The 491026-nt window shown below is 40.6% G+C and overlaps 2 protein-coding genes, 1 long non-coding RNA gene and 1 pseudogene across 11 annotated transcripts; 3 read left to right on the top strand and 1 right to left on the bottom strand.

The window, feature by feature from the left end:
* Positions 1–49450: 49450 nt before the first annotated feature.
* LOC122549360 (lethal(3)malignant brain tumor-like protein 4) lies at positions 49451–362131 on the top strand. Of its 6 annotated transcripts, none has more exons than XM_043689041.2 (23): positions 49451–49954; positions 51266–51418; positions 67085–67269; positions 102453–102585; positions 114175–114325; positions 124275–124407; positions 126810–126924; positions 130245–130339; positions 151912–152016; positions 154399–154534; positions 155256–155347; positions 170231–170382; positions 175325–175401; positions 194049–194134; positions 201007–201117; positions 215537–215651; positions 220830–220932; positions 246617–246787; positions 250590–250787; positions 264185–264258; positions 328029–328198; positions 352243–352305; positions 358792–362131. In XM_043689041.2, exons 2-23 carry the CDS (start codon positions 51292–51294, stop codon positions 358924–358926), a joined length of 2727 nt encoding a protein of 908 aa, XP_043544976.2. In that variant the 5' UTR covers positions 49451–49954; positions 51266–51291; the 3' UTR covers positions 358927–362131. The 6 variants fall into 6 exon arrangements, with proteins under 6 accessions (XP_043544976.2, XP_087842144.1, XP_087842146.1 ...); XM_087986018.1 differs by lacking the exon at positions 49451–49954 and adding an exon at positions 50322–50612 and having other exon boundaries at positions 124275–124353; XM_087986020.1 differs by lacking the exon at positions 49451–49954 and adding an exon at positions 50322–50612 and having other exon boundaries at positions 328029–328220; positions 358792–358923.
* On the top strand, positions 115093–121910 carry LOC148150088 (uncharacterized; annotated as a pseudogene).
* A 953-nt stretch (positions 362132–363084) lies between the features above and the next one.
* On the bottom strand, positions 363085–381336 carry LOC148150087 (uncharacterized). The gene is made up of 3 exons (XR_015756908.1): positions 381197–381336; positions 373791–373900; positions 363085–363385 (listed from the first exon to the last, which is right to left on the bottom strand). It is a non-coding gene; the product is annotated as an uncharacterized LOC148150087 (long non-coding RNA).
* On the top strand, positions 380994–424956 carry LOC122549362 (transmembrane protein 200A). Of its 4 annotated transcripts, none has more exons than XM_087986022.1 (3): positions 380994–381379; positions 393032–393140; positions 422930–424956. In XM_087986022.1, the coding sequence occupies exon 3, from the start codon at positions 422954–422956 to the stop codon at positions 424520–424522; it is 1569 nt and encodes a 522-aa protein (XP_087842148.1). In that variant the 5' UTR covers positions 380994–381379; positions 393032–393140; positions 422930–422953; the 3' UTR covers positions 424523–424956. The 4 variants fall into 4 exon arrangements, with proteins under 4 accessions (XP_087842148.1, XP_043544987.2, XP_043544990.2 ...); XM_043689052.2 differs by having other exon boundaries at positions 393023–393140; XM_043689055.2 differs by lacking the exon at positions 393032–393140.
* Positions 424957–491026: the final 66070 nt, after the last annotated feature.

Genomic DNA, 491026 nt, shown 5'->3' with positions numbered 1-491026 from the left:
TCTCGGTACATCTGGCTGAATATTGCTGTGAATACTTCAGCTTTATCGTTTGTCAGTCCTTATGGCTGAGCAGTAGAGCCCATCCCACCCTCCAATTCTGAGGATGTGTCACTGGACCCGAAACGTTAACTCCGTTTTCTCCCTCCGCAGATGCTGCCCAACCTGCCATATATTTCCAGCACTTTCTGATTTTGTTTCTGAGAGTGAGCTTGTTTAGGCAGCTGAAGAAAACTATTGACTTTGTTTACTGGACATATTTATGTGATTATATTCAGTCATCTCTTCTGTGATCTCTTTTGACAAGCTTCAATGTTTATTTGGATAAGATTTTAAAAAGATAATTGCATAAATCTTCTGGTATTGGCAATGAAAGATCACCTACAGAATTATAGGATAAACAGTTCTTTTCAAGAATTAATGTTACGAATTGGTGCTATTTTCCTAACTTAGTTTAGACATATTGTTATTGCTATAGAGTGAATTGATTCCGTACGCAGTGTACACAGGGTGAATGCGCATGGAAGATACAAGGGACTATTGGAGGCAGGGGCATGGGTTGGCGGGGAGCTATAAGAAGCCAGAAAGGTAGGTGGAGGGCATAAGTTGGCAAGAAGGGAACATGGGGATCATGGAACATTTTCAACTTAGCTTTCAAAATGTGCCCAAGTCTACACTAGTGTTTGTTGTAAGAGATGTCAACATCTGGTACTTTGTTCTAAGGGAGATCTCTGATAGATATTCATCTTTAAAGATAAATGAAGATCTTGAGTAAAAAGCTTTTGTATTACAAGTCTAAGGCTTATGACCATTAAGTAGTGAAAGATGACCACATGTAAGTCTCAGCAGAAGTACCACATTCTTGAGTAACAAAAAATGCATTATGTACTGGTAAGATAACAAGTGGAATAAGACTAGATAAGTATATTACAAGTCAGTCATCCATGTGACAGTGACTTTGTCTAAGCTATATGATTACAGATGACTGAGACTGGCCACAGAATGGAGCAGACTGAACAACATTGAATGGCTCTAATACAGAGGCACTATATATTCTAAGGGTTGTATCTCATCTAAAGCATCTGACTTAACCCTTTCAGAGCAACTTCATTATAGAACAGAGTTCACAACTTCTCTGAGATCCATGAAACATAAGTCTTTGGAGAAGCAGACCTCAATTCATTAAAATTATTGAAAGCTGGAAGATGCCTACCCCTTTAATGGAGCCACCCAGGACCATTTATATAAATGATTTGAATGTGAACATAGGAGGTATGGTTAGTAAGTTTGCAGATGACACCAAAATTGGAGGTGTAGTGGACAGCGAAGAAGGTTACCTCAGAGCACAACATGATCTTGATCAGATGATACAATGGGCTGAGGAATAGCAGATGGACTTTTTGATGTGAGGTGCTGCATCTTGGAAAGGCAAATCAGTGCAGGACTTATACACTTGATGGCAAGTTCCTGGGAAGGGTTCATAGTTTATTGAAAGTGAAGTTTCTGGTAGATAGGATCGTGAAGAAGGTATTAGGTATGCTTGCCTTTATTCGTCAGTGCATTGAGTATAGGAGTTGGGAGGTCATATTGCAGCTGTATGGACTTTGGTTCGGCTACTTTTGGAGTACTGCGTGCAATTCTGGTCTCCTTCCTATCGAAAGGATGTTGTGAAACTTGAATGGGTTCAGAAAAGATTTATGAGGATGTTGCCAGGCTTGGAGAGTTTGTGTTAAAGTGAGAGGCTGAATAGGCTGGAGCTATTTTCCCTGGAGCATCAGAGGCTAAGGGGTGACCTTAGAGAGGTGTGACGATGCTGTCACATTAAAAAGGTTATTTTGTCCTTGGTTTTTTTTTTAAGAGAGGTTGTAAAGGCAGAGGTACCAAAGAGTCTAACTTTTAAGAAGCCTTGGGGTTTTCTTTTAAAAACAGTTTAACAATGGAAAGGGAGTGGCCAGTTCTCCTAATTCAGGCTTTCTAGTTTGTTTTTAGATGCAGCAGTCGCAAGATGTGTGAGTCCAGACGAGTTGGAAGTTTACGTAAAAGATTCTTCTGACATTCTCAGAAATCTCTCTCTGGATGTTGTTCCCTCCTGCCTGTAAGAATTGGTGTTGAATTTACCTTTTTGCCAAGAAGTGTGTTTATAGGATATTCCTGTATTGGAACAGTTAATTGGTAATAATTACTGTGTTGGGTCAGTTAAGTTTTCCAATCATTAAATTATTCTAAATTCTGGTTTCTTTTCTTCATGTTTCCAACGTAGAGTTTAGATAAATTTTGTTTTATTGAAAGCCGGGTGTTTGACCAGCTGCATCACACCTGGAACACTCACTTCACATCTGCCTTCAAGATCAGAAAAATTTAGGGTCGAGGCTACTTTCATGAAATATTTTGAGGGGGGGTCTGGCTTGGTCTATCAAAGAGGTTTATAAAATCACAAGGGGCAGAGATGGGGTAAATAAGCAATGTCTTTTCCTTGGGATGGGGAAGTCCAAATCTAAAGGGCATAGGTTTAAAGTGGGAGGGGAAAGTCAAAAATAGGACCTGAGGAGTAACATTTTCATGCAGAGGGTGTACGTGTTTGGAATGAGCTGCCAGAGGAAGTGGTGGAGGCTGGTACAATTACAACATTTAAAAAGCATCTGGATGGGTATATGAATAGAATGGCTTTAGAAGGATAAAGGCCAAATGTTGGCAAATGGGACTAAATGTATCTAGGAAAGTGGAATTTAGATTAAGTTAGCTATTGGAAAACTTAACCAACCCAACACAATAATTATTGCCAATTAACTTCCAGTACAATAACATCCCACAAACACACCCCTTGGCAAAAAGGTAAATTCAAACTTGGCATGGATGAGTTGGACTGAAGGGTCTGTTTCCATGCTGTACATCCCTATGTCTATGACTCTTTAGTGCAGGGTGTGGGATCACCAGCCACACCCAAAGCTGTGCCAGCAAGCATTGGGTGTGCCAGGGTAAAGGCTCAAATCCGAAAATCAGGTCACACATACCATTTTTAAATGCCTCCAGTATTCTTCCAAATGCAAAAATCTGGAGGCATTTGTAAAATAGACATCCAGTGCAAAACAGTATTTTCCTTGCCTTAATTTGACCTTGTCTTATCTTGTAAAAACAGGCAAGTCCCATTCTTAAAGCAGATGCCACATATTTAAAACAATTGCAGAAAAATTCCAAGGAAATTGTAATTGGCTACCTGTAAAATCAAATCGCAAATCATCCACAGTACACAACTACCAAGATAATTAACATTTTAGCTGATATTGTTCATTCACCAATAAAGTGTATAGTTATAAAGAATAATTGAACAACAGCAATACTGAGTGAAATGCTCAAAACTCTTCCTTGCATTGCAGAGGAATTTTTTTTTCAATCAGCACGTTCATGCCCTTGATCCCCCCAATGCCAATAAAAATAAGCAGACATAAGAACTGTGATGAATAACTTTCTTTGGTGCAAGAAAATAGCTAAATAGCTCCACATGCTGGCTGTTTTTGAAAAGACATCTGTTTTGCAAAAATAACCTGGAAGGTGCTTGCGTCATGATGGTTCGATAGCACTGCAGAAATCACGACTACTAGTGTCTGGGAAATATGGGTAATCCTTACCATCTTCAAAGAACTAGGGGAACTTTGTTTGTTCTCAGATAAAACCTTGCACATACATATATGAGTACCAATCATAAATGTAAATAGTTCTATTAAACTTCAGTTCAGATGGTCAACTCCAGGAAAGAATCCTGCATCTGTTCACAGGCACAATAATTCACCTATGTGCAATGAATATCAGAAAGTTGTTGGATTTGAGAACATGTCTGAAAATGGGCAACCCAATTTTACTTCCACTTACTTAAATCAGTTAATTCCTCTCATAATTGCAAACTCCAAACCAGGATAGAGACCACAATATTTCATCCCTGCCATAAAATCTGTTCCCTAGTCATTAAAACCATCCCATCCCACCATCATGCCTGTGAACAAGACCATTCACAAAGTTGTCATTTCAACTGACTCTGAGATGAACTTCCAAGCAACATCCATTCCATCACCAAGATCACCTATTTCACTTCCTTAATATCTCTTGTTTATGTCCCTGCCTCAGCATATCTGCTGGGGGAGCATTTATCCATGACTTTGCTATCTCTCGAGCTCACTTCCAGTGCTTTATTGGCTGGCCTCCCATATTTCACACTCCATAAACTTGAACTCATCCCAAACTCTGCTCTCCGTGTTCTAACCTGCATAAAACTGTTTTCAGCAACCACCCTGATGCTAATTGAGCACTGAGGTTCGTCAGTTCCTCTGATATAAAATTCTCAGGGGCTTGTTTTCAAATCCTTCTGCTACCAGTCCCTATCCCTACACCTCTTGCAACTCCACAATCCTTTGAAATTTCCATACTTCCCCAAATCTAGACTTTTACACATTACCAATTTGAATTCCTCCACCATTGGACATGTTGTATTCAGCTGCCCTGAGCTTTAGGTTTGTCTCTCTCTCTCTATCTCTCTCTGTATGTTTCTCTCTCTGTATCTGTTTGCTTTCTTTCGGACGTTTAATACAAAATATCACTTTGACCAACCTTCTTTGCCTCTCCTAAAATGTCTCTTTAATTGGCTTATGTCAAATTTTGTCTAATAATGTGACTGTGAAGTACCTAAGCTCATTTGACTATCGTGAAGGCGCTAAATAAACACAAGATATGGAGTCATCGAGTCATAGAGTGATACAGCACTGAAACTGACACTTCTGTCCAACTTGTCCATGTCATTGTTGTTAATAGGCCTTATAAGAAATTGAAACAGGATTCCTGATGAAAGGCTTATGCCTGAAACATCGAGTCTCCTGCTCCTCAGAATCTGCCTGACTTGCTGTGCTTTTCCAGTGCCACACTTTTCGAGTCTGACTCTCCAGTATCTGCAGTCCTCACGTCCTCTGATACAGATAAAGAAGTCATTTAGAGTCTAAAATAGAGATATTATTTGGAGATATGCAAGGCTAAATGTGCCCATTGCATCTGTTTTCAATAGAAAGAGTATACTGTCAATGCAGTAATAAAGGTTGATGCAGTGGCAACACTGGACAGAATAATAAAGGATAAAGTGCAGGCATTCCAAAGTTCGGCATTCTCCAAAATAGAAAAGTCACCCACTTCCTCAGAAATTCACAAAAGTAAGTGTGGGATCTCTAGCTGCAATTTTCAATCTATGATGGATTTGAGGATTGTACCAGAGGACTAGAAAGTTGAAAATGTCACCCACCAGTTTGGGAAACGGTAGAAGAATAAGCTTGGCGGCTAGAGGTCAGTCTGCTTCACGTCACTGTGAAGAAACTTTCAGACATTCCTGTAGGCCAAGAAGAGAGAAACCAAGTAACTACAAGCCTGCTAGCTTGATATCAACTAGAAGAGGGCTGTAATCTATTTTGAATGCAAGTCTTAATGTGCACTTAGACAATTATGGCATATTTATGTCAGCATCGCTTTAAGAAAAGGGAATCGTGTTTGTCAAATTTCTTAGTGCTTTTGAGGATGTAACCAGTCGATTAGATAAGTAGAAATGAGCCAGCAGCTGTGGTACACAGTATTTCGATTTCCATGAAACATGACACAAAAAGATTAGTGCACAGCTGGATAGTACTTTCAAGTATTGGGACAGACTTTATAGGTTGAAAGATGTCCTTCTGTACTGTAAAATTCTATGATTTAGGAAGAAGAATTGTTTAAGGGACAGCGAGGAGAGAGTAGGCATAAAATAGGAATAAATCCTTTTCAAGTTGGCATATCAACTGAAACATCACAATAATCAGTGCTCAGCACTCTACTACTTACAATCTGCATGAATTGTTTATAATTAATGTTAATTACATATGCATAACTTCGGTGACGAGACCAAGAGTAAAGTATTGAGGTTTTCTGACAACATAAAGCTAGGTGGGTATATAAAATAGAAGGAACACAGAAAGAGATTCCCTGCTCAAGGAAGTGTATAAATTAACTGTGCAGGCAATGTCACAGCTGATAAAGTATGATCTAGGTATATATGAGGCATTTCGCTTCAGTCACAATAAAATAGAAAAGAATATTTTTAAAGGATGTGAAACATTTAAATGTTGATGTTCAGAGAAACTTGGATGTACTCTACAAGGATCTTAGAATGCCAGCATGTAGATCCAGTCAACATAATACTGGCCTTTGTTGCACATGGTCTCGGGTTAAGAATAAGGAAGTCTTGCAACTAATGTACAGGCCATGGTGAAACCCGACCTGGAATTAATGCTAATTCTATAGTTAATGCTTTCATATTTCTTGAAAAGGAAGCAGTACAGTGAAGATTCAATCCTTTGATTTCAGGGGTGAGATGGTCATCTAATGGTGAGAAGTTGAGTGAATGAGACCTACTGTCTCTGGTATTTAAAAGAATGAGAAGTTGATCACATTAAGACACAAGGTATACTGATGGCTAGACACTGAGAGATTCTTATGTTTAGAGATAGGATAATCAACATATAAAAGTCAACAAGGATGTATTAAAGGTAGATTGTATTTGAGAAACTTGGTTTGGGTGTTTTGAAGAAGTGTGGAGAGGATTGTTGAGGATAGTGCATTTGGCATTGTTTAGATCGACTCTCAGAATATATTTGACAATGTTCCACATTAAGTAATTTCTGACAAAATTAAAGCCTGTGGAATTAAAAGGGCAATGGAGGTATAGGGCCAAATTTTCAAATGACCATGGGGTGGTTTTAGTGGTAAATGGGCTGCCAATTTCATTCCAAGAGGACTGGGAGATAACAGAAATGTGTTTTCAGGTGTTTTGTGGCTTATTAGGCCAGTTAAAAGATCTATGAGGCCAGTCTCCAAGTGACAATTTTCCAGTTGGCATGCTTGGCCACCACAGAGGCTTGAAACACAGCCATGGGATAGAGGGGTCAAATCCCCTCCTCCCAATGGATCGGAGAAGACCAATGGTCCATCTAATTGCGAACCTCCATCCCTGCATCCGATATGGCCTGCACTACAGCTGTGTCTGATGACCATACAGTGGAAAATTACAGCATGTTTAACATCAAATTAAAATTTGATCAGGCACTGTCTCTTTAATCTCCTTGCATGAGCAACATTGATCACCGATGAAGGCCTTTCCAAGGTGTCAGTATTATTAGCTTCTACAAGTCATTCTGTTATAATGCACATTTTGTCTGCGCGAATTCGCTGAAATGCAATTGACGAATTGGGGGTACTGTTTTGTACAGTGCAAGCGTTTAAAATGTGTGTTGGCTGTAATGCGATTATATCACCAACACTTTAAGCTCTGTTTTCCAAAGTATGATTTTTCTATAATGCAGGGTTGCACAAGAACGGAACCAACGCATGATAGAAGAACTATCTGTATTGACTCTCTATCCTTATGAGCTCACCCATTGTTCTTATTTGGGTCAGTAATTCTGGTCAGTAATTGACCTACCCATCAAAAATCACCATGAGCATCAGACACCGATGCAGTTTGGGATGGGAGACCCAGAAAGGTGCCCAACATTGCATGTCCTACTCTAGAACAAAAATTCAAAGGGCTTAAAATTGACTAAGTAACGGAAAGCAATGTATGATAGTGAACAGTTATTTTATCCAAACTTGAGGCAAGTTGGAGAGCAGCATTCCTAGGAATCACTATTAGGATCACAGCTCTTTCGGATAGACAGTAGTCCTCACTTAAAGTTGTTCTTCCATTCCTGAGAATCACTAGTTTATGAGAAAATATTTGACATAAATTGGGAGTTAACTCAGGAATCAATGTTAAAGCTGGAGAAGTGCTCAAATAATTCACAATTAGCATTGTAACTTTCTGACTGAAAACTCTCACTTGCTTATTTTGCAAGTTCACATCCTACTGTGTTATGTTTGATAGTCAGTAAGCCCTTTATGGACATGTTCATGATAATATTACTGCATCATAGGAGCAGATCTTGTATTCCATCTCATTTCAGATCACTCTACTGGGAGCATGATCCTTTGTTGTGAACTAACAACTTAATGTGAACCCCATCACTTATTTGTCTGTAGAATATAATGTTTGTACATAATAGTTAGTTGTGTTAAATTTCTTTCGGAATTTCCATAGCCAAAATATCCATGCCCAGTTTCTTAAATGATGGGAGATAACTGAAATGCTGACATATCAGGTCGAACACCCTTTTGATGACATTCTTACAGCCCAGGAATCCTGCCACCACCTTTCCACTCTTGCCCAAAGGGGAAAATGTATGTGAAGATACCTCCAACTTCATTGTCAGATTGACTACTTTCTTTGATCTCTTTATCAAAGCAGGCTCATTGCTGGGTGTTTCTCGCTCATATTTAAAGCCCTGAGTAGCATTGAGTTCAATGTCTGTCTCCTTTTCTGCTGTTTGTGTATTTCTCTCTCACTCACTCTTTCTTTCCTTTCCCTCCACGCATCTTCCTTTTTACTCTTCTCCTTTCCCTCTTTCTCTCTCAGATTCTCATTTGCTACTTGGTTGCTCACATTCTCCTTTTAAAAAAGTCATGGTGATTATTGAGTGCTGACGATAATTAACTCCGCAGAAAGATGTAGTGACAGTCAAGGCACAATGTCAAATGTATGTCATGAAAACAGGTTAAATAGAAAAGTAACATTCAAGTAAAATAACATTAAGGTGACAAAGTTATTTGAGGATTACATGCAATCAGATAAATCCACTAAAAACTAGCATCAGCATGATTGTCTGAGCAGCCTTCTCATGTGCTGTGTCTTGTATAATCCCAAACAGAAGTCATCTGATTCAAGAAGCTTTTTTCTCAAGAGCTTTTCTGCATCTAAATCAAATATTTATTTAATGTCTAGTCCATAATAAAGAAACAATTTACTTTGTCTTTTTTTACATTTTCAAATCTTTCATGTTACTCTGTAATTGTCAGAAAATAAATTCTGTATCATCTTGGCACTTTAAAATTTAAATGGGGAAAATATATTTGGCAGTCAAACCATCAACAAAAACGCAAGATGTAAAATCAGAAAGAAATAAAATATAGAATCGATACTTTCTGTGAGCTGTAAGGCCACACAATGCTCCGAGTTGCAAGAGCACCATCTTCTGGTCTCATGTCACTTGCATGAAAAGCTTACATTAATTTCACAATTGCCTGGAATTTTTGCAGGATTTCTCCAGCAGAGTCAGCAAATTCCCACAGCTGTATTTTAAATTATGTTCCATTGAAGACACAGTGAGGGATTCGTATACCCAGAGACCACTCCCACCAAAATACTTACAGATACCTGTGGTCACCTGTTCTTCAGTCTCTGTCGTGGCGTCAGATTTTGTTTGAAAGTTCTTCTGCGATTCACCTTGGGACATTTTACGATGTCATGATAATGTAGAATACGGACCATTAATCTTACATCTTGTCAACTAAGTTAAATGCATTGGATACTAAATAACATTAGATAGAATTGCGGACGCTGAAGTCAGATACACAAACAAAAGTTATGGTATTACGACATGGGGAAAACCCTCCTGTTTATTTAACCAGCAACCCGTGCAATAATCTGTGAAAATTCGAGAGGTCAAGAACTATTTAAAGTAAAAATTGATACCTTTATTTCTTAAAGTATACAGGGAACCTCAATTATCCGAACTCGATGGGCGGGCACTACTTTGTTCGGATAATCGATTATTTGGTTAATTGATCAAATGACTTTCCTCTGGGGCTCGGAGCTTTTAAAGTCTACTTCCCGTTCAGGAGACTAGCAGCAGCACACAGCGTGCGAGCCATGCAACACGTGCCCCACCCCTCAACCCCGTTCATCACTGCCCCCCGCAGCCCCAACACTGACCCCCGCTCTGTGCAACATGCTCCCCACCCCCAACACACCCCGCAAACACAACCCCGTCCAACACCATCCCTGCCCCCAACCCCGTGCAACACCATCCTCTGCCCCCCATACCTCCCTGCCCCAACCCGGTGCAACACCGCCCCCTGCTCCTGACCCCGTGCAACACCCCCCCGCCCCCAACCCTGTCCAACACTGCTCCCCATCCATCCCCCAACCCCAAAGTCACTCGCCCCCTCTCTGGGGCAGCTGGACTGGACACCAACAACAAGACTGCTGCAGTTGCCTTTGCGATGTAAGTCTCAAAATAGCACACACGGACACACACACACACGGCTTTTTACTGCAACTTTTTGACAGTTCCACCTTTGCCCTCTACAGGACAATGTTGGAAAGATTATCTGGAAGTTGGGGATTACGGTACACCCATGTGTAGAACACCAGGGAAAATGTAGGAAAGGAGAGAGGATGGGCAGACAGTCATTTGGAAACGGTGCCTGTTTAGTCATTGTAAACAAAAGACGCGATTACTTTTGGAAACACATCTTTGGTGAAATGTTTCCATCAGGACCTCGTGATCTCCTTCGGATAATCCGATTTTCGGATAATTGATATTCAGATAATCGAGTTTCTCTTAATAGAGAATAATTAACTAACAACTATTTACAACTCCTTCCTCTAAACTATCTTTTACCTTCCCCTCTATAATAAAACCCCAGATTAAGATTTACAAAACAAAACTTCTTATCTCAAAACCAGGCAGCTTTCAGTTTTCTCTGTATTCCTGTCTTCTTTTCTTCTTCTTGGGGATTCTTCTTGGGGATTCTGCTTCACAGGTTACTGATCGATAAATGTAACTTTAAAAGAGCTATTTTTGGGCAGTCATTACATGCTCTTGACTTGGCAGTACTCCTCTCAACTGTTCAATTTTCCCAGTCATATACTCCCAGCATCGGACTGTGTTGTTGGCTTTTAAGATTGTCAATATGCTCTATTCAAACTGGATTAGAGTTTGGTATTTTTTGGGGTATAATTTAAACTTAATTTGAATCTGTTTGGTCATTTCCAGGTAACTAGCTACCCTAGCTATGCCAGTAGCTGGAGCACGTTACATTGTATCTTATTGAGAACACTTGGTGCTTTCACTGCTAGCTTTTAACTCTCTTAAAGGTACAGTACACCCACATCTTCATAACATCTCCCTCTTTAAGAAAAAATTAACCATCATAATAAAAAGATTGCTTCTTACTTTTCTCTTTTTGTTAAACACATTACCCTAATATAACTTAAGTTAATCTTAACTTCTTCCCATATATCTGTATACATATAGCATTAAATAAATACAAATCTTATTTAACTCTATCAGTTAAATCCGCAATAACACATCTGTGATTACATTCTTCCAACCCGCAACGTGTATGATGTTTAAATTAAAAGTCTCTAACATAAGACTCTTACAAAATAGTCTCATATTCTTGTCTTTAAAGCATTCTAAGAATGTAAGCAAATTATGATCCGTGTACACAACCGTTTCGTGACATACACATTAAGATGTTGTAAGGCCAGTATCAAACTCAATCGTTCTTTTTCGATCGTGGAGTATTTCCTCTGCTGGCTGTTGATCTTCTTTAAAAAGTTACCAATTGCCAGTTCCATCCCATCCTCATCTTCCTGTAGGAGTACAGCTCCAACTCCAATGTCACAAGCATCGATGGCAACTTTAAAAGGTTTTGAAAAGTTTGGTGTAGCCACAAGTGGTTTGGTGGTGAATGTTGATTTCAAATGGTCGAATGCCTCCAGGCATGGTTCTGTCCACCGAAACTTTGTGTTTTCCTTCAGCAAATCAGTAATGGTGCCACGACACCCTGAAGTTTGGAATAAACTTCCGAAAGAATCTGCTGAGTCCGAAGAAATAAAGCTCCTCTTTCTTCAAGGTTGGTGATGGAAATTCCTTGATGGTCTTCGTCTTTGTGTTCCGTGGGCTCAACCTTCCATGACCAATGTTATGTCCCAAGAACGTCACTCTGCTTTCGCAAATTCCCTTTTATTTAAGTTTATCACCAGTTTTGCTTCTCATAGTTGTTCAAAGAGCTCTGCCAACTGTACTGTGTGATCATTCCAGGGCTTACGAAAGATCACTCCACCGTCCAAATAGACTGCACAGTTTGTTAACCCAACCACAACTCTGTTCATGAATCTTTGGAATGTGGCGAGTACATTCTTCATTCCAAAGGGCATCACTTTAAACTGATACCGCAAATTTATTTTGCCGTCTGTGATAAAGGTACCTGCGAGTAACTACGCATTAAGTCCAACTTAGTGATGTAACTGGCTTGTCCAACTTTCTCGATACAGTCCTCCAATCTAGGAATTGGATGCGAGTCCGGTTTTGTAACAGCGTTGACCTTCTGATAATCCACACAGAATCATTGTGTCCAGTCTGGTTTGGGAACTTTGGTCCTGTCAATTTTTCTTTAATTAATTTCAAAGGGCCTCTCACTTCATGCCCGAATATTAACTCGAAGAGAGTGGACTGTGTCAATTCATTTGGGACATCTCTAATGGCAAACAATACGAATAGGATATCTTTCTCCCAATCATTCAGGTAATCCTGACAGTAAGCTGTCAACATGGTCTTCAAGATCTGATGCCACCTTTCTAAAGCTCTCTGGGGATTCAGGATGATATGCACTGGATTTAAAGTGCTGTATACCTAAACCATCCATAGCCTCTTTAAACAGCCTAGCAGTAAAATTTGACCCTTGGTCCGACTTAACCTCTATGGGTAGCTCATACTATGTGTAGAAAGCTCCTAACTCCTCTTCCATCTTTTTCGTCTTGATTCTCCGTAATGGAATTTCCTCCGGAAATCTGGTAGACACATCCATTATGGTTAACAAGTACTCGTTCCCACGTTTAGCTCTCAGGAGGGGACCTACACAATCAATTATAACCCAAGTGAAAGGTTCTTCACATGCAGGAATTTGCAACAAAAGTGCTGGTTTTATTGCCGCTTGTGGCTTACCTACCATTTGGCATGTATGACACATACAGCAAAAGTTTACCACATTGTTGTGCATTCCAGGCCAATAAAAATGTTTTTGTACCTTAGCCTGAGTCTTTCATACTCCGAGGTGATCTCCTACAAATAGTTCATGTGCTACCTGTAACACTTCCTGCCTGTATGCTACCGGCAACATAATCTGGTGCACTTTGGCCTATTCCTCCTCTGCACTAACCTGCCATGGTCTCCACTTCCACCTTAGGATTCTACCTTTCAGATGATAACCCTCCAGAATATTCTCTGCCTTCTTTTCTGAGTATGCATCCACTTGTCTATCTTATATTGTCTTCTCTTGTTGTTGCAAGTCCCTTAGCCTTTCAGGACTAAACACTTTTGTCTGACCCTTTGCCTTTTCAGGTTTTTCTTGCAACATTATGTCAAACACTAACTAAACCTTAACTCCTCCATCTTTCTCTTTATGTTTCGCTTCGTGCTGCGACTTATGATAGTAGGCTCTGGTTCTACACAGTCTGGGAAAATACCAGGATATTTCTGTCCTAGCTCCTCAGTTTCTTGGTCTTCCTTGGGATTCGCCACAGCAAGGGGTTCACTCCCACCTTGGATCCTGCCAAATCATTTCCAAGAACAAACTGAATTCCTAGAACTGACACTCTGTCAATCACTCCCACTGCAACTTCCCCAGACTTGAGTTGGTACTCCAACCTGATCTTACATAAGGGAATGCTAAATTTCTGAGGAGAAAGTGAGGTCTGCAGATGCTGGAGATCAGAGCTGTAAATGTGTTGCTGGAAAAGCGCAGCAGGTCAGGCAGCATCCAGGGAACAGGAGAATCGACGTTTCGGGCATAAGCTGAAGATTCCTGAAGAAGGGCTTATGCCCGAAATGTCGATTCTCCTGTTCCCTGGATGCTGCCTGACCTGCTGCGCTTTTCCAGCAACACATTTTCAGCAATGCTAAATTTCTGTCCATCTATCCCACAAATTACCACACTCCCAGGTAACAGATCAGAAAGAATGCACATTCACTTATCTCTTACTATCAGCGACTTGTTAGTTCCTGTATCTCTCAAAATTATAACTTTTTGTCCTTCTCCCCCTGTTCTTTCTGAGTAAACTTTACCCAGGGTGGTGAATTCTTTGTAGCGATCAGGTACTACCTGCATACTAGCCCCTACCTAGGCTTTGCACTCTCCTGCAGCCCCTTGGCTCTTCTTGTGGTCTCCTGTATGACCTTCACGAATGCCACTGGCTTAGCCTCTTTTACACAACTTTTCCCACAGCGCCTTTCTTTAACAATCAGCACTGTGACTTTATGTGTCCCACTTTACCACAGAGGAAACACCTGAGGCCTTTCACTTCCTTTCCACCCACTTGGGCTTCTTTTTTATCCTGTGATAAATTCTTACCAGTGCGCTCTACTCTTGGTTTAGTATGTAGGATCTCCCCTTCTCCCAACTTCTATCCCTCACAGGATGAAATTCTGGCCGGAAGCTTGTCTGATGCGCCAGCATGTACTCATCTGCTAATTCTGCTGCCCTTCTCACTTCCTGAACTTTCTGTTCCTCCATGTGAATTCTTACCATCTCTGGAAGTGAGTTTTTAAACTCCTCCAGCAGAATAATCTCTCTTTGCACCTCAAAAGTCTTATATATTTTCCAAGCGTGTACCAAACGATCAAAATGACAACGTTTAATTTTGAACTCAACATAAGTGTGACCAGGTTCCTTCTTTGTATTTCTGACCCGCTGTCCATATGCTTCTGGTACCAATTCATAAGCACCTAAAATAGCCTGTTTAACCTCTACATAACCTCTTGAGCCCTCATCTGACAGTGCGGCAAATACATCTGTTTAGTCTGAACTAGTCCTTGGACCACTCCATCTGCCTTGACAATTTTTCAAATGAAATAAAGAAGGCTTCAACATCTATCTCATCAAAATATGACAGAGTTTTAACATATTTATATATATATATCACTACCTTCTCTTTTATTCTCCATCCTGTTAACTTGACCTTGCTGACTAATTTGCAACTTCTCAAGTTCAAATTCTCTCTTTTTGCTCAGATAAGAATCATCTCTCTCTCTTTCCTCTCTCTCCCTCTCTTCTCTCTCTCTTTCCTTTTGTCTCTCCCATTGTTTATCTTCTAACTATATTTTCCCCAATTGTAATTTCAGTTTTTCTACCTCTACTGCACTTGTCTGTTTCTCTGACACACCTAAGTGTTTAAGTAACTCAATTACAATTTCAGCTTTACTTTTGTCCTTGGTTATACCCAAATCTAACTTATTTACTAATACTAAAAGTATAGTAATTTTCTTTCCTTCTAAACTTTCTTGGCAAATTTGAGAATCATTTTCAAATCCCAGAACCTCTTTAGCAATTTTAAGAGCCATTTCTCTCACTTTTAATTTACTCACCCAAAACTCAACAAAAGTAATCAAACTACCTCACCTACATTTTATTTAAAGATTTAGGACACTAATCTACAAATGTTTAAATCTGCTTGGAATTTCTGAACCCTCAAATCTATTCAAATCTGTCCAAATCAGTTCAAATCCCAACTACGAGCCCCCAAGCTGTTATGACACAGGGTAAACCCTCCTGCTTATTTAACCAGCATCACAGAAAAGATTTATCCTGTGCAGTAATCTGTGAAAATTTCAGAGGTCAAGAACTATTTAAAGGAAAAATTAATATCTTTATTTCTTAAAGTCTACCAGAGAATAATCAACTGACAAGTATTTACAACTCCTTCCTCTGACCTATCTTTTACCTTCCCCTCTGTAATACTAGTCTGATAAAACCCCAGATTAAGACTTACAAAACAAAATGTTTTATCTCAAAACCAGGCAGCTTTCAGTTTTCTCTGTATTCCTGTCTTTCTTTCTTCTTCTTGGGGATTTTGCTTCACAGCTTACTGATCGATACAGGTACCTTTAAAAGAGCTATTTTTCGGGCAGTCTTTTCCCATGCTGGTGACTTGGCAATTGTCCTCTCAACTGTTCAATTTTCCTCAGTCTTATAACACCCAAAGCATTAGATTGTGACATTAGCTTTTAAGATTGTCAATATACTAAATTCAAATTGGATTGGAGTTTGGTATTTTTCGGCATATAATTTAAACTGATTAGTCTAATTTAAATCAGTTTCCAGGCAACCAGCTACTCTAGCTACCTCAGTAGCTAGAGTACATGATACATTGTATCTTATTGAGAACACTTGGTGCTGCCATTGCTAGCTTTTAACTCTCTTAAAGGTACAGTACACCCATATCTTCATAACACTGGAAAAGCTCAGCAGGTCTGGCAGCATCTATGAAGAGAAATCAGAGGAAGAGTCAGTGGACGCGAAATGTTAACTCTGATTTCTCTTCTCTGATGCTGCCAGACCTGCTGAGCTTTTCCATAAAGTTCTGTTTTTGTCAAAAGTATTGAGGTGAGTCTTGTAAGGAAACCGTTAAAAATGAGCTGAGACATTTGAAAATGGCTGCTAATGTCACTTGACCTGAAAGTTACCAAATTCAGCTGGAATTTACAGGTCTAGCTGGCACTGCCAAAGAATTACAATTGCAGGCAAATGGCTAAGACTGTCTACTACAGTGAAACTGTCTAATATACAGTGAAAAGGCTATGTAAAGGTGATCACCTGGATATTACAATGGTTCTTCTGCAATATATTCCTCACAATGCAATCTTCAAACATCCTGAGGATGACACCTTTTGACTACAGGTGTTGCTAGTATAAAGAAATTGTTCAAAAATTGGTTATGTAAAGATGGAGATTGAAACCATTGCAGTCCTCTGTATATTAAAGAATAACGGGGGAATACTGACAATGGACTATCAAGACAACTCTTTGTTAATTTTGAATTTGCCCACCATGGGTCGTGAGCTAGTATTCACACAGCAACTCTCTCCAGCGCCTTCCTGTGAGAAGCAATGATTACAAGTTTGGTTTTGCTACAGAAGGGAGAAACAGGCAGAAGAGTCTGCACACTCCTACAGAAAAGCAGTAAAATGACAAGAAAATCTATTGAATGAAACACCTGTATCCCTGTCACTCCGTAATTCTCAAGTTGGATCCCCGCCCATGTTACAATTTAGAAGACATCATAGAGATGAATCATTTAAAAGTAAAAAGCAATTTCAAGTACCACAACACTCACACTGGAAATAGGACTGATCACACTTTAAAATATTGTCTCTAGATGGACAATCAGTTTTCCAAAACCCTCAAGAGATTCAGGATCAACATTGGAATGTTTAATTCTTCAGCTTAAACTAAATTACAATTCTTAAATAGCTCCTCCCCATACCATATAACAAATTCTGTTTACTTGTATGTCAGTGTGTGTACATATGTAATGGAATTCATGATGGGTTTTACCTTTTTTTAATAATAAATATCTTTATTGCTAAGTGACTTTACAATAAAACCAACTTCTTAATTCTGATTAACTCATGACATCCGTCTAGCTCGGTCCTTCATAACATTACAAATGGTCAAATATCTACTGGATTGAACAAAGTGCATCTTTTTAAACATTCAAAATTTTCTTGTAGCAACCTCAACAGTGAAAAGAGAGAAAGGTATTTATGTCTTTAAATGTCGTCATAATATTAGAATATTATACAAGGTATTGTTGTTGATGGCTATTCAACACCAGTTCTTTTATTTCCATGTGCTCATCAATCCTTTTGATGAAGAGGAGCCTCCTTACATTGTATCTAATCATATTTTCTATTGACCTGCTCCTATGATTCAAGCTTACAGAATTGTTTCCAAATTAACCTTTTCCAATCCACTTGTGCACTTCAATGAGATCATCTCCCGAATAATTATTTTCTGGCTGTCGATCTCAAGTTTCTCCAGTTTTCCCTAATAACTGAGACACTATATTCAAGGGATCAGCTTCATCACTCTACTCAGCCTGTTTCCAGCACTTCAATGTTTCTCTTGATTCTTGACAACCATTCAAGCTTTAGCCTGTCCTGAACACCCGGCACTTCAAATATAACTTCTTTTGACTTTTTTTTCTACTTTCTTTGCTGTAAAATTCAATGTTGTGTTTGTTCCTTTGATTGCCCTTTCGGATAATTTCAGTGTATTTAAGGGTTGAGCACATGAAGACTCTTGTGTCTCTTTCAACTTCAGCTTTATCTCATTTCAACACCATTCAGAAAGTATAAATCTTGTCCATTTCTTCTTTTCACATATAATGTCTGTCAGTGTTGAATTCAATTTCCTCTTGGTGAGACATATTTTGTTGAGATAATTCTACAGCTTCTAAGCTCTTTCTTTCAATTCCATGTATCTCTCGATTATCTGCAAACTTGACTTATTTCCAATGATTTCCAGAACATAAGACTTTACGAATTTAGATTTATATCAGTGCTAGATCTAAAGATTTTAACAGCCCTCTGCTCCATTATTTTCTACATTTCATCCTATTTCTTTGACCAAGGTATGTGTTGAATCACCCTCACCTTTAAACTTAATCAGTAATCTATCATACGGAACTTTGTCAAATGCCTTTTGCAAGTTTAAACAAACAGTATCGTCAGGTTTATCACAATCAGGTTGGTTTGTCATTTCCTCAAATCAGACTTGTCACTTCAGATTATTCTCATCTAAAGCCTATTAAACTAGTCTTGATAATTTTTATTTCACATGGGATTGAAGTAAATTGAATAGGTCTGTAATTGCTGTGCCTATTTATCCATCCTTTCTTGGGTCATTTCACATCCTAATGATGATGATGATGATGTGAGTCTTCTCACGAATCTTTCTCATCAGTTTAGAATAAATATGACCTCATGCTGAGGATTTATTTGCTTTAATCCTTCCACATCACACAACAGACAAAATGTGTTTCATTAGGGGCATTAGGGACACTTTAGGTCTTGCCTTGTGAATATTTAGAGAAAACAATCACTAAGAGTATCTAAAATTATTTTCAAGATGACTTGCATCTTTTAATTTTCTCACTTTGCAGAAATAACAAATAAATTTGAAGGAAAGTGGTAGACATTATCTACATTGATTTTAAGAAAGTGTATGACGAAGAGGCTGATTAACGAATTTGAGGATCATGAAATAAGATAGTCACTGTTCAATTGAATTTTTAAAAATTGGCTCAAGGACAAAAAACATTGTGTGATAGTAAATAACTATATTTCAGACTGGAATAAGATGGCAATGGTGTTTCCCAAGGATGAGTTCTTGGACTACCTTTTTTTTTCCATATATAAGTAACTTGGTTCTTGGAACACAAACTAGAACTTCAAAAAAATTGCTGATGATGCCAAACCTGAAGGAGTGGCAAACAATGAGGATGCTACATTTGAAACATTACGAACAGACAGGCAATTGTTTTATGATCCCCATAAAGACCAATAACGTTTAAAAGAAAGTTGAACTTCCTGTTGACAGCTGCAAGGAAGTCACAACAAATTTTTTTGTCTTGAAATTTTTACTGTTACAATACATCAATATCATGATGTATTAAATGTCACAAATGCATGTTACATTGTCCTTTATGCAAACATTCAATGAATCCAAACTGATTTTTAGCTCCCAAGGGTTAACCCTCTCCTTTTCTGTTCTCAACCTGTAAGTTCTAGTCCTAGACGTCCTTCACATTGACAGTATTACTGGAGATTCTCCCTCGAGCACAAGCTAGGCAAATCTTGCAGTCTTGTTTTAACTCCATATGAACTGAGCCTTTTCACTCTGAATGTGAGCGTTCACCTACATTCTGACTCCAGAATGACAGAAACCTTTAATCTCAAACTACTCCTTCTTTCTCCCTGACACTGGCAAAGCCTGGAGAAAGTGAGGACTGCAGACGCTGGAGATCAGAGTCGAGAGTGGGGTGCTGGAATAGCACAGCAGGTCAGGCAGCATCTGAGGAGCAGGAGAATTGACGTTTCGGGCAAGAGCCCTTCAGCTGGAAGGAAACTGGCAAAGTCTGTTTAATCAGTGTGTTTTGAGGAAAGGCTGTAACTCTGATTGTTACAATGATTTCCTCTACACCCTTCTCATGCCAATGTGAATCATATGGGTCATGTTTCAGGTGGAAGTACCCAATTCTATCCTAGCCTGCAACAAAATGGACAGTTCAAAGTATATGATTTTACAAGCTGACATTTTAACTGTTCTCACAATGTGACTACCAGCATCAAAGTAGACTAAAATGCCTTCACTAACTTCAAACAACATTTCAGGAAAGACAAAGAATCGATAAGTAATTGCTGAACTTCAATTCTACATCCAAACTGAGACCCCTATTTCCTCTCATCAATGCTCTGCTTCAATCATTTGCATCATAAACAACTTACTGACATTGTCAACCATGTGTTTATTATCTCCAGCTTTGATTTCTATTTTAAAAAACTAAAAGAACTGCGGATCCTGAAATCAGAAACAGAAAAGAAATTGCTGGAAAGGTCTGGCAGTATCTGTGGAGAGAAATCCGAGTTAGCATTCTGGATCCAGTGACCTTTTTCAGAACTGATGGTAGCTAGGAAAATGTCAGTTTTTGTGCAGAAGATGGGGTAGGGAGAGAGGGTAGGAAGTAAACAATAGGTGGAGATAGAGTCCAAAGAGAGAGAAAAGCAGTTAGACAAAGGTGAGGATAACGGTCAGACTAGGAGAATGAATAGCTGCCAATGGGGTGTGTCAGTGATTAATAATGGGTCAGTGGTTAATAGTGTCAATAGCAGACCATGTGATAACAAGGCCTGGTGTGAGGGGATTGGGAAATATCACAAGCCCTAAAATTGTTGAACTTGATATTGACTCCAGAAGGCTCTAGAGTTCCCAAGTGGAAAATAAGATGCTGCACTTCCAGCTTGCACTGTGTTTTGCTGGAGCATTGCAGGAAGTCTGTGATAGAGATGTTGACCAGGGCACATGGTGAAATATTGAAGTGGCAAGCAACTGGATGATCAGGGTCTTTTTTGCGGACAGAACATAGATATTCTGTGAAGTGGTCACCCAGTCGATATTTTCTTTCCTCAAGTTAGAGAAGTCCACATTGTGAGCAGCGAATGCAGTAGATTAGATTGAGTGAAGTGCAGGTAAAGTGATGCTTCACCTGTAAGAGGTGCTTGAGCCATTGGATGCTGGGGGGTGGGGGAAGTGAACAGGCAGGTGTTACACCTTCTGCAGTTGCAGGGGAAGGTGCCATGGGGCTGTGGGCGGATGTTGGGAGTGAAGGAGATAGACAAGGGTATCCCAGCGAAAACAGTCCTTGTGGAAGGCTGACAAGTGAGAGAGGGGACTATGTCTGGTCGTGGCATTCCACAGGAGGGGATGGAAATGGTTAATGATCCTTTGGGTGTGGATGTTGGTGGGATCTAGGTGAGGACAAGGGGATCCCTTTTGCTGTTGTGGAAGGGGAGACAGAGGGTGAGGGCTGAAGTGTGAGAGACAGGTCAGACACTGTCAACCGTGGTGCTGGGAAATCCTTGGTTGAAGAAGAAGGTGGACATTTCGGGGGCCCTTTGTCAAATTTGGCATCATTAGAACAGATGCAACAGAGACTGAGGAACAAAGAGACTGGAATAGGGTCCTTACAGGAAGCAGGACATAAGGATATATGTCAAGGTAACTGTGGGAGTCAGTTGCTTTGCAGTCGATATTGGTGGCCATGCTTTCCCTAGAAATGGAAACAGAGATGTTAGGGAAGGGAAAGGAGAAGTCAGAGATAAACCAAGTAAAGGTGAGAGCAGGGTGAGGTTTGGAAACAAAATTGATAAACTTTTCCAATTTCGGATGAAAGGGGGAAGCTGCAATGATGATATAATCAATATATTAGCGAAGGAGTTGTGGTTGGGGGCCAGAATAGTCAGTTGCCATTTCCTGTTTAATTTATTCTATTTTTAGATCAGCAATATTATCATCCATATGTTTTGGTTTCAACCATCAATACTTGAAATACCAAATCCCCAAATGATTTACAAATTACGATATGGTCTTACCTTCAATTCATTATCTTGTTCTGAGCCAATGTGTGTCCTCTACTCTGGATAAAAGCAAATTACTGCAGATGCTGGAATCTGAAACCAAAAGAGACAATGCTGGAAAATCTCAGCAGGTCTGGCAGCATCTGTAAGGAGAGAAAAGAGCTGACATTTCGAGTCTAACTGACCCTTTGTCAAAGCTTAAAAAAAAGAAATAGGGAGGTATTTATACTAGGCTGAGAGAAGGTGAGTCATGGCTCCAGAAGCAAAAGTAGCAATAAAGAGGTGATAATGACAGTGCATAGAGAGATTATAGGGAGATTAGGAGCTGTGAATGACCAAGTCTGAAACCAGTGCTATGTGACAAAATATGTGGGGGATGGGGGGGGATGGGTGAAGCAGAGGCAAAATGGAAAACAGGGGAGAAGGGTAACAAAGGGGGAAGAGGAGAGAAAAAAAGATGAGAGAGTGGGGATTCATAGATTCAGGGGGTATGGTGGCTCAGTGATTAGCACTGCTGCCTCACAGTGCCAGGGAACAGGTTCGAGCCCAGCCTCAGGTAACTCTCTCTGTGTGGAGCGTATGCATTCTCCCCGTATGTGCGTGGGTTTCCTCCCACAATCCAAAGATGTGCCACTTAGGTGAACTGGCTGTGTTAAATTGCCAATAGTGTTCAGGGGTGCGTAGGTTAGGTGCATTAGTCAGGGGTAAGTAGAGGGTAGGGGTAGTGGGTCTGGGTGGGTTACTCTTCAGAGGGTAGATGTGGACTTGTTGGGCAAAGGGCTTGCTTCCACAATGTAGAGATTCTATGAATCTATTCTAGAGGCTACAGTTCATTTGAAACAGCAAATATCTCCAATCTCATCTGATTTTCATCGGTAAGGTGTGGAAAATACAGAGTATGCAGAAAAGACCTGGTACAAACAGGTTAAACTTTGTAGAGTTGCTTGGATAGGAGGGGTATCCTGTTAGAGAGATAAGAAATACTTTTTGATATGGTCCCAAGAAACATTTGCATGAGTCAGGTGCATTTGAAAGAGAGAAGATGACCTATGGGACTGTTAAAAGTGGAAATGAATATGCATGAAAGGTGGATTCAACTCAATGGAACTGTCAAACAAAGTAAAATTGTCAACACAAATGTCAAAAGGAATGACAATGAGAAACTGTCATAGGATCAGTCAAAAGGAGATGTCAAAAGGAGCTATCAAAGGGTACTGTCAAAAGGCAATTTCAAGCGGGAGGCTGGAAGAATACAGCAAGCCAGACAGCATCGGGAGGTGGAGAAATCAACAGTTTGGGTGTAACCCTTCTTCAGGACTGGAGGTGATTTAAGGGGAGCCGCAGATAAGAGGGTGGCAGGAGCAGGATGATGAAGTGAGGATAGGTGAGGACAGGTAGAGGATACGACTTGGCAACTTCAAAGCAAACTGGCAAGTTATAAAGACTTTAGAACTCCTGTTATGCTAAAAGGAATCAGTGCTTGCCATTTCACATTGCCTGTTGCCATATTGTATAATGTCATTATTATAGGATTATTGCTGCATCACTAGTTTCACAAGCTTCCGTCCTTACAGTGGGCTACCTGTCATTTTACTGTATGGTTAACGGGTCCAAAGGGTTATAAATAATTTAAAGCAGGACTATGAATCCCAATGTTTGTTTTTATAAAGTACTAAAAAGAAACTATGTTTAGGAAGTGTTTTTTATCAAATAGAATAATTTTTGATAAATAGTAAGTTCTTCAAAATAAAACATAAAAGTTTCATTTTATTTCATCTCTGCATAAGTCCTAAAGTATCAGAATGTTAACGTGGCATGATAGATGTAAGGGCAATGGGTGGTAGTTAAGGTGCATATCTTAACATGAAGTAATACTAAGTTAGTGTGGTGGTTTAAAAGACCATGTATGTTGGATAGTGCCGTGATAGACATGGATTTTAAAATGTCAAGGGGATTGGGTACAGAGACACAGTTTATCATGGGGGATATTGGCTGTGGGAGGGTGGGTGGCTGCATGAAGTGGAAGGACTAGGCATGGATGAGGCATGGAGAGTATGTGTGGTGAGGGGTGAGGATTGAAGGACTAACTTGTATTTCAATGCGTTTAAAACATGGGGCAGTAAGCTGAAGCATTAAGACAGGTCTTTGCTGGTGCCAATTGTCCACCTTAGATTACTCAGACTATTGACTTGCATTAATTTAAAGTCTGAATCAGTTTTTGGAATGGATCTTCTTTGTTTTGGATGTGACCGAATATTTGAAAAGTAGATTTTTGTTGTGTTGGTCATACTTGGGCCAAATAACAAGTTCTGTAAAATGGCTGTCTTGCCAAAACTTGCTGTTTTGTTTTATAGTCGAGAGCGTGGTGCTGGAAAAGCACAGTAGGTCAGGCAGCATTCGAGGAGCAGGAGAATCGATGTTTTGGGCATAAGCCCTTCATCGGAATTGTATTGTTTTATATACCAGTTGCTCTCTGAACATTGATAATTTAACAATGGAAGGCAAGCAACGGACACAAAAAAAGACTGAGGAAAGTGATCTCTCCACTTACTGTCCCACTGGATTGTGCATATTGAAAAAAAATATTTGTAATAATCCCTGTATTAATGAGTTCCTATTACATAAATAAGACCCCCACACAACGTTAGGATGCTGATGAGATGTGTATTGCCCTCTCCCACAGCCTGTTCCATTGATGTGTGACATTAGTTCTGCAGATCATTCTTGAAAAGGCTTGAGTTTTAAAAAATAATCTTCTGAATATTTTCCAGCTTGCTGCCAAGCCTTCTACACACCCTATACAGACCATTCTCCCTCCACCCACATTCTAGGATACCACTTCTCCCCACCTGCCTCTCAGAAGAATTCTCCATCCATAATGAGAAAATGAATGCCTTTGATTTGCATCAGAAAAATCTGAATATTTACCACTTCTTATCCACATTTGTAAATTCCCTATGAGTGGTGGAACTAAAATTTATAACCAACTGGAAATATGGAAATGATGCACAGCCTCTAAAATGGCTCAAACCTCATCCAATGGATACCAGGCCAACATTGCCTGATATCTGCCCAATGTTACAAATCATTCCATTATCACAGTGTAATAAAATTGTATGCAACTTAGTTGTGAAATGTTGATGTTAGTCAATTTTATATAGCACTCAAACAGTAAATTTGCAAACTACTTGCGTTTCAACCAATATGAAAGACAAAGCATGGCAATGGAATGCAGGTCTACACTCAGACCTGAGATCCATTGAGTGGTCTGCTGGATCAGATTCTATATGAAATTCGTCAACTTTATGTTGGAGGGAGTCGTGCATGTAAACGACAGAGATATGACAATATTTATCACTTGAGTGCATTCTTCCATGATCCACAAATCACTTCTGACACGTTTGCTAGATGTTCTCATATTTTTCGCTACAGCTGTAGTTTCATTGTAGATAACCCCATCATCATCCTGGAATTCAACGTGGGCTAATCGTTCCACAACCTGTAGTCAATGATCTCAGCTGACACAACCTTGGTCAGTTGCTTGTGTGCCTTCTTGCTGTGCTCACCAGCTTGGGGACTTGAGTTTGACATCAAACACATGCCCACTGACCTGAGAGTCCCTGCACTGGTGGAAAGTGTGAAAGAATGAAGTGACATCCCACCTTCCGAGGATCTCTCTTTCACCTCCTTGGCATTCTTCTGTTTCCAATCTGCTCATTCTCATGTTCACCTTTGTTTGGTCCACAAGCTCCTGATCTTCCCATGTCTATGATCCTCAATGTGACCCTGATCTGCATGAGAGAACATATAAATTGAAGAATCCCTACTGTGAAGCTCTGTGTGTCCAATGAACATATTGGCACTCTGCCTTGTATGCACCAGAAGAACATCTTTTTTCCCTCCACTTGCTCATTCACTCACTTGTGTTGGCACTACTGCTTCATCATTCAGAATGAAGTAACCACCTCTGTTCTCTGCCATTTCCACAACACCTCCCCTACATGAGGCTCAGGATGTGGATGCGTGTTACCCTCTATCCTTGTATTGCTTCTTTCTTTTACCAGATGTGGCTTCTTCCCTTGCAAGCCACCAAAAAGAAGTTAGTTTCCCCACATGGTGAACTCAAACTGATGAGGACCCAGAAGTCTATGATAGGGATATATGAATATGGCTGCCCTCAACTGATGGTGTCTCGGTCAGAAATGACAATTGGGTGCTTCTCATTGAGATGCAGTCCTGTTTCAGGTAGTGTAAGCTAACACCCAATCGTGGTGCTGGATCCAGGTTCATCGGGTAATACTACGGCTGCTGACTTCCTTGAAAAACTCAATTTAGGCTTCTTGCTTGGTCAAGCAGATCAGTCTTATCCTCCCATTGAGGAGAACAGCACTTCTAGCCTTGTTCTAGAGCCCAGAGGAGAGTCTGCATGAAGGCATTACTGAACCATGGGGCGACCTGAAGTATTCCATATCCCTTTTGGCTGCAGGCTTCAGTCAGGTCTCAGATTAGTTGAAAAGTGCACAGGCTATAACTCCTGAGGGTACAATTCCTGAAATTAATATATAAAGTACTGGAGAGATACAATAGGTCTGGCAGCATGTGTGAATAGAGAAATAAAGTTACTAATTCCAGTCTGTTATGACTCTTCTTAAAAACCAATGTTCTGGATCTTTGGTTATGAATAACTAGAACAATTATTTGTACAAAACTTGTTGGGCAAAACTTATTTGGTTGAGATTAAACAGCTCAACCACCTTCCAGAATGAAGGTTCATCATTGAGGGGACAAATAACAATTTCCACTGCTAGTCCTTTGCTCCGACACCATGTGAACAAACATAGCCCTTGTACATATTAAGAAAATTTGATGGAGAAATGTGATTTGTTCCAGTGTCTGTGAGGTCAGAGTTTTCAGTTGTAGCATACACTTCTCTTCATAAGAATTTCTGTCAGTTTATTTCTTATGCTTTTAGGACAGAAATAATTAGTAAAACATCCCATGATCTGATGCAATTTTGCCCCCAATTTTATCTTTTTGCTGTCCAACTGGACATGATTTGTTCAGCTAAGAGGTTTCATAATTCAAAGGGGACAGTTATCATTATTCACAAAATTTGTGATGACAGAGGAAGGGGATAATTTCAATAATTCCTTCATCTCATAGACTGGCCCCAGCAGCCTAATTGTCAATTCCACTTTTATCCACAAATTTATCTCAGTTCTTACGGTTCAGTTTTTTTTCTAAAACTAACTCTGTTATTCACATGCTTAAAGACAGCACCAGCACATCCAAAATATTACCATTATTCATTTTTGTCCTTACATCATTGCAATCAAGAGGCAATCATTGATTCGATCATGAAATATTTCGTGATTGTTGAACATAGAGGGGCAGAGGCCTCCCCAGTCAACTGCAAGCTCTATAATAAGTTTTATTGATTCAGTGTCTTAAAAGCTTAAATAGGCCAAAGCCAAATTTACTTTCCTGAAGTGGAATTTGGGGGATGTTTTGATAGTTGTTTACAGTACAGCTAAACAATGTGACATGAACAAAAGATCCAAAACTTAAGTTCCAGACTTCCTTGAATTTTTACATCTGTCTTTGTTCTATGTTCTCTCAAACATGTGTCTATTCATCCATCAAGTGCTATTATTATCATGCAGATACTGCCAGACCTGCTGAGATTTTCCAGCATTTTCTCTTTCGGTTTCAGATTCCAGCATCCGCAGTAATTTGCTTTTATCTATTATTATCATCTTCTGTGTAGTCTCACAAATAAAGGCATTATTATCTTTTAATACTAAGGAGACTTCCAGGAGAATGGCGGAAACATTTCAAGGATGTTCTCAAAGCATCCCTGAAGAGATCAAGGATACCAGCTGACTTTTGAAAATAGAGAAGCTGCAAGGTGCCAAACATTCTGAGAGGGTACCAAAACAGAGAAACTCAGCACACCTTGCAGCATTTGTGCCCAGAAAACAGAGTTGGGAACTGAGACTGTTTTGTTGGAGAGAAGAAGGTTGAGAGGTGACTTAATCAAGACTTATAAGATAATTAGACAATTAGATCTGGGGGACAGCGAGAGCCTTTTTCCTCGAATAGCAAACGCTAACACTAGGGATATAGCTTTACATTGAGGGGTGATAGATTTAGGACAGATACCAGGGATTGTTTCTTCGTTCAGAGAGTAGTATGGGGTGTGGAACGGCCTGCAACAGTAGACTCACCAACAGTAAGGGCATTTAAATGCGCATTGGACATACATATGGATAATAATGGAAGGGTGTAGGTTAGATGGGCATCAGATTATTTTCACTGGTCGCCGCAACATCGAGGGCTGAAGGACCTGTACTGCGCCGTAACGTTCTAAAGTGTAGGATCCAGTGACACTTTTTCCGAACTTGTAGTGCCTAGGAAAAGATGGTATACATGCTGAAGACAAAGGGTGAAGGTGTTGAGGCATAAGCAACAGGTGGAAATGGAGCCCAAAGGGATATAAAGCCAATTAAGCAGACAAAGAGGTGGATAATGGTAAGCTAGGAAGAAAGAGAAGTTGCTAACTGTGACCATTAGTAGGTGAAAATGGGCTGGCTGTGCTGAAAGCAGCCCGTGCAATGACAGAGCCAGGGGTGTGGGGGTAGATAAAGGGACATGGAAGGAGATATTCAGATTCAAATATTATTGAACTCGATATTGAGTCCTGAAGGCTGCAGGGTGGCCAATTGGAAAATGAGATGCTGTTCTTCTAGTTTGCACTGAGCTTCACTAGAGTGTTGGGCAGCATGGTGGCACAGTGGTTAGCACTGCTGCCTCACAGCGCCAGAGACCCAGGTTCAATTCCCGCCTCAGGCAACTGTCTGTGTGGAGTTTGCACATTCTCCCCGTGTCTGCGTGGGTTTTCTCTGGTTTCCTCCCACATCCAAAAACTGTGCAGGTTAGGTGAATTGGCCATGCTAAATTGCCTGTAGTGTTAGGTGAATGGGTAAATGTAGGGGAATGGGTCTGGGTGGGTTGCTCTTCGGAGGGTTGGTGTGGACTTGGGCCGAAGGGCCTTTTTCCACACTGTAAGTAATCTAATCTAAAAGTGTTGCAGTGGACTTGAGACAGAAATGTTGACTAAGGAACACGGTGGTGTGCTGAAATGGCTGACAACTGGAAAATTCAGGGTCATTCTACGAAGTGTTTCACTTTCCCAGTGCAGGGCAGACCACATTGTGAGCAGTGAATACTGTAGATTAGATTGAGTGATGTGCAGGTAAATGGTTGCCTCACCTGGAAGATGTGGCAGGAACCTTGGGTACTGAGAGACTTTGTTGGGAAAGGCAGAGATGAATTAGAGGTTTCAGAGGGTATGAACAAACATCCCTTTTTACCCAACTGTTCAAACAGCCCACATGTGACAGAGTTTGCAAATCACATACTGAATGTATCAGTCATAACTGAATTAATCAAATTGGAGTGGAAGCAAGTCATTTTTCATCCCAAGAAACTGTGGAAGAAGATCTGTTTATAGCAATTACTGAAATAATTTTTAAAAAAATTATTTTCACATTTTAATTAATTTATAGATTGGTTTTGATACTTTTGGCCTTTGCTCATTAACTTGGCTTCTCAATTCAAAAGTCATTAAATTAAAACTTCAAACAATTAAAGGAAGTAATTCTATTTAGTTGCTCAGGGGCATTACATTCGGGATTGTTGGATGTCTGCCCCATCACATCATCTCACTTTTTTAAATGGCCAACATGAAAAATTTGATCTTGAAAATGAAAATGGAATTCACAGATTTCAGCCTGTAACTTTATGAATGGATAGATGATGAGTGAGTTAAGATGAGCTACCTCTTCATGGGCAGATGGAAACAAATGAGCAGCTTGTCTGTTTGCGTCTCTCCAGACAAGAACAGACGTTCACGTTCGGATGATGTACGATGACTTGGAAACGAGAGAACAAGATTCCAAAACAGTCACTAAGATTTAACCAGTAAAATCCTGGTTACGTTCAAAGTGTCATTTGTATTCCTGCTGATGCTCTGATTCAGTTGCAACAAGTTTGCAATCTGTCCTTTATCTAAACCCGTACAAATCAACCACAAAATGCTTGATTTATCTGATCCAACCAGTGTTAATTTTTGAGTGAATATTTTTATTGAGAAGAAGATTTTGAATTTTTTATAAAAAATATAAAATTACTACAAAAGAATAGAACAATCTTGCAATATAACAACAATAACAGTAAATAAACTACTACTCTACTCTACCAACAATTTAGGAGAAAAAAAAAACTCTACACAGACTACAAATCAATAAATGAGAGAAAGTGAGGGCTGCAGATGCTGGAGATCAGAGCTAAAAATGTGTTGCTGGAAAAGCGCAGCAGGTCAGGCAGCATCCAAGGAACAGGAGAATCAATGTTTTGGGCATAAGCCTGAAGAAGAGCTTATGCCCGAAATGTCGATTCTCCTGTTCCTTGGATGTTGCCTGACCTGCTGCGCTTTTCCAGCAACACATTTTCAGCTACAAATCAATAAATAACTAAATCAAAACTAAAAGAAACTAAATTAAACCAGGTGTAACTTCAAAGCAGGCGTCTCTTTTGAATGCCCCTCTGACAATCCAAGAAATACAAAAAGTGGTGAGGCAGCTCCAGAGCGGTAAAGCGTCCAGCCCAGATGGATTTTGGAGTGAGTTTTATAAGGATTTTATAGACATGCTGGCCAGACCAATGTTGGATAAGTACAATTACTCGTACAATCAGGATTGCCTCCCATCCTTTCTGAGAGAAGCAAATATTTCTCTTATTCTCAAGAGAGGGAATACCCCAGAGGATTGCACTTCATATGTGCCCATTTTGTTATTAAACGTGGACTTTAAAACTTTGTCAAAAATGCTGGCGTTGAGGCTGGAGAATGTCTTGCCCTCCATTGTAAAGGAGGACTAGACAGGTTTTATTAGGGGTTGCAGGTCCTCTAATAACATTAGGAGAATGCTAAATATGGTCCAGATGTGCCAGTAAGGGTCAATTCTGGGCTTGATAGTCTCCCTGGATAAAAGGGATGCTGGAAACCAGATTCTGGATTAGTGGTGCTGGAAGAGCACAGCAGTTCAGGCAGCATCCAAGGAGCTTCGAAATCTACATTTCGGGCAAAAGCCCTTCATCAGGAATAAAGGCAGTGAGCCTGAAGTGTGGAGAGATAAGCTAGAGGAGGTTGGGGGTGGGGAGAAAGTAGCATAGAGTACAATTGGTGAGTGGGGGAGGAGATGAAGGTGATAGGTCAGGGAGGAGAGGGTGGAGTGGATAGGTGGAAAAGGTGATAGGCAGGTAGGACAAGTCCGGGCAGGTCATGGGGACAATGCTGAGCTGGAAGTTTAGAACTAGGATGAGGTGGGGGAAGGGGAAATGAGGAAACTGTTGAAGTCCACATTGATACCCTGGGGTTGAAGTGTTCCAAGGCGGAAGATGAGGCGTTCTTCCTCCATGCGTCTGGTGGTGAGGGAGTGGCGGTGAAAGAGGCCCAGGACCTCCATGTCCTCGGCAGAGTGGAAGGGGGAGTTGAAATGTTTGGGCGGCACGGTGGCACAGTGGTTAGCACTGCTGCCTCGCAGCGCCAGAGACCCGGGTTCAATTCCCGACTCAGGCGACTGACTGTGTGGAGTTTGCATGTTCTCCTCGTGTCTGCGTGGGTTTCCTCCGGGTGCTCCGGTTTCCTCCCACAGTCCAAAGATGTGCAGGTTAGGTGAATTGGCCATACTAAATTGCCCGTAGTGTTAGGTAAGGGGTAAATGTAGGGGAATGGGTGGGTTTCGCTTCGGCGGGTCGGTGTGGACTTGTTGGGCCGAAGGGCCTGTTTCCACACTGTAATCTAATCTAATCTAAATCTAAATGTTGGGCCACGGGGCGGTGTGGTTGATTGGTGCGGGTGTCCCGGAGATGTTCCCTAAAGCGCTCTGCTAGGAGGCGCCCAGTCTCCCCAATGTAGAGGGGACCGCATCGGGAGCAACGGATACAATAAATGATATTAGTGTATGTGCAAGTAAAACTTTGATGGATGTGGAAGACTCCTTTAGGGCCTTGGATAGAGGTGAGGGAGGAGGTGTGGGCGCAGGTTTTACAGTTCCTGCGGTGGCAGGGGAAGTGCCAGGATGGGAGGGTGGGTTGTAGGGGGACGTGGACCTGACCAGGTAGTCACGTAGGGAACGGTCTTTGCGGAAGGCGGAAAGGGGTGGGGAGGGAAATATATTCCTGGTGGTGGGGTCTGTTTGGAGGTGGCGGAAATGTCGACGGAAAGGTTGGTTTATGCGAGATGCTGGCTCTCCGGGTCATGCTTCTGCAGCATGGCCGAGATTGGTTCCAGCCTGGCCCGGGTCTCCTCCATTGCTGAATTGATCTTCTCTCAGAGTTTTACGAACTCTGAGACCAGGCTCTGCTCAACAGTTAAGTCCTCGGGAGCATTCGTGGAGGCCGATGCCTCAGCTACAGGTGTGCCCTGTACTGCAGGGGAATGCTCTGCTTGTTGCAATCCTCATGGTCCTTTGCCCTTAGTCATTTTTTTCCCCTTCCTTTTGAAAAGAAAACTCCTGAAACTAATAAATAGCAGTTCTAGGGGTCTAGAATCAGCAAATTGCACCACAATGGGTAGAAAGGGAGGGTGAATGCATCACTTTGTCTGGGTTCTTGGGCAGACGTACTGGATCACTGCCATCTTGCATCTCCTCAGTGTTAAAGTTTTGATGAACTTACATGGAACCTTTGTGGAGTTTACACTTTATTTTTCACAACAGTTGTCTCCATAGACATCTCACAGCCAGAGGATTTCTTCCCCATTCTTTTTCGCATTAAAGGGAATGGAATGGCTCAGAAAAAAAAGTGTTCACAGACACAATGGGTAATGGCTGTTTGTTCCTTAGTACTTGCTGCTTCCATTGAATTTTATCTTTAGAACAAAGGGAACCTCCTTGAAGCAGCAAATTGTTAGACTCATTGGAGGGTGCACTGCTGAATCAAAGAAGTCAAGAAGACAACAGGTTACATCAGCAGCCACTCTATTTTTATTAACTGGATATGAATGATACTGACAAGATTGAATAATTGTGCATCATTAGCTGTGAAGACGTTGGTCAGTTTTTTTACTTCAACTGCAACAGTTCTTGTGGTGATTCTCCTTCCAAAATGGTTTTCCAGAATTTTGACGAGCAACAACATGACAGTGACCTGTATTCAAATAAAATAAGATGTGAGTTGGTGAAGAATTATGAGATGACGATGTTCCTCTGCATGTTCTCAGTGAGAGTTGGTTGATGGGTGAAAGTTTACATCTGGGTTGAATTTCTGCAGTTGTACTTCATCCACACTGAGCTGATGGTGAATACTGAAGAGTACGACCAAACATTTTGGGTGCAATTTTCCATTCCCTCGATGTCATAGAGACATAGAGATATACAGCATGGAAACAGACCCTTCTGTCCAACTCGTCCATGCTGACCAGATATCCCACACAATCTAGTCCCACCTGCCATCACCCAGCCCATATCCCTCCAAATCCTTCCTATTCATATACCCATCCAGATGCCTTTTTAATCCTGCAATGATACCAGCCCCCACCACTTCCTCTGGCAGCTAATTCCAGACATGTACCACCCTCTGAGTAAAAATGTTGCCCCTTAGGTCTCTTTTATATCTTTCCCCTCTCACCCTAAACCTATGCCCTCTAGGTCTGGACTCCCCCACACCAGGGAAATGATTTTGTCTATTTATCCTATCCACGCATCTCTATAAGGTCACTCCATAGCCTCTGACGCTCCAGGGAAAACAGTTCTAGCCTATTCAACCTCTCCCCATAGCTCAAATCCTCCAACCCTGGCAACATCCTTGTAAATCTTTTCTGAACCCTTTCAAGTTTCACATCATCTTTCCGACAGGAAGGAGACCAGAACTGAATGCAATATTCCAACAGTGGCCTCAGCAATGACCTGTACAGCCGCAACATGACCTCCCAACTCCTGTACTCAATACTCTGACCAATAAAGGAAAGCATACCAAACGCCTTCTTCACTATTCTATCTATCTGCGACTCCACTTTCAAGGAGCTATGAATCTGCACACCAAGGTCTCTTTGTTCAGCAACACTCTCTAGGACCTTAAGTCCTGCATAAGTCCTGCTAAGATTTGCAAGAGAGTGTCTACTCTTCTTTATCTTTATGATCATTTATTTCATAATTACATTATTTATTGTATCATTGCTATACTATAATAATAATTGTGCATTTATAATATTATTATATTATTTTATAATTATATCCTGCTATTGAGCAGCAACTTCAACACATTATGAGCTAACTTCCCCTCATTCCTGTGCAGATCACAATTTGTCCCATTTCCTAACAAACTGGATGGCCTCAGTTCCCAAAATGCTGCTCTTGAAACAACTCACAAACAAGTTGTTTACACATCTACATGTTGGAGCTCAGAGGCATTTATGACTTGCATCTCTTTGCCAAGTCACTTTGCATTCACACATGCATCTTATGCACAAGATATTTCTTATGGATGTTCACTTATTTTCTTAGCAGTCACTCACTTTGTCTTTACTTGGAGGTTTCCAGCCTCTGTGGTCTACATTGCTTGCTAGTTCAGAGGGAGTGGCAGGCGGCTTGTCGTGGTTGGGAATATTGAATAGTCAAAGGTGGTGGCTGTGTTCTTCATAGCATCATAGTATGTCAGTGTCACACCTACAAGTGGGCGGCACGGTAGCACTGCTGCCTCACAGCACCAGAGACCCGGGTTCAATTCCCGCCTCAGGCGACTGACTGTGTGGAGTTTGCACGTTCTCCCCGTGTCTGCGTGGGTTTCCTCCGGGTGCTCCGGTTTCCTCCCACAGTCCAAAGATGTGCAGGTTAGGTGAATTGGCCATGCTAAATTGCCCGTAGGTAAGGAGTAAATGTAGGGGTATGGGTGGGTTGCGCTTCGGCGGGTCGGTGTGGACTTGTTGGGCCGAAGGGCCTGTTTCCACACTGTAATGTAATCTAATCTAAAAACATGTCCAACAGCTCACAAGGCAAACACACTGCATGTTCTTCAACCGCACGGCCATCTCTGAAAATCAAAGAGGGTCAGTCCTTGGTGTGCCTACGGGGGACTATCATTACTCATAGGATGACTCCACTCTCAGTCAAGAGGATCATCCAATTCCAGCCCAAAGGATTGACCACTGCCAGAGTCCATAAATCTATGATCTTTCATTGCAGGAATTGGGCCACAGTCAGTCCTGCAGGTCAAGTGCAGATAGTCCAGGGTTGAGAGTACATCAATCAGGGTGATAACCTTTAAACCCTCAGAGGTACATCATTGACCATGTTTCCAACAAGACCATAATCAAATACATCACACATCTCCCCAAGGTGAAGTTTCCATGACTAGACCATTCCATTGGAGCATCACAATGTCACCTAAACAGGATGGGTCATCTTTCTGGCATGTCGTGCCCTTCACAACTGGAAGCAATGAAAGAGGGACATCCTGGATATCAGGGAATTGGGAGATGAACAGAAATCTTCGAAAGATGAAGATGAGGATCAGGATCTGGATATTAAATGAGAAAGAACATCCAAGAGAGCATGATGGAGCAATGTATTGTTGAGCATGAGAAATCAGACAAACCTAACTGAAGACCTTCTTCACAGGTGAAAGATTTGAATTAAAACTTCCTTTCATTGCGTGACTTCCTGTTGGTTATAAGGCAAGGAGTTTGTTGACAGTCACATATGTGAGGCACTTGGTTGTTTCTGCTCTCTTTAAAATTTTCTGTCATTGAATAAATGTGTTCTTATCCATATGGTTGTATGCACAGTACCAATAGCTGATTGCAACTTAAAGTATTGAGACTTGAATTTCTCCTTGCCTTCATGGAGAAAGCAGCAGTCAGTAACATAGGGCAGTAACATTGTACGGCACTGAGGTTAGATAGGTTTTAAAGCTTCAGTCACTGTATAGTGTTGTGAAGTGCCTCTCATGACAGGCAACAGGCTAAGACAATCACAACTTCCTCCTTTACACCTTTCCATTATTAATTAGTTATCAAGATTTCAGAGTTTGTGACGAGTGACTCCCAAATGATCCGGACATGCTCAAGCATTCTGAGCCCTCAACCTGAGAGGGCTAGCACTGTGTGTAGCTTCCCTCAGCGGGTCACTGGGGCTGCGAAGGAGAATGGAAATGGAAATCCCCATTATATATCTCCCAGCCTCGAATGGCAGTGCATTCCCTTGAAAAGCTGAAAGGTAGAATACAACTCGCTTGCAGAGACGTGTGGAGTCATGACCGATCCCATACTCTCACTGACAAGTTGGGTGTAAGTCATTGAGCCAGAGAGTCCTACAGCATTGAGACAGGCCCTTTGGCTCAAACTGGTCCATGCCAACTAAAAATGTCTATCCACATTAACCCCATTTCGCTACACTTTGTCCCATATCCTTCTAATCCTTTCCTATCCATGTATTTGTCCAAATGCCTTTTAAATGTTATTAATATACACCCCTCAACCACTTCTGCTGGCAGCACATTCCATATGCGTACCACCCTCTGTGTAAAAACAGTTTCCCCTCAGGTTCCCTTTTATTCTTTCCCCTCTAGTGTTAAACTGATACCCTCTCATCCTTGATTTCCAAATCCTGGGAAAAAGATTGGGCGCATTTACCCTATCCATGCCGCTCAGGATCTTATACACCTCGATAAGATCCCCCCTCAGTCTCCTACGCTCTAAAGAAAGAAGTCCTAGCTTGTCCAACCTCTCCCTATAACTCAGAACATTAAGACTAGGCAACATCCTTGTAAATTTCTTTTCCACTCTTTCCAGTTTAATAATATCCTTCCTATAACAAGGTGACCAAAACTAAACACAATACTCTCAATGCAGCCTCACCAATGTCCAGTATAACTACAACATAACTTCCCAACATCTATACTCAGTGCCTTGACTGATGAAGGGCAGTGTGCCAAAATCCTTCTTCACTGCCCTGTCTACCTGTGACTCCACTTTCAGAGAGCTGTGAATCTGAACGCCAAGATCCCTCTTTTCCACTACACACCTTAAGGCCTTGCCGTTCACCATGAAACTCCTACCTTGATTTGACTTTCCGAAGTGCAAAACCTCACACTTATCGATAGTAAACTTTGTTTGTTATTTCTCAGCCCACTTTTGGTAGGATGTTACTCTTGTCCCCTTACACCTTAGCAGCACAGAGGTGGAATGAGTGGAGAGTGTCAAGCTCCTGGGAGTAGTCATTCATAACAAGCTTTCTTGGACTCTTCATGTGGACGCACTGGTTACAAAGGCCCAACAACGTCTCTTCTTTCTAAGGCAGCTGAGGAAATTTGGCATGACGGTGAATACCCTTGCCAACTTTTACAGGTGTGCCATCGAGACCATTCTGTCTGGATGTATAACTACCTGGTATGGCAACTGTACCATTCAAGATTGGAGACAGTTACAGAGAGTGGTGAACTTGGTCCCCACAATCACAAAGACCAATCTCCCATCTATAGAATCCATCTACCAGGCCCGCTGTCAAGGAAAGGCCGCCAGCATTCTCAAAGATCCATCCCACCCTGGCAATGCTTTTCTACAACCTCTACCATTGGGGAAAAGGTACAGAAGCCTGAACATACACACCAGCCTGTTTCGAAAAAATTTCTACCCTACTGTTGTTAGAATACTGAATGGACTCACAAACTCTTAACATTTGCCCATACATATGTTTTTGCTTTTGCTGCTGTTTACCTATTATTTACTTATCTATGTTACTTATGTGATCTGTCTGTATTGCTTGCAAGACAAAGCTTTTCACTGTGCCTCGGTACACGTAACAATAAATTCAATTCAATTCCTTAGCTGATCAAGGACCTGTGCAATTTCTGATAACCTTCCTCACTGTCCTCTCAAGTAACTTACCCAACACAGATGTTAAGCTTACTGGCCTATAGTTCCTGGGCTTTTCTTTGCAGCCCTTCTTGAATAATGGCATAACATCCGCTACCCTCCAGTCTTCCAGGACCTCACCCGTGGCTAATGATGATGCAAAAATATCAGCCAGGGCCCCTCAGGGTTCTTAGATATATAGCTTCTTGCAGGGTTCTTAGACATATCTGGTCAGGACCAGGAGATTTATCCATCTTCACACATTCTAATACATCCAACACCTCTTCCACTGTGATATGGACTGTCCCTAAGATATCACCACTAACTTCCCCAAGTTCCCAAGTCTTCTTGTCTTCTTCTATGGTAAACACAGAGGAGAAATATTCATTGAGAACATCACCCATCTCCTGCAGTTCTGCACATACATGTCCTCTTTGGTTCTTGAGGGTGATTTGTGAAAGTCAAGCCCTATCACATTCCCTGAATGTTTCTTTTAGCCTTAGTGTTGCCACATTAAACAGTAAGACCTAGGCTACAGTCATCAATGCCACGGTTCAAAGTCCATGATGTCAGCTGTTAAGGAGTTGGACTTGTGAGAGAAGAGCAATGCTTGGCCATTAGAACTTCTTTCTTCCTTGGGATAGCTGAAAGACTACTCAGCTCTCAAATGGGTATGATTTAGGTTGGTTTGTCAGCATCAGTGTCAATAGAGTAAATATTTTCAAAGTGCAAGTCTTCAGTTCTTCTGCTAGGCTGGAGGGTCTGTCCTGTAGATGGCCCATTAGCCTGGAAGACTTGGCTGGTTTTCCCTTGGGGCAAGAGGGCCCAGGCACGCTGAGGGTGTCCTGCCCAGGTGCAGATGCATAATCCTTTGCCTGGATTTCTGCAAGCTTTAGGATGTCAGGCAATAGGGAGTTGAGGAGGTGGACAGGATGTACAACACTAGAGTTTCCTTAGAAGAAGTTTTTGGGGGTCTTGCATTTGGTTGCTCTTCTCCTTAGCTGCCTGCTGGCATACGTGCTCTCCCTGAGAGGAAGGGGCATCTGGAGTGAGGTCGATGTCCCTGTTCCCCTGCTGTTAATGCTGACAAACAATGGCGAGAGCAATGGAATACAGGTACATCCGCATATCGGCAGACACTACATTCCCAGGACTTGGAGGCCAGCCTATCCTTTGAGGCAGCCAAATGCATGCATACCAGAGACTGCACAGTACTGATAATGTTGGTGGACTCCTCCATCTTTCAATCCAGCTTATCAAGTGCTCTGGCAAACCTGCCTGTGCTATTTGACAAAGTCATTAATGGCTGGAATCATGGGATTGTCTGGGGTTGAGCAGGTGCCTGGCAGTCTGCTGAGTGCATTGCTTCCTGAACCAGCCTAACCTGGATGGAGTCCATCTTTTACTGTGAGCTGGCCTGCCTTGCTTCATTGTAACAAGAGTTACAAACAAGCTGAACACTGTCATCTTCGGTAAACAGCCCCATGCTTCATCTGATGATGGGGTGAAGGTGTTGATGAAACAGCTAAAAGATGTTGAGTCCAAAAAATCTACCTTGAAGTTCTCCTGCAATAATGCAATAATGACCTGAGGCTGTCAGACACTACCGAAATCATGAGCCACTGTCTGTGTAATGAAAGCAATTCCGGTAACAGAAGATTTTCCTTATTCTTGACAGAATATTGTCTTAATATACGGTTGGGTAGTTGCTGGTCAGTTTATGTTTATTTTTGGAAATATTGAGCTTCCAGGCTTTTTCTTTGTAACTTATTATGTCACTTCTGGGATCAATATTAATTGAGATTTTCCACAGACTTCCGGGTGCCTTTGTCTTTTGAATATTGCATTGATATGAGGGATGCTAAACTGGCCTTTCATCTGTCTTTCAGGTCTGGTGTGCACAATGGCTCAAGGCTGCAGCAAGGATTAGAGTCCAATTCTTCATCTGGAATTTGTAATGAGCTGTAGTAAACATGTACTCAGGGAACAAATTTTATTCTTGATTATCCTCTGCTATTTGGGAGAAAGCTGACAGTGAGGTTACCATCATATCCCTATCAGGGATGTGGATATGTGCAAATTGGCTGCTGCACTTCCTATATTACAACCATATTACTATATTACTATATTACAAATGTACTTGACTGCCTGTAAAGTTCTGTAGAATCCCTGAGGTCACAAAAGTTGCTTATTTAAATTCAAGTTTTTAAAAAATTTTTGCTCTGCTACAATATCCCCAGTTCTGATTGGGCAGAGTATAATCAGGGATGGTAATGGAGGAGACTGAGGTGTTGGTTTATATACATTCCTCTGTGAGTACCAGACTGTTGCTTGGCTGATCCTTGGGACAGCTCCGTCAGCCTGGGTACCAGTCACCAGAAGTCAACAGGGATGACTTAACAGGGGTTACTTAACTAACTAAACAGAGTTTGGCCCAGCATAATGTTGCTGATAAACCTGTTTGACTGTCTGTTTTTTCTTAGTTGAGAGTGTGGTGCTGGAAACGCACAGCAGGTCAGGCAGCATTTGAGGAGCAGGAGAATTAACATTCCAGGCATAAGCCTTTCATCAGAAATGAGGTTTGTGGGCTAAGAGAGAAATGGGAGGGGGTTGGGGTTGGGGTTGGGAGGGGGAGGTAGCTGAGAGTGCGATTGGTCGATGAAGGTGGGGGAGAAGGTGATAGGTCGGAGAGGAGGGTGGAGCAGATAGATGGGAAAAGTGATGGACAGGTCAGGAGGACAGTGCCGAGTTGGAGGCTTGGGATTAGGATAATGTGGGGGGAGGGGAAATGAGGAAACTGGTGAAATTCACATTGATCCCGTGTTGTTGCAGGGTCCCGTGGTAAGGGTTTGAGGATGGAGGAGGTCCAGGACCTGCAATTTTTTCTTATTTTTTCTTTGCATTGGACTTCATTGTCTTTGTTTACAATTGATTAATGCGCTGAGCCATTTTAGAGAAATCTCATTTCTGGAAATGGTTTGGTGATCCCAGCCAGGTCCCCTAGACTGGTGCCATGAAAATATACGAGGAGAAAGTGAGGGCTGCAGATGCTGGAGATCAGAGCTGAAAATGTGTTGCTGGAAAAGCGCAGCAGGTCAGGCAGCATCCAAGGAGCAGGAGAAAGGGCTTCCTGAAGAAGGGCTTATGCCCGAAACGTCGATTCTCCTGTTCCTTGGATGCTGCCTCACCTGCTGCGCTTTTCCAGCAACACATTTTCAGCCATGAAAATATAAACAAGATTTGAAGTGTCCACCCATGTTCTGCTATTCTGGATGATAATATTTATGTTAATGTGACCAGCCTTAGATGTGACACCCCATTCTACTGCAGTACTGAAGCAAGAAAAGCATCAAGTCACATCCAACGATTACAATCATTGCATGCTTCAATTTTATGCTGATTGGGAGCTGCTGGTATTCTCTGCATTGACCTGACTTCAATAAAGTAATTTTTCCATTGTTATTATGATCTGAGGATTCAGGGATATAGGTTGGCACATCAGAGAATGCTATCCATTGCTCAACCAAGTTTTTCCATGCATTTCCAATGATGGTATAACAAAAATCTGGATTACATCTGGATTCAAATTTGTTAATGACATCATTGTGCCTGCTATCTCATTTTCCTGGAAATAATGTCCCCACAATTGTCTGGAAAGCAGAGTCCCTTTCCACCCCAGTCTTAGCGGAATAATCATTTTGCAGACATGATTTAGAGTAGTATACATTTTCCACTGCCAGCTTTCTCATGTAGTAATGTCACTCAGACAGTTGACAGCAGAAAAGAAGCTCCATTCTGCTCACACTCAGGCTCCTTTATGCCACAATACTGTTTTTGAGATGTTGAAGGGAACAGAGGTTTAAGATGCATCTAAATCACAAAGGCAGAGAATATTTTATGTTTCACAGCATGTGTTGTGCAATTTCCTCTGACTGGCATCTATTGTAGATCCTTCCATTCCTCATCCAGAAATTTCAGTTAGGCACTGATATTCATTTTGACTCAAATCAATTTTTAATTCTGAGCTTAGTTTCCTTCCTACTTCCAATTCACGACCAAGATAATTTATTCCAGTTTTTAAAAATTGCTTGATTCTGGACCTAATCCTCCTGGACCCAAATACTCTTAATTGATATACTTCAGGCTTATTTTCCACAATACATTCCTTGTTGCTCTTCACAAACTATGATTAACCCATAATGTTGCCTGATCTCCCTCACAACATTTCACATTTCCCATTTCACTAAGGGATGAACTCATAGACGTTTATAAAATCATGAGGGACATGGCTAGGGTCAATGACCAAGGTTTTTTTCCCTGAGGTGGGATAGATTTATGGTGAGAGGGGATAGATTTAAAAAAGACCCAAGGGCTAGCTTTTTCACGCAGAGAATGGTGCGTGTATGGAACAAGCTGCCAGGGGAAGTGGTGGAGGCGGGTACAATTCCAACATTTAAAAGACATTTGGATGGGTTTATGAATAGGAAAGGTTTAAAGGGATATGGGCCAAATACTGGCAAATGGGACCTCATCAGATTGGGATGTCTGCTCAGCTCAGACAAGTTGAACCAAAGGGTCTGTTTCCATGCTGTATGACTCTATGACTATTTTATCATCTCAATGAATTTCAAAATGGAAACTCCATTCCCCTTTTGACTTTTTTCATTGCATTTTTATATTTTTCATTAAATTTCCTAAACACTGTTAAACGTGATGTTGAGTATCTTGAAGAGCATCAAGGTGGATAAGTCTCCAGGGCTCGATGAAATCTACACAAGTTACTGAGAGAGGCAACAAAGGAGATTGCTTGGGCCTTGACCAAGATCTTTGTATCCTCGCTAGCCACTGGAGAGATCCTCTGGGACTGACGAGTAGGTCATGTTGCTCCTCTGTTCAAGAAGGGAAATAGGGATAATCTAGGAAACTATAGATTGGTGTTTGGGGAGCCAATCGATAGAATTCTTATGGATAGGATTTTTGTGCATTTGGAAAAGAGTGGCCTAATTAGGGACCGTCAGCATGGCTTTTGTGCAAGGCAGGTCATATCTTACTAACTCAATTGAATTTTTTGAGGAGGTGACGAAGGTGATCGACCAGGGTAGAGCAGTGGATGTTGTCCACATGGATTTTAGTAAGGCTTTCAACAAAGTCCTTCATTGTTGGCACATCCAGAAGATTGAGATGCATGGGATCCATTGTGCTTATTCAGAATTGGCTTTCCCATAGAAGAAAGAGGGTAGTGGTGGAAGGTTGTTTTCAGGCTGGAGGTCCCTGACTTGTGGTGTTCTATGGGGATTTGTACTTGGACCTTTACGTTTGTGATATATAAAAATGACTTGGATGAAAATGTATATGGGTGTGTTAATAAACTTGCAGACAATACAAAGACTGGTGGAGTTTTGGATAGTGTAGAAGTTGTTAAAGGATACAGCGGGATATAGATCGGTTGCAGATATGGGCAGAAAAATGGCAAATGGAGTTTAATCCATAAAAGTGTTAGGTGCTGCACTTTGGGAGATCAAATGTTAAGGAAATGTATACAATTAATGGCAGGACCCTGCACAGCATTGATGTACAGAGGGAGCTTGAGGTTCAAATCCATAGCTCCCTGAAAGTGGCCACACAGGTAGATAGGGCGGTGAGGAAGGTATATGGCGTGCTTCAGTAAATTCAGTAGAACAGTCAGGATATTATGTTGCAGCTTTATAAGACATTGGTTAGGCGACACTTAGAGTACTACATTCAATTCTGGTCACCACAGTACCGGAAGGATGTGAAGGCTTTGGACAGGATGCAGAAGAGGTTTACCAGGATGCTGCCTGGATTAGAGACTATAAACCATAAGGAGAGGCTAGAAAAATTCCGGTTGTTTTCTCTGGAGTGGCAGAGTCTGAGAGGCGACTTGATCGAAATTTACAAAATTATGAGATACATAGATAAGGGTTGACGGTCAGAACCTTTTTCCCAGAGTTGAAATGTCTAAAACTAGGGTTCATGTATTTAAGACGAGAGGGGGAAAGTTCATACAAGATGTGAGGGGCAGGTTTTTTACACAGAGACTGGCAGGACAATGGACACACTGCCATGGATGGTGGTGGAGGCAGATACAATAGGGTGTTTAAGAGACTTTTATATAAGCACATGAATATGGAAGGAATAGAGGGATATGGACCAAGGGCAGACAGGAGGGAGATTTGGCATTAAGTTCAGCACAACATCGTGGACCAAAGGGCCCATTCTGTGCTATACAGTTCTATGTTATATATTCTATGTAGAAACAATTCTCTTATTCCTTTCTTCTTCTCTCTGTACTTCTATTTTACTCCTGTCTTAATTTTGTTCAAGTTATTTAACTTTTTTTTAAGATGAATGCATTTTTAGGGCTGAAAGACATTGAGGATGCTGTTTCAAACCAATTTACATAAAGTGAAAAAATCCTTCCTATGCATTCTTGTCATCCCATGCAATAAAATGGTTTCATAAAATTTACAATGTAACAATAATTGAAGGAACTGTTTGAACCAATTTGAGAAACAGAACATTGCGTCCATTTGCGTAGAGTATACTATTGAAATACTGTTCATCAAAGACAAATTTATCAGCTATACGGAATGTTTGATTTTAAAACAATGTTAGAAGTCCGAATGATTTCTCAATAAACCTAGCAATAAAGGATATTGCACAGTAAATAGTAACACAAAGATCAACAATTAAGGAAAAGAACCATAATATGCTGACACCAAAGAATGAGGAGTGACCCTAAGGGAGAACATGTTTGAATGACATAGTTTCTCTTATAAACAAAAGACTGTTGTGGTTGATTCGGACAACAAACATATCTTGACCAGATGAGAACAAACATGTTTAAAGAATCAAATCTGTACTAGAGCTGTGAAGATGAAATGGTGCAAGCCATTGAAAGTTAAAGTCATAAACGAACTAATACCTTGTGCCAGACGATTCTGAAGTGATAAATCCCCTCTTAGGTCAAGAGGGAGGACTGACACTTTCATAAATTTTGAACGTGACTGTTTTCTACAAAGTTACTTTGATAACAAATCACTTCTGAGATGAGAAGGTACAATTTTGACTAATCAACAGGTAATCTGACACATAATATTTTAAGACAGTGGCAACTTCACATAACACTGGCCCATTTGAAGCAGATACAGAACAGATTCTCCAAGTCGCTATGCATTGGATGTCACAGACAACTTTGATAAAACTGACAAAATCAACCTTGACAGTACCTAATTAAAAATTATATAAAAGTTAAAAAAAAGAGCAAATTCCTGCAGATGCTGGAATTTGTACTGAATGAGCTGCACTGATGAGGAGTCATCTAAACTTGAAAAGTTAGCTTGCTCTCTCTCCCTGATTCTGCCTGACCTACTGTGATTTCTAGATTTTTTGATGTTGTAAATGAAAATAAGCCTTATAAGGTACTGATATTGTAAATGATCTTCTTTCCTAGATATTGAAATCCTGAAATCACTATATATAAATACAGGAGTATGAGAAAGACCTGCCTTCATTGCTTTTCTTGTTACCTGATTTATTTTATTAGTTGTAAGAAATTTGGAAATAGTGAGGACTGCAGATGCTGGAGAAGTCAGAGTCAATAAAGTGTGGCGTTGGAAAAAGCAGAGCAGGTCTGGCAGCATCTGAGGAGCAAGAGAGTCAACATTTTGGGCATAATGCTTCATCAGTCCTAATGAAGGGTGATACCCGAAACGTCGACTCTCTTGCTCCTCAGATGCTGCCTGACCTGTTGTGCTTTTTCCAGCATCACACTTTATTGACTCAGACAACGCATTATCCAATACATGTGTTCATAAAATTGCATTCAGTTAGATGAGGAATTTAATTAACATTTTAATGTAAAAATAAAAGATTGGAAACACAAATTTGAGAAAAATTGAAATTTATAGTTTTTAAAATATTCGGATAATTTTCTAAGATGTAACATTAAAATAATTACAAATTAACCTGACTTTATAAAAGAAGGTCAAGACAGAAATCTATTCATTAAAAAAAGAAGCAGAAGTATATAATCTGGTAGAAGAGATATGGTTGAACTTTAAAAATATATTTTATAAAGCTAGTTAGAAGGTTTATGGCTTGAACTAAAACCCTGAACTTAAAGGAAGAATTTGAAGGTTGGATAAAAATTGGCTGGAGGTCAAAAAGCACAAGATTGATGAACAACCAGCAAGATAAAGCGTCAAAATTGAGTCCCTGCTATTCAAATTACAGTTTAAAATGTTTGTGTTGAGTAAATTGTTTAAGTTTACAAATTAATCAATCTGTTGCAAGAAAAGGCATGGAAAGGGAAGATAATTTACAACTTGTGTTAAGTATTACTTGGCAGTACATGTTGATCTTAAAAAATATCAAATATTCTACAATGAAGAACATATCATCAATAAGGTGACTCAGTCCAGGTTCTAACAATTGGGAAGATAAAGAAAGTGATCACAAGAGGAAAGGTCTGGCATATAAAGGTTGACCATCAAATATATTCCTTCAATGAATCATGCACAACTTGGCTGGTCATGGATTGTGTCCAACTCAATCAATATTCCCAGCGAAGTTCTCAAATAATGTAATCTTATAAACAGTAAAATTCTTAGAAAATGCCCTCCTGCCTGAGGGGAATCAAGCAGAACTCCAGAGTATCTAAGTTTACTAACTCCACCGGCCAACGTAGATGTATCACTTCTGCCAGAGGTAAATGAACCACAGCATTTAATCATCTTTGGCATTCTTTATATATATGTACGATGTATCTCAGCCAAATACTTACACAATTCTATTTTTATATACTTGATCAATGCCTTTTTTTAGAATGTGTGACATATTCATTCTAAAAAAATCCTATTTTTAGGCTTCCTGGTTTGCTCTTCTATTATCTAATCAAAGGATAAACTTAATCCTGTACCCTTCCTCATCGCAATTCAGAATTCAAAAACCACACCAAGTCATCTTTTGATCTTCTCAGAAAATAGGAAAGGTCATTACAAGATACAGTTATCCCATACAAAGAAACGAGTTAAATAGGCATGTAAAGAAATAATTAGCTAAAAACAGAATAACAGAATCTTGGCACACGAGTATCCACAGAAAAAAACTCTGATTAGACTTATCTGAAGAAGCAAAATTCTATATTTGCAATTCTTTGACTTTTGAATAAACTGCTACTTAGATTCATAGCTAAAAATGTGTTGCTGGAAAAGCGCAGCAGGTCAGGCAGCATCCAAGGAGCAGGAGAATCGACGTTTCGGGCATGAGCCCTTCTTAGATTCATAGTAATGCATCAGTTAAATTTTTTGAAAGGAACTAGACAGATTTCTGATTCACTGGAGAAATGGATCATAGATACATGTCTGGAAAATTAATAACAAATGACTGGTCATTTTTGATTTCAAAGACGACACAAAGGCAGGGTAAACTGTGCAGTTTGCTACATTGTTGTTTCTTAACGTCCTTTCATTTTATTATAAAACTCACATTCAGATTATTCTCAATTCCAAAACATGAGTCAGAATGACAATAAAAACCTAATTCCATTAGGTCTGCTTCTCTAATGTTCCTTTGCCAAATATTTTCATGTTGCACATTTGATTCCTTTTCCTCTTCTCCTGTTGATCTTTTTCCCACATAGAAGGAATAATTTCATGCTAAATCCTCACATCTTTATATTTTTTCTTCTGCTCATTTCCATACAGATGTTATTTTTTTCTTTTAAGGGCAGTTGGACATCACTTGCTAGTGGAGCAATGATTGCTCATGTGAAGGTGGTGGTGATCTGTCTTCTTTCTGTGTTCCTTGGGGTGTAGGCACATTCATAGTGTTGCCAGGAAGGGAGTTCCAGCATCTTGACAAAGCAACAACGCAGAATGGTTGTGAGGCTCCAAGTCAGAATAGTGTATGGCTAGGAGGGAAATTTGCGGGTGATAGTGTTCCCAAGCATCTGCTGCTGTTATATCTTTAGGTAGTTGAGGTCCTGGGTTTAGAAATTGCTGTTGATGGAGACATGGTAAATGTCTGTAGTGCATCATGTAGCTGGTACACACTGCTGCCATTGTGCATTGGTGATAAAGGGAGTGAGTGCTGAAAGTGATTAATGTGATGCCAAGCAAGTGGGCTATTTTGTCCTGATCGGCATTGAATTTCTTCAGAGTTGTTGGTGTTGCACTCATCCAACCAAGTGGGGAATAATCCCTCATAATCCTGACTTATGCTTTGCTTGGATATGAGTTGCTTATCAAGGAACTCCCAGTGTCTGACCTGCTCTTGTAGCCCAGAATTCATGTGGCTAATCCAGTTCAGTTTTTCATCAATGGTAAAACTGAGATGTTGATCGTGAGGGATTGAGTGATGGCAATGCCTTTCAATAATATTAAAGAGGGTATGGTTGGACTCTCTCTTGCTGAAGGTGGTCATTTCCTGGCAATTGAATGTCATTAATGTTACTTGCTGCTTACCAATCCAACCTGAGTGTCGTCCAAGTCTTGCTGATGTCTAAGGACTTACAAGTGGTGCTGAACATCATGCTATCATCACTGTACGTCCCCACTTCTAATGTTTAATGGAGGGTAGGTCATTGAAGAAGCAGATGAAGATTGAGGACATCTGCAATAATGTTTTGGGACACCAGTGATTGACTTCGAATGACCATAACCACGTTCAAAGAAACTACAGAGCTGCAGATGCAGAAACAAAAACAGGAATTGCTGGAAAAGCTCAGCAGATCTGGCAGCATCTGTGGAGAGAAAGCAGACTCAATGTTTTGAGTCCAGTGACCATTCTTCAGGATCTGACTCATATCCTGCTTCTGTCTCACAGCTGAAAAGTATCTGAAGAAGGAATACTGAACCCCAAATGTTCACTCTGCTTTCTCTCCACGGATGCTGACACAAACACTTCCCTTTGGGCTAGGCATAAATCCAACCAATGGAACACTTTCCCTGCTGCTTACCAATTCTGCTTAGGCTCCTTGATGCCATATCCAGTCCAACCTTGTCAAGAGCACTCACATCATCTTCTACTTATTGACTTTCTCCAAAAGTTCACCTCCCTTGCTTCTCCCTCTCTTGTACTGAGGGCCAGTGCTGACAACCTTGCTGAATGCCTGGTAGTTTCCAGCACAAGGTGGGTTCTCAACTTTAGCGTTTTCCTGTAGATCCCACTCTTTCTGTCGCCCAGAGCCAGGTGGAGTTGTAGCTTCGCTACATCCAGCAGTGGGTGCTGTCCGCGCTTGAATTATCGCCCAGTCCGCCTCCCTCTCTCAGCTGAGGAAGGCCTTAGAGTCACAGCTCCTCGTGATGACATTCAACCTCACATTACAGTTCTCTCCGTTTAGAAATGGGGAAGTTTTTTTTACTGGACAAGTGCCCTCTCGGCGCGGCTCGGCGCCCTCCTCACAGAATAGAACAGACTTTGTTTCACACTTTTCTGACAGTTTCTGCACTGACTGTCAACATAGTCTTCATAACGTGCAATGCGGAATTGCTGTTGACTGGTTTACCAATGAAACTATTTCAACAGTTCATCTATTTTTTTTGCTGGGGGTGGGGAAATTTTAGAAAACAAAATCTGTCAGATCCAGAAATGCAACACGCACCGTTTTCCTCCAGTCAATACTGCCTCTCCACCCCTCCCTCTCTGTCCATGGGCTTAGCTTTAAAGAAAACAAGCCATTCCTGCAGTAACACCTCACATTGAATTTCCAATGCACTTCCACATAAGCAAGAAAAAGTCAGCCGTTGGGCAGAACAGCTGAGCGTTTGCATGCTGATTCATTCGGCAATGTTACTTTGCAAGTATTTGCCGGCTGAAGTTGCAGTATTTTGCAATCTTGCGGCAGTTTCCCCTGCTAATGTTTTCTCTCATCTATAATAATGCACTCAGTGATGTAAATATTCTGCGCTCCGCCATTTTGATAAATATCCCTGTTCTGCAAAGGTTTTCTTTGGGGGGGAAACCAAATCCTTCCTTGTTTGTTCAGGGTATTTTTCTTTTGCCTTTTGGAGAAAGTCAATGAAGAGAAATTGCGAAGTCTTTGTTTTTGTCCAGCAGCAAGAGGACAGCAGCGCCTGGTTTGGGTTCGCTGTGGGAGAGGGAGGAGGAGGAGGTGAAGGGTTCGCTGCTGTGTTCAGTTGAGTTTCCACTTGTTTTCCAGGTATTTGATGAATTTCCTAGTTCTGTCGCCCAGTTAAAGCCGCTTTCATTTGACACATTGTCTTTCTAAAGTGGCGTTGGCTATTTTTTGGTCGCTGCGTGTAGTTTCCTTCTGGAACAGGCGTTTCATTTCAGTGACAATTTTACACGCCTGCCTGAAAGATGTTGCTGCATTTCGGTCACACATATCCTGAGTGTGACATTTGTTGGAAGATGTTAAGGCTTTTTTTGTGTGTGTGTGCTTTTTCTTTTCCCGCAGTTGACTGAAACACGGAAGTAACACATTGTAGAGGAACGGAAGCACTTGCACATATGTAGATTAAAGTTGAATTTATTTAGTTTTGTCTCCACCCTGGAAACCCTTTTTAAAAGCGTTTTCAACTAAAGACAACGTTCAGTTTGGTTAAGTCATGATATTGTGTAAACTGATCAGGTGGAGAAAATGCGTGTGGAATGGAAATCGGCGATGCCTTGAGTTTAACAACAGGGGGAACTATTACAATTGAGTCACAATTTAGCAGATTGTATCTATCATAACTGTGCGTAGTAATTGTTAATCGAGGAGATCTGAAAAGATGGCACAAAGCGCAGCGTCAGAATTGTAGTAAAAGCTTCACCCTGGTCGTCGCACAACACAGCGTAAAATCATTCGAAGACATGTACGTGAGTGCTTTTAAACGAGCCGACTGGACTATGAAACACCTGACTGTCAGTCACCACTTAAGTGAACAACTTCTGGCCATCAAATAATAACTTAAAGTCGTTAAACATGTCGGGCCAGAAAATCTCAAGGCGATGTGAGCGTGTGTTTAAGGGGAAAAATAATTGGAAGTGTTGAAGCACAGTGATGAAACATTGATAAAACGTTAATTAGTGAACACTGATTTAACTTGAGACATTGACGGTGTGGTACTTAATACACAAGATATCCATTTTGAAAGGAAATTTTCAAGTGCAGTAAAATTCAGTCAGGCAAGCACAACTTTACAGTTTGTAATGATTAGTTGTCATTTCCTTTTTCTCTTTCATTGGTCACTTTTTCCTGTTATCACGAATTTAACTTTCAGATTAAGCTAATATTTAATAATATGGATCGAGGACACAGGCCAGCAAACATATTTGTCAGATATCATTTTGTCTTAACTTTTTGTATGCTCGCTGTGTTATGAAAGGCTGAGGGATACTTCAACCGTCACTACTCACTGAACTGTGCAATCAACTTCAATTTTTTTTGAAAGTAAGCTGAACAATATCTGTTTAACATACAACTAAATGAACAGAAGGAAATTATTTAACGTGATTTCTGTAACAGCCAACCATCGTTGAAGAGGGAGCAGGATGAATGCTGGTGATATGCTGGAGGGGCCTGTCAGGAGGAGAGTAACAGATGGAGGTCTTCTGATAGGATCCAGTACCATCCCCGCACAAGTAATGGCAGAAGTTAGCCAGCCCCTCAACCTGACAGGTGAGAGGAGTTTTTTTTCTTTTGTGTTGTTCAACCTCAAGAGTGTTTTTTTTAAACAATACCTTGCGTAGTAAATCCTGAAGAAGTACTTTTTGTTATGCGTGGCTAAACAGATTGCGAAATATTACACATTTTTTAATAACAAAAGATCTTCCTTTCAATGATAAGTTTATACTTCCTCTGTAAACTTTTTAAAAAATATGGTTGTGAATTAAAAAGCTGACTAAATATCACACATGATTGTGATGAATTGAAAATGTAATTCCCTCTCATTATGCCAATAACTTTTCACTTTCGTGCTGCTGTTTCTGAATGGAATGCATAAAAAAATCCTTCAAGCACAATGTAAATTTGCATTTCCAGAAGGCAAGTGCTTTGCAGTTCGAATAGGCCTGGCATCAATGAAATCTAGCTTCAAAGGCCATCAGAATGTGCATTTGGTCAATTACTTAATGGGGTAGTGATCAATGGATCTATTGCTTGGAAATAATGTTGAAACTTTATTGCTGGAACAGCACAGCAGGTCAGGCAGCATCTAGGGAACAGGAGATTCGACGTTTCGGGCACAGGCCCTTCTTCAGGAATCTTGATTCCTGTGCCCGAAACGTCGAATCTCCTGTTCCCTGGATGCTGCCTGACCTGCTGTGCTGTTCCAGCAATAAAGTTTCAACTTTGATCTCCAGCATCTGCAGACCTCACTTTCTCCTTGGAAATAATATAAGCCAAAGAAAATGAAGTATTTTTATAGAGGATAAATAGCTCATTCACTGTCTAACACATTCTTGTTAAAACAATGTGGGCAAATGTTTACCAAATAGAATTAGCTACTTTAAAGTATATCATGGTAAAAAAAGGTGTAGACTGAGTAAAGTTCCAACCTGAATGAACCAAAATATTGAAGAGTATGTAATAGCCTCTCTAATGTATTAAAGATCTTGATGTTCATAAATGTCTACTTTTAATCCATATTTTCCAGCTGAAAATAATTTTTTGCAGCAGCGTAAAAAATTGGTGGATTAGAATGGCATAACCAGGAGCTTATCAGTAAAAGTAAGCAGGAGGCTATTGTAGTTTGATTGTGGGTTTAAGTCCCATTTCAGAGCCATGAGTACAAAATCAAGGCAGATGCAATGCAGCTAAGATGTTCAGGAAGCTCGGGCAGATGTTTTAAAAGAAAACAAGGGTACTATTTCGGAGAAGAGTTGGGAGATTTGTTCCCAGTATCCTGGCCAACATTTATCCCTCAATCAACATCTCTAAAAAAACAGATTGTCTGGTCATTATCACATTGTTATTAACAAGAAGCTGCTGCATGCAAATTGCTTGCCATATTTCCTACACGAGAACAGCAACTGCGCTTCAAAAGTATTTAATTGATGTGGAGAATTTCAGGGATAACAAAAGGACTACCTAAGTGCATTTTTTCTTCATTTTACCATTTTAAATGCATTTTTGTTTTTCATTTTTCAGCTCAGTGCACATTGTTTTCTTATTAGAATATTACAATGTGGCATTAGCCACTGAATTGTGACACACAGTGGTGTAAAGAGTAGTACTGATATCTCTGAACCTTTCTGTCTACTGCTGACACTTCTCATTCACAGTGTCACTTGATTTGAGGCAAGATTTAGGCAAATATACAAAGCATCCATGTTCAAACAAAACTACAGTCATAATAAGGAAAAAAGTGAGGACTGCAGCTGCAGGAGATTAGAGTCAAGGGTGTGGTGCTGATGAAGGGTTTATGCTCGAAGCGTCGAATCTCCTGCTCCTCGGATGCTGCCTGACCTCCAGTGCTTTTCCAGCAACACACTCTTGATTACAATCATGATAAGCAGAGTAACATTGGTACTTTATGACCATTGTAAACTTCAGTTGACTGCGTGTTGTAAACTTCTAATTAACTGTTATTTGAGATGTTGAACACTACCAGTTTTGATGTGGTTCATCTTTGCATCTAAGTGTCTTTTATTTTTGCATTAAATGTCAGAAGGCACTGCTGGCAGAATCAGTGCCTGTCAAAAGACATGGCTTCCGACACTGGGCTGAAATGCTTTTCAACACTGTAATTTCATAGCTGCTTAACTATATAGGTATTTTTTACTAGATTGTGAGGGAATGACGATGTTACTGAAGAACACAGTTGTAAAGATTGATTTCAAAGCAACTGCACAATAAAAACTAAGATATGAGAGACAGTAGCAGGTATGCAGATTACTGTTTCTGTGTGATAATTCAGTTGTGCATATTTTACTTTTTGAAGCTTTGAATTTATTTCAAAGTCTAGTTCACTTTAAGGATGAGAAGATTATTGTTGGCCTACATTGCATTTATCTGAATTAAACTCCATCTTCCACTTCTCTGCCCATTGGCCCATCTGGTCAAGATCCTGTAGTAATGTGAGGTAATCCTCTTCACTGTCCATGATACCTCCAGTTTTGGTGTCATCTGCAAACTTACTAACTGTACCTCTTATGCTCATATCCAAATCATTTATATAAATGACAAAAAGTAGAGGACTCAGCACTGATCCTTGTGGCAGTCCTCTGGTTACGGCCTCTAGTCTGAAAAACAACCCTCCACCACCACACACTGTCTTCTACCTTTGAGCTAGTTCTGTATAAATGGCTAGTTCTCCCTGTAATCCGTGAGATCGAACCTTGCTAATCAGTCTCCCATGGGGAACCTTGTCGAATGCCTTACTGAAGTTCATATAGAGCACATGCTCCAACATGCTCAATTGGCCATGATCATGATTATGCAGAATTTCAAATAGAGCCCCAGAAGGCAATATTCGGTAGATGATCAAAAGATTGGTCACAGAGATAAGCTTTAATGAGCATCTTTAAAGAAGAGTGGTTCATGGAGGGAATTCCAGAGCCTTGAGACTTGGCAACTGAAAGAGGTGTGAAACAGTTGTGCTCCAGAGACCAGAATTAAAGGAGCACAGATGTGTGTGTGATGGAACTAGAGAGAGACTGAGAGGGAGGGACATGTTCATTGATATATTTGAGAACATGGACAAGCGTTTCAAAATGGGATCCGTACATGACTAGGATCTGACAGGATTAATGGATGACCAAGACTTGTTTTGAGTGAGGACACGGAGAAGAATTTTAAATCATCTCAAGGTTACAGGTGTTAGAATTTGTGAAACCAGGAAGGAGTGCTTTGTCCACCTCAGTCCAACACAGGCATCTCCAAATCTGTATTTTTGAGTGTTCTTCTCACCCCTGTCCTCCGATTCCCTATCCAGAGACTGTGCTCTTGCATGCTAGAGTTTCAGACCAGGGAAAATGACCTGCTTGAGTCTATCCTGTCAAAACCCTTCAGAACGTTGGATATTTCAATGGAATCACCTCTGATTCCTTTAAAATCCAGATTATAATGGCCAATTTATAAGTCTCTCAGTTTAGGAGAACTCTCTTCTCTCAGGAACGAATCTAGTGAGACGTTGCTGTGCTGTCAAAGACAAGTATATCATTCCTTGTATGTGGAAATGAGAACTTCCACTAACACTCCAATGTGATCTCACCAAACCCCTTTATAATTGAGACACATATGACCTTGTTGTAGTCCACTGTCTTTGCAACAGAGGCCAACTTTTTTTTTGCATTTCTCATTGCATGTATTTTTTAAAAATACCTTTTGCAAATCTATGGCATCTCCATCTAATGGCTGGCCTGAATGACCCTATTCGTTATTTTCTCAACAAACTCAAACATTTTACATCTGCATTTCTCTTGGTACAACCCACTCCAATTAGAAAGTCCCCTTCCCATCTTCCCAACCTTACACTAAACATATGGGCGGCACGGTGGCACAGTGGTTAGCACTGCTGCCTCACAGTGCCAGAGACCTGTGTTCAATTCCCGCCTCAGGCAACTGACTGTGTGGAGTTTGCACATTCTCCCCGTGTCTGCGTGGGTTTCCTCCGGGTGCTCCGGTTTCCTCCCACAGTCCAAAGATGTGCAGATCAGGTGAATTGGCCATGCTAAATTGTCCGTAGTGTTAGGTAAGGGGTAAATGTAGGGTTATGGGTGGGTTGCGCTTCGGTGGGTCGGTGTGGACTTGTTGGGCCGAAGGGCCTGTTTCCACACTGTGAAGTAATCTAATCTAATCTAATCTGTACAAATCATCTGACATGTCACTGCTGCCTCCAGGTCTTCATTGTACATCATCCTGACAACATTCCACTCCACATATGGACTTGTTTCCGTTTGTGGCTTTTACTAAATTTTCACACAGATTAATTTATGGATCAGAAGTGGTTCAATAATGTGATCTGAAAACAAAGCAACACTTCCAGCTCCAGAACCACAACTTCCACATCTCTGCACCCTTACTTTGTTGATGATATGTTTATTATATTGTTATGATACCATAAGTGTAGGACATTATTTTAAGGGCATAAGTATCTATGGCAAAGGACCCTCTTGTACACTGTGGTAGTGTCCTTACCTATGAAACGGAGGCGTGAGTTCAGGTCCCACCTACTCCAGAGGTGTGTAATAATGTCTCTGAACAGATTGATTAGAAAAATAGGTGAAATAAAAAACAGCAAAAGGAAGTACCTCGGGCAAAAGGTCCTCTTGTGGCACAATGATGTCCTTGCCCATGGACAGGGAGGTCCGGGTTCAAGACCCACCTGCCCCTGGGTGTAATAACATCTCTTAACAGGTTGATTAGAAAAATAGGTTAATTTTTCCTAAAAGTACCCAGGGCACTTTTAGATGACTGGCCCTTTAAGATGACTGTCATATTCAAAAATATTTGTAATCAGCCTGTTTGTGTATGTTGTGACATACCTCCAGAACAGGTGGGACTTGAACCTCGAGGCAGGGACACTAGCACTTTGCCACAAGAACCCTTGTGACTTTTTAATGTGATTATATTTTGGATTCAAAATAGTATAAAGAAATGCTACGCTTTTCTGGTGCATTGTTAATATCTCTACCTCTGAGTCAGAAAGCTCCACATACCCCAGACAAATACCATAACATGGACATGTGGGAGTAAGTTTGGAAGTAGAAATATTTAAATGCATTCTGAAAATAAACCTTCATCAAGAAATATATTACTGTCATAGAGATGTACAGCATGGAAACAGACCCTTTGGTCCAACCCGTCCATGCCGACCAGATATTCCAACCCAATCTAGTCCCACCTGCCAGCACCCGGCCCATATCCCTCCAAATCCTTCCTATTCATATACCCATCCAAGTGCCTCTTAAATGTTGCAATTGTACCAGCCTCCACCACATCCTCTGGCAGCTCATTCCATATACATACCACCCTCTGCGTGAAAACGTTGCCCCTTAGGTCTCTTTTATATCTTTCCCCTCTCACCCTAAACCTATGCCTCTAGTTCTGGACTCCCCCACCCAGGGAAAGGATTTTGCCTATTTATCCTATCCATGCCCCTCATAATTTTGTAAACCTCTATAAGATCACCCCTCAGCCTCCAACGCTCCAGGGAAAACAGCCCCAGCCTGTTCAGCCTCTCCCTGTAGCTCAGATCCTCCAACCCTGGCAACATACTTGTAGATCTTTTCTGAACCCTTTCACGTTTCACAACATCTTCCCTATAGGAAGGAGACCTGATTTGCACACAATATTCCAACAGTGGCCTGACCAATGTCCTGTACAGCCGCAACATGACCTCCCAACTCCTGTACTCAATACTCTGACCAATAAAGGAAAGCATACCAAACGCATTCTTCACTATCCTATCTACCTGCAACCCCACTTTCAAGGAGCTATGAACCTGCACTCCAAGGTCTCTTTGTTCAGCAACACTCCCGAGGACCTTACCATTAAGTGTATAAGTTCTGCTAAGATTTGCTTTCCCAAAATGCAGCACCTCGCATTTATCTATATTAAACTCCATCTACCACTTCTCAGCCCATTGGCCCATCTGATCAAGATCCCATTGTAATCCGAGGTAACCATCTTCACTGTCCACTACACCTCCAATTTTGGTGTCATCTGCAATCTCTTTCACTCCGTCAACCAATTTGGGATCAACTTATCGTGGCAGCAAAGAATGGTTGCCAAATTGTGAAACAAAGGTTTTTTTTCAAATGGAAGACTGTAATCTGAGTTAGTTCTGTCAAACAACTGACTGAAGGCAGGTATAAAGCATCAAGGTATGACCTCCCACTACCGTTCTTTGAAACTGAACTTCAGACAAATGGAAAAAGAAAGTGAATACATGAACATGGGCCACTGCTTTACTCAAGAGAGGAGAAGCAATGTTATTGTCACTTCCTGTCAAAAGCCAAATAGCAGTGAAGTACATTGTGCCTGTCAGGTGGACACTGATGAAAGTCTAGGTGCTCTATTAATGATTCGTAGGTAAAATTTAAAATAAAGATTAATTACTAATTCTCATAAGTTCCATTTTTTTAAAAGGACTGTTATTCCATAGCCTATTGGTTTGCACAATGTATTCTATGTAATTGCAGAAATTCAATTTGGGAATTTGTTGTTCGATGCTTGCTCTCAAGTTGTTGGATAGTGCGAATGAGTAGAATGCGGATAGTCTTCTGGTTTTATCTGATCTTAGATTTTCAGACAGAGGCATGCTTCCGGGTCAAATGTCTTTACTTGTTAAAACATTGCTGAGGAAGCAGCCGTTTCCAGTCGCCTTCCTGGCAAAAATAGGACGTTGAGTGGTGTGACGGAAGATGGAGGACACCATGATCATGGCCTTTCAAAATTGGACAGATACATGACACGTGTGTCAATGCAACAGATAAATCACAGACAGGAGAAACAAGGATGGAGTGATCTTAGATCTGGAGGACAACACATTTGGGTTAATAATCGAAGAATGAACCCCAGAAATGCCTGCGAACTGTGAATTTATATTTCAGATATGATTCAAAATACTATTATGAAGTAAATTGACCAAAGCAAAATGCAGGGTTTTTGAAGTGATGCCTGACATGGACAGTTTGGAAGTTGAGGATAATGTTGATCAGTATGAGGGATTTGTGCTGGACACAAGTAGCTTTGTTCCAGTAGTGAATGTACCTTTTTTGGATTCATTTAATTGCACCATGTTGGACATGGCACATTGACAATAAGTGAATGGATTCAATCAACAGGATTAATTGAAAGTTAGGGAGTATGAAGCTCGACTTGCTTCTGATTCAGGAATGACAACACTTTGAGGTTACGACAAAAAGATGGGTGATCCCATATGGAATAATTAGAGTGAACCACCTAATTAATGCAGAAGTGTTACCAACAGCTTTCTCATTTAAGTCCACAAGTAAAAACAGTAAAAAAAGATATGGTCTTTGCACCTGGATGAGTGCAGCTCTAACAACATTTTTGAAGCTTGACACCATCCCAGGACAAAGCAATCTGTTTGATTGGCACCCAACCAACATCTTCAACATTCACTCCATTCATCACCGCATTGCAGCCACACTGTGTACCACAAGGTGCATTGCACCAACTTACAAAAGCTTCTTTGACTGAGTGTCGCAAGGATTGGTGCTGGGTCCACTACTTTTCATCATTTATATAAATGATTTGGATGTGAGCATAAGAGGTATATTTAGTAAATTTAGTAAGGATAGTGAAGGTGGTGTTTGGTATGCTTTCCTTTATTGGTCAGAGTATTGAGTACAGGAGTTGGGAGGTCATGTTGCGGCTGTACAGGACATTGGTTAGGCCACTGTTGGAATATTGCGTGCAATTCTGGTCTCCTTCCTATCGGAAAGATGTTGTGAAACTTGAAAGGGTTCAGAAAAGATTCACAAGGATGTTGCCAGGTTTGGAGGATCTGAGCTACAGGGAGAGGTTGAATAGGCTAGGGCTGTTTTCCCTAGAGCGTCGGAGGCTGAGGGGTGACCTTATAGAGGTTTACAAAATTGAGGGGCATGGATAGGATAAGTAGACAAAGTCTTTTCCCTGGGGTGGGGGAGTCCAGAACTAGAGGGCATAGGTTTAGAGTGAGAGGGGAAAGATATAAAAGAGACCCAAGGGGTAACCTTTTCACACAGAGGGTGGTACGTGTATGGAATGAGCTCCCAGAGGAAGTGGTGAAGGCTGGTACAATTGCAACATTTAAAAGGCATTTGGATGGTATATGAATAGGAAGGGTTTGGAGGGATATGGGCCGGGTGCTGGCAGGTGGGACTAGATTGGGTTGAGATATCTGGTCAGCATAGATGAGTTTTACCGAAGGGTTACTTTTCCGTGCTGTACATCTCTATGACTCTATGACTAGTCGCTTCCAAATGTGTGACAACTATTAGGTGGAAGGACAAGGGCGTGTGAATCCACTACCTACAAATTTCCTGAAGCCACCTGCCATTGTGGAACTATATATCCCTTCTTTCAATAACATTCAGTCAAATTTTGGAACTCCCTCCCTAAGGACTGTTGTGGTTTTCCCTGGGGTGGGGGAGTCCAGAACTAGAGGGCATAGATTTAGGGTTTAGGGTGAGAGGGGAAAGATATAAAAGAGCTCCAAGGGGCAACCTTTTCACACAGAGGGTGGTACGTGTATGGAATGAGCTGCCAGAGGAAGTTGTGGTTTAAGACAACTTCATGGATTTGGGGATGGAGGAAGTGGTGTAATTATGTTATGATCTGCAATTGAACAGGTTGGGCCTGGAATTTTCAAAAACAAGAGATGATCTTATGGAGACATATGAGACTTGGATGACTTTGCAGGGTGGGTGCTGAAGGGATATTCCCCCCTTGTCAGTCAGGCGAAAATGATGAAACAAGTTAAAATTACTTACTCTTCCATTTCAGAGAGTGATGAGACTTTTTTTTATTTCCAGAGGGTTGAGGGCCATTGGAACTCTATTCTCCAGAGAATGCATCATCATTGAATATTTTAATGGCAGCGATAAATTGATTTCCATTGTCAAAAGCCTTTGTTGTTGGTTTAGGAGTCCATGTGGAACTGATCTCAAAAAATCATAGGGTTCAGCAGGTAATAAGGAAATCAAATGGAGTGCTGACCGCATGTTGGAGTTGACAATGAGAAGTTTATTTTCCCTAGTGGGAGAGTTTAGGACCAGATAATCTCACTGTTAGACATTGACCTTTTTAAGAGATGAGAAATTTCTCCCCTCAGAATGGAGTGAATCTGTGAAATTCTTTACTCCAGAGGGCCATGGGGCTAGATCATTAAGAATATTCGAGACTAAGATAGACAAAGGTTTAATCAAGGATCATTGGGTCAAAGCTGGTTGGGTGGAATTGTGGATTAGCAGATAAGCCACAAACTCCTTGAAAGTTTGAGTAGACTTGATGGGCTGAATGGCCTATTTCTGTTCCTGTTTTATGATCTTATAATGTCAAAGTCATATCAGCCACAAGCTTATTGAATGACGGAGCTGGTTGAAGGAACCAAATTGCCTACGTCTCCAAAGTTGTATGTTTTAGTACCTCGCCATCTGAATCCCAAAAACCTGATCACCACCTACAAGGTACAAGTCATGGAGTCATTGAGATGTACAGCACAGAAACACATCCTTCGGTCCAACTTATCCATGCTAAGTCAGGTATGCGATGGAATGCTTTCTACCTACCTCGTGAATGCTGGTCCAACAACATTTAAGAAGATCAATACCATCCAGACCCTCAGAGCCCACTTGATTGACATCCCATCCCCTTCACCATGTTTAACACTCTCTCCCTCCATCACTGATGCAAGCTGACACCAGTGTCTACTAACGACAAGATGCACTGCAACAATTCACCAGGACTCCAATGACAGCACCTTCCAAACTCGCGACTTTTAGCAAATTGAAGGACAAGGACATCAGATGGATGGGAATGCTATCACCTGCAAGTTCTTCTCTAAGCCACAGAACAAACCAAACTTAGCACAACATTATATTTTCCTCTTGTCCCTTGGTTAAAGTCCTTCAACACTCTTCCAAACAGGTTATCCCGACACCACATGGACTGTAGCAGTGTAAAATGGTGTCTAGCTTCATAATTTGACTGGCTTGAGATTGATTTAATGAACCAATAGGCTGAACGAGTTAAAATTGAGTCCATTATCTTTGTATTTGTTGGAGGAATATGGGGCCGGGTGCTGGCAGGTGGGACTAGATTGTGTTGGGATATCTGGTCAGCATGGACGGGTTGGACCGAAGGGTCTGTTTCTATGACGTACATCTCTATGACTCTATTTGTACTGAAAATACATTGGCAAAACAGGTTCAAGTCTTCTGCTGGAGTCTGTGAAATGTAGCCATAGAAGTGGCATATGCATGTTATGGATGATAGATATTTTGATAGTGGCATCTCACTTCAGCTGTTTGAGAACAGCTGAGTCAAATCCTTGTTTTTTAAGGGTTTGAACTTGCTTTTTAAGGTAAGCTTTTTTGGTTTTTAATTGAAAATGGAAACTTGCAGCTCAGTCAACTTTTCAGTTTGCCATCAAACTGAAAGTAGGGAGCAATGATTTGAATGCTTAGAGATTTGGCCAGGATTTCACTTAGTTTAGTTTTGACACTAAGCTGTTAACTCATGATTAATACAAGTACATCTGTGTTTTATGTATTTTATTAAATACAGACTTGATTGAAAATTAATTGGACTGAAATTTCTATGCATGTACTTGTCTTAGGAATTAAGTAATAACGAGTATAATAATCTATGAGAAAGTGCATTGTGTAACAATATTATTCCTGTCAGAAATATCTTGGGCTGTATGTTGTTGCTGATTTGCTGACAAGAATTTACATTGGCATCACATTGCAATGATTTGCGTATGTTCTTAAGGCCATGCATCATTTTCCTTTTTATATTAAAAGAGCAAATTGTGAGTAAGGTGTATGATTTCTATTACTATCATTTATTTTAGAGTTTAGATTCTGAACTGGTAACATATGGATTTTAGTGTGTGTGTATGAGGGGGTTTAGTAATTAATTTGACAGTCTTTATTGGAGCCATGATTCTTATATTTGTGTCTCTCAGAGAGTTGGTGACTGTATGGGCAGTTCTGGAGTGCTAATGTGTGTTTGCTTATATTGAGAGATGTTTATGGTCATAGACAGCAACCATTGAAAGATATTTGTTTGCTTTTGGTTCAGAATAATCACAATTTATTTTGTTTCAGGGAAAAACTCAGAGACTGGAAAGTTTGGGGGAAGTTTGCAGAAGACTGGAGTGAGATGTAAGACTAGTTTCTCCTGGAGAAAGGAGTTTGTTCAGAAATGTTAGGAAATAGGTTTCATTTGAAGATTCCAGACCAGAGGTGTTTGGTTAAGAAACCTGAAAGGTTGATTTGAAGCTAAGGAAGGTTAAGCTCGTTTGTGTGAATAATCAAGGAAAAGGCTAACAAGGTCTTGACTGGAAACTGAAATAGTTAAGTCAAACCTACAGATGTGATAGAAAAGGGAACTTTCCTGTCTGGCTTTTGAGTATTGTAAAGTGATACAGTTGAGATTAGCTGTAATTCAGTTTGCTACATGTTTTGAAATCTTTGAAACACTTATCTGTAAAGAGTTTGGTTTGTTTTATTTTATCTTTGTTCCTTTTATGTAATAAACTCTGCCTTATTCTGCATTGTTTGCTTACATTTCAGTGAAAGACCACCATATTAAGTAAACTGGAACAAAATATTATCTATCATGCCAGATTTCAATTTCAGACTGGCCATTTCAAGTAAAAACATCAGTAGGGATAAAGCAATAATATAATTTTAGTCAAAAGATTAATTCCAATCATAGAAAAACAATGTGCAAATTTACTGCTATCTGGCGAGTTAGTCTAGCACGTGGAAGTAACATAAAAATGAAATTGAGATGGAAAGAATTTTACATCCTGATATCCATCATTACAATTAATCATTGAAACAGAGAGCTTACTTCAAAGGCATGATTTATTGACTTGGCAATGAATTTGTGTTTTGCTTGCAATATATTTTAGGTTTTCTTTTTTAACCTCCACAACAGTGTTTGTATTAAGGAAGGCAGGTATATGGTTTCTTTTACACAATGGTTTCAAGCAGATTAACACAAATAAACCGGCTTACCTTGCATTTAGTATTTCCTCTCTCTGTAATAAGGAAAGACTACTGGACCTCCTGAGTGCTTTTCCACAGTAGTCACTGTTGTGATGCAGGGGACGTTGTTTTTCACTTTCCTCATTTCTCTACAATCTACTAATGCTGGATTTAGATATACAAAAATCTTCCACAAGCAGTTCTCTAAACTGACTTCCATATGCATAATTGTCAAAACCACAATTTTTTAGTTGTATGAATAGAGGCTGCAAAGAAACAGTTACGTTAAAACTGCAAGCTGGTAATGACTGGAACCTACTCCAGTGACTGTGGAAAGCTCATGCAATTAGGTGGTTCAAATAATTCTGCTTGCCTAAAATGTAGGTGCATTAAATAGTAAAGTGCTAATTTGTTTAGCATTTATCTTGCTGTCAGTGGCAACACTGTCATTTCTAGCGTGGATTGAAAGCACCTGCTTGGCTGAAACACATTACTTTTGGCAGAAGATGCACTCCTATTGATATTCGTAAACTTGGAAGGGAGCTGCAGAAAGGCTGAACATCAAAGTACTGTAATTTCTTTTGTGAGGAATGGAGATGCGACCTTGTGTTCTTCTATTTAGAAGCAACAAAATAGAAATCTACATAATTGTTGGGACTCTTTTCCATTGGCTACCATTGTTGCTAATTAGAAACATTGCAAGAAAATTCCTTGCCCATTTACATTGGTAAGATGGAATGCGTAAATTTGTGTATTTTTTGTAGACCCCTACATTCCTATTCTTGCATACTTAAAACATGAAATGATTCAATTTCTATGATAACTAAAGTATTACTACAGGGAAACTGAATAAGTGCACAATGGAGTATAAACAGCCCTTTGTAGGGTGAGATAGTGAATGCTGGGACAAGTGCTGAGCATAAACACAGCAGACGTCTGTCAGGATGAATGGCCTTTTTCAGTGCAATAAAATTCCATGTATTTTATGTACAAAAGTCAGAATAACTTATTTTTTTTTTGTTTGCAGACCTTTCTCAGAATATGGGGGTGAAATAGAAACATCGTCACTGCACTGCTGGTCCCTTTAAATTGCAAACTCCACACAGAGAGTCGCCTGAGGCGGGAATTGAACCCGGGTCTCTGGCGCTGTGAGGCAGCAGTGATAAGCATTGACTGTGATTGGAAAGCATTTCAACCCAGTAATTACATGTTTATATTTCTGAATCAGTGATTGATAGGAGGTTGTACTTTTCCCACTGGTGGCAGTAACATCACTTCATTTTATTGTTCTAAAGCCAAAGTTTATGGAATGAAATCAATTTCAAGGAATACAGTGAAGATCTTAATTTTTTAATACTGAACCCTCTTCTGATCAATATATGCATCAGTCTGGATTCTAAAGTGGTTATGATGCTTGTGGGTAGCATGGTGGCACAGTGGTTAGCACTGCTGCCTCACAGCGCCAGAGACCCGGGTTCAATTCCCGCCTCAGGCGACTGTCTGTGTGGAGTTTGCACATTCTCCCCGTGTCTGTGTGGGTTTCCTCCGGGTGCTCCGGTTTCTTCCCACAATCCAAAAATGTGCAGGTTAGGTGAATTGGCCATGCTAAATTGCCCGTAGTGTTAGGTGAATGGGTAAATGTAGGGGAATGGGTCTGGGTGGGTTGCGCTTCGGAGGGTCGGTGTGGACTTGTTGGGCCGAAGGGCCTGTTTCCACACTGTAAGTAATCTAATCTAATCTAATCTAATCTAAAACTGCCAGCAAACACTGTCATTGTTCCACTGAAATTGACACAACATGGATAGAATACTGTGGAAATCGAAAAGCTGCTGTTCATTACCGGATGCTTCTTCAGTGGATACACTCTTCAGCTACTCTAATAGTGCAACCCAGTAAAACTCCTGTGAATTCATGAGAACTTGCAATGTTCATTTTTGTAACATTGGAAAAACTCTGGTTTTAAACATGATACCAATTTCATAACTACTGCTAAAACCCATCATTGTACTTGATCATATGTTTGTTGAAAACTAAGTTTTTCTGCATTAAAAATAAATCCACTTTTGTTTGCTCCTGGTAATTTCTGGGCTAATAACATCTGATTAAGGGCAGCATTTTGTGATACATTCTTGATACTAATTGACCTCTTTCATTTCTGCAGCTACAAGCTTCCTAATTAATCCCTGCTATTGCAGGACATTGTTAACACATTTTTTTAATTGCAAAATGCAACTGCATATTAACTTGTCTTTGGTTAAACTTATCTTTGCCTGTGAAGTCAACTGGAGGTTTACGGAAGTGTTATTTATTGGCATACTTCATTAGTTTCTGTGATTCCCACCTCTGGCATGTTCGACGGTTTTTAGCATACATGACCGTCTTAATTTGTTGCTTGGTAGCAGCAGTGTGTATGATCTGCAAGATGCACTACAGAAATTCACCAAAAATTGGATTGAATTGAATTCAATTTATTGTCATGCGTACCGAGGCACAGTGAAAAGCTTTGTCTTGCGAGCAATACAGGCAGATCACACAGTTAAGTCGCATAGTAGTAAATAATAGGTAAACAGCGGCAAAAACAAAAACACAGGTACAGGCAAATGTTAAGAGTTTGTGAGTCCATTCAGTAATCTAACGACGGTATGGTAGAAACTGTTATGAAACCGGCTGGTGCGTGTGTTCAGGCTTCTGTACCTGGCTTCTGTACTTCCTTAGGCAGCACTTTCAAAACCCATGAGAATTTCCATCTGGAAGGACAAGGTCAGCAGATACGTGCGAATGCCACCACCTGAAAGTTCCCTTCTAAGCCACTGACAGACCCAACATGGAAATATTTCACCGTTTCTTCACTGTTGCTAGGTCAAAATTCTCAAATCCCCTCCCTTAAGGGCATTTTGGGTAAACCTGCAGAATGTGGACTGCAGCAGTTCAAGATGGCAGCTCACCACCATCTCAAGGGCAACTCTAGATGGGCACTAAATGCCAGCAAAACCCATGTCCCATAAGTGGATTCTTAGAAAATCATGGCTCATATATCTCAAAAGCAAATGTATTGGGGACTGTGAATAATTTGACTTAAATTTAAAATGTCAGATATGCAACAGTCTAGGTCAGCTGATTTCTTTTTTGGCTACTTCCCTTCATACCTCAGCTTGCTTAATTATTTGAGTATTTATTGAGTTCCCTGATAAGTTAAAACTAAAAACAATATGCAGAATGTCTCATTTTGTTTATTCTTAGTTTACTTTGAACTTGGAGAAAGTGAGAACTGCAGATGCTGGAGATCAGAATTGAGAGTGTGGCGCTGGAAAAGCACAGCAGGTCAGGCATAAGGTTACTGATGAAATGCTTATGCCCGAAATGTCGATTCTCCTGCTCCTTGGATGCTGCCTGCCCTGTGCTTTTCTAACACCTTACTCTCGACTTTACTTTAAACTTGGTGTATATTTTCATCTCGAACTTTATTTGGTTCCAGTTAACGGAATGCTTTAACTTACAGGAATGGTCATTGTATCATTTTTTACATACACATATAGTCCTTTTTATGGTATTGTTTCTATGTCAAAATAATTTAAAATATTAAACATTTTATTTAAACAAATTGAACAGAATGAAAATAGCTTTGAGTAGTTTATAATGATTCCTCTCTTTTATTTCTCCATGGCCTTTTAAGTAAGTAATTCAGAAGGAGGGACGATGATGTCTGAAGAAAAAGGCTGGCAGGCTGTACCAATCAAAATTGAAAGAATGGATGAAGAAGCTGAATCAAGCAGTGCAGCTGATGTGCAGGACTTCGATATATATAGTGCCATGGAATGGAAAAATGGAGTGGGTATCTTGCCTGGCAGTGACCTAAAGGTATGTATCTTTAACTTTGGCTTCTAAATTTTCTAATCTTTCATCTCCCCCTCAGATTCCTGGACAGAATAATTCTAGTGACAATAAGCTTTCACCTTGGAAATAAAAACCGAATATACAATGATTATTCGGCAAACAGATTGTACATGTAGCAAGTTAAAGTCATTAAAGAACCCACATTTTTGCATTTATTGTCAAGATTGTTCAGCTAAAATACCATGGTATTTAGTCAGGAAAGAAGCGTGTTCGGGTTTTATTACTATTGAACATCTGTTGCATTTTCTGGAAGTTGTGGACATGGTGGCAGTAGCTACTGCTGCTGCTTGGAGATCTATTCTTCTGAGATGTCATACTTGTCTATCGCATGCCATCATCATCATTTATCTAGCGTAGCTTGTCTGCAATTGCTCCGAAACATCCATCATCCAATTGTGCCATGGCTGCTTACTTACTTTCTATTTTAATCTCAAGAACCTGTAGTTTTTCAGCTCTGATCAAACAGCTAAGATACATTTTCCTTTTTGGATGTTAGTTTTTAGAGTTCTTGCTCTTGAAATTTCATTTATCTTATTGTCTGCGTGAGAATTTTTAAGCCGCTATCTTTGCATCCGAATTTTAAATGACCCCATTTTCTTCCATAGATCTTCACTTGTTGTTCAGGTGGTACCAGATTGTGGTGACAGAACACTTTTCACTGTATCTCAATTGATATATCTGACAATAAATCCTTCCATCCATTCATTCATTCATTCATTCAGGTTTCAGAGGCATACAGGAAATTGAATGAATTTTGCACCTCATGTATTTTTTGCCTTGTTACCAGTTCAAGGTTACCTTTTAACACATCCTTCAACTTCACAAAATTACATAATTGTATCTTTAATCATCTTTTGACTTGAGTATTCCATCTACAATCTTCTGCTAATATTTGTGCTAAATTGACAAACTCATCTATTATTCCAGTGTAACCCCATTTGAATTTTCATTCTTTCTTCGAATGTATTCTATCATTGTTTTATCTAATTGATGCTCATACTCAATCCATATTCAAAATGTTCAGGTTGTATTTAATTCATGATAATTTGCCAGGCTTTAATGATTCAGCGAGGAATGTGCAGCTTTAAGCAGCTTGCAAGTTCACGTTCTTGCCTCCAACTTTTTGTCCTGAAAGTGCATCTAATTATTTGAATATTTGCACTGTGTACGGATTAAGCTAATTTGGTGACAGTACACAGCCTTGTTATATGCCTTTTTTCACTTGAAACAGCAACAACAACAGAGTAATCGCAGTCATCCATTCATTGACCCTTCGCATTTTGCAATTCCTGACAAATAAACTTATTTATTATTTAAATTATTTATTAGTTGTGCTCAAAAAGCTAGATGCTGACAACTTTGGGTCCGTAACCGAAGTTGATTCGGATCTACACATTTGCGTCAATATGGTTTAAACTTAAAGCTTGGCTTTTTGGCAATTAGCTCTGATTTACATGAACAGTTAATTGTCATGCCATTAGACTATCATTGGGAAAATAATGTTAGTAGTTTTACCAAATTTTGGCTCTAAACCAATTGGAACTAACTTGGAGTCAAGGTGTTGAGGGAAGTATTTTGAAGGAAACAAAGACAGAATCGCCAGAGACAGTATCCTGGGTGGGCCAAAGTGTAAATGTTGGTTTGAGTTAAAAAAAAAAACAGGAGAGTATATTCTATAGATGACGAACAAATGAAATAAATACATTGGAACAAAATTACAGGGAAATTGCAGAGAGGTGTGAGAAGCCTAGAGCAACTATAATTGGGGTGGCACGGTGGCACAGTGGTTAGCACTGCTGCCTCACAGAGCCAGAGACCCAGGTTCAATTCCCGCCTCGGCAACTGTCTGTGCAACATTCTCCCCGTGTCTGCGTGGGTTTCCTCCAGGTGCTTCGGTTTCCTCCCACAGTCCAAAAATGTGCAGGTTAGGTGAATTGGCCATGCTAAATTGCCGGTAGTGTAAGGTGAACAGGTACATGTAGGGGTGTGGATATGGGCAGGTTGCTCTTCGGAGGGTCGGTGTGGACTTGTTGGGCCGAAGGGCTTGTTTCCACACAGTAGGGAATCTAATCTAATCTAAAAAATAATGGCTGATTTCAGATATCCTGGGGTGATAAGAGTATGGAGGGCAAAGAGAAATGTAGAATACAGAAGAGTACAGCACACATCTCGGCCCTTCAGCCCATCTGTGCCAACCATGATGCTTTCTAAACTAATCCCACCTGCCTGCATGTGCTCCACATCCATTTATTTCCTGCCTATTCACATGTCTTTCTAAACGCCTCTAAAATATAGTTATCATATCTGCTTCTACAGCCTTTGTTGGTTGCGCCAATGCAGTTATCACCTTCTACTTAAAAAAACTCACCCTCCATCTGTTTTAAACTTTCCTCCCCTCTCTTTAACTTATTCCCCCAGTATCTGACATTTTCATTCTAGGGAAAAGACTCCAACTGTCCATTGCGTCTCATAATTGTATATGCTTCTGTCAGAGCACCCCTCAGCCTCCGATGTACCAGTGAAAACAGTCCAACTTTGTCCAACCTCGCCTCCAAGCTAATATGTTCCAATCCAGGCCACATCGTCTTCCTGCACCCTTTCCAAGGCCTCCACATCTTTCCTATAGTGCTATGATCAGAATTTGCACGCAGTGTTTCGAATGTGGTGTAATCAAAGTGTGGGGCTTATTTAAAAATAGGTTAAAAATTGCAATGTGATTTTTTTTTTGGCCTGCAGCTTTTCTTTTGTTGTTACTTGTTTTTTGCTGAAGAGAGGAAAACTCGTGATTCGTGTTTGCATAGATACAGAGGATTTACTGTGTATTACAATTTATTTGCTATCACTGAGTCAAAGTCTTGGAGCTCCCTCCGAAACAGCATTGTGGGTGTTCCCACACTAAAGACAGCAGCAGTTTGAGAAGGTGAAGGGAAACTCATAATGGGGAGTAAATGCTGGCATAGCCTGTGATGCCCACATTCCTTGAATGGATTTCTAAAAATTAGCTTTTTCTGTACTGTAATTTATAGAAAGTGTTGTTCAGTTCATAGTGGTTGCACTTCTTGGATGATGCATTCAAGCTTCATTGCAGGATTTGAACCTATAACTTGGTCTTCACCTCAGTGCTTTTCTGAGGAACTGCTGGTGCATTAATGATGCTGTCCTTTGAAATAGGTGCAGGCTGTATTTTTCAGCAAATGTTGAATGTCCAGTGGCAATTTCCATTGAAGAGAAAGGGCTTATGTCAGTTTATTTGGCCAGTATTCTTCCCATAAACACCAATACCATAGTACAGCAACGTCAACCGGTTGTTAATCGTTTTCTGGAAGTTCTTCCACGTAAATTAGCTGCTGTAACATTATTTCAGAGTAAGTTGAAAAACTTGGACTATTTGTCAGAAATGCGAGATAGTACTCTTTTTAATACAAATCTGTCTTTTATTTCCTTAAGAGGCTAGCTCCTACCAGTGCCACAATTACTTCATGTTAGACTGCTCTTTTAAACTGAATTTCTGCTGTTTTGAGCAATGAACAATAAATGCTAAATATTTGCACCTTCTTTGTCTTCTTCCTCCAACTTAGTTTCTGACTTAACCCTGTAGCTTCAGCAACCTTGGATATATTACTTAGGTCCCATTTTTTAAAACCCTTGACCTAGATTGTAAGTGTAGGCCCAAGTTGCAACCTCTTAGTTGTAAAACAACTTTTCTAAAATGGATGACCGCAGCAATTGCTGGGGAATGAATAAGTTCACTACCTCCAGGCAAGTAGTCATGATTCGGAGATGCCGGTGTTGGACTCGAGTGTACAAAGTTAAAAATCACACAACACCAGGTTAGAGTCCAACAGGTTTAATTGGAAGCACACTAGCTTTTGGAGCGACGCTCCTTCATCAGGTGATAGTAGAGGGCTCGATCGTAACACAGAATTTATAGCAAAAATTTGCAGTGTGATGTAACTGAAATTATACATTGAAGAATTGATTGTCTGTTAAGCCTTTCATCTGTTAGAATACAGTCATAGTTTCACTTCTTTCATGTGTAAATCACAAAACCTTTTTTTTAAAGTTGCATTCTCAGGTTAGCTGTTAACAATGGTGGTAGCTAGACAATATGTTGAAGGTGTTAGCCCCCTGTGTTCTCTGTCTATGACCTGATGTTTAGATTGATTCTAATCTAAAAAGTGAGATAACAGAGTTTTACATAAATTCATGCAGTTTTTGAGCTCAGAGTTCTACATGAATATATGCAGTTTTTGAGCAATGTGCAATGTAACTGCAAGTACAAAAAAATACACCACACAAAATATATGTGTGCATGTGGGTCTTTGTCTGTCTGTGTGTGTGTCTGTCTGGGGTGGGGGTTGTGAGTGTGAGAAAGTGTTTGTGTGTATGTGTGTGTGTGTAGTGAGTGCAGAGTGTCTTAAGTCTGTGAGGGGGTGCGTGTGTGTGTGTGTATGTGTATGTGTATGTGTATGTGTATGTGTGTGTGTGTGTGTGTGTGTGTGTAATGGTGATCATCTGTAATGTGACATGAACCCAAGGTCCCTGTTGAGGCCCTCCCTATGGGTACCGAACTTAGCTATCAGCCTCTGCTCGGCCACTTTCCTCTGCTGCCTGTCCCAAAGTCCACCTTGGAGGATGGTCACCCGAAGGTCCGAGGCTGAATGTCCTGGACCACTGAAGTGTTCCCCAACTGGGCGGGAACCCTCCTGTCTGTTGATTGTTGTGCGGTGCCCATTCATCCGTTGTCGTAGCCTTTGCTCGGTTTCCCCAATGTACCATGCCTCCGGGCATCCTTGCCTGCAACGTATAAGATAGACAACATTGGCTGAGTCACATGAGTACCTGTCATGTACAAGGTGGGAGGTGTTCCCACGCGTAATAGTGGTATCTATGTCCACAATCTGACACGTCTTGCAGCGTCCACCATGACAGGGTTGTATGGAGTTGTCCTGAGAGCCGGGCAGTTTCTTACGAACACTGATCTGCTTGAGGTTTGGCGGTTGTTTAAAGGCAAGTAGTGGAGGTGTGGGGAAGGTCTTGGTGAGGTGCTCATCCTCATTGATAATGTGTTGCAGGTCATGAAGAACATGGCGTAATTTTTCAGCCCCTGGGAAGTACTGAACAACGAAGGGTACCCTGTCAGTTGCAGCCTGTGTCTGTCTCCTGAGGAGGTCATTACGGTTCCTCGCTGTGGCACGTCGGAACTGGCGGTCGTACCCCGTTCTTGTGAGGGCATCCTTGAGTACTTCCAGGTGTCCATCACGTTCCTCCTCATCTGAGCAGATCCGGTGTATGCGTAGGGTTTGTCCATAGGGAATGGCTGTTTTAATATGTTTTGGGTGGAAGCTGGTGTTTTAAAAAATTCTCAAGGTCAGGTTCGTAGGAGAGTAGTCTGACACAGAACAAACGACCAAGAGGCGAGTCTGCTAGAATATGGGCATTTTATTCCCCGCAGCGTCGCCACAACGGGTCTGGCTTATACTCACTCTACATGTTACCGGAACTGGGAGCCGTCAGTTCTCGTAGAGCGGTTGCCAACAACCCACGCTCGGCGGTTAAACGTAACCCCGGAGCAGACTCACCGAACTGGAGACTTTTCCAGCTGATATACTCTTTTCCAGATATAAACATTCATGTGAACAGCAGAGCAAGGCTAAAAAACACATTCCATTCTGGTTACATACAGATAAGAAGATTCACACGGGGAGGTGTGTAATAAGATTCACACGGGACTAAGCAACACCTCCATTCCGGTTAGATTCACACATGTATTGGGACATAATTTTTAACCGTTTCACCACATTCCACTGCTTGGAATTTTACACCACAGCTGGAGAAGTGTAGCATTGTGAGGTTGTCTGTGGGTTTGCGGTAGAGTGTGGTGCTGAGGTGTCCATCCTTGATGGAGACGCACATGTCCAAGAATGAGACAGACAATTGAGAGAAGTCCATGGTGAGTTTGATGGTGGGATGAAACTTGTTGATGTCACTGTGTAGTTTTATCAGTGACTCCTCGCCATGGGTCCAGAGGAAGAAAATGTCATCAATGTACTTGGTGTACAATGTCGGTTGGAGATCCTGCATAGAGGAGAAATCTTGTTCGAACCTGTGCATAAAAATGTTGGCATATTGGGGTGCAAATTTGGTCCCCTGGCTGTTCCGTGTGTCTGGATGAAGAATTGGTTGTCAAAGGTAAAGACGTTATGATCGAGGATAAAGCGGATGAGTTGTAGGATGGTGTTTGGAGACTGGCAGTTGTTGGTGTTGAGTACTGAGGCTGTTGCTGTGATGCCATCCTTGTGGGGGATGCTGGTGTAGAGTGCGGAAACGTCCATTGTGACGAAGAATGCTCCCGGTTCGACTGGTCCATGGGTGCTGAGTTTCTGTAAGAAATCCGTAGTGTCGCGACAGAAGCTGGAGATCCCCTGTACAATAGGTTTCAAGATGCCTTCCACATAGCCAGAGAGATTCTCACATAGGGTCCCATTTCCCAACACGATGGGACGTCCCGGTATGTTGGCTTTGTGTACCTTCGACCTCTGGTCAAGATAGATGCTTATGTTCAACACTGTCACTCTAAGGCGGGAGAGTGGCTCAGTGGTTAACATTGCTGTCTTACAGCACCAGGAACCCGGGTTCGATTCCACCCTCAGCTGACTTGTGTGGAATTTGCACATTCCCACCCCACACCTCTGTGTCTGTGTGGGTTTCCTCCAGGTGCTCTGGTTCCTTTCCACCATCCAAAGATGTGTAGGTTAGGTGAATCGATAATGCTAAATTGCCCATAGTGTCTAGAGATGTGCAGAGTAGGTGGATTAGCCATAGAAAATGCAGGGTTACAGGGATAGGATTGAGTGGGGTGGCGGAGCAGGGTGAGTCTGGATCGGATGCAGTTTGGAGGGTCGGTGTGAACTCAATGGCCTGCTTCTACACTGTAGGGATTCCATGATAATTGCCTCCTCCAATTCAACTCCTCAATCCCTTTATTCCCTCTTCCTTGATGTACATTTCATGCTTTCCTTTACATAAACATTATTGTTCCCTGTGAATTTTCTTTTATAATGATCACTCCTCTCTGTGTGATACTGTAATGTGTGGGATCGGAAATTGCTTTAATTTTTCAGGGAGGAATGAATTGGAGGTGCAGTGGGGTATGTCTTCACAAAGACTGAAATAATTCTTATTCTGTGTCAATTCTGATGTGGATCAAGGAAGTGATTGGAATTGCAAATTTGCAAGAACATTTTTCTTGTTCTCTACAAACAAGGTTTTGGATTTATTGAGGTCAAACATAATGCCTGAACAACTGAGATTACCCAACAGCGAACAAATCCGGGGAACCAGATACGAGGCTGGCAGCACTTTGCCACTGGAAAGGGCAGCTGTCTAGTGTGCTGTACTTTTGGTCACGCAGAAGTCAAAATCAACAATCCTTGTTTTTTTTTTCTCATGCCTTCCTTGTCTCTGTCTCAGGATAGTGCTTAACCAGTCTAACTCCATATCAAGACTTGAAGATGGTCACAGGCCGTTTAGTGAGATCTCAGAGTTGGGTTAGGGGCAGCAGGGGAGAGCATAGAGACCTCCGAGAGTTGATGATGGAGTGGGGAGGTCAGCGAGCGTGTGGACTTGTTGAAGAGAGAGTGCAGTTGCTGTGTCTTGATTAAACCATTACTACCTCAGAGTTGGAGAGTCCAAAAATTCCAGCACGCTTCGGTTTCCAACTCTCAATCTTGGAAGGGAATTGAATGTTTTTTGGAAAGGAATTTTTCCTCATTTTAATTTTGAGTCGAACACACAATATATCCAAAATATCATTACTTTAGGTATTAGTGACTTTGTTTAATCCCATAATTTTCTGCCTAACACAGCATGAAATTTGCTTCTGTGTTCAGTCTGTGTACTTTCTGTATCACCGCATTGAACTTCCCTGAGATTTGTTTGTGATGTGACCAAACTGAATAAATTCAAATGTACTGAAATGAATTATACCTGCAAAAGGACATAAAACAAACATTTTTGACCCAGAGGAAGATTGCTAGAACATAAGATTTAGGAGCAAAGTTAAGCCATTCAACCCATTGAATCCACTCCGCCATGTTTCTCAACCCCGTTCGATTGCCTTCACCCCATAACCCTTGATCCTTTACCAATTAAGAACCTATCTATCATAAAACCATATGGTATGGAAGCAGAAATGGGCTACTCAGCCCGTGGAGTCTGCTATACCAACAAGTCCGTGTCATGTTTCAAGATCAATCTCACCTACCTTTTCCTATTGCATTCTGCGTACAACTCTGTCCAAAAGCACATTGATTTGTTTTGAGCATATTTATGTGACCTCTTTTAATAACTTATTCTACAAGTCATTTCAAATTTATGGTAAGAGAACTTCTGACTTACTGACTGTTCTCTAATGTTCAAGTTTCAGCTTTGTGTTCCTGATATTTGAACTTTTAACCAGAGAGAATAATCTGCCTAACCTTGCTTTGTCAATTTCCTTCAGCATCTTTAAACTTTGCTTTCACTTGTTTTGAACTGTCCAGGTTTCTGAAATTACTGCCCTCTGATATTTAACCATCGTTTATACTTCAAAATTCCTCAAACAAAAGCATCGTATTTGTAGCTCATCCACACCCTTCCAAGGGTCTGAAAACTCTTCTTCAAAAATCACTTCTCCACCATAAAAAATAATCAGCACATGGAATGGACTGAAGGTTCAGCAGGTGTGAACATCTTAACATCATTTCCAAAAACAACAGTAGGTCACAAAGAGAGGGCGATAGGGTCTTCCTGGATGGGCTAAATAACTTGCCTTTTCTCCACCTAATTTGTAATCAGACCCCAAAAATTATGACAAGCTGAGTTTCATCACCCTTTATGCTGCATCAACACTTTGGTTTTGTGTTTTGTCGTACGCTGTTACAGTTTAATGTTAAATCCGCCATAAATGCTATGGTCATGGGGTTGCTGTGATTGTCCAATGCCATAGTCTTCATCTCTCTTCCTTTCATCTCTCTTTCCTTCAATGACCTAACTGACTAGTGTAAAACCAGTGTCTAGCATTCCATCTTCTCACAACTCTCTGTTTAAAATCATTTCTGCTCTTCTTTTTCCTGCATTTCTTTCATGTAGTCTTAATGTGTCTCCTCTTGTTCTAGAGTTCTCGTCTGATGAAAACAGTTTGTCCTCTCGACCTATCATGATTTAAAAAAATCAAATCACTCCTTAATCTCGCAATAGTTTATTGTTTGTATTTCCCAATATCAGTAGCATCTTCAGTGAACCTTAACCAACTGATATTTCTGAAATAGTCTTCCCACAGTGTGGTTGCAGGGTTCCAGCTGTGCTTTTAATTCAGGTTTTATGTACAAATCAGTCTGAATCTTCATTGAGAAATTGGTTTGTGCTGGTCTCCTGACATAAATTGGGCAAAGGAATTGGGACTGGAATGAGTAGACTGTGAACCTCTGGTCTCATGTACGTCAGTATGATGATTTCTAAGGAACTCGCTGATGCAGATTACTTGAATTTTAGGCCACTGCCTGAAATCCAAGACAATCCGTGTGTGAGAGGGAGGAAAGGAATGATTAGGAAATGGAATAGAGGAGGGTGATCTAACGAGGACAGGGGTCACAGTAAGAATGACGAGGACAGGTGTCACAGTAATAATGACAAGGGCTGAGGATTGAGGCGTTGGGGATGATGGGTAAGCAATGGATGGTAGCAGCTGACCCTTTCAGTTTAGTGCTGGGTAGAGCTCATGTTGCATCTCCTGACTCCACATTCAGGTAACTATTTTGAAAAAAGAATGTTGCTTCTTAGAAGCTGTGCTTGCTCAAGGGCAGCCAGTTTTCAGCTAGCGTGCAGTTTTTCATGTCAAACATGTTCAATACGGGGGGGCAGCAAGCAAACATCGGAGTCCTGATTTGGATATGCCAAGAATTTAAAACTTGTTTTGGGTATAGTTCAGAACACTCTTTTTGATGTCCTGAGATGTGCTTCCAGCATGATATTGGGCACCAATGCACCAAAGGCAGCCACTGCTTCCACACACTCTTCGGACTTGACTTTTATGTTCTGTACCATTTGCTCTTCTTTCTTTCAGTTTTTAAAAAAGTGGTCCTATCCTCTCAAGGCATTGATTTTAGTGTGAGTGTAAATGAACAACTCCCTGTACTAGCTTTCCTAGTTTTCAGATTACTGTAATCTTGTTTCTGTTAAATATTAAACCCACTTAAAATGAATTCTATTTGCTTTAAAACATGCTCTTTCTGTTTCTCGTTTGCATACCATTTGTGCTATGCTTAGGGATATTATATTGCCTCTGCCTTGTTATCTCAGCCCTTTCAAACATGGTTTGTTCTTTATTGGCATCATTTAAAAACTTGAAGATTTTCTTAGATGCCTGCAATATTCCCATAGATGGTGATCCTGTGATTTTATTCATTCTTGTGATCCGTTTTCCTCAGATCCTTGAGTCAAAAACAAATTACTTAGAAATGAACAGTGGAAAGACTTTGTAAAGACTTGTATGAGGTATACCATGATAAATTATTTGCTGCAATGTTGCCATCAAAATGATTGAACCTTGTAAAGCATTCAATACTGTAAATGTTATTTTATACAATCATATAAAGTTGTGATTGCACTGAATACATTATTCATTTGCTTTATTGCAGGCTATTTCTGGATTTAGTAAGCTGCAGTGAGTAGTAATTTCCCGTTGTACTGATTCAGTTGGCCTGCTTTTGTTAAAATCGTAAAATGTTGCCAATGTACTGCGTCAAACAGAAAGGATTGCAAGTTGATGCATTGAATAGTCATTGAATTTGCTAATTGAAGAATGGGATGATTTTCCGATGGAAAAAAACCCAGCAAGTTGAAGCTGTGAAAATACATAACCAGGTTGTTATTTTCATTTTGAATGTGCATTAACTATTTGCTTATGGAACTTGAATTGTGATTTCTGACTTGATTGTCTTCTTAAATGGCTGTAGAAATATTGTCAATATCAGTAATGTAGCAACCAAAATTTAAATTTAATTTGAAATTTGGAAACGATTTTAAGTGGCAAATTTCCACAGAATAGTTTCCTTTGTAAGAGAGAGCCATCCCTCAGTGAGCTATAAAAAGCCTCAGCATGAAATATCTCCTGGTGCTTTCCACCACAGCAATAAAGACTGAAGCAGTCTTGTACTGTCTTAAGTCTTCGGTACATATGAGAAAGTAAATAAGGACAAAAAAATTGACCCTGCAGACTCTATTGTCAGAAACAGAATGAGACGACAAGAAAGAAATTGTATTTATAGAGCATTGTTCTTGGCCAGTGAAGTATTTTGAAGTGTACTATCACTATAATTTTGGAAATTCAGCAGCACAAGCATGTACACCATTCAAGCTCTTGTGCTTGCTGTACTATCTGATTGTAACCTCAAACCCACGGTCCCACATTTCCACCTATCCCCAATGACCTTTAAACCAGTTACTTAACAAGAATCTATCGACTGCTGGTGGTTAAGATTATATGAATTATACACATTTTTAGTTTTTTTATTATATGTTTGGATTTTTAGTTTTCTCTGAATTTGACAATTGTAATTTTTTTCTGTTGCCACTGTGATTTCTTTAAAACCATTTTTGAGACCTCAGACTTTAAATTAGTGGTTTTTGTGTACGTTGGTTGAATATTATAACTGAATAAGATAAAGTAGCTCCACTTCAGAAGGTTGGGAAAGGATTGTTTTAAGTTTGAGGGAAGCATCTACAGCTTAGAGAAGGCTTTTCTTTGCTTTTTGATCAATGCTGTGAGGTCCTTCAGTGAAGATGCTTACAGACAGGCTACTGCTAAGCGGAAAGAATAGTTGTTTTTTTTAATGCTCTCATGTGACATGGGGATTGCTGGTTGGCCAGCATTTATTGCCATTCACCAGTTGCTTGTGCCTAGCTGCCCTTGAGAAGGTGTTGGTGGTGACCTGGCTTCTGAAACTGCTGCATTCCATGTGCTGTACATTGACCTTCAATGCGCTTGGGGAGGGAATGCCAGAATTTTAACTCCGCAACAGCGAAGGAATGGTGATATATTTCCAAGTCAGGATGGTTTGGAGAGGAACTTGCAAGTGGTGGTATTCCCATGTATCTACTGCCCTTGTCCTTCTAGATGGAAGTGGTTATGGGTTTTGAAGGTGCTGGCTGAGGACATTTGCTGAATTTCTGCAGTGCACCTTAGATTACTTACATTGTGGAAACAAGCCCTTCGGCCCAACAAGTCCACACTGACCCTCCGAAGAGCAACCATCCCAGAACAATTCCCCTGCATTTACCCCTTCACCTAACACTACCGGCAATTTAGCATGGCCAATTCACCTAACCTGCATATCTTTGGACTGTGGGAGGAAACCGGAGCACCCGGAGGAAACCCACGCAGGCACGGGGAGAATGTGCAAACTCCAAAGACAGTTGCCGAGGCAGGAATTGAACCTGGGTCTCTGGCGCTGTGAGGCAGCAATGCTAACCACTTGTGCCGCCCTATCTTTTAGTGCACACTGCTGCTACTGAGCGTCATAGATGGAGGAAGTGGATGCTTGTGGATGTCATGCCAATCAGGCTGGAGTTTTGTCCTGGATGGTGTCATCTTCATAAGTTTGCCCATTGTTCAGTTTAGAAACACCTCCCCTCTCCTGGATATGCAGTTGATGGGAACACTGGCCCCAGCATGATCCCAGTGGAGACCATCCCATGGTTACAGATGTCACTTTCCCCACTTTCAGTGTACCATGAACTGGAGAGCACTTCTTCCACTTCAGTTTTGAGCAACATATTTACCTCTCTAATCTGATTTGATCTGTGTCACTTTGCATGTGACTCAGGTGATAATGCAAAGGTTGTGATCTTTGAAGTACCATTTCTCAGTTTGGTACCTAGCTCCTTGTACTGACTTTGCAAGACCTCTTTTATTCCTCCCAGTGTCATTGGTACCTTCCTGGAACACGTTAACAGGATCTTCCCTTCCCATTCCAAATTCCTCTCCAACCTTCAGCAGATATTCCAAACTCTGCAGATCAATACCAACATCTGACATCAAACTCTTAGCTGCTGAGAATGGTGTCAATCACCCTTGCTATGGTGTTACTTAATGCTGTTGTATTCTTTCTCAATCTGCCCTCTTGAGTGGCTTCCTGTACATTGGTCAATTGAGACAAAGCCAAATCTCACAAAAAGCTTTGAGATAATGACCAGATGGGCTATTTGGTAATGTTGGTTGAGTGTGGCTGAGGCACCAGACAAACACCAGAGCTGTTAGTTGGAATTTGTCTTTATGAATCAGTTGCATATTCCGGATTCTTGGATACTCAAGAATTTTGTTCTTAAAAAGAAAAGTATTTATGTAGCATATGTACAGAGCACATAGAGTTTGGTTATGCTTTCAACATGGTCTTCAAAATGTGATGCCACCTTTTGAAGCCTCCCTGGGATTCAGGATGATACGCACTGGATTTAAAGTGCTGTATACATAAGCTATCCGTAATCTCCTTAAACAGCTGAGCAGTAAAGTTTGACCCTTGGTTTGACTGAATCTCTTTGGGTAATCCATACCGTGTGAAGAAAGCTACTAACTCCTCTCCCACCCTTTTTGCCTTGACACTCCGTAATGGAATTGCTTCCAGAAATATGGTAGACACATCCATTATGGTTACTAAGTACTGGTTCCCACTTTTAGTTCTCGGAAGGGGCCATATTCTATTAATTATAACCTGCATGAAAGGTTCTTCAAATGTGGGATTTAGCAACAAAGGTGCTGGTTTTATTACTGCCTGTGGCTTACCTACCATTTGGCATGTATGACACATATGGTAAAAGTTAACCACATCCTTGCGCAATCCAGGCCAATAAAAATGTTTTTGTACCTTAGCCTGAGTCTTTTGTACACCTAGGTGGCCTCCTGCAGGTAGTTCATGTGCTACACCTCCTGTCTGTATGCTACCGGCAACCCAATTTAATCCACTTCAGCCCATTTCTCCTCTGGACTATCCTGCCATGGTCTCCATTTCCATGTTAGGATTCTATCTTTCAGATAATACCCTCCAGAATATGCTCTGCCTCCTTTTCAGAGTACGCATCCACATATCTTTTATCGCCTTGTCTTGCTGTTGCAAATCCCTTCGCCTTTCAGCACTGAACAAGTCTGTCTGACCCTCTACCTGTTCAGGTTTTTCCTGCACTATTACATCAAGCAGAGTATCCACGAACTGAACCTCAACTCCTTCATGTCTTTCTTTAGTTTTTGCTTCATGCTGTGTCTTATAATAGTGGGCTCTGGTTACTACACAGTCTGGTAAAATAGCAGGATATTTCTGTCCTAACTCCTCAGTTTCTTGGTCTGTCTTGGGCTTCTCCACACCAAGGGATGTCACTCCCACCTTGGACCCTGCCAAATCATTCCCAAGAACAACCCGGATTCCTGGAACTGACACTCGACCTGCCCAGCTCCTTTTCCACCTATCCACTCCACCCTCTCCTCCCTGACCTATCACCTTCATCTCCTCCCCCACTGACCTATTGTACTCTATGCTACTCTCTCCCCACCCCCACCCTCCTCTAGCTTATCTCTCCACGCTTCAGGCTCTCTGCCTTTATTCCTGATGAAGGGCTTTTTCCCGAAACGTCGATTTTGCCTGTCTTCGGATGCTGCCTGAATTGCTGTGCTCTTCCAGCACCACTGATCCAGAATCTGATTTCCAGCATCTGCAGTCATTGTTTTTACCTCGTTGATTTTAACCCTACTGCGAATCCTCTTGCAAGGATGCCTGCCTTGAAGAAGTTTTCCTCCTCTCTCTACAAGAATCTCAGGGAGTCTCTCTCTCACTGCAACTCCCAGGTCATTTCCTCTTCCCTGAAGCTCTTCAACCATGTCCTGAAACAAACCCGCTACCACAGCCACGTTTGCTTCCTCAGTGCCTGTCTCCATAACCACCTCATTCCACACGGACTCTGGATCACCTTTAAACCAGCAGAGTTCGGACCCGAACAGGACAAACAGTACAGACTACAGATTCAAAAACACCAGCAACAGTTCTCCTTCAAGATCCTCCGCTCCACGCTCGCAGCAATGCGCTGGCACCTAACCTCTCTACAGTCAGCCCTGCCTCAGCTGAGGGCCACACTCTCTCAGAATTGCAAAGGACCCACTCTGTACTACATCCTCAGGAGAATCCATACTCTCAACAAACAGTATTTCAATTCCATCTCAAACATCAAAAACTGTAAGTACAACAAACTTTTATCTACCCACCGCCATAACCAGCGCTCCTCAAACATTCCAGAAGATTCCCCTGGCCTCGGAAACACCATTAGCCATGCGGCTGATGCAGCTACCACCCCCACGCTGATTGATGATGTCACTTCTGCCCCCATCATGGCCACTCCCACAGCCACTTCCGGCCCTCACATCATCGCTGATGCCACACGCTCAGTGACCTCCGCCACCCCTACTGCCGTGTCTGCCACCACTTCCGCCCCCACCAGCGCCACTCACCTGCATTCTGCTGACACGCCCCCCACAGATCCCACTGTCACTATCCCCACCCCCCAGAACCCCGAGGGGAACACTACCCCTGCTCATGACTCTACCCCCATTCCCCCCACCATCACACCCACTCCAGGTACTGGCTCCGACCCCACTCCCAGCTCTACACCCACACCAGCTCCCAGCCCTGCCGAGTTTTCACCATCCCTCCAGACCTCCCCCTCACTGAGAACGAACGATCAGTCCTCAGCAAAGGACTCACCTTCGTCCCTCTCCGTCCACGCATCAATGAATTTAATACACGCCGTGACATCGAACAATTCTTCCGTCGCCTCTGCCTCCGAGCTTACTTTCACAATCAGGATTCCCACCCATCTTCCGAGGACCCCTTCGCCCACCTCCAACACACTGCATCCACCTGGACACCCCGCGCTGGCCTATTACCTGCCCTCGACCTCTTCATTTCCAACTGCCGCCGGGACATTAACCGCCTCAACCTGTCGACCCCACTCCCCCACTCCAACCTCTCACCCTCACAACGCGCAGCCCTCCTATCCCTCTGCTCCAATCCTGACCTCACCATCAAGCCATCGGACAAAGGGGGCACGGTGGTAGTCTGGCGCACTGACCTCTACATCGCTGAAGCCAAACGCCAACTCGAGGACACCTCTTCCTATCGCCCCCTTGACCATGACCCCACCCCCCATCACCAAACCATCATCTCCTAGACCATACAGAACCTCATCACCTCAGGAGATCTCCCACCCACAGCTTCCAACCTCATAGTCCGGGAACCCCGCACTGCCCGGTTCTACCTCCTTCCCAAGATCCACAAGCCTGACCACCCTGGCCAACCCATTGTCTTAGCATGCTCCTGCCCCACTGAACTCATCTCTAACTACCTCGACACTGTCCTATCCCCCCTAGTCCAGGAACTCCCCACATACGTTCGAGGCACCACCCACGCCCTCCACCTCCTCCAAGACTTCCGTCTCCCCGGCCCCCAACGCCTCATCTTCACCATGGATATACAATCCCTCTACACCTCCATCTGCCATGACCAGGGCCTCCAAGCCCTCCGTTTTTTCCTCTCCAGACGTTCCCAACAGTACCCCTCCACCGACACTCTCATTCGTTTGGCCGAACTGGTCCTCACCCTTAACAATTTCTCCTTTGAATCCTCCCACTTCCTCCAGACCAAAGGGGTAGCCATGGGGACACGTATGGGCTCCAGCTATGCCTGTCTCTTTGTTGGCTACGTAGAGCAGTTGATCTTCCGTAATTACACCGGCACCACTCCCCACCTCTTCCTCCGCTACATCGATGACTGCATTGGCACCACCTCGTGCTCCCGCGAGGAGGTTGAGCAATTCATCAACTTCACCAACACATTCCACCCTGACCTTAAATTTACCTGGACCATCTCTGACACCTCCCTCCCCTTCCTGGACCTCTCCATCTCCATCAGTGACGACCGACTTGACACTGACATTTTCTACAAACCCACTGACTCCCACAGCTACCTGGATTACACCTCTTCCCACCCTACCTCTTGCAAAAATGCCATCCCATATTCCCAATTCCTCCACCTCCGCCGAATCTGCTCCCAGGAGGACCAGTTCCACCACAGAACACACCAGATGGCCTCCTTCTTTAGAGATCGCAATTTCCCTTCCCACGTGGTTAAAGATGCCCTCCAACGCATCTCGTCCACATCCCGCACCTCCGCCCTCAGACCCAACCCCTCCAACCGCAACAAGGACAGAACGCCCCTGGTGCTCACCTTCCACCCTACCAACCTTCGCATAAACCAAATCATCCGCCGACATTTCCGCCACCTCCAAACAGACCCCACCACCAGGGATATATTTCCCTCCCCACCCCTCTCCCCCTTCCGCAAAGACCGTTCCCTCCGTGACTACCTGGTCAGGTCCACGCCCCCCTATGACCCACCCTCCCATCCTGGCACTTTCCCCTGCCACCGCAGGAACTGTAAAACCTGTGCCCACACCTCCTCCCTCACCTCCATCCAAGGCCCTAAAGGAGCCTTCCACATCCATCAAAGTTTTACCTGCACATCCACTCATATCATTTATTGTATCCGTTGCTCCCGATGCGGTCTCCTCTACACTGGGGAGACTGGGCGCCTCCTAGCAGAGCGCTTTAGGGAACATCTCCGAGACACCCACACCAATCAACCAAATCGCCCCGTGGCTCAACATTTCAACTCCCCCTCCCACTCTGCCGAGGATATGGAGGTGCTGGGCCTCCTCCACCGCCGCTCCCTCACCACCAGATGCAAGGAAGAAGAACACCTCATCTTCCGCCTCGGCACACTTCAACCCCAGGGCATCAATGTGGATTTCAACAACTTCCTCATTTCCCCTACCCCCACCTCATTCTAGTTTCTAACCTCAAGCAACATGATCCCCTTGACTTGTCCGACCTGCCCAGCTCCTTTTCCACCTATCCACTCCACCCTCTCCTCCCTGACCTATCACCTTCATCTCCTCCCCCACTGACCTATTGTACTCTATGCTACTCTCTCAAAACCCCCACCCTCCTCTAGCTTATCTCTCCACGCTTCAGGCTCTCTGCCTTTATTCCTGATGAAGGGCTTTTTCCCGAAACGTCGATTTCGAAGCTTTTCGGATGCTGCCTGAATTGCTGTGCTTTTCCAGCACCACTGATCCAGAATCTGGTTTCCAGCATCTGCAGTCATTGTTTTTACTCTGTCAATCACTCCCACTGTATCTTCCCCAGTCTTAAGTTGGCAGTTCAACCTGATCTTAGATAGGGGAATGCTAAATTTCTGTCCATCTATCCCACAAATTACCACACTCTCGGGTAACAGATCAGAAAGAGTGCAAATTACTATCAGCGACTGGTAGTATCCAGTAACTCTCAAAATTATAACTTCTTGTCCTTTTCCCCTTGTTCGTTCTGAATACATTTTGCCCACAGAGGCAAATTCTTTGTCGAGATCAGGTACTATCTCCATACCCAGCCCCTGCCTAGGCTGTGCACTCTCCTGCAGCTCCTCGGCTCTTCTTGGGGTCTCCTTCACTACTTTCACTAATGCCACTGGCTTAGCTTCTTTTACCACATCCTTCCCCACAGCGCCTTTATTTAATGACCAGCGCTGTGGTGTCCCACCTTCTTGCAGTGAAAACACCTTTTCCCAGTGCCCTTCTGAAACCACCGGCACTGTAATTTTCTGTGTCCCACTCCATTACAGTGTAAACACCTGAGGCCTTTCACCTCCTGTCCACTCGCTTGGGCTTCTTTAACCTGTGTTGAAACTTTATTGCTGGAACAGCACAGCAGGTCAGGCAGCATCCAGGGAACAGGAGATTCGACGTTTCGGGCACAGGCCCTTCTTCAGGAAGGGCCTGTGCCCGAAACGTCGAATCTCCTGTTCCCTGGATGCTGCCTGACCTGCTGTGCTGTTCCAGCAATAAAGTTTCAACTTTGATCTCCAGCATCTGCAGACCTCACTTTCTCCTTCTTTAACCTGTGGTAAACTCTTACCAGTGCACTCGACTCTTGGTTTAGTAGTGTAGGATCTCCCCTTCTCTCAACTTCTATCTCTCACAGGACAAAATTCTGGCTAGAAGTTTGTCTTATGCACCAACATGTACTCATCTGCTAATTCTGCTGCCCTTCTCACTGTCTGAACTTTATGTTCCTCCATGTGAATTCTTACCATCTCTGGAAGTATGTTTTTAAATTCCTCCAGCAGAATAATCTCTCGTAGAATCTCAAAGGTCTGATCTATCTTTAGAGCACACACCCATCTATCAAATTGACTATGTTTAATTCTTCCGAGCTCAACATAAGTCTCACCTGATTCCTTCTTTGTGTTTCTGAACCGCTGTCTATATGCTTCTGGTACCAATTCATAAACACTTAAAATAGCCTGTTTCACCTCTTGATAATCTCTTGACCCCTCATCTGATGGCGTGACAAATATCTCACTCGCTCTGCCTACCAGTTTAGTCTGAACTAGTATTACCCTCAGACCACTCCATTTGCCTTGCCAATTTTTCAACTGAAATAAAGAAGGCTTCAACATCTTTCTCGTAAAAATGTGGTAGAGTTTTGACGTATTTGATATATCACTACCTTCTCTTTTAATCTTCATCCTGTACTCTTGACTTTGCTGACTAAGTCACAACTTCTCAAGTTAAAATACTCTCACTTTGCTCAGCCAAGAACTTCTCTCTCTTTGTCCTCTCTCTTTCTCTATCTCTTTCTGTTTATCTTCTAACTCCATTTTCCCCAATTGTAATTTCAGCTTTTTAACCTCTACTGCACTTGTCTGTTTCTCTGACACACCTAAATATTGGAGTAATTTCCTTACAATTTCAGCTCTACTTTTGTCCTCGGATAAACCCAAATCTAATTTCTTTGCTAATTCTAAAAGTATGGCCTTTGTTTCATTCTAAACTTTCTTGGCAAATTTGAGAATCATTTTCAAATCCCAGAACCTCTTTAGTAATTTTAAGAGCCATTTCTGTTACATTTTTAATTTAATCAACCACAAGTCATCAGCATTAAACAAATATCTCACCTATGTTTTATTTAAATATCTAGGACACTAACCTGCAAGTGTTTAAATCTACTGGGCTTTTTTGTACCCTAAATCTATTCAAATCTGTCTAAACCTGTTCAAATCCACAAATCCGAGCCCCCAAACTGTTGAAATCCTTACGACAAGCTCCTAAACTGTTACGACATGGAGTAGACCCCTCTGCTAATTTAAACCAGCAACATGGAAAAGATTCACCCTGTGCTATAATCTGTTAAAATTCGAGAGCCAAAGAACTATCCCAGAGGTAAATATTTAAAGTAAAAATTAACAATTTTATTCTCCAAGACTAACAGAGAATATTGAAGCTAACAGCGATTTATACCTCCTTTCTCTTAAACCTATCTTTTACCTCATCCTCTTTAACACTACTGCAATGGAAAAAACCTAATTAGGCTTTACAAAAAAAAGTTTCAAAACCAGTCAGCTTTGCTGAGTTATCTCTGTAGATTTTCCTCTGTAGAATCTCTCCAGGTTGGTTTTGATGTTATGCGGTGCAGACTCCACACAGACAGGTCCCTCTCAGAGAGCTCCTGAGCCAGCAGTCTACATCTGTTAGTCTTTTGGCAGTTCTCTTTGCCACTCTGGCTAACTGTTTGAAATGTCTGATATTTATACCCCAAAACATCAGATTGTTTCATTGGTTTTAACATTATCAAAATACTAAATTCAAACTTGATTAGAGTTTGTCATCTTGGGGCATAATTTAAACTGATTGGCCGAATTTGAATTTGTTTTTGTCTCATGGCAACCCAGTAACTGCTAGATATTTTGACCAAGTATTACGTTGTTACCTTTCTCTGGACACTCTATGCTTCTCTAAGTCCTTGCTAGCTTTTCAACTGTCTTAAAGGTACAGTACCTGTACACTTTTATTACAGGTTCCTATGTTTTGTGATTAGAGTTTACAGTTGTGTTGGACAATTATAAGAAAGAATTTTTGATTATGTATGTCTGCAATCTGTTCAATAGTAACTTAGAGCATGTAAATTTTGTTAATCTCATTGGAAATCGTTTTGCAATGCGTTGCAAGTATCCCCCTCTCCAAAAACGTGTGTGTGTATACCAAGCTCTTACATTATGTCTCTGCTTCCACCCTTCCGTATCTGTTATTCTCACTCTCCAGTTGCTTTCTCTCTTGTGCCATCCTGCCATTTTTTTCTTTCTTCAGTTAGAGTCACCCACTTAAGGTTCCAATTTATCAGAGTTTTCTCCTGTTTCAAGCCCTTTATCATTGGATTCTTCCCTTGATGTGTATCTCTTCATCTGTCACTTGCATTGCAACCCATATATTGTCAAGAGCTGCATGTGGCATTTCCCTGTGTGATAGCAAATGTGACATTTCTATATTGAACTGAAAGAATCACACAGAGAAGCTGTAGCCTGAGAAAGATTTAATAATGTCATAGTTTCATCAATGTTTGCATCTCTGCTCGTTGTTGCCCTAATTTATCAATATTTGAATGAAATATAGCATCTTAAAGACCTGGCTTCAGTTTTGCCTTAAATAGTACAGCAAGTAAACCATTTTCTTTTAGGTGTCGCTAATACCTAATTATTATCATGGATTTATACAGCAAGTGAAACTAAATTGTGGTTTTGCATTTAATGAAAATAATATATTTAATTGCTAATCCAATAGATATATTAGGCTGTCTCTATAAACTGACTGAAATTCCTCAGGTACCAAGAGTGCATTACTTGCGGTGCTATCAATCAGTGTCATTTGAAGAATCAATTTTCTTTAACCATTCCTGATCCTAATCAATTAGTTGATGAGGTTGTGTTGCATATTGTTCTTTGAAAATGTTCTTCTCATTTTAGATTTATTTTCCTTTATCCATTTCTTTTCCTTGCAATGGACATATCATGATATGGGGTCGGGGAAAAAGTGGCATCCTGGCAGTTGAGAGTTGGGATTGTCCTTTGACTGAAGTCACCATCTGGGTAATGCTCACACGGGATTATGCACAAACCATTGAACAGTGGCCGCCTTGTTCATTTTGAACAAAGAATGACCAAGGTGAATCTCCTGAAATATGTGGGAACATGATGGTTAGGGGTAAAGTCGTTTTGAAATAACCTCTAATTCCTCAGTGTGAGCTTGACTTCCTGACAGATATTTTTCCTCCCACGTTTCTCTCAGGAGAACCGGGGGATTAGGCTTCCATTCTTGGTGACTCATGAGTAAGCTGGAAGGTTAAAATCTGAGCATCCCGATGAGATTTTGCACCAAAGTCTTATCTGAGGTAGCTCTGCCTTATCACTGCTTAGAATTACTGGCTTTGTTTATGCTTGTGACATGCTCAGGACTTTGCATAATTTGGATTCATATTCTGATGTTAGTTTGTTTTCTTGTATTAGGGAGATAGGATTTCTGTTTCTTCTTTAGGTATGAAGAAACATCCAAAGAAGACCATTTTTGGGTGCCAGTAGAGGATAAGGATAGTTTTATCTTAAATAATAGAAAAAAAACTCATTTGTAAATTGAGGGAATAATAACAGATCAAAAAATCACATTATCACTGAGGTTTATACTGCTACAGTTGGTAGAAGTGTTATACACTTGTGTGAAACATGATAAAGCAGAATTTATTTCTTCAATTTACACTTCATGGGTCATCAAAACTTATCGTTCATTTCATAATGTGAGGTCCTGTTTCATGTGTTTAAATAGATATGACTAGTTTTACATAGTCACTGAAAAAGTTTTCTGTGAATAATTGTGACTCAATCCTGATTAGTTTCGTTGCATAAAAATATTAAGTGCAGCATGTTTTATCTAGTCTGGGTACAGCTGCAGATTTACTGTTGAATTATAATGGCATGAAGGCCATTAAGAATTGACTGAATCTTTCTGCTGTGTGAGTGCATGTTTGTTTACATATTTTCATGTTTTCTCATCTTTGTAATGATCTTATTCTACACTATCTTGGAATTTATGGAGCTTGGTTACTGAAAGTACTCATTAACTATTTCACATGCAATCATTGTGTTTTAAGGTAATTTACCTTGACTTGTCTCCCCTACTGAATACTTTCTGTTAGAAGTAACTCAATGATTATATGAAATAGTAACGGAGTAGATGATTTGGCATCTCAAGCCTACTCTCCCATTCAGCAAGATCATGACAAATCCAATCACTTCACATTCCCACCTATCCTTGATAATCTTATACCCCTTTGCCGAACAAGAATCTATCTACCCTCGCCTTGAAATGATTCACTCTCATTTCCTCAAAACTTGGTGGTAACAGAGTTCCAAAGAACCTCCACCCTCTGAGAGAAAAACAAGATTCTTCACTTTTCTGGTTTAAATGGGCAACCCATTATTTTGAAACTGTGATCCCTAGTTTTAGATTATCCCAAAACAGGCAATATCCATTCCTCATTGATACCATCAAGACCCCTGAGGATCTTGTTGCATCTTTCTTTTCTAAAATCCAATGGATACATTCCAGTCACTTGCACCTTTCCTCAACGACAATTCACCTTTCTCGATAATGGTTTTTTTGTAAACCTCTGAACTACCTTGAATGCAGTTACATCCCTTCTTAAGTCGTGAGCCCAAAATGTATGCAGTCCTCCAGATACGATCTCCCCAAGCATAGCCTCCCTACCTCTCTATCCAATTCCCTTCAGAATAAGCGATAACATTCCATTTGCCCTCCTAATTACTTTGTGTACCCACATGGTAACCTTCTGTTTTTTTTGTGCAATAGGGCACCCAAACCCTTGGAGCTTTTTAATCTCTCAGCATTTCAATAATAAGCTCATCTTCAATATACCTATTGATACATTGGAATATTATTTTGAAAATAAAAACATACATATGTTACCATCCAATATCACTGGCAACATCATGACAAATTTGGAACCTTTTTGTTGACTCTCGCAAATTTGTAGGGTTAGGATGGAGGTCCTTATGTAAATGTCATCGAGGGTACACCTTGGGTAACTCCTTATCCTAAGTGAGGCTATGCTATGGGAAGGAGACTTGATATTGAATTCCCCTGACTGGAGCAATCAGTTTACTATCCACAGTGGCTTGTAAAAGTGCCACATTTTTAAAGACGTTGTGCTATGTCTTTGGGAATCAAGCCACGAGTGAGCTCCCAGGTGGGATCCATGAAAGGACCACTGGGGACATGACACTCCCTCCCATGTTTCTGTGATAGTGGTTCTGGCTGGCACAGAGCCTCTGTTAGGAGCAATGTGAGTAGACCTGCAAATTAGTTTGAGATTCACATCCGCTGGATCAGAACTTCAAGTTGGATTTCCTAGAAACCTTGTTTTGTGAGGGTTGCTGCTTCTCCCTCTCGACCTTTTACATTCTTCTTTTCTTGGTCTATAACAACATTATTAATCTTCCTATTATCACAATTCTGTAATTTCCCCTCGATAATTTCCTTGCTCTTTGGTATTTTTTCCCTTCAGTTGACAGCAGAAAGTTAATACCTCCAGGGTTTAGGTTGCATTGATAGAGCATTAGAGTTTGTTCCAGATTGTTGATTGGCTTCACAATGTATCAGTGAAACAGCATGAGTCTATCCAATAATAAAGAACAACAACAAGCCCATGGTATAGGAGCCAGCAGAATGATTTGGTAGAAGCAGACTGGCTACCCTGGAAGCAGTTTGTATCTACAATGGTCCGAGGAATTCTTCCTAATGCAATACAGTGAAAGTTTATTTCCTTTCATCACATGGAATGTGTATGGTATTGGCGAGATCAGCATTTATTGTCCACTCCCCCATTGCATAGTGGGGAGCTGAGTCAGCCACTTGGTTGTGGTCTGGAGAGATGTGGACCAAACTGATAAGACCAGTTGATTTCCTTTCCTAAAGGCCGTTACGAAGCTAGATGGGGGTTTTACAACATTCCACAGTAGTAGACATTAGGCTAGCTTTTCATTCCAAATTTATTTTAACTTAATTCAAATTTCCCCATGTGTCATGCTATGATTTTTCTTTGTTGTTTATTCATTTGTGGGATATCGGTGTTGCTGGCTGACCAGCATTTATTGCCTGTCCCTAGTTACCCTTGATAAGATGGTGGTGACACTATGCCCCCAGAGCATTAGCCTGGGGTCCTGGATTACAAGGTATAAAGAGTACTTTATTATTGCAAAAATATGCTTTATTCATAATAAACCCTTTTGTACACACACACTGTTACTGAAGCATTTTTGTACAGACTTTGCAACGTGAATATCAAGCAAACATTGGAATTCCGCATTTGCTGTAGTTCCAAAAGCCCAAGGCATTTCTTAAGTTATACAGGACTAAATTGACATACATTTGAGGCACCGAGAGGGTCCGATAACTGGACGGTGCCCCATTATGCTTTGGCAGAAAGACCTTAGCCTTCCCCACTGCGCCTCGGTGGCAGCTGCCTCAAGCTTTAGTGTGTCCCTCAGCACGTCGTCCTGGACCTTGGAATGTGCCAGTCTGCAACACTCTGTTCAGGTCAGCTGTTGGCACTGGCAGACCAAAATGTGTCTTTCACCGAATTAATGGTCTTCCAGGCACAGTCAATGTTTGTCTCGGTGTGCGTCCCAGGGACCAGACCACAGAGAACAGAGTCCAGCATCACATAGCTGCTCGGGGCGAACCTCAACAAAAACCACAGCATCTCTTCCCCCACCCAAACCTTGTTTGCAAAGGCACATTCCAGATGGAGGTGTGATGTGGTGGTGAGCCCTGTCCATGGTTCAGAAGCAGGTGTGCACTGGTTTAGGTGGTACCAAGCATTGCCAGCATGGGAGCTGAACATTGCTGTCGATGCACACAATAATGGGCACTTGAACTCTGAAATGACTGAAAGCAAACTTATGCTGGATAGATAATGCAAGTGAGGACCAGACTGAAGGCCACAGGGACAGTGAAAAAGGAAATGCAAAGAGATAATATGAAATAAAAATATGCAGCTAACTTAAAAGGGAATCCAAAAGTTTTCTATAGGTCTGTAATTAGAAATAGATAATAAATGTAGAGGTTGGGGCTAATTTGGGATAGAAAATAGAATTTACGGATGAAGGCAAAGGTCATGATTAAGGGGCCTTTACCAAAGAAGAAGTTGCTGGCAGGATCATAATTGAATGATCACTGGATGAGTTAAACAATAATGAACTATTGGAAAGGCTGGCTGAAATTCAAGGGGATGGTCACAAGGAATGAATGCATGCAATGAAGAATACGAGCTGATATAAGGGTAGACATTGTTCCAACCTCCTCAGATCTATGAGTGAGGCCAGAGGGCCAGACCATTGCAGTGTTACACCCTTTTTGAATAACAAGCCCAGGAAGTATGGGCCAGTCAGTTTAGTTATTTTCATCAACTTGTTTGGACATGAGACATAACCATTGGTGTATATGAAGGACTTCAACATGGGTTGACAGGACATGGTTTCAAAACTTGCAGGTGTGACAAAATTTGGGAATATAGGTAGCCCCCTCTATCTGAACGTAGAGCATTTGCAGGAAACCTTTCACAAGCCAAAAACGGTGTAAAGTGAAAATCCCCTTTGGATTCGCAAAAACAGGTACGAATGTAGGTCTTTTGTAAAAGCGAAACTGCGTAAAGCAAAGATTCGAAAAGCAGGGGATACTTGTGTCATGACCTGTGGGAAGGACAGTGATAGTTTTCGCAAGGACATAGCTGTTATAATAGGCAGGTGTGTGGCAGCTGAAACTAGGAGGGGCATGCGAAATGGCACATATTTGATCTGCAGAATGCGAAACAATATAACGTAAGGTGTGCAATTTGAGAGGGGATGCAGGAACAGGAAGCTCGAGATATGCACACAAATTGAGGGTGACAAGGCGGATGGAGAGAGCAGTTTTAAAAAATCATGTAGCATTGTGTGTTTAAATAAGACATGACGTGCAGAATCAAGAAAGTTCTGTTCTCACCTTCCATATTGTGTCTAATACTGTGTACAATTTATGAAGGATTTGAAGAGCTTACAGAGTTCAAAGATGAAGGGAATTCAAAATCAGGTGGGGTGTAGATAGAGTGGAATTGTTATTCTTGGCAGAAGGGTTGAGAATTTGCTACAAATTTCAGGTGATCAACAAAGAACCAAAGACACCAAGGGGAGAATTTGTAAGGCCATGTGGCTCGTGTGAAGTCTGAAACTAGCTGAGTTCCTCTAGCCGCCTTGTGTGCTGTAATTGTTTTATGATTCAAAATACCAGCTCAGTGAGGCATTTTGTTGGAGACTGCTGAGTGGTGCTTAACAGTGTCAGGAACTGCATTTGAGTGGGTAATCTGTATCCGAGAGGAACCACCTGCTTATTCGTCTCCAGTCCATAACAAATGGAAATTGTGGATACTTGGTGAAAAATGGGCATTGACCTGCAGAACTCTCAGAATACCTGCATAAATTCTTTTGTTAATGAGTTTCATTGTATGGTGCACATACACTCAACTGGCCACAAGAATTCATTTGTGGGTGCCCTCATTCTACATTCCTTAGTGAAAAATGTTTTAAATGTTCCTGCGTCTGTTGTTTCATTGTGTGAAATTTAAGGCAGTGACAGGCTTGGCTATGCAGTTGTGAAATGTAAACTGAGTCGATCCTGAATAATTCTCCATCGGGTGCTTTTATGATTATATGACAAAGAATATTTTAGTTTTGCTGTTTTTCACAATAATGTTCTTATGCAGGTGATTCTGCTATAAATGCGTTCCTCAGCAACCTCGTGCTATAGAAAATCGCGCGATAGAAAATTACTCTGTAGAAGATTGCAATGGAGAATCGCTATATCTGTTCAGTAAAGTTGCGTTATCCAAACAGCGTCCGTTATTCTTCAATCACGTTATAGCCGATTCATGTTAGCGACGCGCACATTATACCAGAACTACCTGTACTGACCTTGACGACAGAAATCATGGAAACTTCATTGTCGATGCAGTGTAATTCTGTTTTGTGGAACTTGTCTGAAAGATTGAGTTAATTTTGCTGATTGCTGTAGACAAGCTAATTGAAGTAGTATTGCTTATTTCCTACACTGACATCATGATGAGTCAAACCAGAAACCACGAAACTCTAGTTCAATCGATTCTGTCAGCTATTCCTGTTTGCAGAATAAAAATCCAGTAGAAGTCTGCTAGTGATAGGTCAAAATTCCAGACTGGCAACTCTGGAATAACCAATCGCGCGCAACCTTGTTTTGTGACCATGCCAACCAGTTGGAATGGAGTTGATCCCTGCTGTAGTAAGAAATCAGGCAGGCAGCCATCACTTGATTCCAAGATCTCTGTGAAACTCTGCGTCGTTTAATTTATGAGCAAGTTAAAAATGTTATCGATTGGGAACCGTAATACTCAAGTGGAAAACCGTGGCGTTAAGCAAAAAAGGAGACGTTGCTAAGGAATGGAAGATTGCACAATCAAGTTTGTTCACCATTGTTAAACATAAAGTTGCAATGGTTTGAGAAGCAGGCATTAAAAGACAATGAGAACATGGAAAAAGGTCTGCTATTATAATCCAAGGCAACTTCAGCTGAGAATATTTCTATCGTGTGTTCAATTCTGTAGAAAATGTGAATTACCTTGGTAAAGAGGCTGCGCCACGAGGAGTTCACCATCAGCACTGAATGGCTATCTGAGTTGACACAAGGCACAAGCATCATCTTCAGTGCAGTAAACAGTGAGGGTGCAGTAGTTGTGAAAGCAATGACAGATGATTGGTTGCAAGATGGTCTCATCCACCTCTGAAACAAGACTGTGCAAAGGAACTCTTTTTAACACAACTGTTTTACTGGCTCAAGTGATGACGCTGCTTTGTGAATGTCAAGAGGTTACTAATGACCTCCAGCAATTTTTGAAACATGGATCAGGACTGTTGTCAAAATATATCAATGGAAGAAAAGGAAGGTTTACAGTCTTTGTGGACAACTTCCTGCGCACCCTGACATCACTGGCTTCAAGAGGGCCAAGCTGGCCAACGTTCCTCCCAACAGCATGCCAATGGTTCTGGCGGTAATCAGGAGCCAAAGGACCAACTGCCTTCAACAGCTGATACCTCAGGTTATTGAAGCCGTTAGTCAGAACCTGTACAGCCCAACTGTTCTAGAGGCATGGTCATAATGAAGAAGGCATGGAAGATGGTGGTGGAAGCCACAATCACTGACTGCCCCTACTGGGTTCAAACTGGTTACATACGCACAAAGTGTTTAGAATGAGGGGGAGCAGGGTGAGGTTAGCTAGCTCAATAACGAAGTTCTTTTCTGCGGGAAGCTGTGTGGGAGTACTAGCAAAAGCAGCCATGAAAACCCTCACCTGAGGTGGGCAACAAACCCTGGGTGAGACTACATCTGGTGTGTGCAAACAGATATACATGCTAGTGAGGTAATGCAGAGCAGTAAAGGTTCACCAGACTAATTCCTAGGATGATAGGATTGTCATGTGAGGAGAGTTAGGGTCAACTGCACCTTTTGTTTATTGGTGTTTCAAAGGATGTAAGGGAACCCCATTGACGCCTATGAAATTCTGACAGGACTGGAGAGGTTGGATGCAGGGATGATGATCCCTTGGCTGGATGGGTGTCCAAAATTCAGAATCACGGTTCAGCATATGCGTTTTGGTCTGAGGTAAGGTACAATTTCCTCATTCAGAGGTGAAGTCACTTAATAAATTTAAGAAAGAACTAGATTTTTCAAAGCTAAAGGTGCATCGCAGCATAAAAACACAGGATATTTCATTACATTATGACATGATGGACTTGTTTTTTGCAAAAATATACTTTATTCATAAAAAATATTTATGTACAAACACAGTGACTGAACCAGTTCTGTACAGTCTTTGCACATGTAGAATGAACAAATATTGGAACTTGGCATTCCTTGCGGTTTGAAAAAAAAGAAACCAATGCTTTTCTTGTTTGTGCAGGACAATATTTACATGTATTGAGGCACCTCAAGGGCCTGATAGCTGAACAAACTCCCATTGTAAAAATGGGCCTGTTATTTTTATTTCAAGAATATACTTTATCCATAAAAAATATCCTTTTATCTGTACATACTAACAAACATCATTCAGTTCTGTACAATAACATACGAAGAAAACAAGCAAACATTGGAATTTGACTCTATCTAACAAACAAACCAAAGGCATCTTTTCCTTGTACATGACTATACTCACATGCATTTGAGGCATCGGGAGGATTCATAGAACATTACAGCGCAGTACAGGCCATTTGGCCCTCGATGTTGCACTGACCTGTGAAACAAATCTGAAGCCCATCTAACCTACACTATTCCATTCTCCTCCATATGCTATCCAATGACCATTTAAATGCCCTTAGAGTTGGTGAGTCTACTACTGTTGCAGGTAATGTGTTCCATGCTCCTCCTACGCTCTGAGTAAAGAAACTACCTCTGACATTTGTCCTATATAGTTAAGTGAATGAACCCTGCAGTTTTACTATGTTCTCCCATTTCTGTGAATGTCCATGGTTGTTTTCTGTCATTCCTTCTTGTTTGCTGGATATCAGGTAAGGTGCATTTTGTTGTTGCACCTGTGCCACTCTGTGGAATGAAGTAGCTCTTCATTGTGTCTTCTGTTCTGTCCTGATGAACTACAGCCTTAATGTAATTTTTATAGCAAGCACAATTAATGTGATGAGGGTTTAAATGCAAATTTTCATTTTAATTGGTGGTTTGATAATAGTTCGGAAACTGAAATATTATTACTGTTATGCTTCTGCATTAGCTAATGATAAATTAGTTTCCTGTCCTGATGAATTTTAGAAAGGTGGATGAGATCAGTTACTGTTCATTGTGAAAAGGGAAGATTCACCAATCCTGTACTCCCTCTGGAAGCTGTACTTAAATAAAATGCACATTAGAAATTCAGTAGTATGATGTTATAGCTCTGTCGGTCTGTCTGCTCTTGGTCAGTTCTACTTGGGAATGCAGGATTCACCACAAAATTACTGCACATGAATGCTTCTGTACCTTAATTCTGAACGTTGAGGAATTATACTCCTGTAAGTTATGGAGACTTAATAGTGTAAATGAGTTTTGGAGTCTTGGTGGTTTAGTTGGCTTTTTCATTGTATACTTGTATGTGTTCTTATGACAAATTTATCCACAAAATAACTGTCCATCTTTACAGCTTGATATCAACTTTTGCCCATCATATATATCTGTTCAAGTTTGCAAGGGGTTGTCCTTATGTTAAGGGATTACTCTGTACAATCTGGTCACTGGGTCCTTGCATATTCAAATGTTTTCAGCAAACTTTTCAGTTGGTCTTTTATTCTCAACAGCAGTAATTGCTAAATAAAGGTTTATGCTATGTAAATAAATATATTACCAAAAAATCAATTGAAATGTAATTTGTGTTATTTAATACCTGGTTAATGTTTTTACATGAAAACCACAGCATTTTTCCAGAAACCTGGATTTCAACTTGATATTTTCACTCGGGTCTGTGTGAACTGATGTGAAAATAGCCTTTATAGTTTAAGCAGATGGATTGTGCTTAATGTTGTACAATTTGTCAATCCATATCGTTCAGCTCATTACTTTAATTTGAATATTTTGTTTTGTTTCTGGCATTGTCCACACTAGTTATTTTTAAAAATCGTTTTAAAAGAACAAAGACATTGAGGTAGTTTTTGAACAAAAGCTTTTTATCGTGCAAAGAGGTATTGATGGGCCTTGCGTGAAAACAAGGAGATAGCGACAGTGTTCTCATTGCACACACATCTTTTGAATTGTTTTCAATAATTTGGTGAAAATGTTTTAAACTGAGGAAGGCATTGAACAGACTTGGGTTAGAGAAAATGGAAGAAACAGAAATGGGAGAGTGGGTTTGAAATTTGTGGGCGGGTCCATCATTTTCTTTCCGGGAAAAATCCCTCATTTGCCTAACAATGGCAGGTATGACAAACCAGGGACATGTCTACACTGACTGCAAGGCGCAGGATCTCTCCATTTCAGCCAAAGCTCAAGTGCAACCATAAGGTGCTTCCTGTGGTTGTGTTTGTAATGGAGATTACAATTTGAACCACTTGTTGGTGAGGTACAACTAATTTAACCAGGCATATCATTGCTGAATCGAAACTGAGAATGGATGCCTCTTTGTATCTCCCTTTAGCCAATGTTCTTGTTTGGTTTCATGAGAACATCTGAGTCACTGCAGAGCAAAGCCAGGTGTATCTATTGTCTTAAGCTAGATATCATCTGTGCCATTGAACTCGCATTGTAATTGAAAAAATTAGGAAAGGGTATGGAGTTTTATGGCGAGCACATATTAATTTAATGTGTGGTTTGTAAAAACATTAACTAGTGAATTAAAAGTCAACTATCTATCTCATTTCTCTTTTGTTTAATATTGGAAAATATCAATACTTAATTGCTGTCACTTGAGACTTGGATTCTAATATTTCTGAGCAGAGAGAGAAAGCTATAAATAACAAAATATTTCTTAATTATGATCAATTTTTGTTTTGAAAAGGTTTGAATTTCAAAACAAACAAAACCCTTTTGAGGTAAACACATAGGAAAGGAGAATATTAGAGGGTGATGGGACCCCTGGCTTTGGATTCATTGAATTTGGCAATAAAGGAGGAATGGATATTGTGCAGGGGAATGGTTGGAGAATTAACGGTGAGGAGAACAGCAGCAAATTAAGGAGAAAGTGGGGATCCCAGTATGTTGTTGAAAGTTTAAGTGGAATGATGGGATGACAGGAAAGAGATGGATGCAAGAAAGGCAAAGGGATACAAGACAGAAGTGGAAACGTCTAAATAATGAGTAATAGGGAAGTAAACTTGAATTGGAGGCAACTGTGGACTATATTTTCAGTGCAAACCTCACTCCACTCCAAATGATTTGAACAGAGATGTTCCCACACCTCCCACCCAAAGAAGAGAACAGGAGCAGCAACAGGAAGACAATGGAATCAGAGATAGTGGTATTTTTCAGTTCAATGCACAATGGGTGATTTACGAGACATGTTTTCCCTAGAGTGTCAAAGGCTTATACAGGTTTATAAAATCATGAGGGGCATGGATATGATAAATAGACAAGGTATTTTCCCTGGGGTGGGGAAGTCCAGAACTACAGGGCATAGGTTTAGGGTGAGAGGGGAAAGATATAAAAGAGACCTAAGGGGCAGCCTCTTCACGCAGGGTGGTATGTGTCTGGAATGAGCTGCCAGAGGAAGAGCTAGTACATTTGCAAAATTTAAAAGACATCTGGATGGGTATATGAATAGGAAGAGATTGGAGGGATATGGGCCGGGTGCTGGCAGGTGGGACTAGATTAGGTTGGGATATCTGGTCAGTATGGACGAGTTGGACTGAAGGGTCTGTTTCCGTGCTGCACATTTCTGCCTCTGACTCTATGTATCAAATCCAATTTCTGAGTGATTACTTCAAATTTCTCCAATTCAATAAAACAAACTGTCTGGTCGCTTCTGTTTGTGGGACCATGCTATGCACAGATTGACTGCTCAGGTTCCCATAATACATAGTGATTGCACTTGGAATGCATTCCCATTGACTGTAAAGGTGAAGCCAGCACTGTTTTATCAGATGGTACGGCTGCTCGCTCTCATTTGAGAGAGACGATTGCTTTAAGCTGAGGGTCATCATGTCTCCGGGGAGTGGTTGAGAAGGAGGAGTCTTCATGGTAACTACTGCTGATGTGGGAACTAAACCCACACTGTTGGTATTACTCTGCAATAAGTAGCCATCCAGTCAACTCAGTGAGCCACCCCACCCTCACCCTGTCAATTGTAAATTGCTACAAAAATGCTGGTTTGTTTCTTTCAGTTGGTCTGCAGACTTCCATATGCATGCCTTTGCCACATGTCCTTCACAACACTTGGATAATAAATACCTCTCAACTCCAAATTTAAAATGAATTATCTTTGCGTTAATTGTTGCAAGTGGAAAAGAGTTCCAAACCACATTCCTGTTTCAAGAATTCTCAGCCATTGGCTGCTCCTTTTTCTTCATCTTTCACCCTTTTATATCTTACAAACCACAGGATTTATTTGGTACCAATTATTCCTTTGGGACATGCAAGCAAAATTTTGAGAACAGTATAATCATTGATAGCACAGCACTTGCAGGCAGTGGTGAAGTAACAGTATTTCTCATTGACCTTGAAGAAAGAAGCTCCCAAAGAGATGAGGTGTGTGTGGTAGTTTTCTTCTGCGCTGTTGTTAATATCAGCCCAAGTGGATCTTCAGGCAAAACTGATGTAATCTCACAGCATCAATAGCCAATCACATGAATGAATTCTCCTAGACCAGAAACCCAGAGGTAATATGTATTGATTGTCGTTCACAGCTTAGAATGTTTATTTGAAGCCAGTTGCCCTGATTTTTATTGGGGTTTCTCTGAACGGAACATGTATCATTGCTACCTAATCATGTTTTCGCCAAAGCAGATGTTCTTGACTAAGTTATCCCTCATGCTTTGAGTTTCTTGATCATTCTAGTTAACACTTAAGTATGATGAGTTATACTTTCGGAGAGATGAGATGAAAATTGCAAGTTGAGGCCGCCTGTGCTTCTTTCACATACAGGATATTATGACAGACATTTGAAATAAACCACTACCTGTCTTAGTTCATCATCAGTATGGGATTGTGGATCGGACTTGCGTAACAGAGTAACATTAAAATCAGAATAAAACGTTCTTGGTGTAAGTTGTAATTTATTTCCAAGGTTTTCAATGGTTATATTACCTTTTTTTGAGAATGAGCATTAGTTTTGTGATCTGCTCTTGGATAAAGAGATTCTTAAATGTAACCTAAGTATGTAAATATGTGTTGCTGCAGACACAAGTCACAATGTACATTTCTCGTTTTGGAACCTCTCCTCCTGTTTGTTGTGTAATCAAATGCTGTCCGTTCAGTGTTTGAACATTAATTTAAGTGAACTAATGCCAACACTTCCCTATCCCAAAGACTGTTTTGGTGCATTACTGTTCTTGTTTGTTAGATTGCCATCTGAGAAGTGTTGTTCCGATATAATAATACTATTAAATCTTTAATTTTCTTATTAGTTTCGAATGAATGAATTTGGAGCCCTGGAAATTATTACGACTGAAGAACAGGATGGAGCTTCCAGTGCACAGATTGCTGAAGAGCCGACAAATATAAGGATTAGTGCTTACAGTGAAGCATCTAATGTTCAAGGTAAAGAAACAACAAACACTGAATAATGGAGGAAAGCCCTTTTGGTGTTTAAATATCAATTTTCTTTGAGGTTTACAAGTATATGGATCCCTTTTCTAACCATAATGGCTGTACTGCCATTTCCCAGAACAGGCGTTCGGTGTTATTTGGAGACTCTGGAATAAATCCTTACATGGCTGACAGGTGTAAGCGTGGTCACTGCCTATTATTTAATTTCATTACATGCTGTGAATAACATAGAATGAAAGAAAAAGAGAGTTGCCAAACTCAGTTGTGTTACTTGGAGGTATTTGAAGAGAGATATTTTGACTTAGCCAAAGAGATTTTCCAGCGGTTTTATTTTGTTTTGTACTTAGAGAAGTTGTGCTGGGTGACTGTTTGAATGCCAGGTGGGAATGAGAAAACATGGGCATAAAGCATTTTATGCAAGTAATTCTTGTTAAGGGAGGTGTAACATATGCTGTTAGATTCATAATTAACCCCAGTGCAGTATGATAAATTAGGTGGTTAGCAATTATTTTCAAGTTTTTATTGCTGGCACCCATGAAGGAAAAGTGAGTGGATATTGTTTACCTTCCCAATTTTTGTCAGGTCAGTTTTCTAGCCCTGGTCTGGTGTTCTGGGTGAGCACATTACTGATCTTCCCTCCTTCAGTATATTTTTGCAGACAGTACAAAGCTGGGTGGCAATGTGTGCTGCGACGAGGATGCTAAGAGACTGCAGGGTGATGTGGACAGGCTGGCTTAGTGGGCACATAGTTGGCAAATGCAATATAATGTGGAGAAATGTGAGGTTGTCCACTTTGGTAGCAAAAAGACAGGAAGGCAGATTATTATCTGAATGATGTCAGTTTAGGAAAAGGTGAGGTGCAACGAGACCTGGGAGACATGCAGGGAGCAGTCACTGAAGGTTGGTATGCAAGTGCAGAAAGCAGTGAGGAAAACTCATGGCATGATGGCCTTCATAGTGAGAGGATTTGAGTATCGGAGTTATGCTGGGCCTTGGTGAGGCCACATGTTGAGTATCGTTTACAGTTTTGGTCTCCTCATCTGAGGAAGGACATTCTTGCTATTGAGGCAGTCCAGTGAACGTTCACCAGACTGATTCCTGGGATGGCAGGACTGACATTTGAGGAAAGATAGGATCAGCTGGGCTTGAGAAGAAGGAGGGGGTATGTCCTTAAAAATTCGTCACTGTGACTCTATTGATCCTCCAACACCCCCCACCCGCAGCATAGTGTATCAGTGCACTGAGTACCTCATGTTTCATGCTTGTGGTTTAGGTTTAAAATGCTAATTTTACACCCAATTGCCTCACTTTCAAACTGGTTGTGGAATTCAATTGTATTCTGGTCATCTAGGGGTACCATACCTCCAAAGAAAACAATTAATCCTATGATGTTACATAACATTGAGCCTAATATGGCCTCCATTGTGGTTGGTTTCAGAATATCAGATCAAAACCATTCCATGAGCTTCTCAACCAGACTACTAGTGCCAAACTGATTTTTTTCAGTTTCTTTCTAGGTCAACAAGTGTCATGATATTGCTGTCCCTTTATCATTAGGAAGCAGTGTCCTTTGTCCCACTTTGTTTTTAATGTATGGGTGCCTGACCCCCCCCCCCCCCCCCCCCCCCCAACCATCTTTCCCCGATTATTCCTCATCTCTATCCAAAACAATTCTACATTTTGATCTCTTGAACAGAAGTTATCTCTAGCTATTGCACAAATGCCATCCAATTGAGAGGATCAATCAAAAGTTTTGAATTCCTGATTAGATATATGGTCCAGTCCACTACATGATGCCAGTTTATGACACTCATTTATTGGGCGCAGATGTTTTGTTCCCTTCTGTTGTCTGAACGTGTCGATCTGTCTTCAGACGTCCTCCCTTGTATACTGACTCACAAAGAATCATCACTAATTGACTCACTCATCACTACCTGCTGCATGATCAAAGGCATCCTGAACTCTAATTGGCTTATTATTGCAGAAACAATTAATGTTCAATATTGGATTGATCAGGTAGTATCTGTCCAATTTCAAATTGATTGATTTAAAAGTGATGGTCATCTCACTGAAATCCTTTCCGATTGTCGGGTTAGGAGGGAAATGGGCCTGGTGTTGGAAAGTGGGACGAGATTAGGTTGGGAGATCTGGTCGGCATGGACAAGTTGGAACGAAGGGTCTGTTTCCATGTTGTACATCTCTATGACTCTATGATCTGCTCTTTGACGTGTAAATCATTAGTAAGATCATGTCTTTTGTTATAGTTTCTTTCTCTTAGCTTACCAACTGCATAGGCATTTTCCATGATGTCATGACAACAGAAAGTCCATGGATAGAAGTTTGGTGTTACCTTCTAGTGATTTAATATCATCCCAGCTGACACTAGTGAATGTTCTCCAGCATCTATCAATGTCCTTTAACTGAAAGAACCAACAACTGTTGATGCCCAAAGCAAGTTAAATCTTAAATTAACCAACAAAACTAATATACACACGTCTGTTATGTACTTTGAAGTTACAAAATGAGACCAATTAAAACTCACAGAACTGTATTCTGATTAAAAGCTGCTTTGGCTTCAAAACTGTTTTCATCCTTTACTTAGATTTACATAAGCTTGAGCCATAAAAGCCATCAACCCATGACCTTCCTTTTGACCATGTGGCATTTTTCATAATCTAAATTTTTTTGACATTAGCAACAAATAAACAGAATCTAATGTAATTGCTCACATGCTTAATCAGGTCAAAGTTATTAATTATTGAAAAATAACTCAATGCTACACTTCTAGCTCTGAGTGAAAAGATTTTGGGACCACATCTTATTTACCATATAATCTGATATTTCACTGCTGTCTCTTGGATAAAACATTAACCTAATGTCCCATCTTGTTTTAAAGCTGTATTCGATTCTGTGATTCTGAGAAAGGAGCACTGGGCCCGAAACGTTAACTCTGATTTCTCTTCACGGATGCTGCCAGATCTGCTGAGCTCAGTAATATCTGTTTTTGTTTCTGATTTCCAGCAACTGCAGTTCTTTCAGTTTTTATTTAGGTTGTATTCTCTATGTGTTCAGAGAAGCAAGCTGTTGGGGGGAATCCTGAGGGACAGGATGTACATGTATTTGGAAAGGCAAGGACTGATTCAGGATAATCAATATGGCTTTGTGTGTGGGAAATCATGTCTCACAAACTTGATTGAGTTTTTTGAAGAAGTAACAAAGAAGATTGATGAGGGCAGAGCAGTAGGTGTGATCTATATGGACTTCAGTAAGATGTTTGACAAGGTTCCCCATGGGAGACTGATTAGCAAGGTTAGATCTCACGGAATACAGGGAGAACTAGCCATTTGGAGACAGAACTGGCTCAAAGGTAGAAGACAGAGGGTGGTGGTGGAGGGTGGTTTTTCAGACTGGAGGCCTGTGACCAGTGGAGTGCCACAAGGATTGGTGCTGGGCCCTCTACTTTTTGTCATTTACATAAATGATTTGGATGCAAGCATAAGAGGGACAGTTAGTAAGTTTGCAGATGACACCAAAATTGGAGGTGTAGTGGACAGCGGAGAGGGTTACCTCAGATTACAACAGATCTTGACCAGATGGGCCAATGGGCTGAGATGTGGTAGATGGAGTTTAATTCAGATAAATGCGAGGTGCTGCATTTTGGGAAAGCAAATGTTAGCAGGACTTATACACTTAATGGTAAGGTCCTAGGGAGTGTTGCTGAACAAAGAGACCTTGGAGTGTAGGTTCATAGCTCCTTGAAAGTGGAGTCGCAGGTAGATAGGATAGTGAAGAAGGCGTTTAGTCTGCTTTCCTTTATTGGTCAAAGTATTGAGTACAGGATTTGGGAGGTCATGTTGCGGCTGTACAGGACATTGGTTAGGCCACTGTTGGAATATTACATGCAATTCTAGTCTCCTTCCTATCGGAAAGATGTTGTGAAACTTGAAAGGGTTCAGAAAAGATTTACAAGGATGTTGCCAGGGTTGGAGGATCTGAGCTACAGGGAGAGGCTGAACAGGCTGGGGCTGTTTTCCCTGGAGCATCGGAGGCTGAGGGGTGACCTTATAGAGGTTTACCAAATTATGAGGGGCATGGATAGGATAAATAGACAAAGTCTTTTCCCTGGGGTGGGGGAGTCCAGAACTAGAGGGCATAGGTTTAGGGTGAGAGGGGAAAGATATAAAAGAGACCTATGGGGCAACTTTTGCACACAGCGGGTGGTACGTGTATGGAATGAGCTGCCAGAGGATGTGGTGGAGGCTGGTACATTTGCAACATTGAGGCATCTGGATGGGTATATGAATAGGAAGGGTTTGGAGGGATATGGGCCGGGTGCCGGCAGGTGGGACTAGATTGGATTTGGATATCTGGTTGCAGTGGACAGGTTGGACCGAAGGATCTGTTTCCATGCTGTACATCTCTATGGCTCTAAGAACAGATGAGCTCTCTACTGCTCCGACTAACATCTATCCCATAGATGGTGATTTAATAATAGAGACCTTGTGCATAATTGCCTCCCATTTCTCCCAGTTACTACAGCGTCAATTCTTAAATGAATTATTAATTGTAAAATGGGATATCGTAAGATTTTAAAAATTGCAAGTTTTTTTTGTGTATTCACAGTCATTAAAAATATTGGAGCAGGAGTAGGTAATTTCAACCCCTCTATCTTGCTTTGCTACTCAGTAAGATCGTGGCTTTGACATCAGTTCCACTTCCTTGCCCAATACCTTCACTTGGTTCCCCAAAAGTCTTATCTATCAATGTATAGGAACCCATAGCTCTGTAAGATAAGAATTAGAAGGTGAGACCATAAGGGTCCATGTTTGCAAGAAGAGAATGCATTTGTTTGTTTTTTAACAAGCTAGAAGAAAGTAGTGAACTTTGTTCAAGCAGGGTAAATATGATTGATAGAATAGAAAACATGGGAAATTTACAATGAAATACAATGCAGTTTTAAATGATGTCTTCAAACATAAATAAAACATATAGAGATTTTCATTAGAAGAATTAGAATCCCTACGGTGTGGAACAGGCCCTTCGACCCAATAAGTCAACACCGACCCTCAGAAGAGTAACCCACCCAGACCCATTCCGCTATCCTATATTTGCCCCTGACTAATGCACCTAACCCGCACATCCCTGTGGGCAATTTAGCATGGCACACCCTTGGATTGTGGGAGGAAACCGGAGCACCCGGAGGAAACCCACGCAGACGCTGGGAGAATGTGCAAATTCCACACAGACAGTCACTTGAGGATGGAATCCAACCCGTGTTCCTGGTGCTGTGAGGGCAGCAGTGCTAACCACCGAGCCACCATACTGCCCCCAATTAGTGATCAAAGCTTGTCAAATTTTTAAAAAGTAGGAAACGTTTATCCCTCAGTTGTGTATATTTTTATAAATTTCTTTGAAACGTACACAGTTGTTCAATACATAGCAATGCAAAACCATATTTGGGCAGTGAAAAATGATAAATCAGTAACAAAAGCATTTGGACGCAAATAATAGTCGGAAAGTGGATTCACAGTTGAGATTTAGAGGCTAAAATAATGTGCTGACTGAGTAAGAAAAGGATACTGAAAGAGGTAACAGTGGGTAAGGTAAGGCATCAGGAGAGATTGCTTTGGGAGTTACCCTGATTGTCGTCAGCAATTTTTGCGAAGGAGTTAGCAGTCTGGAAAAACAGTGCTGCTTCTTGAGGTTTCAGAAGCAGTTCTTATAATATTGCAGTAAACAAGATGAAGAATCCCAGTGAAAATGCACAGGCCATTGCTCTTGCAAGATTGAATGGGAGAGGAAGAAAGTGCAGACTTTGAGCCGAGGAAATTAAGAAGTAGCTAATAATAGAGCAGCCTCTAGGCTGAGAAAGCTTTCAGAGAATGTTATCTGCTCTTAAGTTGTGAATAATGAAAGAGTTTTAAACTGAAAATTGAACAAATTAGTTTTGTTGATTGTACTTGTATTTCTATATAGTTAACATGAGAGCATGCATTTTTGAAGTTCTTCATAGGTGGTGAATCCATTCTGTCTTTACAATGTAGATAGTCATTCTTGGTATGCATTTGTCAAATGATTAACTGCTTTTCTAGTTGGAAAGTATTTTCTAATTTGACAATGGTAGTACATTCCGGATTGATCGGATGAGCTGCTCAGAGTTTCTTGGTGATTCTGCAATATGGCACTCGTGAGCACCTTACAGGGCGTGAAATATCCAAAAAACCTGGAAGGCATGCAGTTTACTCTTATCTGTCAATTAATTTTTGAGTGAGAATTGTGGTTTGTATGTTCTCAGTTTCCTCGTTGCGTTCCGCTGATGATAGTAACAAACAAAAACAGAAATTGCTGGAGAAACGTGGCAGGTCTGACAGCATCTGTGGAGTGAAGACAGAGCCAACGTTTCAAGCCCAGTGACCCTCCTTCAGAACTCATTGCCCCTGCTGAGAATGTGTAATTGCAGAATCACCGGACTAATCTCCACTTTAAGTAAAGTACATGTATGAATGTGCTTTTACTATATCAAGCATTCTACTCTCAAAACAAGCATGCCTAATATTTGGCTGCTGGTGGTGTCTTTTGATTGCAATTCTGTACTGATTGTACTGAAGGCTGAATTGAGATTATCCCTCAAACCATAAATTTGTATGTGCTTATCTCAGTTAATGGAGCTTTTGAAAGATTTATTTGTGATGTCATAAAGTACTCAGCTATTACTTTATGTGTACACAATAATCCTGAAACTGAAATGCTGTTCACCTCTCATAAATTGACTGTTTCAATTCAGTTTTATCATGAAGATGCTGTGATTTTAATGTGGCTGTTTCCAAACCATTAAAATGAGATGCGATCATGTATTAGCAGTTTTATCCATTCATCTTAGAACATAGAACAATACAGCGCAGAACAGGCCCTTCGGCCCTCGATGTTGCGGCGATCTATGAACTATTCTCAGCTCCTCCCCCTACACTATCCCAAAATCATCCATGTGTTTATCTAAGGATTGTTTAAATCTCCCTAATGTGGCTGAGCTGACTACATTAGCAGGTAGGGCATTCCACGCCCTTACCACACTCTGCATAAAGAACCTGCCTCTGACATCTGTCTTAAATTAAGACAGGTTAATTGAGTAAACTGATTGAGTAAACCTGATTGATGAGGAATTATATAATGATCGACAGAATTCATCAAAAAGCAAAGTTGCTTATTTACATTTAGTAAGATGCTTACGCAAACTTTTACAGATTCAAGCATGCTTCAACACTTTGGCGTTTGAGTTAAAGCGGGATGTTAGAACTGCTGCTATTGAATATTTTTCAAATGAAGCATCATCCAGGATTTCAATGAGATGGAGTCAACAGTCAAAATAAATATGAGAAATCTAATAGTAGCTGAGGATAGAATACCTTTCTTCTTCTTGTCCTGAAGAGACTAATTCACCTTTAGTGATATGAACAAGTGCCATGTTTTTTTTCTCTGTTCAAATAGCGATCGTCATGTGAGATGGCAGGTTAAAGAATCCTTCTGAGTGCTTTTCTATGGCCATTAGAAGCTTGGTGTGGGCAGGGTCTCACTTAACAAATGATCGGGTGATGGTGGGGAAGAAGAACAATGTACACTGGCATCTCAAGATCACAACAGTAGGCTACTGGCTATTGTTGAGAGGGCTGGAGAAGGGATTGAGGGATTGGCTAGGGTTTCATATGGCAGGAGCCACAAAAATCTGTTACCTTTGGACTTCACTTGGCTGAACAAGCTCATAATGTGTGCAATGTGCTCCACGCTGTTGAGTCCTAAAATAGCATTAGGGCACTTTCTGTGTCAGAGGAATTTCTTAATGATTTTTAGATTACTATAAACTGTTCTGATTGCTCGCTAAGGGGAGAGGTAGGATGGAGTTTTTGTTAAACACAATCCTGGTCCCCTCTTCAGCCAATAATTACCAGCATTGTTCACTGCACAAGCTGTTTCCCACATTCTGACCCAATAATCAAGTCTTTGCTGCTGCATTGACAAAGTCTAACCCACATAGATTGCGGATCAAGTTTTAATACATAATTATATGCTCCTTAAATCCAAACTATGTAAACTTATGGTCATCAGTGCAACTCGCAAGATTTAATAATCTGAATCTCTTTGTTTGCTGTTAGCCTAGAGAATGCTGTCAGTGTTATAAATGATCGTGGCTTCCATTATTCAAACGTGATTTCTATGTAATGACAATATCCATTGTATGAGCAACTGGATGAATGCATAAACAGTAGTTTGTATTTAATTCAGGTGTACATTTAAAGTTGCATTTGTGTGCCTTTGTGAAGCTAAGGAGGGGAAAGAGAGGGCAACTTGATTTCTCTAAGAATATTATATTAGGGTGTTGTCATTACAGGTTTAGTAAATAATAATAAAAATTACTATGGTTGAAATTATGATAAGTTTTGCTTATACTTTGGAAATGAAATGAACACCAACTTAGCTGTGAGTAAGTCTGCACCAAATTTGCAGACATAGGTCTGAATTGATCTTCGTATGGTTAACATGGGTGCGCAGCTATGCAGAATTGGGGAAGTGTGGAACAGGGAACAAATAGGCCAGACACAGGTATTTCATCCAAAATGTGGAAATGATGCCAATCTGAAAGAAATTGCACAATACAACAAGCTGATGTCTCTCTTAGCAAATGCATGTTATGTTTGGCGCCTCAGATATGTTAATTAGGGTATTGATGCCTGTTGGAGACTGAAATAACTCCAAGGAGCCAGGTATCTAGTTGCCAAGTCACCTTTTATTTACATGTGCACAGTACATAAACTCTACCTAGCTACCTGAGAGCCTAGTCCCGAGAGTGAGGAGACTCTCTGAGACTCCTGTTTATATCTGTCAGTCCAGTGCTCCCTGATGAGGCCAGGTTAACAACCTCAATCAGGGATCTTATACTCAAGATCCGCCTGGCTCTCCCTCCAATCACTACAAAGACCCTTTTCCACAATTAGTCACCAAAGGTTTGGGTGGGTGGTAGATTTGTCCCTTGTGCTTGAAAACTACAGGTAGGTTTATTCTTCCAGGAAGTGAGGCTAGGTGGATCTGGAGTGCACTGTCCCAGTGATTGCCATGCCCTCTGCCCTGGAACTTAGCTGAGGGACGTTTCCATTCCAAAATTTAATCTTAAAGCAGTTATCAGCGCTTCCCAAATCATTTTGGTGAGGGCCAAGCTCCAGTTTTAAGCTGGCCTTTGGCCTATATTCTGAGGGGTATAAAGTCCAGACTTAGATTATTTACAGGGCATTACTTGGACCACTTCCATTCCTGACCCTGAGATCCCTGTGATTCTGACCTCGGCCTCTTGTTTGCTTTGAGTTTAATGAAGCCCAATGCTCAATTTCTGGAGACCATAGATTCTCGTTGTTTGTGGGTAGTGCAGTTATCCTGTGTGATGGGGAAAGGGAATGTGTATTAAAAGCTTCAACTTTTACTTGTGCTCAGTGTTGAAATCGAGCACTTTTGAACCAGTTACACTGTGGCCATAAAAAACAAGACAACACTCTTTGTCCCAATTCCATTGCTTATCCCCAGACCCTGACTAATTACCCACGGTCTGTCATGTTACCAGAGTGAATTATTCAGTATTCTTAAATATATCAGGCTTAATGTCAAAAATATGGGATACTTTGGGTGTGAATCTCCATGGTAATCAGTCAAGGATCTTGCAGTTAAACAGAGGAGCCTTGTTTCAATTAAGTCTCAACTGGATTCAGCCTTTAAGGCCTATGGAAAAAGATAATGCTTTAAATGTATTTCTGCTTGAGGATTTCATGCAGCAAATTACAAGTCTTATCCATGATGTCAGGCACAGGTGATTGTCAAAGGAGGGAAGATAAACTAGAAGTAGGATTTTCTGGAGAATGATTGACTATAGTTCTGCTGTTACAGAATTCTTAATATATTTTGATGATACGTACAGGTCGTTCTACTATAATCTGCATTTCTTCAACACTAATTCGCTGTAATGCGATTGACGAATAGGGGATGCTGTTTCTAAAGCTCGAACTTTTAAAATATGTGTTGACTAAAGCGCGATTGCATCGCCAACACTTTCAGTGTTATTTGTATTGCATGATTCTTTTTTAGTGCAGGGTTGCACAGGGATGTGACTATCATGATATAGGAGAAATCACTGTACTGCAGAATTGTCATACAAGTCACTATAGTCCCAGAGGACCTTTGGGCTCCTATGTCAATAAAGATGGCAGCTGGTAGTGGTTTAACCTGAGGGTTACCATGCCTGAGGGACGAGTTTGAGAAGGTTTGACCTTCACGGAAATCTGAGTCATGAGTGTGGTACTGGAAAAGCAGGTCAGGCAGCATCCGAGGAGCAGGAGAATCGACGTTTCATGAATGTTGAAGGGCTTACGCCTGAAACGTCGATTCTCCTGCTCCTCGGATGTGACCTGACCTGCTGTGCTTTTCCAGCACTACAGTCTCGACTCTGATCTCCAGCATCTGCAGTCATCACTTTCTCCTCCTTCATGGAGATCTGCAGAATACTGCAGAATAGTGAAGAGAGAAAGGCGCCGTAAGAAGTTTCCTCGTTTGTTCCTGTCGTGGGCAGTAAAGAATTGTCATAAACAGCATTCAAGAGCAATTTTGACTAAGGTCACCTATCTACTATAAATAGACATATTTACAACCGAAAAGAATAGAAAATTAAATTTGTAGCAAATAAGAAGTACAACAGTATTTGATCGAGTATTCCAAAGATAAATGTTTAAAGTAGTCCTTCACTTATTGTTGGAGAATTACAAACTTTTCTCAACTTAACCTTTTTATAAATTTAAAGTTAGCATAACAACACAACATCAAAAGAAAACAGCATCATAACCTCTTCAAAATAATTTGGATTGAATCTAGTTGATCCCAAGATGGGTTTAAAAACTTGAGAGGAAGGAAAAACAGTTTTGAGGCTCTGGGAAAGATCAGGCATCAATCTGAAGAAAGAAGGAAACAACTTATTTATACGGTGTGTTTTACAATTTCAAGACATCCCAAAATACTTCCCAAACAACAAAATATTTCTGAAGCATTGCCATTATTACACTGTAGAGAAACTTCGTGACCAATTTGGGAACATCAGTGAAATAACTGATTTGATATTCTGTTTCAGTGATGTTAGTTTTCTGATGTTGGCCAAGATGTTATTTTTCCAATGTGTAAAGGAAATTATCAAAATTATTTATGGAATGATGGATAGACAGTTTCACTGTGCAAGATTGTATTTGGAAATGAAGGCGAAAGGTTTTACTTTCGCTTTTGAAGACTGTAAGAGAACTAAAGGAAATTTTTTCAGGAGGACAGTACCTGAAGAGTGGGCCAGTGTCAAAATATTGGACAGTGCATCCTGAATATATATATGGCTGTAGGAGATTCCCAAAGTATGGTGGGACAGGACGATGAGGACCAAGATTTTAAAGCTAATTCACAGGAGCATTAGGAACTTAAGTTGACTGATGAGGGTAAATGATGTTTGGCTATTACATAATCGTCACTGAATTAAATTGCCCATTGTTTCCTTACTGTATGTCACAACAGAAGGCATTACCGAAGGTGGTGGTGCAAATGACGTGTCCCACATGGAAGGCATCTGCTGCTGTGAAAACTGTGGAAGGTATCGGATAATGGAGGAGTTCAATCAACAAGATTGTTTTTGTGGCACAAACTGTCAGCAACAATACACAGATCAGTAAGTAGGAATGAAACTTAAAGAGCTTTTTGTTTCGATTGTGGTTTCTGTGACTTGGGAACAGAATTTTAAACACCAAAACGGTCACCACACTATTATGGCAGTTTCAAGCCAAGTTGAGTGGAGTACAATTCTGAGAAGTAATAGACAGACTCTGAAACAGTGGTCTGACCATGTTTTGAATATTGAAGTAAACATTGTGAATTTGTGTTTTTGGTGCAGAATGTAGTGTGAGAAAAGCATATGTCAAAACTTCAGAGGTAGGAATCTGTGTATTTTGTATAGTTTTCAAAGGTATAAATTTAAACCTGATTTGTTATGCGATACACATTCAATGCCTTTCTCACAAGGGGCTGTGAGAGGGAGGTTGTGGGTAGGAGGGGGGGGGGGGGGGGAATCCTCAGGGCTTTTCCACCCATCTGTCATGACTTTGGCAGAGGAGCCACCTAAACCCCGCAAAAGTCGCTCAAATATGTGAAGCGCTGACTGCCAGGTCTCTGTGGGAGTTGTAAATAAATGCTGGAAATGCTCAGCAAATCTGGCAGCATCTGCAGAGAGTGAAGGGGAGAGAGAGAGAGATGAAGTTAACATTGCAGATCTACAGAATTCTGTGGGAGTTTGTTAGATAAGGTGGCCCTCTGTTTATGTCAGTGGGACTGTGAGGAGACTGTTCCGTTGCAGTCACCAAGACCGCAGTGGCTGATTTGTCCTGTCCACTCAGTGTCACACCCATCTTTAAGTTCGGGGGGGGGGGGGGTGGGGGGGAAATGTCGAGGTCGAGGGTGCTTAAGAGGCCAAATGAACCTGAACCTGGGATTATAGTTGCTATGGTATACATGAATTTTGATAAATTTTAAATTACCAGTACTAGACAGAATTTAGAAATGTAAAATATCAGAATAGAAAGAAATCAAGGACTATGCTGCAAGGAAACACATTGCAGGTGGAGTTCCACTGTTGAGCCACTTCTGTTCTTGCTTTACAGTTGATAATCTGGCTCTTGGTGATCTACTGTTTAAATTTCCTCAAGATTGGAGTGGTGCTGGAAATAGACAGCAGGCCAGGCAGCATCCAAGGAACAGGAAAATCAACATTTCGGGCAAGAGCCCTTCATCAGGAATTCCTGATAGATTTTCCTGTTCCTCAGATACTGCCTGACCTGCTGTGCATTCCACTGTAATCTTGACTCTAATCTCCAGCATCTGCAGTCCTCACATTCACCTATTTAAATTTATAGTCAAATCCTACTGTTGTTGATATTGGCAAACAACAAATATCGCCACCTGGGGTGGACTCTTTCATTCCTAAAAGCCCGCTTCCTTCATTACAAATATAGATTTCTTCTTATCTGCTCAGTTCTTCTAACTGTTTAATAGGAGAGAGTGAGGCAGCATCCGAGGAGCAGGAGAATCGACGTTTCGGGCACAAGTCCTTCATCAGGAATGAGGCTTGTGGGCCAGGAGGCTGAGAGATAAATGGGGCTGGGGGGAAGGTAGCTGAGAATGCTATAGGTAGATAAAGATGGGAAAGAAGATGAGAGGTAGGAGAGAAGGGTGGAGTGGATAGATGGGAAGGACGATAGATAGGTTAGGAGGACAGTACTGAGTTGGAAGGTTGGGAATGGGATAAGGTGGGATAAAACTCGTTAATATTTCATCAGTTCATCTTTTTCTTAGGAAAAAGATTTTGACTCCGCTTTACTGCCATTTTGCTAGACTCAGTTGTAAAATGGTGCTGTCACTTGAGTATAAAGATTTTGACCTTCAAATCCTCATCTAGACTAATAAAAACCCAAAAGAACTGTGGATGCTGTACATCAGAGACAAAAATAGAAATTTCTGGAAAAGCTCAGCAGGTCTGGCAACATTTGTGGAGAGAAATTGGAGTTAACGTTTTGGGTCAATTACCTTTCCTCAGAACAGGTGGTAGGTTCCTGTGAGTTCTGAGTAAGGGTCACTCGACCTGAAATATTAACTCCAATTTCTCTTCACAGATGCTGCCAGACCTGCTGAGTGTTTCCAGAAATTTCTATTTTTGCCTCCTCTAAACTTGGGGGGGCATGAGCAGATAATCTTATTGACATTCTGTTGTACTATTCAATGTGCAATATTTCAGATGTGATATCCAACCCAACCCTGTGTTAGCTTAAAGACTCCAAATATTTCTCTCAATTATTAATCTCTTCTTGAATACTTCACATGAACATACATTTCAGCTTATTAAGATGAGCTACTTCGAGAATGAGTTTTCTTTAAGGTTCATCTTCTTACTTTTTTGCATTCTGGCTGTGAATTATGATGTTTTAACCTGAAGAGAGTTTGAGATAAGAAACTTGCGAGTGGAGATAGGGTGATTTGTAGATTTGGTGAAGGTTATAGAAATAAAGAGGGACAAAGGTATGATCAGATTTAAATTTCAAGATGAAAACTTACAAATCGAGGTGCTGGGTGACTAATTAAGATAAACTTTCAAATTTCATAGACAGTAAGAGTAATCTTGAAATCTGTTATTCTTCTCCATTGTTTTTAATTGTTTGCACTGACTTATTGTACAATTCCTGAAGAAGGGCCTGTGCCCGAAACGTCGAATCTCCTGTTCCCTGGATGCTGCCTGACCTGCTGTGCTGTTCCAGCAATAAAGTTTCAACTTATTGTACAATAGTCCTACCTTCATCAGGTACCTTCAAATTTCGATTTCCATTCCCAAGGATTTCTGGAGTATTCAGGATGGGAGCTGGGCTAGTATCTGCTGAGTGTGTGCAGGCCCAGCTGCCCGGTAGAGTGTGGATTATTCCTTTTCCTTGAAAAATGAGGACTGGGTGTCAGGGCAGGACATTCACTAATTCCTGTTGCAGAGCATTACACCCTGTTTTGATCAGAGTAATTACTACCAGGTCAAGATATTGCAGATTAGATCTTAGAGTCAGAGAATAAAGAAGGACAGAAACAGGCCCTTCGGTCCAACTCATCCATGCTGACCAAGTTTCAGAAACTAAACTAGTCCCATTTGCCTATGTTTGCCCCATATCCCTCGAAACCTTTCCTATTCATGTACCTATCCTACACCCACCGCTTCCTCTGGCAGTTCATTCCACATACAAACCACCAACCGTGTGAAAAAGGTGTCCCTCAGGTCCCTTTAAGATCCTTCTGCTCTCACCTTAAAAATACGCCCTCTAGTTTTGAACTTCCCTACCCTGGCAAAAATACCTTTACTATTGACCTTATCAATGCCTGTCATGATTTTATAAACCGCTATAAGGTCATCCCTCAACCTCCTACACTCCAGTGAATGAAGACCCAGCCTATCCAACACTCCTTATACCTCAAAGCTCTTCCAGTCCTGGCAATGTCCTGGTAAATCTTTTCTGAACCCTTTCCAATTTAATAATCCCATTCCTATAGCAGGGCGACCAGAACTGTACACAGTACTCCAGAAGTGGCCTCACCAACATCTTGTGCAACCACAACATGATGTCCCAACTTGTGTACTCAAAGGTCTGAGCAATGAAGGCAACTGTGCTAAACACCTTCTTAACCACCCTGTCTATCTGTGATGCAACTCTTCAAGAAGTATGTAATTTTAAACTGTTGCCAATCTTCAGGTCTATTCATTTTTCTTGCCAATTTGTTTTGCCTCTTCTTTGAATCTAATACTTTCTCTAGTTTCCCTGGTAAGCCATGGTTTGGCCACTGTTGTCTTTGCGCACTTACATAAAACATAGAATAGTAGAGGCCCTTTGGCCCTCAATGTTGTGCCGACTTTTTATCCTATTCTAAGATCAAACTAACCTACACACCTTTCATTTTACTACCATCCATGTGCCCATCCAACAGTCACTTAAATGTTGCTAATGTATCTGACTCTACCACCACCGCTGGTAGTGCATTCCATGCAACCACCACTCTCTGTGTAAAGAACCAATCTCTGGCACCTCCCCTAAATCTTCCTCCAACCATCACGTCTCCTCGTGATAGCCATTTCTGCCATGGGAAAAAGTCTCTGACTATTCACTCTATCTATGCCTCTCACCATCGTGTACACCTCTATCTACTTCTCACTTTTCTTTGCTCCAATGAGAAAAGCCCTAGTTCCCTTAACCTTTCTTTATCAGACATGTCCTCCAGTCCAGGCAACATCCTGGTAAATCTCCTCTGCATCCTCTCTAAAGCTTCCACATCCTTCCTGTAATGAAGTGACCAGAACTGAACATAATATTCCAACTGTGGTCTCACCAGGGCTTTATACAGCTGCAGCATAACCTCGCTGCTCTTAAACTCAATCCTTCTGCTAATGAAAGCCAACACGCCATATGTCGTCTTAACAACCCTATCAACCTGGGTGGCAACTTTGAGGGATCTATGGACATGGACCCCAAGATCTCTCTGTTCCAAGAATCCTGCCTTTAACCCTGTATTCTATATTCAAATTCCACCTTCCAAAATGAATCACTTCACACTTTTCCAGGTTGACCTCCATCTGCCACTTCTCAGGCCAGCTCTGCATCCTGTCGATGTCCCGTTGCAACTACAACAGCCCATCACACTATCCACAACTCAACCAACCTTTGTTTCATTGGCAAATGTACTAACCAACCCTTCTACTTGTTCATCCGAGTCATTTATAAAAATCACAAAGAGCAGAGGTCCCAGAACAGATCCCTGTGGAACACCACTAGTCACCGAGCTCCAGGCTGAATACTTCCATCAGCTACCACCCTCTGTCTTCTATGGGCCAGCCAATTCTATATCCAAACAGCCAGATTTCCCAGTATCCCATGCCTCCTTACTTTCTGTATGAGTCTACCATGGGGAAACTTATCAAACGCCTTGCTAAATCCCTATACACCACATCCATTGCTCTACCTTCATCAATGTGTTTTGCCAAATGGCTAAAGAATTCAATAAGACTTGTAAGGCATCACCTGCTCCTCACAAAGCCATCTGACTATCTCTAATCCAACTATGGTTTTCCAAGTAATCATAATTCCTGTCTATCAGAATCCTCTCCAATAATTTGCCCACTACAGATATAAGACTGACTGATCTGTTATCCCTATTTACTTTCTTGAACAAGAGAATAACATTTGTCACTCTCCAATCACCAGGCACTATTCCAGTGGACAGTGAGGATGCAAAGATCATTGCCAAAGGCACAGCAACCTTTTCCCTCGCTTCCCGTAGTAATCATGGGTATATCCCATCTGGCCCATGGGACTCATGTATCCTTATGTTTTTCAAAATTTTCAGCACATCCTTCTCCTTACATCAACCTGCTTGAGCATATCAGCCTGTTTCATGCTGTCCTCACAAACATCAAGGTCCCTCTCAGTAGTGAATGCTGAAGCAATGTATTCATTAAGGACCTCTCCTACCTCCTGTGATTCCAAGTACTACTTCCCTCCACTATCCCTAATAGGCCCTACCCTCACTCTGGCCATCCTGTTGTTCCTCACAAAAATCCAAAATGGCCTCCCCTCTCGTCGCACCTATATTGAGTCAGGAATCCTTCCTGTACACACCTGACAAAAACTGTTCTATCCAAACTATTTGAACTAAGGAGGTTCTGATCAGTATTATGGAAATTAAAGTCACCCATGCATCAACCCTGTTACTTCTGCACCTTTCCAAAATCGCCTCCCAATGTGCTCCTCTGTGTCTCTGTTGCTAATGGGGGTTCTGTAGAAAACTCCCAATAAAGTGACTGCTCCTTTCCTGTTTCTGACGTCCAGCCATACTGACTCAGTAGACAAATCCTCCTCGACGGCCTCCCTTTCTTCAGCTGTGATATTATCTCTGATTAGCAATGTCACTCCCCCACATCTTTTACTTGCACCATAAAAGCATAAACAATTTTTGTGGTTCACTCATTCACTCTTTGAATATTTGCCATTGCCTATTCACTGTCTTTCCTATCAGCCACTTTCCCAGTCCATCGTAGCCAAATCATGCCTCATGCCATCGCAGTTTACCAGGACCCAGGTCTCAGAATCAACGACATCTATCATTCATCTCCAAGGGATCACTCACAATGACAATACCATTTATTCCTTTCTGATTGCACAGTACTCAGTCTAAGATGGCCCGTTATCCAATTAGTTCCTCAATGTGTTGGTCCAAAAAACCATCTGGTATAGTCTAAGAATTCCTCTTCTATGGTAGTTATGATTTGGAGATGCCGGTGTTGGACTGGGGTGTACAAAATTAAAAATCACATAACATCAGGTTATAGTCCAACAGGTTTAATTGGAAGCACTAGCTTTTGGAGCGCTGCTCCTTCATCAGGTGGTTGTGGAGTACACCCAATTGTAAGACACAGAATTTCTAGCAAAAGTTTACAGTGTGATGTAACTGACATTATACTTTAAAAAAACCTTGATTGTTTGTTAAGTCTCTCATCTGTTAGAATGACCATGTTAGTTTCACTTCTTTCATATGTAAATCGCAAAACTTTTTTTTAAAAGTTATCTTCTCAGGTTAACTTTGACAATTGGAGTCAGCCAGATAATATGTTGAAGGTGAAGGCCCCCTATGTGCTGTTGTCTGTGCCATAATGTTTAGATGGATTCTAATCAGAAAATTGAGTTAAGAGTCTTACATGGATTCATGCAATTTTTGAGCAAAGTACAATGTAACTCTGCAAGTACAAATTCACCTCACAAACGTATATGTGTATGTGTGCATGTGTGTGTGTGTCTGGGGTGGAGGGATTGTGAGTGACTGTGAGAGAGTATGTATGTATGTGAGTGTAAAGGTCTAAGTCTGTGAGCAGGTGCATGTGAGAGTGTGGGGGAGTGTGTGTAAGTGTCTGTCTGTGTGTCTGTGTGTGTGTGTGCGTGCGTGCGTGTGTGTATGTATGTATACGCACGTGCACAAGTAAGAATGTGTGTGTATAGTGCAATGGTGGTCACTTGTAGTGTGACATGAACTCCTGGAGATAGATACGAACTGCAGCCGACAGGGTACCCTTCGTTGTCCAGTACTTCCCAGGAGCCAGAAAACTATGTCATGTTCTTCGCGGCCTGCAACACACTATCAATGAGGATGAGCACCTCGCCAAGACCTTCCCCACACATCCACTGATCGCCTTTAAACAATCACCAAACCTCAAACAGATCATTGTTCGTAGCAAACTGCCCGGCTTTCAGGACAACTCCATATAGCCCTGTCACGGTAGGTGCTGCAAGACGTGTCAGAGTGTGGACATTGATACCACCATTACGCGTGCGGACACCTCCCACCATGTACATGGGGGGTACTCATGTGACTCAGCCAACATTGTCTATCTCATACGCTGCAGGCCAGGATGCCCTGAGGCATGGTACATTGGTGAAACCGAGCAAAGGCTATGACAACAGATGAATGGACACCGCACAACAATCAACAGACAGGAGTGTTCCCTCCCAGTTGGGGAACACTTCAGTGGTCCAGGACATTCGACCTCGCACCTTCGGGTGACCATCCTCCAAGGCGGACTTCAGGATAGGCAGCAGCGAAAAGTGGCTGAGCAGAGGCTGATAGCTAAGTTCGGTACCCATAGGGAGGGCTTCAACCGGGACCTTGGGTTCATGTCACATTACAGATGATCACACTGCACACCACACACACACACACACACACACACTCCTGTACACACACACAGGAACTCCTATACACACACGTACATGCAGACACACCTATACACAGACACGCACATAGACACCGACACACATTCCTACAGGTGCACACTCGCACATGGACCCTCTCACAGACTTAGACCCCTTTACACACACACACAATCTCTCTCACAGATACACACAACCCCCTACCAAGGCACACACACACACGCGGACACGCCTACAGACACACACACTCCCACACTCACACCTGCACCCTCTCACAGACTTAGACCCCTTTACACTCACATACACACACATATACACTCTCACTCACAACCACCCCCCCTCACCTCAGACAGACAGACAGACACACACACACAAAAACTCACATGCACACGTACGTTTGTGGGGTGAATTCGTACTTGCAGAGTTATGTTGTACTTCACTCAAAAATTGCATGAATCCATATAAGACTCTATTAACTCATTTTTTAGATTAGAATCCATCTAAACATTATGGCACAGACAACAGCACACAGGGGGCCTTCACCTTCAACATATTAGCTGGCTGACACCAATTGTTAAAGTTAACCTGAGAATGTAACTTTTTAAAAAAAGTTTTGCGATTTACATATGAAAGAAGTGAAACTAACATGGTCATTCTAACAGATGAGAGACTTAACAAACAATTAAGGTATTTTTCAGTGTATAATTTCAGTTACATCACACTGTAAACCTTTGCTAGAAATTCTGTGTCTTACAATTGGGTGTACTCCACAACCACCTGATGAAGGAGCAGCGCTCCGAAAGCTAGTGCTTCCAATTAAACTTGTTGGGCTATAACCTGATGTCATGTGATTTTTAATCTTCTATGGTATTGTGACTAATTTGATTCACTCAATCTATATGCTGATTAAAGACACCCATAATTTCAAATGTTCATTCACCACATCCCTCTCTGATTTCCAGTTTAATGCCATTCCAACATCACTCCAGTTTGAGTGGTCAGTATACAACCCCGCTAATATTTTTTTGTCCCTTAGAATTTCTCAATTCCAGATACTATATTGTTTGTGCTAACACTTTTTTTCCTTAATATTGTGTTTATATCCTCTTTAACCAGTAATGCAACTCCACCACCTTTTTCTTTTTGTCTGTCCTTCCTAAGTACTAAATACCCTGCAGGCTCAGTTCTCATCCCCAGTCACCCTACACTCACGTTTCTGTTATGCCAACAGTATTATACCATTTACATCCATTTGTGTGATTAATTCATCCACTTTATTTTGAATGCTCCATGCATTCAGGTACAAAGCCTTAAGGCTTGTCTTTTTAATGTTCCTTGTCCTACTCCCACTTTTTTTACTGTGGCCTTGTTCAATTCTGGTCTTTAATTCACATTTGCTACACAAATACCAGACAATGACTGTCTCTAACAAGAGAGTATTTTACCATTGCTGAATCCCTCACTCTTAGCATCCTGAGCTTTCCACACTGCAGAAACTGAACCGCACCAGTGCTATAAATACTAGGCTACAACAGCAGGTCAGAAGCTGGGAGTTCTATAGTGAGTAACTCATCTTCTATCTCCTCAGTGCCTGTCTATCTCTGCAAAGCGCAAGTCAGGAGCGTGATGGAATATTCACCCTAGACCTGGATGGGTACAATAGGATCCAACAATAGTTGAGATGCTCAGTGCCAATGCACCACCTTTAACATTAATTCCCTTAACCACTGCCGCACAGTGGTCATGTGTGTATATCATCTACAAAATGTAGTGAAGTAATTCATCAACACCCCTCCAATAGTACCTTGCAAAATCAGGTCAAAGGTAGCAAATTCATAGGACTATCACCACATGCATGTTCCCATCAAAGCCACCCACCATCATGACTTGGAGCTACATGATTGTTCCTTCAGTGTCTCTGGGTGAAAATCTGGAACTTCCTTCCGAACAGCACTGTAGGTGTCCATACACTCCAATGACTGCAGCAGTTCATGAAGGCAGCTTGTTATTTTGATTCAGTTTTTATTTTGCACTCTTAATAACACACCAAACTTGTGAATGTGACATTTTGAAGGAAAAAAAAAGACAAATTTGGAAATATTACATCTCAAATTTTAATTCAGCATTTTACAACTTTGGAATAGAGAGCAGTCTGCCTAATATTTCCGTAGCTTGTTAATTTATGCTTTCCATGGCGTCCTTACTAAAAGAAAGGTTAGCATAAAAATGGTGAAACTGATCAAAGATGACAATATTAAATAATTGTAACCTTAGTGATATACTTCTATGTGGTTTTTTTAGAACTTGCATATGTAAGCCATATTTCAATACAATATTCTTCAACAGACAGCCCATTGTGGACCTTGTACCAATCAAGCGAAATGCTGGAACAATACTGAAATGCATCAAAAAGCGAAACAGGAAAGTGAGTGTGAACGTAAAGGAAGATTCTGATGAAGATTTTGAAGATGGCCACATGGTTTGTGATAACTGTAGATATTTATTTTATTATGCGGTGGCACTTTTTAAGGAAGCAATATTTCATCAAACCTCAAGTTTTTACTTTGCACCCCAAGTTTTTGTGACACATTTGATGTTGGCAGAATGTGGTAATTGATTTACACCTGCATAAAATTTGTCTTATAAATTGGGTCCTACCCCAGCCCAGTAGTCACAGAACCCTTTTGATTCAAGCCCTTTCATGCAAAAGTTACAGTGGTGCCAGAAGCACTTTATCTCGTGCATCCTAATAGTGGATTTGTGCCTACTGCAGAAGAAGGCACATTCCCAATCATTTTCAGGTTTCCAAAGATAGCAGGGCAGTGGGTGTAGAGGTCTGATGTAATAATCCTTCCCACTCCAATTTCTTCGCTGCACCTGGCAACTGAGTAATGAGGTGGAACAGAACATAAGATCTCCTGCTTAGCCAGATGGTGCAGAGTATACTTCTTGACTGGAATTAATATCACCTTTTCCATCTGTGATTGATAGCTGCAGTGAAAGCATCATTCACAGGTCAACTGCACAAACTCAGTAGAGTTATTATGAAGCAATGTTCAAGTCAAGTAAGAAGAAAAACCTACGTTGTGCATACGTTTCTGTATCCTCTCACTACAGAGAACCATTTTCTCCAAGTTTCCTGACCACAGTTATTTCGAATTCTTAGGCATTTTTTTCAATTTGTTTTCCAACAACTAGAGTGTGCAATTAATCGGAATGTTCTCAGGAGAACTAGGAACTGATTAGTGCTTTGGTTTGAAAATATATTCCTGTTGGTGAAGAGTGCATTTCTCGTTGGCTCAAGGTATTAATTGCAGCATTCCTTTGAAACAAACGGAGTAAATGTTTCCATTGCTGTTGCATCTGGAAAACAATTAGTGTCATTATGTTTTTATTACTCCTTTAGTAGTTCCATTGTGACACACTTCAGTATAGGTTTGAGGGTTTTCTAAACTATTACAGCTTGCTTGTGTGCTTCATAATCTTAGATTATAAAAAGTTCCTGTTTTATAGAGCAGAGGGAGATGAGTCGGCGGGGGGGGCAGTGGAGAAGCCTAGCTACATGAAAAGTCTCAACACCATTCTGACTGAGACTTCTCTGATGTAGTTCATATTGAAGCTCTCATGCACTGCTGACATGTCCACCACCTGCATTTGCAGTGTATTCTCCAATCTGAGTCATTATCTATCAAGTCTGGATGACTCATTGAGAGTATCATTTAGATGGTTTATTGATTTTTTTTCTCTGGTTGCTAGACTTCTGAGGTGCTGATAATATGGTTCCTTGGCCAAAGGCAGACTGTTTTTTTCTCTCCTGTGAATAGCTATATCTGATTGCTCATCAGTAATCTCTTCACTAACCTCAGAAATTACAGCAATACCAATTTAGGCTCAGCCTCATATAAGATGTAAGCAATGGTGTAGCATCTTCACAATGTCGGGAAAGGGAGCGAGAGAGCCCTGTATCAAAAGTTGCATTAAAACATAACAAGAAATTAATGCATTAGAGGAACAAAGATGCTCATTTTTTGACATCCAAAGTTTTTAACTGTTGCTCTACATATGTAAAGCAAAATTTTGTATTTGGTTATTGTATTAAATTTTGTGATGCTTAAGAGATAGATAATTTCAGTGTATACACTTGAAGAATGGAATGTGTTATGCATTATAACTAAAACCAAGGATTGCCAAAGAAGGAATACTTGAGTGAACAAAAACAGATTTACACAGGTGATAAAACTGTATAATGCAAAGAGGACTTTGAAAAACTCAAGTTTAATGTCAGACAAATGTGACAATAGTCTGGGTGCTTGTAATGGATGTTTTCAGGTGAAACGTAATATTTACTGATGCAAATGATTGCTGTGAACTATGATGAGAATTATGCAGATAAAATGTCTAAGAGCTTTGTTGGAGAATTGACAGGCTTCAGATTGATCACATTTTCCCCATTTATTTGAGTTATATTATTTTGAAAGGCTTTGTACTTAATGTTACAATGTCTACACATAACTTATTTCATACAGCATTAGCATTAGGTAGGAAAATGTAATCTTAGCATATTAAAATGATTGGTGGAACTGTAATATTAAAATCTAATCCTCTGGTGGGTCATTGTAATTTGGAAAAAACTACATTATTATGTGGTATCAAAAATACATTACTCTGAGCAAATTGCTATTGCATCTGGTGTACCCAGGGTGTTGTTAATATTTGATTGACTGGAGAAGGGGTTATTTTATGCAGTTATAGAAACTGAAGGTATGCCACATGTCATGTTATCAAACAAAGTGTAAAATTGAACTTTTCAAAATACAGCCTGATGCTTTCTTTTGAGCTACTTCTCATGAGTGGAACATTTTTAACTTGATTGTTCTGCAGGAGGAAGTGCAAGATGATGGAAAAATGAAGATAAAAATGTCTGCAGTGCTGACTAACCACAGTAACTTCAAAAACAGTCGCCTTTTTGACCCAGATTCCAAGTTCACAAAACAGGGTACTCAACTTCTTTATTTGAAACACGCTTTATTATTGTTTTCCTGCCCAAGTATGTAATATACACTTCAGTCAGATTTGCATGTGACATCTGCGATAATCCTTGTAGAGACTTAAATAATCCTTATAAATTAGTAGAATTTCTATTGACTTGAAGAACCACAAGATGCAATTTCAAGTTTTTTTTAGAATTTTACCCAATTCACAGTTTCCTATTCCTGTTTCTTTCCTAAAGCTCATCCACATGGGAGCATGAATTATATATCGGCCTTTGTATCCAGATAGAAATTCTAATTATCTATTCCTTCAACTCGCAATTGCATTCATAGTTTAAAGTGTAACCAATTGTAAAGCCTGATATTGTTCACAACTTTTTAAAACGCTTGAAAACTAACTGTATATCCATAGTCATTGCAAATGTACTCCCTATTGTCTGCAGGTAAGAACATGTGCACCTTGTTCTCACTAATGCAAACTATTACCCTGCCCCAAGCCAGTCTTTAGTCTTTATCAACCAAGCCACCTAAGCTTGGGTCAAGTTCAGTCACACAATAGGTCAAATAACCAAGTTCATTTCTCAATTTTACCACAAATTAATGAGATCGTCCCAAAACATTACAAATGTAACATCTTCATAATACCTCTGGGGCATATGTATGAAAGTTACATTCAGAGATAGGAACACTGGTAGGTGGTCCTAATGGTTTTTTTTGCTGTATAAAATATTAGATGGAAGGAATGTTCTGCAGTCCTCAGGCTTGGTGATCAGAATTTCAATTTTTTTGCATGGAATGGCTTTGCAATATTTGGGATCAATCCACTTTTGCTTATTTAATCTGTTTGCATTTGTAGAAACCATATGAAATCAAAGAAATAAATTGGATGAAAACTTACTTGAATTCTGCAAAAGGTGGGAGGTTTGGCCAAATTACAACCTAAGTGATAAAGGTGAAAATTTACATCATGTCTTGCAATGGATAGAATAACATTGCAATGGATTGGTTAACTCTAAGCACAATAAAAGCATCAAGACATGAAGCCTTAAATTACACTGCCACAATGTGAGAGGAATGTTTGAGTCTTTACTAATTTGCTTCAAACAATCCAGTATAGGTTCAGAAGGTGTCAGATGAAATTCACCATAGTTAATTGTAATGTTTTGAAATGAGTCAGTCAAGGACAGAGTGTAAAGTCCATGTTAAATAGTAATATGCATGAAATAAAAGCAAAAAGATATGAGGATTTGATAGATGGATCATTAACATTAAATATTATTAGCTGGTAATCCAGAAAGCAAACCAGGAATGTGGATGTTGCTGGTCAGGACAGTATTTATTGCCCAATCAACAATTGAGTGTCAACCACATTTCTCTGGGCTTGGAGTCACATATAGGTCAGAACCAGATAAGAATGGCAGATTTCCTCCCCTTAAAGGACATAGGTGAATCTAATGGGGTTTCCTAACAATGGACAATAATTTCATAATCATCATTAAACTCTTAACACAGATTTTTATTAAATTCAAATTCCATTATCTGCCATGGCGGGATTTGAACTTGGATACACAGGACATTAATCGAAAAGTGTGTGCTGGGAAAGCACAGCCGGTAAGGCAGCATCTGAGGGGCAGGAGAGTCAACGTTTTGAGCATGAGCCCTTCATCAGAGCTTTTCCAACACCACACTTTTCGATTCTGATCTCCAGCATCTGCCGTCCTCACTTCCTGCCCAGGACATTACCCAGGTCTCTGAATTAATATTGTAGTGATAATACCATGAGGCTGTCGCCTGTCCTTGTGTAACTGGGGTGTCAAAGAAGACTGTGTTAACGTTTATCTGACTTTGTTGAGATTCCATGGAGTATTGGGTTTGATTCTGTCATCTGTGTCACAGTAACAAAATGTTGCGAGGGACTCCAGTAAAATATTATGAGGCTAATTTTTAAAATTACATAGATTATGAAGAAAACTTATTGAGCTGATATAAAAACATAAAGTCACCATTGTCTTACTGGACACAGGTCTGCTGTCTCATTAGAGAGAGAGAGACAACTGGTGGTGGTTTAACTGGAAGGTCACTATGCCTCAGGTGAAGGGGAAGATTGAGAATGGCAGTCCTTCATTGTAACCTCAGCCATTGTGGAAATTGAGCCCACAGTGTTGGTGTCACTCGGCACTGCACACCATTGTCCAGTAAACTGAGCTAACCAACACCGTTATTGAAAAGGAGAAAAGGAAATAAGTTGACAGAGATTTTTAAGTTATTCACTTGAATTTATGGCCAGAAAATGGATTAAGGACACTGATTCAATTTAAGGTTATCAAAGCAGGATAATACAGCATTTGTTTACTGGTTACTGATGAAGTTGGTTGAATGGAGAAGCTTGGCACCTTTTACGAAAGTTAAATTTCTGTTGGCCAAGTAGGATACAGGAATGTTAGTTCTAAACCAGGGGTAGAAGCTGATGAGTGTGTGTGGCAGGATAGCAGAGTCATCCAGGTGCCTTTTTTGCTTAAGCATATGGTCATTATATTTCCAAATGAGATGCTGATCTTTCATTAATTCATGACAACAAACCTGTGAAATTGTTGTAAAAAGCAAAAGACTTTTTTTTGGCTATTTTTCAGTTTGGTGTCCTTTTGGCTTGGTTGGATTTCTGGTGACTGGAAAGATGTATCCATGATTCTAGCTTTATATTAGGCCCCAGTCTTGATTATTACCAAGCTCCATGCAGTCTCCTGTGGGGCAAGTCTTTGTAGATGGGATGCGAATAAATAATGGCAGATGGTCTTTGTCCTTCAAGCTAATGTTATAATATTACTTTTCTTAACACTCCCTTCCCAGCCCGGTAGTTGGCCTGGATGTTAGTTCCACAGATTTTAACAATAAGTATGTCCTCACAATCCATAACAGCACCGAAAGGCATGACCTTTGCTATCCCTTGGGTTTAATGTTGCAATGCGATAAATGACAGAAATAAAGTTGCATGGCAAATTTCATTTCTTTACATATCATTATAATATGCCAGCCAGTATATGATATATTGACCAAACACCAGCTATTTTGGTGAGAAAAGTGATACACTGAATGGATCCTTGGCATGTTCCTATGTCTTTGGGAAAACTCACGAGATGAAGGCCTCAAAATGTTGGCAGTTTGTTGAAGACCAACTAGAAAATATCAAGGGCCATTGTTGATTCAGGCAGGTACCAAGTGAAATGTGTGCATGCATCGATGAAATCTGATTCTTGTAGTGTCATGCAATATTTATTTACATACCCTAATCCTCAATATTTACTTTGTATATTCTTTTTCATGTCAGCTGTGCCACTTACTGGAAAGAAAAAGGCTTGGTCCTGGGTACAATATCTTGAAGAAGAAAAAGCATTAGCAGCACTTCCTAAACTGTTTAAAGAGGTACGGATATCTTGATTTCAGAGTAATTAATTAACCCTTAATTTTTAAGCTGTTCACATCTGCCTGTTTATTGAAATTACATGTGTAAGCAGATCAAAATTTTATCAGTTGATATCAAAAGGTTTGTGATTTTTGAGTTGTGGTTCTGAAATATAGCACGTCGTAAACGTGTCATGCATCTGCTGACCAAAACAATGTCCTATGATCCATTGAGCAACTATCAGTAGATTGAGTTTTGAGGCCCTGTTGAATTTATGTCTGTTTTGCAAAGCCCTTGACTTTCCAATGGAGTATTTGAAGACCAAAAATTTTAGTTTCGGTTTTACATGTAATTGCAATGAGAAAATCTTTCAAAGCAAATTTTAAGTCTTTTGGTGAGGTTCTACCCACAGCACAAGTATTGACATATGGGAGTTCCAGACTTGATCAGCTGAAGCACCTCTGTGTATTTGTTAGTTTTGCAATCTTTGTTTACAGATTCATTTCCACTGGAATGATTTTCTTTTATTATTTGTGTCTGATGTTGGCATTTTGAGACTTAAGACATATTTTGTTTTTCATAAGCTCAGGATATCACAAAGCAGTTTGTGTTTAATGAAGAGTGAGTTCTGCTCTAATGTAAGAAATTCAGTTTGTCTATAGCAAGGTCCCGTACAGAACAATGTGATCCGGTCTTGCTTGTGTGATACGCAATGGCTTGGATGCTATTATGAATTCCTTCAGTCTTACTTGTATTGTGCTTTTATTGAACTAGATATAGGATAGATGCCTGAAATGAGTGTGTCCTGTTAAAGATCACATGACTACAGCAAGCTAGGCGACATTCATTTCATTTGATTTGATTTATTATTAGAACAAAAAAACAAAGAAAATTTACAGCCCAGGAACAGGCCCTTTGCCCTCCGTGCCTGAGCCAATCCAAATCCACTATCTAAACCTGTTGGTCAATTCCTAAGCTTCTGTGTCCCTCTACTCCCCACCTACTCATGCATCTGTCCAGACACACCTTAAATGAATCTATTGTGCCTGCCTCTACTACCTCTGCTGGCAACGCAGTCCAGGCAGCTACCACCCTCTGTATAAAGTACTTGCCACATGTATCCCCCTTAAGCTTTTCACTTCTCACCTTGAAAGCGTGACCTCTTGTTATTGAATCCTTCACCCGGGAAAAAGCTTATCTCTATCCACTCTGTCTATACACTTAATGATTTTGTAGACCTCAATCAGGTTCCCCCCTCAATCTCCTTTTTTCTAATGAAAACAATCCTAACCTACTCAACCTCTCTTCATAGCTAGCACCTTCCATACCAGGCAACATCCTCGTAAACTTTCTCTGCACACTCTCCAAAGCATCCACATCATTTTGAAAGTGTGGCGACCAGAACTGTACACCATATTCCAGCAACTTTCCCTCCACCAATGTCAGGCTCACTGGTCTGTAGTTACCTGGAATATCCTTGCTACCCTTCTTGTATAGGGGACAACATGAGCAACCCTCCAGTCCTCCGGCACTTCACCTGTGTTTAAGGATGCTACAAAGATATCTGCCAGGGCCCCAGCTATTTCCTCTCTTGCCTCCCTCAGTAACCTAAGATAGATCGCATCCTGTCCTGGGGATTTGTCCAACTCCATAACCAATAGTCTACCCAACACATCTTCCCTACTTATGGCAACGTAATACAGGGTAATCAAGCTTCTATCTCTAATCTCAAGATTCATCATGTTCCTCTCCTCAGTGAACACTGATGCAAAGTAATCATTCAGAATCTCACCCATTTTCTCAGGTTTGACACACAGCCTTTAGTGGACCAATCCTTTCTCTAGTTACCCGTTTACTACTTATATAAGGATGAAAGGCTTTGGGATTCTCCTTAATTCTGCTCGCTAAAGCTATTTCATGACCCCTTTTAGCCTGCTTGATTCCTAGTTTATGACTTGTCCTACTCTCCCGATATGCCTCCAGGGCCCATTATTGTCACATGTACCTAGGTACAGTTAAAAGTTTTGTTTAGTGTGCCGTACAGGCAGATCATGCCATACAAAGTGCATTTGAGTAATAGAACAGAACGAATGTTATGGCTGAAGAGAAGGTGCATGAAGAATGAGATCAGCATTAAATTTAAAAGTTGAAGATTCATTCAGAAGTCTGATAACAGTGGGGAAGAAGCTGGTCTTGAACCTGATCGCACAAACATACAAACTTTTATATCTTCTGCCCAATGCAACAGGATGGAAGAGAGTATAACTGGTAGACAAACAGGGGGCTGGAAGAACACAGGAAGCCAGTCAGTATCAGGAGATGGAGAAGTCAACTTTTTTAGGTATTAACCCTTCTTCAGGACTAGATGAGTCAGTAGGGGGAGCTACAGATAAGGGGGTGAGGAGAGTAGCAGAATGGCGACGCAGTGATAGGTAAGCACAGGTATTAGGTGTGGCCTGGTTGGTCGATGGGATAGATGAATCCATTTGGTAGCTCAAAGGAAGGGTCGGTAATTTAAATGGGAGGGAGGAGGCGGGACTGGACAGGGAGCCGGGGCTGGGTGGGAAGATTATTCGAAAATGGAGAACTCAGTGTTAAGATCTCCAGGCTGCCCAGGTAGAAGACAAGGTTTATAGAATTTTTCTTTCCAGCTACCAACCGGATTCATCCCTCCCATCGACCAACTAGGTTGTACCCACTACCTGTGTCTACCTATCACTACCTCACTATTCTGCTACACCCCACCCCCTTTATCTGTAGCTCCTCTTTCCCCCACATCCAGTTCTGAAGAAGGATTAATACCCAAAACATTGACTTCACCTCCTAATGCTGCCTGGCTTGCTGTGTTCTTCCAGGCTCCTGTTTGTGTACTTCAGATTCCAGCATCTGCAGTTTTTTTTGTCTCTAACCAAGAATATAACTGGGGTGGAATGGGTCTTTGATTATGTTGGTTGCTGTCCTGAGGCAGCGGAAAGTATAGATGAAGTTGATGGATCAAAGGCTGGTTTGCTCTGGGCCGTGTTCACCACCCTGTAGCTTCTTGTTGTCTTTGGCAGAGCAGTTGCCAAACCACACTGAGATGCATCTGGATTGAGTGCTTTCTATGGTGCATCTATAAAAATTGATAAGTACCTTGTGAAATTGCCAAATTTCCTTAGCCTCCTGAGGAAGTAGAGATGTTGCTGTGCATTTGAGTACAATGTTGCATTTCTATCCCAAATATCCCCCTTTCCATACTAAAAATATATGCATTTCCTTGCATCTAGGTTAGCGAAGATTTTACTTTTGGAAGTTGCAGCAGGATTCCTTGCATGGTTTACCTGGGACGTGAGATCTCTTCAGAGTTTTATTTAGATCCTTTGTACTGAGGATATTTCACTGCTACCATGATGCAATTCTATTCTGTAGGAGTTGTCATTTTCTTGATTATTCCCATCCTTTCCACCTGTCCCAAACAGACATCAAGGTGAACACCGTTGTTTTCAATTTGTTTATTTTATTCCTGTGTAGGACAGGTGTTGACCACAAGACCAGCATTTATTGCTCATTGGCTGATTGGCCTTATGAACCAACTTCTTGATGTGTGTTACTGTCCATGTGGTGTATATTACATTCACACTCCTGTTTGAATGTAATAAAAAAAAGAGGACCAAGATTTTGACTTGCTGACTGTGAAGGAGCAGTGATGCAGCTTTATGACGGAACAATTCATGTTCAGAGGACAACTTGCAGATATTATGATCCCATGTATGTGCTGCACTCTATGTTTGAGAGATTGGGGATTTGAAAAGTGCAATCGAAGCCTTAAAGAAGTTACAACTGTTTGTCCTGTAAACGGTGTTTCCAGCTATCACTGTGTGTTGGTGGTGGAGTGAGTGAATTTCTAAGTTGGTGGATGGGGTGCTGACCTTGTCCTGAAAAGTGTTCTCCTTCTTGATTGTTGTGCGACCTGTATGTATTCATGAAAATGGAGAATGTTCCATCACTCTGAAGACTTCAGTCAAATCATTGAAGAGAGCATTAAAGTGCAGGGTTATTGGGAAAAGGCAGGGGTTGGCACAATACCATAATGCTGATTTGGAGACTGATCCAGAGACAAAGGGCCACCTGAGCTCCTTTGAAGATGAATTGACTTGTGTCCTTTTCTCTGTCCTTGTAACCACAGTATATGCGATGCCCATTTCAGTTTCTGACCCTGGTGACAATTCAGTATGTTGATTGTGGATGATTCATTGATGCTAGTGCTGTTGAATGTCATGGGAAGATGTTCATTGTCTGGCACTTACACAGTCCAGATGCTGCTTGCTACTTAGCAACCCAAGCTCGTATGTTGTCCCAGGTCAGGCTCCATGTGAGCATATTCTTTTTCAGGGGCTGAGGAGAGTCTTTCCGTTTATGTGAGAAAACTGACAGGGCCTTGGTTTAAAGACTCACCCAAAATACAATATTGGTTACAATGCCATACTGTCCGAGTGCTGCAAGAAGTGACTGGCTTCCATTCAGTGCTCATGTCTCTGGGCTGTGACGGGAATCCACAACTTCAGCAAGTGTGCCATTGGTGTCTATCAAGTTCCTGTTGCATCCTGTAATGAGGGTCATAATTATTCAGGGAATGCATTGCATCTTTAAAATGAGGAAGGCACGCTTCTGAAGGACTAATAATTTCAAATGCCTTTTGCTCCAAACAATTTGGCCATCGCTCTGATTACCTTGGAGTCTGCATTAGGAGACCTCCGTGCATGTACCCAGGATGTGCCAAAAGGAGCCTGTTCCTGCTTTTCCAAGGCATACTGCCATTGAGTGCCATCTGTAACCATCTGAGTTCATGTTCACTGGGCGAGAAATTAAACTCGTAGGAACACAGATTCCCAGGGTGAACTGCAGGAGATAGAGATGTGCAGAAGCAGACTTAAATTTAAAATCATGGATAAGACAATTTAAAAAGGAGGCATTGTTTATCTGGGAATCAGTGTGTCAGCAAGCATAAATGTGAATGCAATTTAGTATGGATCAGGACACAGATAGCCAAGATTGTGTCAAATAACTCACTGCCTGATTCCCTAAAGCCTGTCTACCATCGGCAAAGCACCGATAGGAGTGTGATGGAATGCTCTCCTCTTACCTGGATGAGTGCAGCTCCAACAACACTAAAAAAGCTTGGTTTGGAGATGCTGGTGTTGGACTGGGGTGTACAAAGTTTAAAAATCGCACAACACCAGGTTATAGTCCAACAGGTTTATTCGGAAGCACTAGCTTTTGGAGTGCTGCTCCTTCATCAGGTGGTTGTGGAATTGGCATCACCTAGGACAAAGCAATCCGCTTGACTGGCACCACATTCACAAGCATCCACTCCCTCCACCATCAGCGCTCAGTAGCAGCATTGTGTACTATCTACAAGATAGACTGCAGAAATTCACCAAAGATTCTCAGACAGCACCTTCCAAACCCCACAACAACTTCCATCTAGAAGGACAATGGCAGCAGCTACACAAGAACAGCACCCACTATCAAGTTCCCATCCAAGGCACTCACCATCCTGACTTGGAAATATATCATTGTTGCTTCAATGTCGCTGGGTCAAAATCATGGAATTCTGTCCTGAATGGCACTGTGGGTCAACTCACAGCAGGTGGACTGCAACGGTGCAAAATGGCTGATCACCGCCACCTTCTCAAGGGCAACTAGGGATGAGCAATAAATGCTGGCTCAGCCAGTGACATTCACATCTCACAAGTGAGTAACTTCCAAAAAAAAGAGTTATGTCTTAGGTGGAGGATTTCAAAGATAATGTTTCCACAGGCTGAGCATGATTTGAATGGTAATAATAAATTTAAGGACTTTGGAGAGGAACAAGAGGTTGAGATGGTCCGTAGTTTGCAATGTTGGAGGGGCTGAGTATTTTATTTTCTTGATGGAGAACTGTTAGTGATGATAAATATTATGGGAGCCAGGATGTTTGGCAGTCTAGAATCACAGAATCCTTACAGTGTGGGAGCAGGCTATTTGGCCCATTGAGTCCACACTGACCCTCTGAAAAGCATACCATCCAGACCCAGTCCCCCCTCACCATAACCCTATATTTCTGATGACCAATCCACCAAAGCTGCATACCCCTGGGCACGATGGGCAATTTAGCATGGCGATTCCACCCCTCGTCTTGGATGGAGGTAAGGTTAAGGGATCACGAGGTGGATGAACTCACAGAGGAGATGGGGAGATTTGCGAGATAAATGAGAGACCGATGTGAGTTGAAGCCCATGGTTTGGGCTGAATGCAGGAGATGTGGTTGGGTTGTTTATTCAGTCGGAGTTGTACATTATCGCCAGTGACCAATTTTACTACCATTGGTGACCAAAGAAAATATCGCTGTTTTGTTTTGAGGATATCATTATATTTTAAACACTAATGTAGCTCACTCTTTTTCTTTTGCTTCAGTTGCTTTGAAAAGACAGGCTCTCTTTATAACACCACATAATCATTGTTTTATTTTAGCATAACATAAAAAGGATGATGATCATTTGTCATTTCACATTATTGTGACCTAAAACTCACAACTGAAACCCTTTCTGCTGTTTTGCATTCCCAGATGATTTTACAGTTAATCATTCTCTCAGTTTCCATAGCAACCAGCAGTCATGTACCAAATAAAGTCTGGGTGAGCATTGCTATATTCATTGAAATTCAAGCACAGGGAGGTAACGAGATTGTTTCTGTATCAGTAGCACTATCTGTGTTTGCCTCTTCAGTTTTCATGTAAATAAATATGATTTCCATGTATGCACAAGGTGCTCAAAATCAAAAAGCAATGTTATTCCATATATACACACATCAGAGAAGAGCAACGAAAATAACATTTGCCAATTCAAATGCAATAATACAGCATTTAGTCTTTTCGATAAGTAGCCAGGTGGTGCACAATTCAATTTATTTTTAAGGCAGAATATTCCTTTTATGTTTTTAGCCTATGCAAAGTAGAAAAATCTCACAGAGGGATTGCAATCTGTCAAAATTCTTGATTAAATATGGCAATGCTAACTTAACTGGAAGACAAATCCTGAGAAATTGTCCATTTAGAGTCATAGAGATGACACAGACACTTCGATTCAACCCGTCCATGCCGACCAGATACCCTAAATAAATCTAGTCCCATTTGCCAACCGTTGGCCCATATCCCTCTAAATCCTTCCTATCATATACCCATCCAGATGCCTTTTAAATGTTGCAATTGTACTAGCCTCCTCCACTTCCTCTGGCAGCTCATTCCATATACATACCACCCTCTGCGTGAAAAAGCTGCCCCTTAGGTCTCTTTTAGATCTTTCCCCTCTCACCCTAAACCTATGCCCTCTAATTCTGGACTCCCCCACCCCAGGGAAAAGACCTTGTCTATTTACCGTTTCCATGCCCTTCATGAGTGCCACAAGGATCGGGTGCTGGGTCCACTACTTTTCATCATTTATATAAATGATTTGGATGTGAGCATAAGAGGATAGTTAGTTAGCAAATTTGCTGATGACACCAAAATTGGAGGTATAGTGGACAGCGAAGAAGGTTACCTCAGATTACAATGGAATCTTGACCAGATGGGCCAATGGGCTGAGAAGTGGCAGATGGAGTTTAATTCAGTTAATTGCGAGGTGCTGCATTTTGGGAAAGCAAATCTTAGCAGGACTTATACACATAATGGTAAGGTCCTAGGGAGTGTTGCTGAACAAAGAGACCTTGGAGTGCAGGTTCATAGCTCCTTGAAAGTGGGGTCACAGATAGATAGGATAGTGAAGAAGGTGTTTGGTATGCATTTCTTTATTGGTCAGAGTGTTAAGTACAGGAGTTGGGAGGTCATGTTGTGGCTGTGCAGGACATTGGTTAGGCCACTGTTGGAATATTGCACGCAATGTTCCAACAGTTGTGAAACTTGAAAGTGTTCAGAAAAGATTTATAAGGATGTTGCCAGGGTTGGGGGATTTGAGCTATAGGGAGGGGTTGAATAGGCAAGGGCTGTTTTCCCTGGAGCGTCGGAGGCTGAGGGGTGACCTTATAGAGATCTATAAAATCATGAAGCGTATGCATTGGATAAAAAGGCAAAGTCTTTTCCCTGGGGTGGGGGAGTCCAGAACTAGAGGGCATAGGTTTAGGGTGAGGGGGGAAAGATATAAAAGAGACCTAAGGGGCAACGTTTTCACACAGAGTGTGGTATGTGTATAGAATGAGCTGCCAGAGGAAGTGGTGGAGGCTAATACAATTGCAACATAGAACATAGAACAATACAGCACAGAACAGGCCCTTCGGCCCACGATGTTGTGCCGAACATTTGTCCTAGCTTAAGCACCCATCCATGTACCTATCCAATTGCCGCTTAAAGATCACCAATGATTCTGACTCTGCCACTCCCACAGACAGCGCATTCCATGCCCCCATCATTCTCTGGGTAAAGAACCTACCCCTGACATCTCCCCTATACCTTCCCCCCCCCCCACCTTAAATTTATGTCCCCTTGTAACACTCTGTTGTACCCAGGGAAAAAGTTTCTGACTGTCTACTCTATCTATTCCTCTGATCATCTTATATACCTCTATCAAGTCACCTCTCATCCTTCGCAGTTCCAATGCCCCCACTCTGTCACCATCTCTCTCTCCCCTCTCCCTCTGTTCCCACTCTCAACCTATCCTTGTACGACCTATTCTCCATTCCAGGCAACATCCTGGTAAATCTCCTCTGCACCCTCTCCAAAGCTTCCACATCTTTCCTAAAGTGAGGCGACCAGAATTGCACACAGTACTCCAAATGTATTCTAACCAAAGTCCTGTACAGCTGCAACATCACTTCACGATTCTTGAATTCAATCCCTCTGCTAATGAATGCTAATATACCATAGGCCATCTTACAAGCTCTATCCACCTGAGTGGCAACTTTCAAAGATCTATGAACATAGACCCCGAGATCCCTCTGCTCCTCCACCTAACTAAGAACCCTACCATTAACCCTGTATTCCACATTCTTATTTGTCCTTCCAAAATAGACAACCTCACACTTGACAGGGTTGAACTCCATCTGCCACTCCTCAGCCCAGCTCTGCATCATATCCAAGTCCCTTTGCAGCCGACAAGAGCCCTCCTCACTATCCACAACTTCACCAATCTTCGTATCGTCTGCAAATTTACTGACCCACCCTTCGACTCCCTCATCCAAGTCATTAATAAAAATTACAAACAGCAGAGGACCCAGAACTGATCCCTGTAGAACTCCACTTGTAACTGGGCTCCAGGCTGAATATTTACCATCTACCACCACTCGCTGACTTTGACCAGTTAGCCAGTTTTCTATCCAACTGGCCAAATTTCCCACTATCCCATCCCTCCTGACTTTCCGCATGAGCCTATCATGGGGAACCTTATCAAATGCCTTACTAAAATCCATGTACACTACATCCACTGCTCTACCCTCATCCACATGCTTGGTCACCTCCTCAAAGAATTCAATAAGACTTGTAAGGCAAGACCTACCCCTCACAAATCCGTGCTGGCTGTCCCTAATCAAGCAGTATCTTTCCAGATACTCATAAATCCTATCCCTCAGTACCCTTTCCATTACTTTGCCTACCACTGAAGTAAGACTAACTGGCCTGTAATTCCCAGGGTTATCCCTATTCCCTTTTTTGAACAGGGGCACAACATTCGCCACTCTCCAGTCCCCTGGTACCACCCCCGTTGACAGTGAAGACGAAAAGATCATTGCCAACGACTCTGCAATTTCCTCTCTTGCTTCCCACATAATCCTAGGATATATCCCGTCAGGCCCGGGGAACTTGTCTATCCTCAAGTTGTTCAAAATGTCCAACACATCTTCCTTCCTAACAAGTATCTCCTCTAGCTTACCAGTCCGTTTCACACTCTCTTCAACAATACGGTCCCTCTCATTTGTAAATACTGAAGAAAAGTACTCATTCAAGACCTCTCCTATCTCTTCCGACTCAATACACAGTCTCCCACTACTGTCCTTGATCGGACCTACCCTCGTTCTCGTCATTCTCAGGTTTCTCACATACGCATAAAATGCCTTGGGGTTATCCTTGATCCTACCCGCCAAAGATTTTTCATGCCCTCTCTTAGCTCTCCTAATCCATTTCTTCAGCTCCCTTCTGGCTATCCTGTATCCCTCCAACCTTATGTAAGCCTCCTTCTTCCTCTTTCCAAGACATTCAACCTCCCTCGTCAACCAAGGTTTCCTCACATGACCATCTCTTTCCTGCCTGACAGGTACATACATATCAAGGACACGTCGTATCTGTTCCTTGAAAAAGTTCCACATTTCAATGACATCCTTCCCTGACAGCCTATGCTCCCAACTTATGCTCCTCAGATCCTGTCTTGCAGCGTCATATTTACCCTTCCCCCAATTGTAAAACCTACCCTGTTGCACGCACCTATCTCTCTCCATAACCAAGTTGAAAGTCACAGAATTATGGTCACCATCACCAAAATGCTCTCCCACTGACAAGCCCATCACTTGTCCTGGTTCGTTACCAAGTACCAAATCCAATATGGCCTCCCCTCTGTTGGACAATCTACATACTGAGTTAGAAAAGCTTCCTCGACACACTGCACAAACACCGCCCAATCCAATCTACTTGATCTAAAGAGCTTCCAATCAATATTTGGGAAGTTGAAATCGCCCATGACTACTACCCTGTGGCTTCTGCATCTTTCCAAAATCTGTTTCCCAATCTGTTTCTCCACATCTCTGCTGCTATTGGGGGGCCTATAGTAAACACCCAACAAGGTGACTGCTCCTTTCCTATTTTTGACTTCAGCCCATACCATCTCCAAAGGCAGATCCCCCTCGAACTGCCTTTCTGCAGCCGTTATACCATTATCAATTAGCAACGCCACCCCCTCCTCCTTTTTTACCACCCTCCCTAATCTTACTGAAACATCTGTAACCAGGGACCTCCAACAACCTTTCCTGTCCTTCTTCTCTCCACGTTTCCGTGATGGCCACAACATCGTAGTCCCAGGTACTGATCCACGCCTTAAGTTCACCCACCTTATATCTGATACTCCTTGCGTTGAAGTATACACACTTGAACCCATCTCTGTGTCTGCAAGTATTCCCTGTCAGTGCTACCTTCTCCACAGCCTCCCTACATTCTTGGACATCCTGACAAACAGCTAGCCTACTTGCTGGACTACAAATCCGGATCCCATCCCCCTGCCAAATTAGTTTAAACCCCCCCGAAGAGTGCTAGCAAACCTACCTCCCAGGATATTGGTGCCCTTCTGGTTCAGGTGCAACCCATCCTGCTTGTACAGGTCCAACCTTCCCCAGAATGCAGTCCAATTGTCCAAATATCTGAAGCCCTCCCTCCTACACCAGCCTTGCAGCCACGTGTTCAACTGCACTCTCTCCCTCTTCCTTGCCTCACTGTCACGTGGCACTGGCAACAACCCAGAGATGACGACTCTGTTTGTCCTAGCTTTTAGCTTCCAGCCTAACTCCCTGAGCTCCTTAACGACCTCCCCACTCCTCTTCCTACCTATGTCGTTGGTGCCAAAGTGCTCCACGACTTCTGGCTGCACACCCTCCCCCTTAAGGATTCTGAAGACACGGTCCAAGACGTCTCGGACCCTGGCACCCGGGAGGCAACAAACCATCCGAGAGTCTCGCCCATATCCACAGAACCGCCTGTCTGTCCCTCTAACTATAGAGTCTCCTATAACTAGCGCTCTCCTCCTTTCCCCCTTTCCCTTCTGAGCCTCAGAGCCGGACCTCGTGCCAGAGACCCGGTCACTGCAGCTTACCCCTGCTAGGCCGTCCCCCCCAACAGTATCCAAAGCGGTATACTTATTGTTGAGGGGAACGACCACAGGGGATCCCTGCACTGCCTGCTTCCTCCCCTTCCCACCTCTAACTGTTACCCAGCTACCTCTGTTCTCTGGCGTAACTATGTCCCTGTAGCTTCTATCTATCACCCTCTCAGCCTCTTGAATAATCCTCAGTTCATGCAACTCCAACTCCAGTTCCCTAACGCGTTCTGTGAGGAGCAGGAGCTGACTGCATTTCCTGCAGATGAAGTTGGCAGGAGCATTGGTGGTCACCCCTACCTCAAAAATCCTGCAGGAGGAACATTCCACTGCCTGCGCTGCCATAACTCTACACTTAGTCTCCAAAACAAGAACACTGAGTAGCTTACGTGTGGACTTTAAAGTTAGGTTAGAGGAGGAGGATGGGAGGGAGGCCCAACTTTGTAGGGCCTGGGGTCGAGAACACATCCACTCAAATATCAATCACTTACCTTCCCGACCAGCTCTGCGTTCCAGCTTCACTTCTGCCCAGCTCGCGCCGCTCTCTGCTGTGAAAAGTATACAGACTTGAACCCATCTCTGTGTCTGCAAGAATTCCCTGTGAACAGGAAGGGTTCGGAGGGATATGGGCAGGTGGGACTAGATTGGGTTGGGATATCTAGTCGGTACGGAGGAGTTGGACCAAAGGGTCTGTTTTCATGCTGAACATCTCTGATTTTATAAACCTATATAAGATCACCCCCACCTTGTTGCACTTTATACTGTTCGTGCACTTTACGTGAAGTAATCTCTGATGTGCAATTAACTGTGATAGGTTATCTACCCTCTGGCCAATCAATACAGAGAGCTCCCGGAAGAGAAATTGAATAGAAAGCATTTATGTCAGTTGCTGGCTCAATATAGCAGCAATTGGCTTTTTGATGTTTAGTTTTTCAGCTGAGAATTAATAGGTGGCTGAATATGACCCAAAATGAAGAGACTTTTTAAAAACTAAAATGAAATTTTTTTTTAATCTTTGGAAATAATTAAGTTGATAGTGTAGAGTATAATGTGCAAAACAATCGACCGATAGCATTCAAACAGGATTATAGCGCTGCAGTAGTCTGACTTTAAATGCTTTGTTGCCCATTTTATTATCGGGAGATCAAGTGTGATCGATCCAAGGTTCTGTACAAAGTTGACCTGATTTCTTCATCGTGCAAACTTTGTTGATGGGACTTGTAGGTGCAGCCATTTTCAAATTGTCTCATTTAAAGCTGTTGATTTGATTTGATTTATTGTTGTCGCATGTACCGAGACACAGTGAAAAATGTTGTTTCGTCTGCTGTGCAGGCAGATTGTACCATAGCCCATCATGGTTACTTACACATCAGAGATTACTTCAAGTAAAGTTCATCAGGTATCAGAACAGAGTGCAGAATACGGTATTACAGCTGCAGAGAAGCTACAGAGAGACAGAGATCAACATTAACATATGAAAGGTCCATTCAAAAGTCTGATAATAGTGGGGAAGAAGTTGTTTTTTAATCTGTTCATACAAGTATTCAAACTTTAATATCCTCTGCCTAACAGAAGGGGGTGGAAGAGAGGATAACTGAGGCGGGATAATCAATGTTGGCTGCTTTGAGGCAGCAGGAAGTATGGACGGTGTCAATGAATGGAAGGCTGGTTTGCACAAGGTAAACTGAGGTGGTGGAAATGCCCTGATGGGATGTTACTTTGTCAAAGCTCACAAGCTTTTTCTTGTTTGACTGTCTCAGGTCTGAATCTTCTCTGAAGTTGAAGTCAGATTAGCTACATTGTGACTGCTATGAGGCCACCACCTCTTGAGCATTCCACAGTATATTTCCTGAACAGGGAGCCATTCCTGTGCTTCAGGAATGTGTTTCAGGAATGTTACTCCTCCTCAGTCAGGCATCATGAGTGCCATGACCTGCTATGTCTCCTCACTGTGTGTCACTGACCCTGCGTTGGAAATGTTTTGTCCACAAACAGGGCATTTTACAATAAAGTTGCCACAAGCTTTTTGGTTTTGCAGCAGTGCTAGTAATCTGGTTCTCAAAACAGTGTGCATCCAATCGCTGACAAACTACATGCCTGGTGCTCATGATCGGCAGGACACAGAGGAGCACAGTCAGGAGGGAGTTGCACTGGAGGTCCTCCAATGTTGATTCCAAACACCATGATGTCTCATGGCATCATGTCAAACGGGCAAGTGGACCTCCTGTTGATTATTACTCCCCATCCTCCCTCAACTGAGAGCTCTGTACTACTCCATGTTGATCAACACTTGGAAGAAACACTGAGGTTGGCAAGAATGTAGTCTGAGTGGGGCACATCAGTGTCCATCACCAAGACTGGCAGCACCGCAGGTCGGGCCAGTTGGATCTGAAATGGCATAGCTGCTAGACTGGGTCCGCGGCTGGTAGTGAAAACACCGAGTGAAAGGGAAAACAAACTTGATATCGTCCTTACCAGTCTGCCTGCTGTAGATACATCTGCCCATGGTAGTGTTGGTATGGGTTACCACCGCACATTAAAACCAAGTTCTGTCTTCACACTGATAATAGCATACACAGTGTAGCTTGGCTCCATTACCAGGTTAAATGGAACAGACTTTGAACAGACCTAGCAGCTCAAGAATGGGCATTCATCTGGCTCTGTGGACCATCAGAAACAGACTGCAAAACAATTGTAACCTCATGGCCTGGCATCTACCCTACACGGGTATTAGCATCAAGCCAGGGGATTAACCTGATTCAATGGAGAGTGCAGGAGAGCATGTCAGGAGCAGCACCAGGCAGACCTAAAAATGAAGTGTCAACCTGGTGAAACTACCAAACAGGACTACTTGCATGCCAAACAGCATAAGCAGCAAGTGATGCACAGAGCTAAGCATTCTCATAGCCAAAGGATTAAAGCTCTGTAGTTCTGCCACCTTCAGTTCTGAATGGTGGTGGACAATCAAACAACTCACTGGAGAAGGAGGTTTCACAAATATCCGCACCCTCAATGGTGGAAGAGTTCAACACAAGCATTCGCAGCAATCCTCAGCCAGAGGTGCTGTGTGGATGACCCACTTTGGCCTTCTCCAGTCGTCCCCAGTGTTACATATACCAGTCTTTAACCAATTCAATTTGATTCCCTTCTCATGGTTGGAGACACTGAATACTGCAAAGGCTGTGTCCCCAATAACACTTCAGCAGTTGTACTGATGACTTGTGCTCCAGAAATTACCACACCCCGACCCAAACTGATAGAAGCTTCAACTCTGGTATCCACCCACCAATGTGGGAAACTGCCTAGCTATGTTGTTTATACAAAAAGCAGGTCAAATCCAATCCAAACATTTACTGCCCTACGAGTCTATTCTCGCTCATCAGTAAACTGATGGAAGGTGTCATCAACAGTCCTAGCAAGCAGCACCTGCTCAGCAATGATCTCCTCCAAGACACCCAATTTAGATTCCACAAGGGCCACTCAGTTCCTCTCCTCAACATTGAATTCTAGAGGTGAGGTGAGAGTGATGGTCATTGGCATCAAGTGCGCATTTCACCACGTGTGGTATCAAAGAGCACTGGTAAAACTAAAATCAATGGGAATTGGGGGCAAACTCTCTGCTGGTTGAAGTCGTACCTGGCACATAAGAAGATGGTTGTGGTTGTTGGAGGTCAGTCATCTCAGCTCCAGGACATGTCTACAGGGGTTCCTCAGGGTAGTGTCTTAGGCCAACCATCTTCAGCTGTGTCAATGACCTTCCCTGTATCATAACGTCAGAAGTGGTGATGTTTGCTAATGATTGCACAGTGTTCATCACCATTCGCAACTCCTCAGATACTGAAGCAGTCCATGTTCGAATGCAACTAGATCTGGACAATATCCAGGCTTGGGCTGGCAAGGAGCAAATAACATTTGCACCACTCAATTGCCAAGCTATGACCATCTCCAATAAGTGACAATTTAACCACTGCCCCTTAACATTCAATGGTGTTTTAATCACTGAATCTGTGATCTCACTATCAGCAATGCTAACAATGGTGTTACCATTGACCAGAAACTGAATTGGAGTCGCCACGTAAAAATACAAGGGCAGGGCAGAGGCTGGGAACACTGTGGTAAGTAACTTGCCTTCTGACTCCCCAACACGCGTCCGCTATCAACAAGACTCACATCAGGAATACTCCCTAGAGTAGTGATAAACGGCTCCATTTTGGAATCACAGGCAGTGACTAGTGGGGTACCACAGGGATCAGTACTGGGACCGCAGCTTTTTACAATATATGTTAATGATATAGAAGATGGTATTAGTAATAGCATTAGCAAATTTGCTGATGATACTAAGCTGGGTGACAGGATGAAATGTGATGAGGATGTTAGGAGATTACAGGGTGACCTGGACAAGTTAGGTGAGTGGTCAGATGCATGGCAGGTGCAGTTTAATGTGGATAAATGTATGGTTATCCACTTTGATGGCAAGAACAGGAAGGCAGATTACTACATAAATGGAATCAATTTAGGTAAAGGGGCAGTACAAAGAGATCTGGGTGTTCTTGTACACCAGTCAATGAAGGTAAGCATGCAGGTACAGCAGGTAGTGAAGAAGGCTAATAGCATGCTGGCCTTCATAACAAGAGGGATTGAGTATAGAAGCAAAGAGGTTCTTCTGCAGCTGTACAGGGCCCTGGTGAGACCACATCTGGAGTACTGTGTGCAGTTCTGGTCTCCAAATCTGAGGAAAGACATTCTGGCTATTGAGGGAGTGCAGCGTAGGTTCACGAGGTCAATTCCTGGAATGGCGGGATTACCTTACACTGAAAGACTGGAGCAACTGGGCTTGTATACCCTTGAGTTTCGAAGACTGAGAGGGGATCTGATTGAGACATATAAGATTATTAAAGGATTGGACACTCTGGAGGCAGGAGCATGTTTCCGCTGATGGGTGAATGCCAAACCAGAGGACACAGCTTAAAAATACGGGGTGGACCATTTAGGACAGAGATGAGGAGAAACTTCTTCACCCAGAGAGTGGTGGCTGTGTGGAATGCTCTGTCCCAGAGGGCAGTGGAGGCCCAGTCTCTGGATTCATTTAAGAAAGAGTTGGATAGAGCGCTCAAGGATTGTGGAATCAAGGGTTATGGAGATAAGGCAGGAACAGGATACTGATTAAGGATGATCAGCCATGATCATATTGAATGGTGGTGCAGGCTCGAAGGGCAGAATGGCCTACTCCTGCACCTATTGTCTATTGTCTAATTGCCTGGATGGGTGCAGCTCCAGCTCCAACTCCAGTCAAGAAGCTTGACACTATCCAGGACAAAGCAGCTGCTGAATTGGCAGCACATTTACAAACATTCAATCACTCCACCACTGACGCTCAGTAGCAACTATGTGTACCATATACAAGATGCATTGGGGTGGCACGGTGGCTCAGTGGTTAGCACTGCTGCCTCACAGCGCCAGGGACCCAAGTTCAATTCCACCCTCTGTCTGTGTGGAGTTTGCACATTCTCCCTGTGTCTGCATGGGTTTCCTCCAGGTGCTCAGGTTTCCTCCCACAGTCTAAAGATGTACAGGTTAGGTCAACTGGCCATGTAACATTGCCCATAAGGATGTCTAGGTTAGGTGCATTAGTCAGGGGCAAATGTAGGAGGGTTGGTGTGGACTTGTTGGGCCGAAGGGCCTGTTTCCACACTGTAGGGATTTGAATTTTTTTTAAAAAGTCATCAAAGAATCTTGGACAGCACCTTTCAAGCCCATGACAACCACCATCTAGAAGAACAAGGGCAGTGGATACGTGGGAACGCTATCAGCTGCATGTTCCTCTCCCACACTTGGAAATATATATGTTCCTTTAATACAACTGGGTCAGAATCCTGGAATTCCCTCCCTACAATGGCTCAGCCTACAGCACATTGATTGTAACTGTTTCCGAAGGCAGCTCACCACCACCTTTTCAAGGGCAACTGGGGACAGACATTAAATGGTGGCGCAGCCAATGACACCCATGTCCCCAGGTAAATAAAAAAAAGGGTCTGACTTTGAATTGTCGGAGTTGCCAGTAAGCAGGACATTTGGCTCATTAGAAGAGTTTATTTTTAAACTTTTACCCAAAAGGATCTGAAATCAGTGGACCCACCAGCTTGTAAGATTGAAGCTTCCACTAAGAGGCCCAAACTGTTTGAGATTTATATCTCTCTGAAGATTACATTGTTGTCACTGGTGCTATTATTTGTCTCTGATCAGTTATTTGCCCGTTTGAATTTCCTGGCTCTGAATCAAAGCAAGTCATTTTCCAGAAATGTACTGATACAGAATGTACTGGGATTATATTCCCAGCTCTCCTACAGAATTCATTTTAACCCAGACTGTCTCGGGATTTTTCCAGTTGCTAAATATCTACTATCTTATTTTTCTTGAGTATTTCTCTGCACTGCCTATCCCTCTGGTATTTAAGTCACAGTTTGATGTCTTGTAATATGCACCCAGAATTGTAGCATTACTTTTCTAAATGTAACTCAATGCACATGGAGTTTATGTTCTTTCAGTTCCCTGGAACATTTTTATGTCCAGTGACAGAATCATGGACTAACAATGTCACTCCATCTGTTTTTTCGCTTCGATTTCTACTGAACATGTTCAAACCGGGAATGTAAAACTCCTTGCACCGTATCTGCAGTAGTTATGTATCGCGTCACTCAACAGATATTAATGCTTCTAACTCAGCTACTTTGTTAAGATTAATTTGTACATTTGATTGTGACTCCAGTTTCTGTTACTTGGTCTCAACTTGAAGACACTGACCCCACTACTGTCACTGGCAAGACTCCTAATTGTTCTTATGAAGGTCTCAGGCTGCTTCCTTGACTATAACTGAGTTGCTTCCTTTGCCATTTCAGAGGCCGGTTAAGAGTCAACCATGTTGCTGTGGGTCTGGAGTCACAAATTAGCCAGAATCAGTAAGGAATTGCAGATTTACTTCCCTAAAGAACATTAGTGAATCAAATACCATTTAAAACATTCAGTTGTGTGTATGGGCACTGCTTGCTGGGCCAGCATTTATTGCCCTTTCCTAATTGCCTCTTGAACAGGTTGGCTACATCAGGCCGTTTGAGAGGAGGGCGGCACATTGTTGTGGGTCAGACCGGGTATGTCACATTTTGTTCCTGAAATTTCATTAGTGAACTGAGTGGATTCTTGCAGCGACTATAAGCAGCTGTAATTCCAAATTTTCATTGATTCAAATTTCACCATCTGCCAAGGTGGGATTTGTACGCATTGTCCTTAGAATATTCCATTATCTCAATCTCTGTGTCACAAATCTAGTGACCACACCATCGTCTTGCCAGTCTGGAATCTAATGGTTTAGTCATGCTAATTTTTTTGAAATTCCAGATGTGTTTCAGTAATTGCATTTAAATTTTTAAATCGCTATGTTGGGATTCAAATTGATATCTTTTGGGTCATTAGTCCAGCTACTGGGATAGCTAATTCAGTAGAATCATCACTGTTTTATGTTATCGCCAAAAATATTGCACTGACACATTGCTTGTGATTAATGATTTGTTCGTATTTTCAAAGCGCAAACAGCATGAAACCTTCCAGAAAGTCACTCCACAGTGCCACCTACTTAGCAGTGTCTGAAATCACACCATACTGGCCAGAAAGTTCCCTCAGGATAGAAAATTGTAATTTGCTTCAGTATTAAGTGTTGGCATAGAAACATTGTGCAGAAAGTTCTGATAACAGGAAGTTGGACAGGAAGAATGCATATACATATATTTTCTAATGAACACACAAATCAAAGGGTTTTTTTGGCGTAGTCATGTTTTTCAGATAGTAACTATGCAACATTATACAAGAGGGAGAATTAAATCTGGTGAACGTTTTAATTGACTTGAACATGAATGCCATACTTTTGCATTTTTAAATTGATGTATTGTGTTCCACTTTTCTATTAGTTCAGGCATGTATCATGGAGGATATGCAATTTTTTTCCACATTTCAGCTTAAGAAATTATCATGAAAGCCCATCAAATAAAATTCAACATGCATCAGATGTGAACAGGAAAACTTTGAAATACTCTTCTGCTCCCTCTTTCAAAAGAATATGAGGAAATATTTTCTGTTCTGCAACTGCCCTCAAGTGCTATGAATGCAGAAGGGAGAATGTTGCTTTCTGCACTATCTGTCACTCTGCATTCCTGATTCCTGTTTCACCCATTTGAGATAATACAATGTGACTTCAGTTGCTTCTTCATTACGCCTTTTAAGTCTGCACAACTGTTAATGTGATGTTGTGAACTGTAATAACCTGTTTTAGTATAATATTTCAAATGAGAATGCGACAACTGCTAAGTGATTTTAAAAAATGGAAAACAACTGAAAATTTGTTTGAAATTATGGAATAATTTGGCAGTCGTGGCTAGTTTGGACAGGGCAGCTGGTGGAAAGTACAGCCAGATGGGGAGGTAATGATAAGGTTCAGGATGTCTGCATCTGAAAGCCAGCTTTCAGCCAAAGCCATGTTGTCAACGCAGTGATTCAGAGAGACACAAACTGCAGATGCCATATCCAATTGTATAGGAACATAGCAACAAAAGAGACTATTCCATCCATCAAGCATGCCCTAATATTCAGTGATCAATACTTCAACACCTTTCACTCACTCTATCCCTGTAAGCCTGTATGCCACAGTTAATCAGCAATCCATCACTGTCCCGCTTAAACGTGCTCAAAGACTGAGCCTTCGCAGTCTACTGTGGTAGAGAGTGCCTAAGGTTCGCAGCTGTCTGAGTAAATGCATTTCTCCTCATCTCCGACTCAAGTGGAAGGCCCCCCCCCCCCCCCCCCCCCCCCCCCCCACCTTAATTCTTCAATTGTGTCCCTTAGCTTTCAACTCCCCAAAGAGGGTAACCATCTTATCTGCAAAATGCCATGACTTCCTCTTTAAATATGTTATAGTTATCAATGTGATTCTTCAAAACTCTAGCAGGCCCCATTTTCCCAACCTCCCTTCATAGAACTGTGCTGTCAAATCTTCATTTGACTCCCTCTGTGACAAAAATATTTTTGCTGAGCTAAGAGCACAAAAACTGCACATAGTTCTCCAGGTGCTGCCTAACCAATTTTCCATTAAATTGAAGCAAGACATCACTATTGCTGTCCTCAAATCCTCTTGCATTAAAGGCTGAGGTTCCGTGACCTTTCCTCATTGCTTGCTGCACTTGCTTTCAGTGACTAATCCACAAGGATACCTAGATCCGTTTGCACATTCACACTGTCCAACTTCATGCTATTTCAGGAAAACTCTGCACATCTGTTTTTCCCCAAAGTGGTTAACCTCACATGGCGAGCAGGTACTCCACAGCTAAAGAAAAAGTGATCAGTGAGTTGCTGGAATTGGTGACTGAAATGTGACACATTTCTTGGGAAGGCCATCGAACAGGAGGCTTGGGCATTTTAGCATTGCAGTTAATGAGCATAAAACAATGGGTGCTGAGATGGTCCCTTTGGATAAGACTGAGAGAAGCACAGAGAGGCACAAAGGTTATCAAAGCAGGAATTTAATCCTTCAATCTCAGCAAAAATGTAGGGAGGCAGAAGAAGTGTGATGGTTTTGTAGTTATTGGTGCAAAGTATCTGACATTGAAAAGTCAGTGCTAGAGTTGGATAAAATTGTTATATTGGCAGCAGAGACGGGCAGTTGGAGCTTTGTCGAACCTTTGTTCTGGTTTGGAGACAGTTATGGAGAGTGATCACTTATATTCCTTTTTTTGATTTTCTCTTTACAGTTTCAGTTAGTTCCTCAGATTAAAAATGGATTTAAAGTAGGCATGAGGTTGGAAGGGATTGACCCACGGCACCCCTCCATGTTCTGTGTGTTGTCAGTGGCAGAGGTAAGAAATATATGGGAAATGTGTTTGCATTGATTTTTAATTAGGTATTTATTTCCTGCAATAAAAACAAAAACTGTTGGAAACATTCAGGTCGTATTGTTTAAGGTCTGTGAAAGTCCAAGGTCCTGAAATTTCCAATTTTTTTTTCTGTCTAGATTTTTCTGTTTTTACTTCAGAATTCCAGAGTTTGTATTGATTTTTTGTGTGTTTAGGCTTGACATTGGCACTTCATATTCAATCCCCTTACTCAAGAAAGCTTATTATAGCATTAGAAGCATTCGGAGAAGCTATGCAAAACTGATTTCTACAGTGTAGAGGTTACCTTAGGATGACATGTTGGACAGGCTGAGCCTGTACTCACTGGAGTTGACAAGAACAAGAGGTGATCTAATTGAAACAGAAAGGATGCTGTGATGAATTGACGGGGTCAAAACTGAAAGGATATATCCCTTTATCGGAGAGACTGGAACGAGAGGACTCAGTTTTAAAAATAAGGTGCTCTCATTTAAAACAGAGATGAGGATTTTTGTTTATTTCTGAGGGTCTTGGGTTATGAAATTCTCTTCCACAGAGAGCTGTTCAGTATTTTTAAGTCTGGATGAGGAAGATTCTTTATTGACCAGGGTGTTCAAGTGTATCGGGGGTAGACAGAAAAGTGTAGTTGAAGCTACAATCAGATGAGTTATCAAAATGAATAGTAATGTAGGTCCTAGGGAGTCAAATGATCTACTACTCTTAATTCATATGCTTGTATCTGTCTAGCATAATTTGCAGAGAGACCATGAGACTGCGTTGTTTAACGTCGTTGTCGAGGAGGTTTGCTAGATTGATTCTGGAATTGACAGGGTTGGCTTACGAGTAGAGATTGTGACTAGGACTATATTCATTGAAATTTAGAAACATGAGGAAGCACCTTACAGAAACAAATAAAATTGTGAAGGGACTAAATAACATCGAAGCAAAGGAAGTTTTTTCTACTGGGGGGTGAAACTAGTACTAGGGAACATAGCCTCAAAATAAGGAGGCAGGAAGGAGGCTGGAAGAACACAGCAAGCCAGGCAGCATCAGGGGGTGGAGAAGTCGACATTTCGGGTGTAACCCATCTTCAGGGTTGAGGGTGGGTGTAGTGGGAGCTACAGATAAAGGGGGTGGCGGGAGCAGGGTAGTGAAGTGGGGATAGGTGAAGACAGATAGAGGGTATGACCTGGTTGTTGAAGAAGGGAGAGGGAGGTGTCTGAGATGGACCAAGGGAATTTGAGGGCAGGCTGGAAGTTGTGGGCGAAGTTGATGAACTGCTCCAGTTCAGCCTGGGTGCAGGACGCTGCACCGATGCAGTCATCGATGTAACAGCGGAAGTTTTGGGGTACAATGCCTGTGTAGGCACTGAAGAGGGACTGTTCGATATAGCCGACAAAAAGGCAGGTGTAGCTGGGGTCCATCTGGGTGCCTGTGACCACCCCCTGTATTTAGAATTAAGGAGGAACAGATTCAGGACTGAGTTAAGGAGGAACTTCTTAACCCGAAGGGTTGTTTATCTGTGAAAAGATCAGCCATGATCTTAACAAATGGCAGAGCAGTCTCGATGGGCTCAATGGCCTACTCCTGCCCCTATTCCTATGTTCTTAAGCTTGCTATTTGTACATGAAAGCAAAAGACAGAAAAAAAGGCCAACTGATGTAGAACGCAATAAACTCCAGTCACTATCTGTTGGGAGATCTGTGCAACGGTAGGGTTAATGAACAAAAGAATCTGTATGCTACCAATTTGCATTTGCATACAAGGCTTTGAGTAATCACTTAGTAGAGTGTTTAAAGGAAAATCAGATGACAAAAACTCTGCATTGTGCTCCTCCAAATGTTCTCTCCTTCAAGCTCCATGCCATCTTCCCAGCCCATTATTTAACTCACAGCAGAATAAGTGGAATATCTGCCCTAGTTATTAGCCAATTTTATTTTAATATTTACAGTATTTAAAATATATTTATGATAATATTTTAAATATCATTGCAATAATATGTAGCCACTGCAAGCTCTTAACTGAGCAACTACAGTTATAAACTACTAAATGATTCCTTCTACTTAAAATAAATGTGTAACATAATATTTGCTAAAGTCAGAAGTCACTCCAAACCAGGTTATAGTCCAACCGGTTTATTTAAAAAAAATTAAGCTTCACCTGACGAAGGACCAGTGTTTCAAAAACTTGTGATTTTAAATAAACCTGTTGGATTATAACCTGATGTCATCTGACTTCTGTCCATCCCAGTCCAACACAGGCATTTCCACATTGTGGGTAATATGTGCGAAACATTGGTGCCTCTTAACAAATTGTTGCTGCAGTATTGTTGAAAATAACTTGAGTTTGATGATTTCCTCCTGTCAGGTATGTGGTGTCCGGCTGAGGCTCCATTTTGATGGATATTCGGAGTGTTTTGATTTCTGGACGAACATTGATTCACCTGATATCCATCCAGTAGGATGGTGTGAGAAGACCAATCGCAAATTGCATCTTCCTAAAGGTCTGAAAATTAAGGATTAATATTTATCAGAAAATCCATACGAGTGCACAATGTAAAACGTGCATCTATCACATTTGAAAGCAAAACTAACTTTGTCTTAATGACAGCTGCCTTGTAGCAATTGCTTGTGTGCCAGGAATCATCTTGTTTATTGAAGTTACAAAGACAAATTCAGCTCACAGCGGAATATGTGGAATATCTGCCCTAGTTATTATTTTAATTTTATTTTAATGTTTACAATATTTAAAATAAATTTATGATAGGTAATATTTAAAATATTACTTATCATAATGTGTCGCATTATCCTATGCAACAATAAAAATTAGTTTGGTCAGATCCTAAACTGGCTGAATGGTATTCTATTTAAATTTGGAACTTCTGTGGAGAAAATTTGTGCTGTACAGTGTGTTCTGATATAATGTGGTAGCTTCCTTCCTGTGCGATCCTGCGTTATAAGAAAATCACGTAATAGCAGCACCATTTAAACCAATGAGACCAGAATCGCAGTATAGCCAATACAGGTCAGGAAAGTTCATCTTCTACAAATAATGGTCTAAATTCTGCAAGCGCGTTATAGCCAATTTGCGTTGAAGAAACGCACATTGTGGCAGAACTGAGTGTTCTATTTTGTTTTGTGATGATTTGAAGTAAACGTATGATGTAATCAAGTTGCTCTGTTTCAACTTTGCCATGAGAGTTAGTTTTCTGACTTCCTTTCTAGGTTATAAGGAAGAGGAGTTTAACTGGACAAGCTACCTGAAGGCATGTAAGGGCCAACCAACTCCAAGGAATCTCTTCAAAGTTCAGAATGCAGTAAGTATCTTTTATGTAAAAGCACAATTATGTATTCTTTATTCTTTGTTTACTTTTCATTTCATAACATCGATTTTTTTTTAATGTTTACATTTAAATAAATTGAGATCTTAGTAACAGAATGTAGAGCTTAACACACGTAAGAATTCCAAGCAGAGAGCTTACAGGACTCAGATTTCAATTTGTCAGTTTATCCCAGGTGACATAGCACTGATCCTGACAAAGTCTCTGAACTAATCTCATTTTAAATTCTTTCGGTGAAAATTGGTTGCCTCTTCTGACTGTGCTGGGGAACTGGTGACTGCATTTGGATGTCTGAGCCAGTTTCAAAAGGGACTTGATGAAAGAAAAAGTTTCTATCCATTTGCAGGAATGAATCTGCAGCAGTGGGTGAATATGACATTGGTTCCATTGCACTGTATGCTCTGAGATCGAAATATTTGAAAACAGTGTCCCTCTCCTAACAAATGTCTATAATCGTTGTTTTCCAGTTTTCTTAGCTGCCAGCCTGAAATATGCCACGTATTTAATTCCATCTTTACTGAAATGCACTCAGTTATATTTGAACAGAAATGTCGTTAGAATATGGATTTGGGAAGTTGGAATCCAGAATAGTACAATGATTATATTCGAGAATAAGCCCTTCTTCAGGAATGAGGAAAGTTTGTCCAGCAGGCTAAGATAAAAGGTAGGGAGGAGGGACTTGGGGGAGGGGCGTCGGAAATGTGATAGGTGGAAAGAGGTCAAGGTGAGGGTGATAGGTCAGACTGGGGTGGGGGCGGAGAGGTCGGGAAGAAGATCTCAGGTTAGGAAGGCGGTGCTGAATTTGATGGATTTGACTGAGACAGGGTGGGGGGAGGGGAAATGAGGAAACTGGTGAAATCCAATTGCATCCCTTGTGGTTGGAGGGTTCCTAGCCGGAAGATGAGGCGATCCATCAAATTCAGCACTGCCTTCCTAACCTGAGATCTTCTTCCTGACCTCTCCGCCCCCACCCCAGTCTGACCTATCACCCTCACCTTGACCTCTTTCCACCTATCACATTTCCGACGCCCCTCCCCCAAGTCCCTCCTCCCTACCTTTTATCTTAGCCTGCTGGAGATGCCCTCCACCGCATCTCTTCCACTTCCCGCTCCTCCGTCCTTGAACCCCGCCCCTCCAACCGCCACCAGGACAGAACCCCACTGGTCCTCACCTACCACCACACCAATCTCCATGTACAGCGCATCATCCGCCGTCATTTCCGCTACCTCCAAACAGACCCCACCACCAAGGATATATTTCCCTCCCCTCCCCTATCAGCATTACGTAAAGACCACTCCCTCCGTGACTCCCTCGTCAGATCCATACCCCCCACCAACCCAACCTCCACTCCCGGCACCTTCCCCTGCAACCACAGGAGGTGCAAGACTTGCGCCCACATCTCCCCCCTCACCTCCCTCCAAGGCCCCAAAGGAAACTTCCATATCCGCCACAGATTCACCTGCACCTCCACACATATCATCTATTGCATCCTCTGCACCCGATGTGGCCTCCTCTATATTGGGGAGACAGGCCGGCTACTTGCGGAGCGTTTCAGAGAACACCTCTGGGACACCCGGACCAACCAACCCAACCACCCTGTAGCTCAACATTTCAATTCCCCCTCCCACTCCACCAAGGATATGCAGGTCTTTGGACTCCTCCATCGTCAGACCACAACAAAACGACGGTTGGAGGAAGAACGCCTCATCTTCCGGCTAGGAACCCTCCAACCACAAGGGATGAACTCGGATTTAACCAGTTTCCTCATTTCCCCTCCCCCCACCCTGTCTCAGTCAAATCCATCAAATTCAGCACCGCCTTCCTAACCTGAGATCTTCTTCCCGACCTCTCCGCCCCCACCCCAGTCTGACCTATCACCCTCACCTTGACCTCTTTCCACCTATCACATTTCCGACGCCCCTCCCCCAAGTCCCTCCTCCCTACCTTTTATCTTAGCCTGCTGGACAAACTTTCCTCATTCCTGAAGAAGGGCTTATGCCCGAAACGTCGATTCTCCTGTTCCCTGGATGCTGCCTGACCTGCTGCGCTTTTCCAGCAACACATTTCCAGCTCTGATCTCCAGCATCTGCAGACCTCACTTTCTCCTCAATGATTATATTCCTCAGGCACTGAAATGACTGGGCAAACATTAAACTATTCAGGTAAAACAGAGCAATATAGGATGTAGGTTTGATATCCAGACGTTTCATTACCTGGCTAGGTAACATCATCAGTAGCGACCTCCAAGTGAAATGAAGCTGATGACTCCTGCTTTCTATTTATATCTTTCTCCTGGGGTTTGTGGTGATGTCATTTCCTGTTCGTTTTCTGAGGGGTTGATTGATGACATCTAGATCTGTGTGTTTATTTATGGCATTGTGGTTGGAGTGGCAGGCCTCTAGGAATTCTCTGGCATGTCTTTGCTTGGCCTGTCCCAGGATGGATGTGTTGTCCCAGTCTAAATGGTGTTTTTTTTCATCCGTGTGTAAGGCTATGAGGGAGAGGGGGTTGTGTCTTTTTGTGGCTAGCTGGTGTTCGTGTATCCTTGATGGCTAACATTCTTCCTGTTTGTCCCACGTAGCGTTTGTGGCAGTCCTTGCATGGAATTTTGTAGATGACGTTGGTTTTGTCCATGGGTTGTACTGGGTCTTTTAAGTTTGTTAGTTTTTGTTTGAGTGTTCGTGGATTTGTGTGCTACTAGGATTCCGAGGGGTCTTAGTAGTCTGGCTGTCATTTCTGAAACTTCTTTGATGTATGGTCAGGTGGTTAGGGTTTCTGGCTGTGTTTGGTCTGCTTGTCGTGGTTTGTTCATCATTTTGCAAATATCTACCACCAAGCTGTAGTAAACATCTGTCATACCTTTCAACACCCAGTTATCCATGCCTGGTTTCATGTGTATTAGTTATAACATAAGCATTGCTGCACCTGCTAAAGATATCGTGCTGTAGGTGATGTCCACATCATGGTTAGTAACTGGGCTGCCTTTCAAGACAAAAGTCCAAACTCTTGGTGGTAGATAAGGAATTGAACATCAACTGAATATCAGCACTGGACTTCAAAGAATTTGTACATTAGCAGCATCAGTTTACAGACAGCTGCACAACTCTGTAAATAGGGCATTGACCAGATAGAAGACAGTTAATTACATGTTATCTCTAACTTCCTTCAGCCTAAATGGAATTTCTAAGATTGCCTAAACGGAAAGGTGAAATAAACAGTTCCACTCCACTTCTGAACTGAGACACAGTATGTTGCGGAGAGGTGAAAAGTGAGAACACATCATTCTTGGTAGTGAAACAAAGTAACAATCTCTCAGCTACAGAGTTTGTTCTTGAAGGGACTGCTTTTAATTCACACTTAAACTAAGTCAAGCACACACAGCTTAAAAGTACCATCCAACATCTTTAATACGAAACCATGGATATCAGACACCTCCTTGTAGATTGGGCACACAATGAGACCTTGACGCAATTTCAACTACTCAAGCATCATTTGCAATTCTATTTTACAGATCAAATAATAGATTTATGAGTGGCGTTCTGAAAGCTAGTGCTTCCAGTTAAACCTGTTGGACTATAACCTGATGTGTTGTGTGATTTCTAACTTTGTACACCCCAGTCCAACACTGACATCTCCAAATTACAAATAATAGATGATCCCGAGAAAACACAAAAATCTAACATGCCATTAGCAAGGAGGGGCTTCGCAGAATTAATACATTCATTCAGTCTTTGCACAGGCGATCAGAAAGTTCCAGAAAAGATTTGGGAAATGTTTCAAAGACCTGCTCAGGGCAAGGATTGCCTTCAGGATTAGCACTGTCCAGCTTGTGTCATACAGATAACAACTCAAAGGGTTTATTGACTACTTTATCAGAAGAATCCTCAGCAGAAAGGTGTAAGTGTAACTTTTCCAAAGAGAAATCTTAAGAGAGAGACGCTCATTTTGCCAGTCAGCACCTCTGCACAATTTTAAAGCGTTTAGAAAGCATCTTCTTGGCAAGAACGACAGGCCGTACTATTGATGTATTGTTTGAAGCTGGGCTCAAGTATGAGACCATTGAGGCAGGTCAACGCAACTGCTTGCTTTAGTTACAGCTAATATTATTGCTCTAGTCAGCAAAGTGCATCCAATCAACAAAATCTTGAAAAGATGGGGTTTGTTGCACCTCCTCAAAAAGCTGTCCACCTTTTTCTCATATCGGTAAAGCATGGTAGCACCAAGAGACTTGTGCAGGAAACCTAGCTCCAGAGTGCAAGACAGGCACCAGAAGAAAACACAGGCAATGAACAAGACAGGTCCAAACCACAACAGGAGCAGCAAGGCAAGCATTCAGGAAACACGCAAACACATATTGATGAAGTTCAGAGCCAACTGAGCAAAATGTGAAGTTCAAAGGATAGCCAGACCTTCCATACTATTGATGTCTCACAGCATGTCAAAGGTAATCAGAAGCTTTTACAACCGTTGGCAACTTATGTCCTGAATTGACACGCATTAAAAGCAATGGGAGGGCAACCGGTTTGCACAGATCTCTGTTTTGCTAAACTTCATGAAATTCAAACCACCCCCACCACCCCGTGGGGAACAGATCACATGTGACACAGTTGAATCAACCAACCATCTCAATGGATATGACTTGAAGTGAGAGTTAAGCCTGGGTGATTGAATTTGACACACTGAGTAGATCACCCAACCCACAAGACCAAGATAGCTTTAAATTAAGGGGTGGTAGGTATAGGACAGATGTTAAGGGTAGATTCTTTACTCAGCGAGTCGTGAGTTCATGGACTGCCCTGCCAGTAGCAGTGGTGGACTCTCCCTCTTTATGGGCATTTAAACGGGCATTGGATAGGCATATGGAGGATAGTGGGCTAGTATAGGTTAGGTGGGCTTGGATCGGCGCAACATCGAGGGCCAAAGGGCCTGTACTGCGCTGTATTTTTCTATGTTTTATACACCTCCTGATTTGCACGGGGCTGGCCTAGAGTTTGAATTTGAAGATGTTCCTGTGCTACACTTTGGTCAGAGCTAGTGTGAACAGTTCCAATCAGCAAGAAAACTAAATCATTTTGGCTATCCAGAGGTGCAGGTGGTATATCACAAGTGATTTTCAAGGGCAAACAAGTCCAGATAACAGAAGTATAACGCTATGTACAGTGTTACACCAAGACCACATCGGTATTGAACCAGAAGACAGCTTGGATATGCATTAGTCAGGGGTGAATCAGGATATTTGCTGACTTGTGAATGCATGTGAGGGATGCTCAATATAACAATCCCAAGATCGGAGGTAGCTTCCACATCTACATGAAATTCCAACCAGCTCCTTGGACAAAATTAGCAGCATCTCTCTTCATAGTGCATGACGAAAATTTCATTCTGACAAATACAAGCATCATTGACAGCCATGAGCACTGTTTTTGAGTTTATCCAGCAATTATTATCTGACAATGGACTGTAATACATTGACAGACAGTTTCAAGGTTTATATTAAGCAGAGAGTAAACCACAGCATACCATCATCTCAACTATCCATGCTCAAACTATCTAGCAAAATGTATGATCCAGAAAATCAAAGCTGTGATAATGAAGTGTCAAGCAACAAAGCAAGACTTTCACATTTCGCTACTTCATTTTTGTGCTGCACCAGTGGAAAACGGATTATCAGTCCCATTACAATCTGCTTGTAAGGATGTTTGAGGCACAGAATGCTGTGCACCTTTCATTCCCCTCTGTCTTTGGAGAAGAATGATTGAGCAGGTAAAGAACGAACAAAGCTGTGTACTGGGCAGAGAATGCAAGTCAGAAATCTAAATCCAAATGGTTGGATATCAGAAAGGTTTCTAGAATTTGCAGCCAGCCCAGATCATACAAAGTAAATCCTGAACATGGTGCAACATTGCAAAAGAGGCATGGACAGGATAAGTAGAATGTTGCCAGGGTTGGGGGATGTGAGCTATAGGGAGAGGCTGAATAGGCTCGGGCTGTTTTCCCTGGAGCATCGGAGGCCGAGGGGTGAACTTATAGAGGTTTACAAAATTATGAGGGGCATGGATCGGATAAATAAACAAAGTCTTTTCTCTGGGGTGAGGGAGTCCAGAAGTAGTGGGCATAGGTTTAGGGTGAGAGGGGAAAGATATAAAAGAGACCAAAGGGACAACCTTTTCAAGCAGAGGGTGATGCGTGTATGGAATGAGCTGCCAGGGGAAGTGGTGGAAGCTGGTACAATTGCAGCATTTAAAAGGAATCTGGATGGGTATATGAATAGGAAGGTTTAGAGGGATATGGGCCAAGGGCTGGCAAATAGGATTAGGTTAGGTTAGGACGTCTGGTTGGCATGGACAAGTTGGATCGAAAGGTCTGTTTCCGTGCTGTACTTCTCTATGACTCAAAGCCTACTTAGACTAATGTACTGAATGCCAGCCATCCACAAAGAGAGTAAGGAAGAACACTCTGGTGATGGTGGTTGTGCAGTGTGGTGTAATGATAAAATATAGCAGTAAGACAACCAAACTGTCAAGTAATGAGTGATTTATTATCACATATATTGTTTAAATGCAGTGAAAAATGTTCTTTCACCACAATCTGGCACCATTTTGAGTTTCAATAAAAATAAAAAGAAATTACTTAAATAAGAGCTCATCTTCTGTTCAAATCGGTGTCTCAAGCATGGTTGCCAAGCTTCTGTAAGGTCTCTGCAAGGTGGGCCTCAGGAATCCCACTCCGGGAATGGCAATGATGAAGCCGATGCTCCAAGAAACTCTGGCTCTGCTATTGCCACCTTGCTGCCACCGGACTCTGGGCAGAATGCTGCCAGGAGTCCATGCTTCAGACAACCCTGCAGCCAAGAGCCCAGACCCCACCCCTATTGCTGTGAGGAGTTCTCACTCTGGGCACCCCCGCAGCCAAGAGCCCAGGCTCCAGGTCTGTTGCTGCAAGGAGTCCTAACTGTGGGCACCCCTGCAGCCAAGAGCCCAGGCTCCAGGCCTACTGCTGCCAGGAGTCCACACTTCAAACTCTGCCACCACCAGGAGTCCAGGCTCTGCCCTGTGGCCACCAGGAGTCCTCACTCTGGGCACCACTGCCGCCAAGGCTCTGGACCTGGTCACCAGCAGTTCCTCACCCAGTTCCATATTCCAAGATTCCAAGTATTCAAGTCTGAGTAAGTGTGACAGAGAATAATGTGTACCTGTCAAGACTGGAATGTGATTCCCAGATCAGGATGAGTTGTCAAACCTCCAATGTAATACTAAATTCTGAATTATTGATCTTGTAAACTCTGTTTTATCTGCTTGTATATATGTATACCATGTATATCTGTTTGGAATTTTTTTATGTTAGGGAATGGGAATCCATGGTGGAGAGCATGGTATTCAGAAGGATACCTGAGAAATTTGACTCTCACAATGGACTGAACCAAAGTTATACAATCATAGATTCATAGAGATGTATGGAAACTGACCCTTCGGTCCAACTCGTCCATGCCAACTAGATATCCTAAGTTAATCCAGTACTATTTGCCAGCCCTAGGCCTATATCCCTCTTAAACCCTTCCTATTCAGATGCCTTGTAAAGGTTGTAATTGTACCAGCTTCCACCACTTCCTCTGGCAACTCATTCCATACACGTACCACCCTCTGCTTGAAAATGTTGCCCCTTGGGTTTCTTTTAAATCTTTCCCCTCTCGCCCTAAACCTAAGCCCTCTAGTTCTGCAAACCCCCACCACCCCAGGGAAAAGATCTTATCTCTTTACTCTATCCATGCTTATGATGATTAAAGTAGGGTTTTTTTTTGTATATTTGATAATAAAACCCTGAGGAAACTCCAAGGTGAAATGAAGAACCAACTGAGTTTGTCACCTACTTCATGGATAAGTTTTCTCTGTACATCTCTAACCATGAGTATTTATTTACATTGCATGAGAATTTTCTACTTGGATTACCTTGTATCTATCCTTGTTTGCTCCAGGTGATAAGAACTTTTACAATTTCAAATGTATATTTCCCTGCAAGAGGTTTTTCACACAGTCAGTGATTAGGATGTTTTGTCTGAGACTTTGGTGGAGGCAGGTTCAATTAAAACATTCGGTAAGGCATTAGACTGTCAGTTGAAAGGATGAATGTGCAGTATTACAGGGAGAAGGCAGGAGAACTCCGTGTCAGTGCAGACATGATGTACTGAGTGAGCCTCCTTCTGTACCATAAACAATTCTGCAAGTGGTTGATGATAAGTGAGCTTAATGCAATAAACCTGGATGTCTCTAAAATCAGTGTGATTTTCATGTCACCATCTGTTCTGTGTCATTCCTTCCACTGTGCTGAAGGAAAAAAAAGTATTGTTAATTATTCAGAACAGATAGATGATTGCAACAGGGGGAATACAGCCACAAGATAGCTGCAAATGATGGAGGATCCATCTCTGCTCATTGGTCCAAACACAAAGTTAAACTCTTTCTTATCATGAGGATTTTTGCTTCAATCAAACTATTGGCAAGTCATTCCATGTGTTGACTACTCTGTGTGTGGAGAGTTCTGTGTTTTTGGTTCCAGTTGTTTTTGTTTAAGCTTGAGCACATTGCCCCATTGCAGCAAAGGAACTGAAACAGACCATTTTAACTTTTTGACCCGCTTCTGCTTTTTAAGGCTATCGTAGCTGGCCTGTGACCTAATTTCTTCTATCTCATATCCCTTAATACCATTGATTAACAAAAGCCTGATTAAAATTAATGATCAATCGCATGTAAATTGCTATTAATGAAAGAGAGATCCAGATTTTTGCTTCCATTTTCTACTTACGTTCCTTAAAGAGCTGGCCCTAATTTTTAGGCTACGTCCTAAGTTCTTTTTCTTTGCTCTAACCATTATCACTTTGCAGAAACCTGCAGAACAGAGGGATTCAGGGGTTCTCATCCATGAATCACAAATACTAGCATCCAAGTTCCATGGGCAATTGGGAAGGCAGATGGAATTCAGGTAGTTCTTCTATAACGTGATGGTTGCATTCTTGTGCAACCCTGCATTATAGAAAAATCGCCCTTCAGAAACCGCGCTTAAAATGTTGTAATCGCATTACAGCCATCACACGTTTCTGCTATAATGCAGTAGCCCCATTCTCATGCAATCCTGTGTTATCAGAAAGTCACATGATAGCAACACCAATTAAACTAACTAACTATTGGCTTTTATTTCCAAGGGAATTGAATCTAATAGTCAGGTTACAGTGAGAATATTATGGACAATTTCAGACTTCTTGGAGATGTAATACTGGTATTGGAGCCAGACAAGAGCAGGTTTATTAAGCTGATGTCAGGTATGGAGGGATTGTCTTATAAGGAGAGGTTTAGTAGATTGGGTCTGTACTCATCGAGATTGTGAGGCAACCATTGTGAAACGTACAAAATTCTCAGGAAACTTGACAGGGTAGATGTAAAAGGTAGTTTCTCCTTGTGGGAGAGTCTGGGACTTGGGGTGGCATAAGCTCAGAATAAGAGGTGGTCCATTTAAGACCTAGGAATTTCAACTCTAAGCTGCCTCCCTTTGTGACAGCACAGGGTCCATCTTGACTATTAACATCACCACATAACATTTGGAGAGTATTTTGCTGCTCCACCCATCAATGTTTTATGAAGCTGTGATATTTTACATGACTGGATTCCCATTGGTGCTTGACACTGTTTGATGTACGTAGCCAGGCCAGATGACCACATTTAACTGGTTGTTAACTCAGTCAATGATAGGACAGGAAGAGAGAGCAGGTTTTACAAGTGACACACCGTAAAACCATGAAACAGGAGCAGAAGTAAGCCAATCATCCTTTTGAGTCTGCTCTGTTATTCAATGAGATCATGGCTGATTTGATAACCCTCAATTCCCCTTTCCTGCTTTTTCCCTGAAAACATTGACTCACTGACTGATTAACAATGTCTATCTCCATCACGAATCCACTTAACCCAGCCTTGACAGTCTTCTTCAGTAAAGAATTCTACTCGTTGAGTGAAGAACTTCCTCCTTGACTAAGTAGCTTCCCTTACTGCAAAAGAAAACCTTTTTTTTAAAAATCAGTCTGTTTGGAGATTTATGATTTCTGCAGAAGATCAGGCTTGAACCCAGGACTTCCTGTTCCAGCACCACAAGAGCCTGTTAAACATTATGAATCAAATGTATTATGTTCTGCAGCAGATGGGACTTGAACCAGGGTCTCCCGGCTCACATGAAGGGATACTACCCCTGCACAGAAAGCACGGTTGTAGATATTTTCTGATCAGAAATGTTTGTACACACCTCTGGAGCAGGTAGGATTTGAATTCAGGTCTCCTGGCTCAGAGATAGAGACACTACCACACCCATACGCAATCCCCCAGGACTATGACACTTGTATCTGCCCCAATAAGCATCAGCTGCTTTACATTATCTCTGGAGCATATCCTGGTTCATTTTTAATGGGATTATTATTTAGAACATTGTCAGGCAGAACCTGTCACATCCAGCCAATTACACCGCATGCCGTTATCCCTAATTAATTATCGGTACAAGTCATTTCGCTATAACGTGTATTTCATTAACACAAATTAGCTATAATGCGATTGACAAATTGGGTTCACTATTTCTAAAGCACAGACTTTTAAAGTATGTATTGGTTATAATGAAATTCCAGCCCATTAGTTTAAATGATGCTGCTGTTATGCGATTTTCTTATAACATGGGATTGCATAAGAATGGAACTACTGCATTAAAGCAGAACCAAGTGTTAGTAATTTCCTGATGACAGAAACTGGGCGAACGGTTCAAATATTCTTGATTCCCCCCAGTAATTTTCCTGAAATAGCATGTGATTTCCAACTTGAAGCAGCAGCTCCTGTATGGAGAGATTTCGGGAAGATTATTGGAGAGAGAAGCAGAGTTCACATTTTGAATGAGAAGGGAAAGTTTTAAAGGAACGTAAGGGACAACGTCTTCATAAAGAAGTTGGTGCGTGTATGGAATGAGCTGCCAGAGGAAGTGGTGGAGGCTGGTCCAATGACAACATTGCAACCTTTAACAGATATCTGGATAGATACATGAATAGGATGGGTTAGAGGGATATGGGCCAAATGCTGGCTAATGGGGCTAGATTAGTTTAGGATATCTGATCGGCATGGACAAATTAGACCAAAGAGTCTGTTTGCACGCTGTACATCTCTACAAGTCTGTGACTCTGAGTCTGCTGGACAGTTCTGAAGAAAAGCCATACAAGACTCAAAGTGGTCACTCTGTTGCTGTCCCCACAGATGTTGTTGGACCCACTGAGTTTCCCCAGCATTCTCTGTATTTGTTTCCGATTTCCAGAATCCACAGTATTTTACTTTCATTTGGAACATCCTTGTTTTGCATCTGCAATGTCCCCACCTATTTCTCTTGGATCTCTGCCATTATTTTCTTAATTTGTGTTTTTTGCTTGTCCTTGCCACTGATTCAGTGTTATGTTCCTTGGGTCATCAGGAGTGCTATCCTCCTCCTCTTCTGTAAATAATCTAAGCTAAAGTCGAAATAGTCTTACTGACCATAGGGCTGTTCTTTCATTGGAGAGAGATGACTGGGGGCGGTTCAACCAGAGGGTCACCATACCATAGTCAAAGGGAGAGACTGAGAAGGAAAATGCTTCATTGTAACCATGGCCGGTGCAAGAATTGAATCCACAGTGTTGGTATCCCCACACTGTAAACCAGCCATCCAGCCAACTAAGTAAAACCAACCCCACTTATTTAATACATCACCGACTTCATCATTTTATTTACAAAGTCATAAATATCTGTTTCCAAGCTACCCACAATGCGTCTGAAGAAGGGTTACACCCGTAACGTTGACTTCTTCACCTCCTGATGCTGCCTGGCCTGCCGTGTTCTTCCAGCCTCCTGCCTGTCTACTTTGGATTCCAGCATCTGCAGTTTTATTTGTCTCTACCTACACTGCTTTTGACAACCCTCTTAAAATCACTTGATGAACAAATGCAGTTTGTGGTGCGTTGCATTTGAATTTTTTTTTAATTTATAAGTTATTGTCAATTTTTTGACAAGCAGAGCCTTTGTCCCTCAAATTTATGCTGTACCATATTGGATTACTTTGGACATCCTTTACGGGTTTTTTAAAAAGCTTCTTCCAGACCTGTGCTGTCTGACATTTTCTCACCTTCAGCCGATTACTGTTTAACAAGAAACAAGTCCAAGTTTCTGTACTTTTTCCTCACAACCAAGTGTTGTAAAACTGAACATCAGTCTCATGGCTTTTGAATAGTCTTCCTTGTGTCTTTGTAATTAAGATTAGGTCCCATGCTCAAATTGTGATCTGACTCAAGGGCTATACAGTTTGAATAGGACCTTTCTGTGAGCCAGCTTTATTATTACTTCTAATAAACCTCTCAACTATGGTTGATTTGTTCAGCGAAGGCTTTGCAGCAATTGCATGATGGTTAAATTAATTTAAGATGAGAAAGAACTGGATTGTTATGAGCTGATTTAAAAATAAGTCATTGGATTCCAAAGTCAGTCTTTGTTATTTGTGCATTGTTGATTGTGAGAGAATGAATCCAGCGAATTTTGACAATCCAATAGAAATAAAGAAACTTAATGTTTTGAAGTTGTTAAATGGTAAATCTGTCTTTCTGCACAGCAATACAATGTACTGAAATTATTTACTGTTTTTCCTGCCTTTTGTCTTGGTTGTAAGCTTTGGAATAATGGCACACAGTTTGCGTATTTGAAAAGTGCATTTGAAGCAATTTTTGTCAGTATTTGGATCAAAAGGTTGTGAAGCTGAAAATCTGTGATCTTGTTCTGCTGCCATAATAATGGAGCAGCGGGATTTGCATGTCTCAGAAGTTTCTATGTGTGGATTTTCTAAAACGAAGGTGGATGCCAATCTGCATACCTAAGATACTTGGTAAAGTGGAAATTAAGTGCAGTTGTGCAAATAGAAATGTGCTGAATAAGTGCAATCAGAAGTGGGTATTAGCAAAAATATCACGGTCAGCAATAAGTGACTGCACTTCTGATCTCAAGGAAATTTATCCCTATAGATCGAACAATCTCCTTGCCATCAAGTATGATTTTCATGGGGTAGGGTTTTAATGATCCATGTTGCTTCCCAGCTCATGGTCAGGGATACAGGAATTGAGGTGGGACAACAGAGAGGTAGGCTAGTCTCGAGCCCAAATCAGCTGTAGCTGCCATTTAGATGTGATGAGCGTGGAAGCGGTCCAACCAGTCCTTACTGAACATAATCCCAAGCTAAACTCGTCCCACCTACCTGCTCCTGACTCCTATCTCTCCAAATCTTTCCTATTCATAGACTTAACTAAATGTCTGTTAAACATTGTAACTGTGCCCACATCAATCACTTCCTCGGCAATTCATTCCGTACGTGAACCGACTTCTGTGTAAAAAATTTTCTCCTTGTGTCTTTGCTAAATCTCTCTCCTCTCACCTTAAAAATATGCCCCCTAGTCTTGAAATCCGCCATCCTATCATTAACCACATCTTTACCCCTCATGATATTATAAATCTCTGAATGTAGGTTTGCTCACTGAACTGGAAGGTTAGTTTTCATTAACCTCTATAATGTCACCTCTCAGCCTCCTACACACTAGTGAAAAAGGTCCCAGCCATTCTTTATAACTCAAACCTTCCAAAATCAGGCAACATCCTGGTAAATCTCCTCTGAGCCCTCTCTAGTTTAATAATCTTCATCTTCCAAGTAATTGTGGCGAATGCAGAGTGGGGATCTGGGATAAGGAAGTGTAACATTGAGTATTCAAGTTTTACAGGTGTTCAGGATTTCTTGTCCAAACTTTCACTTTTTTTTCAACTAAATCAAACTGTTTCAGGATTGATGCCTTTATCCTGTCCAACTGCAGTTCTCAAAGTTCAGGGAGCTGTGCAGGGTGGCTTAGTAGTTAGCACTGCTGCCTCACTGTGCTAGAGACGCAGGTTCGATTTCAGCCTCAGATAACTGTCTGTACAGAGTTTGCACATTCTCCCTGCGTCTGTGTGAGTTTCCTCTGGGTGTACCCGTTTTCTCGTACAATCAAAAGATGTGCAGGTTAGGTGGAGTGGTCATGCTAAATTGCCCCGTAAATGTCCATGGATATGTAGGGTAGATGGATTAGCCATGGTAAATGTGGAAGTAGTATGGGGGGGGGGTTGGGTCTGGGTGTGATATTCTTCATGCTAACTCAATGGGCTGAATGGCCTCCTTCTGGTCTGTATGAATAGCTGCCCACCCCATGGAAATTTCTACAAGTCTAAAAAAGTTCTATATGAGCTCACTAATGATCTGAACCAATTAAGAGGCACTGTGCTTTGTCCGTGTCCTCAGGGACAGTTGTTTGTGAGGAGGAGAACAGGCAGATTGGCATGCTGCTCCTGCCATCATCTCACTTGCCACCGTCTCTGTGTTTCACTTCAGTCCCTGATTTTTCGTCAGTCTCAGATGGTGATTGTTAATAGTTCCATCACAATATCCCCCTTGCTAAGTACTTATATCTAAAGACAGTGGTTATTATTTGTTGCCCAGCATGTTTTTCGCAAGATATGTCATCACTTTCATGTACAGTCAGTTCTGCTATAACGTGGTAGTTCTATTCTCGTGCAATCCCATATTATAAGAAAATCGCATAACAGTAGCACCATTTAAACTAATGGGGCCGGAATCGCGTTATGACCAATACAAGCTGAAAAAAATTGTGCTTTATAAAGTGTCCCCAATTCATCAATCATGTTATAGTGAATTCACATGAGCAAAACATGCATTATAGCAGAATGACCTGTAGCTAATGTTGTCATGTTTATTTATTTTCTAAAATATTCATTATTTATCTTTCAGACTGTTACTCCTTCAGGATTTCGAGTAGGTATGAAGCTGGAAGCAGTGGACAGAAAGAATCCCTCCCTGATCTGTGTTGCATCAGTCACAGATATCGTAGACAATCGCTTTTTGGTTCATTTTGATAACTGGGATGATACGTATGATTACTGGTGAGGGCTTGTTTATCATCATTCTCAGTGCTGTTTTACTACGTAGATCTTCTGATACAACTGTCGAGAAATATCAAAAATGTAACATATATCTTAAAATTTGAGTGAGGTGGATTTTCTTCTGCTGAAAGAGTCAACTCTAAGCTATGGAGTTAGTCAACTAAAACTAACAGAGCCATGCTGTGTGTGTGTGTCAGTTCAGTGTACATGGTTATTGGGGTGGAAGTACCCCAGAAAATATGGTGGCGCCATGTGACAAAAGCAGATGTAGGAAGAATGGGAGTTGGCTTGAGGGGCAATGGCTGAGGGAGTCTCATGATGCAGTATTAGGCTCTCAAACCCACTGCTACTTATAAAGGCAGTGACAAAAGCTGTGTGATAAGAATGGCAGAAAGATTAAAGAAATGAGAGCACGTCTACGTAAAGCTACCATTGTATATCCTGACCAGTCTCAAAGTAGGTGTGCATGCATGCATGCATGTATGGAGGCAGACCTGAATAGAAATATGGAATTAACAGGTGACTTTATTATTTGGGGGTGGTGGTGAGTTGGAAAGGCAGGGTCCTCTGTGGCGAACAGTAAGAAGTCCCAAAGAGGGGGAGTTGCCTACACATTGCCATGATAAGGGATAATTCATGCTAGCTGAGAAAGAACTGAGAAAGGAAATGGGGGTAAATTCCATCATCACAGTCCATATTCAAACAAACAACATATGTAAGGCCAGGAAGGGGATCCTGCTGTAATAATATCAGGGAGTTGAATTCTCAATTGAAAACCAAAGCTGACCATAATCTTTGAGTTATTGCCCAGGAAAGAAAAGAACCTTTCCATGGGATGCAAGCTGAGTGTTATTTTGGGGCAGGAATGATCTGTACCGATGGAATAAGTTCCATTTGATATAGACTGGGACCCAGGCCAGGCTTGAAGTGTACATAGGCAGGTGTCAAAGACTTGGCACCAGTAAGTTGAGGAATGGGGTTAGGATTAACCCTCAAATATCAGCAAGGCGGCCTTTCCTGGAGCCACAGGAAATGGGGGAGATACTAAACAAGTATTTTGCATCAGTGTTTCCTGTGGAGAAGGACATGGAAGGTATAGAATGTAGGGAAATAGATGGTGACATCTTGAAAAATATTTTTTCAAAGGAGGTGGTGCTGGATGCCTTGAAACGCATAAAAGTGGATGAATCCCGAGGTCCTGATCAGGTGGACCCTAGAACTCTGTGCGGAGCTCAAGAAGTGATTGCTGGGTCTCTTGCTAAGATATTTGGATTATCAGTAGTCACAGGTGAGGCTCTGGAAGACTGGAAGTTGGCTAACGTGGTGCCACTATTTTAGAATAGTGGCAAGAAAAGCCAGGGAACTATAGACCGGTGAGCCTGACGTCGGTGGTGGGCAAGTTGTTGGATGGAATCCTGAGGGACAGGATTTGCATGTAGAGAGGAGCCTTGATTATCCAAAGGGTATGGGTTAGGAGTATTTCATTCAGTTGATCAAATTCCGGATAATCAAATGCAGGATAACATAGTTTAGCCGAGCATTGGGATGTTGCGATCTTGCCAGATAATCTGATATTCGGATAATCAAGGTTCATCTGTATTTGGAAAGGCAAGAACTGATTAGGGATAGTCAGCATGACTTTGCATAGGAAATCATGTTTCATGAATTGATTGAGTTTTTTGAAGAAGTAACAAAGAAAATTGATGAGGACAGAGTGGTAGACATGATCTAAATGGACATTAGTAAGGCATTCAACAAGGTTCCTCATGGGAGACTGGTTAGCAAGGTGACATCTTATGAAATACAGGGAGGACTAGCCATTTGGATACAGAACTGGCTCAAAGGTAAAAGACAGAGAGTGTTGATTGAGGGTTGCTTTTCAGACTGGAGGCCTGTGACCAGTGGAGTGCCACAAGGATCGGTGCTGGGTCCACTGCTCTTCATCTTTTATACAAATGATTTGGATGTGAAAATAGGAGGTATAGTTGGTTGTTTGCAGATGACACCAAAATTGGAGGTGTAGTGGACAGCGAAGAAGGTTACTTTTAGAGACATACAAGATAATCAGAGGGTTAGGTAGAGTGGACAGAGAGAGTCTTTTTCCAAGTATGGAGGCGGCAAACACGAGGGGACGCAACTTTAAAGTGAGGAGAGAAAGGTATGACAGATGTCAGAGGTAGTTTCTTTACTCCGATAGTAGTAAGGGTATGGAATGCTTTGCCTGCAATGGTAGTAGATTCGCCAAATTTAAGTGCATTTAAGTTGTCATTGGACAGGCAAATGGACGTACATGGAATAGTGTAGGTGGGATGGGCTTCAGGTTAGTATGACGACAGCGCAACATCGAGGGCCGAAAGGCCTGTACTGCGCTGTAATGTTCTATGTTCCGAGTACAACAGAATCTTGACCAGATGGGCCAATGGACTGAGGAGTGGCAGATGAGTTTAATTTAGATAAATGTGAGCTGCTGTATTTTGGGAAAGCAAATCAGAGCAGGACTTATACATGTAATGGTAAGGTCCTGGGGAGTGTTGCTGAACAAAGAGACTTTGAAGTGCAGGTTCTTGAAAGTGGAGTCACAGGTAGATAGGATAGTGAAGAAGGTGTTTGGTATGCTTTCCTTTATTGATCAGGGTATTGAGTGCAGGAGTTGGAAGGTCATGTTGCGGCAGGACATTGGTTGGGCCACTGTTGGATATTGCATGCAGTTCTGGTCTCCTTCCTATTGGAAAGATGTTGTGAAACTTGAAAGGATTCAGAAAAGATTTACAAGGATGTTGCCAGGGTTGGAGGATTTGAGCGATAGTGAGAGCCTGAATAGGGTGTTTTCCCTGGAGCGTCGGAGGCTGCGGGGTGACCTTATACAGATTTACAAAATTATGGGGAATGGATGGGGTAAATAGGCAAAGTCTTTTCTCTGGGGTCAGGGAATCCAGAACTAGAGGGCATAGGTTTAGGGTGAGAGGGGAAAGATTTAAAAGAAATCTAAGGGGCAACTTTTTCAAGCAGAGCGTGGTAAGAGTATGGAATGAGCTGCCAGAGGAAGTGGTGGAAGCTGGTACAATTACAGCATTTAAAAGGCATCTGGATGGGTATATGAATAGGAAGGGTTTAGAGGGATATGGGCCAGGTGCTGGCAGGTGGGTCTAGATTGAGTTGGGATATCTGGTCGGCATGGACGAGTTGGACCGAAGGGTCTGTTTCCATGCTGTACATCTCTATGACTTTATGATTAGGACAAGAGAGATTTTCAACCTAAATGTAAAGCAAACAAGTGAAGGAGGGCAAAAGAAAGAAGAAATTCCAGGAAGACTTTGTTGGCAAGGGAATGAGTAGAGAGATCGGATGTGAGATTAAAAAGATGCTTAAGTGCAAAGTGGGTCAAAGCCGTGTTAAAATGTGGTTACGGCAATGCCCAAAATAAATATGGAGGAAATCATGCAGGAGAATGAACCAGCAGGGGTAGGGAAATACTGAGTTATGGCTGTTGAAAAATCAGGATGAAGGACTAAACAATGCAGAGTGTCGCATAGTTGTACTTATTCAAGACAGCATAATGGTGGTTGAGAAAAGGGATACCGCTATTAGCAAGACTAAAATAGAATTCGAATAGATTAAAGCAGCGTGAATCACATTGATAGATGTCATCTGTGGGGCACTGAATTGTGGAAGGGATTTGGAGGAGAAAGAGCAGAAAATTAAGGAATTGAGTGAAAAAGCAAAAAAAAATAGTCATGGAGGATTTTAACTGCCTGAATGTGATTTGGGTAGAAGCAGTGGATAAAGAGAATAAGGGAGCAGAGTTCCTACAATGTGTTCAGGGGTCCTTTCCAACAAAAGGTTGGAAAAACCCAACAAGGCAAGATCTGTTATTAGATACATTAATGTAGAATGAACCAGATCAGATAACAGAATAATGCAATATTAGGTATCATTTAGGCAACAATGACCATTCCAATGATGATAAGGAAGAATATCATTTTGTTGAAAACCAAATTGGGGAAAACTGATTTTGAGGGGTTAGTGACAGAACTTGAAAAAGAAATGTCAAGATAATATTAGAAAATGACAATGCAGAACACCAATGGGTAGTATTTCAAAATTCAAAGGATAAAATATATTTCCCTGAAAGGAAAGTGCAAACGTACATAAGTAACAGTTCATCAATGAATAAAGATAAGGGAACAGCTGAGGTTTCAGAGCGAGACCCACTTTAAGAACATGGGCAGCAGAGTGTGCTGGTTAAATTCAGAGAAGATCTACTTGGCTGATTCCTGGGATGAAAGGGTTGCCTTCTGAGGAAAGGGCCTATACCTATTGGAATTCAGAAGAGTCAGAAGTGATTTTCTCAAAGCGTGTAATGTTCTGAGGGATCTTGACAGGGTAGATGGTCAGAGATGTTTTTCCACATGGGGGAGTCCAGAACCGGAGGCGGGGGAATACCGTTTCAAAATGGAGTTCTTTATTAAGATAGAGATCAGGAGAAATTGCTTCTTCTTGAGGGTTTTAAGTGTTTGGAAACTTATCCCACAGTATGTGGTGGCAGTTGAGTTAATGAATCAAATCAAGACTGATTTCCAGATTTTAGATTGATAAAGGAGCTGAGGGTTATTGCTGCAAGGCAAGAAATTTCGGCCATGCCTCATTAGCCATGCTGTTAACTTTCAGCACATTTCCACTAGTTTAAGTAATATCCAAGCCACTCAAGTCATATGTATAAAAATGCAGTTTTTCTACAATGACAGCTTTACTCTCATTTGTACATATGTATCACTTTGACCTTCCACAACTCACTTCTTCCAGAATTTTGTGTTTACTTTGGAACAGATCTGATTAAGCTACACACCAAATTCTGATGATCTCTGCTGTTTATGTTGGCTTGCTGCATTTAAAAATCATTTAATGTTTTTATTCAATAATATGGTAATTTGTTGTTTGGTAGGTGCGATGCGAGTAGCCCATACATCCATCCAGTGGGCTGGTGTCAGGAACAAGGCAAGACCCTCACACCTCCCCAAGGTGGGTGAGTTAATATGCTTCAGTACAGTTCTCTGAAATCAGGGTAATAATAGACTATAAGAAATGTATAAGCATGTCGGTTGTTCAAACCTTCAAACGTTGTTATTAATGAGGTAATTCCTATAATAGCTACACGCGTAGTTATCCAGGATGACTGCGATGTCTGCAATTTTTCGGAAATTTCCTCTTCATTGAGAAAAGAATGTTCTGTACCACAAATGCTCACAAAAACAACAGAACAAATCAAAATCTCAGTTGCTATTTGGGTGTAAAGTGATACCCATTTTCCAGACTTTGGTAATATTTGATGCAATTCTTGCATCAAAATGAAAATTAAGCAGTTTTCTCATTGATGTCTGTATACCTGCCCCCTCATCATAGCCGAAAGAAGTGGAAAGTGAACTGCTTTCTATGGTTTCCCCATCGCTGACTCTAATTTTGTAAAACCCACAGTTGTACCAGCAGACAATTCATACAGAGCAACAATTATAATAGTAACTTGGTGCAATCAGTTCAACTTCTGTTCACATATAAATAAGGAACGAATGTAAATACTCTCTTAAAGAATGTTGCAAAATGCAGAAAGGCAGTCTCACTCAATTGACCAACCAGCAATGCACAGGCATTGTTTCTTCTTCACCATTTTCTTGTTGTGTGGAATAACATTTCAATATTATGATTTCAAGGGAAATCTGTAAATTGAGACAAGTAATTTAAGCTACCAATTAGTAACTGAAAGACTTGCATCACAAATTATACAATCAAAGGTTCTTTGTATGAAAACTATTACTTTATCAGCATTATGCAAAGCAAGCGCTCAACCTTCCATGTTTCATAAACACTGGAATTTTAAACTCAAACCTTCAACAAATCATTTCACATATGACTTTTATTTCCATTAAGGAGCTCCCCTATACCATACACAATCTTGAAGTTTCTTCACTTCTGGAAACAGTTCAAGTGGTGTCATCAGCTTTTAAAAATTTGCTTTGACCCTCCTTAGTGTTTCTGTTGCTGTCTGTGATATGAAATTTCCTTGCCTTGTTCCACCAGCATCCAGCAAGAGAACACTTCTGAAGTATCTCCTGATTGTAGACAGCTCAGCTCAAGAGTGGGCTTCAATGGTTTCTTACTCAATGGCTCCAACATTGAGAAGCTCCCTTGGACAGTTTTTTTTCTCCTGTACAGATCGTGGCAGACACATTCACTGCTTTGTTCAAAGCTGCTGCCCAGTTGATCCAAACCCAACTGTTTGTCTCTGTGAAAAATCACACAAATAACTCAAATCAATAAACACTATCCCTGCAACCTATCTCCATGGCAATGTGACACACTTAAGGTGTGCCAAATAGAGATTTTAACTAGCGATCTTCAATCCTGTAATCTGGCCTTTTGCTCCAGGAAATGTCAGGATAATTTAAATCCATTATGAAAAAGACAACAGTTGACATGCTTTTTCCATCAGGAAAATCAGAAACAGGTCAACCATTTAAAGTGTTCTTCCTTCCAACTCTGACTTTATTACATAAATGTAGGCCATTGTTTGAATGGTAATTGCGTTAGCTCTGTTTATTAGCCCCTCAAAACACATGTGTCCACTAATGTAACACTTAAAAATTTCAATTCCCAACCATTTTACTTATGGTTGCTTAAATTTATAAAAGAAAATTAAATGTGGTTAGCACCACATTTGGTTAGCACTGTAGCCTTACAGCGCCAGGGACCCGGGTTTGATTCCAGCCTTGGATGACGGTCTGTGTGGAGTTTGCACATTCTCCCCATGTCTCTGTGGGTTTCCTCTGGTTTCCTCCCACAGTTCAAAAATGTGCAGGTCAGGTGGATTGGCTATGCTAAATTGCACATAGTGTTAGGTGCATTAGTTAGAGGGAAATGGGTCTGGATGGGTAACTCTTCGGAGGGTCGGTGTAGACCTGTTGAGCCGAAGGGCCGTTTCCACACTATAAGGAATCTAATTTAATCTCAACTTTCTTTTCCTCTAATTATTTTGCTTTCTGTCCACATTTCAGCTTTCTAACTTGTATTTCTTGGGTTAGACTGTGGTTCTCAGTAAAGAGCCTTAAAACTGATCAGTTAAGGGAACATACCACTACCAATCTTGTTCATACACAGGTTTTCGATTCTCACAGCCAAATAAAATATCATTTTTGACTTTGAGTCGTATCGGAGTGATTGATCAGCCCCTGTGGAAGGGGCAGAAAACAGAGTAGTGACATTGAGAACTGCAGTTCTGGGAAAGATAGACATGGTTTGGGAGGTGACAACATCTTGAAAGACTTTGGGGTGGAAAAGGAGTTGGAAATAGATCACTGGCTTACAAAGATTTTTGAGCAAGGTTTTCAAGGATTTATGTGGCTTCTTTAGATCTGGTAAAGGATTGCGAACTCACGTCCTTACAGGTCAAACCCTTGCAAATCTGCATCCTTTGGATTGAAGAGAATACAAATGAGGTACAGTTCAGAATGAATGACCAGTGTGCCAAAGGCAGATTTGAAGGTGAAGAAAGCAACATCTGAGGAGAGTGGACCATTAAAAACATTGTCTAACATGGGGACCAGGAAAGAGAGTTGGAAAAAGCTTTGGACTTAAGAGGGCACAGATCAGGCCCTTATCAGAAAAAATGACCAGAGTGAGAGTGTATTAGTTTGACTGGGATCAAGGACATCAGATGTAGAGTTGACAGTGCTATTGAGTAAATCTGTAGTGGAAAATGGAGACTAAAGGCCTGTTGGTTGGGATTTTGCAATTTAACAGGAATGGGGTGGAGGGAGTAAGGTTTTCTTCTTGTGGACAACTTGAGCATGGAGAGAGCATGAGGGAAAATAGGAGTGAAAACAGAGAAAAATAAGAGTGCAGGGCTCTGGTATGAGAACATTAGAGAAAATTTGGTCCAGTGAGTTAGTGGAAGGGAGGGAAGTGGCAGCTGGTCTCAGTCTTAGTGACAGTGTTGTAAATAATGTTGGAGGTGAGGGTGAAGATGATAAGTTTCAGGAGATGGTTTGCTTTAGAAAAAAGAAGCAGTAGGCCATGTTTGCACTCCAAGCCGATCCTGGAATAGGGAGCAGTTTTTAACAGGCTGTCGGAGAGTGGGAACTGGCCGTGACTCATGCAGTTGACTCAGATCTGCAATGGATGGCTAAATCGAGCCTACCATATCTTTAAATATCTGCACCCTTTGGATTTAAAAGGGCATAGATCAGGCCCTTAACAGAATAATGACTGGGTGCAAGTATATTACCTTTACTGGGATTGAGGGTATGAGAGGTAGAGTTGAGAGTCCCATTGACTAAACCAGTGGAACAGCAGCAGAAATGTTGTGGAAAATGGAGACCAGTCAGTTGTGATTTTACAATAGTATAACTGCTGAGTTCATGCCCAAACAAGAAATTATGTTTGGTTAAATTTGGCATTATAATAAAAATGTTAAATTATAATTTTGTGTAGCAATGTTCTCCAGTCATGCCAAATGCAATGTCTTAATTTTATGTTTTTGTGCTGGAAAATGTCCTGGAATATGCTTAGCTACTAAAACATATTATCTTCCAAGCTATTTAAGTGAATACTTCTGAATTCATTCTTTAAATTGATTTTTATTTATTCTATTTGTGTATGTATGAGTGGCTATCAATATTTCATCATCAATTTGGAAATGCATGAAAATGTGCACTTAAAATATGCTAACACTGAATCATAGAAAATAAAGCATCTGTGAAAGATGGACACTGTTAGCAATGGAATGGTCAGGCTGATACAGTAATATGTATTTCTGAGATTGCAACTGTATAAAAGGGTTGTTTGGGGTGTACCTGATTTCATATGGTTTAATCAAAATGTAACCAATTTTAATGCACATTGTGAAAACTTAACACGGTTTCATGTACAAATAGCTGCCAGTGCATATTGATGTTTGACCATAAATGTCACTGCTAGTGTTGCTTCAGTTTTGACAGCTTTGGTGTAAATTTAATTTTGAAATTTTCTTATCCCACACTGTATTTGAAACTTAAAGTTCTCAGTGCTTTTACTTTGTGCATGTGTAATGGAAGAAGAAGATTCTTATTCTTACTATTCTTTACCTGATACCCAATATGCACCTGAAATATTAACTTAGTTTCTCTCTCTCCATATTTGCTGCCTGAATTGCTGAGTACTCGGGCAGTTCTTTTTTAATGTTAACATACCATATAAATTTGATATTTGATAAAGATTTATTAGCCTTACACAAAATGTCATCTTAACATTTTAACCAGATGTAAATGATTTGTTTCAAAAGTTATTTGTTTGAGATCTTGTTTAAAAAGTGAATTAAAAGTCTGATCAATCTTGTTTTAACCATAAATAACATTAAAGCAATGAAATCATAGATTTTTTTAAAGCAAACTTTAAAAAGCCAGGTATTCATAAATTCCATTTACCTGAATCAATTTTAACATTTAAAAATCTCTTCTGTTGAGAGTAATTGTGAAATGCTAAGAAATATTAACCCTAATTTTTTTTTTTCTGTGGATAGATCAGGGTTAGAGGACAAATGGTTCACATTTTTTGCTTCTTCTGTCCCTGCCATTTTAAATCTGCAAATTAATGATTGAAGTTGAAAGACCTCAGGAATAATATTGAATAACCGAACCCAACATCTGGAATGTGTCACCGATGTTTACATTATCTAATTTAAAATGGCCTCAAACTGCATGCAATCAGAGTGTATCTCTGAAACATTTAAGGATAATGAAAGGAGAAGCTTTTGGTGCTTGTTTTTCCTTTGTATGCATGCATTTTGGTACTGGCACAAATTAAATATTTATTATATTATTGCTGTGTAATATTTGTAAGGATAATTCAAATAGAGTTGAACTTGTTCCTTGTGAAAGGCATGCTTGCTTTTATACACAATTAGCTACAGACCGTGTTTAGACACAAGTTAAACTTAGAAAACAGTATACCTGACCACGCTTAATTGCAAACAAACGAGAACCATTTCCCTGTTCATGACATATTTTGTTTTCAAGTAAACTTACCGTTTACTTCAGGTATAGGAATGGGCTTCATCTGAAATGAAAAGTGTGTAGAATGCCTTGATTTTCAAATGTAAATTGTCAGTAAGTGTTGTCAGTGCCTGAACCTCTTTCAAAGCTTCTTGTGATATATTGCTGCAGACAGAAATGACCAAAAATAAACATTTGTCACATAGCTGTAATGTTTAAAATATCAAAATATCAGAAATGTAAATATTTCACAATAGCATCAAGCTGTATGCTTGAATCTTTGGGTAAGTTATTTCTTGAATGCCACAGAGTCATGTAGGCCAGCGTTTATTGCCCATCTCTAATTGCCCAGAGGGCAGTTAAGAGTTAACATATAACTGTGAGTGTGGAGTCACACACAGGCCATCCAGGTGGGGATGACAGTTCCCTTCCCTAAAGGACATTAGTGAACCAGATGTTTTCCGACAATCAACAATAGATTCTTTGGTCATCATTAGACTCTTAATGCTAGATTTTCTTGAATTCAAATGATGCCATCTGCCATGGCAGGATTTGAACCCAGGTACCCAGAATATTACTTGGGTCTCTTGATTCACAATTCAGCAATAATACCAAGTGGCTATCACCTCCCCTATATCTTTGCACAATATACACGAGTAATTTAGTTAACCAAACTAATATGATGCTTTTCTTTGGTTTTCTCTGTCAGTTTTGCTATTCTTTTTGATTATTTGAAGAAAATCAGTGTATATTTTAAAAAATGTGATTTTAGTAAAACTGAGAGGTTTTGTGGAGAAAATGGGAGAACTCAAAGGTTTTAAATATGCCTAATGTACTGATGTGTACTCCTATTGGGATTAATGTCTGTACAAATTAGAAATCTTCCATTAATTACTTCAATATTATTTTGTATCTATGCATATGAAATTTCAGTTATGAATTCTTGTAGGTTTTCATTTAAAATTTTAAATAAAAGCAATTGTTCCCCTACTTCAACATATGAAGCTGGGTGGCAGAGAGAGAATAGATGACAAAGAGAGAAGCAGTGTTCAGACTGATGCTAATTTGGGTTCTTAATTCATTTCCAGAACATAAAAAGTTAATTAACTAAATCTTAAAAAGGTCTCAAACAGGCATTAGCCAGTATGTAAATTTAATTGATATGTAAAACGAAAATTCTCTTCAGCAGTAGCTATAAGATACAGGCATATACCTCAGAACTCATTAGAAAATGTTGAAATCCCTGTGCACAAATATATGTTTGTGAAATAACCCCACAGAGGCCAGTATCCAGTCACCAAGTCACTGATTATTTGCATGTGGAAAGTCCTTGACTCTGACACAGCTTCGTCAGAGTCAGCACCCAGGGTGTCGGAATCTCGAACATTCCTCTTTGTTTTTCCTTCTCTTTTTTTTTCTTCTTTTTTTCTTTTTTAAATATATATTAACCCCTACACTACCACCTAAGTGCGGCAGTGCTTATTTTTTCCCCAGTACCCATGGTGTGTGTGTGCAGGTGTGAGACACAGTGAAAGACACAAAGTGCACGAATCTTTGTTCAAATTCCACCGCCAGGAAGATAGGAAAACACCCGGGTGGCCAGTGACAAACACTGCCCTTCACGTCAAAGGGCAACATTCCTCTTTTTATCTGTCAGCCAGGGCTCCCTGATTGGACCAAGTTAACAGCCCCTATCAGGGAACTCATATTCTTTGAAGTCCACCGAGCTGATCTTGTTATAATCACAACATTTTGAAGTGTCCAAGAACCAGAGACCTTTCCTCTCTTGTCGAATCCGTAGCTTTCAGGTCAGACCACATTTGGAGCATTGTGCACAGTTTTGGGCACCATTCCTTAAGAAGGATGTACTGGCCCTGCTGCGTGTTCAGAGGAGATTCACGAGAATGGTCCCGGGAATGAAGAGCTTCACATATGAGGAACATTTGAAGACTCTGGGTCAATGCTCTTAGAAGGATGAGGGTGGATATAATTCAAACTTAGAGAATACTAAATGGCCTGGACAGAATGGATGTTGAGAAGATGTTTCCATTGGTAGGAGAAACTAGGACCCGAGGGCACAGCTTTAGAATAAAGGGAAGACTTTTTAGAACAGAGATAAGGAGAAACTTCTTCAGCCAGAGAGTGGTGAATCTGTGGAATTCACTGCCACAGAAGGCTGTGGTGACCACATCATTGATTATATTGAAGACTGAGATAGTTAGCCAGAAAAGATCTAAAGAGAAGCTGAGAAGAGCCAGGAGGGAACATGAGAAGTTGTTGGCGGATAGGATCGAGGAAAACACTAAGGCCTCTATAGGTATATCAGGACAAAAAGAATGACTAGAATAAGATTAGGGCCAATCAAAGATAGTAGTGGAAAGTTGTGTGTGGAATCTGAGGACATAGGGGAAACACTTAATTAATACTTTTCATCAGTACTCACAGTGGAAAAGGGCAATGTTAGAATATGGAAATACAGGCTACTAGATTAGTTGGGACTGCGGTTGACAAAGAGATTTTAGCAATTTTGGAAGATCTGAAAATAGATAAGACTCTTAGGGTGGAAGGGATTTGTCCTCGGAAGCCAGGGAGGAGATTGCAGAGCCTTTGGCTTTGATCTTTATGTCGTCATTGTGGACAGGAGTAGCGCCAGAAGACTGGAGGACAGCAAACGTTGTTCCCTTGTTTAAGAAGGGGAATCGGTAATTACGCACCAGTGAACCTTACTTCGGTTGTGGGTAAGGTGTTGGAAAAGGTTATACGAGATAGGATTTATAATCATCTGGAAAGGAATAATTTGATTAGGGATAGTCAACACAGTTTATGAAGGGTATGTCGTGCCTCACTAACCTTATTGAGTTCTTCGAGAAGGTGACAAAGCAGGTGGATGAAGGTAAAGCGGTTGATATGGTGTGTATGGACTTCAGTAAGGTGTTTGATAAGGTTCCACATGGTAGGTTATTGAACAAAATATGGAGTTTCGGGATTGAAGGTGATTAGCAATTTGGATCAGAAATTGGCTAGCTGAAAGAAAACATTGGGCGGGTGGTTGATGGGAAATTCATCCTAGAGCTCAGTTACCAGTGGTGTGCCGCAAGGATCTGTTTTGGGGCCACTGCTGTTGTCACTTCTATAAATGATCCGGATGTGGGCGTGGAAGGTTGGGTTAGTAAATTTTACAGATGGCACTAAGGTAGGCAGAGTTGTGGATAGTGCCAAATGATGTTATGGGTTAAAGAGGGGCATAGATAAGATGCAGAGCTGGGTTGAGAAGTGGCAAATGGAGTTTAATGCAGAAAAATGTGAGGTAGTTCACTTCAGAAAAAGTAACAAGAATGCAGAGTACTGGGCTAAGGGTAAAATCCTTGGCAGTGTAGATGAACAGAGAGATCTTGGTGTCCAGTTGCACAAATCCGTGAAAGTTGCCACTCAGGTTGATAAGGTTGTTAAGAAGGCATGTCGTGTGTTGGCGTTTATTGGTAGGGCGATTGAGCTTTGGAGATTCATGCTTCAACTGTATAAGACACTGATAAGGCCGCACCTGGAGTATTGCGTGCAGATCTGGTCACCGCATTATAGGAAGAATGTGGAAGCTTTGGAAAGGATTCAGAGGAGATTTAGAAGGATTTTGCCTGGTATGGAGGGAAGATCTTCTGAGGAAAGGCTGAGGGAACTGAGGCTGTTCTTATTGGAGAGAAGAAGGTAAGAGGTGACTTAATTGAGACGTGTAAGATAATCAGAAAGTTAGATAGAGTGGACAGTGAAAACCTTTTTCCTCAGATGGTGAAGGCTAACATGAAGGGACATAGCTTTAAATTGAGGGGTGATAGATTTAGGACAGATATCAGGGGTAGTTTCTTCACTCAGAGTAGTAGGGATGTGGAATGACCTGCCTCCAGCAGTAGTAGACTGGCTGAAGTTAAGGGCATTTAAATGGGCATTGGACATACACTATTTTATTATTGTCCATATGTATGTTAGATGGGCATCAGATCAATTTCACAGGTCAGTGCAATATCGAGGACCGAAGGGCCTGTACTGCACTGTAACATTCTATGTTCTATAGGTTCTCGATTGTAAAGGGGATCAAGGGTTATGGGGAGAAAGCGGGAGAATGGTGTTGAGAAACTTATCAGCTGTGATTCAGTGGCAGAGCAGACACAATGAGTTGAATGGCCTAATTTCTGCTCCTATGTCTTATTCTCTTAGTCAGCATGGATTTAGTAAGGAGAGGTCGTGCCTGACAAACCTGTTAGAATTCTTTGGAAAAAATAACAAGGTTAAACCACGGAAACCCAGTGGATGTTATCTACCTAGATTTCCAAAAGGCCTTTGATAAGAAGCCTCACGGGAGGCTGCTGAGTAAGATGAGGGCCCATGGTGTTTGAGGTGAGCTATTGGCATGGATTGAGGATTGGCTGTCTGACAGAAGGCAGAGAGTTGGGGATACAAGGTTCTTTGTCGGAACGGCAGCTGGTGACAATTGGTGTCCCGCAGGGTTCAGTGTTGGGGCCTCAGCTGTTCACTTTATATATAAATGATCTGGATGAAGGGACTGGGGGCATTCTGGCGAAGTTCACCGATGATACAAAGTTAGGTGGACAGGCAGGTAGTACTGAGGAGGTGGGGAGGCTGCAGTAAGATTTAGACAGTTTAGGAGAGTGGTCCAAGAAATGGCTGATGAAATTCAATGTGAGCAAATACGAGTTCTTGCACTTTGGAAAAAAGAATACAGGCCTGGACTATTTTCTAAACAGTGAGAAAATTCATAAAGCTGAAGTATAAAGGGATCTGGGCGTGTTAGTCCAGGATTCTCTAAAGGTTGACTTGCAGGTTGAGTCCGTGGTTAAGAAAGCAAATGTAATGTTGTCATTTATCTCAAGAGGTTTGGAATGTAAAAGCAGCAATGTGCTACTGAGACTTTATAAAGCTCTGGTTAGGCTCCATTTAGAATGCTGTGTCCAATTCTGGGCCCCACACCTCAAGAAGGACATACTAGCACTGGAGCATGTCCAGCGAAGATTCACACGGATGATCCCTGGAATGGTAGCCCTAACATATGATGAACGGCTGAGGATCCTGGGATTGTATTCATTAAGTTTAGAAGGTTGAGGAGAGATCTAATAGAAACTTACAAGATAATGCACGTCCAACAAAGGGTGGATGCTGGGAATTTGTTTCCGTCAGGCGGGGATCTTAGGACCCATGGGGACTGCCTTAGAATTAGAGATGGTCAATTTAGAATGGAAATGAGGAGACATTTCTTCAGCCAGAGGGTGGTGGGCTTGTGAAATTCATTGCCACAGAGCGCAGTGGAGGCTGGAACGTTAAATGTCTTCAAGGCATTGATAAATTCTTGATCTCGCAAGGAATTAAGGGATACGGGGAGAGCGTGGGTAAGTGGTGTTGAAATGCTCATCAGCCATGAATGAATGGTGGAGTTGACTCATTGGGCCGAATGGCCTTACTTTCTATGTCTTATGGTCTTTCCGGCTCTCCCATCTGCTGAAATTTGTCAGGAGTCCATCAATAAATCCAATTCTGTATTCTACCCCCACTTCAGTTCTGCTAAATTTGACATTCCTTCACAGTGTTATTTTTTGATTTCCCATTCACCTAGTTCTAAGCCAAAGAACCATTCACGTCTCTCTGCGCTGCCAGCTCTAGAGTCCCACTCCAGTTCCACTGATCTTTTCCTTCCACTGTTACATATGCTCAGTGTCTTCTCTCCTCCTGCATTGAACTGAAACCCCATTCTCCAATCCACCACAACGGGAAATAACAAGTCGCTACGTCCAGTTGTTTTATTTGATGTGCCAGCTTGCTGTGTACCTTCAGCATGAAAAATACTAAGGGATTTTCTTTTTTAAGGTAAATTGGTGATGGATAATGGATAAAATAACAAGCAGGCACTAAATAGTTTTTTCACAGAATAGTGCAGAGATTTTTAGAGTTTTAACAGTCAAATTCTGATAGCAGTTGGAGAAGACCATGCAACGTACCATTAGGCAGGGGTGTAGTGGTAACACCACAAGGCTGGTAATTTGGAAACTCAGGCTAATGTTCTGGGGTCATAAGTTCGAATCCCAGAGTACCAGATGGTGAGATTTGAATTTGTTCAAGAAAACCATGAATTAAAAATTCACAATGTGGTCTCCTCTACATTGGGGAAATGAAATGCTGACTGGGTGACCACTCTGCCGAGCACCTGCATTGTGTGTGCAAAAATGACCCTGAGTTCCCATTTGCCTGCCCCGTCAATAGGCCGTCGTGCTTCCACACCGACATTGCTGTTGCAAGGCTGGGTATTGTGTTCCATTGAGCAGAGATACAAGTTGGAAGAATAACATCTCATTTTCTGTTTGGGGATCTCTTGGATTCAACATTGAGTTCAACACAAATGGACATTGAGTTCAACACCAATCCTGGCCTGATTCCATCCTTCCATGTTTTTCACCCATCCCACACTCTGTCTTCTAATGTCAGGGGTTGCTTTTAGCACAGTCACGCATTCTCACCTAATCCTTGGCCTACTATCACATTATATGGTTTGCATTTGGTACAGCTCACTCATTTTCTTCTATCCTGACCTCTTTTTATCAATTATTCGGCTTTTCCTCTGTACTGGCCTGCTATCCATAATCTCTGTGTTTACCTAACCCTTTCATATCTTGCTCTCTCTGGACTCCATTTTCACCAATCCTCTTACCTCTCCCCTTCCTCCCAGCCCCTACATTCAAATTCAGCATAAATGTCACTTTTTCCTCACCACTAACAGCTCTGGTGAAGAGTTACCAGACTCGAAACATTAACTCTGCTTTCTTCCCATGGAAGTTGCCAGACCTGTTGAATTTCTCCAGCAATTCCTGTATTTGTCTTAGCCTAATGGCAACTGTGTAACCACTCTAAGTTGTTGTAAAAACCCATCTGGTCCACTAATGTCCTTTAGGGAAAGAAACCTACTGTCCTACATGTGACTCCATACCAACAGCAATGTATTAGATTCTCAACTGCATTCAGGACAGTATGAGATGGGAAACAAATTTCGGCCTGGTCTGTGATGGAATAATTCCAGACCATGGAATAATTTTTAAAAATGTAATTAGTGAACCTAATGTCAAGACTTGCATGAAGAACTGTTTAAAGCATCTCAGTTCTAAGCAATACATCCCTCAGTTTAATAGCACTGGAGCAGTTGCTTTGCTATAAATTAAAAAAAATGTCAATTTCAATTCAAAATTCAAATTATGGTTCTTTGGGCCGAATTTTACTTTTTTTTTGGGCTAAGTCCGAGTTGCGTCATATTTTTGGAGGGATTCTGTTTCTAGGTCCAGTGAGTCGTGTTGCCATAGCTTGCCATACTCACCTCCTGAACTACCTGGCCTTTTCATTACCCTGTCATGTCCCATTTTGAAACCATACATTATTCCCAGAATAGCTTATTCCAATAGTGGTTATTCTAGAATTGATCAGGACCGTTGCACCCATGCCATCTTTAAAAGCCTATTGTGTACCTGGACAGATGACTGGGAAAGCAAGTGGTGAGGATGACACAATGGGACTGCAGAGGGTTATGAATAGGTTAAGTGAGTAGTCAAAATGTTGACAAATGGAATACAATATGGGAAAATATGAATTTATGCACTTTGGCTGGAAGAATAGAGGAGTTGTTATTTAAATAGTGAAAGACTGCAGAAAGCTATGGAACAGAGGCAGTACCTATCCTTGAATCACAAAAAAAACTCAGCTTCCAAGCTCAGCAATAATTGGGAAGGCAAATGAAATGTTGGCTGTTATTTCAAACGAAATGGAGGATGAAAGCAGTGAGGTCGAAATAAAAATGTACCAGGAACTAGCCAGACTAGAGCTGGAATACTGTGAACAATTCTGTACTCTTTATCTAAGGAAAGATAAGCTGGCATCGGAGACAGTCCAGAGAAGGTACACTCGGCTGATACCAAGTAGGAAGAGTCTGTCTTATGAGCAGAGGTTGAGTAGGTTGGTCCTGTACTCATTGGAAGATAGAAGAGTAACAGGTGACCTTAGTGAAGCATAAGTGATTATGAGAGGACTGGATATGGTGAGGTTGTTTTCCATGGATCTGGAGTCACATGCAGAGAGGTTGTTTTTCCTTGTGGGAGAGTCTGGGACCAGATGGCATAATCACAGAATGAGGGATCACACATTGAGGACATTGATGAGAAATAATGTATTCTCTCAGAGTTGCCACAGAGAAGTGTTGGAGTTACACCATTAAGTATATTCAAGGCTGAAATAGGCAGGTTTTTGATCGATAATGGAATTGAGGATTATTGTGGGGAGAGACAGGAAGGTAGAGTTCAGAGTTATCAGATCAGTCATGATCTGTTTGAAAGGCAGAGCAGGATGAGCTGACTGGCCACCTTCTGCTCTTGTGTCTTATGGTCACTGACAGCCTGGAGCTGACCTGCATGGTCCCTGACATTTGCGCCAGAAAAGGGGAAAACACTTCCCTGCTTTGCGGCAGGGACCTGGAGGTCCTACTGAATGCCGTTACCTCCAAAATTTAAGGAAAGATCTGGGCACAGGATGAGAAAGGCACTTTGTCCATGTAAAAATTTGGAGACAGCAAAGAAAACACAGAATGAAATGAAAGTTCTGAAATCAACAAGTATGAGACGCACCACATCAGGAAGAGAATCTGAGAAAAACTGCTTTTGTATTCGCAGTTGTGGGACCATCTTATCTGTAATTTAAAAATTACTACAAATAGATGCTTCATGTTCCCCGTGTTCTACGTGGCACAGAGGTTATGGATTCTAAAAAATAAAATTCTGCATTTTTCTGTATGTAGTAACCATGGATTCAACAACTCATTGCTTTTTAAGTAAACTCATGCAGGTCAGCAGAAGGTGTTCTTGCAGCTTTTAAAAGCTATCTTTTATATAAATCCTTTGACTGCATTATTGATAGATTGCAGAGTTAATCGGAAGTGACTCTTTGACAAGTGCACTATAACCTTGCTGTATATCTGTGTGATATTACTCTTGTGGTTCTGTCTACTGTTTTGAATCAGAAGGGAGCTATTTTTTGACAGAAATCTGTTAATATGAAGTTCAGAAAAATGCATTTGAATTATTGTATCCTGTAGAATATTCAGTTAGAATTTCCACTACAGTTGCTGTGGTTCAAACTTTAGAACGTCAGTTGCTTCAAAAATATATTGCTTTAAATATATTATGCAAATTTTATGTCCAAAATGACGGACCTAAGCTTAATTGGCACTTATCCAGGTATTTTCCAGGTACAAATTTGGCAGATGATCATCCAATTCTGCTCCTCTTGACTCCACCACTGTGTCAAAGGACTGAATTGAACTTTACTGAGCCTCTGCCCTTCAGGTTTGATCCATGCAACCCGAACCCCACACTACCTCCTCTGTCTCAAGAGTGCCTTAAAGGCAAAGCATGTTGTATAGGGGATGAAATTTGGAGCTGAAATATTTGGGCCACCCAAAGAGTCAACAGGATAAACGGTCTCATTGCTGCTGGCTGCTCCTCAGCCGTTTAATGCTGAGTATGCTGTTACTTTGCTCAAGGCAAGTGATCTACCCCATCTTGGGAGAAAGTCTAACCTTCAAGAGCTGATGACCAATCCGATTGCTCGACAGCTCTTTGGCATTGCAGCACTAAATCCAAGTGGTGGTTGCTGCTGGGACTGCAGATAGTCGCAAAGGAAAAGGAGCTGATGGACACAGGGACCTGCCAAAATAGATCCCTTGCTTTGCTCAACCCCAGCTCAGTAAAAGTTGTTGGGTTGTCCAACTGGTATCAGTCTCAATCTGCTGTGGTAAATTATTGGTGGATCAGGATCAGGCCCTTAATTTGCTATAGGTTTCCACTTTGCAACCTAAGTAGACCAAAGACAGACTGGTTGTGTGATATCTCCCCCGCCTCCCATCTTAAAATATTTGACCTTGAAAGTAATGTGGTTCTGAGAATTACAGCATTTTCAGCTCAAACCTCTTGTTGCTAGAAATATCCCTGCTCAAACCAGATTTGCTCCTGAGTTAACTTAAGCCTGCAGAAAAATGGGTATCTTACCAATATGACCTATAAAACTTAAGGCTTAATTGACATGAAATAAAACCAAGAAAATGTGTCATAAACCACTGGTTGGAGATTATACACTGTTAAGGAAATTAAATAGAATTGTTAAAATGTTCTTTTTGGTGGTGCAATGAAGGTACAACTTTTAAATATGTGAATTATTTATTATTCCTGAATTTATGTACGGTAAAGCCCACAAGATTAAGTAGAGAAAGGATAAAATATTGCAAATTCCGGAATTATGGAACTAGAATGAGGTGAAATAATTTCATTAAAATGACAGCATCTGTGGAGTGACTGACTTTGATGATTGATAATAAAGAGAACATGCAATCAATCTCTAGATACTAGAAAATGAATTTGATGAAATATGTAATTTAAGTTAATGAGTCTTATTTTAATACATATTCAGACAATGTTTTGTTCATATCATTGTAAGCAAATATATTAATTGCTTTTGCTTTGAGGACATTGCAGTATTTAATATTTGCCATTTCAAAGAGAGCTTGGTAATGTACCATAAAACTGTTAAATTCAGAAAGTAGATTAATTGGAAATTTCTGCATGTATATTTCTGCGGAGAACTGAAAATATACTGCTTCAAGATGAGAAGGGAAAATAACCATTTGAGACCCCCAATTAGTTACTGTAAATTTGTGGTCACTAGTGATCTAAATAGGCATGAATGAGTAATCAAGGAATTGAGAGTTCAACCTCCACCATTTCACGACATTTTGAACTCAGTTTTTTAAAACGTAAAAATGAGATGTTGTCTGGTGTAAATAAAGTGGGCATGAAGTCTTCTGAAGAAGGAAAATTGCTATGGTTGTCCAGTTTGATTTATACATGAGTTTAATCCCATTTTACAATGTTTATTGATGTATTGACTCATTTATTGTCACGTTTATTCAATGCAAACTACGATTGCCATGAATTGGCACCATTCTCATTAACTTAAAATTAAAAATAAAGAAAGAAAACTTAGGGAGAATCCAACTTTTCCTTCTCCTCTGCTACTGTCCCACTCTGGGTTTCACCGGCCCACACCATGCTGTTGCTAGATATGTCAAGTTGTTTTAGTCAGCTCCAACTAAATTTCTCCTAATACTGGTTTTAATTATTTAATGAAAAATCATGAATGCAATTCATCAGTAAATATGAAGAATATTGTATTTGATATTCATGTTTAAAATGGTGAAATAAAATCTAATTGTGGGTTTTCTTATTGTATTAAGTCCATTGCCATTTGTAGTAGCTTCATAAGTTAACTGTTGGATTAGTAGACTTTTACCTCAATTCACTAAACCGACTGAACTCTTGCAAGACTTGCTTGTAACTTCTTCAAATGTTGCATCATACACACTATAATACATTTGATCAGTTTTATGGAATGGGGCGGCACGGTGGCACAGTGGTTAGCACTGCTGCCTCACAGCGCCAGAGACCCAGGTTCAGTTCCTGCCTCAGGCAACTGCCTGTGTGGAGTTTGCGCATTCTCCCCGTGCCTGCGTGGGTTTCCTCCAGGTGCTCCGGTTTTCTCCACAATCCAAAGATGTGCAGGTTAGGTGAATTGGCCATGCTAAATTGCCCATAGTGTTAGGTAAAGGGGTAAATATAGGGGAATGGGTCTGGGTGGGTTGCTCTTCGGAGGGTCGATGTGGAATTGTTGGGCCAAAGGGCCTGTTTCCACACTGTAAGTAATCTAATCTAATCTAAACACCTTCTCTGTGTTGTGCATGTTTAGCTTAGTATAACACTAATGCTTCAGCACAACTTCTTGAGCTGAACTCTGACATGAGCCTTGGCTCAGGGGTAACACTTTCACCTCACGACACAACACAATCCAGGATGAAACGTCAGTGTAATATTGAGTGAGGGCTGTATTGTCAAACATGATGTCTTTCAGATGCACTGTTAAAATAAGGCTCGGTCTGCCCCTCCCATGGACACAAAAAAAATCCACAGTACTATTCCAAGGAGAGCAGGAAATACACCTTTACTTCTGGCCAACAATTATTCCTAAAATCAGGAAAAATAGCTTGGAAAAGAAAGAGGCGTGAAGTTGCCTTGTTAGGAGAGGAGGTGCCCTTTTGCTCCTTCTGACCCACAAAGTGAGTTTGAATTTGGTTCACATGTGCTTCCCAGTTAAAATGGCATTGCAGCGCTAATGATTTTATCCTTTCACAACGTGGAATCAGAAGCAAAATACAAGCAATGTTAATAGGTCAGGCAATGTCCATTTAGCTGGTTAGATGTCCAACTTTAGAGAGGCACGATCATGCTCGGTGCACCATCATAGATTCAAGCGGTTGTGTCCAATTCTCCACTTGCACACATCCATAAGAGTGAAATTTAGAATCTAGTGATACCCTCTCAACCTTGTACACTCAAGCAGCTTGTCCACACCTTTTACCTCATTTCAGAATAGTTTGTGATTCCTTCCAAATTAGAATATTTTGTCTAATGGAGGTAATTGGGATCAGCAGAAACCTATATCTAGGTAGCCCACTTTCTTTAAAATGTGTTGCTGGAGAAGCGCAGCAGATCAGGCAGGATCAAAGGAACAGGTGAATTGACGTTTTGGGCATAAGCCCTTCCTCAGGAATCTGAAGAAGGGCTTATTCCTGAAACGTCGATTCCAGCATCTGCAGTCCTCACTTTCTCCTAGCCCACTTTCTTTCTTCAGTGTTGTTAATTTTATTTATAAATGACCTATTTGCATATTGTTTCCATCAGCTGAACAGCTTCTGGTATATTTGGTGTCAGCAACTGCACAGAAGTGAAGGACTTTGGCAATGAATTTGTACCTTGATTGTGTTAAAAGAATAATGTAGAATTATCTTGTCTTAATTTAAAAAAAACCACAACATACAGGAGCATGTTTTTATGAAAAATAGACATAAGTTTAGTCAGAACTGTAAAGATAAAGGGAATGTGGCAGATGTTGTAAATGTACATTTTCAAAGGGGTTATGAAAATATGTGTTAAGCAAAGTGAAGCTCAATGCATATAATAGATATAGAAACCCTAGAGCAATCTGGTATTTATCACAGCCTTGTTTGTGGGATATTAGTGCATGGAAATTGATTAAAATCAGTGATAACATTTAGAAATAATTAATTGGGTGTGTTAATCTGGCATCTTCAAAAACCATTTCAAAATGCATATCCTCTTTGATGTCTTTGGTTACTTTTCTATAGTTTCCATTGCTATCGTATGAAGCACCATACAATGGTTTGTTATATGAAATGTGCTCTCAACTAGAGGAACATGGCTGAGAAAATATGCTTTGCTTTACTTGACCTACTTTAAATAGTAAGCTAAATTTCATTGCAGTAATGTAATGGTTTTATGCAATGAAATATAGCTTTTCTCTCTCTCTCTCAAGCTGATATGCTAAACTCTTGGATTTATCAATTTAACATGTTGGATAATGTTTGAAATGCAAAACTGAGCTTGACCGTTTAGTAATCTGTGTAGAGACAGTTGCATTTTCTACGTGTTTTGACCTTGAATATGTTATTCCAGATCAGTATAATTGGCAAACCTTTTATTCCAGGATATTCTGATGCAGAAAATTTTTCCTGGAAGAAATATTTGGAGGAGATGGGTGCTACCTCTGCTCCAGCTCGTGCTTTCAAAGTGGTACGTCGTTGTTCTTGCAACTATCCACTCCTGATATTGTAAGGTCGCATTAAATAACAAGTTGTATTGTTTTTATGAACTCATGCAAATGATTTCAAATCATTGCAAATAATCTAAAACATAAGTTATAAACATGTTCTGATTGTTCAAGTTTGAAATTTTCCCCATTATGACAATTCTTTTTGATGTTTATAAAGTCATCCATTGTAATAGTTGTTTTGTGATTCATTGCACAATTGAAATATATATCACTGGCAATAATTATGCTACCTGAAGTACCACAGACCAAGGCTATGATCTATCAGGATGTTTTGTTCACTGTATTTAAAAATATTCCCAATTTACTAGTCATAGGCAGACGATTCTGAAGTGCTTTGTAACTAAGAGCTAAATACATATTAGCACACCTCTCCGTTTTTGCAAATAGTAAAATATTCCTGTGATTGTTTCTGCATTTAACAATGGGTAATTTTGCAGCAATGAACAAGGGTGTTCCAGAAGTAATTCTAGAGATAGTTCAGGTAATATACCTCAAACTGCATAAAGCTTCAAGTTGTGGCTCTCTTAGAGACTACAAGAGAATTATAGACAGCAGAGACTGTCTTCATTCACCTATCAAAGAAAACAATGTGTTGTTCTTTCTCCAAATCATCATACTCAGTCTTAATTGTTCAGAAAAGTTTTGACTCTGCTTGCAGATTTTCTTATGTATTTCTGACTCTGTGTGGCAATGTTCTTCATATCAGTTGTTCCCCTCATCAGTTTAACTTGTGTTTCTTGTTGTAGTAACTTCAATCATAGAAGAACAACAGTGTTTGCCAGCTCTTTTGAAGAGCAAACCAGTTAATCCAATCTTCCCTCTTTCATTATATCTGTGTTTTATTTTTGATCCTTTAAGTATTTCTCCAATACCCTTTTTCAAGTTTACAACTAAATCTGTTTACAGCATCTTTTAAGGCAGCACATTTGAGATCTTATATAATTGTAAAAGTAAATTCCATCATCTGGCCCATGTTTCTTTTGCCAATCATCTTAAAACTCATCTTATCTTTTCAGACAGGATCAATCCCAGTGTCTCCCATCTATTCACACAAACTGTAATCCCCCATTCACAATGTAAATTTTTACTTGACCCTATCCATGATTTTCTGAAAGTGTGGTACATAGAATTGCACACCGTACTCTCGTTGGTTATGAAAGTGTTTTCTTCTTGTTTAAAATAAGTAGTCACCTTTTTGTGCTTTATATCTCTGTGAATATAACATCACCAACTTACGTTGTCTTAAACTTGCACTGTAGTTCAGCCTATTGCTAGTTTATTTTTCCTGACTCAATGATTTTAGCTATTTTATGCTGCATGTACCCTTGCATGTCCTTTAACTTCACCTTTTATAATTTCCATAATAATAATCATATGTGTGGAACTAATTCTTTCCTTCTCTTATGTAGAGTCTCTTCTTTATTGCCATTTATTACTCAATCCTCTGTTCATTTACACATTTATTTTAATCATTACTGTTATCGCTTTCTGCTTATTACTTCCAGATTAGCTAGTCCCTTCTTTAATATCAAATTTTACTGAAGCTGAAATTAGAAAAAAGAGTTTGTCCAACACCTTGGTTACACTATTCAGATTAGAAGGAGAATATTGGACCTTCTTTCACTAGGAGTAAATATTGTAGCCAACAGACAATATGAGCACCAAAGTAAGTTTACACACAATGTTTTAAATGGAAGGTTTCCCTTCAATCCAGACTGAACAAATGGCATCTTTGCGTGATGCTGTTCTGTGTTTGCTATTTTCTTGTGGGCGTTGAATGATGGAAATCTCGTGAAACTCCTGGAATCATGGATGAGGCCAATTTCTTTTCTTTTTGTGGCTGAACCAAGTAATTGCACAAAATGTATGCTACTGCTATCTTTTAAAGGAGTGCAAATTATCCCATTTTAAACCTAAGGAAATAACCTATCAGCGTTCTCTTTCCAGATTTCCAGTGGAAATCCTTGAGAAACAGTGTTAGTGCTGTTTTTCCATGATTCCTACGACAGAAATGTAGTTGGAAGTCTTTGATATAAGATGATGGAGTAACTAATAAAACCTGGTATTTAGAACATAGAACATTACAGCGCAGTACAGGCCCTTCGGCCCTCGATGTTGCGCCGACCTGCCATACCAATCTGAAGCCCATCTAACCTACACTATTCCATGTATGTCCATATCCTTGTCCAATGACAACTTAAATGTACTTAAAGTTGGTGAATCTACTACCATTGCAGGCAAAGCATTCCATTCTCTGAGCAAAGAAACTACCCTGACTATATCTATCACCCCTCAATTTAAAGCTATGCCCCCTCATGCTCGCCGTCAACATACTTGGAAAAAGGCGGTACACCACTAGTAACGGGACTCCATCAACCACACCCTCTGTCTTCTTTCAGCAAGCCAATTACTGATCCAAACTGCTCTATCTCCCACAATCCCATACCTCCGCATTTTGTACAATAGCCTACTGTGGGGAACCTTATCGAATGCTTTGCTGAAATCCATGTCCACCACATCAACCTGTTTACTCTCATCCACCAGTTTGGTCACCTTCTCAAAGAACTCAATAAGATTTGTGAGGCACGACCTACCCTTCACAAAACCGTGCTGACTATCCCTAATCAAATTATTCTTTTCTAGATGATTATAAATCCCATCTCTTATAATCTTTTCCAACACTTTACCGACAACTGAAGTAAGGCTCACTGGTCTATAATTACCTGGGTTGTCTCTATTCCCCTTCTTGAACAGGGGAACCACATTTGCTATCCTCCAGTCTTCTGGCACTATTCCTGTAGACAATGACGATTTAAAGATCAATGCCAAAGACTCGGCAATCTCCTCCCTGGCTTCCCAGGGGATCCTAGGATAAATCCCATCCGGCCCAGGGGACTTATCTGTTTTCACACTCTGCAGGATTTCTAATACCTCTTCCTTGTGAACCTCAATCACACCTAGTCTAGTAGCCTGTATCTCAGTATTCTCCTCGACAACATTGTCATTTTCCAGAGTGAATACTGTAATACTTTAAAATTGCTTCAAACTCGGTGACTTTGAAATTCTCATTGAGTTCTGTAAAAACCTGTCTTGTTCATTCATGTCCCTGAAGGAAGGAAATGTACCAATCTTACCTGTTGTGGCCTGGACGTGACTCCAAGCCCACAACAGTATTGCTAAATCTTAACCACTCTCTGAAATAGTCAAGTAAGCCACTCAGTGATACTAAAGCCCCTGAGTTTTTGGTGGGGTTCCACCCGATATGTAGTAGGCTACATAGGCCGGCTAATCTGTGCCCAGCAGATTTGTAAAATAGGACAAGATATTGCAGATTGCTGAGTTTGGGTGCGTTGCTGGTTCAAGATTTTCTCAACTGTATTTTGTCTTTGCCTCCGATATGCATTTTCTTTCGAAGGCCGCTGCACTGGTTTTATTTGGTGAGACCAGGTGCAGTGATCCTGGATGAGTTTCCTCCAGGTCTCTGGATCAATGTAAAGAATCCGAAAGCAAAGATTTCCAGTGTCTTTGATGTTTTTCATAGAATATGAGAAGTAGAGGACCCTAACCCATTCAGCCCTTCGAACCTGCTCCACCATTCGATATGATCATGGCTGATCATCCAACTTTGTACTCTGTTCCGGCTTTCTCCCTATTCATTTGTTGGAATTCCATGATAGACCCAACTCTCACTGACTGTCTCAATACTGTGTATATGTTCAGCAAGCCAAGTCAGGTAAGCACCTCAGTGTATGGTAATTTTCCTGCCACCTCATCTTCAGGACTTTCTGAAGTATGTCTAAGTGAAAGTAATTTGGTTTCTTAGAATGACATTGGTACACAGTCCAAGTCGTACATACATAGTCTGGCGTGGGCAGGATTATTTCTATGCAGACAAGATAGATGAAGTTATCTACCATTGATAAGCCCTGGTCATGAATTAAGACATTGCACTTGAGATTGAATTTCCCTGGAACAGGCTGATTATGATGCCTCAGTTTTGTGCCAATTGTTAGGTTGAAATTGACACATTGGGGAATGAAGTTGGTACTGCAGATGCTGGAGATTAAAGTCAGGATTAGAGTGGTGCTGAAAAGCACAGCAGGTCAGGCAGCATCCGAGGAACAGGAAAATTGACGTTTCAGGCAAAAGCCGTTCCTAATGAAGGGCATTTGCCTGAAACGTCGATTTTCCTGCTCCTCGGATGCTGCCTGACCTGCTGTGCTTTTCGAGAACCATTCTAATCTTGACATTGGGGAATGAGCCCATGTAACATTGCATATTCAGTTCTGAACGACACCTACTGCACAATTATCAGCAAACAGAGACTGTAAAGTATGGCCGTGGAGACTTCAATCTTTGTCAGGAGTCATCTGCAAATGAACAGCTGCCCAACCACTCAGTTTCTGATTTTGATGCCAAGATTGCAATTGGAAGACACTGGAGAGCGTTATCACTCTCACACTGCCCTGTTTAATTCCATTAATGTCAGGAAATAGGTCAGAAAACTTGTCATCATCCAGGATACATGAATATGTCATAGTGATGAATTTCCATTACAGTTCCAAAGCTCTTAACAGTTGATTCTATCAAAGGCCTTGATCCGGTCAAAAACACAATGGAGAGATCAATGTTCTTTCCTTGGCATTTTTCTGGATGCTGTCTGATTGCGTACTTTCCATTGTTCATTTCCGAAACAACACTCTGACAGCAGATCCTAGTTGTAATGTTGCACTAAGCAGTTTTGGGAGAATTTGTAATGAACCAGTAGACCCTCAGCTTTACAGACACTTGTGTGGTTTGCAGATGACTGGAGTTGCCATCTTTTCTGATTCAGCCAAATTTCTATGAACATGAAGCAGACTTGTGGATGTTTCAGTAAGCATCATGCTTAGTGATGACCTGTCATTGAGGTAATTCAATGAATGATCATCCTTCTGGGATCATCATCTTGTTTTTGCAGGATCAACCTTGGTGCTTGTTAGAGCTGGGACCAAGGGACATCAGAGCAGTAGTGTGTGCTGGATCCTGAACGGTCACCCAATCAGACTTGATGTAGTTTTTTTTTTCTCTACACTAGTGTCTCTTAAGTTCCTCTGAGTGAAATTCCTTCTTGACTGCTTGTTTGAATCTTGAGATATGAATTTCTTGTGGACTGTCATGCCCTGAGGGATTCCCGGGGGAGAGGCATTATTGTTTAACTTTGAGATGCTAAGGTAGTCAGCACAACTCATGGCTTTTGTTACAGGTATATCCTCCCTGTCCCTCTTTCTGATGATGACATAGTCTATTTGATGCAAGCCCATAGAACAAAGACACATCTTGTCATCAGGGAGGTGTAAAACCATGTTTATCAATTAAGAGCTCATTCTCAGGGCACTTGTCCAGCAAGAGCAGGACATTGCAATTGTGTTACATGATTAGTTTGTCTGACGTTAACACAGCAGCAAGGGGAAAGTGAGGACTGCAGATGATGGAGATCAGAGTCAATCGATGTTTCAGGCATAAGCCTGATTCCTGATGGAGGGTTTATGCCCAAAACATCGATTCTCCTGCTCCTCAGATACTGCCTGAGCTGCTGTGCTTTTCCAGCACCACACTCTCGACTCTGATCTCCAGCATCTGCAGACCTCACATTCTCCTGGTGCTATAGAGGCATTACTGCCTCAGACATGTCTGCCCAGACTGACCATTGTTGATCTCACCAAAGTTGTCTCCTGGCTCTTTTAGCATCAAGCATCAGGCGACTGAGACATGGTGAGGGTGTCTGCTTCAGATGCTGTCCTGCATCTTTGCAGCATTGTACTTGGAGTACCAGAACCCCACAATGACAGTCATCATTCCCTTGATCTCTGTATACATTCTTTTCAAACCATGAAATCGTGAGGTCCAGGTCACGATCCTTCTTTTGATCCCCCAGCTTGACGCTGATTTTCAGTTATATATTGTGTTTGGTTTCATGGACCAGTTTGCCAACACTGTTGCGCTAAGTCAACAGGAGACTGCTGATGGAAGAAATCCTGGAATTAGGCATCCCTATCCTTGTCCATACCAATCTACTGTGAGTGAGTATAGCTGTGCCTCTGGAATTCTCGAGATGAGATCCCAGGTGCTCAAATACAAAATACCATGGATGCTGGAACTTTGAAATAAAAATAAGAAATGCTAGAAATTCTCAGTTTGTCTGGGGCCTGTGAAGAGAAGAGCAGAGGTAATGTTTCAGCTCATTGAACTGTCATCTCAACTGGTCATTTGATTTGAGTCATTCACTCTGCTTTCCTCTCACCTACTGCTTCCTGCTGCGTGTTCCAGTTTTCTGCCTCGCTGTTCAGCTTCCCACTGAATTACCTTTTGTGAAAATATATGATTATATCATAATGTATATGTTGAGTATCACGTCTGTGAAAGTATATTATCAGCCACAATTGTATATTAGATCAATATTATTTTGAATGCAGATAAAATCAAATTTATGGTTAACTTCCCGTTTCAGGTTCCCAGTTTATTCTCAAAGTGTCAAAAATCAGTGGTTTTCCTAATCAGCACTTTGATTTGATTTGTTGCCTCGGATTTGTATATATTTCTATCTGGCCTTAAATCCCTGGTAAAATCTTGTTAGTGTAAATTTTAGATTTATTGTGGTTTGAAAAAGTTGTTATAAAGTTGATGTTTTTCATGCCATTAGTTTGTGGCTTTATTCATATCACAGTCAAAAATACTTTGTATTGGTCAATGATTATTTACCCTACATATCGGCATGGAATCTTAGTCATCAAGTTTTAACAATAGGTGTTTAGCAGTAAATGACCATCACTCTTGAATTTCCATCCCACAGAGGCCCCCGCATGGTTTCCAGTTGAATATGAAGCTTGAAGCTGTTGACAGACGAAACCCAATGTTGATTCGAGTTGCCACAGTTGTAGATGTTGATGATCAAAGGATAAAGGTATTCATTTTTGGAGATTCTCATTGCTGTTTTTAGCTATTCAAAATGTCTTGCTGAGGTTTCTAATTCCTTTGACACAACCAAGCTAGATGTGGAGGTGCTGGTGTTGGACTGGAGTGGACCAAGTCAGAAGTCACACATCACCAGGTTAATGTCCAACAGGTTTACTGGAAATCACAAGCTTTCTGAGCACTGCTCCTTGGTCAGGTGACTGTTGGACTATAACCTGGTGTTGTGTAACAGCATACCTACACAGGTTTTCTGGCTATCCCAATCTCTGGATCGTATTATCACAACTAAGTTTAATTTAAATCTTGCTGATGGGGCTTAGCGATTACTATTAACTTTGCTAGCTTGCTAATTATCCTTCAAACTAGATGGGGATGTCTTCTCCTAAATTCAGATTGTCCATACTGTACTCGAATATAGCTGGTCAATCATAAATTCCTGTTTTCATATTGCATTTTTCACAAACATCTCAAAGCTTTTTTTTTAACAACAAATGATGTACTTTAGAAATGTAGTCACTATGGTAGTGTGGGAACTACAGCAAAGCAGGCTCCCATAAACAGCCATGTGTTAATGACCACATAATCTGTTTTTACGATGTTGGTGGAGGCATAAGTGTTGGCAACGACACTGGGGTTAACTCACTCACTCTTCAAAATGTTAGTGATGTGCATACCCCATGATCAAATCATTGCAAAGGCACCATCGTGAGTCTGTCCAAATAGTTTGGGCAAAGCTCTCAGAATTTCATTGTCTCACATTGATTAGATTACAGTGTGGAAACAGGCCCTTCGACCCAACAAGTCCACACCGACCTGCCGAAGCGAAACCCACCCATACCCCTACATTTACCCCTTATCTAACACTACGGGCAATTTAGTATGGCCAATTCACCTGACCCTGCACATCTTTGGACTGTGGGAGGAAACCGGAGCACCCGGAGGAAACCCACGCAGACACGGGGAGAACGTGCAAACTCCACACAGTCAGTCGCCTGAGGCGGGAATTGAACCCGGGTCTCTGGCGCTGTGAGGCAGCAGTGCTAACCACTGTGCCACCGTGCCGCCCACGGTGGGCGGCACGGTGGCACAGTGGTTAGCACTGCTGCCTCACAGCGCCAGAGACCCGGGTTCAATTCCCGACTCAGGCGACTGACTGTGTGGAGTTTGCACATTCTCCCCGTGTCTGCGTGGGTTTCCTCCGGGTGCTCCGGTTTCCTCCCACAGTCACAAAGATGTGCAGGGTCAGGTGAATTGGCAATGCTAAATTGCCCGTAGTGTTAGGTTAAAGGGGTAAATGTAGGGGTATGGGTGGGTTGCGCTTCGGCGGGTCGGTGTGGACTTGTTGGGCCGAAGGGCCTGTTTCCACACTGTAAGTAATCTAATCTAATCTAAACATTGCTAACTGTCTGTGTGCTGTAGTTCACAAGATTCAGTAATTTGTCTCTTTATGATGTAATGAACATTATATTTTCCATTCTGATTAGGCATGCAGTTTACCAAAATATCATTTAATGACTGACAGAGCAACCAAGCATTCACAGGGTATGGCTGACTATAAGCATTCTTATAGTCCTGCAAGGGTTATGTAGCAGAACATATAACCCAGCGAGAAAGGCAGGCACGGGAACAGCAAAAAGCCCCAACAAATATTTCACTAAAATATGTTGCTGTTTGAGCCATTGCACTATTAGCAATTAAATTTTCAACATTTTAAAAACGACGGACATCTTAAACAGAAAACTGAATGGATTTTAGATATATTTGTGTCAGCTTGCTGTTCCCGTGCCTGCCTTTCTCGGTGGGTTATATGTTCTGCTACATAACCCTTGCATTCTACACATAGCAATGCTTGCCTCTCCTCCATCATTTGATACATTTAAAGCTGAGATACATTTCTCAGGGAACATGGCGATCAGGTGAAAAAGTGGATCAAAGACCAATGATCAGCCTTGATTATACTACGTGGTGGAACAGGCTCGATGGAATGTGTAGTTTACTTCTAATTTGTATGTTTTTTGTGTCATTATGTACACATGGACTTGTTCTGTCTTGTTTCTGCATCAAGCCTTCAGTTTGGAGTGCCATTGACTAGTTCAAGGCTCGGGTCATTTGCCTCTTGATGGCAATTCCTCCACCAAAGATTCCACTGTATCCAAAATCATGGTCACTTTCTGGAGGTGGTCGGATTCATGCAGTCTCCGAACACTTGGTGCTGACAATTCATGAGCACTACTGTCTTCTATTATTACAATAGCCAGGTTCAACGTATGGCCTGGTGTATTGTGAATCATAAATGTTGGAATCGTAGAGCTGTAGTCAATATACTCTGGATCTAAGGATCCCTTGTTAAACCAAAGAGAGGTGTATGTAACAAATAAGAGAGATGAAGCAAATAATTCATTTTGATAGGCTGTCATGATTAGGAGCACATTGTGGATGGCTATGAGGTCATTCACTGAAAGGCAGAATCTGCCATAAATACTGAACCTGAAGCTGCCATGTATGATTGTAGCTTACTGTTTTCTATGTAGGAGCCTGTTGCCAAGCTACTATTGTGACATCAACCGTAGGAGATGTCGTCATTCTCCCTTTAAGATTTCTGAAGAAGGGCTTATGCCCGAAACATCGATTCTCCTGTTCCCTGGATGCTGCCTGACTTGCTGCGCTTTTCCAGCAACACATTTTCAGCTCCCTTTAAGAATCGCAAAATAGTTAAGGTGTAAAAGAAGCCCATCATGTCTGCACCAACTCTCAGCATCTTGATTTGGGCTGAGGAGTGGCAGATGGAGTTTAATTTGGATCAATGCAAGGTATTTCACTTTTGGGAAAGCAAAAAAGGTCATGATGTACACAGTTAATGTAGGGTCCTGAGTAGTGTTGTCAAACAGAGAGGTTCAGATACATAATTCTTTGAACATTGCGTCACTGGTAGACAAGATGGTTAAGAAGATGTTTGGCATGCTTGCCCTCGTTACTCATACCCTTGAGTATTGGAGTTGGGACGTCATGTTGAGGTTGTTCAGGATGTTGGTGAGGCCACAATTGGAGTACTGTGTACAGTACTAGTTGCCCTGTGTTAGGAAAGATATTATTAAATTAGAGGGGTACAGAAAAGATTTGCCAGAATGTTGCCAGGACTAGAAGGTTCTGAGTTGTAAGGAGAGGCTGAATATGCTGGGACTTCATTCACTGGAGCATAGGAGATTGAGGGCTGACATTATAGTGGTTTATAAAATCATGGGGGCCATAGATAAAGTGAATAACAAAAGACTTTTCCCTGTGGTGGGTGAGTTCAAAACTAGGGGGCATATTTTTATGGTGAGAGGGAAAAGATTTAAAAGGGACCCACGGGGCAACATTTTCACACGGAGGATGGTTTGTATCTGCCATGAAGTGCCAGAGGGATAGGTAGGTGCAGGTACAGTTACAAGACATTTGGACAGGTACATGAATAGGAAAGGTTTAGAGGAATATAGGTCCATTGCAGTCAAGTGGGTCTACTTTAATTTGGGAAACTTGGTCAGCATAGTCGAGTTGGAGTGAAGGAACTGTTTCCTTGATGTATGAGTCTATAACTCCATGACTGTATGGTTTATGTGCAAAAGCTCTTGCTTTATCCCGATAACCCTGCACTTCATTCTGATTTAAATAATAATTCAGTGTTCTCTCAAATGTCTCAGTTCACACATATAGGCAGTCCATTCCAAATCCAGACAATTTGCTCCATGAAAAATAAATTCACCAGTTCGAACACACAAGTACTCAATAGATAGAGACTTCATTGCACACTTGCATGCATCCTTGGTATGTAGCCTTGGGCTACCCTCCAGCTACTTCACTATAGAGAAAATATTGGGTGTGCAACCTGTTTTCAATCCTGTGGATGTGCCTGGCCTATCGAAGTTACCAATCTTCAATAAAATGACATGCATACAGCAGACCTAGTTATATGGAATGGAAAGCACAGCTTTTGTAGGAATGTTTCTGTCGCCTTTTGTTTCTACATTGTGAGGCCAATTTGGCATAACCTCAATGTGTAAAGTATTGCAAATTAATTAGTACATTTAATGATAGCCATAAGCATGAGCAAAGAATGACATCAATATGTATTAAAGAATTATGTCTGCACTTAATGTCAATTGTTACAACACACAGCATTAATAGATGTTTGGTTCAGCTATGATTTGAGCTCTGAGTTGAATTAGAACATGAACCACAGTTAATCAATTAAATCAAGATACAATTCTGTTCACTTTACACACAAAATTCTTGCCATCATGTGTTGGCATGTGCATTGCTGTACCAAGATGAAATGCTGTGGTGTAGCCTGGTTAAAACTAAATATAATGTTTCACTTTATTTACCTTTTGTTACGTATTGCAAGAGTTTATTGGCAAGAAAAGATTATCCTTGAATACTTAACCATTCAATTTTCCTCTTCTTTGCATATGGTAAATACTCTTGCATTAGATACCTCATGAGGTATTTGCTAATCAAGATCAAATAAAACAAAGGAACTTAGAATTCCTTCCACTTTTTATGCACTTTTTCTAAGAGTGTGGTAAGAGGACCTTGTTCTAATCTCCGTCCGTACCGTTCTGAAACTGTTTTCAGGGGTTTGGACCACATTGTGAAATTGTATCAATCTCATTGTGAAGAATATGTACAACCTCTGCAAGTCTGACCTTGCCCATTGCGGAGTTTTAAGAGCAAATTGCAATTCAAGTGCATAAAAAAGGAAGAGAAAGCTAAAGTAACTGTTGTTCCCTTAAAGGCAGAGTCATGAAAATTTATGGGAATGAGGAAATACCAGAAACTTTGAAAGACATTCTGTCTGTTTTCACAGTAGAAGATGCGATTAGTTTAAAATGGCATGGTTGGCAGAGACATGGTGGGCTGAAGGGTGTTGAGCTGTTCTTTGGTCTATGTTTTAATTTCGAATTATAAATCTGAATTGGAGGTTAACCAAAGGACTAAATCTGCTCCTCGGATGCTGCCTGAACTGCTGTACTCTTGCAGCACCATTAATCCAGAATCTGGTTTCCAGCATCTGCAGTCATTGTTTTTACCTAATAAGAGTAGGCAGCTTAATGTAATTTGTATCAAAGAAAAGCATTCTGAGAGAAACTTAAAGGATCCTGCAAGAGAGAGCTACAGTACCAGTGATATTCCAGTGAAAGGTTTGTCATGCTGAGAAGTTACACTTTGCCATTGGATATAATTTTGCTGCTGCAGATGCCATAATGTCTGCTGGATGTCCATTGCTGAGCTAGTGAATTTGTTCCAGTTCTAATCCACCTAAAAAGGTATTATTGCCTCTCACCACAAGAATCCAAAGTGGGAAGACTTAATGTTCATAAGGACTAAGCCATGGTCATTCCTACCAGTATTGTCATGGACAGATCCATCTATAAAGATTACTAAGGGGGACATCAGTTAGCTTTTTTCCTCAAGTTGACTTTTTCAACATCTTGTGTGAGAACCTACTTTAGCAGCTTTGTCATCTGTCAAAACAGTTTCATCACCAATCCACTCTTGATGATAGAATCTGAACTCCCTGATCCAGAGAACATTTGTTGTCCTTGCTACCCTCAATGCTACTTCCAAATGGCACTTAGCATGGATTGAATATTGATTCAACAGCTGAGAGTGACAACAATCAAGAGGGTGTTTCCTTGCCCATGCTTAATCCAATGCCATGAGACACCATTATGTTCAGAGTCAATGTTGAGGATTACCAAGACCACTCCATCATGACTATTGGTGTTTTGCTTCCACTTTTGAGGCAATCCTACCATTGGACATGACATGCCTGGAGATAGTGATGGAGCATTTGTGACATGGGCTGAGAGGTATGATTCTGTGTATATGATCATTACTTTTTTGATTTGTCTGTAGTATAGCTCTTCAAATTTTAGTACTTATACTCATAAATGTGATGGAATACACCCACACTTGCCTAGATATAGAACATAGAACATTACAGCGCAGTACAGGCCCTTCGGCCCTCGATGTTGCGCTGACCTGTCATACTAATCTGAAGTCCATCCCACCTACACTATTCCATGTATGCCCATTTGCCTGTCCAATGACCACTTAAATGCACTTAAACTTGGCGAATCTACTACTGATGCAGGCAAAGCATTTCACACCCTTACTACTCTGAGTAAAGAAACTACCTCTGACATCTGTCTTATACCTATCTCCCCTCACTTTAAAGTTGTGTCCCCTCGTGTTTGCCATCCCCATACTTGGAAAAAGGCTCTCCCTGTCCACCCTGTATAACCCTCTGATTACCTTGTATGTCTTGATGAGTGCAGCCCCAACAATACTCAAGCTTGACACCATCCAGGACAAAGCAGCCCGCTCCATTGGCACTGCATCCACAAGCATCCATTCCCTCCACCACCGATATTCAGTAGCAGCAGTGTGTACTATCTACAAGGTGCACTGCAGAAAGTCACCAAAGATCCTCAGACAGCACCTTCCATACCACGATCACTTCCATCTGAAGGGACAGGAGCAGCAGATATATGGGGATATCACTAACCTAGAAATTTCTCTCGAAGCTTCTCACCATCCTGGCTTGGAACTGTATCACCATTCCATCATGGTCACTAGGTCAATATTCTGGAATTCCCTCCCTCATGGCATTGTGAGTCAACCCACAGCAGGTGGACAGCAGCTGTTCAAGGAGGCAGCTCACCATCAACACCTCAAGGACAGCTAGGGACGGGCAATAAATGCTGGCCAATGATGCCCATGTCCCAAAAATGAATAAATAAGAAAAAAATTAGAAATCTGGGACACGTGCACCCAATCATGTTTGAGGGCCACTGCTTGGTTCTAGTTCTAATTAGGTTTGTGAGCTGTTGACAGTAGTGGATGTGTGTGGAGATAGTGCTGCCACTTGCTGTCTGGAGTTTTGACAAAATCAATCAATGTGGACATTGACAGAACTGATAGGTTCTGGAAGGTGTGAGTAAGCAAACAATAATATTATGATTCCAGGTTAGCAGTAGCCATGTTATGACACCAGATGAAGCACTGCTGATATCCTGGCCTGAAGTTGAGAGCTCTTTTTTTTAAAAAAAGTAGGCTTTCTTTTGTTGGTGACCTTTTGGGGTCTCTATAAATGTATGTTCTCTGCCATGTTTGAAAGCTTGACCATATAGCAGGCCTGAGAACACTGCTTTGTTAGCTGAAGACACCCAATGCGTGTTTCTCATGGACACCAGGAAATTGACAGCTTCGACTTGCACCTTTGGCAGGTTTCCGGGGTTCAGAATTTGGAATACCTCTGGAACACCACTGCCCAAAAGGCACCCTCCGAACACTAAATGTCATTCAGAAATCAGACACAGACCAGATTTTCCCCATTGTTTAGAAATCTCAAGATATTTTTCTGACGTTTCTTTTGTCAGAGCATCGCACTGATTAACTAAACCTCAGTTTCTTGATGCTGTGGTTGCCACTTGCCAAGAATTCTGTTGATTTGTTTTAATGAGTTTAAACGTGACAGTTGAGTTGGATCTTGAAATATCATATATTTAAACAAAACTTATGAAAATCCGCCAAGGAATACAAATGGACTTTGTTTTTACAATTAATTACATTTGCAAATTTTCACCTTCCAAAAATGGTGAATTATGTGTTGCTTTGAGAATCTGCTGACACCTGATCATGAGTAGAATTTTTTTTCTCAGTTGTTTTAACAAGTTTCATCATGTTGTAACTTTTGTAGATAATAGTTCGCCTGAAATAGCAACCTTAAAAATAAAGCCGTGAAAATTGATTGCATCCTAATATAACGGCCTGGATTTAGGAGTCATTGGTAAAGGAATGCTGCCCATCATTCATTGGGCTTACAAGTGTTTCCAGGTCAGTAGAGGATCAACTTGTGATCTCTCTCAGAGATCATTTTTCAGACTACTCAAAGGATTGAAGTACCCTCACTTAAGACAGACAGGATTGGATTTTACATGCCCAAAACAGGGCCAAGCTGATAAATAAACTGAGTGGTGCAGGCAGAAGTTCAACTTCCTATTTCCCCCAGCAGCCATTTTGCAGGATGTGAGAACGAGGGCCAGCAAGGAAACAGCTCTACTCCTGTCCCAAGCTAAATCCTGTGGGACTTTTACCAAGAAGTCGGACAGCAAAGTCCCAGTTTTTGCATGGAAACTGGTAGTTCCAGTCTGGTTTAGTTCTCAATAACAGTGAGCACTGGCAGCTCCCACTTAACTCTTGATGCAAAATCTGAGTAAATACTGACTTTTTCCGGATTGATCTCTTAATAGCTTCTAATTTGTGAGATTAGTGGAGCACTTTTTTGAGTGGACACTTTAATGGTGTGATAGCTCACTGGCCCACTTTCATTCTTGATCTGGCTAAGGCCATATTCAGAAGGAATGGCCAACCTGCTAATTCAACTGATGCCATACAAATGCACATTCTATAATGTGTTCGAGATAGTTATTCTCATTTTGGAATAGAATTAAATGAAGCCTGCTCTGTGTCCTGTCTATCTACATTTACCTTTCAGTTTGAAAGGGAATGAAAAACAAGTTACTGATTGTGTTCTTGTGGTCAGGAGGAGAAGGGCCTCCCAATTGGCGGACGGACTTCTCTCCCTCGTCTGGATTCCCCTTGCACTTTCCTCCAGCCAGGTGGATCATGAACAAATTACTAAAGTGCTGTCTGAATTTCAGTACTGGCACGATGTTTGTCAGCATATGTCCCAAGGACTGGCAGATCAAATCAGCCTTTGGCTGTCTGTAACAAGTAAGATATTAATCCTACTCAACCAGCCCACACTTGGAAAACTCAAAAGCACCATCAGACTTGCGATGTGATGTGCTGAATTAGGCTGACAACCAGTGTTCCCTGTAAGGTTAGCAGTCTTGCAGCCATGGGGCTGTAGGCAGCCAAGTGACATACTGATGTGGTCCCCAGCATTGACTTTGGGTTCTCAAAGCTGCGACTGTGCAAGGACTGTGCAAAGTTCATGCAGTAACAGGAAAAACGAGAGGCATCGTAGCTAATAACCAATTTAGATTGTCAGTGAAGCTCACAGTGCAGCATTATGCACACTGGAAATTACATTTGTTAATTTTTCTGTTTTCACATATGCAGATACTGCACCTGTTTCAACTCAACAAGCTAGGTGATGGCCATTCTCTGGTTAATTTCTAAAGGCAATAGATTAGAGTCAACCTGCATCTAACTGGGGCATTCTCTAGCAACACCACCATCAATCAATGTCCACTTGCGAACCGACTAGCACTGTCCTCTCCCACAATATACATGTTCTTTTCCCTTTTCATTGGTATTTTTGTCTTAATGAGTGTACAACAGAAAGCTTCAACAAAGCATTTCATCAATACATCGAAAGTTCTGTTCCACTAAACTACTCAAGGTAATCTTCTGAATTTGGTGTGTTAAATATGAACAAATGAAACTTTGTTGGATAACAAAAATATGTTGAAAGATTTGCTTGCAGACAGGCAATGGCTATTATTTGAACAAAAGTTACATGGTCATAATAAATCTATTCCTCAAATATGCAAACAATCAATGGGAAAGCGAAATCAACTGTGGCTAACAAAAGAAGTTAATGATTGCAAGTCAAAGGAGATAGTTGATAAGGATACTGGAAAAAATGGTAAGCTGGAGGATTGGGAGCAATTTAGAATTCAGCAGGGGTGAACATGAAACTGATATAGGAATGAAATCTAGCAAGAACCAAAGACAAACTGAAATCTTTAGGTATTTGAAAAGGAAAAGATTAGCTCAGACAAACATGCACACATTGCATGTGGAAATAGTAGAACTTGTAGTGGAAAACAAGGAAATGGCAGAGAAACTGAACAATGACTTTGTGCCTGTCATCACAGAAGAAGATATAGCCAATCGCCCAGAAGTACTGGACAGTCACAGGACTTGTGACATTGAAGATGAAAAGTAATTAGCATCAAAAAAGAGTTAGTACTTGAAACATTAACTGAATTGAAGGTTGATAAATCCCCTGGAGCAGATGAGTTTCATCTCACAGTATTGAAGAAGCTGGCTAGGGAGATAATGGATGTATTGTTGGTTATATTCCAAGATTTTATAATTATGGCAAGGTTCCTAAAGACTAGAAAATAGCAAATGCAATACCACTATTTAATAAAAGAGGAAGGGGGGAGAATGGAAAACTACAGACTTGTTAATTTGATTTCCACGTAGGAAGATGTTTGAATCCCTTAAAGTCTGAGATAACTAGGCACCTAGGAAAAAAATATAAAACTTGACCATCAACATGGATTTAGAGAAGGGAGATTATGTTTAACAAATAAATGTTTGAAGGTGCTACTTGTCTTACAGATAAAGGAAAAACTGTGAATCTCGTGTGTTGGGATTTTAGAAGAATTTTGATAAGATTCAATGCAGGAAGCTCATAAACGAAATTAGAGTACATTGGATCGAAAGTAATGTACAGGTTTGTGTTAAGAATCAGTTAGCAAGAAAGAGTGTTGGAATAAATGGGTCATTCTCTGGCAACAGGCTGCTACTGGGGGTAGGACAAGGATTGGTGATAGGTCTACAGTTGCTCACAACACATTCAATGACTTGGCTATTGGGAGCAGTTGGACTTGCAATTTTTCTGACAATACAAAACTCAGTGGGAATGTACGTTGTGAGAAAGATACAAGGAGGCTTCAAGAGGATTTAGAGCTGAAAATGTGTTGCTGGAAAAGCGCAGCAGGTCAGGCAGCATCCAGGGAACAGGAGAATCGACGTTCCGGGCATAAGCCCTTCTTCAGGAATGGCAGGAGGTAGAAGCGGGCGGTGCGGGGTTGTGGGACTATGAGGTTGGAGGCGGTGGATGGGAGATCCCCCGAGGTGATGAGGTTATGGACGGTCTGGGAGATGATGGTTTGGTGGTGGGGGGTGGGGTCATGGTCAAGGGGGCAGTAGGAGGCGGTATCTGCGAGCTGGCGTGTGGCCTCAGCGGTGTAGAGGTCGGTGCGCCAAACTACTACCGCGCCTCCCTTGTCTGCTGGTTAGATAGTGAGGTTGGGGTTGGAGTGGAGGGCTGCACGTTCCGAGGGTGAGAGGTTGGAGTGGGTGAGAGGGGTGGGGGAGTTCAGGTGGCGGTTAATATCGCGGCGGCAGTTGGCTATGAAGAGGTCGAGGGCAGGTAGGAGGCCAGCACGGGGTGTCGAGGTGGATGGGGTGTGTTGGAGGCGGGAGAAGGGGTCGTCAGAGGGTGGGCGAGAGTCTTGGTTAAAGAAGTAGGCACGGAGGCGAAGGCGGCGCAAGAATTGTTCGATGTCACGCCGCGTGTTGAACTCATTAATCCGAGAGCATAGGGGAATGAAGGTGAGGCCTCTGCTGAGGACTGATCTTTCATCCTCAGAGAGGGGTAGGTCTGGAGGGATAGTGAAAACACGGCAGGGCTGGGAGCTAGGACCTGGTGTGGGGCTGGAGCTGGGTGTGGGGGCGGGGTTAGGTCTGGGGGCGGGGATGGGGATCGGCGTGGGGGCGGGGTTGGGCGTGGTGATGGCGATAGGCGAAGGGGCGGGGTTAGACGTGGTGACGGAAATAGGCGTGGGGGCAGGGTTAGGCATGCAGTCGGAGATCGGCGAAGGGGCGGGGTTAGGCATGGTGACGGAACTCGCCGGGGGGGTGGGGTTAGGCCTGGGGGCGGAGACACATGCGGCGTTGTGGGCGTGTAGGTTAGTGACGTCACTGGGGGCGGAAGTGACTGCGGCGACCACAGAGACAGAGGTATTCCCCATAGCCGCGGAGGTCGCGAATCTGTCGGCGATTGTCTTCATGGCGATCGCGGAGGCGGTTGTCTGGGCGGCGATCGCGGAGGCGGTTGTTTGGGCGGCGATCGCGGAGGCTGCGAGGTCGGTGGGGGCGGAAGTGACGTCATCGTCGTCATCGGCGGCAGCTATTGCCGCGGGCGATGTAGCGGCCGCGTGTGTAATGGCGCCAGACTGATTTCGGAGGCCGATGGAAGATTCTGGAACAGTTGAGGAATCCGGAGTGTGGGGGTAAGTACATGAAAGTTTTTGGTACTTACTGTCTTTGACTCCTGAAGAAGGGCTTATGCCCGAAACGTCGATTCTCCTGTTCCCTGGATGCTGCCTGACCTGCTGCGCTTTTCCAGCAACACATTTTAAGCTCTGATCTCCAGCATCTGCAGACCTCACTTTCTCCTTCAAGAGGATTTAAACAGGTGAAACAAATAAGCTAGAACATGCCAAATGGAATGTAATGTGAATGAATTATCTCTTTTGATAGAAAAATCAAAAGTCAGAATATTTCTTAAATGATGACAGAGTAGACAATGTTACCAGTCAGAGATACTTAGGTGTTATTGTTTGGGAGTCACTATATATACACTAGAAATGTATATATACAGAGAAAAGATGTCATGCTGAGTTATATGGAGACTTGTTGAGAGCACAACTGAAATGTTGGTGTCCTTATCTAAGGAAGGATGTACTTGCCAAAGGAAGAGTGCAATGGAGGTTCACTAGACTAATTTCTGGGATGATGGGATTGTATTATGAGGAAAGATTGACCCATTTTTGTGTGTCTGCCATATCCAAAATTTCAAAGAATAATGTCATTGAAATGTGCAAAATTCTTAGAGCACATGACAAGCTGGATGTGGATGGAATGTTTCCCCTGACTGGTCAGTCAAGAACCAGTGAACATAAACCTAGAATAAGGGGTCTGGTGCTTGAGACCAATATGAGAGGAAATTATTTTCACAATGTGTGTGTATTGAAGCTTTGGAATTCTCTTCCCAACACGGCTGTGGAAGCTCAGTCAATGAGAACATTCAACACAGAAATTAACTGATTTCTGAATATAAGTGAAATTGGGATATAGAGATGATGCAGGAAAGATGCAACGAGGAGAGGACGAACCATGATTTAATTGAATGGTGGAGCAGGTCTACAGGCTGAAAATGGGTTGGCATCTGAAAGATGTTTCAACTGCTATTTTTTACTTGTTATAAGTTCGTGCCTTGCTCAGCCAAGTACTGGAGAGCCATCCATTGCACATAATAATTGCTTCAGGTCAACAGTGGTCTGCTTTATCAGAATTCTTAGGGATGTGTGACCCTCACTGGATGAATGCTGTGCATGGGTTGGGAATTGGGTCATTTCAGAGAGTAGCATGATTGCCCAGTGGCCACTTCTTATGTTGGTTTAGCCACTGAAATAAAACCACAGAGAGTTCCTGTGGAACAAATGCATTTCTACTGCTAATAATCTGTGTGTACATTGAAGAAATCAAATCTGCTTTGAATGAGATGTATGGCAGTGTTCATCGTGTCATTGTGCATTGCTGCACCATGGCGAACCCTACATTCCTTGCAGACTTTTGAGTGTGCTTTAAATTTTGAGTGACTCTGAAACTGGGACAATTAATGTGTAAATGTCTGTCTTGAGCACAGAACTGAGAATCTGGAAGATAGGACTTAGGAGATGGAAAGGTCTTGGGAAAAAGAAGGAGCGCTTCATCAAAACCTAATGCTATTGAACTGTTTCCCTGGATTTTTCACCTCCACCCATACTTTTTTGTCTGTGTGTATATATCCAGGGAAGTTTTAAAGGGGGTTAGAATTTAAATAGTAGAGTTGCATGTTGTTATTTCATAGTTAATTGCCTGTGGTTGGAATTCACTTGTAATAAATAGTTGTTCTTGGTGAGTACAGAAACTTACAGAGCGTTTTTTGTTTATCTGAGTCTATCAAACAATTAACTTGGAGGCTTTGATTAAATCTTTAACTTTTGACATGACCCTGGAATATGTGGAGCTCAAGTATGAGCACATTTTTCCAAGTGGATCATGCCACAACTGTGAAATAGCCAATATTCTCGACAATGGAAAGTGATAGACAGCAGTGAAGGCTGTGTGCCAGACTCCAAAGGGATGAATGTGGGGTCCCATGGCCAGGATAGTGACATTGAACTAGTTTCAGGAAAAAGTTAAGGAACTTGATTTTCCTGATTATTGAACCTTGTTGCTCAGGGATTGAGATGGACAGTGCCAGAGGAAGGGTGCTGTTGGGACAGACAGATATCCTGCATGCCCCACAATGAAGGACAAATATCAGAGATACACCCTCTTTGTTGCATTGCTCACCTGTCCCACAGTTATTGGATCTGATGGATCTACACGGTTGGTGGAGGAGAGGGGAATGGTAGCACCAATGGAATTTAGCCCCAGTAAGTAGAATTGCCACTGTTTTCCATTGTTGATTGATAAATATCTTAGCAGATGGTTGCCTGCTTAATGTTATTAAGATTTTAACAAACTTTTATGTCCTAAAAATCCCATTTTTCTCAAAAATGCAGTAGAAGTTAAAGGTTGAATGTATTTTCCTTGTTTTCTTTCAGGTCCATTTTGATGGGTGGAGCCATACTTATGATCTTTGGTTTGATGCAGATCACCACGATATTCACCCTGCTGGGTGGTGTGCCAAGACAGGTCACCCATTGCAACCACCACTTTGTAAGAGCTTCAAAAAAAATACTTTAAATTACATTTCCCTTCATGTTTAGAGGTAAAACTATGTTTTGAACAATGCAAAAGAAACAAATCTTTTTGTAAAATAATTCATAATGTTTTATTGAAGATGATAGAGTACCAGGTTGTTAAACCTCACATATCAGTTATGGGAACTGACTACCCATGACTGTCTAGCTTGGCTTCCCAGCTGTGGAAATGTAGAAAGTTACTAGAAATGGGAGCTATAAGTTGATCTCAACTGCATTTTACTCAAATACTTCACCTGCATGCTAGCTTCTTCAAAATATTACAAACCTCTTGGGTTTGAGGTGACTGCCTTCAAAAGACCTGGTGTCCACGATATCCTGGTTCTGTAAAGATGAAGAATTTTGCAGGAACTTTTGCTTTTTCTTGCAGCTGGTCTAAGGAGGAAGCATCCTTGGGTACACGCATACCAAATTCTCTATTTTTTCTAGTTACACGTTTCTGGTTCCTCGCGATCAATGTAAATGCAGACCCTACCCAAACAGGGTTATCATTAAACACATGAGAGACAATCTGCCAAGTTTCCTCTAGTCTCTTGGTGATTCCATTGTGTACACATTGCAATCAAGTTAACTTTGACAGATTTCAGATGTTCCTTTTGTGACATGGAGTCTATTATTCAATGCCTTCACATGGAATTTACTTACTTGCTTCAATTTGTCTTGAAAATCTGTAGATGTTCAGTTATCTCTTTCTTTAAGACTGTCCTGCAGTGAATAGAATTTGAGCTCCTGAGTGCAATCACAATCTCAGCATTTAGCCCTATATTTTAAGTAAGTACATTGAAAATTTCCATTAATGTTTAATATTCTGCAAGCACTGTTTTCTTCATGGTGAGACTCCTCTTGAATCATGAAATGTATGTAGTCTTGTAAATGTGCAATTTTCTGCCACTGTTTGGGTTCCATGACATGTGTAGCTCCTCGGAAGAAGACTCACCCGAATCACATCATTCAAAATGGTTCATCTTGGTATTCATTTTCAGTGTTTGCTCTCTCTGACTTAAAAACAGAATCCGGCCTCTTTACCCTTTGAGAAGCACCATTCAGATGTGGTTGTGGTTTCGCTCTATTTTCCCGTCTGTATACCATAACCCTTCTCTGTCAAGCATTTATCTATCTCAGGCTTGAATACATTTAAGAACCCAGACTCCATTACATTCAGCAGAAGAGAATTCCATACTTTAGCAACACTGAGAGGGAAAAAAAATCAATTTTGTCTTGAAAGGGAGACCTCTTATTTTTCAGCTATGTCCCCTAGTTTTAGCTCCCCCTGCAACACTGCCCACAGGAAATTGTTTTCAGGTGTACCCACAATCCAATTCTTTTAAGATCTTACATTCTTCAATAAAATCACCCCTCATTCTTCTTGCAACAGTGGGAGGCCTAACCTGTTTAACAGTTACACACAAGGTAAGTCCTTCATGCTGGGGATGAGTCATGTAAAACTTCTCTGGACTGCTTTTGAAGCAATTTTTATTTCAAATCAAGTGATCAAAACAGGTCTTGTTCCATCAATACCTTGCACAGCTGCAGTAAAATCACCCTTTTTTTATATTCCATTTCGTTTGCAATAAACTACAAAGTTCCATGTGCCTTCCTAATATTTCTTGTGTCTACATGCTAACTTTTTAATGATGAATGTAGAATGATACCCAGTTCCCTCTCAACCACCAAGCCATGTGAGAACTCTATATTTAAATAGTGCACTGCTTTTCTGTTCTTCCTGCTAGATGGTTAAGTTTGCATTTATCCATGTGATACAATAATGGAGTGTAAATGATTGAGGACCTGGCACTGATCCCTGTGGCACCCCACTAGTTGCAGCTTGCCAACCTGAAAAAGACTGATTTATTCTGTTAGCTAATGTCTTTTTTATCTATAATATTACATTATACCATGTGTTCTTGTCTTTTACATTCAAACTCCTTGTAAAGATCCAAGTCTACCACATATATACATATACATATTTGGTTCCCATCAACTAGGAGACAGTGAGGTCTGCAGATGCTGGAGATCACAATTGAGTGTGTGTGTTGCTGGAAAAGCACAGCAGGTCAGGCAGCATCCGAGGACCAGGAAAATCGATGTTTTGGTCCGGAGCAAAATATTGATTTTCCTGCTCCTTGGATGCTGCCTGACCTGCTGTGCTTTTCCAGCAACACACACACTCAACTATATTTGGTTCCCCCCTACCTACTCTGAATGTGACAGCAGTTTAAAAAAAAACACAGTAGACTGGTTAAACATGATTTCCTCATCACAAAGCCATCTTAGCTTTGTTTGATTACGTCTTGATTTTTGATTTCCTGAATAATGGCTTCTAGAGCCTTCAGCTATGACAGATATTAGGCCAAGTGACCAATCGTTACCTGGTTTTTGCCTTTATCAGTTCTTGAATAAAAGCTGTTCGGTTTGCTATTTTCCATTCAGCTGGGACTCTTCCAGAATTCAAGGATTTTTGGAAGATTGAAATGAATGCATTTTCTATTTATGCCGCCATGGTTTTTTCTAAACCCTTTCTTGGAAACTTGGTCTTAGCACTTGATAATCTTTAGGTCCAGGAATTTTCTTCTGGCGATTGTCATTGTTTTACTGCGATTGCGTCCATAATGGTCACTAATCTCATTTCGTCTGGTGATCTCCCTCAACAGTCACCAAAGCTCATAGCCTTCTGACCCTGCAGAGTCCATGTTTCTACCTCCTTCACAAAATCCACAAACAGGACTGCTCAACAGAATTCATCCCTTCCTACCTTAACTTGATTTTCTTCATCTCTTGTCCACTCCCTTCCCACTTTCATTCATTTTTTTTTAGATTAGATTCCCTACAGTGTGGAAAAAGGCCCTTCGGCCCAACCAGTCCACACCGACCCTCCGAACAGGAACCCACCCAGACCCATTTCCCCTCTGACTAATGCACCTAACACTATGAGCAATTTAACATGGCCAATTCACCTGACCTGCACATCTTAGGACTGTGGGAGGATACCAGAGCACCCGGAGGAAACCCACGCAGACATGGAGAATGTGCAAACTCCTTACAGACAGTCGCCCGAGGCTTGAATCAATCTTGGGACTCTGGTGCTGTGAGGCAGCAGTGCTAACCACCGAGTCACCGTGCCATCCATTAAGCAGTACCTGAATCCGGATTTGAACCCGGGACCCTCACATTGAAAGTCAGATGGTTAACTACCCAGGCGATTCTTCTGACCCTTGATGTCAGTTCCAGAATTTCCAGTTTGCAGGCTCCAGCCACCTCCTACTCACCATGGAAGTGGTCTCACCAGGGTCTCCACTATCTCCTGGAATAAACGCCGGAACCGTCCCCACCCACCACCAACCTCCTCTGCCTGGCTGAGCTCATCCTCACTCTAAACAACTTTTAGCTCCTCCCACTTTCCTCAGGTCAAAGGGGTGACAATGGGTGCCTGCATGGCGTGCAGTTATTCTCATCTCTTTGTCGGATATATGGAACATTCCTTGTTCCATTCCTATTCCAGCCCCCACCCACAAGTCTTTCTCTGCTATATCGATGATCTCACCATAAACCCACTGACTCCCCCATTCCTTTGCCTACCCAACTGTTTCTCTCTGTCTCTGGGCTCTGTCTTCACCTCTTGTTTCCTCATACCACCTCCCTACCACCCCCCCCCCCCCCCCCCAACCTCCCCTTTAGCATGCATATCAACCTTTTCTGAATTACTATCAGTTCAGAAGAAGGGTCACTGGACCTGAAATGTTAACTCTGCTTTCTCTCCACAGATACAGCCAGACCCGCTGAGTTTCTCCAGTGATTTCTGTTTTTGTTTCTGCACCTGCCGTTCTTTGGGTGTGTTTCTCCCTGTCACTTCTTGGTTTTGAGTTATGTTTAGTAAGTTTCCTAAGTCATCTGCCCCGAGAGTACCTGTTTAAAGCCGCTACCCTTTATTTGTTTTCCATTGTCAATTCTTCAGCTTTGCTCTGTTAACGACTAAAACTAGCCTGAGTTACCTTATAGATTATATTCCCTACAGTATGGAAACAGGCCCTTTGGCCCAACAAGTCCACAACGACCCTCCAAAAAGTAACTCAGCTCGCCCCATTTCCCTACCCTATATTTATCCCTGACTAATGCACCTAACATTATGGGCAATTTAGCATGGCTAATTCACCAAACCCACACATCTTGGAATTGTTTTTGGATTTTATTTTTCCTTGTCAAAGACTTTTAAAAACCCTTACAACCTGTTTTATATTACTCGATAGTTTTTTTCTCATATGCAGCTTTCTGCCTTTTTATTATGTTTTTAACTTTTTGCTGGTTCTGAAAGGGTGTCCATTCCTCTGACCTATCCACCAGTCTTTATGGGTTTGTTCAATATTTTTAATCGTTATCTACCTTGTTTGCCCATGGATGATGCATCCTTCTGAAAGAGTCTTTCATTCTACTGGAATAATTGTTTTGCTGAGAGTTAGTCAAGATCTCCTCAAAAGTCTATCAATGCAGCTCTACTGAGTACCATTTAATCTGGTTTCTCAATTCATTTTAGCCAGCTCTGATTTCACACCCACAGCTACCTATATTTAGGTTTAAAAGAATAGCAATGAACCTTCTTTTCCGTCTTTCAACTGAACATTTGCATAGTTGGATCAGGGTTTCCCAGGATGCAGGCACAATAGTTAAATGTTTGTTGTGGATAGCTCAATGTGTGTTGATTCAACTAACCATCTCTGTCTATCATGACATCCAAATTGGAAAATAAACAAAAATGCAACAAAGTTCCCATTAAAAGCAACAATATAATATTCCAGGCAATAACCCCAAGTTTCTGATATTGTCAAGTAATAATATTTTATTATGCCATTAGAGGCCTTGTTGTGATTGCTATCTTGCACCTGAGATATGTCATTATACTTCACTTTTACTTTGCAAACGTTCAAAGTGAATGGAACAAAATTCTAAGTTCACAGTTGATCCCCAACAGCAAGTTAGAATTACTTTTCTTTTAAAGAATTACAAAATATCAAGTTGAAGTTACAGTTCAATCTAGACAGATTCAACTCATCCAAAACTTAGTCTTTTGATTTCCTAAATTTCCAGATGATTACTATTTCACAATTTAGCATTAGCATTTTTTGTCTTTTTTGCTTTGCAGCTTCACAAGACCTTGTCGCAGTTCCAACTCCTGGAGGATGTCCAACACCTGGATGCAAAGGTGTTGGGCACATCAAAGGTGCCCGGTATACAGGTCATCATAGGTAAGTGGGAAACGCCTTCACCTCTTTCAGACGCAGGACTGTATTTTCAATGCTCCAGCATGTTTTCAGAATTAAGTGCAGAGCAGCAATGTGCTGTCTTTTACAGCTAATGCATGTTTGCGGACGCTGTGTAGCTGTTTGTAGTCTGCATTCAAACAAGACCCTGTGCCAGATGAACTGGAGTAAAACCCAGTGTGCATATGTAAGCAGTCTGAATTAGGCCAATGAGCTACTATTGGAAAATTGTTCACAAGGCAGAAGTGTCTTTCTCCTGTGTGATCCCACCCCTCACTACAGTGTGCATGTGGTAACTGAACAGCACCCTAGGTCTCTTTTATCCAGCATTACTTAGCTGGGAGCAGTGGAAGGAGGGGCAGTGGTTTCCTGTTCTGGTCCAAATGGAAGTGGACCTCTAGAAGCTCGAGGCAGTCCATTCTCTCCGGCTGTAGAAGCAGTTAAACTGGACAAAGAGAATCAGAATAGCTCTCGGGCTGAGGTTATAGAAAGGCATGGCAGGAGGAGGGAGGGGCCTGAAGAGCGGATGTGGCGGGAGTTAATTTCCGAGGCTGGTCTTGCCCAGCCCTCAGTCATGTGATGCTGTGAAGTACACTCCCATCAGCCTTACAAATGCATATTGATAACCCAGAGGACCCAAAGCTCGTGGGAAAACTAAGTCAATCACAAAGAATCCCTATGGTATGGAAGCTGGCCATTTGGCCCATCGAGTTCACACCAACCCTCCATCCCACCCAGACCCACCCCATCCCCATAACCCTGCATTTCCCATGTCTAACCCATCTAACCTGCACACCCAAAAGACAAAATGAACAAAGAAAATTTACAGCCCAGGAACTGGCCCTTCAGCCCTCCAAATCCACTATGTAAACCTACCACCCAATTCTTAAGCATCTGTATCCCTCTGCTCCCCACCTATTCATGCACATGTCCAGACGCACCTTAAATGAATCTACCATGCCTGTCTCTACTACCTCTGCTGGCAACACGTTCCAGGCACCTACCACCCTCTCTGTAAAGTACTTTCCACGTGTATTCCCCCTTAAACTTTTCACCTCTCACCTTGAACGTGTGACCTCTCGTTATTGAATCCCTCACCCTGGGAAAAAGCTTGTCTCTATCCACCCTGTCTAAACCCTTCATGATTTTGTAGACCTCAATCAGGACACTATGGCCAATCTCCCACAGCCGATCCACCTAACCTACATATTTTTGGACCGTGGGAGGAAACCGGAGCACCTGGAGGAAACCCACACTGACGTGGAGGCAATGTGCAAACTCCACACGGGGTGGAATCAAACTTGGGTCCCTGGTGCTGTGCGGCAGCAGTACTAACCACTGAGCCACTGTGCTGCCTAAGACTAAGAAGTAACAGAGCTTTGATATGACAGGCATGTTTAACGTAAAGCTTGCAACTGTAAAGTTTGAAATACTGTTGTAATGTAACAACTGCAGTAACTAATCTGTGCAAGACCAACTCCCACAAACAATAATATAACGTAACTCAGTAGTCTGCTTTTAATTGATTGATGGGCAAATATTAGCCAGGACACCAGGAATTAATCCCCTGTCCTCCTTACAATAGGATTATGGGATCCAACACACCTGCACAGGCAGGTGAGGTCTTGGTTTAACACCTTATGTGATAGACAGCACTTCTGACAGTGAAGCTCTCTTTTAATATTGGAGTAAAGTGTTAGACTTGTTTGCTTTTGCTCAAGACCTGGAGAAGGATTTGAACACGGAGTCTTGTGTCTTGGACAAGAACTGAACAAACACTGACGTGGTAGGCAATGAGTTAGAAAATTTGCTTATTTGTAATAAGATTCATATCTTGGTTTGCCCTGTCACATTATCAAGGCCACTGCTCATGTTGACAAATTAAGTCAAATTTTGTCTTGTAAGACTAATACTCTTGACAGAATTGCTATTACAAGAAATTAGTGAGAGTCTTATGGGACGTGTGCCTTTCACAAAGACATTTAATAATGACGAGTGAATGAATGGCTGGTGCCATGATGGCATTAGTGTAAGATTGAGTGTATGTGGGCTAGTTAAGACTAGGAGAAATAGAAAGGGTATTAAAAAGCTGGCTATAACTCACCAATTCTGCTCTTAACTCATGCATTAGGCTGCCTCCATGCAATCACCTTTTGAGAGTCATAAATTTCCTAGCTGTTTAATTTGAGCCATATTTCATCTGGCCTATGATTTAACAAACCATTCACAAGGTTCCTGGACTTGCTGAAATTTACCACTGAAATGAAGGAAGGACACAATGGCAGCTGGAGCAATCTGGTTCCATCTCCTGAAAGTACTGCTCTAAACACACAGTACATAAAAACTTTTTTCTTATTTGCTAGTCGGGCATACTTTGTTCATAGGAGAAAGTGAGGACTGCAGATGCTGGAGATCAGAACTGAATTTGTTCATAGCAATTTTGCTGTTGAACATTTACTATTCTCTGCATTGCATGGGTGGTACTTTAGCTGCCATAGGTTGGACCTTAGATGAGTGCACCATGACCAGCAACATGCTGCTGAGCTCTTTGTCACTGGATAGCCTGTTGCTCTGAGAGCTGTAGCTGGGGAGCAGCAAGAGGTTGCAAGTCTGGTAGTAGCTTCTCCAAAATGCAGAGGCTGCATTCCACTGACATGTGGTGTGCTTTGAAGGCTCACGTCAGTAGGTCGCAGATAAACCCCACCTCGTGGAAGAAGACGTGTTGACCACTGCATCAGGTGGCCATGTTTTACCAGTCGCTACAGAAGTGGCAGCATTCTTAACATTTTTGCCTTCAGATTTTTCCAGGACTGTGCCAGAGAAATTTCAGGATCTTGTAATCAATTCACAAATGCATAAGACACGTCAGTGAAGGATTCATGATTATATAAACTGCACCAAGGTGATGGCATTCAGGATGAGTGAGTGTTTGGATTTTCATTTCCAACGGGCTCCCTGCAATATGTACAGTTCACATGTCCCCAGGTCACCAGGGGAGCAATTGTTGACCAGTTGGTGCACAACTCAAGAAAAGGTTCATGATGAGCTGTGACGTCCTTGTCCTGTGGCACTTAACGCTGCCTCAAATCTTTGGACCTGGTTGCATACTGAAGAGGAACTGCTAAATGGCCAGTGATGTCCTTTTCAAATGGGGCTGATGATGCTTCTCAAAAACCTGACCCGTAAAACCCATTCGTGCTGCGACAAATTAAACAGTGTTGGAGAGACTGAGCAGGTCTGACGGCATCTATTGGGTGTTGGGGGTGGGGGTGTGAGAGTGACAGAATTAGCATTTCAAGTCCAGTATGATTGTTCTTCAGAAATCTGAGCTCTCAGAATAACTTATGTTCCTGCGAGTTAATTTTTTTCATGTTACATGCAGAGAACACCAAAATCTCTCCATTGCAGTATTTTGTGCTTTCTCTATCTGTCTATCTCCATTTAAGCAATATTTTGCTTGTTTCTTCTTCCCACTAAAGTGAATAGTGTCAAATCTTCCCATATTGTACTCCATCTGCCAAATTTTTGCCTGCTCTTGCCACTTATCTGCATTCCATTATAGACTCTTTGCTCCAGATTTTCAGTCAGAGTCATTGGCAAACAGACACAGGGCAGAAAGAGAGGTAGCCATGGAGCGAGGTGGCCAGAGGTACTGCCTCTGTTCCTGCCTTTGGCCATTTTTATGAAGGTGATGGAGCACAGGGCCCCACCACCTACCCCTTCCTCTGAAGGAAGTTTTGAACAGTGTAGTGGGCTTACTGAGAGCCTGTCTTGGGTAAGTTGATCTAATTTTCAGAGGCGGCTTGATTTTAGAGTCTGCTGGGCTGTACATCAGCTGTGTGAACCAGGAAAGAAGATGGTAGTAGTTTAATACATGAATAAAATGGTTGTACTTCTTCTTTGAATACTTTAACACAGATACTTTATATCCATGCTCAGTAAGGCGAGTTATGACAGTGCTTTGATTGCAAGATGTAAACAATACGTTTCCAAGATTTTACTTTTGCCAACTGTCAAGTGAAAGATCAATATTTTAAATGTGGAAAAATTCATCAGATAAGTTACAGCAGTTTGTCTGATGGATATAAAGGGAGATTATACTTCACGCTCTTGAAAGTGTGACCTAGTTGAATACTTGAGTGTAAACATTTCATCTTTTACCATTGCCTTTATGTATTCCATCTAGAAGTTTCTTGAGACAGCAGTTCTTATGACTGTTTACTCAAGGTTTTATGGCCACTTGACTGCAATCCAACAGCCTGTTCTTTATCAGAGCTTCCCATTGTTTATGCAGATGCTTTGAAGATCCACTTTGTTTTCTTGGAGTTTATGGACTATTTGGTGGCTTCCAGTGAAAGAGTCATAGTCATAGATTTAATAACATAGAAACAGACTCTTTGGTTCAACTAGTCCATGCTGACCATAATCCCGAACTAAACTAGTCCCACCTGCCCATGCCCGGCCCATGTTCCTCCAAACCTTTCCTATTCGTGTACTTATCCAAACGTCTTTTAAATGTTGTAAATGTACCTATATCCACCACTTCCTCAGCAAGTTTGTTCCACATGCAAACCACCCTGTGTGTAAAACAATTTGCCCCATACATCTTTTTTAAATGTCTCTCCTGTCACCTTAGAAATATGCGCTCAGTCTTGAAATCCGACTTCCTAAGGAAAAGATACCTACCATTAACTCTATTATACTCCCCATGGTTTTATGAACTTGCATCAGATCACCTCTCAACCTCCTATGCTCCAGTGCAGTTTTAATTCTGTTCATAAAATAAACAATGAATAAGGGGATAGGGTGAGGGTGATTTAAAATGGACCTGTAAATAGCAGATTGAGAAGCTATGGATTGCTTTGGAAGCACAGGCTCAGGAAGTTTGGGAAAGGAAGCCAGCCTTGCCACCAACCTATTCTGGACTCTGCCTGCCTCCACTCCAATTAAACCAGGATCCCAACAACATCCTGCATGCCAGCAATCTCAAGACCGAGACAAAATTGCAAATGCTGGATTAATCCCACCTCCCGATTTCTGCCTCAGAAGTTAATACTCTGGCCGTTTGTGATCGCCACACAAGTTGCTTTCCCATTTTGTGTTATCAGCAAATTTGGCTACAATACCATCAGAATCTCCATCCACGTTATTACCAGATATTGCAAATAGTTGAGGCCCTTTTGCTGAATCCTGTAGCACTTTCCTTGTTACTGTTTGCCAGAAATTAATTTATTTATCTCGATCCTCTTTTTACTCTGCGTTAGGCCTTATCCATGCTTATTTGTCACCCAAAATACCATAAGTTATTATCTTGTGCAATAAACGTTTGGAAATCCAAATATAAGACTGATTTCCCTTAATCCACCCTGTTTATTGCAACTTCAAAGCCCCCGAGTGAACAGGATTTCCCCTTTCATAAAGCCATGTTAATCCTTTCTGATGATTCTGGTTTTCTACATGTCCTGCCAATACTTCCTTGATAATAGATTTGAGTATTTTGCCAATGCTGGGAGTTTAATTCACTGGCCTATAAGTTCCCACTTTTTGTTCTCCCATCTGCCTTGAATGGAATTATGCTTGCAATTTCCCAATCCACTGGGACCTTTACAGAATCAAAAGAATTTTGGAAGATTATAGCAAATGCATCCACAATACTCATAGATGAATAGATTACACAAACCTAGGGCGAAAGTGAGGACTACAGATGCTGGAGATTAGAGTCGAGAGTGTGGTGCTGGAAAAGCACAGCAGGTCAGGCAGCAGCCAAGGAGCAGGCGAATCGATGTTTTGGGCAAAAGGTCTTCATCAGGAATCCAAGGGACCGAGTAGCCAAAACCTTGTAATTTTTTTTTAAAAAATTAAGCTATATTTGTAATCAAGCTGTTCAGAGATGTTATTGCACACTTCTGGAGCAGGTATGACTTGACAGGCCTCTCGGTCCAGAGGTAAGGACACTACCACTGTGCCACAAGAGGACCCACGCAAAACCTTTTAAAACATGATTGGAAACAGCTTTCCAGTTGCACAAACAACTGTTAACCATTATCCGTTCCTTTCTGCCAATATGCCAATTTTGGATCCAGCTGGCCAATTTCCTTTTCAACATGAGATATTTATTTTTCTAATCGGTCTTCCATGTCGAGGCATGATAGAAGTTTGCTGAACACTTTGTGAGCTACACTGACTCATTTCTCCATTGGCCCTTGTTACCACCTCAGAAAAAGAATCAAATCAAGTTAGTCAGGCACAGAAACAAAAGGAAAGAACTGCAGATACCGGAAATCTGAAACGCAAAGAGAAAACGTTGGCAAACCTCAGCAGCTCTGATGGGGCATGTAGAGAGAGAAGCAGAGTTAATGTTTCAAATCCCATGACCCTCCTCAAAGGTGAGGGAACCTGTGGGATTCTTCACCACAGAAGGCTTGGGAAGCCTAGCGATTGAGATGAAGAGAAATTTCCTCACTCCAAAGGTAGTGAGCCTATGGAATTTTATAATGGCCAGAGCTGTAAAATACCACTGATTTCCGATACTGCCTCCTCTGGGTGGTGAATTGCAAGATCTGTGGAGGTCCATTTTTGGTCCTGTCCCTCCACTTCATGCTTGCCTTTCTGTAAAGGTGGTAAGAACTGCTCAAATTGATTGTAATGATGTGTTCACCTGATGGATGTAATGCATCTGGTGAGGATAATAATGATAATTTATTAAAGAAGAAATGATAAACAGAGTGATTAGATTAGATTAGATTAGATTAGATTAGATTAGATTACTTACAGTGTGGAAACAGGCCCTTCGGCCCAACAAGTCCACACCACCCCGCCGAAGCGCAACCCACCCATACCCCTACAGTTACCCCTTACCTAATCCCACTGGCAATTTAGCATGGCCAATTCACCTAACCTGCACATCTTTGGACTGTGGGAGGAAACCGGAGCACCCGGAGGAAACCCACGCAGACACGGGGAGAACGTACAAACCCCACACAGTCAGTCGCCTGAGGCGGGAAACACTCGCCTGAGTGACACTGGTTGATGGATTGGGGATGCGAGGAAGTTCATTGAAAGATAAGGCTGAGTGCATGTGTAGTGAATGTGGCTGTGAGAATGATGAAGACCTTAATACATAGGAATGAAAATTGGCCATTCATCCCTTCTAGTCTGCTCCGCTATTCAATGAGATCATGGCTGATCCGATCATCCTCCATTCCACTTTGTTTTTCTTTCTCTCCCATAACCTTTGATTCCATATTATTAAAAACCTGTCTGGCTCAGTCTGAATGTTCTTAATAGCTTAGTCTCAAGAGCCTTCTGTGTAAAGAGTGACTACCCACAAGATTGAGTCAAAGGACTCTGTTTCTTATTGTTTGCTACTGGAGATTCTCCAAATAAATTTATTGGGTTTCATACAGTGAATTGACAACATGAGATGAGAGATCCCGTAGAATTGACTAAGGAAATGTTTTAATTCAGAAGCACAGATTTTAATATGGCGTAGGTGTACATGTTTCTTCAAAGTTTGGCAACAGCATGTAAAGTGGAACAAGACTAAAAGATTTCACAGGTGAAAATGAAAGAATGAACAAATATGTTAAAATGCGAATGTGACAAGCAGGAGGCAAATTATTGGTATTATTGCCTTTACAGGATTTTGAAAGCAAATTTTAGTGGTCCATACAAGGTAGTTAGGAGAGTTATTAAAAGTGACTTAATTAATTACTGATCACAGGAAGAGGAATTGGTACACCACATAAAGATGATGAAACAATATAATTGTATGGAATAGGATAAGGAAGAACAAGTGTATCAGGAGCTTCGAGTATCACAGGTTGTCAGAATTAGAAGGAGAAGCAGACAGTTGTCAAAGCAAACCTGCTACAATTCGAGTAGCCAATATGGAAATACTGGGATAGTTAGACGCTGTCTCGTATTTGGAGGGAGGATAATAGGAGGCTCCATTAAGACTACGCAAGAAGTACGAGGAAATCTGTTGAGATATGCCTGGATGTATTAAGTTAGCTCTGAATGACTTGGACACATGAGAGTCAATGCAAATAAAAGTGGTAGTGAAATCTGAAGGACAGGATTAATTAATACATGAAAGTGCAGGCACTGGTCAGGGATGGTCTGCATGGATCTGTTGAAGGTGAATCTTGTCTGACTAACTGAGGTTTTTGCAAAGGTGACTAAATATATTGATAATGTGTAATGCAGTTGGTGTGGTTTGCATGGATTTCAATAAGGCCTTTCACAAGGTCCCATATAAAGGCTGGTCTAAAAGGGAACAGTCCATGGGATCCAAGGCAAGTTGGCAAACTGGATCCAAAGTGGATTTACAAATGGAAGGCAAAGGGTGATGGTGGAGGAATGCTTTTCTGTTTGGAAGCCTGTGACCAGTGGTGTACCACAGGGCTTGGTGCTGGGACCCCTGCTGTTAGTTATGTACATTAAATACTTGGATGTGAATCTAGAGGGTATAATTAGTAATTTTGTAGATGACATAAAATTAGTGGTGTTGGGGATGGTCTCAGGCTGCACTCTGATATTGATCAATTGGTAAACTTGACAGAGTAGTGGTAGATACAATTTAATCCTGATAAGTGCAAAGTGATGTATTTTGGAAGGTGTAACAAGGAACGATGAATGGTAGATCCCTTGGGAATACCGAGGAACGAAGGGACCTTGGTGTGCAAGTCCATAGATCCCTGACGGTGTCAACACAGGTATACAGAGTGGTGAAGAAGGTATATGGAATGCTTGCTTCATTAGTCATGGTGTAGAATATAGGAACAAAGAAATCTTTTCACAACTTTGTAAAACATAGGTTAAACCACAGATAGAGTATTAAGTGCAGTTCTGGTTGCCACACTATGGGAAGGAAGTGGAGATGGTGCAGAGGGAATTCACCAGAATAATGCCTGGGATAAAAAGTGTCAGTCATGAGGAGAGACAGGCTAGGCTGGGTTTGTTTTCTTGTAGTAGATTTCGAAGCTCCTTGGATGCTGCCTGAACTGCTGTGCTCTTCCAGCACCACTAATCCAGAATCTGGTTTCCAGCATCTGCAGTCATTGTTTTTACCTACCTGATGGGAGATCTGATTGAGGTATAGAGTTATGAGACAGAGTCAAACAGTCAGGGCAGGCAGGGACAAGGTAGAAATAATAAATTAAACTGCATTTATTTCAATGCAAGGGGCCTAACAGGGAAGGCAGATGAACTCAGGGCATGGTTAGGAAAATGGGACTGTGATATCATAGCAATTATAGAAATGTGGCTCAGGGATGGGCAGGACTGGCAGCTTAATGTTCCAAGATACAAATGCTCCAGGAAGGATCGAAAGGGAGGCAAGAGAGGAGAGGGAGTGGCATTTTTGATAAGGGATAGCATTACAGCTGTACTGAGGGAGGATATTCCCGGAAATACATCCAGGGAAGTTATTTGGGTGGAACTAAGAAATAAGAAAGGGATGATCACCTTATTGGGATTGTATTATAGACCCCCCTAATAGTCAGAGAGAAATTAAGAAACAAACTTGTAAGGAGATCTCAGCTATCTGTAAGAACAATAGGGAGGTTATGGTAGGGGATTTTAACTTTCCAGACATAGACTGGGACTGCCATAGTGTTAAGAGTTTAGATGGAGAGAAATTTCTTAAGTGCGTACAAGACAATTTTCTGATTCAGTATGTGGATGTACCTACTGGAGAAGGTGCAAAACTTGACCTACTCTTGGGAAATAAGGCAGGGCAGGTGACTGAGGTGTCAGTGGTGGAGCACTTTGGGGCCACTGACCATAATTCTATTAGATTTAAAATAGTGATGGAAAAGGATAGACCAGATCTAAAAGTTGAAGTTCTAAATTGAAGAAAGACCAATTTTGATCGTATTAGGCAAGAACATCTGAAAGCTGATTGGGGGCAGATGTTCGCAGGTAAAGGGATGGCTGGAAAATGGGAAGCGTTCAGAAATGAGATAACAAGAATCCAGAAAAAGTATATTCCTGTCAGGGTGAAAGGAAAGGCTGGTAGGTAAAGGGAATGCTGGATGACTAAAGAAATTGAGGGTTTGGTTAAGAAAAAGAAGGAAGCATATGTAAGGTATAGACAGGATAGATCGAGTGAATCCTTAGAAGAGTATAAAGGAAGTAGAAGTATACTTAAGAGGGAAATCAGGAGGGCAAAAAAGGACATGAGATAGCTTTGGCAAATAGTATTAAGGAGAATACAAAGGATTTTTACAAATATATTAAGGACAAAAGGGTAACTAGTGAGAGAATAGGGCCCCTCAAAGATCAGCAAGGCAGCCTTTGTGTGGAGCCGCAGAAAATGGGGGAGATACTAAATGAGTATTTTGCAGCAGTATTTACTGTAGAAAAGATATGGAAGATATCGACTGTAGGGAAATAGATGGTGACATCTTGCAAAATGTCCAGATTACAGAGGAGGAAGTGCTTGATGTCTTGAAATGGGTAAAGGTGGATAAATCCCCAGGACCTGATCAGGTGTACCTGAGAACTCTGTGGGAAGCTAGAGAAGTGATTGCTGGGCCTCTTGCTGAGATATTTGTACCATCAATAGTCACAGGTGCCAGAAGACTGGAGGTTGGCTAACGTGGTGCCACTGTTTAAGAAGGGTGGTAAATATAAGCCAGGGAACTATAGACCAGTGAGCCTGACCTTGGTGGTGGGCAAGTTGTTGGAGGGAATCCTGAGGGACAGGATGTACATGTATTTGGAAAGGAAAGGACTGATTAGGGATAGTCAACATGGCTTTGTGCGTGGGAAATCATGTCTCACAAACTTGATTGAATTTTTTGATGAAGTAACAAAGAGGATTGATGAGGGCAGAGCAGTAGATGTGATCTATATGGACTTCAGTAAGGCGTTCGACAAGGTTTCCCATGGGGGACTGATTAGCAAGGTTAGATCTCATGGAATAAAGGGAGAACTAGCCACTTGGATACAGAACTGGCTCAAAGGTAGAAGACAGAGGTTGGTGGTGGAGTGTTGTTTTTCAGACTGGAGGCTTGTGACCAGTGGAGTGCCACAAGGATCGGTTCTGGGTCCTCTACTTTTTGTCATTTACACAAATTATTTAGATGCGAGCATAAGAGGTACAGTTAGTAAGTTTGCAGATGACACCAAAATTGGAGGTGTAGTGGACAGCGAAGAGGGTTACCTCAGATTACAACAGGATCTTGACCAGATGGGCCACTGGGCTGAGAAGTGGCAGATGGAGTTTAATTCAGATAAATGCAAGATGCTGCATTTTGGGAAAGTAAATATTAGCAGGACTTATACACTTAATGGTAAGGTACTAGGGAGTGTTGCTGAACAAAGAGACCTTGAAGTGCAGATTCATGGCTCCTTGAAAGTGGAGTCGCAGGTAGATAGGATAGTGAATAAGGCGTTTGGTATGCTTTCCTTTATTGGTCAGAGTATTGAGTACAGGAGTTGGGACGTCATGTTGCAGCTGTACAGGACATTTGTTAGGCCACTGTTGGAATATTGCGTCTCCTTCCCATTGGAAAGATGTTGTGAAACTTGAAAGGGTTCAGAAAAGATTTACAAGTATGTTGCCATGGTTGGAGGATTTGAGCTATAGTGAGAGGCTGAACAGGCTGGGGCTGTTTTCCCTGGAGCATCGGAGGCTGAGGGGTGACCTTATAGAGGTTTACAAAATTATGAGGGGCATGGATAGGGTAAATAGGCACAGTCTTTTCCCTGGGGTTGGGGAGTCCAGAACTAGAGGGCATAGGTTTAGGGTGAGAGGGGAAAGATATAAAAGAGACCCACAGGACAACTTTTTCATGCACAGAGTAGTATGGGTATGGAATGAGCTGCCAGAGGAAGTGGTGGAGGCTGGTACAATTGCTACATTTAAGAAGCATTTGGATGGCTATATGAATAGGAAGGGTTTGGAGGGATATGGGCCGGGTGCTGGCAGGTGGGACTAGATTGGGTTGGGATATCTGGTCGGTATGGATGGGTTGGACCGAAGGGTCTGTTTCCATGCTGTACATCTCTATGGCTCTATGTCCACATTTACTGAATTGGGCAAACTAAGTTGCCCATATGTTCATGGATGTGTAGGTAGGCGCATTAATCAGGGGTAAATGTAGAGTATAGGGTAAGGGAATGGGTCCGGGTGGGTTACTCTTCGGAGGGTCAGTGTGGACTTGTTGGGCCAAATGGCCTGTTTCCACACTGTAGGGATTCTATGATTCTATGATATTGTAAATGTTTGTGACCCCAGCATTGATCCCTGTGCATACCACTAGTTAGAGGTTGCCATCCTGATAATGCACCCATTATCCCAGCTCTGTCTTCTATCAATTGGTCATTCTTCTGTCCAGGCTAATATAATACCTCCAACTCAATGGGCTCTTTAATTATTAAGTAGCCTACCATGTGGTACTTTCTCAAAAACCGTCTGAAAAACCAAATATGCTCCATTCACTGCTTCCCCTTTAACTGTCCTGCTTGATCCAGCTTGAAAGAATTCTAATAAATCTGTCAGGCACGATTTCTTGGACAAGAGGTTGTATAGTGATGTGTATACTGAGGTTGAGGTAAATGCTCATGTCTGCTGAACTGTTTCGGGCATTAGCAAGCATGCTGCATTGAAACTGAGAGTAATAATTTGTTGGAGTACTTTCAGCCACACGTCCTTTCTGTTAACAGCAGGGGTTTTCCTCCCATTACTGGGTGTAGAGAATTACCCTCTATCATCTTACTGCCATAGTTGTACATAAAGGAAGGTGTTATTGGAGTGTGTTGTGATGTTGGAATTCCTGATTCAAGGAAACCTCTTCATCTACTGCTTCAGACATCAGGCTCCAACCTTGGATTAGTGCTTCACACACTTGAGTTAAGATGTAGTCAAGTAGTACTGTGTCCCACCTGCTGCCGTAGAGCAGACAAGACGTAGAAGTAAAATGTTAGTGAGGTCGCTGTGTTTAAAAAACCACTGTCACGTTAAAGTTATTTACAAGTTTCACATGCAATGACAAACCCCTGCATTCCTAACTTATGGCCATGAAGCATGAATTAATTTCTTATCTGCAGCTTATTAATCACTTAATTGTGTTTCATTGTGCATAGATCTGCAATATAATGAGTTTTTAGTGAAGATTTCATTTAGTTCTATTATTAAATCCCAATGTCAACAAGTCAACAAATTAAAAGTAACAGCTTTGACTCATTCATTAGCATGCTTTTTAAATATTCATGAGAATTTTTGCCTGATGAAAGGTCTAGATAATTCCAAGCAATTTTCTTTGACATGCTGCACTTGTCAGCCAAATTATGCCTCATAGAATATTGATTTTCTATCAGTGCTTATACAATTTGCTACTATTACCTTAGTTGTTTTAATCTTTGGTAAGATAAGCTACTGGGAGAACATTAGGAATTCTTTCATATCTCTGCTAATGCGAATATGTTTTATAGAATAAGTTAATATCTTGCTGTTGGCCCGCAACAAGGGATACTAAAGCTACACAGGAGTATACTTTCCCCCTTACACAGTAGCTGTTAATTTGTATTCACATGAAGTGAGCACAATTCATTTGTAGACTTACCATTGGTTTAACACCCAAATAAGAAACGATTTAAGAATTCAATGTTTCAGTTGCTACTTGGACCATGAAATCACCCAACTTTGGATTGATTTCGCTAACAGCGTTTACCCGTTCAAACTGTGCAAGAATGTGCCACACTAAGATTTCATTAGTGGCTAAAGGAGAGGACAGGGAGGTCATATTGAATCACAGCAATATCGAGAATTCGTTTGATTTTATTGAAGAACCTAATTGTTTTGGAGCTGGAGGATGCTCTGCAGAAATTTTAAATGATTGCTTTGCAGCCTTTGATCAGTGTGCTTTTTTAACTTTCTTGGAATCTGAGAAGTTTAAAATGATTTGCGTCTTGGTTTGAGCACCATTCCAGTGAACAATGCAACTTGGCACTTTGGAGACTCTGGTAATCCCAGAAGCCCAAATCGAATATCATGGAAATAGGCTTTGGCTTCCTCCCCATTAACAATTCCAGTAGATCTGTCCCATTTCCCTTTGGGAGCAATTAGCCAAATTATTTTGTAGAGTTTGATTCCGATTTATTGCAGCAATCTCCTTTAGGGCAGTCTGCAATCAATCTTCTTTGCCAAATATCATCACTCAAGGGGACTTGTGAAATGTTTCTCCTTCATTAATTACAAAGGAACAAGATTGGTAATATTTCTACTAGAAATCCAACCTGGGATTTCCATTTACAATGATATTCAACATCAGACCTTCTGGTTGAGGTTCGAATTATTTACCATGAGAACCACAGAAGTATGAACCACAAGGTATTTTAACACCGATGTTAACAGTGTATTAAAAGAATTGAAGGTTTGAAATGTCCTTTTAAAAGTGGGGTGAATGTATAAGGCAAGAATAAAATGTATAGGTCGAGTGTTGTGATCTATTTCATAATTCGTTTTTAAAACATAATTTATAGTTATTAGGCATTAGAGTTTCGACTTGATAAAGAGGAAACAAAAGCACATTACTGTAGATGCTTCAAATCTGAAATAAAAACTAAGAATGTTGGAAATTCTCAGCAGAACAGGCAGTATCATGAGAGAAACACCACATTAACATTTTAGGTCAAGATGACCTGTTATTGGACCATTATTGTCTGTTCTTCAATTTGCAAATGCTTACAAGATTCCTACTGCAGGCCATTGCGTTCCCCAGTACCAGTGTGATAAAATGAATGCACACCACCCACAGAGAATTGTCCATTGGATAACTTTGCAATTTGCATGGAACAGTAAAAAAAGTTAGTAACCAGGTGGAAAATTTAAACATTATAAATTCTCAACCTTGCTCCAATAAACAAATTATTTTCAAGTTGCAAATCATCTTTTATTCTTTGACACAGTTCATGTATGTTTTCCCATGGTATGATTGAATTCCTATTATTTTTCAAAAATTTATGCTTTCAAAACTGGCATCACTCAGGTATAGTGAGGAAGTGAATTAGCCAGAAAATGGTGTGTTTACTGAAACCTGTACATGATGCTGATTTTTTGTTTTAAAAAGGTGTCTTAGTAGCTGAGTCAACTAATGCATCACAATCTGTGGTCAAGAGTATTACCTTGCACCTCTGTATCAAATTGATCGGTAAATTACCTTGTTGCATTACAATTTTATTTTGCTATGCAGCAAAATGTTTATCTTTGTCCCATTTGGCAGAGCAGATTGTCCATTACAGGGCCCACTTTATTTTGATTCTGTTAATTTTGATGTATCTTTGGATGTTACTGACATCCCTGGTTAGCTGCCAAGTTGTAATAGAGAGCTTGGCTGGTGCTCGTTAGTTAATCAATAATAGGTGGATTAAAGACCATGAAAATAGAACTAAAATCATACAACCCAAATTTTAAATAAACAAACAACAGAAATTGTTGGAGAAATTCAGTCTGGCAGATCGAGAGAGAGAAAACAGAAGACTTTCTGTTTCGACTGGGACAACACATCTATCCTGGGACAGGCTAAGCAAAGACATGCCAGAGAATATCTAGAGGCCTGGCACTCCAACCACAACGCTATAAACAAACGCATAGATCTAGATACCATCTATCACCCTCAGAAAATGAACAGAAAATGACATCACCACAAACCCCAGGAACCCCATCCAGGACGAACATATAAATAGAAAGCAGGAGACAACAGCTTCGCTTCACTTGGAGGTCGCCACTGATGATGTTACCTAGCCAGGTAATGAAATGTCTGGATATCAAACCTACAGCTCAGCGAGCAAACCTACACCCTAAACCTCAACCTGAGCTACAAACCTTGCAAGAAGACTTTCTTTCCATGGATCTTGTTTTGATTAATTTCAGATCTTCGAGCACCTGCAGTTCTTTGCTATATATCATACATATCAATCCGTTCTGCTCACACAGAGGGTCCTGCAGTGTGACACGTCCTTCAGTTTATTGAGTAAATTGTATTCCAAGAATGAACCTTTCACAACTTATATCACCTGTCTCTTGCCTCCAGCATTGCCAACTCTTACCCTTTCAACTATCTGGCTGCTTACACGTGGACATGAGTTAAATTTGGCTCAAGTAGTTTGGCAAAATAAAAGCAAATCATAGCCTACTTTGGACATACTGATGGATTTTCTTTTCCATTAACTTTAATATTGAACAATGCTGAGACTGTTTAATGTTTTAGTCAGGCTGCATCTAGAGTGCTGTCTTCACTTTTCATCATCAAAGGCACAAGAGAAACATTGAAGTAAAGTAAAGACACATGGTTTATTTCTAATATCAAAGGACAGAATTAGGAGGAAATCTTCTGCAATGTCAGAAAAAGTTTCATTAGATGAAGCTTTATGATATTTAAAAACAAAAGTGAATTTGCTGTTCTGCCAGTATGACAACTCCAGTTTGCAAACTGATAGAAAGTAATTCTCCTTGCCAAATGGCCTTCTATTTAGGAAGCTAATAAAACTGAAATTATTACGGGGGCAGTTAGATGCTATGTTGGAACTGTAGGTTTCTGTCGGAAAGTGAGCTCAATCAACCGATCGGCTCCCTGCATTTGTAAGTATTGTGAGCAAAAGTAAATTGATACACTGTAGTGTGAATCAGGATCATTTCTTTGTGACCCACTGAAAAAAAAGTCAAAATTGAGAGAGTTTAAAAATATTCAAATGGAACAGATTTCCTTTGTGACTGAGACACAGGAAAGAATTAGTATCGTCTTCAGGGAATGTGCAAATTTAGGAAACAGAACAGATGGCCTGTAAGAGACATTCATCATTTTCAATTGAGGTAATGATATCACTAATTAGTTAGAATTATTGCAATTCAGCTGTATCGTCACAATTATAAAAATACTCTATCTACTATGATATCCTATGACAGTTTACTGTGACTTCTAAAAATATGTGGTCTTCTCCGATCTGATGATAGTCACCTGTTTGGTAATGTAATCTGTGAAGGAAACTGGCAAATGTTTGGTGGATGGGAGTTGCAAAACAGATTAGAATATTTTCTGTAGGCTCCATGGTAGCTCAATGAATTCTCCTGACTTGCCGTGGTGAGGGCAGCTCCAACAACGCTCAACAACTTGACACCATCCAGGACAATGCAACCATTGATCAGCACTCCAACGGTTCACTTTCTTCACTACCAGTGAACATTGGCAGTAGAATTTAACATCTACAGGATATACTGCTGCAGCTCATCAAGGTGCCTTCTACTGCAACCGCTCCAAATCCAACTAAAAATACAAAAGCGGCAGAAACATAGGTGTAACACCACATGCACATTCCTCTCCAAGTCACACACTTTTCTGGCATGGAATTCTGTTTCTGTTAATTTACTGTTGTTTAGGTAGAAAGCTGGAATCCCCTCGCTACTAAACGCTGTCAGTCTATCTGCACCAGATCAGTTGTAACTGTTCAAGAAGATGGCTTATCGCTAATTTTTCCAGGGGTTATTAGTGATTGGAACCAAATGCTGGCTTTGCCAGTGATGTTCACATTCCATGAAGGAATTAAAACATAATTTAGGAATAATGTAATTTGTGTTCCTGTGTTATGAAAGAGAGAAACAAGCAAAATGGTTCCTCCAATTTACTAACCGGCGTCCTGACTGAAATGTTATCTGCATTTTCAGCTCAGGATGAAACCTGAACTTAGCCTTTAATTATGATCAACCTCTAAAATGAGGTGTTACATGTAGATTAATTGTTTGAGAAATGTAAGAGGAGGCGGCAGCTTTTCGAAATTTGGTAACAAATTTCAACAGATTGGGAGAGTGCTGACCTTTTCTATTCATGCATGGGATATGAGAGCATTGCTGAGGGGACCCCCATTTGTTGACCATCCCAAATTGTGTTTGCTAGATCATTTCAGAGCTAACCGCATTACTATGAGTCTGGAGTCACATGTAGACCAGACCATGTAGCGAACACAGATTTCCTTCCTTAATGGGCATTCATCTATTTTTAAAACAAATAGTTTTCTGTCATCATTACTGAGATTATTTCTGGTTTATGAATTGAATACAATGGTGGAATCTCCCCACAGAGCACCAGCCTGGGTCTCTGATTACTAGTCCAGTCTATGGCATTGCCTCTGCCACTTTTAATATCGCTAATGTAATTTCCAAAGTGATATCTCTGCTTTATGTGATAGGTTATGTAAATGTCAACACCTATTAGCCCAAGGACTAATTTTTTGGAAACCATGGACCTCCAGAAAGTGGAGGTACTTTTCGCAAGCTTCTTATTAAACAGATTATAAGTGATTTCCACCTCACTCTGCCAACATATCCAATTTTGAATGTGTTTTCCCAAAATTCAAATAGGATAAAGGAATTCTGTTTGTGCTGTCAAATAAAATAAGATTGAAACTTGATCTTTAAGTATTTGACAGTATTGTCTCCTGTTGGTTATAGGCATCATGATATTGTCATAAAGTTCTCATTGGCAATTTTTTTTTTCCCATTTTCAGAAAGCCGTACAATTTTCTTGTAGATTCTAAGACTTGCATCTGTGAATAAATGATGGTAGATTACAATTAAGTCATCATTGATATAATTTCTCGGCCTATTCATGATTGTAACATAAGTAAGCATTGTAAATTATATCCCATCAGTAGTATGGTGTGTAACCCTCCAACAAAGTTGGATCACAACAAAGGTTTTTCTTTTCTGGGATAGGGTACTTTGTAAAGCTCATCATCCTACAGCTGAGTGTTGCTTACTGGAATATCTAGCCAATTGGTAGTTTTTAGTAATTGCGTTGTCACATTTCTGAAAACTCATGGTGCTCTTTATTATAATATAACATTGACAGTTTTTTCTCTGAAATTCAGTTTATGTCATCTCAATAATATAATTTTTCAGCAACAGTGGAAATTAGTTGTTTGCCATTCTGGTTGTGTCAGGTTGGAATCATTGATTAGATGCTCCAATCATCCTGGACAGAAGACAATAATCAGGTGGGAAGGGGCTGAAGACTACTTCATGAGGATCAAGGGCCCAATGCTCTCATCTCCGTGCTCTGTTGAGACTATTCTCCTGTTCAATTTAATTTTGATATTTCAAATACCAGAGTATGTACACATCAGATGTTAAAATTACAGAATAATGTCTTTGAAGAGCTCATCTTACCTGTTGTAATATTAATACGCACTCAAATCATGCCATATGATTCTTGCACAATGAGAACATTTTATATTATTCACTGTAATACCTCAGATGCATATAGTACTTATAATTTCACTATAATTATTACATACAGTGGTTTACTCAGAACTTTTCAAATTCCTTTGATCTCAGCAGCTCATACATACTATGAATAAATGATCATGGAAAAAAAGATGTAAAAGTGATGCTGATTAACATAGAGCCAAAAAGTGATAGTCAGTCTCAACCACTCCCAACGTGTTACCATGGTGATATGGTCCACTTAAGTCCTCAATAATTTTCTTAATACAAACATAATGATCAGAACAGCATCTCTTGATTGTCAACACATTTGACCTTCACATATTCCTCCAGGTCTTCATCCTTGCATTAAGCTTCACAAAGCATCCCTGTTCAGCCAAGCCAAATGCTGTTTTAACCCATTGTGTGCTGATCCTACAAACATTGAGCTTCGTGAGTAGTTCAAAACTATATTCCACAAAATCCATATCTCAACTTCTGTCTCCTTTAGAATAGTCCTTCGAACTTACTTGCGGTGTGACTGGGCATAATGTCAGCATTTTGCTCAATGGTCAACCGGAAAAAATGCCTTTTGCAGAATACCTTGAAATGTTTGACTATGTTAGAAATTAGCTTTGGCAATGCAAACCATTTTAAGGTAGAACACAGTGAATTTGAATGTTTCTGGATTGTTACCATTGAAAGAAATGTAGAATCAGGTAAAAAGGCTCAGCAATTGGGCTGTAGATTAAATACTGGTTTTCCCTTAACTGTGTATCTTTAACTCTGCTGCAACTGTTGCTATCCTTTCAATCCAATATGAAATGGATTTCACGTTACAGTTTAATCTTCTGAAGGTTTGAATGAGCCTTTGAAATATAGATTGTGATCATTTCTTTGAGCTACACCATTGTCAATTTATGTTGTGCATGATAGGTCAGATTTTTCAGCTTTAGTGATAATGATTAAAGTAGGCCATGGCAGATTTTTCCTAATACAATTAAATTCTTTGATGCACAAAGTTGAAAAGACATTGATCATATTTTAATATTTACTTAACTGTTTCACAGCGGAATTTAGTTACATTTAAATTGAAGAACTGTTCATATGAAGTCATGTTATTGTACTGTCTGAATGACTTAAAATTAATTAGATTGTTGTTTTGAAGACAAAAAAAATCAGCTGTTTCTGAATGGAGCTGCTGCAAACCGATCTCTTAAATGGTTGGTTATGTTGCTTTATACCAAATGCGAAGACATGGATCTAAATGCGTTTTCTGGAGTTTTATGATATACAAAACTCCTTACATCTGCAGAAGGTACTCTGAAATAACTAATGCTGGTAGGAAAATTCCTTTGAGTTATCCTGATCTGCAACTAACCAGCAAAAATCATCTTCTGTAAAACAATAATCTTAATGACAAAGTGCAGATAAGAAAAGCTAGGTACATGCACCTGTTACAATTTCAAAACAATAAGATTGATTCTTTTTGTTATACTTGGGATATTTTTATTTTTAATAAATTGTAAAGTATCTGAAAAGCAAAGACACTGGCTTGCATACATGATGCATGCTGGAAATACTATAATGTTGAGGGAAGTGGTGTGCATGATCATCATTAAGTGGGTCACGGAGCTAGCTGCATTCATGTCTTTTATGACATGTCTCAGCTTCCATTATTAGACCGTGCTTCAACATGAAATTTTGGCCTGCCTTACTTCTATGGCTAAGTCTAGTTCTGGGCCACTGTCTAGAACAGTCTTCATGGCAGATTGTACATTCCCTTTATGCCTTCAGATCTTCCAAACTTCCCTTTCCTCACACTGTCTGTGATGGATCAGTGTGTCTCTTTGACAAAGTGCAGTTTATTTCCATAAGTACTTTAAAAATTCAAACTAGCTGACACCAGCTTGACTTGAGGTTAAATGAATGCGAATCTCTCAATGTAGCTTTGAAAGGTCTTTTATGATTTTTTTTGTGTTCAATCTTGGGCATTTAGTATCACAGACATGAACAAAGGGTTCGGTGCTTTCTACTTGTTTCTTTTTTCATGTAAACTGAATATGACTAAATACAGTGACATACCATGAGCATATTCTCTGAATGTCTGGTTATTGATTGAAAGTACAAAAGGGATGATCTTCAACCTTCGCACTTCAAGTTGGAAACATTTCCAAACAGACGTACATTATCAGAAATTTGGCTCTGCTTCACGAGAGAAAATAAATAGTTGGAAAGTCATGCAGAATACTTGCCTGAATTTCCAATGTGCGCAGATACAGGTAATGATGTACGAGCAAGGCGGACAAAAACAGAGATTGCTGGGATGAAACTCAGTGGGTCTAGTAGCGCCTGTGGAGAGAAAGCAGTGGTAGCATTTCAAGTCTCATGACCTTTCTTCAAAATGTCTCAAACTTTTAAGCTAAACTCCTTATGATGGTGGATGAGAGCAGTGCAATAATGAAGGAGGCTCTCTGAGCCAAAGTTCAGGAAATAGAATCTGGTTGGAGCGAGAAAAAAGCAGCAAGGGACAACAGTTATTGTTGAGTATGGTTTATAAACTGCCAACCGGATGTAATAAAGTATCATGGTATTAATCAAGAAATTAGATGTGTATGTACCAAGACTGCAGTAATTATGGATGACTTCAATGTGTATATAGACTGAAATAATAACCACCCATGTTTTGGAGAGAAATTTTCCTGGAGAAATATTTTGAGGAATCTATTGATGTACAGGCTATTTTATTTAGATCTATTATGAGGCAGTGACAAAGGGCTCATTAAGCAATAAAATAATGTTTAGAGCAAAAGTACCATAAAATGATAAACTTTTCCATTAAGTTTGTAAAAAATGGAGTTCATTCTTCATAATCGTCATTGTTTAGATTTATGAGTAAGAGGCTGGCTGTTGTGGAATGAGAAAGTATGTTGTGGTTTGACAGTGGATAGTCAATGGCTGGGATTTAAAGAATTAATACTTGGTTTTCAAAAGAACTTGCATTCCTTCAAGGCAAAACTACTGAACAGAGAAAATGAGAGAGCTGTGACTAACAAGGGCAGTTAAAGATAGTGTTAGATCAAAGGAAGAGGCATATAAAGTTAACAAAAATATTGTAAGCCCAAGGGTTGGGAGATTTTTAGCAAAAGATGACAAAGAAATTGACTTAAAAAAAGTGAGAATAGAAAATAAATGTAAACTAAAAAGAAACAAAATGGGTTGTAAACTTTTCTACAGATATGAAAAAAAGAAAAGATTAGCAAATAAAATCTGGATCCATTGTAGGCAGGGCCAAGAGAATTCATTATGGAAAATAGAGAAATTGCAGAGGAGCTAAGTAAGTATTTTATGTCTGTGTTTACGGAGGAAAAGTATCTCCAAAATCATTGAGATAAGCCTCTGGAGAGAGTGAAGAACTGATAGAAATGAGTATTATTCAAAATATGAACTAGTTTGGGACTTAGAGTTGACAAATTCTTAGGACTTGGTGATCTTCACCCTAGTGTGTTGAAAGGGATAGGTACAGAGAGCATGGATGTATTGGTTATCATCATCAAAATTCTGTTAATTCTGTAACAGTGTCTACAAATAGAAAGGTGATGCAAATGTAACCCCATTGTTTAAGAAAACAAGAAGGAACAATTCTAGTTATGAATGGCATCAGGGATATGGAGATGGCGTAAGTATGGCTTTTAGGTAGATTGTCGGCCTTGATTCTGAACGGTGGAGCAGTCGTGAAAAGCTATTCCTATGTTTCTTTAACAGTGGTTATTCACCTCATCAACTATCCCCTGGTGTCAGTATTACATGTTATCAAGATGGAAAACTTGACTGCCTCCTTGCTAAAAATAAAACTGATCACAATAGAGATACATAAACTATAGTTTGCAGATAATATTATTGCCCACTCTATATCACATTTTCCAGCAATGCATTTTCGGTCTGACCTTCAATGTTGCTAAACTCAAATTAATCTGCTCAGCCAAATATTTCACCTTCCATACAAGATCAAGGAGAGACTCTGAAACAAGCTCTACGCTTCCTATACCTTAGTAGCCACCTCTCACAAAATGCCACCATTGATAAGTAGATCTAACATGGATCACCTACATCAGTTCAGCCTTTGCAAACAATGGGAGCAAGTGTTTGTCACCAAAGTCTCCTCAAGTCAATAAAAATCCTAATGTTTTGCTTGCTGTCAGACCTTGACTGTGTATCACCAACACATAACGAATGTGAGAAATGTTCTGTCAGTGATACGCCCATGGCATTCCCTGGATTATATGCAATAAGTGTTGAGTAAATGCTTGTGTCCTTTCTTAAAACCAATTTGGAGGCATTTCGGCATAACTTCTGAAAAATCAACTTTGGTGGATGGACTGCTGAGTGTGTTCAGGTGGCTGAAAAGTATTTCCCCCTACCTTCCCTTGTTTTTGTTTTCAAATTTAAAACCTAGGTTTGTTTTGTTTTCTTAATTTTTGGATTTTGAACCAAAAGAGAAAATGGATGAATCTTTATAAACGAGTAAGTTCTGGAAGATGTTGCAGGTTTAAAACAAGTCACTGAAATTCGTGGGTTATGTTTACATTGTTGTCCTGTTTAGCAGTGGCGGAGAATTACTGGATGACTCTTCACATTTTGGGCCATTACTGCGCAGTTGCTGTCCAGTTACTGCCCGTCAGTTGGTTTTTCAATCAGGAGAGTTGTGTGGGTCAGGAGTGCTTAGCATGGCAACAATTCTTTGATTGACTCCCGGGCAGGTGGACTGCCAGTGTGTGAAGAAAGAAATGGCATCAGGAGTCTTTCTCCTTGCTGAGAAGCAAAGAATTGGGAGATTACTAGCTTTCTTACACGCCACCTACCTATAAGCTGCTGCCTCTAGACAGTGACTGATAGACTGAACAATTCATGTACCAATCATTCTATGTATTCAGTGGAGAATTGAGGGCAATTATAACAAAGAAGATCAGAAGAATTTGGAAGAATCAAAGGACACGTCATTGAATCCTGTGGACCAGTGCTTTTGAACTGGATTCCCTTGATTTTTTTTTTGTACACCCATAACAACTGTCTTTTTTGGTTTGTCTCTGTCTCTCTGCATGTATGTGTATTGGTTTAAGAAAGAGCGAGCTTAAAGTGTATAATTCCTAGCCTCTGACCTGCTCTTGTAGTCACTGTATTTATGTAGCAAATCCGGCTGAGTATCTGGTCAATGGTAACCCAACAGATGTTGATAGTGGATGGTATGGTAACGGGACAGTAGTTGGATAAAGTTGAGGGCTGGAATATTGGCAGTATACCAAGGGATGTGGATGGTGAAGGAGACAATATATTATCAGAAATATTTTTGCCACTGATTTAAAACATAAGATCTCAAAGCCTTATAATATCAGGATTGAGAGGTAGCTCCAGGTGGAATTTTATGTCCATAGTGAAGTTGACTTGAGGAAAGAAATTTGAGAAGATGGTGACCATCCAGATTTTAACAGCTTTCAAAAAAGAATTAAGTACCAAAATGAATTTTCAGAATTTATCATTTGTTCGGTCATTCTGTTGCCAAGAGTAATGAGAGGAAATAATAATGAGAAAATGAATGCTGAGAATTGTCAACAAAAATGCTCAGATAAGACTGATGAGCACACAGATAATCTATTAGTTCATTGAAAAATCTATTATCTTTTGGTTTGGACTTAGATAATTGAAAGCAATATGTTTCAGATCAGTCTTGGCCTGATTAGACCCGATTCAATTGATGATTTGGTTTGATGGATAAACTGTTTCTCCTGTTATGGATTTTGTTGTAATAGTCTGTTCATGTGCATCATGCCGTAGGAATTGTTTTTCACTTTTGAAAGAGGTGAAAGGTTAAGGAATCTGATGTCTTTTAAAACTTCAAATTCCAGGTGAAGGACAGAATACACAATCTTACTCCTGACTGAGTTACACATTATTATTTTTAAAGATTCACACTTTCAACATGAGAACCTCGGTGAATATTCTCCATCTGAATGCAATTAGCATCCAGTTGATCTCTGAGTCGGGGGGCACTTTGTGGTTCAGTGGTAGTGTCCCTATCTTTGAGCCAGGAGACCCAGGTTCAAGTCCCATCTCCTCTAGTGGAGTGTACTCACATCTCTGAACAGCCTGATTGGGAAAAATATCAGAGTCTTTGTGCATTCTATTCAATTCATCTCACATCTTCTGTCACCTCAAAATAAAATATACAATTATTAGACGGTTCTTTGACACAGTGGTAGTGTCCCTACCCCTGAGCCAGTGGCGTCCACGTTCAAGTCCCATCTGCTCCAGAATTGTGTCATAACATCTCTGATCAGGTAGATTAGGAAAGATATGCAATTATCAGTGAAGGTGCTTCCTCAGTGATGTTAGGTAGAGAGACTATTAACCATGTTAAATTTTTTAAAAAGTAACACAATATTCTCTGTTCTCTCATGAAATTAGTGCTTTTGGCTGCCCCTATTCGGAACTCAACCTGAAGAAAGAGTCGATTCAAGACAGACTTGGAGGAGAGAAACAGATGACCCTGGTGCCAATACCTTTTGTTTCAAGAACTAAACGTTTGGATAGTAACCATTCAAGTGGCAAGCCAGAGGAGTGTGTAAATGAAGCAAGGTAAATGATCTTTTCAGGTTATTCCAAACAAATTGAACAGTATTCTGGACATACATATTTTAGTGTAACTTTCTGTAAAAAGATCCAGTATTTCATTTGGAGTTACATGTTGCAAAAACAACATGACTCAGATGTTTGTTTTGTGTCATTGTAAAGGCAGTAATAATTAACTGTTATGTCTTTATGTTCCATCTTCTGACAGATGTATTTGTGTGTTATTTTTGCAGTAAGGATATTACATGATAAATCACCTGTCACTTCATTGCTGTAGTTAAGGCTTTTGAAAGCTGCTTACATAGATTAACAGAAATGTGTGCAGTTGTGTAATCCTGACATCTGAGGTTCTTAGCAAGACTCAAACTTGCTTATTTTAGAAAAAAAAAAGGTCATTTACAGGATGTAAGTGTTACTGACAAAGGCAACATTTATTACTGGCTGTACTTATCCTTAAGAAGATGGTGGTTATCGTCCTGTGTGTGACAAAGATGTTTCTCAGTGATGTTAGGTAGGGAGCTCCAAGATGTTGACCTTTTGCTAGTGATGATATAATTCATTGTGATGTGTGACATTGGAAGAGAACTTCGAGGTGGAGATATTCCCATTTATCTACTACCATTGTTCTTCTACGTGATACAACCCTCCAATTTTCATATGATCTGTGACCTTGCCAATCAATTCTCCTACATTCAAGTCAGTCATTTTTATGTATATATATATATATATATATATTTATACATATATCACAACCAATATGGCCCCTGACACTAATCCCTGTGGAACCCCATTGAACACAGATGTCTAGTCACAAAAGCATCTCTTGACCATCGTCCTTTGCTCCCTGGCACTCAGCCAATTCTGGATCCAATGAGATAAATTTCTTTGGATTCCATGGCCTCTTAAATTCACTATATTGTCATGAAAAGCTTTGCTAAAATCCAAGATGACTATGTCAAATGCAATGGCATTGTCTACACACCTGGTTATCTCTGCAATAACTTCAATCAAATTGGTCAGAAATGGTGTTCTTTTGACACAGCTATGCATGCTGACTATTGATTAATCCCTTTTCCAGTTGCAGATTAATTGTAACCCTCAGCATTGCTTCCAGTTGTTTCCTAACAATGAGCTTAGATTGACCAACCTGTAGTTCCATTGATCATCTCCTACTGCTTTCTAGAATAATGGTACAGGCAATCCCTGGTTACAAATAGGTTTCCATTCTTGAGTCCATTCACAAGTCAATTTATACATAAATCGGTTCACAGTGCAGCACAAGATTAAATAGCCATTCGTACATATGAGGAAATGCCATTTGAACCTTTAAAATTAATGTTAATGTACTGCTACGTTCATAAGTCAGATATTCGGGACTGCCTGTATCACTTTGGCTGTTTTGCAACTCCTTGTTTGACCAGAGAGGAATTGAAAATTATTGGCAGCATCACTGCTATTTCCTCCCTTGCTTCATTCAACAGCCTGGGATACCTTTCATATGGCCCTGGAGATTCATCTACTTTATTGCCTGTCAGACCACTCAGACCCTTCTCTCCGTCTATGCTAACTACTTCAGTCATATCAAAGTGCTTCAGTCTGATTTCTGTATGCACAGCATTCATCTCACTCACGAACACTGACACAAAGTATTCATTTAGAACCTGACCCATGTCTTCTAGTTCCATGCCCAAATGATCACTATGGTCCTTAATGGACTTTACTCTTTCCCTTGTAATTATTTCATCTTTAAGATACTTATAAAATAATTGAGCATTTTGCTTTATTTTATTCGCCATTATTCTTTCATGCCCCACATTTTGGTCTCTGAAATTCCTTTCCTAATTTTCCCCTTGCACGTTTTGTACTCCTCTAGGGCTTCCGCTGTTTTCAGCCTTCAATGTTTGTCAAAAGTGTCCTTTTTTCTTTTTATTCAATCCTGTATATCCCACGATATCTAGGGTTCACTGGGTTTATTGGTCCCACCCTCTATCTTTATTGGAACATGTTTGTTCTATGCCTTCTTGAGTACATTCCATTGTTCTGACACAGATCTACTTCAAAGTGTCTGCGGTCAGAGCACTTTAGCCAAATAGTATCTGATGTATTAAAATCAGCCACCCACTCCATTTAGAACTTTGATCTACCAAGACCCATCCTTTTTATTTTCCATAACAATCTTGAATCTAACCAATTTATGAACGCTGTCTGCAAAATCCTCCCCCAGTGATATTTCAAACACTTGCCCGACTTCATTATCTAAAATTAAGTCCATGTCCAACGTCCCCTTCTTGAACAGCCTTCCATCTGGCATTCCTGTATGCATCTTAAGAATTCTACGCTCTCTAAACCTTTCAGACTGTGACTGGCTGAGTTAATGTTGGGGAAGATGAAACACCCATTATCTCTCCCACTATCAATACCTGATTAACGAGACTGATGGAATAAACTCTGCTTTTGTTGATGGACTACAATGCTACATGAATGACCATTTTTCATCTGTTGTATCTATGCTGAATTTTATCTCATTTAGCTGAAAGGTAATGCTGTACAACATGATTAAGGTGCCTCGCATAGGAGACAGGTGATGAATGTTTGTAGATTGCACTGTCAGTAGTGATTGGGATTGATTTTTATGAAGATAAGCTGTATTATGTAACTAATTTCTACTCACTGCACATTGCTCGTGAAGGGAGGTTTTGTTTGGAGTTTTGGTCATGAGTTTAATTCATTGAAGATTAAATGTATTGATTTTGAGTAAACAGATTACTGACGGTGTGTTCTAGTTTAAGCCCACGTGCTTATTTAAACTAGTACCTTTTGAAAACTTGACACAAAAAGTATCAACACAGGAAATCAGACGTTTTGGACAGGAAGTGTATGCAAACAGAATGGCTTTTTTGCTTTATGGAGTCTGATACTCTTTAACCAAGAAAGCATAAAAGCAAAGGGGATTTTATATGGTGATATGACATATTTAAAGATTTCTGTACAGACTTAAAAATCACACAACACCAGGTTATAGTCCAACAGGTTTATTTGGAAGCACTAGCTTTTGGAGCACTGCTCCTTCAGAAGGAAGGAAGCTAGTGCTTCCAAATAAACATGTTGGACTATAACCTGGTGTTGTGAGATTTTTAACTTTGTACACCCGCTCTAACACCGAATCATGACTGTGCAGACTGGTTGTTCCATGATCTATTAGTTTTGGTGAAATCACCAACTAGGCTCCAGTATAATTTCCTACAAATATCACTGCTCTACCTATTGTATTGTTTTAAAACTAAAGAGCATTATTGAGTTTTGAGAAGATTTGTAGCTCAGGTTGAGGTTCTGGATGTCGGTTTGCTCACTGAGCTGGAAACAAACCTTCCAGCTCAACGAGCAAACCTACATCCAGAACTAAAGAGCATGTTTGAGGGCATGTTCAGTGATCTTATATTCCCAGTGAAAATATGGGTTTTGTTTTGATCTTAAACAGCAATGTGACATTTACTGACTCATTGTCCCTTCATGAAAGGCTGCACACTGAACTTCACCCTCTGAGCAAGATATTCTAATATATTAGGATAAAACTATTCTGTGCCAAAGAGACAGTAGGTTCAGTAGTAACTTATGAGATTAAGTTGGGTAAATACTTGAAGGAGGAGATAAAATTGCAGGGCTGTTGAGAAAGAATGGGATAGTCTGACCAATTTGTTGGCTTTTTCAAGGAGCTTACACAGATACAATGGCGTCTTCCTGTCCTGTAAGACTCTTCCTCCATTCTGTTGGAAATCTCTTTTAATTCTTCTTGTATCCAATGTTCCAGAAAATGTCCCACTCCTGGCTGTGATGGATCAGGTCACATAACTGGCAAGTACACGGCACACCATCGAGTCTCAGGGTGCCCGCTTGCTGATCAAAAACAGATCAAGATCAAAATTGAACCACAGGATGAAGAAGGGCCATCCGAAAATAAGCCAGTATTTTCATTTGTTCAGCGGAAAAGGACAAAACATCAAGGCCGGTGAGCAAATGGATGAACAATTTATTAGATAACAAGGTCTTGTTAACAGGAATCAGATAGTATACTTAATGCATGTTGTACTTGTGTGGTTTTTGATTGTCTGTTTGGAACAAAAATCAAGCAGCAGCATTACTTTTGGATCACCAGAATTTTGATGCATTGCCATAGACTTACTAGACCATAGGAGCTGCTCTCTTATTGGAGAGAAGCGACTGGTGATGATTTGACCTGAGGCCCACCAGACCTCAGGCAAGGAAAGAGGTTGCTAAGGAGAGTCCTTCATGGTAACCTCAAACCGGTGATGGGAATTGAACACACGGTATTGGCATTACACCACTCTGTAAACCAACAGTCCAGCCAACTGAGCTAAACTGATTATCACCAGAATAATGTCTGTATTTATCAAAGAGAACCCACCATCAAAGATAGCCACAGGTAGGATTTGCAGTACAATATTTGATGAATCTTGAGGAACACATGTATAAACGGCTCCAGAAATTTTCCTGAGCTGCCTTTTCAAATTACTGTTCTGCATATTCTATCAGTAACTTTAAAATAATTCTTCATAGGCTTTGAATATAATTAAAATATTAATGTTAAATGACATTTTAATTCCACTTACATCAAAGCTTCTCAGAATAATTACAGCCACCCTGATGTACGTGAGGAAAATATGATATTGATGTGTTAAAATCAGTTGTTCATTGACGTGAACTCAAGAAAAAACATGTTTTTTTAAGAAATTAATTTACTTAGAAGCATAAGCAAATATAATTTCTGGAAGCTAAAGTAATTATGTTAATGCAACGTTATTTTTGATTTGGAAACTAGTTTATTTAAACTCCAAACAGAGTTAGGGATTGGTGTCTTGAGTGGCTACATTTCAGATAATCTGGGAAAGCGCACTTACTTTATCTTGTCAGCAGCATTGTTGCTCTTGGCTTTTGACATCAGAAAATGTTTCCAATCCCTGTTTGTAGCCATCCAAACTTTTTTCTTCTTCTGATGGAAGGCATTTTCTTTCAATAGTTGTCAGATTTCTTCAGTTTTGTTCAGAAATTAATCTGGACGTTTCGCAAGTCTTCCTTTAAATAATGCCACAGTGGTCCAAATGTCATTTAGACTGACCGTAGTTGACTAGACCTAAGTCATTAGCCCAAATGACTAATTCCTTCTTACGAGCCTCAGTATTATATTTCATTTGTGCAGTTCTGTTTGAAATTCACAAGCTACTTAAGGGTTAACATAGTGGTGTGATGAGTAAAGGCAAAAACTTTGATTTGCAACAGTGACTTTAGCACAAGAAAACATCCAAGGCTATTCACAGGTACGTGATTACCCAGGTGAAACCAAATTGGACATGGGCAGTAAAGACAATATAAGGACAGATGACCAAAAGCTTAGTCCTTGAGGTAGGTTTTAAGGTTTTAAAGGAAGAGAGATGAATAGAGTGTAGGACAGATTGAAGGAGAAAATTCCAGGGCTTATGGTCTAAGCACCTGAATCCACAGCCACCAAAGAAGCAGCGATTTAAATTACAGATAATCAAGAGAGCTAAATTCGAGCACCAATATCTTGCAGCATTATGGAACTGGAGAATGTTACAAAGACTAGAAGGAACAAAACCATAGATGGATTTTAAAATCAGAGTGGTCATTTTTAAAATCAAGGCATTGTTTAAACCAGGTTTTAAGTTTAGCTCAATGATGTCAGCGAGAAAACAGGCAGCAGAAGTTTAAAAAGCTCACGTTTCTAGAAAGTGAAAGAGAGAAGATTGACCAGGAGAGTGTTGGAACAGTCAACTTTAACGATGAACAATCCATTGACAAGCTTTACAGCAGCAGGTGAGTAGCGACAGTGATTATGCTGATGTGTGATCAGGATATTGTCTCATTCAGATGCAGCACCAGCCAAGGTTGCACATAGTCTGTTTCAGTGTCAGACAGTTGCCTGGTGGGGGAATGGCGTTAGTAGCTGAATATATGATGGGATTAAAAGTAATGGCTTCAGCCCTCCAATTATTTATTTGGAGGCAATTTCTATTCATCCTGTCCTGGACCTTGGATAAATGCTCTGACATTTTGGAATGAGTGAAACGATTGAAACAAGTGGGGACAACGTAAAGCTGTGTGTTGACAGCTTATCGGTGCAGACCGACAAGTTTTCAGATACTTAAAAAAAACAAAATCTGAAATTGCAGGAAAAACTCAGCATCTGTTCAGAGAAAGCAGAGTTAGCACTCCTGAAACGGCAAGTCTGCTTTCTCTGAAGAGATGCTGCCAGATCCACTGAGATTTCCTACCAATTTCTGATTTTGTTTCTGATCTCCTACGTCCGCAGTTTGTTGGTTTTCCAGATGTTGATGCTGAGTGCCAGCCTATAGGTGAGAAGTAGGAGGGGGCTCGTATTAGATTTTGAGAACACCAGAGGTACAGGTGCATGCACAAATAACAGCTCTTTTAGTTGTGATTGTCTAACTATAATCAGATGAGAGTTGTACTAGGCAGGGGCCATCCCCATTCAGTTGGATGACAATGTTGGAGAAGAATGATGAGATCAACTTTAGCAAAAGCTTGGGCAATCGAGAAAGAAAATAATATTTACTTTCATTTAGGTTACATTGAATGTCATTTGTGATTTTGGTAAGAGCAATTTAGGCATTGTGGCAAGGAAATGATCAGAAGTTTGATGCAAACATGGAGTTCAGGAGAATACAAACATGGATTTGGGAAGTGATAGAATCAATGACTTGCAAAGGCAATGGAAAGTTGGAGTGGGGAGTTTGCATGGATTAAGGGGTTTTTTGTTTTGGAGGAATAAGTCATAATAATAGGATTCAAGATGGCGGGACTATACCTGAGCAGGAACTGTTTACAATATCAGCAGATATTGGGACCCAGGATAGGAAATTAGTCGTCAACAGTTCAATGGGAACAGGTTCAAGGGTAAAAGTGGTTGGATCTCATGCACAAGATAGGGGTTTGTCTGGGCTTATTTTTAAGGGAGAGGATTCAAACAGGCTACAATAATGGAGAACGCTGAGGAGCTAGTGACCAGTACTTGTCCAAAAAGGACACGGTCCATCCCCTGTTATATTGTCCTGCACTTTTGACCATTTTCCTCCAAATATGGGTCCACTATGTTGTAATTTCTACCCTATTTTTTTTTCTTGCGAAAGTATTGCCAATTGCAGAGTCCCAATTCCACTGACAGCACAGGGACTGCTAGATCAAATGCAGCCTTCCATGTCACTCAGCTACCCCATGACAGTAGTAAATAACTCAAGGTAAATAGTTGGCAGAAGGCAGCTTTAAAACAGCCTTCACCATCTTCTCTGGGAGGGAAGAAGAGAAAAAGTGCTGCTGAGGAGGATGTGGAGTGAAATGCCTTCCCTCAGCAGAATAGCATCCATCCAGACCTCAACCCCCTACTTCTGTTCATCTAGTTCTTTCTAATCCTGTGTTAGAAATATTTGAATTGCTGCTGGCATTCTCACTGAATCAAGACTAAAATTCTCAATGCAACATTCAAAGAGATATGCATTACACTGCTTTTTTTTCTTGTGACATAGCTATTGATAGAAGGAAGGTGAGAAGGCCCTGAGCTTAGAGTGCCACTGCCACTCAGCATTGGAGTGATGCAAGTCTCTCTGGTTGGTTACATCTGCTTTGCCAATAGGCAGATGAGGCATCCACTGTTTGGTTAGGGAAAATACCAAAAGACCACTTTTCAGAACTTTGGCAAATGCCAAAATTATGATATTGCGAATCGACCTTATTATTCTCAACATTTTTAAGGAGATAGATAATTGCACCTTCTCCACAATGACTCTCTACACTGGAGCAAGGATGTGTCCTCAGCCCTCTAGTACTCCATGTCCACCCAGGACTGTGTTGTCAAATTCTAAATGAACCCAATCTACAAGTTCGCTGATGACACCACCATAGCAGGGTGGATATCTAGCAATGACAAGTAAAGCGCAGAAGGAAGATAGAAGCCTTGGTGTCATGGTGCAATAAGAACAACCTCCCTCTCAGCATAGGCAAAACTAAACAACTAATCATTGACTTCAGAAAGAAAGGTGGAGAGCACGGCCTCATCTACATCAATAGAGCGGAGGTTGAGAGGGTGGAGAGCGTCAAGTTCCTCGGAGTGATGATAACCGACAACCTGTCTGCACTTCCCCTGTAGATGTGACGGTCAAAACGGCACAATGCCTCTTCTTCCTCAGGCAGCTCAGAAAATTTGCCATATCCACAAGGACCCCCACCAACTTCTCCAGATGCACCATTGAAAGCATACTGTCCAAGTGCATAATGGCCTGGTCTGGCAACTGCTCTGCCCAGGATAGTAAGAAACTACAGAAGGTATGTACAGCCCAGATCAACCTGGAAGCCAACCTTCAATCCATGGACTCCATGTACACGGCTTGCTGCCGCAGAAAGACTGCCAACATTATCAAAGACCCATAACACACCAGTAATGATCTCCGACAACCTCTTCTATCAGGTAGAAGATACAGAAGCTTGAACACATGCACCAGCAGGTTCAGGAGTAGCTTCTTCCTGGCTGTTATTAGACTGATGAATGGATCGGATGTAGGTTTGGTCGCTGAGCTAGAAGGTTCGATTTCAAACGTTTCATCACCATACTAGGTAACATCTTCAGTGAGCATCCAAATGAAGCACTGGTGCTATAGCCCGCTTTCCATTTATGATGAACGGACTGGTTAGCCTCAAGTAATGCTGATCTTACTAACGTTGATCTCGCCTAGTGCACATCCTGTGCAATATAACCTGCATGCCTCTGTCAAAGCCTTTTTGATCTGCATATCTTTGCTTATTATGATCTGCCTGTATTGTTTGTAAACAAAGCTCTTCACTGTACCTCAGTACACATGACAATAAATCAATCAACCAACCCACAGTTTGCCATATCAATCATCATTTCAAATCAGTAGTGACATTGTAAACTATCAGTTGAATGTCAAGATTTTTATTGTTGTCTTCTGCAGTTCCCCAATTTATAGCAGACTTTTACAATTCCTTTGCATTATTGGTGAAGCTTGATGGTAATCATTTGCACAAAGTTGAAGAATGTGGTGCTGGAAAAACGCAGACTGTCAGGCAGTATCCAAGGAGCAGGATAGTCGACGTTTCAAGCACAAGCTCTTCATCAGCTTCTGCTTGAAGTGTCGATTCTCCTGCTCCTCAGATGCTGCCTGACCTGCTGTGCTTTTCCAGCACCACACTCTTGATCTCCAGCATCTGTAGTGCTTACCTTCTCCATCATTTGCACAAATGCCACCTCAAATTATTGAAACCACTAAAAATATTTTTTCAATCTGTGCAATAAGCTAAATGCATTCAAAAGCAAACTCTTATCCCTCATAAGAGAATGTTTCCACCTTTTGAAGAAATATCTTGCCTCCCGCTTTTCCTTGTTCAAGCACCATCAGTGAAGCAAATGATCATGTGCTCTTGCTGTAGCAGTAGAAATTGTCCCTCAATCAAAACAGCTCAGTGGAGTTGGGAGAATTACATCCTCATAATCCATTTTTTGTGACAAAAAATGACACTAAAGTGTATAGCTACTATGCTGTAAAATTCATTTAATTTTCTTCGGAGAAAAAATGTTTCCTTCAAAATTCTTTTGACTTAAAATTCAAATGCTTCTGAAAATGAAATATAATCTCCACCTTCAGGATAATAAGCATAAAATAAACTTGTATAGGTACTTCATCATGGCACATTGGTATAAGAGTTAAGTGACCTACTTTCTGACCTAGATAAAATTCAATCATTGTTGCACTCCAGCACTGGTTATCATTAACATTAATCTAAGGGTCTTCTGCTGGAGAAGCCACTGTGAAAACCACAAGAAATTGCCATAGACAAAAAAAAAAGTCATTTGACATTTAAACCTGATTCTGACTTAATATAACTGTTTGATGCTTGTGATCAATGTTATGTGCATATATTTGTTTGTTCTGTAGTTCCAGTGTGTGTCTTTCTTGAAATATATGATTTTGAGATATAATATCATGATAGATTTTAGGAATGCGGGTAAATCCTCAGTAATTAGAACTTGTTTGAAGGTCCAATTTTAATAGTGTCATGCAGTTTTTGCAGATTTGACAAATCATTGTATTTGACTACCTCCTGGCGTTCATTGTCTTGACTTAAAGAAGGATTACCTGTACAATGTGGCGTGGGAATTTGGGTGTATTTGAAACTATACCACATCATGGGATTTCGTTTTCAGGGAGGAATGGGGACAGGGTGAAGAAACAGACATTTTGGGAAGAATGTGTTTTGGTGTTCAGTTTAGGAACCAAATAAAGATGCTGCTGCCAATAAGGCCAGCATTACCACTAGGGGGAGCCTGCATGTGCATAATTGGGAGTGTCACTGTCAAGCAGCTGCTATCTGTACAAACACTATCTGGGGGCTTCAGCAGTTTTACACAGTTGCTCAGCTGAAAACCTTTAACTAACCCTTTGATAATTGGAGTATAGGCTGAAAGGGGATATTCAGCCCTAGAATGTTTATATTGGGCAAAGGTTTTAGCTGTAAATGTTAAGATATGAACATCTGAAAGGTCTCCTTTCCATGTTCCTAGCGCCTGCTGAGGGTCTGCACCCTAAGGGTTGCCGCCACAGGACTACCTTCCTACTGTCCAGCATGCTACACCTACATTCATCAGCCTGATCTTGCTGAGATCCCAGACTTAGCTGAAGATGCATGGCATCTGTGGCTAGTCTTTCCATCCTGCCAGCCCTTGCCTAGTGTGTAATCCAATCCTGTGACTCTCGGACACACACGTCTTGGCTCCTCTGCCCGACACTGAATACATTGCTTCCGTTGCTATTTTGAATATGATGTTATAGACTCTATCTGTGCGAGCATAGCCAGAAATAGTTGCAAAACCCAAGAGTGAATGAGAATAATAATACAGATTTGAAGGTCTCAACTGGCTGGAGTGAATATGGAACTTGGGCCACAAATAAGGGGAGGGAGTGACTGCATTTCATAAACCACTCCACCTAGCTCTTGTGCTAAACCCAGCTCATGATAATACTGAGCCAGTCAGATCCTAGTCTGAAAATGGCTTGATAGATCTTTTTGTTTTAGTTTTAATACGGTTGTCTTTCAGCAAAGCACAAAGGCGCAATGCTGCATAATTGGTTTTAACATTAAAAGAGAAGTTCATTGCACAAAAGGAATGAAGCTAAAATAGAACAAACCAAAGTCTTCGAATATAACACAAATTTAAAGATTTTGAAACACGTGATAAAACACTTTCCCATGAATTCTAATTACACTCCTTTATGATATTCGTACCAGAGAGAATGCCCTTCCTTTCTACATCTGTACGGCTTAACTTCGCTGTGCTTTCAATTCCGCATATTGAGATTCTGATAGTCTTTTCATGATACTTAAGCATAGATTTTAACAGCTTGAAATAACCCCTTTCAGGACTGGAACCAAACACTTATGGTCTGGCTCTTTCTAACTAAACCGCTTACCCAGAGGTAACCTATTTTTAGCAATTCTAAATAATCTCTGTTTGTCGAGAGCAACTGTTTTAATATCCATATAAATTTAATATTTATATTTGCATACCCAAGTTGCTGTAAAACTATCTAACGGCTAATTTTTCTTCAAGCTTTGCGTGTTTCCCTAACCAAGCGAGAAAGAAATCAATCTCTTGCCACCTAAATGGAAAGCCTCTCACCATGGCTACAGAAATACTTGAGTTAATCATTAAACCTCTTCAGACACAGACCAAATCCCACATGGCATGCTGCTACCTCAAGTCCAAACTCTAAAATAAAAGATAACAAAATATATATAAAGCATCCATCTTACAGCGCTGTAGCCATCTGTCCACTTGCTACAGTGACACCTCAGAGGCAATCTCTATCACAATTAACTTTCTTTTTTACAGTCACACATCCTACTTCACAAAGCCACAATGAAATGGAGCATGAACAGGGAATGGGTACAGCACTGGGCTTAAAGGCAGGAGCTCCCCAACATCCAGTGGAATTCAAAGTCTGTGAGAAGATTTGTAGCTCAGGTGCTCGCTGTTGTGGTTGTGTTCGCCGAGCTGGGAATTTGTGTTGCAGACGTTTCATCCCCTGTCTAGGTGACATCCTCAGTGCTTGGGAGCCTCCTGTGAAGCGCTTCTGTGATCTTTCCTCCGGCATTTGTAGTGGTTTGAATCTGCCACTTCCGGTTGTCGGTTCCAGCTGTCCACTGCAGTGGTCGGTATATTGGGTCCAGGTCGATGTGCTTATTGATTGAATCTGTGGATGAGTGCCATGCCTCTAGGAATTCCCTGGCTGTTCTCTGTTTGGCTTGTCCTATAATTTACTACTATTACAGGACAAGCCAAACAGAGAACAGCCAGGGAATTCCTAGAGGCATGGCACTCATCCACAGATTCAATCAATAAGCACATCGACCTGGACCCAATATACCGACCACTGCAGCGGACAGCTGGAACTGACAACCGGAAGTGGCAGATTCAAATCACTACAAATGCCGGAGGAAAGATCACAGAAGCACTTCACAGGAGGCTCCCAAGCACTGAGGATGTCACCTATACAGGGGACGAAACGTCTGCAACACAAATTCTCAGCTTGGCGAACAGAACCACAACATCCAGTGGAATTAGGTGGCACATTAGAACTTAGATTTCCTACAGTGTGGAAACATGCCATTTGGCCCAACAAGTCCATACTGACCCTCTGAAGAGCAACCCACCCAAACCCATTCCCCTACACTATTACTCTACACGTACCTCTGACAAATGCATCTGACCTACAAATCCCTGAACGCCACGGTCAGTTTAACATGGCCAATTCACCTAACCTGCACATCTTTGAAATGTGGGAGGAAGCTGGACACCCACGTAGCCATGGGGAGAATGTGCAAACACCACACCGACAGTCGCCCAAGGCTGGGACCAATCCCAGGTCCTTGGTGCTGTGAGGCAGCAGTGCTAACCACTGAACCACCATGTCACTGTCATGTTTGGAGATCAGAGAAGAAAATTATCTTTAATCAGTGCTAGAAGTTACACCAAAACACAAAGTGTTCCGCTTCTCTCTCAAAAACATTAGGGAGTGGTGTGCTTTAAGCACTTCCACCGCAACTTTACAATTTTTAGCCACTAAGAACCTGGCAGTTGGTTGCCCTCCAATCAGCGATGGTGTTGGGGCAGGAGTGCTCCTGAATCAGGTTGTCCAACGGGAGGGGGGAGCTCCTCCAGCACCTCGGGATCAGCAGCCACTCTTTGGAAACTGATGGAGTTTATTTTCACATTTTGTGAAAGCCACTCTGCCTAGTCATGGTCCTGCTGGCACAAATCATCCAGGGAATGGTCAGCAACGGCATCTGCACCCGGCCAGGCGTATCTCACATAAAGACTCAGTCCTCCAACCCCCTTGTGTCCCTGAACCCTGAGCCCAAGATGTTAGCCTGCACATGATACCAGTTAATGTTGGCCAGCCACACATCCTCTTAATAGCTATTTATTCATAATAATAATTAGCTTTGATCCACTCCAAAGCTGAACTAATTTGAAATGGTTCAGGAACTTGGCAAGGAGGTCAGTGATGACATGTTGTGAACCTTGACCATTTTAACAATTACGCCCACCAAATCTTTGCTGTTATCATACCTACCAAGTTTTGACTTATGCTTTCCTCCGCGAACCCTCTCCAAAATACAACACATCATGAGATAGATGAAGGAAGATTTCTGCACTGAGGCCTACTGCTCCCTCACCAGGTTTTCCCCTTCTTTACCTATTAGGAATGTTGCTTTCCCTTTCTGCACTTGTCCAGTCCAAACAACTAGAAGGAGAGGGTCAGAGTCCTCAAAGCATTGCCCTCCCTATAAGTGACAAAGACTTTAGCTTACCAGCCCCATCATTGGGAGGGTGACAGTCAGTCCAAGCTGCAGGAGAAACCTTGACGTTGCCTGTGGACGATGAAGATCTTGTGGTAGCCTTACCTCTGAAAATCCTGATGATGTACATTTGCACTGAGATGAGTTCCACAAAACAGGCAAACAAGCTTGGGTGTTTGCACTATCAGGTGCACAGCCACTGCTACCAAGTGCTGCAGCATTTTAGCACAACTAGGATTTTGTAGCCAAGTATTACAAGCTGACAGTGAAAACCCAGCGGGATTCCTGAGATGTACAGTTCACTAACTCCAAAATGATAAAACCCGGTTATGGTTCTGTAGCATCAAGGAGAGACACACTAGCCCTAGGCAAATAATTCTGATTAATTTTCCACTTCAACACACCGCTCTGTTCCCTGGACAACATCTCTGTCTCGGGCTTGCTGCAGTGCTCCAGCTAAGCTCAGTGCAAGCTGGAAAAGCAGCACCTCAAATTTCGTGTGGGAATTCTACAGCCTTCTGGACTCTATATCGAGTTCAACAGTTTTGGGTCTTCATCACCTTCTCCCACATCCTTGCCCTAACCCTCACACATCAGGCCTTGTCAACACAGGAGCTGCTATGACACACCACCCTTGTCATCTACTAATAGTCCCCATTAGCAGCTACTCATTCTCTCAGCCTGATTTTTACCCAATGCTGCTTCCAACTGTTTTGTCTCTGCTTAGGCTCTATCATTTATTTCTCCTTCCTCCCCTCACCCCATCTTCCGCACAAGTACCAACCCTTTTCCTCGCAACAATCAGTTCTGAAGAAGGGTCACTGGACCAGAAACGTTAACTCTGCTTTCTCTGCACAGATACTGCCAGACCTTACTGGGTTTTTCCAGCACGTTTTGCTGTTGATGAATTTGTATGTGATCCAGAGCTTGGAAGGACGACATAGTATCCAATCCCTTAAAACAAATTACCTTTAATTCTCTTGAGTATGTGGAAAACATGATAAACCTTATATATTAATGCACATTTAAAATGGGCTTTTAAGTAAATTATTAAAGGGAAGTGATTGATTTCTGAATCATGAATCCTAATTCCACACACGCACTGTCTCAAACATAAATCTAATTAAGTCGTATCTAATTGGTTATTATTTATTCTTGTGAATTGCCTTTAATCTCTAATCTGGCTGCAGAATGCTGCAGGCTTCAGTATGTAGAGTGAACTGATTTGACTAATCTATGACAATGCATTTTTTCATCATTTTTGTGCTAGTTTGGGCACCAAACAAAATGAAACATTTTCTGATTTATTATGCAGCTACAAGATTCATTACTTATGGTAGTTTTATAAGGTTTGTTTGTCACATAAGGTTTTCATTTTGAACAAATTCAAAGACTTCAAACTCTCTCATGGTTTCCAGACCATTAATTCATAGGATGTTACAGCGCTGAAGCAGGTTTTTGATCCTTCAAAACTTCCAAGTTTTGATCTCCGCAAGTGTCATCTATGTCACTTTCATTTTCCTGCACATTCCCTTTTAGTATCCCCAGAACATTAGCCTCAGGCTCTGAAATACTAGTCCAGCGATATCTCCTCACCCCTGCTAATACGTTGGTAAAATGATGCTGTCCCTCAGCCGTCAGCTGTGTTTTTTCTCATCCTTCTTAAGAAAAAGCATGCCCAGAACTGCACACAATACTTCACCTATGGCCTAACAAAATCCTTCTCCAAATGCAACATCTTCAGAGATGAATCTGACAGAGACCAATTTACAGTTTACCAACTGAAAAATCAATAGTGTGCTGATTTGCTGCTATTCATTGTCACTGAAAGAAAGAAAAGTAAATAAATGCCTTTATCTTGAAGAAACAAACTCCTCTGCTTCACATAAAACACTTTGCAGTTCTATTATGCATGTGAACAGAACAACCATTTTGCACACACAAAGACGGATCAGAGAAATATCTCCACAGTGTATCTACACTCCTATTTACTACGGCTTTGTTCAAGAAGCATTACTGACTTTTCCCCTAATAAACAAAAACAGAAATTGCTGGAAAAATTCAACACATCTGGTAGCACCTGTGGAAAAAACACAGTTAGCACCTCTTCAGGGTGGTTCACCGAAACTCAAACCATTAACTCTCTTTTCTCTCCACACATGCTGCCAGACCTGAGTTTCAGATCTGTCTGAAAATTTTGATTGTGATTGTTTCAGATCTGTCCATCTATAGTTCTTCATTTTAGTCACAGAGATGTACAGTAAAGAATTGGTCCAACTCGTCCATGCCAACCAGATATCCTAACCTCATCTAGTCCCATTTGCCAGAATTTGGCCCATATCTGTCTAAATCCTTCCTATTCATATACCCATCCAGATCCCTTTTAAATGCTGTAATTGTACCAGCCTTTACACTTCCTCTGGCAGCTCATTCCATACGCACACCACCCCCTTCGTGAAAAAGTTGCCCCTTAGGTCTCTTAAATCTTTTGCCTCTCACCTTAAACCTACGCCCTGAGGTTGAGGACTCCTCTACTTTGGAGAAGAGATCTTGGCTATTCACCCTATCCATGCTTCTCATGATTTTACAAACTTCTGTCAGGTCACCCCTCAGCATCTGACGCTCCGGAGAAAATAGCCCCAGCCTATTCAGCATCTCTCTTAAGCTCAAACCCTCCAACCCTGGCAACATCCTTGAAAATCTTTTTCTGAACTTTTTCAAGTTTAACATCTTCCCTGTAACAGGAGACCAGAATTGAATGCAGTATTCCAAAAGTGGCCTAGCCAATGTCTTGGGCAAAAGTGAGGACTGCAGATGCTGGAGATTAGAGTCAAGAGTGTGGTGCTGGAAAAGCACAGCAGGTCAGGCAGCATCTGAGGAGCAGGAGAGTCGACCTTTTGAGCAAAAGCCCTTCATCAGGAATCATTCCAGATGAAGGGCTATTGCCCGAAACATCGACTCTCTTGCACCTCTGTGGCTGCCTGCCCTGCTGTGCTTTTGCAGCATCATACTCTTAACTAATGTCCTGTACAGTCGCAACATGACATCCCAACTCCTATACTCAATGCACTGACCAATAAAGGCAGGCGTACCATATGCTGCCTTCACTATCCTGTCGACCTGGACTCTACTTTTAAAGAGCTATGAATCTGCATTCCAAGGTTCCTTCATTTGGCAACACTCCCCAGGACTGTACCATTAAATGTTGAAACCTTGCCCTGATTTACCTGTTTTAATTATTTATTTTGTCTCATAAGTAGAGCTGCACCTATGAAAATACCTTTATACAGCACTGAAATGTGCACCTAGATAATGTGCTATTGTCTTCAACTTGTGAGCTTTTGCACTGAGGATCAGGCTATCACCTGGACCTTAGTGAATAATACCTGTGGTCATTGTAGTATTCAATCAGAAGCTTAGGGCTGTAGTGATTGAGTTTCATTATACAGACTGAACTTTCCTCTGCTTTTCTGCTAGGCTCACTCGACCGGCAAAATACATGAAAATGAAAGAGGAAACAGATGATGTTGACCTGCATAGTTTCCTCAAAGGTAATAAGTTTTTTTGGAACTAATTTGCTAATATGTAACATTTTAGTCATGGTGTAATGGGTAGTACACTCTCTCCTCAGCTAGATAGTTGTGGATTCAAATCTTACCCAGGATTGAGCACAAAGGTAAGAGCTCCAATTTAGTCATGACGGATGATGTTTGAAGGGTTTTTTTTTTGACTAAATGTCAAACTCAGACCCTGACTTGGTTCTCAAATATAACTGTCTTGAAGAAAAGCCAGTATTTATTCCTCAGTTAACATCACATAAATCAGATTATTTTGTCATTATCCCAGTGTTATTTGTAAGAGCTTGCTGTCTGTAGATTGGCTTCCTACGATAGCGATTATAGGTTAAAACCACATCATTAGCTGCGCTTTCCAATATCCAGCGATTGTCAAAATTGCCATTATATGTGCAAATGGACCCGGCAATTCAAACTAAGAACTGGTAGTGATTTGAAAAACATATTAAACGAGTGAAACAAAGCAACAAGATGATAATGATACAGGTTCCATTCTTATAGCCTTCAGTTTCTCTCCTCATCAGGTATTTGTGAGCAGTTTTTTTTTTAAGACATACCACTCTGTATTTACTGCCTTGCTGGAGAATTCATATCCCAAATGTCTTCCTTTTTCCACTTTTATCAGCAGCCCAGATTATTTTTACATATCTCTGTTGTCCCGATTTTGAGCTGCTATGAACAAGCTTATCCTTTGAAAGCCTTTATCGTGAAAGTTCACTCTGGTCTGTATTTCTTACACCTTATTCCAAGACTTCTACTCTTAAAAGAAGCTGACAGGAGATGTGCTAGAGTGATGTGCTTGATCGAATCACTGAATGTCTCTGATGGAATAAATCAGAAAATTAAGGTTATACAGGATAAAAATACATTTCTGAAAATCAGCTGTGGTGAGGCACCTTGTACGTCTCAATCATACATTGAAATTGACATAATTTTCTTGTGTGGGAGAGACGTTTCACTATATTTTGAAAATTAACCCTTTCTTTTGTTTTGTTGGTTGAAAAATCTGTTTTAAAGCTAGTTGTTGGACAATAATAATGATTTAAAACAAAACTAACTATCCTCACTTGGTTTTCTTTTCGTCAAAAAGATGTTACAGTAGTTTGTCTAGGTGCTAAACCCTGTCATTTCTTGGCAGATTGTGTCAAAAACACAGGACAACCCCTCAGCAAAGGTTTTGACCCATATTCAGTCAGCAAAGACTCACCCACATGCTCCAACCTTTTAAGTGAATAAGATATTGCTGTAAACCAAAGGCAGGCTGTGCCAGTCACAATGCTTAGAAGAGATGAGAATCATGAAAGAAACAGCTCAATATATTGTAGTGTTTAGAACGAGGTTTGCCAGCTGGATCACATTGAGTATGAGTTCCCTGATTGGGGCTGTCAACCTAGGCTCATCCAGGAGCCTTGGCTGACTCATGTAAACAGGAGACTCTGGATTCTTCTCACTCTATGGACTGGCTCTGAGCTAGCTGGTCAGACTCCATGGACTGTGCACCTGTAAATAAAGGGTGACAGTGACAGGATACTGGCCTTTGTGGAGTTATTTCACTTATGTTGTGGGGGGAGATAATAGAGGATGCGAGGGACAAGGGTAATGTTGGAATGGTGGTATGGTTATTGTCAGCAGCACCCTGGGAGGGTAATGCAGTACTCTGTTTGGCATGACAACTTGATATGTCTAGAGCTCTCAGTGGGTTATGTGGGGAGATGAACAGTTAAATAAACAAATTGGGTGTGGATGTGGGTAAGACAAAAGTTATTTGGGAAGACTATCAAGAAGGGACTATGAAGATTTGGGGTATCCTGGACTGAAAGGCTAACTTTGTGTCTCATTGTGTGAAGCACAGTTACTTTTTCCTTCCATCGTGATGTAGTTAGCAAGTGCGTAGTGGCTGCCACCACTTCCGGTGTGGGTAGCGTGAGTGCTTCATTCTGTGAAGGAGGCCATTCCACTTTCATGCGATGTGAGGCCTTTCAAAGGAAAATAGTATTGAGCAGATGATCTCACAGTTCAAGGGAAAGGCACCTGCCAACTTAATATTTTATGTGAACTTCCGGTGAATTTAGCAGTTTTTCACTATTAGTGTATGAGTGTTAAATTCTTCAGTTAAGGTTTAAAACATATTTCTAACTGTTCAAGATTTTAAATTCTGCTTTTTTATCCTGTTTCTCTACTGTTTCCTGGATTTCCCACCTTTTTAATGAACCAACTGGTGATTGCTTTTGTAGTCAAGGTGGCATTTTCTCACTTCTCCATGTGGAAAATAAGATGTCTTCCCATATTTCATGTTCTAAACCCCAAAGGACTACTTTGAGCACAGTTTTTAAATTAAGTTCCTGGTCACATCACTGTGAATGTGAGCATAACTAAAGCCTTTCTTATAGAACTTTGTCGGGTGCCGTCAGGAAGTCTGATTGCAACACATTCTACGGCATGCTGCTTTCTATTTAGGATGTTGCTTCCTCAAAAAAGTAAAGATGTGCGGTCAGATACAGCTTCCCTTTTTACGTCCACATGAGTTGCTTTTTATTTAGATTAGTGTATTGATTTTCAAGTTTACACCTGATACTTCCTTGACTTTGTAAAATAATTGATGCATGAGTGTCTCATTTTTGAATATGAGCACTGTATTGGCCTGCTTCGAATCCCCTGGCACTTACCCAGTTTCAATGACACCCACATTGCATTATAAATATTATTCTGGAAACTTTAGCATTCTGGAATGATACAACTTATTCAAGCAGGCATTTGATTTAAATTTCCAGTTTTTATCACATGGATAATAATTTGATACAAGAGCTTTGCTACCTGTCATAGAATCTGACAATTTTCTTTTTAATATTGCACTGGGCTGAATTTTATCAGCACTGAACAGTGTGGAAAATGGCAAGTCATTTAGGGAAATGGAGCTAGATTGGAAAGATGAACTTCTTGACGTCTAAAAAAAACTGTCTGAATGCCAACCAAGATTTGAATGTCAAGGTGAGAATCCCACATGTCAGCAATGAGAAGCCTGTTTGCATGCTTTTAGAAATCATTAGTACGGTGATAAAAGATGGTACATATAAATTTTTTGAGAGTTTGAAATTCAAACTAGTGGCACATGGGTGTGGTTTATTTTGTGAAGGGTTTACCAATTAACCAAAGTGTTGGTCTTTGCAGAACAATGATTTAAACCAGTGTGTGTCAACTCTGTAGGCTTCCTGGAGGGTTAATAGAAATATGTTTGTACCATGATGTTGACTATAAATCTGTTGGTGTTCAAAAGGCAAGCAGCTCCCGTTTGTTCCATTAGGAAAACATAGCTTTTTTATCTTTGTTTTTCATGTTCAGTAAAAGTTTTCATTTGAAGGCTTTCCAGCATGTAATTCTATCACAGTGAACAATGACAAGATGTCATGCCAGTCTGGGCATTAGAGAAAGAGGGGCGCTCCCTTTATTGATTTTGTAGCTATGTGATTGCAGTTATCTAAGACAGGCAGTCAACTACTTGTAGCAATTTTCAGATAGTTTATTGAATTTGTTAGGTAGCAGTAGTTTAGGTATGATGCATTAGTTAATTAGGCAAAGAAATTATATGACCACAACAGATGAGAATTCTTCATCAATCTCATTACTTTCCAGCAGGATGGAGGATCAGAGTGGTTGTTTTAAAGTGGTGTTTATGTCTGTTGTCTTCCCTCTGACTGATGTAAGGGAACTCCTGGTCTACTTGCAAGAAGATGGTGGCTGTTTCCCTGGATACTCTCAGTTGTAACTGTCTCTGACCAACTATCCCCATTGACGTACCTCATTTTGGTAGCTGACCATTTACAATGTATCAAACAACTGTTTGAACCCTCTCAGACAATGACCATGGCCAGCTGCTCGTGATGCCAAGACGACCATTGTCTCATTCCTATTTGATGCTTAGTTTTTACTCTTTAAAAGAACAAAATTTTTTTCCAAAACATCACATTGGTAATAAAATAGTATAGTAAATCTTTGACATGAGTAATGCTCATAATTTTTGTCTGTTTTCATAGACAACTGTTTATATTTGGAAAAGTCTAGATACTGTTGTAACATTCAGACTACATAAAAGATACTAAATATGAAACACTGAAAGAGTTACAGTTTTAAAGAGGACCCCAATTCCAGTACTATGGACAGGGTTCTGGGATGGAAAAACACTTTGGACAGGTAACCTGTCTCAGTTAATCATTGTAGCTACAGTTACATTGACTTGCAGTAAAACAGCTTATGATATATAGAGGCAATATATTTTTGAATCTGATATTCAGTTTTCAGCAAAGTGTCACTCACACCACGTACATGTTGTCAGAAGCTTTTCATTTTCATTTCCCTCCCACTGTCTGTATTGTAAAAGTCTATTCATGGCTAGCAGCACCTTTGATCTGATGTACACCTGGGCTTTAAAGATAGCACTGGGTCCCAGTCGTGTACTGCTTGTGAGTCCAAAATAGTACGAGCACGGTACGTAGATACTGAGTTGAGCAGTATAAAATTATACGAGAAATCTTGTTAGAGGGCTCTGAGAAGAACGTTTCATAAAACTCTCTGATATTGAAAATTAGCTGATTTCTGGCAATCCTCAATTTAGTGAATGTAAAATTGATGCCACCTGGTCACCATCCATGTTATCTGTATGAAACTTGTCCAGTTGCTTCTTATCCATTTTAAGATGGTTAGCTCAATAATATTAAAGCCTAATATTAGTGTAAAATATAAAAAAAATGTCAAAAGAGTTTAATTTTCCCTGAGTTAGTCCTCATTGAAAGGTGAATAACAATCTGGACAGAATAAAGAAATGCAAGTTCATAGACAAATATTTCCATTCAGTGTTCCTTTGAAATAATTCTGAAATCGAAGGCCAACATGTTATTTACTACAAAGATACTCTGAGACTGCAGATGTTTATATGCTACATTATCCCTCCCTACTGTAGTTACATATTAGTTTTGCTTTAAAATTAGTTTTGTATTAAAATTATATGTGAATGGAGACTGATGTTGCTAATAAATTACGACCTTTCTCCGAAATAATTTTAAAAGCACATTGGTGATCTTGTACAGTGTATTATAATCCCTTGGGAATTGCAATAGTTGACTAATATTTCTTGCAAAATGAGCTGTTGTTCTCAACTGTACCTCAGGGAACAGAGGTAAGCAAAGACAATAACCTTGAAATTGCTATTGGAGATATTACCTGATGAATACTTAGCCTTTTCTTATTAATCTCAACTAGGTTAATGTCCCTGCTCCAGTAACAGTTAAAACAATGTTTTATAAACAAGTTGAACATTCATCTGCTAACATTGCCAAGAGTTATTTCATTACAGAAGTCAGAAGAAAATTTAATGTAGGTGATTACCCTAAACGATTCTTTCTCAATGGTTGCCAGCAGTGTGTGGTAACACAAATGTTCAAGCAGCATGTTTTTAACTGACTGCTGAGCTGGGGGGACATTCAGAAAGGAAAATGTGACAGAGAATCAAATACAATACAATAAAGAGGAAAAGGTCAATATGAAACATAGCAAATAGCAACCTTACCAATGTGTACAGTTAATGGCAAGACCCTGAATAACATTGATGTGTAGAGGGATTTTGGGGTTCAAGTCCATAGCTCCTTGAAAATGGCCATGTAGGTAGTTAGAGTGGTAAAGAAGGCATACGGCATGTTTCTCTTTATTGGTCAGGAAATTGAGTACAAGAGTCAGGATATCATTTGCAGCTTTATAAGACTCTTATTTGGCCACACTTAGAGTATTGTTTTCAATTCTGATTGCTACATTATAGAGAGGATTCAGAAGAGGTTTACCAGGATTCTTCCTGGATCAGAGGGTATGAGCTATAAGGAAAGACAAGAAAAACTCAGGCTGTTTTCTCTGGAGCAGCAGAGGCTAAAGGGAGACTCGCGAGAAGTCTATAAAATTATGAGATGCATAGATAGGGTTGATGTTTAGAATCTTTTTTCCAGAGTTGAAATGCCTAATACAAGGGAGCATACATTTAAGGTGAGGGGGAAAGTTCAAAAGAAATGTGAGGGGCAAGTTTTTTACACAGTCGCAGGAGTCTGGAATGCACTGCCAAGGCTGATGGTGGAGGTAGATATGATAGGGAAATTTAAGGAACTTGTGGATAAGCACATTAATATGGAAAAGGATATGGACCAAGGGCAGGCAGAAGGGATTAGTTTAATTTTATGTCGTGTTCGGTACAACATTGTGGGCCAAAGGGCCTGACCCTGTGCTGCACTGTCCTATCTTTTATATTCTGTGTGGTTTTCTCAATCGTTTACCTCTGTCATCCTGATCCTCCCCTAATTCCACAACCTTCCATGATCTCTACACTTCTCTAATTCTGTCTATTCTTTGCATATCCCTAGTTTAATCTCTCTATCATTCATTTTCTCCGGCACCAAGTTCTGGATAATGGCCTCTTTGAAATTCTCTGCCTCGTTCTTATCTCTCTTCCTGCATGACTCAACTTTAAGGCTAAATCTTTGACTAAGCTTTTGATCAACTTCCTAAAGTCTCTATATTTGATTCAGTGCCTCGTTTTGCTTTGTGATATTCCTGTGAAGTATCTTGAGCTGTTTTACTGAAAATACTATATAAATACAATTTGCTATATTGCTGGAGACTATTAATCACTGTAGGAATTTTTCACAAAAGAGATTTTTTTAAATTCACTCATGGGATATGGGCATCGCTGGCTGGGTCAGTGTTCATTGCCTGTCCTGAGGTGCCCTCAAGAAAGTGTTTGTGAACTACCTTCTTAACCCATTTGCTGTAGGTATACCCACAATGCCATCAGGAATTTGACACAGTGACAAAAATATTACAACTTTACAGCTAAACAGATGTTATTGTTTTACAAATGCATGCTCGCATCATAATTGTCTGACCATCACAGTTATGAGGATAGATTGAATGGTTTGGGGCCGTTTCCTGGGCAGAAAATGGCTGACAGGCTTTTGGAAAGAAGGTTTGAATGCCGTGAGCAGGCTGGATAGAGTAGACAAAGGAAGCTGTTTCCATTGATGAAAGAAACAACAGAGGGCATAAATTTAAAAGTGATGGGCAAAAGTGAAGCAAGAGTGACACAACGTTTTTACTCTGCGAGTCGTTAGGATACAGAAACCACTTCCTGGAAATGTAGTGGAGACAGATTAAATTGAGACGTTCAAGAGAGCTTTGGAAGATCATTGGGATAGAAATGGTGTTCAGGGAAATGGGAAAAAGGCAGGAGATTGGCACCAGAGAATAGAAACAGTGTTAGCATGATAGGCCAAATGACATACTCCTGTCCCTATTGCTTATTGTCTTATAGTCCTATCACGCTGTTCATTCAGAGGAAACTGCAACATTACACAATGACTGGGCAAGTTGCTTTTGGATGGACTGGATTACGTCTACTTGCTCATGTGAGTCTTGTTGGACAGGCACTTTCACGCTGTATTATAGTGCTGTAGTGAGACCCAGTCTCACTGCAAAGGTTCATAATCTCTCTAGTTATTAAGGAACGATTACACCTCTGCCCATTCTGTGATTCTTAACCAGTTATCTCTCCTAATGTTGAGCAGTCAGAACAGAATTTTTTTGTTCTTTGATAGCTTATACTAAATTATTGTTACATTAGACCACAATCTTAAATATTTCATTCTTGATGGCAACATCCTCTGGTTTATAAAGAGGTTAAACATAACTCATTGTCCACCCATGGAAATTTTGGAGTCGACAATTTTGTTGCATTCCCACAAGAACTTTTTTCCACCAAGCTATTACTAGATATAACAAACTGTTTACCTAAGGTCTAGAATGGGACATGACATTAACATGGGATGTTTAGTTAAAGCCTATTATGGAGCTCAACATTTGTAGAATAAAAATTTAAAATGTCTTTAAATACAAGCAAAAATTTTTTTTGTTAGATGATTACACTGAATAATAAATGCAAGAAAGCAGGCTGATTAATTCACTTAATGATTAGGCTTAATAATTTCAACATAATGAACTCAAATCCGTTAGTTCAAATTAAAGCACTAATTATAAATATAGATCTGCCACTACATATTTAGCTTGAAGATCCTAAACTGATCACACTACCACTGCTGTTGCTATGGTAATGGTTCCCATGCTGAAAAAAGAGCCTGACTTGTGTAGTACTTGTTATTTATATTTATTAATTGCTGTGTTTTGCGTTGTCAGTCATCAAGAAAGCCCATCATTATAGACTAATATTTTTTAAAAAGCAATGTAAAATTCATCAAACAGTTGCAGTTGAGTTTTAGTCAGTTTTCAGATTTGAAGTGAAAGATGATGTCATTCTTATCAAACATTGACTGCTGAAAGTTATTTATCATCTTTAAATAAACAGTTTTCTTTTAAAAATTGAAATGAATGGAAAATCTACAGGACCATAGATATTGATAAAATGTTCGGATAACAAATACACGGTCATTTTTTTCCAGACAGACCGAGATCCCATAACCTCCAGGATAGCCAAAAGCATACAAGTCTTGAACCTGCTGGAAATATGTTGTTTCTAGCATTGGGAGCTCAAAAAAAATCAAAACTGAGGAAACATTAAATGGACCCAACCACTTATCCTTAAAGTGCAATATACACATCGAAAAAAAGTTCTGACTGTTTATTTTAACCTTTCCAAAGTTTACACATAACATGTAATAATATACATGTAAAGAACAGAAAGGACTTAAATAAATATTTTATGATAATTTTATTAAATCAAATATTTCTATCATATGGATATGGTGTTCATCAAAACTATCTAGACATACCCTTTCAAATAAACTGTCGAGTCACACTTTAGCAACAGAGTACAGTGTAATCTACTTGGTAACAAAAAAGAAAGTTGAGGGAGATGATAAGCTTTAATGTACCATAGCTTTTATGGCACAAGTTGGCATTTGTATGTGCCTTTGCAGCAGGGCTCAAGGATCTGCCAGTAACTTCATGTTAACCTCAAGTAAATAAATGGTCAGTGTGGCAGAGCCTGAAGATACAATTGGTACTGCGCACACAGTCTGGCTCTGGTGCCCACGAATCTCTTTGACAGATTTTCTTCACCTTGTGATACTTCAACCATAAACTGACATATTTCAAATGCAAAAGGGCAACAGAAGAATAATTTCAGCTACAGCAGATATCGCAAAACAGCGAGGCACTCTGCATAATCTTTCAGATAGATGACCAGTGCTACCAAAGTTTTTTCTTTGGGTGAGAGAATATCTGGTGGACCAGTCAAATGGTGCCTGATTCCCTTTTTGTTCCATCCTTTGCTGCTGCTTCTTCTTTATGATGGCAGGTGCTACTGTCCCCACTGTCATGCCTACTCCTGATTAGCCCGAACAAATGGTCAACAATCCAAAATCTTCTGGTCGGCTGACTCTGGGAGTTGTAGTCAGAACCAAGTTTAGTTGTTGATGGGCATAAATCAAAAATAACACTTGAAATGTTTTGGTCACAACGTGTAAACCGGCGTGTAAATTTGTTGATTTTAACCCAGTACAGATCAAGCATGCAGGGAGTGAAACTCAAAGCAGCATCCTGCCCCCGGTTTAAAGTTTTGAGAAGTGTGTGAGGCCCTTGCCGCCTCTTGAATACATTCAATGTTTTGGCATCAACCACTTCCTGTGGTAAAGAATTCATAACATTCTATGACTAAACTGGGCTCACTCTCAGGCTAGTGGTTTGCAGAAGGCTTGCTCTCAGGAACAACACATTTGCATGTTTGAATCTGGTTTGGCAAACAAGTTACCAGCCAGAACTAAGAAATATAAAACTTCCACATGCAAAATGGTGAACAAATAGGCCATCAAATAACTTGTCAATTGATAATCAGTCTCAGTCGCAGTCACTAAATCTAAGGTAGTACGCGTTGCAACAAAATGTCAAGTCTGTTTACATAATGAAGGTAAATTGTCAAATAAAATGCAACTGGCAAAAGATTTGAGCTATGATACTCAAATCTGTAACTAACACTGTAAAATTACTGTGAGATTACTGAAGCAAAATTTAAAAAATTATGTTATTTGGAACCACATAATATAAATTTAATAAATTACGCTAACATTTTCTGAAGGAGATGAAGTGAAAATTCACACAAAAATCAATGTCCGCTTGTAGTCTCTGTTTGTAAGACACATTGGAAAGAGCACAGAAAGCATCAACTTGATTGCCTACATCATATACCAATAAAGCAAAAACATGCAATGTTAGTGTTTGCTGAGTGGGATTAAAAAATGGGAGAAATAGGGATGGAGTATAAGAGCGTGAGGAAAACCAGGGAAAACGAATATAATTATTCTCCAATATACTTCTTTTCAACATTTCAGTGAATTATTTTTCAAACACATTTGGCTTTTTTTCCCTTCCTTCAGCATCTTTGAAACAACCTCAAGTGGATCAATATGCAATGCCAGCAGTTTTTGTGAAGTAATTCTTTATAGTACTGAAATGAATCCAAATGTTTGAATCTGTATTGTACTGCTCAAGTTTGTTTGGTTTGCAGCCAAGTTCTTAAAATACTACTACTTAGGCAGTCCCTTATAGTCAAGGATGACTTGTTTGCACTTTGATTTTGTGGTTTCTGAAATGCTAATAAGGCCAGTGCAGTATATGGATTCTGCCACAAGTGAAGCAGATGATGTAGCTGGGCTGTTTGGACGTTTGTGTGCTTTCTGTGATGTCTTGACTTTGCCTCTGCATGTTCCGATTAAGTCTCTCAAAGTGGTCACTGTCTGCTGGAATTATTCTTCTCCATGAGCCAAGATTTTCCATGAGTCAACAGGTACGTTTGATCTCTTCAGGGATGCTATGAAGATATCCCTCAGGTGTATCAATTGACTACTTGGGATCTCTGCTTCAGTAAACAAACAGATAATGACAAAATTATGAACAAATTGCTTTTCATCACATTAATACTTTGGGAAATAGGCCATTTAAATTTGCCAGCTAAGAGACTGAATATGCATTTGTTATGATGCATAGGTAAATTATAAGAATAACTAGCAGCAGAATGATAATGATTATAGAATCATACAACACAGAAACAGAGCCTTTGGTCCAACCAATCCTTGCTGACCATAACCCCAAGCTGGTCCCACCTGCCTATGTTTGGCCCATATCCCTCCAAAAATTTGTTATTGGTATACTTATCTAAATGTCTTTTAAAAGTTGTAACTGTACGAGCATCCATCATTTCTTCTGGAAGTTCATTCCACAAACGAGCTTCTCTGTGCAAAAAAATGCCCATCACGTTTTTTTTAATCTTTCTCTTCTCACCTTAACAAAATGCCCTCTCATCTTGAAATCCTTACCCTAAGGAAAAGCCATCTGCCATTCACTTTATCTATACCCCTCATTATTTTATAAACTTTTACAATATCACCTCTCAATCTCCTATGCTCCAGTGAAGAAAGACCCAGACTAGTTCTTTGGAGAAATGGCAAAAAAATAGGCCTTATAAGAAATGTCATCTCTGAAGTGACTGCATTAATCATGGTATTAGATATTTTTCTACTTTTGGTCAGTTATGAAGATGGCGAGGATGGAATGAAGGACACATCAGAATGGTTTTTAGGTCTAGCAAATACAGAAAAAACATGGGAATTTGCAAATGTTTAAGATCTTTTCACTGAGTCAATATTTTCCCAAATATCTGAATAAATAGTCTTTTTCTTAAATCATTCATGGAGTGTGGGCATCACTTGCTAGGTCAGCATTTATTGCTTATCCCTAATTTCCCCAGAGAAGATGGTACTGAGCTGCCTTCTGGAACTGCTTCAGAGTTTGGGTCTAGGAGCATCCACGTTGCTGGAAAGAAGAGAATTCTGGGATTATTATTAAGCAACAGTGAAGGACTGATAATATAGTTCTGAGTCTATAAAATGTGGCTTGATATGGAACTTGCAAGTGGTAGTGTTCCGATGAATCTGTAGTCCTTGTCCTTAGTGCTGGTAGAGGTTGCAGGATTGGAAGGTGCTATCAGAGGAGCTTTAGCAAATTATTGCAGTGCATTTGGGGCAGCACGGTGGCTCAGTGGTTAGCCTTGCTGCCTCATAGCACCAGGGACCCAGGTTCAATTCTCACCATTCTCTCCGTGTCTGTGTGGGTTTCCTCCAGGTAGTCCGCATCCTCCCACAATTCAAAAATGTGCAGGTCAGGTGAATTGGCCATGCTAAATTGCCCACAGTGTTAGGTGCATTAGTCAGGGGTAGAGGAATGGGTCTGGGTGGGTTACTCTTCAGAGGGTCAGTGTGGACTTGTTGGGCTGAAGGGCCTGTTTCATACTATTGGGAATCTAATCTAATCTAATCATCTTGAGATGGTACACCACTATCTGCTGGTGATAGACTGAGTAAATATTGAATGCACATAGATGAGGTGCCATTCAATTGGGGTGCTTTGTCCTGGATTGCATGAGGTCAGAAGTCAGACAACATCAGGTTATAGTCCAACTGGTTTATTTGAAATCATAGACTTTCAAAGTATTACCCCTTCATCATCTGAAAGCTTGTGATTTGAAATAAACCTGATGGACTATAACCTGATGTCGTTTGAATTCTGATCTTGTCCACTTCAGTCTAACGCTAGCACCTCCATATCCTGAATGGCATGAAGCTTCTTGAATGGTATTGGAGCTGCACATATTCAGGCATGTGGGGAGTATTCCATCATACCCATAACTTGTGTCTTACAGATAGCAGACAGATGAATTACTCTCTGCATAATTTCTAAGCTTTTTTTATAAATGAGGATGAGGAAGTGGAAGGTTGGGTTAGTAAGTTTGCCAATGACACAAAGGTTGATGGAGTGATGGATAGTGTGGAGGGCTGTTATCATTTGCAACAGGACATTAACAGAATGCAGAACTGGACTGATAAGTGGCAGCTGGAGTTCAACCTGGAAAAGTGTGAAGTGATTCATTTTGGTAGGTCGAATTTGAATGCAGAATATAGGGTTAAAAGCAGGATTCTTGGCAGTGTAGAGGAACAGACAGATCTTGGGGTCCACATCCATAGATCCCTCTAAGTTGCCACCCAAGTTGATAGGGTTGTTAAAAAGGCATATGATGTGTTTGCTTTCATTAGCAGGGGGATTGAGTTAAAGATCCGCGAGGTTATGCTATAACTCTATAGAGTTTAGATGACACTTGGAATGTTGTGTTCAGTTCTGGTCACCTCATGTGAAAGGTCGTGAAAGCTTTAGAGAGGGTGCAGAGGAGATTTACCAGGATGCTGCCTGGACTGGAGTGCATGCCTTCTGAAGAAAGGTTGAGGGAGCAAGGGCTTTTCTCTTTGGAGTAAAGAAGGGTGAGAGACAACTTGATAGAGGTGTACAAGATGGTGAGAAGCATAGATGGAGTGAATAGTTAGAGGGTTTATCCCAAGGGCAGAAATGTCTATCACGAGGGGGCATAATTTTAAGGTGATTGGAGGTAGGGTTGGGGAGATGTCAAAGGTCGGTTCTTCACACAGAGAATGGTGGATGTGGAATGCACTGCCAGCAGTACTAATAGAGTCAGATACATTAGGGACGTTTAAGCGACTCTTGGATAGGCACATGGATGATAGTAAAATGAAGGGTATGTGGCTCGCTTGATCTTAGATTATGATTAAAGGTCGGCACAACATCAAGGGCCAAAGGGCCTGTACAGTGCTGTACTGTTCTATGTTCTAAGCTCTGACCAGCTCTTGCAATCATGGTGTTTATATGACTAGTTCAGTTCCTTTTCTTGTCAATAACATCCCCAGGATGTTATTAGGTGGGGATTCAGTGATTGTAATTCAATTGAATTCCAAGAGTGATGGTTAGATTCTCTCTTGATGGAGATTGTCATTGCCTGGTACTTGAACGGTGTGGGTGTTACTTGCCACTTATCAGCTCAAGATTGGATGTCTTGCTGCTTTGGACTTTGAGTAAATCCTCCTCCTTTTCAGATAGGCAGACAGTGGTTAGACATTGATTCACAGCAATACTGTTGGCAATGAAAGATATAGCACACAATGATTCATGGAGATCATGTATGACAGAAGAATCATTCGCAAAATTATGACCAAAAGTAGTCAAATAAAATTTTAAATAGTATTTTAATGGCACTTGTGTTGTATTAAATAAATGTCGTTTAAATAAATTTCTCATTTGCTTCCAAGTACATGGTAACACTGACATAGTTGTAATTATGAATAAATGGTGTACATCCGTGTTGTTATATTTAAATGGAGCTTCTGATAAGGCTGTGTGCTTCAAACTTTCAATGGCCATAAATTTAATAGTAATGTGGGTGAAGATCTATTATGTCTCCACGCACTTTTCCCATTAGTTTAACTCAGTTATAAGATATTTCTTAGAGTAATTTGCAGCTAGGGAGATCTTGATATAAATTATTTAAACAACTTCAGGAATGACTCCAGAATTCTGTAGCAATGAGGCACAAGTCTTGCTACTTAATCATTTATGCCACAAAAACTTGCATTAAATTTTGGGGATGTCCAATAATTGGTGTGACAAGGCTAATTCTGAATAAAGGGACTAGGAATAGAACGTTCTTCAAGCCTGCTCCACTAATCAATCTAATCATTCTGTTCTGTTTACTTATGTCTTAAAAATGTTCAAAGTCTCTGCTACCACTCTTTTTTTGAAGAAGTGGGTTACAAAAACTTAAAAACTTCTGTGAGCAAAATATCCTCATCAGTTTTAAATGGGCAACACCTTATTTTTAAACAATGACCCTTAATTATTGATTCTTCCACAAGGGAAATGTACTTTTCACATGCACCCCATTAAGATCACTCCATATTTTCTCTGTGTCAATCAAGTCACCTCTTAATCTTCTGAATTTAAGTGGATACAAGCCTAACCTGTCCACCCTCATAACCTCGTACCCCACCTATTCTGGGTACCAGTCTTATAACCTTCCTTTGAGCTGCTTTCAATGCTGTCACATGTTTCCATTAATAAGGGACCAATACTATTCACTACTCTAAATGTGATCTCAACAATACCTGTATACTTGATGCATAATCACACTATGTTTATAATGAGCTCCCTCCACAATAACATGCTATTTTTCTTCATAATTATTGGTGTATCTGCATAGCAAATCTCTGTGATTCACGAACTAGTACAGAGCCATCTGCATCTCAGACATATGCATCTTTTTCACTATTCATATAATTTTTTTCATAATCTCTCATTTTCCATATTATACTCCATTACGCCAAAGAGTCACCCACTCAGTTATACCCCTTTATAACTTCTTTATGTGCTCTTCACTACTTACTTTCCTATCTACCTTTGTGCCACCCATAAATTTAGCAACTATGTCTTTGATTCCTTTATCCAATTCATTTATGTAAGCTGTAAAATATTGAGAACCCTGCAGTTATTCTAATGTTGTGCCATATGTTACATCTTGCCAACAAGAAAATGAACCACTTATGCTGACCCTATTTCCTGTTAGCTTTCCAATTTTCTATCCATGCTAATATGTTACTCACTCTCTCCTAATTCCTTGGGATTTTATTTTCTATAAAAAGTATTGATGTAGTTTTTCCAACTGGAACATCCACCAATTCCTCTTCACCCATAGCATACATTTGTTCCTCAAAAAACTCCAATAAATTGATTAAACATGATTTCTATGTGCTCTGCTATAACAACTTTGATAATAGCTTTAAATAACTTCCTTATGACAAATGTTAGGCTAAATGGTGAGTAGTTTCCTACTTTCAGTCTCACTCCCCTGTTTTGAATATATTTGACACATTTGCTACTTTCCACACTAGTGAGACTTGCCCAAATCCAGAGAATTTGGAAACATTCAAACCAACACATCAACTAAGACTCTGAGATGAAGTCCATCAAGACCTGGCATCTTGTCTGCCCACAAGTCTAACACTTTACTTTGTATCACTTCTCTGGGGTGATTGCAGATTTCTTGAGTTTATCCCCTCTTCCTTTTCCTGATTTAGTTATTTTGGGGTTGTTACTTGTATTGTCTGCATTGAAAATTGACCCAATTCTTATTAATTTGCTGTTTCTTTTTTTTAAATTATTAATTCCCTAGACTCACTTGCTAGGGGATAAAAAATGCTCACTTTGTTATTGCTAACCTTTTTTGAATACTTGTAGAAACTCTTGCTACCTGTCATTATATTTCTAGCTACCTTTCTCACTGCACAAACTATTCACTTCTTATTCATCGGTTCATCATTCTTTTTGTATTCTGTACAATCTTCTGACTTTCCACCTTTCTTAGTACAATTACATGCTCTTTCTTCATTTTTCATACTGTCTTCAACTTGCTTTAGTCAACCACAACAGATAGGTCCCTTTCTTGGAATTCTTTCTCCTTGTTGGAATGCCTCTATTCTGTGTATTCTGAACTATTCCCTTAAATGTCTGCTATTACAGCTCTCCTTTAACCTAATTTGCCAGTTCCTTCAGTTAGCTCTGCTTTCATGTCCTTATAAATGCCCTTGTTTAAGTTTAAAATGTTTAAGTTTGTATTTCAAACTCAATGTAGAATTCCATTATATTATGATTGCTGGTACCAAGAGATGCCTTTCATATGAAGGCATTAACTAGTCCTCACTTATTGTGCAATACCAGGTCTAGGATAGCTTGCTGACTGGTCGGCTCCAGAATGTGCTGGAGCATGGTATCATGATTAAGAAACTATCCCGAAACATCTATGGGCTCCTTTTCTAAGCTAGCAACCATTTTCTCCAATATATATATGTATATAAAAATCCTGTGTGATTATCACTATCTGACAAGCTCACGTAGTTTTCCTTGATATGCCATCCCACCACATTAAGGGGTCTGTATACCACTCCCAAATTGACTTTTTGCATTATTATTTCCAATTTCTACCCAAACTGCTTTGCATCATTATTTCCTGAACATGGATCATCACTCTTTATTTTGCTAATACCATGAATGGAAAATAGAGCCACGTCAATACCTTTTCCTAATTTTATTTTCTTTTTAGCAGAGACAGAGAATATTTGTTGGTTCCCAATAGTATTTTTATTCAATAGTATTTTATTTGAGTCATAGATTTCAAAGACTTTGAGCATTTCACTTTCTGACTATTTATTTCATTTTTATTACTTAGCTTATGCATGAAATGAAAGATGACTTATTTTGTTACTCATTGTTACTGAGAAACATTATTCATGAATTCATAAGGACGCCTTTGTCTCCTGTAATACTAACAGTGGCATTTTAGATACGTAGTACTTTTTTCAGCATTTCTACTCTTTCAGATCTAATTGCATTACAAAGAATGCAATTGTGAAGAAACATAAGGTTGAGGCAGTCAAATTTTGTATTGTGGTCTCAACTGATTTAATTATAGTCATAGATTCTGCCTCAAGAGGTCAGGGCAGATACAGCTGAAGAAATAAAAATTGATGCTGCAGACTTATTACAGGCAAGTCGTTTCATGAGATATTTGGAATTCATGAGTTTGCCCTCACTGGTTTCATGCTGTTGGTAATATGGATTTAGACTTTACAGGAATTGAAAGCATAGAATAGTTGGGGATTTGCTATGCTACTTTAAACTCTCATCTTGAAGCCTGACACGTGTATTTCTCTAGTTTGCCCTATCTATTTATTCTCTCTTCAAATGCATTATAATGGAAATTGTTATTTTCATAACTTTTTTTGTTTATGTGAAGGGTGCATGCTTTGTCTGATGTTTAATGGCTTACATTTAAACACAAGCCAAGGAAGGTATTTTAGTTCTATTAGGAAAAGAAATTTTTTGACCCAAGGTAAATATTGACATTTCAAAGCAAAACTTGCCTGCATTTATTTCAAGTTTATGCATTTTCTTCTGAATATTTATCAAATATTTTTATGAAAAGATTAAAATGACCAAAATTAAATTAAATGATCCAAATGATATTGCAGACAAGCTATTTATAAGGTCTCTTACTCAAAGAACGACTACTCATTTCCTTAAAATTTTAAAAGTACAATTACTGATCTCAAGGAACAAAATACAGATCACTCAGAGCAGTAGGTTCAGGGTTCACCACATTATACTTGTTTGTAATTTTTGGTTAAAAATAGGGTATGGATGAAGTTGTATTCCTTAGAGGTTTCCTTAATTATTTACTGGGTTTGTGCAACATTTACTCAGCCAGGAGTCGGTACATGTATGTAAAAGGTGTCTAAACAGTGAAGATTTCAAAAACATAGAATATTTTCAAATGCAACAAGATTTGGCCAATATCCAGTCTTGGGCTTACAAGTGACAAGTAACATTCATACTACACAAATGCCAGGCAATGACTCTCGCCCATGAGGCAACCTAACCACAGTCCCTTGACATTCAAAGTTGATACCATCACTGAATCCATTGCTATAAACATCCTGGGAATTACCATTGACTGCATACTGAACTGGACTTGCCATATAAATTCAGTAACTGTAAAAGCAGATCAGAGACTAGGAGTACTGTGTGTGACTCATCTCCTGACTCCTCAAAGCCTGTTCACCATCTACCACCACCTACAAGACACAAGGCAGGAGTGTGATGGAATAACCCCACTTGCATGGATGGATGCAGCTCCAACAACACTCTAGAAGCTTGACACCTTCTGGGACAAAACAACCCACTTGATTGGCACCACGTCTGCAAGCATTCACTCCCTCCGCCACTGATGCTCAGCAGTGTGTACTGTTTACAAGATGCACTTTGGAAATTTACCAAAGAACCTCAGACAGCACTTTTGAAACCCCATGAGCACTTTCATTTAGAAGGACTTGGAAAGCCATCCTGATATGGAAACCTATCACTGTTCCTTAACTGTCGCTGGGTCAAAATCCTCAAATTCCCTGTCTGAGGGTACTGTGGATATACCTAAAGCTTGTAACTTGCAGGGTTCAAGAATGCAACTTATCACCACCTTCTCAAGGAGCAGCTAAGGACTGGCAACAGATGTTGGCCAGCCAGCAATGTCCACACCCCACAAATGGTTTCATGCTAATGATGGTTTGCAATTCGACTTTACAGGAATTGAAAGCATAGGATAGTTGGAGATTTGCTATGTTAATTTAAATTCTCATCTTGGAAAGTTAAAGTTTATGCTCTGGAGGCAAATTGAAGTGAACCTATGATTCATGTTTCTGCTCCAATTTGCATAATCACAAATGAAAAATGTGCCATAAGCCAAAATAATTGGGCTGTGTTTTAGTTTTAAAAAAGTTCTAAAATTCATTTTTGTTTTCCTTACATTCAAATATTTCCTTCCCATATTTAAGAATGGTAATTAAAGCAGTTTTATTAAGGCACTGAAATTGAGTTTATCTCAAGAAATTTTTTTTTCTTAATCTTGATGTAATGCCCCTAATTTTAAACAACCGAAGAGAAGATACTTTAATCAACTATCCCAGAACTATTTGCTGAGTTCATTAGTATATGCTAATCAGTTTAATTGCAAACATAATATTTTACATATTAATTGTTGTTTAGAAGTACCCATTTGCACCTAAACATCCTCAACTTTTTAGAAAGGCCACAAATGAGCATAACCGATAGAAAATCACCAAACTTGCCATCGACCTGTGAGCTGAAGGGCCTGTTTCTAGGCTGTATGCCTCTCTATGACCTTTAATTCAGCCTCGTGGCCTGGCCATTTTGTGGATAGGCCCAGCATAATACTTTTCAGCTTAGTGTAAAAGATCTTCACCAGGCACAATTTCGAAATCTTTTGCCCTGGTTTAGCTGAATTCAGACAATTTAAAACTTACCTGAAACTCACTCTCGTGACATTTGATATAATCAATACAAGATTTAACTGCAATCTTTTCAAGTCCATTTATGGTAATATGTTCGGATTAATGGACCAGTATTTACCAAGTCAGCATGTGGTAAGCAAGTCTTCAGATATTCCTGAAACTTGCTTGTGTTCAGCGCAATAATTATTGTTTTAACACAGCTTCGAGATGCATCGTAACTGTATGATTTGGGAAATGGGAATCACCCAATTGGAAGTGATAACAATGTTGTTACAGCAGATCTGCACTCCACATGTTCTTCGAGCAATGAAGCTTTTGTAAGTTGCTAGGCCTAATTAACAGGGATTCATCAGTCCTTTTTGTCTTCTTGGGCATGTCAAATAGTCATGGAATTTTAATCTTTCTTCTTTGTATCCCTTTAGTATCTTTGTTTACTAAATATCTAGCAATCTCAGATTAAAATTAATAATTGGTCTAACACCAATTCCCATTTGTGGAAGAGCTCGAAACTTCAACCACCCTTTCTGTGTCAAAATGTTCTTTAATTTTATTCCAGAGAGACCTGACTCAAACTATTAGATAATGCCACTTAGTCCTGGGCTCACCAACCAAGAGAAACAACTTTTCTGCCTATTCAATCTATATCCCTTAATATCTTGAAAGCTGTGTTTAAATCACTCCCTAACCGACTAAATTCTAAGGAATGTAAATCTAGTTTGTATAATAAAAACAGAACACTGGAGAAACTCAGCAGGTCTGGCAGCATCTATGGAAAACCAAACAGAGTTGACATTTTAAGTCCAGTATGACACCTTCAGATGTTTTCCAGCATTTGTTCCTTTTATTTCCGATCTCCAGCCTCTGCAATACATCATTTTTATTGTGAGATTGTGTAATCCTTCCACTGGTTGGGGTCATAGCGAGTACAAAGATGATTGTTGGAGGTCAGTCACTTCAGATCCAGAACTACAGATATTTCTCAGGTCGTGCCCAAGGCCCAACCATCTTCAACTGTTTTATCAATGAACTTCCCTACATCGAAAGGTCAGAAATGGTGATGTTCACCGATGATTGCATCATGTTCGGCTCCATTTGTGACTCCTTGGATATTGAAACAATTGACCTCCAGTCTTGGATTGATAAGTGGCAAATAATGTTTGCACTGCACAAGTGCAAGGCAATGAGCGTCTCCACTAAGGGGAAATCTAACTATCACCTCCTGATGCTCAGCGGCATTATGATGCCTAAATACGCCATGATCAATATTCTGGGAGTTATCATTGACCAGAAACTGGACCAGCCATATCAATACCGTGGCTACAAGGGCAGGTCAGAGGCTGGAAATTACATGCCGAATAACCTACTGCCTGTGTCCCAGACCCTGTTCAGTATCTACAAGGCACAAATCAGGAGCATGATGGAATGCTTTCCACTTGACTGAATGAATGCAGCTCCAATAACACTGGAAAAGGTCAACATCATCTTGGACAAAGCAGCTCACTTGATTGGCTACCCATCCACCACCTTCACTATTCACTCCATTCGCCACCAATAGTGTGTAGCATCTAAAATGCACGGTAGCAATTCACAGAGACTCCTCCATCAGCACCTTACAAACCCGCAATCTCTACCATCTCAAGGGCCAAGGGTAGCAGATGCATAGGGATACCACCACTTTCAAGTACTCTTCAAGTAATGCACCATTGTTACTTGAAACTATTTCACCATTCCTTTAGTGTGGATGGATCAAAATCCTGAAACTCCCTTCCTAACAGTGTTGTCATGTCCCTATACCCCAGTACCAAAGCGGTTCAAGAAGGCAGCTCACTGCCACCACCTCACAGGCAATTCGGGGGTGGATGGTAAAGTGCTGGCCTGGTCAGTGATGCCCACATCCACATGAATGAGCTGCCAGAGGAAGTGGTGGAGGCTGGTACAATTGCAACACTTAAGAGGCATTTGTAAAGGTATATGAATTGGAAGGGTTTGGAGGGATATGGCCCGGGTGCTGGCAGGTGGGACTAGATTGGGTTGGGATATCTGGTCAGCATGGACGGGTTGCACTGAAGGATCTGTTTCCTTGCTGTACATCTCCATGACTCTAAGTGTTGCAACGTCAATTTCCATACCGGTGCTAAGTGAGCCGACCGAGACTTCTTTGGACAGGTGATGAACATCTTACTAAAGAAGTAGGTGTGAAGCAGATCCTCAAGGACAGGGGCGAAAGAAAGCTGGATAGATACAAGCAAAATGCAGAAGGCAAAATGCAGTTAATTCCAGAGCATAGTGCCAAGACAACAGCAACGTGAAGGAATTGGTGGAAGAGGCGTGATGGAAAGCAGGTCAGAATTAGAGAAACACAATGTTCTGGAGCACAGTGTGTGGCTGCAGGAGGTTAGAGGCAGAGAAGTATAAATCAGTCCCAGACTGTCTTGTGAAGCCAGTGATCGGGGAGGACATATGAAAATTTGACAGAGCAAGCTGAACTTTTCTTATTACAGCTAATAAATTCCATCAACAAAAAAATAATGATGCCTTTCTGTAACTGCTCAACAGGAACACCAATCCAACACTATTTTTTTTAAAAATTATCTATAACTGAGGAAGACTAAGCGAGGAGCAGCTTTTGGAGCTTTACTCTTTTGGAGATTAATATAATTTCTCAGAATGATTTAATATTAATGAATCTGTGATGTTCAAGCAATTCCATTTTATTAACAGAAGATTTTAAACCTCCAGGCTTGCAGTTGAACAAATTAGATTGTACATATATTATAATTTGTTAAATAAATAATCCATTAAAATTAAATTCTGCAACTTTATAATTTAGAGAATCTCACTAATCTGTTCTAGATTGATTTCATTTGTGAGATTTTATGCTAAGATATGTCATCATGTTGCATTGCAAATTGTAAAGTCATCTGTCAAATAAAGTGAGTCCCTGTTAGTGTGTTATGAATAATCCAATGGACTAATATATCACTATTGTTGTGAGGCCTCTGAACCAATTTGTAAAATATTTACAGTTGCACAAAGAAATAATAATGTTTAGTTGATGGAATAGGTGACAATCTATTGGCTGCAGTAAGAAAAATTAGCTTGCTTTGCCAAATTTTCATACACTCTGCCCAATCACAGCCTTCCACAAGACAGGCTGGGACTGATCTAAACTTTTCTGCCTCTCACCTCCTCCAGCCACATATTGTGCTTCAGAACATTATGTTCCTCCAACTTTGGCCTCCAGTACATCATGCCTCTTCCACCCATTCCTTCACCGTGTTGTTGTCTTGGCACTATGTTCTGGAATTAACTGCATTTTATCTCCTGGATTACTTGTGTCCATCCACCTTTCTTTCTCCCCTCTCCTTGAAGATCTTTGCACCTACCTCTTTAGTAAGACGTTCAATATCTATCTGAAGATGTTCTCCTTCAACTGGAATACATTTTCTTTTCCTGATTACACCTTTGTGAAGTGTCAAAAACATTATTCTTTTTCAGTGGAACTTTATAAATGCAAGTTGTTCAAATTTGATTAGTTTTTTTTAACTTTGTAAACCCTTCAAAATATATCCTGTCAATACCTGTCGTAAGTTCTGCCTTTGTCTAACCTTTTAGAGACTCATGGAGTCATAGAGCTATACAGTACAACACAGAAATAGACCCTTCAATTCAACTCATCCATGTCAACCAGCAATCCTAAATTAATCTAGTCACATTTGTCACCATTTGTCACCACCGCTAAACCCTTCCTATTCATAAACTCATCCAGAGGTCTTTTAAACATTGTAGTTGTACTATCCTCCACCACTTCCCTGGGCAGCTCATTCCATACACGCACCACCCTCTGCATGAAAAAGTTGCCCCTCAGATCGCTTTTAAATCATTTCCCTCTCACCCTAAACCTGTGCCTTCTAGTTCATGACTTGCAGAGGTTAAAAGCATAGGATATCAAATTTAAAAGTTTTCGTTCATTTGCTAGCTATGTAGTTTCCTGACCCATAAGATTTCTTTACTGTGTTGATACGCTCAAAACACAGTAGACAGTTGGTTGGCAATTGGAATAAACTCCTGTTTCACAGCTAGAGAAACACAAATTGATCTTTAGCATCGTCCAAGAAAGGGGTAGCTGCTGCCTCTGAAGATTCTGATGTATTAAATAAAGAACATAAAGTCTGAGCTGTATACTTTTTTTTAAATTTCTTTCCCATGGGCTTCAATGTATTAAAATTTCTTTGTTGGAGTCATTACCATTCTCTTGGTATTCAGCAGTGCTGGCTGATATATACCTAGCTGTCAGCCCTTACCATCAGTCTAGATTTTCCATGGAGAAAAAAGATCTTTGAACGAGTTGTGTGCCTGTGAGCTGTACAATATTAGTGCTGACAGAGTCTCCTCCTTGGGGGTTTATTGTCAGGCCTTGTTCAGTTCACCAACTGTAATGTTGTCAATGTATTATAATTCTAACCGATCTGAAGAATGCGTAGTAAATGTTTTTTTTACTAAATTAGTTTTTGACCACATTGTTCAACTGTTATGTCATGTTCTGGCCAGCAGCTCTTAACATATGCATAATTTGAGAATAATATGAGTATAAATAAAGCTGCCAGTATGACAGAGTTGTGCTTACGTATGCCTTTCAGTGCTAATTCTTGTTTGTCATTGCAATATAACCTCACCACTGCCATCTGATAAATTTGTTTTCTATCACAATTAAATTACGAAGCCTAGAATAAATCTAATGAGAGCGCAATGCAAAGCTATTTTATCAACAACAGAGTAAAATGTAGGGCCTGGGGATATATGCATATGTTCATATTCTGTTAATCAGGGAAGATAATTAAAAGCTACCTTTTTGCCTGTTGCCAGACCTGCAGAAGCAGGATGAAATTCAAAATAGGACTAAGGCTTTAAATTCAGTGAACAATAAAATTGATAGATACCAATGTACCGTGAGATGAAAATAGCTGTCCTTGACAGCAAGGCAGTATTTTCAATGGGAATCAGAGGTAAGATTCCACTACAACCATTCCCAACACCCATTCCTCAGAAGATGGTTTTAGTTTTTGGAAATCAATTATCTCAGTTTCAGAATATCACTGCAGGATTTACTTGGGGTAGTGTCCTAGGCTCTGCTATCTTTAGCTGCTTCATCCATAACCTTGCTTCCATTATAAAGACAGAAATAAGGATGTTTCCTGATGATTGTGCCATGTTCAGCAACATTCTGTATTCTTCGGATTCTGAAGCAGTCCATGTCCATTTGCAGAATGGCTTCTGAAAAGTTTTTAAGCAGAAAGGTTTTAGCTCAGGTGGGATTAGGGAAATAGGAAGAGAAAAGCCTTTCAGAACTTTTTTTCAGAAAAAGATTACCAACTGTTGAGAATGCTCCGTCATTCATTCAGATCATGGCTGATTTGACAATCCTCCGCAACACTTTCCTGCCTTTCCTCAGAGTCCTTGGTTCCCTTTCTTCTTAAAAATCTGTCTGTCTCAGCTTTGAATCTAGTTAACAGTGCAGCCTCTACAGCCCTTTGTGGTAATGGATTCCACAGACTCACTACCTGCTCAGAGAAAATAATTCCTTCACTTCTCTGTCTGAAATGAGCAACCTCTTGTTCTGAGATTTTGCCCCGTGTTCCTAAACTTTCCTCTCAATGGTAAGCAACCTTTCTGCAGCTGCACTGTCAAGTATCTTAAGAACCTGATACATTTCGATAAGGTCTCTTCTAAATTCCAACCTACTCCACTTTTACTCAAGACAGCTCCTCCATACCCAGGATCGTGCTAGTGAGTGTTCTCTGGGTACCTTCCAATGCCAGTATATCTTTCCTTAGAGGGATTCCAAAACTGTGCACTATCCTAGAAGTGGTCTGGTGGGCCTTGTCTAATTCTAGCACGACTTCTTTATTAGTGTTTTCCATTCCCTTTGAAATAAAAGACACATTTTCTTGTCTACCTCATTACTTGCTGAACTTCTTGTGATTTATGCACGAGGGCTCCCAAATCTCTTAGTGTTGTAACTTTCTGCAGTATTTCTGCATTTCAGAAATATTCAGATATGAGAAGTAACTATTTAAGCAGTAACCTGTTTTATTCTGTAAAGCACTGCTGAAAAGAGAGGTGTAAACAAAATTCAACATTAACTTCCAGAAGGGAATTGGATAAATTTACATGAAAATAATAAATCTACAATTCTCTTTTAGAAAGAGAAATGCAAACGTGGAATTTGAAAGAGCTGGCAACAAGAGGTTGGGTTAAATAGCCTGCTTCCATGCAGCATATTTCTGTCAGCTGTCTGGAGTGCTTGTTGAAAGATTATTATAGAAAGAAGACAGCTTCAAATCAGCCTACAAGTATAAACCTGTAGTTAATGTAAAAAAAATGCATCTTCACAGTCGAGTATCCTGTCATATTCATATTTTTCATGAAGTCAGTAAAAAAAAAGTAATCCACAAATGCTAAAAGTTGCACAACACCACATTATAGTCCAATAGGTTTATTTAGAAGCACTAGTTTTCGGAGCACTGCTCCTTCATCAGGTAGTTGTCCTAATGAAGGAGCAGCGCTCCAAAAGCTAGTGCTTCCAACCAACATCGGCACCTCCAAATTATGTCCACAAATGTTGGATGTCTAAAACAAGAAGAAAATGATGGAAATACGCTATAGCTAATCAGCATCTGGGAAGAGAAATGACAGGTTTCAGTGGCTCGAATGTCTGCCTCTTGCTAGAACAAACTAATCAAAGGTAACAAGAAAGATTTAGCGAGGTTAGAAGAAATAAAAAGGAGAATCGGTATGTACACCAGGCACTAGTTTCGCTGCCGCTGGGGTCTTTAATGGGATCTGAGAGCAGGGGTATGGCATTGGTTCAGTATTTCATTTAACAGATGGTATCTCCAACAGTGTCACACTCTCTCAGTATAGTATTGAACTTTCTACTTGAATTGTATACTTCAGGCTCTGGAAGAGGAGTTGAGTTCATAACGTTTTGATTCAGGAGCCACTGGCCCAACCTGAAACTGATCGACATTCATCATTCTATAGTGAAATATATAGAATTGAATTGAATGATTTATTGCCACTTGTATTTAACACATAAATACAGTGAAAAGTGTAAAATGTCAACATGCTCCGGTGCCATCTTGAGTTGCAGAGCATATTAAGATGTGATTAGAATATAATTAAAAACAGAGTTCTTCCTCCCTTGATGTGGGAGTGGGGCATGTCCTCACATCGGCTTCTGTGCCCACCAATGCCTCCCGCATCCCAAGTCCATCCCAGGAGTTTCCAGTCTGGGGCCTCTGCCGCTGGGAGCACCGCACCAGGCCTACCACTTTGCCACCAGCACAGCTGCCGCTCCCGTTGCTGTGCCAGGAATACCGAATCAGGCTTACTGTAGCTGGCCAAAGCTGGGCACAAGTGCCACCTTCACCAACCACAAAGGCTGCCCTGCCATCGCTGCCAACTCGAAAAGTGGTGCCGACACCACCACCTCAAATGGGCGCCCCATCGTTAAAGTCCCCATGTTCTCCAGCGCTGTCCCTCACCGCTGGGCCCACGCCCACTGTCCATGTGTAAGGCTCACTCTCCCTGACGACCGACTCCTGCTATCTGACAGTAACACCAATGTTTGTTTTTGATAGTGCTCGGAATTTCTTTGTGTCTCAGGATTGTTTTGTACTCAGAAAGACGATGAATGCTAGCCACAAAATGGCGTTCATTTTTCTGAATTTATTCTTGCATAGCATCAAACACTCAGAGAGTGTGTATTATTTTTTACTCATTCACAGGATGGGGACTGGCTTAATGTCATATAATAGTTCGGAAAAAAATCCTATTAATATGAAGTGTGTACTCAATCTCACAAACGTCTGTCCTTGTTGCTGCTTGAATTAAACAATTTACTTCCATCAGTTGCTGCAAAATTCCACGGATATCTTTGCATCCGAAGTTTCTATTGATTCTAAACCGGCTTGGTGACCTCTTTATTAATTATAGTAGTCCCCCTGTATCCGCGGGTGATATGTTCCAAGAGTGGGGTTGTAGGTCAATAGGATAGTGAAGAAGGCTTTTGGTATGCTTTCCTTTATTGGTCAGAGTATTGAGTACAGCAGTTGGGAGGTCATATTATGGCTGTACAGGACATTGGTTAGGCCACTGTTGGAATATTGCTATCGGAAAGATGTTGTGAAACTTGAAAGGGTTCAGAAAAGACTTACAAGGATGTTGCCAGGGTTGGATGATTTGAGCTGTAAGGAGAGGTTGAATAGGCTAGGGCTGTTTTCCTTTGAGTGTCAGAGATTGAGGGGTGACCTCAGAGAGGTTTATAAAGTCATGAGGGGCATGGATAGGGTAAATAGACAAAGATTTTTCCCTGGGGTGGGGGAAGTCCAGAACTAGAGGGCACAGGTTTAGGGTGAGAGGGGAAAGATATAAAAGAGACCTAAGGGGCAACGTTTTCATGCAAAGGGTGGTGCATGAATGGAATGAGCTGCCAGAGGAAGTGGTGGAGGCTGGTACAATTGCAATATTTAAAAGGCATCTGGATGGGTATATGAATAGGAAGGGTATGGGAGGATATGGGCCAGGTGCTGGTAGGTGGGACTAGATTGATTTGGGATATCTGATCGGCATGGACAAGTTGGACTGAAGGGTCTGTTTCCATGCTGTACATCTCTATGACCTACCGTGGATGCCCAAAATCACGGATAGTAGCGAACTCTATCATTTAAATGGGAAATTTCCGTCCCCGACAGCCCCCTCTCCTCGTTCTGGAATGTTCCCTGTAATAATTTCATGCCGTGGTAAACTGTGGATAACTGAAACTGCGAAAACTGATTCTGCATATACAGGGTTTCTACTGTACAATGAATATTGGAAATGCATTCCGTTATAAAAGTTCTTTGTATGTTGATGAGTTCTTATTGATTTGTAGCTCATAACCTGTTAATTGAGAACTTAGTTGGATTGGCTACGTATATAAATAGTCTAATCAAGAATAGAATGTATTTATCATTGTGTTCTTCTGCAATGAGATGACAACTATATATTGCTTTATGAAGGGAATATATTGATTATCCTGCTAGACAACATTCTTCTGTGTGTGTGTGTGTATTTTATAAGTGACGGTAACCCACAAAACGGTGTGAGAATGGCACCACGAAGTGGTTTGAATTTCTCACTCATTCTGCTTCTCTCTTTACCAAAAGAGAGTTAGATATCGTTAGGTCTCATTGTTCTGAAAACATTAGGGAGCTCCCTTGTGTAACAGTAGACATGCAATTGCGAAATGTTGCTCATATCTCTGGCCCAGAAGGAGCTGGACTCATGAAAGTTCTTTGTCACAGAAATCTTCGAGTGACTGGTAATGTCGCTGTGTCCCTGCGCTGAGGACACAGTTGTGGTTGGGGCAGGTGGCTGATTCCATTGTGGGAATCCTTCATTGGACCATTTTATTCCAATCCTCACTGAAGCTTCCCTGGACACCCATGGCCTCCTACTGAGAAGTCTTCGCCCTAATATCCTCTGTTCTAGTAGCGTGCCCCGTTCTGAATGGCCCCTCTTCATTCCAGGCATGCTATAAACTGAGGGGAAAGCCTAGTAAAGCATACTGCCGATAAGTTGTGGTTTGCGCAGAAGGCTTGAAGACAGTAAAATAAAAACCTCACCACCTGCTACCAGCAATTTTAAAAAGCACCAAACACATGTTGTGCAAAACAATGGCCAAAAGCAACCAACCACTTTGAAAATAGTTCATAATTTTAATTAGCACCGGCAGACAGCTGCTGAATGTCAGCTGCGCTGTGCCAGGTTGAGTGAGGATTTTCGCTGTCAGCAATTAAGTCATGCATCATGATCATGTGCCATTTTCTTCCTGCTTTGTATGTTTCTAAAGGATGTTCAATTTTTGTTTTTACAAGCTGATACCTCACCAATATAGCATCCAGTTGGACTCCCACAAGAGGTGTGCATGTGTTAGGATTGCAGTTCCAATTTTGAGGTCTGTGCTCCCTTAAAACAACCAAACATCTGGGCAGATATGCTCTCAATTTCTCATCAGGAGCATTCCTGCTACTAGTTTTGTTGTTTGATTTTTTTTTTCTCAATAGCAACTCAGATAATATTTACAAACATTGAATTGGCTGGAGGAAAGGGGCGGTGGTGGATTTAATATTTTGATTATTTCTTATTCTGCAAGCTCATCTGTTTTGTACCTCATGCACGAGTTAGCCTGTGTTAATGCAGGTGTTTGTTGAAATTTTGTGCAAAGGCATAAAAAGAGAGTGCTGCATTGTGCCTCCAAAGTCCACACATTGATGTCAATGAAATCTTGAAATCTATTAAGATTTGAATTCATTCTGATTTTAATTTGTACTCCATTGATTCTGACTTAAAGTCAGAAAATTATTGAATTAGATTGAAGGTGACAGGAAACACTTGATTTTCCTGATCACGCCTACAAAAGCTAACATTTAAGCTGGCTTCTGTACTGGTCTAGCTGATGGGACGTTACACCCGATGGAGCCCATTTTTCCACCGTACAAAATTATCCATAGGTATTTCTACCTTCCATGTAACTCTGTGTGTTGCTATTATTTCACCCAGCATCGTGCTTATGATCATACGAATTAGGAGCAGGATTAGGCCATTCGGGCCTTCAAGCCTTCTGTCCCATTTGATAAGATCCTGAGTTTCTAATACTGTACACCCAGTCCTTCTTCAAAATGCCCTCTACTTTTCCTGATGTTTCCCCCTGCAATGTTGCCAACACAAGACTCTCTCCCTATCTGTTCCACTGGGCGTACCTTCTCGTTTTCACTTAAGCTAAAAGCCCTAGAGATGCTAGGACTCTGATTTTCCTGAAGATAATTAATTGATTCTTCACTCTCTTCACTTAATTGTAATGACACCTCACCAGAGCCACATTTCAAAAGCTGTAATCCACTGAATATCTGTCTAAGGAGGGAAGCAGTCAATGCACCCTTTCAATGTGACCCTGTCTCCAATGCCTGAAGGAGTGAAGGATGGAAAGAGGACACAGGCAGCAACGTTTGGACTAACATGACCTCTGGGAGAAATAAAAAGTTAATACCAGCCTGTTATATCCAGAGTTCTGTCATGCATTTAATGACCTTCACTCCCTCTGAAGCTTCATTTTTGGAATGTGGGAGACTGTGGATTGTATTAAGTTTTCTTTTAGCTCTGTTTGTTATTTTATAAATTGCCATACATTGACCAAGCCAATGATACCCACATGCCATGAATGACTAAAACAAATTGTAAGAGATCATCAAATTTTGCAAAAGCTTGATTAGATGTCAGTTATCCAGTGTTTTTGGTGAATCAGTGGTATTTTCTTAGCGTTTCCTGTTGTGGTCAATACTGTAGAAACGTTACAAAAGTAGTTTATTTAAACATCACTGATCCTCCAATCATTCTACTCCTGTCTTCCTCCTTAGATTTGAAAATTATATTTCATTTCATTTCATTTCATGATAAAACAATATGTCAAATAATTTATACAGAATTTGGCAATATCACAGAGACAAAACCTGCTAGATGCATACAACTTTTGTCAATAGTGTATAAATGTCAAATGATTAAATGTTATGTGATTAGCTACTGCATTAGCGCTACCGCCATTATACGCAGCAGTGGCTCAGTGGTTAGCACTGCTATCTCACAGTGCCAGGGACCCAGGTTCGATTCTAGCCTCAGATGACTGTCTATGCAGAGTTTGCACATTCTCCCCGAGTTTGCGTGGGTTTCCTCCGGGTGCTCCGGTTTCCTTCCAAAGTGCAGTCTAGGTGAATTGGCCGTGCTAAATTGCCTGTAGTGTTCAGGAGTGTGTAGGTTAGGTGCATTAGTGATTGTAGAATAATAGGGTAGGGGAATGCATTTGGGAGGGTTACTCCTTGGAGGATTGGTGTGGACTTGTTGGACCGAAGGGCCTGATTCCACACTGTAGGGATTCTGATTCTAATTCTAATTAGCATTGTCATATGATCAAGTGTTTTGCTCAACTCTCTGGAAATGTGTCAAACTGGAGTTAACAGCTTTATCCCTTACTGCAGAGGTTTTCCCAAGAATTCAGAAAAATTTGAAAATTTTTATTCTTGAGCATTGGTTTTAATCTTTCAATGTCCCCTGGATTCCACAGGAGTCCCTGTGGCCTAAGAACTGCTCACATAAACTATTAAAGAAAGCAGGAAATTATTGGTCAGTTAATCTAATGTCAGTCAATGGGAGGAAGTAGCAGGACAGTTAGAAGACCATTATACAAGATTGTTCTCTCCATTTTGCGTAGTATTCTAGTTGTAGGCTAAATAGTGTCCTGTCTTATTTCTAGCATAACCTCGCAGCCCTTTTACACAATACCTATGTCACAGGTAATTAAAGAAGGCATCGCAAGCCTTTTAAACCAACTTCTCTTTCTATCCTTCAGGGCTCTTCGGCATGCAATGCCAGGTCTCTCTCTTTTGCATCTCTCAGAATTCTTACCTTTTACGTCCTCTTGTCTTGTCAACCCCAACCCCATCCCCCAAACACCCATCCCATCCCAATGCACTATATAATATTTCTCCAGTTGACTTCCATTGATATTTTTCAGCCCACCTTGCCAGTCCATTAATATCTTTCTGCAGTTGACAGCATTCTTCCTTACAGTTGTTCAGTCCCGTCAAATAATTGCCCCTTTTTTGCCCTGCCAATAAGCATATTTTGTATCTAAGTTGCAACTTGCATTTCAGTCCATGCCAGCCTTTTTCTCACTTGTAGTGTGACCATCAGTTACAGGAAGACAAAATGTCATGGTCCAGGATGTTGCCTTATTGCTATCTATCAGCACTGACAATGCAATTTTGGAAATGTTTGTTAGCTTCATATTTCTAAGCTCCACAATGACTGGAAATCTGTCACTTGATGCCACAATCAACAAATACATTGCACAAGGTACAACAGTTAAATCCAAGCTGTGTAAAAGGGTGTGGATCACTATAATCTGACTGAAAGCACCAAACTGCAAGTCTACTAAGTTGTATCTTCAGTACACTCCTCTACACTGATGAGACTAGCCAGCATTTACTAGGGGGAAAACAAGATGAATAATTTTTAACAAAATAGAAGTTGCTGGAAAAGCTCAGCAGGTCTGAAAGCATCTGTGAAGAGAAATCAGAGTTAACATTTTGGGTCCAGTGACCCTTCCTCAGAACTGAATCATTTCTGTCTTTGCTGTCTCAGGTGTACCTTCAGCATGTCTGAGGAGGTCAAGATCACCAACTTAGAGTTCCTGGAACATGTTTATTCCATCAGTATATACTCATTGCTGAGCCAGCATTTGAACTGGCTCTTCTGTTCTGTCAGGCATTCAGTTCTGTGCTAGAAGTACATTTGCAGGTCAGATACGAAGATGGCCGATATTGACACTGGCAACTGTGAGACAGTTGTTGACAGCTGTGACCTTCTGAATCTAACTGGTTGGAAAGGTGTTGCAAGAGGTGAACAGAAACAAATATCTCAGTTGGCCAAGAAGACAGTCCTGAATGAACAGAGGCCAGCAAATCATGCATCTTCTCCATTGTCTTCCTCTGCAGCAAATGTAGCCGTTATGTCTCTGCCACACCAACCTCTGCTTAATACAGAGATGACCAGCATGGCACAAATGATTGTGTTAGGAAATGGAAGGCCATCAGTATGGGATAACACTGTCATTCCAGGACACAATCTGATATGTGCAGTAAGTAAACCATGTACAGTAATGAACGTATGGTCTCACCAAAGCACTATATAACAGTAGCAACATTTGTTGTTTTGTGTACCTCAGTCCTCTTGTTTTGTACGTGACCTTGCAATTTTCCTTCCTAATTGCTTTCCATGCTTGTCTGCTAACTTTGCATTCCTCGCACAAGTATAACCAAGTCTGTCTGAAGATCAACATGTAGAAGTTTCACATATTTTAAAAAAAAAAGCATTCTACTATTTTGTTACCAAAAAGATACCCTCACATTCTCTGACCGAATATTCTACATGCTACCCCGATGCCAACTCACTCAACCTGTGTATATCTTTGTGTTCTCACAACTCATATTCTTAATTAGCTCTGTACTATAAGCAAACATGCATTTTTCTCAGTGTCTGTCTAAGTCAGCAATATAGATTGTAAATAGCTGTGGCCTCAGCATTGATCCTTGGGAAACTCTAAATCACATGCCAACTCAATTTTACACTCATAAAGCTTTGGTCTTAACTCACCTAAATTCACCAAAAGAATCACCAAAGTCACCAATGTTCAGAACTGAGTACTGGTAATAATTTGTTGATGTACCAAGTTTCACTCATTACATTCCCTGCACTAATCTACACTCCCTGTGTTTTTAGCAGAGGTAGAGATGAGCTGCTCCAATCTCTGCTTTGACTGTTGAGATGCTTTTGGCTTGCAGTCTCTGGTCAATAGATCACATATTGGCTTCAGCAAAAACTACCCCACAGAGGATAGAAGAGGTAAATGTGGTATGGTTACTGTCAGTGTCATAAAGATGCTACTGAGCACAGTTAAGCTGAAAATAATTATAACATTGCTGACTGAACTCAAATCCACATCTGAGTTTTGTATGAGATGTTGGTCAGAGACATTTAATTCTGTCAGCGGGTGGCTGAAAAATCCATTTTCAATGTTCAGTGATACTGACACACAATCTATCTCTGAGGCCAATGTGACAGTACAAAATAAAGGTATTTTTCTAAAGGGTGTACAGGAGCAGAGAGGCCTCGGTGTCTGTGTACAGAAGTCGTCTAAGGTGGAGGACAGGTCGAGAGAGCTGTTAATAAAGATTACAGTATTCAAAGCTTCATAAATAGAAGTATAAAGTACAAAAGCGTGGAGGTCATGATGAACTTTTAAAAGATTCCGGTTAGTCCTCAGCTGGAGTATTATATACAGTTCTAGGTGCCACACAATAGGAAGGATGTGAATACATTGGAGAAAATACATTGTGAGTATCTAGGGATGAGACAGGACAGTTATGAGAAATGATTGGAGAAGTTGGGACTGTTTTTCTTGAAGAAGGAAAGGCTAAGAGGAGATTTGATAGAAGTTCTCAAAGTTATGAGGGGTTTGGACAAATTAGATAGGGAGAAACTGTTCCCACTTATAAACAGATTGAGAACCGGTTTCAAAGTTTTTGCAAAAGAAGCAAAAGCGAGGCAAGGAAAATCTTTAGGACATATTGCCTCAAAGTGAGGTGGAAGCAGGTTCCGTTGAGGAATTCAGGAAGGCGTTGGATGATGATTTACATGGAGACAATGTGCAAAGTTGCAAGGGAAAAGACGAATCTGGCAATAAGTAAAATTACATAGAGAGCCAGTGCAGACACTATGGATCAAATAGCCTCCTTCTGCTGCATAAGAATTCTGTGATGACGTTTCCTATACGTTGTGTCATGGCCCATCTCCAGTCCTTTCCCCTGTGTTCTGTTCTTGATTCTTCTGAAATGGAAGAACGATGGGCCTCTCAGCTTCTAGAAGATATGTTCGTCCAGTGGATGCAGTGGCTCTAATGAAGGCCATTATCCTGCAGTTGCATCACATGGAAAAAAGATTGGAGTGAGTGGCAGGGTTTGATGGAAAATAGGGATGTGACAAAGAATGTGAAAAATAAATGACAATTCCCCTCAAACTGGAATGACTGCGGAGTGATGTGATGGGGTATGCCTGACAAGACAGGATGATGCAGTAAATGTATAAATGCATTCATTCCTTGTGTGCTTCCTGCACTGGATCTAGTCACTTGACCATAACTGCATCACCTTTAACCACACATTCATCATGATAGTTGAATGACCTTCCTTCCTGTTGCTGGGAACTAGGACGACAAATCTTTGTCTTTTGAGGAGGTTCTCTTATCTTGATTCTAGAATTTTACTCTTATTTCCTAATCATCACCACCCTAACTCTACAGTTAAGGCAGAGGAGTATTTTAAATATATCACATTACAAACATTTTAAAATGTACACAGTGTGACTCTGAGTTTATGAACTCACCAACAGACTTGTCATCAATTCAGGCAGATGGGTATATATGTGCTTCCATGAGTCATTCCCAATCCCAAATGATTTGCTATAATCTCACTATCTTCATTTTGAATGCCCTTTACTTTGAACTAGAATAAACATATAAGTGCAGCACACACTGTACAGGGTATGCAGTACTGACACGAATGTCAACACTAGTTTCAGGCTTCACTGCAATGTGTTTACTATCACAGAAATAGCAATTTTGTATGGATATAGAGAAATACATAGAATGCACTTGATTACCATCTTTGAGACAGAGTAGTCCACCAGGACCTTATCTCTGCCTGTGTGTCTTAAAGTGAACAGGCACAATAGAGTCAGAGAGTCATAGAGATGTACAGCATGGAAACAGAGCCTTCGGTCCAACCCATCCATGTCGACCAGATATCCCAACCCAATCTAGTCCCACCTGCCAGCACCCGGCCCATATCCCTCCAAACCCTTCCTATTCATATACCCATCCAAATGCCTCTTAAATGTTGCAATTGTACCAGCCTCCACCACATCCTCTGGCCGTCCTGGAGAGTCCCTGGGAATTTGACACTCATAATCCATTTTCATTCCTCCCATACATTCAAGGTCAGCTAAAACGTACATTCCACTGTCTACACTTTTCAAACAGGCAGAGGCTTTTTTTTTATATTAGCGTCGTTTTAAGACTTTGGGTCAGCATTGAGTGTGAATAAGTCTCCATTTCAACTCCATTAGTCCATGCCATGCCCTAGAAATAGACTAAGATAATATTTTCAAAATGTGCAACACTGCGTAGTATCAGCTTGAGTGTCTTTCACCCTAATGTCAGGATTGCTTGGCTTTGCTCTGACTCCTAGATTTTATGATGATGTAACATACAAGGTATGTTCCAAGAAGATAACAAGCCAAATAGTTACTTTTGAGGGATTTCAGCTATCCTTTTTAATCTTGGGTAAGGGCGAGTGTCAGGGACTATGGATTTATATAGTAGACGCATGACAAAATTGGGACCATGAGCAGTGAGGGAGGCAAGTTGCAAAGTACCACAGTTATAATAGTGAACATATTTGCTATTCTACTACAAGAAAAGGCAGGAACAAGCAGATTGATAAAGAGCAACTTTCAGTAACTGGAAATAATGAGTGACTGAACAATGTAGTCATGTGCATGAGATAGTAGCATTGGCTGATTGGTTTCACAATCATCAACTGAGCTCCAGTTGTCATGATTGGAATGTCATGGACAGTCGTATTGATGTACAATTTATGACAATGTATTTAGTTCCTCACTCCATAGCTGCCAGCTGTTTACTATCTATTGATGGTCCTGTCCCCCCAGAATGGCACTGATTGTATTGTTTCTTCATTGCTTGAAATATGAAGGGTAACATTTGCCTGGATGTAAAGATGTACTGGCCCTGGAGCAGGTCCGGATGAAGTTCATGAGGATGATCCCAGGAATGAAGGCTTAACATGTGTGAGGAACGTTTGGGGTCACTGGGTCGAAACTCGATGGAATTTAGAAGGTTGGGGAGTGGGGGGGGGGATCTAATTGAAGCATACAGAATACCGAAAAGCCCGGATAGAGTGGATTTGAGAAGATGTTTCCATTAGCAGGAAAGACTAGGACCCAAGGGCACAGTCTTAGAGTGAAGGGTAGACCCTTTAGAACAGAAATGAGGAGAAACTTCTTCAGCTTCAGCCACAGAAGGCTGTGGAGGCCCAGGTCATTGTGTACATTTAAGATAGAGATAGACAGATTCTTGATTGCTAAGGGGATCAATGGTTACAGGGAGAAAGTGGGATAATGGGGTTGAGAAGCTTGTCAGTCATGATTGAATGGCGAAGCAGATTCAATGGGCTGAATGGCCTCATTTATGCTCCTGTGTCTTATGGTCTTTCCATCAATAAAACTCTGACAAATCATAGACAGTGACCCCATGAATTGCCGAGATATATTATTGCAGAAACTAGCCCTAGAGTTCATTTTTTTTCTCAATAGCTATTGAAGTGTGCTCAGCCTTGTTGATGGTAAATATTAAAGCTGTCAGTAGATCATGTTTTAGTCTGCATATTGAATCAGCCTTTTATTTGTTCAAATTGGATGATGCATGGATTTCAATTATCCACCAGAGTTCAAACCAATTCTGAATTATGCTTTTGGTTGCTAGATATACATGTTGTTAGTACCATTAGCAGCGTGCGTTCCAACGGTGAAATAAAAAGTTCTGACTCTGGATCAGTGGTTCTGGAAGAGCACAGCAATTCAGGCAGCATCCGAGGAGCTTCGAAATCGACGTTTCGGGCAAAAGTCGTTCATCAGGAATAAAGGCAGAGAGCCTGAAGCGTGGAGAGATAAGCTAGAGGAGGGTGGGGGTGGGGATAGAGTAGCATAGAGTACAATAGGTCAGTGGGGGAGGAGATGAAGGTGATCGGTCAGGGAGGAGAGGGTGGAGTGGTTAGGTGGAAAAGGAGCTGGGCAGGTCGGACAAGTCCGGACAAGTCAAGGGGACAGTTTTGCTGGAGGTTAGAAACTAGGATGAGGTGGGGGAAGGGGAAATGAGGAAGCTGTTGGAATCCACATTGATGCCCTGGGGTTGAAGTGTGCCGAGGCGGAAGATGAGGCGTTCTTCTTCCATGCGTCTGGTGGTGAGGGAGCGGCGGTGGAGGAGGCCCAGCACCTCCATATCCTCGGCAGAGTGGGAGGGGGAGTTGAAATGTTGAGCCACGGGGCGGTTTGGTTCATTAGTGCGGGTGTCTCGGAGATGTTCCCTAAAGCGCTCTGCTAGGAGGCGCCCAGTCTCCCCAATGTAGAGGAGACCGCATCGGGAGCAACGGATACAATAAATGATATTAGTGGATGTGCAGGTAAAACTTTGATGGATGTGGAAGGCTCCTTTAGGGGAGACTGGGCGCCTCCTAGCAGAGCGCTTTAGGGAACATCTCCCAGACACCCGCACCAATCAACCAAACCGCCCGTGGCTCAACATTTCAACTCCCCCTCCCACTCTGCCGAGGATATGGAGGTGCTGGGCCTCCTCCACCGCCGCTCCCTCACCACCAGACGCATGGAAGAAGAACGCCTCATCTTCCGCCTCGGCACACTTCAACCCCAGGGCATCAATGTGGATTCCAACAGCTTCCTCATTTCCCCTTCCCCCACCTCATCCTAGTTTCTAACCTCCAGCAAAACTGTCCCCTTGACTTGTCCGGACTTGTCCGACCTGCCCAGCTCCTTTTCCACCTAACCACTCCACCCTCTCCTCCCTGACCGATCACCTTCATCTCCTCCCCCACTGACCTATTGTACTCTATGCTACTCTATCCCCACCCCCACCCTCCTCTAGCTTATCTCTCCACGCTTCAGGCTCTCTGCCTTTATTCCTGATGAACGACTTTTGCCCGAAACGTCGATTTCGAAGCTCCTCGGATGCTGCCTGAATTGCTGTGCTCTTCCAGCACCACTGATCCAGAATCTGGTTTCCAGCATCTGCAGTCATTGTTTTTAAAAAGTTTTGACTCTTGAGTTCAAGTAATTAAGTATCTGTACTGAAATCCAAGCTAATGGGGATTATATTTCAAGATTGAAAGGAAAAAAAAACTTAGAAAAGAACATAATGTTAGAAAATATGCACCAGACCAGTTGGTATTGTAGAGATAATGACAAGTAAATATTAAAGGTGGACATTTTATGAAACTTTCAACAGGGTCACGTATTTTGTCATTCGATGCTGTAAGGAAAACCTGCTCAAATCATATGAAATGAGTGAACCTAGTTTTGCAGATGTTTATTAGAATAACTGCTTGCCCTTAATTTGCAGTGTAACAGGTAATTGCTGATTTTGATATTATTTAATCTTGTGGTATTAAAAGCATTTTAGCATAGAATCAGGCAGTCTATGATCAGTTAACCTTATATTAATTTCTTTCCGATGATATGATTAGTGGTATTATTGGCAGAAGCACTTAATGTAATAAGGGTTTGATCTCTAGCATGAAATATTATGAGTTAAGTCTCACACATGAATAGTGTTACTTTTACTGAAAATGCAACTGATTCAATGAATAAATCAGTATAAGTGTTAGCTGGTGTGCATTTATTTCCACATTGAGATGTCAGTATGAATACAGCAACTTATCAGAAATCTTAGGCAAATGAGCAGAAAGGCCTAATCAAAGTTGAGGATAATTACTAAATGTGTTTCTCCATGGGTTTCTATTCTGTCTATGTCAGCTACTGAAATTCTTTCAGGAAATTGCTGTGTTTAAGTGCAATCAGTCTCCCAGCTGAAAAGGACATGCTGAATGTTATTTGAGTGTAGCTGATTCAACCATATCATGTGATATGCAATACATTTAACACAAAGCTTCTGCAATTCAGTTTCTCAATAAATATATGATTAAATGGACTGGTTTTCTAAACAATTTACTTCCTTTCTGCAATTTGTAAGACTACCTTTCTACATCCAATCCAATCTATTTTAATGTATGTTTATTGAGAAGTGATGGCAAGAAATCTGTTAAGTATCTCAGTTGTGGTGAATAAATCGTGAATCTGAGACTTTTTACTGTCCTTAATGAAGTGAAGGATAAGATTCACCATACGTGAAAGGAATTGCAGAAAAGACAGACTTTTTTTTTTAGTTTTAACAGATTATATGTTGCAGGAGAAAGCAAAGAATACTGGAGATAAGAGCCTGGAATATTCCAGTAACCTATGCTGCATTGACACACAGGCACTCCCACCAGTGTTAGAATGGATGCTGTGCCCACCAATCACCACATATTAATGACAGTGTCATGGTCTCAGTCCTGAGCAGATTTTCCTGGAACTTAGGTAAAATTTCCTGGAATTTAGCCCACTTACCATAGTTTCCTGAGGTTGTATAAAAGAAACAAATCTGGTCTTAAGATCAGGAAAATTAGAGGAACCTAACAGAGAGAATTTGGCAAGGATGGGTCTCCCGAATTCTGCTGTACATGTTCATTTTATGCAGACTCCCTATCCAAAGACCACCGTTACTGATAGAAAGACTTTGAAGCAGTCAACAGCTCAGAAGCAGCCTAGTTGGGGAAAGAGAATGTGGAATAGAGAAAGGGGAGGTTGCTGAATGCAGCATTTTTAGGAGGTTAATGAAGATCACTGGTAGTGGAAAAAGATCAAGGATAGTATGGGATAGAAAGGTGATTATGAGAATTAGTGATGCATGTGGTGTCAGACATTACGGTGGCGGGGAGATGTTTTGCAGGTTATCTTGATGGACCTAGAGGAAACATTCCTTTTTTTGTGTCAATTCCTTCTCAGACATGGACGTTACTGGCAAGGCTTGCATTTATTGCTCATCCGTAATTGCCCCCTTCTTGAACCACTGGGGTCCTTGGGGTGTATGTGCACTCAATGCTGCTAGGCAGGGAGTTCCAGGATTTGACTCTGAACCATGAAAGAACAGCAATCTAGTTCCAAGTCAAGATGGTGTGCAGCTTGGAAGGAGACTTGCAGGTGGTGGTGTTCTGGTCCCGAACTCACTTTACTGATGGATCAGATGATACCAGGTTATAGTCAAACAGGTTTATTTGAAATCACAAGCTTTCAGAGTGTTGCCCCTTCATCACCTGACAAAGGAGCAGTGCTCCAAAAGCTTGTCATTTCAAAGAAACCTGTTAGACTGTAACCTGGTGCTGTCTGACTTCTGACCTTGTCCACCCCAGTCCAACACCAGCATCTCCACATCCGGGTTTAAATTGGGTTAGGTTCTTAGTTTTTACACTTTTTTTAAGCATTTGGGTGGAATTTTACATTATGCCATGCTATACTATAATTGATTATCTTAAGTGGAACTAAAAATTGATAGGCGATGTAAAGTGGATTGCCATTTCACTACCATTCTTTACGCAGTGCCACACATCACATCTATCTCAATGATTTTGAATTTCAGGGATATTTATATTTATATTTAGATAAACATACTTTAAAGAACAATACTTTTCTTCTTAATCTTAAGGAAAAGGTTATAGTAAAGGAAAAATATCACGAATAACTCATCAAGTGGTGACTTTATTGCCAAAACAGTACTGTACTTGTTTAATTGTATGACCTTGACTGATATTTGATAGGTCGTGCAGAATTCAAGATAACCCTTTATATTTTTACCAGCATGTAATAATATTATTAATTTTAGTGATGATTTTTTAACTTCACTACTTGGACAGAAATCTGGAGTTAGCCCATTGTTGGATATATAAACTAAAATAAATGGAATTAAAATCAGATACGTTCCGTACCTCTGCAAGATTACTGACCAAAAGGTGAAGTCAAAATTCACTGTAATTTCGAGACTTCATCCCAATAAGCATATGCCCAAATAGTAATAGTGTGTCCAGGAAGTAGCCACCAGCACTGTATCCAGAGCTATAGTTTCAAATGGTGCGGTACTGGCAGATGTCTAAGTTGGACAGTATTACAAAAGCCTACAATCTCCAAACAGATAAGATGTTATGACCCCTGACTTCATATGCTCCAATGTAATCAGCACAGAAGGGTCCAACGGGAACATTTTCCAGTGGAATTGCCCAGAGACTTATAGGCCTATAGTCCCTATGTATTCACTTAATGTGCACTGTTCATGTAAAATGGTTTGTTTGATGTGTAAGTGTGACTAAGAGTCATTTTTGGGCAATTGGCAGACTAGTTGCTCTGTTAAACCAGAATGTCATCTTTTTTCAGTATTGTAAGCATATTGAATATGAACAGATGAACCAGGAGCAAAAATAGGCTATTCGGCCCTTCCAGCCTGCTCTGCCATTCAATAAGGTCATAACTGATCTGATTGCTGACTCTATTCCACATTCTTGCCTACTCCCTATAATATTTGACTCCTTTGGTAATCAAGAATTTGTCTACCTTTGTCTGGAAAGTATTCAATGACATTGGTCTCGAGGGAAGAAAACTCTGAAGACTCTTGCCCCCAGAGAAAACATTGTTCCTAATCTCTTCTGTAAATGGAAGACCACTTATTGTTAAAGTGTGACCCTTAGTTGTAATCTTCCCAGAGGAAAAATATCCTTTCAGCACTCCCCTTCTCAATTCCCCACTCTATCTTATATTTCAAGTTAAATGTTGTTTACAATTAACCACTGCATTGGCTTTTACTTAACTTATCATTTAAAACTTCCAAATAATTTAGAATTATTAACCTGTACCTACTCATTTTATGACTTTCTCAATTACACTTGCTTCTGAACATGTTGTGTGTTAATGTTTTATTCCAATATAAGATAAGAAATCGAAAGGCCCTTGAGCTTGCTCTGCCATTCAGTAAGATTTCCTGTTTCAGCTACAACTTCATGCAATGTCCTCATGTTCCATTTGAACTGAGCATCGAAAGTTTGAGAGAGCAGTGATTCCAAAGGTTGATTACCTTTTGAAGAATGAAATTTGTCTTTATTCCAGTCTCAAATGGCTGACCCCTTACTCTGAGCCTCTGACCTCTCATTCCAGACTCTCTGGCTTGGGAAAATATCTTCCCAGTATCGACCTGGAAGCTCTTAAGAAAGATATGTTTCACTAAACTGTAGGAAATATAGACTTAGGATAGAATCTTCAGCAGTCAAAAGTGGTGAGCCTGGAGGCATACCCAAATCCCATTGGGTTCCCATCTCCACCAGCATTAACTTCTACTTCTTTAAGGGAGCAGGGGAAAGTAGGCCCTTGGTTGACCTTCCTTCCTGTCCCCCCCTCCACATCTTCTCACAAGATGTGCTGTAGTCAGACCCTATCATCACCAACAGATTGTGCAGTCCTTCTCCACCAAACTCACCCTCTCAGCTTGCCTCATGCAAGAGAAGTGAGATATGCAACAAACAAGTTACCCTCTTGCCGCTCTATAGGCAGGTATTCCCAGCTGCTGCTGATGTCCTCTGTGATCTCTATCCAGGAGTGTTCCCACCTATGGTGTGCAATCTGGACCTGAACCTGCAGCAATTCATTAGTGAATGAGTGGCTACCTAGATGCTTTTCTTTCTGGCATGTCAACAGCACCTTATATCTCAGACTTTCCGATTGCCTGCTTCAGTCAGCAGTAAGAATTCTGTTACTGATAGGCACTGAGTTTCACAGCCTCAAGTAGCACAGCAACTAGAAACAGGGCTCATGCAAGAAACAGGCCCGAGGTGAGAGACAGGGTGGTGACTGAAACCAGCCAAGTAGTTCCACATAGGAGAGCAACTATATGCAGTGAGTATGGGCAGTGCTTTTAAATGGTATCAGCACCTCTACCCTTAGCTCCTGATTCAGACATCACTACCTCACTGCCTACCTTTATTCTAGAATTGGCTTCTTCCTGCTTGCTAGCAATAACTGGCCAGCCAAAATGAGGTTGCTTTCCCTTGGTGTTTTGACTTAGAAGCAGCAGCGGTGCTTACTTTGCTTCTAGTAGTGGAGGCTCAGTCATACTCAGAACATTTAGGCTTTGTCTCTGGACTTTAGCCCCGTCCTCTGAATTACAAGTCCTGTAACATAATCACTGTAATCCTCCTGTAAATCAAGTTAAACACAATATACAGATGGAGCATCAAATGTCCAGATGAAAACTGATGTGAAGAATGCTATCGTTTTATGGATTGCATCGTTTCTGATGCACCTTTTCAATGCCATGACATTTCTTATTGGTTAGTTTTTGTTTTCATGGTAATTTTCTAAACCTCTGGGGATACCCGAGTCAAAGTTCAAGTGCAAATTTGTTAATGCAATCTCCTTGCAATCTCCATCAAGGATTGTACAGTCAAGATCAACAGTACTGTGAGTGACACTGTCATATTTACATTCGTCAGGAATCAGAAATGATGGGAACAGTTTGTGACGATTGACTTTGTTTTACAATTGGATATGTCAGAGAATCCGTATTTGGCTGGACTAAATGTCTGTAATACACAATACTGTGGTAATTATTACAATGGAAAATTATATCAAATTGTACAAGCTGTTGACCATGATGTATAACAAATTCAGACAAACCCGAATACAAGGTTGACGAATGAATGTTACGAAACAAACACGTTGAGAATCCTGAAGAAACTCAGCAGTTTTGGAGAGAGAAAAATAGAGTTAACGTTTTGAATCTGGTGTGATTCTTCATACATAACTCTGATTCTCTCTCCATCAATGCTGCCAGACTTGCTGAGTTTCTCCAACATTCTCCGTTTGTTTCAGATTTCCAGCATCTGCATTTTGTCTTTATTTGGATGAATATTATGTTCTGCCCTTTGCTTGTCTTTCAGCTATTTCCACCCTGAATCATGTTGCCCATTTACCACTTTGTTATTATGTCAATGTTAATGACAAGCAAAGAGTCCTGAATGTAGTTACAACAGCCTGGGAGGAGGGAGCTGGTTAGTTTAGTTGGTTGGTCTGCTGATGAAAATAATGTGAACAGTGTGGGTTTGATTCCACTTTGGTACAAGGTAGACTGGGACTTGCCTCAGTGTGGAAGGTAATAGCAAACCACCACTGATAGAAACTACTGAGAAAACAATGCAGCATGAAGCATCAGCTGAAACAATCCAAAGGCCTGACTTGGGCAGAGGGCAAATGATTGAATAAATGAATGAATGCATTGCAATAGACATTGTGATAAATTTCTGACAAAATTGGACTTCTCGGACAACCCTTCTAATTGTAATTTTGGGTTTCCAGCTTCCATTACCATGCTGGAGGGCATTTGCCAAAGGAAGCAATAGACATTAAATACTCTCAGTAATCCAGTAGCCATTTTCACTTGCCTGAGGTGGAAACACAACCGTGCTGGTTCTGCTGGGAAGTCCGAATTGAAATGAGCTTGAATTGGGTCAACATTCATCCAGATGGCCTACTGTGAAATCTGTTTTGCCATTGTTCCAGCAGGATTTTCATGAAATAACTGATTTTATTTAAAATAATGACAGGAAAATGGTGGACAGTGTGTATCCAATCTTTTAACAAACACCCCTGGCAGTTAGGGCTCCTGGTCAGAAGCAGGGACCTGTAAAATTACGCAGTATTTTTTTCAAATAAGAGTTTCATCCAAAACACACACGATCAAATAATTTTGAGTTTTAAACATTATAAATGATCAATGTCAGTTTGTACAATTACAGTAATTAATTTTCAGTTAACTGAAGGGCATATTCACAAATTACTACCTCCACTTGAGAAATGAAATAAGTAATTAAAAAAGAGGAATCATAATATTACATGTTTCCTATGAAACCAGTGTACTGTGTTTGAAATCAGAATCTCTTACTTAAAAGTTGTAGCTTACTATCTACAGTGTAGTGCTGCATCATATAATTGCAACATATCTGTGGAGCAAATAATCACAAAGGTTTGTAATATTTAAAATAAGGTAATAGGCTGACATAATGTAATAATATTGTTGTTAGAAAAATCAGTGGGGTGTCAGAAACCATTGAAAATGAGCACTTTGTGTTAAATGACACGTTTCATGACCATATAATCAGTAACCTCACTGAAATCTCTACTTGGATACTTGGCAGCAAAGAGCAATCATGCTATTGTGGGTCATAATAATCAGTCAGCAAGAAAGAAAATGCTTCTTTGACAGACCATATGATTTAGACCTGAAGTAGTTCACAGTCAACTCCTCTGGAATCAAAGCTGATGGAGTCCCATTTTTTTTTATTGTGATTGGCTTTTCAGAGTATTGAATGTTAAGATTAGTCTCTTGTTTATCCTCAGATTACATATGTCATGTACACTGGATGTAAAGTTTCTTCAGTCACCTTTTCTTAATAAACCTAAAGTAATTGCACCAGTCTTTAACCTGTCAGTGTAGGCATAATTTCATTTCAATGTAAACATTGTGGCAACTACTACATAGTGAAATCTCATATGAAACTGCGTAAAAACTGATGAACACAAATAGAAATAACATATATTGGGATGATTTCATTTCACTAACCTCTTTGCACAGTTCACTTCATCTAAAATCTTATATAAGGTTACTTCTTTATCAATGTTCCTCATGATGAAACATCATCTCCTTCATTTTCTTATTAATTTTATGTATCCAGATTTGCATTGAATAATGTACAGATACTTTGGAAACTTGTTGATGCAATGAGTAAAAACATTGCTGTTTCACCTAGTGCAGCTCTATGGAGTTACTGTGTCCTCTCTGTGAAGATTATATAGTCCCGCTTTTCTTGCCCTTTCTCCCACTTCAACTCCACCCCAGCCCACAGCCCCACAAGACACTTGATATTAGACATCAAACATTCACTCCGCCTATGCAGGTCAAGGCTTATCTTAATTTGAGGGGGCAGATCATTGCTTTTACACAGAGCAGGTGTAAGTCCTGTTGATCTGAAAATGTGTTGCTGGAAAAGCGCAGCAGGTCAGGCAGCATTCCAAGGAACAGGAGAATCGACGGTTCGGGCATAAGCCCTTCTTCAGGAATGAGGAAAGTGTGTCCAGCAGGCTAAGATAAAAGGTAGGGAGGAGGGACTTGGGGGAGGGGTGTTGGAAATGCGATAGGTGGAAGGAGGTCAAGGTGAGGGTGATAGGCCGGAGTGGGGTGGGGGCGAAGAGGTCAGGAAGATGATTGCAGGTTAGGAAGACGGTGCTGAGTTCGAGGGATTTGACTGAGACAAGGTGGGGGGAGGGGAAATGAGGAAACTGGAGAAATCTGAGTTGAACTGCATTTTTTCTTGTCATATTCACTCCTCTGCTATCTATATATTTGAGTACACCCCTTTCTTTTGTTCTGATCCCAGCTGATTTTTAAAATCCATTTGTTGGACTTGGGCATCACTTGGGCCAGCATTGATAGCCCATCCCTATTTGCCCTTGAGAAGGTGTTGGTGAGCTGCCTTCTTGAATCGCAGCAGTCCACTTGCTGTGGGTTGACCCACAATGCCGGTAGGGAGGGAATTCCAGGGATTTGGAGGAACGGTGGTATATTTCCAAGTCAGAGTGGTGAATGGCTTGGAGGGGTACTTGCAGGTGCTGGTGTTCCCAAATACCTGCTGCCCTTGTTCTCCTAGGTGCAAGTGGTCGTGGGTTTGGAAGGTGCTATCTAAGGATCTTTGGTGAATTTCTGCAGTGCATCTTGTAGATAGTACACACTGCTGCTACTGAGTGCCAGTGGTGGAGGGATTGAACGTTTGTAGATGTTGTGCCAATCAAGCGGGTTGCTTTATCCTGGATGGTGTCAAGCTTCTCGAGTGTTGCTGGAGCTGCACCCATCCAGGCAAGTGGGAATTATTCCATCACACTCCTGACTTGTGCCTTGCAGACAATGGATAGACCTTGCGAGGTCAGGAGATGAGTTACTCGCTACAGTTATCCCTATTCTCTGACCTGCTGTTGTAGCCACTATGTTTATGTGGTGAGTCCAGTTGAGTTTTTGGTCAATGGTAACCCCAAGGATGTTGACAGTGGGAGATTCGGTAACGGTAATACCATTGAATATCAAGGGGCAGTGGTTAGAGTGTCTCTTATTGGTGATGGTTATTGTCTGGCATTTGTGTGGCATGAATGTTACTTGCCACTTGTTGGCCCAAATCTGGATATTGTCCAGATCTTGTTGCATTTGAGCACGAACTGCTTCAGTATCTGAGGAGTCACGAATGGTGCTGAACACTGTGCAATCATGGGCGAACCTCTGACCTGATGACAGAGGGAAGATCATTGATAAAGCAGCGGAAGATTGCTGGGCTTAGGACACTGTCCTGAGGGACACCTGCAGGATGGCCTGGAGCTGAGATGACTGACTCTGCACAAGGAGGATTCTGGGTAATCCAAGTTGGAGGATGGGAAAAATTTCTGGCTGTAACAGGCTACTCATTTTTTGAGGTATTTTAGGTGTTGGAAGTGATTTCTTTGAATTCCAGGAGAAGCAATTACTGTTTTATGTGCTGTTGCAATTGTTTTGGAACTTTGGAGAAAAAAAAGTCAAAACAACACTTTTAAAAGGGAGGGAAAGACAGACAAAGGCAGCAAGCATGTGGTCTGTAAGGGAGAGAGTAAAAGAAACCCACACTGCTAACTGGCACAGCAACCAATCTGCACAGTTACTGCCTTTGCTGTTTGAATTCATGTATCGCTGAAAATCGGAGTGTGTCTAGGAAAACTTAACAAATGGTGATATTCACAACTAATCTTGGAGGAATCTGTTGGGAGAGGTCACAGCACAGAAACAGATAAGTAAATAGTTTTAAGTATAGCCTTGGTGTAAACCTACATTAGTGGGTAGAGTGGGTTTTTTTCTTGATTATATGTTTTTATTGGGATCTGTCCCTGGATTACATTTTAAAACTATAAGCCATACGTATTAAGTAAGCCTGGAGCCATGGTTTGTAGAGCAATAAGACAGTGTTATTTTCTGGGTCTGTAGATTGGAAGGAGCAAAATGGCCTTTAGTAGAGTGATATGCTTTTCTGTCGGATGTGGGAGTTTTGGGAGAGTTTAAGATTTACTGAGGGTTGGTTGTTGGTTGTGAATCCTGTCAGAACAAATGTATCATTTGGAGCAACCGTTAGAGACAATGAGGAATTTACAAGAGCGAGGGGGTGGAGGGATGGCAGTTATAGAACGGGAGAAAAGCCACAGATGTAGTCAGGTAGATGGGTTAACTCTAAGAAAGGTAGGAGAGGTAAGTGGGTAGTACAGGATTCTTCTGTGGCTTTCCAATGTAGGGGGTGATTGAGTTTCAGGGGAATGAACAGCCAAGTTTCTGGTATCACGATTGGCTCTAATGTAATGAAGAGTAAATCAGGTTATAAGCGATTGATTGTGTTAGGGGACTCTCTAGTCAGGGGCATGGACAGACGCTTCTGTGCCCAGCAGTGAAAAATCAGAATGGTGTGTTGCCTCCCAGGTGCCAGGATCAAGGATGTCTCAGAGAGGGTGCAGAATGTTCTCAAAGGGGAGAGCGATCAGCAAGAGGTCATTGTACACAGTGGTACTAATGATATAGGAATTGAAAAAGATGAGATTCTGAAGGGAGATTACAGAGAGTTAGGCAGGAATTTAAAAAGGAGGTCCTCGAGGGTAGTAATATCTGGATTACTCCTGGTGCTACATGCCAGTGAGGGTAGGAAATGGAGGATAGAGCAGATGAATGCATGGCTGAGGAGCTGGTGTATTGGAGAAGGATTCACATTTTTGGATCATTGGAATCTCTTCTGGGGTAGAAGTGACCTGTACAAGAAGGATGGGTTGCACCTGAATTGGAATGGGACCAATATACTGGCAGGGAGATTTACTAGAGCTGCTTGGGAGGAGGCGGTGTGGGACCCAGGGAGATAGTGAGGAAAGAGATCAATTTGAGACTGGTACAGTTGAGAAAGGTAGCGAGGCAAACAGTCAGGGCACGCAGGAACAAAACAGAGAACAGGGTAGGACTGATAAATTAAACTGCATTTATTTCAATGCAAGGGGCCTAACAGGGAAGGCAGATAAACTCAGGGCATGGTTAGGAACATGGGACTGGGATATCGCAGCAATTACAGAAACATGGCTCAGGGATGGACGGGACTGGCAGCTTAATGTTCCAGGAAACAAATGCTACAGGAAGGATAGATAGGGAGGCAAAGAGGAGGGTGAGTGGTGTTTTTGATAAGGAATAGCATTACAGCTGTGCTGAGGGAGGATATTCCGGAAATACATCCAGGGAAGTCATTTGGGTGGAACTGAGAAATAAGAAAGGGATGATCACCTTATTGAGATTGTATTATAGACCCCTTAATAGCCAGCAGGAAATTGAGAAACAAACTTGTAAGGAGACCTCAGCTATCTGTAAGAATAATAGTGGTTATGGTAGGGGATTTTAACTTTCCAAACATCGACTGGGACTACCAGAGGGTTTAACTCGTTAAGAGTGTACAGAAAATTTTCTGATTCAGTATGTGGATGTACACACAAGAGAAGGTGCAAAACTTGACCTACTCTTAGGAAATAATGCAAGGCAGGTGACTGAGGTGTCAGTGAGGGAGCACTTTGGGGACAGCAAACATAATTCTATTAGTTTCAAAATAGTGATGGAAAAAGATAGACCAGATCTAACACTTGAAGTTCTGAACTGGAGGAAGGCTAATTTTGACGGTATTAGGCAACAACTTTCAAAAGCTGATTGGATGCAGATGTTTGGAGGTAAAGGGATGGCTGGAAAATGGGAATTTTTCATAAATGAGATAACGAGAGACCAGAGTAAGTATACTCCTGTTAGGGTGAAAGGAAAGACTGGTAGGTGTAGGGAATGCTGGATGACTAAAAAATTGAGGGTTTGGTTAAGAAAAAGAAGGAAGTATATGTCAGGTATAGACAGAAGAGATTGAGCGAACCCTTAGAAAAGTATAAAGGCAGTAGGAATATACTTATGAGGGAAATGAGGCCAAAAAAGTGTCATGAGATAGGGTTAAGGAGAATCCAAAGGGTTTTTATAAATACATTAAGGACAAAAGAGTAACAACGGAGAGAATAGGCCCCTCAAAAATCAGCTAGGCGGCCTTTGTGTGGAACTGCAGGAGATGGGAGCAATACTAAATGAGTATTTTGCATCAGTGTTTTCTGTGGAGAAGGACATGGAAGATATAGAATGTGGGGAAATAGATGGTGACATCTTGCAGAATGTCCATATTACAGAGGAGAAAGTGCTGGATGTCTTAAAATGCATAAAGGTGTAAAAATCCCCAGGACCTGATTAGATGTACCCTTGAATTCTGTGGGAAGCTAGGGAAGTTATTACCGGGCCCCTTGCTGAGATATTTGTATCATTGATAGTCACAGATGAGGTGCCAGAAGACTGGAGGTTGACTAACATGGTACCATTATTTAAGAAAGTTGGTAAGAACAAGCCAGGAAACTATAGACCAGTGAGCCTGACATCGGTGGTGGGCAAGTTCTTGGAGGGAATCCTGAGGGACAGGAGTTACACCTATTTGGAAAGGTGAGGACTGATTAGGGATAGTCACAATGGCTTTGTGCGTGGGAAATCAATTCTCACAAACTTGATTAAGTTTTTTGAAAAAGTAACAAAGAGAATTGATGAGGTCAGAGCAGTAGACATGATCTATATGGACTTTAATAAGGCTTTTGACAAGGTTCCCTATGGGAGACTGGTTAGCAAGGTTAGACCTCATGGAATACAGAGAGAACTAGCCATTTGGATACAGAACTGGCTCAAAGATAGAAGACAGAGGGTTGTAGTGGAGGGTTGATTTTCAGACTGGAGGCCTGTGACCAGTGGAGTGCCACAAGAATCAGGTGCTGGGTCCACTACTTTTTGTCATTTATATAAATGATTTGGGTATGAACATAAGGAGGTGTAGTTGGTAAGTGTGCAGATGACACCATAATTGGAGGTGCAGTGGACAGCGAAGAGGGTTACCTCAGATTACAACTTGATCTTGATCAGATGGGCCAATGGGCTAAGAAGTGGCAGATGGAGTTTAATTCAGATAAATATGAGGTGCTGCATTTTGGGAAAGCAAATCTCAGCAGGACTTGTATACTTAATGATAACGTCCTAGGGAGTGTTGCTGAACAAAGAGACCTTGGAATGCAGGTTCATAGCTCCTTGAAAGTGGAGTCACAGGTAGATAGGATAGTGAAGAAGGTGTTTGGTATGCTCTCCTTTATTGGTCTGAGTATTGGAGGTCATGTTGCGGCTGTACAGGACGTTGCTTAGGCCACTTTTGGAATATTGTGTACAATTCTGGTCTCCTTGCTATTGGAAGGATGTTGTGAAACTTTTAAGGGTTCAGGAAAGATTTACAAGAATGTTGCCAGGGTTGGAGAATTTGAGCTACAGGGAGAGGCTGAATAGGCTGGGCTGTTTTGATGGAGTGTCGGCGGCTGAGGGGTGACCTTATACAGGTTTATAAAATCATGAGGGCATGGATAGGATAAATAGACAAAGTCTTTTCCCCAGGGTGGGGGAGTCCAGAACGAGGGGGCATAGTTTTCGGATGAGAGAGGAAAGATATAAAAGGGACCTAAGAGGCAACTTTTTCGCTCAGGGGGTGGTACGTGTATGGAATGAGCTGCCAGAGGAAGTGGTAGAGGCTGGTACAATTGCAACATTTAAAAGGCATTTGGATGGGTATATGAATAGGAAGGGTTTAGAGGGATATGAGCCAAGTGCTGGCAAAAGGGACGAGATTAGCTTGGGATATCTGGTCGGCATGGACGAGTTGGACCGAAGGGTCTGTTACCATGCTGTACAACTCTGTGACTCTATAACCAGAACCATCTTCCTTTGTGCCAGATAGGACTCTAACCAGCGGATGTTTGCCCCCTGACACCCATTGATTCCAGTTTTGTCAGGGCCCCTTGATGCTGTACTCGGTCAAATGCAGTCTTGATGTCAAGGGCTGTCATACTCGCCTCACCTCTGGAATTCAGCTCTTTTGTCTGTGTTTGAACCAAGGCTGTAAGGAGATCAGGAGCTGAGTGACCCTGGAGAAACCCAAACAGGGCATCACTGAGTAGGTTGTTGCTGAGCAGGTGTTGCTTGATAGCACTGTTGATGACCCCTTCCATCACTTTCCTGATGATCGAGAATAGACTGATGGAACGGTAATTGCCAGATTGGATTTGTCCTGCTTTTAGTATACAGGACATACCTGAGCAGTTTGCCACATTGTTGGGCAGATGCCCAGTGTTGTAACTGTACTGGAAGAGCTTGGCTATGGGAGCAGCACATTCTAGAGCACACATCTTCAGTACTATTGCCACAATGTTATCCGGGCCCATTGCCTTTGCAGTATCTAGTGCCTTCAGTCATTTCTTGATATCACGTGGACTGAATCGAATTGGCCGACGACTGGTATCTGTGATGCCAGTCGCGAACGCATCAGCCTTATCTTTTGCCCTAATGTGCTGGGCTCTTCTGTCATTGAGGATGGAAATATTTGTGGAGTGTCCTCGTCCAGTGAGTTTTTAATTGCCCACCACCATTCACGACTGGATGTGGAAGTACTGCATAGCTTAGGTCTGATCTGTTGGTTGCGGAATCACTTAGCTCTGTGCATCGCTTGCTGTTCATGCAATTTGTCATGCAAGTAGAATGTTTGGTAGCTTCACCAGGTTGACACCTCATTTTTAGGTATGCCCTATGCTGATGGCAAGTCAGATTTCACCGTGAAACCTGATTTGACAGTTCAGAGATTTCATTTTTGCAGTTTGTTTATCATGGTGGTCAGTCACTGAATATATTCACATGAGGCTACCAGTGTTGTTTTACCAAAAGAACACAAGTTTATCACAAAAGATCAAAATGATTAAGATCATTTATTCAGTCATCAAGATGTTCGGCACAGAAAAAGGCCCTTCAAGTCTGGGCCAGTCAAAAACAATCACTCAATTACTCAAATCTCATTTTCCAGCACTTGGCGCAGAGCCTTATATGCCTTAGTAATCTTAACATAAAATAAAAATACTTTTTCCAATTACCAAGGTGGCAAATTAAATACCTTATCTATACGAATAAAAAGATGTCTTAATGAATACAACTTGGTATTTGTTATGTCATTGAAAATTACTCAATAAAAATGCAAGACCGTCAGCAATATAGACATTAAAGTGATTAGCTGTCTAAATATCCTCTTGACACACACACACACACACGCGCATACACACACACACACGCATGCACACATATACACAAACAAACTCTAGGAAAAGAGAGGAAAAAATAGATTTCTTTGCACGTATTGGCTTATGGATAAAGACATTGATAAATGAGTTATTCTTGAAGGCAAAATTATAAAGCAAAGGATATTCTGGTGTCTGTTGCTCGAATAATCTTGCATATGTTGTCAAATCACTAATCATACACAGACATTCCTGATTAAGGATTTATGCCCGAAACATTGATTCTTCTGCTGCTTGGATGCTGCCTGACCTACTGTGCTTTTCCAGTGCCACACTTTTCGACTTTGACATCTTGCAGACACAGCCTCCTTAGGAAATACAATCTTGCAACATTTCTTCAATCACTCTTTCAAAAGAACAAATATGGTTCACCCTGAATGCAACAAGAGGTCAGCTAGGCAACCTGTTCTTAGCAAGCTTTCCTCCAAGTCAGCTCATTCTCAGAGACTTCCCTCCAACTGATCCAGATAAAACAAGTACCTCTCTGTACCGGACATAATTCAAAATAGTCCCAGAAGGGATATACAGCAAAGCACGCTGTTATCTCCATTCACATGATTTACAGGAAGCCTTGTTTTTATATATCTCCAATGTCTGTAGTAAGCTTTCAATTACCTTTTGAAAAAAGAAGCACTCACTAGGTATTTCCACAAAAACATTAAATTAATCAATTTTTTCAAAATCATTCAACACTTAAGTCCTTCAAGCAATAATAAATGTAAAGTGTCTTTGTATCATTGTTTGCCAAAATTGTTGATCGGTTTATTTCCTCAAATTCTAATCTTATTCACTCAACATCGACTTGTCTGCACTCTGCTACTCTGGTTTTTACATCCTTGTTAATTATAATTCTAAATGTGTTACATAATGATCACTATTGCCTAAACACCCCTCTACTTTTAATCTTTATTGATAAATTCTGGTTCATTTCCCGTTGAGGTTGGTTTCCTTCCATACTGGTTTATAAAGAGGCCCCAAAAACATCATCTAACACCATTCCCTTATTGCCTTACCTAGCTTTCTTAACCAATTCATTTCAGGGTAATTGAAGTCCCCTTGAGATGATTATCCTGATGCTGCCGATGTGCTGCTGGTTAGGGGGTGCCACACATGTGTTCAGTGGACCCCCAGAATGAACAAGAGCCATGGTGACCTTTATTGGCACCAATATCAGGTACATAGCACAATCTATGGAGCTCAGCTGCCTAGCTCATGATTTCAAGATATTTAACAGCATCTCAGGAGAAGCATATCCTCCAGAAACAATGCTATCCTCCTATCTGAAGGTAACTCATGTTCTGTCTACATATCCTCACTATAGAGAGGAGATGTCTTCCCTGAGCTGAGCACAAGGATAACTCCCCTTTCTATACCACATGGGAAATTACAACCCCAGAAAATGGGATGGGTGGGATGTTAAAATATATCCTGGCTTTAACACATGCCCAACACACTCACTCCTAGTTTTATCAGCAATGGGACAGTGAGATAGGAAACCAGGCTGTTCCCTGGAGACAGATCAGCAATTTCAATCTTATAATGAGTTTTTGTGTGTCATATTTAAGTACCATATACATTTGGACAACCAAATTTTACAGAACCATAAGAAACCTGAGATGTAAATTGGAGTGGGGAGTTTGGGGGTAATGAGGACTGCTAAGTCCAGGAGATGATAGCTTTTCTACTTATTATGTGTGATTTCTTTACCTACTTCCCATGATCCAAACCCCCCAGCATTTCCAATATCCCTTCCCCAGCCCCACCCTCCCCACCCCAGAAACCAACTCTACCAGATCATGCCCCTTCAGGATACCAGTAAACACCAAATTTTCTAATCTACAGAAGGACTCTGACGAACAATGACTCTCTAATTTGGAACTGAGCTTTCTTAGAGCCTCCAATTTCCCACTAGAACCGGCCCAGATTTTTCAGTTCCTCTCTCCTTGTTTGTTACCTGGTTGCAGCCTGGCGCTGAAGATGCAGTGGACTCTTAATCTAGTAACCCAGAAATGGAGATTGTAATGTTAATCAGGACCTGTCAGCAACTTCAGCAGAAACAGGGGAATACCAATTCTTTTAGGTTTCCCTACCCTGAAAGGAGTGCCACCCGTCCCTCCCTACTCCAACCTATTAGTCCTAGAGTCATAGAGATGTACAGCAAGGAAACAGACCCTTCGGTCCAACCTGTCCATGCCGACCAGTTATCCCAACCCAATCTAGTTCCTCCTGCCAGCACCCGGCCCATATCCCTCCAAACCCTTCCTATTCATATACCCATCCAAATGCATCTTAAATGTTGCAAATGTACCAGCCTCCACCACATCCTCTGGCAGCTCATTCCATACACGTACCACCCTCTGCATGAAAAAGTTGCCCCATAGGTCTCTTTTATATCTTTCCCCTCTCACCCTAAACCTATGCCTCCAGTTCTGGACTCCCCCACCCGGGGGAAAAGACTTTGTCTATTTATCCTATCCATGCCCTCATGATTTTATAAACCTGTATAAGGTCACCCCTCAGCCGCCGACACTCCATCAAAACAGCCCAGCCTATTCAGCCTCTCCCTGTAGCTCAAATTCTCCAACCCTGGCAACATTCTTGTAAATCTTTCCTGAACCCTTAAAAGTTTCACAACATCCTTCCAATAGCAAGGAGACCAGAATTGTACACAATATTCCAAAAGTGGCCTAAGCAACGTCCTGTACAGCCGCAACATGACCTCCAATACTCAGACCAATAAAGGAGAGCATACCAAACACCTTCTTCACTATCCTATCTACCTGTGACTCCACTTTCAAGGAGCTATGAACCTGCATTCCAAGGACCTTATCATTAAGTATACAAGTCCTGCTGAGATTTGCTTTCCCAAAATGCAGCACCTCATATTTATCTGAATTAAACTCCATCTGCCACTTCTTAGCCCATTGGCCCATCTGATCAAGATCAAGTTGTAATCTGAGGTAACCCTCTTCGCTGTCCACTGCACCTCCAATTTTGGTGTCATCTGCAAACTTACTAACTTTACCTCTTATGCTAGCATCCAAATCATTTATATAAATGAAAAAAAGTAGAGGACCCAGCACCGATCCTTGTAGCACTCCACTGGTCACAGGCCTCCAGTCTGAAAAACAACCCTCCACCACCACCCTCTGTCTTCTACCTTTGAGCCAGTTCTGTATCCAAATGGCTAATTCTCCCTATATTCCATGAGATCTAACCTTGCTAATCAGTCTCCCATGGGGAACCTTGTCGAACGCCTTACTGAAGTCCATATAGATCACATCTACTGCTCTGCCCTCATCAATCCTTTTTGTTACTTCTTCAAAAAACTCAATCAAGTTTGTGAGACAAGATTTCCCACGCACAAAGCCATGTTGACTATCCCTAATCAGTCCTTGCCTTTCCAAATACATGTGCATCCTGTCCCTCAGGATTCCCTCCAACAACTTGCCCACCACTGAGGTCAGGCTCACCGGTCTATAGTTCCCTGGCTTGTCTTTACCGCCCTTCTTAAACAGTGGCACCACGTTTGCCAACTTCCAGTCTTCTGGCATCTCACCTGTGACTATCGATGATACAAATATCTCAGCAAGAGGCCCAGTAATCACTTCTCTAACTTCCCACAGAGTTCTCAGGTACACCTGATCAGGTCCTAGGGATTTATCCACCTTTAACCGTTTCAAGACATCCAGCACTTCCTCCTCTGTAATCTGGACATTTTGCAAGATATCACCATCTATTTCCCTACAGTCTATATCTTCCATATCCTTTTCCACAGTAAATACTGATGCAACATATTCATTCAGTATCTCTCCCATTTTCTGTGGCTCCACACAAAGGCCGCCTTGCTGATCTTTGAGGGGCCCTATTCTCTCCCTAGTCACCCTTTTGTCCTTAATATATTTGTAAAAACCCTTTGGATTCTCCTTAATTCTATTTGCCAACACTATCTCATGTCCCCTTTTTGCCCTCCTGATTTCCCTCTTAAGTATAATCATACTTCCTTTATACTCTTCTAAGGATTCAATTGATCTATCCTGTCTATACCTGATATATGCTTCCTTCCTTTTCTTAACCAAACCCTCAATTTCTTTAGTAATCCAGCATTTCCTATACCTACCAGCCTTCCTTTTCACCCTGACAGGAATATGCTTTCTCTGGATTCTTGTTATCTAATTTCTGAATGCTTCCCATTTTCCAGCCATCCCTTTACCTGCGAACATCTACTTCCAATCAGCTTTCGAAAGTTTTTACATTAGATTAGATTAGATTACATTACATTACAGTGTGGAAACAGGCCCTTCGGCCCAACATGTCCACACCGACCCGCCGAAGCGCAACCCACCCATACCCCTACAGTTACCCCTTACCTAACACTACGGGCAATTTAGCATGGCCAATTCACCTGACCTGCACATCTTTGGACTGTGGGAGGAAACAGGAGCACCCGGAGGAAACTCACGCAGACACGGGGAGAATGTGCAAACTCCACACAGTCAGTCACCTGAGGCGGGAATTGAACCCGGGTCTCAAGCGCTGTGAGGCAGCAGTGCTAACCACTGTGCCACCGTGCCTAATACCATCAAAATTGGCCTTTCTCCAATTTAGAACTTCAACTTTTAGATCTGGTCTATGCTTTTCCATCACGATTTTAAAACGAATAGAATTATGGTCAGTGGCCCCAAAGTGCTCCCCCACTGACACCTCAGTCATCTGCCCTGCCTTTTTTCCCAAGAGTAGATCAAGTTTTGCACCTTCTCTAGTAGGTACATCCACATACTGACTCAGAAAATTGTCTTGTACGCACTTAAGAAATTCCTCCGATGTTTGGAAAGTTAAAATCCCCTACCATAACTACCCTATTATTCTTACAGATAGCTGAAATCTCCTTACAAGTTTGTTTCTCGATTTCCCTCTGACTATTAGGGGGTCTATAAATACCATCCCAATAAGGTGATGATCCCTTTCTTATTTCTCAGTTCCATCCAAATAACTTCCCTGGATGTTTTTCTGGGAATATCCTCCCTCAGCACAGGGAGGATAATGCTATCTCTTATCAAAAATGCCACTCCCCTCCTCTCTTGCCTCCCTTTCTATCCTTCCTGTAGCATTTGTATCTTGGAACATTAAGCTGCCAGTCTTGCCCATCCCTGAGCCATTTTTCTGTAATTGCTATGATATCCCAGTCCCATGTTCCTAACCATGCCCTGAGTTCATCTGCCTTCCCTGTTAGGCCCCTTGCATTGAAATAAATGCAGTTTAATTTATTAGTCCTACCTTGTCCCTGCCTGCCCCGACTGTTTGATTCACTTCTGTTCTCAGCTGTACCCATCTCAGATCGATCTCTTTCCTCACTATCTCCCTGGTCCCACCCCCCATCCCACCTTACTAGTTTCAATCCTCCCAAGCAGCACTAGCAAATCTCCCTGCCAGTATATTAGACCCTTCCAATTTAGGTGTAATCCGTCCTTCTTGTACAGGTCACTTCTACCTCAAAAGAGATTCCAATGATCCAAAAATGTGAATCCTTCTCCCATACACCAGCTCCTTAGCCATGCATTCATCTGCTCTATCCTCCTATTCCTGCCCTCACTGGCTCGTAGCACTGGGAGTAATCCAGATATTACTACCCTTGAGGACCTCCTTTTTAAATTTCTACCTAACTCTCTGTAATCTCCCTTCAGAATCTCAACCTTTTCCCTTCCTATATCGTTGGTTCCAATGTGGACAATGACCTCTTGCTGGCCCCTCTACCCCGTGAGAACATTCTGCACCCTCTCTGAGACATCCTTAATCCTGGCACCAGGGAAACAACACATCATTCTGCTTTTTCTCTACAGGCCACAGAAATGTCTGTCTGTACCTCGGACTACAGAATCCCCTAACACAATTGATCTCTTGGAAGCCGATGTACCCCTCGTTGCATTAGAGCCAGTCTCAATACCAGAAACTTGGCTGTTCGTGCTACGTTCCCCTGAGAATCCATCACCCCCTACATTTTCCAAAACAGCATACCTGTTTGAAATGGGTATACCCATAAAAGACCCCTGCCCTAGGTGCCGACCTCTCTTACCCTTCCTGGAGTTAACCCATCTATGTGACTGTATCTGAGACTTTCCCCCCTTCCTATAACTGCCATCCATCACATACTGTTGCTGTTGCAAATTCCTCATCGCTTCTATCTGTCTCTCCAACCGATCCACTCAATCTGATAAGATTCGCATCCAACAGCATTTATGGCAGATATAATCCGCAGTAACCCTTGAACTCTCTTTAAACTCCCACATCTGACAAGAAGTACATCTCACTGCAAAGGCCATTTTTGCTCCTTCACAATCTACAGACCCAGAAAATAACAGTCTTATTCCTCTACAAAACACTGCACCACGTTAAGTTTAGAGCTATGGCTTATATTTTAAGTTTAATCAAGAGACTTATCTCCAAAAACATATAATCAAGAAAGAACCCACTGTACTCACTAATACAGCCTTTCTCTTGGACAGACTTAAAACAACAATTAACTTACCTGATTCTGCGTTGTGAACTTCGCCCAAACCGGTTCTTCCAAGATTAGTTGTGAAATTCACTGTTTGTTAATTTTTCCAGCTGCACTCCGATGTCCTGCGACACATGAATTCAAAAACAGCAAAGGCAGTAACTGTGCAGGTTCTACCCACGTTTTGGATATTTCTATGGTACTAAAATCTTGCTTTTTCACAATGTTCCAAAACATTCTAGTAGATATCCAACAATCAGTATTGAAGGAACTGGAACGTGCAAAATAATTTAAAAGCAGTGACATACTCTGCTTTCTTTCATCAAGGCACAAAAATGTTAAAGAATGTGCATATGTCATGCAAATATGAACATTGAGATCAGACACTTAACATTGCTATGTAATGTAGGGAGGTGATGGCCTAGTGGTATTATCACTAGAATCTTAATTGAGAGACTTAGCTAATTTTCTGGAGACCTGGGTTTGAATCCTGCCATGGTAGATGGTGGAATTTGAATTCAATTAAAAAAAATTGGAGTTAAGAGTCTAATGATGATCATGAAACTGTTGTTTGATTGTTGGAAAAACCCATCTGGTTCACTAATGTCCTTAAATGGTCTGGCTGACATGTAATTTCAGACCCACAGCAATGTGGTTAACTCTTAAATGCCCTCTAGGTAATAAGGGGAGGGTAATAAATTCTGGCACAGTGTTGCCCACATCCTGTCAATGAATTTTTAAAAATTATTCATTTATGAGTACAAAATGCAATTAGTGACATCTGGCTAGTTTTAGCAATTTTATTATAAATTTGGGATGTTTTATGTCCTCATTATGTTGCATTTTACTTTAAGAACCACGCTTGTCATTTTAGGGAGAAATGAGATGGCAGCCAAAAATAATTTTCAATATTTCTATTAAGTTTCAATTCTTTTTCATTCCCTTTACATTGGTACTTGTTTGCAGCTGCCCATGTTTCATCCTCTGATATTGAATTTCATTATTTGTTATATTTTGTTGCTGCTTACTGATGGTATTTTGCCACTTCATCCCAATGTGATTTGTTATTGTTTTATGAGTGCATCGTTTCAATCAGTTTGGTGCAACTGTGAAGCAAGGGATGGTAGAGTAGGCTGGTAGAAGAATGAGGTGTAGCAGGATGAAGAAGGGAAGGTCAATGAACACTCACATGTTTTAGAAAGTGAAGAAGTGTCAATTTATTGTGATGTTGCATATGGGGAGCAAAGATCGAGAACAATGTTCAGGTCAAACAGGGTTGGAGGATAACTGGTTACAGGCTGAAGAAGAGAGTGTGAGAAGAAGTAGGAGACAAAATGAAATAATTTGTGTGAGGAAGAGACTGGGAAAAAACATACCTATGATAAGCCTGGAATGGCTTAGTTACTTCTGGCTGTAACTCCAGTGCTTTTAAAGAAACAATAAGGCAAGATGAAATATTACAAGAAAGTGAGGACTGCAGATGCTGGAGCTCAGAGTCAAGACTGTGGTGCTGGAAAAGCACAGCAGGTCAGACAGCATCTAAGGAGCAGGAGAATCAACATTTTGAGCAAAATTTATCAGGAACTTGGTGACACTTCTCCTGATGAAGGGCGTATGCCCGAAACATCGATTCTCCTGCTTTTTGGATGTTGCCTGACAAGATTAAATAGGAACCAAACCTATAAAAATAATTAAGGTCATTGATACGTTATTTGCAAGAAAATATGAACATGATTGTGCAGTTTGGAGCTGTGCCTTCCAAAATATTATGCAAAGATATTAGCTTGTTATTTTCGATGTAAATTAGAAGCCCTGTTGATACACCATTCATTAATTAGCCTAAAACAGCTCCTAGTTTACCCAAGTAACACAACAGAACATCTGCTCTGTGTATGGAAGGCAAAATAATGCTGATGCTAGAAATCAAACTCTGGAACTATTCAGCAGGTCAAGGAGCATTTCTGAATTGTTAACTCTGTTCCGCTTAGGTTTATTTAAAAAATCAACACAATATGTTCTATCAATTAAGCCCAAATGCCCATGTGACTGATTTCCACAGTATATTACATTTTTAAATTGTTTTCAGGAGCAGCTCAATGGTTAGCACTGCTGCCTCACAGTGCAGTAGGGACCTAGTTTCAATTCCACTCTTGAGTGACTGTCTGTGTGGAATTTGCACATTCTTCCCATGTCTGCGTGGGTTTCCTCCCACAGTCCAACAATGTGCAGATTGGGTAGATTGACCATGCTAAATTGCCCATGGTCCCCAGGGAAATGTCGGTTAGGTGGATTAGCCATGGGATATGCAGGTTACAGGAGTGGGTGGGGGGAGGGGAGTGTGGATCTGGGTAGAATGCTCTTTGGAGGGTTGGTGTGGTAGAATGGTCTGCTTCCACATTGTATGGATTCGATGATTCTTTGTAGTTTTCACTCAGGCATGTGGAAACAATATTACTCAGCTGATCAGCATCTAATGAGTTTTCTTTCCTTCCAGGCAGTTCATCATAAAAATTCACTGCTTCATTATTACATCCAATGACCCATTCTCTAAATTATTTCTCTTCAGTTAATGAGAGGTCAAAGATTTGAAACGAATTCTTACCAATGATGTGGCAAGCCCCCACATGATTGCAAAAACAAGCCTAGAACTAAACTAATTTTTTCTCAAAATAATGTCGCAGCAAAAAAGTCATGTTCAAAGTCAAATGGGAAAGAAGCGCTTCTGGAAAAGTAAGTAACTCCTTCTTGCTTTTCTTTTCTAGATCTTTCAGTTGACAGCATGCAACAAGCTCTCCACCAGTCTGTCTTCATGTCAGCCATGTCTGCTCACCCAGTTCGTGACCTCCCACTTTGCTGGGAGCAGCATTGCAAACTACTGCCTGGAGTGGTGAATTTCCAAGCCAGCAAGGTGTCCAAATGGAGCATTGATGAGGTACAGAGCTTTGCAAATGAAGGTGATGGAACAATCATGTATTATTTCCTCACTATCACCAAAAATATGCAAGCATGTGAAAGAGGAGCAGGAGTGGACCAATTGGTCTCTTGAACCTGTTCCACCATTCAATAATATCATGGCTTATCTATTTGTGTTTCAGATTTTAACTTCCCATCTACTCTAATAATCTTTGATTTGCCTGTTGAGCAAAAATCAATCTACCTCTTTAAAAATATTGAATGGCCCCACCTCTAAGACAGTGAGTTCCAAAATTGCACAGTCCTCTGAGAGAAAAGATTTCTCCTCCTCTCAGTCCTGAAAGGGCAACCCTTAACTTTTAAACCATGCCCCTGGTTCCGAACTGACCCCAAAGGGTAACATCCTTTCTACATCCATCTTGTGAAGACTATTCAGAATCTTATACACTTCAATCAAGACACTCCTCGTTTTTCAAACTTCATGAGAGAAAAGCCTAGCTTGTTTAATCTATCGTCCTGAAGCAATAGATTCCTTCCAGGTATCAGTCTAGTAAACCTCCTCTGAAATGCCTCCACTGCATTCACATCCATCATTAAATAAGGAGGCCAAAAGTGCACATAGTATTTGAGATGTCTTTTCACCAATAATTAGAGTGTTTTGGACTGAAAATGTTAGGGACATAGGAACAAGAGTAGGCCAATCAGTCCCTCAAGCCTCAATGATGTCATGCTGATCTGTGGCCTAACTCCATTTGCCTGCCTTAGGCCATTATCCCTTTGATACCCTTGCTTAATGAAAAATTGTCTATCTCAGATTTAAACTTAACAATTGAATTAGCAACAATTACTGTTTGAGAGGGTGAGAGTTCCAAACCTCCACTACACTTTGCATGCAGAAATACTTTCTAACATCTCTCCTGAAAAGCATGGACCTCATTCTTCAACAATGTCTCGTGGAAACCAATGGAAATAGTTTATCATTCTCTACCCGTACTTTCCTGCTAATGTCCTGAAGACTTTGATCACCCCTTAACCTTCTAAGTTCTAGAGAATAAAACCTAATTTGAATGATCCCACCTCATAACGCAACGTGAAAAGCTGAGATCGCAGACCCTTACAGGATTCCTACAATCAAATCTTGCCAATCATACAAAGACCCATTTCTTCATTCTTTTGGGCAGCATGGTGGCTCAGCGGTTAGCACTGCTACCTCACAGCACCAGGGACCCGGGTTCAATTCCCACCTTGTGCGCCTGTCTGTGTGGAGTTTGCACATTCTCCCTGTGTTTGTGTGGTTTTCCTCCGGGTGCTCTGGTTTCCTCCCACATTCCAAAGATGTGCAGGTTAGGTGAATTGGCAATGATAAATTGCCCATAGTGTTAGGTACATTAGTCAAGGGTAAATGTAGAAGAATGGGTCTGGGTGGGTTACTCTTTGGAGGGTTGGTGTGGACTTGTTAGATCGAAGGGCCTGTTTCCGTACTGTAGGGAATCGAATCTAATCTAATACTGTCTGTTTTCTGCTATCCAGACAATCTTCTATACATGCTACTCTGTTGCCATAGGTTTTTATTTTCTGCAATAACCTTTGATGTGGTGCTTTCTCAAATCCCTTCTGGAAGTCCAAGGACAGTACATCTACAGTCTGCCTTTTATCCATTATTTATTACTCCTTCAAAGAAATGCAGTCAATTGGTCAAACATGGTTTTCCTTTGAAAAAAACCCAGGCTGACTCTTTCCGGTTCCCTTGGGTTTTCCGAAGTACATAGATGTAGCCGTTTTAATAATCAATTGCAACACCTTCCCTTTGAAGGGCATGGAGATTGTAAGTAGACAAGGTCTTTTCCCTGGGGTAGGGGACTCCAGAACTAGAGGGCAGAGGTTCAGGGTGAGAGGGTAAGAATTTAAAAGGGACCTAAGGGGCAACTTTTTCATGCAGAGGGTGGTGTGTGTATGGAATGAGTTGCCAGAGGAAGTGGTGGAGGCTGGTACAATTACAATATTTAAAAGGCATCTGGGTGTGTATATAAATAGGAAAGGCTTAGAAGGATATGGGCCAAATGCTGGCAAATGGGACTAGATTAGTTTAGGATATCTTGTCAGCAAGGATGAGTTGGACCGAAGGTCTGTTTCCATGCTGTACATCTCTATGACAGACATCAAGCTAACTAGTTCCTGTTTTCTGCCTCACCATAGTGGACAGAAAACAACAGGAGTTCTAAATTCACAGCAGCAGCTGCAGGCACTTTTAAATCTTTTAAGCTGAAAAAAGAATTACATGCTGCTATAAGAAAAATGCAAATGAGGATCCAATGTATATTATTTTTGTCACTTCCTGACCTTGTTCATGGCTAAGAACAGGAGTGGTAATTAAGGTTATAAAGCAAAGCAATATAAGACCAACGTCACTTGAGCCTACATATATGTTTCTAGCAGGAGCTCTAGCTGCTAAGATTCATATCCATCTTGAAATGTCAACTATGAATAACAGCAACATTATCTGATGGAGGCTACAATTTCAATTTTTGAATTGGTATTAGCCCTTCCCATTTCTGAATGTAGATTGGGTAATAACTAGGTGTACATTTCTTCCAGATTGTTCGTAGTGCTAGAAAATGTCAGCGCTTTTATATATATATATATATATATATATATATAAAAAAAACCTATATTTTGTCTTTTAATCACCTTTGTCCCAGTTATATTTATCTGGCAAGTCTTAGGTTGGTAACACTAACACTTCTCAAGTTTCATTGCTAAGTCCCAGAAGAATGCTCTAATGCCCAAGACTGGGGAGATAAGGTTGATCGCTGGTGCCAGATCACCAAGCTTTGCTAATTATCACTGTATTGGTCATTCAGCTTGGTATCTCATTCAGTGAAAATGAAGCTGGACTTTGACTGTTATATAACACCAGAAGAAATAAGAACAGGAGTTGACCATTCGGCCCCTCAAGCCTACTGAGCCATTCATTAGGATCACTGCTGATCTGGCAGTCCTCATATTGGCATGCGATGAAGTTTATCATGTACTGTTTCTCTCCTAAAACACCAAAGTGATGGACCTCACGTTAGGGTAATTCCACATTGGAAAAAAAAAGAAAAGTTAAATCAGATGAAAGTCATCATGTAATGCCAAGTTGAATTTCATTTGCCTGAAAATTGTTTCAGGATGGAAAAGATTGCAGTGGGTTATGTTGTTTCATGGAATAAGTTAGAGAGCAATCTGTTTGATTGCACCATAAAATAGATGAAGGGAGGAGGAGCAAGCAGCAGGATTGATAATATGCAAAATGCCATCTTTGTAACTTAAAAATATCTGTGCAGGAGTTGACTTGACAATTAAAGCACAAGGCAACATAAATGGTACTGACTGAGAGGTGAGTGTTGGGCATAAAACAGAAGTGGAAGCACTTTAATCAGAGTTCCAATTCCATATCCCCTTTCATTGTCAACCCTCTCACAACCAGCCATACTTTCTTGCTAGGTATCATCAGTTCTATTTAAAGTGGAATTTATAGGATACAAACCATTTTTCAATGGCCACTAGTGTGATTGTCATGTTCAATGTCCCATACAGGTGGCAACTCTTTGATGGATGAAGGTGTCAACACAGAATGTCATTAAGATTGTGTCACTCATGCTTTAGTTTAACTCTTCCAGTCTCTGAATCCGTGCACATTATGGCTGCAATGCTTCCCAATGTATTGCACATTCATTGCTGCAGTAAGCTCTGTTCATCAATGAACTGCATCCTCCATCTCCTGCCAGAGGTACAGAATCTGTATCCTGTTGTGACCTTTCATCCTCCTGTGCCTTCTGATGCAGACTTTCCATTGCCATTTCTCTGTTATCTGGTCTTCCTCACTTGTGATTTGTGAGCCATCAGTTCAAAACCGAGCTATCTACCTTACTGGTATATTTAATTTGATTTATCGTTGTCATGTATACTGTGGTACAGTGAAAAGTGTCGTTTTGTGTGCTTTACAGACAGATCGTATGATACATAGTGCATCAGGTAACAGAACAGAATGCAGAATACAGTGTTACAGCCACAGAGAAGATGTGAAGAGAGAAAGATCAACCTTAATATTTGAGAGATCTGTTCAAAAGTGTGATAACAACAGGGAAGAAGCTATTTTTGAATCTATTCATACGTGTATTCAAACTAACCGGAGTGGGAGGCGTCTTTGATTATGTTGGTTGCTTTCCTGAGGCAATGGGAAGTATAGACAAGGTCAATGGATGGAAGGCTAGTTTGCAGGATGATCTGGGCTGTGTTCACGACTGTCTACAGTTTCTTGTTGTCTTTAGAAGAGCAGTTGCTATACTATGCTGTGATGCACCCAGATAAGATTCTTTCTATGGTGCACCTATAAAAATTGGCAAGAGTCTTTGTTGACAAGTTGAATTTTGTTAGCCTGCAGATATAGAGGTACTGTTGTGCTTTATTGACCAGCATGTCCACATGAGTAAGCCGGAACAGATTGTTGGTGATCATCACTCCCATGAACTTGAAGCTCTCAATCATTTCCACCTCAACTCTGTTGACACTTTCAGGGGTGTGCTCTGCACTTCATTTCCTGAAGTCAATGACCAGCTCCTTCATTTTGCTGACATTGATGGAGAGATTGCTGTCTTTAAATCATATGGCTAAGTACTCGATCTCTTTGCTGTACTCTGTCTCAATGATGTTGGAGTCAGCAAACTTGTAAATAGAGTTGGGGTGGAATTTTGCCACACAGTCTTCAGCATAAAAGGAGTACAGTAGGGGGCTGAGTACACAGTGTTGTGAGGCACTGGTGTTGAGGATTGCCATGGAGGAGTCTTGGGGTTAAGTACGGTGGCACAGTGGTTAGCACTGCTGCCTCACAGCGCCAGAGACCCGGGTTCAATTCCCGACTCAGGCGACTGACTGTGTGGAGTTTGCACATTCCCCCCGTGTCTGCGTGGGTTTCCTCCGGGTGCTCTGGTTTCCTCCCACACTCCACAGATGTGCAGGTCAGGTGAATTGGCCATGCTAAATTGCCTGTAGTGTTAGGTAAAGGGGTAAATGTTGGGTAATTAGGTGGGTTGCGCTTCGGCGGGTCAGTGTGGACTTGTTGGGCCGAAGGGCCTGTTTCCACACTGTAAGTAATCTAAACTAGTCTAATCTAATCTAATAATAAAAATATCAGTAAGACAAGTCGAAGGGTATTCTATCCAAATACATACTACATTTTCAGAAGGATAGATAGATTAATGGTAGAAATACTTACATATAAGTATGATATTGTTACAATTACAGAAGCATGGTTGTGGGACAATCAGCTCTAGAAACTGTATCCAAGGGTATTCAACCAAGGGAAGGAGAGGGAAAATAGTAAAGGCAGTGCGGTGGTGTTGTTAATGAAAGAGGAGATCTATCCTACAGTGAAAAAGGACATTAGTACAAGAAATCCAGATTTGGAATTATTCTGAATGGAGATAAGAAGCATCAATTGAATTGAACTGAACTTATTGTCACGTGTACCGAGGCACAGTGAAAAGCTTTGTCTTGCGAGCAATACAGACAGATCACATAGTAGCATAGATAAGTAAATACAAAGGAACCTCAATTATCCGAATACCAATTATCCAAAAATCAGATTACCCGAAGGAGATCTCGAGGTCCCGATAGAAACATTACATCAAAGAAGTGATTCTAACAGTGATCGTGTCTTTTGTTTACAGTGATTAAATAAGCAAATGACTGACCTCCCGCCCTCTCTCACTTCCCACACTTTCCCTGGAGTTCTACACAGGGGTGCACCTTAACCCCCCCCGCCTCCCCCAGATATTCTCTCCAACATTGTCCTGTACAAGGCAAACATGGAACCTCTCAAAAAGTTGCAGTAAAAAGTTGTATGTGTGGCTGTATGTGTGTGCTATTTGGAGACTTACTCCACAAAGGCAGCTGCAGCAGCAGTCTTGTTGTTAGTGTATAGTCTGGCTGCCCAGGAGAGGGGGCGGGTGCGCGAGGGTGGACAGGTTTGGGGAGCATAGGGCGGTGTTGGATGGGGTTGGGGGGTAGTGTTAGATGGGTTTGGGGGACAGGGTATGGGGCAGTGTTGGATGGGGTTGGGGCACAAGGGGCGGAGTTGGATGGGCGTGAGAGTGGAGCAGAGTTGGACGGGGGCGGCAGGGGTCGTAATGGGATGGTAAAAACAATGACTGCAGATGCTGGAAACCAGATTCTGGATCAGTGGTGCTGGAAGAGCACAGCAGTTCAGGCAGCATCCGAAGACAGGCAAAATCGACGTTTCGGGCAAAAGCCCTTCATCAGGAATAAAGGCAGAGAGCCTGAAGCGTGGAGAGATAAGCTAGAGGAGGGTGGGGGTGGGGAGAGAGTGGCATAGAGTACAATAGGTCAGTGGGGAAGGAGATGAAGGTGATAGGTCAGGTGGAGTGGATAGGTGGAAAAGGAGCTGGGCAGGTCGGACAAGTCCGGACAGGTCAGGGGATCGAATTGCTGGAGGTTAGAAGCTAGGATGAGGTGGGGGAAGGGGAAATGAGGAAACTGTTGAAATCCACATTGATGCCCTGGGGTTGAAGTGTTCCGAGGCGGACGATGAGGCGTTCTTCCTCCAGGCGTCTGGTGGTGAGGGAGCGGCGGTGGAGGAGGCCCAGCACCTCCATATCCTCGGCAGAGTGGGAGGGGGAGTTGAAATGTTGAGCCACGGGGCGATTTGGTTGATTGGTGCGGGTGTCTCGGAGATGTTCCCTAAAGCGCTCTGCTAGGAGGCGCCCAGTCTCCCCAATGTAGAGGAGACTGCATCGGGAGCAACGGATACAATAGATGATATTAGTGGATGTGCAGGTAAAACTTTGATGGATGTGGAAAGCTCCTTTGGGGCCTTGGATAGAGGTGAGGGAGGAGGTGTGGGCGCAGGTTTTACAGTTCCTGCGGTGGCAGGGGAAAGTGCCAGGATGAGAGGGTGGGTCGTAGGGGGGAGTGGACCTGACCAGGTAGTCACGGAGGGAACGGTCTTTGCGGAAGGCGGAGAGGGGAGGGGAGGGAAATATATCCCTGGTGGTGGGGTCTGTTTGGAGGTGGCGGAAATGTCGGCGGATGATTTGGTTTATGCGAAGGTTGGTAGGGTGGAAGGTGAGCACCAGGGGCGTTCTGTCCTTGTTGCGGTTGGAGGGGTTGGGTCTGAGGGCGGAGGTGTGGGATGTGGATGAGATGCGTTGGAGGGCATCTTTAACCACGTGGGAAGGGAAATTGCGGTCTCTAAAGAAGGAGGCCATCTGGTGTGTTCTATGGTGGAACCGCTCCTCCTGGGAGCAGATACGGCGGAGGCGGAGGAATTGGGAATACGGGATGGCATTTTTGCAAGAGGTAGGGTGGGAAGAGGTGTAATCCAGGTAGCTGTGGGAGTCGGTGGGTTTGTAGAAGATGTCAGTGTCAAGTCGGTCGTCACCGATGGAGATGGAGAGGTCCAGGAAGGGGAGGGAGGTGTCAGAGATGGTCCAGGTAAATTTAAGGTCAGGGTGGAATGTGTTGGTGAAGTTGATGAATTGCTCAACCTCCTCGCGGGAGCACGAGGTGGCGCCAATGCAGTCATCAATGTAGCGGAGGAAGAGGTGGGGAGTGGTGCTGGTGTAATTACGGAAGATCAACTGCTCTACGTAGCCAACAAAGAGATAGGCATAGCTGGGGCCCATACGTGTGCCCATGGCTATCCCTTTGGTCTGGAGGAAGTGGGAAGATTCAAAGGAGAAATTGTTAAGGGTGAGGACCAGTTCGGCCAAACGAATGAGAGTGTCGGTGGAGGGGTACTGTTGGGAACGTCTGGAGAGGAAAAAACGGAGGGCTTGGAGGCCCTGGTCATGGCGGATGGAGGTGTAGAGGGATTGGATATCCATGGTGAAGATGAGGCGTTGGGGGCCGGGGAAACGGAAGTCTTGGAGGAGGTGGAGGGCGTGGGTGGTGTCTCGAACGTATGTGGGGAGTTCCTGGACTAGGGGGGATAGGACAGTGCCAAGGTAGGTAGAGATGAGTTCAGTGGGGCAGGAGCATGCTGAGACAATGGGTCGGCCAGGGTGGTCAGGCTTGTGGATCTTGGGAAGGAGGTAGAACCGGGCAGTGCGGGGTTCCCGGACTATGAGGTTGGAAGCTGTGGGTGGGAGATCTCCTGAGGTGATGAGGTTCTGTATGGTCTGGAAGATGATGGTTTGGTGATGGGGGGTGGGGTCATGGTCAAGGGGGCGGTAGGAAGAGGTTTCCTCGAGTTGGCGTTTGGCTTCAGCGATGTAGAGGTCAGTGCGCCAGACTACCACTGCACCCCCTTTGTCCGCTGGCTTGATGGTGAGGTCAGGATTGGAGCAGAGGGATTGGAGGGCTGCGCGTTGTGAGGGTGAGAGGTTGGAGTGGGGGAGGGGGGTCGACAGGTTGAGGCGGTTAAGTCCCGGCGGCAGTTGGAAATGAAGAGGTCGAGGGCAGGTAATAGGCCAGCGCGGGGTGTCCAGGTGGATGCAGTGTGTTGGAGGTGGGCGAAGGGGTCCTCAGAAGGTGGGCGGGAGTCCTGATTATGAAAGTAAGCTCGGAGGCGGAGGCGACGGAAGAATTGTTCGATGTCACGGCGTGTATTAAATTCATTGATGCGTGGACGGAGGGGGACGAAGGTGAGTCCTTTGCTGAGGACTGATCGTTCGTCCTCAGTGAGGGGGAGGTCTGGGGGGATGGTGAAAACTCGGCAGGGCTGGGAGCTGGGAGCTGGTGTGGGTGTAGAGCTGGGAGTGGGGTCGGAGCCAGTACCTGGAGTGGGTGTGATGGTGGGGGGAATGGGGGTAGAGTCATGAGCAGGGGTAGTGTTCTGGGGGGTGGGGATAGTGACAGTGGGGTCTGTGGGGGGCGTGTCAGCAGAATGCAGGTGAGTGGCGCTGGTGGGGTCGGAAGTGGTGGCAGACACGGCAGTAGGGGTGGCGGAAGTCACTGAGCGTGTGGCATCGGCAATGATGTGAGGGCCGGAAGTGGCTGTGGGAGTCGTAATGGGATGGGGTTGGGGTTGGGGGCGGGGGTGGTATTGAATGGGGGCGGGGCAGGGGCACGGTATTGGGGCAGGGGCTCGCATGCTGTAAACTGCTGCAGTCTCCTGAACGGGGAGCAGACTTTAAATACTCCGAGCCCCAGACGAAAGGGTTTTAATCAATTAACCGAATAATCGATTATCTGAACGAAATAGTACCCGCCCATCACGTTCGGATAATCGAGGTTCCCCTGTAATAGATAAACAGCAGCAAATCAAAAACAAAGATACAGACGAGTGCTAAGAGTTTGTGAGTCCATTCAGTATTCTAACAACAGTAGGGTAGAAACTGTTTCGAAACCAGCTGGTGCAAATGTAGAAGTTGTGGTAAAGCATTACCAGGGTGGGATAGTTCTTTGAGAATGCTGGCGACCTTTCCTTAACAGCGGGCCTGGTAGATGGATTCTGTAGAAGGGAGGTTGGCCTTTGTGAGTGTCAGGGCAGAGTTCACCACTCTCTGTAACCGTCTCTGATCTTGAATGGTACAGTTGCCATACCAGATAGTGACACATCCAAACAGAATGCTCTCGATGGCGCACCTATAGACATTGGCAAGGGTATTCGCCATCATGCCAAATTTTCTTAGCAGCCTGAGGAAGAAGAGCATTTGGGTGGGTATATGAATAGGAAGGGTTTGGAGGGATATGGGCCGGTGCTGACAGGTGGGACTAGATTGGGTTGGGATATCTGGTCAGCATGGACAGGTTGGACCGAAGGGTCTGTTTCCATGCTGTACATCTCTATGACTCTAAGAGACGTTGTTGGGCATTTGTAACCAATGCGTCCACAGGATGAGTCCAAGAAGACTTGTTGTGGATGACCACTCCCAGGAGCTTGACACTCTCCACTCGTTCCACCTCTCGGCTGTTCATGTGCAGGTGGCTTGAGTAGCATCCTGCCGAAAGTCAATAATGAGTTCCTTGGTTTTGTCAACACTGAGAGCTAGGTTGTTGTCAGTGCACCATTTTACCAGGTCTTCCACCTCCCGTCTGTAGTCTGTTACATCGCCATCTGAGATTTAACAGAGTATAGTGGTGTCATCAGTGAACTTATAAACGGAATTAGTCTGATATTTGGCGACACAATCATGGGGATACAGTGAGTACAGTAGGCAGCTGAAAACGCACCCCTGGGGGGGGGCTCCAGTGTTGAGTATTAGTGAGGATGAAATATTGTCCCCAATCTTCACTGATTGTGGCCTGTAGGTCAGGAAACTGAGGATCCAGGTGCAGAGAGTGGGCTTAGTCCAAGATCACTAAGTTTAGTAATCAGTCTCAAGGGGATAATAGTGTTGAAAGCTGAATTGTAGTCAATGAGCAGGATTCTTACATAGCTGTACTTGGTGTCAAGATGTTCTCAGGAGGATTGAAGGGCAAGTGCTATGGCAGCTAAATTGAATCTGTTGGTCTGATAGGCAAATTGGAGTGGGTCAAGAGTAGTGGGGAGGCTGGAGTTGATTAATGCTATGACCAGCCTTTCAAAGCACTTCATGACCACCGAAGTTAGGGCCACTGGGCGGTAGTCATTGAGACATGCTGCATGAACCTTCTTAGGCACACGGATGATGTTGGCCCTCTTGAAACAGGCAGGGACACTGGCCTGCTGCAGGGAGAGGTTGAAGATGTCCGAGAGGACCTCTGCCAGTTGATCCGTGCATACTCTGAGTGCACGGCCTGGTATTCCATCTGCTCCCATCGCTTTCCTTGGATTCACAGAAATGAAAACTGATCTGACCTCTGATGCAGTAACTGCTGGGATAGGTTCATCAGGACTTGTCAGAATAGGTGTTACCTCTTCACTGAAATTCCGCTCAAAATGAGCATAGAAGGCGTTGAGATGATCTGGGAGGAATGTGATGTCATTCAGTCCTTGCCATAGTAACTGGGTGTCTGTCTGGGTCTCTAGTTTGGACTGATATTGGTCCTTGGCTGTCTTAATGGCTCTGCGACGGTCATACTTGGATTCCTTATATTTGGGTGGGTCTCCTGATCTGAAGGCCTCACACCTGGCTTTTAGCAGTTCTGTATGTCCTGATTCATCCAGGCTTTCCTGTTGGGGAACACCCAGATTGACTTCCTCAGTATGCAATCCTCCACACACTTGCTAATAAAGTCTGTGGCGGTGGTGGCATACTCTTCCAAGGTACCCGCAGACTGTTTGAACATGGCCCACTCAGCCGATTCCAGATTGAAAACCATTACTGGGAATTGCCTTTAGCCTTCAAGCAGTAGTGATGAGGTAGAAAATACCTTTAAAAATCTTGTGAGAGGACATTGAGCATAAAAATGGCCATAATATGATGGAATTCATGATTAGGATAGAAAGTGATGAGGTCTAATCCAAACATAGGATCCTAAATCCAAACAAGAGAAACTACGAAAGTATGTGGCATGTGTTAGCTGCGATAGAAATGTTAACTTCATTAAAAAGCGTAATAGTGAATCATAATGACTGTGTGCAGAGAATGAATGTGTGTATTGCAGCAGTTTGTGATTCATTTGGGTGAAAGAGCACAGCATGAAAAGTGGCCCAACTGTGGCTACAAAGAAGTTAAAGATAGTATTAAATCCAATAAGGAGTCAGAGAAACATAGAAAATAGGTACAAAAGTAGGCCATTTGGCCCTTCAGGCCTACTGTGCCATTCAATATGATTATAGTTTATCATTCTACTCAGCACCCTATTCCCACTTCCTCCCCATATCCTTTAGTCCGTTTAGTCCTAAGAACAATATCTTCATGAAAACTTCCAATATTTTCGCCTCAATGACTTTCTGTGGCAGAGAATCCCATAGGCTGAACACACTCTGGATGCTAAATGGCCTACGCCGTACTCTTAGACTGTGATTCCTGGCCTGGACTCCCCAGGCATCAGGAACATTATTCCTGCATTTAACCTGTCTAGTTCTGTTGAAATTTTATAGGTTTTTATGAGATTCTCCTCATTCTTCCAAACTCCAGTGAATATAGTCCTAACCAATCCAACCTCTCTCTTCGTACATCAGTCCATCCATTCCAGGAATCAGTCTGGTAAACCCTCATTGCACTTCCTCCGTAATCAGAACATGCTTCCTCAGATAATGAGACCAAAACTGCATATAGTGCTCTATATATTGTCTCACTAAAGCCCTGTACAGTTGCTGCCAGGCATCCTTGTTCCTGTACTCAAATCCTCTTGCAATGAAGGCCAACATACCATTTTTCTCCTTCACCACCTGATGCACCTACCTGCTTACTTTCAGCAACTGACATACAAGGACACCCAGGTTTTGTGGTACCACCCCCTTTCCCAATCTATTGTCATTCAGATAATAGTCTGACTTTTGGTTTGTGCTGTCAAATTGGATAATGTCACACTTATTCACGACTTGGAGGTGTCGCTGTTGGACTGGGGTGGACAAAGTTAAAAATCAACAGGTTTATTTGGAAGCACTAGCTTTCGGAGCTCCTTCATCCACCTAGTGCTTCCAAATAAACCTGTTGGACTATAACCTGATGTTGTGTGATTTCTAACTACATTTATCCATGTTATATTTCATCTGCCAGCATTTGCCCACTCACTCAACTTGTCCATATCACACTGAATCATCTCTGCATTCTCTTGACAGTACCTACAAGTGTTAGTCATAAAGAAAGTAGCCAGCCTGCAGACTGAGAACTGTTTAAAACTCAGCATAGGAGGACCAAGATGTTGATTAAGAGGAGGAAAATGTGTATGAGAGTAAACTTGCAAAAAACATAAACGTGGACTGTAAACGCTACTAAAAGCATGTAAAAAGAAAATGATTATTGAAGATAAATGCAGGCCCCTTACCATCTGAAATGGAGTAATTATAATGAAGAACATGGAAATGGCAGAGCAATAAAACAGTGACTTTTGTCCTGTCTCTACAGAAGAAAACACAATCACTTTCCCGAAATGCTAGGGAGACTAGGGTCTACTAGGAAATGGAGGAAATTAGTTTTAGTAAAATAAACAGTGCTAGTGAAATTATTCGGTCTGAAAGTTGATAAAATGTATAAAACTCTGACCCGGTTGGGTAGACTCAGTGCAGGAATGATGACTTCCCCGCCCTGAACAAGTCTATTGAGATGAGAAGAAATGTCTTCATTGAGAAGGTAGCAAATTCTCTACCACAGATGGCTGAACAGTTGAAGTCACTGAATATATTTATGAAAGAAATGAATTTCTAGAATCTAAAGGGAGAGGGTGGGAGTGTGGCATTGCGATAAAGGTTCAGCTGTGATCATGTTGAATGGCGGAACAGGTTAAGTGGGCCAATGGTCTGCTCCTGCTCCTATTGTCTATGGCCCTGCCACCTCTTAAATGTGACTATCTAAGCTGGTGCATGGATTACGTGGATCCCATGATGGGTCACCCTTAGAGGGAGTGGCTTACTGTAAGGAAACAATAGCAGCAGCAGCAGTTGTGTGTGCATGAAGACTCTGTGGGTAAGATGATACATAAATACCCACTCTCAAGACAAGGAAGTTTGAAACCATCATCATCAACTTGCATGATCACTGTTCAGTGACTTTTTAAAAAATCATTCATGAGATGTGGGTGTCACTCGTGATTGTTGACTGCTGCGTGACTCTCTGATATGTAATTCTAACATCAAGCCACCCCATCTGAGAGCAGGCATCTTGTAACTCCAATGATTTCTTGTACCCTTACCTCTGCACTCAGTATCTGGTTGAAGCTCACCTGCAGTTCTCCCGCTCGCCATAGTATTCTGTGGCTTCCTATTCTGCAAAGGAAGAGATAAGAGACTTACCAAGTGAGAGTAATCTGCTATGGTGAACATATGGACAGCCAGCATTTATTGGAGTGATTTGTGGGAGATTGTCGTGACATTGCATAAAGATGAAAGCAAGTATCTGTGACGATAATAAGTTGACCGTCCATAGACACTCAGTATGTACCTGCAAAGTAATTTGGTGTGTGGAGTAATATTGTGAACTAGGCTTGAGAACAGAGAGTGAGGCATTTGGAATGATACACACATTAAAAAAAATGCAAGGAATATACCATCCCAGTCCTGCTTGAAACTATGTCATGCACATTATTCAGGAGTCATGCAGATGCTTCTGCTGCTGACCTGTTGTGCCACCCCCAACTTCTTGTTGTCTCAGCCTGCTCTTCCTATCACTATTAGATAACAGCAAATCCTTCTGAATTTTCTCAGTCACCAGCACCACATCCAGGTAGGGATCACTAAAGAGGGATGCAACCTTTGGCCTGCTACCTTACAAGGCAAGACTGCTTGTGAATTTTTCTATGTTACTTAATTTTGTTTTAAGGGTGTCACTCTAAATAGTGGAGTTGCAATTGCATAATGTCATGTGATATGAATTGCTCAGCAAACCTGGAAATCGTGTGTTAACGCGCTGGCTGGATTATATAAAAAAAACACTGATAGATGTGCTGATCTTAATTCTGGTTTCCCAAAAACTCCTGACCCCATGCTTCCAGCACATTGATAACTTAAAAATCTAGCCTATGATGCCTGTTATTTTCTGAAACATTTGCAATATTAACAAATGAGACAAAAGTCTGAGATATTAGGTTGACATTTTGACAAGAGATATGAGGGATATATCAATTGCTACATGATATCGTTGGCTGATGGCAATTTCTGTAGAAGGTACTGTTGTCAATTTCATTAGTGTCACACTGGGAATCTTTGTACAAACATTGTCAAGTTACATTAATATCTTAGTGGTTATACCAGAGATAACAGCCTAAGACTCGGTCACACTAAGTTATAGGCCAATTATCTCCACTCTTTCAAAAAAAAACTACTCTGTGTATGTTCTACTCCCTGGGTGACAAATGCATAATATTATGCGTAAAGAAAACTTACTTTTTCATAACATCAGAAAGATGGATAAAATAAGTTTATCAAATCCCTAGAAGGGCTACTTTGGAGCAAACTAAAATATAGTGACAAAGTGCAAATGACAGTCTAGTTTGAAATTGCAGAAGGTGTCACATGGGATAGTGTCTTCTTTAAAATAGCAAGTGAAGCAATAAAGTCTGAGGAAACTAATACATGCTCTGTGCAAATCAAAGTACATACTGTAGAGAGATTCTGTAATGTATTCAAACACGTAGGACTACTGTAAATATTTGCCATATATACATGCAAGGACCAGGAATGACAGTTAAAGCAGACATGTTACTGAATATATCAGAAGACAGTGACATCCACTCAAACATAGCTTTGGCTATTAGAAACTCTATATAAGTTTTCTGATGCTACAAGTTATACTCCTGGATATAATTGCAGAGGAAATGCATGGACATTTTGGACAATGAGAATTATGATTTCCCTTCGGATTCCCCCTTATTTGGACTGCCAGTGCTTGCTTCTTCCTGAAGAAGGGCTAATGCCCGAAACGTCGATTCTCCTGTTCCCTAGATGCTGCCTGACCTGCTGCACTTTTCCAGCAACACATTTCCATCTCTTGCTTGTTCTTAATCTGCCACAGGCAAATGATGCCTGAAGCCCTGGTGGATTTGCTACTATCCATCACTTGCTGAGCCAGCATATGGTAGGTGGTAGTATGGAAGGAAAACAGTGGTAAATATTGAAATGGAAATTGACTTAGAATGAATGCCTCATCCTCCAGTTGTCCCCAGTGACTTGGGTGAGAATATTAGTATGGAGGAATACTGAGATTAGCTGTGGGTAAGATGTTCTGGTTTGCAAAATGCAAATACTTTTGGAAACCTTCTCCAACCCAGCAAAGTAGTTGATCAATTCAGGAGGGTTAAACTGATTGCCTGCAATCCCTGCAAAGTAAATGGCGTTTCCAGTGGATTTCCTGAGCTTCATGAAACTCATCATTGAAGTCAAACTGAGCATACAAAGACAATTAACAAAGTTGATTAAAAGTCTTTCAAATACCAATAGGCACTCAGTGTTCATAGCTGCTTTCTTTCTTACTCATGAAAGAGGGTTTGTTCCCAGTTCTTTTGCTGAAAGTTTACTTACTTCTCTTTGTGAATCAGGTCACGCTGGACAATGCTTTATGTGTCTTGGGTTGGACCTCAGATGAAAAGCAATACAGTCAGTACTGACAGTAACAGCTTACTGTTGACTAAATACACATTGGGGTAGGGGGCGGCACCTGTAAAACAGGGTATACAGGCAGAGCCAAACTTCCTTGGGGATCATGAAGTTGCTTCCATTGGTGACAGCGATCTGCAGCTTCTTAGATAGCCAGGTGAAAGATGTATCATTGACCAAGTGTTTGGCATACTCAAGATGCTTGTCAGATTCCTAGATAGATCAAAGATACCATTCAGCACATACTAACCAGGATGACCAAGATGTCCAGGAAGGTCACATTGTGATGTGCTGTGAGGACTGAAACTACAGTAGGGACAAGGTGCAGAGCAGACATAATCTGTGGATGAACCTGAGGAGCAGAACGATGGTGACTATATCAAGGCTACTCCCACTGCTGCCCGGAATGTTTTAATTAATATTAACTAATGTTAATATTAGTTCATGGATGTGAGGGTCACATTTTCCAATACTTTCTTTGGCTATAACTCTTATATGACTGGTCACATTAAATTTCAGGAGAATCGACGTTTCGGGCATTAGCCCGGAAGAAGGGCTAATGCCCGAAACGTCGATTCTCCTGTTCCCTAGATGCTGCCTGACCTGCTGCGCTTTTCCAGCAACACATTTCCATCTCTGATCTCCAGCATCTGCAGACCTCACTTTCTCCACATTAAATTTCAGGTCATTGGTAACACTAGAATGCTGATGGTGGGGGCGGGGGGGGTTAAGAAATGCTTGTGTTGTTGAATGTTAAGGAAAGAGATTATTAGATTCTTTGTTACTGCAGATAGTTCTTCCCTTGCCACTTGTGAGGGGCAAACATTATTTTCTGCTGTCCAGGGAGAAAGTAAGAACTGCAGATGCTGGAGATCAGAGTCGAAGAGTGTGGAATTCCTGCTGAAGGGCATATGCCTGAAACATTGATTCTCCTGCTGCTTGGGTGCTGCTTGACCGGCTGTGCTTTTCCAGCATCATACTCTTCGACTCTGAAAGTTGTCCAGGTTTTACTGCATACGAACATAGATTGCTTCAGTATCTGATGAGTATCCTTAACTTGTATCTGATCGTATGATGGAGGAAGGATATTGATGAAACAGCTGTTTGCCCCAGGACACTATCCTGAAAAATTCCTGCAGAAATGTCCTGGGATTGAAATAATTGGCCAAGCACACCATCCTTCATTATAGGAGGCATGGTCTAAAGAGTGGAGACTAATCTATGATTCTCTTTGACTCCAATTTTGCTAGGACACCTTGATTTTATTCTCAACTCACCTCTTGAATCAAGTTGTTTTGTCCATTCTTAGCCCAAGACTGTCATAAGGCAGGAGTTGAGTGACCCAGTGGAACCCAAACCCAGCATCAGTGAGCAACTTATTGCTGTTTAAAATGTTGACAACATCTTCCATCATTGATTATTGAGTGTGAATTGATGGGACAATATTAAAGTGGAGTTGCAGGCAGACAGGGTGAAAAAGGCATTTGATATGCTTGCTCCGTTGGTCAGAACATTGAGGATGGAATGTTAGGACGTCATATTGGGGCTGCCCAGGGCATTGGTGAAGCCACATTTAGAATACTGCATACAATTCTGGTTGCCCTTCTATAGAAAGGATTTAAAATGTGTGGTGCTGGAAAAGCACAGCCGGTCTGGCAGTATCCGAGAAGCAAGAGAGTCGACGTTTCAAGCATACACTCTTCATCAGGAATGTCTCTTCATCAGGAAAAGTTTATGCTCAAAATGTCGATTCTCCTGCTCCTTGGATGCTGCCTTACCTGCTGTGTTTTTCTAGCGCCACACTTTTTGACTCTGATCTCCAGCATCTGCAGTCCTCATTTTCTCCAGGAAGGATGTTGTTAAATTTGAGAAGGTGCAGAAAAGATTTACAAGGATGCTACTTGGACTGGAGGGTTTGAATTAAAGGGAAAGGTTGAATAGGCTGGGGCTTTTTACCCTGGAACATCAGAGGTTGAGGAATTACTTCATAGAGGTTTATTAAAAACATGAGGGGCATGGATAGGATGAGGTAGTGAAGGGCTTTTTCTTAGGGTGGGGGAGTCCAAAACTAGAGGAAATAGGTTGAAGGTGAGAGGGGAAAGATTTATAGAGTCATGTAGCACAGCAATAGATGCTTCGGTCAAACTTGCCCCTCAAATACCTCTCCACCATCATTCACAGGGCAGGGCAGCAGTCACCTGGTTCCATTCTTGTCTGTCAAATTGTATCCAGAGTATAACTTCCTTCCCAGTGCTGTTTACTGTACTGTCCCACAAGAATCCAATCTACATCTTAGCTTCAGTAGCTAAGATCCAAAGGCAGACTGTAATCTTCTTGTAGGCAGTGATAATGGTCAACTTTACATCCCACTGCCGCTGCTGTTGTTGTTAAATTATCAGGCTGCTTATCTTTTGCATCCAATATCTGTTGAACAGCCATTGAACAGCAAACCCCCCACCGACCCAACCTCCACTCCCGGCACCTTCCCTTGCAACCCCCCACCGACCCAACCTCCACTCCCGGCACCTTCCCTTGCAACCCCCCACCGACCCAACCTCCACTCCCGGCACCTTCCCTTGCAAAGATCCACACCCCCCACCGACCCAACCTCCACTCCCGGCACCTTCCCTTGCAACCGCAGGAGGTGCAACACTTGCGCCCACACCTCCCCCCTCACTTCTCTCCAAGGCCCCAAAGGAAACTTCCATATCCGCCACAGATTCACCTGCACCTCCACCCACATCATCTACTGCATCCGCTGCAGCCGGTGTGGCCTCCTCTATATTGGGGAGACAGGCCGCCTACTTGCGGAGCGATTCAGAGAGCACCTCTGGGCCACCCGGACGAACCAACCCAACCAACCTGTAGCACAGCATTTCAACTCCCCCTCCCACTCCACCGAGGATATGCAGGTCATTGGACTCATCCACCGCCAAACCACAACAACGCGACGGTCGGAGGAGGAGCGTCTTATCTTCCGACTGGGAACCCTCCAACCGCAGGGGATGAACTTGGACTTCACCAGTTTCTTCATCCCCCCTCCCCCCACCTTGTCTCAGCCGGATCCCTCCAGCCCGGCACCGCCTTCCTGACCTGCAGTCTTCTTCTTGACCTCTCCGCCTCCATCCTACTCCGACCTATCACCCTCACCTTGACCTCTTTCCACCTATCACATTTCCAACGCCCCTCCTCCAAGTCCCTCCTCCCTACCTTTTATCTTCTCCTGCTGAACACTCTCTGCTCATTCCTGAAGAAGGGCCTGTGCCCGAAACGTCGAATCTCCTGTTCCCTGGATGCTGCCTGACCTGCTGTGCTGTTCCAGCAATAAAGTTTCAACTTTGATCTCCGGCATCTGCAGACCTCACTTTCTCCTTGAACAGCCATTACCTCCAACTAAGTATCAGGAAAATGAAATCCATTTTCAATACTTCTTCCAAATTCCATTTCCTAGCCACCAATGACATCCCTCTCCCTGGGAACTTATTAAGTTTCACAATTCTGGTGTCACAGTTGATCCCAGATAAATGACTGATCTCACACTCATGCCAACACTAAACCCACTTATTTCCACCATCATAACATTACCCACCTTCACCTTTAGGTCATTTGCTGATAAAACTCTCAATTATGCATTTACTAACTCTCAACACAACTACTCTAATCCACTCCTGGTTAGTCTTCCATAAACTATTGTCTGTAAACTGGAAGTCGTCCAAAACTTCTGGCCGTGTTTTAACTCTCAGCAAGTCCCATCCCCTGTCATCTCTGATTTTATTGACCTCTACGACAGGATGCTGGTCAACATGTGTCTTAATTTTAAAATCCACATTCTTGTTTAGAAATCCCTCCAGGAGCACACTATTTGACCTCAGTTACAGCCTACAGTCCCAGAACATTGTTGAAATATCTGCTGTCATCCAATTCTGTCCTCTGGTGTATCTCCAGTTTGAATTACTAAAATGATTTGTGGTTGTGCCTTTAATTTCCTTAGCTCAAAGCCCTGGAAGACCCTCCAATACATCACCACCTCTTCCTCCTTTAAGACAGCTCTTTGATCAACCTGACTGTAATCTGACCTAATATCATCTTCAGTGGCTTTGTTTTATAATACTCATTGCAAAATGTGTTGGGATATTTCATTACATTAAAGTATAAATTTAAGTTGTTGTTGATTCACACATTGACACCTAAAGGTTAAAACTTGAGTGAACCGGCTACTGACATCAAATCCCAAACTGCTATCAGTAGACAACCAGATGCTTTGGTTTTTAAAAATTGAAAAGATATTTGGACTGGAATTCATGCACTCTGCTGATCTGCTATAAAGAAAGAAATGGTAGAAAATTGCCAGAGCCCATTGTGATATGGGGCATGCTGGTTCTTTGCTTTTTACAGACTTTTCTTTCTTGGCTTGAAAATGGCAAAAATTCTAGCTCAGCCTCCAAATGAAATTAACATCATGGCCTGACTGAAACATTCTGACTTTGCAAAGCAGATCCTATAATTGTAGGAGGCTAGTGTCAACTGGTAATAAAGCACTTTAGATTTATGTTGTTCGTATGTGAATTCAAAAGATATAGGCAGAGGTTTCTAGTGTATTATAATAGTTAACATTTTTGAACTAACATGAATCACCTTTGGCAGGTCCAGAACTGGAGCCATGCTTTTAGGGAAGGCAAATATCCTTAGTAAGTTTGTGTTCTGACCAAAATTAGGTAGGGTTGAATAGTTCCTTTCTTTCCCCACCCCTCAGTTGACCACAAGAGGCTTTTTGCTAAGGGTATAGATACCGTGAGGACAAAAGTCAAACAGCCAGGTTTTTTGAGCTTTAAATGGGTTTTTTTTTATTGTACTTAAACTGGTCTGAGACAAATAATAAAAAAAACTCCAATTTTTTTTCCACACAGATAAAGTTGATTTTCACTCACCCACGTCGGTTTAAAGATCTAGCTGGGCAATTTGTCTACTTTGATGAAAACAGCTGCTGGTGCTGAGTTATTTTGAAAAATTGGGTGTGACTGTACTCTGATTCATTCTTATCGAGAAGTTATAGCCAGAGAAGCACTTGCAATGACTTCTCTTTCCATCATTCCATACCATCATCTCAGATGTTAGAATTTCTCAGCCTCCAGCTGGTGGATTGGGGATCAGTACTCCAGTTAAATAGCAGGAAGATTCATTGGCATGCAGCCCTGCCACAGTAATGTTTTCCCAAATATTCACTACCACATGGTTTGGCTGACTGCCAAGTCACTGCAGCTATTTTGGACAATTAAAGGCCCAACTAAGAGCCAGGTCTTACAGCCAATTCCCGACCGTGAGAGGTCATTGAGCTGATGTCTCTGCCTTCATTTGGATAGCAATAGATGGGTCCAGCAGCTTCAGACGTCTGCCTACTATCTTTAATTGAACAATAAGCAATAAGGCCCCATTTGGAGTACTGTGTCCAGTTTTGGTCCCCACACCTCAGGAAGGACATACTGGCACTGGAACGTGTCCAGCGGAGATTCACACGGATGATCCCTGGAATGACAGGTCTAACATATGAGGAACGGCTGAGGATACTGGGATTGTATTCATTGGAGTTTAGAAGATTAAGGGGAGACTTAATAGAGACGTACAAAATAATACATGGCTTGGAAAAGGTGGATGCTAGGAAATTGTTTCCGTTAAACGAGGAGACTAGGACCCGTGGACACAGCCTTAGAATTAGAAGGGGTCATTTCAGAACAGAAATGCGGAGACATTTCTTCAACCAGAGAGTGGTGGGCCTGTGGAATTCATTGCCACGGAGTGCAGTGGAAGCCGGGACGCTAAATGTCTTCAAGGCCGAGATTGATAGATTCTTGTTGTCTAGAGGAATTCAGGGCTACGGGGAGAACGCTGGTAAGTGGAGCTGAAATGCGCATCAGCCATGATTGAATGGCGGAGCGGACTCGATGGGTCGAATGGCCTTACTTCCACTCCTATGTCTTATGGTCTTATGTAGGCAGTTAGGAGACCATTACAGTAAAGTAACAAAACTTGGTCCTGCTGATGTCAAGTGTGACCTTGGAACTTACTTTTCTCGCCCAGTGTCAGGGTCCCGAAGCACACAGGAGGATCAATTAAAATCGGACAACTCAAAACATATTTGCCTTTGGTGTTTTCCAAACTGGCAGGAGTTATCAGCAGCATTAGTCAACCTGCGGTTCACAAGTACATTAGGACAGAGACTGATGCCATGTTCAGCACATTCTCTATGAAACAACGGGAACTGTAGGGGTAGCACAATATTCAAGGCCATATCTATTTAACTGCACACATTACCAAGCTGGCTTTCTGGCACCAGGATAGAAAAGGCTGACATATATCCTATCTTCCTGAGAGTGTTTGCTGTTGTTCTTTGGTATCAGCTTTGCCTCTGAACCAGAAGGTTTGTCAGTACGTTCCACTATAAACACTTGAGCATAAAATTTAGTGTGACACACCAGTGAGAAAATACTGCACTTAGATTGCGTATATCTTTTGGATGAGGTAGTAAATCATGCCTGCCTTCTCTGTTGGGTTTAAGTGATCTTTGGCATGACTTTGAGAAAGAAGAGCACTTTCTTTTTCTTCCCAGTGTTCAGAAATAATGACAGATTATATGGCCCTTGTCAATGTGGGTCTTTGTTGCATATATATTGGCTGCCACATTTTCTAGATTGCAACAGTGACTACACTTTAAATGTACTTATAGTCATAGAGCCGTACAACACTGGAAACAGGCCCTTCGGTCCAGCTCCTCCATGCAGGCCAGATATCCTAAATTAATCCAGTCCCATTTGCCAGTATTTGGCCCATATCCCTCTAAACCATTCCTATTCATATACTCATCCAGATGCCTTTTAAATTTTGTAATTGTATCCACCTCCACCACTTCCTCTGGCAGCTCATTCCATTCACGCACCATCCTCTCCATGAAAAAGTCACCCCTTAGGCCCCTTTTATATCTTTCCCCTCTCACCCTAAACCTATGCCCTCGAGTTTTGGACTCCCATATCCTGGAGAAAAGACCTTGTCTATTTACCCTATCCTTGCCCCTCATGATTTCATAATCCTCTATAAGGTCACCCCTCAGCATTTGACACTCCAGGGAAAATAGCCCCAGTCTAATCAGCTTCTCCCTATAGCTCAAACACTCCAACCCTGGCAACATCCTTGTAAATCTTTTCTGAACATTTTCAAGTTTCACAACATCCTTCCTATAGCAGGGAGACCAGAATTGCACACAATATTCCAATAGTGGCCTAACTAATGTCCTGTTCAACTGCAACATAACCTCCCAACTCTTATACTCAATGCACTGACCAATAAAGGCAAGCATACCAAATGCCTTCTTCACTATCTTGTCTACCTGCGACTCCACTTCAAAGGAAATATGAACCCGCACTCCGAGGCCTCTTTGTTCAGTAACATTCTCTAGGACCTTACCATTAAGTGTACAGGTCCTGTCCTGATTTGCCCTTCCAAATGTAGCACCACACACTTATCTAAATTAAACTCCATCTGCTACTCCTCAGCCCATTGGCCCATCTGATCAAGATCCCTTTGTACTCAGAGGTAACATTCTTCACTACACCTACAATTTAGGAGTCATCTGCAAACATGCCTCTTATGTTCACATCCAAATCATTTATTTAAAAGACTAAAAGCAGTGGTCCCAGCGCCAATCCTTGTGGCACACCATCGGTCACAGGTCTCCAGTATGAAAAGCAACCCTCCATCACCACCCTCTGTCTTCTACCTCTGAGCCAATTCCGTATCCAAATGTCTATTTCTCCCTGTATTCCATGTGATCTAATCTTGCTAACCAGTCTACCAAATTGACTTTAAGTCTTCTGTAGCACATTGAACGGTACTGTATAAAACCAATCTCTGTCATGTATCTCAAAATGGGTTCTTTATTGTTATTTCAGGTCGCAAACTTTGTTCAGACACTCCCTGGTTGCGAGGAACAGGCAAAAATCTTTAAGGAAGAGGTAAGAAACAAAGTAACCCCCATCTCTTGGAGTTTCACCGAATATAAATCATCTAACAATTATTGGATCAGAATGTAGTACATTGAGCAGGCATAGCTATTGTAACACTGAAGCAAAGTTCCAGCATGGGCCAGGATGATACTTTTTTGATTAACTTTCTAATGTAAGGAATTAATTATAAAAAAAAAGGTGTAAACCTTATGACCACAGGATATAGGAGCAGAATTAAGCCATTCAGCCCATCAAGTCTGCTCCGCTGATATGTTTCTCAACCCCATTCTCCTGCCTTCTCCCCATAATTCTTCATCCCCTTGTAAATCAAGAACCTATGTATTAAGTACACTCAAATATTTGGCCTCCATAGCCCTCTGTGGCAATGTGATCCACAAATTAACTACCTTTGGCTGAAGAAATTCCTCTTCGTCTCAGTTCTGAAGCGTCATCCCTTTGTTCTGAGGCTGTGCCCTTGATCTTAGTCTCTCCTACTAGTGCAAACATCTTCTCCACGTATGGTCTGTTAAACTCTCAGTATTCTATTGTTTCAATCAGGTTCCCAATCCCCGCCTCAGTATCTAAGAAAGAATGTGCTGGCCTTGGAGGGGGTCCAGAGGAGATTTACAAGAATGAGTTCAGGGATGAAGGGCTCCTCTTATGAATAGACCTTTATTCCCAGAATCATTCTTGTAAACCTCCTCTGGACCCCCACCAAAGCCAGCACATCCTTCCTTAGATACGAGGCTCAAAACTGCTCGCAATTTTCCAAATGCGGTCTGACCAGACCCTTAAACAGCTTTAGGAGTACATTTCTGCACTTGTATTCTAGTTCTCTTGAAATGCAAACATTGTATTTTCCTTCCTAACTGCCAACTGAACCTGTATGATAACCTGAAGAGAATCCTAAACCAGGATTCTCAAGTCCCCTTGTGTTTCATATTTCCAAAACCTTTCCCCATTTTGAAAATAGTCTGCACTTCTATCCTTCCGACCAAAGTGCGTAATCTCACATTTTCCTAAGTTATTTTAAATCTGCTGCTTTGCCCACTATCCTAGCCATTCTAAGTATCCGGCTTCTCAACACTGCCAGTCCCTCCATCTATCTCTGTGTCATCTGCAAACTTAGCAACATTGCTTTCAGTTCCTTCATCCAGATCATTAACATTTAATGTGAATAGTTATGATCCCAAAAAGACCTCTGCAGAATTCAACAAGTCACTGAAAAAGAACCTTTTATTCCCACTCTCTCCCTTTTGCCAATCAGCCAATCCTCTTTGCATGCCAGTACCTTGCCCCCAACACCATGGGTTCTTATTTAGTCGCTTCCTTTGTGGCACCTTGTCAAAAGCCTTCTGGAAATCCATATAGATCATGTCCACTGGCTCTCCTTTGTCTAACTTGCTCTTTCCTTCATCAACGAATTCAAAGAGATCTGTCAGGCATGACCTCCCCTTGACAAAGCCATGCTGAGTCAGCCCTATTTTACCATGCACTTCCAAGTACTCCACAATCTTGTCTTAATAATGAACTCTCAAATCTTACCAACAATCGAGGTCAGGCTAACCAGCCTATAGTTTTCTGTCTTCTGCTTTGTTCATAGACAGGCAGGAGGCTGGAAGAATAGAGCAAGCTAGGCAGTAACAGGAGGTGGAGAAGTCGATGTTTCGGGTGTAACCCTTCTTCAGGACTGGGGTTGGGTATAGGGGGAAGCTGCAGATAAAGGGGGGTGTGGGGAGGGCAAGGTGGTGAAGTGGGGAAAGGTGAAGTCAATAGGTGATAGTTGGTCAATGGGAGGAATGAATTTCCAATTTGAAATTGGAGAACTCAATGTTTTTGACCTCCCAATTTCAAATAACCTCCCTTCCCATCCCCCCCGACTCCCTTCCCAGCCCCTCCCCCTCCCACTCCCACTCCCTTCCACTGCTCCCTGCCACCAACTGGATTCATTCTACCCATTGACCAACCAGGTTGTACCCTCTACCTGTCTTTGCCTATCCCCATTTCACTACCCTGCTCCCGCCACTCCCTTTATCTGCAGCTCCCCCTACACCCACCCTCAATCCTGAAGAAGGGTTACACCCAAAACGTCGACTTCTCCACCCCCAATGCTGCCTGGCTTGCTGTGTTCTTCCAGTCCCTGTCTGTCTACTTTGGATTCCAGCATCTGCGGGTTTTTTTTGTGTCCCTCCTTTCTTAAACATGGGTGTCTTCCACTTTCCACTTTCCATTCCTCTGGGACTCTTTGTGATTCATGAAAGATCAGGAAGTTAAAAAAGAGTGCGTCTTTTTAACATGTGACTTTTTTCTAATTGCACTTTCACTTTAAGCAGTGTTTACAGTTGGTAATCAAATTACATCACATCACTATAATGCTGAGGCTTAAACCAGTGGAAACAACACTTGGAAATCTAAATGAAGGAACTAAAAAGTTCTAGTGCTCAAAAATATAAATGTATGATTACAAAATAGAGAAAGTCTCTGATCTTTTAATTAAGAAATGGAAAGATAGATTTTACAAATCACCACATGCAGCAATTAATAAACCGTCACAAGTGAATATCAGAAAATCATGGCAGCATTTGATACTTTGTCAAAGTGACCTTCAGTTACCTGACTTCTATCCAGTTGGGACAATGACAATCTGCTTCCTAAGTACAAGTTTGGACTGGGATGTATATGTTCTAACATGGATTTTCTGAGTCAGTATACTTTGAGCTGTTATGATGCCACATGTCATAGTTGTGTATAAGTTATTCAGAATGTATTAACAGTGGTTTAGTGCACTCATTTATGGAAGGAAATATAGAAGCTTTAGGAAAGAAAGCAGAAAGAGAGAACTGAAATGAATAGGAGGAGGTGTGTTAACATACAAATGCCTCGTGCAATTAAGATCACTGGATTTAGCATGTGATTTAACTTTAAGTCCATTATGGTTTGTGGCATTAGACATGGCAATGGATTAGGAATTTGGTAAACAGAAGTAGACTTTCCAAATACCAAAAGTTAATATTGTTTTTTGCCCAAAATTTCTCATTTCAAAGCAATTTTCTTCTTCTAAAATGTAACTACATTTCATGCCTGTATAGTAAGATAACCAATATAGTATTCAGTAGAACATGATAGCCATCCAACAATCATTCTGTGTCCCATTAAAAATACTGAAGGCACCTTCAGTAACCAATTAATATCACCTCCCTTTATACAGTAAACTGGCATCTGGCAGATTGTCCACCAGTGGTTGAAACTCCAGATTTTCTCCTATTAGAATTCTCTAATGGATGGTCAGTATATTCTGCAGAGTTGTTGTACAAAGGGTAATGGTAATAGTTACTTCCAGTGGATTGCTTGGAATGCTTTTATTTTCTTGGACAGAACAGAAAATGAGTTATGCTCAGTTATCAGGCTTGAATCTGTGGCCTATTTGTTTTAACCATGTTACTATGTAGTCTACAAGACAAAATTACTTCAGTGTGTTTAAGCAACTATACAGGTTAGGAACAGATCCAAGTTCAATCCATGGTCCCTAATGAACATAATCAAGACCTTGGTAGAAGTGTTACAATTAGCCTGACCACAGTGAAAGGACATTAGTTACCATTCTTTATTGTGAGATAGTTGCTGAATGGCCTCAGTAATCAAGTGAGTGCCATTACTCACTAAAAAGGTGCACATACGAATGATCCCCATTTAAGCAACATACCGAAGAGCACCCACTAGAACTGTGCCCTTCCATGCCTTTACAAAAGTAAATAAAAATGCAAATGAAACTAAAATCACCACAGGCTGTTTCCCACTTACCTTAATTATTTGTAAAAATAATTATGTATTGCTCAAAGTAATTCAGTGTGTTTTCATGATAATATGAGGTTAACTGTTTAATGTGCATAATATAAAATGGAAATTTTTGAGAGATGATTGGACTCCAGTTATACGTTTGATTTTACTAAAGAAATGATTGAGCCTGGGAAGTTCATTGACTTCTGCATCCACGATTATAAAAACCCAATTAAGAATAATTTTAGTATAAGGGTTTAATTACCCAGTAATAAATTGAATAGGAAAAACGAGACCTAATCGAATTCTTTTTGTAGTCTGTAAACTTCTTAAATTAATTTAGGGGAGTTTCTTCTCAGAGGGTAGTAATTCTATGGAATTCTTTACCACAGAAGGCTGTTGAGGCTGCGTCAATAAGTAGATTCAAGGTTGATAGAAAAAGGTTTTTAATTAGGAAAGAAATCGAGGGCTACCAAGGAAAGTGGAGTTGAGGATTATCAGATCAACCATAATTTCTCTGAATGGCAGAGACCTAATGGATTGAATTACCTGGTTCCGTTCTAATGTCATATAGTCACATGAAATGACTTATTAGCACTTCTCCGAGAAAGGATACCCATCTTTAGCAAATATCTCTCAAAGCTAACAGGAAAATTACCATCAATATCTGCACAAGTAAAGGTCACTTTGGTGACTTTCTGATGGATCTCACGAGTAACACAGAAAAGGACTAAGTGAAGAATGAAGGGGGGGATCTGTTGGCCTCCAATAATATGCTAAAGTAAATGCCTCTAAAAACACATTGAACTCAATGCCTATACAACTTATAAAGAGCAGGAAAATCGATGTTTCGGGCAAAAGCCCTTCATCAGGAAACCTGATGGGGGGCTTTTGCCCGAAACGTCAGTTTTCCTGCTCCTCGGATGCTGCCTGATCTGCTGTGCTTTTCCAGCACCACGCTGATCTAAACTCTGGTTTCCAGCATCTGCAGTCCTCACTTTTGCCTTTACAACTTACTCCAATAATAGGAAGATTTTTCCAAGTATGCTACAACAGAGGTAAAGACCAGAAATTGCAACACACTCCCTTGGAAAGTTGTTTCTCATGTTGGTGAAATAGTACCATCTAAAGCGAGATGGAATTTTGCAGATGGGATACAGTGGCAGGCAAGTGTTCACCCTCCAGTTCAACTTATGAAAGTTAATGAGATGCCTTTTTTTTGGACACATGCTCTGTGAACATACTTTGCAGGATTTCTGTGCAACAGGAATTGTAGAGCTCAGTAGTGTTTGCAAAGTCTGTCTTATGACAATGCTTGTGACTTTGTAAAAGCCCTGAAAGTTTCCAGAGGTTTTTACATGCGGTGTTAGTGAAATTGTACTTAAATGGAATAAAGTTTGTGACATGCTTGCTTGGCACAGGCAAATGCTAGATCTTTACATCTTGGAGTTATTCCTGACATTTTTAAACTTACGCAGGTTTGTTCTTAAAAATTCTGGAGATTGCACACATACTGTCACCTTCCAAACACACTGTGGGCAGATCTTAGGAGTGGCTTCAGCTCCAAGTAAGGCAGCTTTCTTACTGATTATTCACAAGCAATCTCTTAAAAGTGTACTATCCTATGACATTATTTCTTTTCTGCATTGCAACAGGGGTGATTTTCAAGTTCCACATTGCATAGTGTTCTATTTTAGATGGCATAAATAGCCCTTTAAGAATTCCTGCACTTGATATTCCAGCTTGCAAGACCTGGTCATATCTGCACAGGAGACTCACAATCACACTTAAGTTGGCTGACCTTGAGAAATCGTGGGATGCAAGTGTGATAGTGACGCAAGTTAGTATTATTGAAATCCTATTGAGGGAAATTTGCCTAACCAAAAGAAAGTCTGGAAGAGTCAGCAGCAGATGCTTCTAGAGAGCTTAGAGCATGGCAGGAGATAATCTGCAAACAAAGCACAATAATTTAACCACCACTTTGGAGAACAAATATTTTGAAAAAAGCTACAATTTCATCAAGGTTTTAATTACAGCTATAAGCATACTTCAGATATGTTTAAGTAGTAAAATTTGCTTTTGCAAATATAGTTGATTATTGATTCCATAATTTGAATATTTAGATAATTTTTGCACATCTTACTATTCCATACAATTATGACCAACATTTCAGAAATGTGCCATTAGATGAGTAAATTTTTGCTTACTGCTGAGAGTAAGTAAGCATTACAAAGAGCATCTCCTCCTTCTGGTAATAGAATTCCAATGCACATAAACAAGGCACAGCTATGCTAGCAGAATACTACTAACATTCTTCCATGTTTTTCCACACATGTAGTTCACAAACAATATTTATTTGCTTCAATCCAGTGATACAAGCACAGGGTTCAGAAATTGACCTATCATGCAACTAATAATGCACAAGTCTTGAACATGACTGCACTGGGAATATCTGCTGCTGACTCTTCCAAGCTTGTATTAGTTAGGGAAATTGCCCTTCAGCAGGATTTCAATAGTACAAACTCACATCACATAAGAGGAGACCAAAAATGTCCCTCTATAAGTAATTTATTTGTAGTTATTAGATGTGGCTTTTAAAGATATATTTACAAATAATAGTTCAAACATTATATATCTTGACAATGAATTTATCTTTCTTTTAGTTTTAGTTAAAGTACATAAATTGTTTTCACCAGGACCATTTATTTTGTTTTACAGCAGATTGATGGAGAAGCATTTCTTTTGCTGACACAGGTGGACATAGTTAAGATCATGAGCATCAAGTTGGGTCCAGCCCTGAAGATTTACAATTCCATTCTGATGTTTAAAAATTCTGAAGATAATTTGGAATAAACTTTGTGGATTAAAAAGGGCAGTAGTTAAGTGATGCTATTCATTTCTGCCAATGAATAATACAATGATTCGTAATGAGTGGCACATTAAACTGTATATAATTTATCGGCAAGATTAACAGGGTATATGCAGATATTCGAAGACATTGTTGAATTAAAGGACTTTTTAGTTACAAGTGTTTGTCAATAAGATATGGTGAAGTCATTAAGCCGTAGTAGTAGATGATACATTTGCAAGTTTCATTTGTACAGTAGATGTGTAGATATTTCACATACAATTCAGATTAAATTACAATCTTAAACATAAATAATTTAAAAATACAGTTGGGCAAAAGTAGTTGTCTACCTGTGAGAAAGCAGGTTTAAAGTATAAAATGGAATTATGCACTTTAACAGTGTTAACATATGGATGTTACCCAGAGCTTAAAACAAGGCAAGAGATAATCTGCAAACAGAGCACAATGTTAATCATTTTAAAATATGTATTGAAATATGATATAATTCCTATAGGTTTTTCAATTACCTTTATTACCTTCATCTTTGGATATGTTTAGGTGGTGAAATTACATTTGCAAATATAATGGATTATTCCACAGTTCATATTTTGAGGTCAAATCTTTTTGCAGTGTGCTGCTACATATGATCAAATGAGGAAGGATACTGAAATTTGCTGTTAGATGAGCACATTAGCCTTCCATATTAACAATGGACCAGTTTTACACAGCGTCATGTCTTTCTAGTAGAAAACAAGGAGCAGCCACATTAACAGAATAGTGCAAAAAATCTTGCAACCTCTTCTGCAATATATATGCAAGCCATTCTTTTCCACATACACAAACACAATTTAAAATCTTGACTTCAAACATAACTGTGAATTATGCACAAACCAAAAATACAGCAAAATGCTGTTGAATGCATTGTCTAATAAATCAACCTGACAAGATAATGCAAGAATTAACTGCTTAATCACACATATTGTCTGTGTGATACAAATAATTTTCAGTAGAACAGCAGCTTGCATCCTCCTTACACCTCCAATTCATATCTGTAGAAGAAAGCAATATTGCAGAGACTCTGTGTATATACCACAACATTCATATATTCTGAACCTCTGCTGTTCTCTACTGTTGCATGGAGCTTTATCATTGTTTTCATAATCTTTCTGTGAAGAATTCCTAAAGTATTGAAAGCTTATCCTCAAGGAACAAAGTGCACCAGTTTTGTAAATAATAGGTGCTCCAAATAAGCCGTGATTCAATAAAAAGTGGATTTTGTTTTAGGGACTTGTGTTTTGAAGGTATGGAAACATACTACACTAGCATGTTGCTTGCTTTTTTGCAGTGGTTACATTTTGATTTGTATTATCAAGTTGTAGAGCTTTGCTATTTGTATACGGTTTTTAGTGTAATTAAGAGTACATTGCAGTTGATGTTTGTTACTTATGTTTGCACAATCTGATCCAAAATGTTGTACTTTCCTTTAAAAAGGTTTTCTGATGTACATGGTGTTTTATTATGTATTGTATAAGTAATGTACACATTGTCTATATGGGTTAGGGTCTGTTTATTATTAAAATTAATGGTATCATAAACTGAAAATTATCTTACCGAGATGGAACAGTAATTTAAAACAAAAAATCTTAGAGCAGGAATGCAATATGGTGCATACAAAACTCTGGTATATTTGTGGTTTTCTAGATCACAAATCAACTACACAACCTCTCCTTCAGCTAGCCTCAGTTTTTATTTGTTAATAGCTCATGATGTATAACACAACCAACATTATTATCATTTTTGTTTAAATTATTCAGAACTAAGTAGGACTTCATGAAAGAGCTGAGGTAAAAGAAGCTTAATGGATAGGTTTGATTTTGTACTTTTTCAAAATAAGAAGTTGGAATAAGTAAAAATAATAGACCAGTTTGAACAGTAGCATCTATTTTTGTGGAAAATTCATTTTTAATGTTTTTGATTGTTTTAAAAAAAAAGGTGTGATTCTTAATAAAAAGGTTTTGTAAGTTTTCTGCTGTTGCATCATCTAGAACAGAAAGTTATTTCTCTAACTCAGAATTTGTGCCTTGACATTTGTTGTGGAATTTGGCAACTTGAAGAATAATTTTTAAAAGTTTGTGGGATTTGAGACAATTCTTACTTTTTAGCTACATCAGGAAATGGGATGAGTATAGAAGTCAAATAATAGATCTGCTACTTAAATCAGTAAACATCACTTACAAATACAAAGTAATTATTACTAGAGTTTACACCTATGGAGTTTTTTGTTAGTGACAGAGAACATCTTTGAAAAGTTTATTTAATATATAGTTGATGTAATAACATTAGAATACTTCTGCTTTAACATCACCAGTCACTATATATTACCCTTCAGTATTGGTGCTGACAATAAAGGCTTCAACAAAGAAACCTCAAATGCTTCAAATTCATGGTTAGTAGGAGATGGAAAAATGGCATTGAATGCCTTTTATACTGTTGTTGAATAAAATTGTTATTAATAAATCAAATTTTTCCCAGTGAACACAGAGCCATACATTTTAATACGTGTAGTGTACGAGTAAGTCCAAAACTTCTCAGTTCATGGAAAGAGTTTGTTATATTTGTAATACAGTGTTTGTAAATTACACTTAAATGTTGACAATACATTATTGACGAAGATAACTGTGTTACAGGGAATGCTTAAAAATAATTTATTATATTCTGGCATGCTGTACGTTACCTTCAATTGGATACTATTTTTAACTGTGATGTTTTCTCAAAGTGAGCTTGCAAATTTTTAAAATAAAAGTTCTGTTATGTTCAGACTTTGTATGATGCTCTTATCTCCTTTCATCATTTACTAGCTTCAACTGATCATGCAAAACACAAGGATAGTTCAATGGAATCAATATGCAATGTATCGGACTTCAGTTTATGTATCTAAGCAAACAAAGATTTCAGCCCCAGATTCCACTGAGTTGTTCTAGTCTTCTTCCATTACTTTGAGAGGCCACCAGGGAAATCATCAGTGAAATGACAAACAGCTGTTGAAGCTGTTCCTCCTGAGATTCTCTGAGAAATCTCGAGAAGATTGGGGGCATTTAAGTCTTTTCTTGCATATCTTCTCCTCAAAGTGCTGACTCATGCTAGAGCACCACCATTTGGCACTTCAACCAAGTGTCCATGCTTTATGTTGTGAAACATTGAATATCACCAAGTTACTTTATCCAAAAAGTTATCACAAGTGGATCTCATGCTTTTTTCCCACCCAGTGTCTCGACAAAATTCTTCATTATTTTCTGTTGAAACAAAGAAATTCAAAGAGGGAAAAATAGCTGATTTCCTATCTGTCCAGAGTCACTGACACCATTTATAAAACCCTACCATAACACCAAATCAGCTAGCTTAGGCCAGTACTGGAACCATATAGTTTCTATATCTCACTACACAGTTCTCTAAACAACTCAGCCATCTTGTTTAAATATGCTTGTCCTGGTGCTAAATCAGACTTAAAGATTTGATCACAAATGGTCTTCCAGAGTTTGATGTGGCAGAATGTCAATCTATCCTCATTACAAACCAGTCTCAAATCATTACCATCTATTCTTCTTGTATTGGTAGTTGCATATTTGTTGTTCTGATCAAATATTTGTGTCCCCCAAACATGCATTACTGCAACCCCATTAAAACAACTGGCAATCTCTGAAGAAATTAACACTTTAATACAAAGCAATAAACCTAGCAAACAATTGCGTCCTGTGTATATACCTTACAGATATACCTACTTCTGCTTATGTAGGTGGCATAACTGGTGGGATTTCTGCATGATGTTTAGGATTCCACCAGCTATGCTCTAGTGTAAAAGTAAGATGGAAGTGGAACAATCGATAAAAACTTTATCCCAAGTAAACGTTACTGTGGGATCTAGCAAAGGTGTCATATCCTGGGAAATTTGTTGAGCTGTATCAAAAACATTTTGCTTGATTATTCATACAAATTCAATGGCTTAAATATCAATTCAAAATAATCCATACACTGAAACTAAAAGGTGATACTACTGAACTAGAATGAAAAAAAAAATCAAAAGAAAACAAGATTCATTGGAGCTGTTTGGAATTGAGGCTCATTCTACTACAGAGAAAGGAGCTAGCTGATTGTTGAGTCTCTGGTAAGTGGTTACAGTCTTTTAATTTTTAACAAAGTATATAAATTGGTAGTAAAGTGAATAAAATATATAGAAATAAATGAGTAACATACTGAAGTTATTAAATCTTAGTGACGGTAGTACAGGTGGTGTGTCAAAGCTGCAGCATGTGAGAGTTCCTGGATACCATTATGATTCAAGGCAAATATGTCTACACCAAGTGACTTATGATCCAAGCTGATGTTATTACTGGACAAGTCAGGTCCTGGACTTAAATCTTGCTCGATAGATCATCTTGTTTTTGGTTTCATTGAGGTAGTTGTTCACTGAAATGTAAATAACGTGATGTTACAGATTTGGTTTTTAAATCTGAAACAAGTCTATTACGCAAAAGAAGATGAAGTAGAATATTCCAAACTACTTAAATAACACAAATTTAAAGATTTTAAAGCACTCTTTTACCACACTCAAACACCAGAGAGAATTCCCTTCTCTATGCCACATAGGGTTTTACTTAGCTTTGGCTTCAATTCCCTGCTCTTAAGAATCTGATGGCCTCTTCCTTGAGCCTTCACACAGCAAAGCTGAGATTTGTTCAGATTCAAAACACCCCTTCAGGGTTTTAACTCAACTGTGGCTTGGAAATTTATTGCTAAACTGCTTTAAAACATAATACTAACTGTTGTAAACAATCTCCCTTTCTCATGAGCTACTATTTTACACATCCAGGTTTATCCAAGACTCCCATCCTGCCGAACAAAATCAAAAGCTTTTTCCAAGCTGTGTGTGTTCTCCCAAATAAAAGAATAAAAAATCTAACTTTCTAAAGTGAAAGCAGTACAATACCTATTATTTTATTCATCCTTTATGTACTTTATTCAAAGAATTTGTTTTAAATTTCATACTAGGAACACGCTGTATTTTGTTTTTAAGAAGTCACCAATGGTAACAGATGTATCTAAAAGTTAAATCATTAAAACCTCTCAGACATATGGACCAAAACCTGCATTACACAAATTATATTTTAAAAAAAAACAATGTTACATCACAATTTGAAGTTCAAACAGCTTCAGCTCGGAGTTTATGAGCTGGAGGTTGAACTACAGACATGGCAATGCATCAGGGAGGGGGGAAGATACCTGGATGCTTTGCATAAGATAGCATTATTTAATGTAGGGTCTTCTCATTTGGTTGGTGGTCAGGAACAAGAGGGTGTGATTCTTAGGGAAGCTAATTGGGGACTCAGTGAAGTAGTGTCAACCTCTATAGTTGTCCAGGAGGTTTGAGGTTCTCCCAGCCTATTTGGATGAGGGGGTGACTGCAGGGTAGATGAGCAACCTGACCATAGTACAGGAAGCTATTCATGTTGGAGGTGCAACAAGGAATGTTGCAGTCATACTACATGATAGTAAAGTGAGGGGGATTTGTTCTCGGCAATAAAAGAGTGAAAGTATATATGTTTGTGTTGCCTGTCTTGTGCCAGGTTTTAGGATACTTGATCAAGGCTAAAGAGGAGCATGTTCTGAGAATAGGAGGAGCGAGAGGAACTTTCCATCAATGTGTGCTATCAGATAGCCATTATGGAGACATGGCAACAGAATAACATGGATTGGATCCTGAATATTGTGGAGAATATGACATTCAGGAAAAATAGAAAGCTAGCTAAAGGTGGAAGAGGGGCATTATTAATCAAAGATGGAATTTGTGCAGTAGTTAAAGTTGGCCGTGGTTCAGGAGATTAGAATGTAGAATGAATTTGGGTGAAGATGATCAATAGCAGGAGAAAGAAACCATGTGCGAGTATGATCTGCAGCCACCCAAACTATAACCAAAATGTTGGACTAAGTATAAAAGAAGAACTATAGATGATTGTCATAAAGAGACAGCAATAATTATGGGTGACTGTAATCTATATACAAATAAGAAAAAAAGTTCAGATTGGCAACAGTAGCCTAGATAAGGATGCTTTTGAGATAGTTCTGTTTGGGGCAGCACGTTTTGGAACTGACTAGAGATCAGGTTATGTTAAACTTGATATTGTGAAATCTGACAGAGTTAATGACCTCACAATAAAAGCATTCCAAGGTATCAGTGACCACATTATGATTGAATTTTATATTTAATGTGAAAGGAAGAAGATTGGATCTAAGACCAGTACTTCAAACCTAAATAAAGGCAACTATGTCACAAAAGCAAATCAGAAAATGCAGGTACAGCACATGCTCAAGGAGGCTAATGGGACGTTATCTTTTATTACAACGGGAACCAAACATAAAAATTAAGGATGTTATGCTTCAGTTATGCAAGGCATTGGTGAGATCGCATCTCAAATATAGCATACCCAGCTTTGGTCTTAATTGAGGAAGGATGCAAGTGCATTGAAGATAGTTCAGAGGAGCATTACCAAATTGCTATCGGAAATACATATGTTGTCTTACAAAGAGAGGTTGGGCAGACTGGATTTGTTTCTGTGGAGCTGAGAAGACTAATCGGTGACTTGATTGGAATTTAATATCTTGAGTACTCTTCACAAAGTGAACGTGGAAAGGATGTTTCCTCTTATGGGGCAGTTCAGATTGAGGGAACACTGTAAAAATTGGGCATTGGTCTTTAGGAGAGACCGGATGAGAATTTGTTTTTTTCTCAGCTGGGTCCACTACTTTTCATCATTCATATAAATGATTTGGATGTGAGCATACCAGATATAGTTAGTAAGTTTGCTGATGGCACCAAAATTGGAGGTGTAGTGGACAGCGAAGAAGGTCACCTGAGATTACAACGGGATCTTGATCAGGTGGGCCAATGGGCTGAGAAGTGGCAGATAGAGTTTAATCTAGATAAATGCGAGGTGCTGCATTTTGGGAAAGCAAAGTGGAGTTGCAGGTAAATAGGATAGTGAAGAATGCGTTTGGTATGCTTTCCTTTATTGGTCAGAGTATTAAATACAGGAGTTGGGAGGTCATGTTGCGGCTGTACAGGACATTGGTTAGGCCACTTTCGGAATATTGTATGCAATTCTGGTCTCCTTCCTATCGGAAAGATGTTGTGAAACTTGAAAGGGTTCAGAAAAGATTTTCAAGGATGTTGCCAGGGTTGGAGGATTTGAGCTATAGGGAGAGGTTGAATAGGCTAGGGCTGTTTTTCCTGAAGCATCGGAGGCTGAGGGGTGACCTTATAGAGGTTTATAAAATCATGAGGGGCTAGGATAGGATAAATAGACAAAGTCTTTTCCTGGGGTGGGGGAGTCCAGAACTACAGGACATAGATTTAGGGTGAGAGGGGAAAGATGGGTCTAAAAGAGACCTAAGAGGCAACGTTTTCACTCAGAGGGTGATACGTGTAAGGAATGAGTTGCCAGAGGAAGTGGTGGAGACTAGTACAATTGCAACATTTAAAAATCATCTGGATGGGTATATGAATAGGAAGGGTTTGGAGGCATATGGGCCGGGTGCTGGCAGGTGGGACTAGATTGGGTTGGGATATCTGGTCAGCATGGACCAGTTTGACTAAAGGGTCTGTTTCCATGCTGTACATCTCTATGACTCTATGGTTGCACAACTTTGAAACTGTATGCCATAAAGACTGGGGAGGTGGAGTCATTGAATACTTTTAAGACAGAGGTGGATAAATTCTCATTAGGCAAAGAATCAAAACATTGAGGGTAAGTTGGGGGATGTGGAATTCAAAACACTAGCAGATCAGCTGTGATTTTACTGAATGGCAGAGCAGACTTGCGGGGCCAAATTGCTTACTTCTGCTCCTATTTCATGTGTGTGTTTGAACTACATACATTAATTTGTAACTATGGACTCAGGAAGAAAATGTAAAAGACTGAAGTCAAGCATTTTTTTAAACATTCAAAAAATCTACAAGTTTATAATCAGTATACAAAATTAAATATGATAAGATATTATGAAGTGACATGACAAATTAGATATAGAATAAGAAAATACTTTTTTTTAAATAAGTTGATTCTGTTCTAAAATTCCAACCATCTATTTGACTGTTCTTTGGTCTATCTGGAATACTTAGTTTGATTTGAAAATGAAGTAAACATACTTTTTTCTACTTTTCCAATATTTGGTAGCAATTGGTGTTCAGCTTATCCAACTTATTTTGTGTTCAAATTTTGACTAACTTTTCACTTTTCATTTATATATAAATCACGACCCAGTTATCCTTGGGTATGTTCTGCACCACTGGCAGTACAGTTCCTGTAAAAAAAGGTGTTCATATAGTGTGGAGGATGATATGACCCAGAGAGTGCTCAATATTGACACAAGATTGCATGAGATATATGGCATCAGATCAACAGAAGCAAAATAATCTGTTCTTCATCTGCTGTTGAATCAGTACTCCTCCACTGGGGAGCAACACAGGGTAACATGGGCAATGTACATACTCTGAGGTGGTGTCTTCAGTGTCCATCACCAAGTGTGGATTACTAACATCTCTGCTGACCAAACTGGCTTATTTTTGAAGGACATAGCTGCCTAATAGCCCGTGCAGCCAATACAGGGAAAATTTTGACCTTTACAATATACCTGTTGCAAATGTTCATGACAACATTGTAGGAAGGGCCACTGAACAGTACTTTTGGAAAAGAAGCTCCACCTTCACAAAAAGGACATGCTCTAATTTGATGTCTGGCACTACACTGTGCTCAATAGGATACATTCAAAATGGATTGAAGAGCTCAAAAACTGACCACTCATAAGGAACTCTGGGCTGTCAGCAGCAATAGAATTGTATTCCACTGCAAGATGTAACCTCATGCCGCTAATTAGCCCTCATTCTACCATTACAATCGAGTCAGATAACAAACAATGGTTCAGCAAGGTGTTTGCAAGAGCATACTAGGAACTGCCCCAGGTAAGCAAAAGAATGAGGAACCAGCCTGCTAAAGCTACAACACAAGACTAAAAGCAAGTTTAGTTACATTAAACTATAGAGCTAAGCAATCCCTGCTTAGCAATATGGAGTCCTACTACATCCAACAATGAATGATGATAGGCAATTAAACAAGTAATGGGAGGGACAAGCTTTCTCTAATATCCCACCTACAATGATGGCAAAGGCAACATGCAAGTATGAAAGACAAAATTGAAACATTTTTAACAATATTCAGCCTGATTTCTTGAGCAGATGATCCACCCTGACCTCAACCTGAAAACCCTAGCATCACAGATGTTAGTCATAGAGATGTACAGCATGGAAACAGACCCTTCAGTCCAGCTCATCCATGCCGACCAGATATCCCAACCCAATCTAGTCCCATCTGCCAGCACCCGGTCCATATCCCTCCAAACCCTTCCTACTCACATACCCATCCAGGTGCCTTTTAAATGCTCCAATTGTACTAGCCTGCATCACTTCCTCTGGCAGCTCATTCCATACACGCACTACCCCTGTATGACAAAGTTGCCTCTTAGGTCTCTTTTATATCTTTCCGTTCTCACCTTAAACCTATGCCCTCTACTTCTGGACTCCCCCACCCCAGGGAAACTCACTCAAGGTGATAACAAGAAGCAGTCAAGTGCATGGGATAGCTATGAAGAAAGCTATGGGCCCCATCAATCTCCCAGTATCCTGCTGAAGATGTGCTCTGGAACTAACTGGCTCATTCAACCAAACTGTCTCAGTAAAGCTGTAACACTTATCTACGAACAATATGGAAAATTGCCCAGATATGTCTTATCCACAAAATGCGGAACAATCCAATCTGGTCAAGTACTGCCCCACTAGTTTATTCTTAATAAAAATGATGCAAGGTATCATTGACAGTGCTTTTATTCAGAACTTTATCCCAAATAACTGTGAATTGCCATTCAGTTTTGGTTCTGCCAGGAGTGCATATCTCCAGGCCTCATTATAGCCTTGGTCCCAAATATGAACAAAGAAGTTCTTGTACCAGAGGAGAAGGGAGATTGACTGTTCTTGACATCAATGTAGAATTCAACCATAAAGTAGCCATTGCAAACAGAAGTCAACAGAAATTGAGGTTAAACTTTCCACTGGTTGAAGTCATACCAAGCATAAATCAAAATTACTGCATTTTTGAAGGTCAATCAGTGCAGCCCAAAGACAACATTGCAGTCCTGCTGCAGGCATATCTCAGGCCAACCTCCTGGGGTCAACCTTCTTCAGCTGCTTCAATTACTTTGCCTCCATCCTAAAGTCAGAAGTGGTGATATTTGCTGATGTTTGCACATTGTTCAATGCCTTTCATGACTCCTCCAATACTGAAACAGTTTGTGTCTACAGGGAGCAAAATCCTGACAGCACTCAAGCTTGAGCTGATTAAGTGGCAGACAACAGTTGTGCCAATGTGAGGCAATGCTCATCTCAAACAAGAAATAAGCTATCCACATTGAATGTCAAAACAATGTAGCCATTGTTGTTTGCCAAACTATTCATTGGGGTCACTAAAGTCCTGTAAGGAAGGAAATATGGTATCCTTACCTGTTTTGGCCTACATGTGACTCCAGACCCACAGTAATGCAGTTGACTCTATAGTGCCCTCTAAATTGGAGTAGTAAGCAACTCCGTTCAAGGACAATTAGAGATGTTTAATCAATGTTGGTCCTGCCAGTGACATCACATTCCATGAATGAATAAAAATCAAACTCTATCACCAGCAAGACATATTTGTAGTTTTACCATCCACAAGACGTGTTGCAGCAAATTACCAGGGCTTCTGCAGAAGCACCTTCCAAACTGGTAACCACTACTTCTAGAAGGAAAAGGGCAGTTGACGCAAAGAAACACAGCCAATTCCAAGTTCCCCTCCAATGCTCACAGCATCCTGACCTGGAATATTTTTCTTTTATTCCTTGTTTTTAAAATTCAACATTCTTTCTTTATCACTGGGTCAAAATACTTAACTCTCAACCAGAACAATGCAATTATCTTCATCAAACTGATTGCAGCTGTTCAAGAAGCCAGTTTGCCATCAGCTAATCAAGCGTAAATAGTGAGTGAAATAAATTTTGCCACTGCCAGCGATATCTAGATCACATGAATGAATAATGTATCTTTAAGATGAATAATTTAGGAAAAGTTGAAAGAATTTCAAACATGGAAAAATACAAGTGGGCTAAACTTTAAACTGTGGAAGAATTTTAGAGCAGTTGGTTGTTTTGCATTCAATGTTTCCCCATCATACAATACCAAGAACAAAGTTATGAATGACAAGAGTTTCAGTCATACAAAGAATCATTTGCAATACTCCTGAAATTCTTTGTTTTTCAAAACTTGCATGCTATAAAACTTTGGCCAGGAAAGTGGCAGTATTCAAAAGAAACTGTCACTTTCAGCCAAACTTATGGCAGAGTCCAAAAAAGTTACAAATTGTCAGGGATAGTGGTAATGGAAATGGAAATATTCTGAAAATGAAATGGCTTTTCAAACAATGTATTTGAGTTTTCTCCTTGTGGGGTGCTGAGACTCTTGCACCAAAGAACAGTGACACACAGAGGTATATCAGCAATTTCCTGTCAAGTACATTCTCAATTCTGCTTAAGCAACTGAATGGATTGGAAAATATGGACTGTACATCCTTCTGCATAAGCAAGTTACCCTGTAGCAATGCGCAAGACTTTTTTTTTCAGATTTACCACATCTACCGTCAATTTTATAGTTTGAACACTTGATACAAATGCTAACAGTTAATCGGCTTATCCAGAGTTCAGAGATAGTAAGTGGCAGTTTCAGTAAAAATAAAGAGTGAAGCATTTGCATTCGCTTTCAGAACACTGCTATACATAGGCCCTGACAAACAAAAAGTTAATAGATCAAAATCATTGTAAAGAAATGCAGTGTTCCACATGGAAACAAAAATAATCTAAAAATGTATTTGTGGATTGAAGCAGTGATTGTCATGGCTACCATATATTGCCCATCCCTAATTATTGTTGAGAAATGGTGATGAGCTGTCATCTTGAAAATTGAGTGGTTTGCTAGGTCATTTCAGAAGGCAGTTTAGAGTCAACAAGGCTTATATCTGAACTAAGTGAGGACAGTAGATGGGCTTCCTTAAAAGGATAATCCATGATAATCCATGGCACCCCATTCTTTTTAAATCTAGAATTGTTAGGTTAACTGAATTCCCCAGATGCTGATGAGATCTTAACTCATAGCTCTGCATGATTAATCCTAACTAACCAGTGGATTACCAGGATAGGCAAGGTGACACAAGCACCAGACATTGATCATCTTCATCAAGGGAGAATCTAACCATCGCCCCCTTATATTTGTTATGAAGTTGATGGTGGGCACTGTACCTTTAAGAGAGAGAGGATGCTGCTCTGAACTGACAGATTACAAGCACCTGTGTATATGACTAGATGGCAGTCCCAGAGTGTACTGGAAAATTGAAAATATGTAACATTTGACTGTGAAATGGATACCTGAGTTTTAGTTGCTGTTTTGACAATTTGAATTTAACCAATCAAGTTGAATTACGCCCCAGGATACTAAAACCCAATTGGGTTTGAATTTATTGTTTTGTCAACATCGAACCAATGATACAATACGATGTTGGGGTTATAAGAATGCAGACATTTTGAAAACTGATCAAAGAGCAGCTACCGTAGAGAGAGCTAATTGCCCATCTAACATCTTGCTCTCTATGAAATTAGGAAAACTCTCTATCAAAGGTAGCTTTTCATGTGAAACATACTCGCATTAATAAGAAAGAAGATAACACAACTGGAAGAATGAACACACAGAAGATGACAGCAACAGTGTGTTTTGAAATTAAGTTGACGTAATTTTAATAAGTGTTTTACTGGAACAGCCAATTGTTATAAAGTTGAAGTCAGATAGCAAGCAGTTAAGGGAAAAGGGGGCTTACAGTTGTGAATAGTTGTTTAATATTCACTTTTAGAGTTATAAATAAATTGATGTTATTTTCCCTAAATAATGGAATTGGAGAGTTTTCTGTCACTCATATTTCAACAGATTACAAGGCAAGGTGAGCTTTTTCTGGGTGTTTGGTTTAATTAACAGAGGGGCTCACCTCCATGTCATAACACATTCATAGAAAAGTACAGCACAGAACAGGCCCTTAGGCCCATGATGTTGTGCCGAGGTTTAATCCTAATGTAAAATATAATAACTTAACCTCACTGATATCCATGTGCAAGTCCAGCAGTCGCTTAAGTGTCCCTAATGACTCTGCGTCCAGATTTGAACGCAGCATTGCCTGCTTATTAGGCAAGCACTTTAACAACAAGACCAGAGCAGCACTTTGCACACTGCACATTACCATCATTGAATCCCCCCAGTATCTTGCCACATGACTCCTCAAAATCTGTCCTCTACCTACAAAGCACAAATCAGAGGTCTGATGGGATACTCCCCATTTGTCTGGATTAATGCATCTCCAACAACTTTCAAAAGTCTTAACACCATCTAGGACACTTGATTTTCACCAATTTACTCTCCACCACAGATGCTCAATAGCAATGGTGTAAATCATCTACAAGAGGCAGTTTAGAAATTAACCACGGCTCCATAGATAGTACCGTCCAAACCCACACCCATTACCACCCAGAAGGACAAAGGCAGCAGTTACATGGAAACACCACACCTGCAAGTTTGCCTCTAGGCTGCACAATGTTCTGACTTGGAAATACACCATAATTTCTTCATTGCTACTGGGTCAAAATCTTTGAACTCCCAGCTTAACAGCATTGTGGGTCTACCTACAACAAATGGACTGCAGTGATTCAAGAAGACAGCTCCCTACTACTTTCTCAAGAACATCTAGGATGGGCATGTAAGGCAGGCCCAGTGATACTCACAATACGTGAATGAATCTAAAACAAGAGCATACACATGGAGTGATTTCCAAACGAAGTAAGTGCGAGGTGAGAGAAAGCTTTATCACACAGCGCATGGTTTGGGTGGGGAATGCACTGCCTGGAAATGTGGTGGTAGCATTTCAATTGATACATTCAAAAGGGCATTGAATGATTCTTGAAAAAGAAACAATGTGTAAGATTTTGGGGAAAAAAGCAGGAGAATGGCATTAAATCATGGTACTCATTTGGAAAGCTGGTGCAGAAACGATGGGCCAAACAGCCTCCTTCTGCACCATAACATCTGTGACTCTTGAGTGGCTATACTTGAGAGGTAAAATGGCCTGGAGTATTTACCATTCGCAGTCTGCCACTGGGAAAGTGCCTAAATTCATCAAGCACATGATGGGCTCAGCAGCCTTGGACGTGTGCTGGAAAATACCAGCCAATGTCATGACAGCAGGTTTAATAGGTTCTTTAATTGACTTAAATGACAATTTGCCATTTGTAGGTGAGTAGCATCACCAGCACCCCTGCAGTATCCAAAGCATTTCCAAAATGACTTTTGACACAGGTAAATGTCCGCACAACCGGTACAATAGTTGGTAATATGAAATTGCCAGCCTACCCAACTCAGTTTCTGTTCCTCAGTCAAATGAAAATTTGACCCATTAACTCCCTGTTTCTCTCCTTTGAGATTCTGCTTGCAGAGTATTTCCAGCATTTTCTGTTTTTTTAAATTTTAATATTTGCAGTATTTCTGTAAATACTTTTACAAACTGATATTAGATTTATCTCATTATTTAATGTAAAAAAATACAAATCTAAAAAGGCACACTGAGCAGAAATGTTCCAAAAAATGTAAAATAAAATTACAGAAACATATTCTGAGTTGGATTTTATGTTATTACAGACACAAATTGCTCACCTGAAATCAAACTGCTGCTGCACAACCAGAACGCTACTGTACTCATCCAGTTCTTGGTATATTTCACATTCACTGGACCTTGCTGACTACTGTATATGAAATCCATGTAGCTTTGAAACAACAATAGTCAAGTGAATTAGACAAGAGCATCATAACTGCTTATACATTTGTCATTTAATTGGCAATTATATTTACAATCTCAATAAAAATAGAATTTAAAGACTTTGAATAATTAGGAAAAGTATTTTCTAATTACCTTGATTCATTATGTCCAGATACCATTATATATTATTATATTGCTAAAAATTCTAATAGCATGTGTTTAATTGGAAATCTGAATACCATCTGCCATTTTAAACCTATTCTATGTTTAAATCTGCTGCATATGCTGGCAAGTATAGTCTAAACGTGTTCCTTTGAGATGCTCATTGCATAACTTTCTTAATGTCTCTGTATATAGTACACAGATGCAGCCTTGTACAATAAACCAGATTTTAAGAGCTACTGTTAAAATGTGCATTCTGTCTTTATTTTCAAAAATAAAACTCACATTCCAGTCACCCCAATGTCAAACACTATCAGGAAGGCAAAAATCTTATTTTCAGCCGGATATTGTTGACATGATTTAGCCATTTGAGGTTTTAGAGTTTAGCTATTAATTATCTCAAGAAAATCATTAAGCGGAGCAAGGTTAGAACATCAAGAAAAACCAAGAATACTGAAATAAGAACATGCCACTAAAGTCCTACATAGCTCAGATCTCAGAATAAGAACAGCACTAATAAATCTGAATTTATTACATGTATAAGCAAAAAAAAAAGGTTCAGAACTGTGCATGGTCTGCATTTTTTAAAAACTTTACCATTTCTGTGCTGTTTTAAACAAGCTCAATTGGAGTTAAAATTATTATGAAGAGACAAATGGTAAAAGTGATGAAAAAAAAAAGGTGTTGTGAATTACCCTATTCTAAAATCCAACAATTCGATGTGGCAAATTTATTTTTTCTGTCCAGTGCAAATTTGAACAGATTATCAATGGAAATTGGGATGAAATTAAGCAGTGAGATCTAGTGTCATCTCTCCTGTCTGATGTGAATTTGAAATGAGTCCTACAATGAATTCTTCTTCTCTAACTCAGTTACAACAGGATGTCAGTTTGACTCAGGGCAATTCTCTTATATTTGAGTCAGAAGAACATAGATTAAAATGACACAGAAGGTCCTGTGTATGCAACCTAGACTGACATTTCAGTTGAGCCCAGAGGGAATGCTACAATGTCGAAGGTGCCATCTTTCGCTCGAGATACTAACCTATTCCACAAGCTTTACTATGAAACAGGACAAGAGCAGCAAGATTATGCAAATACTGACAATTTCAAGGTCCTCTCCAAGTTATACACCATTCTGACTTGCTTGGACATTTACTACCATTTGCTTGCATACTGATTTTAAATTCTGGTAATTCCTACATAATATAATTGTGGGAGCATTATCAGTGTACACAATGCCACAGTTCGGAAAGAAATAGGCCCAGTGCCACTTTAGGACAACTATGGATTGAAAGAAAACGTGAGTTTGCCAGCATTGTTCATATCCTAATACAAGTAATCACAAATTCTACACTTCTGCTTTTAAAAATCTGACTTTTATTTTTGCTTATGTTGTTTCAGTTATGGTTAAACAGATGAATCATCTAAATATGCTTTTTTTTGTTCATATTGATAGCTCTTGTGAACTGAGTTCTGGAATACGGATATTTGAAAGACTAGGCAAAATAAAAGGAAAAAATAATTAATCAATTTACAGATGGCCTTCACCAGTAAAATAAACTGGAATTAGGGAAGATAAAATTAGGATTTTTCTTCAAAGAAATCTGAAACATTTGCCAGAAGTGGATGATCCATGTCAGTTTCCTCCTGCTGTCCCCAATATCACAAATCAGTATTCAAAAAATTTAATTCACTCCAGCTGATATCAAGAAACACTAGATATAGCAAAGGAAATGGATCTTGACAGTATTCCAACTATAGTACAAAAGACTAGTGCTTCAGATTTAACAGCGTCATTAGCGAAGCTATCTCAGTGCAGCTAAACTGCCATTAACCCAATAATATGAAAAATTGTCCAGCTCCACAAAAGCAGGACAAATCTAATCCCACCAATTATTGTCTCTTCAATCGACTCTTGAGGTTCAGCAAATTTATGGGAGTGTCATCTATTATCTATCACGGTTAATACCTGCTCACTGATTACTTAGTTTGGGTTCCATTAGAAGATGAAGGTGATGGCATCGTGATAATGCAACTGCACTCCAGATTAGTGTTCTGGAGGCAGAGGTTCAAAGCATACAGCAGATGGTAAAACTTGAATTCAATAAAAATCTGGAATAAAAACCTTATTAGTGACCATATCCTTTAGGGAAGGAATTCTGCCATCTTTACCTCATCTGGGCTACACCTGTCTGCAGACCACTGCAAATTGGTTAACTTTGAAAAACCCTCTGGGCAATTAGGGATGGGCAATAAATAGTGGCATTGCTGTCAACACCCACATCCCTTGAAAGAATAAAGAAGGAATTCTTCTTTTTTAAAATCAGGGCTACTTGGCTTCAAACTTCATTGCAGCATCTGTCTAGAAAAAGGACAAATAAGTTAACATTTTAGAGGTGAGGCAAGACATGCTGTTGACATCAAGATGGCATTTGTTTGACTGAGCATCAAGAAGTCCTAACAGAACAGAATTCAGCAAGTTTTGAGAAGATTTGTAGCTCAGGTTGAGGTTCTGGATGTAAGTTTGCTCGCTGAGCTGGAAGATTCATTTTCAGATGTTTCGTCATCATACTAGGTAACATCATCAGTGAACCTCCAGTGAAGCACAGGTGGTATTGCCCACTTTTTAATTATGTGTTTAGGTTTATTTGGGTTTATGTCATTTCCTGTTTGTCCAATGTAGTGTTTGTTACAGTTCTTGTAAGATATTTTATAAATTACATTTTTTTTGCTTGTTGTCTGTGTAGGGTCTTTCAAGTTCATTAGCTGCCATTTTAGTGTGTTGGTGGGTTTGTGGGCTACCGTGATGCCAAGGGGTCTAAGTAGCTGGCAGGCATTTCCAGGATGTCTTTGATGTCGGGGAGAGTGTCTAGGCTTTCTAGACAAACAGGCAGAAAACTAGCCACCAGGATACATGAACATCAACTAACCACAAAAAGACATGCCCCACTCACACTAGTATCTTTACATTCAGAGGAGGAAGGACACCACTTCGAGTGGGACATCCATCCTAGGACAAGCCAAACAGAGACACACGTGAGAATTCCTAAAAGCATGGCATTCTAACCGGAAGCCTATCAACAAGCATATTGATTTGGATCCCATTTACCGCCCCCTGACAAAAAGAACCAGAAATGACATCACCAAGGAAACCTAAACACATAAATAAAAAGCGGACCATACCACCAGTGCTTCACCAGAGGCTCACTGATAAGACCATAAGACATAGAAGTTGAAGTAAGGCCATTCAGCCCATCGAGTCCACTCCACCATTCAATCATGGCTAATGGGTATCTCAACACCTCTCCCCATATTCCATAATTCCTTGCGAGATTAAGAATTTATCAATCTTTGCCTTGAAGACATTTAACCCTCCAGCCTCTACTGCGCTCCATGGCAATGAATTCCACAAGCCCAGCACTCTCTGGCTGAAGAAATGTCTCCTCATTTCCATTTTAAATTGACCCCCTCTATTTCTAAGGCTGTGTCCACGAGTCCTAGTTTCCCCACTTGAAGGAAACAAATTCCCAGCGTCCACCCTTTCTAAACCATGCATTATCTTCTAAGTTTCTATTATATCTCCCCTCAACCTTCTAAACTCTAATGAATACAATCCCTGGATCCTCAGCCATTCATCGTATGTTAGGCCTACCATTCCAGGGATCATCCCTGTGAATCTCCGCTGGACATGTACCAGTGCCAGCATGTCCTTCCTGAGTTGTGGGGCCCAAACCTGGACACAGTATTCTAAATGAGGCCTAACCAGAGCTTCATAAAGTCTCAGTAACACATTGATGCTTTTACATTCCAAACCTCTTGAGATAAATGACAACATTACATTTGCTTTCTTAACCACGACCTCCACCTGCAAGTCAACCTTTAGAGAATCCTGGACTAGCACTCCCAGATCCCTTTGTACTTCAGCTTTATGAATTTTCTCACCATTTAGCAAATAGTCTAAGCCTGTATTCTTTGTTCCAAAGTGCAAGACCTCACATTTGCTCACATTGAATTTCATCAGCCATTTCTTGACCACTTTCCTAAACTGTCTAAATCTTTCTGCAACCTCCCCACCTCCTCAGAGCTACCTGCCTATCCATCTAATTTCATATCATTGGCAAACTTTGCCAGAATGCCCCCAGTCCCTTCATCCAGATCATTAATATATAAAGTGAACAGCTACAGCCCCAACACCGAACCCTGCGGGACACCACTAGTTGCCATTCTGAAAAAGAACTTTTTATCCCAATTCTCTGCCTTCTGTCAGACAGCCAATCCTCAATCCATGCCAGTAGCTCACCTCAAACACCAGCGGCCCTCACCTTACTCAGCAGCCTCACGTGAGGTACTTTATCAAAGGCCTTTTGGAAGTCTAGGTAGATAACATCCACTGGGTTTCTCTGGTCTAACCTACTTAGATTAGATTAGATTACATTACATTACAGTGTGGAAACAGGCCCTTCGGCCCAACAAGTCCACACCGACCCGCCGAAGCGAAACCCACCCCATACCCCTACATTTACCCCTTACCTAACACTACGGGCAATTTAGCATGGCCAATTCACCTGACCCTGCACATCTTTTGGACTGTGGGAGGAAACCGGAGCACCCGGAGGAAACCCACTCAGACACGGGGAGAACGTGCAAACTCCACACAGTCAGTCGCCTGAGGCGGGAATTGAACCCGGGTCTCAGGCGCTGTGAGGCAGCAGTGCTAACCACTGTGCCACCGTGCCGCCCAACTTGTTACCTGATGATGTTACCTAGTATACTGACAAAATGTCTAAAAACAAACTTTCCAGCTCAGTGAGCAAACTTACATTCAAAACAGAATTCAATCAGAATCAATAGAAAAACTCTCTACTGGTTGGAGTTATAACTCACACAAAGGAAGAGAGGATTGTGGTTGTTGAAAGCCAAGCATCTCAGGACTAAGAGTCACTACAACAATTCTTCGGTGTAGATATTTTCTAACCGATCTGTTCAGAGATATTAGTACACACTTCTGAAGCAGGTGCGCTTTGAATCCAGGCCATCTGGTCCAGAGGGAGGGGCACTACCACTGTACCACAAGAGCTCCAAAGTTCCTCCCTGTGGTGTCTAAGGCCCAAACATCTTCAGTTGCTTCATCAGCAATCTTCCCTGCATCGTAAGGACAATGGTAAATATATTCACTGATAATTTTATAGTACAAGATGCCATTTACAACTTTTTGGATCTTGAAGCATTCTATGTCCATATGCAACAAGACATTAACACCACAAGGCTTAACCTTGTGGCCAGTAACGATTTTACCACAGAGTGCTTGGCAATAAGCATCACCAAAAAGAGAGAATGTAACAATCTGCTCATGACATTTAGTAACGTTACAATAACAAAATCAGAATTGCTGGTGAAATTTAGCAGGTCTGGTAACATCCATGGGAAAGAAGCAAAGTTAACATTTCAAATCCTACAGATGCTGCCAGAGCTGCTAGTTTTGCCCGATATTTCTGTTTTTGTTTCAAATTTCCAGCATCTTCAATTCTTTGTTTTATTCGAGCAGTGTTACCATCCCTGAATCTCCCATCGTTAACACCGCCCAGAAACACTGTCAGCATTAAGATGCACTGCAGAAATGTGTCAGCCCTTGTTCAATAGCATCTCCCAAACCTGAAGCCTCAAACACCTCAAAAAATAAAGGAATCAGACACGCCTGAACACTACCACCTGCATATTTTCCTTCAAGACACACACAGTTATGAGTTGGAGCTATATTACTATTACTCATTGTATACCTACATCAAGATGGACCACAACAGTTTAAAAACTAAGCTCACTCTCATTTTCACGAGAAAAATTAGGGATAGACAACAAATATTTGCCTTGCTGGCAATGCTTGCATCCCATAAAAGAAAACAAGACAAAAAGCACTAATTGGAAGCTAAAATCTTTGATGAATGACTTTGTATGTGATGAGATGCTCAACGGCTAGTTTCCAAATGACACTTTTACTGTACCCACAGCACCTGAAGCGTATTTTGACAGATGTTACAAGAAATCATTTCAACCACAGTACAAAAATAATTGATAACAAGAATTTTTCTTAGGTAACAATTTCCACTGGGAAGTTCAAATGACAGTGGAAGTAAAAGTGCAAACCGATGACATAGCTGGAATAAACAGATCAGTGAAGAACTTAATGCATTTGGGTGTCATTTAGTTTGCTGATTATGGTTTTTTAATGCAATGGGAAGATAACGATCATATTCCCTTACACAGCGTGATGACTAAGCACACACACACAAAAAAACCCTGCAGTCGCAGCTGTACATAGGACTTTGCAAAGATAAAATGCACTAGTAGGTAAGAACACAAGCTATGAAAAATGAATAGTTAAAAGGATGGTTTTAACTCAGTGATAAAAGTAAATAAGGTAGGGCATAAAATTCTAGCATTTGTTTCTACATTGACCAAGAATATTGTCACTGATGGTATATCTCACAGTACCAGCTTCCAGGGGCACAGTTTGCTGTGTGAAGTTCCTTTTCTGCTAGGGGGTAAATTTTTCAATCAGTGGGATGCATGGTTTGCTTTGCTTGGGGGAGGGGGAGGGGTGTTGCACACAGATCTGGCTGGATGTCTGCTACTTTCTCAAAAAAACAATATTAAATCAGAATCAAAAAAAGCAGTATTAAATCAGAATCAAAAATGAAACAGTATTAAATCAGAATCAAAAAGAGAAACTATTAAATCAGAATCAAAAAGAGAAACAGTATTAAATCAGAATCAAAAAGAGAAACAGTATTAAATCAGAATCAAAAAAATAGTAAATCAGAATGCCAGTGATTTTCCTCAGCTCGGCTGGCCAGTACTGCACTTTGTTTTTCAGGCGGTGAAGAACGATGTTTTAAATGAGCAGTTAGACAGACAGGTTTTGTTGTTGGAAGAGCAGAGTTTAAATGGCAGTTACTCCCTCAGAAGCTGCAGCGACGGTATCCTAGCAACGGCGAAGTCAGGGAGCTTTTCATCAGATGAGCAGCCGCAAGGAGATAAACAGCGACGAAACACAATCGGAGACTTTTCGGGTTGTGTGTGTGTGTTTTTTGTTGGGTGTGGGGGTGTCAGGAGACAGAGTGGGTGGAAAATGTGAAACTTACCCAAATGGTTACCGTCTCCCCTCGGAGAAGATGGGCAGCGGCCTACAGGGTTTCTCCGGGCGATGCCTCACCTTCCCCCGGGCCAGCCGTGAAGCCGAGAGCGGCCGGGCAGGCCAAACCTCATCCCTGACAAGATCCTACCGAGGACCGGTCTCCCGGACTAAGCCGAGCCGTCAGACTCTGGTAAGTGAAGCCCCTTGAAGCCATCTCTTGCCGGCCTCCATTTTGAAGTGGGCGAGTCGAGCTGTCAGCAGCAACCTCTGCTCAATGTTCTTTTTAAAAATCTCTAAATAAACCTCTTCCAAAGTTAATCAGTTCGCAATTTCTGGACGCGACTTTTTTGTTTGTTAATGCAATAGCATTATTTCTTGAGATCTCGGTGAGCACTAAACCTATTTCATTTACTCTTAAGTGTTGAAAGACTTGGAAGATGCGATGCCATTTATTTATTGTCTAAAAAGTGTGAAGTGGGCAATTACAGTTTTTCATTTTCTAGGAAACTTTGCATCATCAAATCTTTGTTGATTGTCATTAATCCATTCTAAAGTTGTTGTTGTTTTCGTATGCTTTCAAACAAAATAACTAAAAAGTCAACAAATGTGAGATGACATATACATCTGTTAATTCCCAGTAGGGTGCAACAGATAAAATCATAAACAAACCTGAATCTAAAATTTAACAAAGAAAGAATTTATTTCCTCCCAAAAAAACTATCAATTAGCAATCTGTATTCTGTATATAATTCTAGTAAAATTGCTTTACTAGATAGAATGGAGCTGGATTTGATTTCCTGATATAACTTGGTTGGCATGTCTTCGTAAGGCTCAGCAATGTTTATTTTAAAACACAATAATTATTTTCTGTTTATTATCATCTTTACTCAACCTTCACTTGAAAATTGATATTCTCCAAATGATCTGTAACTAGTAGAAGAAGCTAAAACATGTTCAATTATTTCTTTGCAAAGTCACAGGCTTTCTTTTCATTCAAAGAGAATTATATTGTCAGTGTTGTTTAATTATGACGATACTGCATATATATTTTAATCAACAGTGATTTGGGTATTAGCCTTTGTTCTTTTTCCTCAGTCATCTAAACTCAAACATCCTTGGCCTTTGGAAAATAAAGCAATCTTGCTCCCAGATGTGTAACTTTTTGCTGAGTGTACTGTGAACGTACCATTTCTAACTGTATGGTCTGTGTATATGCTTGTATGAAGGTCCATAAGTCTAAAATGTGCATGTATGCATAAATACTTAGAAACACATGGTGTTTTCCCCAGAAGGAATGGTAATTAGTTGTGAATACGTGGGCGATTTAAAATTCTTGTAACCACCGCTTCTCAGCTTTAGGAAAACAAGGGGTAAAGTTTATCAATTCACTGCAAATTCACTGCCATATGTTTATTGAAGCTACATGGATATGCACATCATAGAGACAGATTATAAGTTGAATGTAAAGGAAGTACAGTTAACTGAAGCAACATTGCTGAATCTTAGTACTAAAAAGTGTTCTATGTTATTAGTAATTTCCTGCGATTCAGGCTTAAAAAGGCTTTTGCATGCAGATCTGTACTTGTGCTTTTTCATTGATTTAAAGCAAGTAAGGACCAGAGGCAAGAAAATAAAAGTATGTAGAAATGGCAAAATGTAAACAGCAAGTGAAACTGATATCAAAGCATTTGTTGGTTGTGTATAGAGTCTGATTACTCTTCCTTTTCTTACTTTTCCACCTCGCTCGTCATCCTTTGAGATTATCATCAAAGCAGCTGCTGCTTCTCTAAATTTTAATTTTGCTCTATTAACATAATTTTACAATCACATAAGCCAGCCTGGAACTTATTTTCCATTATATTTCCTGAAGGTTTTAAACATTTTTGATGTTTATTTACAATTATTGTAGATACAGTGATCCAAGACTGGAGAGGTTTAGCTAACTGTAATATCAGTGACATGAGTGAACAAAGGGAGCTGCTGTAATTTCAACACTAGAACAGTACATGATAATTGTTTTGCTAGTCTGCATCTCGTGTAAACCTTTTTTACCTTTGACAAAACTGTAAGCTAGGCATCATAGAATTGCAAATGTAGAAATATTTTAAGTGTCGTACATGTTCACAAGTATCTAATTTAGGATTTATAGTCTCAAGTTGCATTTAGTCAATCAGGCTTTATTTTTGTAATTTTTTTTATTTTGAAGTGTGTCAAGTTATTGCTCTAAATTGGAGTGAACTACTTTTACTAAAATAGCAATTTGTATATTGCTTGTATCCAATAACTTTATCCCTTTGTGATTTTTGTAAACCTTTATCAATGACATATTTACAAATCAGAATTCGTAAAACTTGTGTTAACTCTTGTGTTAATTCATCATCACCTTGTATCTGTGACATCACTATTTTTCTTCTTAAAACCTCCTGACTATTTTGATTAATTTGTGAAATAAATAGAAGATTTTTTTTAAAAAATCACTTGTACTTGCATTGCAAAATAATAGGTCAGAAATGAGTTACAACTGCCTGGGTATCACCAATGTATTAACCTATGATAAGCTTGGACCAATGTACAAATATGGAATTCTGTCCAGTGTAAGGTAAATCTGTTTGCTTCCATTCATCTACAGTTCTGTGATTTAATTCAAAATCAATTAGATATGTATTAATGTAAAATAAAACTATTGCATCCATTCTGCTGGCTAATTGTGAACCACAATATTCATTCCTCCCATATGTCATGAAAGTAATAAAATTGTTGCCTTAAATTGAGTCTTTTGGTGTGATCATTTTGTTGGCATGTAAACCTATTGAAACCTTTAACGTATAGGGTCTTTCATATGAGATATATTTACTGATCAAGAATTAAAGAAAAATTGCATGCTTATCACAATGATTTTTTTTAGGAATTGTTACCATATCAATAGAATAGTCCAACTAGGAAATTCTGCTACTTGCTGTAGAAGTTAAGTTAATGGACAGTTCTGTGACTTATGGTAAAGTGAAAAGACTATCATGTACTCTCTCAACTGGAAGAGATAACTCCCTAGCCTATGAGATAATGATTATTTTTTTTCTTTGCTGCTCCTCCTGTGGCTGTTGTACTTGGGTAAGGATATGGTTCTTTTCTTTAATTGTGTTATGTGAAAGGGAAGGGGTTCACTCAGACTTTGCTACAATTCTTGTATAGATTGAGTCAACAACTCTACACAGGTTTAAAATAATGTTGAATACTGAAACAAGCAGAAATAATCTTTTTTCATCTCCAAATAGTATTAGTGAGTGTAGCCCATGGGCATGTTATACTGCAGATTACTGTACCTAAGCCTTTTTCTGCAGGATCCCTTCCGTACGCAGTTGAACAAAGATATTTGAATCTAGTGATTACTCCTGTTTCCCTGTAATTTGAGACAAAAATGCTGCTGATTAGTCAGAAGCAAACTGTGAGTTACTATTTTACCTGAACAATTTCTAAACAGAGCTTGTGCCATTTCAATTAAGGTACTCATTATTTGGCCAATTTGTTTATATTTTCACAATTGGAGATTTTAATTTCACAAGTGTAGTGATCACACTTGAATCCATTTTTCATTCTGGCAAATTTAAAAACTGGTAATATGAATTAAGATCGTATTCTTTAGAGAGAGGTAGGCACTAGTGTGAAGATAAGAAGCTGTGTCTCTGTGCTGTTTCTCATCTCTTCCATGCACATTGATTTCTAATTATTTGTTATGTTATCTTTCTCGATCTTGATATTAAGTTATGATGCTTAATGACAAAATATATGTAAATAATTTCCGGAGGTACAGTACCTAAAACATGATAAAATATATTCCTAGCTAGATTCTGCAATATGCTTAAATAGTTTTTTTTTAGAATTATCAAGGTGTTAAGTGAGATTTTGACATCTCTACAGCCACCATCTGCTGAATCACACTTTTTCACGATAAATTTTGATGCCCTCGTCACCATTAAAACCATCCCAGTCCCCCCTTGATCTTTCTCCTGATATGGCCACAAACTGTTTCCTTTAAAATCAAGAAATAATGATTTCAATGCCAATGGCGACCAACTAATTGAACCTTTCATTGCTTGATCTGAGTGGACCACATAAATTATTCGCAGGTATTGCTGTCCTCAGGCAAACTGTTCGCTACTGTAGCACCATATTTGCCAAAATAACCCCTGCTTTACCAGTATATATTTCTTATTAATTTCTTCTCTCTTAACTTATTCACACTCACCTCCAATAACAAGTGTGACATAAAAATTGTCACGTTGGATTGGAAGATAAAAAATGTATACCATTATCAAGAAAGGAGGGAGAAGGGAAGCAGGGTACTACGGCCATTTAGTCTCACATAATTCATTGTAGAAATACTGGAATCCATTATTAAGAAAATATGGCTAATGTTTAACAAATTTGTTAACTATTTGTGGATATAACTAGTAGGAAAGATACAGGGAATAATTTCAACAGTATTTAATAACATGCCACACTAAATAGTTGGTAAACATGGCAAGGGATCACAGAGCTGGGTGTAACAGCATGGATAGAGGACTGGCTAAAGTTAGGTAGCAGAGAGTATAAATAAATTATTCTTTTTCAGTTTGGCAAGTTGTTACCAGTGAGGTACCACACGAATCAATGTTGGCACCTTAACTACTGTATTTCCAGTCTTTGTTATAAGAGCGATATATTTTATTTGAGGAAAAAAAGAAATGGAAATTTGGACACTGCTGTGCTGTAAATAATAAACAAGTTATTTTGTTGACAACCTAAAGGTCAACTCAAGAACTATATGGTGTTTATTTATTGATTGCACAAGGTCACCAACTTTTGCCAAATCTAGATTTGAACTGTGTGAGATAAGCAAGTACCTGGTGACATTGGATCAAGAAAAAAGTGTCTATCAACAGCTTTTGGATCGTTAAGTTGCAGATTGTCACAGAACTAAGAGCAGGCATTACAGTCAAGTTTTCAGAAAGCCTGCAAAAGACAGATCTTGCACCCTCACTCATTCTCTCTCTTCCTTCCTCTGTGAGTGGAACAAAACAGCACATAATAACTCTGAAGATAAGAACTTCTAACTCAAATAACCAACTGCCTACTAAATAGAAGATATTCTGCGGTTAACAATGATATGAATTCACCAAAAACCAAAAGATCAGTGAGAAAGTTACCTCATTCTAGCCTTGTGGCTTGGAGCTTTGATTCACAGAGTTTGTTGTTTTTGCTTGTATTTTCCATCCATGATATTTCTGTGGAACTATCTGGCTTGACTGTCCTATCTGTGAATTACTGTGTTCATGTTTAAGATTTAAAGTGAATGTGGTTTAAGGTAACAGAGTAGTTAATCTGTTTTCCACTTTTTAAAGGACAAGTTTCCTCTAAATTAAGTTTTTGTTTTCTTGCTCGTTAATGAAATGGCTTCATCCGGAGGCTCACTGAAGATGTTACTTAGTATGGTGATGAAACATCTGAAAATGAACCTTCCAGCTCAGCAAGCAAACCTACATCCAGAATGAAACCTGCTTTTTATTAAATCTTAGTGTTTGAAGTCAGGCAAAGTAACCATTTTAGTGATTTCAGTTTGGTCATTTTTATGTTTATTCCTGTTCATGGAATAGCCAGGCTTGATTATGGGTGCAATCTTCCTATCAGGGCCATAACAAAACCATGGGGATGCTTGATAAAGGATGTTTGAATATTGTCAACGTGTGATTGGACATGGAGCTAGAATGAGTGGCAAAAGAGGGCAGATACTAAGTTTCTCATCTTATAAAATAAGACTGATTTGGAAGTAGCTAAAATTATTCAGCAGATGGCTGAGGTGTCTCTGACTGATTTATAAGACTCAGGATAAGTTATAGAATTGGATAAGGAATTAATGATGGAACTTCCTATAAAAGCTAAGATGGCAGAGATTATTAATCAATTGGCACAGCATTGGAAATGCACGAGACATAGTGGGTAGCATTTGAGTTCATGAAAATTTGATTGCAACTGAAATTACTTGAACAAGAGAAAGAACTAAAGCAGCTTAAAATGGAAAGATAAATAAACTTAAAAGAATTAGGAAAGAGAGAGTTTAAGAGGCTGGGACCAGAGTTTCAGCAGAGAGAAAAGGAACAAGACAGGAAATTTAGAAAAGAATACCAGCCTAGATAGTTAGAAATGTAAAGAGATCTCCTATGTGAAAGAAGGCCTTGTCTAGGAAGACCCAGCTATAACATGAAGACCAGTACTAAAATGTTTAAAGTTGTACAAGCCCTATCAAAATTTGAAGAAGTGGTTTTGGTGTGTTTTCTTTGTCGTGGTTTGAAAAGATAGCAAAGCAAATGAAATAGCTGAGGGAAAACAGCTAGGAAAGAGCCATGCAGAGCACGTTGAGTTCATAAAATTTATGCATCACCATTAGAAGAGGTTTCAATAGATAATGACACTAAAAGAGGCTATTTTTGGGTCAGGAAATTCACATTCCTGAGCACATAAGAGAAGTTTTGAAACTTATGGAAGCAGTATGCACAAACCAACATTGCGTTACCCATTCAAATCCAAAGTAATTTGGATCAATATATATGACCATTAGGAGTAAATACCATGGATGAAGCTCTATGAAATTATTCTGTTAGAATTTTAAAAATCACTACATTTAGTAATTACAACCTATGTTGAAGATGTAGGTTAGAATTACAACATACAGAAAAAAAAGCTGACAATTTTGAGCTGATTTTTGTTTTTGTTAACTATTGTTTCATAAATCCACAAAAGACAGAAAACTGGAGAATGAAAGAAAGGCAAGTAGCCAGGATAAACAAAAGACAGCTATGAATGCTCCAGAAATTTCTTTCAAACTGGAAAGGAAGGTGGGAGCATGAAAATGTGTAAAGAAAATTCAAATATCTTCATTGTAACAAAGTAGGACACTTTCAGATTGCTCGAAGTTGCATAGGAAGCCCATGTGACTTATTTGTGGTCCATGAGAGTGAATCTGAAAGAGGCACTTGGAAGGAAAGTACCACTAATCAAATGTATTCTTCAACCACAACTACGAAATTAAAGGTAAACACTATTGTGTGTGCAGGAGAGGTGAATAAAGTATATGAGAGATATGAAGTATATTTATCAAAAAGAAAGGTAACCCCTTTTTTGTTTACACCGTAACTGCATTAAGGTATGCAACAGGTATTGAAATCCTTTCAGTGGAGAAGAATGTAGTTTTTCTTTCAGAGCATGCATCGAAAGCCAAAGATTTTAGTAAATGTGAAAGGTAGAGCAAATATGCCTGTTCATTAGTACAAAGAGCATTTGGAATGTGACTTGATTTCTAGACCAAGATTTTAACTTTGTCTAGTTCTTTTCAGGACATATTAAGTAATTTGTTTATAAAACAATTGAAGTGCACCACATAACTACAAACAGCTTTGGAGAGAGAGCTTCAAATTATCAAGACAATGATTAAGAGATATTGTCACAAATACCATCAGGATTGGGACGCAGGATTGGATTTTTTTTGTTATCTATAATCATGACATTTGAGGTCCATTATAATTGATCAAGGAAGAAGGTTTTTAAGACAAAAAGACAAATCCTAAATCATGGATTATGCATCCATATTTCTAGAGAGACTCGTAGGAACATGCAAAGTGGTACAGAAGCGTTTAAGAATATCACTGGTAAGGATGAAAGAATGGGCAGACAAACAAGCTATAATTAAAACATTTCAAACAGGAGGTGGTATAAATATTATGAAATTTACAAGACCGATTTCAGAAAGTGAGATTTATTGATATCTGTACAACGTAGTTAAGAAGCTAATAAAATTACTTATCTGATAGGTACTACCAATCACAGGAACAAGAGTCAGTTATGTCACAACATGTGTTAAAAGTGATGTCACCGTACAGAGGAAGAAAGAGTAAGTATTTCAAGTGGTAAGAATAGTGAAGTTTGGCAGAAAGAGTGATGTAGGAGGAGAGATAGACAATTCACAAACTGAGCCACCTGCAATCCAATTAGCCAACCCTGAAAAACTGTGACAATTAGACATCCTCTAATTGTCCTTGGAGGAAGCCATTGGGTATATTCAGTAAGATCACTTAAATTCAGAAAGCTTTGTAGGAACACACCAGAGCGTGTTAGCCAGGCATGATGTGGATGTAGGGGAATCTATTCCATTGAATAACATCCTTACTATTTAAGTCCTGAAAGAGAAACAGGTGCAGATGGATTCAATGTATCCTGGAAAATCACTTGATTGAACCTAGTAAAAGCAGCTAAAATTCACTGGTGGTGTTAATTCCTAAACTGGATGGGATGCCTAGATTTCTGCATAGAGTAGAGAAAAGAAAGTTAAGTAACAAAACCAATTCCTTCGTTAGATTATATCGATAGGTTTGGTAGTGCTTCATTTCTTACTAAGGTTGAACTATTGAAGAGGTCCTGACAAATTCCATTAGCATCAATAACTCGAGTGATATGTTTTCTCCAAATGGATTGTATTGATGTCTAGTCATCCTGTTCTGGCTTAAAACACCTCAGCTACATTCTAAAGACTTGTGAATCAAATTGTAGCTAGTGTGAGTAATTGTGTAGTTTATTTGGACAATGTCTGTGATAAAGCCACATTTGGGAAGATCATCTAAAGCAATTAGAAGACATTGTTTAAGAAGTTACAATTAGCTGGCTTAGTAATAAATCTTACCAGGCGTGAACTCAGCATTTTCCATCAGGATCATGACAATATTAATGAATTACATGAAAGTAGTATAGTGCATTTGTGTTAATAACTGTAAAGCTGTACAGAAGGTAAAATGCGAGACAGATATCAAAGAGTGTACAAACAGATCCAATAGGTTAAATGGGGAGGCAAGAAGATAACAGATGGAGTATAATGTGGAGAAATGCGATGTTATTCACTTTGATATTAAGAATAGGAAAATCATTCTTAAGTGGTGAGAAACTACTAACTGTTAGTGTCCTTGTAGATGAAAAACAGCAAGTTTACATACAGAAAGCTTCATAAAGCAGCCAGAAAGAAAAATGTTGTTTGGCCTTTAATTACAAGGGGATTGGTGTAATCCAGTAAGCAATTTTTTTCTGCAAATTGTACACGACTTTGGTCAGACTATACCTGGAGTACCGTGAATATTTGTAGGCTTCTTTTCTAAGAAATACTTAGGTAAAGGTGAATTCTGCAACTTTAGACCGGAAGAAAGTAATTTTTCATTTCTCATGTTAGAGGCAATTCCAGTTTTTCAGGGATCAAACCATCATTATGATTAATTACTTAATGGGTTGCTGAAGTTCCTTTAATATAAAGGCATGTGTAAGAAACTTAAGATTTTCTGTCCACTAATTGGAACTCACCAGATAATTGGCCAGATGAATGTATACCACATGATCTTTCACAATGCCTTTGAGAATGACTAACAATCTTCTTAGTCAGTAGCCTTTTAAATGGTTGACCACTCCAAATTTGTCACTATTGAAGTTTCAAGAAAAAGAATAGAGCATAACACTGCCCACATTCTTCACAAATTCCCCATGCTCCATCTATGTCAACTATTTTTCTCCCCTTCCAGCCTATGATACCTTCGATGCCAACTGATATACTTCTGTCAACTTTCTTTATAAAGTTATGCCAACATATATCCCCACGCCCACCACCCTTTTCACTTACACTACTATACCAACTGAGCCAGTATCCACCATGGGCAGAATTAAGGACCCATTCAGCATTGAAACAAAATAATGTGAATTGTCTATTACAAATTTCGCTACATTTTTAAAAAAACACACTAATTCATACTGACCCACTTACATTCCTTCAATTACAAAATTTCTCATAGCAGTATGCATTTCATTCACATGTTTCATAGCTTACAGCAGCAACCATTCGAATTCATACACCCATTTCAATTTCTGTAAGTACTTGGACCTGTCAATCAGTGAAATTGTACACATCCTTAAACAATAATTGATGGTGTGAAATCAGTCATGCAATACTAATGCAATAATGGAAACCCTCTGACTTAGAGAACAGACAGAATCATTTAGAAAACAGTGAACTTTTTTTGAAAATTAGAGACTTGTAAAAAAAATTTGAAGAGTAGGACATTTAAATATATTAACATTTGACATCTCCTTTTGCAAGTTCCTCTTGATATTTTTGAGCTTTGACAGCTAGTCTTGATAGGTCTGATGAGCTTGACAGTTAATGAGTTTATTCACTTCTTACGTAATTACATGCCTAATTTTAATTTTCAAGACTTACCCATAAGTATCCCAGGACCATATCCAAATGCATCCAAGCCTTCTCAAAAGAGTATATGAGCTGTTCAAAGTTCAGACCTGCTCCTACCAAGTCTAATCTGTCCTCATGTTTTAACCATCCAGATTACCAAGATAACATCAGAATGGAGGCAGTTGCTGTTTTATATGGGAAACTGCCTCCACAAAATGGGTACCAAAACAGGTGCTGTGTTTGGGGCCAGGATTTTGGGAACAGGATTTTTAGCCACATCCATTATTTGTGCTATGATGGAAAAGCTTTCTGTTAATATAAAATCCAGAGCTAAGTATCAAAATTTCTAAATTTCATGCATGAAATCAATTTTGTCAAGTGGTAATATATCTTTTTCGCATTTATATAAATTAACTAGAAGCTAGTGAGATAGAAAGTGAACATTTTGGTTTTAATTCTCCAAATTTCCCTACATTTTGGGAAGGTTTCGTTAGATTTGCTATTTTCCAATGTAATTTCTTTATTCAAAAACGTGGGGAGACAGAAAGAAGGAAACACAGGCCAGATAGCTTAACATCTGTCGTATGGATAATATTTGGCAATATTAAAGACATTTCAGAGGTTACTTAGAGAAGTTCAAAGTAATAGGCAGAGTCATCATGGTTTTGTGAAAGAGAGGATCATGTTTAACCAATATGTTGAACTGCTTTGAGGAACTAACATGTTGTGAATAAAGCGAACCAATGGAAGTACTGTACTTGGATTTTCAGAAGACATTTAATAAGATGGCACATCAAAGATTATTGTGAAAATAAATTGAAAGCTCATAATATAGGTGGTAAGATGTTGAGATGGATGGAAGATTGGCTGGCAAACAAGAAACAGTGCAGTCATAAATGGGTCATTTTCTGGGTGGCAAAGTTAGTTGAGTGGTATGCTACAGGAATCAATGCTGGAACCTTAGCATTTTATACCAACTACTTAAGTGACGGAAGCAAAGGTGTGACTGTTAGATTTACTGATGAGATAAAGATAGTTAGGCAAGTAAGCTGAACAAGGAAGCTAGGTGAAGCTGGAGATCAGAGTCAAAAAGTGTGGCGCTGGAAAAGTACAGCAGGTCAGATTGCATCCATGGAGCAGGAGAAGCGGCATTTTGGACATAAGCCCTCCCGATGAAGGCTTATGCCTGAAACATCGATTCTCCTGCTCCTCAGATGCTGCCTGACCTGCTGTGCTTTTCAAGCACTGCACTTTTTGACTGAAGAAGGAAGCTACAAAGGAATATGGATATTTAAATAACTGGGCAAACATGTTGCAAATGGTGTGTAATTTGGGAAAATGTGAGATTGTTCATAAAGGCCTTAAGAATCTGCAAAGTTAACTAAATTGACAAGAAGGTGGCTCATGGAGTATAATGAGCCAAAATGCAAGGCAATTCACACATAGAAATAATATAGTATTTAATTTTATTTGTATGGTGAAACTTTGCTATATGATGGTCTTCAGATGGACTTTTGACCTTATGCAAGAAACATTAAGATGGAGAAATGTATTCTTTTGTACTACTTATATTTTCCTTTACAGACTGCATAGAGTTCTGAAGGGGCAGCAACACTGCAAATCACTGCCTACGCACTATGATTTTCAATTACATGGATGAGGAATGCCTAGCAGGGAGCCCCCACCTTCACCAGCACTTAAGGTAGGTCTTCATGGCGCTACTTGAGGTAAACTAAAAACTAGTTTATGCCTGATGTTTAGGTGAAGGTTTTTAACCCTTGAACAGCAAGTAATTAGGAAAGCACATGATAAATTGCCTTTCTTGCAAGTGGGCAAGTGTAAGGAAGTTTTGTTGCAGTTATATAGGAGCTTGTTGAGACCAGATATGAAGCAGTGTATCTAGGAGAGTTTGAATAAAATTACCTATACCCTTACAAGTTAGTTTATTTTTTAGAAGAATGAGAAACAGTTTTGTTGAAACATAATATTCCTGAGAGGCCTTCATACGTTAATGTTTGAAGGCTAGCTGCAAATGTAAAACAAATCACAGTCTCAAGGCAAAGAGTCAGCCATTTCTGACAGAGATACAACTTTTTTTCACACAGTTATAAAACTTTGGATTTCGCTAGCCCATGGGACTGTGGGTGCTCAGTCAATCGGCGTTTTCAAGTTTGCATTTTTAAGAGATTTGAAGAGAGTGATGATTGGGCAGTAAAGTCGAGTTGAAGTACAGGATCTTATTATGTGATAGAACAGGCTTGAAAGGCTAGCCTTTTGTTTCTTGCCAGGTTTTTTAAAGGTTGAATACAAGCAGTGGAGATCTGGATGTGTTGGAATTATTTTAGAGCCTGGTAAGGAAATAATTTGATAAATTCAACTTGGAGGCAACAAAAGCATGAATAGGAGTTTTGGGGATGGCTAACTTTGAGGTCAGAGATTTTCTGTAGATGGAAGTTGGTGGTCTTGATGGTAGACTAAATGTGAAGTTTGAAGCTTAATTCAGCATTGAACAAAACATCTAGATTGCTTTTATATGTATCTAGGAAAGGGCAGGGGAAATCCAAAACTAACTGTTTTTATGCATTTCCATGATGAGATCATTGATAGAGGCTTTGAAAGGCTGTCATTATCACCGCACAACCTAATTATAAGGTAAAGTAACAATGACAATTTAAAACTTTATTGACATTCAGAACATGTTAAGGTAAAGACTCTATCAGGACCATATCAGACTATAGCGATGCTCTCCTGTTTGAGAGTGAGAGATGACTGATTGATTGATTGTTGATGGTTTACCCTGTGGGTCGCCAAATCTCAGGAGAGATTGAGAAGGAGAGTCCTTCATGGTAACCTCAGCTTTTAGAGGAATTGAACCTACTCTGTTGGTCCCACTCTATATTACAAACCAGCTATCCAGCCAGCTGAGCCAACTGACCAGCAAGAAACCTCCTAATTGCCAGCTATTGTTCTCCCCCACCCACTCTCTGACCCTTGGCCCATGAATCAGTACTTTTACACTCCTACATTTTGGATACGACCTGGAGGAAGGGCTGAGAATAATAGGGACACAGAATGTACTCTGGTGGGGCTCTCCAATGTTCATCATCAAATGTAGCTTGATAGTATCACTACCATCTGAACTGGCTGAGTGATTAAACAATGTAATTTCCATACTGTACTGCAGCAGATATTGAGGGAGCGAACAAGATGGAAAACTCGACCTAATCCTCATTAATCTACCTGTTAACTGATGTATCTGTCCAGGACCGTATTGGTAAGAGTGACCAGTACACAGTCTTTGTGGAGGTGAAGTTCTGTCTTCACATTTGTCTGTGCCCTCTGTCATGGCACTACCACCATGCAAAATGGGACACACTTTGAAAAGATCGAGAGCCTCTAAACATCAGCATCCATAAGACATTGTGGATCATCAGAAACAACAGAACCACAATTTAGTCACAATCTGTAATCTTATGACCTGGCATTTGCCCAGTTTACTTTTCACCATCAAGCCAAGAGATAAACACTGATTCAAAAATGTAGGTGGAGATGTTAAGATCAGTATCAACCGTGCATAAAAATGAGGTGTCAACGTAGTGAAGCTACAGCATGAAACCACTTGCATGCCAAGCAGCTTGCAATAGACAGGCCCAAGCAGTCCCACAACCAGGTAAAGCTCCGCAGTCCTACTACATCCAAACCTGAATGTTGTTTAATTGTCCACAACCAAACAGGAAGTGGGGGTCTACAAATATCCCGTCCTCAATGACAAGTAAGGCAAATACATCAGTGCAAAGGACCAGGCTGAAGCATCAACCAGAAGTGCCTAGTGGATGATCCATCCCAGCCTTGTCTTGAGGTCCCCAACATCACTGATGTCGGTCTTCAACCAATGCAATCCAATGTACATAATAGTAAGAAACAGCTGAAGCTACTGGATTCTGCATGGGCCCTGAAAACATGGCAATATTATTGAAGTCTTGAGCCCCTGAAATAGCTGAGCGTCAAACTAAACTTCCAGAACAGCCAAACTGTTCCCAGGTATGTCCTGTACAGAAAAGCAAAACAAGTCCAACCCAGTTAGCATCCAATCAGCTTACTCTCAATCATCCGCAATGTGATGGAAGGGGTCACAGACGTTGCTATCTAGTGGCATGTGCAAAGGAATAACTTGTTCATTGACGCTCAGTTTGTGTTCTGCCAGAACTACTCAGTTTCTCAATTCATTTCAGCATTTGGTAAAACATGAACAAAAGAGCTGAACTCCAGAGATGAGATGAGAGAAACTGCCCTTGATATCAATGCAGCATTTGACCAAGTATGGCATCAACGTCAAGACACTCCAGCAAAGCTAGAATTGATTAAAAACTGGAAAGCCCTTTACGGGCTGGAATCATAGCTAACACAAAAAAGAAGATAATTATGGAAATCAATCATCTCAGCCCTAGGAATTCCTCAGAGTAGTGTACAAGGTACTACCATCTTCAGTTGCTTCATCAATGAACTTCCTTCAATCATAATATCAGAAGTCAGGACTTCCGCTGATTGTACAAATGTTCAGCATGAGTCATAATAGCATCTGTCGTTACTCTTTCGAGACTGAAGCAGTCCATGTCCATTTATAGCAAGACCTGGACAAAAACAGGCTTCTGATAATAAGTGGTAAGTAACATTGCCTAGCATTTCTGTGGCATGAATGACCACCTCCAACAAGAGAGAACCTGACCATTTTCTCTTAAATGTTGGATGGCGGTAGCATTATTGAATGCTTTACTACCTACATTCTGGTAGTTACTATTGACCAGAAGCTTTTACATGGATATTGCCAGGAGTAGTATGCCTGAGTTATATGGCGAGGTTGGCCAGACTAAGACTTCATTCCTTGGAATGTAGAAGAATGAGGGGTGACCTTTATTGAGGTGCATAAAATCATGAGAGGCATAGATAGGATGAATAGGGGTGGGGAATTGAAAACTAGAGGGTATAGGTTTAAGGTGAGAGGGGAAAAGATTTAAGAAGGACCTGAGGGGCAACTTCTTCACACAGAGAGTAGTGCGTATATGGAATTGGCTGCCAGAGAAAGTGGTTAAGGCAGGTACAGTAGCAACATTTTAACAAACATATGGATAGGTATATAGATAGGAAGGGTTTAGAGGGATATGGACCAAATGTGGGCAGTTGGAACAAGCTGAGTGAACACCATGGTCAGCATGGACCAGTTAGGCTGAAGGGCCTGTTTCCATGCTGTATTACTCTATGACTCAAATGGACCAGCCAGTAGCGAAAGGAATAAATCAGAGGCTAGGAATTCTATTGCAAGTAACTGACTTCCCGCCTTCCCCAGTTTCTAGTAAAGCACATATTTGAGCATACAGCACAGAAGCAGACTCTTCAGTCCAACAATCCATATCAAACATAATCCCAAATTAAACTGGTCCTCCCTGCCTGCTCCAGGCCCATATCCCTCCAAACCCTTTCTATTCATATACTTGTCGATGTCTTTTAAACATTCTAATTTTCCCCACATTCACCATTAGATAAATGTGAGGTATTGCATTTTGGTAAAACAAACAAAAAGGCAGGACTTATACAACTAATTGTAGGGCCCTGGATAGAACAGATAGAGACCTAGGTGTACATCATTTTTTGAAATTTGCATCACATGTAGATAGAATGGTTATGAAGGTGTTTAGCATACTTGTCTTTGTTGCTCAGACCTTTGAGTATAGGAATTGGGACATCATATTGAGGTTGTGCAGGACATTGATGAGGCCTCGTCTGGATTACTGTATGCAGTTCAGTTCATCCTGCTGTAGGACAAATAACATTAAATTGGAGACGGTTCAAAGAAGATTTACCTGAACATTGCTGGAATTGGAGGGTCTGAGTTATATTGGAGGGTCTGACTTTATAGAGGTTTATAAATTCATGAGGGACATAGACAACGTGAACAAGTGTCTTTTCCCTCAGGTTGGGGAGTTCAAAATTAGGAAACATATTTTTAAGGTGAGAAGAAAAATTTTCAAAAGGCCATGAGAGGCAGCTTCTTTATACAGTGTAGTTTGTGAGTGGAATGAACTGCCAAAGGAAGTGGTGGATGCAAGTACAGTTACAACATTTAAAAATAACATTTGGGTAAGTGAATAGGAAAGATTTAGAGGGAAATGGGTCAATTGCAGGCAGTGGGACTAGTTTAGTTTGGAAACATGTGTGGACTAGTTGAACCAGAGTTTGTTTTCATGCTATATATCTCCATGACTCTTCTAAGTCAGGAGTGTGATTGGATACTCTCTCCTTTGCTGGATGAGTAAAGGCCAAACATATTCAAGAAGTTTGACTCCATCCAGGACAAAGCATCCCATCCATCGCCTTCAACATTCACTCAATTCACCAATGACATACCGTGGTAGATGTTTGTATTATCTGCAAGATGCACTGCAGTAACTCATTGAGTCTTCTGCCAGCACCTTCTAAACACGTTTCTTCTACCACTTATGATGGCAAGTGCAACAGATGCAAGGGAATAACATCATGTGCAAGGCTCCCTCCAAGTCACTCACTTCTTGATTTGGAACTGCATCATTATTAGTGCAGTGTCGTTGGGTCAAAATCCTGGAACTAATGCACTGCTAATATTCCAAGGCGAGGGTTTAAGAAGAGGGTTTGAGTTATAAGGAGAGGCTGAATAAGCTGGGACTGTTTCCCCTGGAATGTAAGAGCTGAGAGGGGAAAGATGAAAAGGGACCTGTGGGGCAACCTTTTTACACACAGGGTGGTGCGTATATGGAATGAACTGCCAAAGGAAATGGTAGAGCCAGGTACAGTTACAGCTACATGAAGAGACATGGTTTCAGAGTGATATGGGTCAAATGCAGTCAAACGGGACTAGTTTAGTTTGGGAAACTTGGTCAGCATGGACGAATTGGACTGAAGGGTTGGTTCCATACTACATGACTCTATGACACTAATAGTGTTCCCCTTTCCAGTCAATACCCAGCTCCACCTTTTCCAAGGCAATTAGGGATGGGCAAGAAATGCCTCCAGCCAGCATCACCCATGTCCTTCAAATGAATAGAAAGAAACCTTTGTCAGTCACAAATCTTTTGCTCATAAGTGTGGTCATTATTATCCATAATTTTCGTGTCCTTTTATAGAATGCCTGCAGTGCAGAAAGAGGCCATCGGCCCATAGAGTCTGCACCGACCCTCCGAAGAGCATCCCACACAGATCCTAACACCGTAGCCTATCCCAGTAAGCCCACATTTATCATGGCTAATTTATGCACATCCCTATACACAACAGATAATGTTGCAAAGCCAATTCACCTAACCTGCACCTCTTTGGACTGGAAGGAAACCAAGCATCCGGCAGAAACCACACAGAGTTCCAAGAATATGCAAATTCCACGTAGATGGTCACCTAAGGCTGGAATCGAACTCAGGTCCCTGGCGCCGTGAGAGAAGCATTCTGAGCCACCATGCCATCCTAAAATCTCAGTTGGAAGTTGGTGATGTTGGACAGTACCATGGGCTGAACCCATGGCATTAGTGTTATTGCCACCATATTCTTACCATCTGAGCTAACTGGCCACCAGTTTGTTTATACATCATAAGTAAATAACAAAATGCATACCTAATGAGCAGAAAAATAAAAATAGGGAATGTTTTTAAAATGTACAAAAATGAATAGATTACATTCAAATGATAGATGTCTACAGCACAGGAAGTCTGTGCTGGTCAAAGACTACCCTCAAGCTATCCTTCCCATCTTCCAGCACTTAACCCAAAGCCTGTATGCCTTGACATCACGAGTGTATACCTGAATACTTCTTAAATGTTATGAGGGCTCCTGCCTCTACCATCCATAAACACAGTGAGTTCCAGTACTCTATATACATGTGTAAGAGTCAAGATTTTGAGACCATTGTTTTTTTTGCAAAATTAGAGGTGGACTTTTAGTTTTGAGGTATTGAAATCCATGCCGGAATTGTAAAACTGCTGAATGGATGCTGACACTGACTGTGGTTGCTGACCGTGGTTCTGAATTCACGATGCAATAGCTGTCACCAAGTACTCCTGTCATTGAAATGAGAAAAGTGCATGTGTGAGAAAGATTCATTATACGGTTCCCACCAGGCTTGCACCAAGGTACATGAAAAACTGAGGACATTTGGGCTAAAAGCCAGGGGTTAACTTATGCATACAATATATGAGAAACTACGGATTTTGTGTCCAAAAACTGGGGTCAGCTATAGCTTAAGATTGACTGTTATTTGAATATATATGGTCAATTTTGATGAATAACAAACTGTTAACTGGTCATTATGTCCTCTCTGAAATCTCGATCTCTCTAATATTCATTGTATTTTCCTGGAACCATTGTGATTCAAGGGACTTTTTAAAATGACAGGTGAGGCACAGATCCAGAAGTCTCCCATTCATTTCTAATATCTCATTTGCACCAGTAGGGGAAGATCTGTTCTGAAGAAGGGTCACTAGTCTTGAAACATTAACTGTTTTCTCTCCACAGATACTGCTAGACCTGCTGAGTTTCTCCAACATTTTCTGTTTTGTTTTAGATTTCTAGCATCTGCAGTTCTTTGTTTTATTTTAAATGAATGGAATATAATTATGTAGTGAAAACTAATAGAAAAGAAAATCAAGATCTAAATATCTATCAACAAGGCTTCAGAGGTATGTCTACAGTGGATACTGGGCGAGTTGACGTGGTGAGAAGGTGATGGATGGGGGAGTGCTTGAGTTGGCGTCGATGCTATAAGGAGTCTTGTGGCTGAGTGGGGAGATCATAAGTTGGCATTAGGGCAATAACAGGACATGGAGACAGGTAGTGGCTGTCAGTTTGCATGGAGGATGCAAAGAGCTTTTTAGGATGCTTAGGGGTCATGAGTTGGTATGGAGCATCTGAGAGGCCATTCGGGTTTGGTCAAAGCATGATTCAGTAAAATAAGACGATGGGCATAGAGAGAGGCTGAGAGGATATGAATAGTGAGAGCTGAGTGCCCTAAAGGAAACTACTTTTAAATAACACCCCTATGGCTGCCACTAATCCATATTGAGGATGTGCAAGCTTGAATCCTGCATAGATCATGTCATTTGGATATTACCTCCCAAGGCAGGTGCACTGATCGAGGAAATATCCTGACTCCCTACTGGCCTCGCGAAAAATTAATTGTTCTAATGTGTCCCACAACCACTGCTTTTCCATCAATCTTCAAAACAGTTTGCCTAATCTACCGTCAATCTGACTTGTTGTCCTGTCACTTCATTTGCACAATCAGTTTCTACTTAAGCTAATTAACTGTTTGGATCTTGCTTAGATTCTTTTCAATTACTGCAGCCTTCAATATCTTACAGATGTCCTGCATTGTAATCTGCACTCCACCAAAGGTGCCTTCTAGTTCTTATGAGCAGACTGCTTTTTTTTGTTTTGAGAAGATGTTTAGAAATTATTTTAGGTGGTTATTTTGTTTAGGGTCCATATATACATATTGCAGTGTATAATTTTATTTTGCACTTGCATTGTACTCATATTTGGCAATAATTCACTCATTGCTTGTACACTGTCTGTGTGATGCAGAAAAACATGTGCTCAGGTTTTGTGGATCTTTATGCACCCATGTATAAATCAATGTAGTGCACTGTGCTTTCAATTTAAGCTGTTCTTACATTGTTTTATTTCAAAGTGCTGTTGCTATTTTAATTGTTTGATCATTTTCATTTTCTGAATCCTTGTTTTATTATAAAGTGTCTAATTATGAACTGTGATTATTTTGAAACTACACTTGAATCTTTCCTTTCTTTCCCTTGAAACTGACTTTAATCATTTATTTCAGAGATTGAAATTTGTCCAGAATATTGATCTGAAAGTGAATAATTTGGACTACAGGCCAAAGTGGGGAAAAGATCGTTCACTTTCAGATCATGATCTAAATTCAAGAAGTCAAGGTATAGAAGTGGTGTGGTCAGAGATGAGGAATAATAAAGACAAGAGGTCACCTGTGGGAGTTGTGTTCAGGCTCCCTAACAGTAACTGCTTGGAAGGAGACAATCTCAGGAAGAAATAATCGAAGCATGTCAAAGGGTACAGTAATTATCACTGGGGCTTTTAAACTACATATATACTGGAAAAATCAGATGTGGAGGAAAGTAGTCCAGATGAGGAACTCTTTGAATGTTTTTGGGACAGCTTCTTAGACAAGTATGTTATGGCACCAACCAGAGAGGGGGCTATACAAGACCTGGTTTTGATCAGAGATGGGAGTAATTCCTGACCTCACGGTGAAAGCACCCCTAGGTAGTAGTGACCATAATATGAATGAATTTTAACTCCGTTTAAGGGAGAGAAGTGTGTTTGAATTCAAACAAGGGCAATTATGAAGGTATGAAAACAGAGCTAGCAAAAGTGAACTGATAACTTAAGTTAAGGGATAAATCAGTAGAACTGCAGTGACAAGTATTTAAGGGAAAAGTGCAGAACAGATACGTTTCAACAAAGAAGAATTCAAAGGCACACCATTCGTGGATATCTAAAAAGGTAGTGAAAGATAGTGTCAAACTCAAAAGCCATATAATTATGTGAAGATAGGTGCAAGGTGAGAAGATTGGACAGAATATAAAAAGAAAACAAAAATTAAAAGTTTAACAAGGAAGGGAAAATGTAGTGTACAAGAGAAAGTTATCCAAAAATATAAAAACAGGAATTATTTCTTCAGCTATTTTAAACAAAAAGAATTTTAAAACTAAGCACTGATCCTATAGAAAATGAGTCTGGTGAATTAATATTGGAGGAATAAAAGGATGCCAGATGAATGAACATATATTTTGCATTAGCCTTCACTAGAGAGAATACAAGTAACATCCTGGAATAGCTATAAATCAGGAGTTGAAAGGGAGGAAGGAACTCGAGACATTTCCAATTATCAGTGAAGAAGTATTGAGTAAAATAATGGAACCACGAGTTGACAGATCCCTGGATCCTGATGGATTTCATCATAGAGGCTTAGAAATAGATTGTGAGATAATTGATGATGCTTGTTCTGAAGAAGGGTCACTGGACTCGAAGCATTAACTCTACTTTCTCTGCACAGATAAGATGGGAGAACTTGCAGCATGTGTTAGTACCTGGAATTTTGAAGTTGTGGCCATTTCACAGACCTGGCTAGAGGAAGAACTTTTACAGATTTCAGGATTTAGATGTTTCAGCAAGAACAGGGATGCTGGTTAAAAAAAGGGGTGGGATTGAAGGGGAGGGGGGGTGGATGTGGCATTGTTAATCAAGGGTAGTATTACAGCAGCTGATAGAACGTTTGATAATTCATCCACTGAGGTAGTTTGGGCTGGGGTTAGAAACAGAAATGCAGAGGTGACTCTATTGGGAGTTTTCTATAGGCCTCCAAATTGTCCGGGGATGTAGTGGAAAGGATAGCAAAAATGATTCTTGATAGGAGCGAGAGTAACAAGGTGGTTGTTATGGGGGAACTTTAACTTCCCCAATATTTACTGGGAATACAATAGTTCAAGTAGTTTAGATGGGTCAGTTTTTGTTCAATGTGTGCAGGAGGGTTTTCTGACACAGTATGTCAACAGGCCAACGAGGGGAGATGCCATATTGGATTTGGTACTGTGGAATGAACCTGGCCAGATGTTAGATTTGGAGATAGATGAGCACTTTGGCGATAGTGACTATAATTCAGTTATGTTTACAATAGCAATGGGCAGGGATAGGTATATATTGCAGGGAAAGTATAACTTGGGGAAAAGGCAATTATGATGTGATTAGGCAAGATTTAGGATGCATAGGATGGGGAAGGAACCTCAGGGTATGGACACACTGGAAATGTGGGGCTAATTCAAGGAGCAGCTTTTGCTGGGTCCTTGATAAGTATATACCTATCAGATGGGGAGGTAGTTGTTGAGAGAGGGAGACGTGGTTTACTAAGGAAGTTGAAACTCTTGTCAAAAGGAAGAAGAAGGCTTATGTGAGGATGATGCATGAAGGCTCAGTTAGAGGGCTTGAGAGTTATAAGTTAGCTAGAAATGATCTAAAGAGAGGGCCAAGAAGAGTCAGGAGGGGACATGAGAAGTTGTGGGTGGATAAGATTAAGGAAAATCCCTAAGGACTTCTGTAGGTATATCAGGAATAAAAGAATGACAAGAGTAAGATTAGGGCCCATCAAAGATAGTAGTGGAAAGTTGTGTGTGGGATCTGAGGACATGGGGGAAGCGCTTAACGAATACTTTTCATCAGTATTCATGTTGGATAAGGACAATGTTAGTGAGAATATGGAGATACAGGCTACGTGATTAGATGGGATTGAGGATGGCTAAGAGGAGGCTTTAGCAATTTTGGAAGATCTGAAAATAGAGAAGACCCCTTGGGCCAGATGGAATTTATCCTCAGATTCTCTGGGAAGCTAGGGAGTAGGTTGTAGAGCGTTCAGCTTCGATCTTTATCATTGTTGACAGCAGTGCCAGAAGACTGGAGGACTGCAAATGTTGTTCCCTTGTTTAAGAAGGAGAGTCAAGACAATCCTGGTAATTATAGACCAGTGAGTCTTACTTCAGTTGTGGGTAAAGTGTTGGAAAAGGTTATAAGAGATAGGATTTATAATCATCTGGAAAGGAATAATTTGATTAGGGATCGTCAACACTGTTTTGTGAAGGGTAAGTCATACCTCATTAACCTTATTGAGTTCTTTGAGAAGATGACAAAACAAGTGGATGAAGGTAAAGTGGTTGATGTGATGTACATGGTCTTCAGTAAGGCATTTGATAAGGTTCCACACGGTAGGCTATTGCGTAAAATATGAAGTTTTGGGATTGAAGGTGATTTAACGGTTTGGATCAGAAATTGGCTAGCTGAAAGAAGACAGACGGTGGTGGTTGATGAGAAATGTTCATCCTAGAGCTCAGTTACCAGTGGTGTGCCATAAGGATCCATTTTGGGGCCACTGCTGTTTGTAATTTTTATAAATGATCTGGATAGTACCAAATGATGTTGTGGGTTACAGAGGGACACAAATAAGATGCAGAGCTGAGCTGAGAAGTGGCAAATGGAGTTTAATGCGGCAAAGTGTGAGGTAGTTCACTTCGGAAGAAGAAACAGGAATGCAGAGTACTGGGCCAATGGTAAAATTCTTGGCAGTGTAGATGAACCAAGAGATCTCGGTGTCCAGGTGCATAACTCTCTGAAAGTTGCTACTCAGATTAATAGGGTTGTTAAGAAAGCATATGGTGTGTTGGTGTTTATTGGTAGGGGGCTTGATTTTCAGAGCCACCAGGTTATGCTTCAGCTGTACAAGACACTGGTGTAGCTGCACTTGGAGTGTTGCATGTAGATCTGGTCACCGCATTATAGGAAGGATGTAGAAGCTTTGGAAAGAGTTCAGAGGAGATTTACTAGGATGTTGCCTGGTATGGAAGGAGGGTCATACAAGGAAAGGCTGAGGGAACTGAGGCTGTTTTGTTGGAGAGAAGATGGTTGAGAGGTGACTTATTCGAGATTTAATCAGACAATTCGATCTGATGGACAGTGAGAGCCTTTTTCCTCTAATAGTCAAGGCTAACACGAGGGGACAGAGTTAAAAATCACATAACACCAGGTTATAGTCCAACAGGTTTAATTGGAAGCACACTAGCTTTCGGAGCGTCGCTGCTTCAGCAGGTGGTAGCAGAGGGCTCAATTCCAACACACAGAATTTATAGCAAAAATTTACAGTGTGATGTAACTGAAATTATACATCGAAAAATTGATTGTCTGTTTAGCCTTTCATCTGTTAGAATACAGTGATAGTTTCAATTCTTTCATGTGTAAATCACGAAACCTTTTTTTAAAAAGTTGCATTCTCAGGTTAGCTGTTAACAATGGTGATAGCTAGACAATATGTTGAAGGTGTTAGCCCCCTGTGTTCTCTGTCTATGCCATGATGTTTAGATTGATTCTAATCTAAAAAGTGAGATAACAGAGTTTTACATGAATGCATGCAGTTTTTGAGTAAAGTACAATGTAACCCTGCAAGTACAAATTCACCCCACAAAATATATGTGTGCATGTGGATCTTTGTCTGTCTGTGTATGTGTGTGTCTGTCTGGGGTGGGGGTTGTGAGTGTGAGAAAGTGAGATATCAGGGGTAGTTTCTTCATTCCAGAGAGTAGTAGGGGCATGGGACGGCCTGCCTGCAACAGTAGTAGACTCGCCAACATTAAGGGCATTTAAATGCGCATTGGACGTACATATTGATAATAATGGAATGGTGCAGGTTAGATGGGCATCAGATTATTTTCACTGGTCGGCGCAACATCAAAGGCCGAAGGGCCTGTACTGCGCTGTAATGTGCTATGTTCTATATTCTATGCTGCTAGACATATTGAGTTTGTCCAGCAGTTTCTATTGTGTTTAAGATTTACAGCATTCACAGTTCTTTGTTTTAGTTTTGAGATAATTGATGGGTTGGCTTTAATTTTCTAAAACTCAGGAGATTCTGGAAAGGTTCCCTTAGATTGGAAAATAGCTAATATAACTTCTTTATTTGAAAGGGGAGGGAGGCAGAAACCAGGGAACTACAGGCCAATTAGCTTAACATCTGTCATAGGGAAAGTGTTAAAAGCTGTTATTGAAGACATTATTACAGGGCACTTGGATAAGTTCAAGGCCATCAGGCAGAGCCAACAATATTTAACTAGTTTATTGGAGATCTTTGAAGAAGTATCTTGTGCTGTGGACGAAGGGGAACCAGTGGATATATTGTATTTATATTTCCATAAGGCATTTGATGAGATGTCACATCAGAAATTATTGTGGAAAATAAAAGTTCATGATATTGTATGTAACATATTAGCTTGAATAGAATATTTTTAACTGGAGTGTAGGATATTGAGGGGTGACCTTAGACGTTTATAAAATCATGGGAGGTATAGATAAGGTGAATGGCAGGTATCTTTTCCCTAGAGTGGGGGTGTTCAAGACTAGGGGCTCTATCTTTAAGGTGAGAGAAGAAATATTTTAAAAAGACATAATGGGCAACTTTTTAACACACCAGAATGGTTTTATTTGGAATGAACAGTTACAATGTTTAAAAGACATTTGGATAAGTGCATGAATAAGAAATGTTTAGAGGGATATGGGCCAAGTGCAAGCAGGTAGAACTAGTTTATTTTGGGATTATGGTCGGCATTGTTTGGTTGGACTGAGAGGTTTGTTTCTGTGCTAACTCCGTGACTTTGGCTCTAAGATTGCCTCGTTAACAGGATATAGAGAATAGAAGTAAACGTGTCTTTTTCAGGCTGGCATAATGTCATGTGTTGTACACCACAGAGGTCAGTGCTGAGACCTCAACTCTTTGTAATGTATATAAATTATTTGGATGAAGGGGTCGAAGGCAAGGTAGCTAAATTTGCTGATGACACAAAGGCAGGTAGAAAGTGAGCTGTGAAAAGGACATAAGAAGCTTACAAATGGATATAGATTAAATGAGTGGGCAAAGATCTTGCAAATGGAGAATAATGTCTGAAAGTGTTAAATTGTCTATTTTGGCATAAAGAATAAAAAGGCATATGATCTAAATGATGAGAGGTTGCAGAACTCTGAGATGTAGAGTGATCTGGGTGTCATAATGCATGTATTACGGAAGGTTAGTATGCAGGTAGAGCAAGTAATAGAAAAGCTAAAAGAATGAATTATTGTTAAGGAAATTGCATGCAAGAGTAGGGTTTTTTTTAAAATTCCTTTATTGGATGAGGGCCTCAGTAGTTGGGCCAGCATTTATTGCTCAACCCTAATTACCGAGAGGGCAGTTAAGAGTCACTGATATTCCTGTGGGTCTGGAGTCACATGTATCCGGACCGGGTAAGGTTGGCAGTTTCCTTCCCCAAAGGACGTTAGTGAACCAACTGGGTTTTTTCCAACAATCAACAGTGGATTCATAGTCATCATTAGAATGTGAAATCCAGATTTTTATTGAATTCAAATTCCACGATCTGCCATGAGAGGATTCGAACACGGGTCCCCAGAACATTATTTGGGTCTCTGGATTAATAGTCCAACGATAACACCACTAGGTCATTGCCCTGCCCTTAACAGGGCATTATACAAGGCATTGGTGAGATCACAACGGGAATACTATATGTTGTATACATATAATAATATTCTATATATGTACACTATATATGTGCTTATCAATGTGTTAGAAGCAGTTCAGAGAAGATTTCCTCGACTAAAATGAGCAGATTGTCTTATGAGGAAAGGCTGGACAGGGTAGGCCTGTATTCTCTGGAGTTAGAAGAGTCAGAGTTGATTTAATTGAAATTTAATCCTGAGGATACTTGACTGGGTGAATGTGGGAAGGATGTTTCCTGTTATGGGAGGATCTGCATCTAAGAGTCAGAGTTTAAATATAAGGAGTCAAAAGGCAGTGGATGTAGAATCTTCACATGACTGAAAGCAGATTCTTGATTTACCAAGAGGATGAAAGATTTTCAGGAGTATGTCAGAATATGGAGTTAAAATTAAGATCAGATCAGCCTTGATGTTATCGAATAACGGAGCAGGCTCAAAGGGCTAAATGGCCTTCTGTTGTTGCTTCTTTGTATGTTCATTAATTGTGCCTTGTACCAAATTGATCCTTAACTTGACACTACAGAGGTGATGTGTGCAGAAAAAAAGGCATTAAATATTTGATACGAAATAATGACATAAATTTGCACCAATACTGCATAATCACTAAAATAATGTGAAGTATACTTTTCATTTTGGTTTGAATATTAATGTCACATATACTGGGATACAGTGAAAATAATGTTTTGCATATTGACCAGACAAATCATACCTTACAAGTATATCAGGGTGAACAGAATGTACAATGTAGTGTTAGAGCTACAGAGAAGGTGCAGAGAAAGCTCAGCTCTAAGATAAGAGATGCATTCATAAGTCTGACAGCGGAGAAGAAGCTATTCTTAAATCTGTTAGTACGAGTTTTCAAATTTTTGTATCTCTTGTATAATGTTGGTTGGTTTGTGTTGGTTGTTTTCCCAAGACAGTGCAAAGTATAGACAGTCACTAGAAGGAAGACTGATTTTCAAGATTGTCTTGGCTGTACTGACAAGTCTATATACTTTATTGCAATATTTGCTGATCCACATTGGATGCTTTCTCTGGTGCATCTATAAATATTTGTAAAAGTCATTGTGTATATGCCAAATTTCCTTAATCTTTGAGAAAGTAGATGTACTGTTGTATTTTCTTGACTATAAGATGGACCAGGACAGATTGGTGATGTTTACCCCTAGCAACTTGAAGTTCTCAACCACCTCAGCCTCATCTAGCATTTGTTTTTTGCATAATTTGAACAAAGGCGTCAATAGAATTGGCATGTCTTCCTTATATACAGATTATACATCACCATCAATTGCTATTCTGTTGTTAACGCATGAGTGTGGGTTTTGGCCTCCAACACTTTGTTTTGCCAGGCCTACTGTTACTGTATTTTTGAGCACTGCTATTGAACACCTGTTTTCAGATATCATCCATAATTCTTTGAAAGTAAGGTTTTTCTCTGCCAGTTATCCTGCCAAATTGCTTGTAGACAACCATCACTTCCTTAAATCCTGAAGTGTAGATAACTGTTAATGTGTGTGATGTAGTAAAAAGTAAAAGTTTCCATAAAGAGAGACAACTGGTGGTGTTTTAACATGAGGATCACCACTTCTTAGATGAGAGTGGGGGTTGAAAAGGAAAGTCCATCATGGTAATCTCTGCCAGTGCAAGAATTGAACCCGTGCTGTTGGTGTCATTCTGCATCACAGACCAGCCATCCAGCCAACTGAGCTAACTAGACCGATGATGTAATAAGAATTAATTTTGATTGCTTGGTCAACAGATGTGAAACAGTCTAAAGATAATCATTGAAACTGCAAATTCCTCGGTTACAGTTTGAGGTAGAGCTGTAGGTTATAGCTATAGTCAGCAAAATGAGGATAGAAACTTGCAGCAGATGGAAATCTGATGTTAGAGAACAGTGGCAATTTCATGAAAATATACATGCTTGGAAAATGAAGACTAATTGTGCATAAGCTTGATGTCATTCTAGCTAAAATACAATTTTTATTTCCTTAGATAAATCTCAATATGAGTCTTTAAAAACAGAATTTATTTCAATTTAACAGAAAGCAATTTCCTACAAAATAGATTGTTTCTATGGAAATACTCTTGGCGATACAGATTTTCATCTTTTGAAAGGTCTGGAGGAGACGCGTAGTAAGTAGAATAAAAGGTCAAGAAAAAAGCTAAGAATAGAGACTAGAGAAATCATAAAAATATCACAGAGGCTATTCAGATTGGAGAGATCAGAGAAAAAGGAAACATAAATAGTTATTGCACAATAGCAGAGTAGCCACCAAAGCACAGAAGGAGAATAATAAACAGTTACTACAGAAAAATCATCAAATCCCTACAGTGTGGAAACAGGCCTTTGGCCCAACAAGTCCACACTGACCCTCCAAAGAGTAACCCAGCCAGACCCATTCCCCTACTCTATTGCTCTACATTTCCCCTGACTAATGTACCTAACCTACACATCCCAGAACACTATGGGCAATTTAGCACGGCCAATTCACCTAGCCTGCACATCTTTGGATTGTAGGAAGAAACCAGAGCACCCGCAGGAACCTCAAGCAAACATGGGGGAAACGTGCAAACTCCACACAGACAGTCACCCCTGGAATCAAACCAGGTCCCTTGCGCTGTGAGGCAGCAATGCTAACCACTGAGCACTGTGTCACCCAAAAAGATGAAAGGATAAAAATAAAACAGAAGTAATAAATGAGACCAACAATAGAAAGACAATAATGTTATTTTCATAACTAACCTAATGAATGTTACTGGATTGTTGAAAATAGAACAGTTAACAAAAATTGTGAAGCATTTCACAAAATAATTAACTTTCCGGGTTGGTATTTTTATCTAGCGGATTACGGCTAAAAGAATTCTGTGTGCAATGCATTCCAGAGGGGTTAATATTTTGTTGCTGTCTTTGTGGTTTTAATAATTCAGTCCTCCAATGCTTCCTAATTCTTTGTAAAGGTGATGAGGGCACAGGAAGGCGGGATTTCACCCTCTCCCATGGTCTCTGGGGGTGGGAGATGAGTAGGAAAGTGGCAGCTCTGCAGTAGAAAGCAGACCATAGGCAGCCAGGGTAAAAAGAGCACTGCAGAGAAATGAGAACTGCAAATTTCTAGGAGATTTTGGTGAGACGGAATGCAATTTGAGTGAGTAGAAGGAGAATAAACAGCTTTCACTTGAACTGGCTGGAAGCTCGTTACAGAGCAGAACAGTGTAGTTTGTAAGAATATGAGGTACGCATTCACTTATTCACAAGAAAATAGGTAATTAAATTGGACAGCACCTCAGACTGCTGAAAATATGTTAAAAAAATCTAACTGGAAAAGATTTTTAATTGCTTTAGAAATAATTGTTTGTCAACCTTATTATATGATGCCATCGTAAAATTGCAGTTCTTTTATGTTTTTCTGTTTATTGAGTTTTATCAATTTTTAGTTTTGGAAGAAAGTTTGTTTTACTAGATTATTTGATATGGATTATACTTGTACTCTTGAGTCTAAAATAAATGTTGGTATCATTAATAACTTACATTAATAAATGTTTATTAATAATCTGTATTTATCACCAGTATAAAGATGAAATGCGGATTCTAATTCTCTTATGAATCACAAAAAAGAGCATTTTAAAATTTAGCTGATTCTGGCAGTAGCAGTAGTTGTATGTAAGAGACTTCTTCATTATTTTTTAAACCTTGTTAATTCATTATTTCAGATCAAGAATTCAGCACTTTTGAATTTTAAGCAGCCACAGTTTATGTAGTTGAATATGCTGATTCTAATGTTGTAGTTTGGTAATTCTCATGCACATTTATATTCCAGTTAGTGAATGTGAAACTAAATGTAATTCTTAACGATTTTATTAAACATTTTTTAAAAAAGTTAGTACAACACGTTGCCAATTTCTCATCATTCTCTGAGGGGATTATGAACCATTCACAAATTGTGGAATTGAAGTTACAAGCAGACAGGTTCCCTTCGCTGAAAAACATTAGTCTAGACAGTAAATACTTACAATGGGTAGTTTGGTAGCTGTACTTGGATATTTCCTAGCACTGTACCAGCTTTCCAAATCTCAGCCAAGCTATAGGGAAGAGCCTGATGGAAGTCAGGCCTGTCAGCAGATGGAGAGTTTCCATGGGGACTGCTCGCATTAACATCTGAGAGACTGGCCAAGAGTGGTAATGGTATGAAAGCAAATTGTGACCAGTGTTCAGATTAGAGGATAGAAGTAAAAAAGATGTTAATCTCATAAACAGATGCAGATTGTGTCTCAATTAAATTGCAGTGTTACTGATCATTTACTTGTATTTAAAAAAAATTAATAATCTTTTAAGAGAGCATTTTTAAGTTAAAGTTTATGAAATAAATATAAAATGTAATATTTTTAGAGGGTTCTGTCAAAAACCTCACTGAATCATTCCATTTACTTAATGAAATTTTGATCCAGTAATTGTTACAGTGCTTGTGTTGTGTTAAGAAATCACCAAACGTATTTCTCAATTTCAAGTGAAGTATGTTAGCAATTATAGTTGAGAAACAATGGTGTTGATTTTCATTGGCTTTGCTTGCAGTTAAATAAGTCATAACTGGTGATCCCATCTTGAGATCATTATCATGTCCCAGTTACGTGACCGGTTCTATGTTGAAAGGGGTTAACCACTGAGTGTTCAAAACATTGGCCTGTTTCAGAATGAGCTTTTTTTTTCTCAATGGAGATCAGGGTGCTATGTTGAAAATATGATTCTGATTGCCATTTTAAATCTGAATTGCTTGGAGCTTGTTTTGTGTAAGTCTCCAGATCAGTTCAACAGGCTATGGAACTGAAGAGTCTTTCCACAAATAAATATCAAATTATCTTAATTTGTAATCACTAATCCTAGAATTTAAAAAAATCCTGGCTGCTGCCTAGAATCCCACACTCAACAATTATGACTGCTCCTACCCAATCCCTGCAGTTTACTTTTCAGGTAGCTGTTCCAACCCATTCTTGAGGCCTCAATTTGGTACACTGCACCAGGAGCTGCAGCTGCCTAATTTAAAATAAATTTTACCTTCACAATTCTGGGATGTAGGAGGTCTGCTTCTGTTTTATCAGCACACCCAAAATTCTGATTCATTCCCTATTTCATACATACAAGACAGTTCATACTTTGCAAATTTCTATCACAATTATACGTTATCATTGCAGGGTGAGAGTACTGTAAACAAACAGGAATGATCCATTTTTCCCTAAATGCAATATAGTAGAATAGATAGATTTTAGCTGTTAGATTGATGCTATATATTATTTTTGTACTTTTTTTTGAAAGTAAGTTTTCAAGAATTTGAAAATATACCTAATATTTTATAGAATATCATAAGACATTTTTGCATTTGAACCAATTTACAAAAGCCACTTAGAAGTTGATGTTATCATTATATTAACCAAAGGAAATTGACATTGCAGGTCTTGTAAGCAACCTAGATAATGTGGGTGAATACAATAAGTAACTAAAGAAAAAGACATCTTTCGTAAAATCTTGGATCAAAATTATATATTTTCAAAGAACTTACTGATTTTTGAAAATCCTTAAAAATCAAATGGTCTTATTAATGTCTAAAATGGATTCTATGATATTAAACTTGCAGACTGAAAAATTGTTACTTCCCATTTTATTTCAAATTGAACCATACAAAGCATTATCAGCTGCTGCTTTTGTCTGCAATAACTATATGCTATATTAATCATCCTGGAATGCAAAAATATCTCCCAACTTGTTTTTTTTTCGTCTGCACCTTCACATCCAAAATAAATGCAAGGAGCTCTCAGCTCTTGTATAATTTGAAGACTATCTGATCAATTGCCCTGATCAATATCCTCTCTTCCACTAACCCATCCTCTAAACATCCCTGCTGTCCTAACTGTGAACTTGTATCTTTTTAAAATTTTGCTTGTGTCTTTGCCATGTCCTCTCTAAGCTCATTTTGGTCGTCAGATCCACAACCGGCCCCCCAAACCTATTCCCCCCCCCACTAAACTGCTAACCAACAGTTTCCCTTCTAGTCCCTCATGTTAGCCAAAGTTTTTAATAGTTCCTGTCTCAAGATGTTTTCCCTCTATCTTTTAAATCTGCCTTCACCTCCAATGAGCTGCCAGAGGTCGTGGTAGAGGCTGGTATGATTACAAGACATCTGGATGGGTATACGAATAGGAATGGTTTAGAGGGATATGAGCCAAATTCCGGCAAATGAGACTAGATTTATATTGGATGTCTGGTCGGCTTGGATGAGTTGCACTGAAGGGTCTGTTTCCGTACTGTAAAACTCTATGAATATGACTATGACCCATTGATTTAAAAAAAAAAGCTGGATTCCCAATGTCCTTGAAAGTAACTGCCCCATTTCTGACCTCCCAATCCTCTCCAAATTATTATGGTGTCACCTCCTGAATCGGTATCTATTTTTTTCCAATAATTCTTTGTTTGAATCCCTCCAATCAAGTTTTCTATCCTGCCACGCCCTCAAACAGTTCTTATCAAAGTCACAAATGATGTCCAAGATGACTGTGATAAGCTGGAGATATAAAGGGGATACAAGAGTTTTCTGAAGAAGGAAATCAGAAGGTCGAAAAGGGGGCATGAAGTAGCCTTGGTTAAAATGATTAAGGTGAATTCAAAAAGATTCTTTAAGTATATTAAAGGAAAAAAGAATAACTAGAGAGGGAATAGAACTTGGGGTGGGTGGGGGGGAAACGACACTGTGGCTCAGTGATTAGCACTGCTGCCTCACAGCACTAGGGACCTGGGTTCGGTTCCAGCCTTGAGTGACTGTCTGTGTGAAGTTTGTACTTTCTCCCAACGTCTGTGTGGGTTTCCTCCGGGTGCTCGGGTTTCCTCCCATGGTCCAAGAATGTGCGGGTTAGGTAAATTGGCTTGCTAAATTGTCCATAGTGTTCGTGGATGTGTAGGTTAGGTGCAATTATCAGGGGTAAATATAGGATAAGAAGGGAGGGGAATGGGCCTCGGTGGGTTACCCTCCGGAGGGTCAGTGTGGACTTGTTGGGCCAAATGGCCTATTTCCACACTGTGGGGATTCTATGAAGCTGTCAATCTTCAAGCTATTTGCAGCTTTTGACGTGGTTGATCACATCATTCTTCTTGTAACACCTTTCCAGTGTCATCCATGTGCTTGGACTGCACTCTCCTGCTTCCATTCTTATTTAATTGTAGCCAGAGTATCACTTGCACTGGTATCTTTTCTTACCTCTACACCTGTATTTGTCATTACCCCACAAGGATCGAAAAGGGTGGCGCAGGAAAAGCACAGCGGGTCAGGCAGCATCCGAGAGACGGGAGAGTTGACATTTTGGGCATAAGCCCATCATCAGGAATGTGAAGGGGGAAAGGGACTGGGAGATAGATGTGGGCGTGGGGCTAGGGGAAGGTAGCTGGGAAGGCAATAAGTGAATGCAGGTTGGGGTATGGTGATAGTTAGGTGGAGAGGAGAGTTGGCAAGGAAGATGGACATGGCAAGTTGGAGGGTTGGATCTGAGATGAGGTGGGGGGGGGGAAGATTTGGAAACTAGTGAAGTTGATGTTGATGCTGTGTGTTTGAAGAGTCCTGAAGTGGAAGATGAGGCGCTATTCCTCCAGTTGTCAGGTGGCTTAGATTTGACGGTGGAGGAGGCCCTGGACTTGAATGTCCCTGGGGGAGTAGGAAGGGGAGTTGAAGTGGTTGGCCGTAGGGCAGTGGGATTGTTTGGTGCATGTGTCCTAGAGAGGTTTCCTGAAACACTCTGAGAGTTGATGTCCTGTCTCCCCGATGATTCTTGTAGGTTTGTAATCATTGGTTCCTTACTATTTCTCACTTAAATCATTTGAAAAATTTGAAATTGAAAGCATGGAGGAGGACTATATGGAACTCCAAAAGGACCTAGACAAGTTGGTAGAGTGGGCGGATAGGTGGCAGATGAGGTTCAATGCAGAGGAGTGTGAGATAATGCACTTTGGTCAGCAGAATATTGAAAAACAGTATAAAATAGGGGGTACAGTTCTGAAGTGGGGGGGGGTGGTGTGGAACAGAGGGACATAGATATATGCATGCACAGACCTGGAAGGTGGCAGGACAGGTGGAGAGAACAGTTGACAAAGCATACAGTGTTCTCAGCTTTATAAATATGGATACAGTTTAAAAGAGTGAGGAGATGCTATTTGCTTATACAAGACACTTGTTAGACCTCAGCTGAATACGTTGAAGACAGTGCTAATGGGATTTCCAAAAAAATGATTCCAGCAATGACAAATTTCAGTTGTGAGAACAGAGTGAAGAAATTGGGACAGTTCTCCTTGAAGAGATGGTGGCTGAGGAGAGACTTATTAGAGGTTTTCAAAATCATGAGTGGGCTGGGTAGTGTCAATAAGGAGAAGTTGTTCCATTTGTGAAAGTAAAAAGAATGAGAGGGCATAGATTAAAGTGATGTGTAAATGAAGCATGGGTGATGCTTCATACAGGAAGTAGTTACGGTATGGAATACACTGCCTGGCACTAGGTAATAGTACCAGTGCAGGAACTATGGGCCAAAAGGCCGCCTTCTTCACTGTAACAATTCTGAGAAACACAAAGCATTAGTTTCGCATATACATTGACAACACCCAGTTCAGCTTCCTCTCCACCTCCTTTAAATCCACCTCTATTGCTAAATTATCACACTACTTATTGAACATTCCTTCAGTATTGGGTGAGCTAGGATATTTCCAATTAAATATTCAAAAGACTGAAGCTATTGTTTTGAATCCTGATCCAAACTGTTTTCTACCAAGGTATGATTCTATCCCTTTACAGTGGCAGCAATCCTGAAATTAAAATAGCCTGTTTGGTGTCCTCTTGCTGTCATATTTAACTGTGAAATGACCTTCAGATAGCATATGTTTGTCATTGCTTTGATCACTTGTTTCCACCTTTTGTAACATTGCCCAACTTCACAATTGTCTTTAATAAATGAATGAGCAGGAAATAAACTAATTATCACTGGAATTGACGGCTGCAGTGCACTCCTGGGTGACCTCTCACAGTCTACTGCCTAAACTTGAGGTCACTCCAAAACTCTGCTGTCTGTAGTTTAAATCATACTCACCTTGCTTCACAGTGGCTTCTGATCAAGCAACATTTTGATTTTAAAGTTCTCATGCTTCTTTTCAGATCCCTGAATGTTCTCCTATCCCCCCATCTGCCCCAGCCTCCAAACCTTTTCTAATATCTGCTCTAATAATTTTACACACTTGAGTGTCCTCATTTATCACAAGTTTATCATTGGTGCTTCAGCCTTTAGATCCTACAATTCAAGCTTTAGAATCCCTCCTTCTGCCTCTCTACTTGGCTTTCCTCTTTAAGTACACTCCTTATGCCTTTAAAACCTATTGCTTGAGAACACTTTTGGTTAACTAGCCTAATATTTTCTTTTGTGGCTAGCTGTCACTTTTTGTGTTGTAACATTCCTGTAAAGTGCCTCAGAACTAGGTTTAAAGCCTAGTACATATGTTGTTCTTTCTTTACATGTGCTTTTAGGTCTCATGCTATTTTCTATAAAGGTATTAGACTCTTGTGTATTGTGCAAGAACATAAAGATTTCTGTGCAGAGAGATTGGATGTGTCTTTGAACATGTAACATCTAAATAACCCTTTTATCTGTCTTACTAACAGTGATGAGGAAAACTTGAGTAAATCTTAATAGTTTTACATCCTAAATTTCAAAATTCTCATCCTTATTTGCAAATCCCTCCATGGCTTCTAATTCTAACCTCCTGTAACTCTATAACCTTCAGATAATTTGTACTCCAATTTGGAATTCTTGAGTGCCCTTTTTTTCAAAGCACGGCAACCATTGACAGTTGTGCGTTCAACTGCCAAAGCCCTAACCTAAAAATCACCACTTCTCTAACTTTCTTTCCTCCTTTTGAACACTCCTTAAGATCTATACTGCTTTAACTGAAATTTTGGTTGTCTGCCTAATGTTACTTGATGTGGCTCACTGTCACATTTTGTTTGATAATGCTTCTGTATAAGAATCTGGAACATTTTACTATGTTAAATATCCTATTTAAGTAAAAGTTGTTGTTGTGAATCACTTATGTTATGGTGCCAGCTCATTTTACTACTGGAGAAATCAGATCCCAGAATGAAATCAGGCTTGATAAGTTATTTTATTTAACATGGTGTTCACTCACTGAAATTTAGGTGTACAATGCTGCAGGTTTTATTCACCAATAAAACAGAAGTTATAACAGCCCTTTCATAATCTTTCTAGAATCTTCCTTAAGAAAAAGACTCCCAACCTGTTAAACTTTTCCTGGTTTGATATTATCTATAAATTGTAGTTCCAGTTACCAAGTCCAAACTGCTTATGTAAATGCTGAGTAATGGTGGCATTAATCAATGAGAAAGAACACTTTCTACCTTTTGCCAGTTTGCTTAACTGCATTTTAACTCCTACCATAGGTTTTCTGTTGTGTAGCTAGCTTATTCGTTATTCATTATTCTGTTTCCTGTCTTCTGATTCTGCACATTTTGGCCTTACTCACGTGACTTGATCACCATTGGGCTGTCTGACCATCCTTATCTGGTTTGACTTATATGTGACTCCAGTCCCACACCAATGTGGTTGCTACATAAATGCCCTTTGCAATTGTCCACTAAGTGGTATTTTATCAAAGGCCTTTTGAGAATTCAAATGTATTATGTCTACAAAATTACAATTGTCTACCGTTTTCAAAGAAGGCTAGCCACACATGTTTTACTAACTACTCTAATACAAGATTTTTTTTCTATTACATCTTTGAGTAAAGGAATCTTGTGTACCACAAAGAGTAAGCTAATTTGTCTTTAGTTCCTTGGTCTTATTCTATCTCTGTTTTCAAATGCAGAAGGGTAATAACATTAAATCTCTGCCCATTTTCTGGCAAGTTTTACTTTTCTAGTGTGCATTTATAGATTAATAATAATAGTGTTTTTATTATCTGTTTCGCAGCTTCTAGTTTGCATTCAATTTGTTTCTTTTAACAAATTATTTCCCCTTCATATTTCATGTTTTTATTTTTTATATATCCTTCTGATATATTCTAACACCATATCCATCATGCTAGTCTCTCTGTTTACCAGGAACAATAGCATAGTGCTTACTTTACTGAACTAGTCCTTGACTAATTATTCAGAAATAATAAGTCTGGAAATCAACAAGGAAGCTTCAAATTCAGTTAAATAAATCTCCAATAAAAAGCAGTAGTATCTATAATATGATCACAAGACTAAAGAATTGTTGTAAATCCTTTTCTGGTTATCTTCCTTTGGAAAATAAAATCATGCTTAGCTGTCTGGCATAAATTTGACTCCATACCCACAACAGTAGCCTCGTAAGACACTCAGTTATATGAATAGCCATGAATAAATACAATAAAAATAAAACTGGATGAATTATCTAGCATTAATCTAGCCATCAAACAAGGCAAACACATATTCAACATGAATGATTTTCAAAAAGCCTCTTTCATGAATATCTAGGGGATTGTGCCAAAATTGGGGCAGTTGTCCCACAGACTAATCAAACAGTAGTCTGGCATTGTCATAGTTTTAAGACAATATCCCAGACACCTCCATCAACATGCCGTCTACATCTCTCTAAAATCAGAGCCACCAGAGGCGATTGAACATTGGGAGGAATTGGCCCCGGAATTCTTCAACATTAACTTTGGATCTCGTGAAGTCTAATGTCACCAGATCAAACTGCCTGCTACATAACACCTATCACCCTCCTTCAGCTGCTGAATTTGTACTTCCCTATGTTGGACCCTGCTTGGAAGAAGCACTGAGGATAGCTAAATCACATACTCTAAATAAGTCTTCAGTTTCCAGCTCCAAGAATGTCTCAGTAGCATCTTGCCATTGATTGGGCTGGCAAGCAGTTCTGAGGAACATAGCTGCCAGATATAGCTTGCAGCAGGTGGTGAGAGAAACAACACAAGGGAAAAACATATTTGACCTCCTCCTTTCCAATCTACTTTTCTCAAAATGCACCAATCCATGGCCCGTATTATCAAGAGTTACCAAGTTACATTTTCACAATAAGGATACAATTACAGACCAAGGACAGATGGTAGCTTTTTGACTAACTGTAACAAGATCTGAAGAAGTGTTTAACCCTGAATGCTATTACTTTCAGTAATATATATGACAGATTCTGATGTGTTTAAATTTAAAAATAAACATTTATTTTGTCAATAGCCAAAATGTAATCACGACAGCTTCCACTTATACGCGACTCACATACAAGTAAGAAAAAGTATTGCAAAAGGTGAACATATTTTAGAGCATACAATTGATTCTCAAGATGGTAGCTGTAAGTGCCCTATTAATTTCCTCTCCTTTTACTGAAGGAGGATCAGTAGTTTTTTGGTGATGAGTGTACAGTAGCTTCGTCCATGCAATGGGAGCTTTCTGGCTTTGCTCCAGTCAAAGTTGTGGTGGTGCCACCATAGTGAAGATATAAGCAGTAAAAATGTTAAAAATGCCCAACTTTGTTCCTTTGGTAAATTCCTCAGCAGAATTATTCCTTTTCAGAACAGAATATTTTTATCTGGATTGCTAAGTGCCACTTGATAAGGTGTTTCTTATCCTAAATTGGTTTTTGGTAAGTGACCCCTGTATCCATTCCCATTGCCCACACAATGAGTTCTAATGGCTTTAGCATGCACATAAAATGATTTCTTTTTCAGCTATTAGCATCTCATTGTGAATGAATTTTCTTCACACACATTTTGTGGAGTTCCAATTTGCAGACACGATGCCTATCTGATTCTGGATTTTGTATTTCTGTTTCTATTAACATTTAAAGTCTAATGTTAACTCCACACACTAGAATTCTAATGTCTTTCTTCAAATGCAAATCCAAAAAAAGTATATATTCTAATATCCAGATCATTCAAAACATCTACTTACAGTCTCTGACAGTTTCATATATTTGCAGACAAGGCAAAGGGGGAAGTCACTCCTCCACCTGTAAAGTTAAGTCCATTTCCATTGTGTTTTTTAAAGTACTGTGGATTTTCTTTCCAAAAATTCACAGTCATAACTATGTAGGCATAAAAATGCCTTCCATCATGTTGTTTGGCACTAACTTCATGCTAAATGGGATAGATTCAGAACAGTTCAAAATTGGATATCTCTGAAATGCTATTTTGGATTGACAATAGCAGCCAAATGTATTCAACCATGATCTGTGACCCTATGGTCCAGCTTATCCCTCTCGCTATCGTTAGAGGGTCCCAAGGCGGAAGATGAGGCATTCTTCCTCCAGGTGTTGAATGACTAGGACTTGGTGGTGGAGGCGGCCCAGGACTTGCATGTCCTTGGCTCTCCAATCTACCACCATCCCCTCCACCAACCCCCCTCCCTGCCCCCAACCCCCCCCCCCCCCCCCCCCCACACCTGCATCCACCTATTGCTTTCGAGCTACCCTCCCATGGCCCCAACCCCCTCCTATTAATCTCTCAGCCCCCTTTCCACACCCACATTTCTGATGAAGGGCTTATGCCCGAAACATCGACTGTCCTGTTCCTCGGATGCTGCCTGACCTGCTGTGTTTTTCCAGTGTCGCACTTTTGGACTCAGGTATGTCATGTCCACAAAAGCAAGACAAATCCAATATACAGCCAGTTACGCCCAGCAGTCTAATCTTAATCATCAGCATTATTGATATTATCAACAAGGCAATCAGCAACAGTTATTCTCAAATAACCTGCTCGCTAATGCCTAGGTCAACTTGGCTGCCTGTCTAATTATAGTTATTTTTAATCAACCTGTTTAGATATGTAATGAGACCTCTGGAGCAGATGGAACTTGAACCTAGCTCTTCTGGCTCCTTGTATGCTGCATGACCTGCTGCGCTTTTCCAGCAACACATTTTTCAGCTCTGATCTCCAGCATCTATAGTCCTCACTTTCTCCCACTTAGAGTACTGTGAACACCACACCTGAGGAAGGATATATTAGCCTTGAAAAGAATGCAACTTAGATTTACAAAAATGATGCAGGACTTCAGGAGCTAAGTTATGAGGTGAGGTTATACAAATTTTCTCTAGAATTTAGAATGTTATGGGGTAATTTCATCTCCGTCTTCAAGATATTGACAGGAAAAGATAAGGAGAAACTATCTTTACTGGTTGAGGATTCTAGAACTATGGAACATAGTTTGAGAATTAAGGCCAGACTATTCAGGAGAGATGTTAGGAAGCACTCGACATACAAACAGTATGGAGATTTGGAACTCTCTTCCACAAATGACGGTTGATGCTGAATGAGTTGTTAATTTTAAATACGAGGTAAATTTTTATTTGTTAAGCAAAGGTATTTAAAGGGATATCGGTCAAAGGAAGATGGAGTTATGCCACAGATCAGCCATGATTCGTTAATGCACATATCTTCTGAAAACTAAGAGTGAACAAGATAATGGAAGCAATGAGGCTTGATGCAAATGCCTCATTTTGTAACTTCACATGTATTCTTTTTGTAAGATACAGGATATTCAAATAAGGATGTAAGTCTCTACAATTTATATATAATTTTTAACTACTTTGGAATTTTATTTGCTAAAGGGTTGTAACACAGAAGAAGTTTATGATTTCGACAATCACTATTTACTACTTAATGCGACCTGAAGTAACAAAGTTATTGAAATATTTTGATTATCTACTTTTAAAAATAAAAATATATAAGCATGTTGCCTGTGTTCAACTGTGTAAGCTGTCTATCTACGAATATGATATTTAATGCACTTGAAGTCAAATTTTTAAAATACTTTGACTTTCTGGAGTGTTTTCAGGTACAGTTGAAGCCATTTGCTGCAATAAGTGATGGACTTATGATGTTTCTGCTTAATTACTAATCATGAACTCCCATTGCCAACAACTAAGTAAATTGCCAATTACTGAAAAATTCCCTCCAAAATTCTGACATTTCACTGAATTTTCCCAATGTTCATGAAGTGATAGTAAATGCTGCACAAGCTGTCCAAATACTGTGTGCATCAGTCACTTCTTGGATGAAGAGTCATCTAGACTCGAAACGTTAGCTTGCTGTCTCTCATTGGATGCTGTCTGACCGGCTGTAATCTCCAGCATTTGTTGTTTTCAGTTCAGATTCCAGTATCTGAAGTAATTTGTTCCTGCATCAGTCACTGTTGGTTATTGGAAATTCCTTTGAACTGGTTGCAGTAAGTGAAATTCCAGTTTACTAACCATGAATCAGATACATAGATATAAACTTTTAAGTAATTAGATATGTTGTTCAATCTTTTCTCATTTCTTGTTTCTTTTTCTGCTTTTCTTTTTCAGACATAGCTGATAAGTGGATTTATCATGATTGCAACTGGAGGGCTTCTTCGTATTTCAGCCAGAAGACAAGATTCCTTTCGATCACGTAATCGTGTTAGTAAACGCAAAAAGAAAGCAAAAAAGAAATGCAAGAGTGATGTAGTAGTGGTTAAAGGCAAACTGAAGCTGTTCTCCATTTCTGGACTGATTGCTGCTTTTGGAATCCTAGTACTATTAGTGGGAATAGCAATGACAGTGATGGGCTACTGGCCTAAAGGCACTGACATTTTTGAAACTATTAAGGTCCAGTCTAACAATACCACCAATAGCACCGTTTTAGAGATGACAACACTGGAGATTATTTCTAAATTTTTAGCAAGCTATTTGCATTCTGAGAAACTGAAAGTTTTAGGACCCCTCATAATGGGAATCGGTATTTTTTTGTTCATCTGTGCCAATACAGTTCTTCACGAAAATAGAGACAAGAAAACCAAAATAATTAATATACGAGACATCTATTCTACAGTTATAGATGTACACAATTTGAGGACAAAAGATTGTGGGCCACTTAATGGTTTTGTCAACTATGTACAATCCAAAAGCATGGATAATCTCAAATCTCCTGATTCTTTCTGTGCAGCAATGTTGGCCAAAAGTACTTTGCGGACACCTATTGGTAATGCTGTAAAGCCTACAGATCCAAAAGAAAATGTTGGTAAAAAGAACTGTGATTTTGTAGCAAACTTGCAGCAACAAATCCCCAAAGATAGAAAGACATTCTCTGATACTGTGTACAGTATTTGCAGAGACCAAATCAGAGTAAATGATAGAACCCAAATGCCCCAAATGTGTGGGACGAAGTCAATTGTTACTTCTTCCATTAGTGCATTCACACTACCCATCATCAAACTGAACAACTGTGTCCTGGAAGAGGGAGCGGCCAGATATGGAAGCAATGAGAATGAAGCACAAATTTCAGAAAAATGTAAGGAAACTCAACAAGCATTTGAACGTTTTGCTTCTGATCAAATGGGAAGTGTTGAATCCATTTCAGAGGATATAACCATAGGAAGTGATCACCTTGGAGATGATAACCAGGACATAGATGCAGAAGCTTCAAATACCTCTTGGTTAAATGATAACCAGTTGGTATCCAGCAAAAAATCCCAAAAACCCTCTTCCCAAGTTTCCCAGGTTTCTCCTGTTCCATTCCAGAGAACAGAATCCAGTCTTTCTCTCCATGCTTTGTCAGTTCATTCTAAACTTATGAATCTTGATGACTGTCCTTCCACATCCACAATAGAGGATGAGGAGAAAGATCCAAACTGCACACATTTAGATTGCAGCAACAGTAAGGGCTACATAACGTTCAGTAATGAGGACTCTTTTCAGTCTACTCCTGTGCTACCAGAAGCCATAGCTATAACTGGTGATTGTACAGAGAATCTTCACAGCGATATCATACAAGAAAGTACAATATCAAGCAATGAACAAAAGGTGGACAAACCTCAAAGATCTGTGCAAAGACAGTACACAAAGAGAGAGAAATTGCTCATGATTTCTGGTTCCCACAGTAGTCTTAGGATGGACAATGTTGAAATTGATAGTAATTAGTAATCATACACTAAAATATAATCATATATAGTTGGGTTCAGAGACTCAAAGGTGCAGTAAAAGCTATGACAGATGACAATAATATGTTGCTTTTCTGTAGTTATCGATGATTACTGAATGTCAGTCAGGCTTCACAGACTTCTAGAATATTGTTGTGGAACTAATCATCCAATTTCTTTAGTTGCTTCCAAACATAAATGCATCAGCCATTGGGTGTTCATCTTGGTTAAACACCAGTTTAAAAATTTTAATATGATCAGTTATTTGTTAACAGCTTGTGAAAATTAAATATTCAGACATTCTAGGTTTGTAAGTTTTCAGTTTGGAACCATCAAAATAAGCCGATTAATATACTGAATTCAATATTCCTATAAATCAAAGGATGTATAGATATCTTGTATAAGCACATAATGCACTAAAACACACAAATGTGATATTGAGAAGTGTCCAGTGTATCATTTCATAATTAAATGAAAGAAATAATTTGCATACGTGGTCACTAATAGAGATCTAATTAAATAATAATTATTTCTGTAATCCTGGATTCTGTATTATACCTCATGAGCTGTGTTTTCTAAATTGTTACCTAATATTCTAGAATTGTATTGTTTTCTCACTTGAGTTTCCCTCCAGAGCAACCTTCATGCATTTTTATCATCACAGTTGTCTGTTTTTCCAAAGGATTTACCTTAAATTCAGGTAAGTGTCTGAATCCTTTACCTCATTATATACATTTGACTTCATAGCTTGTGTTACTTCAGTCAGTTTATGTAAGGAAAAATAAAATAAAAAAAACATTTTGTTCATTAAGTGCACTTTTATAAACGAAGTGTAATAAGGTCATCATGTATTTCCCTGGAGTTAGGTTGAAATATATTACTTATGAATGAATGAATTTATGTATGATTTATTTATTTTCACTTGCATTATACAGTGAGTAATACAGTAAAATACAGTGAAAGACTTCAACGGTCACCAAAATCTGGCACCATTTTGAATAGTTTAAGAATAAAAAGGATAAAAGATATAAATGAAAGAGTGGCCTGAGCCCTAAGTTGGCTCACCAACGACACATGCGGTGCTACCCCTTGTCCACCACCTGCGCCAGATCCACCAATGTAGGATTTGCCACTCTTTAGGCATCATCTCTTTGCCAGTGGGCCTACCTCACCAATGCTAGGTCCCATGCTGAAACCACACTCGCCCCACAACCAGGAGTCTCTGGTTGCGCTGCTGCCTCGATGACACCAGGAGTCCCGGCTGCAGGCATACCACGCTACCACAGCTGCAGCCGCCACCTCGCCAATGCCAGGTGTCCGTGCTCTGGGTCTACAAGCAGGAGTTTGTAGCTCCGTTGCCAGACCAGGCCGCTGCTGCCATCTCCCCAAGAGTCCCACTCTGACCACTCTCTGAGATGTAGCCTTGCCAGCATTGCCACCTTGAAAGGTCCATTGCCTCCAATCACTGGAGGAGCTTTGCTGCCGCCATCCCCGAATGCCGGGAAGACAGCCCTGCTGTTGCTGCCATTGCCTCCAGTCGTCATGTCCCCGGCCATCTCTGACTGCCGTGAGAAGCCGCCATTCCGCACACTGCCTGCTGTAGTGCCACACCAATTTCACTGACTAACCTGCTGCAAAGGAAAGAAAAACTAAAGAGGAAAAAGAGCAGAAGTAAAAAGAAAATAGAAGAAAGCATGCGAGGGCAGCTGAGCCCTGGGCAACAGCCTGCACCCAGCCCTACTACTTCACCACCACCTTGAATGGTGGTGGGTTAGATGGTCTCTTGAATAGAAGAGTAAAAAATTTATAGCTGTGTGATATACAGAGATGTTGGCTTTTAAAAAAAAAGGAAAAAAGAAATTAGATCCTTTGAACTATCAGGTTATGATTAGCAAGCTTAATTGAAGGGAAGATATTGGAAAGCATTCTGTATAACTATATAAAACAAGGGCTTATATTGAGGCAGCCTAATACATCTTTAGGAGGAAATGATAGTCCACTAGCATAATTTTATTTAAAAATAAATGCACCTCATGGATGCAAAAAGTCCAAAAGGGTTATTGTTTAATAGAAACAAAAATGCAGAAATACTCAAAATTGGCAGCATCTTTGGAGTGTGAAACAAAGTCAAAGTTTTGGGATGATGACAGTAAACAGAATAGTAAACAGAAGGGATAGTAAACAGAAGCTAAAACAAAAACACAGGTACAGGCGAATGCTAAGAGTTTGTGAGTCCATTCAGTATTCTAACAACAGTAGGGTAGAAACTGTTGCAAAACCAGCTGGTGCATGTGTTAACACTTCTGTACCTTCTCCCCGATGGTAGAGGTTGTAGAAAACATTGCCAGGGTGGGATGGATCTTAAAGAATGCTAGCGGCCTTTCCTTGACAGCAGGCCTGGTATATGGAGTCGGTAGTTGGGAGGTTGGCCTTTGTGATTGTCCGGGCCGAGTTTACCACTCTCTATATCCGTCTCTGATCTTGAATGGTACAGTTGTCGTACCAGGTAGTGATACATCCAGACAGAATGCTCTCGATGGTGCACCTATAAAAGTTGGCAAGGGTATTTGCCGTTGTGCCAAATTTCCTCAGCTGCCTGAGGAAGAAGAGATGTTGTTGGGCCTTTGTAACCAATGCGTTCACATGAAGAGTCCAAGAAAGCTTGTTGTGGATGACCACTCCCAGGAGCCTAACACTCTCCACTCATTCCACCTCTGTGCTATTAATGTGTAAGGGGACATGAGTAACATCTGCCAAAGTCAATAATGAGTTCCTTTTATTTTGCTGGCATTGAGATCTAGGTTGTTCTCAGTGCACCATTTTTCCAGGCCTTCCACTTCCCGTCTGTAGTCTATTTCGTCGCCATCTGACATTCAACCCACAATGGTGGTGTCATCAGTAAACTTGTAAATGGCATTGGTCTGGTATTTGGCGACGCAGTCCTGGATATACAGTAAGAGGCTGGGGGGCGGGGGGGTGGGGGGGGCTGCAGTGGTGAGTGTTAGTGGTTAGTAAGGATGAAATATTGTCCCTAATCTTCACTGACTGTGGCCTATGGGTTAGGAAACTGAGGATCCAATTGCAGAGAGTGGGGCTTAGTCCAAGATCATTAGGTTTAGTCCTCAGTCTCAACGGGCTAATCGTGTTGAAGGTTGAACTGTAGTCAATGAGTAGGATTCTTACATATCTATTCTTGGTGTCAAGATGTTCTAGGAAGGAGTGAAAGGCAAATGACTATGTCTTGATAACTATTACAGGAATATGTTTGCACAGTGACCAGGACTAGGAAGTGAATGTTCAAGGGTTTTTAACATTACAGAAAAACGGCAAAAATGAAAACTATGCAGGGTCACTTCCTTAAATGAAAGCATCAGCACAATGGTGCGTAGTGATATAGGTGCAACACATCACGATGGAGAATTAGTTTGAGTAGAAATAAGCAGTAGGAAGGGAAAGAAGTATTGGGTGGGAGCCATCTACAGGTCCCCAAAAAATCAGCTCACTGTGGGACAAAATGTAAATCAGGAAATAATGAAGGCAATGTAGGAAGGACACCACAATTGTCATGGGTGATATTAATTTTCATATTGTGTGGACAAATTAGGTGAGCAAAGTGACACGGAAGATGAATTTCTCGAGTGCATCTGTAATTGTTTCTTAGACCAATACATTGTAGAACATGTAAGAATAGGCTGTTAGCCTCAAATCTTCAGCTTAAATAAGGGCGACTACAGAGCTATGAAGAAAGAGTTGTCTAAAGTGAACTGGTAAAATAGAGTAAGGGGAAGGTCAGTTGATAAATAGTGGCAGACATTTAAGCAGATATGTCATAAAGCTCAGCAAAAATTTATTCAGTTGAAAGAAGGACTTTTTGAGAAAGATGAACCACTTGTGGTTTAAAAACATGGTCAAAGAGAGTATCCAATCAAGAATAAAGGCATGCAAAGTGGCAGCCCAGAGGATTGGGATTTTTTTTTTAGGAATCAGCAGAGGATGACTAAAAGGCTAATAAAGAGGGACAAAACTGTTTATGAAAAATAATAGAAAAAAAACAAGAGTAGCTCAAGTGAGTATGGTATCCTTGGAAGCATAGGCCTGGAGAATGGATAATGGGAAACTGGCAGATAAACCAATATTTGGACATCACAGTGGAGTGCACTAAAGACATCTTAAAGATCTCAGATAAGCAGGGTTCTAGTTGGAAGAAAGGTCTTGTAACAGTTGCTATCATGAGAGACAAAGTGTTTGACAAGCTATGTACATAAGGGCAGGCTAGTCACCAGGACCTGCGAGGCTGCATCCAAGGATTTCAAAGGAAGTGACAGAGATAGTGGAGGCCTGGTTTGAAAAATTCCAGAACTCACTGGATACCAACAGGGTTCCAGAAGATTGACAGCGCTGTTCAAGAAGTATATCTAACTTTTCTTAAAACCTTTTTGGTCTCAACCACTTCCTGTTTCAGAGAATTCTGCAGGCTCATCACTCACTGAGTAAAGATATTTCTCCCCAGCTCAGTCCTTAATAGCTTATCACATATCTTAAAATATGACCCCTGGTTCTGACTTTCTGGTATTAGAAACCTCCCTACTTGCATTTACTCTGTCTAGTCCTGTTAGGATTCAATAGATTTTAATGAGAATCACCCTCCTCTCTTCTTAACTCCAGTGAGTATAGTTCTCGCCTATCTAGTCGCTCTTCCTACATTATTCCTGCTATCTCAGGAAACAGTCTGGTAAACCTTTATTGCACTCCTCCCAAAGCCAGAACATCATCATATAAGGAGACCAAGTCTCAAAACACTCCAGGTGTCGTCTCACCAAGGCCTTATGCAATTGCAGCATGACATTTCTGTTCCTGTACTGCAATCTTCTCACTGTGAAGGCCAACATACCATTTGCCTTCCTCCCCTGCTGCATTGGCATACAATTTCAGTGTGTGCTGAACAAGGATACTCAAGTCTAGTTGCACCTCCCTCTTTCTCAATCTATCCCCATTCAGATAATAATCTACCTTCCTGTTTTTGCTGCCAGTGTGAATAACTTCACATTTATCTTCAGCATGCTTCATCTGCCATGCAACACTCAGCTTGTCTAAATCATACTGAAGCATGTCTCACAGTTCATCCTCCCAGCCAACTTGGCATCATCTGCAAACTTGGAGATATTACATTAATTTTCGTCATCTAATTCATTAATATTATCACTAGACTATCAGTCCAGAAACTCAGCTAATGTTCTGAGGGCCTGGGTTTAAATCCCGCCAGAGCAGATAGAGAAATTTTAAATCAATAAAAATATATCTGGAATTTAAGAATCTGCTGATGATCATGAAACCATTGCTGCTTGCCAGAAAAACCCATTTGCCTCACTAATGTCCTTCAGAGAAGGAAATCTGCCATCCTTATCTGGTCCGGCCTATAAGTGACTCCAAAACCCCAGAAATGTGGTTATAGCTTAACTTTCCCCTGGGCAATTAGGGATGGCAATGTAGGTGTCACTGGCCTAGATAGTGATACCCACATCCTAAGAATGTAACTAAAAAGCAGTACCGCACGAGTCACTGGCCGCCACTTAGAAAAAGACCTGTTTATTCCCACTGTTCCTTTTCTATCTGCCAGCCAGTTTTCTATCCATGTCAGCACACAAACCTAATCCCAAATGCTTTAATTTTACATGCTAATCACTTCGAAACACTTCTCAAAATTAAAGTAAATCATATCCATTTGTTTCCCCCTTAAAAGCTCTACTAGTTATATCCTTGAAAAATTCTATGTTTATTTCCAAAGTATGTTTGGTTTATATCTCCAACATTTACTTTGAATTGTTACTTCTGATAGATAATATCCTGAATACTCAGCAGCATACAGATCATGTTATTTTGGAGAATCTGTCATTGTATATATCTTTCCAATAATTTTAATGTTCTGTTTTCAATTCTACCACCTTTTGAAGAAGTCAATCAAGAGCTTCATTTGTTGGAGCTGCAAATGGATTCAAAAATCCAATTTTCATTGACTGTTTTCTCTGAAGTATGCTTTTCCTTCGCTTCTCATTCAGCTGTAATCCTTCTCCATTGCTGTTCTAACAGCTTGATTTTGCCAAAGTTTAATCTAACTTTAACAAAAATGAAAAGATTTTCAACTTTTTTGTTTTATTTTGCTTTAACTCCAGTTTCCATTGAACAGAGGATCAAAAGCAATTAGTATGAATACAATTTAAACTCTTAATCCATGTTCAATGATATATTAAATGATAATTAGGGAATGGTGTTGTACTGGAACACCTAAATATCAATACTGCACAGATTAATGCTTTAAGTATGTACTTCTCATGCAAATTCTTGATTATGTGTGATATTCTTGCTGTGTGTTTCAAGCAATTCATTACACTCCAGAAAACTAAAGTTCCTTGATATGTTTGAAGAATACTTGGAACATTATTCAAAGTGATTAAGTGACATCCAGAAACTTTTTTTCTCACTCATTTACAGTATGATTTCTGTGCGAATTTTCAGTATTGGTCAACTTTTTTATAATACCAAAACACAAATCCAGATCAGGAGTAGGCCATTCATTACCTCAAGATTCATCTGGTATTCATTCCAATCACGTTTGATTGATTCTAACCTCAAATGAGACCATAAGAGAGGAGACGAATTGGGCCATTCGGTCCATCGAGTCTGTTGCACATTTGATCATGGCTGATATGTTTCTCAAATTATTCTCCTGCCTTCTTCCTGTAACCTTTGATCCCCTTACTAATCAAGAACCTATTTATCTCTTATCTTAAATACATTCAATGACTTGGCCTCCACAGTCATCTATGACAAAGACTTCCACAAATTAGCTACCCTCTGGCTGAAGAAATTCCTCCTCCTCTCAGTCCTAGTGGGTCATCCCTTCATTCTGAAGTTGTATCTGTGGGTCCTAGTCTCTCCTACTAGTGGAAAAATCTTCTCCACATCCACTCTATCCAGACCTCTGACTATTCCATAAGCTTTAATCAGATTCCTCCTCATCCTTCTAAACTCCAAGTACAGACCCAGAGGCCTCAACCACTGCTCATTTGAGATCATTCTAGTACACAGTTCCTCTGGACCCCCTCCAAAGCCAAGATATCCTTCCTTCAATTTGGGGCCCAGAACTGCTCACCATATTCCAAATGCGCATTTCCCACCTTATTGTTTTCAGGAAGAAAGTTCCAAAGACTCATGACCCTCTACAAGAAAAAAAATCACCAAATCTCACAAAGGCCAACCTCTGGATTTTTAAACTGTGACCCCCCAATTATAGATTTTCCCATTTGAGAACACATGCTCTCCACATTTACCTTGTCAAGACACCTCAAGACTAATATGTTTCAATCAAATTATCACTTATTCTTCTGAACTCCAGCAGATACAAGTTTAACCTGACTGATCTTTCTTCATAAAATAATCCCAGGTATTAGTCTAGTAAACTTCCCCTGAACTATCTCCAATACATTTGCATCCTTTCTTAAATAAAATGACCAATACTGTAGACAATACATAATGAGCTATTGTTATAAACAATTTCTCTAGTTTTCTTGCAAAGCATGCTTTGTAATTGACATTTCACACTTTTAATGAATCCACAATTTTGAATTGATAGCATTTTATGCATAAAATGTTCATGTGCATATTTATGTTCCTACAATTATCACACTAAACAAGTGTTCTGCATGTGTTTAACATCACTAAATCAATACAAGAATACAATTTTAATTTTTTTAAAAATAAATTGCATTTTTGAATCAAAGGTAGAATTAGCCTTGGCATGTTGCACCATTCAATCTCTATGAAATTGCAGCAGAGTGTCATACAGTACCAAAACAGACCCTTTAGTCTAACTCGTCCACCGACCAGACATCCCAATCGGACCTAGTCCCATTTGTCAACATTTGGCCCATATCCCTCTAAACTCTTCCTATTGATATATACATCCAGATGCCTTTTAAATGTTATAATTGTATCCACCCAAACCACTTCTTCTGGCAGCTTGTTCCATACACACACTACACTCTGCATGAAAAAGTTACCCCTCAGGTCCTTTTTAAAACTTGCCCCTCTCACTTTAAACCTATGCCCTCTAGTTTGGGACTTCCCAGCCCTAGGCAAAAGACCTTGGCTATTCATCCTATGGTGTTATAAACATCCACAAGCTCACCTCTCAGCCTCTAACACTCCAGGGAAAATAGCCCAAGGCTATTTAACCTATTTAATCTAAATAATGACAGGGGGACAAATATTTACCTAGAGCAATGAAACAGATGTCTTTATAACAACAAATATTTAAAACTATCTTGAGACTGAAGGACATGGGAAATCAACATTACCTGCATCAATGGTCTCATTGGGCATGAAATTCTTCACAATGTCTAATTCAGGTAATAAAATCAAATGCAAAATGGAATGGATTAACATCAATAACTTCATTAGAAGTTGAGAGATAAAGGTGAAATTATGTCGTTTTGAAAGTCAATATTTGATTTATATTATTGACAGCACCTTTTGTTGAGGAATAGTGCTACAATGGTACCTACATAGCATGACACAGCATAGTTACTTGTACATTTCAGAAATTCCAAAATGTTTTTCATCACTTGTCCTCTTCATTTATTCAACCTATAAAGATATTGAAGAGGTTGCTGAATTTTTTTAGACCGAGATGACTGTCATGAGGAATTCTGCAGTGAGGTCCTGGTGCTATGAAGATTGGCTTCCAAAAACCACGGTCATTTTCCTATGTGCAAATTATTACTCCCAACTGGTAAAATCCATTCACTTTAAGTTTGCAAACATTCAAGGCCAATGACCTAGTCTTGTTCCTTGTTTGTATGTTTGTCTGTTTAAGAATCTATCTACCTATGTCTTAAAGATTCTGGATCCATTGCCTTTTGAGGAAAGGAATTCCAATGACTCTCAAACCTCGGAGAGAAAAAAAGTTCCTCATCTCTGTTTTAAATGGATAGGCAAATAAATTTAGACATTGACCATTAATTCTAGATTTCTCCCACAAGAGGAAACATGCTTTCAACATCAACTGGTCAAGTCCCCTCAGAATCTTATATATTTCAATTAAGTTACTTCTAACTCTTCTGAACTCCAGAGGATACAGGCCCAGCTTGACATACCTCTCCACATAGGACAATCTGCTCTCAGTCTAGTAAACCTTCTCTGAACTGCATCCAATGCATTAACATTCTCCTGTAAGTATGGTGACTAGTACTGTACACAGTACTCCAGATACAATCTCACCAACACCTTGTATAACCGAAGCATAACCCTTACTTTCACATTAATTTGTCTTTGCACTTCTGTGATTCATGCTGTAGGATGCCAAGATTTCCCTGTATCTCAGGCATCTGCAACCATTCAACATTTATGTAATATGCTGCTTTTTTATTCTATCTGCTGAAATGGACAATTTCCCAAATTGTTCACCATTTGCCAAATCTTTGCCCATTCACTTAATCTACGTATATCCTTTGTCGGCTACTTACATCCTCTTCACAATCCAATTTCTACATATTTTTGTGTCATCAGCCAATCCAATTACCAAACATTCAATCCCCATCAATTATATATATTGTAAAGATTTGAGAAGGCAGGAGGAAGGTGAGAAATATATCAGGCACGATAGAATGGTTAAGCAGACTCAATAGGCTGAATGGCCTAATTCTGCTCATGTATCTTATACTCTTATGCCCCTGAGTATTGTTGGAGCTACTGAGTATTGTTGAGGTGTAATGCAGGTAGATTCAGAGTGTTGTTAGGGAGAAGAGTTCAGGGATTTTGACTGATTATATGTCAGGATGATGCTTGGCTAGCCTATGGTACAGCTCTTTGAATTTCGCTGGTCAGATGTTAGAAGGCTGTTGCGTCCAGTGCTTAGGTCAGCACAGCATGGGCCATATGTTTTTGTTTTAATCTTATTACTTTATAGTAGTATGATAGAATTTAGAAGGTAGTTAATGTTTATTTATATTGATACGGTTATATAGACCCAACAGATTTCTGTATTGAAAGGGTGCTAATAAGCCAAATGGGTTTTAACATAATAATCCAGTAAGTATATTGTTGCAGCTACTTTGTTTTAAAATTACAATGTACATATTTGACTGAATTTAAATGTCCTAGATATCACTGTGGGATTTGAACTTCAGGATCTGCGTTACTGGCCTGGTAATATAACCACTATCTACTATTCTTGACTTTTCTCATGTGAATTCCAATCTTTGTTGTGGTATTGTCCAATAATTGGTGAGGGCAACTTCAAACTACTCTGTCTTATGCTCTGCCATCCTAGTGTTTTCATTTTCAGATTATCAGGATTGTCATTAGGGTGGAGGGATTTGTCTCCTAAATGATTCTGCTGTAGAATCTGGTACATTTGAACAACAACCTTTTATTTACATATTATACGACATACAGTCTACCACCTAAGAATGTCTCCTTCATAAGTGCGCTCTGGTTTCATCCCACAGTCCAAAATGTGCAGGTTAGATGGATTGACCATAATAAATTGTCCCCAGTATTCAGGAAGGTGCAGGCTAAGTGTGTTAGCCATGGTGAATGTAGTGTTACAGGGATGGGGTGGAGGCTTGAGTCTGGGTGGCTTATTCTGGGTGGCTCTTCAGAGGATCGGTGCGGGCTTGATAGACCAAATGGCTTCTTTCTCGGGATTCTGTGATTCTAATAAATCTTTGTCGAGTTGTTTCTCTTTGTACTGTCATGTTACATCATGATACCCAAGGATTATGCTGTTAAACCATTATTCCCTCACTTCGGTAATATTTCTGGAGTGGCACACAATTAGATAGTGTTAGTTGGCTGGTTTTACTGTGGGGCAGAACGGATGCTGTGCTGAATAGCCTTCTGTATATTAACCACAGCCTAGTTTGATTTTAGTCCTGATGGCAGGACTACATTCACTCTTCCAACAGGAATTTGGAAACTGAATTCTGGTCATTTTCTCTCCATTCTCTCATCCAGCACTAGATTAATGTTGCCATGTGGGTAGCCCAGGCAAGATCAAATATTTCAGAAGGTTGGACTTGAACAGTGAAAAGAATTAACTTTCCCTGGGAGTTATGTTAACGGTATATGATGTTTGTGGTTACTAATGGAACATATTTCTTTTTAGGCACTTGGTGTCACTGTTAGGTGTTCTCAAATCTGCAACCACATATTTTCCCCAAGCACTAACTCGAACTTATATTACACTTATTCCATTTCCTATGATATGTTCTGTGTAAATAGTAATTATTATGTTGTTTGTTCCCCTTCTAATCCACTCTAAAACGTTTTAAACATGGTGTAACAATTACTTTTTGAGGAAGATTATCTCAATGTCGAAAGAGCTTTTCTTTGATTGTTATATCAGGTGGTTACTTTTACTGTGCTATAATAATGAGCTTTAGTGTCAGTAATTTTCCATTAATTTCATAGACTACAATAGAAGGGGCCCACTTTACATTGCTGTTCATCATAACATTTTCATTGGTGAGCATTGGTATGGACCAGGGCCGACCACTCAAAACATTTCAAGAAGGTAGCCCAGACCCTAACTTTGCTAGTTGTTTCAAGCAGGTGTGAAATGAACATTCCAGAAGAAATGTTGCTGGTCAAACCACTTTGGCTTAAATAAAACAATTTATTTACAAGATTACCAAATGAAACACAAACAAAAGAGTACAGAATAATTTAACCCATCCAAAAACCCAACAGATTATCCCAACTTAATGATGCTGTTCCCAATGCTTGCAACAATCCCCATAAACACCTCTTGGCACAAAAGTTAAAATCAAACACAGGGTCTTACAGAAGAGAAGTCAGAGAGAGAGTACCAGCCTGGACCTGCTTCTGAGAGTCCAGCAGCTTTTTTTCCTCACACTACTCTTAAAAACAAAACAAAACCAGACAAAAGCTGAGCTGGGAGGACTGGCCCGTTCATTGTACAAGTATTTTCTTTTTAAAACTTGAAAGCCTTCTGCCGGAGGCCTGAAGGCAGAAGTCATTGTGCAGCTGAAATTGTGTGCATTATGAGAACTATAACACAGCCAGCTACTGTAAGAAACAGCAAGAATTAATTAAAAACAGACTGCAACCTTGTACTGCTGTCAGTATGGCTTTGAAGTTTCCAGTTACTGCTTTTGTAGAAATAAAAGTGGAGTTTTTTTCAGCCTTAATGCCAACATATGAAATAGTCACAGAGATAAACAGAAAACCCAGACAAGTTGAAGTAGCAGTCTTGCTATGACTGGGGAAAAGGTGATACAATCGGAATTGCACTCTAGATCTCACTTGGAAGTAGGAAAGTCACACTGCTTGAATGTTAAAGTTCCCGAAAACCAAATTTGAATAATCTTCTATTATTACTTAAAAACAGTTTGCATGTGAAATATTTGCAGAAGATACAGTAGAAAGATCAAGATCAGTGTGCAGGATGTAAATATTTTAGAGGGCACCAGGCAAAAAGAAAAGGAAACATCCAGCAAGGGAAAAGCAATGCACTAACTACAAGTAACAGAATTATTTTGCATGCAAATGTTTCTTTTTCTTGGAAAGAAGAAAAGCAAACCGATAGGTGTGTTCACTGGAGAGATTTGGGCATTGATTCTGATCAATCAATCTACATCAATTAATAGTTTGGTATGATCCAATCTCAAGATGATAAATGAGGTTTGAGACTTCTGAAATGATCTCTGTACAAGAAGAATATTATGTGAGTGTATAATTTCACATATACACTGGTACTGTGTTCAATGTCATGAGCTTTGCAGACCTGTGTACAGGGGTTCAACACTAACCCAAAAATGAAGCCATTGGATGTAAAGTTGAGGATGAAACAGTGCACTTCTTAAGAGGACAAATTAAGCTGAGACCCTAACAAAATGAGCAGAGAGAAGACCTGCAGTAGCAGATTGGTGTCATTAAGAAAGATCCACTGATCCCAGCTGAAACAAGTCTAAACTCTTGGACTGGTAACCTGAGAGATGCACAATGCTTCAAACAGCAAAGCATTGACTGCTGAATAGATCCCAACAAATTAGAAGGATGCAATCACATATGCAGCATGTCTTCAGCTTGAAGTAGATGCATCTGCCATGGAGAGTTTCAGCTGCCTACAAATCCATCATGAAAGACAAGATGAAAGAGCTGAAAAGCAGGTAGTAATTATACAAGTGTCAACTCCTACAAATTGAATTACTGCCCATCATTCTCCTCAGTCTAAACTGAATGCTTGCGTGGATGTGTTTAAGCATTTCTCATCTCATCTTTGTAGTGATAAGGATTATTGTTCTTGGTATAAGACACCATTTTAGATCATCACTTCATCTTTATTTGCCTATTACTGTCTTTTTAGCAACAGATTTATCCATGATGTATTAAGACTATCACCTCTACTTCTTGCAGCACTTGGAAAGGTCTATCTTTTTTATGTAGTTTGATCTGAACTGAAGCTCCATCATCCTGTTCCTGAATGAAATTGATTTCATCCTTGGATCATGTTCATGCGATGGAGCAAATGACCATTTTGTTAAAAAGCAGGTACTCTCCATTCTTCAAAAGTCTTTTTGCCAAGACAGTACATGGAATGCCGAGTCAATATTGAGAATTCCTGGGACAACTCCCTCCTAACTATTTGTATAGCTGTTGGCACCTCTGCTTGGTCTGTCCTGCCTATGAAACAGGATATATGCAAGGACGGTAATGCGTGGTCTCTGATTAAGGTACATGTCCATGGGAATGTCTGTCAGCTGTTTCTTGAAAATTCTCATCTCTGAAATAAATCTCATGAATTGTTTCTGTCCCCTCCTTAAAGCCTCACACATGCCTCCTATAGTATGGGTCCCAGAACTCCAGACAAGGCTAGCCAAAGGGATTTATCCTAACCTCCTTGCTTTTGTTCTCCATTCCCTCTTGATAGAGCACAGGAATTTATATACTGCTTCAACTGCTTTCTGAACTTGACCTCCCATTTTGAATGAGGTTAGAATATATAATCTCTCTTCTCATGAACTTCCTGGTGGCTAATTTTCTGCCTGTTTGTCCAATGTAGTGTTTTATACAGTTCGTGCACAGTAGTTTGTAAATGATATTAGTTTTGCTTGTTGTCTGTATAGGGTCTTTCAAGTTCATTAGCTGCTGTTTTACTGTGTTGGTGAGTTTGTGGGTTACCATGATGCCAAGGGATCTGAGTAGTATGGCAGCCATTTCCGAGATGTCTTTGATGTCTTTGAGAGTGGCTAGGGTTTCTGGACGTGTTTTGTCTCTTGTTTGGGTTTGTTGCTGAGAAATCAACAGACTGTGTTCATTGGCTCGACATTATTTTTGAAAATATTGTATAGGTGATTTTCCTCTGCTTTGCGATGTTCCTCTGTGCTGCAGTGTGTGGTGGCTCATTAAAATAATGTTCTGATGCAGCTTCATTTGTGGATGTTGGAGTGATTGCTTCAATATTTGGTCCGTGTGTGTTGTTTTCCTGTAGACGCTGGTTTGAAGTTCCACACTGGCTGTTCACTCTATTGTGACATCTAGGAATGGCAGTTTGATGTTGCTTTCCTCCTCTTTAATGAGTTTTATGCCAGTAAGGGTATTATTCATGGACTTGAAGATTTCCTCTAATTTGTTTCATTTAGTGATGACAAAGGTGTCATCCACATAGCGGACCCAAAGTTTCGGTTGGATGGTTGGCAGAGCTGTTTGTTCGAGTCTCTACATTAGTCTCTGCTAAGAACCCTGATATCGGAGATCCCATGGGTGCTCCGTTGATTTGTCTGTAGGTTTTGTTGTTGAAGATGAAGTGGGTGGTAAGGCATAGGTCCACTAGCTTGACGATACGGTCCTTGCTGATGAAGTTGGTGGTGTTTGGTGTATGTGTCTTTTGGTTCTTTCTAATAATGTAGTCAGTGTTTCCTTGGCCAGGTTGATTGATCTGAACAGAGCTGTTACATCAAAGGAGACCATTATTTCATCCGCTTCTTGGTATCTTTGGTCTTCAGGAATTCTTGGGTGGAATGGATGGAGTGGCATGAGTCTTCTGCTAAGTGTTTTAGTCTTTGGTATAGCTACTTGGCCAATCTGTAAGTAGGTGTATTCCAGTTAGTATGACTATAGGTCTGAGGGGGGCTCCTGGTTTCTGAAAGTTGGGTAATCCATAGAAGCATGGTGTGTTGGTTCCGTCTGGTTCCATTTTTTGGAAGTTCGTCTTATTTATTTCTCCACATTGCTGAGGGAGTTTTGAGTAGGGCTGTGATTCGGTCCTCTAGTTGTGGGGTCGGGTCTATCGCCACTTGTTGGTAAGTGTTAGTATCTGCAAGAAGTGCGATCGCTTTTTCAATGTAGGCTCTTTGATTTAAAATGACTGTCAAGCATCCTTTGTCTGCAGGTAGGATAACAATGCTTTTTCTTTTTTTTTAATGTCTTTCTAGTGCTTTTCTTTCTTGCGTATTGCGTGTGTTTCCTTCATTTTTTCAGCTTAATGTCGGTGCGACTACCTGTCTGATAGTTTGCTGGGTTTCTTCTGTGAGTTGGTTGTCTTTCAGTGTTGTTTCTAATGCTGCCGAGAAATCTTTCTCGTCCACATCCTGGAAGTTGTATTTTAATCTTCTTACTGAGATGGCTTTTTCAGTGTCTGTTAATGGTCGGTCAGGTAAGTTTTTTTTAAATCCATGCTTCTGTATTGTCAGTGTTGTTACGTTGTGGAAGTTTGTCTAGTTTGTTTCTGCAGGTCTAGTTTTTCTTTTTGTTTTCTGTGTTTATCGCTGTCTAATGGCTATGGCTTGTTGTGCTGTGTCTGTCCATTCATGGTCTGTTGCATTAGTGAGTAAAGAAATTTTGGTGCAAAATTTCCCGGTTGTATTTAGAGAGTCTGTTGTGGGCATCATTAATCATTTCTCGAAGCATTCTGCGCCTGTTTTGCTCTGCTAGGGGAAGATTTGTATTTAAGACATTTAGGTAGTACCTGTTTTCTTAGGCATTCGTGCAGGAAGTACAGCTGTTCGCAGATGGCACGTGTTTCCCATTTTCAGGCCAGTTTTAGTGTATCACGGCCATAGGTGTTAGTGAGTTTTGAGAAGGTTTGTAGCTCAGGTTGAGGTTCTGGATGTGGGTTTGCTCACTGTGTATTCAAACAGAAAGAGTACCCAATGAACACAGTCTGCCAATTTCTCAGCAACAAACCCAAATAAGCAGACAAAATGCGTCCAGAAATCCTAGCCACTCTCCCCAAATCAAAGACATCTCGGAAATGAATGCCAGACTACTCAGGCCCCTTGGCATCATGGTAGCCCACAAACCCACCAACACAGTAAAACAGCAGCTAATGAAATTGAAAGACCCTTTACAGACAACAAGCAAAACTAATGTCATCTGCAAAATACCATGCAAGAACTGTAACAAACACTACATTGGACAAACAGGCAGAAAACTAGCCACCAGGATACATGAACATCAACTAGTCACAAAATGACATGACCTTCTCTCACTGGTATCCTTACGTACAAGGAAGGAACTACACCACTTCGACTGGGACAACACATCCATCCTAGAACAAGCCAAACAGAGACACGCATGAGAATTCCTAGAAGCATAGCATTCCAACTGGAACTCTATCAACAAACTCATTGACTGGGATCTGATTTACCACCCCCTGGGAAAAAGAACAGGAAATGATATCACCAACCCAAAGAAACCCAAACATATAAATAGAAAGCAGGAATCATCAGCAGTGCTTCATCCAGATGCTAACTGAAGATGTTACCTAGTATGGTGACAAAATGTCTGAAAATGAATCTTTCAGCTCAGCGAGCAAACCTGTATCCAGAACCTCAACCTGAGCTAAAAATCTTCGCAAAAATCACTAAGAGTTAACAGTAGTTGTCTTTTCCCTTGGATGGGAGATTTCATGACTGGGGGGCACTTTTTAAAGGTAACAGTAGAGAGAGACTTAAAAGAAGACATGGACAATTTGTTTTTTCTTAAAAAATAGTTCACATGAAGTTCCTGAGGAAGTGGTGGATGTGAGTACAATTACAATAAAAGACATTTGGATACAGGAATAGGAAAGGTTTGGAGGGATACAGGCCAGGAGCAGGCAGGTGGGACTAGTTTAGTTTGGATTATGGTCAGTGTGGACTGATTGAACTGAAGGGTCCATTTCTCTGCTATAGAATTGACTTTACGACTGCCATTTAAGAAATCTGGCCAATTTTATCTTTTATTACTTAACTGTATTTCTGGCTTTTATTCAAACAAGGGTTTGAAAACACTTTCAGATTTAGAGTACAGACATTAATCCGCTTATTGTGTTGTTTAATTTTTTCTCTATTAGATGTACGATAACTGATAAACAGTTAAACAAAAGACTTAATATGCAAAACCAGTGTCTGGAAGTTACTTGGGATTAGTTATTCAAAAGTCTTGTTAGGAGCCATGGGGATGACTGTTTGGAAGGTGGGTGGGTCTTCAACAACTTATTTGTATTGTGTTGTGAATACAGAGGTAGAAAAGCTGCTAATTTCTCAACTGTGTCTGTCTCCATGTTGCAAGTGCGCTTTGTATTGCCCGTCTTCTTGCTTCCTGCCAACGTGAATTACATCACTGCTCTGCATTCAATTACAATATCTCTTGCCTTCATTCCATCAACTTGCCACTATCCTTTTTGAAATTCTACACTATCCTTTTCTCAGTACACAATACAATTAGTTTGTTATTGCTTATTCCAAGTATTTTACTGAATATTTTCTTGAGCTCAGCTACAAACCTATCCATGCTGAACAACTCATTGTGCTCAAATCTCCACCAATACCTAGTGTATCAATAAAACGTGTTGAGAACTATTGCCTTGAAAAATATAAAATGTGACTAATCATACAAAAAGGTTGACGATGTATAATGTCACTTGTGATAAGGGGCAGCAATTACAGCCCAAGTTTGGAATCAATAGAGTTTGGAATCAATAGCCATTAGACCTGTGACTAAAATAAAGTAAATGCAGAGCTGGTGTGAGATCTACTTTTAGCAGGGTATTGATTAGGAGTTTCAACGTGGTCAACTTGGCCACATTGTCCTCCAGATCTCGCAATAATTTATTGGCCAGGATCTGAAATAGTAATGTTACTACAGGTGATGGTGCATTTAGGCATCAATGGCTCCTGATACTCTTGAACTAGATGGGACTTCTGGCTTTAAAAAAAATGAACTTACAACCTTTGTTTTAAGGCAAGACAATAGACAACTGGTATTGTCACTAGACCATTAATCTGGAAATTTGGCTAACAATCTGGGTTCTAATTCCACCATGGCAGAATGTGGAATTTGAAATCAATTTTTAACAAGTTTAGAATTAAGAATCTACTGCTGACCATGAAACCATTGTCAAAAATCCCATCTGGTTCATAAATGTCCTTTAGGGAAGGTTTAGAAAAGAAACAAAAATCAGCCCAGACTCCAAATCAAAATGGTTGACTCTCAATTGCCCTTTAATACATCTGAATGGCTTGTAAGGCCATTTCAATTGCAACAAGCTGTCAAAGAAATGAAACCAGATGGATCACTTGACACTGACCTAGTCATTGGAAAAGACAACAGCAGAAACAGCACTGTTGACATTGTGGAGCTCTCCTTACTAAATCTGGGGGCTAAGTGCCAAATTTGTAAGAGCTGTATCACAGACTAATCAAGCAACAGCCTGGCAGTGTTATATTCATAGTTTCATACCTTGCCATGCCCCAGACATCATTGTCACCATCCCTGGATATGTCCTGTCCCACTGGCAGGATAGACCTGGTCAAGCTAGAGGCACTGGTACAGAATCCACTATTGGAGGTTGCTCTGGGAGTGCTCAACATGGACTCCATACCCCATGAAGTCTCTCAGCTTCAGGTTAAACATGGGCAAGGAAACCTCCCACTGATTACCATCCTCCCTCAGCTGATGAATGAGTGCTCCTCCATGTTGAACACTTGGAGAGGTACAGAGGGTGGCAAGGACTTGGCATGGGAGATTTCATTGTCCACAGCCAATAGTGGCTTAGCAGCAGTACTACTGATTGAGTGGGTCAGGTCCTAAAGGATATAACTGCTAGACTGAGTCTTCAGCAGATGGTGAGGAAACCAAGACAAAAACACACTTGACCTCATCCTTGCCAATCTGCCAGCTGCAGATACCAATACTGTCATGAACAAATGCAAGAGTAATCACCCCAGGGTTCTTACGTAAACAAAGTCCTACCTTCACATTGAGAATAACCCTTGTGTTGTGTGGTACAATGCTAAATGGGACAGACTTCAAAAGATATTGTATCCAAAAGGTAATCAACAGGAGAATTTACTCCAGCACAATCTGCAACCTCTTGGCCTGCCATATACCCCACTCAACCATTACCAATAAACCAGGGATCAACCCTGGTTCATGTAGAGCACAGGAGAACATGCCAGGAGCAACAAACATACCTGAGAGGTTTGTTAACCTAGTGAAGCTACTAAAACAAAAATACTTGCATGCCAAACAGCATAAGTAGCAAGGGATAGAGCTAAAGTAATCCCACAACTAATGGATCAGATCTAAGCACCACGGTCATGAATGTTGGAGGTGTCACAGAATGTGGAAACTGACACTTCCATTCAAGTGACCATAATCCCAAATTAAACTAATCACACTTGCCTACACTTGGTCCATATCCCTTCAAACATTTCCTATTCATTTACTTATCCAAATATCTTTTAAACATTATAACTGTAGCCACACCCTCTGAAGTTCATTCCACACACTAAGCACCTGATGTAAAAAATTGTCTATTTCTTAAATCTCTCCCCTCTCACATTACAAATATACTCCCAGTCTTGAATTCCCCCACCAGAGGGAAAAGATACCCGTTTCACCTTGTCTATACCCCACATGATTTTATCAACTTTCAGACCACCCCTCAACCTCGTATACTCCAATGAAAAAGCCTATTCAACCTCTCCCTATAGCTCAAATCCTCCAACCCTAGCAATATCCTTGTAAATCTTTTCTGAACCCTTTCAAATTTCACAACATCTTTCCAATAGGAAGACCAGAATTGCACACAATATTCCAACAGTGGCCTAACAAATATCCTGTACAGCTGCAACATGACCTCCCAACTCCTGTACTCATTACTCTGACCAATAAAGGAAAGCACACCAAACACCTTCTTCACTATCCTACCTACCTTTGACGCCACTTCCAAGGAGCTATGAACCTGCACTCCAAGGTGTCTTTGTTCAGCAACACTCCCTAGGACCTAACCATTAAGTGTATAAGTCCTGCTAAGACTGGCTTTCCCAAAGTGCAGCACCTCACATTTATCCAAATTAAACTCCATCTGCCACTTCTCAGCCCATTGGCCCATCTGATCAAGATCCCGTTGTAATCGGAGGTAACCCTCTTCGCTGTCCACTACACCTTCAATTCCAGTGTCATCAGCAAACTTACTAACCATACCTCTTATGCTCACATCCAAATCATTTATATAAATGACAAAAGTAGTGGACCCAGCACCAATCCTGTGGCATTCCACTGGTCACAGGCCTCCAGTCTGAAAAACAACCCTCCATCACCATCCTCTGTCTTCTACCTTTGAGCCAGTTCTGTATCCAAATGGCTAGTTCTCCATGTGTATTTCATGAGATTTAACCTTGCTCACCAGTCTCCCATGGGGAACCTTGTCAAAATGTCTTATTAAAGTCCATATAGATCACATCTACCTCCCTGCCCTCATCAATCCTCTTTGTTGTTTCTTCAAAAAAACTCAATCAAGTTTGTGAGACATGATTTCTCCTGCATAAAGCCATGTTGACTATCCCTAATCACTCCTTGCCTTTGCAAATACATGTACATCCTGTCCCTCAGGATTCCCTTCAACAACTTGCCCACTACCAACATCAGGCTCACTGGTCTATAGTTCCTTGGCTTGTTCTTACCACCTTCCTTAAACAGTGGCACCACGTTATCCAACCTCCAGTCTTCCAGCACCTCACCTGTGACAATCGATGATACAAACATCTCAGTTAGAGGTCCAGCAATCACTTCCCTAGCTTCCCAGAGTTCTAGGGTCCACCTAATCAGGTCCTGGGGACATAGTGGGGGGTTGGACCTTTGTAACCAATGTGTCTACACGAAGAGTCCAAGAAAGCTTGTTGTGGATGACCACTCCCAGGAGCTTGACACTCTCCACTTATTCCACCTCTGAGCTATTCATGTGTAACCAAAAGTCAACAGAAAGGAACCTTGATTATCTGAGTCTCTAATTATCTGAAGGGGATCTCAAGGTCCCAATAGAAACATTGCGTCAAAGAGCGGTTTCAACTTTGATTAACAAAAAAAAACAAGGTCGGCTCACTGAAGTGCTGCCGAGAATCGTCCTGGGCAGTCCAGGCACCGTCTCCAAATGACTGGCCTCCTGCCCTCTCTCCATACCCCCTGCAATTTCCCTGGAGTTCTACATTGGGGTGTATCCTAAACCCCTCTTCCCCAAGGAATCTCTCTAACATTGCCCTGTACAGGGCAGAGTTGGAACTTGTCAAAAAGTTGTGCATGCACTATTTGGAGAATTATCCCTCAAAGGCAGCAGCAGACTTACTGTTAGTGTAGTGTACCGTGTGGCTGCCCGGGGTTGGGGGGGGGGGGGGGGGGGGGCGTGGTTGGACGGGGCAGGGTGGGATCTCAGGCGTAGTGTGCTGCTGCTGCCACCACCTGGTCTCCTGAACAGGGAGCAGACTTCACAGAAAACTTGAGCTCCAGAGGGAATCAATTAGCTAAATAATCAATTATCTGAAAGAAATCGTACCGGCCCACCTTGTTCAGATAATCAATGTTCCTCTGTAATGGGTTTCTTGTTTTGCTGGCATTGGAGAGCTAGGTTGTTCTCAGTGCACCATTTTTCCAGGTCTTCCACCTCTCGTCTGTAGTCTGTTTCGTCACCATCTGAGATTTGACTGACTGCAGTGGTGTCAGAGAAACTTGTAAATGGCATTAGACTGGTATTAGGTGACGCAGTCATGGGTATACAGTGAGTACTGTAGGGGGCTGAGTGTGCACTGCTAGAGGGCTCCAGTGTTGAGTGTTAGTGACAATGAAATATTGTCCCCAATCTTCAGAGGCCTGTAGGTCAAGTGGGCGGCACGGTGGTTAGCACTGCTGCCTCACAGCGCCAGAGACCCGGGTTCAATTCCCACCTCAGGCAACTGACTGACCTCAGGCAACGTTTGCACGTTCTCCCAGTGTCTGCGTGGGTTTCCTCCGGGTGCTCCGGTTTCCTCCCACAGTCCAAAGATGTGCAGGTCAGGTGAATTGGCCATGCTAAATTGCCCGTAGTGTTAGGTAAGGGATAAATGTAGGGGTATGGGTGGGTTGCGCTTCGGCGGGGCGGTATGGACTTGTTGGGCCGAAGGGCCTGTTTCTACACTAAGTAATCTAATCTAATCTAAATTGAGGATCCAGTTGCAGAGTGTGGGGCTTAGTCAGAGATCATTAAAGTTCAGTAATCAGTGTCAAAGGGGATAATAGTGTTGAAGGCTGAAGTGTAGTCAATGAGTAGGATTCTTGCATGGCTGTTCTTGATGTCAAGATGTTCTAGGGAGGAGTGAAGGGCAAGTGATATGGCATCTGACGTGGATCAGTTGGTCCAATAGGCAAATCTGAGTGGGTCAAGAGCAATAGGGAGGCTGGAGTTGATTAATGCTATAACCAGCCTTTCAAAGCACTTCATGTCCACTGAAGTTAGGACCACTGGATAGTAATCATTGAGACATGTTCATCAGCCTCCTTAGGTACAGGGATGATGTTAGCCCCCTTGAAACAGACAGGGACAGTGGCCCGCTGCTTGGAGAGTTTGAAGATGTCAGATGTCAGAGAAGACCTCTGCCAGTTGATCTGTGCATGCTGAGGTGCATGGCCTGATACTCTGTCTGGTCCCATTGCTTTCCTTGGATTCACATGAAGGAAATCAAATTTGGATTCAAGCAATCCTAGCAAAACTGAAATCAACAGGTAAGAGGGGGCAAACTCTACTGGTTAGACTCATACCTGGCATGTATGGTCACGGTTTGAGGCCAGTCATTTCAGCTGCAGGACATCTCTGCAGAAGTTCCTCTAGGTAGTATCTTGGACCCAACCATCTTCAGCTGCTTCAATGACCTCTCCATCATAAAAGGTCAGAAGTGGGGTTGTTCACCAATGATTGCACCACGTTCAGGACTATTCATAGCTCCTCAGATCTTAAAGCAGTCCCATGATAAAATGCAACAAGATCTGTACAATATCCAGGCTTAGGCTGGCAAGCAACAAATGCCAGGCTATGACTATAAAAAAAAAATCTAATAATTGCCCTTAACATTCACCCTCCTGGGGATTAAAATTTTCCAGACACTCAACTGGATTCACCATGAACAGTGGCTACAAGAGCAGGTCAGAGACTAAGAATACTACACCTCTAAGTAATACCTCCTGACTCCCTGAAGCCTGTCAATCATCTCCAAGACATAAGTTGGGTATTTGATGGAGTACTCCCTACTTGCCCTGATGGGTGCAGGTCCAACAACACAAGCAGCTTGAAATCATCCAGGGCAAAGCAACCTGCTTGATTGGCAATACATCCACAAGCCTCCACCAACTCTCAGTATGTACCATCTTCACGATGCAGAAACTCAAAGCTCCTTAGACAGCACCTTCCAAATTTGGGACCACAGGGAAGGGCAGCAGATGCAGGTGGTGATGTTCTCATGCAAGTTCCCCTTCATGCCACTCACCATCCTGACTTGGAAATATACCACTATCCCTTCATGGTCACTGGGTCAAAATCCTGGAATTCCCTCCCTAATGGCATTGTGGATCAACCTGCAGCAGCTCACTACCACCTTCTCAAGCACAACTAGGGATGTACAATAAAATGCTGGCCAACCAGTGATGTCCACATCTCTCAATCAATTTAATAAAGTTCAGCTGCAGTGTCATCTAAACCTAGCAATGTGCTTGTGCACAGCGGAACCGCTGGTCTTTGAAAATGAATAATAATCTTGACATTAGACACCATTTACATTTGAAAAGGGCAGATGCTGCCTGAACTGCTGTGCTCTTCTAGCACCACTAATCCAGAGTCTGGTTTCCAGCATCTGCGGTCATTGTTTCTGGTGGTAAAAACAGTCAAACACTGCAGCCACTGTTAGGTCCTTCAAAAATACCACAGCTGGATCAGGAGCATGAACGAAAGCACTTCTGCCCTACTTTCATTGACAGTTAATGAAAATCACCACCAACATGTCATAAACAATATCAAATTATTACTTGCAGACATGGGGTAAACCGTCCTGCCTAATTTAAGCAGGAACACAAAAGATTTATCCTGTCATAATCTGAAAATTTGAATCTGTTTTGTCACTTTCAGACAACCAGCACATTACATTGTATCTTATGGAGAACATTTGGTGCTGTCACTGCTAGCTTTTAACTCTTTAAAAAAAAAAGTACTGTACACCTACATCTTCCTAACAATATGGTCAGATGCATCACACAAGCCAGTAAAATACTGAACTCCGAAGCAAAGAACTGCAGTTGCTGCAAATCGGAAACAAAAATTGCTGAAAAAACGCTGCAGGTCTAGCAGCATCTGTGGGAAGCTGAATTAATGATTTGGGTCCAGTAACACTTCAGAACCCTTTCCTTTTAGAAAATACTGAAACAAGTTACTGTCAATGGTTGGAAGGTCTGTTAGGTCAATGATCCCAATCAGTGGAGAGTATGGGCCAGAGAATCAGTGGTGTAATGTTGTAGACTTATGATCAACGTTCCCATTAGATGATGCGCCATGAAGAGGATTGGTAGTTATTCACTGTACTTATTGAAAATAAAAAGTTAGGAAAGTTACTTTTGAAAACAGTACTTGTGGATTTTTACTGACATAGAACAAAACAAAGCCCTTCTCAGGAATTACACATCAGCCACCAAAAATGAAAAACCAACTTCCTGTTCATTAGAAGATGAAAAACATCTCAATGCGAGAACAATTTACTGTAAAGCTGAAGTGAGATTGGGAGAATCAATAGGGATGTGAATATCGCAGTGATTAAGAATCATATCTTTCCAAAAGGGAATAAACTATGGGAGTCACTTTGTGCCGTGACAAGAAAAGCAGATAACTACAAAACCTTTTGGAAATAGTTTTCAAAATAAGTTCCAAGACAGAACAGAGTTTATAAAAGGCAAGCATGAATCTGGTTTATTTTTCAAACAAAACAATTATCTCAAGCAGAGATTCCTTCAACAGTGTACAACTGATTCTTCATCTTTAGAAGAATACTGGAACAAGAAAGAGTCATTGATTGGCATTCTTCAGCAACATTTACAAGAACAAATTGTAAAATAAATGTAATCAATAATTAAGATGCATTTAGGAATGCAACTTACACAAAGCAATTATATTTACTTCTCAATTTTTGCTCAAACAGTTTCCATTAACTGAAGTATTCGGGTTCCGTGAAGTCTGCGAGTTTGGGAGTTATTTGATCAGGTGTTAATTAATTTCATATTTTACTTTGAAAAATTCTCCCATTATTTAAATGCAAATATACTCTTTACATCATAGTCACTTCAAAACCTGTTAACTGAAAATCATTTCAAATTCTCTAACAAGCTTCCTGGTTGTTATAGACTGTGGCTCATACAACAGTAAACAGTTTGCAGTTCATTTTTTAAAATAAAAAAAAATCAGTCCAGGTTTATAGTATTGCAGAATTCCAGCTGTATAGAAGATACAAATACCATTTATTTTCAATGATAAATAATATTTGCAATTGCAAAAGCTTTTGCCCCCTTAGTCTTCACCCAGACCAACTCCAATATTTTGCAAAAAGCATGGTAAGTATTGGTTTTGATATAAATGTGCATTTTTATGGTGCTGTCAGCAAACAGGACTAATTGTATGAATATTGTGCCGCTACAGTCTATGCAACCCATTCCTTTCTGTTGCAAAGCCTTTCATGGACATTGAGGCAGTGAAAAAAGTGTTCTATTAAAAGTTTTAATAGATTTTATTCAACTAACACTTGGTATGTTATAATCCAGTCATCTGAAAGTCTGACTGTTGCTCTCATCTGTGTGACTGTCGTCACATTCAGTCCTTCATAAGATGTTGATTGTATTAGGGTAGAGTTTTCAATCAAAAAGTCAAATAAAATTATTAGTTGTAACAATATTTCCTTGTTACAATAATACAGGCTCTGCAATCACATTGCATTAGACAGTTAACAGTCATTATACTTTATCAATGTGTAACACATTACCTTTGCCTAAAGGGAGATTTTCAGGCAAGTAATGTAAATGCTATGTATCATATTCTCTCTGTTAATTGGAGCAATAGAAAAGTCTGCCATTGATAATATTGCCTGTGGCTAAAAAGCAATTAAACCCATGCTGGACAGAATATTCTTCCGCCAGTGTTTTTCCTGGAAAATTCAGATAGTTTGACAGGATGAATCCACAACATCACAAGAATGAATCAGAGTCAGAATCTTGACTAAATCAGCAATATTCTGACTGAGTCCAACTATGTTACTGTTCAATTCTGCAAACCCACATTGGATAGATCTGTTCATCTGTCCCATTCCAGACTGCACGACGCACTTGAGCTCTTGCATTTCAGTTTGTGTCACAGATAACCCAGAAACAGCTGAAAGTTTTTCAGGTTCTTCCCGAATGGTGGATGGCAGGATTTCCAGACTATTCTGTAACATAACCCGGGGGACCTCTAGGCTGGATTCCAGTGTCCCTTTCAAATCTATTAAATTGTGAGTTGAATCAAATCCCTCTTTCTGCACATGTGTGAAGCTAGTTGTGAAGGATTGATCCACTTGAGAGACAGTGACATGAGGTAATAGGCTCCTCGAAGGACTTTGCACACCTTCTTCTATATCTGTAGTGTCAGAGGCAGGTTGTTCTGTCACATGGAGGGCAGAGTCTGTGCATTCTTCTTCTTGATCTTCAGACTTCACTGACATTTCCAGTTCCACCAGCTGTGCTGATCCTTCTGGGAATGCAGGGGTTCTGGCCACATCCACATTCTCTAAAGGGAAGTCAGAAGGAGAATGTGGTGTACCACTCAGTCCTGCTGATCAGAAAAAAAAAATGCATTAACAATATAATTTGAAGCAATTTGTTTTTCCACCTTGCCATATTGAACTCACCTTTACTTAAATGATGGTTGCCTAGGCAATACATAAACTGATCACTCATTTTTGTCAGTATTACTATTTAATAGAATTCAAAATTAGACTGGTTATATTATTTAAGAAAACCAATTCTATTAAAACAGTAAAAGCAACAGAAAGTTACATGTAGAGGTTTTACAACTGGTAAACTTAATGTTTCCAGAATGTGGAAGTTTGGTTCAGTTCATATTTTGCACTGCAGTGGATTTTGTTTGCAATTGGTTCAGGACATTTTCAAAATTAAGCTTTTTTGTGCTTATAGATCTCAAAACAGTTTGTACATTTTACAGACTTGTGTTCTCCGAAATCTTCAGAGGGATCCTAAATAAAATGCTCATTACCCAGTACTGGGTTGGCACAGGAACATAAAAGCAAATGAGGATGTCAAGACTATTGTAGTCAAATCAGAACAAAGAGCTCCAACATTACACCCTCAGGTGTCTCTGAGGTAGTGTGTATTTAATTTTTTTAAAAAGTGAGCCATGTCAGCAAACATCTGATGCAAATAAACTATTTACCCAAAGCAGCAGTTTTGCTTCTGCTCAGTGTGTAAAAAAAGTAGACCTCCAATTTGTAATATCCCTTTTATTGAGAACCACCTGTCTGGTTGATCTCAATCCTAGGATATAATATTCCTACGAATATTACAGTATGGAATTAGGTTTGAGTAGTAGTTCATGGAAATCAAGAACATTCAAGAGTTCTGATTTCTCAAAGACTTTCCTAGATGGGAAAGATTTAGCTTCAAACAGTTGGACATCTAAATCCTTAACATGGGATCATGTAAGCAAGGCAGGATGCACAACTGAGGTTACAATGGAGTTTCAGGTAAAACAAACTCTGGTTATGAACTTGGTTCCATGTCTATCAAAAGCAAATGCTTTAAAAATCTGAACACATTGGTTACTTGGAGAGTTTGTTTTTGCATTTTAACTATCACCTCTGCTGAAGGCATCAATTCCTAAGAGAATTATGGTTCTGCAATTTAAATCACTAATGCATTTCACCCAGTTAGAAAAGTGTGATATTGACCTCACTGGGCCATTAATTCCTGAAAGGCCTGATGAAGACTAAATTGAGTTCAACTAAGACTGACTTTTATATTTCCAGAAGGATTGGTGGTTTATAAGCAGGAACCCTCATGCCTTCCCTATTCTCTTCTTGGATGAATTGTTGCACTACTTTGATTCTAGCCAAACCTCAGCTAACTCATCTATTCACTGATGAAACTCAGTTTTCAATGGTTACCAGAGATTTCTCAGAACAGTGTGGTCGTTTCCAAACAATATATTAGCATCTCTACAGAATGGAGAATGTTGAATCAAATCCTTTTCTCCTACTGCCATCTACAGATGAAAAACAAGATTTCAACTCCTTCATGGAACCAAATTTGCAACAAGAATGTTCTGCAATCCTAACTGAATGATTAAGAGAGAAAGTGAGGGCTGCAGATGCTGGAGATCAGAGCTGAAAATGTGTTGCTGGAAAAGCGCAGCAGGTCAGGCAGCATCCAAGGAACAGGAGAATCAACATTTCGGGCATAAGCCCTTCTTCAGGAGCTTCTTCGGGCTCATGCCCGAAACGTCGATTCTCCTGTTCCTTGGATGCTGCCTGACCTGCTGCGCTTTTCCAGCAACACATTTTCAGTAACTGAATGATTACACAATCTAATCATCTGACATGAGTCGGATATAACGTAATGAAATAAGGTGCAATGTGAAAGTTTTTAAAGCTATATTTCTCACTAGTACTCCAAGTTAGTCTTTTGGTTTCACATTTATGTTTCATTTCTCTCACTGGTGGTGCTCACTTGAGGGTAATCAAGATTTCTTTCCAAACAAACATTCTTCACGTACCAAAAGGAGTCAGTCAGTCACCTCAGCCTGACCAGGTTCTTTGTTGTAATTTCACTGCCTTGAGAGATCTTCGGGCATTTTATATCCAATTCAGAAAAAAAAAATCTACTAAAAATTTTTTTGTTCCTTCCTCACTAACTGGAAACAAACATTTTTGCATTATTTCACAATAATTCAATTTGGTCTATACAGTGTAAAATAATATCCCAGGAATATCTCTAAATCAGGAAGTGAATAAAATGCTCACTACTTCCTGGTGGTTGCAAACAGTTGCCAACCCCAGCTCCAAGTCCTAGATGGACACCTAAACACCTCTTCAATGTAATTATTGAATCGGCTTCTCTCATCTCCACTGCTAGCACTACTATGCTCCCAGTTTTAAAATACCTTTCCTTGAACATCTCCTTTAAAAACATTTACCCTCAAGAATTTGACATTTCCCTCCTGGGGGGGGGGGGGCGGTGGAGAAAGACTTCAACCATCCACCTTACCCACGCCTCTCAATTTTATCATGTCACATCTCAATCGGAGGAGAGAGTGAAAACAATCCAGCTTGTCTAATCTCTCCGAATACCTAATACATTCCAATTGAAGCAACATTCTGGTAAGCCTCTTTGGTACACTCTTCAACACCTTCCTATAGTGTGGTGACTAGAACTCCAAATGTGGCCTAACTACAAGTGTTATATAGCTGAAACAGTTTTGCCAACTTTTATACTCAAAGCCCTGACTGATGACCACAAGCATGCCATATACCTTCTTTACCACCTTGTGTTGCCACTTTGAGTGCTGCAGTCTTGCACCACAAGATCCCTCTGTACATTAAATGTGCCCAAGGATGCTGCCATTTACTGTATACGTTCCTGTTGCATTTGACCTTCCAAGATGCACTTCGTCCTGGTGTTACACCTCAGGAGGTAAATCAAGCTCCACTATACCTTTTGTGACAGCTCTGGGAAAAAAAAAGTGTTCAAAATTCCCCAATTTGACTGTCTTTTAGATTTGAGTTATCAGAAAACAGACCAAGTTTCTTAAGAAGAACAGCTATTTATTGCAAATAAATTCTAGCTACATGTAAATGATTATGAATTGTTGACAAACAACACCACTTGTTAAAACTCATCACCTGTCTGTCTGTCGGGAGAGTTTCATCAGGAGATATGGTCAAGGGGGAATAAGGACCTTTTTCGATATGCTTTCCTTTATTGGTCAGAGTATTGAGTACAGGAGTTGAAGGTCATGTTGCGACTGTATAGGACATTGGTTAGACCTCTGTTGGAATATTGCGTGCAATTCTGGTCTCCTTCCTATCGGAAAGATGTTGTGAAACTTGAAAGGATTCAGAAAAGATTTACAAGGATGTTGCCAGGGTTGGAGGATCTGAGCTACAGGGGAGAGGCTGAACAGACTGGGGCTGTTTTTCCTGGAGCATCGGAGGCTGAGGGGTGACCTTATAGAGGTTTACAAAATTATGAGGGGCATGGATAGGGTAAATAGATTAAGTCTTTTCCCTGGGGTCGGGGAGTCCAGAACTAGAGGGTATAGGTTTAGGGTGAGGGGAAAGATATAAAAGAGACCCAATGGGCAACTTTTTCCACGCAGAGGGTGGTACACATATGGAATGAGCTGCCAGAGGAAGCGGTGGAGGCTGGTACAATTGCAACATTTAAGCAGCATTGGATGGGTATATGAATAGGAAGGGTTTGGAGGGATATGGGCCAGGTGCTGGCAGGTGGGACTGGATTGGGTTGGGATATCTGGTCAGCATGGACGGGTTGGACCGAAGGGTCTGTTTCCATGCTGTACATCTCTATGACTATGACTCTATTTGGCTTGTTAGGCCTCAATTCTTAAAAATCTTCCCTCTAGGTATTTTGACTTGCTTGCAGGAGGTACAGAATAACTGATTAAACGGTTTGTCAGACTTCAGGGTGAAAAAATAGCTTACTGCATCTGATGGGAAATAAATTGGCTTTTAGGCTTTAGCTGTATTTTTTCTGAATTATTATTCAGCATTATTCAAAAGCCATCATTCCTCAAAAAAGACATGCACAAGCTGTTGAACTGCCAGGGATCGAATAATTGCTGGCAGAGAGAAAGCCTGGTCATTGGTCCATGGAATAGTGACCAGTTGTCAATCAACTACTTGTTCCTGTCCAAATCTCTGTACACTCCCTGGTTCTAGCTCCCCTACAAGCAAACCACCCCTCTACTGCTTGAAAAGAAACAGCACAAAAAAAAAGTACTGGCACTGACTGTAAGTCGGTCTTTCATCATCCTTTGTTTTAAAACAGTCCTTTTCCCCATTTTAGCCCACAAAGAGTATTTACACGCCTGTCTTTAAAATGAAATGCCAGTTCAAAACTTAATTTCACCAAAATATGACATACACCACACAACTTGCAGTCCTTCATCCTTCCTCACCCATTATAGTATTTCTTAAAACTAACTTGCTCCAATAATTTTAGGCTGGAGACAATGCATCTGCAATTACATAAAGTAGAAAGGGAAGCCATTCAGCCCTTCAAGCATCTGCAGTCATTGTTTTTACCTCGTTGATTTTAACCCTACTGCAAATCCTCTTGCAAGGATGCCTGCCTTGAAGAAGTTTTCCTCCTCTCTCTACAAGAATCTCAGGGAGTCTCTCCACTCTCTCCCACCCCCACCCTCCTCTAGCTTATCTCTCCACGCTTCAGGCTCTCTGCCTTTATTCCTGATGAAGGGCTTTTGCCCGAAACGTCGATTTTGCCTGTCCTCGGATGCTGCCTGAATTGCTGTGCTCTTCCAGCACCACTGATCCAGAATCTGGTTTCCAGCATCTGCAGTCATTGTTTTTACCTCATTCAGCCCTTCAAGCCTGCTGACATTCAGTGTGCTCATGGCTGATTATCCAACCCAGTAAACCCCACTTTCCACACCCATCCCCAAATACTCTTGATCCTTTTAGTACAAGAAATATATCCAACGGCTTTTTAAACATTCAATGTTCTGGTCTCAACTACTTTGTAGCAGAGAATGCCACAGGCTCTCTCGATGAAATTATTCCTCACCTCAGTCCTAAATGGCTTCCCCCAATCCTCAAAATTTGAACCATGGTTCTAAACTCTCTGGTCATCAGGAATATCCTTCCTATATTTACCTTGTTTAGTTAAAAGTTTAAAAGTTTCAATGAGATCACCAATCCAGTCTCTTCTGCATCAATCCTGCCATCCCAGCAATCACTCTGGGAAACCTTCATTACACTCCCTGCAGAGCAAGAACATACCTAATCAGATAAGGAGACCAAAGCTGCACACAATACTCCATTAGTCGCAAAGCCTTGTACAATTGTAAGAGTTTCCTGCTCCTCTACTCAATTCCATTTGCTCCAAAGGCCAACATACCATTTGCCTTCTTACCACCTCCTGTACCTATACTTTCAGCAGCTGGTGTACAGGGAGTCTCACTGCACCCCTCCCCTTTCCCAAAATATTGTTATTCAGATAATCTGCCTTTTTGTTGTTGCAACAAAAAGTGGACAACCTCATTTATAGACACTATGCTTCATCTGCTATGCATTTACCCACTCAATTTGTCAAATCACATTGAAGCATCTCTGCATTCTCTCAATTCATCCTCCCACCCAGCTTTGTCATCTGCAAATATAGATATTACATTTGGTTCTCACATAATTCAATATACACTGGTGAACAGCTGGGATCCATACATTAATTTCTGCACTACCCACCAATTGGCAAAAGACCTGATCATTCCAACTGTTTGATTCTTGTCAACCAGCCAGTTCCCCATCCATGACTGTACACAACCCTGTAATCCCACGTGCTTTTATTTTGCATGCTATTCTCTCAGTGGGACAATATCAAAAGCCTTCCCAAAGTCCAAGTAAACTATGTCCACTCATTCCTCCCTTATCAACTCCAGTGGTTACATCTAAAAGCTTAGTAGGTTGGTCAAGATTGATTTCCCTTTCATAAATCCTTGCTAACTGTCTGATTCAGCTATTATTTTCCAAGTGCTCTGCTATTTAAATCTTTTATAATGGATTCTAGTATTTTCCCCTGCTACTGATGTCAGGCTAGCCAGCCTACAATCCTTTTTCCAAAAAAAAAAAGAAAAATGGGGGTTACAATAACTACCCTCTAGTCTACAGAAACTGTTCTAGACTACAGACCACCAATACATCTACTATTCATAGGGCCACTTTAAATACTCTGGAATGTAGATTTTTAGGCCACGGGGATTTCTCAGCCATTATTTTCCCGAACAGCCTTTTCCTACCAATACTGATATCCTTCAGGTCCTCCCTTTCACTTGGACCTGGCTATTGCCACATTTCTGGGACGGTGTCTTCCTTGGTAAAGACAGAACCAAAAAGTGTGCTTAATTGATCTGCCATCCTTGTTCCCCATTGTAACTCCCCCCTGCTTCGGACTTAAATGGACCTACATTTGGTTTCACTAATCCTTTTCTCATCATATACATCTAGAAAATTTTAGTATCAGCATATAGGCAAGCTTGTGGAGAACACTTTTACTCAAATCCTTTTTGTTCTCCTTTGCTGGAATTAAAACTGCTTCCCATCCTCAGGTCTGCTGGGTCTTTTTTGGCCAATTTGTTTGGCCCTTCTTTGGATCTAGTACAGTCCTTTATTTCCCTTGTTAGCCATGACTGGGCCACCATTTCCATTTATTACATTTCTAAAAAAGAAAATAATCTACACATTAAATGGTTGAAATAAAAAAAAAGACTCCACCTGAACAGCTTTACATTTCAAATTTTTCAGTGAAAGAAAGTGGATTATGATCAATATAAAATTAGTGTTGGTTACCATGTTGGACCTAGACTTCAAAGTGTTAAAGAGCCAATGATCCTATATCTTTTACTGCAACAGTACTTTGTTTCAGTTTAGTTTTAGAAAAAAGATTCTCTACGTTCCTGACTGCATCTACACACTCACAAACATGAATCGTCATTTTGAAAGTTTGGGGGAAGAGAAAATAAGTCATGACAGCCAACACTGATTAAATTAATAGGGTTGCTTCCAGCTTCAAGGGCTCACTAATATTCAGCTGGCCATACCATAGAGTCATAGTTCTTAAAGAAACAAATACCAGCTATAATGCTGAAATTATGTTTACAGACGTTTATGCAATCACATTCTGAAAACTCTCAGGACTTCTCATTTAGTTTTAGGAATAGGGAATTCTGTTTGAGCCTTCACTGTCTATGGTAACGTTTATCCATGTCCTACTATATGCCCTCGGTAAGTTATTCTAGCAGGGCCTTTGAATTTTTTAAGGCAAAGGTTGATACTTTCTTTGATAAGCAACAGGATGAATTGTGAACAGAGGTAGGCAGGAATGTGAAATAATCAGATGAATGGTGGAACAGTGCAGGTTTATTTTAAAATCATTATTTCACAACAGATTTTAAGTCCATCTTCTAATCCATTACCCCTGCTCTAATTGTACTTTTATTTTCCATATTCACACCCTCTTTCCTAGATGCATCATTGCACTGAAAATATTTTATTAAATCTCACTCTTGCTATGGATTTTGTTTTCCATGAAATCAGTGGTATTCATCGAAACAATGATAGGATTACTTATAGCAGAGAAATATTGAACTCTCATCTTACTTTGTGTTCCGCAATAACATTTCTAGTTTTCATTTGGTCAGTTATGAGATAACCATACTTACCTACATCTATTGAGCTCTCACAGTGGTAATAACCAGAGGGTTGCTTTTCCTTGTGCATGGAGCAGAGATCAATGCGTTGAAACACTTCTGTACCAAAGACAGCCCCCTCATATTCCTTGTAGAGTTCTGGGCAGATTTTTCTAAAACCCTGAAATAGAAAACACCAAAACTAATGCTTCATTATAGATCTATTGTTTATATTTGGTATGTACATCTGTATTGCAGCAGAAATAATCTGACACTATCAAAAAGGGTTACCACTTGGTAAAACAATCCAATTTTAGTTCATAAGCTGCATGGTTTTCTTTTTTGAATGCTTGTAAATTTTACAATATGCAAATCTTAGACCAAGCCAATGTTGTGTACAGTTAATTTCAAGCATTAGCCTTTCTGAATTTTATTTTTTCCCCTACCACTGTCCAGAAGATTTTTCTACAAATCGAGATCCTGAGTATTTTATGGTATCTCAAAGTGACCACTCTGTCCAAGGCTAGGTTACTACTTTTATGTTCTGTATTTTTGAGTATGTAGTTAATTTGTTCACATAATCAACTAGTCAGAGTTTGATGGAATTGTTACATTTATAGCAAGCTGCTAGAGTAGCAAGGGAGTCTTTCACATTCTGGTAAAATGTCTAAAATCAAAAAGGAGTGAAACAAATAACCTTGCAGTTTGGAGCAATAGAATTGGAGATCTGCACTTTTAATAATCTTCTTACATATGACTTTTTCCATTCTGGAATTCTACAAATAAACCATGGCTCTTCTATATATTGTTAAATGCCAAGACTTCCATTATGAAAACATACTGGTCATCAATACTAATTTAACATGATGAGCATGTGTTTGTTAAAATAATTACAAAGTAAATGTTCATACTTTGGATTATACAGCTTCATAAATGCATACTATTGAGCGTCTGTGAATAAAGGCAGCTGATGTTGGGCAGAAATTCCAAACTGTGCACTCATTCCTGAAACTGTTTGCTGACATGAAACAAGTGCCCCTATTATTAGGCCATAGAGCATTATCCCCTCTCACCCTCTGCAGGCACCGATCATCAAGCAAATTTTCTTGAGCCAACATCTTTTCTCCAGTGTATAAAGTAGTGAGATTGTTCTGACTGGGATTTGGTCTTATGTCAGACGTAGGAACAAATCTAATAGATCTGGCACAGGAAGAGAAGCTATTTCATCTGGAATCCTGTTTGGATATATACTTGGTTAGAGACAAAAAAAAACTGCAGATGCTGCATTCTAAAATAGGCAGGCAAGAAATTGGAACAAAAAAAGCAGCCAGGCAGCATCAGGAGGTGGAGAAGTCGACGTTTTGGGTGGAACCGTTCTGTGCTGGGGGTTGTGTAGGTGAGAAGCTGCAGATAAAAGGGGGTGGCAGGGGCAGGGTGGTGAAGTGGGGATAGGTGAAGGCATGGTGTGTGTGTCTGTAAGGGAGGTTATTTGAAATGGGAGCAGTCAAGTGTTGAGTCCTCCGGGCTGTAAGCTACTCAAGCAAAAGATGAGGTGCTGTTCCTCCAAATTGTGGAGTGCTTCGTTCTGGCAATGGAGGATGCCAAGGATGGTCATATTGGAAAGGGAGTGGTTGGGGAATTGACATGGGCAGTGACTCAGATATCCAGTCGCCCCTTGCAGACCCAGCTGTGATGCTTGGTGAACCGTTCCCCAAGTTTACGTTTGGTCTCCCTGATGTAGAGAAGACCACGCCATGAGGACCTGAAGCAGTAAACTAGGTTGGAAGGAAGGCAGGTGAACCTCTGTCTCACCCACAAGGACTGTTTGGGGCCCTGGATGGAGGTGAAGGAGGTAGTATACCGGCAGGTTTTGTATCTTTTCCACGGGAAAAGGTACCTGGGGGTTCAGGGTACTAGGTGGAGAGTGGCGCACACATCAAGGACTGTCAAAGGGAATGGTCTTTATTAGATTAGGATTTCCAAAAGTATAGAAACAGGCCCTTTGGCCCAACAAGTCCACACCAACCCTCTGAACAGTAACCCACCTAGACCTATTTCCCTACCCTGTATTTGCCCCTGACTAATACACCTAACATTATGGGCATTTTAGTACAGCCAACTTACCTCACCTGCACATTTTGGATTGTGGGAGGAAATCAGAGCACCCAGAGGAAACCCACACAGACATGCAGAAAATGTGCAAACTCCGCACAGACAGACACCAGAGGTGCAAATCGAACCCGGGTCCCTGGCACTATGAGGCAGCAGTGCTAACCACTGAACCACTGTGCCACCCTAACCCTTTTGGAAAGCAGAGATGGGCGGGGAAAGGAAGATGTTCTTGGTAGTGGGGTCTAGTTGGAGTTGGCAGAAATTAAGGATGATGCATTGGATGCAGAGACTGATGGGGTGGTAAGTGAGGACAAGGGGAACTCTGTTTGAAGAGGGGATGGTTTAGAACAGTGGAACGTGGAATGGAGGTGGAGGGTTGTCTGGAGGACGGGGGTGGGGGAGTATGTAGTTCAATATAGGTGGACATCTTGGATACTCACCAGTGGAATGACTCCTTGTCTGAGCATACTTGGGTTGTTTCATTTCTATAATAAATGCCTAACAGTATTCTTAAAATAGATGCCCAGCTTCCATGCATTTGCTGATCACATCCCACTAACTTTAACAGGCACTAAAAACACTGAGCGAGACAGTTTGATCACACATCCAGTTTAATTAAACTAATTTCTTTCAGTTAAATATTGGGAAGTCCAACTCTGACCCCAAAATAAACTCCATACTCCTGCCAAATACATCCCTTTCACTTGGCACAGTCTCAGCATTTACAACCTTAGTGTTTTGTGACCCTGAGCTCAGATTCTGATCCCATATTTTATCCATCACAAGTATCACATACCTCCACACTACAAAAATCCTGTTCCATGTCAGATAAACCATGTTGGGGCTGGATTTAATAGTTACGATCAAAAGCTGATTGGTCAAATACTTGAAAAAGAGAAAAATAAATCTTCAAGAGACCGAGGGAAGGCATAGTTCGGATAACTTTTTCAAAAAAAAAATTTAAAAAAAATGAATAATGCAAAAGCTTTTGTTCTATTGCAGTACCCTTTCATCCTAAGGATCAGCTTATCTGAAAATCTGTCATTGTGTGACAGCAATAACTCTTGCTTACCCATCATCTCACCTTCTGACTTCCTTTAATCCCCAATTAACCACATCTGAAATTTCTAACTAATTAGTGGATCCAACAGTAGCCTCCTTCACCCCAACACTTTGCCCTCCACAGTTATGCAGTAAGTGGAATATTTGTAAGATTATTGACAGTAAGACGGTTGAAACATTAGTCAGATTACAAATAAATATTTCAGAGTTTAGCATTGTACAATATAGTTTTCTTTTGTACATATGCAACTTCGATTTGTTAAACAGTGCTTTGGCAGCCTCTTGTGAATATGTTACTGTGGAAGTAAATCATTTGAAAAAGAACTAAGCCCATCAAGCCAGGTTTCGCTGTGGGATTTGACTTCACTATTACCAGCAGCAGGGATCATAATGCAACATTCTGATGGTGAATGGAAGGGAATGTAATTGCCACTTGTATCAAATGGAGATCAGTAGCATCCAATACCAATCTATATCTTTCACAAGGTTTTAAGTTTGCTGAAGTTTAAAACAATACTACTTTTTATATCCTCACGTTCCCAGTTTTCATCTCTATCACAGTTCCTTTCAACACATACAGTCCCTAAACAGGTCTTTTGCTGAAGAGAATTAGTTTTAAAACAATAAGCCTCTTTGCTAAATGGAAAATTTTTGTAGTACTAGAAAAAAAAAGAGTTCTCAACCTTTGCAGGAGACAGCATCTGCCTGGGTTTACTAGTGAAATCAAATACATTCAATTAACAAAACAATCTACTTGGAGCAAGAGGTTAATACAGCATCATTCCAATTTAACTGGCTTGGGGAAAGATATTCAAAATGGGAAAAAAAATTGGACTTGCTGTCTGTTTTTCTAAAAAAATGCAAATAATTCAAGGGCATACAAATACAGAGCCATTGTGGTTATGAATTATTTATTTCCAAACAATATTGCGACTTGTACTCCCCAGTTAATAAAGCATTATTACTAATGCATTACAATTGAAAAATGTAAAATGCATTGTCCATATATTGATCAGAATGGGTTTCATTTCTCCCTGTCAGTTTCCATCCAGCCAGAGATACATAAGTGGGATTTACTCATTTTGAACACTTGTTCTTCAATATTAGATTACAAATGATACCATTCTTTGTTAAGAAATAAATTCTAACCTTGTTCTGACAAATATACTACAAAAGCACTGGGTGATGATCCATTTCGAACAAAAGCCAACTATCTCTCTCCTGTCAGGGGCTTATTACCCATATCCTCAACATTGGTATTCTGGGGTCTTATTTCACTGAATACAAAACTGGACCATCCACAAACAACTGATTACATGTCAGGAGCTAGAAATTCCATCAGACAGAAGATACAGAAGATTGAACACATGCACCAACAGGTTCAAGAACAGCTTCTTCCCTGCTGTTATTAAACTGATGAATGGACTAACTTCAAATAATGCTGATCTTGCTTTGTACACATCCTGTGTAGTCATAACCTGTATTCCTCGCTCTAAACACCCTATGATTTGTCTGTACAAGTTTTCACTGTACTAGGTACACATGACCACAAATCAAATCAAATCCAATCCTGTAATCATCCCATCTCCCCAGAGACTTTCCATCATCTGTAAATGGCCCAAAACCAGGATTGTGACAAAGTATTCTTCATTTGCCTGGATGAGTACAGCTTCAGCTACTTTCAAGCAGTTCAACACCATCCAGGACAAAGCAGCCTTTTGATGACATACCATTCGACATCATAAACATTCAGCCCCTCCAGTACATACTGTGGTAATAGTGCACATCATCTCAAAAGATGCATTGCAGCTGTTTGTCAAAGGCTGTTCAACTAAACCTTTCAAAACACTCAAGTCAAATAAATGTATTATACCTAGAAGAGCAAAGGTAGTAAGACATAAATGGAAGTACTATCACCTGAAATTTCCCTCCAAGTTGCACATTATTCTAACTTGAAAATATAATTAACCAATAAGCACTATTTCCATTAGCTCAAAATTCAGGAACTCATTGCACAACAAATCTATTGGAGTACCTATACTACAAACAGCAACAGTTCAAATCTGACATCATCTTCAAGTATCATCTTCAAGGGACTGACAGTGAATCATCTTGTCAGCAACACATCCCACAACGGGTGTATGTTTGGGGTGGGGAAGGAAATCAGGGCACATTCTCTGGATTAGTTTGTATCAGAAAATCAAAGTTTTTTAAACAAGTACTTTAACACCTATGGGTGTATTTTAGCTCAATAGTGTGTCAGCTTTAAAATGCCCATCCTTACTTCTAAAAGATGACATTTCTCGGTCACAAACAGAAGTTTAATCCAATTTTAAAATAGGCTATGTTTGAAACAGTAAGGATCACTATCCTAGACTTTTCACTGGGAGGTTGACACATGGAAACAGGCTTTTCTGTTTGTTTACACAATACAGCTATTGCTGGCTGGGCCAGTATTTATTGCCCATCTACAATATAGTCTAAAAAGATAATTAAAGGGTCAAGCACATTGCTGTGGGTCTAGAGTCACATATAGGCCACAACAAGTAAGGATGGTAGATCTTTGTCCATAAAGCACATTACTGAACTAGATGGGTTTTCACAACAAATCAACAATGGTTACTTGCTCACTAATTGGCTGGCTTCTTATTCCAGATTTTAATTAAATTAAAATTTCACCATTTGCCATCATGGGATTCAAACCCATGTTTGAAATTCATAACTTGCCACTACACCATTTAGTTCCCTTAACACAACATCCAACTTCAAACAAAAAAATTTAGTACAACAGCACTCGGTTCAAAGCAAAGTCTAATGTAGAGTTCTGCAGTGCTGAGATACAGCCCTCTCACTGCCACGTATGTGCATGGACAGGCAATGACACCCTGCACCTGGGAGGAAGCCAGATCCATTCCCAAACCCTACTATCCAGGCTGCAGCATTGACCTCATAAGGAAATGAAAGGAACTGGTGATCTCACATGAATGAGATCAGTCACTGCCCAGATGTTTTTATACTCCAAAAAGATGGAGATCCCACACAGGTCATTCTCCAGACTTTAGAAAGAGCCATTCTCAAAGTTGAAAGTAGCTGTCACTTTCATAACCATTGGCAGAGTATGGCCTCCCAATCCTTCAGGGCTCAATCTAGGTGCTGGCACAGTTCAGCCAGGACAGAGTCTGTACCAAAACTACATCAATTCAGATGAATGACTGGGAGGGTGGGACAAAATACTCTGGCCCACTTGTGCCCATGCCACAGCATGAAGCTCTGCAGCTCTGACCTCTTCTTGTGCTAGAGGCTCTTTCATCTCGATGAGAGCTTGCTGTTGCTCCCAGGCTTTCTGGCACACCTGCTCCTCTTGTGGTATTGTGGCAGAACAGTTAAAATTGCCTGATCACAAAAATTGACCAACTACAGAGTTATAAACCAGTAAGTTTAAAAAAAAAAAAGACTGTGGCCAAAAAAAGGTCAGAAACAGTATTCATGACAGTCTGAATGTACACCAATTCTCTCACCTTGGTAACATTTCTGCAATCTCCCTAAATGGCTCCTTATATAGAGAGTCAGATGCACAGCATGAAAACAGACCCTTCAGTCCAACTCATCCATGCCGACCAGATCTCAGAATCCAATCTAGTATATGTTTTGAAATGCAGATTTTATCCAAAACAAAAAAATGTCTATATGCAGAATCAAAGCTATGGAATGATATGCATAACTTGATGTTTTGGAAAACCAATGAGGCACTAGTTCAAAATTCAGTTTAACAAATGACAAACATCTGATGAGGTCACATGTTTTAAGGCATATAAAATGTTATCCTTGCTTCTGTAAAAGCATAGAAAACTTGGAGAGCTTCATATACGCTCTCTCCTCTCAAGTTTTTAGCCAAAGATTGCATGCAGATTTTTTAAAAACTAAAGACTGAACATTTTTCTGTTCAAGTTTGTTTTTGAATTTTTGTCTAAATGTGTTGATGGAGCTCAAATCCATGCTAATTAAAATCCAATTCAACACTCATCTGCCTTCACCTTATGAAAGTTCCCACTGCAAAAAGTATCTCACTGAGTGACTGGTTTCATCACTTGCTGGTGATGACCCATGTTGGAAACATAAGGAACAGAACAAGTTCATAGCTCTGCACACATTCATCCACACAATGAGGCATGGAACATTCCAACAAGGAGGGCCAAGTATTGAGTTATCATGGCTCTGAGACAGGCACTTATCTGACATAGGAGCTCCACCTATTTAGTGATAAAAACAAATAGCACTATGGAGGAGAGCTTTGTGCATTCTGATCTCAACCTCCCATTTCTATAATCAACAATGAAAACCCATTGCCCATGTTACAGCATCTTAAAAAGTGCAGGTAGAGTGTGTTATAGAGCTCTTGGAAATTGCGCAAGACATGTATTGGTTAACCCCCACATCCCAGACTTCATGTTTTAAGAAAACTTCTGCTTCAGAGAGACATGATTGCAAATTGCACAAAGAATAACAGCATGGTGGTCATCACCTGTGACCTGCATTTGCATACAAATACTTGCGCATTGGATGCATTTCACATGCATAACCTTACTGCAACTGATACAAAGTTGTTTCTGTATGGGCACAATGTGTGGGTCTGCCTCAGTGGCTTGCGGTTGACTCTGTCCAGCTCCGATAGGTTCCTTATAACGTGATGGCAAGGTGCATGGCTCACAGTGAGCTCTATCAGTACTAGGTTCACCCCTGGTCATCAGGTACCTCCCAACTCACCAGCCCCCTCCAAACCATTTCCTGTTTTACCTTGCTCTACTCCATTAGTCCATTTCCACAGATGGCACTGTACAGCAAGATATCCATTCCTTGGACTGATCACTATTGACAAGTAGTAAACACAGGCTTTAAGCTTTGGCCAAGACAACACAGTGCTAACATGCATGACACATATGCGGAGTGCATTCAGGTAGGCACTAAATTTGTGAGACCAAGCACGCCTGGACTAGTCAGAGTCATGCATTTAGCCCTGTGCAGTATCCTTGCAGCATTTCAATCATAGCTACTAGCACACCCCAAACTGCAGAACCATACAAAGTGAACTGAGGTGCACCTTGATATTGCAGAGATGCTAGCAGGTGTCAGATTTAGTATCTGTGAGGTTTATACAGTTAATGCCCATGGAGTGTACCCTGTGCTGTTGGTGCTGAGTGTCCAAGAGAAACAAGTGTCAAGTTGGAGTCACTGGGTACCTGCACCAACGTTCAGGTCAGGAGTTCCTAGTTAGTAGGAATGGTTTATGGTTCCACATTTACCATCTCCAAGAACTTGTTGTAGTCAAATAGAACCATAAAGATGGGATGTGATTATAACTTGCTGTCCTTACTGAAAATTGAGGAATCCTTTCTGCTACATTATAGTCTGTCAGACATTCAAAATTAGATCAGTCCATCTTCCTTTTTTCGATCCTTATGTAAAATGCACAATGATTAGAGACACTTCAGGAGCCAGGCCTTCTGTCTAAATATGGAATCAAAATTTGGTTTACATACACTGTCCTCAATTTTCCCATCCTATACATTAGGTTCAATGTATCAACTGCAGCTTGTCACAAGTCATAGAAAACACTACAATTGGAGAAGTTTCTCTTTTAGAAATATACAGGACAATTAACTGAATTGATTGCGGAGACTTCTTTGAAATTTGCAACTTAATACCAATTATGGTCCTTTGAATTACATACTTCAGCACAAAAGAGGTTTCAGTCCCAAGTAAATCTAAATCTCTCCAGTCAAAAATCAAATAGATTTGAAAAAGCACCAATTTCTGAAGAGATCTGCCAATATTGCACTGTAATATTGAATGTTAAACATGAGCTCAGCAAAAATAAGAGCAATTTCTGCACAGAATCATGAATGTAGGTGAGACCATGTTGGGCAATGTACTGTTATATCATTTGAGTATTCAAAGTTTGCACAGAAACTCAATATATTGCACAAAATGGCCAACTGCACATGCTCCTTGCAAAGTGTCCCAATTATGGTTACAAAGGTCAGGAAGGGCTTGGTCTATTCTAACTATCATACTCCTCCATTGGAAAAACTAGCACAGACTGGAGACCACCCAGGACTAGGTTCAATGTGCACAGTGACCCCATGGGATCCTGTCACTTGATCGGGGCAGCCAAAGCAGCAAGTTACTATCTTGGCACAGAGTCAGAAGTTTAGAAGGTTCAGATCCACTGTTGTTAGCGGTTTCCAGGTAGTCAGGAATCTGGAGGAGGGGGCGGCTCAATGGCTAGCACTGATGCCTCACAGCATCAGGGACCCACATTCAATTCCACCCTTGGGCAACTGGAGTTTGCATGTTCTCCCCATGTTTCATCCAGGTATTCTGATATCCTCCCACAGTCCAAAGATGTGCAGGTTAAGTGGATTGGCTATGCTAAGTTACCTATAGTGTCCAGGGATGTGCAGGCTAGGTGGGTTAGCCATGTGAAATGCAGGGTTACAGGGATGGGTGGGGTGCTCTTCAGAGGGTCAGTATGGACTCAAATGGGCTGTTTCCACACTGAAGGGATTCTATGAGCAGCAATGGTAGTGGATGTTGGCTCGGTGCCTCCATTTGAAATCAAGTGCTGCTAATGGCAGAGGAACTGGGGCCGATTCAAGTCAGAGGAGCCATTTGGAGCTGCAGGTAAAAGTTGAAATGAAGCCCAAAAATAGTACTTTCTCAATGCAGCTGAAAAGTGGAATTCAGAAAAGCCCAAGTAACTGTATGAAGGTAGTAAGTGCAGCAGTAAGTGAGCAGCCTCAAAGTCCAGGGGGACCACTGTCCCAAAGAGAGATTCAGCCACCACCGTGATAGTTCAATTCAGAATGGTATTTGAGAAAATTCAGACTAGAACTTGGAAAATGACTCCTTGTCAAGGAAGGAAAATTTTAAATGGGATTTGGTGACTTCATGTAACAAATGCCCAGATGGGTTGCTGAAATATATGTTGGATCAATCTGGACTGCGGTGGGCATTGACAACAATGTCTCTCAAGAGATGGAGGTGTCAGTGTTGGAGTGGGGTGGACAAAGTTAAAAAGAAAAAAAAACACAACACCAGGTTATAGTCCAATAGGTTTATTCGGAAGTACTAGCTTTCGGAGCACTGCATCCTTCATCAGGTGCTTCACAAACACCTGATGAAGCAGCGCTCCGAAAGCTAGTACTTCCGAATAAACCTGTTGGACTATAACCTGGTGTTGAGATTTTTAACTTTATCACATCAACTCTGTCCCGTAGGCAAAGTCAAATTGTGGATCATGATCTCTAACTGTTCTAATCACCAGCAGCCATGCATGCTCCTTGGGAGAAGAGAGCCTTTAATTAGCATAGAACACCATTTTAAAAAAGGACAGATTTCTCTGAACCCTAAAAAAGTACACAACTTGGAAGAAACCTCTTGGTCAAAACCATTATTTTACACTACATCAGCCACATAGGTGGTGGTGGTGGTGGTGGTGGTGGTGGTGGTTAGGTGGATTGGCCAAAGCTTAATTGCCCACAGTGTCCAGGGATATGCAGGCCACTGTAAATGGAGGGTTACAGAGATAGGGTGGATGGGTTCAGTGTGGTGGGTCTGGAGTTGCTCCTCAGAGGCACGATGTGGACTGTATGGACTGAACAGCCTGCTTCCACAATGTAGGGATTCTACAAAAATGTGTCAAAATTAAAAAGACACGGAAGACGACTCAAAGTATTTGACAAAATAACTGAGTTTGAACTAAATGATAAAAATTTAGCTTAAAAAATTAGAATTAGACCTGTGCGCATCCAAGATTACCAAAATCTCCTTTGGTTTCAAATTGGTTAAATATAGTGAAGTTCAAAATCAAAATGCATCAATATCTTCAAAAAAAACAAAACAAAAAAAAAAAACTGGTCATACCAGTAAGGATTCAGAGACCAAAGTATCCATAGTAGTGATGGAATCCTTCCTGGTCAATCTATTACCATAAAGCAAAAATCCCTGTGGGGAACACCCGGGAGATAAAGTGTACTTTTTTTTGCGGAGCAGGAAAAGTACCAGGATAAAAAAAAAAAGAGTAGGTGAATGAGTGGTAGCTAGCTGTGGCCACTAGATATAAGTGGTGGCCATGTTGTCTCTCCCCCCCCCCCCAAAAAAGGGGGATATAAAACAGAGGGGGCACTGAGCAATTGAAAGATCACCATGTAAACCCACAATTAGCAAGGCTGACACTGGCTAGTGTTCAAGAGACACTGGTCCTTTTTTTTTTTAAAAAAAAGATTGTTCATAAACTCAAGACTGATCTCCAACATAGGAGAAATTGAGGCTGCAGATCCTGGGAGATCAGAGTCAAAAAGTGTGGTGCTGGAAAAGAACAGGTCAGAATGAAGGGCTTATGCCTGAAACTTCAACTGTCCTACTCCTTGGATGCTGCCTAACTGCTGTGCTTTTCCAGCACCACACTTTTGGACTCTGAGCACCAATACACCAAGTTCAAATAAGGTGCCACTTTCCACAGGTCATGTTAGTTTAAAAGTGCACTAATTAAGCTTTGTGTATTGTCAGAGGTCAGCGTTTTTTTAAAAAAGGTTGTACACAAGGAGTGGGAAGGGGAGTAGGACAAAAATTGCATGAGACTGAAGCTCACCTGGCCTGGTGGGTGCAGTGGGGAGTAGTTGCAAAAGGAAGCGAGGGGCCGAAAAGGCAAAATCCAGTTATATTTCAAGATCAGCGGTTCTTGACTTTTATGCAAGTGAATGGTTTCAGATAACCACTAGGACCTTGTTGTGAGTTTTCAGTCAGCCACTCTGATATGTACATGGGAGGGGGCGAATGCTCTTTTCACTAAAGAGCATCAATTTGTGAACTTCCCCCCTGGAGTCTGAGACAGACAGCTTTGCTGCCATTACAAGTTTGTGACAATTGCAGTGGACTGCACCCATGTTGCTAAAGCGTCCTGGCAGTGTTCATGTTTAAAATGAGAAAGAGAAGGATGGAGTGCGATTACAACATGTGCGAGAACTTCCCACCCACCACTCCATAAAGATAGACCATTCAACTTCTGAAGCAACTTGCATGCATTTGTGATGAATTAAAAAGCACAAGAGTGAACACAAAACTGCATCATGACACCAAGCAGTAGTGTCCACTCCATGTGATGCATCAATTGATGAATGGACCAACAATGCAAACATTCCCTTTGAGTGGAGTGATCTCAAACCAAGTCCTTTACAAATAAAGGGAGAGACAGACAGACAGACAGTTGAGCCATGTCCCACAAAACAGCAGGTACTACAGTGTACACTAACACAAGCATTCTGTAAAGTGCACAAAAAAGAACTTTTTTGACCACAATAAAAAGAAAATTTCAAACACCAATGTAGCCAATGTACTAATTTACCAGTAGATTCAGCTCTCCAGAGTTGGATAAAAAGCAACTTTATAAAGCTAAATAAATTGAAATCAGTAATTTAAGTTTCACTTAAATAACTTGTATGTTTCAAAAACACTCGTGCCATCTTTATGGTACAAAGTCTTATAAATGGTACTGAAAGTTTTGGTGATGATACACAGGCTCCCAGTTTGACTGGGATGCTTTAAATTAAATCTCAGTTGACAGTCATTGAATCGCTGGCCTGCCATGGCACTTGGAATTGTAATCACCTGGGATATGGGATGATGCAAGACAGCAGTGATGCACAATTCTGGTTCTATCATTGGGAATGGCAGGCCAGTGAAAAAATTCCAGCCGTTGTATCCACTGAGCTTGAAAGATGGTGTTCAGAATGGAACGAGAACATTAATTACAAATGATTAGGCATTGATCATTTAAAGAGTGAGGCTTTCTAAAATAAAATCAATAGGGTGTCTCTTTTGAAGAAAATACATGTAAAAGTGCTTTAAATCAAACAAAGTGAGACATCTTCGATTTTGTTCAACTATTTGGCTTACTCACATGGTCAATGTGAAACCCAATGGCAGTTATTATGTAGTTTCAGCAGTAGGCCAAGGCAGGCAATATGATAATGGATACAAATTCACAGTTCCAGAAAGTGACATATAGGTATTTAATGCAGGAAACCTCAAATTTTACCTTACGGCGAAGAACAGGTGATTTAGAAAGCTTCAGAAAGGTTGCATGGGGTTTGAACTCATTGCTGTCTTCAATATTCACACCTAATTCTCGAAACAATATCTCTACAGATTCTGTCAAAAGGCAAAGACACAGCGTTTTAATGGTCAGAAGGGGGTTTCACTCCAGCTGGATCAGCAATTCATTTCCACCCAGAACCAGCCTTTCAAACTGCTAAAAACTAAGAGCTCAGTGAACTAGATTTTGAAGATTCTGTTTTAAAGACCTATTATTTTACTATTGCTTCACATTTATTAGGAATTTAAAAGTCACAACAATAACTTTGATGTTCTACATATTAGGAATAAAGTGTACAGCAGGCAAGCAGTGACATTCAACAACAAACACAAATGTACTAAACATAGGACAATAAACAGTCAAATCTGAGGGGAGCCACATTCAAATTCAGATTAAGCAAAGCTTCAAGACAGCCAAAGAAACCCAATTTTTCACACATGTATCTTGTATAACCCAATATGCCTACAAACGTGGTCTACATTGTACTGTATTTCTATACTACTCATTGATTCATTTTAACAACTTAGTTTTTCCAAGTTTAAAATGCTGCATATAATGATGAACACAATTCCACTTATTTTGTTTCCCATGGACTAACCCTGAAAACAAGGCCAGGATTAACACCTAGTTTTTGGCACTGAGCCACCAATGCTGAACATGGTTTTGATTTTTTTTCCAAGCCAAGAGCATTGCTACAGCCTTCATAGCACTGACAATTGCAACAGGTTGGCATTCATTGCATCTTCAGGGTTACTGGATGCCTTAGCAATTAGTGAACCAAAAGCCTCTTAGCACATGCTTTTTATTTAAAAAGATAAAATGGTCATCTTAAATTTAAGCTGCTGGGTTCAATAATTTAGTTCTTCGAAGCTGACAAGCCTTGAAATCAACTAATTTAATTCAAAAACCAATTAACCCAGACTCTCCACACCTCTGGGTCATGTAAACAGTAGTGGAAACAGCTGCCTTAACTTGTAATTGTCTCAATAGCAGAAACTCAAAAGATAAAAGGTGGAAGCATTTGCAACAATATTCAGCCTGACGTTCTGTATGGATGATACCAATGTGAAATAATTAAATTTGTGTTTGACCCTTGGAATATCAGAAATAGGGAAAGACAGTGCACTCTTCTAGTTCCAAAACAAAGCAAAAGGAGAACTGCAGTGAACTACATAAAACAACCATCACCCGGGATCATCTACTGATAAAATCATGGAATGTCGTCATCTGAGAAAATGCCAAATGGTTTCTGACCACCAACCCACTACCATCGGGAGAGGACATCCCACAGCCAGAGGTAAGAACACAAGAGAGAGTGAGCATCCCCATTTTAAGGAGGGCAGGCCAGTAAGGCAGCAGCTCAAAACAATTTCCAACTAAAAGAAAGAACAGTAACAGAGCAGAAAAAATGCAAATTCAGCAGTCCATAGACAAAACTTCACTCCGAATCTGGTAAGTAGTGCTGGAACAATGCAGTGCAAGACACGAAGGGCAGAAAAACCATCCACCCACTAGAAAACACCGGTCTTGGAGGAGGAGGATCTGGAAAAGGAACAACTCAGTACTCCAGGTGGTATGGTTAGGAGATCTTTGAAGGAAGGAGGGAATAACTAAGGGGAGAAAAACCAAGCAGAAAACGGAAGGCAACAAGCAACACCATTGGTTTTGGCTCCCTGAGGTACAACAGCAAGGAACAGTGAATGGGCCAGAAAGTACATTTAGATTGTCAATACAGCAAAGGTTCTACTGCTGATTGAATAAGTGAGCAAATACATGGAAGAGGACCTAATATATGCCCATGTCAATAAGCTCTATCCACATGGAAATGTATCTCAAGTTTATTTCACCATCGCATAGTTTGGAATTGACAGACAGGGTCTAGGTAAACGGAATGCCCCAAAATGAAGAAAGCGAGTGAAAATGTCTGACAGAAAAGTTCAAGAAAAAAAAAGACTTAAGGGCTGGGACTCCATGTTCCTGCTGAAATCACAGCCTGAAGAGATGCAGCTGGAGCACTTTCTCCTGCACAATTTTGCAGACAAAGTGGTTGGTATTTTAGACAATGAAAGGCTGGCAAACATCTTTGCTACTCAGGATAAAACGGCAAATTACAGGCAGTAAAGCTTAAAGAATAGATATAAAGCAGTACTGATATTGGAGTTTGAGCTGAAAATGTGTTGCTGGAAAAGTGCAGCAGGTCAGGCAGCATCCAGGGAACAGGAGAATCGACGTTTCGGGCATAAGCCCTTCTTCGGCTCATGCCCGAAATGTCCATTCTCCTGTTCCCTGGATGCTGCCTGACCTGCTGCGCTTTTCCAGCAACACATTTTCAGCTCTGATCTCCAGCATCTACAGTCCTCACTTTCTCCTCCTGATATTGGAGTTTTACAGGTTAAAAAATAAGCAGCACACTGAGAAGACACGGAAACAGATTCAAGATCGGAGATGGACCTTGAATACAAGAGATTGGACTTTATGAAAGCAACTGTTAAGATACAGCATTGCCTCAAACATCAAGTGCAGACGTAGGACAACAAAGCCGCAGATTAAAAAAAAGTTACACATGCAGCTCAATACGGTTAAGCAATCTCCTTTAGAATAAACCCAATGATCCATAATTTATGGAATTTTTTGATGTCAATTGATATCCTGAACATAAGCTGAGCACCTTGCGAAGGTCACTATTCTCTCTGAATAGTTACATGGCTAAAACTGTTCCAGCCTACAGAAGGGAGACTGTAATAATACTACAGCTTTGATGGGTATATTTTGTACTTTTGTTTTTGAAAAGGAGGTTTTCAGCCATAGGTGAAAAACTGTCCGAGGCAAAAAAGTAAATAGCTTGTGAGGCTTTTTAAAAAGCCATTAAAAAAGTGGAACAACAGAAGCAGCATGAATGGGTGGGGGTCAGGCTCCCACAGAACCAGGGTTTTAGTTTGGCTTTCAGGAGTTGCTAGGGCTTTGAAGCTGGTTGACAGAGCTGCTGAGAGTCTTCCTCTGTTACAACTAAAAGCTTGGTTCTTGGTCTCACATGCAATTCTGGCAGCAAGAGATCAGTTTTACTGAATTTGCCTTTGCCAAATGTGTGTTTGTGGGGCATTACAAAATTGGAGTTGCAGTTAGTTGTTAAATAATTTATTATTAGAAAACTTGACGGAATAGAGTTAAAAACAGGCCAACTGTTCGTTTATATTTTAACTGTAGAGTAAACATTTTTTAAAAAGTGTGTTTTGCTTAAAGCTGAGGAGCACGACTAATCAAAATACATCTGGAATGCAGCACCTCACATTTATCTTTAAATAAGTAGTTACGGTCTAAGCTATCTGCTTGATATATTTGAAGTGTCGTCGATCTGGTCCATAACAAAAGTGGCATTGGTGGAATAATGCACAGCTATTTGACAAGTTATGCAACACCACAGTTGAAAACACACATTGGTAAACTGGTTGTGAACAATGAGCCTACATGCATGTCACAATTCCTACTTCCTTAGGGGGGAGGTGGAATTAGACTGCCTCACAAAGAACCAGTCTAGAAACAAAAAGGTTGTCAACCTACCAAGTGAAGGGAAACTCAAGTAAAACATAATTGTTCCTAGGTTCATAGTGAACCAAAAAGAAGCAAACTACAATTAACTACAGTGGCATAAGTTTCTTACAGCTGGTTAACAAGCTGACGAGGCTCAACCCCAAATCCAACAAGAACAGAGGAGTGACAGAGACTGTGCTGTAATTTTCAGTAGGGTTTTCAAAGACAGCCAAATCCAAAAAATCCAACAATTTAACCAAGAACATAGCCCTAACTTACCAACAGGACTTCATAATTTGAGTTTAACAGAAAATGAGTTTTCTAGCTTCACTTTGCAAAGATGTGTTGGAAAGGATACACCAAGAGTACAAAAGGTATTGCTAGGTGTATTGTCAAAGGTTCAGTCAGCTGTGGTGGCCAGAGATCTCACATTCCATTGGGAGATCTGCAATTATGAGAGGACTATCAACTTTGGAAAACACTTGTGGTCATTACTGAAGGCAAATTAGAAACTAAAATTCCTTTAAGACAAAGTGAATGCAGACAACGGGAACATCACAACCTATTTGAGCAATTCAGAAAACTGTCCCGAATCACCTTCAGACAATCGAACCAAATGAGCAACAATCCTTCAGTAAGGCTGAGAAAGTAAACAACTGGAACAGATATCTGAATATGTCCAGCTTAAAGTCAACAGTTCAAAAGGAGACGTGCTACAAGGGAGCCAGACCAATGTCCACAGATCCACAACATAGGAAAAGAAACTTTGTCTGAATATCCACAATATTATAAAAAGGTCCATTATATGATGTCATAAAACAACCTAAATTAGCAGAGAAGAGTTGCTCAGCAAAGGAAATACTGGGGGTTCACAGTCTCCCAGAAAAGATAATGGACCAACAATGCCTACCAAATTGAAAAAAAATCCTTTCCTAAGGATACCAGAGTGCGTCAAGATTCTCCAGAGAAATGATCACCGATCGGTGTCAAGATGAACGCAAAGCAAAATATCTACTATTTTTCCAATGTCTAACGAATGCATATTCTGAGATTTGATACATTCAAATAATCTGCAATTAAGAGGAGAGTTTGGGAGGAATCACAGGAAGATTGGGTAGTGGTAATTATCTACACAATTATATAAATGGATGAACTGCAGTGAAGAAAGGTTTTGGGAGTAGATATTGTAAAAGAATATCATTCTGCAGGGGGTAACGTTCATGTTACATTGTGAGACAACAATAGGATGAGTGGTGCCCTCTGGCTGATACAAATGAGTTTTACTCGAGCTTTCAGAGAGATGTATCCACATCAGCTTCCAAAAGTCACAATAATTAGCTGTCTCAAAATTATAATTGTACATATTGCTATCATACAGTAAATCTTGATGTGGAGGAGCCAGTGTTGGACTGGGGTGAGCAAAGTTAAAAATTAAACACCAGGTTTCAGTCCAACAGGTTTATTTGAAAGCACTAGCTTTTAATCACCTCAAGAGGGAGCAGCCCTCCAAAAGCTAGTGCTTCCAAATAGACCTGTTTGACTATAACCTGGTGTGTTTTTTTTTAAAACAAATAAATCTTGTTATCCATGAACAAGATTTATTTCTATGATGTATATATGTATATATTCTATGGTGGTTTATCATCTTCCTTAAATCCCTGGGTAGACCCAAGACAAAACAAAAATGCAAACTACTACCACCACCACCACATACAGGTAAAGGTGGCAAATACAAGATAACAGGAGGGATCACTGGGAAAATATCAAAAATGTCTTAATTCAATTTGAGTCACATTCCTCGTTTTGTAACCAACTTACACAGAAACAAAAAGATGGACAGCCTTTCACATAGTAATATAGTATAATAATGTAACCTATGAAAAAAATCCTTCAAGGTATTCAAAGCAATCAATCAACCAGAGAACCATGTACTGACCAGCCACTGCTTTCAGAGTAGCTATTACTTTTTCATTAGTATCTTCTGATAGTTTTGCAAACAGGACCTGGTTTTTAAATTGTCCTATTCCTTGGAATTGCAGAATTAGAGGTTTTCCCTCCAGGATGGCATCTACTTTGCTCTTACATTGTTGCAGTGCTGACACAGCTCTGGGAAAAAAAAAACAAGAAATATTACAACAATTAGTTTCTATGCAAATAGATTTCTTACTCCACTACTAGCAAGCATGTGTCTGCACCAAAATTTAACATCTGTAGAATTTTAGTACTATTTAAATAAAAAAAAGTTGCATGACTTCATAACCTCCAAATCAAACCTGGTCCTTATCTTTCATTAATTCACCAAAAACCAACATGTAAAAACAAATCACATTATAAAACTTGAGCTAAGTAATTAAGAGACAACCGCATTGCTCTGGGTCTGGGAGTTATGTGTAGGTCAGACCAGGTGAGGATGGCAGTTTCCTTCCCTAAACAGCATTAGTGAAGCTAATGGATTTTTCTGACAATGGATTCATGGTCATTCTTAGACTCTTAATTCACAGAGTCCCCACATTGTGGAAACAGACCCCTCAGCCCAACAAGTCTACACCAATCCTCCGAAATGTAACTCGCCCAAACCCATTCCCATACCCTATAATCCTGTATCCTACCTCTGACCAATTCACCTAACCTGCACAGCCCTGGATTATGGAAGGAGGGGGGCATAGACATGGACAGAATTTGCAAGCACCACACAGACAGTTGTCCAAGACTGGAATCAAACCCAAGTCCCTGGTGCTGTGAGGCAACAGTGTTAACCACTGAGCCACCATGCCACCCCCTTTCCAGATTTTTATTGAATTCAAATTCCACTGTCTGCTGTAGTGGGATTAGGACCCAGGTTCCCAAAATATTACTTGGATGTCTGGAGTAACATCCAGTGCTAATACCACAAGGCCATCACCTCCTCCAAGGTAGGTAACAGTTTCTTGAAATTAAGAGGACTGGGTTATAAAAAGGGTAATCCACTGAAAAAGAATGAGGGGAATGCTAACAAATCTATGGAGGTTAAATTCAATTCTAAATGCTGTACACAAAATTTAAGGATGAGGGTCAAAATAAAGTTAATCAGATTGCCAAGCAAGGTGTAGATAAGTGATTTTAAAAAAAAAATTGATAATCCTGAATCTAATTAACTTTCAACCTAGAATTGCAAAGGATCTGATCAAACATCTGGCAGTATAGATGAATTACTGATATTTTGCAATAATAAATTAAATGCACTTGAAACAGAGAGAAGTATTGAATGACAATACTCAAGTTGGATGGTGATACAGGTCATTCTGCTTTACATGCGTTGCATTAATGCAAATTCACTAACACAATTGACAAATCAGGGACACCTTTTCCAGCGCGAACTTTTAAAGCATGTATTCATTTTAACTCAATTTTGGCCCCATTAGTTTAAATGGTGCTGCTATTACACAATTTTCTTATAACACAGAAGATTTGCATGAGAACAGAACGACCACATTATAACATATCTGACTAAGTGCATATCTTCAGTAGATAAATAGAAACAGGCGAGGCGATAATGGGTGTTATTTATAATAGAAGCAACAGGGTGTTGCAAGCTCAGCCTAGGGTTAAAATCTTTGGTTAAAAAGATGTTTGTTTATTCACAAGATGAAAATATTGCTGGCAAAGCCAGCATTATCTATCCTTAATTGCTTTAAAAGGGGTGCTGTCACATTGAGGTTTGGAGATCTGAAGGATTGGTGCTCTGATGCATCTTCTGCCCATATCTTTCTAGACAGAAAAAGTCAAGGGTTTGTAGCATACTACTGAAGACATGTGGGGTTCGGCCTTTACTAAACCTCATCTGGAAGACATTGCTTGAAATGTGTACCATTACAACAATGTTGGAGGGGAACAAATGAAAATCAAGTAGGTTGCTGTATCTTGAATTGATGTTAAGCCTGAGATATTGGAGCTGCAGGTATCCAGAAGTGGAAAATAACCCAGCACACTTAACTTGCTTCTCGTAAGCGGTGGAGAGGCTTTGAGGAGGGGTGGTGAGTCATGCACTACATACTAAAATCTTGACCAGAGCAGGTAAGTGGTCAACCCCAGGTTAGGCAATTTCAGCTCAATAATCCCACTGAATATCAAGAAGTGTTCTTAGGTTCCTGTCAGATGAGTATTGCCTAGTGTGTAATACAAATTTTACTTGTCACCTTTGAGTCAGGTCTCAATATTGACAAGTTGCTCATGCAGACATGGACAGGTTCAGTATTTGAAGGTTTATAAATGGAACTGACAATGCAGGCAGTAACCATCTCCAATGTAACAATTGAGGAACTCTGCCAATATTATCCAGAAATTAAGGTGATTGGCCTCCAGAAATAATCTTCCTCATGCATGAGGCATGACCCTCTGACTCAACCTTACTCTCAGCCTCTCTTGCTAATCAGTGGCATTTGAATTTATCCTTTGAAACTTCATTGCAGATCCTAAAAAGGATACCAGGACTCTTGGTTAAAAATCCTGGTCTACAAAACTGAAGAGTGACTAGAATTAAATTACTCCTAGTTCTGCTTAGTTAAAAAATTGAATTCGTTATGCTCAGTCAGGGGGTGGGTCACAAAGCAATTTGATTTGAGAGTCTTAAGTCAATGATAACATGCGCAGCTAGACAATTGAAAATAAGGCAGCATTGAGATAACAAGTACAACTTGAAAACATTAGAACATCTAGAGGCAATTTCAATTTAAATTTACAAACAGCATTTATTAACCTCCGTCATTTTGATCAAGGTTTCTTTGAAAATGTCATTGTATTCAGCTCTTTCAACTCAAGCAGCAACTGCAGAGATCATTATCTGATTTCTGTTAAACTGTGTCAACCATAGAAATACATAAAAACAGTTAATTTACATGAGTGGCAGGGAGAAGTAGATCCAAATAAACAGGGACAATATTTCCACCATACAACTTGGAAGAGGATGAAAAGAACAAGAACAATTTGTGAATGTGGTATAAGGAACTTGTGTGAACTGGAGAGATACAAAGCAAGTGCACCTTAATGATGGAAAGGGGAGGGGACAAGTTTGTTGGATGAATGGCAAGAAAGTGGATCTTTCAAGATGTCAAATACAAAAAGTGTGGAGGTGGGTTAAGATACATCAAAGTAGGAAATGAGAGGAAGCAAAGTTAGGAGGGGGTCTTGCTCATCTACCATGTGCTTTTACCAACTACTAGAAAAAGAATGAAGTTAAAATATTTATAGATTCTCCAGCAGCACAAAACATCACTCAGATAGTAGCATGCTTGCTTTTCTCACACATACATGCAATTGTTCCCTTTTCAAATATTTTTTTAAAACTTTTGAATGTTAATCTACCTCCCTCTTGGTTACATTACAAAAAGTATGTTTAATTAACACATTGCAATTGCAGCAATAGAATCATCTTAATGTTCATTGGGTGAGTAACTGAAGTTGCCATTGTCCAAGTTTCATTAATCTCTCTAACTCGTGAATGATCTTAAATCTCTCCTTAACCTTTGAAGAGTAAACCCAACTTCTTCAGTACAGAAGACACTCATTCCCTTAGAACATTGTAAGAAATCTCTACCACACAGACACAGTCTCCAAGGCTTTGACATCTTTTCTAAAGTGCAAAACATATGACAATGCTACATAGAACATAACAGTGCAGTATAGGCCCTTCAGCCTTGATGTTGTGCTGACCTGTGAAACCGATGTGAAGCCCATCTAACCTATACTATACTAAACACAGGTCAGGCAGCATCCTGCTCCTCAGACGCTGCCTGACCTGCTGTGCTTTTCCACACCACTCTAATCTAAACTCTGGTTTCCAGCATCTGCAGTCCTCACTTTTGCCCATCATCAACCATATGTTTATCGTTCATTGGATAAACATAAGGATAATAATGGAACAGCGTATGTTAAGATGGGAGGCCAAACCAGTGTTTTACAAAGGTTTGCAATAAAATTTGCTTGGTTTGGAACCCCATGCCACTAAAAATAAAGCAAAAAAAAAAAAAAAAAAAAAAAATCACATTTGCTTCATGCAGCCTGCCACTGAAAATTTGTACAAGTACATCCATAGGTCTTGTTCCTAAAATGGCATTGTTTTGTATATACTCCTTCAGTAACATGACTGCAGGAGAAAAATGAGGAAGGAGGAGAGAGACCTCAAGTTTCAGCTGTAACCTTCTCCAGCATTCCAGCACATCTGGCAAGGGCAGAGGAAGATCGGGGGAGAGATGAGTGATCATTTAGATTACTTAGTGTGGAAACAGGCCCTTCCGCCCAACAAGTCCACACTGACCCGCCGAAGTGCAGCCCACCCAGACCCATTCCCCTACATCTACCCCTTCACTTAACACTATGGGCAATTTAGCATGGCCAATTCACCTAACCTGCACATTTTTAAATTGTGCTCCAAACCGGAGCACCCAGAGGAAACCCACGCAGACACAGGGAGAGAATGTGCAAACTCCACACAGAGAGTCGCCCAAGGCGGGAATTGAACCCGGGTCTCTGGCGCTGTGAGGCAGCAGTGCTAACCACTGTGCCACCGACAATCATTTTTCATAAAACTGGAGAGTTCCAAATGAATGAACAACCAATTAAAACCCAATTTTTTGCTGTTGTTTTCAGAGCATTTGACTTTGGCATAATTTGTTAAAGACTACAAAAGATTAAAATCAGTTTCAAAATGGCAAGACTTTGAAAAGTTATTCAACTATTACAACTAAATTATTGGGTTAGTTTAAAACAATTTCTACCCCAATTCTTTAGACAATCAAATTTGGCATGCAATTGACTTTGTATCAAGTTGACAAAAACACATTTATCATTTGTTTTGCAATTGTGCCAATGTGATGTTGACTTGAACAGTATATAGGGATAAGCAACAAACTGATCATTATTTTATAGCACCATTTCAGCGCACTTATGTTTGATACCTGCAGTTCACCATTCCGGCTTTATGGGCCAATGGGCTGAGAAGTGGCAGATGGAGTTTAATTCAGATAAATGCGAGATGCTGCATTTTGGGAAAGCAAATCTTAGCAGGACTTATACACTTAATGGTAAGGTCCTAGGGAATGTTGCTGAATAAAGAGACCTTGGAGTGCAGTTTCACAGCTCCTTGAAAGTGGAGTTACAGGTAGATAGGACAGTGAAAGCGGTGTTTGGTGTGCTTTCCTTTATTGGTCAAATTGCAGCTGTACAGGACATTGGATAGACCACTGTTGGAATACTGCGCGCAATTCTGGTCTCCTTCCTATCAGAAAGATGTTGTGAAACTTGAAAGGGTTCAGAAAAGATTTATAAAGGATGTTGCCAGGGTTGGAGGATTTGAGCTATAGGGAGAGGCTGAACAGGCTGGGGCTGTTTTCCCTGGAGTGTCAGAGGCTGAGGGGTGACCTTATAGAGGCTTACAAAATCATGGAGGGGCATGGATAGAGGTAAATAGGCAAAGTCTTTTCCCTGGGGTCAGGGAGTCCAGAACTAGAGGGCATAGGTTTAGGGTGAGAGGGGAAAAATTAAAAAAAAAAGAGATCTACGGGGCAACTTTTGCCCAGAGAGAGAGTGGTACATGTATAGAATGAACTGCCAGAGGAAGTGGTGGAGCCTGGTATAATTGCAACATTTAAAAGGCATCTGGATGGGTATATGAATAGGAAGGGTTGGGAGGGATATGGGCCAGGTGCTGGCAGGTGGGACTAGATTGGGTTGGGATATCTGGTCGGCATGGACGGGTTGGACGGAAGGGTCTGTTTCCATGCTGTACATCTCTATGACTCTATTAGCAGCTCTATTACCCAGACATGTAGTTGAGTCTGGCTGACAAGTCATATGACTTCATTTCATCTTTAAAATGTAAACACTCAGTCCAGAAACATTTGAAAACTTCAGATTCTAGCACCACTATATGTCATGTAATGTTCAGGTGATTTTCATCATTCTCATGGTTTGTACACCTCCACTGGAATTATGAGAGTTGAAAATTCAACAGGATTCCAAAATTCAAGTAATTTACATATAGCAAAAAAAGTTCTGCAAAGATCAGCTAAGACCACCATCTATCAATGCAAAAATAAAAGTAACATTTTACTACAACTTACTGATTATTTTTGTCCTTTTATCTTTTTTTAAAAACCCATCTGAACGTTGACCACTTTATACCATAGGCTTGAGGCTTGTTGAATCAGTTTGTGATACTTTAAAATTTAACAACTAATTTGGCCTTGAGAACATCCATCTAATTCATTTGCTCTAATTTTTGTTGCTGCAACCAAAATTCCTTTTAAAATATACCTCATCTCCAATACTAAAAATAAATCATGAAATAACAAAGCCTAAAAAGGTTGCAATTAGAGGTATAGAGTCATAGAGATGTACAGCATGAAACAGACCCTTCGGTCCAACTCGTCCATGCCAACCAGATATCACAATCCAATCTAGTCCCATTTGTCAGCACTTGGCCCATATCCTTCCAAACCCTTCCTATTCATATACCCATCCAGATGCCTTTTAAATGTTGCAATCGTACTAGTTTTCACCACTTCCTCTGGCAGCTCATTCCATACATGTACCATCCTCTGAAAAAGTTGCCTCTTAAGTCTTTATCTTTCCCCTCGCACCCTAAACCTTTGCCCTCTAGTTCTGGACTCCCCCACCCCAAGGAAGAGACTTGGTCTATTTATCCTATCCACACCCCTCATGATTTTATAAACTTCACCCTCTGATGCCCCAGGGAAAACAGCCCCAGCCTATTCTCCCTATAGCTCAAAATCCTCCAACCCTGGCAACATCCTTGTGAAACTTGAAAGGTTCAAAAAAGATTTACAACATCCTTCCTGTAGGAGGGAAATCAGAATTGCACGTAATATTCTAATAGTGGCCTAACCAATTTCCTGTACAGCCAGATGACTTCTCAACTCCTGTACTCAATACTTTGACCAATAAAGGAAAGCATACCAAACACCTCCTTCACTATCCTATGTACCTACGACTCTACTTTCAAAGAGCTTTGAACCTGCACTGCAAGATCTTTGTTCAGCAACACTCCCCAGGACCTTACCACTAAGTGTATAAGTCCTGCTAAGATTCACTTTCCCAAAATGCAGCACCTCACATTTATCTTAATTAAACCCCATCTGCCACTCCTCAGCCCATTGTCCCATCTGATCCCAATGTAATCTGAGGTAACCTTCTTTGCTGTCTACTACACCTCCAATTTAGGTGTCATCTGCAAACTTACTAACCATACCTCTTATGCTCACATCCAAATCATTTACATAAATGACAAAAAGCAGTGGACCCAGCATGCATTGTTGTGGCACTCCACTAGTCACAGGCCTCCACTCTGAAAAACAACCCTCCACCACCACCCTGTCTTCTTTCTTCAAGCTACTTCTGCATCCAAATGGCTAGTTCTCCCCAAGATCTAACCTTGCTAACCAGTCTCCCTTGGGGAGCCTTGTCAAATGCCTTACTGAAGTCAATGTAGCATCTTTGAAAGTTAGTCATAATCAGTTAAAATAAAGTGGACTGAGTATCTTGGATCCATACATTAACATATTCCCGTTAGAATTAAGATGGTGGGGCAAGGAGGGAATGAAGAATCTTTGAACTCCACCATATCAATTTGCACTTACTTCTCTACTTCTGCTGGAGTATTTAGGTGAGCAACAACAATAGTCAGATGCATCCTTCCAACAGGAATCATAGCTGGAAGCAGTTTGGGTTCTTTAGTCACCAGTAGTTCCTGGATTTCCTCAATTTTGTCCAAAATCTGTACCAAGTAAAAAGGGGTTTAACAGATAGGATTCGAAACGCATCTCATCAGTGTAAATATAGAAGAGAAAGTACAATTTTACATTGCTCCTTGGAATTGGATAATCAACTTGTTTGTATAAAAAGCATATTTGAACTCCTATTTTGGATACAATAGTATAATGGCTGGATGATTAATCTGGGTCTTCATCTTTTCTCTGTGATGCATGCACAGTGCATAAAATTGGGGCATTTCCACCTCATCTACTGCTGAAAGTGCAATATCTGCAGCTACAGTGATGCCAATGGTTTTCAGTTTAAAAGCAGGCTCTAAGTCATCTTCAGTCAAAAAGGCACAGATAAGTGACAAAACAAGATAGCAGATTGTTAACTTGCACAAACTTGATCTATTGAAATAGAGTTACATGAAACGCAAGTTAGATCTTTCCTAATGTAACAAAATATTTTCAAACTTATGGCAGAAAACCACCTTATTTTCACTAAATATTAAAACAAAACATGGATTTAAATAATCAAATATAAATCTAGCTAGAAAATGTCCACAAATCAAGGAGATATCACGGAAGCAAAATTTCAACAATAATTTGCCTTTGAAATAGTGAATTGCCACATGGTACTTCCCTCGAGTATGTGGAGATAGGCAGATTGTGGGAAAGCTTTTAAAGAGCAGTATTTCAAACTGGAGACCAGGAGAACATCTTTCAGAAAACAGATCCCAAGAATTAGCAAGGCAGCTCCAGAGCTTAGGGCTTCAACAGATTCAGTGGTAAAATTATAAAATCACAGATGTGCAAGAGGCCATTATTGGATGATTCTGAAGTTGAAAAAAGGTGATAAAAGAAAAGAGGTCACGAAAGGATTCAAACATCTGAGAATTTTAAAAATCAAGGAACTGCCACCAGATGGAAAGCCAATGTAGATTAGTGGACATTGTAGTAAAGAGTAGCCTGACAATGTATGACTTGCAGATTCGGGTTAACGTGGAGTTCAGAGGTGAATAGTCATAAGAGACTTGAAACATTAACTTTGTTTCTCTCTCCACAGATGCTGCCAGACCGGCTAAGTTTCACCAGCATTCTCTGGGTTTATAAAAACAAAAACAGTTTTCTGCTGACTGCAGCAAAGTCACATCAACCTAAACAAGACTAGTGTTTCAAACACCAAAAATAATTCCAAACGCAATACAGCTGAGAAGCATAGGATACAGTTTTAGCTGTTCGGTTCATTGTACCTGCTGGTTTGTCATTGGTATGGAAACAAAATAGTTTGGTGGCTTCCTCCTCCTCTCCCCCACTGTAGAATTTTTCTCTCCCATTTCACAAGTCACTTTATTTTTCTGTTTGGAACGTCGGGATTTATATGTTCTCCGCACATTTACTCTATTGTGAACTAAATCAAAGCAAGTTACAAAAGACAGCTTTATTCAATTAATAACTTGAAAACATCATTATTTCCAAACAACATTTGTAATGTGTTTGACATTGTACTTGATAAATCAAAGCAAAACAATTAGCTCAATTATATCATGTCTATGTTACATCAGGAATAAAAACATTGCATTTACACAAATTATTTTAATCATTAATACTCCATATTTACCAAGTGAGGTGACATTTCTTCTGGACTTGAATTACAATTAGCAGGAAATCTTCAAGTCTTCGCCTTGCTAACTAGACATTAAATTTTATTTTTGATAAATACAGTAAAATGGGTGGAAATTGTGGAATTCATCTCAAAGCTAAAATGAAACACCAATCTGAATTTAAATAGCATTTAGAAAAAGCATCTTTTCCTTGAAAAAAAAAGTGTTCATTTTGTTCACTTAATGGAAAAGTAAATGTCAGAGGGAGGGCTTCAGGTATTTGGACAATTGGACTGCATTCTGGGGAAGGTGGGACCTGTACAAGCAGGACGGGTTGCACCTGAACCAGAAGGGCACCAATATCCTGGGAGGTAGGTTTGCTAGCACTCTTCGGGGGGGATTTAAACTAATTTGGCAGGGGGATGGGATCCAGACTTGTAGTCCAGCATGTAGGTTAGCTGTTTGTCAGGATGTCCAAGAATGTAGGGAGGCTGTGGAGAAGGTAGCACTGACAGGGAATACTTGCAGACACAGATGGATTCAAGTGTGTATACTTTAACACAAGGAGTATCAGAAATAAGGTGGGTGAACTTAAGGCGTGGATCGGTACCTGGGACTACAATGTTGTAGCCATCACGGAAACATGGATAGAAGAGGGACAGGAATGGTTGTTGGAGGTCCCTGGTTACAGATGTTTCAATAAGATTAGGGAGGGTGGTAAAAAAGGAGGGGCGGTGGTGTTGCTAATTAGAAGTGGTATAACGGCTGCAGAAAGGCAGTTCGAGGGGGATCTGCCTTTGGAGGTAGTATGGGCTGAAGTCAGAAATAGGAAAGCAGTCACCTTGTTGGGTGTTTACTATAGGCCCCCCAATAGCAGCAGAGATGTGGAGAAACAGATTGGGAAACAGATTTTGGAAAGATGCAGAAGCCACAGGGTAGTAGTTATGGGCGATTTCAACTTCTCAAATATTGATTGGAAGCTCTTTAGATCAAGTAGATTGGATGGGGCGGTGTTTGTGCAGTGTGTCCAGGAAGCTTTTCTAACTCAGTATGTAGATTGTATGACCAGAGGGGAGACCATATTGGATTTGGTACTTCGTAATGAACCGGGACAAGTGATGGGTTTGTTAGTGGGTGAACATTTTGATGATGGTGACCACAATTCTGTGACTTTCACCTTGATTATGGAGAGAGATAGGTGCGTGCAACAGGGTAGGTTTTACAATTGGGGTAAATGCTGAAAGACAGGATCTGAGGAGCATAGGCTGTCAGGGAAGGATGTCGTGGAAATGTGGAACTTTTTCAAGGAACAGATACGACGTGTCCTTGATATGTATGTACCTGTCAGGCAGGAAAGAGATGGTCATGTGAGGGAACCTTGGTTGATGAGGGAGGTTGAATGTCTTGTAAAGAGGAAGGAGGCGGCTTACATAAGGTTGAGGAAACAAGGTTCAGACAGAACTTTGGAGGGATACAGAATAGCCAGAAGGGAGCTGAAGACAGATCAGGAGAGCTAAGAGAGGGCATGAAAAATCTTTGGGGGATAGGATCAAGGATAATCCCAAGGCATTTTATGCGTATGAGAGAAACATGAGAATGACGAGAACGAGGGTAGGTCCGATCAAGGACAGTAGTGGGAGACTGTGTATTGAGTCGGAAGAGATAGGAGAGGTCTTGAATGAGTACTTTTCTTCAGTATTTACAAATGAGAGGGACCGTATTGTTGAAGAGGAGAGTGTGAAACGGACTGGTAAGCTAGAGGAGATACTTGTTAGGAAGGAAGATGTGTTGGACATTTTGAACAACTTGAGGATAGACAAGTCCCCCGGGCCTGACGGGATATATCCTAGGATTATGTGGGAAGCAAGAGAGGAAATTGCAGAGCCGTTGGCAATGATCTTTTCGTCTTCACTGTCAACGGGGGTGGTACCAGGGGACTGGAGAGTGGCGAATGTTGTGCCCCTGTTCAAAAAAGGGAATAGGGATAACCCCGGGAATTACAGGCCAGTTAGTCTTACTTTGGTGGTAGGCAAAGTAATGGAAAGGGTACTGAGGGATAGGATTTATGAGTATCTGGAAAGACACTGCTTGATTAAGGACAGCCAGCACGGATTTGTGAAGGGTAGGTCTTGCCTTACAAGTCTTATTGAATTCTTTGAGGAGGTGGCCAAGCATGTGGATGAGGGTAGAGCAGTGGATTTAGTATACATGGATTTTAGTAATGCATTTGATAAGGTTCCCCATGGTAGGCTTATGCGGAAAGTCAGGAGGCATGGGAGAGAGGGAAATTTGGCCACTTGGATAGAAAACTGGCTAACCGGTCAAAGTCAGCGAGTGGTGGTAGATGGTAAATATTCAGGCTGGAGCCCAGTTACAAGTGGAGTTCCGCAGGGATCAGTTCTGGGTCCGCGGCTGTTTGTAATTTTTATTAATGACTTGGAAGAGGGAGTCGAAGAGTGGGTCAGTAAATTTGCAGATGATACGAAGATTGGTGGAGTTGTGGAGGGCTGTTGTCGGCTGCAAAGGGACTTGGATATGATGCAGAGCTGGGCTGAGGAGTGGCAGATGGAGTTCAACTCTGTCAAGTGTGAGGTTGTCCATTTTGGAAGGACAAATAAGAATGCGGAATACAGGGTTAACGGTAGGGTTCTTAGCAAGGTGGAGGAGCAGAGGGATCTTGGGGTCTATGTTCATAGCTCTTTGAAAGTTGCCACTCAGGTGGATAGAGCTTGTAAGAAAGCCTATGGTGTATTTGCGTTCATTAGCAGAGGGATTGAATTCAAGAGTCGTGAAGTGATGTTGCAGCTGTACAGGACTTTGGTTAGAATACATTTGGAGTACTGTGTGCAGTTCTGGTCGCCTCACTTTAGGAAAGATGTGGAAGCTTTGGAGAGGGTGCAGAGAAGATTTACCAGGATGTTGCCTGGAATGGAGAATAGGTCGTACGAGGATAGGTTGAGAGTGCTAGGCCTTTTCTCGTTGGAACGGCGAAGGATGAGGGGTGACTTGATAGAGGTTTATAAGAGGATCAGAGGAATAGATAGAGTAGACAGTCAGAGACTTTTTCCCTGGGTACAACGGAGTGTTACAAGGGGACATAAATTTAAGGTGAAGGGTGGAAGGTATAGGGGAGATATCAGGGGTGGGTTCTTTACCCAGAGAGTGGTGGGGGCATGGAATGCGCTGCCTGTGGGAGTGGCAGAGTCAGAATCATTGGCGACCTTTAAGCGGCAATTTGATAGGTACATGGATGGGTGCTTAAGCTAGGACAAATGTTCGGCACAACATCGTGGGCCGAAGGGCCTGTTCTGTGCTGTATTGTTCTATGTTCTATGTTCTAAATCACTGGTAATGCAAATTCTTTTTAATTTGACTGTTTCATTGAGGCTCCATTGATTCCAAATGATCAGTTTGGATTTTTTTTTTAAGACTCTAAAATACTAAAAACTCAAAAAGCATTTTATGCAGTGAACTATTTTTCCATGCACATGGACTATGCAGCATACCAGCACAATCTCAATCA

This window comes from Chiloscyllium plagiosum, unplaced genomic scaffold (genome assembly GCF_037043375.1).
Source record: "Chiloscyllium plagiosum isolate Xiang-an unplaced genomic scaffold, Cpla_swu_hap1 HiC_scaffold_4, whole genome shotgun sequence".
Classification (NCBI taxonomy): Eukaryota; Metazoa; Chordata; class Chondrichthyes; order Orectolobiformes; family Hemiscylliidae; genus Chiloscyllium; species Chiloscyllium plagiosum.
This window is presented reverse-complemented; position numbering and strand designations above follow the sequence as displayed.

Bases quoted from the DNA above. Each gene is read 5' to 3' on its own strand.
- LOC122549360 (XM_043689041.2), top strand. From the start codon at position 51,292: ATGAATGCTGGTGATATGCTGGAGGGGCCTGTCAGGAGGAGAGTAACA. The intron at 130,340-151,911 runs GTACGGATATCT...TTCTCTTTACAG, and splicing joins TTCCTAAACTGTTTAAAGAG to TTTCAGTTAGTTCCTCAGAT. The intron at 154,535-155,255 runs GTCTGAAAATTA...CTTCCTTTCTAG, and splicing joins CAAATTGCATCTTCCTAAAG to GTTATAAGGAAGAGGAGTTT.
- LOC122549362 (XM_043689055.2), top strand. From the start codon at position 422,954: ATGATTGCAACTGGAGGGCTTCTTCGTATTTCAGCCAGAAGACAAGAT.